Below are 491,400 nucleotides of genomic sequence, written 5' to 3' on the forward strand. Positions count from 1 at the left end.
TATGTGCCTCATTGAGGCTCTCCCATTGGTGGAAACATCTCACCATTACCTTGTCCTACCTCCTTGGATCATAGGACCTAGAGAAGAATTAGGCCATTCTGCCCATCAAGCCTGCTCCACCATACGATCATTTTCCCTGTCAAATGAATTCTCCCGTCCTCCTCTCCCCCGCCTCCCTGCAACCTTTGATGTCCTTACTGAACAAGAGCCTATCACCCTCCGCTTTAAATATAACCAATGATTTGGCCTCTTCACGATGAATTCCACAGATTTACCACCCTCTGGCTAAAGAAATTAGGAAATAAAAAAGTTAGGATCCCATACAAGATCACCCCACATTCGTCTAAACACCAAACAACACAGATCCAATTTACTTAGAGATTTATAGTGGAACAACACTTCCATTCTAGGAAGTAGTCTTGTGAACATCTTCTACCTCCTTCCAACACCTGTATATCTTCATTTTTTTAAAACATTGGAGGCACCATGCTCTAGGTGTGGTCTCTCTAACATTCCCTAATATGACGTAAGTACTGCCTCAGTGAAGGGATGGGAGATTCAAACTTTAACCCTGTATGAACTCCACCAAAGCAGGTGACACTGAAGGGCCCGGAAAGAGTGGATATGAGGAGGATGTTTCCATCAGTGGGAGAGCTAAGGATCTGAAGGCACAGGCACAGAATAAAGGGACACTCCTTTAAAACTGAGATCAGGACAAATATCTTCAGCCAGAAGGCGGTGAATCTCTGGAATTCATTGTCATGGAGGGGGTTCATCAATCTTTAAATATCTGTATGTCTGCTCCCCTATCTCCTCCCTTTCCCATTTACTTCCCTACAACCTATTCCCTCTCCAGTCCAGTCAACTCCCCTCCCAGACCTCCTACCAATCAGTTCATTGAGATCCTGGACCCAGCAATGTTTCAGCTGCTGAAGTATGTGCGGAGGAAAAGGGGCCGATCGATGTTTCCAGTTATGAACCTGCTTCAGTCCTGGTGGTTTTCTGCTCCAGATTGTAGTATCGCTTGTGTCTCCTGGATCTGGCACCATGACATCACCTTGTCAACCCGACTGAAGAATTATCACACACTCAAAAGCAAGATACTTATTCGATTTAATTATACAGGGATGAAATGTCTGATAATGTTTGGATAGGCTGATGGATGTAAGGAAGATGGAGGGATATGGACATTGTGTAGTTAGGAGGGGTTAGTTGTTAAATCTCTGTTTAATTTCTGATACTAAGAGTTCTTCTAGGAGTCAAGAATGGCGAGCAGTCTGAATTTCAAAGTTTTAATTTATTTTAACGTACAAACCAACACACAGATACAAACAAACTAAATAATGAGCTGAGAAATGATGCTAAGAGGGGAATTAATGCTGAGGGGTGTGAGACAAAGGAATAAAGATATAAAAGAAATGGTACTTCTGAACAATCTATCATTTAAAAATAAGATTAAAAAATAACTTGAATGGTGATGAATTAATTAATAGGCTACATATTTAAAACAAATACATCACATGGTAATACTTTGTCAATTAAAAATCAGAAAAGTAATAAACGAGAGAAAATCTGCAGATGCTGGAAATCCAAGCAACACACACAAACTGCTGGAGGACATCAGCAGACTGGGCAGGATCTGTGGAAAAGATTACTGTCAACATTAACTTTGACAGCCTACAGCATTTTGAAGATGAAAAGCTGTTAGTTTAGCTGCTATATCGCTTTCTGCCAGTGAGTGTGAAAAATACACGAGTTCCTTAAAAAGTACAAATCTATAAAAGGGTTATTAAAAAATGTGGTTTCTAACATAGTGTTTGGATGTTTTTGGTTGGCTTTTTAAGTGGTTTGGCATCACACTGTGGGCCGAATGGCTTGTTTCCCCACTGTTCTATGTTCTATGTTTAAAGATGGAAATACACCTGCATAATTGAACAACAAAACAACGGAATAAAGTTCTTTCGAAGTTTTCAAGTGAGCAGGGGTCAATGCAAACACATGAAGTTTGACACATTTTGGCTCTTTCTTGGTTCTCAGGTGTCATTGCCTATATTAAAACTAGTGAGGTAAGATATTAATGTTTTTTTATTTTGTGTATTTACAAATGTTGTCAATTAAGTAGCCTCTGTGAACAAAAATAAAGCACCTTTTGTAAGATCTCACAGCTGCTTGGTCACAGGACCATGTTGGGAGCCAGTCTTTGAAAAGAGGTCGACAGCTTCCAGCTGTATCCTTACAGCCTCTGGGGAGTGTCTCCACATCGTGGCTGGAAGCCAAAATGGTGGGAAAGGAGAGCAAGACTGCCCCAGTGGCTCGGAGGAACCTGGACAGACTGGTGCACAACAACACACATGGAGGATATACTCTTTTTGCAAGGGAACTGATGTGACCCTCAAGTTTAAGGCCAAGCACTGGGCAAACTGTGAGATGAGGCAAAGAGATCAGTGGTTCCTGAGGACAGAAATTCAGCCTCCAGGGATAAAGCAGTTTATCTGCATTTACACAGGAGATGGACACAGATAGTAACTGAGGCCCTCCACTGGCCACTGTCAACCATGGATACTGCATCCCAGCTGTCTACATGGTACACAAGGCAGTGTGATATGGAGAACAGGTTGTTGCCCATTCTCCACGGAGCTGATGAATCCAAAGGAAAGACCGAGACCTGCAGTTCGGTACCAGCGACATCGCAGGAGATGCCATTCAGCGTTGAACTCAGTGAAGGACTGCCTTAGGGACTCCAGCTCCGGACTTTTCTTCAAAGTTTACTCTCGAACCTTTCCCCATGAGTGGGTATAGCAACAAAGAAATGAAGATTTGAGATCAGTGTTTTCCTAAGTGAGCTGCCAACCACAGCTGACCGCCCCATCTGCCTGAAGCAACTAGTTTTAAGACACCAGTAACCCGCCTTTTCTCCTCCTGTCAGTAGAATCAGTTCTGCTGGGATTAGTAGCTAAGCCACACGTGAAGGCCAAGAGCTGGACTTGTTTCTCAGAGGCTGGTTGAGACGCACACCATTGAAACCATTTAACAGGTAGTGGGAGCTTATCCCCATGACCTCCCCCAGCTTAAAGAACCACAGAGTCTAGTGAGGTCATGGACCATTTGCAGATTACAGATGAGGAGGTGTTTGCTGTCCCGAGGCAAGTTAGGATGAATAGATCCCCAGGGCGTTGATGTTGCATCGGACCCTGTGGAGACTAGTACAGAAACTGCAGAGGCCCTAGCAGAGATACTTAAAACATCTTCATCCATGGGTGGAGAACTGGAGGGTTGGAGTATGGCTGATGTTTGTTTGTTTAAGAAAGACTCTAAGAATAAATCAGGAAATTATAGGCTGGTGAATCTAGCATCAATATTGGGAAAGTACTTGGAAGGTATTTTAAAGGACAGGATATGCTTATAAGTATTTGTATAGATAAAGGACTGATTAGGAATAGTCAACATGGCTTTGTGCATGGTAGTCATGTCTAACCAATCACACAGAGTTTTTGAGAAAGATACCAGAAATATTGATGAAGAGAATGTTGTCAGGCATTTGACAAGGTCCTACATGGACGGTTGGTCAAGAAAAATTCAGTTGCTTGGAATTCGTGATAAGGTAGTATATTGGATTAGTCATTGGCTTCGCAGGAAAAGCTAAGAGAATGGTTGTATGATGGTTGAGTCTGACTGTGACTAATGGAGTGCCGCAGGGATTGGAGCTGCGTCCATCATTGTTTGTCATCTATATCAACAATCTGGCTAATGTGGTGAACTGGAACAGCAAATTTGCATATGACACCAAGACTATGGTGTAGTGGACAGCAAGGAAGACTATCAAAGCTTGCAGGATCTGGACCAGGTGGAAAATGGGCTGAAAAAATGGCAGATAGAATATAATGGAGACAAATGTGAGGTGTTTACTTTGGGAAGACTGACCCGGGTAGATCTTGTATGGTGAGCAGGAGGGCATTATATGGGTCCATAATACTTTGAAAGTGGTGTTACAGGCAGATAGGGTCATAAATAAAACTTTTGGCACATTGGCCTTCATAAATCAATGTATTGAGTACAGAAGATGGGATGTTATGTTGAAGTTGTATAAGACATTGGTGAGGCCTAATTTGAAGTATTGTGTGCTGTTTTGGTCACCTCCCTACAGGAAAGATAGAGCATAGAAACCTACAGTACATTACAGGCCCTTTGGCCCAGAATGTTGTGCCGACTGTGTAATAAGATTGAAAGAGTACAGAGAAAATTTACAAGGATGTTGCTGGGACTTGAGGACCTGAGTTATAGGAAAAGGTTGAATAGGTTAGGACTTTAGATCGGGTAAATGAAAGCAGGCTTTTTCCACTTAGGTTTAGTGAGATGGCAGCTAGAAGTCACAGGTTAAGGGTAAAAGATAAAATGTTTAAGGTGAACAGGAGGGGGAGCATCTGCACTCAGGATGGTGACAGTGTAGAAGGAGCTGCCAGCACAACTGGTGGATGTGGTTTCGATTTCAGCATTTAAGAAAGATTTGGTTAGGTACATAGAAAGGCCATGATCCGGGTGCAGGTCGATGGGACTAGGCAGATTAATGGCCTTGCATTGACTGGATGAGCTGATGGGCCTGTTTCTGTGCTGTAGTGTTCTATGACTAACACCAGCAACAATATCAACAGCAACATAACAAACCAGCAACAGCAAATTGAGCCCCTTTCTTCTTTCAGTAATACAGATCAGACGGGATCCGGTTACCTGTAGCTCAATGGGCAGCACACTCAGCTCTGAGTCAGAGTGTCGTGAACTTGAGAGCCAGTCCAGAGATTTATTTATTTAGTGACGCAACACGAAATAGGCCCTTCCAGCCCTTTGAGCCTCGCTGACCCAGAAACCACTGACAACTCCAATTTAAACCTGACCTGATCGCAGGATAATTTACAATGACCAGTTAACCTACCCATATGTCTTTGGACTTTGGGAGGAAACAGGAGCACTTGGGGAAAACCCAGATATTCCACAGACCCCTTGCAGATGATGTCGGAATTGACCTCTGATGAACTCCCAGCTGTTTACCATTTACACTGATGATTTGGAAGAGGGAACTGAGTGTAGTGTAGCAAAATTTGCTGATGACACTAAACTGAGTGGAAAAGCAAATTGTACAGAGGATGTGGAGAGTCTGCAGAGGGATAAAGATAGGTTAAGTGAGTGGGCCAAGGTATGGCAGATGGAATACAACATTGGTAAATGTGAGATCATCCACTTTGGAAGGAATAAAAGAAGAGCAGATTATTATTTAAATGGTGAAAGATTGCAGCATGCTGTTGTGTAGAGGGACTTGGAGTGCTTTTTCATGAATGGCAAAAAGTTAGCTTGCGGGTACAACAGATTATTAAGAAAGCAGATGGACACTTGGCCTTCATTGCTGGAGGGATTGAATTCAAGAGCAGGGCGGTCATGCTGCAACTATACAGGGTTCTGGTGAGGCCGCACCTGGAGTATTGTGTGCAGTTCCAGTCGCCATTCTTGAGGAAGGATCGTTGCCCCGGCCGTCGATCTGGGCTACCCCAGCAACCCAAGCATATTCAAAACCCGGACTCCTGCGCCATCAATGTGGGTTGCAACGACCATGGACACCTTCAAAGCGATTGCGCAGCCTCCAACTGGGACTCCAGCTTTGAACTCCAGGCCGGATCTTCACATGCTGTGATTGTGACTCCCGTCTTCCCTTCCCCCACCACCACTCGGCAATCCCCTCTCCCTCAGATCCCATCATCAGCTCCTGGGCCCTCAGAAGATCCATCTTCCTCTCACCCCAACCCTCACCTATCCACCGACACCACCAGCCTCCATTCCATCCAACCTTCAACTCTCTGAGGCAGAGTGCTTGTTCCTCAGTAAGGGCCTCACTTTTGTCCCCCCTTGCCCACACTTCAGCGAGTTCCGTGTACGCCATGACGCTGAACTCTTCTTCTGCCGGCTCCGTCTCCGAGCCTGCTTCTTCGACAAGGACTCTGCCACCCCCACCGATGACCCCCTCCTCCTGTCTTCAACCCTCCTCCTCTTCATGTAAACCCTGCCCTGGTCTTCTGCCTGCTCTGGATCTCTTAATTGCTAACTGCCAACGGGACATCAACCGTTAGATAGAGCTCTTATAGATAGCAGGGTCAAGGGATATGGGGAGAGGGCAGGAACAGGGTACTGATTGTGTATGATCAGCCATGATCACAGTGAATGGCAGTGCTGGCTAGAAGGGGCGAATGGCCTACTCCTGCACCTACTGTCTATTGTCTCGACTTCACCACACCTTGTTCCACTTCTAACCTCACTCCTTCTGAATGCTCTACTCTCCACTCCCTCCGCACCAATCCCAACCTCACTATTAAACCTGCTGATAAGGGGGGCGCTGTTGTAGTCTGGCGTACTGACCTCTACCTGGCCGAGGCACAGTGACAACTCGCCGATACCTCCTCTTATTTACCCCGCTGTCATGTCCCCACTAAGGAGCACTAGGCAACTGTCTCCCACACCATCACCAACCTTATCGGTTCTGGGGATCTCCCATCCACTGCCACCAACCCTCATAGTTCCCACACCCCGCACTTCCCGTTTCTACCTCCTACCCAAGATCCACAAACCTGCCTGTCCAGGTAGACCCATTGTCTCAGCTTGCTCTTGCCCCACCGAACTCATTTCTGCATAACTCGACACTATTTTATCCCCCCTTGTTCAATCCCTTCCCACCTATGTTCGTGACACTTCTCATGCTCTGAATTTTTTTCATTGATTTTAAGTTCCCTGTCCCCCACCGCCTTATTTTCACCATGGACGTCCAGTCCCTAAATACCTCCATCCCCCACCAGGAAGGTCTCAAAGCATTCCGCTTCTTTTTGGATTCCAGACCTAACCAGTTCCCCACTACCACCACTCTCCTCTGTCTAGCAGAATTAGTCCTTATTCTCAATCATTTCTCCTTTGGCTCCTCCCACTTCCTCCAAACCAAAGGTGTAGCCATGGGCACCCGCATGGGTCCCAGTTATGCCTGTCCTTTTGTTGGCTTTGTTCCAAGCTTATAGGGGTATCCGTCCCCCACTTTTCCTTCGCTACATTAATGACTACATTGGCACTGCCTCCTGCACACATGCTGAGCTCGTTGACTTCATTAACTTTGCCTCCAACTTCCACCCTGCCCTCAAATTTACCTGGTCCATTTCCGAAACCTCCCTCCCCTTTCGTGATCTTTCTGTCTCCATCTCTGGAGACAGCTTATCTACTGATATCTACTATAAGCCTACAGACTCTCACAGCTGTCTGGACTATTCCTCTTCCCACCCTGTCTCTTGCAAAAATTCCGTCCCCTTCTTGCAATTCCTCCATCTCCACCACATCTTCTCTCAGGATGAGGCTTTTCATTCCAGGATGAGGGAGATGTCTTCCTTTTTTAAGCAAAGGGGCTTCCCTTCCTCCACCATCAACTCTGCTCTCAAACGCATCTCTCCCAATTCACGCACATCTACCCTCACCCCATCCGCACGCCACCCCACTTGGGATAGGGTTCCACTTGTCCTCACCTACCACCCGTCCAGCCTCTGAGTCCAACGTATAATTCTCCGTAACTTCTATCACCTCCAACAGGATCCCACTACCAAGCGCATCTTTCCCTCCCCCCTCCGCTTTCCGCAGAGATCGCTCCCTACACGACTCCCTTATCCATTCGTTCCCCCTCCCATCCCTTCCCACCGATCTCCCTCCTGGCACGTATCCTTGCAAGCGGAACAAGTGCTACACCTGCCCTTGTACTTCCTCCCTCACCACCATTCAGGGCCCCAGACAGTCCTTCCAGGTGAGGCGACACTTCACCTGTGAGTCGGCTGGTGTGGTATACTGCGTCCGGTGCTCCTGGTGTAGCCTTCTATATATTGGTGAGACCTGACGCAGACTGGGAGACCGTTTCGCTGAACACCTATGCTCTGTCCGCCAGAGAAAGCAGGATCTCCCAGTGGCCACACATTTTAATTCCATGTCCCATTCCCATTCTGATATGTCCATTCCTGGCCTCCTCTACTGTCAAGATGAAGCCACACTCAGGTTGGAGGAACAACACCTTATATACCGTCTGGGTAGCCTCCAACCTGATGGCATGAACATTGACTTCTCTAACTTCCATTAATGCCTCTCCACCCCTTCTTACCCCATCCCTGATTTATTTATTCTTCCCCCTTCGCCCCCTTTTTATCTCTCTCTGCCCATCACTCTGCCTGTTCTCCATCTCCCTCTCGTGCTCCCTTCCCCCTTTCTTTCTCCCTAGGCCTCCCATTCCATGATCCTTTCCCTTCTCCAGCTCTGTATCCCTTGTGCCAATCACCTTTCCAGCTCTTAGCTTCAGCCCACCCCCTCTGGTCTTCTCCTATCATTTCGCATTTCCCCCACTCCCCCTCCTACTTTCAAATCTCTTACTATCTTTTCTGTCAGTTAGTCCTGACGAAGGGTCTCAGCCCGAAATGTCGGCAGTGCTTCTCCCTATAGATGCTGCCTGGCCTGCTGCATTCCACCAGCATTTTGTGGGTGTTGCTTGAATTTCTAGCATCTGCAGATTACTTCGTGTGAGGAAGGGTATACTGGCTTTGGAGGCATTGCAGAGAAGGTTCACCAGGTTGATTCCAGGGATGAAGGGGTTAACCTATGAGGAGAGATTGAGTCATCTGGGACTATACTCTGGAATTCAGAAGAATGAGAGGGGATCTTATAGAAACATACAAAATTTTGAAAGGGCTAGATACGATAAAAGTAGGAAAGTTGTTTCTATTGGTAGGTGAGACTAGAACTAGGGGACATTGCCTCAAGATTCAGGGGAAAAGATTTAGGACAGAGATTAGGAGAAACTGTTTTTCCCAGAGAGTGGTGAATCTGTGGAATTCTCTGCCCAAGGAAGCAGTTGAGGCTTCTTCACTGTTATGGACCAACAACAATAAATGTAGAACGGAGTTGGGGAATTATTGCAAAACAACTAAATTTATTAACATTTATGCAGAAATATAGAACATTAAATGAACGGCTATCTTAAACAGAAGTTTACGGTATTATGCGTCTATAGCTCCTAAAGAATCAAACTTAGAAACAATTCTTAAAGTCTTACTCAAGCACAGTCTTAGAGTGTCAATTTAAACTGTCATGGAGATTCATGAAATGTGTGAGAGGAGAGATTTGTGTGTTCACGATACACGAGAGTCGATCTTGTCGATTCACAATACAGCAGAGAGGTGACCTCGAAGAAACAGTTGCCAAAGTTTGCAGCCGCGGGGTGCTTTTTCGAAGAGTCCAAAAAGAGTGAGATTTCACAGAGTCACTGACAGGGAATGCCCCTTTCGCCGAAATGGTCTCCACACAACACCCAAGACCATGCAGGGGTTAACCAGAAGTGTGTGCCACAATTTACGTAGGGATTTTATGAAACGTCAGCCACTTTCGAAATGCACAGCGTGCTGCCGACTAACCACAATCCTTTGGGTTCATTCGAAGCCTGCAATCTTCACTCTCACTCTCTTCCCATTGACCCCTTACCGAGCGACTCCAACGAACCACTGCCCACGAAACGACTGTGACTCTTTTATACCATTGCGGATACGTCATCACGTGACTCTCACAGAAACAAAGTCATGAATTCCCAGTGAACTATGTGACGTCCCAAGAATCGAAACTACAAGCTTCCAGCAAACAAGACTATAGATACATCACACTTAGTAAACAAAACTAATATCATGTGATATCCACCGGAATCGAAACTGTGGACCCATAACATCACTAAATAAATTTACCATACAGTTAGATAGATTTTTACACAGTAGGGGAATTAAGGGTTATGTAGAAAAGGCAGGTAGATGGAGCTGAATTTACGGACAGATCAACCATGATCTTATTGAGTGGCCGGGCAGGCCCGATGGGCCGGATGGCCTACTCCTGCTCCTATTCCTTATGATCTTGTTATATCATCCACCCTGTCTGTGAAAATCTTCAGCTCCACCCATACCATCTTGCTTTTGACATTACTATCTTGGGGAAAAGAAATATTTGGGTTGTTTACCCTATCTGCATCTCTTTAATAATTGTGTACATTACGGTTCCATCACCTCAGACTTCTTCATTCCAACTTGTGAAGGTTGAGCAGGCTTGTGTTGGTGGGGTGCACACTCCGTCAACATTATTCCTGGAAGACTGCCGGCTGTGAGTCCCTGTACCCTCTGGGTGAATGGGATGCTGGGGTGGGTGAGCCCCTTTATTCCTTCATGGAATCTAGACCTATCATTCCAGCATTAAGGACAGTGGTGCTGGATTGTCAGACTGAAAGTTTCTCTCTGGAAGCCAAGAAAAGACACTGTTTGCAATATTCCCTTCACCCAGGATAAGCTTACTCAAAACTGACAACATCAAGTATTTCAAGCTTGAGTTAATAGCAGGAAAACAGAGAACATCATCCTCTCAGATCAGCAAGTGAAGACTGTTGTGTCCAGCCTAAACAACCAGAGCCTTCTTGGATTCAACTTCATAACTTGATTCAGTTTCCAGGTCATGCGTTTCCCCAATCAGCTGGAATAGACAAATTGCAATTGTTACCGTAAGACATAGGGGCAAAATTTAAGCCTCCATTTATTATCCCTCTCAACCCCATTCTCCTGCCTCCTCCCCATAACCTTTGATACCCTTACTAACCTAGAACCTATCAAATTCCACTTTAAATTTACCAAACTGTCTGCAGCAATGAATTCCACAGATTCCCTACCCTTTGCCTAAAGAAATCCCTCCTCTTCTCTGTTCTAAAGGGACATCCTTGTGTTCTGATACTGTGCCCTCTGGTCCTACTCTCTCTCACTGTAGAAACCTCCTCTCCACATCCACTCTATCTAGGTTTCTGAACATTCTATAAGTTTCAACGAGATCCCCCCCTCAATTATCTGAACTCCAGTGAGTCCAGGCCAAGAGTCATCAAATGCTCTTCCGTTGTTAACCCTTTCGTTTCCAGGATTATTCTTTTGAACCTCTCTGGTCCCTCTCCACCGTCAGCACATCCTTCCTTAGATAAGAGGCCCGAAACTGCTCACCCAATATTCCAAATGTGGTCTGACCAATGCCTAAGAATTACAATCTTATTTTTATATTCTCGTCCTCTCGAAATGAATGCCATCATTGTATTTACCTCCTCACCACCGACTCAACCTGAAAGTTATCCTTTAGGCACTCCCGAGTCCTTTTGCATCTTGTATTTTTGAATTTTCCACCTCTTTAGAAAATCATCTGCATCTTTATTTCTTCTGCCAAAGTGCATGACCATACATTTCCCAACACTATATCCCATCTGCCCCTCTTTTCCCACTCTCCCAATCTCTCCAAGTCCTCTGCAGACTCCCTGCTTCCTCAGTACCACCTGCCCCTCCATCCTTATATTGCCCACAATGAGGGTGCAGATTACCTGATGATGAACATTCAGACTCAAACCACGGTGACACAGACCACAGAGGCAGCAAGTTGGACTGAATAAATGATGCAAAACGAGGACACCAAACCAGCCACACTGTGCAACTCCAGACTGGGGGGTAGCAGTGGGGTGGGGTGGGGTGGTAAGGATAATTAATGTCCATAATTTATGTGGAGAATATGCCCAGACATAGAAGCAATGAAACAGTAAGAGAAATTATGATTATGCAAATTCCAATCACGTTTTGTACAATTGCCGAAAATGACCCTAAAGGTTTTCTCTGCGTGCAACAGTGTGTAGGAGACTGTGAGAGGATTTTATGGACAGTGTGAACATGTGAGTGTAAGAGAGGGAGGGGGTATCAGTGAACTTATCAAACCATGCTTGGAACACCACACTAAAAAGCAGGAGAAATTATTATTATAAAAATTACCTGTTTACTGTCTCCTGTCTGTGCCTTGTTTCGATGATCTATAATGAACAAAATATCTTTCATAAATTATAAATACAGAATATTGCCAGATTATTTACACTTAAATTCCAGCCTCAATAAAATAATTTTTAATTTTAGTTTGCTCTTATTTCAGTCTATTTTGGTGGAGCTTCTCCTCACAGCTGAGTTTGAACAGTGAGTGCTGACGGGACCTCTGGATTACAGACTGGAGAAGCTCCCAGGTCAGATAGTACAGAAAGTTAAACCATCACTGGAAGAGCCGTGTTACCCACAGTAACCACCCGAGGTGTCTCCCACAGGGAAATTCTGCTCCCTCGGACTGTGATTTTTACTGATGGGAACCCCTGTGCTCTGACGCCACGGAATCGGGATATAGGCCCCTGACCTGCACTGGGAGCCGCCTTCATGTTACTGGTCTTTGGAAACCGAGGCTTTGCACAGATCTGTTATCTCATTCCCATTTACTATCATTCCCTGGATCTGTGCTGCAGCAGATCTACAACAATCAGTCCTTCCACACATGATCCACAAGGTCCCAAACGTTTAAAATGAACAGACAGAGAGACAGTATGGATTCTTAACATAACACATCCTTTATCCTACTCTCCCTCCACCTCTCTCCCACTTCCCACCCCTCTCCTCTCCTTCCTCAATCTCTCACCTTCCCACCCCTCTCCTCCCCTCTTCCCACCCCTTCCCTCTCTCCACTTAAATTCCAGCCTCAATAAAATAATGTTTAACTCTTGTTTGCTCTTATTTCGGTCTATTTTGGTGGAGCTTCTCCTCACAGCTGAGTTTGAACAGTGAGTGCTGACGGGACCTCTGGATTAAAGATTTTTACTCCTCGTGCATGTGAAGGATGCAAGAAATAAAGCTGATTAAAAATAATAATGTGATCTGAATGAACATTGTACAGCACAGGTTTCTCACTCTCAGTACATGTGACAACAATAAACCAATCACTTTTTCAGCAGAACCCCACAGATCTGGGTGAAAGTACTTCCTGAATGAAAGGAAACAGCCAGGAAGGAGGTAGAGAGGGGTGGAAATGAGTGAGCAAGTGAGAAATGGAGAGAGACAGAAAGAGAGGGACAGACAGACAGTGAGATTGAGCAAGAGGCAGAGACAGGGAGAGACGGAGTAAGGAAGAGAGACAGACAGACGGAGAAACGTGTTGGAGATTTCCCCACGACTCTCTCCCTTTCAGAAACTGAAGTGTCGGTGAGAAACGAGAAACCGTGCTAAGTTTTCACTGTGACTGAGTTCTTTAGACTGTGATCGAATGGCTGAAAGCTTTGGTGCATTTGATACTCACAGTGACACACTGCAAAGAACACGGAGTGAATCAATCCAATCACAGCTGTTGATGCGAGGAACGTGCCCCAGGTCAGAGTGCGGCTGTGACAACCTTTATCTGAAAGTGTATAAGAGAGGGCTCACTGAATGGGTTCATGCCAAGTATCCCCAAAGACACTCAATTTTAACATCAGCTTTAATACTGTAAAACTTACAAATATACAACAGGACTAAAGTTAGCAGAAGGAAATATACACAATTAACATGCATGGAAAACCCAACTGGAAATCAGCATGTTAACATTTGTAACACATCAATTGTGTGCACGGAAAATGATAATGATGAAGGAGGGATAAGGGTAGAGGGATGGGTAGTGAGGTGGACATGGGAGGGAGGAGGGGAGAGGAGCAGGGGAGACTGGGAGAGAAGGAATCAGAAAAAGGAGAGCGAATGGGATGTGCCGGTGGGGAAGGGAGAAAGGGATACTGGGGAAGGAGTTGGGAATTGTTCGGGGCAGAGATTAGGAAATGGAGCACGGGGAGAAGTGGAGTGTCGGGGACAAGCAGAGGCAAAGGGATGGTGGGGGAGAGGCAAGAGAGGAGAGGGAGAGAGAGATGGGCTGAGGGTTTGACTGAAAGGGTAGGGAGAAAGGAAATTGGACTGGGGCGGAGATGTGGTGAGGAGGAGGAGAGGCGGAGCAGAGAGAGAAGAAGAAATTGATTAGAGGGAGAAAGGGAAACCCAAAGGTAGGGGCAGAGCAGGAGAGAGATGGGGAATTGTGTGGCAGTGGGTGAATCTGGGATAGGGGCCAATAATAATAATATCTCTCATTTCCACCTCGTCCCCCTTCTCTTCCTCCCTCCACTCCTCCCACCCTCTGCTGCTCTCTCTTCTCTAAGTCTGGATCAGCCCAGAGACAGAGGATCTGGTGCCTCATTCCACCGGCAAACAGAATCTGCTTTACTTACTGATGAGGCTAACCAAGCTGGTGGGTCCTGATTCATGCTGTTGCAGACCATAAGAGATAAGAGCATAACTGAGTCTTTTGACCCACTGATCAGGAGGTTAAGGCACATGCAGCAGGATCTGAAGAAAGCTGTCAAACTGGATTCCAGCATTGGCCTGTTAACAGGAGGCAGTAGATGCCGGTGGAAAGACATGCTTCTGATTGGAAGACTGTGACAAGTGTTGCACGCCGGACTGTATTTGAGATACTGGGCTTTATCAATATAGACAGAGAGTACAGGAAAGGGGACACCTAATGAGCATTTAGAAAACACTGGCTTGACTACAACCGGGCGATGGGTCCGGATTTCAGCAATGACGGCAGGGCTTTGGGAGGGGAGCAGTCGGCATTCAGTAAAATGACTGCAGGGGCGAGATTGAGTAAAGTGCTTTCCTCGGAGCAGAGGAGATTGCAGAGGTATTTAGATCAGGATTGGTGTCAGCCTTGGTGCATCGGTGGTCATGTATTAAATGGTTGAGTACAGCAGTTGTACAAAATGCTGGTGAGGCCTGCCTAATTTGGAGTACTGTGTGCAGTTCTGGTCACCTACCTACCTACCTATAAGAGAGACTGAAAGAGTGCCAAGAACATTTACAAGATCGTTGTAAGGCCTTGAGGGCCCGAGTTATAGGTTAGGACTTTCTTCCCTGCAGTGTAGGAGAGTGAGGGGAGATTTGACAGAGGTACACAAAATTATGAGGGAGAGTGAAATTCAAGTTGGAGGTCACAGGTTAAGGGTGAGAGCTGAAATATTTAAGGGGAACCTGAGGAGGAACGTCTTCAGCAGGAGGGTGGTGAGAGAGTGGAAGGAGCTACCAGAGGAAGTGGTGGATGCAGGTTCAATTTCAACATTTAAGAGAAGGTTGGGGTAAGAACATGGATATGATCGAGGTGCAGGTTATGAGGTAGAATAACAGTTTGGCAGGGACTAGATGGGCTGAAGGGCCTGTTCCTGTGCTGCAGTGTTCTGTGATCCCAGAGGAAATGAAGAAAAAGTGTTCTATTGCCCTTACCTAAGTCAGGAGATCATAGCACTGGACGTGATCTAATTGGAGGCAGATTAATTCCTGGGATGAGAGTATTGTCCTGGCAAGAGAGGCTAAATCACGTGTGTCTGGCAGAACGCTTCTCTGCCTGAGCTCAGCACACATCAACACCTCACTTGGCTGCTAGAGCAAGGAGCCTCTCCCTATCAGATCATCTCTATGCTGCAGGGTTCTCATTCCAATCCCTCAGGACTGTGATGAGTGTGAGGCGATCACCCATCTCTGCATGGACTATGCTTTGCAAAGAAGTTCTGGAAAAGGATGCTATGTTGAACCCTGTCGATGTTAAGTGAGGTTGATAGTCAGCCTGACCTCAGTGGTTGGGAAGATGTTGGAATCAATTGTTAAGGACGATGTTATGGAGTACTTGGTGGCACAGGACAAGATAGGACAAAATCAGCATGGTTTCCTTAAGGGGAAATCTTGCCTGATAAACCTGTTGGAATGCTTTGAGGAGTTTACAAGTAGGATAGATAAAAGGGATGCAGTGGATGACAAGGTGCCACATGAGTCTGCTTTCCAAGTTACAAGCTCATGGTATTACAGGAAAGTTACTGGTATGATTAGAGTGTTGGCTGATTGGTATGAGTCAGTGCATGGGAAGAAAAGATGCTTTTTTTGGTTAGCTGCCAGTGACGAGTGGTTTCCGCAAGGGTCGGTGTTGGGACAGCTTTTTATGCTGTATATCAATGATTTAAACGATGGTATAGATGACTTTGTTGCCAAGTTTGCAGATGGTAGGAAGATTGCCAGGTAGTGTTGAGGAAACAGATAGGATGCAGAAGGCCTTGGACAGAGTAGGAGAATGGGCAAGAAAATGGCAAATGAAATACAATGTTGGAAATTGCATGGTCATAAACTTTGGTAGAGAAATAAATGTGCATACTGTTTTCTAAATGGGGAGAAAATTTGAAAATCAGAGATGCAAATGGACTTGGGACTCTTTGTGCAGAACACCCTAAAGGTAAACTTGCAGGTAGTCGGTGGTGAGGAAGGCAAATGCAATGTTAGCATTCATTTCAAGAGGTCTAGAATACAAGAGTAGGGATGTGATGCTGAGGCTTTATAAGGCACCAGTGAGGCCTCACATTGAGTATTGTGAACAGTTTTGGGCTCCTTATATCAGAAAAGATGAGCTGGCATTGGAGAGGGTTCAGAGGAGGTTCACAAGGATGATTCTGGGAATGAAAGGGTTACATACGAAGAATGTTTGATAGCTTTGGGTCTGTTCTAGCTGGAATTTAGAAGGCTGAAGGGGGATCTCATTGAAACCTTTTGGATGTTGAAAGGCCCAGCGAGAGTAGATGTGGAAAGCATGTTGGGGAGTCTAGGTCAAGAGGACACAGACTTGGGATAAAGGGGTGTCCATTACAGAGATGTGGAGAAATTCTTTAGCCAGAGGGCAGTAAATTTATGGAATTTGTTACCACAGGAAGCTGTAAGAGGCCAGGTCATTGGGTGTATTTAAGGCAGAGCTTGATAGGTTTTTGATTGGACATGGCATCAGGGAGTGGGGCTGAGGAGGGGAGAAAAGGATCTGCCATGAGTAAATGGTGGAGCAGACTCGATGCACCAAATGGCCTAATTCTGCTCCAATGTCTTATGGTCTTATTGAGAAAGTAAGGAGGCATGGGATGGACATTGCTTTGCTTGCCCACAGAAGTGCTTGTAGACAGGTCATAATCTGCCTGGAGGTCGGTGACCAGTGGAGTGCCTCAGGGATCTATTCTGGGACCCCTACTCTGTGTGATTTTTATAAATGACCTGGATGAGGAAGTGGAGGGATAGTTTAGTAATTTTACTTATGACACAAAAGGTTGGGGGCATTGTGGATAGTGTGGAGGGCTGTCAGAGGGACAGAGATAGGATGCAAAACTGGGCTGAGAAGTGGCAGATGGAGTTCAACCCAGATAAGTGTGAGGTGTAAACTAGAGAAAATCTGCAGATGCTGGAAATTCAAGAACACAACACTAAATTGCTGGTGGAATTTAGTGTTCGAGATGAAGCCACACTCAGGTTGAAGGAAAAGCACCTTAGATTCCGTCTGTGTAGCCTCCAACCTGATGGCATGACCATTGATTTCTCTAACTTCCGTTAATGCCCCTCGTCCCCTTCTTACCCCAGGCCTTCCGCCCTATGATACTCCCCTTTCTCCAGCCTTGTATCGCTTTTGCCAATCAACTTCCCAGCTCTTAGCTTCATCCCTCCCCCCACCTCCTGTCTTCTCTGTCATTTCGGGTCTCCCCCTCCCCCTCCCACTTTCAAATCTCTTACTATCTGTTTTCAGTTTGTCCTGACGAAAGGTCTCGACCCGAAATGTTGACTGTACTTCTTCCCATAGATTCTGCCTGGCCTGCTGCATTCCACCAGCAATTTAGTGTTGTGTAAGTGTGATATGGTTCATTTTGGTAGGTCAAATATGATGGCCGGATATTGTATTAATGGTAAGTCTCTTGGCAGTGTGGAGGATCAGGGGGATCTTGGGGCCTGAATCCATAGGACACTCAAAGCTGCTGTGCAGGTTGATTCTGTGGTTAAGAAGTCATACGGTGCATTGGCCTTCATGAATTGTGGGATTGAGTTTAAGAGCTGAGAGGTAATGTTACAGCTATATACGACCCTGATCAGACCCGACTTGGAGTACAGTGCTCAATTCTGGTCTCCTCACTACAGGAAGGAGGTGGAAACCATAGAAAGGGTGCAGAGGAGATTTACAAGGTCATTGCTTACATTGGGGAGCATGCCTATTCTCCTTGGAGCGACGGAGGGTTAGAGGTGACCTGATAGAGGTATACAAGATGATGAGAGGTATTGATCGTGTGGATAGTCAGAGGCTTATTCCCAGGGCTGAAATGGCTAGCACGAGACGGCATAGTTTCAGGGTGTAGGAACAGAGGAGATGTCAGGAGGAAGATTTTTTTAAGCAAAGAGTGGTGAATGGGCTGCCGGTGGCAGCGGTGGTGGAGGCGAAAACGATCGGGTCTTTTAAGAGACTCCTGGTGGATGAACATGGAGTTTAGAAAAATAGAGGGTTATGGGTAAGCCTAGGTAGGGACATGTTTGGCATGGCTTTGTGGGCCGAAGGGCCTGTGTTGTGCTGTAGGTTTTCAATGTTCATATGATACGTTCTTAATTAGGCAGAATGTTAAAGGTCACAAAGAGAAGGCAGGAGAATGGGGTTGCAAGGGAGAAGTTATCATGGTGCGTGTCATATGACATGTGTGATGATGGCCTTCCATTAATACCTCCTTCACGCTGTTGTTCTTTTTCTTTTCTCCATCCATCACCATAATTGTTCTTGGGAAATTTTTCTAGAGAAGTGGTTTGCCATTGCCATTGGAATGCAGCCAAGATGTAAAAAGAATCATAATCTAATGCTTTCCCAGCATATGTGACAAATAAACTCTTTGTGGGCTTCCAGCCAGTTTCCGAGATTGTCTGCCTGGTGTCAGTGGTTGCAAAGCCATGACTTGTGATACGATTCTTGGCCCAAAACGTCAACTGTACTCTTTTCCATAGCTGCTGCCTGGCCTGCCGAGTTTCCCCCAACATTTTGTGTGCATTGCTAGTGATATGCAGAGTTGCTGCCCATGGCCCAGTGAGCTGAATGGCCTAATTAACCTCTAAAACTCTTTCTAATCTTGATCAGGGTGGGGGAGGATCAGCTTTGGCCAAGGGTGCAAGAAGGCTAGCAGAGGGAAGGAGTACCTTACACCACTGATAGGCCTATTACGCTTTTACCCGTAGCAGCAGCAGTAACGTAAATTAGTGGATAGCAAAGTAGTTACAAACAGACTAATGTCCACAGACCAGCTCTATTTTTTTTGAATCGGGGAGAGCGCGAACACAGTCCCCCACTACCACAAATTATGCAGTCAAGTATCCCGCATTTGGGGATATCGCAGGCGTCAGCACACCCGGAGTGCAATGGGATAGCCTTGTCCTGGATCCTCAACCCTCCTGATCACCGACGCTTCCCTGCCAGGTAAGTATGCTTTCTACCCTCCCGCACATCTAGCCAGCCACACGCACCTCGCCTTAACATCAATACGAGTCACAATTGCAAACCCTACTTTGTTTCATCTTAACCACAGATGGCCTAGAAGGACAATATAGCTTCACATTTTACCCTTCGACTCTTTCCTAACCAGTGTTATTTTTCAACATTTCTTGTCTTCTTTACACCCTTATCTGCATATCTTCCTTAAATGGAAGTCGCCTTGCCGTTCCAAAACTGCCCGCCAGATATCGGTGTTCCATTCACAACAGCAAATACAAGGGATTCTGCACTAGAGGCTGAAAAACTTGAGCAGCACACACAAAATGCTGGAGGAACTCAGCACATCTGACAACATCTATGCACGGGAATAAACAGTCGACGTTTCAGCCCGGGACCCCTCAGAAATCCTGCATGTATTCCCCTCCATAGATGATGCCCGGCTGTCCGAGTTCCAACAGCTCCCGTCCGCTCCCAGCCTCTGCAGTCCCACCTTGTCCTGTATGGCCGGAGGCCACAGGTTTATCTCAATCTGAGCTCAGCTGACACAGAGCCAGGGTTTAGAGGGCAGCCTCCAAGCTGGAGAGTGTGCGTATGAACTCTCTTGTGAAGACAGCCTGTTGAAGTTTCATTCCGGAAATGGACTATTTTACACTTGCTGTTCTGGGTTCCACCCAGAATTGACTTTAAAAACACTTCAAGATGATTCTATTCCAGCTAAAACTGGGGTCTTAAATCTCAATAAAATCTCATTTGTCTGTGGCAGAGGGGAAGGCAGGGTAAACAGGTGACGACAGACTGATGAATCAACCAGCGATTCCCAAGTCATTCACCTTGCTCTTGGGCTGGGACCTGGGACTGGTAACCTGCTGCAGGAATTGGAGATGGTGTCTAAACCCATGGATTGGTATGAAGGGATCTCTGAGCCCAGTGGTGATCTAAATCTCGTGGTCCACGCGGGGACAAATAATATGCAGAGATATAGTGGGTCAAAGAACACCACCCCATTGCTAAACCCACCGGATCCCTATTTCCCGCATTACCCAGATGTGAATGCTGTGGTTTTCATCGGTAGGAATGGTAATGAGGGTGAACTTACTTAACTGGTGAAACTTTTCCTTCAGGATGTAATTGGATAAGCAGATCATAACAAGTCCACTAAGCGGTACAGCCACGGAAACTGTCAACGACAGACGGTGCAAGGATTTAGAGGACACTGTTTCATTGCTGACACCAACATTTTTTTTGTTTTATCACAATAAATAATCTGCAGCTTACCACAATGTCCCAGGCCGCTGTTAATCTTTCCTAGTACAGGCATGAACAACAGCAGGAGAGATGCAGCGAATAAAATAATTATTGGTAGAGTGACAATACCTGGAGAGAGATGTAACAACTGTTAGGCGGGAGATCTCATGGTACTTAACAGAATAAGATACAGGAGGGACAAGATGACCTCCCGTTCTATCTTGTTATGACCTTGCACCTTATTGTCTACCGGCTCTGCACTTCCTTCTCTTCTTGTTACATTTTATTCTGCATCCTGTTTTGTTAACCGTGTTCTGCTCGATGCATAATGATCTGATTTGAATGAACAAATGCAGGGCAAGCTTTGCTTTTCACCGTCCCTCAGCTTGTGATTCGTTCCTGTGTTCCCTTCGCTTTTCCCTGAAGAATATTTGAGCCACTCACCATAAGCAGCTTTCCTGCTCTTATGTTTTGCTCACCCATCTTTTCCAACTCGCTCCTAATCTAGTTATTTACCAGGCCCTGATATTTCCTGAAACTCTCTTCACCAATCTATCATCTCAATCGTCCAAAATTAACCCATCTCGGAAGAAGGGACTCAGCCTGAAACATCGCCTCTTTTTCCTTTGCATCAGCAGTTCCTGATCAGCTGAGTTCCTCCAGCATTTTGTGTGTGCTACTCTGGATTTCCAGTAACTGCAGAATTGGCTCACTAAGTTGCACACCATTTTCTGGCCCTTGTGATAACAGTGTCAACCCTTTCTGATGGGACAGGAGTCCAGGTAGAACCCTTCCCTCCCACCCCCAGCTTCCACGTGCATTGTTCTGTGTCCCGTGAAGTGGAGCCTCGCTTTCTAAAACCCATCCTTCTGTCACGTATCCCTCACCATTCCCTGTAAACCAACCGGATCCCCATTCCCTCTAATTCCATTGGTTGCCCATTATCCATGTTTGCTCCAAATCCACAGCAGTCCTGTTCCACTCCGCCTCATTTCTTGAATCCCCCAGATCTTTCATCACCATGTTCCCTCTAAACAAGGAGTTCTCAATCTTTTTGATGCCATGTAACCCCTACCTTTAACCGAGGGGTCACTGGATCCCAGGTTGGGGACCCCTGCTCTAAACCTACCTGGTTTCCAATCACCTCATTCCCTCTAAACTCACTGGATCCCTATTTCCCACATTCCCTTCATACTCACTGGGGCTCTGATCTCTGTCTTTCATCTAAGCCCACCAGCCCCATTCTTTGAACTTCCATACACCCATCAGGAACCCATTGTCATGTTTCTCATCAAGAGCCCTGCACCTACCTCCAACAATACTCCAGGAAATGAGTGCCAACTGAATGACAAGGAGAGACGGAATGTGCCAGGAAATCATCCACATTAAGAAGAGATAGAGTTTCCCTCGAGATTCTGCAGAGGAATGAACACAAGCATTAAATGTGCAGTCAGCCCTGCCCTGTAACAGAAGTACAGGACACCTGAATTAAATCTTCAGTGCTCTGCCCCATAACAGGTCTACAGGATGCATGGCAGGTACAGTTTGGGTGATCCAATGCTGGATCCGGCTGGAGGTGAGACTGTGTTCCCACCCAATTCAGAAATGTTTGGACACTGGAACACCAATGAGAGGGCTCACTGACACCTTTCCTGGACAGTCACTTTCTCTTCATTAACTGTTCATGGAGGGTATGGTATTCTACTGCAGTGCATACAGGTAGTTAGTTTGTGAACCCACGTGCTTTTGTTAGTTGAGCGAATAGAAGTTACTTGTTGGTAAATACATATTCTCAATGCCTCACTGATCATTATTCCAAGGGGTGATCCTCGTAACAACATCTGCATGAAACATTGCCATAGAAAAGCAGCATTCATCTTCAACTACACTCATTCTATTCCTTGTGTTCCCACAGTCAATGACTCTTGTTATTTCATGCTCTCATTATTGCCATTTATTTATATACATTTGCATTTGCACAGTTTGTTGTCTATTCATCCTGTTTACAGTTACTGTTCTATAGATTTGCTGAGTATGCCCACAGGTAAAAAGATCTCAGGGCCATATGTGGTGACATGCGTGTTCTCTGATAATAACTTTTACTTTGAACTTTGAATGGTGCAGAATCGCCTCCTCTTTTTACTCTCCACTCCAACCTGTATTCCCTCGAAACTCCACTCCTTTTATTGGCCAACACCCCCTCCAAAATAATCAATAGGGTGGTTAAGAAAGGTGGATGGTGTGTTGGCCTTTGGTAGAAGGGGGTAGGAGTTCAAGAGGTGCAAGACAACAGTGCAGCTCTATAAAACACTTGTTAGACCACACTTGGACATTGTGTTCAGTTTTGGTCATCTCATTATAGGAAGGAAATGGAAGCTTTAGAGAGGATGCAGAGGAGATTTGCCAGGGTGCTGTTTGGATTTGGGAACACATCGTAAGAGTAAGCTAGGGGTTTTCCTTTGGATGACAGGAGATTTGATAGGAGTGTATAAGATGATAAGAGGGGTAGACAGAGTGGACAACAAACACAGTCACAGTGTATGAAACATACTGCCAGAGATGGTGTTGGAGGCAATAACATTAGGGACATTTAAAGACTCATAGATAGGCATATGGATGCGAAAAATGGAGGGTTGTGCAGGAGGGAAGAGTGAGATTGATCTAGGGGTAGGTTAAAAAGTCGGTACAACATCTTGGGCTGAAGGGTCTGTACTGTGCTATATTCTATGTTCTACTCTTCCCCACTGCAAGTACAAATTCAGCTCCGCAGTTCCTGCTTTGAATGCTAATTCAGACCCTTCTCAGATGTGATGATCCCCTCTGAAACCATTACCACCCTATACCATGGCTGTTCCCCATGGTAAACCTCAACTGTGTTCCCTGGGACCCAAAATGAACAAGTCCGAAAATCTCACTGCAGCTCCAGCAAGCTGACTGAAGACCCAGCTTACTGTCTGGGTCAAAGCCGCTCCATTTTGCCAATGATTTTACCACTGTTATGTCCCCTTCTACTTTCCAGTCTGTTAGCATCGCCCCTTCTGTCTAACCTCCACCTACTGAGCTTTGATCACTAGCAAACTTCACAACAGCACAGGAAGGTAGAGCAGTTAAATGACACAATACCAAAAGATATAGGAAAAGTATTAAACCATTTGGCCCATTGAGTCTGCTCCAACATTCCTGCATGGCTGTTTCATTATCCTTCCCAACCCCATTCTCCTCCACTCTGCTGTAACCTTAATAATCAAAAGCCTATCAACTTCCACTTTAAAAACACCTAAAGACTTGGCCTCCATAGCCATCTCTGGATTCCACAGGGACAAGGGAGAAGGTGAGGCTGAATTGTCCATCTGCCAAATCATTTGCTTTTCCTAGAAGGTTGACATCAATAAGCGAAACCTTACAGAGGTACCACCAGTTTACATTTTAGATTGGATTTGAACATTGCCACATACCTTGCTCTGACATGCACTTATAGGTACAGAATGCAATTGATCCAAGGACATTCACTCCAAAGAACAACAGACCTGCTGTCCCAAGCATAATGACCATAATCTGATCTGGGGGAATACCTGCAAGTTAAAAAAAATAAGCATTAAAAAAAAGTTAATTAAACAAGACCCCAATCTGCAGCTATGGAAAAGAGTAAACAGCTGACTTTTTGGGCATTCCTTCCTCCGCTAGCCTGCAGGTCACCCTGGGCAAGGTGTAGCACCTGCTTAACCCCCGTTCAGGGTCGTGTGAAACCATGGGAGCAGGTGATGGATATCACAAGTCCTAGTTATGCAACCACCGACGCCAGGCAGGAGATCTCTGAAGAATATTGATAATGTCTGGGGTCACCCATCTTGTAAAGACACTGCCCTGAAGAATGCAATGGCAAATCACTTCGGCAGAAAAAATTGCCAAGAGCAATCATGGTCATGGAAAGACCATGATCACTGACATCGTACGATGCACCACATAATGAACAAATGAAATTACTACCATTCTGATTAACTACAAACACAAGAAAATGTGCAGATGCTGGAAAATTAAAGGTCCACTCTCTTCAGGCCTTTTATGTTGGGTTGGTTTCAATGAGAACTCCCCTCATTCTTCTGACCTCACTCAAGCAGAGGCCCAGATACATCAACTGCCCTCTCCAGAAACTCAACTTCATCCGGAAATGTGGCTGAAGTGAACACAATAGACAAAATATCTCAAGAAGGTAGCATCCATCGTTAAGGACCTGCACCATCCGGGACATGATCCCTTCTCATTACTTCCTTTGGGTAGGAGATAGAGGAGGCTGAAGTCCCTCACTTGATGTTTTAGGAATATTTTCTTCTCCTCCACCACCAGATCTCTGAATGGTCCGTGAACCCATGAACACTACCATCGCTGCTCCTCCCTCACAATATTTAGTTGTTTATTTACTGTAACTTTGATTTTTTTTTATGTCTTGCGCTGTACTGCTGCCACAATACAACAAAACTCACAGCATACATCAGTGTTCAGAGAGCCGATTCTGATTTTGTCGGCAGTGGAGGAGGGAGCAAGGTTTGATGGAGCACCAGTCAAGCACCATGGTCAGCATGGACAAGATGGGCAGAAGCGTGTAGCAACCAGAGAGATTCAGGGTTTAAGAGAATAATCTGCTTGCCGTTAAGAACCCCAGTGCAAAGGGCCCTAGTGAAAGTCAGTCAGGCTGACACCTGGTCACCCTCGGTTGAGAACAGAGCTGAGATCCTGCGGACTCTCCCATCGTTCCCACTCCACTGCGAGCTCTCAGGAAGACAGGACAAGCAGATGGGGATGTTTGGGACCTGACATCTTATGGAAAAGTCCTATATGATAGATTACAAATCTAAATAAGCACTCTGGTGAAGGCAATAAGTAATCGATATTTGGGAATATTTGAAGAAATGTATGTTGCCCAGCAGCAGTAACCTTGGAGATGAACCACGGGAATGCTCTGAGTCAGGGAGTCAGAGAAGAACTCACTGAGGTTCACCAAGAGTGGGTAATATCAGAGGGTAGCTTGTGGGGTTTGAAAGTAAACTAAGGAGTTATGAAAATAAAGGTCAGCAGAGAAATTCTGCAGATGATGGAAATCCATAGGAACACACCCAAGAGGCTGGAGGAACCGACCGGATTCGACAGCACCTACAGAGGGGAGAAAACAGTTGCAGAGTGAGACCCTTCCTCAGCACTGGAATGGAAGGGGCAGAAGCTAGAATCACTGCCTGGTGGTTGGGTGGGCACCGCACAGGATTGGAATAAGCTGCAGAAAACAGTCAGCTCCATCAGGGACACGAGCCTCCCCAGCATCCAGGACATCTTCAATGCCTCAAAAAGGTGGCATCATTATTAAGGACCCCCATCACCCAGGACATGCCTTGTTCTCATTGCTACCATCAGGAAGCCTAAAGGCACACACTCAAAGACTCAGAAACAGCTTCTTCCTCTCTGCCATCCGACTTCTGAATGGACATTGAACCGATGAACACTACCTCACTACTTTCCCCCCTCACTTTCTGCACTATGTACTATGAACATAGGAGGACATCACATATACTCCCAAAATGTCAATCACAAGTCAAACACACCATAAATAGTTACTGTGATTTTGTTTTTTTAGGTATTGCAATGTACTGCTGCCGCAAAACAACAAATTTCATGATCTTGATTCTCACAAGACAGTGGGGGGAGCAAAAAGAATAAGGAGGGAGAGGAAGAAATAATGAGAAGTTGGAGAAATAAATGTTCATGCCCTCAGTCTGGAGACTATTTAGACATAATTTGAGGTGTTGCTCCTTCAGCCTCATCACACCAGTAGAGGAGGCCATGGACAGACATGTCAGAATGGGAATGGGAAGTCAAATTGAAATAGGTGGTCACCAAAAGATCCTGCCTTTCACAGCAGACAAAGCATAGGTGTTTCATAATATAGACAAAACCTGTGAAACTAAACAGTTAACTAATCTTAACCTGAAACCATGTAGGGAAACTTCCAGTTTGAATCAGTTATAATTAATTCTGCTCCCCTACCCTCAGGAAAGATAATATTAAGATTGAAAGAGTACAGAGAAAATTTACAAAACGGTGTCATTTCTTGAGATCCTGAGTTATAGAGAAAGACTGAATACGTTAGGACATTATTCCCTAGCATATAGGAGAATGAGGGGGGATTTGATAGAGGTATAAAAAATTTTGAGGGGTATCGAGCAGATAAATGCAAGGCGGCTTTTTCACTGAGATTGGGTGAGATTAGAACTAAAGGTCATGGGATAAAGGTGAAAGGTGAAATGTTGAAGGAGAGCTTGAGGGGGAACTTCTTCACTCAGAGGGTGGAGAGAGTGTGGAACAGGCTGTTAACGGAATTGGCAAATGGAGGGAGAGGGTTGATTTCTAAATGTAAGTGAAGTTTGGGTAAGTGGATGGCTATAGTCGATGGGTCTTGGCAGAGTAACAGCTTGGCATGAACCAGACAGGCTGTGCTGTAGTGCTTTATGACTCTGATAAAGGAGACAAGCTGTTAGACAATGTCACAGCTGGTGCACTATTCCCAGGTATTGTATTGAGCACAAGAACCTCGAATGGCGTAGGAGGCAGGATACCCCCAGACTGATCTTTACACTCTTCAAAGGACAGCCTCTGGTTAACAGTTGTTCCCCAATGACATCCCAGCCAAAGGAAGGCAGCTTTCCTCCTTCACTCTGTCAATCTTTTCAATTTCAACTCCAGTTCTGGCTTGGCTGCTCCTACTGTCACAGTGAGCTTGCAATGGCTGGGTGCCAACGTAACGTTTACTCTCAAAATGTCAGTCACAAGTCAAACTCACCGTAAATAGTCAGGCTGTAACTTATCTGGATGGAGCTGACAGGATTCGTTGCAATACAGGTGTACGTTCCACAGTCATCACTCGAGGCCCCTGGGATGACGAGGACTCCGTTTCCCTTCACGAGCTGGTGACGTGGGTTGATCCCCCCTCCGTCTTTCCGCCACTGATACTGATGAGGGTATCCACTGACGTTGCAGCTGAGCTTGATGGTATCACCCAGGGAGCTGGAGTTACTCCTCAAAGAAACTGCTGAGAGTTTATCTAATGGGGAAAAATACAGACAAGTCAGTTAAAATATCTCAATGTTTATCAGTACTTTTGGGCAGATGGGGCTCATCAGCCACGGTTGGCAGCTCATCCAGGAGAAGGAACACTCTGATCTCAAACCTCTGCCACCTCGCGGCTATACCCACTCATGGGGAAGGCTTCAGGAGTAAACCCAGATGAAAAATCTGGAGCTAGAGTCCCTAAGGCGGTGAGTTCAACGCTGACTGGCAACTCCTGTGATGACGCTGGGGCCAACTGTATCGGTCTCCGCTGTTCCATATCATACTGCCCTGGCTTGCATATCATGCATACAGTCGCCACACAACATCCATGTTTGAACCCAACCAATAGAGGGTCTCATTAGTAATGATATCTCATCATTTGACTCTGCAATGAAGACAATGGACAGTAGAGTGGGGTGGGGGTGTGGTGAGTAGAGCGGCTGAGGGATAGGTTGGGGCAGAATGGCTGACTCATAGAGAACTGAAGCAGCAAGTCCAATGGGGAGAGCAGGCAGGACTGGCAGGTTCCGCGTCTACTTTTCATGCCAGGGCCCTCACAGGTAAGATGGATGGGCTGAGAGTGTGTTTTAGCATATGGGATTTTGGTATCATTGCAATTGTGGAAACTCAGTCCCAATTCCCACTGCTGCCTGTGAGGAGTTTGTGTGTTCTCCCCGTGGCCGTGTGGGTTTCCTCCAGGTGCTCCGGTTTCCTCCCATTGTTTAAAGATGTACCGACCGGTTGGTGGATTGGTCATTGTAAACTGTCCCGTGATTAGGGAAGGGTTAAATTGGAGGCTGCTGTTGGCACGGCTGGAAGGGCTGGGAAGGGCCAGTTCCATGCTGTATCTGAGGAACTGGTGCAGGGGTCAGGTTTTCAGATTTCTGGATCACTGGGATCCCTTCGGTGGAAAAAGGACAGGTTACACCTGAACCTGAGGACGACCTATGTCCTTGTAGAACTGGTGGGGATGTTTTAAACTAATTTGGCAGCGGAATGGGAAGCAGAGTGATAGGGCTGTTGGTATAAAAGTATTTTATTTGTTTATTGCGATACAGCGTAGAATAGGGTCTTACTTACGGCTTTCGAATCATGCCGGCCAAACCCCCCCAATTTTAATCGTAACCTAGTCATGGGACAATTTACAATGACTAATTAACCTGCCAAGCGGTACATCTTCGGGCTGTGCGTGGGAACTGGAGGACCCAGGGAAACCTACAGGGTCACAGGAAGAACATACGAACTCCTTACACTCAGCAGCAGGAATTGAACCAAGGTCACCTGACACAGTCCAGTGAGACCGGGAGGAAGGACAGGCAGATGACAGGGCAAAATTGCAGTCAGAGGGATGAGTTGAAGTTTAACATAGGGGCATATTCAGAAGGACTGAAGGTATTACATTTGAATACACACTGTATACGGAACTTGGCAGATGCTCTTGTAGCCCAGTTAGAGATTGGCAGGATTGACGGTGTACGCATCACTGAGTTATGGTGTGAAAGAAGATCACGGTTGGGCATTTAATACCTAAGGATGCACGTTGTATCAAAAGGACAGGCAGGAAGGCAAAGGGGGCAGGGTGGTTCTGTCAGTAAAAAATGAAATCAAATCCCTAGAAAGTGACATAAAATTGGGAAATGTAGAATCTTTGTGTGTAGTGTTAAGAAACTGCAAGGGCAAAAAGACCCTGTGGCAGTTATATTCAGGCCTCTGAACAGTAGCCAGAATGTGGGAAACAAATTACAATGAGAGATAGAAAAGGCTTGCAAAAAGGCTGATGTTACTATAGTCGCGGAGGATTTCATTACGCAGGTAGATTTGGAAAATCAGGTTGGTGAGAGGGAATTTATAGAAAGTCTATGAGATGGTTTTTCAGAACAGCTTGTGGTTGCAGCCCCTGGGGGAAATGCAATGCTGATTGGGTGTTGTGTAATGAACCAGATTTGATTAGGGAGCTTAAGGTAAAGAAACCTTTAGGAGGTAGTGATCATAATATAATATAATTCACCCTGCAGTTTGAGTTGGAGAAGAGAAAGTTAGATATATCAGCTTTACTGTGGAGTAATTCGAACGACAGCAGCACAACAGTGGCTGGAATTTTGAGGGCAATTCAGAAGACTCAGGATAGAATCATCCTAAAGATGAAGAATTATTCCAAAGGGAGGATGATACATGGCTGACAATGGATGTCAAAGACAACATAATCACTATAGAGAGGGCATATAATATATGAAAATTAGTGTGAATTTAGAGTATTGGGAAGCTTTTCAAATCCAACAGAAGGCAACTAAAAAAACAGAAAAGATGAAATATTAAGGTAAGCTAGCCAATAATTTAAAAGAGGATACCATTTTTCTCCTGGATATATAAAGAGTAAAAGAGGCGAGAGTGGATATCAGGCCACTGGAAAATGATACTGGCGAGGTAGTAATGGGAAAGAGAGAAATTGTGAACAAATTTAATAAGTATTTTGCATATCCTTCACTTTGGTAGACATGAGCAGTATGACAGAAATTTGGTAGTGTCACTGGGCCGAGTGAGTAAAATTGCTATTGTGAAGGAGAAGGTCCTTGGGAAGCTGAAAGATCTGAAGGTAGAGAAGTCACCTGGACCAGATGGTGTACATCATAGGGTAGTGATAGAGGTAGCTGAAGAAACTGTGCAGGCATTCATATCAATCTTTCGAGAATCAGTACATTCAGGAATGGTTCCAGAGACTGGAAGATTGCAGATGTCACTCCACTCTTCAAGACGGGAAGGATGCAGAGAAAGGTCAGTTACCCTGACTTCAGTGGTTGGAAAGATGTTGGATACGTTATTGAGGATGTGGCTTCAGGGTAAGTGGAGGCACATGATTAAATAGGCCAAAGTCAGCATGGGTTTTGTTAAGGTGAAATCTTGTGTAACAAAAATGTTGGGAGTTTTTTAAGGAATTAACAGGCAGGAGAGTCAATTGATGTTGTTTACTTGATTTTCAGAAGGCCTTTAATGAACTGCTGCACATGGGCTGGTTAACAAGGTAAGAGCCCACAGTGTTCCAGGAAAGATACTAGCATAGATAGAAGATTGGTTGACTAGCAGGAGGTAAAGAGTGGGAATAAAGAGGGTCTAATCTTGTTGGCAGCTGGTTTCATTTCATGTTATATGTCAATGGTTTGGATGATGGAATTGATGGCTTTATTGCCAGATTTGCAGATGATACAAAGCTAGGCAGGTAGTGTTAAAGAAGCAGGGATTCTGCAGTAGGACTTAGACAAATTGGGAGAATGAGTAAAGAAGTGGCCGGTAGAATATAGTGTAGAGAAGGGTGTGGTCATGCATTTTTGTAGAAGGAATAAAGGCATAGTCTATTTTCTAGATGGAGAAAACCATTCAGAAATCAGAGGTGCAGAAAGACATGGGAGTCCTTATGCAGGATTCCCTGAAGGTTGGCTTGCAGGTTGTATCAGTAGGAAGGAAAGGAAGAGCAATCATTTTCACTGGATTGGAATTCGAGAGCAAGGATGAAGTGCTACGGCTTTATAAGTCATTGTTAAGACAGTTCTTTGAGTACTGTGAACAGTTTTGGGCCCCTTATTTAAGAAAAGATGTGCTAGCATTGGACAGAGTCCAGAAGAGGATCATGAGAATGAAAGGGTTAATGCATGAGGAATGTTCTGGGCCTGTAACTGCTGGAGTTTAGAAGAATGTAACGGAATGTCATTGAAACCTATCAAATCTTGAAAGGTCTGGATAGAGTGGATGTAGGAAGGAGGTTTCCTAGAGTGGGTGATTCTAGGACAAGAGGGTGCAGCTTCAAAATAGAGGGATGTCCTTTAGAAAAGAGATGAAGAGGAATTTCTATAATCAGAGGGCACTCCTTTGCACAAATATCTGTGGGCTATACTTAAAGCTGAAGTTGACAGGCCTTTGATTAATTATGGCTAATTAGTGAAGGGGTACAGGGATAAGGCAGGTGAATGGAGTTGAGAGGATTAATAAATCAGCCATGGTGGAACGGGAGAGCAGATTCAATGGGCCAAATGGCCTAATTCTGCTCCTCTGTCTTATGATCTTATGGCTATTAAGGACATCTTCAATAGATGGTGCATCAGGAAGACAGCATCCATCAATAAGGATATTACCATTAAGGAGAAGGTACAGGGCCCTGAAGGTCCACACTAAATGATTCAGAAACAACTCTTTCCTTCCCCCCCCCCCCCCACTTCCCTCTTATCATCAAATTTCTAACTGGACCATGAACACTTTATGATATATATTATAACTTTGCACTGTTTATTTATTGTTAAAATCTATAGTAATTTATGTCTTTGTCCTTTACTGCTACCAGAGAACAACAGATTTTCCATCATATGTCAGTGATAGCAAGTCTGATTCTGATTCTGGTGATTAGGGAACGCCAGGCCCGGTGGTTTAATGTTACAAGCTACAATAACTTGCAGATGTGTCAGAGGAGGTGTTGCACTGCTGATTAGAAAGAGTGTTTAAGACACGTGCAGTACTGTAATGTGGCATCCCGAGGGAGCCTACGGCATATCCTCCCTTGGGGATGAGGAAGGATGTCCCTGAGGGATTGGCCAATGAAGTTATCTGAATCGAATATAGGAATGAGGAAGGGGCAGCTTCCTAATTCGTTTGCGTAGCATTTTCAACCGGTGGCCTCCCTGGATATTTGACGCAAAGTCATCAGAAGATGACAGGTTTGAGTAATACCAAGATCATTTTGCCAACCTGATGTTTTCATTCTCACTCTCTCCACCACTGAGGTCTTATCTGAGTCAGATACATGCATTTATATGCACTGGTTTCAAACAGGGCCCACTGCGTAACTCAGTCACTGTGTCATCACTTTGATCGAGGCACTGAATGCCGTGGGCTTCTCAGTAGTCAGTGGGAATTAGAAAAGCAGATCATAAAAGGATGTAAGTGTAGTAGGAATTGGAATTAGAATTAGAATCAGGTCATGGGGTTGAGAGGAAAAATAAATCAGCCATGGTAGAATGGCAAAGCAACTGATGGGGGGATGACCTACCTAATTCTGCTCCTATCTCTTATGGTTTAGATAGATAGATACTTTATTCATCCCCATGGGGAAATTCAACTTTTTTCCAATGTCCCATACACTTGTTGTAGCAAAACTAATTACATACAATACTTAACTCAGTAAAAAAAATATGATATGCATCTAAATCACTATCTCAAAAAGCATTAATCATAGCTTTTAAAAAGTTCTAAGTCCTGGCGGTTGAATTGTAAAGCCTAATGGAATTGGGGAGTATTGACCTCTTCATCCTGTCTGAGGAGCATTGCATCGATAGTAACCTGTCGCTGAAACTGCTTCTCTGTCTCTGGATGGTGCTATGTAGAGGATGTTCAGAGTTATCCATAATTGACCGTAGCCTACTCAGCGCCCTTCGCTCAGCTACCGATGTTAAACTCTCCAGTACTTTGCCCACGACAGAGCCCGCCTTCCTTACCAGCTTATTAAGACGTGAGGCGTCCCTCTTCTTAATGCTTCCTCCCCAACACGCCACCACAAAGAAGAGGGCGCTCTCCACAACTGACCTATGGAACATCTTCAGCATCTCACTACAGACATTGAATGACGCCAACCTTCTTAGGAAGTACAGTCGACTCTGTGCCTTCCTGCACAAGGCATCTGTGTTGGCAGTCCAGTCTAGCTTCTCGTCTAACTGTACTCCCAGATACTTGTAGGTCTTAACCTGCTCCACACATTCTCCATTAATGATCACTGGCTCCATATGAGGCCTAGATCTCCTAAAGTCCACCATCATCTCCTTGTTCTTGGTGATATTGAGACGCAGGTAGTTTGAGTTGCACCATATCACAAAGTCCTGTATCAGTTTCCTATACTCCTCCTCCTGTCCATTCCTGACACACCCCACTATGGCCGTGTCATCAGCGAACTTCTGCACATGGCAGGACTCCGAGTTATATTGGAAGTCTGATGTGTACAGGGTGAACAGGACCGGAGAGAGTACGGTTCCCTGCGGCGCCCCTGTGCTGCTTACCACCGTGTCAGACCTACAGTCTCCCAACCGCACATACTGAGGTCTATCTGTCAAGTAGTCCACTATCCAATCCACCATGTGAGAGTCTACTCCCATCTCCGTTAGTTTGTGCCTTAAGATCTTGGGCTGGATGGTGTTAAAGGCACTAGAGAAGTCAAGGAATGTAATCCTCACAGCACAACTGACCCCATCTAGGTGAGAGAGTGATTTGTGCAGCAAATACGTGATAGCATCCTCCACTCCCACCTTCTCCTTATACGCAAACTGAAGAGGATCCTGGGCGTGCCTGGTTTGTGGCCTCAGATTCTGTATTATCAGCCGCTCCATGGTCTTCATCACATGCGACGTCAAGGCAACAGGTCTGAAGTCATTCAACTCCTTTGGTTGTGGTTTCTTCGGTACCGGGACAATACAGGATGTTTTCCACTGTCTGGGTACTCTTCTCTGCTCCAGGCTCATGTTGAAGATGCGCTGTAGTGGTTCTCCCAGCTCAGTCGCACAGGCCCTCAGGAATCGTGGGGAAACTCCATCCGGTCCAGCCGCCTTGCTGGCTTTATGATTGAATGGTGAAGCAGACATGATGGGCTGAATGGCCTAATCCTGCTCCTTCGTTCCATACTCTTATGGTCTTACAATCAGCCGAGACACTGACCGCGTGTAGGATTTCAGCTTTCCCAGTATTGGCTGGGATTGCCTTAGTGGAATAGTCTAAGATGGGGTAGAATTTGTAAAAGATTTATGAATGGTTTTTCATAGATTCTATTTGCTTTTCCTGTAAATGCCTGCAAGAAAATAAATCTCAGGGTTGTACAAGGTACATTGTTAATACTTAGAACTTCACAGAGGTCTTTGAAGCGGTGTGCAGAGAGTTCTGTGGGAGAGGGTCTGTACTTGACTTTTCAAAGGGAACAAGGATGGGGAAGTGGTGGGGCAGATGATATCTTTGGGAACACCGTAGTTCAGTGAATTTATGGGAAAAGATAAAGTTGGTCCTCTCTAGTTAGGGTGAAAAACTTGAGGAAGGGGGATTTCAATTGTGTACGGACAGGGGCTGAGACGTTTCCAGTCAATGTTTCTGACCAAGACTCTTCACCAATTTCTCTGGATTTCCAGCTTTCGCAGAATCTCTTGTGCTTCAAAGCATGACTGCTTTGAAATAGCTGCAATGATTAATCCGTAAAAGTGGTTTTTACAGATTAATCATTGTCAGAACAATATTGTCCACAAGATGCTGAAATGCTCTGCTCTCTGTAAAGCATGACCAGGTGTTTCATCCCCGCTTGGAACAATGGGGCAACTGGGAGAGGTACTTGAAAAACTTTACACTGACACTGCAGCAGTGCCTCAGCCCGATCATCACACAGGGTGCCCGTGTCTTGGCATTTGTTGCAAGAGGATTAGAATATAAAAGCAAGGATGTAATTGCTTTGATGCTGAGGCATTGCAACAATTAAAGTGGAGTTTGTTAGTTTCTGGATTAGTAAGGGCGTCAAAGTTTATGAGGAGAAAGAAGTAGAATGGGGCTGTGAGGGATAAGGAATGAGCTGTGATAGAGTGACAGAGCAGACTCGATGGGCCAAATGGTGTAATTCTGCTCTTATGTCTATGGTCCTATGGCCTTTGAATAAATTCACTTTTAAGGGATTTTTGCACCTACTAATTTTACACTGGGCTTAAACAATTATGTTTCCAGAAAGTTAATAATTTCACTGATTTCATTCTGACTCATTAACACATGATACCATTGAAACTCTAGCACACCAGAGCATCATATGTTATCACAGATCTCAGTAATGTTTTGAAAACTTGTCACTTGCACCCAGTTGGCTCAGAATACAGAAGCAAGATGACACTGACTCTCCCTTGACTCAGCATCATTGTGTTTGATGTGGGCAATCGCGGCCTTCCAACAACCATGATTGTTTTTGGCAAATCTTTTTTCTACAGAAGTGGTTTGCCATTGCCTTCTTCTGGGCAGTGTCTTTACAGGATGAGTGAGCCCAGCCATGATACCCGCTGCTGATACGACCATCCACCACCCGCTCCCATGGCTTCAGGTGACCCTGATCCGGGGTGGGGGGTGCACTAAGCGAGTGCTACACCTTGCCCAAAAGTGACCTGCAGGCTAGCAGAGGGAAGAAGTGGATACTGCTTATATGAAGGGGGGGGGGGGTATAATATGAGGGGGGTGTTTGGAGGAAAGTTAGCAGATGCCAGAGGTAGGAATCTTTTTTTTTTACACAGAATAATAGCTGAGTGGAACGTGCAGCCGGGGTGGCAGTAGAGGCTGATACATTAGGGACAGTGAAAATGACTATTAAATAAACACTTGGATGAATGAAGAATAGAGGTTTATGTCAGGGGGAAAGGGTCAGCTTGATACTAGAGTAGGTTAAAGTTTCAGCAGAACATTTTGAGCCAAAGGACCTGTACAATGTTCTATAAACTGTGCAATACTAACAAAATTAAGTATTGTGTAGTTCTGCAAAATGAGTCCCTGCAGCAAAATCGGAAATTGCAACATTGAAAATCCCCCATTGGCTGACAACACATCGGTGGGTAAAAATGTCAATCAACAGAGCAAGTCAAGATATCTTGCATCGGAAACTATATCATCAACTCAGTCTGATTTGAATGCAGGCACTTGAAGACGCCGAACGACATTCAGGACAAAGCATTGCATTTAATCGGCAGCCCAGCTTAACCCTGGACATTCACTGCATCCACCACCAGCACACACAGACTACAGCATGCACTGTCTAAAAAAAATGCTTTGTCTTTCATCCCAGCTAACCCAGTAACACCTCCCAAAATATATTCAGGTTGTATGTATGGCTCTCATAATTTTATCAACGGAGATCAGCCTCTCATTCACATTCTCGAGAGCAAACAGTCCATATTTGTCCAACTTCCCCTTATTGGTCATGCCCCCTAACCCAGGCAACATTCTGGTAAACATTTTCTGCACTGGCTCTAACATACCACAACTTCCTGCAATAGATGAACAGAATTACACAAATAAAGTTCTTTACAGTCACACAGTGACTTCCTGACTCTCACATTCATTGCCCTAAACAATGAAGGCAAGTGTGCAGTGGGTCTCCTTTATCACCCTGACTAGTTACGTGGCCACTCTTAGGGATCCGTCATCCCTCAGTACATCACAAGTAAACCTCGTAGGATTTTAAAGTGAAGTACACACAGTAGGCACTTTATTAGAGTAAGGAGTTGAACCCAGCTGTCTTTTGCTGCTGTAGGCCTTCTGCTTCGAGGTTCAGTGCATTCTGTATTCAGAGATGCTCTTCTGTAAACCACTGTTGAAACATGTAGATACCTGAGTTACTGTTGTTTCTAGTCAGCGTAAACCAGTCTGGCCATTCTCCCCTGACCTCTCTCAAGAACAAGGTGTTTGCTCCCACAGAACTGCTGCTTGCTGGATTTTAGGTTTTTTTCCACCACTCTCTGTAAACTCTAGAGACTTTTGTATGTGAAAATCCCAGGAGGTCATCAATTTCTGAGCAACTCTAATTTCCTCATCTGGCACCAGCAATCGTTCCACGGTCAAGGTCTCTCAGATCATATTTCTGCCTCATTCTGATGTTTGCTCTCAACAACTTCTTGGCATGTCTGCATGCTTTTATGCTTTGAGTTGCTGTGAAATGATTGGCTGATTAGATATTTGCATTAACAAGCAGGCGTACAGGTGTACCTAATAAAGTGGCAACAGAGTGTATGCTAATAACTTATGAAAACTTAGTCTAGTTTACAAACTTGTACGCCCATTGTGCCAGCCCTCACTTTTCATTAAAACCAGAAGGCAATGCCAACTTGTGGCTCAACTCAAGTCCTAGATTTCCTTCTTCCTATTGCTAAAGAAAATACTGCTAATGTTGGAAATCAGAAATAAAACCATTTGTGACCTGGCCTGAGAAGCTGCTGCAATAAGTATTTCATGGCTTCCGTATCCAGAGAGGTCGGACAGAACATCCTTGGTCAACCAACCGAGCCGTCGTCAGGGACAAAAGTCACTGCTTTTTGAACACAAGCACTCGTAATTGACGCTATTCAAAAATTGCTCATTCTAAGCATGGTATGGTGTCTAACAGCTACACGTGTGCACACATCTAACGCTAGTTAGAAACTGTTTAACCACACCCTCCTGTCCCAGTTAAGCAGCATAGTGTCCCAAATCAATGAAGGGAATCTCAGCTGCTTTCTCAGTTAGTTTTTGTTCTTTGTCTCAAAGAAGCAGCTGTCCCAATTACCGATGCCCCAATTAACCAAAATCCACTATATATATTATCATGATGAATAAAATCTATTTTTGAAATTTTAAATAAGTTATAATAACTCACGCAACCTGTGTTCTTGCGAAGCAACATGGAGAATTGATTTGGGCCATAAGACATTGAAGCAGAATTAAGCCATTCAGCCCATCAAGTCTGTTCCACCACGCCATCATGGCTGATTTACTTTTCCCTCTCAACCCCATTCTCCCGCCATCTTCCTGCAACCTTTGACAACTATCAACTTCTGCTTTAAATATACCCAGTGACGGCCTCCACAGCCGTCTATGGCAACGAATTCCACAGACTCACCACCCTTCTAAAGAAATTCCTCCTCATCTCTGTTCTAAAGGGGCATTCTTAAATTCTAAGGTTGTGCCCTCTGGTTCTAGACTCCCCCCACTAAAGGAAATATCCTCTCCATGTCCACTCTAACTAGGCCTGTCAGTATTCGATAGGTTTCAATGAGATAGAACATAGAATAGTACAGCCCTTCAACATTACAGGCCCTTCAGCCCACAATGTTGTGCCGACCCTCAAACCCTGCCTCCCATATAACCCCCCACCTTAAATTTGTCCATATACCTGTCTAGTAGCCTCATAAACTTCACTAGAGTATCTGGCTCCACCACCGACTCATGCAGTGCATTCCACGCACCAACCACTCTCTGAGTGAAAAACCTTCCTCTAATATCCCCCTTGAACTTCCCTCCCCTTACCTTAAAGCCATGTCAATAGACAATATACAATAGGTGCAGAAGTAGACCATTCGGCCCTTCGAGCCTGCACTGCCATTTTGAGATCATGGCTGATCAACTACTATCAATACCTGGTTCCTGCCTTGACCCCATATCCCTTGATTCCCCTATCCATAAGATACCTATCTAGCTCCTTCTTGAAAGCATCCAGAGAATTGGCCTCCACTACCTTTCGAGGCAGTGCATTCCAGACCCCCACAACTCTCTGGGAGAAGAAGTTTTTCCTTAAATCTGTCCTAAATGACCTACCCCTTATTCTCAAACCATGCCCCCTGGTACTGGACTCTCCCAGCATCTGGAACATATTTCCTGCCTCTATCTTGTCCAATCCCTTAATAATCTTATATGTTTCAATCAGATCCCCTCTCAGTCTCCTTAATTCCAGCGTGTACAAGCCCAGTCTCTCTAACCTCTCTGCGTAAGACAGTCCAGACATCCCAGGAATTAACCTCGTGAATCTACGTTGCACTTCCTCTACAGCCAGGATGTCCTTCCTTAATCCTGGAGACCAAAACTGTACACAATACTCCAGGTGTGGTCTCACCAGGGCTCTGTACAAATGCAAGAGGATTTCCTTGCTCTTGTACTCAATTCCCTTTGTAATAAAGTCCAACATTCCATTAGCCTTCTTCACTGCCTGCTGCACTTGCTCATTCACCTTCAGTGACTGATGAACAAGGACTCCGAGATCTCTTTGCATTTCTCCCTTACCTAACTCTACACCGTTCAGATAATAATCTGCCTTCCTGTTCTTACTCCCAAAGTGGATAACCTCACACTTATTCACATTAAACGCCATCTGCCAAGTATCTGCCCACTCACCCAGCCTATCCAAGTCACCCTGAATTCTCCTAACATCCTCATCACATGTCACCCTGCCACCCAGCTTAGTATCATCAGCAAACTTGCTGATGTTATTTTCAATGCCTTCATCCAAATCGTTGACGTAAATCGTAAACAGCTGTGGTCCCAATACAGAGCCCTGTGGCACCCCACTAGTCACCACCTGCCATTCCGAGAAACACCCATTCACCGCTACCCTTTGCTTTCTAGCTGCCAACCAGTTTTCTATCCTCTTGCCCTCTTGTACTGAGCAGTGGTGCCCTGGGGAAGAGGTGCTGGCTGTCCACTCTGTCTGTTCCTCTTAATATCTTGCACACCTCTATCATGTCTCCTCTCATCCTCCTTCTGTCCAAAGAGTAAAGCCCTATCTCCCTTAATCTCTGATCATAATCCATACTCTCTAAACCAGGCAGCATCCTGGTAAATCTCCTCTGTACCCTTTCCAATGCTTCCACATCCTTCCTATACTGAGGCGACCAGAACTGGACACAGTACTCCAAGTGTGGCCTAACCAGAGTTTTATAGAGCTGCATCATTACATTGCGTCTCTTAAATTCTATCCCTCGACTTATGAAAGCTAACACCCCATAAGCTTTCTTAACTACCCTATCAACATGTGAGGCAACTTTCAGGGATCTGTGGACATGTACCCCCAGATTCCTCTTCTCCTCCACACTACCAAGTATCCTGCCATTTACTTTGTACTCTGCCTTAGAGTTTGTCCTTCCAAAGTGTACCACCTCACACTTCTCTGGGTTGAACTCCATCTGCCACTTCTCAGCCCACTTCTGCATCCTATCAATGTCTCTCTGCAATCTTTGACAATCCTCTACACTATCTACAACACCACCAACCTTTGTGTCATCTGCAAACTTGTCAACCCACCCTTCTACCACCACATCCAGGTCATTAATAAAAATCACAAAAAGTAGAGGTCCCAGAACAGATCGTTGTGGGACACCACTAGTCACAACCCTCCAATCTGAATGTACTCCCTCCACCATGACCATCTGCCTTCTGCAGGCAAGCCAATTCTGAATCCACCTGGCCGAACTTCCCTGGATCCCATGCCTTCTGACTTTCTGAATAAGCCTACCGTGTGGAACCTTGTCAAATGCATTCCCTTCATTCTTCTAAACTCCAGTGAATACAGGCTCTAAGCCATCAGACACTCCTCATACATTAACTCCTCATGCCCTGAGTCATTCTCATGAACCTCCTCTGGACCCTCCTCAATGCCAACACATTCTTACTTGGATCAGGGATACAAAACTGTTCTTTCTGTTCTGACAATGTGTGGTTGTGGAAGAACTCTGTGGAAGTGGACTAACACAGTCAAGTTAACTACCACTGGATGACGTTGGGAATTGGCCACCTCTTCTTTGCCTGGACTCAGTATAGTTTGGAACACGGTGGTGGTGGGGGGGGGGAGGTTTCATCTGACTGAATTCCCAGAGACAGAGGGGGATCTCCCTTTAGGAAATTCCACAGCTGCTGTTTTTGCAGTAATTATTTGTTTAAACCACTAAAGACATCACCACCAAAACGTGAATGTCTAAAAGCAATGCAATGCTGCTGTAATCAGTTCAGCGAACATACCTATTACTCTCACCCAAACCGCATGCACCGCGACTCTTTTCAGGTTGATGAAGAGCCGATATAGACCTTCGTCTTCACGTGTTATGTTATGAATGGCAAATGACCCATTAAATGTGGAGAAGGTGATGCGCCCGCTGTAATTTTGAATCAAGGCAGGCTCCTTGCTGCTCTTGTGAAACTTCAGAATCGGCTTCAAATGTTCCTTCGTATCGTTCCTGCTGACCTTCTTCCATTGGAACACCCCGATCTGGCGCCTTTGATCTGCATCCACGCCAGGAAACCAAACGGAGTCCCCAGGGGCTGAGACAAGCTTGATCTCTTCCTCCCCTGTATACAACATTAAGGACAAAAGTTAAACCCAAGTTAAGCGATCCTGCAGATGCTGGAAATTCAGAGCAACACACAAGAGATTAACACTAGATAATGGTTAAATCTGCCACCTCAGGCAAGTGTCTCGTGTTGTTCTGTGCACCAAGGGCAGGTCTTCCTCGCACAAAACACCACCATTCCCCTGCTAATTACACAGTTAATGAACCCATTACTCTACCTCTTGTATCTTCTCTCTTGCACAATTTATATGCACTCTGTGACCACTTCATTAGGTATACCTACTCGTTAATACAAATATCTAATGGGCCAATCATATAGCAGCAGCTCAAGGTATAAAAGCATGCAGACATGGTCAAAAGGGTTCAGTTCTTCAGATCAAACATCAAAATTGAGAAAAAATGCAAGCTAAGTGGCTTTGGCCATGGAATGATGTTTGGTGACAGATGATGTGATTTGAGTATCTCAGAATCTGTTGTGATTTTCATGTACAGTAGTCTTTGGAATTTACAGAGAATAGTGCGAGAATAGTGTAAACTTTGGAGTTTACAGAGAATAAGTTCTGTGGGCTAAAATACCTTGTTAATGAGTGGCCAGACTGGTTCAAACTGACAGGAAGGCAAAAATAATTCAAATAACTAACATGTTACAATAGTGGTGTGCAGAAGATCATCATTTAAGTCAGTGATAATAAGCCTGATCCTGAAGAATGTGGAAAGACCTACTGGTCGCCTCGGGTTACACTATTGCCAGAGTGAGTGAGTGAGATATCACATCACATTCCAGGCTGCAGGAGAATGCACTGACTGAAGCTCCACGCCACCAACCCAAAGGCTCTTTGCGGGGAAAGACGGCAGTCTGAGATCCTGCCGTCACTTGCCACTGCGGGGACAGGGGACATTGTCACAAACATTTGCAACTCTACTGTTTGCAGAGGAAATAGCAACCACAAAACTACCTTGTGAGTTGTGTAGCTGGGATTGGCTTGATAGTACAATGAATTTGTTGATTTATTTATTTTTGAATTTTCAAAATATTATCTGCAAAAAAATGTCCAATAGCTCTTTTCTCATTTCATCCCCCGCAGCTGTGTCAATAGAGGATTCTTATCTATAGGGCCCTTCCCAGAAACGCACTGGGACAGGTGCCAAGTGCTGGCGGGATATCATTAACTTAGTGTAAGGTGCCCTTTGCTCTGCCTGTGACTTGTTTATCTTCCACCAGGACAAGATATCCGTGAAGGAATACTGCGACTGGCGCTTTCCAAGCTGCAGGATTGCACTGTAGCTGAGTGTGGCCAATGCAAGGCCTCAGTGGGGAAGGACCGCAGTCCAGGATTCTGCACCACTGATCACGGAGGGATTGGCTCTCAGGCAATTCATTATGTGACACTGATACCTCATAAGGGAATGTACTGAACTGATAGTGGAGTGAACCCTTCACAACTGGGCCTGTACTTTCTGGAGTTTAGAAGAATGAGCAGGGGATCTCACTGAAACCTATCAAATACTGAAAGGCTGAGATAGAGTGAATATGGAGAGGATGTTTCCTATAATGGGGGGGGGGGGGAGCACTAGGATCATAGGACACAGCCTCAGAATAGTAGGATGGCCCATCCGGACAGCGATGAGGAGGAATTCATTTAGCCAGAGGGTGGTAAACCTGTGCAATTCATTACCACAGACGTCTGTGCAGGCCAAGTCATTGGGTATATTTAAAGCTCATAACTAGTGAAGGCTTCAAAGGTTACAGGGAGATGGTGGAAGGATAGGCTTGGGAGGGACAATAAATCAGCCATGATTGACTGGCAGAGCAGACCCGATGGGTCGAGAGGCCTGATGCAGCTCCTACATGTTATGGTGCCATGTTCTCAATACCTTTTTTATTTAGACAGTTTGCCTTGTTTTGCACAACAGTTGTTTGTCAGTCTGTGTTTGTTTATGTATGAGTTTTCATAAAACTCCATTTCAGTTCTTTTTTCCTGCAAGTGCCTGCAGGAAAATAAATCTCCTTTCCACACATACATTGTAAATTTAAATTGAATGTAACAATTGTGCATCATGAAAAAAAGTAAGGATTTGGGATTAAAAAGGGTGGGGATTTGGAAAATCCCATTGCAGAGCAGCTTACAAAACTCCCTACTGATTACCACGATCGATGCGACTCTCTCTGTAGTGAATATCTACCACATCAAGCACCTTCAGGAGCTTGTATGCTTCAATAAGATCACCCCTTGATAAGATCTAAACTCCAAGCTGTCTCGTCTCTTTTAACAACCAGATCACCCCATGAATTAGCCTCGTGCATCCGTTGGGCTGCCTTCAGTCCTGATCTATGCTCTTCTGGGTAATGGGCTGAATGGCCTGGTTCTGAGCTGTCTCTCTCCATGACTGCGGGCCTAACATTCAGCAGGAAGCAACAGTGCCACTGAGGCTCAGACACTCATCACCATTACTCACACGTGATCTTTGCAAAGACAGCCAACACCAGCAGTAGAATGGGACTGTTCATTCTGCAAACTGCCGTCAGGTGGGGCACAACCAACTTTGTAGACCTCCTGTGCTCTGGACACTGTGGGCAAAATGACAAGAGAGAAGATATTAGAGGCAATGGTGGACCAGGCTTCAGCAGCAGAAAAGGGGGAGCTGAGGAAGGGAGGCCTGCAGCGATGGGGAAGGAGATGGTGAAGGATTGTAGGGATTGCGGATGCATGCACTGCTGTGGATGTGGCAGGATGTATCAGAATAAATGAAAAGGATGTTGGTGTGTGGGCTTGTTATTTGGGTAATTATTATTGTCAGATTAGCGAACATACAGTGAAAACCTTTGTTTGCATGCCACTAGACAGATCATTCCATACACAAGTACATTGAGGTCGTACAAACAGAAAACAGAATCCAGAATAACAGAAAAAGTACAGTGCAGATAGACAATGAGGTGCAAGGGATACAATAAGGTAAATTGTGAGGGTATGAGTTTACCTTTATTGTACAATATGTCCTTTGAAGAGCTCTATCACAGTGTGATTGAATCTTCCTTTGAGCCTGGTGGGACACCTTCTCACGCGTATGTATATCCCACGTGATGGTAGTAGGTATAGAGAGAGTGACTGAAATGGACGTGATGATGTCGGCTCATGGTCCAGAGGTTCAGTTGTTGTGCAGACCAAACCATCAGAACGGTGTGGTGAAGAAAAGCGATCCAAGTGACTTTGACCATGGATGGTGCCAGATGGGGTGGTTTGAGTATCTCAGAAACCACCGATCCCCCTGAGATTTTCACGCAGAACAGTCTCTAGAGTAAAAAAAGAATGTTGCAATAAACAAAAACCATCCAATGAGCTGCTGCTCTGTGGGTAAACACAGATTATTAATGAGAGAGGTCGGAGGAGAACGGTCAGACAGGTACAAGCAGACAGTAATTCAAATAACCACACGTAACGACAGTGCCGTACAGAACACACAACCTGTTGAACCAGAAGATGTGTTACAGCAGCAGAAGTCTACAGCCATATACTAAGTGGACACTTCACTAGGTACAGTAGGAGCCTAATAAAGTGGAACAGAGTACCAATAATCCCATCTATTTGCAGTCATATGCTGATGAATGCTGGCTGGCTAAACTAACCCCATCTGCATGTATATGATCTATACTTCTCCATTCCCTGCCTATTCATGCGCCTGTCCAAGTGTCGCTATCCTATCTGCTTCTGTCACCTCCCCTAGAAGCCCATTCAGGGCACCTACCTACATTTACAACATAAGTGTGTGCACCAGGTAACTTTTTTCTGATACAAAGTGGCTTTGACTAATGGCCAGGGTGGCAGAACCTTCTGTCCTTCAGACTGGGGCCAGATGAGCACTGCAGCCAGCTCTGTGGGCAGGTGAGGCCTTGGTTTTACGTCTCCTCTGGAGGGCTCCACTGTCAGTGCTGCACTCCCTCTGCCCTGGAAAATAACTGTCACATCCCTGAAGGGCTGAGTGGCCAATTCCAACTCCCTTATCTTTTCATGTCCTCGTGAATGTTTTCAGCTTTTGCGGTTTCTTATCTTCATCCACACACTCAGCTCCCACCCATTCCTTCTCTGCAGACACACCCTCAATCTATACACACAAGAGATTCTGGAAATCCAGAGCAACACACACGAAATGCTGGAGGAATGCCACAGCCGTGGAAAAGAATAAAGAGTCACCGTCTCAGGCTGAGACTCTTCTTCAGGGCTGGAAAGGAAGGGGAAACATACCAGAATTATAAGGAGGGGAGGGGAAGGAGGACTACCTAGAAGGTGACAGGTGAAACCAGGTGTGTGGGAAAGGCAAAATGCTGAAGAAGAAGGAAACTGATAGGAAAGGAGAGTGGACCATGGGAGAAAGGGGAGAAGCAGGAGACTATCCAGGCAGAATATGAGGTTTATTCTCCACCCTGAATGGCCTCATTGTGGCAAAAGAGGAGGCCAAAGACCAACATGTCAGATCAGGAATGATGATCAGAATTAAAATGTTTGTTCACTGGGAAATTTGGCTTTTGGCAGATGGAGTGGAGGGGCTCGAGCTCACTCCCAACCTACAGTTGGGTAACCACCACAAAACTGCTACCACAGCTCCCCCGACCTCACTGAAACATCAGAGTTCTCCAGCTCCAAGATCTGGACTTCAAACTGCTTGAAGCTGCTCCTGTAGATGAGTGAAGTGTGTACAGTTCCCCTTCTGGTACAAGACGCACCTCTCACAGGCATGCTTTCCATTCACAACTTATACTTTAAGAGGCATCAAACAATGCTGTCAATTCCACAGTCCCAAAGGGGCTCCCCAATAAATCTAGTGACACCCACACTCCAAAGTAATAAACCCTGATGACGGGCAGAGAGGCCTCGTTTACTGCTCCATCATCCTGTGACTCTGATCTAAACAATATCACGAACACCAACCCCCCTCTCTCTCTGACACAGCCGGAGTTCAGAAAGACCACGTCCCCCACAAGACGTTTCTGCTCCACCCAACATCGTCAAGGACTCCGGGAAAGCAGAGAACATTCCCGAAGTCACCAGACTTCTGACTTCCCACGTCCTCTGTGAACCACCGCGCATTCCGGCCCCGGCGCCTCACCTTCGTGAGCCACAACGAACACGAACTGGAGAACGAGTAACCACACGACCGGGAGCTGAGCAGGAGCCGAAACTCCCAGTGTATTGAGGGACGTTTCCAGAGTCTCCGGTTACCCCAACCGACACCTCAAACCCGCCGGGACCGAGACACCGACTGGCGAGCACCGAGCGGACTGGACACTGGAGAGAGGAACAAACATCGACAGGAAATGAAAAACACCAGGGTGCGGTTCACATTAAATATGAAACTGAAAGTTACTTAATTAACTCCATTATGGTACATTCGTGATAAATCATATCTCGATGCTGCTCAGTCATTCCCTTAGATCATGCCTGGGCAAATTAAGGCTTGATCCATAACAAAGGGTTGAAAACAAAATTAGATATAATAGGGCCTGATAGAATAAATTTGCTCAAGCCAAAAAATTTACGAAATTGAAACCATATTCGTTATGTATATTTAATTATTGGATTAACCATTTTGTTTGTTCAATTTAGAAAAAACAAAGGGAAGCAAAGTCCCTAAAATGGAAACCAATGAAAACCCTTGTACGGATTTACATTCAAGGTTAACCTATTGTGGACTTGGAATTATATCCAAATCCTGTGTCCAAAATATTAAATATCGGATATTATTTGCCCAGTAAAAAAATCTTAAATTCGGCAATGCCAAACCACCATCCTTTTTAGGCTTCTGTAAGTATTTTTTACTTAACCTAGGATTTTTATTCTGCCGTATGTATGAAGAAATTTTAGAGTCAATAGTATCAAAAAAGGATTTAGAAATAAAGATTGGTACTGCTTGAAAAAGATATAAAAATTTAGGTAGAATAATCATCTTAATATCATTGATTAGACCAATCAGTGATAAAGACAGTAAGGACCATTTAGTGAGCAATTGTTTAACCTGGTATATTAAAGATAAACAATTAACCTTAAATAAATCCTTGTGCTTTATAGTAATTCTAACACCCAGATAAGTTAAATAGTCCGTAACCAATCTGAATGGTAAATGTCTATAAATTGGAACCTGCATATTGAATGGGAAGAGATCACTCTTATTAAGACTCAGTTCATAACCAGAAAAGTTACAGAACTGAGCGAGCAGGGATATAACTGCAGGAATGGATTTCACACAATTAGAAATCTATAGTAGGAAATCATCTGCATATAATGATAACCTATGTGTCCCATTCCCACGGGTAATGCCAAGTATATCAGGTGAGTCGCGAATAGCAAAAGCTAAAGGTTCCAGAGCAATATCAAATAGCAATGGACTAAGAGGACAATCTTGCCTAGTGTCGTGGTTTTTCGTGCCTTACAAATGACCAGGAGACGCAGAAGATTCTTCAAGAAGGGTTAAACTTTAATTTGCAAATCAAAGCTGAGACAGTCATTGAGCTAGTCGCTGATTGTCTACCGATTCTCGGACACAGCAGCTTTATAAAGCTATCTCCTGGACCAGTTGCTATAGTTGCATATCACACGTACTATCTTGTCCCTATTGTTTCTACCTATTGACTTATTCATGTTCTAGTCTACATCTCTTAGCTACCTCTTATTAACACACCATTGTCTCCTACATTCTTAAGATTTCAAATAACAAGTTCAAACTACATAATCTACATCAAGGCTGACTACATAGCTTTGGTTACACAACAAACAAGTTCAAAGCAAAACATCTCTTAGCTACCTCTCATTACCACACCATTGTCGTCTACATTCAACTGGATACATGCAGAGCATATAGCAAACTTCAAAGCTGACTACCTCTCTTAGCTACCTCTCATTAGCATATATTAACACACCATTGTCTTTAGCATTTCACATAGTTTTGGTTACACAGCAAATAATACAAGTTTTATACTCCATAATATTTTATACTCCAATACTAGTAGCACAAAACAACTGAAAAAAGGGAGATCTTAGATTATTGGTAAGTACCAAATCCGAAAGGGTATGATATATCAGTTTAATCCAAGATATAAATTTTGGGCTAATAATAACAATAGAAACTGCTTGCATTTTATCCAGAGAGTTTGAATGGTATTGCTGGTCCTTCCAAACTCTAAAAAAAATGCTGATTATCCTCTTTCCTCACATGAGTTTCTTGTGCAAAAATAATATGAGCATTTGCCCAGTTCCCATTTTTTTTTAGATATTTACAAATCAGAGATTTTTTGAATACTATGCAACCTACTTTTCCGATTTCACATCTAACTGATATCAGGGAAAATAAAATTAGGTTTAAACCCTGACAAAAGGGTTTAATAGCAATTATTTATGATATGATTATGAAAATACAGTCAGGTATATCTGATAAAATTTAAAATGAATGGGAGAGCTTTCCTTACCTATAGAGAAATGGGAGAAAATTTTCCAATTAGTTAACTTTTCCTCTGTATGTGCTAAACATACATTGATACAATTTATGGTGGTGCATAGGGCCCAGATGTCTAAAGATAAATTAGCTCGCTCTTACTCTCATATAAGTCCTCTCTGTGACAGATGTCATTCTGAGGTAGCCTCTTTGACTCATACGTTTTGGTTTTGCCCTCTTTTGGAAAAATATTGGAAAGACATTTTTGATACTATTTCTACAGTTTTGCGTATTGATTTACAACCTCATCCTATTACCACAATTTTTGGTTTACCAATGATGGATTTACCCTCTTCAACTCGTCGGATGATTGCATTTGCTACATTAATGGCTAGAAGATCCATTTTATTGAATTGGAAAGAGATTAATCCTCCGACTACATCTCAATGGTTTTTCCAACCTATATCTTATTTAAACTTATTAAAAATTAGAAGTGTTACTTTTCATCCTTTGCTTAAATTTGAAGAAACTTGGAGGCCTATTATTCAACACTTTCATAGAATGTAACTCGACCTTTTTCGATTCCTTTGTATTAAACTTAAATATAGGTAGAGGAGCGGAGTTGAAGACATTAATGATTATATCCGACGTGATAAAACAGCCCAGCTTTGTGTAGTTTAGTTTAGTCTTGTTTAGTTCAGTTTATTTTAGTTTTCGATATTTCAATTTGGGTTTTCTTTTTCTTTGACATCTTGTTATTTTTTCATATCATGTTTATATTAAGAGTTTGGGAAGCGAAGTATATCTTGTTACCTGTAGTTTATATTCACATGTGTTAATCACCAATAATGTATTCCCACTCTCTTTGTACTATTATGATTGCTATGTATACGTATTTAAAATTTAATAAAAAGATTGAAAAAGAAAGAATGATCATGCCTGATGCACCCGGGGCCCACAAATCGCTTGTTTCCCTTTAATATCAAAAAATTCACAATTTTTAATGCAAGAAACAGTGAATTCCAAATATTTGCAATCCCCTGGGTTTTCCTTTATGAATGTCAATTACTTTATTTTATGCAGACTAAGAGATATGTAGATTAAGATTATGTAGATTAACAGAAGTCAAAGATGATTCTGAATATCATTTGTGAATCCTCTTTCATCAGGTTCCCCACAATTCCAATGAGCTGTAAACTTGTTCACTAACCTGTCTGAGACTTTAAACACCACATCCAATGGTAAGTTCAATTTCAAAGTTTAAAGTAAATATATTATCAAAGTCCATATACTTGCAAGAATGTTGCCTGAATTGGAGGGTGTACCTTAATAGAATAGGTTGAGTGAACTTGGCCTTTTCTCCTTGGAGCGACGGAGGATGAGAGGTGACTTGATGGAGGTGTATAAGATGATAAGGATCATTGATCATGTGGATAGCCAGAGTCTTTTCCCCAGGGCTGAAATGGCTAACATGAGTGGGCACAGTTTTAAGGTGTTTGGAAATAGGTACCGAGGGTATATCAGGGGTCAATTTTTCACACAGAGGGTGGTGGGTGCACGGACGGCCACTGCCGGCAGTGGATACAACAGGGTCTCTTAAGAGACTCTTAGGTAGGTACATGGAGCTTAGAAAAACAGAGGGCTATGCACTAGGGAAATTCTAGGGAGTGTCTAGAGTAGGTTACGTGGCCTGCACAACATAATGGGCTGAAGGGCCTGTAAAGTGCTGTAAATTTCTATGTTCTGTGTTCTGTGTCACAATGTTCTATCTTGAGATTCATTTCCTTGAGGGTATTCACAGTAGATAGAAAGAAACACAACAGAATCAGGGAGAAACAAAGATGGGCAAACAGCCAACTTTATGGTACATTGTTTGCTGGAAACATCTGATTTCCCTTTCTTGATGACCACGATGATTCTGCTTATTTTCCACCAGAATAATATTGCGTACTTGATATATCCCAACATTTTCCCAAATACTGATGTCAAGTTGACAAGTCAGGACTTCCTTACCTTCTGGTCTCACTTAAATTGGTCATGTTTGTTTCCATCCAATCTGCAGGAGCCTTTCTGCAATATGTAATATTTTGAAGATGATGCTTATACTTTACTTTATTGTCACCAAACAATTGATACTAGAGCGTACAATCATCACAGCGATATTTGATTCTGTGCTTCGTGCTCCCTGGAGTACAAATTGAAGTAAATATAATAAAAATTTAAATTATAAATCATAATAAGAAAATAGAAAAGGGAAAGTAGTTTGTGCAAGTCAGGTCTGGACATTTGGAAGGTACAGCCCAGATCCGGGTCAGGATCTGTTCAGCAGTCTTATCACAGTTGGAAAGAAGCTGTTCCCAAATCTGGCCGTACGTATCTTCAAGCTCCTGAACCTTCTCCCGGAGGGAAGAGGGACAAAAAGTGTGTTGGTTGGGTGGGTCACGTCCTTGATTATCCTGGCAGCACTGCTCCGACAGCGTGTGGTGTAAAGTGAGTCCAAGGATGGAATATTGGTTTGTGTGATGTGCTGGGCTATGTTCACGATCTTCTGCAGCTTCTTCCGGTCTTGGACAGGACAACTTCTATACCAGGTTGTGATGCACCCTAGAAGAATGCTTTCTACGGTGCATCTATAAAAATTAGTGAGGGTTTTAGGGGACAGGCCAAATTTCTTCAGCTTTCTCAGGAAGTAAAGGCGCTGGTGGGCCTTCTTGGCAATGGACTCTGCTTGGTTAGACCAAGTCAGGTAATTTGTGATATTCGGCCTGAGGAAATTAAAGCTTTTGACCTGTTCCATCTGCGCACCACCGATGTAGATGGGGTCGTGCGGTCCACTACTCCTTCTGAAGTCAACCACCAATTCCTTCATCTTGCTGATGTTGAGGGATAGGTTATTGTGATCCATCACTGAGCTTGCTAGCGGCTACGACTTCTTCTGGAGAGGAAGGGTGCAGAACGAAGACAGGATCCACAGAGTGGGCTTCGCCATAAGGAGAACCCTGATGAAACAGCTCCCCGACCTGCCTGTTGGCATCAGCGAAAGATTGATGAAGCTACGTCTGCCCCTCAGCCAAAACCGACATGCAACCATCATTAGTGCCTATGTCCCCACCCTGACCAGCCCTACTGAAACCATAGAGCAGTTTTACGCTGACCTTGACTCCATCCAGCGCTCAGTGCCGGCCAGTGATAAGCTGATCTTGCTGGGAGATTTCAATGCCCAAGTCCGCCAAGACCATGATCAGTGGAGTGGAGTGCTTGGCAGACACGGAGTCGGGAAGATGAACAGCAATGGCCTTCTGCTTCTGAGCAAATGTGAAGAGTATGACCTCACTATCACAAACACAGTGTTCAGAATGGCCAACAAATTCAAGACAACACGGATGCACCCTAGATCCAAACAATGGCATCTGATCGATTATGACATTGCCCGTCAACATGACATTTGAGACATAATCATTACTTGAGCCATGCGAGGAGCAGAGTGTTGGACAGACCACAGACTCCTCCGCACCACCCTTAAGCTATACATAGTTCAATCTCACAAAAAGCGTCCAAAGGCATTAGGCCATCCTTTAACACCTCCAAACTTCAGCATCCTTCGTGTCTACGCGAATTTGAAAATACTCTTAAATAGAAACTATCAACAAACCAGCCACTCACGGGTAAACCAATACAGAAATGGAACCACTTCAAAATGCTATAACTGAAATGGCAAAACCCTAGGCCGCAGAAAGTGCACCCAGCAAGATTGGTTCAATGAGAATAGCACCACCATCGATGACCTACTCACCAAGAAGAACAAGGCATTCAAAGAATGGCAGGATGACCCGAACTCCACCTGCTGAAAGGACAGATTCAGGTCCTATTAGGCACTCGCTCAAAGGGAAATCCATATAACGTGCAACACATGGTGGAATAAGAAGGTGGATGAGGTTCAGCACTATGCTGACACAAACAGCACCAAGCAGTTCTTCAATGCCATCAAGTCTGTCTTTGGTCCCTTAAAGTCAAGCATAGCTCCTCTGCTTTCTGCAGATGGATCCTCGCTTATCAAGGACAAAAAGGGCATCAACACCAGCTGGAAGGAACACGTCAGTCAGCTCCTGAACCGCCCCTCCACTGTCGGCCAGTCAGTACTCGACCAGATTCCCCAGAGCCCAGTCCATGAGCACCTCAACAACCCCCCTCCCTGACCGAGGTCACACAGCCATCAAACAGATGAGCTGTGGCAAAGCACCAGGCAAGGATGGTATTCCCGCAGAACTGTACAAAGCCCTCAACCAGGAGTCACTCGAAGCATTGCAGGACGTCCTGGTCAGTATCTGGGAAGAGGAAGTAATGGGATACTGCAATAGTCACCCTTTACAGAAACAAAGGCCCACACACAGACTGTGGGAACTACAGGGGCATCTCCCTACTCTCCATCGCTGGCAAAATCCTGACTCGCATCATCCTTAATAGACTTATTTTAACAGTATCCGAAGGAACCCTCCCAGAATCGCAATGCGGCTTTCGGCCTAAACGCAGTACTGTGGATATGATCTTCACTGTTAGACAAATGCAGGAGAAATGCCTGGAGCAGAACATGAACTTGTACTTTGTCTTCATTGATCTGAGTAAAGCGTTTGATACTGTCAACAGAGAAGCCTCGCGGATAATCCTCGGGAAACTTGGCTGCCCTCCACAGTTCATCAACCTCATACGCCTCTTCCATGACAACATGACTGGAGAGATTCTCTCAGCTGACGAACCTAACGAGAAATTTGACATCTCCAAATGCGCTCGCAGGGCTGTGCGCTTGCACCAGTACTTTTCAACCTTTTTTTCACTCAGATACTAATGCATGCCGTCAAAAACCTAAACCTGGGCATTTTTTATCAAATACCGCCTGGATGGGTCACACTTTGACCTACGTCGCCTTGCAGCACACACAAAAACCCTCCGAAAGCTGTTCATTGAGGCGCTCTTTGCAGATGACTGCGCACTCATGGCGCACCAAGAGGACCACCTACAAACGATGGTCAGCAGATTCTCCGCCGCATCTAAATTGTTCGGCTTGACAATCAGCCTCGGTAAAACAGAGGTCCTCCTGCAGCCGGCACCTAACAGCACCCCGCCACAGCCATGCATCACCATCGATGACACACAGCTACGGAACATTGACAACTTCAAATGCCTGGGGAGTACCATCTCCAGCGACAGTGCCCTTGATAAAGAAATCACGTCAAGGATCCAGAAAGCAAGCCAGGCACTCGGAAGGCTCTGGGTCAAAGTTCTGCAGCACAAAGACATTCGCCTCGCCACTAAACTGAAGGTTTACAATGCTGTTGTGGTCTCATCACTTCTATCTGGCTGTGAAACCTGGGCACTGTATCGCAGACATGTCAAACAGCTTGAACAATTCCACAATCGCGCTCAGCGATCAATCATGCGAATCCGCTGGCAAGACCGTATCTCCAACCTGACAGTCCTGGACCGAGCCAATTCCACAAGCATTGAGGCCAAGGTTTTGAAGGCTCAGCTCAGATGGACCGGCCAGGTGATCCGCATGGATGAGTCTAGAATGCCGCGTCAGTTGTTCTACGGAGAACTGGAGCAGGGCAATCGTGCCCAAGGTCGCCCAAGGAAGAGGTACAAGGACAACCTCAAGTCAGACCTTAAGTGGGCCAAACTCCAGCCCCGCGATCTTGAACTCACTGCTGCTGATCGGTCCAAGTGGTGCAATCTATGCTCCAAGGCAGCAAACAACTTCCAAGCCAACTGGCGCATGCAGCGCCTCACGTCTTAATAAGCTGGTAAGGAAGGCGGGCTCTGTCGTGGGCAAAGTACTGGAGAGTTTAACATCGGTAGCTGAGCGAAGGGCGCTGAGTAGGCTACGGTCAATTATGGAAAACTCTGAACATCCTCTACATAGCACCATCCAGAGACAGAGAAGCAGTTTCAGCGACAGGTTACTATTGATGCAATGCTCCTCAGACAGGATGAAGAGATCAATACTCCCCAATGCCATTAGGCTTTACAATTCAACCGCCAGGACTTAAGAACTTTTTAAAAGCTATTATTAATGCTTTTTGAGATAGTGATTTAGATGCATATCATATTTTTTTTACTGAGTTAAGTATTGTATGTTATTAGTTTTGCTACAACAGGTGTATGGGACATTGGAAAAAAAAGTTGAATTTCCCCATGGGGATGAATAAAGTATCTATCTATCTATCTATCTCAAGGCGAGTCAAGAAAGACACAGGAAGGTGTCCGCTCCTGCCCCAACATGCGGTGCTCCTTGCCCCATCTGCGACCACATCTGTGCTTCGGACTTCAGCCTCAGATGTCATATGCGTGCCCACAGACGTTAACTGCGCAACACATTCGTCTTCCTCTGACTTCGAGACTACTACCATATCAAGATGTGTCAAGTTTAGTTTTGTTACTCAGGGATGTATAATTTACGCCTCTTTAAGTTCATGTTGAAGTATGTTTGACATGTCTGTACTGTGGATGTATAATTCTGATCATAAACTTGAAGGTCAAGATGGGGTCGGTGAACCACAAATTCCCCCCCTGTGACATCCACAAAACTGTTTATTTCACTTCTTGTACATCTTCCTTTATCTTTAATGTGTTTCTGGAAAAGTTTTCGCAGTTTGGAGATCGATTGAGTGCCCTACCACTCTGCTGTCTCCAAGCACATAGCAAGAGACGAGTGAGGTCAGCCTCATGGTGAGGTTTGGAGATGAGGCGAGTCCATGATAGACTCCATTTCGCCAATTAAAGCATTGTGGATGATACAGGCATCAAAGCGAATGCAGAAAGTAAGCGAGTGATCAGTGCTGACTACCTGCCTTTTGCTGCCGGATAAGGGTATTCATGGGTAATTGCCAGTCAATCATTGCTGATGGATAAGGTGTCCGTGGGTGACCGCCAGTCGATCGTCGCTGCTGGATAAGGTATCCGTAGGTGACCGCCAGTCGCTTGTCGCTGATGGATAAGGTATCCGTAGGTGACCGCCAGTCGCTTGTCGCTGCTGGATAAGGTATCCGTGGGTGACCGCCAGTCGCTTGTCGCTGCTGGATAAGGTGTCCGTGGGTGACCGCCAGTCGCTTGTCACTGCTGGATAAGGTGTACGTGGGTGACCGCCAGTTGCTTGTCACTGCTGGATAAGGTGTCCGTGGGTGACCGCCAGTCGCTTGTCGCCACTGGATAAGGTGTCCGTGGGTGATGCTCTTGTTGCTGTTACACGATTTCATTTGGGGTGATCTGTAAGTTTTTTTGTGTGGGGGGGGTGATGTTTTTCTTTGAATAACTTCCATGGTTTGCTTTGTTTTGTGACTGTCTGGAGAAGATGAATCTCAGAGTTGATAATAAATGAACCTTTGGAGGGTCTGTAAACATCTTTTATCTCCATTACTCACCAAGCTCCATCCCGCACATCATCTGTGTCTCTTCCCTCCAACACACAGACATAAAATAAAACATTGTGGAAGTGCCTGAACTTGACCACGCACAATGCCTGTGACTCCATTTTGCGCTAGGGCTGATGATTAAACCTGTGCCATCGTCTGTATGTCCTGCAACAGGCACACAACACAGGATCAGCAGCAGAAATTGGCAAAACTCCTGCCATGTAACAGAACAAGAGGTTTCCCTTCAACTCCTTGGAAATGGAGACCACTGCCTGCTGCTGACCATGGCCACCTGTCGGAGACCCAGGTTTAACAACCCATAGCACTCAGCTCCGTAGGAGCTTGATGGACTTAGTCAACAAGTCAGATCTAGATTCACTTCTTTATCACACATACATCAAAGCACACTGAAATGCATCATTTGCATTAATAGCTAACAACCTAAGGATGTGCTGGGGGAAACCCACAATTTGCCACACATTCCGATGCCAACATAGCTTCCCCACAATCATTGTTCCCTTTAAGATGTGCGCACACACACATCTTTTGATACCAGCGCACAAAGGAATTTAAACTGTGCACAAAGGGTTGTCACCCTGACCTGTTGGCATGTTTAGTATATTTCATGATTGTACATGATTAAATTTCCTTTTCTGGTCTTTGATGGAGACGGTGTTGATAACATGGAGTTTGCGATGATTTGTCTGCAGATTTTAGATCTAGCTTACTGAAGAAATTATTCAGTGTGCACATCTTGTCGTCGCTGGACAAAATATTGCACAGCACAAGAATTTTGCGCACACTGGACATTACAAATTAAGGGGAACATTGCCCACAATGACAATGTATGAGTGGGCCAGTGTCAGAGTGGGGAGTTGAGGCTTTGGCAAGAAGAAGCAGAGGCTGTAGAAAGATTTTTTTTTGGTTATTTATTCTTTCTTTATTCCTTATTGCACATTCAGAGCAGGGGCGATGCCAGTCAGCATCATGGAATGTTTCTTTCCAGGATGTGGGAAGGCAGGGAATCCTCCAGTGTCCCTGATGTCTTCCAGCTGCAGCTGCTGACAGTGTTAAGGAGTTGGAGGTGGAACTGGATGAAATACGGATCACTTGGGAATCTGAGGGGCACTGTTTCCTCTAAGATGCACAGCAGCACAGTGACTGAAATGTTCCCATGCACATAGCCGTCATTGCCACATGGCTGAAATAAACACAGAACAGAAAATGTTCACAAAATATGAAAGATTTTCTTTCTTGTACTGTATTTCATTTAATTAATTTCAATTAATAAATAGTATGTAATTTTTCAATTTTCATTCTACATATTCATAGTAATCGTAAGGGTAAAACAATCATTTGAAGAGCTGTGCAGTTTTCAGGCCATGTAAAAACAAACTTCCTTCTCAGAGCAATGTTTAGTCTGGACATCTGTAAACGGGGAGGTGTATATACTCCCAACGTGCAGGACACAGGTAACTGGAGGACACATCAGGAGGGAGAAGGGGGACATGCAGCCAGTACAGAGTATCCCAGTGGCCATTCCCCTCACCTATGGGAATACTGCTTTGGATAATATTGGGAGTTACAGTGGCATGCAAAGGTTTGAGCACCCCTGGTCAAAATCTCTGTTACTTTGAATAGTTAAGTGAGTCGAACATGAACTGATGTCCAAAAGTCATAAAGTTAAAGATGAAACATGCTTTTTAACATTTTAAGCAAAATCAGTTTACTTTTTGTACAATTTTAGAGTGAGAAAAAGGAAAGGAGCACCATGCAAAAGTTTGGGCACCCAAGAGGTTTGAGCTCTCGGATAACTTTCACCAAGGTCTCAGGCCTCAATTAGCTTGTTAGGGCTATGACTTGTTCACAGTGATGCAATCATGTGATGCAAATTTCAAAGCTTTAAATACCCTGACTCCTCAAACCTTGTCCCTACAATCAGCTGCCATGGGATCCTGTAAACTGCTTCCTAGCACTCTGAAACTTAAAATAAATGATGCCCACAAAGAAGGAGAAGGCTCTAAGAAGTTAGCAAAGGGGTTTCAGGTAACCATTTCCTCAGTTTGTAATGTCATTAAGAAATGTCAGTTAACAGGAACGGTGGAGGTCAAGCTGAGGTCTGGAAGACCAAGAAAACTTTCTGAGAGAACTGCTCGTAGGATTGCTAGAAAGGCAAATCAAATCCTCCATATGACTACAAAAGACCTTCAGGAAGATTCAGCAGACCCTGGAGTGGTGGTGCACTGTTCTACCGTGCAGCGACACCTGCTCCAATATGACCTTCATGGAAGAGTCATCAGAAGAAAACCTTTCCTGCATCTTCGCCACAAAATTCAGCATCAGTAGTTTGCAAAGGAACATCTAAACAAGCCTAATGCATTTTGGAAACAAGCTCTGTGGACTGATGAATTTAAAATACAACTTTTTGGCTGCAACGAGCACAGGTATGTTTGGAGAAAAAAGGGTGCAGAATTTAATGAAAAGAACACCTCTCCAACTGTTAAGCATGGGGGTGGATCGATCATGCTTTGGGCTTGTGTTACAGCCAGTGGCACGGGGAACATTTCACTGGTAGAGGGAAGAATTAATTCAATTAAATAGTAGCAAACATCACACTGTCTGTAAAAGAAAACTGAAGATGAAAAGAGGATGGCTTCTACAACAGGATAATGATCCTAAACAAACCTCAAAATCCACAATAGACTACCTCAAGAGGCACAAGCTGAAGGTTTTGCCATGCCCTCACAGTCCCCTGACCTAAACATCATCAAAGTTCTGTGGATAAACCTCAAAAGAGCAGTGCATGCAAGACAACCCAAGAATCTCACAGAACTAGAAGTCTTTTGCAAGGAAAAGAAGGCAAAAATCCCCTAAACAAGAATTTAAAGACTCTTAGCTGGCTACAGAGAACCTTTACAAGCTGTGATACTTGTCAAACAGGGTATTACTAAGTACTGAACATGCAGGATGTCGAAACTTTTGCTTCAGGCCCTATTCCTTTTTTGTTATTCTGAAAGTAAAAGATAGAAATAAAAAAGTATTCTTGTTTAAAATATTAAAGAAACATGTCATCGTTAACTTTATGCCTTTTGGAAATCAGGTCATCTTTTAGTCGCTTAGCTATTCACAGTAACAGAAATTTTGACCAGGGGAGCCCAGACTTTTGCATGCCACTGTAAATGTTAAGTTAAAGGACAGGGTCTCCATGGATGTGATTACAGGATTGCTACTCGTGCCACTTGCCAAAGAGGCCAGAAACAGGAAGATCATACAGTTTATCATGCCTGAGGAGCTGGTGCCGGAGAGAGGGCTTCAAATTTTTGGATCATTGGGCTCTCTTCGAAGAAAGGTGGGACCTGTAGAGAAGGGACAGTTTGCACCTGAAGTGGAGGGGACTAATTTCCCAGTGGGAAGGTTTGCTTGTGCTGCATGGTGGGGAGTTTAAATTAGAGTTTCAGAGAATAGGAACCACAGCACCAGAACAGAGTGGTTGTGGGGAAAGATGTTCAGCCTACGTACAAAGTCAGGAATCAAAAGGTTGAGCACGGTGGGACAAATGTTGTTTATTTCGATGCAAGGGGTATTGTAGGAAAGGTAGATGAGCTTAGGGCATGGATCACCAGGTGGAATTATGACATTGTAGTGAGGGCAGGACTGGTAGCTCAATGTTCCGGGGATCGGTAGTTTCAGATGTGATAGGGTGGGAGGGGTTAAAGGAGGAAGGGTAGGATTACTCGTCACGGAAAATGTGATGGCAGTGCTCTGTCAGTACAGACTGGTGAGCTCATCTTGTGTGGAAATGTCAGAGATATGGGGAGATTTTAAATGGATTCTTGGCATCTGCATTTACACAGGAGATGGACACATAGTAACTGGGGCCCTCCACTGGCCACTGTCAACCATGGATACTGCATCCCAGCTGTCTACATGGTACACAAGGCAGTGTGATATGGAGAACAGGTTGTTGCCCATTCTCCACGGAGCTGATGAATCCAAAGGAACGACCGAGACCTGCAGTTCGGTTCCAGCGACATCGCAGGAGATGCCATTCAGCGTTGAACTCAGTGCAGGACTGCCTTAGGGACTCCAGCTCCAGACATTTCTTCAAAGTTTACTCTCGAAGCCTTCCCCGTGAGTGGGTATAGCAACAAAGAAATGAAGATTTGAGATCAGTGTTTTCCTAAGTGAGCTGCCAACCACAGCTGACCGCCCCATCTGCCTGAAGCAACTAGTTTTAAGACACCAGTAACCCACCTTTTCTCCTCCTGTCAGTAGAATCAGTTCTGCTGGGATTAGTAGCTAAGCCACACGTGAAGGCCAAGAGCTGGACTTGTTTCTCAGAGGCTGGTTGAGACGCACACCATTGAAAGCATTTAACAGGTAGTGGGAGCTTATCCCCACGACCTCCCCCAGCTATAACAACCGTAAAGAACCACAGAGTCTAGCGAGGTCATGGACCATTTGCAGATTACAGATGAGGAGGTGTTTGCTGTCCCAAGGCAAGTTAGGATGAATAGATCCCCAGGGCGTTGATGTTGCATCGGACCCTGTGGAGACTAGTACAGAAGCTGCAGAGGCCCTAGCAGAGATACTTAAAACATCTTCATCCATGGGTGGAGAGCTGGAGGGTTGGAGTATGGCTGATGTTTGTTTGTTTAAGAAAGACTCTAAGAATAAATCAGGAAATTATAGGCTGGTGAATCTAGCATCAGTATTGGGAAAGTATTTGGAAGGTATTTTAAAGGACAGGATATGAGTATATTTGTATAGATAAAGGTCTGATTAGGAATCGTCAACATGGCTTTGTGCATGGTAGTCATGTCTAACCAATCACACAGATGTTTTGAGAAAGATACCAGAAATATTGATGAAGAGAATGTCAGGCTTTTGACAAGGTCCACATGGGCGGATGGTCATGAAAAATTCAGTTGCTTGGAATTCGTGATAAGGTAGTATATTGGATTAGTCATTGGCTTCGCAGGAGAAGCTAACAGAATGGTTGTATGATGGTTGCGTCTGACTGTGACTAATGTAGTGCTGCAGGGATTGGAGCTGCGTCCATCATTGTTTGTCATCTATATCAACAATCTGGCTAATAATAGACAATAGACAGTAGGTGCAGGAGCAGGCCATTCGGCCCTTCTAGCCAGCACCACCATTCACTGTGATCATGGCTGATCATACACAATCAGTACCCTGTTCCTGCCCTCGCCCCATATCCCTCAACCCTGCTATCTATAAGAGCTCTTTCTAACTCTCTCTTAATGCATCCAGAGACTTGTCCTCCACTGCCTTCTGGGGCAGAGCATTCCACATATCCACCACTCTCTGGGTGAAAAAGTTTTTCTGCATCTCTGTTCTAAATGGCCTACCCCTTATTCTTAAACTGTGGCCTCTAGTTCTGGACTCACCCATCAGCGGGAACATGCTTCCAGCCTCCAGCGTGTCCAATCCCTTAATAATCTTATATGTTTCAATCAGATCCCCTCTCATCCTTTTAAATTCCAGTGTATACAAGCCCAGTCACTCCAATCTTTCACCATATGACAGTCCTGCCATTCCGGGAATTAACCTTGTGAACCTACGCTGCACTCCCTCAATAGCAAGAATGACCTTCCTCAAATTTGGAGACCAAAACTGCACACAATACTCCAGGCGGGACCTCACCAGGGCCCTGTACAGCTGCAGAAGGACCTCTTTACTCCTATGCTCAATTCCTCTTGTTATAAAGGCCAACATGCCATTAGCTTTCTTCACTGCCTGCTGTACCTGCATGCTTGCTTTCATTGACTGATGTACAAGAACACCTAGATCTCGTTGTACTTCCCCTTTTCCTAACTTGACTCCATTTACATAGTAATCTGCCTTCCTGTTCTTGCCACCAAAGTGGATAACCTCACGTTTATCCATATTAAACTACATCTGCCATGCATTTGCCCACTCACCCAACCTGTCTAAGTCACCCTGTGTTCTCATAACATCCTCCTGACATTTCACACTGCCACCCAGCTTTGTGTCATCATAATGTGCTAAACTGGATCAGCAAATTTGCATATGACACCAAGATTGCGGTGTAGTGGACAGCAAGGAAGACTATCAAAGCTTGCAGGATCTGGACCAGGTGGAAAATGGACTGAAAAATGGCAGATAGAATTTCGATTTAGGTGTCGATTTTAGATTTGGATAGGTACATGGATAGAAAGGCCATGATCCGGGTGCAGGTCGATGGGACTAGGCAGATTACTGGTCTTGCATTGACTGGATGGGCTGATGGGCCTGGTTCTGTGCTGTAGTGTTCTATGACTAACACCAGCAACAATATCAACAGCAACAGAACAAACCAGCAACAGCAAATCGAGCCCCTTTCTTCTCTCAGTGATACAGATCAGACGGGATCCGGTTACCTGTAGCTCAATGGGCAGCACACTCAGCTCTGAGTCAGAGTGTCGTGAACTTGAGAGCCAGTCCAGAGATTTATTTATTTAGTGACGCAGCACGGAATAGGCCCTTCCAGCCCTTTGAGCCTCGCTGACCCAGAAACCACTGACAACTCTAATTTAAACCTGACCTGATCGCAGGATAATTTACAATGACCAGTTAACCTACCCATATGTCTTGGGACTGTGGGAGGAAACTGGAGCACTCGGGGAAAACCCAGATATTCCACAGACCCCTTGCAGATGATGTCGGAATTGACCTCTGAACTCCCACGTCCCAACCTGTAATGACGTTACTTTGAGCACGAAGTCCAGGGTGTGGCTCTGTTGATCTTTCAGGTCGATGAGTAACAAGAAGATCGGAGCAGGAGTTGGCCCTTCAGCTCATCAAGCCTGTCCCCGCGTTCAGTATGATTGGTGTATCTCAGGTCTCCGCTTCCTTGACGGTTTTACACCACCATAAATTCTTTGATCTTTCAAAAAAATTAACTGCTTCCTCCTTGAATACCCCCAGTGATCCAGTCTCCATAGCCCTCTTGGGTAGTGAATTCCAGCGACTCACCATCCTCTACAAGAGGAAATCCCTAACACCTCCGTTTGTTGATTTATTTACTGAGGTACAGTGTGGAGTAGACCCTTCTGGCCTTTCGAGATGCGCCGCCCAGCGATCCCTCGATTCAATCCCAGCGCAATCACGGAACAATTTACAATGACCAATTCAGCTACCAAACAGTACGTCTTTAGACTATGGGAGGAAATTAGAGCATTCGGAGGAAACCCACATGGTCACAGGGAGAACGTACAAATTCTTTACAGACAGCGTCAGGAATTGAACCCTGGTCACTGGTACTATAAACTGTTGTGCTAGCCACTACATTACCATACCATTCCATTAAAACTATCTCTGTCATTCAGAGTGAAAATGTTACACAATGTAAAAAGCTTTTCACTTTTTTTTATTGTATATGTACTGTTATGAATAAAGCTTGTTTCTGAAATAAAAGAACACTATGTGCCTCATTGAGGCTCTCCCATTGGTGGAAACATCTCACCATTACCTTGTCCTACATCCTTGGACCATAGGACCTAGAGAAGAATTAGGCCATTCTGCCCATCAAGCCTGTTCCACCATACGATCATTTTCCCTGTCAAATGAATTCTCCCGTCCTCCTCTCCCCCGCTTCCCTGCAACCTTTGATGTCCTTACTGAACAAGAGCCTATCACCCTCCGCTTTAAATATAACCAATGATTTGGCCTCTTCACGATGAATTCCACAGATTTACCACCCTCTGGCTAAAGAAATTAGGAAATAAAAAAGTTAGGATCCCATACAAGATCACCCCACATTCGTCTAAACACCAAACAATACAGATCCAATTTACTTAGAGATTTATAGTGGGACAACACTTCCATCCTAGGAAGTAGTCTTGTGAACATCTTCTACCTCCTTCCAACACCTGTATATCTTCTTTTTTTTTAAATAATGGAGGCACCATGCTCTAGGTGTGGTCTCTCTAACATTCCCTAATATGACGTAAGTACTGCCTCAGTGAAGGGATGGGGGATTCAAACTTTAACCCTGTATGAACTCCACCAAAGCAGGTGACACTGAAGGGCCCGGAAAGAGTGGATATGAGGAGGATGTTTCCATCAGTGGGAGAGCTAAGGATCTGAAGGCACAGGCACAGAATAAAGGGACACTCCTTTAAAACTGAGATCAGGACAAATATCTTCAGCCAGAAGGCGGTGAATCTCTGGAATTCATTGTCATGGAGGGGGTTCATCAATCTTTAAATATCTGTATGTCTGCTCCCCTATCTCCTCCCTTTCCCATTTACTTCCCTACAACCTATTCCCTCTCCAGTCCAGTCAACTCCCCTCCCAGACCTCCTACAAATCAGTTAATTGAGGTCCTGGACCCACCAAAGTTTCAGCTGCTGAAGTATGTGCAGAGGAAAAGAGGCCGATCGATGTTTCGAGTTATGAACCTGCTTCAGTCCTGGTGGTTTTCTGCTCCAGATTGTAATATCGCTTGTGTCTCCTGGATCTGGCACCATGACATCACCTTGTCAACCCGACTGAAGAATTATCACACACTCAAAAGCAAGATACTTATTGGATTTAATTATACAGGGATGAAATGTCTGATAATGTTTGGATAGGCTGATGGATGTAAGGAAGATGGAGGGATATGGACATTGTGTAGTTAGGAGGGGTTAGTTGTTAAATCTCTGTTTAATTTCTGATGCTAAGAGTTCTTCTAGCAGTCAAGAATGGCGAGCAGTCTGAATTTCAAAGTTTTAATTTATTTTAACGTACAAACCAACACACAGATACAAACAAACTAAATAATGAGCTGAGAAATGCTGCTAAGAGGGGAATTAATGCTGAGGGGTGTGAGACAAAGGAATAAAGATATAAAAGGAATGGTACTTCTGAACAATCTATCATTTAAAAATAAGATTAAAAAATAACTTGAATGGTGATGAATTAATTAATAGGCTACATATTTAAAACAATTACATCACATGGTAATACTTTGTCAATTAAAAATCAGAAAAGTAATAAACGAGAGAAAATCTGCAGATGCTGGAAATCCAAGCAACACAGACAAAATGCTGGAGGACATCAGCAGACTGGGCAGGATCTGTGGAAAAGATTACTGTCAACATTAACTTTGACAGCCTACAGCATTTTGAAGATGAAAAGCTGTTAGTTTAGCTGCTATATCGCTTTCTGCCAGTGAGTGTGAAAAATACACGAGTTCCTTAAAAAGTACAAATCTATAAAAGGGTTATTAAAAAATGTGGTTTCTAACATAGTGTTTGGATGTTTTTGATTGGCTTTTTAAGTGGTTTGGCATCACACTGTGGGCCGAATGGCTTGTTTCCCCACTGTTCTATGTTCTATGTTTAAAGATGGAAATACACCTGCATAATTGAACAACAAAACAACGGAATAAAGTTCTTTCGAAGTTTTCAAGTGAGCAGGGGTCAATGCAAACACATGAAGTTTGACACATTTTGGCTCTTTCTTGGTTCTCAGGTGTCATTGCCTATATTAAAACTAGTGAGGTAAGATATTAATGTTTTTTTTATTTTGTGTATTTACAAATGTTGTCAATTAAGTAGCCTCTATGAACAAAAATAAAGCACCTTTTGTAAGATCTCACAGCTGCTTGGTCACAGGACCATGTTGGGAGCCAGTCTTTGAAAAGAGGTCGACAGCTTCCAGCTGTATCCTTACAGCCTCTGGGGAGTGTCTCCACATCATGGCTGGAAGCCAAAATGGTGGGAAAGGAGAGCAAGACTGCCCCAGTGGCTCGGAGGAACCTGGACAGACTGGTGCACAACAACACACATGGAGGATATACTCTTTTTGCAAGGGAACTGATGTGACCCTCAAGTTTAAGGCCAAGCACTGGGCAAACTGTGAGATGAGGCAAAGAGATCAGTGGTTCCTGAGGACAGAAATTCAGCCTCCAGGGATAAAGCAGTTTATCTGCATTTACACAGGAGATGGACACAGATAGTAACTGAGGCCCTCCACTGGCCACTGTCAACCATGGATACTGCATCCCAGCTGTCTACATGGTACACAAGGCAGTGTGATATGGAGAACAGGTTGTTGCCCATTCTCCACGGAGCTGATGAATCCAAAGGAAAGACCGAGACCTGCAGTTCGGTACCAGCGACATCGCAGGAGATGCCATTCAGCGTTGAACTCAGTGCAGGACTGCCTTAGGGACTCCAGCTCCGGACTTTTCTTCAAAGTTTACTCTCGAAGCTTTCCCCGTGAGTGGGTATAGCAACAAAGAAATGAAGATTTGAGATCAGTGTTTTCCTAAGTGAGCTGCCAACCACAGCTGACCGCCCCATCTGCCTGAAGCAACTAGTTTTAAGACACCAGTAACCCACCTTTTCTCCTCCTGTCAGTAGAATCAGTTCTGCTGGGATTAGTAGCTAAGCCACACGTGAAGGCCAAGAGCTGGACTTGTTTCTCAGAGGCTGGTTGAGACGCACACCATTGAAACCATTTAACAGGTAGTGGGAGCTTATCCCCATGACCTCCCCCAGCTTAAAGAACCACAGAGTCTAGTGAGGTCATGGACCATTTGCAGATTACAGATGAGGAGGTGTTTGCTGTCCCGAGGCAAGTTAGGATGAATAGATCCCCAGGGCGTTGATGTTGCATCGGACCCTGTGGAGACTAGTACAGAAACTGCAGAGGCCCTAGCAGAGATACTTAAAACATCTTCATCCATGGGTGGAGAGCTGGAGGGTTGGAGTATGGCTGATGTTTGTTTGTTTAAGAAAGACTCTAAGAATAAATCAGGAAATTATAGGCTGGTGAATCTAGCATCAATATTGGGAAAGTACTTGGAAGGTATTTTAAAGGACAGGATATGCTTATAAGTATTTGTATAGATAAAGGACTGATTAGGAATAGTCAACATGGCTTTGTGCATGGTAGTCATGTCTAACCAATCACACAGAGTTTTTGAGAAAGATACCAGAAATATTGATGAAGAGAATGTTGTCAGGCATTTGACAAGGTCCTACATGGACGGTTGGTTAAGAAAAATTCAGTTGCTTGGAATTCGTGATAAGGTAGTATATTGGATTAGTCATTGGCTTCGCAGGAAAAGCTAAGAGAATGGTTGTATGATGGTTGAGTCTGACTGTGACTAATGGAGTGCCGCAGGGATTGGAGCTGCGTCCATCATTGTTTGTCATCTATATCAACAATCTGGCTAATGTGGTGAACTGGAACAGCAAATTTGCATATGACACCAAGACTATGGTGTAGTGGACAGCAAGGAAGACTATCAAAGCTTGCAGGATCTGGACCAGGTGGAAAATGGGCTGAAAAATGGCAGATAGAATATAATGGAGACAAATGTGAGGTGTTTACTTTGGGAAGACCGACCCGGGTAGATCTTGTATGGTGAGCAGGAGGGCATTATATGGGTCCATAATACTTTGAAAGTGGTGTTACAGGCAGATAGGGTCATAAATAAAACTTTTGGCACATTGGCCTTCATAAATCAATGTATTGAGTACAGAAGATGGGATGTTATGTTGAAGTTGTATAAGACATTGGTGAGGCCTAATTTGAAGTATTGTGTGCTGTTTTGGTCACCTCCCTACAGGAAAGATAGAGCATAGAAACCTACAGTACATTACAGGCCCTTTGGCCCAGAATGTTGTGCCGACTGTGTAATAAGATTGAAAGAGTACAGAGAAAATTTACAAGGATGTTGCTGGGACTTGAGGACCTGAGTTATAGGAAAAGGTTGAATAGGTTAGGACTTTAGATCGGGTAAATGAAAGCAGGCTTTTTCCACTTAGGTTTAGTGAGATGGCAGCTAGAAGTCACAGGTTAAGGGTAAAAGATAAAATGTTTAAGGTGAACAGGAGGGGGAGCATCTGCACTCAGGATGGTGACAGTGTAGAAGGAGCTGCCAGCACAACTGGTGGATGTGGTTTCGATTTCAACATTTAAGAAAGATTTGGTTAGGTACATAGAAAGGCAATGATCTAGGTGCAGGTCGATGGGACTAGGCAGATTAATGGCCTTGCATTGACTGCATGGGCTGATGGGCCTGTTTCTGTGCTGTAGTGTTCTATGACTAACACCAGCAACAATATCAACAGCAACATAACAAACCAGCAACAGCAAATTGAGCCCCTTTCTTCTTTCAGTAATACAGATCAGACAGGATCCGGTTACCTGTAGCTCAATGGGCAGCACACTCAGCTCTGAGTCAGAGTGTCGTGAACTTGAGAGCCAGTCCAGAGATTTATTTATTTAGTGACGCAACACGAAATAGGCCCTTCCAGCCCTTTGAGCCTCGCTGACCCAGAAACCACTGACAACTCCAATTTAAACCTGACCTGATCGCAGGATAATTTACAATGACCAGTTAACCTACCCATATGTCTTTGGACTTTGGGAGGAAACAGGAGCACTTGGGGAAAACCCAGATATTCCACAGACCCCTTGCAGATGATGTCGGAATTGACCTCTGATGAACTCCCAGCTGTTTACCATTTACACTGATGATTTGGAAGAGGGAACTGAGTGTAGTATAGCAAAATTTGCTGATGACACTAAACTGAGTGGAAAAGCAAATTGTACAGAGGATGTGGAGAGTCTGCAGAGGGATAAAGATAGGTTAAGTGAGTGGGCCAAGGTATGGCAGATGGAATACAACATTGGTAAATGTGAGATCATCCACTTTGGAAGGAATAAAAGAAGAGCAGATTATTATTTAAATGGTGAAAGATTGCAGCATGCTGTTGTGTAGAGGGACTTGGAGTGCTTTTTCATGAATGGCAAAAAGTTAGCTTGCGGGTACAATAGGTTATTAAGAAAGCAGATGGACACTTGGCCTTCATTGCTGGAGTGATTGAATTCAAGAGCAGGGCGGTCATGCTGCAGTTATACAGGGTTCTGGTGAGGCCGCACCTGGAGTATTGTGTGCAGTTCCAGTCGCCATTCTTGAGGAAGGATCGTTGCCCCGGCCGTCGATCTGGGCTACCCCAGCAACCCAAGCATATTCAAAACCCGGACTCCTGCGCCATCAATGCGGGTTGCAACGACCATGGACACCTTCAAAGCGATTGCGCAGCCTCCAACTGGGACTCCAGCTTTGAACTCCAGGCCGGATCTTCACATGCTGTGATTGTGACTCCCGTCTTCCCTTCCCCCACCACCACTCGGCAATCCCCTCTCCCTCAGATCCCATCATCAGCTCCTGGGCCCTCAGAAGATCCATCTTCCTCTCACCCCAACCCTCACCTATCCACCGACACCACCAGCCTCCATTCCATCCAACCTTCAACTCTCTGAGGCAGAGTGCTTGTTCCTCAGTAAGGGCCTCACTTTTGTCCCCCCTTGCCCACACCTCAGCGAGTTCCGTGTACGCCATGACGCTGAACTCTTCTTCCGCCGGCTCCGTCTCCGAGCCTGCTTCTTCGACAAGGACTCTGCCACCCCCACCGATGACCCCCTCCTCCTGTCTTCAACCCTCCTCCTCTTCATGTAAACCCTGCCCTGGTCTTCTGCCTGCTCTGGATCTCTTAATTGCTAACTGCCAACGGGACATCAACCGTTAGATAGAGCTCTTATAGATAGCAGGGTCAAGGGATATGGGGAGAGGGCAGGAACAGGGTACTGATTGTGTATGATCAGCCATGATCACAGTGAATGGCAGTGCTGGCTAGAAGGGGCGAATGGCCTACTCCTGCACCTACTATCTATTGTCTCGACTTCACCACACCTTGTTCCACTTCCAACCTCACTCCTGAATGCTCTACTCTCCACTCCCTCCGCACCAATCCCAACCTCACTATTAAACCTGCTGATAAGGGGGGCGCTGTTGTAGTCTGGCGTACTGACCTCTACCTGGCCGAGGCACAGTGACAACTCGCCGATACCTCCTCTTATCTACCCCGCTGTCATGTCCCCACTAAGGAGCACTAGGCAACTGTCTCCCACACCATCACCAACCTTATCGGTTCTGGGGATCTCCCATCCACTGCCACCAACCCTCATAGTTCCCACACCCCGCACTTCCCGTTTCTACCTCCTACCCAAGATCCACAAACCTGCCTGTCCAGGTAGACCCATTGTCTCAGCTTGCTCTTGCCCCACCAAACTCATTTCTGCATAACTCGACACTATTTTATCCCCCCTTGTTCAATCCCTTCCCACCTATGTTCGTGACACTTCTCATGCTCTGAATTTTTTTCATTGATTTTAAGTTCCCTGGCCCCCACCGCCTTATTTTCACCATGGACATCCAGTCCCTAAATACTTCCATCCCCCACCAGGAAGGTCTCAAAGCACTCCGCTTCTTTTTGGATTCCAGATCTAACCAGTTCCCCACTACCACCACTCTCCTCTGTCTAGCAGAATTAGTCCTTATTCTCAATCATTTCTCCTTTGGCTCCTCCCACTTCCTCCAAACCAAAGGTGTAGCCATGGGCACCCGCATGGGTCCCAGTTATGCCTGTCCTTTTGTTGGCTTTGTTCCAAGCTTATAGGGGTATCCGTCCCCCACTTTTCCTTCGCTACATTAATGACTACATTGGCACTGCCTCCTGCACACATGCTGAGCTCGTTGACTTCATTAACTTTGCCTCCAACTTCCACCCTGCCCTCAAATTTACCTGGTCCATTTCCGAAACCTCCCTCCCCTTTCTTGATCTTTCTGTCTCCATCTCTGGAGACAGCTTATCTACTGATATCTACTATAAGCCTACAGACTCTCACAGCTGTCTGGACTATTCCTCTTCCCACCCTGTCTCTTGCAAAAATTCCGTCCCCTTCTTGCAATTCCTCCATCTCCACCACATCTTCTCTCAGGATGAGGCTTTTCATTCCAGGATGAGGGAGATGTCTTCCTTTTTTAAGCAAAGGGGCTTCCCTTCCTCCACCATCAACTCTGCTCTCAAACGCATCTCTCCCAATTCACGCACATCTACCCTCACCCCATCCGCACGCCACCCCACTTGGGATAGGGTTCCACTTGTCCTCACCTACCACCCGTCCAGCCTCTGAGTCCAACGTATAATTCTCCGTAACTTCTATCACCTCCAACAGGATCCCACTACCAAGCGCATCTTTCCCTCCCCCCTCCGCTTTCCGCAGAGATCGCTCCCTACACGACTCCCTTATCCATTCGTTCCCCCTCCCATCCCTTCCCACCGATCTCCCTCCTGGCACGTATCCTTGCAAGCGGAACAAGTGCTACACCTGCCCTTGTACTTCCTCCCTCACCATCATTCAGGGCCCCAGGTTTTCCTTCCAGGTGAGGCGACACTTCACCTGTGAGTCGGCTGGTGTGGTATACTGCGTCCGGTGCTCCTGGTGCAGCCTTCTATATATTGGTGAGACCTGACGCAGACTGGGAGACCGTTTCGCTGAACACCTATGCTCTGTCCGCCAGAGAAAGCAGGATCTCCCAGTGGCCACACATTTTAATTCCATGTCCCATTCCCATTCTGATATGTCCATTCCTGGCCTCCTCTACTGTCAAGATGAAGCCACACTCAGGTTGGAGGAACAACACCTTATATACCGTCTGGGTAGCCTCCAACCTGATGGCATGAACATTGACTTCTCTAACTTCCATTAATGCCTCTCCACCCCTTCTTACCCCATCCCTGATTTATTTATTCTTCCCCCTTCGCCCCCTTTTTATCTCTCTCTGCCCATCACTCTGCCTGTTCTCCATCTCCCTCTGGTGCTCCCTTCCCCCTTTCTTTCTCCCTAGGCCTCCCATTCCATGATCCTTTCCCTTCTCCAGCTCTGTATCCCTTGTGCCAATCACCTTTCCAGCTCTTAGCTTCAGCCCACCCCCTCTGGTCTTCTCCTATCATTTCGCATTTCCCCCACTCCCCCTCCTACTTTCAAATCTCTTACTATCTTTTCTGTCAGTTAGTCCTGACGAAGGGTCTCAGCCCGAAATGTCGGCAGTGCTTCTCCCTATAGATGCTGCCTGGCCTGCTGTGTTCCACCAGCATTTTGTGGGTGTTGCTTGAATTTCTAGCATCTGCAGATTACTTCGTGTGAGGAAGGGTATACTGGCTTTGGAGGCATTGCAGAGAAGGTTCACCAGGTTGATTCCAGGGATGAAGGGGTTAACCTATGAGGAGAGATTGAGTCATCTGGGACTATACTCTGGAATTCAGAAGAATGAGAGGGGATCTTATAGAAACATACAAAATTTTGAAAGGGCTAGATACGATAAAAGTAGGAAAGTTGTTTCTATTGGTAGGTGAGACTAGAACTAGGGGACATTGCCTCAAGATTCAGGGGAAAAGATTTAGGACAGAGATTAGGAGAAACTGTTTTTCCCAGAGAGTGGTGAATCTGTGGAATTCTCTGCCCAAGGAAGCAGTTGAGGCTTCTTCACTGTTATGGACCAACAACAATAAATGTAGAACGGAGTTGGGGAATTATTGCAAAACAACTAAATTTATTAACATTTATGCAGAAATATAGAACATTAAATGAACGGCTATCTTAAACAGAAGTTTACGGTATTATGCGTCTATAGCTCCTAAAGAATCAAACTTAGAAACAATTCTTAAAGTCTTACTCAAGCACAGTCTTAGAGTGTCAATTTAAACTGTCATGGAGATTCATGAAATGTGTGAGAGGAGAGATTTGTGTGTTCACGATACACGAGAGTCGATCTTGTCGATTCACAATACAGCAGAGAGGTGATCTCGAAGAAACAGTTGCCAAAGTTTGCAGCCGCGGGGTGCTTTTTCGAAGAGTCCAAAAAGAGTGAGATTTCACAGAGTCACTGACAGGGAATGCCCCTTTCGCCGAAATGGTCTCCACACAACACCCAAGACCATGCAGGGGTTAACCAGAAGTGTGTGCCACAATTTACGTAGGGATTTTATGAAACGTCAGCCACTTTCGAAATGCACATCGTGCTGCCGACTAACCACAATCCTTTGGGTTCATTCGAAGCCTGCAATCTTCACTCTCACTCTCTTCCCATTGACCCCTTACCGAGCGACTCCAACGAACCACTGCCCACGAAACGACTGTGACTCTTTTATACCGTTGCGGATGCGTCATCACGTGACTCTCACAGAAACAAAGTCATGAATTCCCAGTGAACTATGTGACGTCCCAAGAATCGAAACTACAAGCTTCCAGCAAACAAGACTATAGATACATCACACTTAGTAAACAAAACTAATATCATGTGATATCCACCGGAATCGAAACTGTGGACCCATAACATCACTAAATAAATTTACCATACAGTTAGATAGATTTTTACACAGTAGGGGAATTAAGGGTTATGTAGAAAAGGCAGGTAGATGGAGCTGAATTTACGGACAGATCAACCATGATCTTATTGAGTGGCCGGGCAGGCCCGATGGGCCGGATGGCCTACTCCTGCTCCTATTCCTTATGATCTTGTTATATCATCCACCCTGTCTGTGAAAATCTTCACCTCCACCCATACCATCTTGCTTTTGACATTACTATCTTGGGGAAAAGAAATGTTTGGGTTGTTTACCCTATCTGCATCTCTTTAATAATTGTGTACATTACGGTTCCATCACCTCAGCCTTCTTCATTCCAACTTGTGAAGGTTGAGCAGGCTTGTGTTGGTGGGGTGCACACTCCATCAACATTATTCCTGGAAGACTGCCGGCTGTGAGTCCCTGTACCCTCTGGGTGAATGGGATGCTGGGGTGGGTGAGCCCCTTTATTCCTTCATGGAATCTAGACCTATAATTCCAGCATTAAGGACAGTGGTGCTGGATTGTCAGGCTGAAAGTTTCTCTCTGGAAGCCAAGAAAAGACACTGTTTGCAATATTCCCTTCACCCAGGATAAGCTTACTCAAAACTGACAACATCAAGTATTTCAAGCTTGAGTTAATAGCAGGAAAACAGAGAACATCATCCTCTCAGATCAGCAAGTGAAGACTGTTGTGTCCAGCCTAAACAACCAGAGCCTTCTTGGATTCAACTTCATAACTTGATTCAGTTTCCAGGTCATGCGTTTCCCCAATCAGCTGGAATAGACAAATTGCAATTGTTACCGTAAGACATAGGGGCAAAATTTAAGCCTCCATTTATTATCCCTCTCAACCCCATTCTCCTGCCTCCTCCCCATAACCTTTGATACCCTTACTAACCTAGAACCTATCAAATTCCACTTTAAATTTACCAAACTGTCTGCAGCAATGAATTCCACAGATTCCCTACCCTTTGCCTAAAGAAATCCCTCCTCTTCTCTGTTCTAAAGGGACATCCTTGTGTTCGGATACTGTGCCCTCTGGTCCTACTCTCTCTCACTGTAGAAACCTCCTCTCCACATCCACTCTATCTAGGTTTCTGAACATTCTATAAGTTTCAACGAGATCCCCCCCTCAATCATCTGAACTCCAGTGAGTCCAGGCCAAGAGTCATCAAACGCTCTTCCGTTGTTAACCCTTTCGTTTCCAGGATTATTCTTTTGAACCTCTCTGGTCCCTCTCCACCGTCAGCACATCCTTCCTTAGATAAGAGGCCCGAAACTGCTCACCCAATATTCCAAATGTGGTCTGACCAATGCCTAAGAATTACAATCTTATTTTTATATTCTCGTCCTCTCGAAATGAATGCTATCATTGTATTTACCTCCTCACCACCGGCTCAACCTGAAAGTTATCCTTTAGGCACTCCCGAGTCCTTTTGCATCTTGTATTTTTGAATTTTCCTCCTCTTTAGAAAATCATCTGCATCTTTATTTCTTCTGCCAAAGTGCATGACCATACACTTCCCAACACTGTATCCCATCTGCCCCCTTTTCCCACTCTCCCAATCTCTCCAAGTCCTCTGCAGACTCCCTGCTTCCTCAGTACCACCTGCCCCCCATCCTTATATTGTCCACAATGAGGGTGCAGATTACCTGATGATGAACATTCAGACTCAAACCACGGTGACACAGACCACAGAGGCAGCAAGTTGGACTGAACAAATGATGCAAAACGAGGACACCAAACCAGCCACACTGTGCAACTCCAGACTGGGGGGTAGCAGTGGGGTGGGGTGGGGTGGGGTGGTAAGGATAATTAATGTCCATAATTTATGTGGAGAATATGCCCAGACATAGAAGCAATGAAACAGTAAGAGAAATTATGATTATGCAAATTCCAATCACATTTTGTACAATTGCCGAAAATGGCCCTAAAGGTTTTCTCTGGGTGCAACAGTGTGTAGGAGACTGTGAGAGGATTTTATGGACAGTGTGAACATGTGAGTGTAAGAGAGGGAGGGGGTATCAGTGAACTTATCAAACCATGCTTGGAACACCACACTAAAAAGCAGGAGAAATTATTATTATAAAAATTACCTGTTTACTGTCTCCTGTCTGTGCCTTGTTTCGATGATCTATAATGAACAAAATATCTTTCATAAATTATAAATACAGAATATTGCCAGATTATTTACACTTAAATTCCAGCCTCAATAAAATAATTTTTAATTTTAGTTTGCTCTTATTTCAGTCTATTTTGGTGGAGCTTCTCCTCACAGCTGAGTTTGAACAGTGAGTGCTGACGGGACCTCTGGATTACAGACTGGAGAAGCTCCCAGGTCAGATAGTACAGAAAGTTAAACCATCACTGGAAGAGCCGTGTTACCCACAGTAACCACCCGAGGTGTCTCCCACAGGGAAATTCTGCTCCCTCGGACTGTGATTTTTACTGATGGGAACCCCTGTGCTCTGACGCCACGGAATCGGGATATAGGCCCCTGACCTGCACTGGGAGCCGCCTTCATGTTACTGGTCTTCGGAAACCGAGGCTTTGCACAGGTCTGTTATCTCATTCCCATTTACTATCATTCCCTGGATCTGTGCTGCAGCAGATCTACAACAATCAGTCCTTCCACCCATGATCCACAAGGTCCCAAACGTTTAAAATGAACAGACAGAGAGACAGTATGGATTCTTAACATTACACATCCTTTATCCTACTCTCCCTCCACCTCTCTGCCACTTCGCACCCCTCTCCTCTCCTTCCTCAATCTCTCACCTTCCCACCCCTCTCCTCCCCTCTTCCCACCCCTTCCCTCTCTCCACTTAAATTCCAGCCTCAATAAAATAATGTTTAACTCTTGTTTGCTCTTATTTCAGTCTATTTTGGTGGAGCTTCTCCTCACAGCTGAGTTTGAACAGTGAGTGCTGACGGGACCTCTGGATTAAAGATTTTTACTCCTCGTGCATGTGAAGGATGCAAGAAATAAAGCTGATTAAAAATAATAATGTGATCTGAATGAACATTGTACAGCACAGGTTTCTCACTCTCAGTACATGTGACAACAGTAAACCAATCACTTTTTCAGCAGAACCCCACAGATCTGGATGAAAGTACTTCCTGAATGAAAGGGAACGGCCAGGAAGGAGGTAGAGAGGGGTGGAAATGAGTGAGCAAGTGAGAAATGGAGAGAGACAGAAAGAGAGGGACAGACAGATTGAGCAAGAGAGGCAGAGACAGGGAGAGACGGAGTAAGGAAGAGAGACAGACAGACGGAGAAACGTGTTGGAGATTTCCCCACGACTCTCTCCCTTTCAGAAACTGAAGTGTCGGTGAGAAACCGTGCTAAGTTTTCACTGTGACTGAGTTCTTTAGACTGTGATCGAATGGCTGAAAGCTTTGGTGCATTTGATACTCACAGTGACACACTGCAAAGAACACGGAGTGAATCAATCCAATCACAGCTGTTGATGCGAGGAACGTGCCCCAGGTCAGAGTGCGGCTGTGACAACCTTTATCTGAAAGTGTATAAGAGAGGGCTCACTGAATGGGTTTATGCCAAGTATCCCCAAAGACACTCAATTTTAACATCAGCTTTAATACTGTAAAACTTACAAATATACAACAGGACTAAAGTTAGCAGAAGGAAATATACACAATTAACATGCATGGAAAACCCAACTGGAAATCAGCATGTTAACATTTGTAACACATCAATTGTGTGCACGGAAAATGATAATGATGAAGGAGGGATAAGGGTAGAGGGATGGGTAGTGAGGTGGACACGGGAGGGAGGAGGGGAGAGGAGCAGGGGAGACTGGGAGAGAAGGAATCAGAAAAAGGAGAGCGAATGGGATGTGCCGGTGGGGAAGGGAGAAAGGGATACTGGGGAAGGAGTTGGGGATTGTTCGGGGCAGAGATTAGGAAATGGAGCACAGGGAGAAGTGGAGTGTCGGGGACAAGCAGAGGCAAAGGGATGGTGGGGGAGAGGCAAGAGAGGAGAAGGAGAGAGAGATGGGCTGAGGGTTTGACTGAAAGGGTAGGGAGAAAGGAAATTGGACTGGGGCAGAGATGTGGTGAGGAGGAGGAGAGGCAGAGCAGAGAGAGAAGAAGAAATTGATTAGAGGGAGAAAGGGAAACCCAAAGGTAGGGGCAGAGCAGGAGAGAGATGGGGAATTGTGTGGCAGTGGGTGAATCTGGGATAGGGGCCAATAATAATAATATCTCTCATTTCCACCTCGTCCGCCTTCTCTTCCTCCCTCCACTCCTCCCACCCTCTGCTGCTCTCTCTTCTCTAAGTCTGGATCAGCCCAGAGACAGAGGATCTGGTGCTCCACTCCACGGGCAAACAGAATCTGCTTTACTTACTGATGAGGCTAACCAAGCTGGTGGGTCCTGATTCATGCTGTTGCAGACCATAAGAGATAAGAGCATAACTGAGTCTTTTGACCCATTGATCAGGAGGTTAAGGCACATGCAGCAGGATCTGAAGAAAGCTGTCAAACTGGATTCCAGCATTGGCCTGTTAACAGGAGGCAGTAGATGCCGGTGGAAAGACATGCTTCTGATTGGAAGACTGTGACAAGTGTTGCACGCGGGACTGTATTTGAGATACTGGGCTTTATCAATATAGACAGAGAGTACAGGAAAGGGGACACCTAATGAGCATTTAGAAAACACTGGCTTGACTACAACCAGGCGATGGGTCCGGATTTCAGCAATGACGGCAGGGCTTTGGGAGGGGAGCAGTCGGCATTCAGTAAAATGACTGCAGGGGCGAGATTGAGTAAAGTGCTTTCCTCGGAGCAGAGGAGATTGCAGAGGTATTTAGATCAGGATTGGTGTCAGCCTTGGTGCATCGGTGGTCATGTATTAAATGGTTGAGTACAGCAGTTGTACAAAATGCTGGTGAGGCCTGCCTAATTTGGAGTACTGTGTGCAGTTCTGGTCACCTACCTACCTATAAGAGAGACTGAAAGAGTGCCAAGAACATTTACAAGATCGTTGTAAGGCCTTGAGGGCCCGAGTTATAGGTTAGGACTTTCTTCCCTGCAGTGTAGGAAAGTGAGGGGAGATTTGACAGAGGTACACAAAATTATGAGGGAGAGTGAAATTCAAGTTGGAGGTCACAGGTTAAGGGTGAGAGGTGAAATATTTAAGGGGAACCTGAGGAGGAACGTCTTCAGCAGGAGGGTGGTGAGAGAGTGGAAGGAGCTACCAGAGGAAGTGGTGGATGCAGGTTCAATTTCAACATTTAAGAGAAGGTTGGGGTAAGAACATGGATATGATCGAGGTGCAGGTTATGAGGTAGAATAACAGTTTGGCAGGGACTAGATGGGCTGAAGGGCCTGTTCCTGTGCTGCAGTGTTCTGTGATCCCAGAGGAAATGAAGAAAAAGTGTTCTATTGCCCTTACCTAAGTCAGGAGATCATAGCACTGGACGTGATCTAATTGGAGGCAGATTAATTCCTGGGATGAGAGTATTGTCCTGGCAAGAGAGGCTAAATCATGTGTGTCTGGCAGAACGATTCTCTGCCTGAGCTCAGCACACATCAACACCTCACTTGGCTGCTAGAGCAAGGAGCCTCTCCCTATCAGATCATCTCTATGCTGCAGGGTTCTCATTCCAATCCCTCAGGACTGTGATGAGTGTGAGGCGATCACCCATCTCTGCATGGACTATGCTTTGCAAAGAAGTTCTGGAAAAGGATGCTATGTTGAACCCTGTCGATGTTAAGTGAGGTTGATAGCCTGACCCCAGTGGTTGGGAAGATGTTGGAGTCAATTGTTAAGGATGATGTTATGGAGTACTTGGTGGCACAGGACGAGTTAGGACAAAATCAGCATGGTTTCCTTAAGGGGAAATCTTGCCTGATAAACCTGTTGGAATGCTTTGAGGAGTTTACAAGTAGGATAGATAAAAGGGATGCAGTGGATGACAAGGTGCCACACGAGTCTGCTTTCCAAGTTACGAGCTCATGGTATTACAGGAAAGTTACTGGTATGATTAGAGTGTTGGCTGATTGGTATGAGTCAGTGCGTGGGAAGAAAAGATGCTTTTTTTGGTTAGCTGCCAGTGACGAGTGGTTTCCGCAAGGGTCGGTGTTGGGACAGCTTTTTATGCTGTATATCAATGATTTAAATGATGGTATAGATGACTTTGTTGCCAAGTTTGCAGATGGTAGGAAGATTGCCAGGTAGTGTTGAGGAAACAGATAGGATGCAGAAGGCCTTGGACAGAGTAGGAGAATGGGCAAGAAAATGGCAAATGAAATACAATGTTGGAAATTGCATGGTCATACACTTTGGTAGAGAAATAAATGTGCATACTGTTTTCTAAATGGGGAGAAAATTTGAAAATCAGAGATGCAAATGGACTTGGGACTCTTTGTGCAGAACACCCTAAAGGTAAACTTGCAGGTAGTCGGTTGTGAGGAAGGCAAATGCAATGTTAGCATTCATTTCAAGAGGTCTAGAATACAAGAGTAGGGATGTGATGCTGAGGCTTTATAAGGCACCAGTGAGGCCTGACATTGAGTATTGTGAACAGTTTTGGGCTCCTTATATCAGAAAAGATGAGCTGGCATTGGAGAGGGTTCAGAGGAGGTTCACAGGGATGATTCTGGGAATGAAAGGGTTACATACGAAGAATGTTTGATAGCTCTGGGTCTGTTCTAGCTGGAATTTAGAAGGCTGAAGGGGGATCTCATTGAAACCTTTTGGATGTTGAAAGGCCCAGCGAGAGTAGATGTGGAAAGCATGGTGGGGAGTCTAAGTCAAGAGGACACAGACTCGGGATAAAGGGGTGTCCATTACAGAGATGTGGAGAAATTCTTTAGCCAGAGGGCAGTAAATTTATGGAATTTGTTACCACGGGCAGCTGTAAGAGGCCAGGTCATTGGGTGTATTTAAGGCGGAGCTTGATAGGTTTTTGATTGGACATGGCATCAGGGAGTGGGGCTGAGGAGGGGAGAAAAGGATCTGCCATGAGTAAATGGTGGAGCAGACTCGATGCACCAAATGGCCTAATTCTGCTCCAATGTCTTATGGTCTTATTGAGAAAGTAAGGAGGCATGGGATGGACATTGCTTTGCTTGCCCACAGAAGTGCTTGTAGACAGGTCATAATCTGCCTGGAGGTCGGTGACCAGTGGAGTGCCTCAGGGATCTATTCTGGGACCCCGACTCTGTGTAATTTTTATAAATGACCTGGATGAGGAAGTGGAGGGATAGTTTAGTAATTTTACTTATGACACAAAGGTTGGGGGCATTGTGGATAGTGTGGAGGGCTGTCAGAGGGACAGAGATAGGATGCAAAACTGGGCTGAGAAGTGGCAGATGGAGTTCAACCCAGATAAGTGTGAGGTGTAAACTAGAGAAAATCTGCAGATGCTGGAAATTCAAGAACACAACACTAAATTGCTGGTGGAATTTAGTGTTCGAGATGAAGCCACACTCAGGTTGGAGGAACAGCACCTTAGATTCCATCTGTGTAGCCTCCAACCTGATGGCATGAACATTGATTTCTCTAACTTCCGTTAATGCCCCTCGTCCCCTTCTTACCCGAGGACTTCCGCCCTATGATACTCTACTTTCTCCAGCCTTGTATCACTTTTGCCAATCAACTTCCCAGCTCTTAGCTTCATCCCTCCCCCCACCTCCTGTCTTCTCTGTCATTTCGGGTCTCCCCCTCCCCCTCCCACTTTCAAATCTCTTACTGTCTCTGTTTTCAGTTTGTCCTGACGAAAGGTCTCGACCCGAAATGTTGACTGTACTTCTTCCTATAGATTCTGCCTGGCCTGCTGCATTCCACCAGCAATTTAGTGTTGTGTAAGTGTGATATGGTTCATTTTGGTAGGTCAAATATGATGGCCGGATATTGTATTAATGGTAAGACTCTTGGCAGTGTGGAGGATCAGGGAGATCTTGGGGCCCGAATCCATAGGACACTCAAAGCTGCTGTGCAGGTTGATTCTGTGGTTAAGAAGTCATACGGTGCATTGGCCTTCATGAATTGTGGGATTGAGTTTAAGAGCTGAGAGGTAATGTTACAGCTATATAGGACCCTGATCAGACCCGACTTGGAGTACAGTGCTCAATTCTGGTCTCCTCACTACAGGAAGGAGGTGGAAACCATAGAAAGGCTGCAGAGGAGATTTACAAGGTCATTGCTTACATTGGGGAGCATGCCTATTCTCCTTGGAGCGATGGAGGGTTAGAGGTGACCTGATAGAGGTATACAAGATGATGAGAGGTATTGATCATGTGGATAGTCAGAGGCTTATTCCCAGGGCTGAAATGGCTAGCACGAGACGACATAGTTTCAGGCTGTAGGAACAGAGGAGATGTCAGGAGGAAGATTTTTTTAAGCAAAGAGTGGTGAATGGGCTGCCGGTGGCAGCGGTGGTGGAGGCGAAAACGATCGGGTCTTTTAAGAGACTCCTGGTGGATGAACATGGAGTTTAGAAAAATAGAGGGTTATGGGTAAGCCTAGGTAGGGACATATTTGTCATGGCTTTGTGGGCCGAAGGGCCTGTGTTGTGCTGTAGGTTTTCAATGTTCATATGATACGTTCTTAATTCGGCAGAATGTTAAAGGTCACAAAGAGAATGGGGTTGCAAGGGAGAAGTTATCATGGTGCGTGTCATATGACATGTGTGATGATGGCCTTCCATTAATACCTCCTTCACGCTGTTGTTCTTTTTCTTTTCTCCACCCATCACCATAATCGTTCTTGGGAAATTTTTCTAGAGAAGTGGTTTGCCATTGCCATTGGAATGTGGCCAAGATGTAAAAAGAATCATAATCTAATGCTTTCCCAGCATATGTGACAAATAAACTCTTTTTGGGCTTCCAGCCAGTTTCCGAGATTGTCTGCCTGGTGTCAGTGGTTGCAAAGCCAGGACTTCTTGGCCCAAAACGTCGACTGTACTCTTTTCCATAGCTGCTGCCTGGCCTGCTGAGTTTCCCCCAACATTTTGTGTGCATTGCTTGTGATATGCAGAGTTGCTGCCCATGGCCCAGTGAGCTGAATGGCCTAATTAACCTCTAAAACTCTTTCTAATCTTGATCAGGGTGGGGGAGGATAAGCTTTGTCCAAGGGTGCAAGAAGGCTAGCAGAGGGAAGGAGTACCTTACACCACTGATAGGCCTATTACGCTTTTACGTAGCAGCAGCAGTAACGTAAATTAGTGGATAGCAAAGTAGTTACAAACAGACTAATGTCCACAGACCAGCTCTATTTTTTTTTGAATCGGGGAGAGCGCGAACACAGTCCCCCACTACCACAAATTATGCAGTCAAGTATCCCGCATTTGGGGATATCGCAGGCATCAGCACACCCGGAGTGCAATGGGATAGCCTTGTCCTGGATCCTCGACCCTCCTGATCACCGACGGTTCCCTGCCAGGTAAGTATGCTTTCTACCCTCCCGCACATCTAGCCAGCCTTAACATCAATACGAGTCACCATTGCAAACCCTACTTTGTTTTATCTTAACCACAGATGGCCTAGAAGGACAATATAGCTTCACATTTTACCCTTCGACTCTTTCCTAACCAGTGTTATTTTTCAACATTTCTTCTCTTCTTTACGCCCTTATCTGCATATCTTCCTTAAATGGAAGTCGCCTTGCCGTTCCAAAACTGCCCGCCAGACATCGGTGTTCCATTCACAACAGCAAATACAGGGGATTCTGCACTAGAGGCTGAAAAACCTGAGCAGCACACACAAAATGCTGGAGGAACTCAGCACATCTGACAACATCTATGCACGGGAATAAACAGTCGACGTTTCAGCCCGGGACCCCTCAGAAATCCTGCATGTATTCCCCTCCATAGATGATGCCCGGCTGTCTGAGTTCCAACCGCTCCCATCCGCTCACAGCCTCTGCAGCCCCACCTTGTCCTGTATGGCCGGAGGCCACAGGTTTATCTCAATCTGAGCTCAGCTGACACAGAGCCAGGGTTTAGAGGGCAGCCTCCAAGCTGCAGAGTGTGCGTATGAACTCTCTTGTGAAGACAGCCTGTTGAAGTTTCATTCCGGAAATGGACTATTTTACACTTGCTGTTCTGGGTTCCACCCAGAATTGACTTTAAAAACACTTCAAGATGATTCTATTCCAGCTAAAACTGGGGTCTTAAATCTCAATAAAATCTCATTTGTCTGTGGCAGAGGGGAAGGCAGGGTAAACAGGTGACGACAGACTGATGAATCAACCAGCGATTCCCAAGTCATTCACCTTGCTCTTGGGCTGGGACCTGGGACTGGTGACCTGCTGCAGGAATTGGAGATGGTGTCTAAACCCATGGATTGGTATGAAGGGATCTCTGAGCCCAGTGGTGATCTAAATCTCGTGGTCCACGCGGGGACAAATAATATGCAGAGATATAGTGGGTCAAAGCACACCACCCCATTGCTAAACCCACCGGATCCCTATTTCCCACATTACCCAGATGTGAATGCTGTGGTTTTCATCGGTAGGAATGGTAATGAGGGTGAACTTACTTAACTGGTGAAACTTTGCCTTCAGGATGTAATTGGATAAGCAGATCATAACAAGTCCACTAAGCGGTACAGCCATGGAAACTGTCAACGACAGACGGTGCAAGGATTTAGAGGACATTGTTTCATTGCTGACACAAACATTTTCTTTGTTTTATCACAATAAATAATCTGCAGCTTACCACAATGTCCCAGGCCGCTGTTAATCTTTCCTAGTATAGGCATGAACAACAGCAGGAGAGATGCAGCGAATAAAATAATTATTGGTAGAGTGACAATACCTGGAGAGAGATGTAACAACTGTTAGGAGGGAGATCTCATGGTACTTAACAGAATAAGATACAGGAAGGACAAGATGACCTCCCGTTCTATCTTGTTATGACCTTGCACCTTATTGTCTACCGGCTCTGCACTTCCTTCTCTTCTTGTTACATTTTATTCTGCATCCTGTTTTGTTAACCGTGTTCTGCTCGATGCATAATGATCTGATTTGAATGAACAAATGCAGGGCAAGCTTTGCTTTTCACCGTCCCTCAGCTTGTGATTCGTTCCTGTGTTCCCTTCGCTTTTCCCTGAAGAATATTTGAGCCACTCACCATAAGCAGCTTTCCTGCTCTTATGCTTTGCTCACCCATCTTTTCCAACTCGCTCCTAATCTAGTTATTTACCAGGCCCTGATATTTCCTGAAACTCTCTTCACCAATCTATCATCTCAATCGTCCAAAATTAACCCATCTCGGAAGAAGGGACTCAGCCTGAAACATCGCCTCTTTTTCCTTTGCATCAGCAGTTCCTGATCAGCTGAGTTCCTCCAGCATTTTGTGTGTGCTACTCTGGATTTCCAGTAACTGAAGAATTGGCTCACTAAGTTGCACACCATTTTCTGGCCCTTGTGATAACAGTGTCAACCCTTTCTGATGGGACAGGAGTCCAGGTAGCACCCTTCCCTCCCACCCCCAGCTTCCACGTGCATTGTTCTGTGTCCCGTGATGTGGAGCCTCGCTTTCTAAAACCCATCCTTCTGTCACGTATCCCTCACCATTCCCTGTAAACCAACTGGATCCCCATTCCCTCTAATTCCATTGGTTGCCCATTATCCATGTTTGCTCCAAATCCACAGCAGTCCTGTTCCACTCCGCCTCATTTCTTGAATCCCCCAGATCTTTCATCACCATGTTCCCTCTAAACAAGGAGTTCTCAATCATTTTGATGCCATGTAACCCCTACCTTTAACTGAGGAGTCCTGGATCCCAGGTTGGGGACCCCTGCTCTAAACCTACCTGGTTTCCAATCACCTCATTCCCTCTAAACTCACTGGATCCCTATTTCCCACATTCCCTTCATACTCACTGGGGCTCTGATCTCTGTCTTTCATCTAAGCCCACCAGCCCCATTCTTTGAACTTCCATACACCCATCAGGAACCCATTGTCATGTTTCTCATCAAGAGCCCTGCACCTACCTCCAACAATACTCCAGGAAATGAGTGCCAACTGAATGACAAGGAGAGACGGAATGTGCCAGGAAATCATCCACATTAAGAAGAGATATAGTTTCCCTCGAGATTCTGCAGAGGAATGAACACAAGCATTAAATGTGCAGTCAGCCCTGCCCTGCAACCGAAGTACAGGACACCTGAATTAAATCTTCAGTGCTCTGCCCCATAACAGGTCTACAGGATGCATGGCAGGTACAGTTTGGGTGATCCAATGCTGGATCCGGCTGGAGGTGAGACTGTGTTCCCACCCAATTCAGAAATGTTTGGACACTGGAACACCAATGAGAGGGCTCACTGACACCTTTCCTGGGCAATCACTTTCTCTTCATTAACTGTTCATGGAGGGTATGGTATTCTACTGCGGTGCATATAGGTAGTTAGTTTGTGAACCCACGTGCTTTTGTTAGTTGAGCGAATAGAAGTTACTTGTTGGGCAATACATATTCTCAATGCCTCACTGATCATTATTCCAAGGGGTGATCCTCGTAACAACATCTGCATGAAACGTTGCCATAGAAAAGCAGCATTCATCTTCAACTACACTCATTCTATTCCTTGTGTTCCCACAGTCAATGACTCTTGTTATTTCATGCTCTCATTATTGCCATTTATTTATATACATTTGCATTTGCACAGTTTGTTGTCTATTCATCCTGTTTACAGTTACTGTTCTATAGATTTGCTGAGTATGCCCACAGGTAAAAAGTTCTCAGGGCCATATGTGGTGACATGTGTGTTCTCTGATAATAACTTTTACTTTGAATGGTGCAGAATCGCCTCCTCTTTTTACTCTCCACTCCAACCTGTATTCCCTCGAAACTCCACTCCTTTTATTGGCCAACACCCCCTCCAAAATAATCAATAGGGTGGTTAAGAAAGGTTGGTGGTGTGTTGGCCTTTGTTAGAAGGGGGTAGGAGTTCAAGAGGTGCAAGACAACAGTGCAGCTCTATAAAACACTTGTTAGACCACACTTGGACATTGTGTTCAGTTTTGGTCATCTCATTATAGGAAGGAAATGGAAGCTTTAGAGAGGATGCAGAGCAGATTTACCAGGGTGCTGTTTGGATTTGGGAACACATCGTAAGAGTAAGCTAGGGGTTTTCCTTTGGATGACAGGAGATTTGACAGGAGTGTATAAGATGATAAGAGGGGTAGACAGAGTGGACAACAAACACAGTCACAGTGTATGAAACATACTGCCAGAGATGGTGTTAGAGGCAATAACATTAGGGACATTTAAAGACTCATAGATAGGCATATGGATGCGAAAAATGGAGGGTTGTGCAGGAGGGAAGAGCGAGATTGATCTAGGGGTAGGTTAAAAAGTCGGTACAACATCTTGGGCTTAAGGGTCTGTACTGTGCTATATTCTATGTTCTACTCTTCCCCACTGCAAGTACAAATTCAGCTCCGCAGTTCCTGCTTTGAATGCTAATTCACACCCTCTTCAGATGTGATGATCCCCTCTGAAACCATTACCACCCTATACCATGGCTGTTCCTCATGGTAAACCTCAACTGTGTTCCCTGGGACCCAAAATGAACAAGTCCGAAAATCTCACTGCAGCTCCAGCAAGCTGACTGAAGACCCAGCTTACTGTCTGGGTCAAAGCCGCTCCATTTTGCCAATCATTTTACCACTGTTATGTCCCCTTCTACTTTCCAGTCTGTTAGCATCGCCCCTTCTGTCTAACCTCCACCTACTGAGCTTTGATCACTAGCAAACTTCACAACAGCGCAGGAAGGTAGAGCAGTTAAATGACACAATACCAAAAGATATAGGAAAAGTATTAAACCATTTGGCCCATTGAGTCTGCTCCAACATTCCTGCATGGCTGTTTCATTATCCTTCCCAACCCCATTCTCCTCCACTCTGCTGTAACCTTAATAATCAAGAGCCTATCAACTTCCACTTTAAAAACACCTAAAGACTTGGCCTCCATAGCCATCTGTGGATTCCACAGGGACAAGGGAGAAGGTGAGGCTGAATTGTCCATCTGCCAAATCATTTGCTTTTCCTAGAAGGTTGACATCAATAAGCCAACCCTTACAGAGGTACCACCAGTTTACATTTTAGATTGGATTTGAACATTGCCACATACCTTGCTCTGACATGCACTTAAAGGTACAGAATGCAATTGATCCAAGGACATTCATTCCAAAGAACAACAGACCTGCTGTCCCAAGCATAATAACCATAATCTGATCTGGGGGAATACCTGCAAGTTAAAAAAAATAAGTATTAACACATGCTTTTAAAAAAAAGTTAATTAAACAAGACCCCAATCTGCAGCTATGGAAAAGAGTAAACAGATGACTTTTTGGGCATTCCTTCCTCCGCTAGCCTGCAGGTCACCCTGGGCAAGGTGTAGCACCTGCTTAACCCCCGTTCAGGGTCGTGTGAAACCATGGGAGCAGGTGATGGATATCACAAGTCCTAGTTATGCAACCACCGACGCCAGGCAGGAGAACTCTGAAGAATATTGATAATGTCTGGGGTCACCCATCTTGTAAAGACACTGCCCTGAAGAATGCAATGGCAAATCACTTCGGCAGAAAAAATTGCCAAGAGCAATCATGGTCATGGAAAGACCATGATCACCGACATCGTACGATGCACCACATAATGAACAAATGAAATTACTACCATTCTGATTAACTACAAACACAAGAAAATGTGCAGATGCTGGAAAATTAAAGGTCCACTCTCTTCAGGCCTTTTATGTTGGGTTGGTTTCAATGAGAACTCCCCTCATTCTTCTGACCTCACTCAAGCAGAGGCCCAGATACATCAACTGCCCTCTCCAGAAACTCAACTTCATCCGGAAATGTGGCTGAAGTGAACACAATAGACAAAATATCTCAAGAAGGTAGCATCCGTCGTTGAGGACCTGCACCATCCGGGACATGATCCCTTCTCATTACTTCCTTTGGGTAGGAGATAGAGGAGGCTGAAGTCCCTCACTTGATGTTTTAGGAATATTTTCTTCTCCTCCACCACCAGATCTCTGAATGGTCCATGAACCCATGAACACTACCATCGCTGCTCCTCCCTCACAATATTTAGTTGTTTATTTACTGTAACTTGGATTATTTTTTTATGTCTTGCACTGTACTGCTGCCACAATACAACAAAACTCACAGCATACGTCAGTGTTCAGAGAGCCGATTCTGATTTTGTCGGTAGTGGAGGAGGGAGCAAGGTTTGATGGAGCACCAGTCAAGCACCATGGTCAGCATGGACAAGATGGGCAGAAGCGTGTAGCAGCCAGAGAGATTCAGGGTTTAAGAGAATAATCTGCTTGCCGTTAAGAACCCCAGTGCAAAGGGCCCTAGTGAAAGTCAGTCAGGCTGACACCTGGTCACCCTCGGTTGAGAACAGAGCTGAGATCCTGCGGACTCTCCTATCGTTCCCACTCCACTGCGAGCTCTCAGGAAGACAGGACAAGCAGATGGGGATGTTTGGGACCTGACATCTTATGGAAAAGTCCTATATGATAGATTACAAATCTAAATAAGCACTCTGGTGAAGGGAATAAGTAATCGATATTTGGGAATATTTGAAGAAATGTATGTTGCCCAGCAGCAGTAACCTTGGAGATGAACCACAGGAATGCTCTGAGTCAGGGAGTCAGAGAAGAACTCACTGAGGTTCACCAAGAGTGGGTAATATCAGAGGGTAGCTTGTGGGGTTTGAAAGTAAACTAAGGAGTTATGAAAATAAAGGTCAGCAGAGAAATTCTGCAGATGATGGAAATCCATAGGAACACACCCAAGAGGCTGGAGGAACTGACCGGATTCGACAGCACCTACAGAGGGGAGAAAACAGTTGCAGAGTGAGACCCTTCCTCAGCACTGGAATGGAAGGGGCAGAAGCTAGAATCACTGCCTGGTGGTTGGGTGGGCACCGCAGAGGATTGGAATAAGCTGCAGAAAACAGTCAGCTCCATCAGGGACACGAGCCTCCCCAGCATCCAGGACATCTTCAATACCTCAAAAAGGTGGCATCATTATTAAGGACCCCCATCACCCAGGACATGCCTTGTTCTCATTGCTACGATCAGGAAGCCTAAAGGCACACACTCAAAGACTCAGAAACAGCTTCTTCCTCTCTGCCATCAGACTTCTGAATGGACATTGAACCGATGAACACTACCTCACTACTTTCCCCCCTCACTTTCTGCACTATGTACTATGAACATAGGAGGACATCACATTTACTCCCAAAATGTCAATCACAAGTCAAACACACCATAAATAGTTACTGTAATTTTGTTTTTTTAGGTATTGCAATGTACTGCTGTCGCAAAACAACAAATTTCATGACACGTGGGAGTGATATGAAACCTGATCTTGATTCTCACAAGACAGTGGGGGGAGCAAAAAGAATAAGGAGGGAGAGGAAGAAATAGATAGATAGATAGATAGATAGATAGATAGATAGATAGATAGATAGATAGATAGATAGATAGATAGATAGATAGATAGATAGATAGATAGATAGATACTTTATTCATCCCCATGGGGAAATTCAACTTTTTTCCAATGTCCTATACACTTGTTGTAGCAAAACTAATTACATACAATACTTAACTCAGTAAAAAAAATGTGATATGCATCTAAATCACCATCTCAAAAAGCATTAATAATAGCTTTAAAACGTTCTTAAGTCCTGGCGGTAGAATTGTAAAGCCTAATGGCATTGGGGAGTATTGACCTCTTCATCCTGTCTGAGGAGCATTGCATCGATAGTAACCTGTCGCTGAAACTGCTTCTCTGTCTCAGGATGGTGCTATGTTGAGGATGTTCAGAGTTATCCATAATTGACCGTAGCCTACTCAGCGCCCTTCGCTCAGCTACCGATGTTAAACTCTCCAGTACTTTGCCCACGACAGAGCCCGCCTTCCTTACCAGCTTATTAAGACGTGAGGCGTCCCTCTTCTTAATGCTTCCTCCCCAACACGCCACAACAAAGAAGAGGGCGCTCTCCACAACTGACCTATAGAACATCTTCAGCATCTCACTACAGACATTGAATGACGCCAACCTTCTTAGGAAGTACATTCGACTCTGTGCCTTCCTGCACAAGGCATCTGTGTTGGCAGTCCAGTCTAGCTTCTCGTCTAACTGTACTCCCAGATACTTGTAGGTCTTAACCTACTCCACACATTCTCCATTAATGATCACTGGCTCCATATGAGGCCTAGATCTCCTAAAGTCCACTACCATCTCCTTGGTCTTGGTGATATTGAGACGCAGGTAGTTTGAGTTGCACCATATCACAAAGTCCTGTATCAGTTTCCTATACTCCTCCTCCTGTCCATTCCTGACACACCCCACTATAATGAGAAGTTGGAGAAATAAATGTTCATGCCCTCAGTCTGGAGACTATTTAGACATAATTTGAGGTGTTGCTCCTTCAGCCTCATCACACCAGTAGAGGAGGCCATGGACAGACATGTCAGAATGGGAATGGGAAGTCAAATTGAAATGGGTGGTCACCAAAAGATCCTGCCTTTCACAGCAGACAAAGCATAGGTGTTTCATAATATAGACAAAACCTGTGAAACTAAACAGTTAACCAGTCTTAACCTGAAACCATGTAGGGAAACTTCCAGTTTGAATCAGTTATAATTAATTCTGGTCCCCTACCCTCAGGAAAGATAATATTAAGATTGAAAGAGTACAGAGAAAATTTACAAAACGGTGTCATTTCTTGAGATCCTGAGTTATAGAGAAAGACTGAATACGTTAGGACATTATTCCCTAGCATATAGGAGAATGAGGGGGGATTTGATAGAGGTATAAAAAATTTTGAGGGGTATCGAGCAGATAAATGCAAGGCGGCTTTTTCACTGAGATTGGGTGAGATTAGAACTAAAGGTCATGGGATAAAGGTGAAAGGTGAAATGTGGAAGGAGAGATTGAGGGGGAACTTCTTCACTCAGAGGGTGAAGAGAGTGTGGAACAGGCTGTCAATGGAATTGGCAAATGGAGGGAGAGGGTTGATTTCTAAATGTAAGTGAAGTTTGGGTAAGTGGATGGCTATAGTCGATGGGTCTTGGCAGAGTAACAGCTTGGCATGAACCAGACAGGCTGTGCTGTAGTGCTTTATGACTCTGATAAAGGAGACAAGCTGTTAGACAATGTCACAGCTGGTGCACTATTCCCAGGTATTGTATTGAGCACAAGAACCTCGAATGGCGTAGGAGGCAGGATACCCCCAGACTGATCTTTACACTCTCCAGAGGACAGCCTCTGGTTAACAGTTGTTCCCCAATGACATCCCAGCCAAAGGAAGGCAGCTTTCCTCCTTCACTCTGTCAATCTTTTCAATTTCAACTCCAGTTCTGGCTTGGCTGCTCCTACTGTCACAGTGAGCTTGCAATGGCTGGGTGCCAACGTAACGTTTACTCTCAAAATGTCAGTCACAAGTCAAACTCACCGTAAATAGTCAGGCTGTGACTTATCTGGACGGAGCTGACAGGATTCGTTGCAATACAGGTGTACGTTCCACAGTCATCACTCGAGGCCCCTGGGATGACGAGGACTCCGTTTCCCTTCACGAGCTGGTGACGTGGGTTGATCCCCCCTCCGTCTTTCCGCCACTGATACTGATGAGGGTATCCACTGATGTTGCAGCTGAGCTTGATGGTATCACCCAGGGAGCTGGAGTTACTCCTCAAAGAAACTGCTGAGAGTTTATCTAATGGGGAAAAATACAGACAAGTCAGTTAGAATATCTCAATGTTTATCAGTACTTTTGGGCAGATGGGGCTCATCAGCCACGGTTGGCAGCTCATCCAGGAGAAGGAACACTCTGATCTCAAACCTCTGCCACCTCGCGGCTATACCCACTCATGGGGAAGGCTTCAGGAGTAAACCCAGATGAAAAATCTGGAGCTAGAGTCCCTGCAACATGTCGCCACACAACATCCATGTTTGAACCCAACCAATAGAGGGTCTCATTAGTAATGATATCTCACCATTTGACTCTGCAATGAAGATAGTGCTCTAACAATGGACAGTAGAGTGGGGTGGGGGTGTGGTGAGTAGAGCGGCTGAGGGATAGGTTGGGGCAGAATGGCTGACTCATAGAGAACTGAAGCAGCAAGTCCAATGGGGAGAGCAGGCAGGACTGGCAGGTTCAGCGTCTACTTTAAATGCCAGGGCCCTCACGGGTAAGATGGATGGGCTGAGAGTGTGTTTTAGCATATGGGATTTTGGTATCATTGCAATTTTGGAAACTCAGTCCCAATTCCCACTGCTGCCTGTGAGGAGTTTGTGTGTTCTCCCCGTGGCCGTGTGGGTTTCCTCCAGGTGCTCCGGTTTCCTCCCATTGTTTAAAGATGTACCGACCGGTTGGTGGATTGGTAATTGTAAACTGTCCCGTGATTAGGGAAGGGTTAAATTGGAGGCTGCTGTTGGCATGGCTGGAAGGGCTGGGAAGGGCCAGTTCCGTGCTGTATCTGAGGAACTGGTGCAGGGGTCAGGTTTTCAGATTTCTGGATCACTGGGATCCCTTCGGTGGAAAAAGGACAGGTCACACCTGAACCTGAGGACGACCTATGTCCTTGTAGAACTGGTGGGGATGTTTTAAACTAATTTGGCAGTGGAATGGGAAGCAGAGTGATAGGGCTGTTGGTGTACAAGTATTTTATTTGTTTATTGCGATACAGCGTAGAATAGGGTCTTACTTACGGCTTTCGAATCATGCCGGCCAAACCCCCCCAATTTTAATCGTAGCCTAGTCATGGGACAATTTACAATGACTAATTAACCTGCCAAGCGGTACATCTTCGGGCTGTGGGTGGGAACTGGAGGACCCAGGGAAACCTACAGGGTCACAGGAAGAACATACAAACTCCTTACACTCAGCAGCAGGAATTGAACCAAGGTCACCTGACACAGTCCAGTGAGACCGGGAGGAAGGACAGGCAGATGACAGGGCAAAATTGCAGTCAGAGGGATGAGTTGAAGTTTAACATAGGGGCATATTCAGAAGGACTGAAGGTATTACCTTTGAATACACACTGTATATGGAACATGGCAGATGCCCTTGTAGCCCAGTTAGAGATTGGCAGGATTGACGGTGTACGCATCACTGAGTTATGGTGTGAAAGAAGATCACGGTTGGGCATTTAATACCTAAGGATGCACATTGTATCAAAAGTACAGGCAGGAAGGCAAAGGGGGCAGGGTGGTTCTGTCGGTAAAAAATGAAATCAAATCCCTAGAAAGTGACATAAAATTGGGAAATGTAGAATCTTTGTGTGTAGTGTTAAGAAACTGCAAGGGCAAAAAGACCCTGTGGGAGTTATATTCAGGCCTCTGAACAGTAGCCAGAATGTGGGAAACAAATTACAATGAGAGATAGAAAATGCTTGCAAAAAGGCTGATGTTACTATAGTCGCGGAGGATTTCATTACGCAGGTAGATTTGGAAAATCAGGTTGGTGCTAGATCCTGAGAGAGGGAATTTATAGAATTATAGTGATAGAGGTAGCTGAAGAAACTGTGCAGGCATTCATATCAATCTTTCGAGAATCAGTAGATTCAGGAATGGTTCCAGAGACTGGAAGATTGCAGATGTCACTCCACTCTTCAAGACGGGAAGGATGCAGAGAAAGGTCAGTTACCCTGACTTCAGTGGTTGGAAAGATGTTGGATACATTATTGAGGATGTGGCTTCAGGGTAAGTGGAGGCACATGATTAAATAGGCCAAAGTCAGCATGGGTTTTGTTAAAGTGAAATCTTGTGTAGCAAAAATGTTGGGAGTTTTTTAAGGAATTAACAGGCAGGAGAGTCAATTGATGTTGTTTACTTGATTTTAAGAAGGCCTTTAATGAACTGCTGCACATGGGCTGGTTAATAAGGTAAGAGCCCACAGTGTTCCAGGAAAGATACTAGCATAGATAGAAGATTGGTTGACTAGCAGGAGGTAAAGAGTGGGAATAAAGAGGGTCTACTCTTGTTGGCAGCTGGTTTCATTTCATGTTATATGTCAATGGTTTGGATGATGGAATTGATGGCTTTATTGCCAGATTTGCAGATGATACAAAGCTAGGCAGGTAGTGTTAAAGAAGCTGGGATTCTGCAGTAGGACTTAGACAGATTGGGAGAATTAGTAAAGAAGTGGCCGGTAAAATATAGTGTAGAGAAGGGTGTGGTCATGCATTTTTTGTAGAAGGAATAAAGGCATAGTCTATTTTCTAGATGGAGAAAACCATTCAGAAATCAGAGGTGCAGAAGGACATGGGAGTCCTTATGGAGGATTCCCTGAAGGTTGGCTTGCAGGTTGTATCAGTAGGAAGGAAAGGAAGAGCAATCATTTTCACTGGATTGGAATTCGTGAGCAAGGATGAAGTGCTACGGCTTTATAAGTCATTGTTAAGACAGTTCTTTGACTACTGTGAACAGTTTTGGGCCCCTTATTTAAGAAAAGATGTGCTAGCATTGGACAGAGTCCAGAAGAGGATCATGAGAATGAAAGGGTTAATGCATGAGGAATGTTCTGGGCCTGTAACTGCTGGAGTTTAGAAGAATGTAACGGAATGTCGTTGAAACCTATCAAATCTTGAAAGGCCTGGATAGAGTGGATGTAGGGAGGAGGTTTCCTAGAGTGGGTGATTCTAGGACTAGAGGGTGCAGCTTCAAAATAGAGGGATGTCCTTTAGAAAAGAGATAAAGAGGAATTTCTTTAATCAGAGAACATTCAATTGCACAAATATCTGTGGGCTATACTTAAATCTGAAGTTGACAGGCTTTTGATTAATTATGGCTAATTAGTGAAGGGGTACAGGGAGAAGGCAGGTGAATGGAGTTGAGAGGATTAATAAATCAGTCATGTGGAACAGGACAGCAGATTCAATGGGCTGAATGGCCTAATTCTGCTCCTCTGCCTTATGATCTTATGGCTATTAAGGACATCTTCAAGAGATGGTGCATCAGGAAGACAGCATCCATCAATAAGGATATTACCATTAAGGAGAAGGTACAGGGCCCTGAAGGTCCACACTAAATGATTCAGAAACAACTCTTTCCTCCCCCCTCTTCCCTCTCATCATCAAATTTCTAACTGGTCCATGAACACTTTATGATATATATTATAACTTTACTTTGCACTGTTTATTTATTGTTAAAATTTATAGTAATTTATGTCTTTGTCCTTTACTGTTACCAGAGAACAACAAATTTTCCATCATATGTCAGTGATAGCAAGTCTGATTCCAATTCTGGTGATTAGGGAACGCCAGGCCCGGTGGTTTAATGTTACAAGCTACAATAACTTGCAGATGTGTTAGAGAAGGTGTTGCACTGCTGAGTAGAAAGAGTGTTTAAGACACGTGCAGTACTGTAATGTGGCATCCCGAGGGAGCCTACGGCATATCCTCCCTTGGGGATGAGGAAGGATATCCCTGAGGGATTGGCCAATGAAGTTATCTGAATTGAATTTAGGAATGAGGAAGGGGCAGCTTCCTAATTCGTTTGCGTAGCATTTTCAACCGGTGGCCTCCCTGGATATTTGACGCAAAGTCATCAGAAGATGACAGGTTTGAGTAATACCAAGATCATTTTGCCAACCTGATGTTTTCATTCTCACTCTCTCCACCACTGAGGTCTTATCTGAGTCAGATACATGCATTTATATGCACTGGTTTCAAACAGGGCCCACTGCGTAACTCGGTCACTGTGTCATCACTTTGATCGAGGCACTGAATGCCGTGGGCTTCTCAGTAGTCAGTGGGAATTAGAAGAGCAGATCATAAAAGGATGTAAGTGTAGTAAGAATTGGAATTAGAATTAGAATCAGGTTATGGGGTTGAGAGGAAAAATAAATCAGCCATGGTAGAATGGCAAAGCAACTGATGGGGGGATGACCTACCTAATTCTGCTCCTATCTCTTATGGTTTTATGATTGAATGGTGAAGCAGACGTGATGGGCTGAATGGCCTAATCCTGCTCCTTCATTCCATACTCTTATGGTCTTACTATCAGCCGAGACACTGACCGCGTGTAGGATTTCAACTTTCCCAGTATTGGCTGGGATTGCCTTAGTGGAATAGTCTAAGATGGGGTAGAATTTGTAAAAGATTTATGAATGGTTTTTCATAGATTCTATTTGCTTTTCCTGTAAATGCCTGCAAGAAAATAAATCTCAGGGTCGTACAAGGTACATTGTTAATACTTAGAACTTCACAGAGGTCTTTGAAGCGGTGTGCAGAGAGTTCTGTGGGAGAGGGTCTGGACTTGACTTTTCAAAGGGAACAACGATGGGGAAGTGGTGGGGCGGATGATATCTTTGGGAACACCGTAGTTCAGTGAATTTATGGGAAAAGATAAAGTTGGTCCTCTCTAGTTAGGGTGAAAAACTTGAGGAAGGGGGATTTCAATTGTGTAAGGACAGGGGCTGAGACGTTTCCAGTCAATGTTTCTGACCAAGACTCTTCACCAATTTCTCTGGATTTCCAGCTTTCGCAGACTCTCTTGTGCTTCAAAACATGACTGCTTTGAAATAGCTGCAATGATTAATCCGTAAAAGTGGTTTTTACAGATTAATCATTGTCAGAACAACATTGTCCACAAGACGCTGAAATGCTCTGCTCTCTGTAAAGCATGACCAGGTGTTTCATCCCCGCTTGGAACAACGGGGCAACTGGGAGAGGTACTTGAAAAACTTTACACTGACACTGCAGCAGTGCCTCAGCCCGATCATCACACAGGGTGCCCGTGTCTTGGCATTTGTTGCAAGAGGATTAGAATATAAAAGCAAGGATGTAATTGCTTTGATGTTGAGGCATTGCAACAATTAAAGTGGAGTTTGTTAGTTTCTGGATTAGTAAGGGCGTCAAAGTTTATGGGGAGAAAGAAGTAGAATGGGGCTGTGAGGGATAAGGAATTAGCTGTGATAGAGTGACAGAGCAGACTCGATGGGCCAAATGGTGTAATTCTGCTCTTATGTCTATGGTCCTATGGCCTTTGAATAAATTCACTTTTAAGGGATTTTTGCACCTACTAATTTTACACTGGGGTTAAACAATTATGTTTCCAGAAAATTAATAATTTCACTGATTTCATTCTGACTCATTAACACATGATAACATTGAAACTCTAGCACACCAGAGCATCATATGTTATCACAGATCTCAGTAATGTTTTGAAAACTTGTCACTTGCACCCAGTTGGCTCAGAATACAGAAGCAAGATGACACTGACTCTCCCTTGACTCAGCATCATTGTGTTTGACGTGGACAATCGCGGCCTTCCAACAATCATGATTGTTTTTGGCAAATCTTTTTTCTACAAAAGTGGTTTGCCATTGCCTTCTTCTGGGCAGTGTCTTTACAGGATGAGTGACCCCAGCCATGATACCCGCTGCTGATACGACCATCCACCACCCGCTCCCATGGCTTCAGGTGACCCTGATCCGGGGTGGGGGGTGCACTAAGCGAGTGCTACACCTTGCCCAAAAGTGACCTGCAGGCTAGCAGAGGGAAGAAGTGGATACTGCTTATATGAAGGGGGGGGGGGGGGGTATAATATGAGGGGGGTGTTTGGAGGAAAGTTAGCAGATGCCAGAGGTAGGAATCTTTTTTTTTACACAGAATGATAGCTGAGTGGAACGTGCAGCCAGGGTGGCAGTAGAGGCTGATACATTAGGGACAGTGAGAATGACTATTAAATAAACACTTGGATGAATGAAGAATGGAGGTTTATGTCAGGGGGAAAGGGTCAGCTTGATACTAGAGTAGGTTAAAGTTTCAGCAGAACATTTTGAGCCAAAGGACCTGTACAATGTTCTATAAACTGTGCAATACTAACAAAATTAAGTATTGTGTAGTTCTGCAAAATGAGTCCCTGCAGCAAAATCGGAAATTGCAACATTGAAAATCCCCCATTGGCTGACAACACATCGGTGGGTAAAAATGTCAATCAACAGAGCAAGTCAAGATATCTTGCATCGGAAACTATATCATCAACTCAGTCTGATTTGAATGCAGGCACTTGAAGACGCTGAACGACATTCAGGACAAGGCATTGCATTTAATCGGCAGCCCAGCTTAACCCTGGACATTCACTGCATCCACCACCAGCGCACACAGACTACAGCATGCACTGTCTAAAAAAAATGCTTTGTCCTTCATCCCAGCTAACCCAGTAACACCTCCCAAAATATATTCAGGTTGTATGTATGGCTCTCATAATTTTATCAACGGAGATCAGCCTCTCATTCACATTCTCGAGAGCAAACAGTCCATATTTGTCCAACTTCCCCTTATTGGTCATGCCCCCTAACCCAGGCAACATTCTGGTAAACATTTTCTGCACTGGCTCTAACATACCACAACTTCCTGCAATAGATGAACAGAATTACACAAATAAAGTTCTTTACAGTCACACAGTGACTTCCTGACTCTCACACTCATTGCCCCAAACAATGAAGGTAAGTGTGCAGTGGGTCTCCTTTATCACCCTGACTAGTTACGTGGCCACTCTTAGGGATCCGTCATCCCTCAGTACATCACAAGTAAACCTCGTAGGATTTTAAAGTGAAGTACACACAGTAGGCACTTTATTAGAGTAAGGAGTTGAACCCAGGGTGGTCTTTTGCTGCTGTAGGCCTTCTGCTTCGAGGTTCAGTGCATTCTGTATTCAGAGATGCTCTTCTGTAAACCACTGTTGAAACATGTAGATACCTGAGTTACTGTTGTTTCTAGTCAGCGTAAACCAGTCTGGCCATTCTCCCCTGACCTCTCTCAAGAACAAGGTGTTTGCTCCCACAGAACTGCTGCTTGCTGGATTTTAGGTTTTTTTCCACCACTCTCTGTAAACTCTAGAGACTTTTGTATGTGAAAATCCCAGGAGGTCATCAATTTCTGAGCAACTCTAATTTCCTCATCTGGCACCAGCAATCGTTCCACGGTCAAGGTCTCTCAGATCATATTTCTGCCTCATTCTGATGTTTGCTCTCAACAACTTCTTGGCATGTCTGCATGCTTTTATGCTTTGAGTTGCTGTGAAATGATTGGCTGATTAGATATTTGCATTAACAAGGAGGCATACAGGTGTACCTAATAAAGTGGCAACAGAGTGTATGCTAATAACTTATGAAAACTTAGTCTAGTTTACAAACTTGTACGCCCATTGTGCCAGCCCTCACTTTTCATTAAAACCAGAAGGCAATGCCAACTTGTGGCTCAACTCAAGTCCTAGATTTCCTTCTTCCTATTGCTAAAGAAAATACTGCTAATGTTGGAAATCAGAAATAAAACCATTTGTGACCTGGCCTGAGAAGCTGCTGCAATAAGTATTTCATGGCTTCCGTATCCAGAGAGGTCGGACAGAACATCCTTGGTCAACCAACCGAGCCGTCGTCAGGGACAAAAGTCACTGCTTTTTGAACACAAGCACTCGTAATTGACGCTATTCAAAAATTGCTCATTCTAAGCATGGTATGGTGTCTAACAGCTACACGTGTGCACACATCTAACGCTAGTTAGAAACTGTTTAACCACACCCTCCTGTCCCAGTTAAGCAGCATAGTGTCCCAAATCAATGAAGGGAATCTCAGCTGCTTTCTCAGTTAGTTTTTGTTCTTTGTCTCAAAGAAGCAGCTGTCCCAATTACCGATGCCCCAATTAACCAAAATCCACTATATATATTATCATGATGAATAAAATCTATTTTTGAAATTTTAAATAAGTTATAATAACTCACGAAACCTGTGTTCTTGCGAAGCAACATGGAGAATTGATTTGGGCCATAAGACATTGAAGCAGAATTAAACCATTCAGCCCATCAAGTCTGTTCCACCACGCCATCATGGCTGATTTACTTTTCCCTCTCAACCCCATTCTCCCGCCATCTTCCTGCAACCTTTGACAACTATCAACTTCTGCTTTAAATATACCCAGTGACGGCCTCCACAGCCGTCTATGGCAACGAATTCCACAGACTCACCACCCTTCTAAAGAAATTCCTCCTCATCTCTGTTCTAAAGGGGCATTCTTAAATTCTAAGGTTGTGCCCTCTGGTTCTAGACTCCCCCCACTAAAGGAAATATCCTCTCCATGTCCACTCTAACTAGGCCTGTCAGTATTCGATAGGTTTCAATGAGATAGAACATAGAATAGTACAGCCCTTCAACATTACAGGCCCTTCAGCCCACAATGTTGTGCCGACCCTCAAACCCTGCCTCCCATATAACCCCCCACCTTAAATTTGTCCATATACCTGTCTAGTAGCCTCATAAACTTCACTAGAGTATCTGGCTCCACCACCGACTCATGCAGTGCATTCCACGCACCAACCACTCTCTGAGTGAAAAACCTTCCTCTAATATCCCCCTTGAACTTCCCTCCCCTTACCTTAAAGCCATGTCAATAGACAATATACAATAGGTGCAGAAGTAGACCATTCGGCCCTTCGAGCCTGCACTGCCATTTTGAGATCATGGCTGATCAACTACTATCAATACCTGGTTCCTGCCTTGACCCCATATCCCTTGATTCCCCTATCCATAAGATACCTATCTAGCTCCTTCTTGAAAGCATCCAGAGAATTGGCCTCCACTACCTTTCGAGGCAGTGCATTCCAGACCCCCACAACTCTCTGGGAGAAGAAGTTTTTCCTTAAATCTGTCCTAAATGACCTACCCCTTATTCTCAAACCATGCCCCCTGGTACTGGACTCTCCCAGCATCTGGAACATATTTCCTGCCTCTATCTTGTCCAATCCCTTAATAATCTTATATGTTTCAATCAGATCCCCTCTCAGTCTCCTTAATTCCAGCGTGTACAAGCCCAGTCTCTCTAACCTCTCTGCGTAAGACAGTCCAGACATCCCAGGAATTAACCTCGTGAATCTACGTTGCACTTCCTCTACAGCCAGGATGTCCTTCCTTAATCCTGGAGACCAAAACTGTACACAATACTCCAGGTGTGGTCTCACCAGGGCTCTGTACAAATGCAAGAGGATTTCCTTGCTCTTGTACTCAATTCCCTTTGTAATAAAGTCCAACATTCCATTAGCCTTCTTCACTGCCTGCTGCACTTGCTCATTCACCTTCAGTGACTGATGAACAAGGACTCCGAGATCTCTTTGCATTTCTCCCTTACCTAACTCTACACCATTCAGATAATAATCTGCCTTCCTGTTCTTACTCCCAAAGTGGATAACCTCACACTTATTCACATTAAACGCCATCTGCCAAGTATCTGCCCACTCACCCAGCCTATCCAAGTCACCCTGAATTCTCCTAACATCCTCATCACATGTCACCCTGCCACCCAGCTTAGTATCATCAGCAAACTTGCTGATGTTATTTTCAATGCCTTCATCCAAATCGTTGACGTAAATCGTAAACAGCTGTGGTCCCAATACAGAGCCCTGTGGCACCCCACTAGTCACCACCTGCCATTCCGAGAAACACCCATTCACCGCTACCCTTTGCTTTCTAGCTGCCAACCAGTTTTCTATCCTCTTGTCCTCTTGTACTGAGCAGTGGTGCCCTGGGGAAGAGGTGCTGGCTGTCCACTCTGTCTGTTCCTCTTAATATCTTGCACACCTCTATCATGTCTCCTCTCATCCTCCTTCTGTCCAAAGAGTAAAGCCCTATCTCCCTTAATCTCTGGTCATAATCCATACTCTCTAAACCAGGCAGCATCCTGGTAAATCTCCTCTGTACCCTTTCCAATGCTTCCACATCCTTCCTATACTGAGGCGACCAGAACTGGACACAGTACTCCAAGTGTGGCCTAACCAGAGTTTTATAGAGCTGCATCATTACATTGCGTCTCTTAAATTCTATCCCTCGACTTATGAAAGCTAACACCCCATAAGCTTTCTTAACTACCCTATCAACATGTGAGGCAACTTTCAGGGATCTGTGGACATGTACCCCCAGATTCCTCTTCTCCTCCACACTACCAAGTATCCTGCCATTTAGTTTGTACTCTGCCTTAGAGTTTGTCCTTCCAAAGTGTACCACCTCACACTTCTCTGGGTTGAACTCCATCTGCCACTTCTCAGCCCACTTCTGCATCCTATCAATGACTCTCTGCAATCTTTGACAATCCTCTACACTATCTACAACACCACCAACCTTTGTGTCATCTGCAAACTTGTCAACCCACCCTTCTACCACCACATCCAGGTCATTAATAAAAATCACAAAAAGTAGAGGTCCCAGAACAGATCGTTGTGGGACACCACTAGTCACAACCCTCCAATCTGAATGTACTCCCTCCACCATGACCATCTGCCTTCTGCAGGCAAGCCAATTCTGAATCCACCTGGCCGAACTTCCCTGGATCCCATGCCTTCTGACTTTCTGAATAAGCCTACCGTGTGGAACCTTGTCAAATGCATCCCCTTCATTCTTCTAAACTCCAGTGAATACAGGCTCTAAGCCATCAGACACTCCTCATACATTAACTCCTCATGCCCTGAGTCATTCTCATGAACCTCCTCTGGACCCTCCTCAATGCCAACACATTCTTACTTGGATCAGGGATACAAAACTGTTCTTTCTGTTCTGACAATGTGTGGTTGTGGAAGAACTCTGTGGAAGTGGACTAACACAGTCAAGTTAACTACCACTGGATGACGTTGGGAATTGGCCACCTCTTCTTTGCCTGGACTCAGTATAGTTTGGAACACGGTGGTGGTGGGGTTGGGGGGGTGGAGGAGGTTTCATCTGACTGAATTCCCAGAGACAGAGGGGGATCTCCCTTTAGGAAATTCCACAGCTGCTGTTTTTGCAGTAATTATTTGTTTAAACCACTAAAGACATCACCACCAAAACGTGAATGTCTAAAAGCAATGCAATGCTGCTGTAATCAGTTCAGCGAACATACCTATTACTCTCACCCAAACCGCCTGCACCGCGACTCTTTTCAGGTTGATGAAGAGCCGATATAGACCTTCGTCTTCACGTGTTATGTTATGAATGGCAAATGAGCCATTAAACGTGGAGAAGGTGATGCGCCCGCTGTAATTTTGAATCAAGGCAGGCTCCTTGCTGCTCTTGTGAAACTTCAGAATCGGCTTCAAATGTTCCTTCGTATCGTTCCTGCTGACCTTCTTCCATTGGAACACCCCGATCTGGCGCCTTTGATCTGCATCCACGCCAGGAAACCAAACGGAGTCCCCAGGGGCTGAGACAAGCTTGATCTCTTCCTCCCCTGTATACAACATTAAGGACAAAAGTTAAACCCAAGTTAAGCGATCCTGCAGATGCTGGAAATTCAGAGCAACACACAAGAGATTAACACTAGATAATGGTTAAATCTGCCACCTCAGGCAAGTGTCTCGTGTTGTTCTGTGCACCAAGGGCAGGTCTTCCTCGCACAAAACACCACCATTCCCCTGCTAATTACACAGTTAATGAACCCATTACTCTACCTCCTGTATCTTCTCTCTTGCACAATTTATATGCACTCTGTGACCACTTCATTAGGTATACCTACTCGTTAATACAAATATCTAATGGGCCAATCATATAGCAGCAGCTCAAGGTATAAAAGCATGCAGACATGGTCAAAAGGGTTCAGTTCTTCAGATCAAACATCAAAATTGAGAAAAAATGCAAGCTAAGTGGCTTTGGCCATGGAATGATGTTTGGTGACAGATGATGTGATTTGAGTATCTCAGAATCTGTTGTGATTTTCATGTACAATAGTCTTTGGAATTTACAGAGAATAGTGCGAGAATAGTGTAAACTTTGGAGTTTACAGAGAATAAGTTCTGTGGGCTAAAATACCTTGTTAATGAGTGGCCAGACTGGTTCAAACTGACAGGAAGGCAAAAATAATTCAAATAACTAACATGTTACAATAGTGGTGTGCAGAAGATCATCATTTAAGTCAGTGATAATAAGCCTGATCCTGAAGAATGTGGAAAGACCTACTGGTCGCCTCGGGTTACACTATTGCCAGAGTGAGTGAGTGAGATATCACATCACATTCCAGGCTGCAGGAGAATGCACTGACTGAAGCTCCGCGCCACCAACCCAAAGGCTCTTTGCAGGGAAAGACGGCAGTCTGAGATCCTGCCGTCACTTGTCACTGCGGGGACAGGGGACATTGTCACAAACATTTGCAACTCTACTGTTTGCAGAGGAAATAGCAACCACAAAACTACCTTGTGAGTTGTGTAGCTGGGATTGGCTTGATAGTACAATGAATTTGTTGATTTATTTATTTTTGAATTTTCAAAATATTATCTGCAAAAAAATGTCCAATAGCTCTTTTCTCATTTCATCCCCCGCAGCTGTGTCAATAGAGGATTCTTATCTATAGGGCCCTTCCCAGAAACGCACTGGGACAGGTGCCAAGTGCTGGCGGGATATCATTAACTTAGTGTAAGGTGCCCTTTGCTCTGCCTGTGACTTGTTTATCTTCCACCAGGACAAGATATCCGTGAAGGAATACTGCGACTGGCGCTTTCCAAGCTGCAGGATTGCACTGTAGCTGAGTGTGGCCAATGCAAGGCCTCAGTTGTGAAGGACCGCAGTCCAGGATTCTGCACCACTGATCACGGAGGGACTGGCTCTCAGGCAATTCATTATGTGACACTGACACCTCATAAGGGAATGTACTGAACTGATAGTGGAGTGAACCCTTCACAACTGGGCCTGTACTTTCTGGAGTTTAGAAGAATGAGCAGGGGATCTCACTGAAACCTATCAAATACTGAAAGGCCGAGATAGAGTGAATATGGAGAGGATGTTTCCTATAATGGGGGGGGGGAGCACTAGGATCATAGGACACAGCCTCAGAATAGTAGGACGTCCCATCCGGACAGCGATGAGGAGGAATTCATTTAGCCAGCGGGTGGTGAACCTGTGCAATTCATTGCCACAGACGTCTGTGCAGGCCAAGTCATTGGGTATATTTAAAGCTCATAACTAGTGAAGGTTTCAAAGGTTACAGGGAGATGGTGGAAGGATAGGCTTGGGAGGGACAATAAATCAGCCATGATTGACTGGCAGAGCAGACCCGATGGGTCGAGAGGCCTGATGCAGCTCCTACATGTTATGGTGCCATGTTCTCAATACCTTTTTTATTTAGACAGTTTGCCTTGTTTTGCACATCAGTTGTTTGTCAGTCTGTGTTTGTTTATGTATGAGTTTTCATAAAACTCCATTTCAGTTCTTTTTTCCTGCAAGTGCCTGCAAGAAAATAAATCTCCTTTCCACACATACATTGTAAATTTAAATTGAATGTAGCAATTGTGCATCATGAAAAAAAGTAAGGATTTGGGATTAAAAAAGGGTGGGGATTTGGAAAATCCCATTGCAGAGCAGCTTACAAAACTCCCCACTAATTACCACTATCGATGCGACTCTCTCTGTAGTGAATATCTACCACATCAAGCACCTTCAGGAGCTTGTATGCTTCAATAAGATCACCCCTTGATAAGATCTAAACTCCAGGCTGTCTCGTCTCTTTTAACAACCAGATCACCCCATGAATTAGCCTCGTGCATCCGTTGGGCTGCCTTCAGTCCTGATCTATGCTCTTCTGGGTAATGGGCTGAATGGCCTGGTTCTGAGCTGTCTCTCTCCATGACTGCGGGCCTAACATTCAGCAGGAAGCAACAGTGCCACTGAGGCTCAGACACTCATCACCAGTACTCACACGTGATCTTTGCAAAGACAGCCAACACCAGCAGTAGAATGGGACTGGTCATTCTGCAAACTGCCGTCAGGTGAGGCACACCCAACTTTGTAGACCTCCTGTGCTCTGAATACTGTGGGCAAAATGACAAGAGAGAAGATATTAGAGGCAATGGTGGACCAGGCTTCAGCAGCAGAAAAGGGGGAGCTGAGGAAGGGAGGCCTGCAGCGATGGGGAAGGAGATGGTGAAGGATCGTAGGGATTGCGGATGCATGCACTGCTGTGGATGTGGCAGGATGTATCAGAATAAATGAAAAGGATGTTGGTGTGTGGGCTTGTTATTTGGGTAATTATTATTGTCAGATTAGCGAACATACAGTGAAAACCTTTGTTTGCACGCCACTAGACAGATCATTCCATACACAAGTACATTGAGGTCGTACAAACAGAAAACAGAATCCAGAATAACAGAAAAAGTACAGTGCAGATAGACAATGAGGTGCAAGGGATACAATAAGGTAAATTGTGAGGGTATGAGTTTACCTTTATTGTACAATATGTCCTTTGAAGAGCTCTATCACAGTGTGATTGAATCTTCCTTTGAGCCTGGTGGGACACCTTCTCACGCGTATGTATATCCCACGTGATGGTAGTAGGTATAGAGAGAGTGACTGAAATGGACGTGATGATGTCGGCTCATGGTCCAGAGGTTCAGTTGTTGTGCAGACCAAACCATCAGAACGGTGTGATGAAGAAATGCGATCCAAGTGACTTTGACCATGGATGGTGCCAGATGGGGTGGTTTGAGTATCTCAGAAACCACCGATCCCCCTGAGATTTTCACGCAGAACAGTCTCTAGAGTAAAAAAAGAATGTTACAATAAACAAAAACCATCCAATGAGCAGCTGCTCTGTGGGTAAACACGGATTATTAATGAGAGCGGTCGGAGGAGAACGGTCAGACAGGTACAAGCAGACAGTAATTCAAATAACCACACGTAACGACAGTGCCGTACAGAACACACAACCTGTTGAACCAGAAGATGTGTTACAGCAGCAGAAGTCTACAGCCTTATACTAAGTGGACACTTCACTAGGTACAGTAGGAGCCTACTAAAGTGGAACAGAGTACCAATAATCCCATCTATTTGCAGTCGTATGCTGATGAATGCTGGCTGGCTAAACTAACCCCATCTGCATGTATATGATCTATACTTCTCCATTCCCTGCCTATTCATGCGCCTGTCCAAGTGTCGCTATCCTATCTGCTTCTGTCACCTCCCCTAGAAGCCCATTCAGGGCACCTACCTACATTTACAACATAAGTGTGTGCACCAGGTAACTTTTTTCTGATACAAAGTGGCTTTGACTAATGGCCAGGGTGGCAGAACCTTCTGTCCTTCAGACTGGGGCCAGATGAGCACTGCAGCCAGCTCTGTGGGCAGGTGAGGCCTTGGTTTTACGTCTCCTCTGGAGGGCTCCACTGTCAGTGCTGCACTCCCTCTGCCCTGGAAAATAACTGTCACATCCCTGAAGGGCTGAGTGGCCAATTCCAACTCCCTTATCTTTTCATGTCCTCGTGAATGTTTTCAGCTTTTGCGGTTTCTTATCTTCATCCACACACTCAGCTCCCACCCATTCCTTCTCTGCAGACACACCCTCAATCAAAACACACAAGAGATTCTGCAGAGGCTGGAAATCCAGAGCAACACACACGAAATGCTGGAGGAATGCCACAGCCGTGGAAAAGAATAAAGAGTCACCGTCTCAGGCTGAGACTCTTCTTCAGGGCTGGAAAGGAAGGGGAAACATACCAGAATTATAAGGGGGGAGGGGAAGGAGGACTACCTAGAAGGTGACAGGTGAAACCAGGTGTGTGGGAAAGGTAGTGCTGAAGAAGAAGGAAACTGATAGGAAAGGAGAGTGGACCATGGGAGAAAGGGGAGAAGCAGTTGACTATCCAGACAGAATATGAGGTTTATTCTCCACCCTGAATGGCCTCATTGTGGCAAAAGAGGAGGCCAAAGACCAACATGTCAGATCGGGAATGATGATCAGAATTAAAATGTTTGATCACTGGGAAATTTGGCTTTTGGCAGATGGAGTGGAGGGGCTCGAGCTCACTCCCAACCTACAGTTGGGTAACCACCACAAAACTGCTACCACAGCTCCCCCGACCTCACTGAAACATCAGAGTTCTCCAGCTCCAAGATCTGGACTTCAAACTGCTTGAAGCTGCTCCTGTAGATGAGTGAAGTGTGTACAGTTCCCCTTCTGGTACAAGACGCACCTCTCACAGGCAAGCTTTCCATTCACAACTTATACTTTAAGAGGCATCAAACAATGCTGTCAATTCCACAGTCCCAAAGGGGCTCCCCAATAAATCTAGTGACACCCACACTCCAAAGTAATAAACCCTGATGACGGGCAGAGAGGCCTCGTTTACTGCTCCATCATCCTGTGACTCTGATCTAAACAATATCACGAACACCAACCCCCCTCTCTCTCTGACACAGCCGGAGTTCAGAAAGACCACGTCCCCCACAAGACGTTTCTGCTCCACCCAACATCGTCAAGGACTCAGGGAAAGCAGAGAACATTCCCGAAGTCACCAGACTTCTGACTTCCCACGTCCTCTGTGAACCACCGCGCATCCCGGCCCCGGCGCCTCACCTTCGTGAGCCACAACGAACACGAACTGGAGAACGAGTAACCACACGACCGGGAGCTGAGCAGGAGCCGAAACTCCCAGTGTATTGAGGGACGTTTCCAGAGTCTCCGGTTACCCTAACCGACACCTCAAACCCGCCGGGACCGAGACACCGACTGGCGAGCACCGAGCGGACTGGACACTGGAGAGAGGAACAAACATCAACAGGAAATGAAAAACACCAGGGTGCGGTTCACATTAAATATGAAACTGAAAGTTACTTAATTAACTCCATTATGGTACATTCGTGATAAATCATATCTCGATGCTGCTCAGTCATTCCCTTAGATCATGCCTGGGCAAATTAAGGCTTGATCCATAACAAAGGGTTGAAAACAAAATTAGATATAATAGGGCCTGATAGAATAAATTTGCTCAAGCCAAAAAATTTACGAAACTGAAACCATATTCGTTATGTATATTTAATTATTGGATTAACCATTTTGTTTGTTCAATTTAGAAAAAACAAAGGGAAGCAAAGTCCCTAAAATGGAAACCAATGTAAACCCTTGTACGGATTTACATTCAAGGTTAACCCATTGTGGACTTGGAATTATATCCAAATCCTGTGTCCAAAATATTAAATATCGGATATTATTTGCCCAGTAAAAAAATCTTAAATTCGGCAATGCCAAACCGCCATCCTTTTTAGGCTTCTATAAGTATTTTTTACTTAACCTAGGATTTTTATTCTGGCGTATGTATGAAGAAATTTTAGAGTCAATGGTATCAAAAAAGGATTTAGAAATAAAGATTGGTACTGCTTGAAAAAGATATAAAAATTTAGGTAGAATAATCATCTTAATATCATTGATTAGACCAATCAGTGATAAAGACAGTAAGGACCATTTAGTGAGCAATTGTTTAACCTGGTATATTAAAGATAAACAATTAACCTTAAATAAATCCTTGTGCTTTTTAGTAATTTTAACACCCAGAAAAGTTAAATAGTCCGTAACCAGTCTGAATGGTAAATGTCTATAAATTGGAACCTGCATATTGAATGGGAAGAGATCACTCTTATTAAGACTCTGTTCGTAACCAGAAAAGTTACAGAACTGAGCGAGCAGGGATATAACTGCAGGAATGGATTTCACACAATTAGAAATCTATAGTAGGAAATCATCTGCTTATAATGATAACTTATGTGTCCCATTCCCCCGGGTAATGCCAAGTATATCAGGTGAGTCGCGAATAGCAAAAGCTAAAGGTTCCAGAGCAATATCAAATAGCAATGGACTAAGAGGACAACCTTGCCTAGTGTCGTGGTTTTTCGTGCCTTACAAATGACCAGGAGACGCAGAAGATTCTTCAAGAAGGGTTAAACTTTAATTTGCAAATCAAAGCTGAGACAGTCATTGAGCTAGTCGCTGATTGTCTACCGATTCTCGGACACAGCAGCTTTTTAAAGCAATCTCCTGGACCAGTTGCTATAGTTGCATATCACACATACTATCTTGTCCCTATTGTTTCTACCTATTGACTTATTCATGTTCTAGTCTACATCTCTTAGCTACCTCTTATTAACACACCATTGTCTCCTACATTCTTAAGATTTCAAATAACAAGTTCAAACTACATAATCTACATCAAGGCTGACTACAAAGCTTTGGTACACAGCAGACAAGTTCAAAGCAAAACATCTCTTAGCTACCTCTCATTACCACACCATTGTCGTCTACATTCAATTGGATACATGCAGAGCATATAGCAAACTTCAAAGCTGACTACCTCTCTTAGCTACCTCTCATTAGCATATATTAACACACCATTGTCTTTAGCATTTCACATAGTTTTGGTTACACAGCAAATAATACAAGTTTAGCACATAGCAAACTTCAAAGCTGACTACCTCTCTTAGCTACTTCTCATTAGCATATATTAACATACCATTGTCTTTAGCATTTCACATAGTTTTGGGAGTTTTATACTCCATAATATTTTATACTCCAATACTAGTAGCACAAAACAACTGAAAAAAGGGAGATCTTAGATTATTGGTAAGTACCGAATCCGAAAGGGTATGATATATCAGTTTAATCCAAGATATAAATTTTGGGCTAATAATAAAAATAGAAACTGCTTGCATTTTATCCAGAGAGTTCGAATGGTATTGCTGGTCCTTCCAAACTCTAAAAAAAATGCTGATTATCCTCTTTCCTCACATGAGTTTCTTGTGCAAAAATAATATGAGCATTTGCCCAGTTCCCATTTTTTTTAGATATTTACAAATCAGAGATTTTTTGAATACTATGCAACCTACTTTTCCGATTTCACATCCAACTGATATCAGGGAAAATAAAATTAGGTTTAAACCCTGACAAAAGGGATTAATAGCAATTATTTATGATATGATTATGAAAATACAGTCAGGTATAGCTGATAAAATTTAAAATGAATGGGAGAGCTTTCCTTACCTATAGAGAAATGGGAGAAAATTTTCCAATTAGTTAACTTTTCCTCTGTATGTGCTAAACATACATTGATACAATTTATGGTGGTGCATAGGGCCCAGATGTCTAAAGATAAATTAGCTCGCTCTTACTCTCATATAAGTCCTCTCTGTGACAGATGTCATTCTGAGGTAGCCTCTTTGACTCATACGTTTTGGTTTTGCCCTCTTTTGGAAAAATATTGGAAAGACATTTTTGATACTATTTCTACAGTTTTGCGTATTGATTTACAACCTCATCCTATTACCACAATTTTTGGTTTACCAATTATGTATTTACCTTCTTCAGCTCGTCGGATGATTGCATTTGCTACATTAATGGCTAGAAGATCCATTTTATTGAATTGGAAAGAGATTAATCCTCTGACTACATCTCAATGGCTTTTCCAAACTATATCTTATTTAAACTTAGAAAAAATTAGAAGTGTTACTTTTCATCCTTTGCTTAAATTTGAAGAAACTTGGAGGCCTATTATTCAACACTTTCATAGAATGTAACTCGACCTTTTTTGATTCCTTTGTATTAAACTTAAATATAGGTAGAGGAGCGGAGTTGAAGACATTAATGATTATATCCGACGTGATAAAACAGCCCAGCTTTGTGTAGTTTAGTTTAGTCTTGTTTAGTTCAGTTTATTTTAGTTTTTGATATTTCAATTTGGGTTTTCTTTTTCTTTGACATCTTGTTATTTTTTCATAACATGTTTATATTAAGAGTTTGGGAGGCTAAGTATATCTTGTTACCTGTAGTTTATATTCACATGTGTTAATTACCAATAATGTATTCCCACTCTCTTTGTACTATTATGATTGCTATGTATACGTATTTAAAATTTAATAAAAAGATTGAAAAAGAAAGAATGATCATGCCTGATGCACCCGGGGCCCACAAATCGCTTGTTTCCCTTTAATATTGAAAAATTCACAATTTTTAATGCAAGAAACAGTGAATTCCAAATATTTGCAATCCCCTGGGTTTTCCTTTATGAATGTCAATTACTTTATTTTATGCAGACTAAGAGATATGTAGATTAAGATTATGTAGATTAACAGAAGTCAAAGATGATTCTGAATATCATTTGTGAATCCTCTTTCATCAGGTTCCCCACAATTCCAATGAGCTGTAAACTTGTTCACTAACCTGTCTGAGACTTTAAACACCATATCCAATGGTAAGTTCAATTTCAAAGTTTAAAGTAAATATATTATCAAAGTCCGTATACTTGCAAGAATGTTGCCTGAATTGGAGGGTGTACCTTAATAGAATAGGTTGAGTGAACTTGGCCTTTTCTCCTTGGAGCGACGGAGGATGAGAGGTGACTTGACGGAGGTGTATAAGATGATAAGGATCATTGATCATGTGGATAGCCGGAGTCTTTTCCCCAGGGCTGAAATGGCTAACATGAGTGGGCACAGTTTTAAGGTGTTTGGAAATAGGTACCGAGGGTATATCAGGGGTCAGTTTTTCACACAGAGGGTGGTGGGTGCACGGACGGCCACTGCCGGCAGTGGATACAACAGGGTCTCTTAAGAGACTCTTAGGTAGGTACATGGAGCTTAGAAAAACAGAGGGCTATGCACTAGGGAAATTCTAGGGAGTGTCTAGAGTAGGTTACGTAGCCTGCACAACATAATGGGCTGAAGGGCCTGTAAAGTGCTGTAAATTTCTATGTTCTGTGTTCTATGTCACAATGTTCTATCTTGAGATTCATTTCCTTGAGGGTATTCACAGTAGATAGAAAGAAACACAACAGAATCAGGGAGAAACAAAGATGGGCAAACAGCCAACTTTATGGTACATTGTCTGTGGAAACATCTGATTTCCCTTTCTTGATGACCACGATGATTCTACTTATTTTCCAACAGAATAATATTGCGTACTTGATATATCCCAACATTTTCCCAAATACTGATGTCAAGTTGACAAGTCAGGACTTCCTTACCTTCTGGTCTCACTTAAATCGGTCATGTTTGTTTCCATCCAATCTGCAGGAGCCTTTCTGCAATATGTAATATTTTGAAGATGATGCTTATACTTTACTTTATTGTCACCAAACAATTGATACTAGAGCGTACAATCATCACAGTGATATTTGATTCTGTGCTTCGTGCTCCCTGGAGTACAAATTGAAGTAACTGTAATAAAAATTTAAATTATAAATCATAATAAGAAAATAGAAAAGGGAAAGTAGTTAGTGCAAGTCAGGTCTGGACATTTGGAAGGTATGGCCCAGATCCGGGTCAGGATCTGTTCAGCAGTCTTATCACAGTTGGAAAGAAGCTGTTCCCAAATCTGGCCATATGAATCTTCAAGCTCCTGAACCTTCTCCCGGAGGGAAGAGGGACAAAAAGTGTTTTGTCTGGGTGGGTCATGTCCTTGATTATCCTGGCAGCACTGCTCCGACAGCGTGTGGTGTAAAATGAGTCCAAGGATGGAATATTGGTTTGTGTGATGTGCTGGGCTATGTTCACAATCTTCTGCAGCTTCTTCCGGTCTTGGACAGGACAACTTCCATATCAGGTTGTGATGCACCCTAGAAGAATGCTTTCTACGGTGCATCTATAAAAATTAGTGAGGGTTTTAGGGGACAGGCCAAATTTCTTCAGCTTTCTCAGGAAGTAAAGGGACTGGTGGGCCTTCTTGGCAATGGACTCTGCTTGGTTAGACCAAGTCAGGTAATTTGTGATATTCAGCCTGAGGAAATTAAAGCTTTTGACCTGTTCCATCTGCGCACCACCGATGTAGATGGGGTCGTGCGGTCCACTACTCCTTCTGAAGTCAACCACCAATTCCTTCATCTTGTTGATGTTGAGGGATAGGTTATTGTGATCCATCACTGAGCTTGCTAGCGGCTACGACTTCTTCTGGAGAGGAAGGGTGCAAAACGAAGACAGGATCCACAGAGTGGGCTTCGCCATAAGGAGAACCCTGATGAAACAGCTCCCCGACCTGCCTGTTGGCATCAGCGAAAGATTGATGAAGCTACATCTGCCCCTCAGCCAAAACCGACATGCAACCATCATTAGTGCCTATGTCCCCACCCTGACCAGCCCTACTGAAACCATAGAGCAGTTTTACGCTGACCTTGACTCCATCCCAGTGCTCAGTGCCGGCCAGTGATAAGCTGATCTTGCTGGGAGATTTCAATGCCCAAGTCCGCCAAGACCATGATCAGTGGAGTGGAGTGCTTGGCAGACACGGAGTCGGGAAGATGAACAGCAATGGCCTTCTGCTTCTCAGCAAATGTGAAGAGTATGACCTCACTATCACAAACACAGTGTTCAGAATGGCCAACAAATTCAATACAACACGGATGCACCCTAGATCCAAACAATGGCATCTGATCGATTATGTCATTGCCCGTCAACGTGACATTCGAGACATAGTCATTACTTGAGCCATGCGAGGAACAGAGTGTTGGACGGACCACAGACTCCTCCACACCACCCTTAAGCTATACATAGTTCAATCTCACAAAAAGCATCTAAAGGCAGTACGGCCATCCTTTAACACCTCCAAACTTCAGCATCCTTCGTGTCTATGCGAATTTCAAAATACTCTTAAATAGAAACTATCAACAAACCAGCCACTCACGGGTAACCCAATCCAGAAATGGAGCCACTTCAAAATGCTGTAACTGAAATGGCAAAATCAACCCTAGGCCGCAGAAAGCGCACCCAGCAAGGTTGGTTCAATGAGAATAGCACCACCATCGATGACCTACTCACCAAGAAGAACAAGGCATTCAAAGAATGGCAGGATGACCCAAACTCCACCTGCAGAAAGGACAGATTCACGTCCTTTTAGGCACTCGCTCAAAGGGAAATCCATATAACGTGCAACACATGGTGGAATAAGAAGGTGGATGAGGTTCAGCACTATGCTGACACAAACAGCACCAAGCAGTTCTTCAATGCCATCAAGTCTGTCTTTGGTCCCTCAAAGTCAAGCATAGCTCCTCTGCTTTCTGCAGATGGATCCTCGCTTATCAAGGACAAAAAGGGCATCAACACCAGCTGGAAGGAACACTTCAGTCAGCTCCTGAACCGCCCCTCTACTGTCGACCAGTCAGTACTCGACCAGATTACCCACAGCCCAGTCCATGAGCACCTCAACAACCCCCCTCCCTGACCGAGGTCAGCACAGCCATCAAACAGACGAGCTGTGGCTAAGCACCAGGCAAGGATGGTATTCCCGCAGAACTGTACAAAGCCTTCAACCAGGAGTCACTCGAAGCATTGCAGGACGTCCTGATCAGTATCTGGGAAGAGGAAGTAATGGGATACTGCAATAGTCACCCTATACAAAAACAAAGGCCCACACACAGACTGTGGGAACTACCGGGTCATCTCCCTACTCTCCATCACCGGCAAAATCCTGACTCGCATCATCCTTAATAGACTTATTTTAACAGTATCCGAAGGAAACCTCCCAGAATCGCAATGCGGCTTTCGGCCTAAACGCAGTACTGTGGATATGATCTTCACTGTTAGACAAATGCAGGAGAAATGCCTGGAGCAGAACATGAACTTGTACTTTGTCTTCATTGATCTGAGTAAAGCGTTTGATACCGTCAACAGAGAAGCCTTGTGGATCATCCTCGGGAAACTTGGCTGCCCTCCACAGTTCATCAACCTCATACGCCTCTTCCATGACAACATGACTGGAGAGATTCTCTCAGCTGACGAACCTAACGAGAAATTTGACATCTCCAAATGCGCTCGCAGGGCTGTGCACTTGCACCAGTACTTTTCAACCTTTTTTTCACTCAGATACTAATGCATGCCGTCAAAGACCTAAACCTGGGCATTTTTTATCAAATACCGCCTGGATGGGTCACACTTTGACCTATGTCGCCTTGCAGCACACACAAAGACCCTCCGAAAGCTGTTCATTGAGGCGCTCTTTGCAGATGACTGCGCACTCATGGCGCACCAAGAGGACCACCTACAAACGATGGTCAGCAGATTCTCCGCCGCATCTAAATTGTTCGGCTTGACAATCAGCCTCAGTAAAACAGAGGTCCTCCTGCAGCCGGCACCTAACAGCACCCCGCCACAGCCATGCATCACCATCGATGACACACAGCTACGGAACATTGACAACTTCAAATACCTGGGGAGTACCATCTCCAGCGAGAGTGCCCTTGATAAAGAAATCACGTCAAGGATCCAGAAAGCAAGCCAGGCACTCGGAAGGCTCTGGGTCAAAGTTCTGCAGCACAAAGACATTCGCCTCTCCACTAAACTGAAGGTTTACAATGCTGTTGTGGTCTCATCACTTCTATCTGGCTGTGAAACCTGGACACTGTATCGCAGACATGTCAAACAGCTTGAACAATTCCACAATCGCGCTCTGCGATCAATCATGCGAATCCGCTGGCAAGACCGTATCTCCAACCTGACAGTCCTGGACCGAGCCAATTCCACAAGCATTGAAACCAAGATTTTGAAGGCTCAGCTCAGATGGACCAGCCATGTGATCCACATGGATTAGTCCAGAATGCCGCGTCAGTTGTTCTACGGAGAACTGGAGCAGGGCAACCGTGCCCAAGGTCGCCCAAGGAAGAGGTACAAGGACAACATCAAGTCAAACCTTAAGTGGGCCAAACTCCAGCCCTGCGATCTCGAACACACTGCCGCTGATCGGTCCAAGTGGTGCAATCTATGCTCCAAGGCAGCAAACAACTTCCAAGCCAACTGGCGCATGCAGCGCCTCAAGGCGAGTCAAGAAAGACACGGGAGGGTGTCTGCTCTTGCCCCAACAGGCGGTGTTCCTTGCCCCATCTGCGACCATATCTGTACTTCGGACTTCGGCCTCAGATGTCATATGCGTGCCCACAGACGTTAACTGCGCAACACATTCATCTTCCTCTGACTTCGAGACTACTACCATATCAAGATGCGTCAAGTTTAGTTTTGTTACACAGGTATGTATAATTTACGCCTCTTTAAGTTCATGTTGAAGTATGTTTGTCTTGTCTGGACTGTGGATGCATAATTCTGATCATAAACTTGAAGGTCAAGATGGGGTCGGTGAACCACGAATCCCCCCCCTCCCCCCCCACGACATCCACAAAACTGTTTATTTCACTTCTTGTACATCTTCCTTTATCTTTAATGTGTTTCTGGAAAAGTTTTCTCAGTTTGGAGATCGATTGAGTGCTCTACCACTGTGCTGTCTCCAAGCACATAGCAAGAGACGAGTGAGGTTAACCTCATGGTGAAGTTTGGAGATGAGGCGAGTCCATGATAGACTCCATTTCGCCAATTAAAGCATTGCGGATGAAACAGGCATCAAAGCGAATGCAGAAAGTCAGCGAGTGATCAGTGCCGACTACCTGCCTTTTGCTGCCGGATAAGGGTATTTATGGGTGAATGCCAGTTGCTCGTCGCTGCTGGATAAGGTGTCCGTGGGTGACCTCCAGTCGCTCGTCGCTGCTGGATAAGGTGTCCGTGGGTGACCTCCAGTCGCTTGTCGCTGCTGGATAAGGTATCCGTGGGTGACCGCCAGTCGCTCGTCGCTGCTGGATAAGGTGTCCGTGGGTGACCGCCAGTCGCTCGTCGCTGCTGGATAAGGTGTCCGTGGGTGAACGCCAGTCGCTCGTCGCTGCTGGATAAGGTATCCGTGGGTGACCGCCAGTCGCTCGTCGCTGCTGGATAAGGTATCCGTGGGTGACCGCCAGTCGCTCGTCTCTGCTGGATAAGGTGTCCGTGGGTGACGCCAGTCGCTCGTCTCTGCTGGATAAGGTGTCCGTGGGTGACGCCAGTCGCTCGTCTCTGCTGGATAAGGTGTCCGTGGGTGACCGCCAGTCGCTCGTCGCTGCTGGATAAGGTGTCCGTGGGTGACCGCCAGTCACTCGTCGCTGCTGGATAAGGTGTCCGTGGGTGACCTCCAGTCGCTCGTCGCTGCTGGATAAGGTGTCCGTGGGTGACCGCCAGTCGCTCGTCGCTGCTGGATAAGGTGTCCGTGGGTGACCGCCAGTCGCTCGTCGCTGCTGGATAAGGTATCCGTGGGTGAACGCCAGTCGCTCGTCGCTGCTGGATAAGGTGTCCGTGGGTGACCTCCAGTCGCTCGTCGCTGCTGGATAAGGTGTCCGTGGGTGAACGCCAGTCGATCGTCGCTGATGGATAAGGTGTCCGTGGGTGACCGCCAGTCGCTCGTCTCTGCTGGATAAGGTATCCGTGGGTGAACGCCAGTTGCTCGTCGCTGATGGATAAGGTATCCGTGGGTGACCGCCAGTCGCTCGTCGCTGATGGATAAGGTGTCCGTGGGTGACCGCCAGTCGCTCGTCCCTGCTGGGTAAGGTGTCCGTGGGTGACCGCCAGTCGCTCGTCGCTGCTGGATAAGGTGTCCGTGGGTGACCGCCAGTCGCTCGTCGCTGCTGGATAAGGTGTCCGTGGGTGACCGCCAGTCGCTCGTCGCTGCAGGATAAGGTATCCGTGGGTGACCACCAGTCGCTCGTCGCTGCTGGATAAGGTATCCGTGGGTGAACGCCAGTCGCTCGTCCCTGCTGGATAAGGTGTCCGTGGGTGACCACCAGTCGCTCGTCGCTGCTGGATAAGGTATCCGTGGGTGAACGCCAGTCGCTCGTCACTGCTGGATAAGGTATCCATGGGTGACCGCCAGTCGCTCGTCGCTGCTGGATAAGGTATCCGTGGGTGACCGCCAGTCGCTTGTCGCTGCTGGATAAGGTATCCGTGGGTGACCGCCAGTCGCTCGTCGCTGCTGGATAAGGTGTCCGTGGGTGACCGCCAGTCGCTTGTCGCTGCTGGATAAGGTATCCGTGGGTGACCGCCAGTTGCTCGTTGCTGCTGGATAAGGTGTCCGTGGGTTACCGCCAGTCGCTCGTCGCTGCTGGATAAGGTGTCCGTGGGTTACCGCCAGTCGCTCGTCTCTGCTGGATAAGGTGTCCGTGGGTGACGCCAGTCGCTCGTCCCTGCTGGATAAGGTGTCCGTGGGTGACCGCCAGTTGCTCGTCTCTGCTGGATAAGGTGTCCGTGGGTGACCGCCAGTTGCTCGTCGCTGCTGGATAAGGTGTCCGTGGGTGACCGCCAGTCGCTTGTCGCTGCTGGATAAGGTATCGGTGGGTGACCGCCAGTCGCTCGTCGCTGCTGGATAAGGTATCCGTGGGTGAACGCCAGTCGCTCGTCGCTGCTGGATAAGGTATCCGTGGGTGACCACCAGTCGCTCGTCGCTGCTGGATAAGGTGTCCGTGGGTGATGCTCTTGTTGCTGTTACACGATTTCATTTGGGGTGATCTGTAAGTTTATTTGTGTGGGGGGGGGGTGATGTTTTTCTTTAAATAACTTCCATGGCTTGATTTGTTTCGTGACTGTCTGGAGAAGATGAATCTCAGAGTTGATAATAAATGAACCTTTGGAGGGTCTGTAAGCATCTTTTATCTCCATTACTCACCAAGCCCCATCCTGCACATCATCCGTGTCGCTTCCCTCCAACATACAGACATAAAATAAAACATTGTGGAAGTGCCCGAACTAGACCACGCACAATGCCTGTGACTCCATTTTGCGCTAGGGCTGATGATTAAACCTGTGCCATCGTCTGTATGTCCTGCAACAGGCACACAACACAGGATCAGCAGCAGAAATTGGCAAAACTCCTGCCATGTAACAGGACAAGAGGTTTCCCTTCAACTCCCTGGATGTGGAGCCCACTGCCTGCTGCTGACCATGGCCACCTGTCGGTGACCCAGGTTTAACATCCCATAGCACTCAGCTCCGTTGGAGCTTGATGGACTTAGTCAACAAGTCAGATCCAGATTCACTTCTTTATCACATATACAGCAAAGCACACTGAAATGCATCACTTGCATTAATAGCTAACAACCTAAGGATGTGCTGGGGGAAACCCACAATTTGCTACACATTCCGATGCCAACATAGCTTCCCCACAATCATTGTTCCCTTTAAGATGTGCGCACACACACATCTTTTGATACCAGCGCACAAAGGAATTTAAACTGTGCACAAAGGGTTGCCACCCTGACCTGTTGGCATGTTTAGTGTATTTCATGATTGTACATGATTACATTTCCTTTTCCGGTCTTTGATGGAGACGGTGTTGATAACATGGAGTTTGCGATGATTTGTCTGTAGATTTTAGATCTAGCTTACTGAAGAAATTATTCAGTGTGCACATCTTGTCGTCGCTGGACAAAATATTGCACAGCACAAGAATTTTGCACACACAGGACATTACAAATTAAGGGGAACATTGCCCACAATGACAATGTATGAGTGGGCCAGTGTCAGAGTGGGGAGTTGAGGCTTTGGCAAGAAGAAGCAGAGGCTGTAGAAATACTTTTTTTGGTTATTTATTTCTTTTTTATTCCTTATTGCACATTCAGAGCAGGGGCGATGCCAGTCAGCATCATGGAATGTTTCTTTACAGGATGTGGGAAGGCAGGGAATCCTCCAGTGTCCCTGATGTCTTCCAGCTGCAGCTGCTGACAGTGTTAAGGAGTTGGAGGTGGAACTGGATGAAATACGGATCACTTGGGAATCTGAGGGGCACTGTTTCCTCTAAGATGCACAGCAGCACAGTGACTGAAATGTTCCCATGCACATAGCCGTCATTGCCACATGGCTGAAATAAACACAGAACAGAAAATGTTCACAAAATATGAAAGATTTTCTTTCTTGTACTGTATTTCATTTAATTAATTTCAATTAATAAATATTATGTAATTTTTCAATTTTCATTCTGCATATTCATAGTAATCGTAAGGGTAAAACAATCATTTGAAGAGCTGTGCAGTTTTCAGGCCATGTAAAAAAAAACTTCCTTCTCAGAGCAATGTTTAGTCTGGACATCTGTAAACAGGGAGGTGTATATACTCCCAACGTGCAGGACACAGGTAACTGGAGGACACATCAGGAGAGAGAAGGGGGACATGCAGCCAGTACAGAGTATCCCAGTGGCCATTCCCCTCACCTATGGGAATACTGCTTTGGATAATATTGGGAGTTACAGTGGCATGCAAAATTTTGAGCACCCCGGTAAAAATATCTGTTACTTTGAATTGTTAAGTGAATCGAACATGAACTGATGTCCAAAAGTCATAAAGTTAAAGATGAAACATGCTTTTTAACATTTTAAGCAAAATCAGTTTACTTTTTGTACAATTTTAGAGTGAGAAAAAGGAAAGGAGCACCATGCAAAAGTTTGGGCACCCAAGAGATTTGAGCTCTTGGATAACTTTCACCAAGGTCTCAGGCCTCAGTTAGCTTGTTAGGGCTATGACTTGTTCACAGTCATCGTTAGGAAAGGTCATGTGATGCAAATTTCAAAGCTTTAAATACCCTGACTCCTCAAAACTTGTCCCAACAATCAGCAGCCATGGGCTCCTCTAAGTAGCTGCCTAGCACTCTGAAACTTAAAATAAATGATGCCCACAAAGAAGGAGAAGGCTATAAGAAATTAGCAAAGGGGTTTCAGGTAACCATTTCCTCAGTTTGTAATGTCATTAAGAAATGTCAGTTAACAGGAACGGTGGAGGTCAAGCTGAGGTCTGGAAGACCAAGAAAACTTCCTGAGAGAACTGCTCGTAGGATTGCTAGAAAGGCAAATCAAATCTTCCATATGACTACAAAAGACCCTCAGGAAGATTCAGCAGACCCTGGAGTGGTGGTGCACTGTTCTACCGTGCAGTGACACCTGCTCCAATATGACCTTCATGGAAGAGTCATCAGAAGAAAACCTTTCCTGCATCTTCGCCACAAAATTCTGCATCAGTAGTTTGCAAAGGAACATCTAAACAAGCCTAATGCATTTTGGAAATAAGCTCTGTGGACTGATGAAGTTAAAATACAACTTTTTGGCTGCAACGAGCACAGGTATGTTTGGAGAAAAAAGGGTGCAGAATTTAATGAAAAGAACACCTCTCCAACTGTTAAGCATGGGGGTGGATCGATCATGCTTTGTGCTTGTGTTATAGCCAGTGGCATGGGGAACATTTCACTGGTAGAGGGGAGAATGAATTCAATTAAATAGCAGCAAATTCTGGAAGCAAACATCACACTGTCTGTAAAAGAAAACTGAAGATGAAAAGAGGATGGCTTCTACAACAGGATAATGATCCTAAACAAACCTCAAAATCCACAATAGACTACCTCGAGAGGCACAAGCTGAAGGTTTTGCCATGGCCCTCACAGTCCCCTGACCTAAACATCATCAAAATTCTGTGGATAAACCTCAAAATAGCAGTGCATGCAAGACAACCCAAGAATCTCACAGAACTAGAAGTCTTTTGCAAGGAAAAGAGGGCGAAAATCCCCTAAACAAGAATTTAAAGACTCTTAGCTGGCTACAGAGAACCTTTACAAGCTGTGATACTTGCCAAACAGGGTATTACTAAGTACTGAGCATGCAGGATGTCGAAACTTTTGCTTCAGGCCCTATTCCTTTTTTGTTATTCTGAAAGTAAAAGATGGAAATAAAAAAGTATTCTTGTTTAAAATATTAAAGAAACATGTCATCGTTAACTTTATGCCTTTTGGAAATCAGGTCATCTTTTAGTTGCTTAGCTATTCACAGTAACAGAAATTTTGACCAGGGGTGCCCAGACTTTTGCATGCCACTGTAAATGTTAAGTTAAAGGACAGGGCCTCCATGGATGTGATTACAGGATTGCCACTCGTGCCACTTGCCAAAGAGGCCAGAAACAGGAAGATCATACAGTTTATCATGCCTGAGGAGCTGGTGCCGGAGAGAGGGCTTCAAAATTTTTGGATCATTGGGCTCTCTTCGAAGAAAGGTGGGACCTGTAGAGAAGGGACAGTTTGCACCTGAAGTGGAGGGGACTAATTTCCCAGTGGGAAGGTTTGCTTGTGCTGCATGGTGGGGAGTTTAAATTAGAGTTTCAGAGAATAGGAACCACAGCACCAGAACAGAGTGGTTGTGGGGAAAGATGTTCAGCCTACGTACAAAGTCAGGAATCAAAAGGGTGAGCACGGTGGGACAAATGTTGTTTATTTCGATGCAAGGGGTATTGTAGGAAAGGTAGATGAGCTTAGGGCATGGATCAGCAGGTGGAATTATGACATTGTAGTGAGGGCAGGACTGGTAGCTCAATGTTCCGGGGATCGGTAGTTTCAGATGTGATAGGGTGGGAGGTGTTAAAGGAGGAATGGTAGGATTACTCGTCACGGAAAATGTGATGGCAGTGCTCTGTCAGTACAGACTGGTGAGCTCATCTTGTGTGGAAATGTCAGAGATATGGGGAGATTTTAAATGGATTCTTGGCATCTGCATTTACACAGGGGATGGACACAGATAGTAACTGGGGCCCTCCACTGGCCACTGTCAACCATGGATACTGCATCCCAGCTGTCTACATGGTACACAAGGCAGTGTGATATGGAGAACAGGTTGTTGCCCATTCTCCACGGAGCTGATGAATCCAAAGGAAAGACCGAGACCTGCAGTTCGGTACCAGCGACATCGCAGGAGATGCCATTCAGCGTTGAACTCAGTGCAGGACTGCCTTAGGGACTCCAGCTCCGGACTTTTCTTCAAAGTTTACTCTCGAAGCCTTCCCCGTGAGTGGGTATAGCAACAAAGAAATGAAGATTTGAGATCAGTGTTTTCCTAAGTGAGCTGCCAACCACAGCTGACCGCCCCATCTGCCTGAAGCAACTAGTTTTAAGACACCAGTAACCCGCCTTTTCTCCTCCTGTCAGTAGAATCAGTTCTGCTGGGATTAGTAGCTAAGCCACACATGAAGGCCAAGAGCTGGACTTGTTTCTCAGAGGCTGGTTGAGACGCACACCATTGAAAGCATTTAATAGATAGTGGGAGCTTATCACCACGACCTCCCTCAGCTATAACAACCTTAAAGAACCACAGAGTCTAGTGAGGTCATGGACCATTTGCAGATTACAGATGAGGAGGTGTTTGCTGTCCTGAGGCAAGTTAGGATGAATAGATCCCCAGAGTGTTGATGTTGCATCGGACCCTGTGGAGACTAGTACAGAAACTGCAGAGGCCCTAGCAGAGATACTTAAAACATCTTCATCCATGGGTGGAGAGCTGGAGGGTTGGAGTATGGCTGATGTTTGTTTGTTTAAGAAAGACTCTAAGAATAAATCATGAAATTATAGGCTGGTGAATCTAGCATCAATATTGGGAAAGTACTTGGAAGGTATTTTAAAGGACAGGATATGCTTATAAGTATTTGTAGAGATAAAGGACTGATTAGGAATAGTCAACATGGCTTTGTGCATGGTAGTCATGTCTAACCAATCACACAGAGTTTTTGAGAAAGATACCAGAAATATTGATGAAGAGAATGTTGTCAGGCTTTTGACAAGGTCCTACATGGACGGTTGGTCAAGAAAAATTCAGTTGCTTGGAATTCGTGATAAGGTAGTATATTGGATTAGTCATTGGCTTCGCAGGAGAAGCTAAGAGAATGGTTGTATGATGGTTGCGTCTGACTGTGACTAATGTAGTGCCGCAGGGATTGGAGCTGCGTCTATCATTGTTTGTCATCTGAATCAACAATCTGGCTAATGTGGTGAACTGGATCAGCAAACTTGCATATGACACCAAGACTGTGGTGTAGTGGACAGCAAGGAAGACTATCAAAGCTTGCAGGATCTGGACCAGGTGGAAAATGGGCTGAAAATGGCAGATAGAATATAATGGAGACAAATGTGAGGTGTTTACTTTGGGAAGACCGACCCGGGTAGATCTTGTATGGTGAGCAGGAGGGCATTATATGGGTCCATAATACTTTGAAAGTGGTGTTACAGGCAGATAGGGTCATAAATAAAACTTTTGGCACATTGGCCTTCATAAATCAATGTATTGAGTACAGAAGATGGGATGTTATGTTGAAGTTGTATAAGACATTGGTGAGGCCTAACTTGAAGTATTGTGTGCTGTTTTGGTTACCTCCCTACAGGAAAGATAGAGCATAGAAACCTACAGTACATTACAGGCCCTTTGGCCCAGAATGTTGTGCCGACTGTGTAATAAGATTGAAAGAGTACAGAGAAAATTTACAAGGATGTTGCTGGGACTTGAGGACCTGAGTTATAGGAAAAGGTTGAATAGGTTAGGACTTTAGATCGGGTAAATGCAAGCAGGCTTTTTCCACTTAGGTTTGGTGAGATGGCAGCTAGAAGTCACAGGTTAAGGGTAAAAGATAAAATGTTTAAGGTGAACAGGAGGGGGAGCATCTGCACTCAGAGGATGGTGACAGTGTAGAAGGAGCTGCCAGCACAACTGGTGGATGTGGTTTCGATTTCAGCATTTAAGAAAGATTTGGTTAGGTACATAGAAAGGCCATGATCCAGGTGCAGGTCGATGGGACTAGGCAGATTAATGGTCTTGCATTGACTGGATGGGCTGATGGGCCTGTTTCTGTGCTGTAGTGTTGTATGACTAACACCAGCAACAATATCAACAGCAACATAACAAACCAGCAACAGCAAATCGAGCCCCTTTCTTCTCTCAGTGATACAGATCAGACGGGATCCGGTTACCTGTAGCTCAATGGGCAGCACACTCAGCTCTGAGTCAGAGTGTCGTGAACTTGAGAGCCAGTCCAGAGATTTATTTATTTAGTGACGCAGCACGGAATAGGCCCTTCCAGCCCTTTGAGCCTCGCTGACCCAAAAACCACTGACAACTCCAATTTAAACCTGACCTGATCGCAGGATAATTTACTATGACCAGTTAACCTACCGATATGTCTTTGGACTTTGGGAGGAAACAGGAGCACTCGGGGAAAACCCAGGTATTCCACAGACCCCTTGCAGATGATGTCGGAATTGACCTCTGATGAACTCCCAGCTGTTTACCATTTACACTGATGATTTGGAAGAGGGAACTGAGTGTAGTGTAGCAAAATTTGCTGATGACACTAAACTGAGTGGAAAAGCAAATTGTACAGAGGATGTGGAGACTCTGCAGAGGGATAAAGATAGGTTAAGTGAGTGGGCCAAGGTATGGCAGATGGAATACAACATTGGTAAATGTGAGATCATCCACTTTGGAAGGAATAAAAGAAGAGCAGATTATTATTTAAATGGTGAAAGATTGCAGCATGCTGTTGTGCAGAGGGACTTGGAGTGCTTTTTCATGAATCGCAAAAAGTTAGCTTGCGGGTACAACAGGTTATTAAGAAAGCAGATGGACACTTGGCCTTCATTGCTGGAGGGATTGAATTCAAGAGCAGGGAGGTCATGCTGCAGTTATACAGGGTTCTGGTGAGGCCGCACCTGGAGTATTGTGTGCAGTTCCAGTCGCCATTCTTGAGGAAGGATCGTTGCCCCGGCCGTCGATCTGGGCTACCCCAGCAACCCAAGCATATTCAAAACCCGGACTCCTGCGCCATCAATGCGGGTTGCAACGACCATGGACACCTTCAAAGCGATTGCGCAGCCTCCAACTGGGACTCCAGCTTTGAACTCCAGGCCGGATCTTCACATGCTGTGATTGTGACTCCCATCTTCCCTTCCCCCACCACCACTCGGCAATCCCCTCTCCCTCAGATCCCATCATCAGCTCCTGGGCCCTCAGAAGATCCATCTTCCTCTCACCCCAACCCTCGCCTATCCACCGACACCACCAGCCTCCATTCCGTCCAACCTTCAACTCTCTGAGGCAGAGTGCTTGTTCCTCAGTAAGGGCCTCACCTTTGTCCCCCCTTGCCCACACCTCAGCGAGTTCCGTGTCCGCCATGACGCTGAACTCTTCTTCCGCCGGCTCCGTCTCCGAGCCTGCTTCTTCGACAAGGACTCTGCCACCCCCACCGATGACCCCCTCCTCCTGTCTTCAACCCTCCTCCTCTTCATGTAAACCCCGCCCTGGTCTTCTGCCTGCTCTGGATCTCTTAATTGCTAACTGCCGACGGGACATCAACCGTTAGATAGAGCTCTTATAGATAGCGGGGTCAAGGGATATGGGGAGAGGGCAGGAACAGGGTACTGATTGTGTATGATCAGCCATGATCACAGTGAATGGCGGTGCTGGCTAGAAGGGGCGAATGGCCTACTCCTGCACCTACTGTCTATTGTCTCGACTTCACCACACCTTGTTCCACTTCTAACCTCACTCCTTCTGAATGCTCTACTCTCCACTCCCTCCGCACCAATCCCAACCTCACTATTAAACCTGCTGATAAGGGGGGCGCTGTTGTAGTCTGGCGTACTGACCTCTACCTGGCCGAGGCACAGTGACAACTCGCCGATACCTCCTCTTATTTACCCCGCTGTCATGTCCCCACTAAGGAGCACTAGGCAACTGTCTCCCACACCATCACCAACCTTATCGGTTCTGGGGATCTCCCATCCACTGCCACCAACCCTCATAGTTCCCACACCCCGCACTTCCCATTTCTACCTCCTACCCAAGATCCACAAACCTGCCTGTCCAGGTAGACCCATTGTCTCAGCTTGCTCTTGCCCCACCGAACTCATTTCTGCATAACTCGACACTATTTTATCCCCCCTTGTTCAATCCCTTCCCACCTATGTTCGTGACACTTCTCATGCTCTGAATTTTTTTCATTGATTTTAAGTTCCCTGGCCCCCACCGCCTTATTTTCACCATGGACATCCAGTCCCTAAATACTTCCATCCCCCACCAGGAAGGTCTCAAAGCACTCTGCTTCTTTTTGGGTTCCAGACCTAACCAGTTCCCCACTACCACCACTCTCCTCTGTCCAGCGGAATTAGTCCTTATTCTCAATAATTCCTCCTTTGGCTCCTTCCACTTCCTCCAAACCAAAGGTGTAGCCATGGGCACCCGCATGGGTCCCAGTTATGCCTGTCCTTTTGTTGGCTTTGTGGAACAGTCCATGTTCCAAGCTTATAGGGGTATCCGTCCCCCTCTTTTCCTTCGCTACATTAACGACTGCATTGGCACTGCCTCCTGCACGCATGCTGAGCTCATTGACTTCATTAACTTTGCCTCCAACTTCCACCCTGCCCTCAAATTTACCTGGTCCATTTCCGAAACCTCCCTCCCCTTTCTTGATCTTTCTGTCTCCATCTCTGGAGACAGCTTATCTACTGATATCTACTATAAGCCTACTGACTCTCACAGCTGTCTGGACTATTCCTCTTCCCACCCTGTCTCTTGCAAAAATTCCGTCCCCTTCTTGCAATTCCTCCATCTCCACCGCATCTGCTCTCAGGATGAGGCTTTTCATTCCAGGATGAGGGAGATGTCTTCCTTTTTTAAGCAAAGGGCCTTCCCTTCCTCCACCATCAACTCTGCTCTCAAACGCATCTCTCCCAATTCACACACATCTACCCTCACCCCATCCGCACGCCACCCCACACGGGATAGGGTTCCCCTTGTCCTCACCTACCACCCCACCAGCCTCTGAGTCCAACGTATAATTCTCCGTAACTTCTGTCACCTCCAACAGGATCCCACTACCAAGCACATCTTTCCCTCCCCCCTCTGCTTTCCGCAGAGATTGCTCCCTACACGACTCCCTTATCCATTCGTTCCCCCTCCCATCCCTTCCCACCGATCTCCCTCCTGGCACGTATCCTTGTAAACGGAACCAGTGCTACACCTGCCCTTGCACTTCCTCCCTCACCACCATTCAGGGCCCCAGACAGTCCTTCCAGGTGAGGCGACACTTCACCTGTGAGTCGGCTGGTGTGGTATACTGCGTCCGGTGCTCCTGGTGCAGCCTTCTATATATTGGTGAGACCCGACGCAGACTGGGAGACCATTTCGCTGAACACCTATGCTCTGTCCGCCAGAGAAAGCAGGATCTCCCAGTGGCCACACATTTTAATTCCATGTCCCATTCCCATTCTGATATGTCCATTCCTGGCCTCCTCTACTGTCAAGATGAAGCCACACTCAGGTTGGAGGAACAACACCTTATATACCGTCTGGGTAGCCTCCAACCTGATGGCATGAACATTGACTTCTCTAACTTACATTAATGCCCCTCCACCCCTTCTTACCCCATCCCTGATTTATTTATTCTTCCCCCCTCTCCTTTTTATCTCTCTCTGCCCATCACTCTGCCTGTTCTCCATCTCCCTCTGGTGCTCCCTTCTCCCTAGGCCTCCCATTCCATGATCCTTTCCCTTCTCCAGCTCTGTATCCCTTGTGCCAATCACCTTTCCAGCTCTTAGCTTCACCCTACCCCCTCAGGTCTTCTCCTATCATTTCGCATTTCCCCCACTCCCCCTCCTACTTTCAAATCTCTTACTATCTTTTCTGTCAGTTAGTCCTGACGAAGGGTCTTAGCCCGAAATGTCGACAGTGCTTCTCCCTATAGATGCTGCCTGGCCTGCTGCATTCCACCAGCATTTTGTGTGTGTTGCTTGAATTTCTAGCATCTGCAGATTACTTCGTGTGAGGAAGAGTATACTGGCTTTGGAGGCAGTGCAGAGAAGGTTCACCAGGTTGATTCCAGGGATGAAGGGGTTAACCTATGAGGAGAGATTGAGTCATCTGGGACTATACTCTGGAATTCAGAAGAATGAGAGGGGATCTTATAGAAACATACAAAATTTTGAAAGGGCTAGATACGATAAAAGTAGGAAAGTTGTTTCTACTGGTAGGTGAGACTAGAACTAGGGGACATTGCCTCAAGATTCAGGGGAAAAGATTTAGGACAGAGATTAGGAGAAACTGTTTTTCCCAGAGAGTGGTGAATCTGTGGAATTCTCTGCCCAGGGAAGCAGTTGAGGCTTCTTCACTGTTATGGACCAACAACAATAAATGTAGAACGGAGTTGGGGAATTATTGCAAAACAACTAAATTTATTAACATTTATGCAAAAATATAGAACATTAAATGAACGGCTATCTTAAACAGAAGTTTACGGTATTATGCGTCTATAGCTCCTAAAGAATCAAACTTAGAAACAATTCTTAAAGTCTTACTCAAGCACAGTCTTAGAGTGTCAATTTAAACTGTCACGGAGATTCATGAAATGTGTGAGAGATTTGTGTGTTCACGATATACGAGAGTCGATCTTGTCGATTCACAATACAGCAGAGAGGTGATCTCGAAGAAACAGTTGCCAAAGTTTGCAGCCGCGGGGTGCTTTTTCGAAGAGTCCAAAAAGAGTGAGATTTCACAGAGTCACTGACAGGGAATGCCCCTTTCGCCGAAATGGTCTCCACACAACACCCAAGACCATGCAGGGGTTAACCAGAAGTGTGTGCCACAATTTACGTAGGGATTTTACGAAACGTCAGCCACTTTCGAAATGCACAGCGTGCTGCCGACTAACCACAATCCTTTGGGTTCATTCGAAGCCTGCAATCTTCACTCTCACTCTCTTCCCATTGACCCCTTACCGAGCGACTCCAACGAACCACTGCCCACGAAACGACTGTGACTCTTTTATACCGTTGCGGATACGTCATCACGTGACTCTCACAGAAACAAAGTCATGAATTCCCAGTGAACTACGTGACGTCCCAAGAATCGAAACTACAAGCTTCCAGCAAACAAGACTATAGATACATCACACTTAGTAAACAAAACTAATATCATGTGACATCCACCGGAATCGAAACTGTGGACCCATAACATCACTAAATAAATTTACCATACAGTTAGATAGATTTTTACACAGTAGGGGAATTAAGGGTTATGTAGAAAAGGCAGGTAGATGGAGCTGAATTTACGGACAGATCAACCATGATCTTATTGAGTGGCTGGGCAGGCCCGATGGGCCGGATGGCCTACTCCTGCTCCTATTCCTTATGATCTTGTTATATCATCCACCCTGTCTGTGAAAATCTTCAGCTCCACCCATACCATCTTGCTTTTGACATTACTATCTTGGGGAAAAGAAATATTTGGGTTGTTTACCCTATCTGCATCTCTTTAATAATTGTGTACATTAAGGTTCCATCACCTGAGCCTTCTTCATTCCAACTTGTGAAGGTTGAGCAGGCTTGTGTTGGTGGGGTGCACACTCTGTCAACATTATTCCTGGAAGACTGCCGGCTGTGAGTCCCTGTACCCTCTGGGTGAATGGGATGCTGGGGTGGGTGAGCCCCTTTATTCCTTCATGGAATCTAGACCTATCATTCCAGCATTAAGGACAGTGGTGCTGGATTGTCAGGCTGAAAGTTTCTCTCTGGAAACCAAGAAAAGACACTGTTTGCAATATTCCCTTCACCCAGGATAAGCTTACTCAAAACTGACAACATCAAGTATTTCAAGCTTGAGTTAATAGCAGGAAAACAGAGAACATCATCCTCTCAGATCAGCAAGTGAAGACTGTTGTGTCCAGCCTAAACAACCAGAGCCTTCTTGGATTCAACTTCATAACTTGATTCAGCTTCCAGGTCATGCGTTTCCCCAATCAGCTGGAATAGACAAATTGCAATTGTTACCGTAAGACATAGGGGCAAAATTTAAGCCTCCATTTATTATCCCTCTCAACCCCATTCTCCTGCCTCCTGCCCATAACCTTTGATACCCTTACTAACCTAGAGCCTATCAAATTCCACTTTAAATTTACCAAACTGTCTGCAGCAATGAATTCCACAGATTCCCTACCCTTTGCCTAAAGAAATCCCTCCTCTTCTCTGTTCTAAAGGGACATCCTTGTGTTCGGATACTGTGCCCTCTGGTCCTACTCTCTCTCACTGTAGAAACCTCCTCTCCACATCCACTCTATCTAGGTTTCTGAACATTCTATAAGTTTCAACGAGATCCCCCCTCAATCATCTGAACTCCAGTGAGTCCAGGCCAAGAGTCATCAAATGCTCTTCCGTTGTTAACCCTTTCATTTCCAGGATTATTCTTTTGAACCTCTCTGGTCCCTCTCCACCGTCAGCACATCCTTCCTTAGATAAGAGGCCCGAAACTGCTCACCCAATATTCCAAATGTGGTCTGACCAATGCCTAAGAATTACAATCTTATTTTTATATTCTCGTCCTCTCGAAATGAATGCTAACATTGTATTTACCTCCTCACCACCGACTCAACCTGGAAGTTATCCTTTAGGCACTCCCGAGTCCTTTTGCATCTTGTATTTTTGAATTTTCCTCCTCTTTAGAAAATCATCTGCATCTTTATTTCTTCTGCCAAAGTGCATGACCATACACTTCCCAACACTGTATCCCATCTGCCCCCTTTTCCCACTCTCCCAATCTCTCCAAGTCCTCTGCAGACTCCCTGCTTCCTCAGTACCACCTGCCCCCCATCCTTATATTGCCCACAATGAGGGTGCAGATTACCTGATGATGAACATTCAGACTCAAACCACGGTGACACAGGCCACAGAGGCAGCAAGTTGGACTGAACAAATGATGCAAAACGAGGACACCAAACCAGCCACACTGTGCAACTCCAGACTGGGGGGTAGCAGTGGGGTGGGGTGGGGTGGGGTGGTAAGGATAATTAATGTCCATAATTTATGTGGAGAATATGCCCAGACATAGAAGCAATGAAACAGTAAGAGAAATTATGCTTATGCAAATTCCAATCACGTTTTGTACAATTGCCGAAAATGGCCCTAAAGGTTTTCTCTGGGTGCAACAGTGTGTAGGAGACTGTGAGAGGATTTTATGGACAGTGTGAACATGTGAGTGTAAGAGAGGGAGGGGGTATCAGTGAACTTATCAAACCATGCTTGGAACACCACACTAAAAAGCAGGAGAAATTATTATTATAAAAATTACCTGTTTACTGTCTCCTGTCTGTGCCTTGTTTCGATGATCTATAATGAACAAAATATCTTTCATAAATTATAAATACAGAATATTGCCAGATTATTTACACTTAAATTCCAGCCTCAATAAAATAATTTTTAATTTTAGTTTGCTCTTATTTCAGTCTATTTTGGTGGAGCTTTTCCTCACAGCTGAGTTTGAACAGTGAGTGCTGACGGGACCTCTGGATTACAGACTGGAGAAGCTCCCAGGTCAGATAGTACAGAAAGTTAAACCATCACTGGAAGAGCCGTGTTACCCACAGTAACCACCCGAGGTGTCTCCCACAGGGAAATTCTGCTCCCTCGGACTGTGATTTTTACTGATGGGAACCCCTGTGCTCTGACGCCACGGAATCGGGATATAGGCCCCTGACCTGCACTGGGAGCCGCCTTCATGTTACTGGTCTTCGGAAACCGAGGCTTTGCACAGATCTGTTATCTCATTCCCATTTACTATCATTCCCTGGATCTGTGCTGCAGCAGATCTACAACAATCAGTCCTTCCACACATGATCCACAAGGTCCCAAACGTTTAAAATGAACAGACAGAGAGACAGTATGGATTCTTAACATTACTCATCCTTTATCCTACTCTCCCTCCACCTCTCTCCCACTTCGCACCCCTCTCCTCTCCTTCCTCAATCTCTCACCTTCCCACCCCTCTCCTCCCCTCTTCCCACCCCTTCCCTCTCTCCACTTAAATTCCAGCCTCAATAAAATAATGTTTAACTCTTGTTTGCTCTTATTTCGGTCTATTTTGGTGGAGCTTCTCCTCACAGCTGAGTTTGAACAGTGAGTGCTGACGGGACCTCTGGATTAAAGATTTTTACTCCTCGTGCATGTGAAGGATGCAAGAAATAAAGCTGATTAAAAATAATAATGTGATCTGAATGAACATTGTACAGCACAGGTTTCTCACTCTCAGTACATGTGACAACAATAAACCAATCACTTTTTCAGCAGAACCCCACAGATCTGGATGAAAGTACTTCCTGAATGAAAGGGAACGGCCAGGAAGGAGGTAGAGAGGGGTGGAAATGAGTGAGCAAGTGAGAAATGGAGAGAGACAGAAAGAGAGGGACAGACAGATTGAGCAAGAGAGGCAGAGACAGGGAGAGACGGAGTAAGGAAGAGAGACAGACAGACGGAGAAACGTGTTGGAGATTTCCCCACGACTCTCTCCCTTTCAGAAACTGAAGTGTCGGTGAGAAACCGTGCTAAGTTTTCACTGTGACTGAGTTCTTTAGACTGTGATCGAACGGCTGAAAGCTTTGGTGCATTTGATACTCACAGTGACACACTGCAAAGAACACGGAGTGAATCAATCCAATCACAGCTGTTGATGCGAGGAACGTGCCCCAGGTCAGAGTGCGGCTGTGACAACCTTTATCTGAAATTGTATAAGAGAGGGCTCACTGAATGGGTTTATGCCAAGTATCCCCAAAGACACTCAATTTCAACATCAGCTTTAATACTGTAAAACTTACAAATATACAACAGGACTAAAGTTAGCAGAAGGAAATATACACAATTAACATGCATGGAAAACCCAACTGGAAATCAGCATGTTAACATTTGTAACACATCAATTGTGTGCACGGAAAATGATAATGATGAAGGAGGGATAAGGGTAGAGGGATGGGTAGGGAGGTGGACACGGGAGGGAGGAGGGGAGAGGAGCAGGGGAGACTGGGAGAGAAGGAATCAGAAAAAGGAGAGCGAATGGGATGTGCCGGTGGGGAAGGGAGAAAGGGATACTGGGGAAGGAGTTGGGGATTGTTCGGGGCAGAGATTAGGAAATGGAGCACGGGGAGAAGTGGAGTGTCGGGGACAAGCAGAGGCAAAGGGATGGTGGGGGAGAGGCAAGAGAGGAGAGGGAGAGAGAGATGGGCTGAGGGTTTGACTGAAAGGGTAGGGAGAAAGGAAATTGGACTGGGGCGGAGATGTGGTGAGGAGGAGGAGAGGCGGAGCAGAGAGAGAATAAGAAATTGATTAGAGGGAGAAAGGGAAACCCAAAGGTAGGGGCAGAGCAGGAGAGAGATGGGGAATTGTGTGGCAGTGGGTGAATCTGGGATAGGGGCCAATAATTATAATATCTCTCATTTCCACCTCGTCCCCCTTCTCTTCCTCCCTCCACTCCTCCCACCCTCTGCTGCTCTCTCTTCTCTAAGTCTGGATCAGCCCAGAGACAGAGGATCTGGTGCTTCACTCCACCGGCAAACAGAATCTGCTTTACTTACTGATGAGGCTAACCAAGCTGGTGGGTCCTGATTCATGCTGTTGCAGACCATAAGAGATAAGAGCATAACTGAGTCTTTTGACCCATTGATCAGGAGGTTAAGGCACATGCAGCAGGATCTGAAGAAAGCTGTCAAACTGGATTCCAGCATTGGCCTGGTAACAGGAGGCAGTAGATGCCGGTGGAAAGACATGCTTCTGATTGGAAGACTGTGACAAGTGTTGCACGCTGGACTGTATTTGAGATACTGGGCTTTATCAATATAGACAGAGAGTACAGGAAAGGGGACACCTAATGAGCATTTAGAAAACACTGGCTTGACTACAACCGGGCGATGGGTCCGGATTTCAGCAATGACGGCAGGGCTTTGGGAGGGGAGCAGTCGGCATTCAGTAAAATGACTGCAGGGGCGAGATTGAGTAAAGTGCTTTCCTCGGAGCAGAGGAGATTGCAGAGGTATTTAGATCAGGATTGGTGTCAGCCTTGGTGCATCGGTGGTCATGTATTAAATGGTTGAGTACAGCAGTTGTACAAAATGCTGGTGAGGCCTGCCTAATTTGGAGTACTGTGTGCAGTTCTGGTCACCTACCTACCTATAAGAGAGACTGAAAGAGTGCCAAGAACATTTACAAGATCGTTGTAAGGCCTTGAGGGCCCGAGTTATAGGTTAGGACTTTCTTCCCTGCAGTGTAGGAGAGTGAGGGGAGATTTGACAGAGGTACACAAAATTATGAGGGAGAGTGAAATTCAAGTTGGAGGTCACAGGTTAAGGGTGAGAGGTGAAATATTTAAGGGGAACCTGAGGAGGAACGTCTTCAGCAGGAGGGTGGTGAGAGAGTGGAAGGAGCTACCAGAGGAAGTGGTGGATGCAGGTTCAATTTCAACATTTAAGAGAAGGTTGGGGTAAGAACATGGATATGATCGAGGTGCAGGTTATGAGGTAGAATAACAGTTTGGCAGGAACTAGATGGGCTGAAGGGCTTGTTCCTGTGCTGCAGTGTTCTGTGATCCCAGAGGAAATGAAGAAAAAGTGTTCTATTGCCCTTACCTAAGTCAGGAGATCATAGCACTGGACGTGATCTAATTGGAGGCAGATTAATTCCTGGGATGAGAGTATTGTCCTGGCAAGAGAGGCTAAATCACGTGTGTCTGGCAGAACGCTTCTCTGCCTGAGCTCAGCACACATCAACACCTCACTTGGCTGCTAGAGCAAGGAGCCTCTCCCTATCAGATCATCTCTATGCTGCAGGGTTCTCATTCCAATCCCTCAGGACTGTGATGAGTGTGAGGCGATCACCCATCTCTGCATGGACTATGCTTTGCAAAGAAGTTCTGGAAAAGGATGCTATGTTGAACCCTGTCGATGTTAAGTGAGGTTGATAGTCAGCCTGACCTCAGTGGTTGGGAAGATGTTGGAGTCAATTGTTAAGGATGATGTTATGGAGTACTTGGTGGCACAGGACAAGATAGGACAAAATCAGCATGGTTTCCTTAAGGGGAAATCTTGCCTGATAAACCTGTTGGAATGCTTTGAGGAGTTTACAAGTAGGATAGATAAAAGGGATGCAGTGGATGACAAGGTGCCACACGAGTCTGCTTTCCAAGTTACGAGCTCATGGTATTACAGGAAAGTTACTGGTATGATTAGAGTATTGGCTGATTGGTATGAGTCAGTGTGTGGGAAGAAAAGATGCTTTTTTTGGTTAGCTGCCAGTGACGAGTGGTTTCCGCAAGGGTCGGTGTTGGGACAGCTTTTTATGCTGTATATCAATGATTTAAATGATGGTATAGATGACTTTGTTGCCAAGTTTGCAGATGGTAGGAAGATTGCCAGGTAGTGTTGAGGAAACAGATAGGATGCAGAAGGCCTTGGACAGAGTAGGAGAATGGGCAAGAAAATGGCAAATGAAATACAATGTTGGAAATTGCATGGTCATACACTTTGGTAGAGAAATAAATGTGCATACTGTTTTCTAAATGGGGAGAAAATTTGAAAATCAGAGATGCAAATGGACTTGGGACTCTTTGTGCAGAACACCCTAAAGGTAAACTTGCAGGTAGTCGGTGGTGAGGAAGGCAAATGCAATGTTAGCATTCATTTCAAGAGGTCTAGAATACAAGAGTAGGGATGTGATGCTGAGGCTTTATAAGGCACCAGTGAGGCCTCACATTGAGTATTGTGAACAGTTTTGGGCTCCTTATATCAGAAAAGATGAGCTGGCATTGGAGAGGGTTCAGAGGAGGTTCACAAGGATGATTCTGGGAATGAAAGGGTTACATACGAAGAATGTTTGATAGCTCTGGGTCTGTTCTAGCTGGAATTTAGAAGGCTGAAGGGGGATCTCATTGAAACCTTTTGGATGTTGAAAGGCCCAGCGAGAGTAGATGTGGAAAGCATGGTGGGGAGTCTAGGTCAAGAGGACACAGACTCGGGATAAAGGGGTGTCCATTACAGAGATGTGGAGAAATTCTTTAGCCAGAGGGCAGTAAATTTATGGAATTTGTTACCACGGGCAGCTGTAAGAGGCCAGGTCATTGGGTGTATTTAAGGCGGAGCTTGATAGGTTTTTGATTGGACATGGCATCAGGGAGTGGGGCTGAGGAGGGGAGAAAAGGATCTGCCATGAGTAAATGGTGGAGCAGACTCGATGCACCAAATGGCCTAATTCTGCTCCAAAGTCTTATGGTCTTATTGAGAAAGTAAGGAGGCATGGGATGGACATTGCTTTGCTTGCCCACAGAAGTGCTTGTAGACAGGTCATAATCTGCCTGGAGGTCGGTGACCAGTGGAGTGCCTCAGGAATCTATTCTGGGGCCCCGACTCTGTGTAATTTTTATAAATGACCTGGATGAGGAAGTGGAGGGATAGTTTAGTAATTTTACTTATGACACAAAGGTTGGGGGCATTGTGGATAGTGTGGAGGGCTGTCAGAGGGACAGAGATAGGATGCAAAACTGGGCTGAGAAGTGGCAGATGGAGTTCAACCCAGATAAGTGTGAGGTGTAAACTAGAGAAAATCTGCAGATGCTGGAAATTCAAGAACACAACACTAAATTGCTGGTGGAATTTAGTGTTCGAGATGAAGCCACACTCAGGTTGGAGGAACAGCACCTTAGATTCCGTCTGTGTAGCCTCCAACCTGATGGCATGAACATTGATTTCTCTAACTTCCGTTAATGCCCCTCGTTTCCTTCTTACCCGAGGCCTTCCGCCCTATGATACTCCCCTTTCTCCAGCCTTGTATCGCTTTTGCCAATCAACTTCCCAGCTCTTAGCTTCATCCCTCCCCCCACCTCCTGTCTTCTCTGTCATTTCGGGTCTCCCCCTCCCCCTCCCACTTTCAAATCTCTTACTATCTGTTTTCAGTTTGTCCTGACGAAAGGTCTCGTCCCGAAATGTTGACTGTACTTCTTCCTATAGATTCTGCCTGGCCTGCTGCATTCCACCAGCAATTTAGTGTTGTGTAAGTGTGATATGGTTCATTTTGGTAGGTCAATTATGATGGCCGGATATAGTATTAATGGTAAGACTCTTGGCAGTGTGGAGGATCAGGGGGATCTTGGGGCCCGAATCCATAGGACACTCAAAGCTGCTTTGCAGGTTGATTCTGTGGTTAAGAAGTCATACGGTGCATTGGCCTTCATGAATTGTGGGATTGAGTTTAAGAGCTGAGAGGTAATGTTACAGCTATATAGGACCCTGATCAGACCCGACTTGGAGTACAGTGCACAATTCTGGTCTCCTCACTACAGGAAGGAGGTGGAAACCATAGAAAGGGTGCAGAGGAGATTTACAAGGTCATTGCTTACATTGGGGTGCATGCCTATTCTCCTTGGAGCGACGGAGGGTTAGAGGTGACCTGATAGAGGTATACAAGATGATGAGAGGTATTGATCATGTGGATAGTCAGAGGCTTATTCCCAGGGCTGAAATGGCTAGCACGAGACGGCATAGTTTCAGGGTGTAGGAACAGAGGAGATGTCAGGAGGAAGATTTTTTTAAGCAAAGAGTGGTGAATGGGCTGCCGGTGGCAGCGGTGGTGGAGGCGAAAACGATCGGGTCTTTTAAGAGACTCCTGGTGGATGAACATGGAGTTTAGAAAAATAGAGGGTTATGGGTAAGCCTAGGTAGGGACATGTTTGGCATGGCTTTGTGGGCCGAAGGGCCTGTGTTGTGCTGTAGGTTTTCAATGTTCATATGATACGTTCTTAATTAGGCAGAATGTTAAAGGTCACAAAGAGAATGGGGTTGCAAGGGAGAAGTTATCATGGTGCGTGTCATATGACATGTGTGATGATGGTCTTCCATTAATACCTCCTTCACACTGTTGTTCTTTTTCTTTTCTCCATCTATCACCATAATTGTTCTTGGGAAATTTTTCTAGAGAAGTGGTTTGCCATTGCCATAGGAATGCGGCCAAGATGTAAAAAGAATCATAATCTAATGCTTTCCCAGCATATGTGACAAATAAACTCTTTTTGGGCTTCCAGCCAGTTTCCGAGATTGTCTGCCTGGTGTCAGTGGTTGCAAAGCCAGGACTTGTGATACGATTCTTGGCCCAAAACGTCGACTGTAATCTTTTCCATAGCTGCTGCCTGGCCTGCTGAGTTTCCCCCAACATTTTGTGTGCATTGCTTGTGATATGCAGAGTTGCTGCCCGTGGCCCAATGAGCTGAATGGCCTAATTAATCTCTAAAATTCTTTCTAATCTTGATCAGGGTGGGGGAGGATAAGCTTTGTCCAAGGGTGCAAGAAGGCTAGCAGAGGGAAGGAGTACCTTACACCACTGATAGGCCTATTACGCTTTTACCCGTAGCAGCAGCAGTAACGTAAATTAGTGGATAGCAAAGTAGTTACAAACAGACTAATGTCCACAGACTAGCTCTATTTTTTTTAATCAGGGGAGAGCGCGAACGCAGTCCCCCACTACCACAAATTATGCAGTCAAGTATCCCGCATTTGGGGATATCGCAGGCGTCAGCACACCCCAAGTGCAATGGGATAGCCTCATCCTGGATCCTCGGCCCTCCTGATCACCGACGCTTCCCTGCCAGGTAAGTATGCTTTCTACCCTCCCGCACATCTAGCCAGCCTTAACATCAATACGAGTCACCATTGCAAACCCTACTTTGTTTCATCTTAACCACAGATGGCCTAGAAGGACAATATAGCTTCACATTTTACCCTTCGACTCTTTCCTAACCAGTGTTATTTTTCAACATTTATTGTCTTCTTTACGCCCTTATCTGCATATCTTCCTTAAATGGAAGTCGCCTTGCCGTTCCAAAGCTGCCCGCCAGACGTCGGTGTTCCATTCACAACAGCAAATACAAGGGATTCTGCACTAGAGGCTGAAAAACTTGAGCAGCACACACAAAATGCTGGAGGAACTCAGCACATCTGACAACATCTATGCACGGGAATAAACAGTCGACGTTTCAGCCCGGGACCCCTCAGAAATCCTGCATGTATTCCCCTCCATAGATGATGCCCGGCTGTCCGAGTTCCAACCGCTCCCGTCCGCTCACAGCCTCTGCAGCCCCACCTTGTCCTGTATGGCCGGAGGCCACAGGTTTATCTCAATCTGAGCTCAGCTGACACAGAGCCAGGGTTTAGAGGGCAGCCTCCAAGCTGCAGAGTGTGCGTATGAACTCTCTTGTGAAGACAGCCTGTTGAAGTTTCATTCCGAAAATGGACTATTTTACACTTGCTGTTCTGGGTTCCACCCAGAATTGACTTTAAAAACACTCCAAGATGATTCTATTCCAGCTAAAACTGGGGTCTTAAATCTCAATAAAATCTCATTTGTCTGTGGCAGAGGGGAAGGCAGGGTAAACAGGTGACAACAGACTGATGAATCAACCAGCGATTCCCAAGTCATTCACCTTGCTCTTGGGCTGGGACCTGGGACGGGTGACCAGCTGCAGGAATTGGAGATGGTGTCTAAACCCATGGATCGGTATGAAGGGATCTCTGAGCCCAGTGGTGATCTAAATCTTGTAGCCCACGCGGGGACAAATAATATGCAGAGATCTGGTGGGTCAAAGAACACCACCCCATTGCTAAACCCACCGGATCCCTATTTCCCGTATTACCCAGATGTGAATGCTGTGGTTTTCATCGGTAGGAATGGTAATGAGGGTGAACTTACTTAACTGGTGAAACTTTTCCTTCAGGATGTAATTGGATAAGCAGATCATAACAAGTCCACTAAGCGGTACAGCCACGGAAACTGTCAACGACAGACGGTGCAAGGATTTAGAGGACATTGTTTCATTGCTGACACCGACATTTTCTTTGTTTTATCACAATAAATAATCTGCAGCTTACCACAATGTCCCAGGCCGCTGTTAATCTTTCCTAGTACAGGCATGAACAACAGCAGGAGAGATGCAGCGAATAAAATAATTATTGGTAGAGTGACAATACCTGGAGAGAGATGTAACAATTGTTAGGCGGGAGATCTCATGGTACTTAACAGAATAAGATACAGGAAGGACAAGATGACCTCCCGTTCTATCTTGTTATGACCTTGCACCTTATTGTCTACCGGCTCTGCACTTCCTTCTCTTCTTGTTACATTTTATTCTGCATCCTGTTTTGTTAACCATGTTCTGCTCAATGCATAATGATCTGATTTGAATGAACAAATGCAGGGCAAGCTTTCTTTTCACCGTCCCTCAGCTTGTGATTCGTTCCTGTGTTCCCTTCGCTTTTCCCTGAAGAATATTTGAGCCACTCACCATAAGCAGCTTTCCTGCTCTTATGTTTTGCTCACCCATCTTTTCCAACTCGCTCCTAATCTAGTTATTTACCAGGCCCTGCTATTTCCTGAAACTCTCTTCACCAATCTATCATCTCAATCGTCCAAAATTAACCCATCTCGGAAGAAGGGACTCAGCCTGAAACATCGCCTCTTTTTCCTTTGCATCAGCAGTTCCTGATCAGCTGAGTTCCTCCAGCATTTTGTGTGTGCTACTCTGGATTTCCAGTAACTGCAGAATTGGCTCACTAAGTTGCACACCATTTTCTGGCCCTTGTGATAACAGTGTCAACCCTTTCTGATGGGACAGGAGTCCAGGTAGAACCCTTCCTTCCCACCCCCAGCTTCCACGTGCATTGTTCTGTGTCCCGTGATGTGGAGCCTCGCTTTCTAAAACCCATCCTTCTGTCACGTATCCCTCACCATTCCCTGTAAACCAACTGGATCCCCATTCCCTCTAATTCCATTGGTTGCCCATTATCCATGTTTGCTCCAAATCCACAGCAGTCCTGTTCCACTCCGCCTCATTTCTTGAATCCCCCAGATCTTTCATCACCATGTTCCCTCTAAACAAGGAGTTCTCAATCTTTTTGATGCCATGTAACCCCTACCTTTAACTGAGGGGTCCTGGATCCCAGGTTGGGGACCCCTGCTCTAAACCTACCTGGTTTCCAATCACCTCATTCCCTCTAAACTCACTGGATCCCTATTTCCCACATTCCCTTCATACTCACTGGGGCTCTGATCTCTGTCTTTCATCTAAGCCCACCAGCCCCATTCTTTGAACTTCCATACACCCATCAGGAACCCATTGTCATGTTTCTCATCAAGAGCCCTGCACCTACCTCCAACAATACTCCAGGAAATGAGTGCCAACTGAATGACAAGGAGAGACGGAATGTGCCAGGAAATCATCCACGTTAAGAAGAGATATAGTTTCCCTCGAGATTCTGCAGAGGAATGAACACAAGCATTGAATGTGCAGTCAGCCCTGCCCTGTAACAGAAGTACAGGACACCTGAATTAAATCTTCAGTGCTCTGCCCCATAACAGGTCTACAGGATGCATGGCAGGTACATTTTGGGTGATCCAATGCTGGATCCGGCTGGAGGTGAGACTGTGTTCCCACCCAATTCAGAAATGTTTGGACACTGCAACACCAATGAGAGGGCTCACTGACACCTTTCCTGGGCAGTCACTTTCTCTTCATTAACTGTTCATGGAGGGTATGGTATTCTACTGTGGTGCATACAGGTAGTTAGTTTGTGAACCCACGTGCTTTTGTTAGTTGAGCGAATAGAAGTTACTTGTTGGGAAATACATATTCTCAATGCCTCACTGCTCATTATTCCAAGGGGTGATCCTCGTAACAACATCTGCATGAAACGATGCCATAGAAAAGCAGCATTCATCTTCAACTACACTCATTCTATTCCTTGTGTTCCCACAGTCAATGACTCTTGTTATTTCATGCTCTCATTATTGCCATTTATTTATATACATTTGCATTTGCACAGTTTGTTGTCTATTCATCCTGTTTACAGTTACTGTTCTATAGATTTGCTGAGTATGCCCACAGGTAAAAAGATCTCAGGGCCATATGTGGTGACATGCGTGTTCTCTGATAATAACTTTTACTTTGAACTTTGAATGGTGCAGAATCGCCTCCTCTTTTTACTCTCCACTCCAACCTGTATTCCCTCGAAACTCCACTCCTTTTATTGGCCAACACCCCCTCCAAAATAATCAATAGGGTGGTTAAGAAAGGTGGATGGTGTGTTGGCCTTTGTTAGAAGGGGGTAGGCGTTCAAGAGGTGCAGCTCTATAAAACACTTGTTAGACCACACTTGGACATTGTGTTCAGTTTTGGTCATCTCATTATAGGAAGGAAATGGAAGCTTTAGAGAGGATGCAGAGGAGATTTACCAGGGTGCTGTTTGGATTTGGGAACACATCGTAAGAGTGAGCTAGGGGTTTTCCTTTGGATGACAGGAGATTTGATAGGAGTGTATAAGATGATAAGAGGGGTAGACAGAGTGGACAACAAACACAGTCACAGTGTATGAAACATACTGCCAGAGATGGTGTTGGAGGCAATAACATTAGGGACATTTAAAGACTCATAGATAGGCATATGGATGCGAAAAATGGAGGGTTGTGCAGGAGGGAAGAGTGAGATTGATCTAGGGGTAGGTTAAAAAGTCGGTACAACATCTTGGGCTGAAGGGTCTGTACTGTGCTATATTCTATGTTCTACTCTTCCCCACTGCAAGTACAAATTCAGCTCCGCAGTTCCTGCTTTGAATGCTAATTCACACCCTCTTCAGATGTGATGATCCCCTCTGAAACCATTACCACCCTATACCATGGCTGTTCCTCCTGGTAAACCTCAACTGTGTTCCCTGGGACCCAAAATGAACAAGTCCGAAAATCTCACTGCAGCTCCAGCAAGCTGACTGAAGACCCAGCTTACTGTCTGGGTCAAAGCCGCTCCATTTTGCCAATGATTTTACCACTGTTATGTCCCCTTCTACTTTCCAGTCTGTTAGCATCGCCCCTTCTGTCTAACCTCCACCTACTGAGCTTTGATCACTAGCAAACTTCACAACAGCGCAGGAAGGTAGAGCAGTTAAATGACACAATACCAAAAGATACAGGAAAAGTATTAAACCATTTGGCCCATTGAGTCTGCTCCAACATTCCTGCATGGCTGTTTCATTATCCTTCCCAACCCCATTCTCCTCCACTCTGCTGTAACCTTAATAATCAAGAGCCTATCAACTTCCACTTTAAAAACACCTAAAGACTTGGCCTCCATAGCCATCTGTGGATTCCACAGGGACAAGGGAGAAGGTGAGGCTGAATTGTCCATCTGCCAAATCATTTGCTTTTCCTAGAAGGTTGACATCAATAAGCCAACCCTTACAGAGGTACCACCAGTTTACATTTTAGATTGGATTTGAACATTGCCACATACCTTGCTCTGACATGCACTTAAAGGTACAGAATGCAATTGATCCAAGGACATTCACTCCAAAGAACAACAGACCTGCTGTCCCAAGCATAATGACCATAATCTGATCTGGGGGAATACCTGCAAGTTAAAAAAAATAAGTATTAACACATGCTTTAAAAAAAAGTTAATTAAACAAGACCCCAATCTGCAGCTATGGAAAAGAGTAAACAGTTGACTTTTTGGGCATTCCTTCCTCCGCTAGCCTGCAGGTCACCCTGGGCAAGGTGTAGCACCTGCTTTACCCCCGTTCAGGGTCGTGTGAAACCATGGGAGCAGGTGATGGATATCACAAGTCCTAGTTATGCAACCACCGACGCCAGGCAGGAGATCTCTGAAGAGTATTGATAATGTCTGGGGTCACCCATCTTGTAAAGACACTGCCCTGAAGAATGCAATGGCAAATCACTTCGGCAGAAAAAATTGCCAAGAGCAATCATGGTCATGGAAAGACCATGATCACCAACATCGTACGATGCACCACATAATGAACAAATGAAATTACTACCATTCTGATTAACTACAAACACAAGAAAATGTGCAGATGCTGGAAAATTAAAGGTCCACTCTCTTCAGGCCTTTTATGTTGGGTTGGTTTCAATGAGAACTCCCCTCATTCTTCTGACCTCACTCAAGCAGAGGCCCAGATACATCAACTGCCCTCTCCAGAAACTCAACTTCATCCGGAAATGTGGCTGAAGTGAACACAATAGACAAAATATCTCAAGAAGGTAGCATCCATCGTTAAGGACCTGCACCATCCGGGACATGATCCCTTCTCATTACTTCCTTTGGGTAGGAGATAGAGGAGGCTGAAGTCCCTCACTTGATGTTTTAGGAATATTTTCTTCTCCTCCACCACCAGATCTCTGAATGGTCCATGAACCCATGAACACTAACATCGCTGCTCCTCCCTCACAATATTTAGTTGTTTATTTACTGTAACCTGGATTATTTTTTTTATGTCTTGCACTGTACTGCTGCCACAATACAACAAAACTCACAGCATACGTCAGTGTTCAGAGAGCCGATTCTGATTTTGTCGGCAGTGGAGGAGGGAGCAAGGTTTGATGGAGCACCAGTCAAGCACCATGGTCAGCATGGACAAGATGGGCAGAAGCGTGTAGCAGCCAGAGAGATTCAGGGTTTAAGAGAATAATCTGCTTGCCGTTAAGAACCCCAGTGCAAAGGGCCCTAGTGAAAGTCAGTCAGGCTGACACCTGGTCACCCTCGGTTGAGAACAGAGCTGAGATCCTGCGGACTCTCCTATCGTTCCCACTCCACTGCGAGCTCTCAGGAAGACAGGACAAGCAGATGGGGATGTTTGGGACCTGACATCTTATGGAAAAGTCCTATATGATAGATTACAAATCTAAATAAGCACTCTGGTGAAGGCAATAAGTAATCGATATTTGGGAATATTTGAAGAAATGTATGTTGCCCAGCAGCAGTAACCTTGGAGATGAACCACGGGAATGCTCTGAGTCAGGGAGTCAGAGAAGAACTCACTGAGGTTCACCAAGAGTGGGTAATATCAGAGGGTAGCTTGTGGGGTTTGAAAGTAAACTAAGGAGTTATGAAAATAATGGTCAGCAGAGAAATTCTGCAGATGATGGAAATCCATAGTAATACACCCAATAGGCTGGAGGAACCGATCGGATTCGACAGCACCTACAGAGGGGAGAAAACAGTTGCAGAGTGAGACCCTTCCTCAGCACTGGAATGGAAGGGGCAGAAGCTAGAATCACTGCCTGGTGGTTGGGTGGGCACCGCACAGGATTGGAATAAGCTGCAGAAAACAGTCAGCTCCATCAGGGACACGAGCCTCCCCAGCATCCAGGACATCTTCAATACCTCAAAAAGGTGGCATCATTATTAAGGACCCCCATCACCCAGGACATGCCTTGTTCTCATTGCTACCATCAGGAAGCCTAAAGGCACACACTCAAAGACTCAGAAACAGCTTCTTCCTCTCTGCCATCCGACTTCTGAATGGACATTGAACCGATGAACACTACCTCACTACTTTCCCCCCTCACTTTCTGCACTATGTACTATGAACATAGGAGGACATCACATTTACTCCCAAAATGTCAATCACAAGTCAAACCCACCATAAATAGTTACTGTAATTTTGTTTTTTTAGGTATTGCAATGTACTGCTGCCGCAAAACAACAAATTTCATGATACGTGGGAGTGATATGAAACCTGATCTTGATTCTCACAAGACAGTGGGGGGAGCAAAAAGAATAAGGAGGGAGAGGAAGAAATAGATAGATAGATAGATAGATACTTTATTCATCCCCATGGGGAAATTCAACTTTTTTCCAATGTCCTATACACTTGTTGTAGCAAAACTAATTACATACAATACTTAACTCAGTAAAAAAAATGTGATATGCATCTAACTCACCATCTCAAAAAGCATTAATAATAGCTTTAAAAAGTTCTTAAGTCCTGGCGGTAGAATTGTAAAGCCTAATGGCATTGGGGAGTATTGACCTCTTCATCCTGTCTGAGGAGCATTGCATCGATAGTAACCTGTCGCTGAAACTGCTTCTCTGTCTCAGGATGGTGCTCTGTAGAGGATGTTCAGAGTTATCCATAATTGACCGTAGCCTACTCAGCGCCCTTCGCTCAGCTACCGATGTTAAACTCTCCAGTACTTTGCCCACGACAGAGCCCGCCTTCCTTACCAGCTTATTAAGACGTGAGGCGTCCCTCTTCTTAATGCTTCCTCCCCAACACGCCACCACAAAGAAGAGGGCGCTCTCCACAACTGACCTATAGAACATCTTCAGCATCTCACTACAGACATTGAATGACGCCAACCTTCTTAGGAAGTACATTCGACTCTGTGCCTTCCTGCACAAGGCATCTGTGTTGGCAGTCCAGTCTAGCTTCTCGTCTAACTGTACTCCCAGATACTTGTAGGTCTTAACCTGCTCCACACATTCTCCATTAATGATCACTGGCTCCATATGAGGCCTAGATCTCCTAAAGTCCACTACCATCTCCTTGGTCTTGGTGATATTGAGACGCAGGTAGTTTGAGTTGCACCATATCACAAAGTCCTGTATCAGTTTCCTATACTCCTCCTCCTGTCCATTCCTGACACACCCCACTATAATGAGAAGTTGGAGAAATAAATGTTCATGCCCTCAGTCTGGAGACTATTTAGACATAATTTGAGGTGTTGCTCCTTCAGCCTCATCACACCAGTAGAGGAGGCCATGGACAGACATGTCAGAATGGGAATGGGAAGTCAAATTGAAATGGGTGGTCACCAAAAGATCCTGCCATTCACAGCAGACAAAGCATAGGTGTTTCATAATATAGACAAAACCTGTGAAACTAAACAGTTAACTAGTCTTAACCTGAAACCATGTAGGGAAACTTCCAGTTTGAATCAGTTATAATTAATTCTGGTCCCCTACCCTCAGGAAAGATAATATTAAGATTGAAAGAGTACAGAGAAAATTTACAAAACGGTGTCATTTCTTGAGATCCTGAGTTATAGAGAAAGACTGAATACGTTAGGACATTATTCCCTGGAGCATAGGAGAATGAGGGGGGATTTGATAGAGGTATAAAAAATTTTGAGGGGTATCGAGCAGATAAATGCAAGGCGGCTTTTTCACTGAGATTGGGTGAGATTAGAACTAAAGGTCATGGGATAAAGGTGAAAGGTGAAATGTGGAAGGAGAGATTGAGGGGGAACTTCTTCACTCAGAGGGTGGAGAGAGTGTGGAACAGGCTGTCAATGGAATTGGCAAATGGAGGGCGAGGGTTGATTTCTAAATGTAAGTGAAGTTTGGGTAAGTGGATGGCTATAGTCGATGGGTCTTGGCAGAGTAACAGCTTGGCATGAACCAGACAGGCTGTGCTGTAGTGCTTTATGACTCTGATAAAGGAGACAAGCTGTTAGACAATGTCACAGCTGGTGCACTATTCCCAGGTATTGTATTGAGCACAAGAACCTCGAATGGCGTAGGAGGCAGGATACCCCCAGACTGATCTTTACACTCTCCAGAGGACAGCCTCTGGTTAACAGTTGTTCCCCAATGACATCCCAGCCAAAGGAAGGCAGCTTTCCTCCTTCACTCTGTCAATCTTTTCAATTTCAACTCCAGTTCTGGCTTGGCTGCTCCTACTGTCACAGTGAGCTTGCAATGGCTGGGTGCCAACGTAACGTTTACTCTCAAAATGTCAGTCACAAGTCAAACTCACCGTAAATAGTCAGGCTGTGACTTATCTGGACGGAGCTGACAGGATTCGTTGCAATACAGGTGTACGTTCCACAGTCATCACTCGAGGCCCCTGGGATGACGAGGACTCCATTTCCCTTCACGAGCTGGTGACGTGGGTTGATCCCCCCTCCGTCTTTCCGCCACTGATACTGATGAGGGTATCCACTGATGTTGCAGCTGAGCTTGATGGTATCACCCAGGGAGCTGGAGTTACTCCTCAAAGAAACTGCTGAGAGTTTATCTAATGGGGAAAAATACAGACAAGTCAGTTAGAATATCTCAATGTTTATCAGTACTTTTGGGCAGATGGGGCTCATCAGCCACGGTTGGCAGCTCATCCAGGAGAAGGAACACTCTGATCTCAAACCTCTGCCACCTCGCGGCTATACCCACTCATGGGGAAGGCTTCAGGAGTAAACCCAGATGAAAAATCTGGAGCTAGAGTCCCTAAGGCGGTGAGTTCAACGCTGACTGGCAACTCCTGTGATGACGCTGGGGCCAACTGTATCAGTCTCCGCTGTTCCATATCATACTGCCCTGGCTTGCATATCATGCATACAGTCGCCACACAACATCCATGTTTGAACCCAACCAATAGAGGGTCTCATTAGTAATGATATCTCACCATTTGACTCTGCAATGAAGATAGTGCTCTAACAATGGACAGTACAGTGGGGTGGGGGTGTGGTGAGTAGAGCGGCTGAGGGATAGGTTGGGGCAGAATGGCTGACTCGTAGAGAACTGAAGCAGCAAGTCCAATGGGGGGAGCAGGCAGGACTGGCAGGTTCAGCGTCTACTTTAAATGCCAGGGCTCTCACGGGTAAGATGGATGGGCTGAGAGTGTGTTTTAGCATATGGGATTTTGGTATCATTGCAATTGTGGAAACTCAGTCCCAATTCCCACTGCTGCCTGTGAGGAGTTTGTGTGTTCTCCCCGTGGCCGTGTGGGTTTCCTCCAGGTGCTCCGGTTTCCTCCCATTGTTTAAAGATGTACCGACCGGTTGGTGGATTGGTCATTGTAAACTGTCCCGTGATTAGGGAAGGGTTAAATTGGAGGCTGCTGTTGGCACGGCTGGAAGGGCTGGGAAGGGCCAGTTCCGTGCTGTATCTGAGGAACTGGTGCAGGGGTCAGGTTTTCAGATTTCTGGATCACTGGGATCCCTTCGGTGGAAAAAGGACAGGTTACACCTGAACCTGAGGATGACCTATGTCCTTGTAGAACTGGTGGGGATGTTTTACACTAATTTGGCAGCGGAACGGGAAGCAGAGTGATAGGGCTGTTGGTATAAAAGTATTTTATTTGTTTATTGCGATACAGCGTAGAATAGGGTCTTACTTACGGCTTTCGAATCATGCCGGACAAACCCCCCCAATTTTAATCGTAACCTAGTCATGGGACAATTTACAATGACTAATTAACCTGCCAAGCGGTACATCTTCGGGCTGTGGGGGGGAACTGGAGGACCCAGGGAAACCTACAGGGTCACAGGAAGAACATACAAACTCCTTACACTCAGCAGCAGGAATTGAACCAAGGTCACCTGACACAGTCCAGTGAGACCAGGAGGAAGGACAGGCAGATGACAGGGCAAAATTGCAGTCAGAGGGATGAGTTGAAGTTTAACATAGGGGCATATTCAGAAGGACTGAAGGTATTACATTTGAATACACACTGTATCCGGACATGGCAGATGCTCTTGTAGCCCAGTTAGAGATTGGCAGGATTGACGGTGTCCGCATCACTGAGTTATGGTGTGAAAGAAGATCACGGTTGGGCATTTAATACCTAAGGATGCACATTGTATCAAAAGGACAGGCAGGAAGGCAAAGCGGGCAGGGTGGTTCTGTCGGTAAAAAATGAAATCAAATCCTTAGAAAGTGACATAAAATTGGGAAATGTAGAATCTTTGTGCGTAGTGTTAAGAAACTGCAAGGGCAAAAGAACCCTGTGGGAGTTATATTCAGGCCTCTGAACAGTAGCCAGAATGTGGGAAACAAATTACAATGAGAGATAGAAAATGCTTGCAAAAAGGCTGATGTTACTATAGTCGCGGAGGATTTCATTGCGCAGGTAGATTTGGAAAATCAGGTTGGTGCTAGATCCTGAGAGAGGGAATTTATAGAATTATAGTGATAGAGGTAGCTGAAGAAACTGTGCAGGCATTCTTATCAATCTTTCGAGAATCAGTACATTCAGGAATGGTTCCAGAGACTGGAAGATTGCAGATGTCACTCCACTCTTCAAGACGGGAAGGATGCAGAGAAAGGTCAGTTACCCTGACTTCAGTGGTTGGAAAGATGTTGGATACGTTATTGAGGATGTGGCTTCAGGGTAATTGGAGGAACATGATTAAATAGGCCAAAGTCAGCATGGGTTTTGTTAAAGTGAAATCTTGTGTAGCAAAAATGTTGGGAGTTTTTTAAGGAATTAACAGGCAGGAGAGTCAATTGATGTTGTTTACTTGATTTTCAGAAGGCCTTTAATGAACTGCTGCACATGGGCTGGTTAACAAGGTAAGAGCCCACAGTGTTCCAGGAAAGATACTAGCATAGATAGAAGATTGGTTGACTAGCAGGAGGTAAAGAGTGGGAATAAAGAGGGTCTACTCTTGTTGGCAGCTGGTTTCATTTCATGTTATATGTCAATGGTTTGGATGATGGAATTGATGGCTTTATTGCCAGATTTGCAGATGATACAAAGCTAGGCAGGTAGTGTTAAAGAAGCAGGGATTCTGCAGTAGGACTTAGACAGATTGGGAGAATGGGTAAAGAAGTGGCCGGTAGAATATAGTGTAGAGAAGGGTGTGGTCATGCATTTTTTGTAGAAGGAATAAAGGCATAGTCTATTTTCTAGATGGAGAAAACCATTCAGAAATCAGAGGTGCAGAAGGACATGGGAGTCCTTATGCAGGATTCCCTGAAGGTTGGCTTGCAGGTTGTATCAGTAGGAAGGAAAGGAAGAGCAATCATTTTCACTGGATTGGAATTCGAGAGCAAGGATGCAGTGCTACAGATTTATAAGTCATTGTTAAGACAGTTCTTTGAGTACTGTGAACAGTTTTGGGCCCCTTATTTAAGAAAAGATGTGCTAGCATTGGACAGAGTCCAGAAGAGGATCATGAGAATGAAAGGGTTAATGCATGAGGAATGTTCTGGGCCTGTAACTGCTGGAGTTTAGAAGAATGTAACGGAATGTCGTTGAAACCTATCAAATCTTGAAAGGCCTGGATAGAGTGGATGTAGGAAGGAGGTTTCCTAGAGTGGGTGATTCTAGGACCAGAGGGTGCAGCTTCAAAATAGAGGGATGTCCTTTAGAAAAGAGATAGAGAGGAATTTCTTTAATCAGAGAGCATTCAATTGCACAAATATCTGTGGGCTATACTTAAATCTGAAGTTGACAGGCTTTTGATTAATTATGGCTAATTAGTGAAGGGGTACAGGGAGAAGGCAGGTGAATGGAGTTGAGAGGATTAATAAATCAGTCATGTGGAACAGGACAGCAGATTCAATGGGCTGAATGGCCTAATTCTGCTCCTCTGCCTTATGATCTTATGGCTATTAAGGACATCTTCAAGAGATGGTGCATCAGGAAGACAGCATCCATCAATAAGGATATTACCATTAAGGAGAAGGTACAGGGCCCTGAAGGTCCACACTAAATGATTCAGAAACAACTCTTTCCTCCCCCCTCTTCCCTCTCATCATCAAATTTCTAACTGGTCCATGAACACGTTATGATATATATTATAACTTTACTTTGCACTGTTTATTTATTGTTAAAATCTATAGTAATTTATGTCTTTGTCCTTTACTGCTACCAGAGAACAACAAATTTTCCATCATATGTCAGTGATAGCAAGTCTGATTCCAATTCTGGTGATTAGAGAACGCCAGGCCCGGTGGTTTAATGTTACAAGCTACAATAACTTGCAGATGTGTTAGAGGGGGTGTTGCACTGCTGAGTAGAAAGAGTGTTTAAGACACGTGCAGTACTGTAATGTGGCATCTCGAGGGAGCCTACGGCATATCCTCCCTTGGGGATGAGGAAGAATATCCCTGAGGGATTGGCCAATGAAGTTATCTCAATCGAATATAGGAATGAGGAAGGGGCAGCTTCCTAATTCGTTTGCGTAGCATTTTCAACCGGTGGCCTCCCTGGATATTTGACGCAAAGTCATCAGAAGATGACAGGTTTGAGTAATACCAAGATCATTTTGCCAACCTGATGTTTCATTCTCACTCTCTCCACCACTGAGGTCTTATCTGAGTCAGATACATGCATTTATATGCACTGGTTTCAAACAGGGCCCACTGCATAACTCGGTCACTGTGTCCTCACTTTGATCGAGGCACTGTATGCCGTGGGCTTCTCAGTAGTCAGTGGGAATTAGAAGAGCAGATCATAAAAGGATGTAAGTGTAGTAGGAATTGGAATTAGAATTAGAATCAGGTTATGGGGTTGAGAGGAAAAATAAATCAGCCATGGTAGAATGGCAAAGCAACTGATGGGGGAATGACCTACCTAATTCTGCTCGTATCTCTTATGGTTTTATGATTGAATGGTGAAGCAGACATGATGGGCTGAATGGCCTAATCCTGCTCCTTCGTTCCATACTCTTATGGTCTTACTATCAGCCGAGACACTGACCGCGTGTAGGATTTCAACTTTCCCAGTATTGGCTGGGATTGCCTTGGTGGAATAGTCTAAGATGGGGTAGAATTTGTAAAAGATTTATGAATGGTTTTTCATAGATTCTATTTGCTTTTCCTGTAAATGCCTGCAAGAAAATAAATCTCAGGGTCATACAAGGTACATTGTTAATACTTAGAACTTCACAGAGGTCTTTGAAGCGGTGTGCAGAGAGTTCTGTGGGAGAGGGTCTGGACTTGACTTTTCAAAGGGAACAAGGATGGGGAAGTGGTGGGGCGGATGATATCTTTGGGAACACCGTATTTCAGTGAATTTATGGGAAAAGATAAAGTTGGTCCTCTCTAGTTAGGGTGAAAAACTTGGGGAAGGGGGATTTCAATTGTGTACGGACAGGGGCTGAGACGTTTCCAGTCAATGTTTCTGACCAAGACTCTTCACCAATTTCTCTGGATTTCCAGCTTTCGCAGACTCTCTTGTGCTTCAAAGCATGACTGCTTTGAAATAGCTGCAATGATTAATCCGTAAAAGTGGTTTTTACAGATTAATCATTGTCAGAACAATATTGTCCACAAGACGCTGAAATGCTCTGCTCTCTGTAAAGCATGACCAGGTGTTTCATCCCCGCTTGGAACAACGGGGCAACTGGGAGAGGTACTTGAAAAACTTTACACTGACACTGCAGCAGTGCCTCAGCCCGATCATCACACAGGGTGCCCGTGTCTTGGCATTTGTTGCAAGAGGATTAGAATATAAAAGCAAGGATGTAATTGCTTTGATGCTGAGGCATTGCAACAATTAAAGTGGAGTTTGTTAGTTTCTGGATTAGTAAGGGCGTCAAAGTTTATGGGGAGAAAGAAGTAGAATGGGGCTGTGAGGGATAAGGAATGAGCTGTGATAGAGTGACAGAGCAGACTCGATGGGCCAAATGGTGTAATTCTGCTCTTATGTCTATGGTCCTATGGCCTTTGAATAATTTCACTTTTAAGGGATTTTTGCACCTACTAATTTTACACTGGGGTCAAACAATTATGTTTCCAGAAAGTTAATAATTTCACTGATTTCATTCTGACTCATTAACACATGATACCATTGAAACTCTAGCACACCAGAGCATCATATGTTATCACAGATCTCAGTAATGTTTTGAAAACTTGTCACTTGCACCCAGTTGGCTCAGAATACAGAAGCAAGATGACACTGACTCTCCCTTGACTCAGCATCATTGTGTTTGACGTGGGCAATCGCGGCCTTCCAACAATCATGATTGTTTTTGGCAAATCTTTTTTCTACAGAAGTGGTTTGCCATTGCCTTCTTCTGGGCAGTGTCTTTACAGGATGAGTGAGCCCAGCCATGATACCCGCTGCTGATACGACCATCCACCACCCGCTCCCATGGCTTCAGGTGACCCTGATCCGGGGTGGGGGGTGCACTAAGCGAGTGCTACACCTTGCCCAAAAGTGACCTGCAGGCTAGCAGAGGGAAGAAGTGGAAACTGCTTATATGAAGGGGGGGGGGGGTATAATATGAGGGGGGTGTTTGGAGGAAAGTTAGCAGATGCCAGAGGTAGGAATCTCTTTTTTTTTACACAGAATGATAGCTGAGTGGAACGTGCAGCCGGGGTGGCAGTAGAGGCTGATACATTAGGGACAGTGAAAATGACTATTAAATAAACACTTGGATGAATGAAGAATAGAGGTTTATGTCAGGGGGAAAGGGTCAGCTTGATACTAGAGTAGGTTAAAGTTTCAGCAGAACATTTTGAGCCAAAGGACCTGTACAATGTTCTATAAACTGTGCAATACTAACAAAATTAAGTAAGAATTGTGTAGTTCTGCAAAATGAGTCCCTGCAGCAAAAGCGGAAATTGCAACATTGAAAATCCCCCATTGGCTGACAACACATCGGTGGGTAAAAATGTCAATCAACAGAGCAAGTCAAGATATCTTGCATCGGAAACTATATCATCAACTCGGTCTGATTTGAATGCAGGCACTTGAAGACGCTGAACGACATTCAGGACAAAACATTGCATTTAATCGGCAGCCCAGCTTAACCCTGGACATTCACTGCATCCACCACCAGCGCACACAGACTACAGCATGCACTGTCTAAAAAAAATGCTTTGTCCTTCATCCCAGCTAACCCAGTAACACCTCCCAAAATATATTCAGGCTGTATGTATGGCTCTCATAATTTTATCAACGGAGATCAGCCTCTCATTCACATTCTCGAGAGCAAACAGTCCATATTTGTCCAACTTTCCCTTATTGGTCATGCCCCCTAACCCAGGCAGCATTCTGGTAAACATTTTCTGCACTGGCTCTAACATACCACAACTTCCTGCAATAGATGAACAGAATTACACAAACAAAGTTCTTTACAGTCACACAGTGACTTCCTGACTCTCACATTCATTGCCCTAAACAATGAAGGCAAGCGTGCAGTGGGTCTCCTTTATCACCCTGACTAGTTACGTGGCCACTCTTAGGGATCCGTCATCCCTCAGTACATCACAAGTAAACCTCGTAGGATTTTAAAGTGAAGTACACACAGTAGGCACTTTATTAGAGTCAGGAGTTGAACCCAGGGTGGTCTTTTGCTGCTGTAGGCCTTCTGATTCGAGGTTCAGTGCATTCTGCATTCAGAGATGCTCTTCTGTAAACCACTGTTGAAACATGTAGATACCTGAGTTACTGTTGTTTCTAGTCAGCGTAAACCAGTCTGGCCATTCTCCCCTGACCTCTCTCAAGAACAAGGTGTTTGCACCCACAGAACTGCTGCTTGCTGGATTTTAGGTTTTTTTCCACCACTCTCTGTAAACTCTGGAGACTTCTGTATGTGAAAATCCCAGGAGATCATCAATTTCTGAGCAACTCTAATTTCCTGATCTGGCACCAGCAATCGTTCCACGGTCAAGGTCTCTGAGATCATATTTCTGCCTCATTCTGATGTTTGCTCTCAACAACTTCTTGGCATGTCTGCATGCTTTTATGCTTTGAGTTGCTGTGAAATGATTGGCTGATTAGATATTTGCATTAACAAGCAGGCGTACAGGTGTACCTAATAAAGTGGCAACAGAGTGTATGCTAATAACTTATGAAAACTTAGTCTAGTTTACAAACTTGTACGCCCATTGTGGCAGCCCTCACTTTTCATTAAAACCAGAAGGCAATGCCAACTTGTGGCTCAACCCAGGTCCTAGATTTCATTCTTCCTATTGCTAAAGAAAATACTGCTAATGTTGGAAATCAGAAATAAAACCAAAAGAGCTGGAAATATCCAGCAGATTAGACAACACCCATGGAGAGAGAAAGAGAGCTAGAATTTCAGTTCCACGAGGGGACAACCTGAAATATTAACACAGGGGTCCCTCCCCAATGAAGCTACTTTTTGTGTAAGGTCTCAGCCCAACGCGTCAATGGTTATTTCCTCTTCTTACATGCTACCTGACCTGCTAAGTTCCTCCAGTATTTTGCGTGCATTCCTCATGATTTCTAGCATCTGCAGAATCCCTTGTGTTTTGGGTAAATCATGTTTTTTTCCCTGTGACATTTGTGACCTGGACTGAGAAGCTGCTGCAATAAGTATTTCATGGCTTCCGTATCCAGAGAGGTCGGACAGAACATCCTTGGTTGACCCCAAACCAACAAAGCCCTCATCAGGGACAAAAGTCACTGCTTTTTGAACACAAGCACACACAATTGACGCTATTCAAAAATTGCTCATTCTAAGCATGGTGTGGTGTCTAACAGCTACACGTGTGCGCACATCTAACGCTAGTTAGAAACCGTTTGACCACACCCTCCTGTCCCAGTTAAGCAGCATAGTATCCCAAATCAATGAAGGGAATCTCAGCTGCTTTCTCAGTTAGTTTTTGTTCTTTGTCTCAAAGAAGCAGCTGTTCCAATTACCGATGCCCCAATTAACCAAAATCCACTATATATATTATCATGATGAATAAAATCTATTTTTGAAATTTAAAATAAGTTATAATAACTCACGCAACCTGTGTTCTTGCGAAGCAACATGGAGAATTGATTTGGGCCACAAGACATTGAAGCAGAATTAAGCCATTCAGCCCATCAAGTCTGTTCCACCACGCCATCATGGCTGATTTACTTTTCCCTCTCAACCCCATTCTCCCGCCATCTTCCTGCAACCTTTGACAACTATCAACTTCTACTTTAAATATACCCAGTGACGGCCTCCACAGCCGTCTATGGCAACGAATTCCACAGACTCACCACCCTTCTAAAGAAATTCCTCCTCATCTCTGTTCTAAAGGGGCATTCTTAAATTCTAAGGCTGTGCCCTCTGGTTCTAGACTCCCCCCCACTAAAGGAAATATCCTCTCCATGTCCACTCTAACCAGGCCTGTCAGTATTCGACAGATTTCAATGAGATAGAACATAGAACATAGAATAGTACAGCCCTTCAACATTACAGGCCCTTCAGCCCACAATGTTGTGCCGACCCTCAAACCCTGCCTCCCATATAACCCCCCACCTTAAATTCGTCCATATACCTGTCTAGTAGCCTCATAAACTTCACTAGAGTATCTGCCTCCACCACCGACTCATGCAGTGCATTCCACGCACCAACCACTCTCTGAGTGAAAAACCTTCCTCTAATATCCCCCTTGAACTTCCCTCCCCTTACCTTAAAGCCATGTCAATAGACAATAGACAATAGGTGCAGAAGTAGACCATTCGGCCCTTCGAGCCTGCACTGCCATTTTGAGATCATGGCTGATCAACTACTATCAATACCCGGATCCTGCCTTGTCCCCATATCCCTTGATTCCCCTATCCATAAGATACCTATATAGCTCCTTCTTGAAAGCATCCAGAGAATTGGCCTCCACTACCTTCCGAGGCAGTGCATTCCAGACCCCCACAACTCTCTGGGAGAAGAAGTTTTTCCTTAAATCTGTCCTAAATGACCTACCCCTTATTCTCAAACCATGCCCCCGGTACTGGACTCTCCCAGCATCTGGAACATATTTCCTGCCTCTATCTTGTCCAATCCCTTAATAATCTTATATGTTTCAATCAGATCCCCTCTCAGTCTCCCTAATTCCAGCGTGTACAAGCCCAGTCTCTCTAACCTCCCTGCGCAAGACAGTCCAGACATCCCAGGAATTAACCTCGTGAATCTACGCTGCACTTCCTCTACAGCCAGGATGTCCTTCCTTAATCCTGGAGACCAAAACTGTACACAATACTCCAGGTGTGGTCTCACCAGGGCTCTGTACAAATGCAAGAGGATTTCCTTGCTCTTGTACTCAATTCCCTTTGTAATTACCTGCCTCGAGAATTCGCAAACGTCATTGTTGTGAATGTGTATGTCCCGCCGCGTGCCGACGCAACGGTAGCGTGTGACGTCATGAGCTCTGCTGTTGCTAGGCTTCAGACACAGCACCCTGAGGCACTGGTGATAATTACAGGGGACTTCAACCATGTGACTTTGGACAAGACACTACCTGCTTTCTCCCAGTACATGGATTGCTACACCAGGGGCAATAGGACTATTGACCTACTGTATGCAAACGTAGAGGAGGCATATAGTGCATCCCCACTGCCTTCATTGGGGAAAGCTGATCACAACCTGGTTTTGTTACAGCCCAGATATAAATCAATTGTGATGAGGCATCCCACTACCACACGCTCTTTTAGGAAGTGGACTCCTGAAGCTGAACAGGCCCTGAGAGACTGCTTCGGTACTACTAACTGGGATGTACTGCAAGGGGGGCTCTGTGGGGGCGTTGAGGAGGTCACTGAATGCACAACGGACTATATTAACTTTTGTGTGGATGCCGTTGTCCCTGTTAGAACTGTTCGCTGCTATCCCAATAATAAGCCCTGGATCACTAGTCACATCAAAGGCCTCCTAAACCAGAAGAAGAGGGCCTTTAAAGATGGTGATCGGTTGGAGCTTAAAAGAGTTCAGAAGGAACTCAGAGTACAGATAAGGGGGGCAAAGGAGCAGTATAGGAGGAAGCTAGAACAAAAGCTGCAGAAAAAAAGCATGAAGGAGGTGTGGGATGGGATGAAGATCATCACCGGATGCGGTGCAAAGCGGGGGGCAAACATAAGTGGAGATGTGGAGAAAGCGTATAAGGAGAAGGTGGGAGTGGAGGATGCTATCATGTATTTGCTGCACAAATCACTCTCTCACCTAGATGGGGCCAGTTGTGCTGTGAGGATTACATTCCTTGACTTCTCTAGTGCCTTTAACACCATCCAGCCCAAGATCTTAAGGCACAAACTAACGGAGATGGGAGTAGACTCTCACATGGTGGATTGGATAGTGGACTACTTGACAGATAGACCTCAGTATGTGCGGTTGGGAGACTGTAGGTCTGACACGGTGGTCAGCAGCACAGGAGCGCCGCAGGGAACCGTACTCTCTCCGGTCCTGTTCACCCTGTACACATCAGACTTCCAATATAACTCGGAGTCCTGCCATGTGCAGAAGTTCGCTGATGACACGGCCATAGTGGGGTGTGTCAGGAATGGACAGGAGGAGGAGTATAGGAAACTGATACAGGACTTTGTGATATGGTGCAACTCAAACTACCTGCGTCTCAATATCACCAAGACCAAGGAGATGGTGGTGGACTTTAGGAGATCTAGGCCTCATATGGAGCCAGTGATCATTAATGGAGAATGTGTGGAGCAGGTTAAGACCTACAAGTATCTGGGAGTACAGTTAGACGAAAAGCTAGACTGGACTGCCAACTCAGATACCTTGTGCAGGAAGGCACAGAGTCAACTGTACATCCTTAGAAGGTTGGCGTCATTCAATGTCTGTAGTGAGATGCTGAAGATGTTCTATAGGTCAGTTGTGGAGAGCGCCCTCTTCTTTGTGGTGGCGTGTTGGGGAGGAAGCATTAAGAAGAGGGACGCCTCACGTCTTAATAAGCTGGTAAGAAAGGCGGGCTCTGTCGTGGGCAAAGTACTGGAGAGTTTAACATCGGTAGCTGAGCGAAGGGCGCTGAGTAGGCTACGGTCAATTATGGAAAACTCTGAACATCCTCTACATAGCACCATCCAGAGACAGAGAAGCAGTTTCAGCGACAGGTTACTATCCATGCAATGCTCCTCAGACAGGATGAAGAGGTCAATACTCCCCAATGCCATTAGGCTTTACAATTCAACCGCCAGGACTTAAGAACTTTTTAAAAGCTATTATTAATGCTTTTTGAGATAGTGATTTAGATGCATATCATATTTTTTACTAAGTATTGTATGTTATTAGTTTTGCTACAACAAGTGTATGGGGCATTGGAAAAAAAAGTTGAATTTCCCCATGGGGATGAATAAAGTATCTATCTATCTATCTATCTAAAGTCCAACATTCCACTAGCCTTCTTCACTGCCTTCACCTTCAGTGACTGATGAACAAGGACTCCGAGATCTCTTTGTATTTCTCCCTTACCTAACTCTACACCGTTCAGATAATAATCTGCCTTCCTGTTCTTACTCCCAAAGTGGATAACCTCACACTTATTCACATTAAACGCCATCTGCCAAGTATCTGCCCACTCACCCAGCCTATCCAAGTCACCCTGAATTCTCCTAACATCCTCATCACATGTCACACTGCCACCCAGCTTAGTATCAACAGCAAATTTGCTGATGTTATTTTCAATGCCTTCATCCAAATCGTTGACGTAAATCATAAACAGCTGTGGTCCCAATACCGAGCCCTGTGGCACCCCACTAGTCACCACCTGCCATTCCGAGAAACACCCATTCACCGCTACCCTTTGCTTTCTAGCTGCCAACCAGTTTTCTATCCTCTTGTCCTCTTGTACTGAGCAGTGGTGCCCTGGGGAAGAGGTGCTGGCTGTCCACTCTGTCTGTTCCTCTTAATATCTTGCACAGCTCTATCATGTCTCCTCTCATCCTCCTTCTCTCCAAAGAGTAAAACCCTATCTCCCTTAATCTCTGATCATAATCCATAATCTCTAAACTAGGCAGCATCCTGGTAAATCTCCTCTGTACCCTTTCCAATGCTTCCACATCCTTCCTATACTGAGGCGACCAGAACTGGACACAGTACTCCAAGTGTGGCCTAACCAGAGTTTTATAGAGCTGCATCATTACATCGCGTCTCTTAAATTCTATCCCTCGACTTATGAAAGCTAACACCCCATAAGCTTTCTTAACTACCCTATCAACATGTGAGGCAACTTTCAGGGATCTGTGGACATGTACCCCCAGATCCCTCTTCTCCTCCACACTACCAAGTATCCTGCCATTTACTTTGTCTGCCTTAGAGTTTGTCCTTCCAAAGTGTACCACCTCACACTTCTCTGGGTTGAACTCCATCTGCCACTTCTCAGCCCACTTCTGCATCCTATCAATGTCTCTCTGCGATCTTTGACAATCCTCTACACTATCTTCAACACCACCAACCTTTGTGTCATCTGCAAACTTGTCAACCCACCCTTCTACCCCCACATCCAGGTCATTAATAAAAATCACAAAAAGTAGAGGTCCCAGAACAGATCATTGTGGGACACCACTAGTCACAACCCTCCAATCTGAATGTACTCCCTCCACCATGACCATCTGCCTTCTGCAGGCAAGCCAATTCTGAATCCACCTGGCCGAACTTCCCTGGATCCCATGCCTTCTGACTTTCTGAATAAGCCTAGCGTGTGGAACCTTGTCAAATGCATCCCCTTCATTCTTCTAAACTCCAGTGAATACAGGCTCTAAGCCATCAGACACTCCTCATACATTAACTCCTCATTCCCTGAGTCATTCTCATGAACCTCCTCTGGACCCTCCTCAATGCCAACACATTCTTACTTGGATCAGGGATACAAAACTGTTCTTTCTGTTCTGACAATGTGTGGTTGTGGAAGAACTCTGTGGAAGTGGACTAACACAGTCAAGTTAACTACCACTGGATGACGTTGGGAATTGGCCACCTCTTCTTTGCCTGGACTCAGTATAGTTTGGAACACGGTGGTGGTGGGGTTGGGGGGGTGGAGGAGGTTTCATCTGACTGAATTCCCAGAGACAGAGGGGGATCTCCCTTTAGGAAATTCCACAGCTGTTGTTCTTGCAGTAATTATTTGTTTAAACCACTAAAGACATCACCACCAAAACGTGAATGTCTAAAAGCAATGCAATGCTGCTGTAATCAGTTCAGCGAACATACCTATTACTCTCACCCAAACCGCCTGCACCGCGACTCTTTTCAGGTTGATGAAGAGCCGATATAGACCTTCGTCTTCACGTGTTATGTTATGAATGGCAAATGAGCCATTAAACGTGGAGAAGGTGATGCGCCCGCTGTAATTTTGAATCAAGGCAGGCTCCTTGCTGCTCTTGTGAAACTTCAGAATCGGCTTCAAATGTTCCTTCGTATCGTTCCTGCTGACCTTCTTCCATTGGAACACCCCGATCTGGCGCCTTTGATCTGCATCCACGCCAGGAAACCAAACGGAGTCCCCAGGGGCTGAGACAAGCTTGATCTCTTCCTCCCCTGTATACAACATTAAGGACAAAAGTTAAACCCAAGTTAAGCGATCCTGCAGATGCTGGAAATTCAGAGCAACACACAAGAGATTAACACTAGATAATGGTTAAATCTGCCACCTCAGGCAAGTGTCTCGTGTTGTTCTGTGCACCAAGGGCAGGTCTTCCTCGCACAAAACACCACCATTCCCCTGCTAATTACACAGTTAATGAACCCATTACTCTACCTCTTGTATCTTCTCTCTTGCACAATTTATATGCACTCTGTGACCACTTCATTAGGTATACCTACTCGTTAATACAAATATCTAATGGGCCAATCATATTGCAGCAGCTCAAGGTATAAAAGCATGCAGACATGGTCAAAAGGGTTCAGTTCTTCAGATCAAACATCAAAATTGAGAAAAATGCAAGCTAAGTGGCTTTGGCCATGGAATGATGTTTGGTAACAGATGATGTGATTTGAGTATCTCAGAATCTGTTGTGATTTTCATGTACAATAGTCCTTGGAATTTACAGAGAATAGTGTAAACTTTGGAGTTTACAGAGAATAAGTTCTGTGGGCTAAAATACCTTGTTAATGAGTGGCCAGACTGGTTCAAACTGACAGGAAGGCAAAAATAATTCAAATACCTAACATGTTACAATAGTGGTGTGCAGAAGATCATCATTTAAGTCAGTGATAATAAGCCTGATCCTGAAGAATGTGGAAAGACCTACTGGTCGCCTCGGGTTACACTATTGCCAGAGTGAGTGAGTGGGATATCACATCACATTCCAGGCTGCAGGAGAATGCACTGACTGAAGCTCCGCGCCACCAACCCAAAGGCTCTTTGCGGGGACAGACGGCAGTCTGAGATCCTGCCGTCACTTGTCACTGCGGGGACAGGGGACATCGTCACAAACATTTGCAAGTCTACTGTTTGCAGAGGAAATAGCAACCACAAAACTACCTTGTGAGTTGTGTAGCTGGGATTGGCTTGACAGTACAATGAATTTGTTGATTTATTTATTTTTGAATTTTCAAAATATTATCTGCAAAAAAATGTCCAATAGCTCTTTTCTCATTTCATCCACCGCAGCTGTGTCAATAGAGGATTCTTATCTATAGGGCGCTTCCCAGAAACGCACTGGGACAGGCGCCAAGTGCTGGCGGGATATCATTAACTTAGTGTAAGGTGCCCTTTGCTCTGCCTGTGACTTGTTTATCTTCCACCAGGACAAGATATCCGTGAAGGAATACTGCGACTGGCGCTTTCCAAGCTGCAGGATTGCACTGTAGCTGAGTGTGGCCAATGCAAGGCCTCAGTGGGGAAGGACCGCAGTCCAGGATTCTGCACCACTGATCACGGAGGGACTGGCTCTCAGGCAATTCATTATGTGACACTGACACCTCATAAGGGAATGTACTGAACTGATAGTGGAGTGAACCCTTCACAACTGGGCCTGTACTTTCTGGAGTTTAGAAGAATGAGCAGGGGATCTCACTGAAACCTATCAAATACTGAAAGGCCGAGATAGAGTGAATATGGAGAGGATGTTTCCTATAATGGGGGGGGGGGGGAGCACTAGGATCATAGGACACAGCCTCAGAATAGTAGGACGTCCCATCCGGACAGCGATGAGGAGGAATTCATTTAGCCAGAGGGTGGTAAACCTGTGCAATTCATTACCACAGACGTCTGTGCAGGCCAAGTCATTGGGTATATTTAAAGCTCATAACTAGTGAAGGTTTCAAAGGTTACAGGGAGATGGTGGAAGGATAGGCTTGGGAGGGACAATAAATCAGCCATGATTGACTGGCAGAGCAGACCCGATGGGTCGAGAGGCCTGATGCAGCTCCTACATGTTATGGTGCCATGTTCTCAATACCTTTTTTATTTAGACAGTTTGCCTTGTTTTGCACATCAGTTGTTTGTCAGTCTGTGTTTGTTTATGTATGAGTTTTCATAAAACTCCATTTCAGTTCTTTTTTCCTGCAAGTGCCTGCAAGAAAATAAATCTCCTTTCCACACATACATTGTAAATTTAAATTGAATGTAGCAATTGTGCATCATGAAAAAAAGTAAGGATTTGGGATTAAAAAAGGGTGGGGATTTGGAAAATCCCATTGCAGAGCAGCTTACAAAACTCCCTACTGATTACCACTATCGATGTGACTCTCTCTGTAGTGAATATCTACCACATCAAGCACCTTCAGGAGCTTGTATGCTTCAATAAGATCACCCCTTGATAAGATCTAAACTCCAAGCTGTCTCGTCTCTTTTAACAACCAGATCACCCCATGAATTAGCCTCGTGCATCCGTTGGGCTACCTTCAGTCCTGATCTATGCTCTTCTGGGTAACGGGCTGAATGGCCTGGTTCTGAGCTGTCTCTCTCCATGACTGCGGGCCTAACATTCAGCAGGAAGCAACAGTGCCACTGAGGCTCAGACACTCATCACCAGTACTCACACGTGATCTTTGCAAAGACAGCCAACACCAGCAGTAGAATGGGACTGGTCATTCTGCAAACTGCCGTCAGGTGAGGCACACCCAACTTTGTAGACCTCCTGTGCTCTGAATACTGTGGGCAAAATGACAAGAGAGAAGATATTAGAGGCAATGGTGGACCAGGCTTCAGCAGCAGAAAAGGGGGAGCTGAGGAAGGGAGGCCTGCAGCGATGGGGAAGGAGATGGTGAAGGATCGTAGGGATTGCGGATGCATGCACTGCTGTGGATGTGGCAGGATGTATCAGAATAAATGAAAAGGATGTTGGTGTGTGGGCTTGTTATTTGGGTAATTATTATTGTCAGATTAGCGAACATACAGTGAAAACCTTTGTTTGCACGCCACTAGACAGATCATTCCATACACAAGTACATTGAGGTCGTACAAACAGAAAACAGAATCCAGAATAACAGAAAAAGTACAGTGCAGATAGACAATGAGGTGCAAGGGATACAATAAGGTAAATTGTGAGGGTATGAGTTTACTTTTATTGTACAATATGTCCTTTGAAGAGCTCTATCACAGTGTGATTGAATCTTCCTTTGAGACTGGTGGGACACCTTCTCACACGTATGTATATCCCACGTGATGGTAGTAGGTATAGAGAGAGTGACTGAAATGGACGTGATGATGTCGGCTCATGGTCCAGAGGTTCAGTTGTTGTGCAGACCAAATCATCAGAACGGTGTGATGAAGAAAAGCGATCCAAGTGACTTTGACCATGGATGGTGCCAGCTGGGGTGGTTTGAGTATCTCAGAAACCACCGATCCCCCTGAGATTTTCACGTAGAACAGTCTCTAGAGTAAAAAAAGAATGTTACAATAAACAAAAACCATCCAATGAGCAGCTGCTCTGTGGGTAAACACGGATTATTAATGAGAGCGGTCGGAGGAGAACGGTCAGACAGGTACAAGCAGACAGTAATTCAAATAACCACACGTAACGACAGTGCCGTACAGAGCACACAACCTGTTGAACCAGAAGATGTGTTACAGCAGCAGAAGTCTACAGCCTTATACTAAGTGGACACTTCACTAGGTACAGTAGGAGCCTACTAAAGTGGAACAGAGTACCAATAATCCCATCTATTTGCAGTCGTATGCTGATGAATGCTGGCTGGCTAAACTAACCCCATCTGCATGTATATGATCTATACTTCTCCATTCCCTGCCTATTCATGCGCCTGTCCAAGTGTCGCTATCCTATCTGCTTCTGTCACCTCCCCTAGAAGCCCATTCAGGGCACCTACCTACATTTACAACATAAATGTGTGCACCAGGTAACTTTTTTCTGATACAAAGTGGCTTTGACTAATGGCCAGGGTGGCAGAACCTTCTGTCCTTCAGACTGGGGCCAGATGAGCACTGCAGCCAGCTCTGTGGGCAGGTGAGGCCTTGGTTTTACGTCTCCTCTGGAGGGCTCCACTGACAGTGCTGCACTCCCTCTGCCCTGGAAAATAACTGTCACGTCCCTGAAGGGCTGAGTGGCCAATTCCAACTCCCTTATTTTTTCATGTCCTCGTGAATGTTTTCAGCTTTTGCGGTTTCTTATCTTCATCCACACACTCAGCTCCCACCCATTCCTTCTCTGCAGGCACACCCTCAATCAAAACACACAAGAGATTCTGCAGAGGCTGGAAATCCAGAGCAACACACACGAAATGCTGGAGGAATGCCACAGCCGTGGAAAAGAATAAAGAGTCACCATCTCAGGCTGAGACTCTTCTTCAGGGCTGGAAAGGAAGGGGAAACATACCAGAATTATAAGGGGGGGAGGGGAAGGAGGACTACCTAGAAGGTGACAGGTGAAACCAGGTGTGTGGAAAAGGTAAAGTGCTGAAGAAGAAGGAAACTGATAGGAAAGGAGAGTGGACCATGGGAGAAAGGGGAGAAGCAGTTGACTATCCAGACAGAATATGAGGTTTATTCTCCACCCTGAATGGCCTCATTGTGGCAAAAGAGGAGGCCAAAGACCAACATGTCAGATCGGGAATGATGATCAGAATTAAAATGTTTGGTCACTGGGAAATTTGGCTTTTGGCAGATGGAGTGGAGGGGCTCGAGCTCACTCCCAACCTACAGTTGGGTAACCACCACAAAACTGCTACCACAGCTCCCCCGACCTCACTGAAACATCAGAGTTCTCCAGCTCCAAGACCTGGACTTCAAACTGCTTGAAGCTGCTCCTGTAGATGAGTGAAGTGTGTACAGTTCCCCTTCTGGTACAAGACGCACCTCTCACAGGCATGCTTTCCATTCACAACTTATACTTTAAGAGGCATCAAACAATGCTGTCAATTCCACAGTCCCAAAGGGGCTCCCCAATAAATCTAGTGACACCCACACTCCAAAGTAATAAACCCTGATGACGGGCGGAGAGGCCTCATTTACTGCTCCATCATCCTGTGACTCTGATCTAAACAATATCACGAACACCAACCCCCCCTCTCTCTCTGACACAGCCGGAGTTCAGAAAGACCACGTCCCCCACAAGACGTTTCTGCTCCACCCAACATCGTCAAGGACTCCGGGAAAGCAGAGAACATTCCCGAAGTCACCAGACTTCTGACTTCCCACGTCCTCTGTGAACCACCGCGCATTCCGGCCCCGGCGCCTCACCTTCGTGAGCCACAACGAACACGAACTGGAGAACGAGTAACCACACGACCGGGAGCTGAGCAGGAGCCGAAACTCCCAGTGTATTGAGGGACGTTTCCAGAGTCTCCGGTTACCCCAACCGACACCTCAAACCCGCCGGGACCGAGACACCGACTGGCGAGCACCGAGCGGACTGGACACTGGAGAGAGGAACAAACATCGACAGGAAATGAAAAACACCAGGGTGCGGTTCACATTAAATATGAAACTGAAAGTTACTTAATTAACTCCATTATGGTACATTCGTGATAAATCATATCTCGATGCTGCTCAGTCATTCCCTTAGATCATGCCTCGGCAAATTAAGGCTTGATCCATAACAAAGGGTTGAAAACAAAATTAGATATAATAGGGCCTGATAGAATAAATTTGCTCAAGCCAAAAAATTTACGAAATTGAAACCATATTCGTTATGTATATTTAATTATTGGATTAACCATTTTGTTTGTTCAATTTAGAAAAAACAAAGGGAAGCAAAGTCCCTAAAATGGAAACCAATGAAAACCCTTGTACGGATTTACATTCAAAGTTAACCCATTGTGGACTTGGAATTATATCCAAATCCTGTGTCCAAAATATTAAATATCGGATATTATTTGCCCAGTAAAAAAATCTTAAATTCGGCAATGCCAAACCACCATCCTTTTTAGGCTTCTATAAGTATTTTTTACTTAACCTAGGATTTTTATTCTGCCGTATGTATGAAGAAATTTTAGAGTCAATGGTATCAAAAAAGGATTTAGAAATAAAGATTGGTACTGCTTGAAAAAGATATAAAAATTTAGGTAGAATAATCATCTTAATATCATTGATTAGACCAATCAGTGATAAAGACAGTAAGGACCATTTAGTGAGCAATTGTTTAACCTGGTATATTAAAGATAAGCAATTAACCTTAAATAAATCCTTGTGCTTTATAGTGATTTTAACACCCAGAAAAGTTAAATAGTCCGTAACCAATCTGAATGGTAAATGTCTATAAATTGGAACCTGCATATTGAATGGGAGGAGATCACTCTTATTAAGACTCAGTTCGTAACCAGAAAAGTTACAGAACTGAGCGAGCAGGGATATAACTGCAGGAATGGATTTCACACAATTAGAAATCTATAGTAGGAAATCATCTGCATATAATGATAACTTATGTGTCCCATTCCCACAGGTAATGCCAAGTATATCAGGTGAGTCGCGAATAGCAAAAGCTAAAGGTTTTCTCAGGAAGTAAAGGCACTGGTGGGCCTTCTTGGCAATGGACTCTGCTTGGTTAGACCAAGTCAGGTCATTTGTGATATGCAGCCTGAGGAAATTAAAGCTTTTGACCTGTTCCATCTGTGCACCACCGATGTAGATGGGGTCGTGCGGTCCACTACTCCTTCTGAAGTCAACCACCAATTCCTTCATCTTGCTGATGTTGAGGGATAGGTTATTGTGATCCATCACTGAGCTTGCTAGCGGCTACGACTTCTTCTGGAGAGGAAGGGTGCAGAACGAAGACAGGATCCACAGAGTGGGCTTCGCCATAAGGAGAACCCTGATGAAACAGCTCCCCGACCTGCCTGTTGGCATCAGCGAAAGATTGATGAAGCTACGTCTGCCCCTCAGCCAAAACCGACATGCAACCATCATTAGTGCCTATGTCCCCACCCTGACCAGCCCTACTGAAACCATAGAGCAGTTTTACGCTGACCTTGACTCCATCCAGCGCTCAGTGCCGGACAGTGATAAGCTGATCTTGCTGGGAGATTTCAATGCCCAAGTCCGCCAAGACCATGATCAGTGGAGTGGAGTGCTTGGCAGACACGGAGTCGGGAAGATGAACAGCAATGGCCTTCTGCTTCTCAGCAAATGTGAAGAGTATGACCTCACTATCACAAACACAGTGTTCAGAATGGCCAACAAATTCAAGACAACACGGATGCACCCTAGATCCAAACAATGGCATCTGATCGATTATGACATTGCCCGTCAACATGACATTTGAGACATAATCATTACTTGAGCCATGCGAGGAGCAGAGTGTTGGACGCACCACAGACTCCTCCACACCACCCTTAAGCTATACATAGTTCAATCTCACAAAAAGCGTCCAAAAGGCATTAGGCCATCCTTTAACACCTCCAAACTTCAGCATCCTTCGTGTCTATGTGAATTTGAAAATACTCTTAAATAGAAACTATCAACAAACCAGCCACTCACGGGTAACCCAATACAGAAATGGAGCCACTTCAAAATGCTATAACTGAAATGGCAAAACCCTAGGCCGCAGAAAGTGCACCCAGCAAGATTGGTTCAATGAGAATAGCACCACCATCGATGACCTACTCACCAAGAAGAACAAGGCATTCAAAGAATGGCAGGATGACCCAAACTCCACCTGCTGAAAGGACAGATTCAGGTCCTATTAGGCACTCGCTCAAAGGGAAATCCATATAACGTGCAACACATGGTGGAATAAGAAGGTGGATGAGGTTCAGCACTATGCTGACACAAACAGCACCAAGCAGTTCTTCAATGCCATCAAGTCTGTCTTTGGTCCCTCAAAGTCAAGCATAGCTCCTCTGCTTTCTGCAGATGGATCCTCACTTATCAAGGACAAAAAGGGCATCAACACCAGCTGGAAGGAACACGTCAGTCAGCTCCTGAACCGCCCCTCTACTGTCGACCAGTCAGTACTCGACCAGATTCCCCAGAGCCCAGTCCATGAGCACCTCAACAACCCCTCCTCCCTGACCGAGGTCACACAGCCATCAAACAGATGAGCTGTGGCAAAGCACCAGGCAAAGATGGTATTCCCACAGAACTGTACAAAGCCCTCAACCAGGAGTCACTCGAAGCATTGCAGGACGTCCTGGTCAGTATCTGGGAAGAGGAAGTAATGGGATACTGCAATAGTCACCCTATACAAAAACAAAGGCCCACACACAGACTATGGGAACTACCAGGGCATCTCCGTACTTTCCATCGCCGGCAAAATCCTGACTCGCATCATCCTTAATAGACTTATTTTAACAGTATCCGAAGGAAACCTCCCAGAATCGCAATGCGGCTTTCGGCCTAAATGCAGTACTGTGGATATGATCTTCACTGTTAGACAAATGCAGGAGAAATGCCTGGAGCAGAACATGAACTTGTACTTTGTGTTCATTGACCTGAGTAAAGCGTTTGATACCGTCAACAGAGAAGCCTTGTGGATCATCCTCGGGAAACTTGGCTGCCCTCCACAGTTCATCAACCTCATACGCCTCTTCCATGACAACATGACTGGAGAGATTCTCTCAGCTGACGAACCTAACGAGAAATTTGACATCTCCAAATGCGCTCGCAGGGCTGTGCGCTTGCACCAGTACTTTTCAACCTTTTTTTCACTCAGGTACTAATGCATGCCGTCAAAGACCTAAACCTGGGCATTTTTTATCAAATACCGCCTGGATGGGTCACACTTTGACCTATGTCGCCTTGCAGCACACACAAAGACCCTCCGAAAGCTGTTCATTGAGGCGCTCTTTGCAGATGACTGCGCACTCATGGCGCACCAAGAGGACCACCTACAAACAATGGTCAGCAGATTCTCCGCCGCATCTAAATTGTTCGGCTTGACAATCAGCCTCAGTAAAACAGAGGTCCTCCTGCAGCCGGCACCTAACAGCACCCCGCCACAGCCATGCATCACCATCGATGACTCACAGCTACGGAACATTGATAACTTCAAATACCTGGGGAGTACCATCTCCAGCGAGAGTGCCCTTGATAAAGAAATCACGTCAAGGATCCAGAAAGCAAGCCAGGCACTCAGAAGGCTCTGGGTCAAAGTTCTGCAGCACAAAGACATTCGCCTCTCCACTAAACTGAAGGTTTACAATGCTGTTGTGGTCTCATCACTTCTATCTGGCTGTGAAACCTGGACACTGTATCGCAGACATGTCAAACAGCTTGAACAATTCCACAATCGCGCTCTGCGATCAATCATGCGAATCCGCTGGCAAGACCGTATCTCCAACCTGACAGTCCTGGACCGAGCCAATTCCACAAGCATTGAGGCCAAGGTTTTGAAGGCTCAGCTCAGATGGACCGGCCACGTGATCCGCATGGATTAGTCCAGAATGCCGCGTCAGTTGTTCTACGGAGAACTGGAGCAGGGCAACTGTGCCCAAGGTCGCCCAAGGAAGAGGTACAAGGATAACATCAAGTCAGACCTTAAGTGGGCCAAACTCCAGCCCCGCGATCTTGAACACACTGCCGCTGATCGGTCCAAGTGGCGCAATCTATGCTCCAAGGCAGCAAACAACTTCCAAGCCAACTGGCGCATGCAGCGCCTCAAGGCGAGTCAAGAAAGACACGGGAGGGTGTCTGCTCTTGCCCCAACAGGCGGTGCTCCTTGCCCCATCTGCGACCACATCTGCGTTTCGGACTTCAGCCTCAGATGTCATATGCGTGCCCACAGACGTTAACTGCGCAACACATTCATCTTCCTCTGACTTCGAGACTACTACCATATCAAGATGTGTCATGTTTAGTTTTGTTACACAGGGATGTATAATTTACGCCTCTTTAAGTTCATGTTGAAGTATGTTTGTCATGTCTGGACTGTGGATGTATAATTCTGATCATAAACTTGAAGGTCAAGATGGAGTCGGTGAGCCACGAATCCCCCCCTCCACGACGTCCACAAAACTGTTTATTTCACTTCTTGTACATCTTCCTTTATCTTTAATGTGTTTCTGGAAAAGTTTTCGCAGTTTGGAGATCGATTGAGTGCCCTACCACTCTGCTGTCTCCAAGCACATAGCAAGAGACGAGTGAGGTCAGCCTCATGGTGAGGTTTGGAGATGAGGCAAGTCCATGATAGACTCCATTTCGCCAATTAAAGCATTGTGGATGATACAGGCATCAAAGCGAATGCAGAAAGTCAGCGAGTGATCAGTGCTGACTACCTGCCTTTTGCTGCCGGATAAGGGTATTCATGGGTAATTGCCAGTCAATCATTGCTGCTGGATAAGGTGTCCGTGGGTGAACGCCAGTCGCTCGTCGCTGCTGGATAAGGTGTCAGTGGGTGACCGCCAGTCGCTCGTCGCTGCTGGATAAGGTGTCAGTGGGTGAACGCCAGTCGCTCGTCGCTGCTGGATAAGGTATCCGTGGGTGACCGCCAGTCGCTCGTCGCTGCTGGATAAGGTATCCGTGGGTGACCGCCAGTCGCTTGTCGCTGCTGGATAAGGTGTCCGTGGGTGACCTCCAGTCGCTCGTTGCTGCTGGATAAGGTGTCCGTGGGTGACCTCCAGTCGCTCGTTGCTGCTGGATAAGGTGTCCATGGGTGAATGCCAGTCGCTCGTCGCTGATGGATAAGGTGTCCGTGGGTGAACGCCAGTCGCTCGTTGCTGCTGGATAAGGTGTCCATGGGTGAATGCCAGTCGCTCGTCGCTGATGGATAAGGTGTCCGTGGGTGAACGCCAGTCGCTCGTCGCTGCTGGATAAGGTATCCGTGGGTGACCGCCAGTCGCTTGTCGCTGCTGGATAAGGTGTCCGTGGGTGACCTCCAGTCGCTCGTTGCTGCTGGATAAGGTGTCCGTGGGTGACCTCCAGTCGCTCGTTGCTGCTGGATAAGGTGTCCATGGGTGAATGCCAGTCGCTCGTCGCTGATGGATAAGGTGTCCGTGGGTGACCGCCAGTCGCTCGTCGCTGATGGATAAGGTGTCCGTGGGTGAACGCCAGTCGCTCGTCGCTGATGGATAAGGTGTCCGTGGGTGACCGCCAGTCGATCGTCGCTGCTGGATAAGGTGTCCGTGGGTGACCTCCAGTCGCTCGTTGCTGCTGGATAAGGTGTCCATGGGTGAACGCCAGTCGATCGTCGCTGCTGGGTAAGGTATCCGTGGGTGACCGCCAGTCGCTCGTCGCTGCTGGATAAGGTGTCCGTGGGTGACCGCCAGTCGCTTGTCGCTGCTGGATAAGGTGTCCGTGGGTGACCGCCAGTCGCTCGTTGCTGCTGGATAAGGTGTCCGTGGGTGACCGCCAGTCGCTCGTCGCTGCTGGATAAGGTATCCGTGGGTGATGTTCTTGTTGCTGTTACACGATTTCATTTGGGGTGATCTGTAAGTTTATTTGTGTGGGGGGGGGGTGATGTTTTTCTTTGAATAACTTCCATGGTTTGCTTTGTTTCGTGACTGTCTGGAGAAGATGAATCTCAGAGTTGATAATAAATGAACCTTTGGAGGGTCTGTAAACATCTTTTATCTCCATTACTCACCAAGCTCCATCCCGCACATCATACGTGTCTCTTCCCTCCAACACACAGACATAAAATAAAACATTGTGGAAGTGCCTGAACTTGACCACGCACAATGCCTGTGACTCCATTTTGTGCTAGGGCTGATGATTAAACCTGTGCCATCGTCTGTATGTCCTGCAACAGGCACACAACACAGGATCAGCAGCAGAAATTGGCAAAACTCCTGCCATGTAACAGGACAAGAGGTTTCCCTTCAACTCCCTGGATGTGGAGCCCACTGCCTGCTGCTGACCATGGCCACCTGTCGGAGACCCAGGTTTAACATCCCATACCACTCAGCTCCGTTGGAGCTTGATGGACTTAGTCAACAAGTCAGATCCAGATTCACTTCTTTATCACACATACATCAAAGCACACTGAAATGCATCATTTGCATTAATAGCTAACAACCTAAGGATGTGCTGGGGGAAACCCACAATTTGCCACACATTCCGATGCCAACATAGCTTCCCCACAATCATTGTTCCCTTTAAGATGTGCGCACACACACATCTTTTGATACCAGCGCACTAAGGAATTTATACTGTGCACAAAGGGTTGTCACCCTGACCTGTTGGCATGTTTAGTATATTTCATGATTGTACATGATTACATTTCCTTTTCTGGTCTTTGATGGAGACGGTGTTGATAACATGGAGTTTGCGATGATTTGTCTACAGATTTTAGATCTAGCTTACTGAAGAAATTATTCAGTGTGCACATCTTGTCGTCGCTGGACAAAATATTGCACAGCACAAGAATTTTGCACACACTGGACATTACAAATTAAGGGGAACATTGCCCACAATGACAATGTATGAGTGGGCCAGTGTCAGAGTGGGGAGTTGAGGCTTTGGCAAGAAGAAGCAGAGGCTGTAGAAATACTTTTTTTGGTTATTTATTTCTTTTTTATTCCTTATTGCACATTCAGAGCAGGGGCGATGCCAGTCAGCATCATGGAATGTTTCTTTACAGGATGTGGGAAGGCAGGGAATCCTCCAGTGTCCCTGATGTCTTCCAGCTGCAGCTGCTGACAGTGTTAAGGAGTTGGAGGTGGAACTGGATGAAATCCGGATCACTTGGGAATCTGAGGGGCACTGTTTCCTCTAAGATGCACAGCAGCACAGTGACTGAAATGTTCCCATGCACATAGCCATCATTGCCACATGGCTGAAATAAACACAGAAAAGAAAATGTTCACAAAATATGAAAGATTTTCTTTCTTGTACTGTATTTCATTTAATTAATTTCAATTAATAAATAGTATGTAATTTTTCAATTTTCATTCTGCATATTCATAGTAATCATAAGGTTAAAACAATCATTTGAAGAGCTGTGCAGTTTTCAGGCCATGTAAAAACAAACTTCCTTCTCAGAGCAATGTTTAGTCTGGACATCTGTAAATAGGGAGGTGTATATACTCCCAAGCTGCAGGACACAGGTAACTGGAGGACACATCAGGAGGGAGAAAGGGGACAGGCAGCCAGTACAGAGTATCCCAGTGGCCATTTCCCTCACCTATGGGAATACTGCTTTGGATAATATTGGGAGTTACAGTGGCATGCAAAAGTTTGAGCACCCCTGGTCAAAATTTCTGTTACTTTGAATAGTTAAGTGAATCGAACATGAACTGATGTCAAAAAGTCATAAAGTTAAAGATGAAACATGCTTTTTAACATTTTAAGCAAAATTAGTTTACTTTTTGTACAATTTCAGAGTGAGAAAAAGGAAAGGAGCACCATGCAAAAGTTTGGGCACCCAAGAGATTTGAGCTCTCGGATAACTTTCACCTAGGTCTCAGGCCTCAATTAGCTTGTTAGGGCTATGACTTGTTCACAGTCATCGTTAGGAAAGGTCATGTGATGCAAATTTCAAAGCTTTAAATACCCTGACTCCTCAAACCTTGTCCCTACGATCAGCTGCCATGGGATCCTGTAAGCAGCTGCCTAGCACTCTGAAACTTAAAATAAATGATGCCCACAAAGAAGGAGAAGGCTCTAAGAAGTTAGCAAAGGGGTTTCAGGTTACCATTTCCTCAGTTTGTAATGTCATTAAGAAATGTCAGTTAACAGGAACGGTGGAGGTCAAGCTGAGGTCTGGAAGACCAAGAAAACTTTCTGAGAGAACTGCTCGTAGGATTGCTAGAAAGGCAAATCAAATCCTCCATATGACTACAAAAGACCTTCAGGAAGATTCAGCAGACCCTGGAGTGGTGGTGCACTGTTCTACCGTGCAGCGACACCTGCTCCAATATGACCTTCATGGAAGAGTCATCAGAAGAAAACCTTTCCTGCATCTTCGCCACAAAATTCAGCATCAGTAGTTTGCAAAGGAACATCTAAACAAGCCTAATGCATTTTGGAAACAAGCTCTGTGGACTGATGAAGTTAAAATACAACTTTTTGGCTGCAACGAGCACAGGTATGTTTGGAGAAAAAAGGGTGCAGAATTTAATGAAAAGAACACCTCTCCAACTGTTAAGCATGGGGGTGGATCGATCATGCTTTGGGGTTGTGTTACAGCCAGTGGCACGGGGAACATTTCACTGGTAGAGGGGAGAATGAATTCAATTAAATAGCAGCAAATTCAATTAAATAGCAGCAAACATCACACTGTCTGTAAAAGAAAACTGAAGATGAAAAGAGGATGGCTTCTACAACAGGATAATGATCCTAAACAAACCTCAAAATCCACAATAGACTACCTCGAGAGGCACAAGCTGAAGGTTTTGCCATGGCCCTCACAGTCCCCCAAACTAACATCATCAAAATTCTGTGGATAAACCTCAAAAGAGCAGTGCATGCAAGACAACCCAAGAATCTCACAGAACTAGAAGTCTTTTGCAAGGAAAAGAGGGCGAAAATCCCCTAAACAAGAATTTAAAGACTCTTAGCTGGCTACAGAGAACCTTTACAAGCTGTGATACTTGCCAAACAGGGTATTACTAAGTACTGAGCATGCAGGATGTCGAAACTTTTGCTTCAGGCCCTATTCCTTTTTTGTTATTCTGAAAGTAAAAGATGGAAATAAAAAAGTATTCTTGTTTAAAATATTAAAGAAACATGTCATCTTTAACTTTATGCCTTTTGGAAATCAGGTCATCTTTTAGTCGCTTAGCTATTCACAGTAACAGAAATTTTGACCAGGGGTGCCCAGACTTTTGCATGCCACTGTAAATGTTAAGTTAAAGGACAGGGCCTCCATGGATGTGATTACAGGATTGCCACTCGTGCCACTTGCCAAAGAGGCCAGAAACAGGAAGATCATACAGTTTATCATGCCTGAGGAGCTGGTGCCGGAGAGAGGGCTTCAAAATTTTTGGATCATTGGGCTCTCTTCGAAGAAAGGTGGGACCTGTAGAGAAGGGACAGTTTGCACCTGAAGTGGAGGGGACTAATTTCCCAGTGGGAAGGTTTGCTTGTGCTGCATGGTGGGGAGTTTAAATTAGAGTTTCAGAGAATAGGAACCACAGCACCAGAACAGAGTGGTTGTGGGGAAAGATGTTCAGCCTACGTACAAAGTCAGGAATCAAAAGGGTGAGCACGGTGGGACAAAAGTTGTTTATTTCGAAGCAAGGGGTATTGTAGGAAAGGTAGATGAGCTTAGGGCATGGATCAGCAGGTGGAATTATGACATTGTAGTGAGGGCAGGACTGGTAGCTCAATGTTCCGGGGATCGGTAGTTTCAGATGTGATAGGGTGGGAGGTGTTAAAGGAGGAATGGTAGGATTACTCGTCACGGAAAATGTGATGGCAGTGCTCTGTCAGTACAGACTGGTGAGCTCATCTTGTGTGGAAATGTCAGAGATATGGGGAGATTTTAAATGGATTCTTGGCATCTGCATTTACACAGGGGATGGACACAGATAGTAACTGGGGCCCTCCACTGGCCACTGTCAACCATGGATACTGCATCCCAGCTGTCTACATGGTACACAAGGCAGTGTGATATGGAGAACAGGTTGTTGCCCATTCTCCACGGAGCTGATGAATCCAAAGGAAAGACCGAGACCTGCAGTTCGGTTCCAGCGACATCGCAGGAGATGCCAGTCAGCGTTGAACTCAGTGCAGGACTGCCTTAGGGACTCCAGCTCCAGACTTTTCTTCAAAGTTTACTCTCGAAGACTTCCCCATGAGTGGGTATAGCAACAAAGAAATGAAGATTTGAGATCAGTGTTTTCCTAAGTGAGCTGCCAACCACTGCTGACCGCCCTATCTGCCTGAAGCAACTAGTTTTAAGACACCAGTAACCCACCTTTTCTCCTCCTGTCAGTAGAATCAGTTCTGCTGGGATTAGTAGCTAAGCCACACGTGAAGGCCAAGAGCTGGACTTGTTTCCCAGAGGCTGGTTGAGACGCACACCGTTGAAAGCATTTATCAGGTAGTGGGAGCTTATCCCCACGACCTCCCCCAGCTATAACAACCTTAAAGAACCACAGAGTCTAGCGAGGTCATGGACCATTTGCAGATTACAGATGAGGAGGTGTTTGCTGTCCCGAGGCAAGTTAGGATGAATAGATCCCCAGGGCATTGATGTTGCATCGGACCCTGTGGAGACTAGTACAGAAGCTGCAGAGGCCCTAGCAGAGATACTTAAAACATCTTCATCCATGGGTGGAGAGCTGGAGGGTTGGAGTATGGCTGATGTTTGTTTGTTTAAGAAAGACTCTAAGAATAAATCATGAAATTATAGGCTGGTGAATCTAGTATCAATATTGGGAAAGTACTTGGAAGGTATTTTAAAGGACAGGATATGCTTATAAGTATTTGTATAGATAAAGGTCTGATTAGGAATCGTCAACATGGCTTTGTGCATGGTAGTCATGTCTAACCAATCACATAGATGTTTTGAGAAAGATACCAGAAATATTGATGAAGAGAATGTCAGGCTTTTGACAAGGTCCACATGGGCGGATGGTCAAGAAAAATTCAGTTGCTTGGAATTCGTGATAAGGTAGTATATTGGATTAGTCATTGGCTTCGCAGGAGAAGCTAAGAGAATGGTTGTATGATGGTTGCGTCTGACTGTGACTAATGGAGTGCCGCAGGGATTGGAGCTGCGTCCATCATTGTTTGTCATCTATATCAACAATCTGGCTAATAATAGACAATAGACAGTAGGTGCAGGAGCAGGCCATTCGGCCCTTCTAGCTAGCACCACCATTCACTGTGATCATGGCTGATCATACACAATCAGTACCCCGTTCCTGCCCTCGCCCCATATCCCTCAACCCCGCTATCTATAAGAGCTCTTTCTAACTCTCTCTTGAATGCATCCAGAGACTTGTCCTCCACTGCCTTCTGGGGCAGAGCATTCCACATATCCACCACTCTCTGGGTGAAAAAGTTTTTCTGCATCTCTGTTCTAAATGGCTTACCCCTTATTCTTAAACTGTGGCCTCTAGTTCTGGACTCACCCATCAGCGGGAACATGCTTCCAGCCTCCAGCGTGTCCAATCCCTTAATAATCTTATATGTTTCAATCAGATCTCCTCTCATCCTTCTAAATTCCAGTGTATACAAGCCCAGTCACTCCAATCTTTCAACATATGACAGTCCCGCCATTCCGGGAATTAACCTTGTGAACCTACACTGCACTCCCTCAATAGCAAGAATGTCCTTCCTCAAATTTGGAGACCAAAACTGCACGCAATACTCCAGGCGGGGCCTCACCAGGGCCCTGTACAGCTGCAGAAGGACCTCTTTACTCCTATGCTCAATTCCTCTTGTTATAAAGGCCAGCATGCCATTAGCTTTCTTCACTGCCTGCTGTACCTGCATGCTTGCTTTCATTGACTGATGTACAAGAACACCTAGATCTCGTTGTACTTCCCCTTTTCCTAACTTGACTCCATTTACATAGTAATCTGCCTTCCTGTTCTTGCCACCAAAGTGGATAACCTCACGTTTATCCATATTAAACTACATCTGCCATGCATTTGCCCACTCACCCAACCTGTCTAAGTCACCCTGCGTTCTCATAACATCCTCCTGACATTTCACACTGCCACCCAGCTTTGTGTCATCATAATGTGCTAAACTGGATCAGCAAATTTGCATATGACACCAAGATTGCGGTGTAGTGGCAGCAAGGAAGACTATCAAAGCTTGCAGGATCTGGACCAGTTGCAAAATGGACTGAAAAATGGCAGATAGAATTTCGATTTAGGTGTCGATTTTAGATTTGGATAGGGACATGGATAGAAAGGCCATGATCCGGGTGCAGGTCGATGGGACTAGGCAGATTACTGGTCTTGCATTGACTGGATGGGCTGATGGGCCTGTTTCTGTGCTGTAGTGTTCTATGACTAACACCAGCAACAATATCAACAGCAACAGAACAAACCAGCAACAGCAAATCGAGCCCCTTTCTTCTCTCAGTGATACAGATCAGACGGGATCCGGTTACCTGTAGCTCAATGGGCAGCACACTCAGCTCTGAGTCAGAGTGTCGTGAACTTGAGACCCAGTCCAGAGATTTATTTATTTAGTGACACAGCACGGAATAGGCCCTTCCAGCCCTTTGAGCCTCGCTGACCCAGAAACCACTGACAACTCTAATTTAAACCTGACCTGATGGCAGGATAATTTACAATGACCAGTTAACCTACCCATATGTCTTGGGACTGTGGGAGGAAACAGGAGCACTCGGGGAAAACCCAGGTATTCCACAGACCCCTTGCAGATGATGTCGGAATTGACCTCTGAACTCCCACGTCCCAACCTGTAATGACGTTACTTTGAGCACGAAGTCCAGGGTGTGGCTCTGTTGATCTTTCAGGTTGATGAGTAATAAGAAGATCGGAGCAGGAGTTGGCCCTTCAGCTCATCAAGCCTGTCCCCGCGTTCAGTATGATTGGTGTATCTCAGGTCTCCGCTTCCTTGACGGTTTTACATCACCATAAATTCTTTGATCTTTCAAAAAAATTAACTGCTTCCTCCTTGAATACCCCCAGTGATCCAGTCTCCATAGCCCTCTTGGGTAGTGAATTCCAGCGACTCACCATCCTCTACAAGAGGAAATCCCTAACACCTCCGTTTGTTGATTTATTTACTGAGGTACAGTGTGGAGTAGACCCTTCTGGCCTTTCGAGATGCGCCGCCCAGCGATCCCTCGATTCAATCCCAGCGCAATCACGGAACAATTTACAATGACCAATTCCGCTACCAAACAGTACGTCTTTAGACTATGGGAGGAAATTAGAGCATTCGGAGGAAACCCACATGGTCACAGGGAGAACGTACAAATTCTTTACAAGACAGCGTCAGGAATTGAACCCCGGTCACTGGTACTGTAAACTGTTGTGCTAGCCACTACATTACCATACCATTCCATTACAACTATCTCTGTCATTCAGAGTGAAAATTTTACACAATGTAAAAAGCTTTTCACTTTTTTTTATTGTATATGTACTGTTATGAATAAAGCTTGTTTCTGAAATAAAAGAACACTATGTGCCTCATTGAGGCTCTCCCATTGGTGGAAACATCTCACCATTACCTTGTCCTACATCCTTGGACCATAGGACATAGAGAAGAATTAGGCCATTCTGCCCATCAAGCCTGCTCCACCATACGATCATTTTCCCTGTCAAATGAATTCTCCCGTCCTCCTCTCCCCCGCCTCCCTGCAACCTTTGATGTCCTTACTGAACAAGAGCCTATCACCCTCTGCTTTAAATATAACCAATGATTTGGCCTCTTCACGATGAATTCCACAGATTTACCACCCTCTGGCTAAAGAAATTAGGAAATAAAAAAGTTAGGATCCCATACAAGATCACCCCACATTCGTCTAAACACCAAACAATACAGATCCAATTTACTTAGAGATTTTTAGTGGGACAACACTTCCATCCTAGGAAGTAGTCTTGTGAACATCTTCTGCCTCCTTCCAACACCTGTATATCTTCTTTTTTTAAAAATAATGGAGGCACCATGCTCTAGGTGTGGTCTCTCTAACATTCCCTAATATGACGTAAGTACTGCCTCAGTGAAGGGATGGGAGATTCAAACTTTAACCCTGTATGAACTCCACCAAAGCAGGTGACACTGAAGGGCCCGGAAAGAGTGGATATGAGGAGGATGTTTCCATCAGTGGGAGAGCTAAGGATCTGAAGGCACAGGCACAGAATAAAGGGACACTCCTTTAAAACTGAGATCAGGACAAATATCTTCAGCCAGAAGGCGGTGAATCTCTGGAATTCATTGTCATGGAGGGGGTTCATCAATCTTTAAATATCTGTATGTCTGCTCCCCTATCTCCTTCCTTTCCCATTTACTTCCCTACAACCTATTCCCTCTCCAGTCCAGTCAACTCCCCTCCCAGACCTCCTACCAATCAGTTCATTAAGATCCTGGACCCAGCAAAGTTTCAGCTGCTGAAGTATGTGCGGAGGAAAAGGGGCCGATCGATGTTTCCAGTTATGAACCTGCTTCAGTCCTGGTGGTTTTCTGCTCCAGATTGTAGTATCGCTTGTGTCTCCTGGATCTGGCACCATGACATCACCTTGTCAACCCGACTGAAGAATTATCACACACTCAAAAGCAAGATACTTATTCGATTTAATTATACAGGGATGAAATGTCTGATAATGTTTGGATAGGCTGATGGATATAAGGAAGATGGAGGGATATGGACATTGTGTAGTTAGGAGGGGTTAGTTGTTAAATCTCTGTTTAATTTCTGATGCTAAGAGTTCTTCTAGGAGTCAAGAATGGCGAGCAGTCTGAATTTCAAAGTTTTAATTTATTTTAACGTACAAACCAACACACAGATACAAACAAACTAAATAATGAGCTGAGAAATGATGCTAAGAGGGGAATTAATGCTGAGGGGTGTGAGACAAAGGAATAAAGATATAAAAGAAATGGTACTTCTGAACAATCTATCATTTAAAAATAAGATTAAAAAATAACTTGAATGGTGATGAATTAATTAATAGGCTACATATTTAAAACAAAAACATCACATGGTAATACTTTGTCAATTAAAAATCAGAAAAGTAATAAATGAGAGAAAATCTGCAGATGCTGGAAATCCAAGCAATGCTGGAGGACATCAGCAGACTGGGCAGGATCTGTGGAAAAGATTACTGTCAACATTAACTTTGACAGCCTACAGCATTTTGAAGATGAAAAGCTGTTAGTTTAGCTGCTATATCGCTTTCTGCCAGTGAGTGTGAAAAATACACGAGTTCCTTAAAAAGTACAAATCTTTAAAAGGGTTATTAAAAAATGTGGTTTCTAACATAGTGTTTGGATGTTTTTGATTGGCTTTTTAAGTGGTTTGGCATCACACTGTGGGCCGAATGGCTTGTTTCCCCACTGTTCTATGTTCTATGTTTAAAGATGGAAATACACCTGCATAATTGAACAACAAAACAACGGAATAAAGTTCTTTCGAAGTTTTCAAGTGAGCAGGGGTCAATGCAAACACATGAAGTTTGACACATTTTGGCTCTTTCTTGGTTCTCAGGTGTCATTGCCTATATTAAAACTAGTGAGGTAAGATATTAATGTTTTTTTATTTTGTGTATTTACAAATGTTGTCAATTAAGTAGCCCCTGTGAACAAAAATAAAGCACCTTTTGTAAGATCTCACAGCTGCTTGGTCACAGGACCATGTTGGGAGCCAGTCTTTGAAAAGAGGTCGACAGCTTCCAGCTGTATCCTTACAGCCTCTGGGGAGTGTCTCCACATCGTGGCTGGAAGCCAAAATGGTGGGAAAGGAGAGCAAGACTGCCCCCAGTGGCTCGGAGGAACCTGGACAGACTGGTGCACAACAACACACATGGAGGATATACTCTTTTTGCAAGGGAACTGATGTGACCCTCAAGTTTAAGGCCAAGCACTGGGCAAACTGTGAGATGAGGCAAAGAGATCAGTGGTTCCTGAGGACAGAAATTCAGCCTCCAGGGATAAAGCAGTTTATCTGCATTTACACAGGAGATGGAAACAGATAGTAACTGAGGCCCTCCACTGGCCACTGTCAACCATGGATACTGCATCCCAGCTGTCTACATGGTACACAAGGCAGTGTGATATGGAGAACAGGTTGTTGCCCATTCTCCACGGAGCTGATGAATCCAAAGGAACGACCAAGACCTGCAGTTCGGTACCAGCGACATCGCAGGAGATGCCATTCAGCGTTGAACTCAGTGCAGGACTGCCTTAGGGACTCCAGCTCCGGACTTTTCTTCAAAGTTTACTCTCGAAGCCTTCCCCGTGAGTGGGTATAGCAACAAAGAAATGAAGATTTGAGATCAGTGTTTTCCTAAGTGAGCTGCCAACCACAGCTGACCGCCCCATCTGCCTGAAGCAACTAGTTTTAAGACACCAGTAACCCGCCTTTTCTCCTCCTGTCAGTAGAATCAGTTCTGCTGGGATTAGTAGCTAAGCCACACATGAAGGCCAAGAGCTGGACTTGTTTCTCAGAGGCTGGTTGAGATGCACACCATTGAAAGCATTTAATAGGTAGTGGGAGCTTATCACCACGACCTCCCTCAGCTATAACAACCTTAAAGAACCACAGAGTCTAGTGAGGTCATGGACCATTTGCAGATTACAGATGAGGAGGTGTTTGCTGTCCTGAGGCAAGTTAGGATGAATAGATCCCCAGAGTGTTGATGTTGCATCGGACCCTGTGGAGACTAGTACAGAAACTGCAGAGGCCCTAGCAGAGATACTTAAAACATCTTCATCCATGGGTGGAGAGCTGGAGGGTTGGAGTATGGCTGATGTTTGTTTGTTTAAAAAAGACTCTAAGAATAAATCATGAAATTATAGGCTGGTGAATCTAGCATCAATATTGGGAAAGTACTTGGAAGGTATTTTAAAGGACAGGATATGCTTATAAGTATTTGTAGAGATAAAGGACTGATTAGGAATAGTCAACATGGCTTTGTGCATGGTAGTCATGTCTAACCAATCACACAGAGTTTTTGAGAAAGATACCAGAAATATTGATGAAGAGAATGTTGTCAGGCATTTGACAAGGTCCTACATGGACGGTTGGTCAAGAAAAATTCAGTTGCTTGGAATTCGTGATAAGGTAGTATATTGGATTAGTCATTGGCTTCGCAGGAGAAGCTAAGAGAATGGTTGTATGATGGTTGCGTCTGACTGTGACTAATGGAGTGCCGCAGGGATTGGAGCTGCGTCCATCATTGTTTGTCATCTATATCAACAATCTGGCTAATGTGGTGAACTGGATCAGCAAACTTGCATATGACACCAAGACTGTGGTGTAGTGGACAGCAAGGAAGACTATCAAAGCTTGCAGGATCTGGACCAGGTGGAAAATGGGCTGAAAAATGGCAGATAGAATATAATGGAGACAAATGTGAGGTGTTTACTTTGGGAAGACCGACCCGGGTAGATCTTGTATGGTGAGCAGGAGGGCATTATATGGGTCCATAATACTTTGAAAGTGGTGTTACAGGCAGATAGGGTCATAAATAAAACTTTTGGCACATTGGCCTTCATAAATCAATGTATTGAGTACAGAAGATGGGATGTTATGTTGAAGTTGTATAAGACATTGGTGAGGCCTAACTTGAAGTATTGTGTGCTGTTTTGGTTACCTCCCTACAGGAAAGATAGAGCATAGAAACCTACAGTACATTACAGGCCCTTTGGCCCAGAATGTTGTGCCGACTGTGTAATAAGATTGAAAGAGTACAGAGAAAATTTACAAGGATGTTGCTGGGACTTGAGGACCTGAGTTATAGGAAAAGGTTGAATAGGTTAGGACTTTAGATCGGGTAAATGCAAGCAGGCTTTTTCCACTTAGGTTTGGTGAGATGGCAGCTAGAAGTCACAGGTTAAGGGTAAAAGATAAAATGTTTAAGGTGAACAGGAGGGGGAGCATCTGCACTCAGAGGATGGTGACAGTGTAGAAGGAGCTGCCAGCACAACTGGTGGATGTGGTTTCGATTTCAGCATTTAAGAAAGATTTGGTTAGGTACATAGAAAGGCCATGATCCAGGTGCAGGTCGATGGGACTAGGCAGATTAATGGTCTTGCATTGACTGGATGGGCTGATGGGCCTGTTTCTGTGCTGTAGTGTTGTATGACTAACACCAGCAACAATATCAACAGCAACATAACAAACCAGCAACAGCAAATCGAGCCCCTTTCTTCTCTCAGTGATACAGATCAGACGGGATCCGGTTACCTGTAGCTCAATGGGCAGCACACTCAGCTCTGAGTCAGAGTGTCGTGAACTTGAGAGCCAGTCCAGAGATTTATTTATTTAGTGACGCAGCACGGAATAGGCCCTTCCAGCCCTTTGAGCCTCACTGACCCAAAAACCACTGACAACTCCAATTTAAACCTGACCTGATCGCAGGATAATTTACTATGACCAGTTAACCTACCGATATGTCTTTGGACTTTGGGAGGAAACAGGAGCACTCGGGGAAAACCCAGGTATTCCACAGACCCCTTGCAGATGATGTCGGAATTGACCTCTGATGAACTCCCAGCTGTTTACCATTTACACTGATGATTTGGAAGAGGGAACTGAGTGTAGTGTAGCAAAATTTGCTGATGACACTAAACTGAGTGGAAAAGCAAATTGTACAGAGGATGTGGAGACTCTGCAGAGGGATAAAGATAGGTTAAGTGAGTGGGCCAAGGTATGGCAGATGGAATACAACATTGGTAAATGTGAGATCATCCACTTTGGAAGGAATAAAAGAAGAGCAGATTATTATTTAAATGGTGAAAGATTGCAGCATGCTGTTGTGCAGAGGGACTTGGAGTGCTTTTTCATGAATCACAAAAAGTTAGCTTGCGGGTACAACAGGTTATTAAGAAAGCAGATGGACACTTGGCCTTCATTGCTGGAGGGATTGAATTCAAGAGCAGGGAGGTCATGCTGCAGTTATACAGGGTTCTGGTGAGGCCGCACCTGGAGTATTGTGTGCAGTTCCAGTCGCCATTCTTGAGGAAGGATCGTTGCCCCGGCCGTCGATCTGGGCTACCCCAGCAACCCAAGCATATTCAAAACCCGGACTCCAGCGCCATCAATGCGGGTTGCAACGACCATGGACACCTTCAAAGCGATTGCGCAGCCTCCAACTGGGACTCCAGCTTTGAACTCCAGGCCGGATCTTCACATGCTGTGATTGTGACTCCCATCTTCCCTTCCCCCACCACCACTCGGCAATCCCCTCTCCCTCAGATCCCATCATCAGCTCCTGGGCCCTCAGAAGATCCATCTTCCTCTCACCCCAACCCTCGCCTATCCACCGACACCACCAGCCTCCATTCCGTCCAACCTTCAACTCTCTGAGGCAGAGTGCTTGTTCCTCAGTAAGGGCCTCACCTTTGTCCCCCCTTGCCCACACCTCAGCGAGTTCCGTGTCCGCCATGACGCTGAACTCTTCTTCCGCCGGCTCCGTCTCCGAGCCTGCTTCTTCGACAAGGACTCTGCCACCCCCACCGATGACCCCCTCCTCCTGTCTTCAACCCTCCTCCTCTTCATGTAAACCCCGCCCTGGTCTTCTGCCTGCTCTGGATCTCTTAATTGCTAACTGCCGACGGGACATCAACCGTTAGATAGAGCTCTTATAGATAGCGGGGTCAAGGGATATGGGGAGAGGGCAGGAACAGGGTACTGATTGTGTATGATCAGCCATGATCACAGTGAATGGCGGTGCTGGCTAGAAGGGGCGAATGGCCTACTCCTGCACCTACTGTCTATTGTCTCGACTTCACCGCACCTTGTTCCACTTCTAACCTCACTCCTTCTGAATGCTCTACTCTCCACTCCCTCCGCACCAATCCCAACCTCACTATTAAACCTGCTGATAAGGGGGGCGCTGTTGTAGTCTGGCGTACTGACCTCTACCTGGCCGAGGCACAGTGACAACTCGCCGATACCTCCTCTTATTTACCCCGCTGTCATGTCCCCACTAAGGAGCACTAGGCAACTGTCTCCCACACCATCACCAACCTTATCGGTTCTGGGGATCTCCCATCCACTGCCACCAACCCTCATAGTTCCCACACCCCGCACTTCCCATTTCTACCTCCTACCCAAGATCCACAAACCTGCCTGTCCAGGTAGACCCATTGTCTCAGCTTGCTCTTGCCCCACCGAACTCATTTCTGCATAACTCGACACTATTTTATCCCCCCTTGTTCAATACCTTCCCACCTATGTTCGTGACACTTCTCATGCTCTGAATTTTTTTCATTGATTTTAAGTTCCCTGTCCCCCACCGCCTTATTTTCACCATGGACATCCAGTCCCTAAATACTTCCATCCCCCACCAGGAAGGTCTCAAAGCACTCTGCTTCTTTTTGGGTTCCAGACCTAACTAATTCCCTTCTACCACCACTCTCCTCTGTCCAGCGGAATTAGTCCTTATTCTCAATAATTCCTCCTTTGGCTCCTTCCACTTCCTCCAAACCAAAGGTGTAGCCATGGGCACCCGCATGGGTCCCAGTTATGCCTGTCCTTTTGTTGGCTTTGTGGAACAGTCCATGTTCCAAGCTTATAGGGGTATCCGTCCCCCTCTTTTCCTTCGCTACATTAACGACTGCATTGGCACTGCCTCCTGCACGCATGCTGAACTCATTGACTTCATTAACTTTGCCTCCAACTTCCACCCTGCCCTCAAATTTACCTGGTCCATTTCCGAAACCTCCCTCCCCTTTCTTGATCTTTCTGTCTCCATCTCTGGAGACAGCTTATCTACTGATATCTACTATAAGCCTACTGACTCTCACAGCTGTCTGGACTATTCCTCTTCCCACCCTGTCTCTTGCAAAAATTCCGTCCCCTTCTTGCAATTCCTCCATCTCCACCGCATCTGCTCTCAGGATGAGGCTTTTCATTCCAGGATGAGGGAGATGTCTTCCTTTTTTAAGCAAAGGGCCTTCCCTTCCTCCACCATCAACTCTGCTCTCAAACGCATCTCTCCCAATTCACACACATCTACCCTCACCCCATCCGCACGCCACCCCACACGGGATAGGGTTCCCCTTGTCCTCACCTACCACCCCACCAGCCTCTGAGTCCAACGTATAATTCTCCGTAACTTCTGTCACCTCCAACAGGATCCCACTACCAAGCACATCTTTCCCTCCCCCCTCTGCTTTCCGCAGAGATTGCTCCCTACACGACTCCCTTATCCATTCGTTCCCCCTCCCATCCCTTCCCACCGATCTCCCTCCTGGCACGTATCCTTGTAAACGGAACCAGTGCTACACCTGCCCTTGCACTTCCTCCCTCACCACCATTCAGGGCCCCAGACAGTCCTTCCAGGTGAGGCGACACTTCACCTGTGAGTCGGCTGGTGTGGTATACTGCGTCCGGTGCTCCTGGTGCAGCCTTCTATATATTGGTGAGACCCGACGCAGACTGGGAGACCATTTCGCTGAACACCTATGCTCTGTCCGCCAGAGAAAGCAGGATCTCCCAGTGGCCACACATTTTAATTCCATGTCCCATTCCCATTCTGATATGTCCATTCCTGGCCTCCTCTACTGTCAAGATGAAGCCACACTCAGGTTGGAGGAACAACACCTTATATACCGTCTGGGTAGCCTCCAACCTGATGGCATGAACATTGACTTCTCTAACTTACATTAATGCCCCTCCACCCCTTCTTACCCCATCCCTGATTTATTTATTCTTCCCCCCTCTCCTTTTTATCTCTCTCTGCCCATCACTCTGCCTGTTCTCCATCTCCCTCTGGTGCTCCCTTCTCCCTTTCTTTCTCCCTAGGCCTCCCATTCCATGATCCTTTCCCTTCTCCAGCTCTGTATCCCTTGTGCCAATCACCTTTCCAGCTCTTAGCTTCACCCTACCCCCTCAGGTCTTCTCCTATCATTTCGCATTTCCCCCACTCCCCCTCCTACTTTCAAATCTCTTACTATCTTTTCTGTCAGTTAGTCCTGACGAAGGGTCTTAGCCCGAAATGTCGACAGTGCTTCTCCCTATAGATGCTGCCTGGCCTGCTGCATTCCACCAGCATTTTGTGTGTGTTGCTTGAATTTCTAGCATCTGCAGATTACTTCGTGTGAGGAAGAGTATACTGGCTTTGGAGGCAGTGCAGAGAAGGTTCACCAGGTTGATTCCAGGGATGAAGGGGTTAACCTATGAGGAGAGATTGAGTCATCTGGGACTATACTCTGGAATTCAGAAGAATGAGAGGGGATCTTATAGAAACATACAAAATTTTGAAAGGGCTAGATACGATAAAAGTAGGAAAGTTGTTTCTACTGGTAGGTGAGACTAGAACTAGGGGACATTGCCTCAAGATTCAGGGGAAAAGATTTAGGACAGAGATTAGGAGAAACTGTTTTTCCCAGAGAGTGGTGAATCTGTGGAATTCTCTGCCCAGGGAAGCAGTTGAGGCTTCTTCACTGTTATGGACCAACAACAATAAATGTAGAACGGAGTTGGGGAATTATTGCAAAACAACTAAATTTATTAACATTTATGCAAAAATATAGAACATTAAATGAACGGCTATCTTAAACAGAAGTTTACGGTATTATGCGTCTATAGCTCCTAAAGAATCAAACTTAGAAACAATTCTTAAAGTCTTACTCAAGCACAGTCTTAGAGTGTCAATTTAAACTGTCACGGAGATTCATGAAATGTGTGAGAGATTTGTGTGTTCACAATATACGAGAGTCGATCTTGTCGATTCACAATACAGCAGAGAGGTGATCTCGAAGAAACAGTTGCCAAAGTTTGCAGCCGCGGGGTGCTTTTTCGAAGAGTCCAAAAAGAGTGAGATTTCACAGAGTCACTGACAGGGAATGCCCCTTTCGCCGAAATGGTCTCCACACAACACCCAAGACCATGCAGGGGTTAACCAGAAGTGTGTGCCACAATTTACGTAGGGATTTTACGAAACGTCAGCCACTTTCGAAATGCACAGCGTGCTGCCGACTAACCACAATCCTTTGGGTTCATTCGAAGCCTGCAATCTTCACTCTCACTCTCTTCCCATTGACCCCTTACCGAGCGACTCCAACGAACCACTGCCCACGAAACGACTGTGACTCTTTTATACCGTTGCGGATACGTCATCACGTGACTCTCACAGAAACAAAGTCATGAATTCCCAGTGAACTACGTGACGTCCCAAGAATCGAAACTACAAGCTTCCAGCAAACAAGACTATAGATACATCACACTTAGTAAACAAAACTAATATCATGTGACATCCACCGGAATCGAAACTGTGGACCCATAACATCACTAAATAAATTTACCATACAGTTAGATAGATTTTTACACAGTAGGGGAATTAAGGGTTATGTAGAAAAGGCAGGTAGATGGAGCTGAATTTACGGACAGATCAACCATGATCTTATTGAGTGGCCGGGCAGGCCCGATGGGCCGGATGGCCTACTCCTGCTCCTATTCCTTATGATCTTGTTATATCATCCACCCTGTCTGTGAAAATCTTCACCTCAACCCATACCATCTTGCTTTTGACATTACTATCTTGGGGAAAAGAAATATTTGGGTTGTTTACCCTATCTGCATCTCTTTAATAATTGTGTACATTACGGTTCCATCACCTCAGCCTTCTTCATTCCAACTTGTGAAGGTTGAGCAGGCTTGTGTTGGTGGGGTGCACACTCTGTCAACATTATTCCTGGAAGACTGCCGGCTGTGAGTCCCTGTACCCTCTGGGTGAATGGGATGCTGGGGTGGGTGAGCCCCTTTATTCCTTCATGGAATCTAGACCTATCATTCCAGCATTAAGGACAGTGGTGCTGGCTTGTCAGGCTGAAAGTTTCTCTCTGGAAGCCAAGAAAAGACACTGTTTGCAATATTCCCTTCACCCAGGATAAGCTTACTCAAAACTGACAACATCAAGTATTTCAAGCTTGAGTTAATAGCAGGAAAACAGAGAACATCATCCTCTCAGATCAGCAAGTGAAGACTGTTGTGTCCAGCCTAAACAACCAGAGCCTTCTTGGATTCAACTTCATAACTTGATTCAGTTTCCAGGTCATGCGTTTCCCCAATCAGCTGGAATAGACAAATTGCAATTGTTACCGTAAGACATAGGGGCAAAATTTAAGCCTCCATTTATTATCCCTCTCAACCCCATTCTCCTGCCTCCTCCCCATAACCTTTGATACCCTTACTAACCTAGAACCTATCAAATTCCACTTTAAATTTACCAAACTGTCTGCAGCAATGAATTCCACAGATTCCCTACCCTTTGCCTAAAGAAATCCCCCCTCTTCTCTGTTCTAAAGGGACATCCTTTTGTTCGGATACTGTGCCCTCTGGCCCTACTCTCTCTCACTGTAGAAACCTCCTCTCCACATCCACTCTATCTAGGTTTCTGAACATTCTATAAGTTTCAACGAGATCCCCCCCTCAATTATCTAAACTCCAGTGAGTCCAGGCCAAGAGTCATCAAATGCTCTTCCGTTGTTAACCCTTTCGTTTCGAGGATTATTCTTTTGAACCTCTCTGGTCCCTCTCCACCGTCAGCACATCCTTCCTTAGATAAGAGGCCCGAAACTGCTCACCCAATATTCCAAATGTGGTCTGACCAATGCCTAAGAATTACAATCTTATTTTTATATTCTCGTCCTCTCGAAATGAATGCTATCATTGTATTTACCTCCTCACCACCGACTCAACCTGAAAGTTATCCTTTAGGCACTCCCGAGTCCTTTTGCATCTTGTATTTTTGAATTTTCCTCCTCTTTAGAAAATCATCTGCATCTTTATTTCTTCTGCCAAAGTGCATGACCATACACCTCCCAACACTGTATCCCATCTGCCCCTCTTTTCCCACTCTCCCAATCTCTCCAAGTCCTCTGCAGACTCCCTGCTTCCTCAGTACCACCTGCCCCTCCATCCTTATATTGTCCACAATGAGGGTGCAGATTACCTGATGATGAACATTCAGACTCAAACCACGGTGACACAGACCACAGAGGCAGCAAGTTGGACTGAACAAATGATGCAAAAACGAGGACACCAAACCAGCCACACTGTGCAACTCCAGACTGGGGGATAGCAGTGGGGTGGGGTGGGGTGGGGTGGTAAGGATAATTAATGTCCATAATTTATGTGGAGAATATGCCCAGACATAGAAGCAATGAAACAGTAAGAGAAATTATGATTATGCAAATTCCAATCACGTTTTGTACAATTGCCGAAAATGGCCCTAAAGGTTTTCTCTGGGTGCAACAGTGTGTAGGAGACTGTGAGAGGATTTTATGGACAGTGTGAACATGTGAGTGTAAGAGAGGGAGGGGGTATCAGTGAACTTATCAAACCATGCTTGGAACACCACACTAAAAAGCAGGAGAAATTATTATTATAAAAATTACCTGTTTACTGTCTCCTGTCTGTGCCTTGTTTCGATGATCTATAATGAACAAAATATCTTTCATAAATTATAAATACAGAATATTGCCAGATTATTTAAACTTAAATTCCAGCCTCAATAAAATAATTTTTAATTTTAGTTTTCTCTTATTTCAGTCTATTTTGGTGGAGCTTCTCCTCACAGCTGAGTTTGAACACTGAGTGCTGACGGGACCTCTGGATTACAGACTGGAGAAGCTCCCAGGTCAGATAGTACAGAAAGTTAAACCATCACTGGAAGAGCCGTGTTACCCACAGTAACCACCCGAGGTGTCTCCCACAGGGAAATTCTGCTCCCTCGGACTGTGATTTTTACTGATGGGAACCCCTGTGCTCTGACACCACGGAATCGGGATATAGGCCCCTGACCTGCACTGGGAGCCGCCTTCATGTTACTGGTCTTTGGAAACCGAGGCTTTGTACGGGTCTGTTATCTCATTCCCATTTACTATCATTCCCTGGATCTGTGCTGCAGCAGATCTACAACAATCAGTCCTTCCACACATGATCCACAAGGTCCCAAACGTTTAAAATGAACAGACAGAGAGACAGTATGGATTCTTAACATTACACATCCTTTATCCTACTCTCCCTCCACCTCTCTCCCACTTCGCACCCCTCTCCTCTCCTTCCTCAATCTCTCACCTTCCCACCCCTCTCCTCCCCTCTTCCCACCCCTTCCCTCTCTCCACTTAAATTCCAGCCTCAATAAAATAATGTTTAACTCTTGTTTGCTCTTATTTCGGTCTATTTTGGTGGAGCTTCTCCTCACAGCTGAGTTTGAACAGTGAGTGCTGATGGGACCTCTGGATTAAAGATTTTTGCTCCTCGTGCATGTGAAGGATGCAAGAAATAAAGCTGATTAAAAATAATAATGTGATCTGAATGAACATTGTACAGCACAGGTTTCTCACTCTCAGTACATGTGACAACAATAAACCAATCACTTTTTCAGCAGAACCCCACAGATCTGGGTGAAAGTACTTCCTGAATGAAAGGGAATGGCCAGGAAGGAGGTAGAGAGGGGTGGAAATGAGTGAGCAAGTGAGAAATGGAGAGAGACAGAAAGAGAGGGACAGACAGATTGAGCAAGAGAGGCAGAGACAGGGAGAGACGGAGTAAGGAAGAGAGACAGACAGACGGAGAAACGTGTTGGAGATTTCCCCACGACTCTCTCCCTTTCAGAAACTGAAGTGTCAGTGAGAAACCGTGCTAAGTTTTCACTGTGACTGAGTTCTTTAGACTGTGATCAAACGGCTGAAAGCTTTGGTGCATTTGATACTCACAGTGACACACTGCAAAGAACACGGAGTGAATCAATCCAATCACAGCTGTTGATGCGAGGAACGTGCCCCAGGTCAGAGTGCGGCTGTGACAACCTTTATCTGAAAGTGTATAAGAGTGGGCTCACTGAGTGGGTTTATGCCAAGTATCCCCAAAGACACTCAATTTTAACATCAGCTTTAATACTGTAAAACTTACAAATATACAACAGGACTAAATTTAGCAGAAGGAAATATACACAATTAACATGCATGGAAAACCCAACTGGAAATCAGCATGTTAACATTTGTAACACATCAATTGTGTGCACGGAAAATGATAATGATGAAGGAGGGATAAGGGTAGAGGGATGGGTAGGGAGGTGGACACGGGAGGGAGGAGGGGAGAGGAGCAGGGGAGACTGGGAGAGAAGGAATCAGAAAAAGGAGAGCGAATGAGATGTGCCGGTGGGGAAGCGAGAAAGGGATACTGGGGAAGGAGTTGGGGATTGTTCGGGGCAGAGATTAGGAAATGGAGCACGGGGAGAAGTGGAGTGTCGGGGACAAGCAGAGGCAAAGGGATGGTGGGGGAGAGGCAAGAGAGGAGAGGGAGAGAGAGATGGGCTGAGGGTTTGACTGAAAGGGTAGGGAGAAAGGAAATTGGACTGGGGCGGAGATGTGGTGAGGAGGAGGAGAGGCGGAGCAGAGAGAGAAGAAGAAATTGATTAGAGGGAGAAAGGGAAACCCAAAGTTAGGGGCAGAGCAGGAGAGAGATGGGGAATTGTGTGGCAGTGGGTGAATCTGGGATAGGGGCCAATAATAATAATATCTCTCATTTCCACCTCGTCCCCCTTCTCTTCCTCCCTCCACTCCTCCCACCCTCTGCTGCTCTTTCTTCTCTAAGTCTGGATCAGCCCAGAGACAGAGGATCTGGTGCTTCACTCCACCAGCAAACAGAATCTGCTTTACTTACTGATGAGGCTAACCAAGCTGGTGGGTCCTGATTCATGCTGTGGCAGACCATAAGAGATAAGAGCATAACTGAGCCATTTGACCCATTGATCAGGAGGTTAAGGCACATGCAGCAGGATCTGAAGAAAGCTGTCAAACTGGATTCCAGCATTGGCCTGGTAACAGGAGGCAGTAGATGCCGGTGGAAAGACATGCTTCTGATTGGAAGACTGTGACAAGTGTTGCACGCTGGACTGTATTTGAGATACTGGGCTTTATCAATATAGACAGAGAGTACAGGAAAGGGGACACCTAATGAGCATTTAGAAAACACTGGCTTGACTACAACCGGGCGATGGGTCTGGATTTCAGCAATGACGGCAGGGCTTTGGGAGGGGAGCAGTCGGCATTCAGTAAAATGACTGCAGGGGCGAGATTGAGTAAAGTGCTTTCCTCGGAGCAGAGGAGATTGCAGAGGTATTTAGATCAGGATTGGTGTCAGCCTTGGTGCATCGGTGGTCATGTATTAAATGGTTGAGTACAGCAGTTGTACACAATGCTGGTGAGGCCTGCCTAATTTGGAGTACTGTGTGCAGTTCTGGTCACCTACCTACCTATAAGAGAGACTGAAAGAGTGCCAAGAACATTTACAAGATCGTTGTAAGGCCTTGAGGGCCCGAGTTATAGGTTAGGACTTTCTTCCCTGCAGTGTAGGAGAGTGAGGGGAGATTTGACAGAGGTACACAAAATTATGAGGGAGAGTGAAATTCAAGTTGGAGGTCACAGGTTAAGGGTGAGAGGTGAAATATTTAAGGGGAACCTGAGGAGGAACGTCTTCAGCAGGAGGGTGGTGAGAGAGTGGAAGGAACTACCAGAGGAAGTGGTGGATGCAGGTTCAATTTCAACATTTAAGAGAAGGTTGGGGTAAGAACATGGATATGATCGAGGTACAGGTTATGAGGTAGAATAACAGTTTGGCAGGGACTAGATGGGCTGAAGGGCCTGTTCCTGTGCTGCAGTGTTCTGTGATCCCAGAGGAAATGAAGAAAAAGTGTTCTATTGCCCTTACCTAAGTCAGGAGATCATAGCACTGGACGTGATCTAATTGGAGGCAGATTAATTCCTGGGATGAGAGTATTGTCCTGGCAAGAGAGGCTAAATCACGTGTGTCTGGCAGAACGATTCTCTGCCTGAGCTCAGCACACATCAACACCTCACTTGGCTGCTAGAGCAAGGAGCCTCTCCCTATCAGATCATCTCTATGCTGCAGGGTTCTCATTCCAATCCCTCAGGACTGTGATGAGTGTGAGGCGATCACCCATCTCTGCATGGACTATGCTTTGCAAAGAAGTTCTGGAAAAGGATGCTATGTTGAACCCTGTCGATGTTAAGTGAGGTTGATAGCCTGACCTCAGTGGTTGGGAAGATGTTGGAGTCAATTGTTAAGGATGATGTTATGGAGTACTTGGTGGAACAGGACAAGATAGGACAAAATCAGCATGGTTTCCTTAAGGGGAAATCTTGCCTGATAAACCTGTTGGAATGCTTTGAGGAGTTTACAAGTAGGATAGATAAAAGGGATGCAGTGGATGACAAGGTGCCACACGAGTCTGCTTTCCAAGTTACGAGCTCATGGTATTACAGGAAAGTTACTGGTATGATTAGAGTGTTGGCTGATTGGTATGAGTCAGTGCGTGGGAAGAAAAGATGCTTTTTTTGGTTAGCTGCCAGTGACGAGTGGTTTCCGCAAGGGTCAGTGTTGGGACAGCTTTTTATGCTATATGTCAATGATTTAAACGATGGTATAGATGACTTTGTTGCCAAGTTTGCAGATGGTAGGAAGATTGCCAGGTAGTGTTGAGGAAACAGATAGGATGCAGAAGGCCTTGGACAGAGTAGGAGAATGGGCAAGAAAATGGCAAATGAAATACAATGTTGGAAATTGCATGGTCATACACTTTGGTAGAGAAATAAATGTGCATACTGTTTTCTAAATGGGGAGAAAATTTGAAAATCAGAGATGCAAATGGACTTGGGACTCTTTGTGCAGAACACCCTAAAGGTAAACTTGCAGGTAGTCGGTGGTGAGGAAGGCAAATGCAATGTTAGCATTCATTTCAAGAGGTCTAGAATACAAGAGTAGGGATGTGATGCTGAGGCTTTATAAGGCACCAGTGAGGCCTCACATTGAGTATTGTGAACAGTTTTGGGCTCCTTATATCAGAAAAGATGAGCTGGCATTGGAGAGGGTTCAGAGGAGGTTCACAAGGATGATTCTGGGAATGAAAGGTTTACATACGAAGAATGTTTGATAGCTCTGGGTCTGTACTAGCTGGAATTTAGAAGGCTGAAGGGGGATCTCATTGAAACCTTTTGGATGTTGAAAGGCCCAGCGAGAGTAGATGTGGAAAGCATGGTGGGGAGTCTAGGTCAAGAGGACACAGACTTGGGATAAAGGGGTGTCCATTACAGAGATGTGGAGAAATTCTTTAGCCAGAGGGCAGTAAATTTATGGAATTTGTTACCACAGGCAGCTGTAAGAGGCCAGGTCATTGGGTGTATTTAAGGCGGAGCTTGATAGGTTTTGATTGGACATGGCATCAGGGAGTGGGGCTGAGGAGGGGAGAAAAGGATCTGCCATGAGTAAATGGTGGAGCAGACTCGATGCACCAAATGGCCTAATTCTGCTCCAATGTCTTATGGTCTTATTGAGAACGTAAGGAGGCATGGGATGGACATTGCTTTGCTTGCCCACAGAAGTGCTTGTAGACAGGTCATAATCTGCCTGGAGGTCAGTGACCAGTGGAGTGCCTCAGGGATCTATTCTGGGACCCCGACTCTGTGTGATTTTTATAAATGACCTGGATGAGGAAGTGGAGGGATAGTTTAGTAATTTTACTTATGACACAAAGGTTGGGGGCATTGTGGATAGTGTGGAGGGCTGTCAGAGGGACAGAGATAGGATGCAAAACTGGGCTGAGAAGTGGCAGATGGAGTTCAACCCAGATAAGTGTGAGGTGTAAACTAGAGAAAATCTGCAGATGCTGGAAATTCAAGAACACAACACTAAATTGCTGGTGGAATTTAGTGTTCGAGATGAAGCCACACTCAGGTTGGAGGAACAGCACCTTAGATTCCGTCTGTGTAGCCTCCAACCTGATGGCATGAACATTGATTTCTCTAAATTCCGTTAATGCCCCTCGTCCCCTTCTTACCCCAGGCCTTCCGCCCTATGATACTCCCCTTTCTCCAGCCTTGTATCGCTTTTGCCAATCAATTTCCCAGCTCTTAGCTTCATCCCTCCCCCCACCTCCTGTCTTCTCTGTCATTTCGGGTCTCCCCCTCCCCCTCCCACTTTCAAATCTCTTACTGTCTCTGTTTTCAGTTTGTCCTGACGAAAGGTCTCGACCCGAAATGTTGACTGTACTTTTTCCTATAGATTCTGCCTGGCCTGCTGCATTCCACCAGCAATTTAGTGTTGTGTAAGTGTGATATGGTTCATTTTGATAGGTCAAATATGATGGCCGGATATTGTATTAATGGTAAGACTCTTGGCAGTGTGGAGGATCAGGGGGATCTTGGGGCCCGAATCCATAGGACACTCAAAGCTGCTGTGCAGGTTGATTCTGTGGTTAAGAAGTCATACGGTGCATTGGCCTTCATGAATTGTGAGATTGAGTTTAAGAGCTGAGAGGTAATGTTACAGCTATATAGGACCCTGATCAGACCCGACTTGGAGTACAGTGCTCAATTCTGGTCTCCTCACTACAGGAAGGAGGTGGAAACCATAGAAAGGGTGCAGGGGAGATTTACAAGGTCATTCCTTACATTGGGGAGCATGCCTATTCTCCTTGGAGCGACGGAGGGTTAGAGGTGACCTGATAGAGGTATACAAGATGATGAGAGGTATTGATCGTGTGGATAGTCAGAGGCTTATTCCCAGGGCTGAAATGGCTAGCACGAGACGGCATAGTTTCAGGGTGTAGGAACAGAGGAGATGTCAGGAGGAAGATTTTTTTAAGCAAAGAGTGGTGAATGGGCTGCCGGTGGCAGCGGTGGTGGAGGCGAAAACGATCGGATCTTTTAAGAGACTCCTGGTGGATGAACATGGAGTTTAGAAAAATAGAGGGTTATGGGTAAGCCTAGGTAGGGACATGTTTGGCATGGCTTTGTGGGCCGAAGGGCCTGTGTTGTGCTGTAGGTTTTCAATGTTCATATGATACGTTCTTAATTCGGCAGAATGTTAAAGGTCACAAAGAGAAGGCAGGAGAATGGGGTTGCAAGGGAGAAGTTATCATGGTGCGTGTCATATGACATGTGTGATGATGGCCTTCCATTAATACCTCCTTCACGCTGTTGTTCTTTTTCTTTTCTCCATCCATCACCATAATTGTACTTGGGAAATTTTTCTAGAGAAGTGGTTTGCCATTGCCATTGGAATGCGGCCAAGATGTAAAAAGAATCATAATCTAATGCTTTCCCAGCATATGTGACAAATAAACTCTTTTTGGGCTTCCAGCCAGTTTCCGAGATTGTCTGCCTGGTGTCAGTGGTTGCAAAGCCAGGACTTGTGATACGATTCTTGGCCCAAAACGTCGACTGTACTCTTTTCCATAGCTGCTGCCTGGCCTGCTGAGTTTCCCCCAACATTTTGTGTGCATTGCTTGTGATATGCAGAGTTGCTGCCCATGGCCCAGTGAGCTGAATGGCCTAATTAACCTCTAAAACTCTTTCTAATCTTGATCAGGGTGGGGGAGGATAAGCTTTGTCCAAGGGTGCAAGAAGGCTAGCAGAGGGAAGGAGTACCTTACACCACTGATAGGCCTATTACGCTTTTACCCGTAGCAGCAGCAGTAACGTAAATTAGTGGATAGCAAAGTAGTTACAAACAGACTAATGTCCACAGACCAGTTCTATTTTTTTTTTGAATCAGGGGAGAGCGCGAACACAGTCCCCCACTACCACAAATTATGCAGTCGAGTATCCCGCATTTGGGGATATCGCAGGCGTCAGTACACTCGGAGTGCAATGGGATAGCCTCGTCCTGGATCCTCGACCCTCCTGATCACCAACGGTTCCCTGCCAGGTAAGTATGCTTTCTACCCTCCCGCACATTTAGCCAGCCACACGCACCTCGCCTTAACATCAATACGAGTCACAATTGCAAACCCTACTTTGTTTCATCTTAACCACAGATGGCCTAGAAGGACAATATAGCTTCACATTTTACCCTTCGACTCTTTCCTAACCAGTGTTATTTTTCAACATTTATTGTCTTCTTTACGCCCTTATCTGCATATCTTCCTTAAATGGAAGTCGCCTTGCCGTTCCAAAGCTGCCCGCCAGACGTCGGTGTTACATTCACAACAGCAAATACAAGGGATTCTGCACTAGAGGCTGAAAAACTTGAGCAGCACACACAAAATGCTGGAGGAACTCAGCACATCTGACAACATCTATGCACGGGAATAAACAGTCGACGTTTCAGCCCGGGACCCCTCAGAAATCCTGCATGTGTTCCCCTCCATAGATGATGCCCGGCTGTCCGAGTTCCAACAGCTCCCGTCCGCTCACAGCCTCTGCAGCGCCACCTTGTCCTGTATGGCCGGAGGCCACAGGTTTATCTCAATCTGAGCTCAGCTGACACAGAGCCAGGGTTTAGAGGGCAGCCTCCAAGCTGCAGAGTGTGCGTATGAACTCTCTTGTGAAGACAGCCTGTTGAAGTTTCATTCCGGAAATGGACTATTTTACACTTGCTGTTCTGGGTTCCACTCCAAGATGATTCTATTCCAGCTAAAACTGGGGTCTTAAATCTCAATAAAATCTCATTTGTCTGTGGCAGAGGGGAAGGCAGGGTAAACAGGTGACGACAGACTGATGAATCAACCAGCAATTCCCAAGTCATTCACCTTGCTCTTGGGCTGGGACCTGGGACTGGTGACCTGCTGCAGGAATTGGAGATGGTGTCTAAACCCATGGATCGGTATGAAGGGATCTCTGAGCCCAGTGGTGATCTAAATCTCGTGGTCCACGCGGGGACAAATAATATGCAGAGATATAGTGGGTCAAAGAACACCACCCCATTGCTAAACCCACCGGATCCCTATTTCCCGCATTACCCAGATGTGAATGCTGTGGTTTTCATCGGTAGGAATGGTAATGAGGGTGAACTTACTTAACTGGTGAAACTTTGCCTTCAGGATGTAATTGGATAAGCAGATCATAACAAGTCCACTAAGCGGTACAGCCACGGAAACTGTCAACGACAGACGGTGCAAGGATTTAGAGGACATTGTTTCATTGCTGACACCGACATTTTTTTGTTTTATCACAATAAATAATCTGCAGCTTACCACAATGTCCCAGGCCGCTGTTAATCTTTCCTAGTATAGGCATGAACAACAGCAGGAGAGATGCAGCGAATAAAATAATTATTGGTAGAGTGACAATACCTGGAGAGAGATGTAACAACTGTTAGGCGGGAGATCTCATGGTACTTAACAGAATAAAATACAGGAAGGACAAGATGACCTCCCGTTCTATCTTGTTATGACCTTGCACCTTATTGTCTACCGGCTCTGCACTTCCTTCTCTTCTTGTTACATTTTATTCTGCATCCTGTTTTGTTAACCGTGTTCTGCTCGATGCATAATGATCTGATTTGAATGAACAAATGCAGGGCAAGCTTTGCTTTTCACCGTCCCTCAGCTTGTGATTCGTTCCTGTGTTCCCTTCGCTTTTCCCTGAAGAATATTTGAGCCACTCACCATAAGCAGCTTTCCTGCTCTTATGTTTTGCTCACCCATCTTTTCCAACTCGCTCCTAATCTAGTTATTTACCAGGCCCTGATATTTCCTGAAACTCTCTTCACCAATCTATCATCTCAATCGACCAAAATTAACCCATCTCGGAAGAAGGGACTCAGCCTGAAACATCGCCTCTTTTTCCTTTGCATCAGCAGTTCCTGATCAGCTGAGTTCCTCCAGCATTTTGTGTGTGCTACTCTGGATTTCCAGTAACTGCAGAATTAGCTCACTAAGTTGCACACCATTTTCTGGCCCTTGTGATAACAGTGTCAACCCTTTCTGATGGGACAGGAGTCCAGATGGAACCCTTCCCTCCCACCCCCAGCTTCCACGTGCATTGTTCTGTGTCCCGTGAAGTGGAGCCTCGCTTTCTAAAACCCATCCTTCTGTCACGTATCCCTCACCATTCCCTGTAAACCAACCGGATCCCCATTCCCTTTAATTCCATTGGTTGCCCATTATCCATGTTTGCTCCAAATCCACAGCAGTCCTGTTCCACTCCGCCTCATTTCTTGAATCCCCCAGATCTTTCATCACCATGTTCCCTCTAAACAAGGAGTTCTCAATCTTTCTGATGCCATGTAACCCCTACCTTTAACCGAGGGGTCACTGGATCCCAGGTTGGGGACCCCTGCTCTAAACCTACCTGGTTTCCAATCACCTCATTCCCTCTAAACTCACTGGATCCCTATTTCCCACATTCCCTTCATACTCACTGGGGCTCTGATCTCTGTCTTTCATCCAAGCCCACCAGCCCCATTCTTTGAACTTCCATACACCCATCAGGAACCCATTGTCATGTTTCTCATCAAGAGCCCTGCACCTACCTCCAACAATACTCCAGGAAATGAGTGCCAACTGAATGACAAGGAGAGACGGAATGTGCCAGGAAATCATCCACATTAAGAAGAGATAGAGTTTCCCTCGAGATTCTGCAGAGGAATGAACACAAGCATTAAATGTGCAGTCAGCCCTGCCCTGTAACAGAAGTACAGGACACCTGAATTAAATCTTCAGTGCTCTGCCCCATAACAGGTCTACAGGATGCATGGCAGGTACAGTTTGGGTGATCCAATGCTGGATCCGGCTGGAGGTGAGACTGTGTTCCCACCCAATTCAGAAATGTTTGGACACTGGAACACCAATGAGAGGGCTCACTGACACCTTTCCTGGACAATCACTTTCTCTTCATTAACTGTTCATGGAGGGTATGGTATTCTACTGCAGTGCATACAGGTAGTTAGTTTGTGAACCCACGTGCTTTGGTTAGTTGAGCGAATAGAAGTTACTTGTTGGTAAATACATATTCTCAATGCCTCACTGATCATTATTCCAAGGGGTGATCCTCGTAACAACATCTGCATGAAACGTTGCCATAGAAAAGCAGCATTCATCTTCAACTACACTCATTCTATTCCTTGTGTTCCCACAGTCAATGACTCTTGTTATTTCATGCTCTCATTATTGCCATTTATTTATATACATTTGCATTTGCACAGTTTGTTGTCTATTCATCCTGTTTACAGTTACTGTTCTATAGATTTGCTGAGTATGCCCACAGGTAAAAAAATCTCAGGGCCATATGTAGTGACATGCGTGTTCTCTGATAATAACTTTTACTTTGAATGGTGCAGAATCGCCTCCTCTTTTTACTCTCAACTCCAACCTGTATTCCCTCGAAACTCCACTCCTTTTATTGGCCAACACCCCCTCCAAAATAATCACTAGGGTGGTTAAGAAAGGTGGATGGTGTGTTGGCCTTTGGTAGAAGGGGGTAGGAGTTCAAGAGGTGCAAGACAACAGTGCAGCTCTATAAAACACTTGTTGGACCACACTTGGACATTGTGTTCAGTTTTGGTCATCTCATTACAGGGAGGAAATGGAAGCTTTAGAGAGGATGCAGAGGAGATTTACTAGGGTGCTGTTTGGATTTGGGAACACATCGTAAGAGTAAGCTAGGGGTTTTCCTTTGGATGACAGGAGATTTGACAGGAGTGTATAAGATGATAAGAGGGGTAGACAGAGTGGACAACAAACACAGTCACAGTGTATGAAACATATTGCCAGAGATGGTGGTGGAGGCAATAACATTAGGGACATTTAAAGACTCATAGATAGGCATATGGATGCGAAAAATGGAGGGTTGTGCAGGAGGGAAGAGTGAGATTGATCTAGGGGTAGGTTAAAAAGTCACTACAACATCTTGGGCTGAAGGGTCTGTACTGTGCTATATTCTATGTTCTACTCTTCCCCACTGCAAGTACAAATTCAGCTCCGCAGTTCCTGCTTTGAATGCTAATTCACACCCTCTTCAGATGTGATGATCCCCTCTGAAACCATTACCACCCTATACCATGGCTGTTCCCCATGGTAAACCTCAACTGTGTTCCCTGGGACCCAAAATGAGCAAGTCCGAAAATCTCACTGCAGCTCCAGCAAGCTGACTGAAGACCCAGCTTACTGTCTGGGTCAAAGCCGCTCCATTTTGCCAATGATTTTACCACTGTTATGTCCCCTTCTACTTTCCAGTCTGTTAGCATCGCCCCTTCTGTCTAACCTCCACCTACTTAGCTTTGATCACTAGCAAACTTCACAACAGCGCAGGAAGGTAGAGCAGTTAAATGACACAATACCAAAAGATATAGGAAATGTATTAAACCATTTGTCCCATTGAGTCTGCTCCAACATTCCTGCATGGCTGTTTCATTATCCTTCCCAACCCCATTCTCCTCCACTCTGCTGTAACCTTAATAATCTAGAGCCTATCAACTTCCACTTTAAAAACACCTAAAGACTTGGCCTCCATAGCCATCTGTGGATTCCACAGGGACAAGGGAGAAGGTGAGGCTGAATTGCCCATCTGCCAAATCATTTGCTTTTCCTAGAAGGTTGACATCAATAAGCGAAACCTTACAGAGGTACCACCAGTTTACATTTTAAATTGGATTTGAACATTGCCACATACCTTGCTCTGACATGCACTTATAGGTACAGAATGCAATTGATCCAAGGACATTCACTCCAAAGAACAACAGACCTGCTGTCCCAAGCATAATGACCATAATCTGATCTGGGGGAATACCTGCAAGTTAAAAAAAATAAGTATTAACACATGCTTTTAAAAAAAGTTAATTAAACAAGACCCCAATCTGCAGCTATGGAAAAGAGTAAACAGTTGACTTTTTGGGCATTCCTTCCTCCGCTAGCCTGCAGGTCACCCTGGGCAATGTGTAGCACCTGCTTAACCCCCGTTCAGGGTCGTGTGAAACCATGGGAGCAGGTGATGGATATCACAAGTCCTAGTTATGCAACCACCGACGCCAGGCAGGAGATCTCTGAAGAGTATTGATAATGTCTGGGGTCACCCATCTTGTAAAGACACTGCCCTGAAGAATGCAATGGCAAATCACTTTGGCAGAAAAAATTGCCAAGAGCAATCATGTTATGGAAAGACCATGATCACCGACATCGTACGATGCACCACATAATGAACAAATGAAATTACTACCATTCTGATTAACTACAAACACAAGAAAATGTGCAGATGCTGGAAAATTAAAGGTCCACTCTCTTCAGGCCTTTTATGTTGGGTTGGTTTCAATGAGAACTCCCCTCATTCTTCTGACCTCACTCAAGCAGAGGCCCAGATACATCAACTGCCCTCTCCAGAAACTCAACTTCATCCGGAAATGTGGCTGAAGTGAACACAATAGACGAAATATCTCAAGAAGGTAGCATCCATCGTTAAGGACCTGCACCATCTGGGACATGATCCCTTCTCATTACTTCCTTTGGGTAGGAGATAGAGGAGGCTGAAGTCCCTCACTTGATGTTTTAGGAATATTTTCTTCTCCTCCACCACCAGATCTCTGAATGGTCCATGAACCCATGAACACTACCATCGCTGCTCCTCCCTCACAATATTTAGTAGTTTATTTACTGTAACTTGGATTTTTTTTTTATGTCTTGCGCTGTACTGCTGCCACAATACAACAAAACTCACAGCATACGTCAGTGTTCAGAGAGCCGATTCTGATTTTGTCGGCAGTGGAGGAGGGAGCAAGGTTTGCTGGAGCACCAGTCAAGCACCATGGTCAGCATGGACAAGATGGGCAGAAGCGTGTAGCAGCCAGAGAGATTCAGGGTTTAAGAGAATAATCTGCTTGCCGTTAAGAACCCCAGTGCAAAGGGCCCTAGTGAAAGTCAGTCAGGCTGACACCTGGTCACCCTCGGTTGAGAACAGAGCTGAGATCCTGCGGACTCTCCCATCATTCCCACTCCACTGCGAGCTCTCAGGAAGACAGGACAAGCAGATGGGGATGTTTGGGACCTGACATCTTATGAAAAAGTCCTATATGATAGATTACAAATCTAAATAAGCACTCTGGTGAAGGCAATAAGTAATCGATATTTGGGAATATTTGAAGAAATGTATGTTGCCCAGCAGCAGTAACCTTGGAGATGAACCACGGGAATGATCTGAGTCAGGGAGTCAGAGAAGAACTCACTGAGGTTCACCAAGAGTGGGCAATATCAGAGGGTAGCTTGTGGGGTTTGAAAGTAAACTAAGGAGTTATGAAAATAAAGGTCAGCAGAGAAATTCTGCAGATGATGGAAATCCATAGTAACACACCCAAGAGGCTAGAGGAACCGACCGGATTCGACAGCACCTACAGAGGGGAGAAAACAGTTGCAGAGTGAGACCCTTCCTCAGCACTGGAATGGAAGGGGCAGAAGCTAGAATCACTGCCTGGTGGTTGGGTGGGCACCGCACAGGATTGGAATAAGCTGCAGAAAACAGTCAGCTCCATCAGGGACACGAGCCTCCCCAGCATCCAGGACATCTTCATTGCCTTAAAAAGGTGGCATCATTATTAAGGACCCCCATCACCCAGGACATGCCTTGTTCTCATTGCTACCATCAGGAAGCCTAAAGGCACACACTCAATGACTCAGAAACAGCTTCTTCCTCTCTGCCATCCGACTTCTGAATGGACATTGAACCGATGAACACTACCTCACTACTTTCCCCCCTCACTTTCTGCACTATGTACTATGAACATAGGAGGACATCACATTTACTCCCAAAATGTCAATCACAAGTCAAACCCACCATAAATAGTTACTGTAATTTTGTTTTTTTAGGTATTGCAATGTACTGCTGCCGCAAAACAACAAATTTCATGACACGTGGGAGTGATATGAAACCTGATCTTGATTCTCACAAGACAGTGGGGGGAGCAAAAAGAATAAGGAGTGAGAGGAAGAAATAATGAGAAGTTGGAGAAATAAATGTTCATGCCCTCAGTCTGGAGACTATTTAGACATAATTTGAGGTGTTGCTCCTTCAGCCTCATCACACCAGTAGAGGAGGCCATGGACAGACATGTCAGAATGGGAATGGGAAGTCAAATTGAAATAGGTGGTCACCAAAAGATCCTGCCTTTCACAGCAGACAAAGCATAGGTGTTTCATAATATAGACAAAACCTGTGAAACTAAACAGTTAACTAGTCTTAACCTGAAACCATGTAGGGAAACTTCCAGTTTGAATCAGTTATAATTAATTCTGGTCCCCTACCCTCAGGAAAGATAATATTAAGATTGAAAGAGTACGGAGAAAATTTACAAAACGGTGTCATTTCTTGAGATCCTGAGTTATAGAGAAAGACTGAATACGTTAGGACATTATTCCCTGGAGCATAGGAGAATGAGGGGGGATTTGATAGAGGTATAAAAAATTTTGAGGGGTATCGAGCAGATAAATGCAAGGCGGCTTCTTCACTGAGATTGGGTGAGATTAGAACTAAAGGTCATGGGATAAAGGTGAAAGGTGAAATGTGGAAGGAGAGATTGAGGGGGAACTTCTTCACTCAGAGGGTGGAGAGAGTGTGGAACAGGCTGTCAATGGAATTGGCAAATGGAGGGCGAGGGTTGATTTCTAAATGTAAGTGAAGTTTGGGTAAGTGGATGGCTATAGTCGATGGGTCTTGGCAGAGTAACAGCTTGGCATGAACCAGACAGGCTGTGCTGTAGTGCTTTATGACTCTGATAAAGGAGACAAGCTGTTAGACAATGTCACAGCTGGTGCACTATTCCCAGGTATTGTATTGAGCACAAGAAACTCGAATGGCGTAGGAGGCAGGATACCCCCAGACTGATCTTTACACTCTCCAGAGGACAGCCTCTGGTTAACAGTTGTTCCCCAATGACATCCCAGCCAAAGGAAGGCAGCTTTCCTCCTTCACTCTGTCAATCTTTTCAATTTCAACTCCAGTTCTGGCTTGGCTGCTCCTACTGTCACAGTGAGCTTGCAATGGCTGGGTGCCAACGTAACGTTTACTCTCAAAATGTCAGTCACAAGTCAAACTCACCGTAAATAGTCAGCTGTGACTTATCTGGACGGAGCTGACAGGATTCGTTGCAATACAGGTGTACGTTCCACAGTCATCACTCGAGGCCCCTGGGATGACAAGGACTCCGTTTCCCTTCACGAGCTGGTGACGTGGGTTGATCCCCCCTCCGTCTTTCCGCCACTGATACTGATGAGGGTATCCACTGATGTTGCAGCTGAGCTTGATGGTATCACCCAGGGAGCTGGAGTTACTCCTCAAAGAAACTGCTGAGAGTTTATCTAATGGGGAAAAATACAGACAAGTCAGTTAGAATATCTCAATGTTTATCAGTACTTTTGGGCAGATGGGGCTCATCAGCCACGGTTGGCAGCTCATCCAGGAGAAGGAACACTCTGATCTCAAACCTCTGCCACCTCGCGGCTATACCCACTCATGGGGAAGGCTTCAGGAGTAAACCCAGATGAAAAATCTGGAGCTAGAGTCCCTAAGGCGGTGAGTTCAACGCTGACTGGCAACTCCTGTGATGACGCTGGGGCCAACTGTATCGGTCTCCGCTGTTCCATATCATACTGTCCTGGCTTGCATATCATGCATACAGTCGCCACACAACATCCATGTTTGAACCCAACCAATAGAGGGTCTCATTAGTAATGATATCTCATCATTTGACTCTGCAATGAAGACAATGGACAGTAGAGTGGGGTGGGGGTGTGGTGAGTAGAACGGCTGAGGGATAGGTTGGGGCAGAATGGCTGACTCATAGAGAACTGAAGCAGCAAGTCCAATGGGGAGAGCAGGCAGGACTGGCAGGTTCAGCGTCTACTTTAAATGCCAGGGCCCTCACGGGTAAGATGGATGGGCTGAGAGTGTGTTTTAGCATATGGGATTTTGGTATCATTGCAATTGTGGAAACTCAGTCACAATTCCCACTGCTGCCTGTGAGGAGTTTGTGTGTTCTCCCCGTGGCCGTGTGGGTTTCCTCCAGGTGCTCCGGTTTCCTCCCATTGTTTAAAGATGTATCGATCGGTTGGTGGATTGGTCATTGTAAACTGTCCCGTGATTAGGGAAGGGTTAAATTGGAGGCTGCTGTTGGCATGGCTGGAAGGGCTGGGAAGGGCCAGTTCCGTGCTGTATCTGAGGAACTGGTGCAGGGGTCAGGTTTTCAGATTTCTGGATCACTGGGATCCCTTCGGTGGAAAAAGGACAGGTCACACCTGAACCTGAGGACGACCTATGTCCTTGTAGAACTGGTGGGGATGTTTTACACTAATTTGGCAGCGGAATGGGAAGCAGAGTGATAGGGCTGTTGGTGTACAAGTATTTTATTTGTTTATTGCGATACAGCGTAGAATAGGGTCTTACTTACGGCTTTTGAATCATGCCGGCCAAACCCCCCAATTTTAATCGTAGCCTAGTCATGGGACAATTTACAATGACTAATTAACCTGCCAAGCGGTACATCTTTGGGCTGTGGGTGGGAACTGGAGGACCCAGGGAAACCTACAGGGTCACAGGAAGAACATACAAACTCCTTACACTCAGCAGCAGGAATTGAACCAAGGTCACCTGACACAGTCCAGTGAGACCGGGAGGAAGGACTGGCAGATGACAGGGCAAAATTTCAGTCAGAGGGATGAGTTGAAGTTTAACATAGGGGCATATTCAGAAGGACTGAAGGTATTACATTTGAATACACACTGTATATGGAACATGGCAGATGCTCTTGTAGCCCAGTTAGAGATTGGCAGGATTGACGGTGTCCGCATCACTGAGTTATGGTGTGAAAGAAGATCACCGTTGGGCATTTAATACCTAAGGATGCACATTGTATCAAAAGTACAGGCAGGAAGGCAAAGGGGGCAGGGTGGTTCTGTCGGTAAAAAATGAAATCAAATCCTTAGAAAGTGACATAAAATTGGGAAATGTAGAATCTTTGTGCGTAGTGTTAAGAAACTGCAAGGGCAAAAAGACCCTGTGGGAGTTATATTCAGGCCTCTGAACAGTAGCCAGAATGTGGGAAACAAATTACAATGAGAGATAGAAAATGCTTGCAAAAAGGCTGATGTTACTATAGTCGCGGAGGATTTCATTACGCAGGTAGATTTGGAAAATCAGGTTGGTGCTAGATCCTGAGAGAGGGAATTTATAGAATTATAGTGATAGAGGTAGCTGAAGAAACTGTGCAGGCATTCATATCAATCTTTCGAGAATCAGTACATTCAGGAATGGTTCCAGAGACTGGAAGATTGCAGATGTCACTCCACTCTTCAAGACGGGAAGGATGCAGAGAAAGGTCAGTTACCCTGACTTCAGTGGTTGGAAAGATGTTGGATACGTTATTGAGGATGTGGCTTCAGGGTAAGTGGAGGCACATGATTAAATAGGCCAAAGTCAGCATGGGTTTTGTTAAGGTGAAATCTTGTGTAGCAAAAATGTTGGGAGTTTTTTAAGGAATTAACAGGCAGGAGAGTCAATTGATGTTGTTTACTTGATTTTCAGAAGGCCTTTAATGAACTGCTGCACATGGGCTGGTTAACAAGGTAAGAGCCCACAGTGTTCCAGGAAAGATACTAGCATAGATAGAAGATTGGTTGACTAGCAGGAGGTAAAGAGTGGGAATAAAGAGGGTCTACTCTTGTTGGCAGCTGGTTTCATTTCATGTTATATGTCAATGGTTTGGATGATGGAATTGATGGCTTTATTGCCAGATTTGCAGATGATACAAAGCTAGGCAGGTAGTGTTAAAGAAGCAGGGATTCTGCAGTAGGACTTAGACAGATTGGGAGAATGGGTAAAGAAGTGGCCGGTAGAATATAGTGTAGAGAAGGGTGTGGTCATGCATTTTTTGTAGAAGGAATAAAGGCATAGTCTATTTTCTAGATGGAGAAAACCATTCAGAAATCAGAGGTGCAGAAGGACATGGGAGTCCTTATGCAGGATTCCCTGAAGGTTGGCTTGCAGGTTGTATCAGTAGGAAGGAAAGGAAGAGCAATCATTTTCACTGGATTGGAATTCGAGAGCAAGCATGAAGTGCTACGGCTTTATAAGTCATTGTTAAGACAGTTCTTTGAGTACTGTGAACAGTTTTGGGCCCCTTATTTAAGAAAAGATGTGCTAGCATTGGACAGAGTCCAGAAGAGGATCATGAGAATGAAAGGGTTAATGCATGAGGAATGTTCTGGGCCTGTAACTGCTGGAGTTTAGAAGAATGTAACGGAATGTCATTGAAACCTATCAAATCTTGAAAGGCCTGGATAGAGTGGATGTAGGAAGGAGGTTTCCTAGAGTGGGTGATTCTAGGACCAGAGGGTGCAGCTTCAAAATAGAGGGATGTCCTTTAGAAAAGAGATAAAGAGGAATTTCTTTAATCAGAGAGCATTCAATTGCACAAATATCTGTGGGCTATACTTAAATCTGAAGTTGACAGGCTTTTGATTAATTATGGCTAATTAGTGAAGGGGTACAGGGAGAAGGCAGGTGAATGGAGTTGAGAGGATTAATAAATCAGTCATGTGGAACAGGACAGCAGATTCAATGGGCTGAATGGCCTAATTCTGCTCCTCTGCCTTATGATCTTATGGCTATTAAGGACATCTTCAAGAGATGGTGCATCAGGAAGACAGCATCCATCAATAAGGATATTACCATTAAGGAGAAGGTACAGGGCCCTGAAGGTCCACACTAAATGATTCAGAAACAACTCTTTCCTCCCCCCTCTTCCCTCTCATCATCAAATTTCTAACTGGTCCATGAACACTTTATGATATATATTATAACTTTACTTTGCACTGTTTATTTATTGTTAAAATCTATAGTAATTTATGTCTTTGTCCTTTACTGTTACCAGAGAACAACAAATTTTCCATCATATGTCAGTGATAGCAAGTCTGATTCCAATTCTGGTGATTAGGGAACGCCAGGCCCGGTGGTTTAATGTTACAAGCTACAATAACTTGCAGATGTGTTAGAGGGGGTGTTGCACTGCTGAGTAGAAAGAGTGTTTAAGACACGTGCAGTACTGTAATGTGGCATCCCGAGGGAGCCTACGGCATATCCTCCCTTGGGGATGAGGAAGGATCCTCATCTCTACTCAGCGAAGGGCGCTGAGTAGACTACGGTCAATTATGGAAAACTCTGAACATCCTCTACATAGCAGAATCCAGAGACAGAGAAGCAGTTTCAGCGACAGGTTACTATCGATGCAATGCTCCTCAGACAGGATGAAGAGGTCAATACTCCCCAATGCCATTAGGCTTTACAATTCAACCGCCAGGACTTAAGAACTTTTTAAAAGCTATTATTAATGCTTTTTGAGATAGTGATTTAGATGCATATCATATTTTTTACTGAGTTAAGTATTGTATGTAATTAGTTTTGCTACAACAAGTGTATGGGACATTGGAAAAAAAGTTGAATTTCCCCATGGGGATGAATAAAGTATCTATCTATCTATCTATCGATATCCCTGAGGGATTGGCCAATGAAGTTATCTCAATCGAATATAGGAATGAGGAAGGGGCAGCTTCCTAATTCGTTTGCGTAGCATTTTCAACCGGTGGCATCCCTGGATATTTGACGCAAAGTCATCAGAAGATGACAGGTTTGAGTAATACCAAGATCATTTTGCCAACCTGATGTTTTCATTCTCACTCTCTCCACCACTGAGGTCTTATCTGAGTCAGATACATGCATTTATATGCACTGGTTTCAAACAGGGCCCACTGCCTAACTCAGTCACTGTGTCATCACTTTGATCGAGGCACTGAATGCCGTGGGCTTCTCAGTAGTCAGTGGGAATTAGAAAAGCAGATTATAAAAGGATGTAAGTGTAGTAGGAATTGGAATTAGAATTAGAATCAGGTTATGGGGTTGAGAGGAAAAATAAATCAGCCATGGTAGAATGGCAAAGCAACTGATGGGGGGATGACCTACCTAATTCTGCTCCTATCTCTTATGGTTTTATGATTGAATGGTGAAGCAGACATGATGGGCTGAATGGCCTAATCCTGCTCCTTCGTTCCATACTCTTATGGTCTTACTATCAGCCGAGACACTGACCGCGTGTAGGATTTCAACTTTCCCAGTATTGGCTGGGATTGCCTTAGTGGAATAGTCTAAGATGGGGTAGAATTTGTAAAAGATTTATGAATGGTTTTTCATAGATTTTATTTGCTTTTCCTGTAAATGCCTGCAAGAAAATAAATCTCAGGGTCGTACAAGGTACGTTGTTAATACTTAGAACTTCACAGAGGTCTTTGAAGCGGTGTGCAGAGAGTTCTGTGGGAGAGGGTCTGGACTTGACTTTTCAAAGGGAACAAGGATGGGGAAGTGGTGGGACGGATGATATCTTTGGGAACACCGTAGTTCAGTGAATTTATGGGAAAAGATAAAGTTGGTCCTCTCTAGTTAGGGTGAAAAACTTGAGGAAGGGGGATTTCAATTGTGTAAGGACAGGGGCTGAGACGTTTCCAGTCAATGTTTCTGACCAAGACTCTTCACCAATTTCTCTGGATTTCCAGCTTTCGCAGAATCTCTTGTGCTTCAAAACATGACTGCTTTGAAATAGCTGCAATGATTAATCCGTAAAAGTGGTTTTTACAGATTAATCATTGTCAGAACAATATTGTCCACAAGACGCTGAAATGCTCTGCTCTCTGTAAAGCATGACCAGGTGTTTCATCCCCGCTTGGAACAACGGGGCAACTGGGAGAGGTACTTGAAAAACTTTACACTGACACTGCAGCAGTGCCTCAGCCCGATCATCACACAGGGTGCCCGTGTCTTGGCATTTGTTGCAAGAGGATTAGAATATAAAAGCAAGGATGTAATTGCTTTGATGCTGAGGCATTGCAACAATTAAAGTGGAGTTTGTTAGTTTCTGGATTAGTAAGGGCGTCAAAGTTTATGAGGAGAAAGAAGTAGAATGGGGCTGTGAGGGATAAGGAATGAGCTGTGATAGAGTGACAGAGCAGACTCGATGGGCCAAATGGTGTAATTCTGCTCTTATGTCTATGGTCCTATGGCCTTTGAATAAATTCACTTTTAAGGGATTTTTGCACCTACTAATTTTACACTGGGGTTAAACAATTATGTTTCCAGAAAGTTAATAATTTCACTGATTTCATTCTGACTCATTAACACATGATACCATTGAAACTCTAGCACACCAGAGCATCATATGTTATCACAGATCTCAGTAATGTTTTGAAAACTTGTCACTTGCACCCAGTTGGCTCAGAATACAGAAGCAAGATGACACTGACTCTCCCTTGACTCAGCATCATTGTGTTTGATGTGGGCAATCGCGGCCTTCCAACAACCATGATTGTTTTTGGCAAATCTTTTTTCTACAGAAGTGGTTTGCCATTGCCTTCTTCTGGGCAGTGTCGTTACAGGATGAGTGAGCCCAGCCATGATACCCGCTGCTGATACGACCATCCACCACCCGCTCCCATGGCTTCAGGTGACCCTGATCCGGGGTGGGGGGTGCACTAAGCGAGTGCTACACCTTGCCCAAAAGTGACCTGCAGGCTAGCAGAGGGAAGAAGTGGATACTGCTTATATGAAGGGGGGGGGTATAATATGAGGGGGGTGTTTGGAGGAAAGTTAGCAGATGCCAGAGGTAGGAATCTTTTTTTTTTTTACACAGAATGATAGCTGAGTGGAACGTGCAGCCAGGGTGGCAGTAGAGGCTGATACATTAGGGACAGTGAAAATGACTATTAAATAAACACTTGGATGAATGAAGAATAGAGGTTTATGTCAGGGGGAAAGGGTCAGCTTGATACTAGAGTAGGTTAAAGTTTCAGCAGAACATTTTGAGCCAAAGGACCTGTACAATGTTCTATAAACTGTGCAATACTAACAAAATTAAGTATTGTGTAGTTCTGCAAAATGAGTCCCTGCAGCAAAATCGGAAATTGCAACATTGAAAATCCCCCATTGGCTGACAACACATCGGTGGGTAAAAATGTCAATCAACAGAGCAAGTCAAGATATCTTGCATCGGAAACTATATCATCAACTCAGTCTGATTTGAATGCAGGCACTTGAAGACGCCGAACGACATTCAGGACAAAGCATTGCATTTAATCGGCAGCCCAGCTTAACCCTGGACATTCACTGCATCCACCACCAGCGCAGACTACAGCATGCACTGTCTAAAAAAAATGCTTTGTCCTTCATCCCAGCTAACCCAGTAACACCTCCCAAAATATATTCAGGTTGTATGTATGGCTCTCATAATTTTATCAACGGAGATCAGCCTCTCATTCGCATTCTCGAGAGCAAACAGTCCATATTTGTCCAACTTCCCCTTATTGGTCATGCCCCCTAACCCAGGCAACATTCTGGTAAACATTTTCTGCACTGGCTCTAACATACCACAACTTCCTGCAATAGACGAACAGAATTACACAAATAAAGTTCTTTACAGTCACACAGTGACTTCCTGACTCTCACACTCATTGCCCTAAACAATGAAGGCAAGTGTGCAGTGGGTCTCCTTTATCACCCTGACTAGTTACGTGGCCACTCTTAGGGATCCGTCATCCCTCAGTACATCACAAGTAAACCTCGTAGGATTTTAAAGTGAAGTACACACAGTAGGCACTTTATTAGAGTAAGGAGTTGAACCCAGGGTGGTCTTTTGCTGCTGTAGGCCTTCTGCTTCGAGGTTCAGTGCATTCTGTATTCAGAGATGCTCTTCTGTAAACCACTGTTGAAACATGTAGATACCTGAGTTACTGTTGTTTCTAGTCAGCGTAAACCAGTCTGGCCATTCTCCCCTGACCTCTCTCAAGAACAAGGTGTTTGCTCCCACAGAACTGCTGCTTGCTGGATTTTAGGTTTTTTTCCACCACTCTCTGTAAACTCTAGAGACTTTTGTATGTGAAAATCCCAGGAGGTCATCAATTTCTGAGCAACTCTAATTTCCTCATCTGGCACCAGCAATCGTTCCACGGTCAAGGTCTCTCAGATCATATTTCTGCCTCATTCTGATGTTTGCTCTCAACAACTTCTTGGCATGTCTGCATGCTTTTATGCTTTGAGTTGCTGTGAAATGATTGGCTGATTAGATATTTGCATTAACAAGGAGGCATACAGGTGTACCTAATAAAGTGGCAACAGAGTGTATGCTAATAACTTATGAAAACTTAGTCTAGTTTACAAACTTGTACGCCCATTGTGCCAGCCCTCACTTTTCATTAAAACCAGAAGGCAATGCCAACTTGTGGCTCAACTCAAGTCCTAGATTTCCTTCTTCCTATTGCTAAAGAAAATACTGCTAATGTTGGAAATCAGAAATAAAACCATTTGTGACCTGGCCTGAGAAGCTGCTGCAATAAGTATTTCATGGCTTCCGTATCCAGAGAGGTCGGACAGAACATCCTTGGTCAACCAACCGAGCCGTCGTCAGAGACAAAAGTCACTGCTTTTTGAACACAAGCACTCGTAATTGACGCTATTCAAAAATTGCTCATTCTAAGCATGGTATGGTGTCGAACAGCTACACGTGTGCACATATCTAACGCTAGTTAGAAACTGTTTAACCACACCCTCCTGTCCCAGTTAAGCAGCATAGTGTCCCAAATCAATGAAGGGAATCTCAGCTGCTTTCTCAGTTAGTTTTTGTTCTTTGTCTCAAAGAAGCAGCTGTCCCAATTACCGATGCCCCAATTAACCAAAATCCACTATATATATTATCATGATGAATAAAATCTATTTTTGAAATTTTAAATAAGTTATAATAACTCACGCAACCTGTGTTCTTGCGAAGCAACATGGAGAATTGATTTGGGCCATAAGACATTGAAGCAGAATTAAACCATTCAGCCCATCAAGTCTGTTCCACCACGCCATCATGGCTGATTTACTTTTCCCTCTCAACCCCATTCTCCCGCCATCTTCCTGCAACCTTTGACAACTATCAACTTCTGCTTTAAATATACCCAGTGACGGCCTCCACAGCCGTCTATGGCAACGAATTCCACAGACTCGCCACCCTTCTAAAGAAATTCCTCCTCATCTCTGTTCTAAAGGGGCATTCTTAAATTCTAAGGTTGTGCCCTCTGGTTCTAGACTCCCCCCACTAAAGGAAATATCCTCTCCATGTCCACTCTAACTAGGCCTGTCAGTATTCGATAGGTTTCAATGAGATAGAACATAGAATAGTACAGCCCTTCAACATTACAGGCCCTTCAGCCCACAATGTTGTGCCGACCCTCAAACCCTGCCTCCCATATAACCCCCCACCTTAAATTTGTCCATATACCTGTCTAGTAGCCTCATAAACTTCACTAGAGTATCTGGCTCCACCACCGACTCATGCAGTGCATTCCACACACCAACCACTCTCTGAGTGAAAAACCTTCCTCTAATATCCCCCTTGAACTTCCCTCCCCTTACCTTAAAGCCATGTCAATAGACAATATACAATAGGTGCAGAAGTAGACCATTCGGCCCTTCGAGCCTGCACTGCCATTTTGAGATCATGGCTGATCAACTACTATCAATACCTGGTTCCTGCCTTGACCCCATATCCCTTGATTCCCCTATCCATAAGATACCTATCTAGCTCCTTCTTGAAAGCATCCAGAGAATTGGCCTCCACTACCTTTCGAGGCAGTGCATTCCAGACCCCCACAACTCTCTGGGAGAAGAAGTTTTTCCTTAAATCTGTCCTAAATGACCTACCCCTTATTCTCAAACCATGCCCCCTGGTACTGGACTCTCCCAGCATCTGGAACATATTTCCTGCCTCTATCTTGTCCAATCCCTTAATAATCTTATATGTTTCAATCAGATCCCCTCTCAGTCTCCTTAATTCCAGCGTGTACAAGCCCAGTCTCTCTAACCTCTCTGCGTAAGACAGTCCAGACATCCCAGGAATTAACCTCGTGAATCTACGTTGCACTTCCTCTACAGCCAGGATGTCCTTCCTTAATCCTGGAGACCAAAACTGTACACAATACTCCAGGTGTGGTCTCACCAGGGCTCTGTACAAATGCAAGAGGATTTCCTTGCTCTTGTACTCAATTCCCTTTGTAATAAAGTCCAACATTCCATTAGCCTTCTTCACTGCCTGCTGCACTTGCTCATTCACCTTCAGTGACTGATGTACAAGGACTCCGAGATCTCTTTGCATTTCTCCCTTACCTAACTCTACACCGTTCAGATAATAATCTGCCTTCCTGTTCTTACTCCCAAAGTGGATAACCTCACACTTATTCACATTAAACGCCATCTGCCAAGTATCTGCCCACTCACCCAGCCTATCCAAGTCACCCTGAATTCTCCTAACATCCTCATCACATGTCACCCTGCCACCCAGCTTAGTATCATCAGCAAACTTGCTGATGTTATTTTCAATGCCTTCATCCAAATCGTTGACGTAAATCGTAAACAGCTGTGGTCCCAATACAGAGCCCTGTGGCACCCCACTAGTCACCACCTGCCATTCCGAGAAACACCCATTCACCGCTACCCTTTGCTTTCTAGCTGCCAACCAGTTTTCTATCCTCTTGTCCTCTTGTACTGAGCAGTGGTGCCCTGGGGAAGAGGTGCTGGCTGTCCACTCTGTCTGTTCCTCTTAATATCTTGCACACCTCTATCATGTCTCCTCTCATCCTCCTTCTGTCCAAAGAGTAAAGCCCTATCTCCCTTAATCTCTGGTCATAATCCATACTCTCTAAACCAGGCAGCATCCTGGTAAATCTCCTCTGTACCCTTTCCAATGCTTCCACATCCTTCCTATACTGAGGCGACCAGAACTGGACACAGTACTCCAAGTGTGGCCTAACCAGAGTTTTATAGAGCTGCATCATTACATTGCGTCTCTTAAATTCTATCCCTCGACTTATGAAAGCTAACACCCCATAAGCTTTCTTAACTACCCTATCAACATGTGAGGCAACTTTCAGGGATCTGTGGACATGTACCCCCAGATTCCTCTTCTCCTCCACACTACCAAGTATCCTGCCATTTACTTTGTACTCTGCCTTAGAGTTTGTCCTTCCAAAGTGTACCACCTCACACTTCTCTGGGTTGAACTCCATCTGCCACTTCTCAGCCCACTTCTGCATCCTATCAATGACTCTCTGCAATCTTTGACAATCCTCTACACTATCTACAACACCACCAACCTTTGTGTCATCTGCAAACTTGTCAACCCACCCTTCTACCACCACATCCAGGTCATTAATAAAAATCACAAAAAGTAGAGGTCCCAGAACAGATCGTTGTGGGACACCACTAGTCACAACCCTCCAATCTGAATGTACTCCCTCCACCATGACCATCTGCCTTCTGCAGGCAAGCCAATTCTGAATCCACCTGGCCAAACTTCCCCGGATCCCATGCCTTCTGACTTTCTGAATAAGCCTACCGTGTGGAACCTTGTCAAATGCATCCCCTTCATTCTTCTAAACTCCAGTGAATACAGGCTCTAAGCCATCAGACACTCCTCATACATTAACTCCTCATGCCCTGAGTCATTCTCATGAACCTCCTCTGGACCCTCCTCAATGCCAACACATTCTTACTTGGATCAGGGATACAAAACTGTTCTTTCTGTTCTGACAATGTGTGGTTGTGGAAGAACTCTGTGGAAGTGGACTAACACAGTCAAGTTAACTACCACTGGATGACGTTGGGAATTGGCCACCTCTTCTTTGCCTGGACTCAGTATAGTTTGGAACACGGTGGTGGTGGGGTGGGGGGAGGTTTCATCTGACTGAATTCCCAGAGACAGAGGGGGATCTCCCTTTAGGAAATTCCACAGCTGCTGTTTTTGCAGTAATTATTTGTTTAAACCACTAAAGACATCACCACCAAAACGTGAATGTCTAAAAGCAATGCAATGCTGCTGTAATCAGTTCAGCGAACATACCTATTACTCTCACCCAAACCGCCTGCACCGCGACTCTTTTCAGGTTGATGAAGAGCCGATATAGACCTTCGTCTTCACGTGTTATGTTATGAATGGCAAATGACCCATTAAATGTGGAGAAGGTGATGCGCCCGCTGTAATTTTGAATCAAGGCAGGCTCCTTGTTGCTCTTGTGAAACTTCAGAATCGGCTTCAAATGTTCCTTCGTATCGTTCCTGCTGACCTTCTTCCATTGGAACACCCCGATCTGGCGCCTTTGATCTGCATCCACGCCAGGAAACCAAACGGAGTCCCCAGGGGCTGAGACAAGCTTGATCTCTTCCTCCCCTGTATACAACATTAAGGACAAAAGTTAAACCCAAGTTAAGCGATCCTGCAGATGCTGGAAATTCAGAGCAACACACAAGAGATTAACACTAGATAATGGTTAAATCTGCCACCTCAGGCAAGTGTCTCGTGTTGTTCTGTGCACCAAGGGCAGGTCTTCCTCACACAAAACACCACCATTCCCCTGCTAATTACACAGTTAATGAACCCATTACTCTACCTCCTGTATCTTCTCTCTTGCACAATTTATATGCACTCTGTGACCACTTCATAAGGTATACCTACTCGTTAATACAAATATCTAATGGGCCAATCATATAGCAGCAGCTCAAGGTATAAAAGCATGCAGACATGGTCAAAAGGGTTCAGTTCTTCAGATCAATCATCAAAATTGAGGAAAAAATGCAAGCTAAGTGGCTTTGGCCATGGAATGATGTTTCGTGACAGATGATGTGATTTGAGTATCTCAGAATCTGTTGTGATTTTCATGTACAATAGTCTTTGGAGTTTACAGAGAATAGTGCGAGAATAGTGTAAACTTTGGAGTTTACAGAGAATAAATTCTGTGGGCTAAAATGCCTTGTTAATGAGTGGCCAGACTGGTTCAAACTGACAGGAAGGCAAAAATAATTCAAATAACTAACATGTTACAATAGTGGTGTGCAGAAGATCATCATTTAAGTCAGTGATAATAAGCCTGATCCTGAAGAATGTGGAAAGACCTACTGGTCGCCTCGGGTTACACTATTGCCAGAGTGAGTGAGTGAGATATCACATCACATTCCAGGCTGCAGGAGAATGCACTGAGTGAAGCTCCGCGCCACCAACCCAAAGGCTCTTTGCGGGGAAAGACGGCAGTCTGAGATCCTGCCGTCACTTGTCACTGCGGGGACAGGGGACATTGTCACAAACATTTGCAACTCTACTGTTTGCAGAGGAAATAGCAACCACAAAACTACCTTGTGAGTTGTGTAGCTGGGATTGGCTTGATAGTACAATGAATTTGTTGATTTATTTATTTTTGAATTTTCAAAATATTATCTGCAAAAAAATGTCCAATAGCTCTTTTCTCATTTCATCCCCCGCAGCTGTGTCAATAGAGGATTCTTATCTATAGGGCCCTTCCCAGAAACGCACTGGGACAGGTGCCAAGTGCTGGCGGGATATCATTAACTTAGTGTAAGGTGCCCTTTGCTCTGCCTGTGAATTGTTTATCTTCCACCAGGACAAGATATCCGTGAAGGAATACTGCGACTGGCGCTTTCCAAGCTGCAGGATTGCACTGTAGCTGAGTGTGGCCAATGCAAGGCCTCAGTGGGGAAGGACCGCAGTCCAGGATTCTGCACCACTGATCACGGAGGGACTGGCTCTCAGGCAATTCATTATGTGACAATGACACCTCATAAGGGAATGTACTGAACTGATAGTGGAGTGAACCCTTCACAACTGGGCCTGTACTTTCTGGAGTTTAGAAGAATGAGCAGGGGATCTCACTGAAACCTATCAAATACTGAAAGGCCGAGATAGAGTGAATATGGAGAGGATGTTTCCTATAATGGGGGGGGGGGGAGCACTAGGATCATAGGACACAGCCTCAGAATAGTAGGACGTCCCATCCGGACAGCGATGAGGAGGAATTCATTTAGCCAGAGGGTGGTGAACCTGTGCAATTCATTGCCACAGACGTCTGTGCAGGCCAAGTCATTGGGTATATTTAAAGCTCATAACTAGTGAAGGCTTCAAAGGTTACAGGGAGATGGTGGAAGGATAGGCTTGGGAGGGACAATAAATCAGCCATGATTGACTGGCAGAGCAGACCCGATGGGTCGAGAGGCCCGATGCAGCTCCTACATGTTATGGTGCCATGTTCTCAATACCTTTTTTATTTAGACAGTTTGCCTTGTTTTGCACATCAGTTGTTTGTCAGTCTGTGTTTGTTTATGTATGAATTTTCATAAAACTCCATTTCAGTTCTTTTTTCCTGCAAGTGCCTGCAAGAAAATAAATCTCCTTTCCACACATACATTGTAAATTTAAATTGAATGTAGCAATTGTGCATCATGAAAAAAAGTAAGGATTTGGGATTAAAAAAGGGTGGGGATTTGGAAAATCCCATTGCAGAGCAGCTTACAAAACTCCCTACTGATACCACGATCGATGCGACTCTCTCTGTAGTGAATATCTACCACATCAAGCACCTTCAGGAGCTTGTATGCTTCAATAAGATCACCCCTTGATAAGATCTAAACTCCAAGCTGTCTCGTCTCTTTTAACAACCAGATCACCCCATGAATTAGCCTCGTGCATCCGTTGGGCTGCCTTCAGTCCTGATCTATGCTCTTCTGGGTAACGGGCTGAATGGCCTGGTTCTGAGCTGTCTCTCTCCATGACTGCGGGCCTAACATTCAGCAGGAAGCAACTGTGCCACTGAGGCTCAGACACTCATCACCATTACTCACACGTGATCTTTGCAAAGACAGCCAACACCAGCAGTAGAATGGGACTGTTCATTCTGCAAACTGCCGTCAGGTGGGGCACAACCAACTTTGTAGACCTCCTGTGCTCTGGACACTGTGGGCAAAATGACAAGAGAGAAGATATTAGAGGCAATGGTGGACCAGGCTTCAGCAGCAGAAAAGGGGGAGCTGAGGAAGGGAGGCCTGCAGCGATGGGGAAGGAGATGGTGAAGGATCGTAGGGATTGCGGATGCATGCACTGCTGTGGATGTGGCAGGATGTATCAGAATAAATGAAAAGGATGTTGGTGTGTGGGCTTGTTATTTGGGTAATTATTATTGTCAGATTAGCGAACATACAGTGAAAACCTTTGTTTGCACGCCACTAGACAGATCATTCCATACACAAGTACACTGAGGTCGTACAAACAGAAAACAGAATCCAGAATAACAGAAAAAGTACAGTGCAAGGGACACAATGAGGTAAATTGTGAGGATATGAGTTTACCTTTATTGTACAAGATGTCCTTTGAAGAGCTCTATCACAGTGTGATTGAATCTTCCTTTGAGACTGGTGGGAAACCTTCTCACGCGTATGTATATCCCACGTGATGGTAGTAGGTATAGAGAGAGTGACTGAAATGGACGTGATGATGTCGGCTCATGGTCCAGAGGTTCAGTTGTTGTGCAGACCAAATCATCAGAACGGTGTGGTGAAGAAAAGCGATCCAAGTGACTTTGACCATGGATGGTGCCAGATGGGGTGGTTTGAGTATCTCAGAAACCACCGATCCCCCTGAGATTTTCACGCAGAACAGTCTCTAGAGTAAAAAAAGAATGTTGCAATAAACAAAAACCATCCAATGAGCAGCTGCTCTGTGGGTAAACACGGATTATTAATGAGAGCGGTCGGAGGAGAACGGTCAGACAGGTACAAGCAGACAGTAATTCAAATAACCACACGTAACGACAGTGCCGTACAGAACACACAACCTGTTGAACCAGAAGATGTGTTACAGCAGCAGAAGTCTACAGCCATATACTAAGTGGACACTTCACTAGGTACAGTAGGAGCCTACTAAAGTGGAACAGAGTACCAATAATCCCATCTATTTGCAGTCGTATGCTGATGAATGCTGGCTGGCTAAACTAACCCCATCTGCATGTATATGATCTATACTTCTCCATTCCCTGCCTATTCATGCGCCTGTCCAAGTGTCGCTATCCTATCTGCTTCTGTCACCTCCCCTAGAAGCCCATTCAGGGCACCTACCTAAATTTACAACATAAATGTGTGCACCAGGTAACTTTTTTCTGATACAAAGTGGCTTTGACTAATGGCCAGGGTGGCAGAACCTTCTGTCCTTCAGACTGGGGCCAGATGAGCACTGCAGCCAGCTCTGTGGGCAGGTGAGGCCTTGGTTTTACGTCTCCTCTGGAGGGCTCCACTGACAGTGCTGCACTCCCTCTGCCCTGGAAAATAACTGTCACGTCCCTGAAGGGCTGAGTGGCCAATTCCAACTCCCTTATCTTTTCATGTCCTCGTGAATGTTTTCAGCTTTTGCGGTTTCTTATCTTCATCCACACACTCAGCTCCCACCCATTCCTTCTCTGCAGACACACCCTCAATCTATACACACAAGAGATTCTGCAGAGGCTGGAAATCCAGAGCAACACACACGAAATGCTGGAGGAATGCCACAGCCGTGGAAAATAAAGAGTCACCGTCTCAGGCTGAGACTCTTCTTCAGGGCTGGAAAGGAAGGGGAAACGTACCAGAATTATAAGGGGGGGAGGGGAAGGAGGACTACCTAGAAGGTGACAGGTGAAACCAGGTGTGTGGAAAAGGTAAAATGCTGATGAAGGAAACTGATAGGAAAGGAGAGTGGACCATGGGAGAAAGGGGAGAAGCAGTTGACTATCCAGACAGAATATGAGGTTTATTCTCCACCCTGAATGGCCTCATTGTGGCAAAAGAGGAGGCCAAAGACCAACATGTCAGATCGGGAATGATGATCAGAATTAAAATGTTTGTTCACTGGGAAATTTGGCTTTTGGCAGATGGAGTGGAGGGGCTCGAGCTCACTCCCAACCTACAGTTGGGTAACCACCACAAAACTGCTACCACAGCTCCCCCGACCTCACTGAAACATCAGAGTTCTCCAGCTCCAAGATCTGGACTTCAAACTGCTTGAAGCTGCTCCTGTAGATGAGTGAAGTGTGTACAGTTCCCCTTCTGGTACAAGACGCACCTCTCACAGGCATGCTTTCCATTCACAACTTATACTTTAAGAGGCATCAAACAATGCTGTTAATTCCACAGTCCCAAAGGGGCTCCCCAATAAATCTAGTGACACCCACACTCCAAAGTAATAAACCCTGATGACGGGCAGAGAGGCCTCGTTTACTGCTCCATCATCCTGTGACTCTGACCTAAACAATATCACGAACACCAACCCCCCTCTCTCTCTGACACAGCCGGAGTTCAGAAAGACCACGTCCTCCACAAGACGTTTCTGCTCCACCCAACATCGTCAAGGACTCAGGGAAAGCAGAGAACATTCCCTAAGTCACCAGACTTCTGACTTCCCACGTCCTCTGTGAACCACCGCGCATCCCGGCCCCGGCGCCTCACCTTCGTGAGCCACAACGAACACGAACTGGAGAACGAGTAACCACACGACCGGGAGCTGAGCAGGAGCCGAAACTCCCAGTGTATTGAGGGACGTTTCCAGAGTCTCCGGTTACCCCAACCGACACCTCAAACCCGCCGGGACCGAGACACCGACTGGCGAGCACCGAGCGGACTGGACACTGGAGAGAGGAACAAACATCGACAGGAAATGAAAAACACCAGGGTGCGGTTCACATTAAATATGAAACTGAAAGTTACTTAATTAACTCTATTATGGTACATTCGTGATAAATCATATCTCGATGCTGCTCAGTCATTCCCTTAGATCATGCCTGGGCAAATTAAGGCTTGATCCATAACAAAGGGTTGAAAACAAAATTAGATATAATAGGGCCTGATAGAATAAATTTGCTCAAGCCAAAAAATTTACGAAATTGAAACCATATTCGTTATGTATATTTAATTATTGGATTAACCATTTTGTTTGTTCAATTTAGAAAAAACAAAGGGAAGCAAAGTCCCTAAAATGGAAACCAATGAAAACCCTTGTACGGATTTACATTCAAAGTTAACCCATTGTGGACTTGGAATTATATCCAAATCCTGTGTCCAAAATATTAAATATCGGATATTATTTGCCCAGTAAAAAAATCTTAAATTCGGCAATGCCAAACCACCATCCTTTTTAGGCTTCTGTAAGTATTTTTTACTTAACCTAGGATTTTTATTCTGCCGTATGTATGAAGAAATTTTAGAGTCAATAGTATCAAAAAAGGATTTAGAAATAAAGATTGGTACTGCTTGAAAAAGATATAAAAATTTAGGTAGAATAATCATCTTAATATCATTGATTAGACCAATCAGTGATAAAGACAGTAAGGACCATTTAGTGAGCAATTGTTTAACCTGGTATATTAAAGATAAACAATTAACCTTAAATAAATCCTTGTGCTTTTTAGTGATTTTAACACCCAGATAAGTTAAATAGTCCGTAACCAATCTGAATGGTAAATGTCTATAAATTGGAACCTGAATATTGAATGGGAGGAGATCACTCTTATTAAGACTCAGTTCGTAACCAGAAAAGTTACAGAACTGAGCGAGCAGGGATATAACTGCAGGAATGGATTTCACACAATTAGAAATCTATAGTAGGAAATCATCTGCATATAATGATAACTTATGTGTCCCATTCCCACGGGTAATGCCAAGTATATCAGGTGAGTCGCGAATAGCAAAAGCTAAAGGTTCCAGAGCAATATCAAATAGCAATGGACTAAGAGGACAATCTTGCCTAGTATCGTGGTTTTTCGTGCCTTACAAATGACCAGGAGACGCAGAAGATTCTTCAAGAAGGGTTAAACTTTAATTTGCAAATCAAAGCTGAGACAGTCATTGAGCTAGTCGCTGATTGTCTACCGATTCTCGGACACAGCAGCTTTTTAAAGCAATCTCCTGGACCAGTTGCTATAGTTGCATATCACACATACTATCTTGTCCCTATTGTTTCTACCTATTGACTTATTCATGTTCTAGTCTACATCTCTTAGCTACCTCTTATTAACACACCATTGTCTCCTACATTCTTAAGATTTCAAATAACAAGTTCAAACTACATAATCTACATCAAGGCTGACTACAAAGCTTTGGTACACAGCAGACAAGTTCAAAGCAAAACATCTCTTAGCTACCTCTCATTACCACACCATTGTCGTCTACATTCAACTGGATACATGCAGAGCATATAGCAAACTTCAAAGCTGACTACCTCTCTTAGCTACCTCTCATTAGCATATATTAACACACCATTGTCTTTAGCATTTCACATAGTTTTGGTTACACAGCAAATAATACAAGTTTTATACTCCATAATATTTTATACTCCAATACTAGTAGCACAAAACAACTGAAAAAAGGGAGATCTTAGATTATTGGTAAGTACCAAATCCGAAAGGGTATGATATATCAGTTTAATCCAAGATATAAATTTTGGGCTAATAATAACAATAGAAACTGCTTGCATTTTATCCAGAGAGTTCGAATGGTATTGCTGGTCCTTCCAAACTCTAAAAAAATGCTGATTATCCTCTTTCCTCACATGAGTTTCTTGTGCAAAAATAATATGAGCATTTGCCCAGTTCCCATTTTTTTTAGATATTTACAAATCAGAGATTTTTTGAATACTATGCAACCTACTTTTCCGATTTCACATCTAACTGATATCAGGGAAAATAAAATTAGGTTTAAACCCTGACAAAAGGGTTTAATAGCAATTATTTATGATATGATTATGAAAATACAGTCAGGTATATCTGATAAAATTTAAAATGGATGGGAGAGCTTTCCTTACCTATAGAGAAATGGGAGAAAATTTTCCAATTAGTTAACTTTTCCTCTGTATGTGCTAAACATACATTGATAGAATTTATGGTGGTGCATAGGGCCCAGATGTCTAAAGATAAATTAGCTCGCTCTTACTCTCATTTAAGTCCTCTCTGTGACAGATGTCATTCTGAGGTAGCCTCTTTGACTCATACGTTTTGGTTTTGCCCTCTTTTGGAAAAATATTGGAAAGACATTTTTGATACTATTTCTACAGTTTTGCGTATTGATTTACAACCTCATCCTATTACCACAATTTTTGGTTTACCAATGATGGATTTACCCTCTTCAACTCGTCGGATGATTGCATTTGCTACATTAATGGCTAGAAGATCCATTTTATTGAATTGGAAAGAGATTAATCCTCCGACTACATCTCAATGGTTTTTCCAACCTATATCTTATTTAAACTTATTAAAAATTAGAAGTGTTACTTTTCATCCTTTGCTTAAATTTGAAGAAACTTGGAGGCCTATTATTCAACACTTTCATAGAATGTAACTCGACCTTTTTCGATTCCTTTGTATTAAACTTAAATATAGGTAGAGGAGCGGAGTTGAAGACATTAATGATTATACCCGACGTGATAAAACAGCCCAGCTTTGTGTAGTTTAGTTTAGTCTTGTTTAGTTCAGTTTATTTTAGTTTTCGATATTTCAATTTGGGTTTTCTTTTTCTTTGACATCTTGTTATTTTTTCATATCATGTTTATATTAAGAGTTTGGGAAGCGAAGTATATCTTGTTACCTGTAGTTTATATTCACATGTGTTAATTACCAATAATGTATTCCCACTCTCTTTGTACTATTATGATTGCTATGTATACATATTTAAAATTTAATAAAAAGATTGAAAAAGAAAGAATGATCATGCCTGATGCACCCAGGGCCCACAAATCGCTTGTTTCCCTTTAATATCAAAAAATTCACAATTTTTAATGCAAGAAACAGTGAATTCCAAATATTTGCAATCCCCTGGGTTTTCCTTTATGAATGTCAATTACTTTATTTTATGCAGACTAAGAGATATGTAGATTAAGATTATGTAGATTAACAGAAGTCAAAGATGATTCTGAATATCATTTGTGAATCCTCTTTCATCAGGTTCCCCACAATTCCAATGAGCTGTAAACTTGTTCACTAACCTGTCTGAGACTTTAAACACCACATCCAATGGTAAGTTCAATTTCAAAGTTTAAAGTAAATATATTATCAAAGTCCATATACTTGCAAGAATGTTGCCTGAATTGGAGGGTGTACCTTAATAGAATAGGTTGAGTGAACTTGGCCTTTTCTCCTTGGAGCGACGGAGGATGAGAGGTGACTTGATGGAGGTGTATAAGATGATAAGGATCATTGATCATGTGGATAGCCAGAGTCTTTTCCCCAGGGCTGAAATGGCTAACATGAGTGGGCACAGTTTTAAGGTGTTTGGAAATAGGTACCGAGGGTATATCAGGGGTCAATTTTTCACACAGAGGGTGGTGGGTGCACGGACGGCCACTGCCGGCAGTGGATACAACAGGGTCTCTTAAGAGACTCTTAGGTAGGTACATGGAGCTTAGAAAAACAGAGGGCTATGCACTAGGGAAATTCTAGGGAGTGTCTAGAGTAGGTTACGTGGCCTGCACAACATAATGGGCTGAAGGGCCTGTAAAGTGCTGTAAATTTCTATGTTCTGTGTTCTGTGTCACAATGTTCTATCTTGAGATTCATTTCCTTGAGGGTATTCACAGTAGATAGAAAGAAACACAACAGAATCAGGGAGAAACAAAGATGGGCAAACAGCCAACTTTATGGTACATTGTCTGCTGGAAACATCTGATTTCCCTTTCTTGATGACCACGATGATTCTGCTTATTTTCCAGCAGAATAATATTGCGTACTTGATATATCCCAACATTTTCCCAAATACTGATGTCAAGTTGACAAGTCAGGACTTCCTTACCTTCTGTCTCACTTAAATCGGTCATGTTTGTTTCCATCCAATCTGCAGGAGCCTTTCTGCAATATGTAATATTTTGAAGATGATGCTTATACTTTACTTTATTGTCACCAAACAATTGATACTAGAGCGTACAATCATCACAGCGATATTTGATTCTGTGCTTTGTGCTCCCTGGAGTACAAATTGAAGTAAATATAATAAAAATTTAAATTATAAATCATAATAAGAAAATAGAAAAGGGAAAGTAGTTTGTGCAAGTCAGGTCTGGACATTTGGAAGGTACAGCCCAGATCCGGGTGAGGATCTGTTCAGCAGTCTTATCACAGTTGGAAAGAAGCTGTTCCCAAATCTGGCCGTACGTATCTTCAAGCTCCTGAACCTTCTCCCGGAGGGAAGAGGGACAAAAAGTGTGTTGGTTGGGTGGGTCATGTCCTTGATTATCCTGGCAGCACTGCTCCGACAGCGTGTGGTGTAAAGTGAGTCCAAGGATGGAATATTGGTTTGTGTGATGTGCTGGGCTATGTTCACGATCTTCTGCAGCTTCTTCCGGTCTTGGACAGGACAACTGCCATACCAGGTTGTGATGCACCCTAGAAGAATGCTTTCTACGGTGCATCTATAAAAATTAGTGAGGGTTTTAGGGGACAGGCCAAATTTCTTCAGCTTTCTCAGGAAGTAAAGGCGCTGGTGGGCCTTCTTGGCAATGGACTCTGCTTGGTTAGACCAAGTCAGGTAATTTGTGATATTCGGCCTGAGGAAATTAAAGCTTTTGACCTGTTCCATCTGCGCACCACCGATGTAGATGGGGTCGTGCGGTCCACTACTCCTTCTGAAGTCAACCACCAATTCCTTCATCTTGCTGATGTTGAGGGATAGGTTATTGTGATCCATCACTGAGCTTGCTAGCGGCTACGACTTCTTCTGGAGAGGAAGGGTGCAAAACGAAGACAGGATCCACAGAGTGGGCTTCGCCATAAGGAGAACCCTGATGAAACAGCTCCCCGACCTGCCTGTTGGCATCAGCGAAAGATTGATGAAGCTACGTCTGCCCCTCAGCCAAAACCGACATGCAACCATCATTAGTGCCTATGTCCCCACCCTGACCAGCCCTACTGAAACCATAGAGCAGTTTTACGCTGACCTTGACTCCATCCAGCGCTCAGTGCCGGCCAGTGATAAGCTGATCTTGCTGGGAGATTTCAATGCCCAAGTCCGCCAAGACCATGATCAGTGGAGTGGAGTGCTTGGCAGACACGGAGTCGGGAAGATGAACAGCAATGGCCTTCTGCTTCTCAGCAAATGTGAAGAGTATGACCTCACTATCACAAACACAGTGTTCAGAATGGCCAACAAATTCAAGACAACACGGATGCACCCTAGATCCAAACAATGGCATCTGATCGATTATGACATTGCCCGTCAACATGACATTCGAGACATAATCATTACTTGAGCCATGCGAGGAGCAGAGTGTTGGACAGACCACAGACTCCTCCGCACCACCCTTAAGCTATACATAGTTCAATCTCACAAAAAGCGTCCAAAGGCATTAGGCTATCCTTTAACACCTCCAAACTTCAGCATCCTTCGTGTCTACGCGAATTTGAAAATACTCTTAAATAGAAACTATCAACAAACCAGCCACTCACGGGTAACCCAATACAGAAATGGAACCACTTCAAAATGCTATAACTGAAATGGCAAAACCCTAGGCCGCAGAAAGTGCACCCAGCAAGATTGGTTCAATGAGAATAGCACCACCATCAATGACCTACTCACCAAGAAGAACAAGGCATTCAAATAATGGCAGGATGATCCGAACTCCACCTGCTGAAAGGACAGATTCAGGTCCTATTAGGCACTCGCTCAAAGGGAAATCCATATAACGTGCAACACATGGTGGAATAAGAAGGTGGATGAGGTTCAGCACTATGCTGACACAAACAGCACCAAGCAGTTCTTCAATGCCATCAAGTCTGTCTTTGGTCCCTTAAAGTCAAGCATAGCTCCTCTGCTTTCTGCAGATGGATCCTCGCTTATCAAGGACAAAAAGGGCATCAACACCAGCTGGAAGGAACACTTCAGTCAGCTCCTGAACCGCCCCTCCACTGTCGGCCAGTCAGTACTCGACCAGATTCCCCAGAGCCCAGTCCATGAGCACCTCAACAACCCCCCTCCCTGACCAAGGTCACACAGCCATCAAACAGATGAGCTGTGGCAAAGCACCAGGCAAGGATGGTATTCCCGCAGAACTGTACAAAGCCCTCAACCAGGAGTCACTCGAAGCATTGCAGGACGTCCTGGTCAGTATCTGGGAAGAGGAAGTAATGGGGTACTGCAATAGTCACCCTATACAAAAACAAAGGCCCACACACAGACTGTGGGAACTACAGGGGCATCTCCCTACTCTCCATCACCGGCAAAATCCTGACTCGCATCATCCTTAATAGACTTATTTTAACAGTATCCGAAGGAAACCTCCCAGAATCGCAATGCGGCTTTCGGCCTAAACGCAGTACTGTGGATATGATCTTCACTGTTAGACAAATGCAGGAGAAATGCCTGGAGCAGAACATGAACTTGTACTTTGTCTTCATTGATCTGAGTAAAGCGTTTGATACCGTCAACAGAGAAGCCTTGTGGATCATCCTCGGGAAACTTGGCTGCCCTCCACAGTTCATCAACCTCATACGCCTCTTCCATGACAACATGACTGGAGAGATTCTCTCAGCTGACGAACCTAACGAGAAATTTGACATCTCCAAATGCGCTCGCAGGGCTGTGCGCTTGCACCAGTACTTTTCAACCTTTTTTTCACTCAGATACTAATGCATGCCGTCAAAGACCTAAACCTGGGCATTTTTTATCAAATACCGCCTGGATGGGTCACACTTTGACCTACGTCGCCTTGCAGCACACACAAAGACCCTCTGAAAGCTGTTCATTGAGGCGCTCTTTGCAGATGACTGCGCACTCATGGCGCACCAAGAGGACCACCTACAAACGATGGTCAGCAGATTCTCCGCCGCATCTAAATTGTTCGGCTTGACAATCAGCCTCGGTAAAACAGAGGTCCTCCTGCAGCCTGCACCTAACAGCACCCCGCCACAGCCATGCATCACCATCGATGACACACAGCTACGGAACATTGACAACTTCAAATGCCTGGGGAGTACCATCTCCAGCGACAGTGCCCTCGATAATGAAATCACGTCAAGGATCCAGAAAGCAAGCCAGGCACTCAGAAGGCTCTGGGTCAAAGTTCTGCAGCACAAAGACATTCGCCTCGCCACTAAACTAAAGGTTTACAATGCTGTTGTGGTCTCATCACTTCTATCTGGCTGTGAAACCTGGGCACTGTATCGCAGACATGTCAAACAGCTTGAACAATTCCACAATCGCGCTCTGCGATCAATCATGCGAATCCGCTGGCAAGACCGTATCTCCAACCTGACAGTCCTGGACCGAGCCAATTTCACAAGCATTGAAGCCAAGGTTTCGAAGGCTCAGCTCAGATGGACCGGCCATGTGATCCGCATGGATGAGTCCAGAATGCCGCGTCAGTTGTTCTACGGAGAACTGGAGTAGGGCAACCGTGCCCAAGGTCGCCCAAGGAAGAGGTACAAGGACAACATCAAGTCAAACCTTAAGTGGGCCAAACTCCAGCCCTGCGATCTCGAACACACTGCTGCTGATCGGTCCAAGTGGTGCAATCTATGCTCCAAGGCAGCAAACAACTTCCAAGCCAACTGGCGCATGCAGCGCCTCAAGGCGAGTCAAGAAAGACACGGGAGGGTGTCTGCTCTTGCCCCAACAGGCGGTGTTCCTTGCCCCATCTGCGACCATATCTGCGCTTCGGACTTCAGCCCCAGATATCATATGCATGCCCACAGACGTTAACTGCGCAACACATTCATCTTCCTCTGACTTCGAGACTACTACCATATCAAGATGTGTCAAGTTTAGTTTTGTTACACAGGTATGTATAATTTACACCTCTTTAAGTTCATGTTGAAGTATGTTTGTCATGTCTGTACTGTGGATGTATAATCCTGATCATAAACTTGAAGGTCAAGATGGGGTCGGTGAACCACGAATCCCCCCCCCCCCCACCACGACATCCACAAAACTGTTTATTTCACTTCTTGTACATCTTCCTTTATCTTTAATGTGTTTCTGGAAAAGTTTTCTCAGTTTGGAGATCGATTGAGTGCTCTACCACTCTGCTGTCTCCAAGCACATAGCAAGAGACGAGTGAGGTCAGCCTCATGGTGAGGTTTGGAGATGAGGCGATTCCATGATAGACTCCATTTCGCCAATTAAAGCATTGCGGATGATACAGGCATCAAAGCGAATGCAGAAAGTCAGCGAGTGATCAGTGCCGACTACCTGCCTTTTGCTGCCGGATAAGGGTATTCATGGGTAACCGCCAGTCGCTCGTTGCTGCTGGATAAGGTGTCCGTGGGTGAACGCCAGTCGATCGTCGCTGCTGGATAAGGTGTCCGTGGGTGACCGCCAGTCGCTCGTCGCTGCTGGATAAGGTGTCCGTGGGTGACCGCCAGTCGCTCGTCGCTGCTGGATAAGGTGTCAGTGGGTGACCGCCAGTCGCTCGTCGCTGCTGGATAAGGTGTCCGTGGGTGACCGCCAGTCGCTCGTCGCTGCTGGATAAGGTGTCAGTGGGTGACCGCCAGTCGCTCGTCGCTGCTGGATAAGGTGTCCGTGGGTGAATGCCAGTCGCTCGTCGCTGCTGGATAAGGTGTCCGTGGGTGACCTCCAGTCGCTCGTCACTGCTGGATAAGGTGTCCGTGGGTGTACACCAGTCGCTGGTCGCTGCTGGATAAGGTATCCGTGGGTGACCGCCAGTCGCTCGTCACTGCTGGATAAGGTGTCCGTGGGTGACCTCCAGTCGCTCGTCACTGCTGGATAAGGAGTCCGTGGGTGACCGCCAGTCGCTCGTCGCTGCTGGATAAGGTGTCCGTGGGTGACCGCCAGTCGCTCGTCGCTGCTGGATAAGGTGTCCGTGGGTGACCGCCAGTCGCTCGTCGCTGCTGGATAAGGTGTCCGTGGGTGACCGCCAGTCGCTCGTCACTGCTGGATAAGGTGTCCGTGGGTGACCTCCAGTCGCTTGTCACTGCTGGATAAGGTGTCCGTGGGTGACCGCCAGTCGCTTGTCGCTGCTGGATAAGGTGTCCGTGGGTGAATGCCAGTCGCTCGTCGCTGCTGGATAAGGTGTCCGTGGGTGACCGCCAGTCGCTCGTCCCTGCTGGATAAGGTGTCCGTGGGTGACCGCCAGTAGCTCGTCGCTGCTGGATAAGGTGTCCGTGGGTGAATGCCAGTTGCTCGTCGCTGATGGATAAGGTGTCCGTGGGTGACCTCCAGACGCTCGTCACTGCTGGATAAGGTGTCCGTGGGTGACCGCCAGTCGCTCGTCACTGCTGGATAAGGTGTCCGTGGGTGACCTCCAGTCGCTCGTCACTGCTGGATAAGGTGTCCGTGGGTGACCGCCAGTCGCTCGTCACTGCTGGATAAGGTGTCCGTGGGTGACCTCCAGTCGCTTGTCGCTGCTGGATAAGGTGTACGTGGGTGAATGCCAGTCGCTCGTCGCTGATGGATAAGGTGTCCGTGGGTAACCGCCAATCGCTCGTCGCTGCTGGATAAGGTGTCCGTGGGTGACCGCCAGTCGCTCGTCCCTGCTGGATAAGGTGTCCGAGGGTGACCGCCAGTAGCTCGTCCCTGCTGGATAAGGTGTCCGTGGGTGACCGCCAATCGCTCGTCGCTGCTGGATAAGGTGTCCGTGGGTGAATGCCAGTCGCTCGTCGCTGCTGGATAAGGTATCCGTGGGTGACCGCCAGTCGCTCGTTGCTGCTGGGTAAGGTGTCCGTGGGTGACCGCCAGTCGCTCGTCGCTGCTGGGTAAGGTGTCCGTGGGTGACCGCCAGTCGCTCGTCGCTGCTGGATAAGGTGTCCGTGGGTGACCGCCAGTCGCTTGTCGCTGATGGATAAGGTGTCCGTGGGTTACCGCCAATCGCTCGTCGCTGCTGGATAAGGTGTCCGTGGGTGACCGCCAGTCGCTCGTCCCTGCTGGATAAGGTGTCCGTGGGTGACCGCCAGTCGCTCGTCGCTGCTGGATAAGGTGTCCGTGGGTGACCGCCAGTCGCTCGTCGCTGCTGGATAAGGTGTCCGTGGGTGACCGCCAGTCGCTCGTCGCTGCTGGATAAGGTATCCGTGGGTGACCGCCAGTCGCTCGTCCCTGCTGGATAAGGTGTCCGTGGGTGACCGCCAGTCGCTCGTTGCTGCTGGATAAGGTGTCCGTGGGTGACCGCCAGTCGCTCGTCGCTGCTGGATAAGGTGTCCGTGGGTGACCGCCAGTCGCTCGTTGCTGCTGGGTAAGGTGTCCGTGGGTGACCACCAGTCGCTTGTCACTGCTGGATAAGGTGTCCGTGGGTAACCGCCAGTCGCTCGTCCCTGCTGGATAAGGTGTCCGTGGGTGATGATCTTGTTGCTGTTACATGATTTCATTTGGGGTGATCTGTAAGTATTTTTGTGTGGGGGGGGTGATGTTTTTCTTTAAATAACTTCCATGGCTTGATTTGTTTCGTGACTGTCTGGAGAAGATGAATCTCAGAGTTGATAATAAATGAACCTTTGGAGGGTCTGTAAGCATCTTTTATCTCCATTACTCACCAAGCCCCATCCTGCACATCATCCGTGTCACTTCCCTCCAACATACAGACATAAAATAAAACATTGTGGAAGTGCCCGAACTAGACCACGCACAATGCCTGTGACTCCATTTTGCGCTAGGGCTGATGATTAAACCTGTGCCATTGTCCGTATGTCCTGCAACAGGCACACAACACAGGATCAGCAGCAGAAATTGGCAAAACTCCTGCCATGTAACAGGACAAGAGGTTTCCCTTCAACTCCCTGGATGTGGAGCCCACTGCCTGCTGCTGACCATGGCCACCTGTCGGTGACCCAGGTTTAACAACCCATAGCACTCAGCTCCGTAGGAGCTTGATGGACTTAGTCAACAAGTCAGACCCAGATTCACTTCTTTATCACACATACATCAAAGCACACTGAAATGCATCACTTGCATTAATAGCTAACAACCTAAGGATGTGCTGGGGGAAACCCACAATTTGCTACACATCCCGATGCCAACATAGCTTCCCCACAATCATTGTTCCCTTTAAGATGTGCGCACACACACATGTTTTGATACCAGCGCACAAAGGAATTTAAACTGTGCACAAAGGGTTGCCACCCTGACCTGTTGGCATGTTTAGTATATTTCATGATTGTACATGATTACATTTCCTTTTCTGGTCTTTGATGAAGACGGTGTTGATAACATGGAGTTTGCGATGATTTGTCTGCAGATTTTAGATCTAGCTTACTGAAGAAATTATTCAGTGTGCACATCTTGTCGTCGCTGGACAAAATATTGCACAGCACAAGAATTTTGCACACACTGGACATTACAAATTAAGGGGAACATTGCCCACAATGACAATGTATGAGTGGGCCAGTGTCAGAGTGGGGAGTTGAGGCTTTGGCAAGAAGAAGCAGAGGCTGTAGAAATACATTTTTTGGTTATTTATTCTTTTTTTATTCCTTATTGCACATTCAGAGCAGGGGCGATGCCAGTCAGCATCATGGAATGTTTCTTTACAGGATGTGGGAAGGCAGGGAATCCTCCAGTGTCCCTGATGTCTTCAACTGCAAGATGTCTTCCAGCTGCAGCTGCTGACAGTGTTAAGGAGTTGGAGGTGGAACTGGATGAAATCCGGATCACTTGGGAATCTGAGGGGCACTGTTTCCTCTAAGATGCACAGCAGCACAGTGACTGAAATGTTCCCATGCACATAGCCATCATTGCCACATGGCTGAAATAAACACAGAACAGAAAATGTTCACAAAATATGAAAGATTTTCTTTCTTGTACTGTATTTCATTTAATTAATTTCAATTAATAAATATTATGTAAATTTTCAATTTTCATTCTGCATATTCATAGTAATCGTGAGGGTAAAACAATCATTTGAAGAGCTGTGCAGTTTTCAGGCCATGTAAAAACAAACTTCCTTCTCAGAGCAATGTTTAGTCTGGACATCTGTAAACAGGGAGGTGGATATACTCCCAAGGTGCAGGACACAGGTAACTGGAGGACACATCAGCAGGGAGAAAGGGGACATGCAGCCAGTACAGAGTATCCCAGTGGCCATTCCCCTCACCTATGGGAATACTGCTTTGGATAATATTGGGAGTTACAGTGGCATGCAAAAGTTTGGGCACCCCGGTAAAAATTTCTGTTACTTTGAATAGTTAAGTGAATCGAACATGAACTGATGTCCAAAAGGCAGAAAGTTAAAGATGAAACATGCTTTTTAACATTTTAAGCAAAATTAGTTTACTTTTTGTACAATTTCAGAGTGAGAAAAAGGAAAGGAGCACCGTGCAAAAGTTTGGGCACCCAAGAGATTTGAGCTCTCGGATAACTTTCACCAAGGTCTCAGGCCTCAATTAGCTTGTTAGGGCTATGACTTGTTCACAGTCATCGTTAGGAAAGGTCATGTGATGCAAATTTCAAAGCTTTAAATACCCTGACTCCTCAAACCTTGTCCCAACAATCAGCAGCCATGGGCTCCTCTAAGCAGCTGCCCAGCACTGTGAAACTTAAAATAAATGATGCCCACAAAGAAGGAGAAGGCTATAAGAAGTTAGCAAAGGGGTTTCAGGTAACCATTTCCTCAGTTTGTAATGTCATTAAGAAATGTCAGTTAACAGGAACGGTGGAGGTCAAGCTGAGGTCTGGAAGACCAAGAAAACTTTCTGAGAGAACTGCTCGTAGGATTGCTAGAAAGGCAAATCAAATCCTCCATATGACTACAAAAGACCTTCAAGAAGATTCAGCAGACCCTGGAGTGGTGGTGAACTGTTCTACCGTGCAGCGACACCTGCTCCAATATGACCTTCATGGAAGAGTCATCAGAAGAAAACCTTTCCTGCATCTTCGCCACAAAATTCAGCATCAGTAGTTTGCAAAGGAACATCTAAACAAGCCTAATGCATTTTGGAAACAAGCTCTGTGGACTGATGAAGTTAAAATACAACTTTTTGGCTGCAACGAGCACAGGTATGTTTGGAGAAAAAAGGGTGCAGAATTTAATGAAAAGAACACCTCTCCAACTGTTAAGCATGGGGGTGGATCGATCATGCTTTGTGCTTGTGTTATAGCCAGTGGCACGGGGAACATTTCACTGGTAGAGGGAAGAATGAATTCAATTAAATAGCAGCAAACATCACACTGTCTGTAAAAGAAAACTGAAGATGAAAAGAGGATGGCTTCTACAACAGGATAATGATCCTAAACAAACCTCAAAATCCACAATAGACTACCTCAAGAGATGCAAGCTGAAGGTTTTGCCATGGCCCTCACAGTCCCCTGACCTAAACATCATCAAAATTCTGTGGATAAACCTCAAAAGAGCAGTGCATGCAAGACAACTCAAGAGTCTCCCAGAACTAGAAGTCTTTTGCAAGGAAAAGAAGGCAAAAATCCCCTAAACAAGAATTTACAGACTCTTAGCTGGATACAGAGAACCTTTACAAGCTGTGATACTTGCCAAACAGGGTATTACTAAGTACTGAGCATGCAGGATGTCGAAACTTTTGCTTCAGGCCCTATTCCTTTTTTGTTATTCTGAAAGTAAAAGATGGAAATAAAAAAGTATTCTTGTTTAAAATATTAAAGAAACATGTCATCTTTAACTTTATGCCTTTTGGAAATCAGGTCATCTTTTAGTCGCTTAGCTATTCACAGTAACAGAAATTTTGACCAGGGGTGCCCAGACTTTTGCATGCCACTGTAAATGTTAAGGTAAAGGACAGGGCCTCCATGGATGTGATTACAGGATTGCTACTCGTGCCACTTGCCAAAGAGGCCAGAAACAGGAAGATCATACAGTTTATCATGCCTGAGGAGCTGGTGCCGGAGAGAGGGCTTCAAATTTTTGGATCATTGGGCTCTCTTGGAAGAAAGGTGGGACCTGTAGAGAAGGGACAGTTTGCACCTGAAGTGGAGGGGACTAATTTCCCAGTGGGAAGGTTTGCTTGTGCTGCATGGTGGGGAGTTTAAATTAGAGTTTCAGAGAATGGGAACCACAGCACCAGAACAGAGTGGTTGTGGGGAAAGATGTTCAGCCTACGTACAAAGTCAGGAATCAAAAGGTTGAGCACGGTGGGACAAATGTTGTTTATTTCGATGCAAGGGGTATTGTAGGAAAGGTAGATGAGCTTAGGGCATGGATCAGCAGGTGGAATTATGACATTGTAGTGAGGGCAGGACTGGTAGCTCAATGTTTCGGGGATCGGTAGTTTCAGATGTGATAGGGTGGGAGGGGTTAAAGGAGGAAGGGTAGGATTACTCGTCACGGAAAATGTGATGGCAGTGCTCTGTCAGTACAGACTGGTGAGCTCATCTTGTGTGGAAATGTCAGAGATATGGGGAGATTTTAAATGGATTCTTGGCATCTGCATTTACACAGGAGATGGACACAGATAGTAACTGGGGCCCTCCACTGGCCACTGTCAACCATGGATACTGCATCCCAGCTGTCTACATGGTACACAAGGCAGTGTGATATGGAGAACAGGATTCTCCACGGAGCTGATGAATCCAAAGGAATGACCGCGACCTGCAGTTCGGTACCAGCGACATCGCAGGAGATGCCATTCAGCGTTGAACTCAGTGCAGGACTGCCTTAGGGACTCCAGCTCCGGACTTTTCTTCAAAGTTTACACATGAGTGGGTATAGCAACAAAGAAATGAAGATTTGAGATCAGTGTTTTCCTAAGTGAGCTGCCAACCACAGCTGACCGCCCCATCTGCCTGAAGCAACTAGTTTTAAGACACCAGTAACCCGCCTTTTCTCCTCCTGTCAGTAGAATCAGTTCTGCTGGGATTAGTAGCTAAGCCACACGTGAAGGCCAAGAGCTGGACTTGTTTCTCAGAGGCTGGTTGAGACGCACACCATTGAAAGCATTTAACAGGTAGTGGGAGCTTATCCCCACGACCTCCCCCAGCTATAACAACCTTAAAGAACCACAGAGTCTAGCGAGGTCATGGACCATTTGCAGATTACAGATGAGGAGGTGTTTGCTGTCCCGAGGCAAGTTAGGATGAATAGATCCACAGGGCATTGATGTTGCATCGGACCCTGTGGAGACTAGTACAGAAACTGCAGAGGCCCTAGCAGAGATACTTAAAACATCTTCATCCATGGGTGGAGAGCTGGAGGGTTGGAGTATGGCTGATGTTTGTTTAAGAAAGACTCTAAGAATAAATCATGAAATTATAGGCTGGTGAATCTAGCATCAATATTGGGAAAGTACTTGGAAGGTATTTTAAAGGACAGGATATGCTTATAAGTATTTGTATAGATAAAGGACTGATTAGGAATAGTCAACATGGCTTTGTGCATGGTAGTCATGTCTAACCAATCACACAGAGTTTTTGAGAAAGATACCAGAAATATTGATGAAGAGAATGTTGTCAGGCATTTGACAAGGTCCTACATGGACGGTTGGTCAAGAAAAATTCAGTTGCTTGGAATTCGTGATAAGGTAGTATATTGGATTAGTCATTGGCTTCGCAGGAGAAGCTAAGAGAATGGTTGTATGATGGTTGCGTCTGACTGTGACTAATGGAGTGCCGCAGGGATTGGAGCTGCGTCCATCATTGTTTGTCATCTATATCAACAATCTGGCTAATGTGGTGAACTGGATCAGCAAACTTGCATATGACACCAAGACTGTGGTGTAGTGGACAGCAAGGAAGACTATCAAAGCTTGCAGGATCTGGACCAGGTGGAAAATGGGCTGAAAAATGGCAGATAGAATATAATGGAGACAAATGTGAGGTGTTTACTTTGGGAAGACCGACCCAGGTAGATCTTGTATGGTGAGCAGGAGGGCATTATATGGGTCCATAATACTTTGAAAGTGGTGTTACAGGCAGATAGGGTCATAAATAAAACTTTTGGCACATTGGCCTTCATAAATCAATGTATTGAGTACAGAAGATGGGATGTTATGTTGAAGTTGTATAAGACATTGGTGAGGCCTAATTTGAAGTATTGTGTGTTGTTTTGGTCACCTCCCTACAGGAAAGATAGAGCATAGAAACCTACAGTACATTACAGGCCCTTTGGCCCAGAATGTTGTGCCGACTGTGTAATAAGATTGAAAGAGTACAGAGAAAATTTACAAGGATGTTGCTGGGACTTGAGGACCTGAGTTATAGGAAAAGGTTGAATAGGTTAGGACTTTAGATCGGGTAAATGCAAGCAGGCTTTTTCCACTTAGGTTTGCTGAGATGGCAGCTAGAAGTCACAGGTTAAGGGTAAAAGATAAAATGTTTAAGGTGAACAGGAGGGGGAGCATCTGCACTTAGAGGATGGTGACAGTGTAGAAGGAGCTGCCAGCACAACTGGTGGATGTGGTTTCAATTTCAGCATTTAAGAAAGATTTGGTTAGGTACATAGAAAGGCCATGATCTAGGTGCAGGTCGATGGGACTAGGCAGATTAATGGCCTTGCATTGACTGGATGGGCTGATGGGCCTGTTTCTGTGCTGTAGTGTTCTATGACTAACACCAGCAACAATATCAACAGCAACAGAACAAACCAGCAACAGCAAATCGAGCCCCTTTCTTCTCTCAGTGATACAGATCAGACGGGATCCGGTTACCTGTAGCTCAATGGGCAGCACACTCAGCTCTGAGTCAGAGTGTCGTGAACTTGAGAGCCAGTCCAGAGATTTATTTATTTAGTGACGCAGCACGGAATAGGCCCTTCCAGCCCTTTGAGCCTCACTGACCCAGAAACCACTGACAACTCCAATTTAAACCTGACCTGATCGCAGGATAATTTACAATGACCAGTTAACCTACCCATATGTCTTTGGACTTTGGGAGGAAACAGGAGCACTCGGGGAAAACCCAGATATTCCACAGACCCCTTGCAGATGATGTCGGAATTGACCTCTGATGAACTCCCAGCTGTTTACCATTTACACTGATGATTTGGAAGAGGGAACTGAGTGTAGTGTAGCAAAATTTGCTGATGACACCAAACTGAGTGGAAAAGCAAATTGTACAGAGGATGTGGAGACTTTGCAGAGGGATAAAGATAGGTTAAGTGAGTGGGCCAAGGTATGGCAGATGGAATACAACATTGGTAAATGTGAGATCATCCACTTTGGAAGGAATAAAAGAAGAGCAGATTATTATTTAAATGGTAAAAGATTGCAGCATGCTGTTATGCAGAGGGACTTGGAGTGCTTTTTCATGAATCGCAAAAAGTTAGCTTGCGGGTACAACAGGTTATTAAGAAAGCAGATGGACACTTGGCCTTCATTGCTGGAGGGATTGAATTCAAGAGCAGGGCGGTCATGCTGCAGTTATACAGGGTTCTGGTGAGGCCGCGCCTGGAGTATTGTATGCAGTTCCAGTCGCCATTCTTGAGGAAGGATCGTTGCCCCGGCCGTCGATCTGGGCTACCCCAGCAACCCAAGCATATTCAAAACCCGGACTCCTGCGCCATCAATGTGGGTTGCAACGACCATGGACACCTTCAAAGCGATTGCGCAGCCTCCAACTGGGACTCCAGCTTTGAACTCCAGGCCGGATCTTCACATGCTGTGATTGTGACTCCCATCTTCCCTTCCCCCACCACCACTTGGCAATCCCCTCTCCCTCAGATCCCATCATCAGCTCCTGGGCCCTCAGAAGATCCATCTTCCTCTCACCCCAACCCTCGCCTATCCACCGACACCACCAGCCTCCATTCCGTCCAACCTTCAACTCTCTGAGGCAGAGTGCTTGTTCCTCAGTAAGGGCCTCACTTTTGTCCCACCTTGCCCACACCTCAGCGAGTTCCGTGTACGCCATGACGCTGAACTCTTCTTCCGCCGGCTCCGTCTCCGAGCCTGCTTCTTCGACAAGGACTCTGCCACCCCCACCGATGACCCCTCCTCCTCTTCATGTAAACCCCGCCCTGGTCTTCTGCCTGCTCTGGATCTCTTAATTGCTAACTGCCAACGCGACATCAACCGTTAGATAGAGCTCTTATAGATAGCGGGGTCAAGGGATATGGGGAGAGGGCAGGAACAGGGTACTGATTGTGTATGATCAGCCATGATCACAGTGAATGGCAGTGCTGGGAGAAGGGGCGAATGGCCTACTCCTGCACCTACTGTCTATTGTCTCGACTTCACCACACCTTGTTCCACTTCCAACCTCACTCCTGAATGCTCTACTCTCCACTCCCTCCGCACCAATCCCAACCTCACTATTAAACCTGCTGATAAGGTGGGTGCTGTTGTAGTCTGGCGTACTGACCTCTACCTGGCCGAGGCACAGTGACAACTCGCCGATACCTCCTCTTATTTACCCCGCTGTCATGTCCCCACTAAGGAGCACTAGGCAACTGTCTCCCACACCATCACCAACCTTATCGGTTCTGGGGATCTCCCATCCACTGCCACCAACCCTCATAGTTCCCACACCCCGCACTTCCCGTTTCTACCTCCTACCCAAGATCCACAAACCTGCCTGTCCAGGTAGACCCATTGTCTCAGCTTGCTCTTGCCCCACTGAACTCATTTCTGCATAACTCGACACTATTTTATCCCCCCTTGTTCAATCCCTTCCCACCTATGTTCGTGACACTTCTCATGCTCTGAATTTTTTTCATTGATTTTAAGTTCCCTGGCTCCCACCGCCTTATTTTCACCATGGACATCCAGTCCCTAAATACCTCCATCCCCCACCAGGAAGGTCTCAAAGCACTCCGCTTCTTTTTGGATTCCAGACCTAACCAGTTCCCCACTACCACCACTCTCCTCTGTCTAGCAGAATTAGTCCTTATTCTCAATCATTTCTCCTTTGGCTCCTCCCACTTCCTCCAAACCAAAGGTGCAGCCATGGGCACCCGCATGGGTCCCAGTTATGCCTGTCCTTTTGTTGGCTTTGTGGAACAGTCCATGTTCCAAGCTTATAGGGGTATCCGTCCCCCACTTTTCCTTCGCTACATTAATGACTACATTGGCACTGCCTCCTGCACGCATGCTGAGCTCGTTGACGTCATTAACTTTGCCTCCAACTTCCACCCTGCCCTCAAATTTACCTGGTCCATTTCTGAAACCTCCCTCCCCTTTCTTGATCTTTCTGTCTCCATCTCTGGAGACAGCTTATCTACTGATATCTACTATAAGCCTACAGACTCTCACAGCTGTCTGGACTATTCCTCTTCCCACCCTGTCTCTTGCAAAAATTCCGTCCCCTTCTTGCAATTCCTCCATCTCCACCACATCTTCTCTCAGGATGAGGCTTTTCATTCCAGGATGAGGGAGATGTCTTCCTTTTTTAAGCAAAGGGGCTTCCTTTCCTCCACCATCAACTCTGCTCTCAAACGCATCTCTCCCAATTCACGCACATCTACCCTCACCCCATCCGCACGCCACCCCACTTGGGATAGGGTTCCCCTTGTCCTCACCTACCACCCGTCCAGCCTCTGAGTCCAACGTATAATTCTCCGTAACTTCTGTCACCTCCAACAGGATCCCACTACCAAGCACATCTTTCCCTCCCCCCTCCGCTTTCCGCAGAGATCGCTCCCTACACGACTCCCTTATCCATTCGTTCCCCCTCCCATCCCTTCCCACCGATCTCCCTCCTGGCACCTATCCTTGCAAACGGAACAAGTGCTACACCTGCCCTTGTACATCCTCCCTCACCACCATTCAGGGCCCCAGACAGTCCTTCCAGGTGAGGCGACACTTCACCTGTGAGTCGGCTGGTGTGGTATACTGCGTCCGGTGCTCCTGGTGCAGCCTTCTATATATTGGTGAGACCTGACGCAGACTGGGAGACCGTTTCGCTGAACACCTATGCTCTGTCCGCCAGAGAAAGCAGGATCTCCCAGTGGCCACACATTTTAATTCCATGTCCCATTCCCATTCTGATATGTCCATTCCTGGCCTCCTCTACTGTCAAGATGAAGCCACACTCAGGTTGGAGGAACAACACCTTATATACCGTCTGGGTAGCCTCCAACCTGATGGCATGAACATTGACTTCTCTAACTTCCATTAATGCCTCTCCACCCCTTCTTACCCCATCCCTGATTTATTTATTCTTCCCCCTTCGCCCCCTTTTTATCTCTCTCTGCCCATCACTCTGCCTGTTCTCCATCTCCCTCTGGTGCTCCCTTCCCCCTTTCTTTCTCCCTAGGCCTCCCATTCCATGATCCTTTCCCTTCTCCAGCTCTGTATCCCTTGTGCCAATCACCTTTCCAGCTCTTAGCTTCAGCCCACCCCCTCTGGTCTTCTCCTATCATTTCGCATTTCCCCCACTCCCCCTCCTACTTTCAAATCTCTTACTATCTTTTCTGTCAGTTAGTCCTGACGAAGGGTCTCAGCCCGAAATGTCGACAGTGCTTCTCCCTATAGATGCTGCCTGGCCTGCTGCATTCCACCAGCATTTTGTGGGTGTTGCTTGAATTTCTAGCATCTGCAGATTACTTCGTGTGAGGAAGGGTATACTGGCTTTGGAGGCATTGCAGAGAAGGTTCACCAGGTTGATTCCAGGGATGAAGGGGTTAACCTATGAGGAGAGATTGAGTCATCTGGGACTATACTCTGGAATTCAGAAGAATGAGAGGGGATCTTATAGAAACATACAAAATTTTGAAAGGGCTAGATACGATAAAAGTAGGAAAGTTGTTTCTATTGGTAGGTGAGACTAGAACTAGGGGACATTGCCTCAAGATTCAGGGGAAAAGATTTAGGACAGAGATTAGGAGAAACTGTTTTTCCCAGAGAGTGGTGAATCTGTGGAATTCTCTGCCCAAGGAAGCAGTTGAGGCTTCTTCACTGTTATGGACCAACAACAATAAATGTAGAACGGAGTTGGGGAATTATTGCAAAACAACTAAATTTATTAACATTTATGCAGAAATATAGAACATTAAATGAACGGCTATCTTAAACAGAAGTTTACGGTATTATGCGTCTATAGCTCCTAAAGAATCAAACTTAGAAACAATTCTTAAAGTCTTACTCAAGCACAGTCTTAGAGTGTCAATTTAAACTGTCATGGAGATTCATGAAATGTGTGAGAGGAGAGATTTGTGTGTTCACGATACACGAGAGTCGATCTTGTCGATTCACAATACAGCAGAGAGGTGATCTCGAAGAAACAGTTGCCAAAGTTTGCAGCCGCGGGGTGCTTTTTCGAAGAGTCCAAAAAGAGTGAGATTTCACAGAGTAACTGACAGGGAATGCCCCTTTCGCCGAAATGGTCTCCACACAACACCCAAGACCATGCAGGGGTTAACCAGAAGTGTGTGCCACAATTTACGTAGGGATTTTACGAAACGTCAGCCACTTTCGAAATGCACAGCGTGCTGCCGACTAACCACAATCCTTTGGGTTCATTCGAAGCCTGCAATCTTCACTCTCACTCTCTTCCCATTGACCCCTTACCGAGCGACTCCAACGAACCACTGCCCACGAAACGACTGTGACTCTTTTATACCGTTGCGGATACGTCATCACGTGACTCTCACAGAAACAAAGTCATGAATTCCCAGTGAACTACGTGACATCCCAAGAATTGAAACTACAAGCTTCCAGCAAACAAGACTATAGATACATCACACTTAGTAAACAAAACTAATATCATGTGACATCCACCGGAATCGAAACTGTGGACCCATAACATCACTAAATAAATTTACCATACAGTTAGATAGATTTTTACACAGTAGGGGAATTAAGGGTTATGTAGAAAAGGCAGGTAGATGGAGCTGAATTTACGGACAGATCAACCATGATCTTATTGAGTGGCTGGGCAGGCCCGATGGGCCGGATGGCCTACTCCTGCACCTATTCCTTATGATCTTGTTATATCATCCACCCTGTCTGTGAAAATCTTCAGCTCCACCCATACCATCTTGCTTTTGACATTACTATCTTGGGGAAAAGAAATATTTGGGTTGTTTACCCTATCTGCATCTCTTTAATAATTGTGTACATTAAGGTTCCATCACCTGAGCCTTCTTCATTCCAACTTGTGAAGGTTGAGCAGGCTTGTGTTGGTGGGGTGCACACTCTGTCAACATTATTCCTGGAAGACTGCCGGCTGTGAGTCCCTGTACCCTCTGGGTGAATGGGATGCTGGGGTGGGTGAGCCCCTTTATTCCTTCATGGAATCTAGACCTATCATTCCAGCATTAAGGACAGTGATGCTGGATTGTCAGGCTGAAAGTTTCTCTCTGGAAACCAAGAAAAGACACTGTTTGCAATATTCCCTTCACCCAGGATAAGCTTACTCAAAACTGACAACATCAAGTATTTCAAGCTTGAGTTAATAGCAGGAAAACAGAGAACATCATCCTCTCAGATCAGCAAGTGAAGACTGTTGTGTCCAGCCTAAACAACCAGAGCCTTCTTGGATTCAACTTCATAACTTGATTCAGCTTCCAGGTCATGCGTTTCCCCAATCAGCTGGAATAGACAAATTGCAATTGTTACCGTAAGACATAGGGGCAAAATTTAAGCCTCCATTTATTATCCCTCTCAACCCCATTCTCCTGCCTCCTGCCCATAACCTTTGATACCCTTACTAACCTAGAACCTATCAAATTCCACTTTAAATTTACCAAACTGTCTGCAGCAATGAATTCCACAGATTCCCTACCCTTTGCCTAAAGAAATCCCTCCTCTTCTCTGTTCTAAAGGGACATCCTTGTGTTCGGATACTGTGCCCTCTGGTCCTACTCTCTCTCACTGTAGAAACCTCCTCTCCACATCCACTCTATCTAGGTTTCTGAACATTCTATAAGTTTCAACGAGATCCCCCCTCAATTATCTAAACTCCAGTGAGTCCAGGCCAAGAGTCATCAAATGCTCTTCCGTTGTTAACCCTTTCATTTCCAGGATTATTCTTTTGAACCTCTCTGGTCCCTCTCCACCGTCAGCACATCCTTCCTTAGATAAGAGGCCCAAAACTGCTCACCCAATATTCCAAATGTGGTCTGACCAATGCCTAAGAATTACAATCTTATTTTTATATTCTCGTCCTCTCGAAATGAATGCTAACATTGTATTTACCTCCTCACCACCGACTCAACCTGGAAGTTATCCTTTAGGCACTCCCGAGTCCTTTTGCATCTTGTATTTTTGAATTTTCCTCCTCTTTAGAAAATCATCTGCATCTTTATTTCTTCTGCCAAAGTGCATGACCATACACTTCCCAACACTGTATCCCATCTGACCCCTTTTCCCACTCTCCCAATCTCTCCAAGTCCTCTGCAGACTCCCTGCTTCCTCAGTACCACCTGCCCCCCATCCTTATATTGCCCACAATGAGGGTGCAGATTACCTGATGATGAACATTCAGACTCAAACCACGGTGACACAGGCCACAGAGGCAGCAAGTTGGACTGAACAAATGATGCAAAACGAGGACACCAAACCAGCCACACTGTGCAACTCCAGACTGGGGGGTAGCAGTGGGGTGGGGTGGGGTGGGGTGGTAAGGATAATTAATGTCCATAATTTATGTGGAGAATATGCCCAGACATAGAAGCAATGAAACAGTAAGAGAAATTATGCTTATGCAAATTCCAATCACGTTTTGTACAATTGCCGAAAATGGCCCTAAAGGTTTTCTCTGGGTGCAACAGTGTGTAGGAGACTGTGAGAGGATTTTATGGACAGTGTGAACATGTGAGTGTAAGAGAGGGAGGGGGTATCAGTGAACTTATCAAACCATGCTTGGAACACCACACTAAAAAGCAGGAGAAATTATTATTATAAAAATTACCTGTTTACTGTCTCCTGTCTGTGCCTTGTTTCGATGATCTATAATGAACAAAATATCTTTCATAAATTATAAATACAGAATATTGCCAGATTATTTACACTTAAATTCCAGCCTCAATAAAATAATTTTTAATTTTAGTTTGCTCTTATTTCAGTCTATTTTGGTGGAGCTTTTCCTCACAGCTGAGTTTGAACAGTGAGTGCTGACGGGACCTCTGGATTACAGACTGGAGAAGCTCCCAGGTCAGATAGTACAGAAAGTTAAACCATCACTGGAAGAGCCGTGTTACCCACAGTAACCACCCGAGGTGTCTCCCACAGGGAAATTCTGCTCCCTCGGACTGTGATTTTTACTGATGGGAACCCCTGTGCTCTGACGCCACGGAATCGGGATATAGGCCCCTGACCTGCACTGGGAGCCGCCTTCATGTTACTGGTCTTCGGAAACCGAGGCTTTGCACAGATCTGTTATCTCATTCCCATTTACTATCATTCCCTGGATCTGTGCTGCAGCAGATCTACAACAATCAGTCCTTCCACACATGATCCACAAGGTCCCAAACGTTTAAAATGAACAGACAGAGAGACAGTATGGATTCTTAACATTACTCATCCTTTATCCTACTCTCCCTCCACCTCTCTCCCACTTCGCACCCCTCTCCTCTCCTTCCTCAATCTCTCACCTTCCCACCCCTCTCCTCCCCTCTTCCCACCCCTTCCCTCTCTCCACTTAAATTCCAGCCTCAATAAAATAATGTTTAACTCTTGTTTGCTCTTATTTCGGTCTATTTTGGTGGAGCTTCTCCTCACAGCTGAGTTTGAACAGTGAGTGCTGACGGGACCTCTGGATTAAAGATTTTTACTCCTCGTGCATGTGAAGGATGCAAGAAATAAAGCTGATTAAAAATAATAATGTGATCTGAATGAACATTGTACAGCACAGGTTTCTCACTCTCAGTACATGTGACAACAATAAACCAATCACTTTTTCAGCAGAACCCCACAGATCTGGATGAAAGTACTTCCTGAATGAAAGGGAACGGCCAGGAAGGAGGTAGAGAGGGGTGGAAATGAGTGAGCAAGTGAGAAATGGAGAGAGACAGAAAGAGAGGGACAGACAGATTGAGCAAGAGAGGCAGAGACAGGGAGAGACGGAGTAAGGAAGAGAGACAGACAGACGGAGAAACGTGTTGGAGATTTCCCCACGACTCTCTCCCTTTCAGAAACTGAAGTGTCGGTGAGAAACCGTGCTAAGTTTTCACTGTGACTGAGTTCTTTAGACTGTGATCGAACGGCTGAAAGCTTTGGTGCATTTGATACTCACAGTGACACACTGCAAAGAACACGGAGTGAATCAATCCAATCACAGCTGTTGATGCGAGGAACGTGCCCCAGGTCAGAGTGCGGCTGTGACAACCTTTATCTGAAATTGTATAAGAGAGGGCTCACTGAATGGGTTTATGCCAAGTATCCCCAAAGACACTCAATTTCAACATCAGCTTTAATACTGTAAAACTTACAAATATACAACAGGACTAAAGTTAGCAGAAGGAAATATACACAATTAACATGCATGGAAAACCCAACTGGAAATCAGCATGTTAACATTTGTAACACATCAATTGTGTGCACGGAAAATGATAATGATGAAGGAGGGATAAGGGTAGAGGGATGGGTAGGGAGGTGGACACGGGAGGGAGGAGGGGAGAGGAGCAGGGGAGACTGGGAGAGAAGGAATCAGAAAAAGGAGAGCGAATGGGATGTGCCGGTGGGGAAGGGAGAAAGGGATACTGGGGAAGGAGTTGGGGATTGTTCGGGGCAGAGATTAGGAAATGGAGCACGGGGAGAAGTGGAGTGTCGGGGACAAGCAGAGGCAAAGGGATGGTGGGGGAGAGGCAAGAGAGGAGAGGGAGAGAGAGATGGGCTGAGGGTTTGACTGAAAGGGTAGGGAGAAAGGAAATTGGACTGGGGCGGAGATGTGGTGAGGAGGAGGAGAGGCGGAGCAGAGAGAGAATAAGAAATTGATTAGAGGGAGAAAGGGAAACCCAAAGGTAGGGGCAGAGCAGGAGAGAGATGGGGAATTGTGTGGCAGTGGGTGAATCTGGGATAGGGGCCAATAATTATAATATCTCTCATTTCCACCTCGTCCCCCTTCTCTTCCTCCCTCCACTCCTCCCACCCTCTGCTGCTCTCTCTTCTCTAAGTCTGGATCAGCCCAGAGACAGAGGATCTGGTGCTTCACTCCACCGGCAAACAGAATCTGCTTTACTTACTGATGAGGCTAACCAAGCTGGTGGGTCCTGATTCATGCTGTGGCAGACCATAAGAGATAAGAGCATAACTGAGTCTTTTGACCCATTGATCAGGAGGTTAAGGCACATGCAGCAGGATCTGAAGAAAGCTGTCAAACTGGATTCCAGCATTGGCCTGGTAACAGGAGGCAGTAGATGCCGGTGGAAAGACATGCTTCTGATTGGAAGACTGTGCCAAGTGTTGCACGCCGGACTGTATTTGAGATACTGGGCTTTATCAATATAGACAGAGAGTACAGGAAAGGGGACACCTAATGAGCATTTAGAAAACACTGGCTTGACTACAACCAGGCGATGGGTCCGGATTTCAGCAATGACGGCAGGGCTTTGGGAGGGGAGCAGTCGGCATTCAGTAAAATGACTGCAGGGGCGAGATTGAGTAAAGTGCTTTCCTCGGAGCAGAGGAGATTGCAGAGGTATTTAGATCAGGATTGGTGTCAGCCTTGGTGCATCGGTGGTCATGTATTAAATGGGTGAGTACAGCAGTTGTACAAAATGCTGGTGAGGCCTGCCTAATTTGGAGTACTGTGTGCAGTTCTGGTCACCTACCTACCTATAAGAGAGACTGAAAGAGTGCCAAGAACATTTACAAGATCGTTGTAAGGCCTTGAGGGCCCGAGTTATAGGTTAGGACTTTCTTCCCTGCAGTGTAGGACAGTGAGGGGAGATTTGACAGAGGTACACAAAATTATGAGGGAGAGTGAAATTCAAGTTGGAGGTCACAGGTTAAGGGTGAGAGGTGAAATATTTAAGGGGAACCTGAGGAGGAACGTCTTCAGCAGGAGGGTGGTGAGAGAGTGGAAGGAGCTACCAGAGGAAGTGGTGGATGCAGGTTCAATTTCAACATTTAAGAGAAGGTTGGGGTAAGAACATGGATATGATCGAGGTACAGGTTATGAGGTAGAATAACAGTTTGGCAGGGACTAGATGGGCTGAAGGGCCTGTTCCTGTGCTGCAGTGTTCTGTGATCCCAGAGGAAATGAAGAAAAAGTGTTCTATTGCCCTTACCTAAGTCAGGAGATCATAGCACTGGACGTGATCTAATTGGAGGCAGATTAATTCCTGGGATGAGAGTATTGTCCTGGCAAGAGAGGCTAAATCACGTGTGTCTGGCAGAACGCTTCTCTGCCTGAGCTCAGCACACAACAACACCTCACTTGGCTGCTAGAGCAAGGAGCCTCTCCCTATCAGATCATCTCTATGCTGCAGGGTTCTCATTCCAATCCCTCAGGACTGTGATGAGTGTGAGGCGATCACCCATCTCTGCATGGACTATGCTTTGCAAAGAAGTTCTGGAAAAGGATGCTATGTTGAACCCTGTCGATGTTAAGTGAGGTTGATAGTCAGCCTGACCTCAGTGGTTGGGAAGATGTTGGAGTCAATTGTTAAGGATGATGTTATGGAGTACTTGGTGGCACAGGACAAGATAGGACAAAATCAGCATGGTTTCCTTAAGGGGAAATCTTGCCTGATAAACCTGTTGGAATGCTTTGAGGAGTTTACAAGTAGGATAGATAAAAGGGATGCAGTGGATGACAAGGTGCCACACTAGTCTGCTTTCCAAGTTACGAGCTCATGGTATTACAGGAAAGTTACTGGTATGATTAGAGTATTGGCTGATTGGTATGAGTCAGTGTGTGGGAAGAAAAGATGCTTTTTTTGGTTAGCTGCCAGTGACGAGTGGTTTCCGCAAGGGTCGGTGTTGGGACAGCTTTTTATGCTGTATATCAATGATTTAAATGATGGTATAGATGACTTTGTTGCCAAGTTTGCAGATGGTAGGAAGATTGCCAGGTAGTGTTGAGGAAACAGATAGGATGCAGAAGGCCTTGGACAGAGTAGGAGAATGGGCAAGAAAATGGCAAATGAAATACAATGTTGGAAATTGCATGGTCATACACTTTGGTAGAGAAATAAATGTGCATACTGTTTTCTAAATGGGGAGAAAATTTGAAAATCAGAGATGCAAATGGACTTGGGACTCTTTGTGCAGAACACCCTAAAGGTAAACTTGCAGGTAGTCGGTGGTGAGGAAGGCAAATGCAATGTTAGCATTCATTTCAAGAGGTCTAGAATACAAGAGTAGGGATGTGATGCTGAGGCTTTATAAGGCACCAGTGAGGCCTCACATTGAGTATTGTGAACAGTTTTGGGCTCCTTATATCAGAAAAGATGAGCTGGCATTGGAGAGGGTTCAGAGGAGGTTCACAAGGATGATTCTGGGAATGAAAGGGTTACATACGAAGAATGTTTGATAGCTCTGGGTCTGTTCTAGCTGGAATTTAGAAGGCTGAAGGGGGATCTCATTGAAACCTTTTGGATGTTGAAAGGCCCAGCGAGAGTAGATGTGGAAAGCATGGTGGGGAGTCTAGGTCAAGAGGACACAGACTCGGGATAAAGGGGTGTCCATTACAGAGATGTGGAGAAATTCTTTAGCCAGAGGGCAGTAAATTTATGGAATTTGTTACCACGGGCAGCTGTAAGAGGCCAGGTCATTGGGTGTATTTAAGGCGGAGCTTGATAGGTTTTTGATTGGACATGGCATCAGGGAGTGGGGCTGAGGAGGGGAGAAAAGGATCTGCCATGAGTAAATGGTGGAGCAGACTCGATGCACCAAATGGCCTAATTCTGCTCCAAAGTCTTATGGTCTTATTGAGAAAGTAAGGAGGCATGGGATGGACATTGCTTTGCTTGCCCACAGAAGTGCTTGTAGACAGGTCATAATCTGCCTGGAGGTCGGTGACCAGTGGAGTGCCTCAGGAATCTATTCTGGGGCCCCGACTCTGTGTAATTTTTATAAATGACCTGGATGAGGAAGTGGAGGGATAGTTTAGTAATTTTACTTATGACACAAAGGTTGGGGGCATTGTGGATAGTGTGGAGGGCTGTCAGAGGGACAGAGATAGGATGCAAAACTGGGCTGAGAAGTGGCAGATGGAGTTCAACCCAGATAAGTGTGAGGTGTAAACTAGAGAAAATCTGCAGATGCTGGAAATTCAAGAACACAACACTAAATTGCTGGTGGAATTTAGTGTTCGAGATGAAGCCACACTCAGGTTGGAGGAACAGCACCTTAGATTCCGTCTGTGTAGCCTCCAACCTGATGGCATGAACATTGATTTCTCTAACTTCCGTTAATGCCCCTCGTTTCCTTCTTACCCGAGGCCTTCCGCCCTATGATACTCCCCTTTCTCCAGCCTTGTATCGCTTTTGCCAATCAACTTCCCAGCTCTTAGCTTCATCCCTCCCCCCACCTCCTGTCTTCTCTGTCATTTCGGGTCTCCCCCTCCCCCTCCCACTTTCAAATCTCTTACTATCTGTTTTCAGTTTGTCCTGACGAAAGGTCTCGTCCCGAAATGTTGACTGTACTTCTTCCTATAGATTCTGCCTGGCCTGCTGCATTCCACCAGCAATTTAGTGTTGTGTAAGTGTGATATGGTTCATTTTGGTAGGTCAATTATGATGGCCGGATATAGTATTAATGGTAAGACTCTTGGCAGTGTGGAGGATCAGGGGGATCTTGGGGCCCGAATCCATAGGACACTCAAAGCTGCTTTGCAGGTTGATTCTGTGGTTAAGAAGTCATACGGTGCATTGGCCTTCATGAATTGTGGGATTGAGTTTAAGAGCTGAGAGGTAATGTTACAGCTATATAGGACCCTGATCAGACCCGACTTGGAGTACAGTGCACAATTCTGGTCTCCTCACTACAGGAAGGAAGTGGAAACCATAGAAAGGGTGCAGAGGAGATTTACAAGGTCATTGCTTACATTGGGGTGCATGCCTATTCTCCTTGGAGCGACGGAGGGTTAGAGGTGACCTGATAGAGGTATACAAGATGATGAGAGGTATTGATCATGTGGATAGTCAGAGGCTTATTCCCAGGGCTGAAATGGCTAGCACGAGACAGCATAGTTTCAGGGTGTAGGAACAGAGGAGATGTCAGGAGGAAGATTTTTTTAAGCAAAGAGTGGTGAATGGGCTGCCGGTGGCAGCGGTGGTGGAGGCGAAAACGATCGGGTCTTTTAAGAGACTCCTGGTGGATGAACATGGAGTTTAGAAAAATAGAGGGTTATGGGTAAGCCTAGGTAGGGACATGTTTGGCATGGCTTTGTGGGCCGAAGGGCCTGTGTTGTGCTGTAGGTTTTCAATGTTCATATGATACGTTCTTAATTAGGCAGAATGTTAAAGGTCACAAAGAGAATGGGGTTGCAAGGGAGAAGTTATCATGGTGCGTGTCATATGACATGTGTGATGATGGTCTTCCATTAATACCTCCTTCACACTGTTGTTCTTTTTCTTTTCTCCATCTATCACCATAATTGTTCTTGGGAAATTTTTCTAGAGAAGTGGTTTGCCATTGCCATAGGAATGCGGCCAAGATGTAAAAAGAATCATAATCTAATGCTTTCCCAGCATATGTGACAAATAAACTCTTTTTGGGCTTCCAGCCAGTTTCCGAGATTGTCTGCCTGGTGTCAGTGGTTGCAAAGCCAGGACTTGTGATACGATTCTTGGCCCAAAACGTCGACTGTAATCTTTTCCATAGCTGCTGCCTGGCCTGCTGAGTTTCCCCCAACATTTTGTGTGCATTGCTTGTGATATGCAGAGTTGCTGCCCGTGGCCCAATGAGCTGAATGGCCTAATTAATCTCTAAAATTCTTTCTAATCTTGATCAGGGTGGGGGAGGATAAGCTTTGTCCAAGGGTGCAAGAAGGCTAGCAGAGGGAAGGAGTACCTTACACCACTGATAGGCCTATTACGCTTTTACGTAGCAGCAGCAGTAACGTAAATTAGTGGATAGCAAAGTAGTTACAAACAGACTAATGTCCACAGACTAGCTCTATTTTTTTTAATCAGGGGACAGCGCGAACGCAGTCCCCCACTACCACAAATTATGCAGTCAAGTATCCCGCATTTGGGGATATCGCAGGCGTCAGCACACCCCAAGTGCAATGGGATAGCCTCATCCTGGATCCTAGGCCCTCCTGATCACCGACGCTTCCCTGCCAGGTAAGTATGCTTTCTACCCTCCCGCACATCTAGCCAGCCTTAACATCAATACGAGTCACCATTGCAAACCCTACTTTGTTTCATCTTAACCACAGATGGCCTAGAAGGACAATATAGCTTCACATTTTACCCTTCGACTCTTTCCTAACTAGTGTTATTTTTCAACATTTATTGTCTTCTTTACGCCCTTATCTGCATATCTTCCTTAAATGGAAGTCGCCTTGCCGTTCCAAAGCTGCCCGCCAGACATCGGTGTTCCATTCACAACAGCAAATACAAGGGATTCTGCACTAGAGGCTGAAAAACTTGAGCAGCACACACAAAATGCTGGAGGAACTCAGCACATCTGACAACATCTATGCACGGGAATAAACAGTCGACGTTTCAGCCCGGGACCCCTCAGAAATCCTGCATGTATTCCCCTCCATAGATGATGCCCGGCTGTCCGAGTTCCAACCGCTCCCGTCCGCTCACAGCCTCTGCAGCCCCACCTTGTCCTGTATGGCCGGAGGCCACAGGTTTATCTCAATCTGAGCTCAGCTGACACAGAGCCAGGGTTTAGAGGGCAGCCTCCAAGCTGCAGAGTGTGCGTATGAACTCTCTTGTGAAGACAGCCTGTTGAAGTTTCATTCCGGAAATGGACTATTTTACACTTGCTGTTCTGGGTTCCACCCAGAATTGACTTTAAAAACACTCCAAGATGATTCTATTCCAGCTAAAACTGGGGTCTTAAATCTCAATAAAATCTCATTTGTCTGTGGCAGAGGGGAAGGCAGGGTAAACAGGTGACAACAGACTGATGAATCAACCAGCGATTCCCAAGTCATTCACCTTGCTCTTGGGCTGGGACCTGGGACGGGTGACCAGCTGCAGGAATTGGAGATGGTGTCTAAACCCATGGATCGGTATGAAGGGATCTCTGAGCCCAGTGGTGATCTAAATCTTGTAGCCCACGCGGGGACAAATAATATGCAGAGATCTGGTGGGTCAAAGAACACCACCCCATTGCTAAACCCACCGGATCCCTATTTCCCGTATTACCCAGATATGAATGCTGTGGTTTTCATCGGTAGGAATGGTAATGAGGGTGAACTTACTTAACTGGTGAAACTTTTCCTTCAGGATGTAATTGGATAAGCAGATCATAACAAGTCCACTAAGCGGTACAGCCACGGAAACTGTCAACGACAGACGGTGCAAGGATTTAGAGGACATTGTTTCATTGCTGACACCGACATTTTCTTTGTTTTATCACAATAAATAATCTGCAGCTTACCACAATGTCCCAGGCCGCTGTTAATCTTTCCTAGTACAGGCATGAACAACAGCAGGAGAGATGCAGCGAATAAAATAATTATTGGTAGAGTGACAATACCTGGAGAGAGATGTAACAATTGTTAGGCGGGAGATCTCATGGTACTTAACAGAATAAGATACAGGAAGGACAAGATGACCTCCCGTTCTATCTTGTTATGACCTTGCACCTTATTGTCTACCGGCTCTGCACTTCCTTCTCTTCTTGTTACATTTTATTCTGCATCCTGTTTTGTTAACCATGTTCTGCTCAATGCATAATGATCTGATTTGAATGAACAAATGCAGGGCAAGCTTTCTTTTCACCGTCCCTCAGCTTGTGATTCGTTCCTGTGTTCCCTTCGCTTTTCCCTGAAGAATATTTGAGCCACTCACCATAAGCAGCTTTCCTGCTCTTATGTTTTGCTCACCCATCTTTTCCAACTCGCTCCTAATCTAGTTATTTACCAGGCCCTGATATTTCCTGAAACTCTCTTCACCAATCTATCATCTCAATCGTCCAAAATTAACCCATCTCGGAAGAAGGGACTCAGCCTGAAACATCGCCTCTTTTTCCTTTGCATCAGCAGTTCCTGATCAGCTGAGTTCCTCCAGCATTTTGTGTGTGCTACTCTGGATTTCCAGTAACTGCAGAATTGGCTCACTAAGTTGCACACCATTTTCTGGCCCTTGTGATAACAGTGTCAACCCTTTCTGATGGGACAGGAGTCCAGGTAGAACCCTTCCTTCCCACCCCCAGCTTCCACGTGCATTGTTCTGTGTCCCGTGATGTGGAGCCTCGCTTTCTAAAACCCATCCTTCTGTCACGTATCCCTCACCATTCCCTGTAAACCAACTGGATCCCCATTCCCTCTAATTCCATTGGTTGCCCATTATCCATGTTTGCTCCAAATCCACAGCAGTCCTGTTCCACTCCGCCTCATTTCTTGAATCCCCCAGATCTTTCATCACCATGTTCCCTCTAAACAAGGAGTTCTCAATCTTTTTGATGCCATGTAACCCCTACCTTTAACTGAGGGGTCCTGGATCCCAGGTTGGGGACCCCTGCTCTAAACCTACCTGGTTTCCAATCACCTCATTCCCTCTAAACTCACTGGATCCCTATTTCCCACATTCCCTTCATACTCACTGGGGCTCTGATCTCTGTCTTTCATCTAAGCCCACCAGCCCCATTCTTTGAACTTCCATACACCCATCAGGAACCCATTGTCATGTTTCTCATCAAGAGCCCTGCACCTACCTCCAACAATACTCCAGGAAATGAGTGCCAACTGAATGACAAGGAGAGACGGAATGTGCCAGGAAATCATCCACGTTAAGAAGAGATATAGTTTCCCTCGAGATTCTGCAGAGGAATGAACACAAGCATTGAATGTGCAGTCAGCCCTGCCCTGTAACAGAAGTACAGGACACCTGAATTAAATCTTCAGTGCTCTGCCCCATAACAGGTCTACAGGATGCATGGCAGGTACAGTTTGGGTGATCCAATGCTGGATCCGGCTGGAGGTGAGACTGTGTTCCCACCCAATTCAGAAATGTTTGGACACTGCAACACCAATGAGAGGGCTCACTGACACCTTTCCTGGGCAGTCACTTTCTCTTCATTAACTGTTCATGGAGGGTATGGTATTCTACTGTGGTGCATACAGGTAGTTAGTTTGTGAACCCACGTGCTTTTGTTAGTTGAGCGAATAGAAGTTACTTGTTGGGAAATACATATTCTCAATGCCTCACTGCTCATTATTCCAAGGGGTGATCCTCGTAACAACATCTGCATGAAACGTTGCCATAGAAAAGCAGCATTCATCTTCAACTACACTCATTCTATTCCTTGTGTTCCCACAGTCAATGACTCTTGTTATTTCATGCTCTCATTATTGCCATTTATTTATATACATTTGCATTTGCACAGTTTGTTGTCTATTCATCCTGTTTACAGTTACTGTTCTATAGATTTGCTGAGTATGCCCACAGGTAAAAAGATCTCAGGGCCATATGTGGTGACATGCGTGTTCTCTGATAATAACTTTTACTTTGAACTTTGAATGGTGCAGAATCGCCTCCTCTTTTTACTCTCCACTCCAACCTGTATTCCCTCGAAACTCCACTCCTTTTATTGGCCAACACCCCCTCCAAAATAATCAATAGGGTGGTTAAGAAAGGTGGATGGTGTGTTGGCCTTTGTTAGAAGGGGGTAGGAGTTCAAGAGGTGTAAGACAACAGTGCAGCTCTATAAAACACTTGTTAGACCACACTTGGACATTGTGTTCAGTTTTGGTCATCTCATTACAGGGAGGAAATGGAAGCTTTAGAGAGGATGCAGAGGAGATTTACCAGGGTGCTGTTTGGATTTGGGAACACATCGTAAGAGTAAGCTAGGGGTTTTCCTTTGGATGACAGGAGATTTGATAGGAGTGTATAAGATGATAAGAGGGGTAGACAGAGTGGACAACAAACACAGTCACAGTGTATGAAACATACTGCCAGAGATGGTGTTGGAGGCAATAACATTAGGGACATTTAAAGACTCATAGATAGGCATATGGATGCGAAAAATGGAGGGTTGTGCAGGAGGGAAGAGTGAGATTGATCTAGGGGTAGGTTAAAAAGTCGGTACAACATCTTGGGCTGAAGGGTCTGTACTGTGCTATATTCTATGTTCTACTCTTCCCCACTGCAAGTACAAATTCAGCTCCGCAGTTCCTGCTTTGAATGCTAATTCACACCCTCTTCAGATGTGATGATCCCCTCTGAAACCATTACCACCCTATACCATGGCTGTTCCTCCTGGTAAACCTCAACTGTGTTCCCTGGGACCCAAAATGAACAAGTCCGAAAATCTCACTGCAGCTCCAGCAAGCTGACTGAAGACCCAGCTTACTGTCTGGGTCAAAGCCGCTCCATTTTGCCAATGATTTACCACTGTTATGTCCCCTTCTACTTTCCAGTCTGTTAGCATCGCCCCTTCTGTCTAACCTCCACCTACTGAGCTTTGATCACTAGCAAACTTCACAACAGCGCAGGAAGGTAGAGCAGTTAAATGACACAATACCAAAAGATACAGGAAAAGTATTAAACCATTTGGCCCATTGAGTCTGCTCCAACATTCCTGCATGGCTGTTTCATTATCCTTCCCAACCCCATTCTCCTCCACTCTGCTGTAACCTTAATAATCAAGAGCCTATCAACTTCCACTTTAAAAACACCTAAAGACTTGGCCTCCATAGCCATCTGTGGATTCCACAGGGACAAGGGAGAAGGTGAGGCTGAATTGTCCATCTGCCAAATCATTTGCTTTTCCTAGAAGGTTGACATCAATAAGCCAACCCTTACAGAGGTACCACCAGTTTACATTTTAAATTGGATTTGAACATTGCCACATACCTTGCTCTGACATGCACTTATAGGTACAGAATGCAATTGATCCAAGGACATTCACTCCAAAGAACAACAGACCTGCTGTCCCAAGCATAATGACCATAATCTGATCTGGGGGAATACCTGCAAGTTAAAAAAAATAAGTATTAACACATGCTTTAAAAAAAAGTTAATTAAACAAGACCCCAATCTGCAGCTATGGAAAAGAGTAAACAGTTGACTTTTTGGGCATTCCTTCCTCCGCTAGCCTGCAGGTCACCCTGGGCAAGGTGTAGCACCTGCTTAACCCCCGTTCAGGGTCGTGTGAAACCATGGGAGCAGGTGATGGATATCACAAGTCCTAGTTATGCAACCACCGACGCCAGGCAGGAGATCTCTGAAGAATATTGATAATGTCTGGGGTCACCCATCTTGTAAAGACACTGCCCTGAAGAATGCAATGGCAAATCACTTCGGCAGAAAAAATTGCCAAGAGCAATCATGGTCATGGAAAGACCATGATCATCGACATCGTACGATGCACCACATAATGAACAAATGAAATTACTACCATTCTGATTAACTACAAACACAAGAAAATGTGCAGATGCTGGAAAAGTAATGGTCCACTCTCTTCAGGCCTTTTATGTTGGGTTGGTTTCAATGAGAACTCCCCTCATTCTTCTGACCTCACTCAAGCAGAGGCCCAGATACATCAACTGCCCTCTCCAGAAACTCAACTTCATCCAAAAATGTGGCTGAAGTGAACACAATAGACAAAATATCTCAAGAAGGTAGCATCCATCGTTAAGGACCTGCACCATCCGGGACATGATCCCTTCTCATTACTTCCTTTGGGTAGGAGATAGAGGAGGCTGAAGTCCCTCACTTGATGTTTTAGGAATATTTTCTTCTCCTCCACCACCAGATCTCTGAATGGTCCATGAACCCATGAACACTACCATCACTGCTCCTCCCTCACAATATTTAGTTGTTTATTTACTGTAACTTTGATTTTTTTTTATGTCTTGCGCTGTACTGCTGCCACAATACAACAAAACTCACAGCATACGTCAGTGTTCAGAGAGCCGATTCTGATTTTGTTGGCAGTGGAGGAGGGAGCAAGGTTTGATGGAGCACCAGTCAAGTACCATGGTCAGCATGGACAAGATGGGCAGAAGCGTGTAGCAGCCAGAGAGATTCAGGGTTTAAGAGAATAATCTGCTTGCCGTTAAGAACCCCAGTGCAAAGGGCCCTAGTGAAAGTCAGTCAGGCTGACACCTGGTCACCCTCGGTTGAGAACAGAGCTGAGATCCTGCAGACTCTCCTATCGTTCCCACTCCACTGCGAGCTCTCAGGAAGACAGGACAAGCAGATGGGGATGTTTGGAACCTGACATCTTATGGAAAAGTCCTATATGATAGATTACAAATCTAAATAAGCACTCTGGTGAAGGCAATAAGTAATCGATATTTGGGAATATTTGAAGAAATGTATGTTGCCCAGCAGCAGTAACCTTGGAGATGAACCACGGGAATGCTCTGAGTCAGGGAGTCAGAGAAGAACTCACTGAGGTTCACCAAGAGTGGGTAATATCAGAGGGTAGCTTGTGGGGTTTGAAAGTAAACTAAGGAGTTATGAAAATAAAGGTCAGCAGAGAAATTCTGCAGATGATGGAAATCCATAGTAATACACCCAATAGGCTGGAGGAACCGACCGGATTCGACAGCACCTACAGAGGGGAGAAAACAGTTGCAGAGTGAGACCCTTCCTCAGCACTGGAATGGAAGGGGCAGAAGCTAGAATCACTGCCTGGTGGTTGGGTGGGCACCGCACAGGATTGGAATAAGCTGCAGAAAACAGTCAGCTCCATCAGGGACACGAGCCTCCCCAGCATCCAGGACATCTTCATTGCCTTAAAAAGGTGGCATCATTATTAAGGACCCCCATCACCCAGGACATGCCTTGTTCTCATTGCTACCATCAGGAAGCCTAAAGGCACACACTCAATGACTCAGAAACAGCTTCTTCCTCTCTGCCATCAGACTTCTGAATGGACATTGAACCGATGAACACTACCTCACTACTTTCCCCCCTCACTTTCTGCACTATGTACTATGAACATAGGAGGACATCACATTTACTCCCAAAATGTCAATCACAAGTCAAACACACCATAAATAGTTACTGTAATTTTGTTTTTTTAGGTATTGCAATGTACTGCTGCCGCAAAACAACAAATTTCATGACACGTGGGAGTGATATGAAACCTGATCTTGATTCTCACAAGACAGTGGGGGGAGCAAAAAGAATAAGGAGGGAGAGGAAGAAATAGATAGATAGATAGATAGATAGATAGATAGATAGATAGATAGATAGATAGATAGATAGATAGATAGATAGATAGATAGATAGATAGATAGATAGATAGATAGATAGATAGATAGATAGATAGATAGATAGATAGATAGATAGATAGATAGATAGATAGATAGATAGATAGATACTTTATTCATCCCCATGGGGAAATTCAACTTTTTTCCAATGTCCTATACACTTGTTGTAGCAAAACTAATTACATACGATACTTAACTCAGTAAAAAAAATGTGATATGCATCTAAATCACCATCTCAAAAAGCATTAATAATAGCTTTAAAACGTTCTTAAGTCCTGGCGGTAGAATTGTAAAGCCTAATGGCATTGGGGAGTATTGACCTCTTCATCCTGTCTGAGGAGCATTGCATCGATAGTAACCTGTCGCTGAAACTGCTTCTCTGTCTCAGGATGGTGCTATGTTGAGGATGTTCAGAGTTATCCATAATTGACCGTAGCCTACTCAGCGCCCTTCGCTCAGCTACCGATGTTAAACTCTCCAGTACTTTGCCCACGACAGAGCCCGCCTTCCTTACCAGCTTATTAAGACGTGAGGCGTCCCTCTTCTTAATGCTTCCTCCCCAACACGCCACAACAAAGAAGAGGGCGCTCTCCACAACTGACCTATAGAACATCTTCAGCATCTCACTACAGACATTGAATGACGCCAACCTTCTTAGGAAGTACATTCGACTCTGTGCCTTCCTGCACAAGGCATCTGTGTTGGCAGTCCAGTCTAGCTTCTCGTCTAACTGTACTCCCAGATACTTGTAGGTCTTAACCTGCTCCACACATTCTCCATTAATGATCACTGGCTCCATATGAGGCCTAGATCTCCTAAAGTCCACTACCATCTCCTTGGTCTTGGTGATATTGAGACGCAGGTAGTTTGAGTTGCACCATATCACAAAGTCCTGTATCAGTTTCCTATACTCCTCCTCCTGTCCATTCCTGACACACCCCACTATAATGAGAAGTTGGAGAAATAAATGTTCATGCCCTCAGTCTGGAGACTATTTAGACATAATTTGAGGTGTTGCTCCTTCAGCCTCATCACACCAGTAGAGGAGGCCATGGACAGACATGTCAGAATGGGAATGGGAAGTCAAATTGAAATGGGTGGTCACCAAAAGATCCTGCCTTTCACAGCAGACAAAGCATAGGTGTTTCATAATATAGACAAAACCTGTGAAACTAAACAGTTAACCAGTCTTAACCTGAAACCATGTAGGGAAACTTCCAGTTTGAATCAGTTATAATTAATTCTGGTCCCCTACCCTCAGGAAAGATAATATTAAGATTGAAAGAGTACAGAGAAAATTTACAAAACGGTGTCATTTCTTGAGATCCTGAGTTATAGAGAAAGACTGAATACGTTAGGACATTATTCCCTAGCATATAGGAGAATGAGGGGGGATTTGATAGAGGTATAAAAAATTTTGAGGGGTATCGAGCAGATAAATGCAAGGCGGCTTTTTCACTGAGATTGGGTGAGATTAGAACTAAAGGTCATGGGATAAAGGTGAAAGGTGAAATGTGGAAGGAGAGCTTGAGGGGGAACTTCTTCACTCAGAGGGTGAAGAGAGTGTGGAACAGGCTGTCAATGGAATTGGCAAATGGAGGGAGAGGGTTGATTTCTAAATGTAAGTGAAGTTTGGGTAAGTGGATGGCTATAGTCGATGGGTCTTGGCAGAGTAACAGCTTGGCATGAACCAGACAGGCTGTGCTGTCGTGCTTTATGACTCTGATAAAGGAGACAAGCTGTTAGACAATGTCACAGCTGGTGCACTATTCCCAGGTATTGTATTGAGCACAAGAACCTCGAATGGCGTAGGAGGCAGGATACCCCCAGACTGATCTTTACACTCTCCAGAGGACAGCCTCTGGTTAACAGTTGTTCCCCAATGACATCCCAGCCAAAGGAAGGCAGCTTTCCTCCTTCACTCTGTCAATCTTTTCAATTTCAACTCCAGTTCTGGCTTGGCTGCTCCTACTGTCACAGTGAGCTTGCAATGGCTGGGTGCCAACGTAACGTTTACTCTCAAAATGTCAGTCACAAGTCAAACTCACCGTAAATAGTCAGGCTGTGACTTATCTGGACGGAGCTGACAGGATTCGTTGCAATACAGGTGTACGTTCCACAGTCATCACTCGAGGCCCCTGGGATGACGAGGACTCCGTTTCCCTTCACGAGCTGGTGACGTGGGTTGATCCCCCCTCCGTCTTTCCGCCACTGATACTGATGAGGGTATCCACTGATGTTGCAGCTGAGCTTGATGGTATCACCCAGGGAGCTGGAGTTACTCCTCAAAGAAACTGCTGAGAGTTTATCTAATGGGGAAAAATACAGACAAGTCAGTTAGAATATCTCAATGTTTATCAGTACTTTTGGGCAGATGGGGCTCATCAGCCACGGTTGGCAGCTCATCCAGGAGAAGGAACACTCTGATCTCAAACCTCTGCCACCTCGCGGCTATACCCAGTCATGGGGAAGGCTTCAGGAGTAAACCCAGATGAAAAATCTGGAGCTAGAGTCCCTGCAACATGTCGCCACACAACATCCATGTTTGAACCCAACCAATAGAGGGTCTCATTAGTAATGATATCTCACCATTTGACTCTGCAATGAAGATAGTGCTCTAACAATGGACAGTAGAGTGGGGTGGGGGTGTGGTGAGTAGAGCGGCTGAGGGATAGGTTGGGGCAGAATGGCTGACTCATAGAGAACTGAAGCAGCAAGTCCAATGGGGAGAGCAGGCAGGACTGGCAGGTTCAGCGTCTACTTTAAATGCCAGGGCCCTCACGGGTAAGATGGATGGGCTGAGAGTGTGTTTTAGCATATGGGATTTTGGTATCATTGCAATTTTGGAAACTCAGTCCCAATTCCCACTGCTGCCTGTGAGGAGTTTGTGTGTTCTCCCCGTGGCCGTGTGGGTTTCCTCCAGGTGCTCCGGTTTCCTCCCATTGTTTAAAGATGTACCGACCGGTTGGTGGATTGGTCATTGTAAACTGTCCCGTGATTAGGGAAGGGTTAAATTGGAGGCTGCTGTTGGCACGGCTGGAAGGGCTGGGAAGGGCCAGTTCCGTGCTGTATCTGAGGAACTGGTGCAGGGGTCAGGTTTTCAGATTTCTGGATCACTGGGATCCCTTCGGTGGAAAAAGGACAGGTCACACCTGAACCTGAGGACGACCTATGTCCTTGTAGAACTGGTGGGGATGTTTTAAACTAATTTGGCAGCGGAATGGGAAGCAGAGTGATAGGGCTGTTGGTGTACAAGTATTTTATTAGTTTATTGCGATACAGCGTAGAATAGGGTCTTACTTACGGCTTTCGAATCATGCCGGCCAAACCCCCCCAATTTTAATCGTAGCCTAGTCATGGGACAATTTACAATGACTCATTAACCTGCCAAGCGGTACATCTTCGGGCTGTGGGTGGGAACTGGAGGACCCAGGGAAACCTACAGGGTCACAGGAAGAACATATGAACTCCTTACACTCAGCAGCAGGAATTGAACCAAGGTCACCTGACACAGTCCAGTGACACCGGGAGGAAGGACTGGCAGATGACAGGGCAAAATTGCAGTCAGAGGGATGAGTTGAAGTTTAACATAGGGGCATATTCAGAAGGACTGACGGTATTACATTTGAATACACACTGTATACGGAACATGGCAGATGCTCTTGTAGCCCAGTTAGAGATTGGCAGGATTGACGGTGTACGCATCACTGAGTTATGGTGTGAAAGAAGATCATGGTTGGGCATTTAATACCTAAGGATGCACATTGTATCAAAAGTACAGGCAGGAAGGCAAAGGGGGCAGGGTGGTTCTGTCTGTAAAAAATGAAATCAAATCCCTAGAAAGTGACATAAAATTGGGAAATGTAGAATGTTTGTGCGTAGTGTTAAGAAACTGCAAGGGCAAAAAGACCCTGTGGAAGTTATATTCAGGCCTCTGAACAGTAGCCAAAATGTGGGAAACAAATTACAATCAGAGATAGAAAAGGCTTGCAAAAAGGCTGATGTTACTATAGTCGCGGAGGATTTCATTACGCAGGTAGATTTGGAAAATCAGGTTGGTGAGAGGGAATTTATAGAAAGTCTATGAGATGGTTTTTCAGAACAGCTTGTGGTTGCAGCCCCTGGGGGAAATGCAATGCTGATTGGGTGTTGTGTAATGAACCAGATTTGATTAGGGAGCTTAAGGTAAAGAAACCTTTAGGAGGTAGTGATCATAATATAATATAATTCACCCTGCAGTTTGAGTTGGAGAAGAGAAAGTTAGATATATCAGCTTTACTGTGGAGTAATTATAATGACAGGAGCACAACAGTGGCTGGAATTTTGAGGGCAATTCAGAAGACTCAGGATAGAATCATCCTAAAGATGAAGAATTATTCCAAAGGGAGGATGATACATGGCTGACAATGGATGTCAAAGACAACATAAACACTATAGAGAGGGCATATAATATATGAAAATTAGTGTGAAGTTAGAGTATTGGGAAGCTTTTCAAATCCAACAGAAGGCAACTAAAAAAACAGAAAAGATGAAATATTAAGGTAAGCTAGCCAATAATTTAAAAGAGGATACCATTTTTCTCCTGGATATATAAAGAGTAAAAGAGGCGAGAGTGGATATCAGGCCACTGGAAAATGATACTGGCGAGGTAGTAATGGGAAAGAGAGAAATTGTGAACAAATTTAATAAGTATTTTGCATATCCTTCACTTTGGTAGACATGAGCAGTATGACAGAAATTTGGTAGTGTCACTGGGCCGAGTGAGTAAAATTGCTATTGTGAAGGAGAAGGTTCTTAGGAAGCTGAAAGATCTGAAGGTAGAGAAGTCACCTGGACCAGATGGTGTACATCATAGGGTAGTGATAGAGGTAGCTGAAGAAACTGTGCAGGCATTCATATCAATCTTTCGAGAATCAGTACATTCAGGAATGGTTCCAGAGACTGGAAGATTGCAAATGTCACTCCACTCTTCAAGACGGGAAGGATGCAGAGAAAGGTCAGTTACCCTGACTTCAGTGGTTGGAAAGATGTTGGATACGTTATTGAGGATGTGGCTTCAGGGTAAGTGGAGGCACATGATTAAATAGGCCAAAGTCAGCATGGGTTTTGTTAAGGTGAAATCTTGTGTAACAAAAATGTTGGGAGTTTTTTAAGGAATTAACAGGCAGGAGAGTCAATTGATGTTGTTTACTTGATTTTCAGAAGGCCTTTAATGAACTGCTGCACATGGGCTGGTTAACAAGGTAAGAGCCCACAGTGTTCCAGGAAAGATACTAGCATAGATAGAAGATTGGTTGACTAGCAGGAGGTAAAGAGTGGGAATAAAGAGGGTCTACTCTTGTTGGCAGCTGGTTTCATTTCATGTTATATGTCAATGGTTTGGATGATGGAATTGATGGCTTTATTGCCAGATTTGCAGATGATACAAAGCTAGGCAGGTAGTGTTAAAGAAGCAGGGATTCTGCAGTAGGACTTAGACAGATTGGGAGAATGAGTAAAGAAGTGGCCGGTAGAATATAGTGTAGAGAAGGGTGTGGTCATGCATTTTTGTAGAAGGAATAAAGGCATAGTCTATTTTCTAGATGGAGAAAACCATTCAGAAATCAGAGGTGCAGAAGGACATGGGAGTCCTTATGCAGGATTCCCTGAAGGTTGGCTTGCAGGTTGTATCAGTAGGAAGGAAAGGAAGAGCAATCATTTTCACTGGATTGGAATTCGAGAGCAAGGATGCAGTTCTACGGCTTTATAAGTCATTGTTAAGACAGTTCTTTGAGTACTGTGAACAGTTTTGGGCCCCTTATTTAAGAAAAGATGTGCTAGCATTGGACAGAGTCCAGAAGAGGATCATGAGAATGAAAGGGTTAATGCATGAGGAATGTTCTGGGCCTGTAACTGCTGGAGTTTAGAAGAATGTAACGGAATGTCGTTGAAACCTATCAAATCTTGAAAGGCCTGGATAGAGTGGATGTAGGGAGGAGGTTTCCTAGAGTGGGTGATTCTAGGACAAGAGGGTGCAGCTTCAAAATAGAGGGATGTCCTTTAGAAAAGAGATGAAGAGGAATTTCTTTAATCAGAGGGCATTCCTTTGCACAAATATCCGTGGGCTATACTTAAAGCTGAAGTTGACAGGCTTTTGATTAATTATGGCTAATTAGTGAAGGGGTACAGGGAGAAGGCAGGTGAATGGAGTTGAGAGGATTAATAAATCAGCCATGGTGGAACGGGAGAGCAGATTCAATGGGCCAAATGGCCTAATTCTGCTCCTCTGTCTTATGATCTTATGGCTATTAAGGACATCTTCAAGAGATGGTGCTTCAGGAAGACAGCATCCATCAATAAGGATATTACCATTAAGGAGAAGGTACAGGGCCCTGAAGGTCCACACTAAATGATTCAGAAACAACTCTTTCCTCCCCCCCTCCCCTCTCATCATCAAATTTATAACTGGTCCATGAACACTTTATGATATATAACTTTACTTTGCACTGTTTATTTATTGTTAAAATCTATAGTAATTTATGTCTTTGTCCTTTACTGCTACCAGAGAACAACAGATTTTCCATCATATGTCAGTGATAGCAAGTCTGATTCCAATTCTGGTGATTAGGGAACGCCAGGCCCGGTGGTTTAATGTTACAAGCTACAATAACTTGCAGATGTGTTAGAGGGGGTGTTGCACTGCTGATTAGAAAGAGTGTTTAAGACACGTGCAGTACTGTAATGTGGCATCCCGAGGGAGCCTACGGCATATACTCCCTTGGGGATGAGGAAGGATGTCCCTGAGGGATTGGCCAATGAAGTTATCTGAATCGAATATAGGAATGAGGAAGGGGCAGCTTCCTAATTCGTTTGCGTAGCATTTTCAACCGGTGGCCTCCCTGGATATTTGACGCAAAGTCATCAGAAGATGACAGGTTTGAGTAATACCAAGATCATTTTGCCAACCTGATGTTTTCATTCTCACTCTCTCCACCACTGAGGTCTTATCTGAGTCAGATACATGCATTTATATGCACTGGTTTCAAACAGGGCCCACAGCGTAACTCAGTCACTGTGTCATCACTTTGATCGAGGCACTGTATGCCGTGGGCTTCTCAGTAGTCAGTGGGAATTAGAAGAGCAGATCATAAAAGGATGTAAGTGTAGTAGGAATTGGAATTAGAATTAGAATCAGGTTATGGGGTTGAGAGGAAAAATAAATCAGCCATGGTAGAATGGCAAAGCAACTGATGGGGGGATGACTTACCTAATTCTGCTCGTATCTCTTATGGTTTTATGATTGAATGGTGAAGCAGACATGATGGGCTGAATGGCCTAATCCTGCTCCTTTATTCCATACTCTTATGGTCTTACTATCAGCCGAGACACTGACCGCGTGTAGGATTTCAACTTTCCCAGTATTGGCTGGGATTGCCTTAGTGGAATAGTCTAAGATGGGGTAGAATTTGTAAAAGATTTATGAATGGTTTTTCATAGATTCTATTTGCTTTTCCTGTAAATGCCTGCAAGAAAATAAATCTCAGGGTCGTACAAGGTACGTTGTTAATACTTAGAACTTCACAGAGGTCTTTGAAGCGGTGTGCAGAGAGTTCTGTGGGAGAGGGTCTGGACTTGACTTTTCAAAGGGAACAAGGATGGGGAAGTGGTGGGGCGGATGATATCTTTGGGAACACCGTAGTTCAGTGAATTTATGGGAAAAGATAAAGTTGGTCCTCTCTAGTTAGGGTGAAAAACTTGAGGAAGGGGGATTTCAATTGTGTAAGGACAGGGGCTGAGACGTTTCCAGTCAATGTTTCTGACCAAGACTCTTCATCAATTTCTCTGGATTTCCAGCTTTCGCAGACTCTCTTGTGCTTCAAAACATGACTGCTTTGAAATAGCTGCAATGATTAATCCGTAAAAGTGGTTTTTACAGATTAATCATTGTCAGAACAATATTGTCCACAAGACGCTAAAATGCTCTGCTCTCTGTAAAGCATGACCAGGTGTTTCATCCCCACTTGGAACAACGGGGCAACTGGGAGAGGTACTTGAAAAACTTTACACTGACACTGCAGCAGTGCCTCAGCCCGATCATCACACAGGGTGCCCGTGTCTTGGCATTTGTTGCAAGAGGATTAGAATATAAAAGCAAGGATGTAATTGCTTTGATGCTGAGGCATTGCAACAATTAAAGTGGAGTTTGTTAGTTTCTGGATTAGTAAGGGTGTCAAAGTTTATGAGGAGAAAGAAGTAGAATGGGGCTGTGAGGGATAAGGAATGAGCTGTGATAGAGTGACAGAGCAGACTCGATGGGCCAAATGGTGTAATTCTGCTCTTATGTCTATGGTCCTATGGCCTTTGAATAAATTCACTTTTAAGGGATTTTTGCACCTACTAATTTTACACTGGGGTTAAACAATTATGTTTCCAGAAAGTTAATAATTTCACTGATTTCATTCTGACTCATTAACACATGATACCATTGAAACTCTAGCACACCAGAGCATCATATGTTATCACAGATCTCAGTAATGTTTTGAAAACTTGTCACTTGCACCCAGTTGGCTCAGAATACAGAAGCAAGATGACACACTGACTCTCCCTTGACTCAGCATCATTGTGTTTGATGTGGGCAATCGCGGCCTTCCAACAACCATGATTGTTTTTGGCAAATCTTTTTTCTACAGAAGTGGTTTGCCATTGCCTTCTTCTGGGCAGTGTCTTTACAGGATGAGTGAGCCCAGCCATGATACCCGCTGCTGATACGACCATCCACCACCCGCTCCCATGGCTTCAGGTGACCCTGATCCGGGGTGGGGGGTGCACTAAGCGAGTGCTACACCTTGCCCAAAAGTGACCTGCAGGCTAGCAGAGGGAAGAAATGGATACTACTTATATGAAGGGGGGGGGGGTATAATATGAGGGGGGTGTTTGGAGGAAAGTTAGCAGATGCCAGAGGTAGGAATCTTTTTTTTTTTACACAGAATGATAGCTGAGTGGAACGTGCAGCCAGGGTGGCAGTAGAGGCTGATACATTAGGGACAGTGAAAATGACTATTAAATAAACACTTGGATGAATGAAGAATAGAGGTTTATGTCAGGGGGAAAGGGTCAGCTTGATACTAGAGTAGGTTAAAGTTTCAGCAGAACATTTTGAGCCAAAGGACCTGTACAATGTTCTATAAACTGTGCAATACTAACAAAATTAAGTAAGAATTGTGTAGTTCTGCAAAATGAGTCCCTGCAGCAAAAGCGGAAATAGCAACATTGAAAATCCCCCATTGGCTGACAACACATCGGTGGGTAAAAATGTCAATCAACAGAGCAAGTCAAGATATCTTGCATCGGAAACTATATCATCAACTCAGTCTGATTTGAATGCAGGCACTTGAAGACGCTGAACGACATTCAGGACAAAGCATTGCATTTAATCGGCAGCCCAGCTTAACCCTGGACATTCACTGCATCCACCACCAGCGCACACAGACTACAGCATGCACTGTCTAAAAAAAATGCTTTGTTCTTCATCCCAGCTAACCCAGTAACATCTCCCAAAATATATTCAGGTTGTATGTATGGCTCTCATAATTTTATCAACGGAGATCAGCCTCTCATTCGCATTCTCGAGAGCAAACAGTCCATATTTGTCCAACTTCCCCTTATTGGTCATGCCCCCTAACCCAGGCAACATTCTGGTAAACATTTTCTGCACTGGCTCTAACATACCACAACTTCCTGCAATAGATGAACAGAATTACACAAATAAAGTTCTTTTCAGTCACACAGTGACTTCCTGACTCTCACACTCATTGCCCCAAACAATGAAGGCAAGTGTGCAGTGGGTCTCCTTTATCACCCTGACTAGTTACGTGGCCACTCTTAGGGATCCGTCATCCCTCAGTACATCACAAGTAAACCTCGTAGGATTTTAAAGTGAAGTACACACAGTAGGCACTTTATTAGAGTAAGGAGTTGAACCCAGGGTGGTCTTTTGCTGCTGTAGGCCTTCTGCTTCGAGGTTCAGTGCATTCTGTATTCAGAGATGCTCTTCTGTAAACCACTGTTGAAACATGTAGATACCTGAGTTACTGTTGTTTCTAGTCAGCGTAAACCAGTCTGGCCATTCTCCCCTGACCTCTCTCAAGAACAAGGTGTTTGCTCCCACAGAACTGCTGCTTGCTGGATTTTAGGTTTTTTTCCACCACTCTCTGTAAACTCTGGAGACTTTTGTATGTGAAAATCCCAGGAGATCATCAATTTCTGAGCAACTCTAATTTCCTCATCTGGCACCAGCAACCGTTCCACGGTCAAGGTCTCTCAGATCATATTTCTGCCTCATTCTGATGTTTGCTCTCAACAACTTCTTGGCATGTCTGCATGCTTTTATGCTTTGAGTTGCTGTGAAATGATTGGCTGATTAGATATTTGCATTAACAAGCAGGCGTACAGGTGTACCTAATAAAGTGGCAACAGAGTGTATGCTAATAACTTATGAAAACTTAGTCTAGTTTACAAACTTGTACGCCCATTGTGGCAGTCCTCACTTTTCATTAAAACCAGAAGGCAATGCCAACTTGTGGCTCAACCCAGGTCCTAGATTTCCTTCTTCCTATTGCTAAAGAAAATACTGCTAATGTTGGAAATCAGAAATAAAACCATTTGTGACCTGGCCTGAGAAGCTGCTGCAATAAGTATTTCATGGCTTCCGTATCCAGAGAGGTCGGACAGAACATCCTTGGTCAACCAACCGAGCCGTCGTCAGGGACAAAAGTCACTGCTTTTTGAACACAAGCACTCGTAATGACGCTATTCAAAAATTGCTCATTCTAAGCATGGTATGGTGTCTAACAGCTACACGTGTGCACACATCTAACGCTAGTTAGAAACTGTTTAACCACACCCTCCTGTCCCAGTTAAGCAGCATAGTGTCCCAAATCAATGAAGGGAATCTCAGCTGCTTTCTCAGTTAGTTTTTGTTTTTTGTCTCAAAGAAGCAGCTGTCCCAATTACCGATGCCCCAATTAACCAAAATCCACTATATATATTATCATGATGAATAAAATCTATTTTTGAAATTTTAAATAAGTTATAATAACTCACGCAACCTGTGTTCTTGCGAAGCAACATGGAGAATTGATTTGGGCCATAAGACATTGAAGCAGAATTAAACCATTCAGCCCATCAAGTCTGTTCCACCACGCCATCATGGCTGATTTACTTTTCCCTCTCAACCCCATTCTCCCGCCATCTTCCTGCAACCTTTGACAGCTATCAACTTCTACTTTAAATATACCCAGTGACGGCCTCCACAGCCGTCTATGGCAACGAATTCCACAGACTCACCACCCTTCTAAAGAAATTCCTCCTCATCTCTGTTCTAAAGGGGCATTCTTAAATTCTAAGGCTGTGCCCTCTGGTTCTAGACTCCCCCCACTAAAGGAAATATCCTCTCCCTGTCCACTCTAACTAGGCCTGTCAGTATTCGATAGGTTTCAATGAGATAGAACATAGAATAGTACAGCCCTTCAACATTACAGGCCCTTCAGCCCACAATGTTGTGCTGACCCTCAAACCCTGCCTCCCATATAACCCCCCACCTTAAATTTGTCCATATACCTGTCTAGTAGCCTCATAAACTTCACTAGAGTATCTGCCTCCATCACCGACTCATGCAGTGCATTCCACGCACCAACCACTCTCTGAGTGAAAAACCTTCCTCTAATATCCCCCTTGAACTTCCCTCCCCTTACCTTAAAGCCATGTCAATAGACAATATACAATAGGCGCAGAAGTAGACCATTCGGCCCTTCGAGCCTGCACTGCCATTTTGAGATCATGGCTGATCAACTACTATCAATACCTGGTTCCTGCCTTGACCCCATATCCCTTGATTCCCCTATCCATAAGATACCTATCTAGCTCCTTCTTGAAAGCATCCAGAGAATTGGCCTCCACTACCTTTCGAGGCAGTGCATTCCAGACCCCCACAACTCTCTGGGAGAAGAAGTTTTTCCTTAAATCTGTCCTAAATGACCTACCCCTTATTCTCAAACCATGCCCCCTGGTACTGGACTCTCCCAGCATCTGGAACATATTTCCTGCCTCTATCTTGTCCAATCCCTTAATAATCTTATATGTTTCAATCAGATCCCCTCTCAGTCTCCTTAATTCCAGCGTGTACAAGCCCAGTCTCTCTAACCTCTCTGCGTAAGACAGTCCAGACATCCCAGGAATTAACCTCGTGAATCTACGTTGCACTTCCTCTACAGCCAGGATGTCCTTCCTTAATCCTGGAGACCAAAACTGTACACAATACTCCAGGTGTGGTCTCACCAGGGCTCTGTACAAATGTAAGAGGATTTCCTTGCTCTTGTACTCAATTCCCTTTGTAATAAAGTCCAACATTCCATTAGCCTTCTTCACTGCCTGCTGCACTTGCTCATTCACCTTCAGTGACTGATGAACAAGGACTCCGAGATCTCTTTGCATTTCTCCCTTACCCAACTCTACACCGTTCAGATAATAATCTGCCTTCCTGTTCTTACTCCCAAAGTGGATAACCTCACACTTATTCACATTAAACGCCATCTGCCAAGTATCTGCCCACTCACCCAGCCTATCCAAGTCACCCTGAATTCTCCTAACATCCTCATCACATGTCACCCTGCCACCCAGCTTAGTATCATCAGCAAACTTGCTGATGTTATTTTCAATGCCTTCATCCAAATCGTTGACGTAAATCGTAAACAGCTGAGGTCCCAATACAGAGCCCTGTGGCACCCCACTAGTCACCACCTGCCATTCCGAGAAACACCCATTCACCGCTACCCTTTGCTTTCTAGCTGCCAACCAGTTTTCTATCCTCTTGTCCTCTTGTACTGAGCAGTGGTGCCCTGGGGAAGAGGTGCTGGCTGTCCACTCTCTCTGTTCCTCTTAATATCTTGCACACCTCTATCATGTCTCCTCTCATCCTCCTTCTGTCCAAAGAGTAAAGCCCTATCTCCCTTAATCTCTGATCATAATCCATACTCTCTAAACCAGGCAGCATCATGGTAAATCTCCTCTGTACCCTTTCCAATGCTTCCACATCCTTCCTATACTGAGGCGACCAGAACTGGACACAGTACTCCAAGTGTGGCCTAACCAGAGTTTTATAGAGCTGCATCATTACATCGCATCTCTTAAATTCTATCCCTCGACTTATGAAAGCTAACACCCCATAAGCTTTCTTAACTACCCTATCAACATGTGAGGCAACTTTCAGGGATCTGTGGACATGTACCCCCAGATCCCTCTTCTCCTCCACACTACCAAGTATCCTGCCATTTACTTTGTACTCTGCCTTAGAGTTTGTCCTTCCAAAGTGTACCACCTCACACTTCTCTGGGTTGAACTCCATCTGCCACTTCTCAGCCCACTTCTGCATCCTATCAATGTCTCTCTGCAATCTTTGACAATCCTCTACACTATCTACAACACCACCAACCTTTGTGTCATCTGCAAACTTGTCAACCCACCCTTCTACCACCACATCCAGGTCATTAATAAAAATCACAAAAAGTAGAGGTCCCAGAACAGACCGTTGTGGGACACCACTAGTCACAACCCTCCAATCTGAATGTACTCCCTCCACCATGACCATCTGCCTTCTGCAGGCAAGCCAATTCTGAATCCACCTGGCCGAACTTCCCTGGATCCCATGCCTTCTGACTTTCTGAATAAGCCTACCGTGTGGAACCTTGTCAAATGCATCCCCTTCATTCTTCTAAACTCCAGTGAATACAGGCTCTAAGCCATCAGACACTCCTCATACATTAACTCCTCATGCCCTGAGTCATTCTCTTGAACCTCCTCTGGACCCTCCTCAATGCCAACACATCCTTACTTGGATCAGGGATACAAAACAGTTCTTTCTGTTCTGACAATGTGTGGTTGTGGAAGAACTCTGTGGAAGTGGACTAACACATTCAAGTTAACTACCACTGGATGACGTTGGGAATTGGCCACCTCTTCTTTGCCTGGACTCAGTATAGTTTGGAACACGGTGGTGGTGGGGTGGGGGGAGGTTTCATCTGACTGAATTCCCAGAGACAGAGGGGGATCTCCCTTTAGGAAATTCCACAGCTGTTGTTCTTGCAGTAATTATTTGTTTAAACCACTAAAGACATCACCACCAAAACGTGAATGTCTAAAAGCAATGCAATGCTGCTGTAATCAGTTCAGCGAACATACCTATTACTCTCACCCAAACCGCCTGCACCGCGACTCTTTTCAGGTTGATGAAGAGCCGATATAGACCTTCGTCTTCACGTGTTATGTTATGAATGGCAAATGACCCATTAAATGTGGAGAAGGTGATGCGCCCGCTGTAATTTTGAATCAAGGCAGGCTCCTTGCTGCTCTTGTGAAACTTCAGAATCGGCTTCAAATGTTCCTTCGTATCTTTCCTGCCGACCTTCTTCCATTGGAACACCCCGATCTGGCGCCTTTGATCTGCATCCACGCCAGGAAACCAAACGGAGTCTCCAGGGGCTGAGACAAGCTTGATCTCTTCCTCCCCTGTATACAACATTAAGGACAAAAGTTAAACCCAAGTTAAGTGATCCTGCAGATGCTGGAAATTCAGAGCAACACACAAGAGATTAACACTAGATAATGGTTAAATCTGCCACCTCAGGCAAGTGTCTCGTGTTGTTCTGTGCACCAAGGGCAGGTCTTCCTCGCACAAAACACCACCATTCCCCTGCTAATTACACAGTTAATGAACCCATTACTCTACCTCCTGTATCTTCTCTCTTGCACAGTTTATATGCACTCTGTGACCATTTCATTAGGTATACCTACTCGTTAATACAAATATCTAATGGGCCAATCATATTGCAGCAGCTCAAGGTATAAAAGCATGCAGACATGGTCAAAAGGGTTCAGTTCTTCAGATCAAACATCAAAATTGAGAAAAAATGCAAGCTAAGTGGCTTTGGCCATGGAATGATGTTTGGTGACAGATGATGTGATTTGAGTATCTCAGAATCTGTTGTGATTTTCATGTACAATAGTCTTTGGAGTTTACAGAGAATAGTGTAAACTTTGGAGTTTACAGAGAATAAGTTCTGTGGGCTAAAATACCTTGTTAATGAGTGGCCAGACTGGTTCAAACTGACAGGAAGGCAAAAAAAATTCAAACAACTAACATGTTACAATAGTGGTGTGCAGAAGATCATCATTTAAGTCAGTGATAATAAGCCTGATCCTGAAGAATGTGGAAAGACCTACTGGTGGCCTCGGGTTACACTATTGCCAGAGTGAGTGAGTGAGATATCACATCACATTCCAGGCTGCAGGAGAATGCACTGACTGAAGCTCCGCGCCACCAACCCAAAGGCTCTTTGCGGGGACAGACGGCAGTCTGAGATCCTGCCGTCACTTGTCACTGCGAGGACAGGGGACATCGTCACAAACATTTGCAAGTCTACTGTTTGCAGAGGAAATAGCAACCACAAAACTACCTTGTGATTTGTGTAGCTGGGATTGGCTTGACAGTACAATGAATTTGTTGATTTATTTATTTTTGAATTTTCAAAATATTATCTGCAAAAAAATGTCCAATAGCTCTTTTCTCATTTCATCCCCCGCAGCTGTGTCAATAGAGGATTCTTATCTATAGGGCCCTTCCCAGAAACGCACTGGGACAGGTGCCAAGTGCTGGCAGGAGATCATTAACTTAGTGTAAGGTGCCCTTTGCTCTGCCTGTGACTTGTTTATCTTCCACCAGCACAAGATATCCGTGAAGGAATACTGCGACTGGTGCTTTCCAAGCTGCAGGATTGCACTGTAGCTGAGTGTGGCCAATGCAAGGCCTCAGTGGGGAAGGACCGCAGTCCAGGATTCTGCAGCACTGATCACGGAGGGACTGGCTCTCAGGCAATTCATTATGTGACACTGACACCTCATAAGGGAATGTACTGAACTGATAGTGGAGTGAACCCTTCACAACTGGGCCTGTTCTTTCTGGAGTTTAGAAGAATGAGCAGGGGATCTCACTGAAACCTATCAAATACTGAAAGGCCGAGATAGAGTGAATATGGAGAGGATGTTTCCTATAATGGGGGGGGGGGGGGAGCACTAGGATCATAGGACACAGCCTCAGAATAGTAGGATGTCCCATCCGGACAGCGAATGGGAGGAATTCATTTAGCCAGCGGGTGGTAAACCTGTGCAATTCATTGCCACAGACGTCTGTGCAGGCCAAGTCATTGGGTATATTTAAAGCTCATAACTAGTGAAGGTTTCAAAGGTTACAGGGAGATGGTGGAAGGATAGGCTTGGGAGGGACAATAAATCAGCCATGATTGACTGGCAGAGCAGACCCGATGGGTCGAGAGGCCTGATGCAGCTCCTACATGTTATGGTGCCATGTTCTCAATACCTTTTTTATTTAGACAGTTTGCCTTGTTTTGCACATCAGTTGTTTGTCAGTCTGTGTTTGTTTATGTATGAGTTTTCATAAAACTCCATTTCAGTTCTTTTTTCCTGCAAGTGCCTGCAGGAAAATAAATCTCCTTTCCACACATACATTGTAAATTTAAATTGAATGTAGCAATTGTGCATCATGAAAAAAAGTAAGGATTTGGGATTAAAAAGGGTGGGGATTTGGAAAATCCCATTGCAGAGCAGCTTACAAAACTCCCTACTGATTACCACGATCGATGCGACTCTCTCTGTAGTGAATATCTACCACATCAAGCACCTTCAGGAGCTTGTATGCTTCAATAAGATCACCCCTTGATAAGATCTAAACTCCAAGCTGTCTCGCCTCTTTTAACAACCAGATCACCCCATGAATTAGCCTCGTGCATCCGTTGGGCTACCTTCAGTCCTGATCTATGCTCTTCTGGGTAACGGGCTGAATGGCCTGGTTCTGAGCTGTCTCTCTCCATGACTGCGGGCCTAACATTCAGCAGGAAGCAACAGTGCCACTGAGGCTCAGACACTCATCACCATTACTCACACGTGATCTTTGCAAAGACAGCCAACACCAGCAGTAGAATGGGACTGTTCATTCTGCAAACTGCCGTCAGGTGGGGCACAACCAACTTTGTAGACCTCCTGTGCTCTGGACACTGTGGGCAAAATGACAAGAGAGAAGATATTAGAGGCAATGGTGGACCAGGCTTCAGCAGCAGAAAAGGGGGAGCTGAGGAAGGGAGGCCTGCAGCGATGGGGAAGGAGATGGTGAAGGATCGTAGGGATTGCAGATGCATGCACTGCTGTGGATGTGGCAGGATGTATCAGAATAAATGAAAAGGATGTTGGTGTGTGGGCTTGTTATTTGGGTAATTATTATTGTCAGATTAGCGAACATACAGTGAAAACCTTTGTTTGCACGCCACTAGACAGATCATTCCATACACAAGTACACTGAGGTCGTACAAACAGAAAACAGAATCCAGAATAACAGAAAAAGTACAGTGCAAGGGACACAATGAGGTAAATTGTGAGGATATGAGTTTACCTTTATTGTACAAGATGTCCTTTGAAGAGCTCTATCACAGTGTGATTGAATCTTCCTTTGAGCCTGGTGGGACACCTTCTCACGCGTATGTATATCCCACGTGATGGTAGTAGGTATAGAGAGAGTGACTGAAATGGACGTGATGATGTCGGCTCATGGTCCAGAGGTTCAGTTGTTGTGCAGACCAAACCATCAGAACGGTGTGGTGAAGAAAAGCGATCCAAGTGACTTTGACCATGGATGGTGCCAGATGGGGTGGTTTGAGTATCTCAGAAACCACCGATCCCCCTGAGATTTTCACGCAGAACAGTCTCTAGAGTAAAAAAAGAATGTTGCAATAAACAAAAACCATCCAATGAGCAGCTGCTCTGTGGGTAAACACGGATTATTAATGAGAGCGGTCGGAGGAGAACGGTCAGACAGGTACAAGCAGACAGTAATTCAAATAACCACATGTAACGACAGTGCCGTACAGAACACACAACCTGTTGAACCAGAAGATGTGTTACAGCAGCAGAAGTCTACAGCCATATACTAAGTGGACACTTCACTAGGTACAGTAGGAGCCTAATAAAGTGGAACAGAGTACCAATAATCCCATCTATTTGCAGTCATATGCTGATGAATGCTGGCTGGCTAAACTAACCCCATCTGCATGTATATGATCTATACTTCTCCATTCCCTGCCTATTCATGCGCCTGTCCAAGTGTCGCTATCCTATCTGCTTCTGTCACCTCCCCTAGAAGCCCATTCAGGGCACCTACCTAAATTTACAACATAAATGTGTGCACCAGGTAACTTTTTTCTGATACAAAGTGGCTTTGACTAATGGCCAGGGTGGCAGAACCTTCTGTCCTTCAGACTGGGGCCAGATGAGCACTGCAGCCAGCTCTGTGGGCAGGTGAGGCCTTGGTTTTACGTCTCCTCTGGAGGGCTCCACTGACAGTGCTGCACTCCCTCTGCCCTGGAAAATAACTGTCACATCCCTGAAGGGCTGAGTGGCCAATTCCAACTCCCTTATCTTTTCATGTCCTCGTGAATGTTTTCAGCTTTTGCGGTTTCTTATCTTCATCCACACACTCAGCTCCCACCCATTCCTTCTCTGCAGACACACCCTCAATCTATACACACAAGAGATTCTGGAAATCCAGAGCAACACACACGAAATGCTGGAGGAATGCCACAGCCGTGGAAAAGAATAAAGAGTCACCGTCTCAGGCTGAGACTCTTCTTCAGGGCTGGAAAGGAAGGGGAAACGTACCAGAATTATAAGGGGGGGGAGGGGAAGGAGGACTACCTAGAAGGTGACAGGTGAAACCAGGTGTGTGGGAAAGGCAAAATGCTGAAGAAGAAGGAAACTGATAGGAAAGGAGAGTGGACCATGGGAGAAAGGGGAGAAGCAGGAGACTATCCAGGCAGAATATGAGGTTTATTCTCCACCCTGAATGGCCTCATTGTGGCAAAAGAGGAGGCCAAAGACCAACATGTCAGATCGGGAATGATGATCAGAATTAAAATGTTTGTTCACTGGGAAATTTGGCTTTTGGCAGATGGAGTGGAGGGGCTCGAGCTCACTCCCAACCTACAGTTGGGTAACCACCACAAAACTGCTACCACAGCTCCCCCAACCTCACTGAAACATCAGAGTTCTCCAGCTCCAAGACCTGGACTTCAAACTGCTTGAAGCTGCTCCTGTAGATGAGTGAAGTGTGTACAGTTCCCCTTCTGGTACAAGACGCACCTCTCACAGGCATGCTTTCCATTCACAACTTATACTTTAAGAGGCATCAAACAATGCTGTTAATTCCACAGTCCCAAAGGGGCTCCCCAATAAATCTAGTGACACCCACACTCCAAAGTAATAAACCCTGATGACGGGCAGAGAGGCCTCGTTTACTGCTCCATCATCCTGTGACTCTGACCTAAACAATATCACGAACACCAACCCCCCTCTCTCTCTGACACAGCCGGAGTTCAGAAAGACCACGTCCCCCACAAGACGTTTCTGCTCCACCCAACATCGTCAAGGACTCCGGGAAAGCAGAGAACATTCCCTAAGTCACCAGACTTCTGACTTCCCACGTCCTCTGTGAACCACCGCGCATCCCGGCCCCGGCGCCTCACCTTCGTGAGCCACAACGAACACGAACTGGAGAACGAGTAACCACACGACCGGGAGCTGAGCAGGAGCCGAAACTCCCAGTGTATTGAGGGACGTTTCCAGAGTCTCCGGTTACCCTAACCGACACCTCAAACCCGCCGGGACCGAGACACCGACTGGCGAGCACCGAGCGGACTGGACACTGGAGAGAGGAACAAACATCGACAGGAAATGAAAAACACCAGGGTGCGGTTCACATTAAATATGAAACTGAAAGTTACTTAATTAACTCCATTATGGTACATTCGTGATAAATCATATCTCGATGCTGCTCTGTCATTCCCTTAGATCATGCCTGGGCAAATTAAGGCTTGATCCATAACAAAGGGTTGAAAACAAAATTAGATATAATAGGGCCTGATAGAATAAATTTGCTCAAGCCAAAAAATTTACGAAACTGAAACCATATTCGTTATATATTTTTAATTATTGGATTAACCATTTTGTTTGTTCAATTTAGAAAAAACAAAGGGAAGCAAAGTCCCTAAAATGGAAACCAATGAAAACCCTTGTACGGATTTACATTCAAGGTTAACCCATTGTGGACTTGGAATTATATCCAAATCCTGTGTCCAAAATATTAAATATCGGATATTATTTGCCCAGTAAAAAAATCTTAAATTCGGCAATGCCAAACCACCATCCTTTTTAGGCTTCTATAAGTATTTTTTACTTAACCTAGGATTTTTATTCTGCCGTATGTATGAAGAAATTTTAGAGTCAATGGTATCAAAAAAGGATCTAGAAATAAAGATTTGTACTGCTTGAAAAAGATATAAAAATTTAGGTAGAATAATCATCTTAATATCATTGATTAGACCAATCAGTGATAAAGACAGTAAGGACCATTTAGTGAGCAATTGTTTAACCTGGTATATTAAAGATAAACGATTAACCTTAAATAAATCCTTGTGCTTTTTAGTAATTTTAACACCCAGAAAAGTTAAATAGTCCGTAACCAGTCTGAATGGTAAATGTCTATAAATTGGAACCTGCATATTGAATGGGAAGAGATCACTCTTATTAAGACTCTGTTCGTAACCAGAAAAGTTACAGAACTGAGCGAGCAGGGATATAACTGCAGGAATGGATTTCACACAATTAGAAATCTATAGTAGGAAATCATCTGCTTATAATGATAACTTATGTGTCCCATTCCCACGGGTAATGCCAAGTATATCAGGTGAGTCGCGAATAGCAAAAGCTAAAGGTTCCAGAGCAATATCAAATAGCAATGGACTAAGAGGACAACCTTGCCTAGTGTCGTGGTTTTTCGTGCCTTACAAATGACCAGGAGACGCAGAAGATTCTTCAAGAAGGGTTAAACTTTAATTTGCAAATCAAAGCTGAGACAGTCATTGAGCTAGTCGCTGATTGTCTACCGATTCTCGGACACAGCAGCTTTTTAAAGCAATCTCCTGGACCAGTTGCTATAGTTGCATATCACACGTACTATCTTGTCCCTATTGTTTCTACCTATTGACTTATTCATGTTCTAGTCTACATCTCTTAGCTACCTCTCATTAACACACTATTGTCTCCTACATTCTTAAGATTTCAAATAACAAGTTCAAACTACATAATCTACATCAAGGCTGACTACATAGCTTTGGTTACACAACAAACAAGTTCAAAGCAAAACATCTCTTAGCTACCTCTCATTACCACACCATTGTCGTCTACATTCAATTGGATACATGCAGAGCATATAGCAAACTTCAAAGCTGACTACCTCTCTTAGCTACCTCTCATTAGCATATATTAACACACCATTGTCTTTAGCATTTCACATAGTTTTGGTTACACAGCAAATAATACAAGTTTAGCACATAGCAAACTTCAAAGCTGACTACCTCTCTTAGCTACCTCTCATTAGCATATATTAACACACCATTGTCTTTAGTATTTCACATAGTTTTGGTTACACAGCAAATAATACAAGTTTAGCACATAGCAAACTTCAAAGCTGACTACCTCTCTTAGCTACCTCTCATTAGCATATATTAACACACCATTGTCTTTAGCATTTCACATAGTTTTGGGAGTTTTATACTCCATAATATTTTATACTCCAATACTAGTAGCACAAAACAACTGAAAAAAGGGAGATCTTAGATTATTGGTAAGTACCGAATCTGAAAGGGTATGATATATCAGTTTAATCCAAGATATAAATTTTGGGCTAATAATAAAAATAGAAACTGCTTGCATTTTAGCCAGAGAGTTCGAATGGTATTGCTAGTCCTTCCAAACTCTAAAAAAAATGCTGATTATCCTCTTTCCTCACATGAGTTTCTTGTGCAAAAATAATATGAGCATTTGCCCAGTTCCCATTTTTTTTAGATATTTACAAATCAGAGATTTTTTGAATACTATGCAACCTACTTTTCCGATTTCACATCCAACTGATATCAGGGAAAATAAAATTAGATTTAAACCCTGACAAAAGGGTTTAATAGCAATTATTTATGATATGATTATGAAAATACAGTCAGGTATATCTGATAAAATTTAAAATGAATGGGAGAGCTTTCCTTACCTATAGAGAAATGGGAGAAAATTTTCCAATTAGTTAACTTTTCCTCTGTATGTGCTAAACATACATTGATACAATTTATGGTGGTGCATAGGGCCCAGATGTCTAAAGATAAATTAGCTTGCTCTTACTCTCATATAAGTCCTCTCTGTGACAGATGTCATTCTGAGGTAGCCTCTTTGACTCATATGTTTTGGTTTTGCCCTCTTTTGGAAAAATATTGGAAAGACATTTTTGATACTATTTCTACAGTTTTGCGTATTGATTTACAACCTCATCCTATTACCACAATTTTTGGTTTACCAATGATGGATTTACCCTCTTCAACTCGTCAGATGATTGCATTTGCTACATTAATGGCTAGAAGATCCATTTTATTGAATTGGAAAGAGATTAATCCTCCGACTACATCTCAATGGTTTTTCCAACCTATATCTTATTTAAACTTAAAAAAAATTAGAAGTGTAACTTTTCATCCTTTGCTTAAATTTGAAGAAACTTGGAGGCCTATTATTCAACACTTTCATAGAATGTAACTTGACCTTTTTCGATTCCTTTGTATTAAACTTAAATATAGGTAGAGGAGCGGAGTTGAAGACATTAATGATTATATCCGACGTGATAAAACAGCCCAGCTTTGTGTAGTTTAGTTTAGTCTTGTTTAGTTCAGTTTATTTTAGTTTTCGATATTTCAATTTGGGTTTTCTTTTTCTTTGACATCTTGTTATTTTTTCATATCATGTTTATATTAAGAGTTTGGGAGGCTAAGTATATCTTGTTACCTGTAGTTTATATTCACATGTGTTAATTACCAATAATGTATTCCCACTCTCTTTGTACTATTATGATTGCTATGTATACGTATTCAAAATTTAATAAAAAGATTGAAAAAGAAAGAATGATCATGCCTGATGCACCTGGGGCCCACAAATCGCTTGTTTCCCTTTAATATTGAAAAATTCACAATTTTTAATGCAAGAAACAGTGAATTCCAAATATTTGCAATCCCCTGGGTTTTCCTTTATGAATGTCAATTACTTTATTTTATGCAGACTAAGAGATATGTAGAATAAGATTATGTAGATTAACAGAAGTCAAAGATGATTCTGAATATCATTTGTGAATCCTCTTTCATCAGGTTCCCCACAATTCCAATGAGCTGTAAACTTGTTCACTAACCTGTCTGAGACTTTAAACACCACATCCAATGGTAAGTTCAATTTCAAAGTTTAAAGTAAATATATTATCAAAGTCCATATACTTGCAAGAATGTTGCCTGAATTGGAGGGTGTACCTTAATAGAATAGGTTGAGTGAACTTGGCCTTTTCTCCTTGGAGCGACGGAGGATGAGAGGTGACTTGATGGAGGTGTATAAGATGATAAGGATCATTGATCATGTGGATAGCCGGAGTCTTTTCCCCAGGGCTGAAATGGCTAATATGAGTGGGCACAGTTTTAAGGTGTTTGGAAATAGGTACCAAGGGTATATCAGGGGTCAGTTTTTCACACAGAGAGTGGTGGGTGCACGGACGGCCACTGCCGGCGGTGGTGGTGGAAGTGGATACAACAGGGTCTCTTAAGAGACTCTTAGGTCGGTACATGGAGCTTAGAAAAACAGAGGGCTATGCACTAGGGAAATTCTAGGGAGTGTCTAGAGTAGGTTACGTGGCCTGCACAACATAATGGGCTGAAGGGCCTGTAAAGTGCTGTAAATTTCTATGTTCTGTGTTCTGTGTCACAATGTTCTACCTTGAGATTCATTTCCTTGAGGGTATTCACAGTAGATAGAAAGAAACACAACAGAATCAGGGAGAAACAAAGATGGGCAAACAGCCAACTTTATGGTACGTTGTCTGTGGAAACATCTGATTTCCCTTTCTTGATGACCACGATGATTCTGCTTATTTTCCACCAGAATAATATTGCGTACTTGATATATCCCAACATTTTCCCAAATACTGATGTCAAGTTGACAAGTCAGGACTTCCTTACCTTCTGTCTCACTTAAATCGGTCATGTTTGTTTCCATCCAATCTGCAGGAGCCTTTCTGCAATATGTAATATTTTGAAGATGATGCTTATACTTTACTTTATTGTCACCAAACAATTGATACTAGAGCGTACAATCATCACAGTGATATTTGATTCTGTGCTTTGTGCTCCCTGGAGTACAAATTGAAGTAAATATAATAAAAATTTAAATTATAAATCATAATAAGAAAATAGAAAAGGGAAAGTAGTTAGTGCAAGTCAGGTCTGGACATTTGGAAGGTACAGCCCAGATCCGGGTGAGGATCTGTTCAGCAGTCTTATCACAGTTGGAAAGAAGCTGTTCCCAATTCTGGCCGTATGAATCTTCAAGCTCCTGAACCTTCTCCCGGAGGGAAGAGGGACAAAAAGTGTGTTGGTTGGGTGGGTCATGTCCTTGATTATCCTGGCAGCACTGCTCCGACAGCGTGTGGTGTAAAGTGAGTCCAAGGATGGAATATTGGTTTGTGTGATGTGCTGGGCTATGTTCACGATCTTCTGCAGCTTCTTCCGGTCTTGGACAGGACAACTTCTATACCAGGTTGTGATGCACCCTAGAAGAATGCTTTCTACGGTGCATCTATAAAAATTAGTGAGGGTTTTAGGGGACAGGCCAAATTTCTTCAGCTTTCTCAGGAAGTAAAGGCGCTGGTGGGCCTTCTTGGCAATGGACTCTGCTTGGTTAGACCAAGTCAGGTAATTTGTGATATTCAGCCTGAGGAAATTAAAGCTTTTGACCTGTTCCATCTGCGCACCACCGATGTAGATGGGGTCATGCGGTCCACTACTCCTTCTGAAGTCAACCACCAATTCCTTCATCTTGCTGATGTTGAGGGATAGGTTATTGTGATCCATCACTGAGCTTGCTAGCGGCTACGACTTCTTCTGGAGAGGAAGGGTGCAGAACGAAGACAGGATCCACAGAGTGGGCTTCACCATAAGGAGAACCCTGATGAAACAGCTCCCCGACCTGCCTGTTGGCATCAGCGAAAGATTGATGAAGCTACGTCTGCCCCTCAGCCAAAACCGACATGCAACCATCATTAGTGCCTATGTCCCCACCCTGACCAGCCCTACTGAAATCATAGAGCAGTTTTACACTGACCTTGACTCCATCCAGTGCTCAGTGCCGGCCAGTGATAAGCTGATCTTGCTGGGAGATTTCAATGCCCAAGTCCGCCAAGACCATGATCAGTGGAGTGGAGTGCTTGGCAGACACGGAGTCGGGAAGATGAACAGCAATGGCCTTCTGCTTCTCAGCAAATGTGAAGAGTATGACCTCACTATCACAAACACAGTGTTCAGAATGGCCAACAAATTCAAGACAACACGGATGCACCCTAGATCCAAACAATGGCATCTGATCGATTATGACATTGCCCGTCAACATGACATTCGAGACATAGTCATTACTTGAGCCATGCGAGGAGCAGAGTGTTGGACGGACCACAGACTCCTCCGCACCACCCTTAAGCTATACATAGTTCAATTTCACAAAAAGCATCCAAAGGCAGTAGGCCATCCTTTAACACCTCCAAACTTCAGCATCCTTCGTGTCTATGTGAATTTGAAAATACTCTTAAATAGAAACTATCAACAAACCAGCCACTCACGGGTAACCCAATACAGAAATGGAACCACTTCAAAATGCTATAACTGAAATGGCAAAACCCTAGGCCACAGAAAGCGTACCCAGCAAGATTGGTTCAATGAGAATAGCACCACCATCGATGACCTACTCACCAAGAAGAACAAGGCATTCAAAGAATGGCAGGATGACCTGAACTCCACCTGCTGAAAGGACAGATTCAGGTCCTATTAGGCACTCGCTCAAAGGGAAATCCATATAACGTGCAACACATGGTGGAATAAGAAGGTGGATGAGGTTCAGCACTATGCTGACACAAACAGCACCAAGCAGTTCTTCAATGCCATCAAGTCTGTCTTTGGTCCCTCAAAGTCAAGCATAGCTCCTCTGCTTTCTGCAGATGAATCCTCGCTTATCAAGGACAAAAAGGGCATCAACACCAGCTGGAAGAAACACTTCAGTCAGCTCCTGAACCGCCCCTCCACTGTCGACCAGTCAGTACTCGACCAGATTCCCCAGAGCCCAGTCCATGAGCACCTCAACAACCCCCCTCCCTGACCGAGGTCACACAGCCATCAAACAGATGAGCTGTGGCAAAGCACCAGGCAAGGATGGTATTCCTGCAGAACTGTACAAAGCCCTCAACCAGGAGTCACTCGAAGCATTGCAGGACGTCCTGATCAGTATCTGGGAAGAGGAAGTAATGGGATACTGCAATAGTCATCCTATACAAAAACAAAGGCCCGCACACAGACTGTGGGAACTACCAGGGCATCTCCCTACTCTCCATCGCTGGCAAAATCCTGACTCGCATCATCCTTAATAGACTTATTTTAACAGTATCCGAAGGAACCCTCCCAGAATCGCAATGCGGCTTTCGGCCTAAACGCAGTACTGTGGATATGATCTTCACTGTTAGACAAATGCAGGAGAAATGCCTGGAGCAGAACATGAACTTGTACTTTGTCTTCATTGATCTGAGTAAAGCGTTTGATACCGTCAACAGAGAAGCCTTGTGGATCATCCTCGGGAAACTTGGCTGCCCTCCACAGTTCATCAACCTCATACGCCTCTTCCATGACAACATGACTGGAGAGATTCTCTCAGCTGACGAACCTAACGAGAAATTTGACATCTCCAAATGCGCTCGCAGGGCTGTGCGCTTGCACCAGTACTTTTCAACCTTTTTTTCACTCAGGTACTAATGCATGCCGTCAAAGACCTAAACCTGGGCATTTTTTATCAAATACCGCCTGGACGGGTCACACTTTGACCTACGTCGCCTTGCAGCACACACAAAGACCCTCCGAAAGCTGTTCATAGAAGTGCTCTTTGCAGATGACTGCGCACTCATGGCGCACCAAGAGGACCACCTACAAACGATGGTCAGCAAATTCTCCGCCGCATCTAAATTGTTCGGCTTGACAATCAGCCTCGGTAAAACAGAGGTCCTCCTGCAGCCGGCACCTAACAGCACCCCGCCACAGCCATGCATCACCATCGATGACACACAGCTACGGAACATTGACAACTTCAAATGCCTGGGGAGTACCATCTCCAGCGACAGTGCCCTTGATAAAGAAATCCCGTCAAGGATCCAGAAAGCAAGCCAGGCACTCGGAAGGCTCTGGGTCAAAGTTCTGCAGCACAAAGACATTCGCCTCGCCACTAAACTGAAGGTTTACAATGCTGTTGTGGTCTCATCACTTCTATCTGGCTGTGAAACCTGGGCACTGTATCGCAGACATGTCAAACAGCTTGAACAATTCCACAATCGCGCTCTGCGATCAATCATGCAAATCCGCTGGCAAGACCGTATCTCCAACCTGACAGTCCTGGACCGAGCCAATTCCACAAGCATTGAAGCCAAGGTTTTGAAGGCTCAGCTCAGATGGACCAGCCGTGTGATCCGCATGGATGAGTCCAGAGTGCCGCGTCAGTTGTTCTACGGAGAACTGGAACAGGGCAACCGTGCCCAAGGTCGCCCAAGGAAGAGGTACAAGGACAACATCAAGTCAAACCTTAAGTGGGCCAAACTCCAGCCCCGCGATCTCGAACACACTGCTGCTGATCGGTCCAAGTGGCGCAATCTATGCTCCAAGGCAGCAAACAACTTCCAAGCCAACTGGCACATGAAGCGCCTCAAGGCGAGTCAAAAAAGACACGGGAGGGTGTCTGCTCTTGCCCCAACAGGCGGTGTTCCTTGCCCCATCTATGACCATATCTGCAGTTCGGACTTCGGCCTCAGATGTCATATGCGTGCCCACAGATGTTAACTGCGCAACACATTCGTCTTCCTCTGACTTCGAGACTACTACCATATCAAGATGTGTCAAGTTTAGTTTTGTTACACAGGTATGTATAATTTATGCCTCTTTAAGTTCATGTTGAAGTATGTTTGTCATGTCTGTACTGTGGATGTATAATTCTGATCATAAACTTGAAGGTCAAGATGGGGTCGGTGAACCACGAATCCCCCCCTCCACGACGTCCACAAAACTGTTTATTTCACTTCTTGTACATCTTCCTTTATCTTTAATGTGTTTCTGGAAAAGTTTTCGCAGTTTGGAGATCGATTGAGTGCCCTACCACTCTGCTGTCTCCAAGCACATAGCAAGAGACGAGTGAGGTCAGCCTCATGGTGAAGTTTGGAGATGAGGCGATTCCATGATAGACTCCATTTCGCCAATTAAAGCATTGTGGATGATACAGGCATCAAAGCGAATGCAGAAAGTCAGCGAGTGATCAGTGCTGACTACCTGCCTTTTGCTGCCGGATAAGGGTATTCATGGGTAATTGCCAGTCAATCATTGCTGCTGGATAAGTTGTCCGTGGGTGAACGCCAGTCGCTCATCGCTGCTGGATAAGGTATCCGTGGGTGACCGCCAGTCGCTTGTCGCTGCTGGATAAGGTGTCCATGGGTGACCTCCAGTCGCTTGTCGCTGCTGGATAAAGTGTCCATGGGTGAACGCCAGTCGCTCGTCGCTGCTGGATAAGGTATCCGTGAGTGACCGCCAGTCGATCGTCGCTGCTGGATAAGGTGTCCATGGGTGAACGCCAGTCGCTCATCGCTGCTGGATAAGGTATCCGTGGGTGACTGCCGGTCGCTTGTCACTGCTGGATAAGGTATCCGTGGGTGACCGCCAGTCGCTTGTCACCGCTGGATTAGGTGTCCGTGGGTGATGCTCTTGTTGCAGTTACACGATTTCATTTGGGGTGATCTTTCCTTTTTTTTGTGTGTGGGGGGGGTGATGTTTTTCTTTGAATAACTTCCATGGTTTGCTTTGTTTCGTGACTGTCTGGAGAAGATGAATCTCAGAGTTGATAATAAATGAACCTTTGGAGGGTCTGTAAACATCTTTTATCTCCATTACTCACCAAGCTCCATCCCGCACATCATCCATGTCTCTTCCCTCCAACACACAGACATAAAATAAAACATTGTGGAAGTGCCTGAACTTGACCACGTACAATGCCTGTGACTCCATTTTGCGCTAGGGCTGATGATTAAACCTGTGCCATTGTCCGTATGTCCTGCAATAGGCACACAACACAGGATCAGCAGCAGAAATTGGCAAAACTCCTGCCATGTAACAGGACAAGAGGTTTCCCTTCAACTCCCTGGATGTGGAGCCCACTGCCTGCTGCTGACCATGGCCACCTGTCGGTGACCCAGGTTTAACAACCCATAGCACTCAGCTCTGTTGGAGCTTGATAGACTTAGTCAACAAGTCAGATCCAGATTCACTTCTTTATCACACATACATCAAAGCACACTGAAATGCAACACTTGCATTAATAGCTAACAACCTAAGGATGTGCTGGGGGAAACCCACAATTTGCTACACATCCCGATGCCAACATAGCTTCCCCACAATCATTGTTCCCTTTAAGATGTGCGCACACACACATCTTTTGATACCAGCACACAAAGGAATTTAAACTGTGCACAAAGGGTTGTCACCCTGACCTGTTGGCATGTTTAGTATATTTCACGATTGTATATGATTACATTTCCTTTTCTGGTCTTTGATGGAGACGGTGTTGATAACATGGAGTTTGCGATGATTTGTCTACAGATTTTAGATCTAGCTTACTGAAGAAATTATTCAGTGTGCACATCTTGTCGTCACTGGACAAAATATTGCACAGCACAAGAATTTTGCACACACTGGACATTACAAATTAAGGGGAACATTGCCCACAATGACGATGTATGACTGAGCCAGTGTCAGAGTGGGGAGTTGAGGCTTTGGCAAGAAGAAGCAGAGGCTGTAGAAAGATTTTTTTTTTGGTTATTTATTCTTTCTTTATTCCTTATTGCACATTCAGAGCAGGGGCGATGCCAGTCAGCATCATGGAATGTTTCTTTACAGGATGTGGGAAGGCAGGGAATCCTCCAGTGTCCCTGATGTCTTCATCTGCAAGATGTCTTCCAGCTGCAGCTGCTGACAGTGTTAAGGAGTTGGAGGTGGAACTGGATGAAATCCGGATCACTTGGGAATCTGAGGGGCACTGTTTCCTCTAAGATGCACAGCAGCACAGTGACTGAAATGTTCCCATGCACATAGCCGTCATTGCCACATGGCTGAAATAAACACAGAACAGAAAATGTTCACAAAATATGAAAGATTTTCTTTCTTGTACTGTATTTCATTTAATTGATTTCAATTAATAAATAGTATGTAATTTTTCAATTTTCATTCTACATATTCATAGTAATCGTAAGGGTAAAACAATCATTTGAACAGCTGTGCAGTTTTCAGGCCATGTAAAAACAAACTTCCTTCTCAGAGCAATGTTTAGTCTGGACATCTGTAAACAGGGAGGTGTATATACTCCCAAGGTGCAGGACACAGGTAACTGGAGGACACATCAGGAGGGAGAAAGGGGACAGGCAGCCAGTACAGAGTATCCCAGTGGCCATTCCCCTCACCTATGGGAATACTGCTTTGGATAATATTGGGAGTTACAGTGGCATGCAAAAGTTTGAGCACCCCTGGTCAAAATTTCTGTTACTTTGAATAGTTAAGTGAGTCGAACATGAACTGATGTCCAAAAGTCATAAAGTTAAAGATGAAACATGCTTTTTAACATTTTAAGCAAAATTAGTTTACTTTTTGTACAATTTCAGAGTGAGAAAAAGGAAAGGAGCACTATGCAAAAGTTTGGGCACCCAAGAGATTTGAGCTCTCGGATAACTTTCACCAAGGTCTCAGGCCTCAATTAGCTTGTTAGGGCTATGACTTGTTCACAGTCATCGTTAGGAAAGGTCATGTGATGCAAATTTCAAAGCTTTAAATACCCTGACTCCTCAAACCTTGTCCCAACAATCAGCAGCCATGGGATCCTGTAAGCAGCTGCCTAGCACTCTGAAACTTAAAATAAATGATGCCCACAAAGAAGGAGAAGGCTATAAGAAATTAGCAAAGGGGTTTCAGGTAACCATTTCCTCAGTTTGTAATGTCATTAAGAAATGTCAGTTAACAGGAACGGTGGAGGTCAAGCTGAGGTCTGGAAGACCAAGAAAACTTTCTGAGAGAACTGCTCGTAGGATTGCTAGAAAGGCAAATCAAATCCTCCATATGACTACAAAAGACCTTCAGGAAGATTCAGCAGACCCTGGAGTGGTGGTGCACTGTTCTACCGTGCAGCGACACCTGCTCCAATATGACCTTCATGGAAGAGTCATCAGAAGAAAACCTTTCCTGCATCTTCGCCACAAAATTCAGCATCAGTAGTTTGCAAAGGAACATCTAAGCAAGCCTAATGCATTTTGGAAACAAGCTCTGTGGACTGATGAAGTTAAAATACAACTTTTTGGCTGCAACGAGCACAGGTATGTTTGGAGAAAAAAGGGTGCAGAATTTAATGAAAAGAACACCTCTCCAACTGTTAAGCATGGGGGTGGATCGATCATGCTTTGGGCTTGTGTTATAGCCAGTGGCACGGGGGACATTTCACTGGTAGAGGGAAGAATTAATTCAATTAAATAGCAGCAAACATCACACTGTCTGTAAAAGAAAACTGAAGATGAAAAGAGGATGACTTCTACAACAGGATAATGATCCTAAACAAACCTCAAAATCCACAATAGACTACCTCAAGAGGCACAAGCTGAAGGTTTTGCCATGGCCCTCACAGTCCCCTGACCTAAACATCATCAAAATTCTGTGGATAAACCTCAAAAGAGCAGTGCATGCAAGACAACCCTAGAATCTCACAGAACTAGAAGTCTTTTGCAAGGAAAAGAAGGCAAAAATCCCCTAAACAAGAATTTAAAGACTATTAGCTGGCTACAGAGAACCTTTACAAGCTGTGATACTTGCCAAACAGGGTATTACTAAGTACTGAGCATGCAGGATGTCCAAACTTTTGCTTCAGGCCCTATTCCTTTTTTGTTATTCTGAAAGTAAAAGATGGAAATAAAAAAGTATTCTTGTTTAAAATATTAAAGAAACATGCCATCTTTAACTTTATGCCTTTTGGAAATCAGGTCATCTTTTAGTCGCTTAGCTATTCACAGTAACAGAAATTTTGACCAGGGGTGCCCAGACTTTTGCATGCCACTGTAAATGTTAAGTTAAAGGACAGGACCTCCATGGATGTGGTTACAGGATTGCTACTCGTGCCACTTGCCAAAGAGGCCAGAAAGAGGAAGATCATACAGTTTATCATGCCTGAGGAGCTGGTGCAGTAGAGAGGGCTTCAAATTTTTGGATCATTGGGCTCTCTTCGAAGAAAGGTGGGACCTGTAGAGAAGGGACAGTTTGCACCTGAAGTGGAGGGGACTAATTTCTCAGTGGGAAGGTTTGCTTGTGCTGCATGATGGGGAGTTTAAATTAGAGTTTCAGAGAATGGGAACCACAGCACCAGAACAGAGTGGTTGTGGGGAAAGATGTTCAGCCTACGTACAAAGTCAGGAATCAAAAGGTTGAGCACGGTGGGACAAATGTTGTTTATTTCGATGCATGGGGTATTGTAAGAAAGGTAGATGAGCTTAGGGCATGGATCAGCATGTGGAATTATGACATTGTAGTGAGGGCAGGACTGGTAGCTCAATGTTCCGGGGATCGGTAGTTTCAGATGTGATAGGGTGGGAGGGGTTAAAGGAGGAAGGGTAGGATTACTCGTCACGGAAAATGTGATGGCAGTGCTCTGTCAGTACAGACTGGTGAGCTCATCTTGTGTGGAAATGTCAGAGATATGGGGAGATTTTAAATGGATTCTTGGCATCTGCATTTACACAGGAGATGGACACAGATAGTAACTGGGGCCCTCCACTGGCCACTGTCAACCATGGATTCTGCATCCCAGCTGTCTACATGGTACACAAGGCAGTGTGATATGGAGAACAGGTTGTTGCCCATTCTCCACGGAGCTGTTGAATCCAAAGGAAAGACCGAGACCTGCAGTTCGGTACCAGCGACATCGCAGGAGATGCCATTCAGCGTTGAACTCAGTGCAGGACTGCCTTAGGGACTCCAGCTCCAGACTTTTCTTCAAAGTTTATTCTCGAAGCCTTCCCCGTGAGTGGGTATAGCAACAAAGAAATGAAGATTTGAGATCAGTGTTTTCCTAAGTGAGCTACCAACCACAGCTGACCGCCCCATCTGCCTGAAGCAACTAGTTTTAAGACACCAGTAACCCACCTTTTCTCCTCCTGTCAGTAGAATCAGTTCTGCTGGGATTAGTAGCTAAGCCACACGTGAAGGCCAAGAGCTGGACTTGTTTCTCAGAGGCTGGTTGAGACGCACACCATTGAAAGCATTTAATGGGTAGTGGGAGCTTATCCCCACGACCTCCCCCAGCTATAACAACCGTAAAGAACCACAGAGTCTAGCGAGGTCATGGACCATTTGCAGATTACAGATGAGGAGGTGTTTGCTATCCCGAGGCAAGTTAGGATGAATAGATCCCCAGGGCGTTGATGTTGCATCGGACCCTGTGGAGACTAGTACAGAAGCTGCAGAGGCCCTAGCAGAGATACTTAAAACATCTTCATCCATGGGTGGAGAGCTGGAGGGTTGGAGTATGGCTGATGTTTGTTTAAGAAAGACTCTAAGAATAAATCAGGAAATTATAGGCTGGTGAATCTAGCATCAGTATTGGGAAAGTATTTGGAAGGTATTTTAAAGGACAGGATATGAGTATATTTGTATAGATAAAGGTCTGATTAGGAATCGTCAACATGGCTTTGTGCATGGTAGTCATGTCTAACCAATCACATAGATGTTTTGAGAAAGATACCAGAAATATTAATGAAGAGAATGTCAGGCTTTTGACAAGGTCCACATGGGCGGATGGTCAAGAAAAATTCAGTTGCTTGGAATTCGTGATAAGGTAGTATATTGGATTAGTCATTGGCTTCGCAGGAGAAGCTAACAGAATGGTTGTATGATGGTTGCGTCTGACTGTGACTAATGTAGAGCTGCAGGGATTGATAGATAGATAGATAGATAGATAGATACTTTATTCATCCCCATGGGGAAATTCAACTTTTTTTCCAATGTCCCATACACTTGCTGTAGCAAAACTAATTACATACAATACTTAACTCAGTAAAAAAAAATATGATATGCATCTAAATCACCGTCTCAAAAAGCATTAATAGCTTTTAAAAAGTTCTTAAGTCCTGGAGGTAGAATTGTAAAGCCTAATGGCATTGGGGAGTATTGACCTCTTCATCCTGTCTGAGGAGCATTGCATTGATAGTAACCTGTCACTGAAACTGCTTCTCTGTCTCTGGATGGTGCTATGTAGAGGATGTTCAGAGTTATCCATAATTGACCGTAGCCTACTCAGCGCCCTTCGCTCAGCTACCGATGTTAAACTCTCCAGTCCTTTGCCCACGACAGAGCCCGCCTTCCTTACCAGCTTATTAAGACGTGAGGCGTCCCTCTTCTTAATGCTTCCTCCCCAACACGCCACCACAAAGAAGAGGGCGCTCTCCACAACTGACCTATAGAACATCTTCAGCATCTCACTGCAGACATTGAATGACGCCAACCTTCTTAGGAAGTACATTCGACTCTGTGCCTTCCTGCACAAGGCATCTGTGTTGGCAGTCCAGTCAAGCTTCTCGTCTAACTGTACTCCCAGATACTTGTAGGTCTTAACCTGCTCCACACGTTCTCCATTAATGATCACTGGCTCCATATGAGGCCTAGACCTCCTAAAGTCCACCACCATCTCCTTGGTCTTGGTGATATTGAGACGCAGGTAGGTTGAGTTGCACCATATCACAAAGTCCTGTATCAGTTTCCTATACTCCTCCTCCTGTCCATTCCTGACACACCCCACTATGGCCGTGTCATCAGCTGCGTCCATCATTGTTTGTCATCTATATCAACAATCTGGCTAATAATAGACAATAGACAGTAGGTGCAGGAGCAGGCCATTCGGCCCTTCTAGCCAGCACCACCATTCACTGTGATCATGGCTGATCATACACAATCAGTACCCCGTTCCTGCCCTCGCCCCATATCCCTCAACCCCGCTATCTATAAGAGCTCTTTCTAACTCTCTCTTGAATGCATCCAGAGACTTGTCCTCCACTGCCTTCTGGGGCAGAGCATTCCACATATCCACCACTCTCTGGGTGAAAAAGTTTTTCTGCATCTCTGTTCTAAATGGCCTACCCCTTATTCTTAAACTGTGGCCTCTAGTTCTGGACTCACCCATCAGCGGGAACATGCTTCCAGCCTCCAGCGTGTCCAATCCCTTAATAATCTTATATGTTTCAATCAGATCCTCTCTCATCCTTCTAAATTCCAGTGTATACAAGCCCAGTCACTCCAATCTTTCAACATATGACAGTCCCGCCATTCCGGGAATTAACCTTGTGAACCTACACTGCACTCCCTCAATAGCAAGAATGTCCTTCCTCAAATTTGGAGACCAAAACTGCACACAATACTCCAGGCGGGGCCTCACCAGGGCCCTGTACAGCTGCAGAAGGACCTCTTTACTCCTATGCTCAATTCCTCTTGTTATAAAGGCCAGCATGCCATTAGCTTTCTTCACTGCCTGCTGTACCTACATGCTTGCTTTCATTGACTGATGTACAAGAACACCTAGATCTTGTTGTACTTCCCCTTTTCCTAACTTGACTCTATTTACATAGTAATCTGCCTTCCTGTTCTTGCCACCAAAGTGGATAACCTCATGTTTATCCACATTAAACTACATCTGCCATGCATTTGCCCACTCACCCAACCTGTCTAAGTCACCCTGCGTTCTCATAACATCCTCCTGACATTTCACACTGCCACCCAGCTTTGTGTCATCATAATGTGCTAAACTGGATCAGCAAATTTGCATATGACACCAAGATTGCGGTGTAGTGGACAGCAAGGAAGACTATCAAAGCTTGCAGGATCTGGACCAGGTGGAAAATGGACTGAAAAATGGCAGATAGAATTTCGATTTAGGTGTCGATTTTAGATTTGGATAGGGACATGGATAGAAAGGCCATGATCCAGGTGCAGGTTGATGGGACTAGGCAGATTACTGGTCTTGCATTGACTGGATGGGCTGATGGGCCTGTTTCTGTGCTGTAGTGTTGTATGACTAACACCAGCAACAATATCAACAGCAACAGAACAAACCAGCAACAGCAAATCGAGCCCCTTTCTTCTCTCAGTGATACAGATCAGACGGGATCCGGTTACCTGTAGCTCAATGGGCAGCACACTCAGCTCTGAGTCAGAGTGTCGTGAACTTGAGAGCCAGTCCAGAGATTTATTTATTTAGTGACGCAGCATGGAATAGGCCCTTCCAGCCCTTTGAGCCTCGCTGACCCAGACACCACTGACAACTCCAATTTAAAACTGACTTGATCGCAGGATAATTTACAATGACCAGTTAACCTACCCATATGTCTTTGGACTTTGGGAGGAAACAGGAGCACTCGGGGAAAACCCAGATATTCCACAGACCCCTTGCAGATGATGTCGGAATTGACCTCTGAACTCCCACGTCCCAACCTGTAATGACGTTACTTTGAGCACGAAGTCCAGGGTGTGGCTCTGTTGATCTTTCAGGTTGATGAGTAACAAGAAGATCGGAGCAGGAGTTGGCCCTTCAGCTCATCAAGCCTGTCCCCGCGTTCAGTATGATTGGTGTATCTCAGGTCTCCGCTTCCTTGACGGTTTTACATCACCATAAGTTCTTTGATCTTTCAAAAAAATTAACTGCTTCCTCCTTGAATACCCCCAGTGATCCAGTCTCCATAGCCCTCTTGGGTAGTGAATTCCAGCGACTCACCATCCTCTACAAGAGGAAATCCCTAACACCTCCGTTTGTTGATTTATTTACTGAGGTACAGTGTGGAGTAGACCCTTCTGGCCTTTCGAGATGCGCCGCCCAGCGATCCCTCGATTCAATCCCAGCGCAATCACGGAACAATTTACAATGACCAATTCAGCTACCAAACAGTACGTCTTTAGACTATGGGAGGAAATTAGAGCATTCGGAGGAAACCCACATGGTCACAGGGAGAACGTACAAATTCTTTACAGACAGCGTCAGGAATTGAACCCTGGTCACTGGTACTGTAAACTGTTGTGCTAGCCACTACATTACCATACCATTCCATTACAACTATCTCTGTCATTCAGAGTGAAAATGTTACACAATGTAAAAAGCTTTTCACTTTTTTTTTATTGTATATGTACTGTTATGAATAAAGCTTGTTTCTGAAATAAAAGAACACTATGTGCCTCATTGAGGCTCTCCCATTGGTGGAAACATCTCTCCATTACCTTGTCCTACATCCTTGGACCATAGGACCTAGAGAAGAATTAGGCCATTCTGCCCATCAAGCCTGTTCCACCATACGATCATTTTCCCTGTCAACTGAATTCTCCCGTCCTCCTCTCCCCCGCCTCCCTGCAACCTTTGATGTCCTTACTGAACAAGAGCCTATCACCCTCCGCTTTAAATATAACCAATGATTTGGCCTCTTCACGATGAATTCCACAGATTTACCACCCTCTGGCTAAAGAAATTAGGAAATAAAAAAGTTAGGATCCCATACAAGATCACCCCACATTCGTCTAAACACCAAACAATACAGATCCAATTTACTTAGAGATTTATAGTGGGACAACACTTCCATCCTAGGAAGTAGTCTTGTGAACATCTTCTACCTCCTTCCAACACCTGTATATCTTCTTTTTTTTAAAATAATGGAGGCACCATGCTCTAGGTGTGGTCTCTCTAACATTCCCTAATATGACGTAAGTACTGCCTCAGTGAAGGGATGGGGGATTCAAACTTTAACCCTGTATGAACTCCACCAAAGCAGGTGACACTGAAGGGCCCGGAAAGAGTGGATATGAGGAGGATGTTTCCATCAGTGGGAGAGCTAAGGATCTGAAGGCACAGGCACAGAATAAAGGGACACTCCTTTAAAACTGAGATCAGGACAAATATCTTCAGCCAGAAGGCGGTGAATCTCTGGAATTCATTGTCATGGAGGGGGTTCATCAATCTTTAAATATCTGTATGTCTGCTCCCCTATCTCCTCCCTTTCCCATTTACTTCCCTACAACCTATTCCCTCTCCAGTCCAGTCAACTCCCCTCCCAGACCTCCTACAAATCAGTTCATTGAGGTCCTGGACCCACCAAAGTTTCAGCTGCTGAAGTATGTGCAGAGGAAAAGGGGCCGATCGATGTTTCAAGTTATGAACCTGCTTCAGTCCTGGTGGTTTTCTGCTCCAGATTGTAGTATCGCTTGTGTCTCCTGGATCTGGCACCATGACATCACCTTGTCAACCCCACTGAAGAATTATCACACACTCAAAAGCAAGATACTTATTCGATTTAATTATACAGGGATGAAATGTCTGATAATGTTTGGATAGGCTGATGGATGTAAGGAAGATGGAGGGATATGGACATTGTGTAGTTAGGAGGGGTTAGTTGTTAAATCTCTGTTTAATTTCTGATGCTAAGAGTTCTTCTAGGAGTCAAGAATGGCGAGCAGTCTGAATTTCAAAGTTTTAATTTATTTTAACGTACAAACCAACACACAGATACAAACAAACTAAATAATGAGCTGAGAAATGCTGCTAAGAGGGGAATTAATGCTGAGGGGTGTGAGACAAAGGAATAAAGATATAAAAGAAATGGTACTTCTGAACAATCTATCATTTAAAAATAAGATTAAAAAATAACTTGAATGGTGATGAATTAATTAATAGGCTACATATTTAAAACAATTACATCACATGGTAATACTTTGTCAATTAAAAATCAGAAAAGTAATAAACGAGAGAAAATCTGCAGATGCTGGAAATCCAAGCAACACACACAAAATGCTGGAGGACATCAGCAGACTGGGCAGGATCTGTGGAAAAGATTACTGTCAACATTAACTTTGACAGCCTACAGCATTTTGAAGATGAAAAGCTGTTAGTTTAGCTGCTATATCGCTTTCTGCCAGTGAGTGTGAAAAATACACGAGTTCCTTAAAAAGTACAAATCTATAAAAGGGTTATTAAAAAATGTGGTTTCTAACATAGTGTTTGGATGTTTTTGATTGGCTTTTTAAGTGGTTTGGCATCACACTGTGGGCCGAATGGCTTGTTTCCCCACTGTTCTATGTTCTATGTTTAAAGATGGAAATACACCTGCATAATTGAACAACAAAACAACGGAATAAAGTTCTTTCGAAGTTTTCAAGTGAGCAGGGGTCAATGCAAACACATGAAGTTTGACACATTTTGGCTCTTTCTTGGTTCTCAGGTGTCATTGCCTATATTAAAACTAGTGAGGTAAGATATTAATGTTTTTTTATTTTGTGTATTTACAAATGTTGTCAATTAAGTAGCCTCTGTGAACAAAAATAAAGCACCTTTTGTAAGATCTCACAGCTGCTTGGTCACAGGACCATGTTGGGAGCCAGTCTTTGAAAAGAGGTCAACAGCTTCCAGCTGTATCCTTACAGCCTCTGGGGAGTGTCTCCACATCGTGGCTGGAAGCCAAAATGGTGGGAAAGGAGAGCAAGACTGCCCCAGTGGCTCGGAGGAACCTGGACAGACTGGTGCACAACAACACACATGGAGGATATACTCTTTTTGCAAGGGAACTGATGTGACCCTCAAGTTTAAGGCCAAGCACTGGGCAAACTGTGAGATGAGGCAAAGAGATCAGTGGTTCCTGAGGACAGAAATTCAGCCTCCAGGGATAAAGCAGTTTATCTGCATTTACACAGGAGATGGACACAGATAGTAACTGAGGCCCTCCACTGGCCACTGTCAACCATGGATACTGCATCCCAGCTGTCTACATGGTACACAAGGCAGTGTGATATGGAGAACAGGTTGTTGCCCATTCTCCACGGAGCTGTTGAATCCAAAGGAAAGACCGAGACCTGCAGTTCGGTACCAGCGACATCGCAGGAGATGCCATTCAGCGTTGAACTCAGTGCAGGACTGCCTTAGGGACTCCAGCTCCGGACTTTTCTTCAAAGTTTACTCTCGAACCTTTCCCCATGAGTGGGTATAGCAACAAAGAAATGAAGATTTGAGATCAGTGTTTTCCTAAGTGAGCTGCCAACCACAGCTGACCGCCCCATCTGCCTGAAGCAACGAGTTTTAAGACACCAGTAACCCGCCTTTTCTCCTCCTGTCAGTAGAATCAGTTCTGCTGGGATTAGTAGCTAAGCCACACATGAAGGCCAAGAGCTGGACTTGTTTCTCAGAGGCTGGTTGAGACGCACACCATTGAAACCATTTAACAGGTAGTGGGAGCTTATCCCCACGACCTCCCCCAGCTATAACAACCTTAAAGAACCACAGAGTCTAGTGGGGTCATGGACCATTTGCAGATTACAGATGAGAAGGTGTTTGCTGTCCCAAGGCAAGTTAGGATGAATAGATCCCCAGGGCGTTGATGTTGCATCGGACCCTGTGGAGACTAGTACAGAAACTGCAGAGGCCCTAGCAGAGATACTTAAAACATCTTCATCCATGGGTGGAGAGCTGGAGGGTTGGAGTATGGCTGATGTTTGTTTGTTTAAGAAAGACTCTAAGAATAAATCAGGAAATTATAGTCTGGTGAATCTAGCATCAATATTGGGAAAGTACTTGGAAGGTATTTTAAAGGACAGGATATGCTTATAAGTATTTGTATAGATAAAGGACTGATTAGGAATAGTCAACATGGCTTTGTGCATGGTAGTCATGTCTAACCAATCACACAGAGTTTTTGAGAAAGATACCAGAAATATTGATGAAGAGAATGTTGTCAGGCATTTGACAAGGTCCTACATGGACGGTTGGTCAAGAAAAATTCAGTTGCTTGGAATTCGTGATAAGGTAGTATATTGGATTAGTCATTGGCTTCGCAGGAGAAGCTAAGAGAATGGTTGTATGATGGTTGCGTCTGACTGTGACTAATGTAGTGCCGCAGGGATTGGAGCTGCGTCTATCATTGTTTGTCATCTATATCAACAATCTGGCTAATGTGGTGAACTGGATCAGCAAACTTGCATATGACACCAAGACTGTGGTGTAGTGGACAGCAAGGAAGACTATCAAAGCTTGCAGGATCTGGACCAGGTGGAAAATGGGCTGAAAAATGGCAGATAGAATATAATGGAGACAAATGTGAGGTGTTTACTTTGGAAAGACCTACCCGTGTAGATCTTGTATGGTGAGCAGGAGGGCATTATATGGGTCCATAATACTTTGAAAGTGGTGTTACAGGCAGATCGGGTCATAAATAAAACTTTTGGCATATTGGCCTTCATAAATCAATGTATTGAGTACAGAAGATGGGATGTTATGTTGAAGTTGTATAAGACATTGGTGAGGCCTAATTTGAAGTATTGTGTGCTGTTTTGGTTACCTCCCTACAGGAAAGATAGAGCATAGAAACCTACAGTACATTACAGGCCCTTTGGCCCAGAATGTTGTGCCGACTGTGTAATAAGATTGAAAGAGTACAGAGAAAATTTACAAGGATGTTGCTGGGACTTGAGGACCTGAGTTATAGGAAAAGGTTGAATAGGTTAGGACTTTAGATCGGGTAAATGCAAGCAGGCTTTTTCCACTTAGGTTTGGTGAGATGGCAGCTAGAAGTCACAGGTTAAGGGTAAAAGATAAAATGTTTAAGGTGAACAGGAGGGGGAGCATCTGCACTCAGAGGATGGTGACAGTGTAGAAGGAGCTGCCAGCACAACTGGTGGATGTGGTTTCGATTTCAGCATTTAAGAAAGATTTGGTTAGGTACATAGAAAGGCCATGATCCAGGTGCAGGTCGATGGGACTAGGCAGATTAATGGTCTTGCATTGACTGGATGGGCTGATGGGCCTGTTTCTGTGCTGTAGTGTTGTATGACTAACACCAGCAACAATATCAACAGCAACATAACAAACCAGCAACAGCAAATCGAGCCCCTTTCTTCTCTCAGTGATACAGATCAGACGGGATCCGGTTACCTGTAGCTCAATGGGCAGCACACTCAGCTCTGAGTCAGAGTGTCGTGAACTTGAGAGCCAGTCCAGAGATTTATTTATTTAGTGACGCAGCACGGAATAGGCCCTTCCAGCCCTTTGAGCCTCGCTGACCCAAAAACCACTGACAACTCCAATTTAAACCTGACCTGATCGCAGGATAATTTACTATGACCAGTTAACCTACCGATATGTCTTTGGACTTTGGGAGGAAACAGGAGCACTCGGGGAAAACCCAGGTATTCCACAGACCCCTTGCAGATGATGTCGGAATTGACCTCTGATGAACTCCCAGCTGTTTACCATTTACACTGATGATTTGGAAGAGGGAACTGAGTGTAGTGTAGCAAAATTTGCTGATGACACTAAACTGAGTGGAAAAGCAAATTGTACAGAGGATGTGGAGACTCTGCAGAGGGATAAAGATAGGTTAAGTGAGTGGGCCAAGGTATGGCAGATGGAATACAACATTGGTAAATGTGAGATCATCCACTTTGGAAGGAATAAAAGAAGAGCAGATTATTATTTAAATGGTGAAAGATTGCAGCATGCTGTTGTGCAGAGGGACTTGGAGTGCTTTTTCATGAATCACAAAAAGTTAGCTTGCGGGTACAACAGGTTATTAAGAAAGCAGATGGACACTTGGCCTTCATTGCTGGAGGGATTGAATTCAAGAGCAGGGAGGTCATGCTGCAGTTATACAGGGTTCTGGTGAGGCCGCACCTGGAGTATTGTGTGCAGTTCCAGTCGCCATTCTTGAGGAAGGATCGTTGCCCCGGCCGTCGATCTGGGCTACCCCAGCAACCCAAGCATATTCAAAACCCGGACTCCAGCGCCATCAATGCGGGTTGCAACGACCATGGACACCTTCAAAGCGATTGCGCAGCCTCCAACTGGGACTCCAGCTTTGAACTCCAGGCCGGATCTTCACATGCTGTGATTGTGACTCCCATCTTCCCTTCCCCCACCACCACTCGGCAATCCCCTCTCCCTCAGATCCCATCATCAGCTCCTGGGCCCTCAGAAGATCCATCTTCCTCTCACCCCAACCCTCGCCTATCCACCGACACCACCAGCCTCCATTCCGTCCAACCTTCAACTCTCTGAGGCAGAGTGCTTGTTCCTCAGTAAGGGCCTCACCTTTGTCCCCCCTTGCCCACACCTCAGCGAGTTCCGTGTCCGCCATGACGCTGAACTCTTCTTCCGCCGGCTCCGTCTCAGAGCCTGCTTCTTCGACAAGGACTCTGCCACCCCCACCGATGACCCCCTCCTCCTGTCTTCAACCCTCCTCCTCTTCATGTAAACCCCGCCCTGGTCTTCTGCCTGCTCTGGATCTCTTAATTGCTAACTGCCGACGGGACATCAACCGTTAGATAGAGCTCTTATAGATAGCGGGGTCAAGGGATATGGGGAGAGGGCAGGAACAGGGTACTGATTGTGTATGATCAGCCATGATCACAGTGAATGGCGGTGCTGGCTAGAAGGGGCGAATGGCCTACTCCTGCACCTACTGTCTATTGTCTCGACTTCACCGCACCTTGTTCCACTTCTAACCTCACTCCTTCTGAATGCTCTACTCTCCACTCCCTCCGCACCAATCCCAACCTCACTATTAAACCTGCTGATAAGGGGGGCGCTGTTGTAGTCTGGCGTACTGACCTCTACCTGGCCGAGGCACAGTGACAACTCGCCGATACCTCCTCTTATTTACCCCGCTGTCATGTCCCCACTAAGGAGCACTAGGCAACTGTCTCCCACACCATCACCAACCTTATCGGTTCTGGGGATCTCCCATCCACTGCCACCAACCCTCATAGTTCCCACACCCCGCACTTCCCATTTCTACCTCCTACCCAAGATCCACAAACCTGCCTGTCCAGGTAGACCCATTGTCTCAGCTTGCTCTTGCCCCACCGAACTCATTTCTGCATAACTCGACACTATTTTATCCCCCCTTGTTCAATACCTTCCCACCTATGTTCGTGACACTTCTCATGCTCTGAATTTTTTTCATTGATTTTAAGTTCCCTGTCCCCCACCGCCTTATTTTCACCATGGACATCCAGTCCCTAAATACTTCCATCCCCCACCAGGAAGGTCTCAAAGCACTCCGCTTCTTTTTGGGTTCCAGACCTAACTAATTCCCTTCTACCACCACTCTCCTCTGTCCAGCGGAATTAGTCCTTATTCTCAATAATTCCTCCTTTGGCTCCTTCCACTTCCTCCAAACCAAAGGTGTAGCCATGGGCACCCGCATGGGTCCCAGTTATGCCTGTCCTTTTGTTGGCTTTGTGGAACAGTCCATGTTCCAAGCTTATAGGGGTATCCGTCCCCCTCTTTTCCTTCGCTACATTAACGACTGCATTGGCACTGCCTCCTGCACGCATGCTGAGCTCATTGACTTCATTAACTTTGCCTCCAACTTCCACCCTGCCCTCAAATTTACCTGGTCCATTTCCGAAACCTCCCTCCCCTTTCTTGATCTTTCTGTCTCCATCTCTGGAGACAGCTTATCTACTGATATCTACTATAAGCCTACTGACTCTCACAGCTGTCTGGACTATTCCTCTTCCCACCCTGTCTCTTGCAAAAATTCCGTCCCCTTCTTGCAATTCCTCCATCTCCACCGCATCTGCTCTCAGGATGAGGCTTTTCATTCCAGGATGAGGGAGATGTCTTCCTTTTTTAAGCAAAGGGCCTTCCCTTCCTCCACCATCAACTCTGCTCTCAAACGCATCTCTCCCAATTCACACACATCTACCCTCACCCCATCCGCACGCCACCCCACACGGGATAGGGTTCCCCTTGTCCTCACCTACCACCCCACCAGCCTCTGAGTCCAACGTATAATTCTCCATAACTTCTGTCACCTCCAACAGGATCCCACTACCAAGCACATCTTTCCCTCCCCCCTCTGCTTTCCGCAGAGATTGCTCCCTACACGACTCCCTTATCCATTCGTTCCCCCTCCCATCCCTTCCCACCGATCTCCCTCCTGGCACGTATCCTTGTAAACGGAACCAGTGCTACACCTGCCCTTGCACTTCCTCCCTCACCACCATTCAGGGCCCCAGACAGTCCTTCCAGGTGAGGCGACACTTCACCTGTGAGTCGGCTGGTGTGGTATACTGCGTCCGGTGCTCCTGGTGCAGCCTTCTATATATTGGTGAGACCCGACGCAGACTGGGAGACCATTTCGCTGAACACCTATGCTCTGTCCGCCAGAGAAAGCAGGATCTCCCAGTGGCCACACATTTTAATTCCATGTCCCATTCCCATTCTGATATGTCCATTCCTGGCCTCCTCTACTGTCAAGATGAAGCCACACTCAGGTTGGAGGAACAACACCTTATATACCGTCTGGGTAGCCTCCAACCTGATGGCATGAACATTGACTTCTCTAACTTACATTAATGCCCCTCCACCCCTTCTTACCCCATCCCTGATTTATTTATTCTTCCCCCCTCTCCTTTTTATCTCTCTCTGCCCATCACTCTGCCTGTTCTCCATCTCCCTCTGGTGCTCCCTTCTCCCTTTCTTTCTCCCTAGGCCTCCCATTCCATGATCCTTTCCCTTCTCCAGCTCTGTATCCCTTGTGCCAATCACCTTTCCAGCTCTTAGCTTCACCCTACCCCCTCAGGTCTTCTCCTATCATTTCGCATTTCCCCCACTCCCCCTCCTACTTTCAAATCTCTTACTATCTTTTCTGTCAGTTAGTCCTGACGAAGGGTCTTAGCCCGAAATGTCGACAGTGCTTCTCCCTATAGATGCTGCCTGGCCTGCTGCATTCCACCAGCATTTTGTGTGTGTTGCTTGAATTTCTAGCATCTGCAGATTACTTCGTGTGAGGAAGAGTATACTGGCTTTGGAGGCAGTGCAGAGAAGGTTCACCAGGTTGATTCCAGGGATGAAGGGGTTAACCTATGAGGAGAGATTGAGTCATCTGGGACTATACTCTGGAATTCAGAAGAATGAGAGGGGATCTTATAGAAACATACAAAATTTTGAAAGGGCTAGATACGATAAAAGTAGGAAAGTTGTTTCTACTGGTAGGTGAGACTAGAACTAGGGGACATTGCCTCAAGATTCAGGGGAAAAGATTTAGGACAGAGATTAGGAGAAACTGTTTTTCCCAGAGAGTGGTGAATCTGTGGAATTCTCTGCCCAGGGAAGCAGTTGAGGCTTCTTCACTGTTATGGACCAACAACAATAAATGTAGAACGGAGTTGGGGAATTATTGCAAAACAACTAAATTTATTAACATTTATGCAAAAATATAGAACATTAAATGAACGGCTATCTTAAACAGAAGTTTACGGTATTATGCGTCTATAGCTCCTAAAGAATCAAACTTAGAAACAATTCTTAAAGTCTTACTCAAGCACAGTCTTAGAGTGTCAATTTAAACTGTCACGGAGATTCATGAAATGTGTGAGAGATTTGTGTGTTCACAATATACGAGAGTCGATCTTGTCGATTCACAATACAGCAGAGAGGTGATCTCGAAGAAACAGTTGCCAAAGTTTGCAGCCGCGGGGTGCTTTTTCGAAGAGTCCAAAAAGAGTGAGATTTCACAGAGTCACTGACAGGGAATGCCCCTTTCGCCGAAATGGTCTCCACACAACACCCAAGACCATGCAGGGGTTAACCAGAAGTGTGTGCCACAATTTACGTAGGGATTTTACGAAACGTCAGCCACTTTCGAAATGCACAGCGTGCTGCCGACTAACCACAATCCTTTGGGTTCATTCGAAGCCTGCAATCTTCACTCTCACTCTCTTCCCATTGACCCCTTACCGAGCGACTCCAACGAACCACTGCCCACGAAACGACTGTGACTCTTTTATACCGTTGCGGATACGTCATCACGTGACTCTCACAGAAACAAAGTCATGAATTCCCAGTGAACTACGTGACGTCCCAAGAATCGAAACTACAAGCTTCCAGCAAACAAGACTATAGATACATCACACTTAGTAAACAAAACTAATATCATGTGACATCCACCGGAATCGAAACTGTGGACCCATAACATCACTAAATAAATTTACCATACAGTTAGATAGATTTTTACACAGTAGGGGAATTAAGGGTTATGTAGAAAAGGCAGGTAGATGGAGCTGAATTTACGGACAGATCAACCATGATCTTATTGAGTGGCCGGGCAGGCCCGATGGGCCGGATGGCCTACTCCTGCTCCTATTCCTTATGATCTTGTTATATCATCCACCCTGTCTGTGAAAATCTTCACCTCAACCCATACCATCTTGCTTTTGACATTACTATCTTGGGGAAAAGAAATATTTGGGTTGTTTACCCTATCTGCATCTCTTTAATAATTGTGTACATTACGGTTCCATCACCTCAGCCTTCTTCATTCCAACTTGTGAAGGTTGAGCAGGCTTGTGTTGGTGGGGTGCACACTCTGTCAACATTATTCCTGGAAGACTGCCGGCTGTGAGTCCCTGTACCCTCTGGGTGAATGGGATGCTGGGGTGGGTGAGCCCCTTTATTCCTTCATGGAATCTAGACCTATCATTCCAGCATTAAGGACAGTGGTGCTGGATTGTCAGGCTGAAAGTTTCTCTCTGGAAGCCAAGAAAAGACACTGTTTGCAATATTCCCTTCACCCAGGATAAGCTTACTCAAAACTGACAACATCGAGTATTTCAAGCTTGAGTTAATAGCAGGAAAACAGAGAACATCATCCTCTCAGATCAGCAAGTGAAGACTGTTGTGTCCAGCCTAAACAACCAGAGCCTTCTTGGATTCAACTTCATAACTTGATTCAGTTTCCAGGTCATGCGTTTCCCCAATCAGCTGGAATAGACAAATTGCAATTGTTACCGTAAGACATAGGGGCAAAATTTAAGCCTCCATTTATTATCCCTCTCAACCCCATTCTCCTGCCTCCTCCCCATAACCTTTGATACCCTTACTAACCTAGAACCTATCAAATTCCACTTTAAATTTACCAAACTGTCTGCAGCAATGAATTCCACAGATTCCCTACCCTTTGCCTAAAGAAATCCCCCCTCTTCTCTGTTCTAAAGGGACATCCTTTTGTTCGGATACTGTGCCCTCTGGCCCTACTCTCTCTCACTGTAGAAACCTCCTCTCCACATCCACTCTATCTAGGTTTCTGAACATTCTATAAGTTTCAACGAGATCCCCCCCTCAATTATCTAAACTCCAGTGAGTCCAGGCCAAGAGTCATCAAATGCTCTTCCGTTGTTAACCCTTTCGTTTCGAGGATTATTCTTTTGAACCTCTCTGGTCCCTCTCCACCGTCAGCACATCCTTCCTTAGATAAGAGGCCCGAAACTGCTCACCCAATATTCCAAATGTGGTCTGACCAATGCCTAAGAATTACAATCTTATTTTTATATTCTCGTCCTCTCGAAATGAATGCTATCATTGTATTTACCTCCTCACCACCGACTCAACCTGAAAGTTATCCTTTAGGCACTCCCGAGTCCTTTTGCATCTTGTATTTTTGAATTTTCCTCCTCTTTAGAAAATCATCTGCATCTTTATTTCTTCTGCCAAAGTGCATGACCATACACCTCCCAACACTGTATCCCATCTGCCCCTCTTTTCCCACTCTCCCAATCTCTCCAAGTCCTCTGCAGACTCCCTGCTTCCTCAGTACCACCTGCCCCTCCATCCTTATATTGTCCACAATGAGGGTGCAGATTACCTGATGATGAACATTCAGACTCAAACCACGGTGACACAGACCACAGAGGCAGCAAGTTGGACTGAACAAATGATGCAAAAACGAGGACACCAAACCAGCCACACTGTGCAACTCCAGACTGGGGGATAGCAGTGGGGTGGGGTGGGGTGGGGTGGTAAGGATAATTAATGTCCATAATTTATGTGGAGAATATGCCCAGACATAGAAGCAATGAAACAGTAAGAGAAATTATGATTATGCAAATTCCAATCACGTTTTGTACAATTGCCGAAAATGGCCCTAAAGGTTTTCTCTGGGTGCAACAGTGTGTAGGAGACTGTGAGAGGATTTTATGGACAGTGTGAACATGTGAGTGTAAGAGAGGGAGGGGGTATCAGTGAACTTATCAAACCATGCTTGGAACACCACACTAAAAAGCAGGAGAAATTATTATTATAAAAATTACCTGTTTACTGTCTCCTGTCTGTGCCTTGTTTCGATGATCTATAATGAACAAAATATCTTTCATAAATTATAAATACAGAATATTGCCAGATTATTTAAACTTAAATTCCAGCCTCAATAAAATAATTTTTAATTTTAGTTTTCTCTTATTTCAGTCTATTTTGGTGGAGCTTCTCCTCACAGCTGAGTTTGAACAGTGAGTGCTGACGGGACCTCTGGATTACAGACTGGAGAAGCTCCCAGGTCAGATAGTACAGAAAGTTAAACCATCACTGGAAGAGCCGTGTTACCCACAGTAACCACCCGAGGTGTCTCCCACAGGGAAATTCTGCTCCCTCGGACTGTGATTTTTACTGATGGGAACCCCTGTGCTCTGACACCACGGAATCGGGATATAGGCCCCTGACCTGCACTGGGAGCCGCCTTCATGTTACTGGTCTTTGGAAACCGAGGCTTTGCACGGGTCTGTTATCTCATTCCCATTTACTATCATTCCCTGGATCTGTGCTGCAGCAGATCTACAACAATCAGTCCTTCCACACATGATCCACAAGGTCCCAAACGTTTAAAATGAACAGACAGAGAGACAGTATGGATTCTTAACATTACACATCCTTTATCCTACTCTCCCTCCACCTCTCTCCCACTTCGCACCCCTCTCCTCTCCTTCCTCAATCTCTCACCTTCCCACCCCTCTCCTCCCCTCTTCCCACCCCTTCCCTCTCTCCACTTAAATTCCAGCCTCAATAAAATAATGTTTAACTCTTGTTTGCTCTTATTTCGGTCTATTTTGGTGGAGCTTCTCCTCACAGCTGAGTTTGAACAGTGAGTGCTGATGGGACCTCTGGATTAAAGATTTTTGCTCCTCGTGCATGTGAAGGATGCAAGAAATAAAGCTGATTAAAAATAATAATGTGATCTGAATGAACATTGTACAGCACAGGTTTCTCACTCTCAGTACATGTGACAACAATAAACCAATCACTTTTTCAGCAGAACCCCACAGATCTGGGTGAAAGTACTTCCTGAATGAAAGGGAATGGCCAGGAAGGAGGTAGAGAGGGGTGGAAATGAGTGAGCAAGTGAGAAATGGAGAGAGACAGAAAGAGAGGGACAGACAGATTGAGCAAGAGAGGCAGAGACAGGGAGAGACGGAGTAAGGAAGAGAGACAGACAGACGGAGAAACGTGTTGGAGATTTCCCCACGACTCTCTCCCTTTCAGAAACTGAAGTGTCAGTGAGAAACCGTGCTAAGTTTTCACTGTGACTGAGTTCTTTAGACTGTGATCAAACGGCTGAAAGCTTTGGTGCATTTGATACTCACAGTGACACACTGCAAAGAACACGGAGTGAATCAATCCAATCACAGCTGTTGATGCGAGGAACGTGCCCCAGGTCAGAGTGCGGCTGTGACAACCTTTATCTGAAAGTGTATAAGAGTGGGCTCACTGAGTGGGTTTATGCCAAGTATCCCCAAAGACACTCAATTTTAACATCAGCTTTAATACTGTAAAACTTACAAATATACAACAGGACTAAATTTAGCAGAAGGAAATATACACAATTAACATGCATGGAAAACCCAACTGGAAATCAGCATGTTAACATTTGTAACACATCAATTGTGTGCACGGAAAATGATAATGATGAAGGAGGGATAAGGGTAGAGGGATGGGTAGGGAGGTGGACACGGGAGGGAGGAGGGGAGAGGAGCAGGGGAGACTGGGAGAGAAGGAATCAGAAAAAGGAGAGCGAATGAGATGTGCCGGTGGGGAAGCGAGAAAGGGATACTGGGGAAGGAGTTGGGGATTGTTCGGGGCAGAGATTAGGAAATGGAGCACGGGGAGAAGTGGAGTGTCGGGGACAAGCAGAGGCAAAGGGATGGTGGGGGAGAGGCAAGAGAGGAGAGGGAGAGAGAGATGGGCTGAGGGTTTGACTGAAAGGGTAGGGAGAAAGGAAATTGGACTGGGGCGGAGATGTGGTGAGCAGGAGGAGAGGCGGAGCAGAGAGAGAAGAAGAAATTGATTAGAGGGAGAAAGGGAAACCCAAAGGTAGGGGCAGAGCAGGAGAGAGATGGGGAATTGTGTGGCAGTGGGTGAATCTGGGATAGGGGCCAATAATAATAATATCTCTCATTTCCACCTCGTCCCCCTTCTCTTCCTCCCTCCACTCCTCCCACCCTCTGCTGCTCTCTCTTCTCTAAGTCTGGATCAGCCCAGAGACAGAGGATCTGGTGCTTCACTCCACCGGCAAACAGAATCTGCTTTACTTACTGATGAGGCTAACCAAGCTGGTGGGTCCTGATTCATGCTGTGGCAGACCATAAGAGATAAGAGATAAGACCATAAGAGATAAAGTCTTTTGACCCATTGATCAGGAGGTTAAGGCACATGCAGCAGGATCTGAAGAAAGCTGTCAAACTGGATTCCAGCATTGGCCTGTTAACAGGAGGCAGTAGATGCCGGTGGAAAGACATGCTTCTGATTGGAAGACTGTGACAAGGGTTGCACGCGGGACTGTATTTGAGATACTGGGCTTTATCAATATAGACAGAGAGTACAGGAAAGGGGACACCTAATGAGCATTTAGAAAACACTGGCTTGACTACAACCGGGCGATGGGTCTGGATTTCAGCAATGACGGCAGGGCTTTGGGAGGGGAGCAGTCGGCATTCAGTAAAATGACTGCAGGGGCGAGATTGAGTAAAGTGCTTTCCTCGGAGCAGAGGAGATTGCAGAGGTATTTAGATCAGGATTGGTGTCAGCCTTGGTGCATCGGTGGTCATGTATTAAATGGTTGAGTACAGCAGTTGTACAAAATGCTGGTGAGGCCTGCCTAATTTGGAGTACTGTGTGCAGTTCTGGTCACCTACCTACCTATAAGAGAGACTGAAAGAGTGCCAAGAACATTTACAAGATCGTTGTAAGGCCTTGAGGGCCCGAGTTATAGGTTAGGACTTTCTTCCCTGCAGTGTAGGAGAGTGAGGGGAGATTTGACAGAGGTACACAAAATTATGAGGGAGAGTGAAATTCAAGTTGGAGGTCACAGGTTAAGGGTGAGAGGTGAAATATTTAAGGGGAACCTGAGGAGGAACGTCTTCAGCAGGAGGGTGGTGAGAGAGTGGAAGGAGCTACCAGAGGAAGTGGTGGATGCAGGTTCAATTTCAACATTTAAGAGAAGGTTGGGGTAAGAACATGGATATGATCGAGGTACAGGTTATGAGGTAGAATAACAGTTTGGCAGGGACTAGATGGGCTGAAGGGCCTGTTCCTGTGCTGCAGTGTTCTGTGATCCCAGAGGAAATGAAGAAAAAGTGTTCTATTGCCCTTACCTAAGTCAGGAGATCATAGCACTGGACGTGATCTAATTGGAGGCAGATTAATTCCTGGAATGAGAGTATTGTCCTGGCAAGAGAGGCTAAATCACGTGTGTCTGCCAGAACGCTTCTCTGCCTGAGCTCAGCACACAACAACACCTCACTTGGCTGCTAGAGCAAGGAGCCTCTCCCTATCAGATCATCTCTATGCTGCAGGGTTCTCATTCCAATCCCTCAGGACTGTGATGAGTGTGAGGCGATCACCCATCTCTGCATGGACTATGCTTTGCAAAGAAGTTCTGGAAAAGGATGCTATGTTGAACCCTGTCGATGTTAAGTGAGGTTGATAGCCTGACCTCAGTGGTTGGGAAGATGTTGGAGTCAATTGTTAAGGATGATGTTATGGAGTACTTGGTGGCACAGGACAAGATAGGACAAAATCAGCATGGTTTCCTTAAGGGGAAATCTTGCCTGATAAACCTGTTGGAATGCTTTGAGGAGTTTACAAGTAGGATAGATAAAAGGGATGCAGTGGATGACAAGGTGCCACAAGAGTCTGCTTTCCAAGTTACGAGCTCATGGTATTACAGGAAAGTTACTGGTATGATTAGAGTGTTGGCTGATTGGTATGAGTCAGTGCGTGGGAAGAAAAGATGCTTTTTTTGGTTAGCTGCCAGTGACGAGTGGTTTCCGCAAGGGTCGGTGTTGGGACAGCTTTTTATGCTGTATATCAATGATTTAAATGATGGTATGGATGACTTTGTTGCCAAGTTTGCAGATGGTAGGAAGATTGCCAGGTAGTGTTGAGGAAACAGATAGGATGCAGAAGGCCTTGGACAGAGTAGGAGAATGGGCAAGAAAATGGCAAATGAAATACAATGTTGGAAATTGCATGGTCATACACTTTGGTAGAGAAATAAATGTGCATACTGTTTTCTAAATGGGGAGAAAATTTGAAAATCAGAGATGCAAATGGACTTGGGACTCTTTGTGCAGAACACCCTAAAGGTAAACTTGCAGGTAGAGTCGGTGGTGAGGAAGGCAAATGCAATGTTAGCATTCATTTCAAGAGGTCTAGAATACAAGAGTAGGGATGTGATGCTGAGGCTTTATAAGGCACCAGTGAGGCCTCACATTGAGTATTGTGAACAGTTTTGGGCTCCTTATATCAGAAAAGATGAGCTGGCATTGGAGAGGGTTCAGAGGAGGTTCACAAGGATGATTCTGGGAATGAAAGGGTTACATACGAAGAATGTTTGATAGCTCTGTACTAGCTGGAATTTAGAAGGCTGAAAGGGGATCTCATTGAAACCTTTTGGATGTTGAAAGGCCCAGCGAGAGTAGATGTGGAAAGCATGGTGGGGAGTCTAGGTCAAGAGGACACAGACTTGGGATAAAGGGGTGTCCATTACAGAGATGTGGAGAAATTCTTTAGCCAGAGGGCAGTAAATTTATGGAATTTGTTACCACGGGCAGCTGTAAGAGGCCAGGTCATTGGGTGTATTTAAGGCTGAGCTTGATAGGTTTTTGATTGGACATGGCATCAGGGAGTGGGGCTGAGGAGGGGAGAAAAGGATCTGCCATGAGTAAATGGTGGAGCAGACTCGATGCACCAAATGGCCTAATTCTGCTCCAATGTCTTATGGTCTTATTGAGAACGTAAGGAGGCATGGGATGGACATTGCTTTGCTTGCCCACAGAAGTGCTTGTAGACAGGTCATAATCTGCCTGGAGGTCGGTGACCAGTGGAGTGCCTCAGGGATCTATTCTGGGACCCCGACTCTGTGTAATTTTTATAAATGACCTGGATGAGGAAGTGGAGGGATAGTTTAGTAATTTTACTTATGACACAAAGGTTGGGGGCATTGTGGATAGTGTGGAGGGCTGTCAGAGGGACAGAGATAGGATGCAAAACTGGGCTGAGAAGTGGCAGATGGAGTTCAACCCAGATAAGTGTGAGGTGTAAACTAGAGAAAATCTGCAGATGCTGGAAATTCAAGAACACAACACTAAATTGCTGGTGGAATTTAGTGTTCGAGATGAAGCCACACTCAGGTTGGAGGAACAGCACCTTAGATTCCATCTGTGTAGCCTCCAACCTGATGGCATGAACATTGATTTCTCTAACTTCCGTTAATGCCCCTCGTCCCCTTCTTACCCGAGGACTTCCGCCCTATGATACTCTACTTTCTCCAGCCTTGTATCACTTTTGCCAATCAACTTCCCAGCTCTTAGCTTCATCCCTCCCCCCACCTCCTGTCTTCTCTGTCATTTCGGGTCTCCCCCTCCCCCTCCCACTTTCAAATCTCTTACTATCTCTGTTTTCAGTTTGTCCTGACGAAAGGTCTCGACCCGAAATGTTGACTGTACTTCTTCCTATAGATTCTGCCTGGCCTGCTGCATTCCACCAGCAATTTAGTGTTGTGTAAGTGTGATATGGTTCATTTTGGTAGGTCAAATATGATGGCCGGATATTGTATTAATGGTAAGACTCTTGGCAGTGTGGAGGATCAGGGAGATCTTGGGGCCCGAATCCATAGGACACTCAAAGCTGCTGTGCAGGTTGATTCTGTGGTTAAGAAGTCATACGGTGCATTGGCCTTCATGAATTGTGGGATTGAGTTTAAGAGCTGAGAGGTAATGTTACAGCTATATAGGACCCTGATCAGACCCGACTTGGAGTACAGTGCTCAATTCTGGTCTCCTCACTACAGGAAGGAGGTGGAAACCATAGAAAGGCTGCAGAGGAGATTTACAAGGTCATTGCTTACATTGGGGAGCATGCCTATTCTCCTTGGAGCGATGGAGGGTTAGAGGTGACCTGATAGAGGTATACAAGATGATGAGAGGTATTGATCATGTGGATAGTCAGAGGCTTATTCCCAGGGCTGAAATGGCTAGCACGAGACGGCATAGTTTCAGGGTGTAGGAACAGAGGAGATGTCAGGAGGAAGATTTTTTTAAGCAAAGAGTGGTGAATGGGCTGCCGGTGGCAGCGGTGGTGGAGGCGAAAACGATCGGGTCTTTTAAGAGACTCCTGGTGGATGAACATGGAGTTTAGAAAAATAGAGGGTTATGGGTAAGCCTAGGTAGGGACATGTTTGGCATGGCTTTGTGGGCCGAAGGGCCTGTGTTGTGCTGTAGGTTTTCAATGTTCATATGATACGTTCTTAATTCGGCAGAATGTTAAAGGTCACAAAGAGAATGGGGTTGCAAGGGAGAAGTTATCATGGTGCGTGTCATATGACATGTGTGATGATGGCCTTCCATTAATACCTCCTTCACGCTGTTGTTCTTTTTCTTTTCTCCACCCATCACCATAATCGTTCTTGGGAAATTTTTCTAGAGAAGTGGTTTGCCATTGCCATTGGAATGCGGCCAAGATGTAAAAAGAATCATAATCTAATGCTTTCCCAGCATATGTGACAAATAAACTCTTTTTGGGCTTCCAGCCAGTTTCCGAGATTGTCTGCCTGGTGTCAGTGGTTGCAAAGCCAGGACTTCTTGGCCCAAAACGTCGACTGTACTCTTTTCCATAGCTGCTGCCTGGCCTGCTGAGTTTCCCCCAACATTTTGTGTGCATTGCTTGTGATATGCAGAGTTGCTGCCCATGGCCCAGTGAGCTGAATGGCCTAATTAACCTCTAAAACTCTTTCTAATCCTGATCAGGGTGGGGGAGGATAAGCTTTGTCCAAGGGTGCAAGAAGGCTAGCAGAGGGAAGGAGTACCTTACACCACTGATAGGCCTATTACGCTTTTACGTAGCAGCAGCAGTAACGTAAATTAGTGGATAGCAAAGTAGTTACAAACAGACTAATGTCCACAGACCAGCTCTATTTTTTTTTGAATCAGGGGAGAGCGCGAACACAGTCCCCCACTACCACAAATTGTGCAGTCGAGTATCCCGCATTTGGGGATATCGCAGGCGTCAGCACACCCGGAGTGCAATGGGATAGCCTCGTCCTGGATCCTCGACCCTCCTGATCACCGACGGTTCCCTGCCAGGTAAGTATGCTTTCTACCCTCCCGCACATCTAGCCAGCCACACGCACCTCGCCTTAACATCAATACGAGTCACCATTGCAAACCCTACTTTGTTTCATCTTAACCACAGATGGCCTAGAAGGACAATATAGCTTCACATTTTACCCTTCGACTCTTTCCTAACCAGTGTTATTTTTCAACATTTCTTCTCTTCTTTACGCCCTTATCTGCATATCTTCCTTAAATGGAAGTCGCCTTGCCGTTCCAAAACTGCCCGCCAGACATCGGTGTTCCATTCACAACAGCAAATACAGGGGATTCTGCACTAGAGGCTGAAAAACTTGAGCAGCACACACAAAATGCTGGAGGAACTCAGCACATCTGACAACATCTATGCACGGGAATAAACAGTCGACGTTTCAGCCCGGGACCCCTCAGAAATCCTGCATGTATTCCCCTCCATAGATGATGCCCGGCTGTCCGAGTTCCAACCGCTCCCATCCGCTCACAGCCTCTGCAGCCCCACCTTGTTCTGTATGGCCGGAGGCCACAGGTTTATCTCAATCTGAGCTCAGCTGACACAGAGCCAGGGTTTAGAGGGCAGCCTCCAAGCTGCAGAGTGTGCGTATGAACTCTCTTGTGAAGACAGCCTGTTGAAGTTTCATTCCGGAAATGGACTATTTTACACTTGCTGTTCTGGGTTCCACCCAGAATTGACTTTAAAAACACTTCAAGATGATTCTATTCCAGCTAAAACTGGGGTCTTAAATCTCAATAAAATCTCATTTGTCTGTGGCAGAGGGGAAGGCAGGGTAAACAGGTGACGACAGACTGATGAATCAACCAGCGATTCCCAAGTCATTCACCTTGCTCTTGGGCTGGGACCTGGGACTGGTGACCTGCTGCAGGAATTGGAGATGGTGTCTAAACCCATGGATTGGTATGAAGGGATCTCTGAGCCCAGTGGTGATCTAAATCTCGTGGTCCACGCGGGGACAAATAATATGCAGAGATATAGTGGGTCAAAGAACACCACCCCATTGCTAAACCCACCGGATCCCTATTTCCCGCATTACCCAGATGTGAATGCTGTGGTTTTCATCGGTAGGAATGTTAATGAGGGTGAACTTACTTAACTGGTGAAACTTTGCCTTCAGGATGTAATTGGATAAGCAGATCATAACAAGTCCACTAAGCGGTACAGCCACGGAAACTGTCAACGACAGACGGTGCAAGGATTTAGAGGACATTGTTTCATTGCTGACACCGACATTTTCTTTGTTTTATCACAATAAATAATCTGCAGCTTACCACAATGTCCCAGGCCGCTGTTAATCTTTCCTAGTATAGGCATGAACAACAGCAGGAGAGATGCAGCGAATAAAATAATTATTGGTAGAGTGACAATACCTGGAGAGAGATGTAACAACTGTTAGGAGGGAGATCTCATGGTACTTAACAGAATAAGATACAGGAAGGACAAGATGACCTCCCGTTCTATCTTGTTATGACCTTGCACCTTATTGTCTACCGGCTCTGCACTTCCTTCTCTTCTTGTTACATTTTATTCTGCATCCTGTTTTGTTAACCGTGTTCTGCTCGATGCATAATGATCTGATTTGAATGAACAAATGCAGGGCAAGCTTTGCTTTTCACCGTCCCTCAGCTTGTGATTCGTTCCTGTGTTCCCTTCGCTTTTCCCTGAAGAATATTTGAGCCACTCACCATAAGCAGCTTTCCTGCTCTTATGCTTTGCTCACCCATCTTTTCCAACTCGCTCCTAATCTAGTTATTTACCAGGCCCTGATATTTCCTGAAACTCTCTTCACCAATCTATCATCTCAATCGTCCAAAATTAACCCATCTCGGAAGAAGGGACTCAGCCTGAAACATCGCCTCTTTTTCCTTTGCATCAGCAGTTCCTGATCAGCTGAGTTCCTCCAGCATTTTGTGTGTGCTACTCTGGATTTCCAGTAACTGAAGAATTGGCTCACTAAGTTGCACACCATTTTCTGGCCCTTGTGATAACAGTGTCAACCCTTTCTGATGGGACAGGAGTCCAGGTAGAACCCTTCCCTCCCACCCCCAGCTTCCACGTGCATTGTTCTGTGCCCGTGATGTGGAGCCTCGCTTTCTAAAACCCATCCTTCTGTCACGTATCCCTCACCATTCCCTGTAAACCAACTGGATCCCCATTCCCTCTAATTCCATTGGTTGCCCATTATCCATGTTTGCTCCAAATCCACAGCAGTCCTGTTCCACTCCGCCTCATTTCTTGAATCCCCCAGATCTTTCATCACCATGTTCCCTCTAAACAAGGAGTTCTCAATCTTTTTGATGCCATGTAACCCCTACCTTTAACTGAGGGGTCCTGGATCCCAGGTTGGGGACCCCTGCTCTAAACCTACCTGGTTTCCAATCACCTCATTCCCTCTAAACTCACTGGATCCCTATTTCCCACATTCCCTTCATACTCACTGGGGCTCTGATCTCTGTCTTTCATCTAAGCCCACCAGCCCCATTCTTTGAACTTCCATACACCCATCAGGAACCCATTGTCATGTTTCTCATCAAGAGCCCTGCACCTACCTCCAACAATACTCCAGGAAATGAGTGCCAACTGAATGACAAGGAGAGACGGAATGTGCCAGGAAATCATCCACATTAAGAAGAGATATAGTTTCCCTCGAGATTCTGCAGAGGAATGAACACAAGCATTAAATGTGCAGTCAGCCCTGCCCTGCAACCGAAGTACAGGACACCTGAATTAAATCTTCAGTGCTCTGCCCCATAACAGGTCTACAGGATGCATGGCAGGTACAGTTTGGGTGATCCAATGCTGGATCCGGCTGGAGGTGAGACTGTGTTCCCACCCAATTCAGAAATGTTTGGACACTGGAACACCAATGAGAGGGCTCACTGACACCTTTCCTGGGCAATCACTTTCTCTTCATTAACTGTTCATGGAGGGTATGGTATTCTACTGCGGTGCATATAGGTAGTTAGTTTGTGAACCCACGTGCTTTTGTTAGTTGAGCGAATAGAAGTTACTTGTTGGGCAATACATATTCTCAATGCCTCACTGATCATTATTCCAAGGGGTGATCCTCGTAACAACATCTGCATGAAACGTTGCCATAGAAAAGCAGCATTCATCTTCAACTACACTCATTCTATTCCTTGTGTTCCCACAGTCAATGACTCTTGTTATTTCATGCTCTCATTATTGCCATTTATTTATATACATTTGCATTTGCACAGTTTGTTGTCTATTCATCCTGTTTACAGTTACTGTTCTATAGATTTGCTGAGTATGCCCACAGGTAAAAAAATCTCAGGGCCATATGTGGTGACATGCGTGTTCTCTGATAATAACTTTTACTTTGAATGGTGCAGAATCGCCTCCTCTTTTTACTCTCCACTCCAACCTGTATTCCCTCGAAACTCCACTCCTTTTATTGGCCAACACCCCCTCCAAAATAATCAATAGGGTGGTTAAGAAAGGTGGATGGTGTGTTGGCCTTTGTTAGAAGGGGGTAGGAGTTCAAGAGGTGCAAGACAACAGTGCAGCTCGATAAAACACTTGTTAGACCACACTTGGACATTGTGTTCAGTTTTGGTCATCTCATTATAGGAAGGAAATGGAAGCTTTAGAGAGGATGCAGAGCAGATTTACCAGGGTGCTGTTTGGATTTGGGAACACATCGTAAGAGTAAGCTAGGGGTTTTCCTTTGGATGACAGGAGATTTGACAGGAGTGTATAAGATGATAAGAGGGGTAGACAGAGTGGACAACAAACACAGTCACAGTGTATGAAACATACTGCCAGAGATGGTGTTAGAGGCAATAACATTAGGGACATTTAAAGACTCATAGATAGGCATATGGATGCGAAAAATGGAGGGTTGTGCAGGAGGGAAGAGCGAGATTGATCTAGGGGTAGGTTAAAAAGTCGGTACAACATCTTGGGCTGAAGGGTCTGTACTGTGCTATATTCTATGTTCTACTCTTCCCCACTGCAAGTACAAATTCAGCTCCGCAGTTCCTGCTTTGAATGCTAATTCACACCCTTTTCAGAAGTGATGATCCCCTCTGAAACCATTACCACCCTATACCATGGCTGTTCCTCATGGTAAACCTCAACTGTGTTCCCTGGGACCCAAAATGAACAAGTCCGAAAATCTCACTGCAGCTCCAGCAAGCTGACTGAAGACCCAGCTTACTGTCTGGGTCAAAGCCGCTCCATTTTGCCAATGATTTTACCACTGTTATGTCCCCTTCTACTTTCCAGTCTGTTAGCATCGCCCCTTCTGTCTAACCTCCACCTACTGAGCTTTGATCACTAGCAAACTTCACAACAGCGCAGGAAGGTAGAGCAGTTAAATGACACAATACCAAAAGATATAGGAAAAGTATTAAACCATTTGGCCCATTGAGTCTGCTCCAACATTCCTGCATGGCTGTTTCATTATCCTTCCCAACCCCATTCTCCTCCACTCTGCTGTAACCTTAATAATCAAGAGCCTATCAACTTCCACTTTAAAAACACCTAAAGACTTGGCCTCCATAGCCATCTGTGGATTCCACAGGGACAAGGGAGAAGGTGAGGCTGAATTGTCCATCTGCCAAATCATTTGCTTTTCCTTGAAGGTTGACATCAATAAGCCAACCCTTACAGAGGTACCACCAGTTTACATTTTAGATTGGATTTGAACATTGCCACATACCTTGCTCTGACATGCATTTATAGGTACAGAATGCAATTGATCCAAGGACATTCACTCCAAAGAACAACAGACCTGCTGTCCCAAGCATAATAACCATAATCTGATCTGGGGGAATACCTGCAAGTTAAAAAAAATAAGTATTAACACATGCTTTTAAAAAAAGTTAATTAAACAAGACCCCAATCTGCAGCTATGGAAAAGAGTAAACAGTTGACTTTTTGGGCATTCCTTCCTCCGCTAGCCTGCAGGTCACCCTGGGCAATGTGTAGCACCTGCTTAACCCCCGTTCAGGGTCGTGTGAAACCATGGGAGCAGGTGATGGATATCACAAGTCCTAGTTATGCAACCACCGACGCCAGGCAGGAGAACTCTGAAGAGTATTGATAATGTCTGGGGTCACCCATCTTGTAAAGACACTGCCCTGAAGAATGCAATGGCAAATCACTTCGGCAGAAAAAATTGCCAAGAGCAATCATGGTCATGGAAAGACCATGATCACCAACATCGTACGATGCACCACATAATGAACAAATGAAATTACTACCATTCTGATTAACTACAAACACAAGAAAATGTGCAGATGCTGGAAAAGTAAAGGTCCACTCTCTTCAGGCCTTTTATGTTGGGTTGGTTTCAATGAGAACTCCCCTCATTCTTCTGACCTCACTCAAGCAGAGGCCCAGATACATCAACTGCCCTCTCCAGAAACTCAACTTCATCCGGAAATGTGGCTGAAGTGAACACAATAGACAAAATATCTCAAGAAGGTAGCATCCATCGTTAAGGACCTGCACCATCCGGGACATGATCCCTTCTCATTACTTCCTTTGGGTAGGAGATAGAGGAGGCTGAAGTCCCTCACTTGATGTTTTAGGAATATTTTCTTCTCCTCCACCACCAGATCTCTGAATGGTCCATGAACCCATGAACACTACCATCGCTGCTCCTCCCTCACAATATTTAGTTGTTTATTTACTGTAACTTGGATTATTTTTTTATGTCTTGCACTGTACTGCTGCCACAATACAACAAAACTCACAGCATACGTCAGTGTTCAGAGAGCCGATTCTGATTTTGTCGGCAGTGGAGGAGGGAGCAAGGTTTGATGGAGCACCAGTCAAGTACCATGGTCAGCATGGACAAGATGGGCAGAAGCGTGTAGCAGCCAGAGAGATTCAGGGTTTAAGAGAATAATCTGCTTGCCGTTAAGAACCCCAGTGCAAAGGGCCCTAGTGAAAGTCAGTCAGGCTGACACCTGGTCACCCTCGGTTGAGAACAGAATTGAGATCCTGCGGACTCTCCCATCGTTCCCACTCCACTGCGAGCTCTCAGGAAGACAGGACAAGCAGATGGGGATGTTTGGGACCTGACATCTTATGGAAAAGTCCTATATGATAGATTACAAATCTAAATAAGCACTCTGGTGAAGGCAATAAGTAATCGATATTTGGGAATATTTGAAGAAATGTATGTTGCCCAGCAGCAGTAACCTTGGAGATGAACCACGGGAATGATCTGAGTCAGGGAGTCAGAGAAGAACTCACTGAGGTTCACCAAGAGTGGGCAATATCAGAGGGTAGCTTGTGGGGTTTGAAAGTAAACTAAGGAGTTATGAAAATAAAGGTCAGCAGAGAAATTCTGCAGATGATGGAAATCCATAGTAATACACCCAATAGGCTGGAGGAACCGACCGGATTCGACAGCACCTACAGAGGGGAGAAAACAGTTGCAGAGTGAGACCCTTCCTCAGCACTGGAATGGAAGGGGCAGAAGCTAGAATCACTGCCTGGTGGTTGGGTGGGCACCGCACAGGATTGGAATAAGCTGCAGAAAACAGTCAGCTCCATCAGGGACACGAGCCTCCCCAGCATCCAGGACATCTTCAATGCCTCAAAAAGGTGGCATCATTATTAAGGACCCCCATCACCCTGGACATGCCTTGTTCTCATTGCTACCATCAGGAAGCCTAAAGGCACACACTCAATGACTCAGAAACAGCTTCTTCCTCTCTGCCATCCGACTTCTGAATGGACATTGAACCGATGAACACTACCTCACTACTTTCCCCCCTCACTTTCTGCACTATGTACTATGAACATAGGAGGACATCACATTTACTCCCAAAATGTCAATCACAAGTCAAACACACCATAAATAGTTACTGTAATTTTGTTTTTTTAGGTATTGCAATGTACTGCTGCCGCAAAACAACAAATTTCATAACATGTGGGAGTGATATGAAACCTGATCTTGATTCTCACAAGACAGTGGGGGGAGCAAAAAGAATAAGGAGGGAGAGGAAGAAATAGATAGATAGATAGATAGATAGATAGATAGATAGATAGATAGATAGATAGATAGATAGATAGATACTTTATTCATCCCCATGGGGAAATTCAACTTTTTTCCAATGTCCTTTACACTTGTTGTAGCAAAACTAATTACATACAATACTTAACTCAGTAAAAAAAATGTGATATGCATCTAAATCACCATCTCAAAAAGCATTAATAATAGTTTTAAAAAGTTCTTAAGTCCTGGCGGTAGAATTGTAAAGCCTAATGGATTTGGGGAGTATTGACCTCTTCATCCTGTCTGAGGAGCATTGCATCGATAGTAACCTGTCGCTGAAACTGCTTCTCTGTCTCAGGATGGTGCTATGTAGAGGATGTTCAGAGTTATCCATAATTGACCGTAGCCTACTCAGCGCCCTTCGCTCAGCTACCGATGTTAAACTCTCCAGTACTTTGCCCACGACAGAGCCCGCCTTCCTTACCAGCTTATTAAGACGTGAGGCGTCCCTCTTCTTAATGCTTCCTCCCCAACACGCCACAACAAAGAAGAGGGCGCTCTCCACAACTGACCTATAGAACATCTTCAGCATCTCACTACAGACATTGAATGACGCCAACCTTCTTAGGAAGTACTTTCGACTCTGTGCCTTCCTGCACAAGGCATCTGTGTTGGCAGTCCAGTCTAGCTTCTCGTCTAACTGTACTCCCAGATACTTGTAGGTCTTAACCTGCTCCACACATTCTCCATTAATGATCACTGGCTCCATATGAGGCCTAGATCTCCTAAAGTCCACTACCATCTCCTTGGTCTTGGTGATATTGAGACGCAGGTAGTTTGAGTTGCACCATATCACAAAGTCCTGTATCAGTTTCCTATACTCCTCCTCCTGTCCATTCCTGACACACCCCACTATAATGAGAAGTTGGATAAATAAATGTTCATGCCCTCAGTCTGGAGACTATTTAGACATAATTTGAGGTGTTGCTCCTTCAGCCTCATCACACCAGTAGAGGAGGCCATGGACAGACATGTCAGAATGGGAATGGGAAGTCAAATTGAAATGGGTGGTCACCAAAAGATCCTGCCTTTCACAGCAGACAAAGCATAGGTGTTTCATAATATAGACAAAACCTGTGAAACTAAACAGTTAACCAGTCTTAACCTGAAACCATGTAGGGAAACTTCCAGTTTGAATCAGTTATAATTAATTCTGGTCCCCTACCCTCAGGAAAGATAATATTAAGATTGAAAGAGTACAGAGAAAATTTACAAAACGGTGTCATTTCTTGAGATCCTGAGTTATAGAGAAAGACTGAATACGTTAGGACATTATTCCCTAGCATATAGGAGAATGAGGGGGGATTTGATAGAGGTATAAAAAATTTTGAGGGGTATCGAGCAGATAAATGCAAGGCGGCTTTTTCACTGAGATTGGGTGAGATTAGAACTAAAGGTCATGGGATAAAGGTGAAAGGTGAAATGTGGAAGGAGAGCTTGAGGGGGAACTTCTTCACTCAGAGGGTGAAGAGAGTGTGGAACAGGCTGTCAATGGAATTGGCAAATGGAGGGAGAGGGTTGATTTCTAAATGTAAGTGAAGTTTGGGTAAGTGGATGGCTATAGTCGATGGGTCTTGGCAGAGTAACAGCTTGGCATGAACCAGACAGGCTGTGCTGTAGTGCTTTATGACTCTGATAAAGGAGACAAGCTGTTAGACAATGTCACAGCTGGTGCACTATTCCCAGGTATTGTATTGAGCACAAGAACCTCGAATGGCGTAGGACGCAGGATACCCCCAGATTGATCTTTACACTCTCCAGAGGACAGCCTCTGGTTAACAGTTGTTCCCCAATGACATCCCAGCCAAAGGAAGGCAGCTTTCCTCCTTCACTCTGTCAATCTTTTCAATTTCAACTCCAGTTCTGGCTTGGCTGCTCCTACTGTCACAGTGAGCTTGCAATGGCTGGGTGCCAACGTAACGTTTACTCTCAAAATGTCAGTCACAAGTCAAACTCACCGTAAATAGTCAGGCTGTGACTTATCTGGACGGAGCTGACAGGATTCGTTGCAATACAGGTGTACGTTCCACAGTCATCACTCGAGGCCCCTGGGATGACGAGGACTCCGTTTCCCTTCACGAGCTGGTGACGTGGGTTGATTCCCCCTCCGTCTTTCCGCCACTGATACTGATGAGGGTATCCACTGATGTTGCAGCTGAGCTTGATGGTATCACCCAGGGAGCTGGAGTTACTCCTCAAAGAAACTGCTGAGAGTTTATCTAATGGGGAAAAATACAGACAAGTCAGTTAGAATATCTCAATGTTTATCTGTACTTTTGGGCAGATGAGGCTCATCAGCCACGGTTGGCAGCTCATCCAGGAGAAGGAACACTCTGATCTCAAACCTCTGCCACCTCGCGGCTATACCCACTCATGGGGAAGGCTTCAGGAGTAAACCCAGATGAAAAATCTGGAGCTAGAGTCCCTGCAACATGTCGCCACACAACATCCATGTTTGAACCCAACCAATAGAGGGTCTCATTAGTAATGATATCTCACCATTTGACTCTGCAATGAAGATAGTGCTCTAACAATGGACAGTAGAGTGGGGTGGGGGTGTGGTGAGTAGAGCGGCTGAGGGATAGGTTGGGGCAGAATGGCTGACTCGTAGAGAACTGAAGCAGCAAGTCCAATGGGGAGAGCAGGCAGGACTGGCAGGTTCAGCGTCTACTTTAAATGCCAGGGCCCTCACGGGTAAGATGGATGGGCTGAGAGTGTGTTTTAGCATATGGGATTTTGGTATCATTGCAATTGTGGAAACTCAGTCACAATTCCCACTGCTGCCTGTGAGGAGTTTGTGTGTTCTCCCCGTGGCCGTGTGGGTTTCCTCCAGGTGCTCCGGTTTCCTCCCATTGTTTAAAGATGTACCGACCGGTTGGTGGATTGGTCATTGTAAACTGTCCCATGATTAGGGAAGGGTTAAATTGGAGGCTGCTGTTGGCACGGCTGGAAGGGCTGGGAAGGGCCAGTTCCGTGCTGTATCTGAGGAACTGGTGCAGGGGTCAGGTTTTCAGATTTCTGGATCACTGGGATCCCTTCGGTGGAAAAAGGACAGGTTACACCTGAACCTGAGGACGACCTATGTCCTTGTAGAACTGGTGGGGATGTTTTAAACTAATTTGGCAGAGGAATGGGAAGCAGAGTGATAGGGCTGTTGGTATAAAAGTATTTTATTTGTTTATTGCGATACAGCGTAGAATAGGGTCTTACTTACGGCTTTCGAATCATGCCAGCCAAACCCCCCCAATTTTAATCGTAGCCTAGTCATGGGACAATTTACAATGACTCATTAACCTGCCAAGCGGTACATCTTCGGGCTGTGGGTGGGAACTGGAGGACCCAGGGAAACCTACAGGGTCACAGGAAGAACATACAAACTCCTTACACTCAGCAGCAGGAATTGAACCAAGGTCACCTGACACAGTCCAGTGAGACCGGGAGGAAGGACAGGCAGATGACAGGGCAAAATTGCAGTCAGAGGGATGAGTTGAAGTTTAACATAGGGGCATATTCAGAAGGACTGAAGGTATTACATTTGAATACACTCTGTATACAGAACACAGCAGATGCTCTTGTAGCCCAGTTAGAGATTGGCAGGATTGACGGTGTACGCATCACTGAGTTATGGTGTGAAAGAAGATCACAGTTGGGCATTTAATACCTAAGGATGCACATTGTATCAAAAGGACAGGCAGGAAGGCAAAGGGGGCAGGGTGGTTCTGTCTGTAAAAAATGAAATCAAATCCTTAGAAAGTGACATAAAATTGGGAAATGTAGAATCTTTGTGTGTAGTGTTAAGAAACTGCAAGGGCAAAAAGACCCTGTGGGAGTTATATTCAGGCCTCTGAACAGTAGCCAGAATGTGGGAAACAAATTACAATGAGAGATAGAAAAGGCTTGCAAAAAGGCTGATGTTACTATAGTCGCGGAGGATTTCATTACGCAGGTAGATTTGGAAAATCAGGTTGGTGCTAGATCCAGAGAGAGGGAATTTATAGAATTATAGTGATAGAGGTAGCTGAAGAAACTGTGCAGGCATTCATATCAATCTTTCGAGAATCAGTACATTCAGGAATGGTTCCAGAGACTGGAAGATTGCAGATGTCACTCCACTCTTCAAGACGGGAAGGATGCAGAGAAAGGTCAGTTACCCTGACTTCAGTGGTTGGAAAGATGTTGGATACGTTATTGAGGATGTGGCTTCAGGGTAAGTGGAGGCACATGATTAAATAGGCCAAAGTCAGCATGGGTTTTGTTAAAGTGAAATCTTGTGTAGCAAAAATGTTGGGAGTTTTTTAAGGAATTAACAGGCAGGAGAGTCAATTGATGTTGTTTACTTGATTTTAAGAAGGCCTTTAATGAACTGCTGCACATGGGCTGGTTAACAAGGTAAGAGCCCACAGTGTTCCAGGAAAGATACTAGCATAGATAGAAGATTGGTTGACTAGCAGGAGGTAAAGAGTGGGAATAAAGAGGGTCTACTCTTGTTGGCAGCTGGTTTCATTTCATGTTATATGTCAATGGTTTGGATGATGGAATTGATAGCTTTATTGCCAGATTTGCAGATGATACAAAGCTAGGCAGGTAGTGTTAAAGAAGCAGGGATTCTGCAGTAGGACTTAGACAGATTGGGAGAATGGGTAAAGAAGTGGCCGGTAGAATATAGTGTAGAGAAGGGTGTGGTCATGCATTTTTTGTAGAAGGAATAAAGGCATAGTCTATTTTCTAGATGGAGAAAACCATTCAGAAATCAGAGGTGCAGAAGGACATGGGAGTCCTTATGCAGGATTCCCTGAAGGTTGGCTTGCAGGTTGTATCAGTAGGAAGGAAAGGAAGAGCAATCATTTTCACTGGATTGGAATTCGAGAGCAAGGATGAAGTGCTACGGCTTTATAAGTCATTGTTAAGACAGTTCTTTGAGTACTGTGAACAGTTTTGGGCCCCTTATTTAAGAAAAGATGTGCTAGCATTGGACAGAGTCCAGAAGAGGATCATGAGAATGAAAGGGTTAATGCATGAGGAATGTTCTGGGCCTGTAACTGCTGGAGTTTAGAAGAATGTAACGGAATGTCATTGAAACCTATCAAATCTTGAAAGGCCTGGATAGAGTGGATGTAGGAAGGAGGTTTCCTAGAGTGGGTGATTCTAGGACCAGAGGGTGCAGCTTCAAAATAGAGGGATGTCCTTTAGAAAAGAGATAAAGAGGAATTTCTTTAATCAGAGAGCATTCAATTGCACAAATATCTGTGGGCTATACTTAAATCTGAAGTTGACAGGCTTTTGATTAATTATGGCTAATTAGTGAAGGGGTACAGGGAGAAGGCAGGTGAATGGAGTTGAGAGGATTAATAAATCAGTCATGTGGAACGGGAGAGCAGATTCAATGGGCTGAATGGCCTAATTCTGCTCCTCTGTCTTATGATCTTATGGCTATTAAGGACATCTTCAAGAGATGGTGCATCAGGAAGTCAGCATCCATCAATAAGGATATTACCATTAAGGAGAAGGTACAGGGCCCTGAAGGTCCACACTAAATGATTCAGAAACAACTCTTTCCTCCCCCCTCTTCCCTCTCATCATCAAATTTCTAACTGGTCCATGAACACTTTATGATATATATTATAACTTTACTTTGCACTGTTTATTTATTGTTAAAATCTATAGTAATTTATGTCTTTGTCCTTTACTGCTACCAGAGAACAACAAATTTTCCATCATATGTCAGTGATAGCAAGTCTGATTCCAATTCTGGTGATTAGGGAACGCCAGGCCCGGTGGTTTAATGTTACAAGCTACAATAACTTGCAGATGTGTTAGAGGAGGTGTTGCACTGCTGAGTAGAAAGAGTGTTTAAGACACGTGCAGTACTGTAATGTGGCATCCCGAGGGAGCCTACGGCATATCCTCCCTTGGGGATGAGGAAGGATATCCCTGAGGGATTGGCCAATGAAGTTATCTGAATGGAATATAGGAATGAGGAAGGGGCAGCTTCCTAATTCGTTTGCGTAGCATTTTCAACCGGTGGCCTCCCTGGATATTTGACGCAAAGTCATCAGAAGATGACAGGTTTGAGTAATACCAAGATCATTTTGCCAACCTGATGTTTTCATTCTCACTCTCTCCACCACTGAGGTCTTATCTGAGTCAGATACATGCATTTATATGCACTGGTTTCAAACAGGGCCCACTGCGTAACTCGGTCACTGTGTCATCACTTTGATCGAGGCACTGAATGCCGTGGGCTTCTCAGTAGTCAGTGGGAATTAGAAAAGCAGATCATAAAAGGATGTAAGTGTAGTAGGAATTGGAATTAGAATTAGAATCAGGTCATGGGGTTGAGAGGAAAAATAAATCAGCCATGGTAGAATGGCAAAGCAACTGATGGGGGGATGACCTACCTAATTCTGCTCCTATCTCTTATGGTTTTATGATTGAATGGTGAAGCAGACATGATGGGCTGAATGGCCTAATCCTGCTCCTTCATTCCATACTCTTATGGTCTTACAATCAGCCGAGACACTGACCGCGTGTAGGATTTCAACTTTCCCAGTATTGGCTGGGATTGCCTTAGTGGAATAGTCTAAGATGGGGTAGAATTTGTAAAAGATTTATGAATGGTTTTTCATAGATTCTATTTGCTTTTCCTGTAAATGCCTGCAAGAAAATAAATCTCAGGGTCGTACAAGGTACGTTGTTAATACTTAGAACTTCACAGAGGTCTTTGAAGCGGTGTGCAGAGAGTTCTGTGGGAGAGGGTCTGGACTTGACTTTTCAAAGGGAACAAGGATGGGGAAGTGGTGGGGCGGATGATATCTTTGGTAACACCGTAGTTCAGTGAATTTATGGGAAAAGATAAAGTTGGTCCTCTCTAGTTAGGGTGAAAAACTTGAGGAAGGGGGATTTCAATTGTGTAAGGACAGGGGCTGAGACGTTTCCAGTCAATGTTTCTGACCAAGACTCTTCATCAATTTCTCTGGATTTCCAGCTTTCGCAGACTCTCTTGTGCTTCAAAACATGACTGCTTTGAAATAGCTGCAATGATTAATCCGTAAAAGTGGTTTTTACAGATTAATCATTGTCAGAACAATATTGTCCACAAGACGCTGAAATGCTCTGCTCTCTGTAAAGCATGACCAGGTGTTTCATCCCCGCTTGGAACAACGGGGCAACTGGGAGAGGTACTTGAAAAACTTTACACTGACACTGCAGCAGTGCCTCAGCCCGATCATCACACAGGGTGCCCGTGTCTTGGCATTTGTTGCAAGAGGATTAGAATATAAAAGCAAGGATGTAATTGCTTTGATGCTGAGGCATTGCAACAATTAAAATGGAGTTTGTTAGTTTCTGGATTAGTAAGGGCGTCAAAGTTTATGAGGAGAAAGAAGTAGAATGGGGCTGTGAGGGATAAGGAATGAGCTGTGATAGAGTGACAGAGCAGACTCGATGGGCCAAATGGTGTAATTCTGCTCTTATGTCTATGGTCCTATGGCCTTTGAATGAATTCACTTTTAAGGGATTTTTGCACCTACTAATTTTACACTGGGGTCAAACAATTATGTTTCCAGAAAGTTAATAATTTCACTGATTTCATTCTGACTCATTAACACATGATACCATTGAAACTCTAGCACACCAGAGCATCATATGTTATCACAGATCTCAGTAATGTTTTGAAAACTTGTCACTTGCACCCAGTTGGCTCAGAATACAGAAGCAAGATGACCCTTGACTCAGCATCATTGTGTTTGACATGGGCAATCGTGGCCTTCCAACAACCATGATTGTTTTTGGCAAATCTTTTTTCTACAGAAGTGGTTTGCCATTGCCTTCTTCTGGGCAGTGTCTTTACAGGATGAGTGACCCCAGCCATGATACCCGCTGCTGATACGACCATCCACCACCCGCTCCCATGGCTTCAGGTGACCCTGATCCGAGGTGGGGGGTGCACTAAGCGAGTGCTACACCTTGCCCAAAAGTGACCTGCAGGCTAGCAGAGGGAAGAAGTGGAAACTGCTTATATGAAGGGGGGGGGGGGTATAATATGAGGGGGGTGTTTGGAGGAAAGTTAGCAGATGCCAGAGGTAGGAATCTCTTTTTTTTTTTACACAGAATGATAGCTGAGTGGAACGTGCAGCCGGGGTGGCAGTAGAGGCTGATACATTAGGGACAGTGAAAATGACTATTAAATAAACACTTGGATGAATGAAGAATAGAGGTTTATGTCAGGGGGAAAGGGTCAGCTTGATACTAGAGTAGGTTAAAGTTTCAGCAGAACATTTTGAGCCAAAGGACCTGTACAATGTTCTATAAACTGTGCAATACTAACAAAATTAAGTAAGAATTGTGTAGTTCTGCAAAATGAGTCCCTGCAGCAAAATCGGAAATTGCAACATTGAAAATCCCCCATTGGCTGACAACACATCGGTGGGTAAAAATGTCAATCAACAGAGCAAGTCAAGATATCTTGCATCGGAAACTATATCATCAACTCAGTCTGATTTGAATGCAGGCACTTGAAGACGCCGAACGACATTCAGGACAAAGCATTGCATTTAATCGGCAGCCCAGCTTAACCCTGGACATTCACTGCATCCACCACCAGCGCACACAGACTACAGCATGCACTGTCTAAAAAAAATGCTTTGTCCTTCATCCCAGCTAACCCAGTAACACCTCCCAAAATATATTCAGGTTGTATGTATGGCTCTCATAATTTTATCAACGGAGATCAGCCTCTCATTCGCATTCTCGAGAGCAAACAGTCCATATTTGTCCAACTTCCCCTTATTGGTCATGCCCCCTAACCCAGGCAACATTCTGGTAAACATTTTCTGCACTGGCTCTAACATACCACAACTTCCTGCAATAGACGAACAGAATTACACAAATAAAGTTCTTTACAGTCACACAGTGACTTCCTGACTCTCACACTCATTGCCCTAAACAATGAAGGCAAGTGTGCAGTGGGTCTCCTTTATCACCCTGACTAGTTACGTGGCCACTCTTAGGGATCCGTCATCCCTCAGTACATCACAAGTAAACCTCGTAGGATTTTAAAGTGAAGTACACACAGTAGGCACTTTATTAGAGTAAGGAGTTGAACCCAGGGTGGTCTTTTGCTGCTGTAGGCCTTCTGCTTCGAGGTTCAGTGCATTCTGTATTCAGAGATGCTCTTCTGTAAACCACTGTTGAAACATGTAGATACCTGAGTTACTGTTGTTTCTAGTCAGCGTAAACCAGTCTGGCCATTCTCCCCTGACCTCTCTCAAGAACAAGGTGTTTGCTCCCACAGAACTGCTGCTTGCTGGATTTTAGGTTTTTTTCCACCACTCTCTGTAAACTCTAGAGACTTTTGTATGTGAAAATCCCAGGAGGTCATCAATTTCTGAGCAACTCTAATTTCCTCATCTGGCACCAGCAATCGTTCCACGGTCAAGGTCTCTCAGATCATATTTCTGCCTCATTCTGATGTTTGCTCTCAACAACTTCTTGGCATGTCTGCATGCTTTTATGCTTTGAGTTGCTGTGAAATGATTGGCTGATTAGATATTTGCATTAACAAGGAGGCATACAGGTGTACCTAATAAAGTGGCAACAGAGTGTATGCTAATAACTTATGAAAACTTAGTCTAGTTTACAAACTTGTACGCCCATTGTGCCAGCCCTCACTTTTCATTAAAACCAGAAGGCAATGCCAACTTGTGGCTCAACTCAAGTCCTAGATTTCCTTCTTCCTATTGCTAAAGAAAATACTGCTAATGTTGGAAATCAGAAATAAAACCATTTGTGACCTGGCCTGAGAAGCTGCTGCAATAAGTATTTCATGGCTTCCGTATCCAGAGAGGTCGGACAGAACATCCTTGGTCAACCAACCGAGCCGTCGTCATTGGAAATGACGTCGTCATCGGAAATTGCAACATTGAAAATCCCCGTCGTCATCGGAAATTGCAACATTGAAAATCCCCCATTGGCTGACAACACATCGGTGGGTAAAAATGTCAATCAACAGAGCAAGTCAAGATATCTTGCATCGGAAACTATATCATCAACTCAGTCTGATTTGAATGCAGGCACTTGAAGACGCCGAACGACATTCAGGACAAAGCATTGCATTTAATCGGCAGCCCAGCTTAACCCTGGACATTCACTGCATCCACCACCAGCGCACACAGACTACAGCATGCACTGTCTAAAAAAAATGCTTTGTCCTTCATCCCAGCTAACCCAGTAACACCTCCCAAAATATATTCAGGTTGTATGTATGGCTCTCATAATTTTATCAACGGAGATCAGCCTCTCATTCGCATTCTCGAGAGCAAACAGTCCATATTTGTCCAACTTCCCCTTATTGGTCATGCCCCCTAACCCAGGCAACATTCTGGTAAACATTTTCTGCACTGGCTCTAACATACCACAACTTCCTGCAATAGACGAACAGAATTACACAAATAAAGTTCTTTACAGTCACACAGTGACTTCCTGACTCTCACACTCATTGCCCTAAACAATGAAGGCAAGTGTGCAGTGGGTCTCCTTTATCACCCTGACTAGTTACGTGGCCACTCTTAGGGATCCGTCATCCCTCAGTACATCACAAGTAAACCTCGTAGGATTTTAAAGTGAAGTACACACAGTAGGCACTTTATTAGAGTAAGGAGTTGAACCCAGGGTGGTCTTTTGCTGCTGTAGGCCTTCTGCTTCGAGGTTCAGTGCATTCTGTATTCAGAGATGCTCTTCTGTAAACCACTGTTGAAACATGTAGATACCTGAGTTACTGTTGTTTCTAGTCAGCGTAAACCAGTCTGGCCATTCTCCCCTGACCTCTCTCAAGAACAAGGTGTTTGCTCCCACAGAACTGCTGCTTGCTGGATTTTAGGTTTTTTTCCACCACTCTCTGTAAACTCTAGAGACTTTTGTATGTGAAAATCCCAGGAGGTCATCAATTTCTGAGCAACTCTAATTTCCTCATCTGGCACCAGCAATCGTTCCACGGTCAAGGTCTCTCAGATCATATTTCTGCCTCATTCTGATGTTTGCTCTCAACAACTTCTTGGCATGTCTGCATGCTTTTATGCTTTGAGTTGCTGTGAAATGATTGGCTGATTAGATATTTGCATTAACAAGGAGGCATACAGGTGTACCTAATAAAGTGGCAACAGAGTGTATGCTAATAACTTATGAAAACTTAGTCTAGTTTACAAACTTGTACGCCCATTGTGCCAGCCCTCACTTTTCATTAAAACCAGAAGGCAATGCCAACTTGTGGCTCAACTCAAGTCCTAGATTTCCTTCTTCCTATTGCTAAAGAAAATACTGCTAATGTTGGAAATCAGAAATAAAACCATTTGTGACCTGGCCTGAGAAGCTGCTGCAATAAGTATTTCATGGCTTCCGTATCCAGAGAGGTCGGACAGAACATCCTTGGTCAACCAACCGAGCCGTCGTCAGAGACAAAAGTCACTGCTTTTTGAACACAAGCACTCGTAATTGACGCTATTCAAAAATTGCTCATTCTAAGCATGGTATGGTGTCGAACAGCTACACGTGTGCACATATCTAACGCTAGTTAGAAACTGTTTAACCACACCCTCCTGTCCCAGTTAAGCAGCATAGTGTCCCAAATCAATGAAGGGAATCTCAGCTGCTTTCTCAGTTAGTTTTTGTTCTTTGTCTCAAAGAAGCAGCTGTCCCAATTACCGATGCCCCAATTAACCAAAATCCACTATATATATTATCATGATGAATAAAATCTATTTTTGAAATTTTAAATAAGTTATAATAACTCACGCAACCTGTGTTCTTGCGAAGCAACATGGAGAATTGATTTGGGCCATAAGACATTGAAGCAGAATTAAACCATTCAGCCCATCAAGTCTGTTCCACCACGCCATCATGGCTGATTTACTTTTCCCTCTCAACCCCATTCTCCCGCCATCTTCCTGCAACCTTTGACAACTATCAACTTCTGCTTTAAATATACCCAGTGACGGCCTCCACAGCCGTCTATGGCAACGAATTCCACAGACTCGCCACCCTTCTAAAGAAATTCCTCCTCATCTCTGTTCTAAAGGGGCATTCTTAAATTCTAAGGTTGTGCCCTCTGGTTCTAGACTCCCCCCACTAAAGGAAATATCCTCTCCATGTCCACTCTAACTAGGCCTGTCAGTATTCGATAGGTTTCAATGAGATAGAACATAGAATAGTACAGCCCTTCAACATTACAGGCCCTTCAGCCCACAATGTTGTGCCGACCCTCAAACCCTGCCTCCCATATAACCCCCCACCTTAAATTTGTCCATATACCTGTCTAGTAGCCTCATAAACTTCACTAGAGTATCTGGCTCCACCACCGACTCATGCAGTGCATTCCACACACCAACCACTCTCTGAGTGAAAAACCTTCCTCTAATATCCCCCTTGAACTTCCCTCCCCTTACCTTAAAGCCATGTCAATAGACAATATACAATAGGTGCAGAAGTAGACCATTCGGCCCTTTGAGCCTGCACTGCCATTTTGAGATCATGGCTGATCAACTACTATCAATACCTGGTTCCTGCCTTGACCCCATATCCCTTGATTCCCCTATCCATAAGATACCTATCTAGCTCCTTCTTGAAAGCATCCAGAGAATTGGCCTCCACTACCTTTCGAGGCAGTGCATTCCAGACCCCCACAACTCTCTGGGAGAAGAAGTTTTTCCTTAAATCTGTCCTAAATGACCTACCCCTTATTCTCAAACCATGCCCCCTGGTACTGGACTCTCCCAGCATCTGGAACATATTTCCTGCCTCTATCTTGTCCAATCCCTTAATAATCTTATATGTTTCAATCAGATCCCCTCTCAGTCTCCTTAATTCCAGCGTGTACAAGCCCAGTCTCTCTAACCTCTCTGCGTAAGACAGTCCAGACATCCCAGGAATTAACCTCGTGAATCTACGTTGCACTTCCTCTACAGCCAGGATGTCCTTCCTTAATCCTGGAGACCAAAACTGTACACAATACTCCAGGTGTGGTCTCACCAGGGCTCTGTACAAATGCAAGAGGATTTCCTTGCTCTTGTACTCAATTCCCTTTGTAATAAAGTCCAACATTCCATTAGCCTTCTTCACTGCCTGCTGCACTTGCTCATTCACCTTCAGTGACTGATGTACAAGGACTCCGAGATCTCTTTGCATTTCTCCCTTACCTAACTCTACACCGTTCAGATAATAATCTGCCTTCCTGTTCTTACTCCCAAAGTGGATAACCTCACACTTATTCACATTAAACGCCATCTGCCAAGTATCTGCCCACTCACCCAGCCTATCCAAGTCACCCTGAATTCTCCTAACATCCTCATCACATGTCACCCTGCCACCCAGCTTAGTATCATCAGCAAACTTGCTGATGTTATTTTCAATGCCTTCATCCAAATCGTTGACGTAAATCGTAAACAGCTGTGGTCCCAATACAGAGCCCTGTGGCACCCCACTAGTCACCACCTGCCATTCCGAGAAACACCCATTCACCGCTACCCTTTGCTTTCTAGCTGCCAACCAGTTTTCTATCCTCTTGTCCTCTTGTACTGAGCAGTGGTGCCCTGGGGAAGAGGTGCTGGCTGTCCACTCTGTCTGTTCCTCTTAATATCTTGCACACCTCTATCATGTCTCCTCTCATCCTCCTTCTGTCCAAAGAGTAAAGCCCTATCTCCCTTAATCTCTGGTCATAATCCATACTCTCTAAACCAGGCAGCATCCTGGTAAATCTCCTCTGTACCCTTTCCAATGCTTCCACATCCTTCCTATACTGAGGCGACCAGAACTGGACACAGTACTCCAAGTGTGGCCTAACCAGAGTTTTATAGAGCTGCATCATTACATTGCGTCTCTTAAATTCTATCCCTCGACTTATGAAAGCTAACACCCCATAAGCTTTCTTAACTACCCTATCAACATGTGAGGCAACTTTCAGGGATCTGTGGACATGTACCCCCAGATTCCTCTTCTCCTCCACACTACCAAGTATCCTGCCATTTACTTTGTACTCTGCCTTAGAGTTTGTCCTTCCAAAGTGTACCACCTCACACTTCTCTGGGTTGAACTCCATCTGCCACTTCTCAGCCCACTTCTGCATCCTATCAATGTCTCTCTGCAATCTTTGACAATCCTCTACACTATCTACAACACCACCAACCTTTGTGTCATCTGCAAACTTGTCAACCCACCCTTCTACCACCACATCCAGGTCATTAATAAAAATCACAAAAAGTAGAGGTCCCAGAACAGATCGTTGTGGGACACCACTAGTCACAACCCTCCAATCTGAATGTACTCCCTCCACCATGACCATCTGCCTTCTGCAGGCAAGCCAATTCTGAATCCACCTGGCCAAACTTCCCCGGATCCCATGCCTTCTGACTTTCTGAATAAGCCTACCGTGTGGAACCTTGTCAAATGCATCCCCTTCATTCTTCTAAACTCCAGTGAATACAGGCTCTAAGCCATCAGACACTCCTCATACATTAACTCCTCATGCCCTGAGTCATTCTCATGAACCTCCTCTGGACCCTCCTCAATGCCAACACATTCTTACTTGGATCAGGGATACAAAACTGTTCTTTCTGTTCTGACAATGTGTGGTTGTGGAAGAACTCTGTGGAAGTGGACTAACACAGTCAAGTTAACTACCACTGGATGACGTTGGGAATTGGCCACCTCTTCTTTGCCTGGACTCAGTATAGTTTGGAACACGGTGGTGGTGGGGGGGGGGAGGTTTCATCTGACTAAATTTCCAGAGACAGAGGGGGATTTCTCTTTAGGAAATTCCACAGCTGCTGTTTTTGCAGTAATTATTTGTTTAAACCAATAATTACATCACCACCAAAACGTGAATGTCTAAAAGCAATGCAATGCTGCTGTAATCAGTTCAGCGAACATACCTATTACTCTCACCCAAACCGCCTGCACCGCGACTCTTTTCAGGTTGATGAAGAGCCGATATAGACCTTCGTCTTCACGTGTTATGTTATGAATGGCAAATGACCCATTAAATGTGGAGAAGGTGATGCGCCCGCTGTAATTTTGAATCAAGGCAGGCTCCTTGTTGCTCTTGTGAAACTTCAGAATCGGCTTCAAATGTTCCTTCGTATCGTTCCTGCTGACCTTCTTCCATTGGAACACCCCGATCTGGCGCCTTTGATCTGCATCCACGCCAGGAAACCAAACGGAGTCCCCAGGGGCTGAGACAAGCTTGATCTCTTCCTCCCCTGTATACAACATTAAGGACAAAAGTTAAACCCAAGTTAAGCGATCCTGCAGATGCTGGAAATTCAGAGCAACACACAAGAGATTAACACTAGATAATGGTTAAATCTGCCACCTCAGGCAAGTGTCTCGTGTTGTTCTGTGCACCAAGGGCAGGTCTTCCTCGCACAAAACACCACCATTCCCCTGCTAATTACACAGTTAATGAACCCATTACTCTACCTCCTGTATCTTCTCTCTTGCACAATTTATATGCACTCTGTGACCACTTCATTAGGTATACCTACTCGTTAATACAAATATCTAATGGGCCAATCATATAGCAGCAGCTCAAGGTATAAAAGCATGCAGACATGGTCAAAAGGGTTCAGTTCTTCAGATCAATCATCAAAATTGAGGAAAAAATGCAAGCTAAGTGGCTTTGGCCATGGAATGATGTTTCGTGACAGATGATGTGATTTGAGTATCTCAGAATCTGTTGTGATTTTCATGTACAATAGTCTTTGGAGTTTACAGAGAATAGTGCGAGAATAGTGTAAACTTTGGAGTTTACAGAGAATAAATTCTGTGGGCTAAAATGCCTTGTTAATGAGTGGCCAGACTGGTTCAAACTGACAGGAAGGCAAAAATAATTCAAATAACTAACATGTTACAATAGTGGTGTGCAGAAGATCATCATTTAAGTCAGTGATAATAAGCCTGATCCTGAAGAATGTGGAAAGACCTACTGGTCGCCTCGGGTTACACTATTGCCAGAGTGAGTGAGTGAGATATCACATCACATTCCAGGCTGCAGGAGAATGCACTGAGTGAAGCTCCGCGCCACCAACCCAAAGGCTCTTTGCGGGGAAAGACGGCAGTCTGAGATCCTGCCGTCACTTGTCACTGCGGGGACAGGGGACATTGTCACAAACATTTGCAACTCTACTGTTTGCAGAGGAAATAGCAACCACAAAACTACCTTGTGAGTTGTGTAGCTGGGATTGGCTTGATAGTACAATGAATTTGTTGATTTATTTATTTTTGAATTTTCAAAATATTATCTGCAAAAAAATGTCCAATAGCTCTTTTCTCATTTCATCCCCCGCAGCTGTGTCAATAGAGGATTCTTATCTATAGGGCCCTTCCCAGAAACGCACTGGGACAGGTGCCAAGTGCTGGCGGGATATCATTAACTTAGTGTAAGGTGCCCTTTGCTCTGCCTGTGACTTGTTTATCTTCCACCAGGACAAGATATCCGTGAAGGAATACTGTGACTGGCGCTTTCCAAGCTGCAGGATTGCACTGTAGCTGAGTGTGGCCAATGCAAGGCCTCAGTGGGGAAGGACCGCAGTCCAGGATTCTGCACCACTGATCACGGAGGGACTGGCTCTCAGGCAATTCATTATGTGACAATGACACCTCATAAGGGAATGTACTGAACTGATAGTGGAGTGAACCCTTCACAACTGGGCCTGTACTTTCTGGAGTTTAGAAGAATGAGCAGGGGATCTCACTGAAACCTATCAAATACTGAAAGGCCGAGATAGAGTGAATATGGAGAGGATGTTTCCTATAATGGGGGGGGGGGGGGGAGCACTAGGATCATAGGACACAGCCTCAGAATAGTAGGACGTCCCATCCGGACAGCGATGAGGAGGAATTCATTTAGCCAGAGGGTGGTAAACCTGTGCAATTCATTGCCACAGACGTCTGTGCAGGCCAAGTCATGGGTATATTTAAAGCTCATAACTAGTGAAGGCTTCAAAGGTTACAGGGAGATGGTGGAAGGATAGGCTTGGGAGGGACAATAAATCAGCCATGATTGACTGGCAGAGCAGACCCGATGGGTCGAGAGGCCTGATGCAGCTCCTACATGTTATGGTGCCATGTTCTCAATACCTTTTTTATTTAGACAGTTTGCCTTGTTTTGCACATCAGTTGTTTGTCAGTCTGTGTTTGTTTATGTATGAATTTTCATAAAACTCCATTTCAGTTCTTTTTTCCTGCAAGTGCCTGCAAGAAAATAAATCTCCTTTCCACACATACATTGTAAATTTAAATTGAATGTAGCAATTGTGCATCATGAAAAAAAGTAAGGATTTGGGATTAAAAAAGGGTGGGGATTTGGAAAATCCCATTGCAGAGCAGCTTACAAAACTCCCTACTGATACCACGATCGATGCGACTCTCTCTGTAGTGAATATCTACCACATCAAGCACCTTCAGGAGCTTGTATGCTTCAACAAGATCACCCCTTGATAAGATCTAAACTCCAAGCTGTCTCGCCTCTTTTAACAACCAGATCACCCCATGAATTAGCCTCGTGCATCCGTTGGGCTGCCTTCAGTCCTGATCTATGCTCTTCTGGGTAACGGGCTGAATGGCCTGGTTCTGAGCTGTCTCTCTCCATGACTGCGGGCCTAACATTCAGCAGGAAGCAACAGTGCCACTGAGGCTCAGACACTCATCACCAGTACTCACACGTGATCTTTGCAAAGACAGCCAACACCAGCAGTAGAATAAGCCTGTTCATTCTGCAAACTGCCGTCAGGTGAGGCACAACCAACTTTGTAGACCTCCTGTGCTCTGGACACTGTGGGCAAAATGACAAGAGAGAAGATATTAGAGGCAATGGTGGACCAGGCTTCAGCAGCAGAAAAGGGGGAGCTGAGTAAGGGAGGCCTGCAGCGATGGGGAAGGAGATGGTGAAGGATCGTAGGGATTGCGGATGCATGCACTGCTGTGGATGTGGCAGGATGTATCAGAATAAATGAAAAGGATGTTGGTGTGTGGGCTTGTTATTTGGGTAATTATTATTGTCAGATTAGCGAACATACAGTGAAAACCTTTGTTTGCACGCCACTAGACAGATCATTCCATACACAAGTACACTGAGGTCGTACAAACAGAAAACAGAATCCAGAATAACAGAAAAAGTACAGTGCAAGGGACACAATGAGGTAAATTGTGAGGATATGAGTTTACCTTTATTGTACAAGATGTCCTTTGAAGAGCTCTATCACAGTGTGATTGAATCTTCCTTTGAGACTGGTGGGAAACCTTCTCACGCGTATGTATATCCCACGTGATGGTAGTAGGTATAGAGAGAGTGACTGAAATGGACGTGATGATGTCGGCTCATGGTCCAGAGGTTCAGTTGTTGTGCAGACCAAATCATCAGAACGGTGTGGTGAAGAAAAGCGATCCAAGTGACTTTGACCATGGATGGTGCCAGATGGGGTGGTTTGAGTATCTCAGAAACCACCGATCCCCCTGAGATTTTCACGCAGAACAGTCTCTAGAGTAAAAAAAGAATGTTGCAATAAACAAAAACCATCCAATGAGCAGCTGCTCTGTGGGTAAACACGGATTATTAATGAGAGCGGTCAGAGAACGGTCAGACAGGTACAAGCAGACAGTAATTCAAATAACCACACGTAACGACAGTGCCGTACAGAACACACAACCTGTTGAACCAGAAGATGTGTTACAGCAGCAGAAGTCTACAGCCATATACTAAGTGGACACTTCACTAGGTACAGTAGGAGCCTAATAAAGTGGAACAGAGTACCAATAATCCCATCTATTTGCAGTCGTATGCTGATGAATGCTGGCTGGCTAAATTAACCCCATCTGCATGTATATGATCTATACTTCTCCATTCCCTGCCTATTCATGCGCCTGTCCAAGTGTCGCTATCCTATCTGCTTCTGTCACCTCCCCTAGAAGCCCATTCAGGGCACCTACCTAAATTTACAACATAAATGTGTGCACCAGGTAACTTTTTTCTGATACAAAGTGGCTTTGACTAATGGCCAGGGTGGCAGAACCTTCTGTCCTTCAGACTGGGGCCAGATGAGCACTGCAGCCAGCTCTGTGGGCAGGTGAGGCCTTGGTTTTACGTCTCCTCTGGAGGGCTCCACTGACAGTGCTGCACTCCCTCTGCCCTGGAAAATAACTGTCACGTCCCTGAAGGGCTGAGTGGCCAATTCCAACTCCCTTATCTTTTCATGTCCTCGTGAATGTTTTCAGCTTTTGCGGTTTCTTATCTTCATCCACACATTCAGCTCCCACCCATTCCTTCTCTGCAGACACACCCTCAATCTATACACACAAGAGATTCTGCAGAGGCTGGAAATCCAGAGCAACACACACGAAATGCTGGAGGAATGCCACAGCCGTGGAAAATAAAGAGTCACCGTCTCAGGCTGAGACTCTTCTTCAGGGCTGGAAAGGAAGGGGAAACGTACCAGAATTATAAGGGGGGGGAGGGGAAGGAGGACTACCTAGAAGGTGACAGGTGAAACCAGGTGTGTGGAAAAGGTAAAATGCTGAAGAAGAAGGAAACTGATAGGAAAGGAGAGTGGACCATGGGAGAAAGGGGAGAAGCAGTTGACTATCCAGACAGAATATGAGGTTTATTCTCCACCCTGAATGGCCTCATTGTGGCAAAAGAGGAGGCCAAAGACCAACATGTCAGATCGGGAATGATGATCAGAATTAAAATGTTTGTTCACTGGGAAATTTGGCTTTTGGCAGATGGAGTGGAGGGGCTCGAGCTCACTCCCAACCTACAGTTGGGTAACCACCACAAAACTGCTACCACAGCTCCCCCGACCTCACTGAAACATCAGAGTTCTCCAGCTCCAAGATCTGGACTTCAAACTGCTTGAAGCTGCTCCTGTAGATGAGTGAAGTGTGTACAGTTCCCCTTCTGGTACAAGACGCACCTCTCACAGGCATGCTTTCCATTCACAACTTATACTTTAAGAGGCATCAAACAATGCTGTCAATTCCACAGTCCCAAAGGGGCTCCCCAATAAATCTAGTGACACCCACACTCCAAAGTAATAACCCCTGATGACGGGCAGAGAGGCCTCGTTTACTGCTCCATCATCCTGTGACTCTGATCTAAACAATATCACGAACACCAACCCCCCTCTCTCTCTGACACAGCCGGAGTTCAGAAAGACCACGTCCCCCACAAGACGTTTCTGCTCCACCCAACATCGTCAAGGACTCAGGGAAAGCAGAGAACATTCCCTAAGTCACCAGACTTCTGACTTCCCACGTCCTCTGTGAACTAGCCCGCATCCCGGCCCCGGCGCCTCACCTTCGTGAGCCACAACGAACACGAACTGGAGAACGAGTAACCACACGACCGGGAGCTGAGCAGGAGCCGAAACTCCCAGTGTATTGAGGGACGTTTCCAGAGTCTCCGGTTACCCCAACCGACACCTCAAACCCGCCGGGACCGAGACACCGACTGGCGAGCACCGAGCGGACTGGACACTGGAGAGAGGAACAAACATCGACAGGAAATGAAAAACACCAGGGTGCGGTTCACATTAAATATGAAACTGAAAGTTACTTAATTAACTCCATTATGGTACATTCGTGATAAATCATATCTCGATGCTGCTCAGTCATTCCCTTAGATCATGCCTCGGCAAATTAAGGCTTGATCCATAACAAAGGGTTGAAAACAAAATTAGATATAATAGGGCCTGATAGAATAAATTTGCTCAAGCCAAAAAATTTACGAAATTGAAACCATATTCGTTATGTATATTTAGTTATTGGATTAACCATTTTGTTTGTTCAATTTAGAAAAAACAAAGGGAAGCAAAGTCCCTAAAATGGAAACCAATGAAAACCCTTGTACGGATTTACATTCAAAGTTAACCCATTGTGGACTTGGAATTATATCCAAATCCTGTGTCCAAAATATTAAATATTGGATATTATTTGCCCAGTAAAAAAATCTTAAATTCGGCAATGCCAAACCACCATCCTTTTATGCTTCTGTAAGTATTTTTTACTTAACCTAGGATTTTTATTCTGCCGTATGTATGAAGAAATTTTAGAGTCAATAGTATCAAAAAAGGATTTAGAAATAAAGATTGGTACTGCTTGAAAAAGATATAAAAATTTAGGTAGAATAATCATCTTAATATCATTGATTAGACCAATCAGTGATAAAGACAGTAAGGACCATTTAGTGAGCAATTGTTTAACCTGGTATATTAAAGATAAGCAATTAACCTTAAATAAATCCTTGTGCTTTATAGTGATTTTAACACCCAGATAAGTTAAATAGTCCGTAACCAATCTGAATGGTAAATGTCTATAAATTGGAACCTGCATATTGAATGGGAAGAGATCACTCTTATTAAGACTCAGTTCGTAACCAGAAAAGTTACAGAACTGAGCGAGCAGGGATATAACTGCAGGAATGGATTTCACACAATTAGAAATCTATAGTAGGAAATCATCTGCATATAATGATAACTTATGTGTCCCATTCCCACGGGTAATGCCAAGTATATCAGGTGAGTCGCGAATAGCAAAAGCTAAAGGTTCCAGAGCAATATCAAATAGCAATGGACTAAGAGGACAACCTTGCCTAGTAGCACAAAACAACTGAAAAAGGGGAGATCTTAGATTATTGGTAAGTACCAAATCCGAAAGGGTATGATATATCAGTTTAATCCAAGATATAAATTTTGGGCTAATAATAAAAATAGAAACTGCTTGCATTTTGGCCAGAGAGTTCAAATGGTATTGCTGGTCCTTCCAAACTCTAAAAAAAATGCTGATTATCCTCTTTCCTCACATGAGTTTCTTGTGCAAAAATAATATGAGCATTTGCCCAGTTCCCATTTTTTTAGATATTTACAAATCAGAGATTTTTTGAATACTATGCTACCTACTTTTCCGATTTCACATCCAACTGATATCAGGGAAAATAAAATTAGGTTTAAACCCTGACAAAAGGGTTTAATAGCAATTATTTATGATATGATTATGAAAATACAGTCAGGTATAGCTGATAAAATTTAAAATGAATGGGAGAGCTTTCCTTACCTATAGAGAAATGGGAGAAAATTTTCCAATTAGTTAACTTTTCCTCTGTATGTGCTAAACATACATTGATACAATTTATGGTGGTGCATAGGGCCCAGATGTCTAAAGATAAATTAGTTCGCTCTTACTCTCATATAAGTCCTGTCTGTGACAGATGTCATTCTGAGGTAGCCTCTTTGACTCATACGTTTTGGTTTTGCCCTCTTTTGGAAAAATATTGGAAAGACATTTTTGATACTATTTCTACAGTTTTGCGTATTGATTTACAACCTCATCCTATTACCACAATTTTTGGTTTACCAATGATGGATTTACCTTCTTCAGCTCGTCGGATGATTGCATTTGCTACATTAATGGCTAGAAGATCCATTTTATTGAATTGGAAAGAGATTAATCCTCCGACTACATCTCAATGGCTTTTCCAAACTATATCTTATTTAAACTTAGAAAAAATTAGAAGTGTTACTTTTCATCCTTTGGTTAAATTTGAAGAAACTTGGAGGCCTTTTATTCAACACTTTCATAGAATGTAACTCGACCTTTTTCGATTCCTTTGTATTAAACTTAAATATAGGTAGAGGAGCGGAGTTGAAGACATTAATGATTATATCGGACGTGATAAAACAGCCCAGCTTTGTGTAGTTTAGTTTAGTCTTGCTTAGTTCAGTTTATTTTAGTTTTCGATATTTCAATTTGGGTTTTCTATTTCTTTGACATCTTTTTATTTTTTCATATCATGTTTATATTGAGAGTTTGGGAGGCTAAGTATATCTTGTTACCTGTAGTTTATATTCACATGTGTTAATTACCAATAATGTAATCCCACTCTCTTTGCACTATTATGATTGCTATGTATACGTATTTAAAATTTAATAAAAAGATTGAAAAAGAAAGAACGATCATGCCTGATGTACCCGGGGCCCACAAATCACTTGTTTCCCTTTAATATCAAAAAATTCACAATTTTTAATGCAAGAAGCAGTGAATTCCAAATATTTGCAATCCCCTGGGTTTTCCTTTATGAATGTCAATTACTTTATTTTATGCAGACTAAGAGATATGTAGATTAAGATTATGTAGATTAACAGGTCAAAGATGATTCTGAATATCATTTGTGAATCCTCTTTCATCAGGTTCCCCACAATTCCAATGAGCTGTAAACTTGTTCACTAACCTGTCTGAGACTTTAAACACCACATCCAATGGTAAGTTCAATTTCAAAGTTTAAAGTAAATATATTATCAAAGTCCATATACTTGCAAGAATGTTGCCTGAATTGGAGGGTGTACCTTAATAGAATAGGTTGAGTGAACTTGGCCTTTTCTCCTTGGAGCGACGGAGGATGAGAGGTGACTTGACGGAGGTGTATAAGATGATAAGGATCATTGATCATGTGGATAGCCGGAGTCTTTTCCCCGGGGCTGAAATGGCTAACATGAGTGGGCACAGTTTTAAGGTGTTTGGAAATAGGTACCGAGGGTATATCAGGGGTCAGTTTTTCACACAGAGAGTGGTGGGTGCACGGACGGCCACTGCCGGCAGTGGATACAACAGGGTCTCTTAAGAGACTCTTAGGTAGGTACATGGAGCTTAGAAAAACAGAGGGCTATGCACTAGGGAAATTCTAGGGAGTGTCTAGAGTAGGTTACGTGGCCTGCACAACATAATGGGCTGAAGGGCCTGTAAAGTGCTGTAAATTTCTATGTTCTGTGTTCTATGTCACAATGTTCTATCTTGAGATTCATTTCCTTGAGGGTATTCACAGTAGATAGAAAGAAACACAACATAATCAGGGAGAAACAAAGATGGGCAAACAGCCAACTTTATGGTACATTGTCTGCTGGAAACTTCTGATTTCCCTTTCTTGATGACCACGATGATTCTGCTTATTTTCCACCAGAATAATATTGCGTACTTGATATATCCCAACATTTTCCCAAATACTGATGTCAAGTTGACAAGTCAGGACTTCCTTACCTTCTGTCTCACTTAAATCGGTCATGTTTGTTTCCATCCAATCTGCAGGAGCCTTTCTGCAATATGTAATATTTTGAAGATGATGCTTATACTTTACTTTATTGTCACCAAACAATTGATACTAGAGCGTACAATCATCACAGCGATATTTGATTCTGTGCTTCGTGCTCCCTGGAGTACAAATGGAAGTAAATATAATAAAAATTTAAATTATAAATCATAATAAGAAAATAGAAAAGGCAAAGTAAGTTAGTGCAAGTCAGGTCTGGACATTTGGAAGGTACAGCCCAGATCCGGGTCAGGATCTGTTCAGCAGTCTTATCACAGTTGGAAAGAAGCTGTTCCCAAATCTGGCCGTATGAATCTTCAAGCTCCTGAACCTTCTCCCGGAGGGAAGAGGGACAAAAAGTGTGTTGGTTGGGTGGGTCATGTCCTTGATTATCCTGGCAGCACTGCTCCGACAGCGTGTGGTGTAAAGTGAGTCCAAGGATGGAATATTGGTTTGTGTGATGTGCTGGGCTATGTTCACGATCTTCTGCAGCTTCTTCCGGTCTTGGACAGGACAACTTCCATACCAGGTTGTGATGCACCCTAGAAGAATGCTTTCTACGGTGCATCTATAAAAATTAGTGAGGGTTTTAGGGGACAGGCCAAATTTCTTCAGCTTTCTCAGGAAGTAAAGGCGCTGGTGGGCCTTCTTGGCAATGGACTCTGCTTGGTTAGACCAAGTCAGGTCATTTGTGATATGCAGCCTGAGGAAATTAAAGCTTTTGACCTGTTCCATCTGCGCACCACCGATGTAGATGGGGTCGTGCGGTCCACTACTCCTTCTGAAGTCAACCACCAATTCCTTCATTTTGCTGATGTTGAGGGATAGGTTATTGTGATCCATCACTGAGCTTGCTAGCGGCTACGACTTCTTCTGGAGAGGAAGGGTGCAGAACGAAGACAGGATCCACAGAGTGGGCTTCGCCATAAGGAGAACCCTGATGAAACAGCTCCCCGACCTGCCTGTTGGCATCAGCGAAAGATTGATGAAGCTACGTCTGCCCCTCAGCCAAAACCGACACGCAACCATCATTAGTGCCTATGTCCCCACCCTGACCAGCCCTACTGAAACCATTGAGCAGTTTTACGCTGACCTTGACTCCATCCAGCGCTCAGTGCCGGACAGTGATAAGCTGATCTTGCTGGGAGATTTCAATGCCCAAGTCCGCCAAGACCATGATCAGTGGAGTGGAGTGCTTGGCAGACACGGAGTCGGGAAGATGAACAGCAATGGCCTTCTGCTTCTCAGCAAATGTGAAGAGTATGACCTCACTATCACAAACACAGTGTTCAGAATGGCCAACAAATTCAAGACAACACGGATGCACCCTAGATCCAAACAATGGCATCTGATCGATTATGACATTGCCCGTCAACATGACATTTGAGACATAATCATTACTTGAGCCATGCGAGGAGCAGAGTGTTGGACGGACCACAGACTCCTCCGCACCACCCTTAAGCTATACATAGTTCAATCTCACAAAAAGCGTCCAAAAGGCATTAGGCCATCCTTTAACACCTCCAAACTTCAGCATCCTTCGTGTCTATGTGAATTTGAAAATACTCTTAAATAGAAACTATCAACAAACCAGCCACTCACGGGTAACCCAATACAGAAATGGAGCCACTTCAAAATGCTATAACTGAAATGGCAAAACCCTAGGCCGCAGAAAGTGCACCCAGCAAGATTGGTTCAATGAGAATAGCACCACCATCGATGACCTACTCACCAAGAAGAACAAGGCATTCAAAGAATGGCAGGATGACCCGAACTCCACCTGCTGAAAGGACAGATTCAGGTCCTATTAGGCACTCGCTCAAAGGGAAATCCATATAACGTGCAACACATGGTGGAATAAGAAGGTGGATGAGGTTCAGCACTATGCTGACACAAACAGCACCAAGCAGTTCTTCAATGCCATCAAGTCTGTCTTTGTTCCCTCAAAGTCAAGCATAGCTCCTCTGCTTTCTGCAGATGGATCCTCGCTTATCAAGGACAAAAAGGGCATCAACACCAGCTGGAAGGAACACTTCAGTCAGCTCCTGAACCGCCCCTCCACTGTCGACCAGTCAGTACTCGACCAGATTCCCCAGAGCCCAGTCCATGAGCACCTCAACAACCCCTCCTCCCTGACCGAGGTCACACAGCCATCAAACAGATGAGCTGTGGCAAAGCACCAGGCAAGGATGGTATTCCCACAGAACTGTACAAAGCCCTCAACCAGGAGTCACTGGAAGCATTGCAGGACGTCCTGGTCAGTATCTGGGAAGAGGAAGTAATGGGATACTGCAATAGTCACCCTATACAAAAACAAAGGCCCACACACAGACTGTGGGAACTACAGGGGCATCTCCGTACTTTCCATCGCCGGCAAAATCCTGGCTTGCATCATCCTTAATAGACTTATTTTAACAGTATCCGAAGGAAACCTCCCAGAATCGCAATGCGGCTTTCGGCCTAAACGCAGTACTGTGGACATGATCTTCACTGTTAGACAAATGCAGGAGAAATGCCTGGAGCAGAACATGAACTTGTACTTTGTCTTCATTGATCTGAGTAAAGCGTTTGATACTGTCAACAGAGAAGCCTTGTGGATCATCCTCGGGAAACTTGGCTGCCCTCCACAGTTCATCAACCTCATACGCCTCTTCCATGACAACATGACTGGAGAGATTCTCTCAGCTGACGAACCTAACGAGAAATTTGACATCTCCAAATGCGCTCGCAGGGCTGTGCGCTTGCACCAGTACTTTTCAACCTTTTTTTCACTCAGATACTAATGCATGCCGTCAAAGACCTAAACCTGGGCATTTTTTATCAAATACCGCCTGGATGGGTCACACTTTGACCTACGTCGCCTTGCAGCACACACAAAGACCCTCTGAAAGCTGTTCATTGAGGCGCTCTTTGCAGATGACTGCGCACTCATGGCGCACCAAGAGGACCACCTACAAACGATGGTCAGCAGATTCTCCGCCGCATCTAAATTGTTCGGCTTAACAATCAGCCTCAGTAAAACAGAGGTCCTCCTGCAGCCGGCACCTAACAGCACCCCGCCACAGCCATGCATCACCATCGATGACACACAGCTACGGAACATTGACAACTTCAAATGCCTGGGGAGTACCATCTCCAGCGACAGTGCCCTTGATAAAGAAATCACGTCAAGGATCCAGAAAGCAAGCCAGGCACTCGGAAGGCTCTGGGTCAAAGTTCTGCAGCACAAAGACATTCGCCTCTCCACTAAACTGAAGGTTTACAATGCTGTTGTGGTCTCATCACTTCTATCTGGCTGTGAAACCTGGACACTGTATCGCAGACATGTCAAACAGCTTGAACAATTCCACAATCGCGCTCTGCGATCAATCATGCGAATCCGCTGGCAAGACCGTATCTCCAACCTGACAGTCCTGGACCGAGCCAATTCCACAAGCATTGAAACCAAGATTTTGAAGGCTCAGCTCAGATGGACCGGCCATGTGATCCACATGGATTAGTCCAGAATGCCGCGTCAGTTGTTCTACGGAGAACTGGAGCAGGGCAACCGTGCCCAAGGTCGCCCAAGGAAGAGGTACAAGGACAACATCAAGTCAAACCTTAAGTGGGCCAAACTCCAGCCCTGCGATCTCGAACACACTGCTGCTGATCGGTCCAAGTGGTGCAATCTATGCTCCATGGCAGCAAACAAATTCCAAGCCAACTGGCGCATGCAGCGCCTCAAGGCGAGTCAAGAAAGACATGGGAGGGTGTCTGCTCTTGCCCCAACAGGCGGTGTTCCTTGCCCCATCTGCGACCATATCTGTACTTCGGACTTCGGCCTCAGATGTCATATGCATGCCCACAGACGTTAACTGCGCAACACATTCATCTTCCTCTGACTTCGAGACTACTACCATATCAAGATGTGTCATGTTTAGTTTTGTTACTCAGGGATGTATAATTTACGCCTCTTTAAGTTCATGTTGAAGTATGTTTGTCATGTCTGTACTGTGGATGTATAATTCTGATCATAAACTTGAAGGTCAAGATGGGGTCGGTGAACCACGAATCCACCCCCCCCCCCCACGACATCCACAAAACTGTTTATTTCACTTCTTGTACATCTTCCTTTATCTTTAATGTGTTTCTGGAAAAGTTTTCGCAGTTTGGAGATCGATTGAGTGCTCTACCACTCTGCTGTCTCCAAGCACATAGCAAGAGACGAGTGAGGTCAGCCTCATGGTGAGGTTTGGAGATGAGGCAAGTCCATGATAGACTCCATTTCGCCAATTAAAGCATTGTGGATGATACAGGCATCAAAGCGAATGCAGAAAGTCAGCGAGTGATCAGTGCTGACTACCTGCCGTTTGCTGCCGGATAAGGGTATTCATGGGTAACCGCCAGTCGCTCGTCGCTGCTGGATAAGGTGTCCGTGGGTAACCGCCAGTCGCTCGTCACTGATGGATAAGGTGTCCGTGGGTGACCGCCAGTCGGTCGTCGCTGCTGGATAAGGTGTCCGTGGGTGACCGCCAGTCGCTCGTCACTGCTGGATAAGGTGTCCGTGGGTGACCGCCAGTCGCTCGTCGCTGCTGGATAAGGTGTCCGTGGGTGACCGCCAGTCGCTCGTCTCTGCTGGATAAGGTGTCAGTGGGTGACCGCCAGTCGCTTGTTGTTGCTGGATAAGGTCTACGTGGGTGACCACCAGTCGCTCGTCGCTGCTGGATAAGGTGTACGTGGGTGACCGCCACTGTGGAAGTGCCCGAACTAGACCACGCACAATGCCTGTGACTCCATTTTGTGCTAGGGCTCATGAGTAAACCTGTGCCATTGTCCGTATGTCCTGCAACAGGCACACAACACAGGATCAGCAGCAGAAATTGGCAAAACTCCTGCCATGTAACAGGACAAGAGGTTTCCCTTCAACTCCCTGGATGTGGAGCCCACTGCCTGCTGCTGACCATGGCCACCTGTCGGAGACCCAGGTTTAACAACCCATAGCACTCAGCTCCGTTGGAGCTTGATAGACTTAGTCAACAAGTCAGATCCAGATTCACTTCTTTATCACACATACATCAAAGCACACTGAAATGCATCACTTGCATTAATAGCTAACAACCTAAGGATGTGCTGGGGGAAACCCACAATTTGCTACACATCCCGATGCCAACATAGCTTCCCCACAATCATTGTTCCCTTTAAGATGTGCGCACACACACATGTTTTGATACCAGCGCACAAAGGAATTTAAACTGTGCACAAAGGGTTGTCGCCCTGACCTGTTGGCATGTTTAGTATATTTCATGATTGTACATGATTACATTTCCTTTTCTGGTCTTTGATGGAGACGGTGTTGATAACATGGAGTTTGCGATGATTTGTCTGCAGATTTTAGATCTAGCTTACTGAAGAAATTATTCAGTGTGCACATCTTGTCGTTGCTGGACAAAATATTGCACAGCACAAGAATTTTGCACACACTGGACATTACAAATTAAGGGGAACATTGCCCACAATGACAATGTATGAGTGGGCCAGTGTCAGAGTGGGGAGTTGAGGCTTTGGCAAGAAGAAGCAGAGGCTGTAGAAATACATTTTTTGGTTATTTATTCCTTTTTTATTCCTTATTGCACATTCAGAGCAGGGGCGATGCCAGTCAGCATCATGGAATGTTTCTTTACAGGATGTGGGAAGGCAGGGAATCCTCCAGTGTCCCTGATGTCTTCATCTGCAAGATGTCTTCCAGCTGCAGCTGCTGACAGTGTTAAGGAGTTGGAGGTGGAACTGGATGAAATCCGGATCACTTGGGAATCTGAGGGGCACTGTTTCCTCTAAGATGCACAGCAGCACAGTGACTGAAATGTTCCCATGCACATAGCCGTCATTGCCACATGGCTGAAATAAACACAGAACAGAAAATGTTCACAAAATATGGAAGATTTTCTTTCTTGTACTGTATTTCATTTAATTAATTTCAATTAATAAATATTATGTAATTTTTCAATTTTCATTCTGCATATTCATAGTAATCGTAAGGTTAAAACAATCATTTGAAGAGCTGTGCAGTTTTCAGGCCATGTAAAAAAAAACTTCCTTCTCAGAGCAATGTTTAGTCTGGTCATCTGTAAACAGGGAGGTGTACATACTCCCAAGGTGCAGACACAGGTAACTGGAGGACACATCAGGAGGGAGAAGGGGGACAGGCAGCCAGTACAGAGTATTCCAGTGGCCATTCCCCTCATCTATGGGAATACTGCTTTGGATAATTTTGGGAGTTACAGTGGCATGCAAAAGTTTGAGCACCCCGGTAAAAATATCTGTTACTTTGAATAGTTAAGTGAATCGAACATGAACTGATGTCCAAAAGTCATAAAGTTAAAGATGAAACATGCTTTTTAACATTTTAAGCAAAATCAGTTTACTTTTTGTACAATTTCAGAGTGAGAAAAAGGAAAGGAGCACCATGCAAAAGTTTAGGCACCCAAGAGATTTGAGCTCTCGGATAACTTTCACCAAGGTCTCAGGCCTCAATTAGCTTGTTAGGGCTATGACTTGTTCACAGTCATCGTTAGGAAAGGTCATGTGATGCAAATTTCAAAGCTTTAAATACCCTGACTCCTCAAACCTTGTCCCTACAATCAGCTGCCATGGGATCCTGTAAACTGCTTCCTAGCACTCTGAAACTTAAAATAAATGATGCCCACAAAGAAGGAGAAGGCTATAAGAAATTATCAAAGGGGTTTCAGGTAACCATTTCCTCAGTTTGTAATGTCATTAAGAAATGTCAGTTAACAGGAACGGTGGAGGTCAAGCTGAGGTCTGGAAGACCAAGAAAACTTCCTGAGAGAACTGCTCGTAGGATTGCTAGAAAGGCAAATCAAATCCTCCATATGACTACAAAAGACCTTCAAGAAGATTCAGCAGACCCTGGAGTGGTGGTGCACTGTTCTACCGTGCAGCGACACCTGCTCCAATATGACCTTCATGGAAGAGTCATCAGAAGAAAACCTTTCCTGCATCTTCGCCACAAAATTCAGCATCAGTAGTTTGCAAAGGAACATCTAAACAAGCCTAATGCATTTTGGAAACAAGCTCTGTGGACTGATGAAGTTAAAATACAACTTTTTGGCTGCAACGAGCACAGGTATGTTTGGAGAAAAAAGGGTGCAGAATTTAATGAAAAGAACACCTCTCCAACTGTTAAGCATGGGGTGGATCGATCATGCTTTGTGCTTGTGTTATAGCCAGTGGCACGGGGAACATTTCACTGGTAGAGGGGAGAATTAATTCAATTAAATAGCAGCAAATTCAATTAAATAGCAGCAAACATCACACTGTCTGTAAAAGAAAACTGAAGATGAAAAGAGGATGGCTTCTACAACAGGATAATGATCCTAAACAAACCTCAAAATCCACAATAGACTACCTCGAGAGGCACAAGCTGAAGGTTTTGCCATGGCCCTCACAGTCCCCTGACCTAAACATCATCAAAATTCTGTGGATAAACCTCAAAAGAGCAGTGCATGCAAGACAACCCAAGAATCTCACAGAACTAGAAGTCTTTTGCAAGGAAAAGAGGGCGAAAATCCCCTAAACAAGAATTTAAAGACTCTTAGCTGGCTACAGAGAACCTTTACAAGCTGTGATACTTGCCAAACAGGGTATTACTAAGTACTGAGCATGCAGGATGTCGAAACTTTTGCTTCAGGCCCTATTCCTTTTTTGTTATTCTGAAAGTAAAAGATGGAAATAAAAAAGTATTCTTGTTTAAAATATTAAAGAAACATGTCATCTTTAACTTTATGCCTTTTGGAAATCAGGTCATCTTTTAGTCGCTTAGCTATTCACAGTAACAGAAATTTTGACCAGGGGTGCCCAGACTTTTGCATGCCACTGTAAATGTTAAGGTAAAGGACAGGGCCTCCATGGATGTGATTACAGGATTGCTACCTGTGCCACTTGCCAAAGAGGCCAGAAACAGGAAGATCATACAGTTTATCATGCCTGAGGAGCTGGTGCAGTAGAGAGGGCTTCAAATTTTTGGATCATTGGGCTCTCTTCGAAGAAAGGTGGGACCTGTAGAGAAGGGACAGTTTGCACCTGAAGTAGAGGGGACTAATTTCCCAGTGGGAAGGTTTGCTTGTGCTGCATGGTGGGGAGTTTAAATTAGAGTTTCAGAGAATGGGAACCACAGCACCAGAACAGAGTGGTTGTGGGGAAAGATGTTCAGCCTACGTACAAAGTCAGGAATCAAAAGGTTGAGCACGGTGGGACAAATGTTGTTTATTTCGATGCAAGGCGTATTGTAGGAAAGGTAGATGAGCTTAGGGCATGGATCAGCAGGTGGAATTATGACATTGTAGTGAGGGCAGGACTGGTAGCTCAATGTTCCGGGGATCGGTAGTTTCAGATTTGATAGGGTGGGAGGGGTTAAAGGAGGAAGGGTAGGATTACTCGTCACGGAAAATGTGATGGCAGTGCTCTGTCAGTACAGACTGGTGAGCTCATCTTGTGTGGAAATGTCAGAGATATGGGGAGATTTTAAATGGATTCTTAGCATCTGCATTTACACAGGAGATGGACACAGATAGTAACTGGGGCCCTCCACTGGCCACTGTCAACCATGGATACTGCATCCCAGCTGTCTACATGGTACACAAGGCAGTGTGATATGGAGAACAGGTTGTTGCCCATTCTCCACGGAGCTGATGAATCCAAAGGAACGACCGAGGCCTGCAGTTCGGTACCAGCGACATCGCAGGAGATGCCATTCAGCGTTGAACTCAGTGCAGGACTGCCTTAGGGACTCCAGCTCCAGACATTTCTTCAAAGTTTACTCTCGAAGCCTTCCCCGTGAGTGGTTATAGCAACAAAGAAATGAAGATTTGAGATCAGTGTTTTCCTAAGTGAGCTGCCAACCACAGCTGACCGCCCCATCTGCCTGAAGCAACTAGTTTTAAGACACCAGTAACCCGCCTTTTCTCCTCCTGTCAGTAGAATCAGTTCTGCTGGGATTAGTAGCTAAGCCACACGTGAAGGCCAAGAGCTGGACTTGTTTCTCAGAGGCTGGTTGAGACGCACACCATTGAAAGCATTTAATAGGTAGTGGGAGCTTATCCCCACGACCTCCCCCAGCTATAACAACCTTAAAGAACCACAGAGTCTAGCGAGGTCATGGACCATTTGCAGATTACAGATGAGGAGGTGTTTGCTGTCCCAAGGCAAGTTAGGATGAATAGATCCCCAGGGCGTTGATGTTGCATCGGACCCTGTGGAGACTAGTACAGAAGCTGCAGAGGCCCTAGCAGAGATACTTAAAACATCTTCATCCATGGGTGGAGAGCTGGAGGGTTGGAGTATGGCTGATGTTTGTTTGTTTAAGAAAGACTCTAAGAATAAATCAGGAAATTATAGGCTGGTGAATCTAGCATCAGTATTGGGAAAGTATTTGGAAGGTATTTTAAAGGACAGGATATGAGTATATTTGTATAGATAAAGGTCTGATTAGGAATCGTCAACATGGCTTTGTGCATGGTAGTCATGTCTAACCAATCACACAGATGTTTTGAGAAAGATACCAGAAATATTGATGAAGAGAATGTCAGGCTTTTGACAAGGTCCACATGGGCGGATGGTCATGAAAAATTCAGTTGCTTGGAATTCGTGATAAGGTAGTATATTGGATTAGTCATTGGCTTCGCAGGAGAAGCTAACAGAATGGTTGTATGATGGTTGCGTCTGACTGTGACTAATGTAGTGCTGCAGGGATTGGAGCTGCGTCCATCATTGTTTGTCATCTATATCAACAATCTGGCTAATAATAGACAATAGACAGTAGGTGCAGGAGCAGGCCATTCGGCCCTTCTAGCCAGCACCACCATTCACTGTGATCATGGCTGATCATACACAATCAGTACCCCGTTCCTGCCCTCGCCCCATATCCCTCAACCCCGCTATCTATAAGAGCTCTTTCTAACTCTCTCTTGAATGCATCCAGAGACTTGTCCTCCACTGCCTTCTGGGGCAGAGCATTCCACATATCCACCACTCTCTGGGTGAAAAAGTTTTTCTGCATCTCTGTTCTAAATGGCCTACCCCTTATTCTTAAACTGTGGCCTCTAGTTCTGGACTCACCCATCAGCGGGAACATGCTTCCAGCCTCCAGCGTGTCCAATCCCTTAATAATCTTATATGTTTCAATCATATCCCCTCTCATCCTTTTAAATTCCAGTGTATACAAGCCCAGTCACTCCAATCTTTCACCATATGACAGTCCTGCCATTCCGGGAATTAACCTTGTGAACCTACGCTGCACTCCCTCAATAGCAAGAATGTCCTTCCTCAAATTTGGAGACCAAAACTGCACACAATACTCCAGGCGGGGCCTCACCAGGGCCCTGTACAGCTGCAGAAGGACCTCTTTACTCCTATGCTCAATTCCTCTTGTTATAAAGGCCAGCATGCCATTAGCTTTCTTCACTGCCTGCTGTACCTGCATGCTTGCTTTCATTGACTGATGTACAAGAACACCTAGATCTCGTTGTAGTTCCCCTTTTCCTAACTTGACTCCATTTACATAGTAATCTGCCTTCCTGTTCTTGCCACCAAAGTGGATAACCTCACGTTTATCCACATTAAACTACATCTGCCATGCATTTGCCCACTCACCCAACCTGTCTAAGTCACCCTGTGTTCTCATAACATCCTCCTGACATTTCACACTGCCACCCAGCTTTGTGTCATCATAATGTGCTAAACTGGATCAGCAAATTTGCATATGACACCAAGATTGCGGTGTAGTGGCAGCAAGGAAGACTATCAAAGCTTGCAGGATCTGGACCAGGTGGAAAATGGACTGAAAAATGACAGATAGAATTTCGATTTAGGTGTCGATTTTAGATTTGGATAGGTACATGGATAGAAAGGCCATGATCCGGGTGCAGGTCGATGGGACTAGGCAGATTACTGGTCTTGCATTGACTGGATGGGCTGATGGGCCTGTTTCTGTGCTGTAGTGTTCTATGACTAACACCAGCAACAATATCAACAGCAACAGAACAAACCAGCAACAGCAAATCGAGCCCCTTTCTTCTCTCAGTGATACAGATCAGACGGGATCCGGTTACCTGTAGCTCAATGGGCAGCACACTCAGCTCTGAGTCAGAGTGTCGTGAACTTGAGAGCCAGTCCAGAGATTTATTTATTTAGTGACGCAGCACGGAATAGGCCCTTCCAGCCCTTTGAGCCTCGCTGACCCAGAAACCACTGACAACTCCAATTTAAACCTGACCTGATCGCAGGATAATTTACAATGACCAGTTAACCTACCCATATGTCTTGGGACTGTGGGAGGAAACAGGAGCACTCGGGGAAAACCCAGGTATTCCACAGACCCCTTGCAGATGATGTCCGAATTGACCTCTGAACTCCCACGTCCCAACCTGTAATGACATTACTTTGAGCACGAAGTCCAGGGTGTGGCTCTGTTGATCTTTCAGGTTGATGAGTAACAAGAAGATCGGAGCAGGAGTTGGCCCTTCAGCTCATCAAGCCTGTCCCCGCATTCAGTATGATTGGTGTATCTCAGGTCTCCGCTTCCTTGACGGTTTTACATCACCATAAATTCTTTGATCTTTCAAAAAAATTAACTGCTTCCTCCTTGAATACCCCCAGTGATCCAGTCTCCATAGCCCTCTTGGGTAGTGAATTCCAGCGACTCACCATCCTCTACAAGAGGAAATCCCTAACACCTCCGTTTGTTGATTTATTTACTGAGGTACAGTGTGGAGTAGACCCTTCTGGCCTTTCGAGATGCGCCGCCCAGCGATCCCTCGATTCAATCCCAGCGCAATCACGGAACAATTTACAATGACCAATTCAGCTACCAAACAGTACGTCTTTAGACTATGGGAGGAAATTAGAGCATTCGGAGGAAACCCACATGGTCACAGGGAGAATGTACAAATTCTTTACAGACAGCGTCAGGAATTGAACCCTGGTCACTGGTACTGTAAACTGTTGTGCTAGCCACTACATTACCATACCATTCCATTACAACTATCTCTGTCATTCAGAGTGAAAATTTTACACAATGTAAAAAGCTTTTCACTTTTTTTTATTGTATATGTACTGTTATGAATAAAGCTTGTTTCTGAAATAAAAGAACACTATGTGCCTCATTGAGGCTCTCCCATTGGTGGAAACATCTCACCATTACCTTGTCCTACATCCTTGGACCATAGGACCTAGAGAAGAATTAGGCCATTCTGCCCATCAAGCCTGCTCCACCATACGATCATTTTCCCTGTCAAATGAATTCTCCCGTCCTCCTCTCCCCCGCCTCCCTGCAACCTTTGATGTCCTTACTGAACAAGAGCCTATCACACTCCGCTTTAAATATAACCAATGATTTGGCCTCTTCACGATGAATTCCACAGATTTACCACCCTCTGGCTAAAGAAATTAGGAAATAAAAAAGTTAGGATCCCATACAAGATCACCCCACATTCGTCTAAACACCAAACAACACAGATCCAATTTACTTAGAGATTTATAGTGGGACAACACTTCCATCCTAGGAAGTAGTCTTGTGAACATCTTCTACCTCCTTCCAACACCTGTATATCTTCTTTTTTTTAAAATAATGGAGGCACCATGCTCTAGGTGTGGTCTCTCTAACATTCCCTAATATGACTTAAGTACTGCCTCAGTGAAGGGATGGGAGATTCAAACTTTAACCCTGTATGAACTCCACCAAAGCAGGTGACACTGAAGGGCCCGGAAAGAGTGGATATGAGGAGGATGTTTCCATCAGTGGGAGAGCTAAGGATCTGAAGGCACAGGCACAGAATAAAGGGACACTCCTTTAAAACTGAGATCAGGACAAATATCTTCAGCCAGAAGGCGGTGAATCTCTGGAATTCATTGTCATGGAGGGGGTTCATCAATCTTTAAATATCTGTATGTCTGCTCCCCGATCTCCTCCCTTTCCCATTTACTTCCCTACAACTTATTCCCTCTCCAGTCCAGTCAACTCCCCTCCCAGACCGCCTACCAATCAGTTCATTGAGATCCTGGACCCAGCAAAGTTTCAGCTGCTGAAGTATGTGCGGAGGAAAAGGGGCCGATCGATGTTTCGAGTTATGAACCTGCTTCAGTCCTGGTGGTTTTCTGCTCCAGATTGTAGTAACGCTTGTGTCTCCTGGATCTGGCACCATGACATCACCTTGTCAACCCGACTGAAGAATTATCACACACTCAAAAGCAAGATACTTATTCGATTTAATTATACAGGGATGAAATGTCTGATAATGTTTGGATAGGCTGATGGATGTAAGGAAGATGGAGGGATATGGACATTGTGTAGTTAGGAGGGGTTAGTTGTTAAATCTCTGTTTAATTTCTGATGCTAAGAGTTCTTCTAGGAGTCAAGAATGGCGGGCAGTCTGAATTTCAAAGTTTTAATTTATTTTAACGTACAAACCAACACACAGATACAAACAAACTAAATAATGAGCTGAGAAATGATGCTAAGAGGGGAATTAATGCTGAGGGTTGTGAGACAAAGGAATAAAGATATAAAAGAAATGGTACTTCTGAACAATCTATCATTTAAAAATAAGATTAAAAAATAACTTGAATGGTGATGAATTAATTAATAGGCTACATATTTAAAACAAATACATCACATGGTAATACTTTGTCAATTAAAAATCAGAAAAGTAATAAACGAGAGAAAATCTGCAGATGCTGGAAATCCAAGCAACACACACAAAATGCTGGAGGACATCAGCAGACTGGGCAGGATCTGTGGAAAAGATTACTGTCAACATTAACTTTGACAGCCTACAGCATTTTGAAGATGAAAAGCTGTTAGTTTAGCTGCTATATCGCTTTCTGCCAGTGAGTGTGAAAAATACACGAGTTCCTTAAAAAGTACAAATCTATAAAAGGGTTATTAAAAAATGTGGTTTCTAACATAGTGTTTGGATGTTTTTGATTGGCTTTTTAAGTGGTTTGGCATCACACTGTGGGCCGAATGGCTTGTTTCCCCACTGTTCTATGTTCTATGTTTAAAGATGGATATACACCTGCATAATTGAACAACAAAACAACGGAATAAAGTTCTTTCGAAGTTTTCAAGTGAGCAGGGGTCAATGCAAACACATGAAGTTTGACACATTTTGGCTCTTTCTTGGTTCTCAGGTGTCATTGCCTATATTAAAACTAGTGAGGTAAGATATTAATGTTTTTTTATTTTGTGTATTTACAAATGTTGTCAATTAAGTAGCCTCTGTGAACAAAAATAAAGCACCTTTTGTAAGATCTCACAGCTGCTTGGTCACAGGACCATGTTGGGAGCCAGTCTTTGAAAAGAGGTCGACAGCTTCCAGCTGTATCCTTACAGCCTCTGGGGAGTGTCTCCACATCGTGGCTGGAAGCCAAAATGGTGGGAAAGGAGAGCAAGACTGCCCCAGTGGCTCGGAGGAACCTGGACAGACTGGTGCACAACAACACACATGGAGGATATACTCTTTTTGCAAGGGAACTGATGTGACCCTCAAGTTTAAGGCCAAGCACTGGGCAAACTGTGAGATGAGGCAAAGAGATCAGTGGTTCCTGAGGACAGAAATTCAGCCTCCAGGGATAAAGCAGTTTATCTGCATTTACACAGGAGATGGACACAGATAGTAGCTGAGGCCCTCCACTGGCCACTGTCAACCATGGATACTGCATCCCAGCTGTCTACATGGTACACAAGGCAGTGTGATATGGAGAACAGGTTGTTGCCCATTCTCCACGGAGCTGATGAATCCAAAGGAAAGACCGAGACCTGCAGTTCGGTACCAGCTACATCGCAGGAGATGCCATTCAGCGTTGAACTCAGTGCAGGACTGCCTTAGGGACTCCAGCTCCGGACTTTTCTTCAAAGTTTACACATGAGTGGGTATAGCAACAAAGAAATGAAGATTTGAGATCAGTGTTTTCCTAAGTGAGCTGCCAACCACAGCTGACCGCCCCATCTGCCTGAAGCAACTAGTTTTAAGACACCAGTAACCCGCCTTTTCTCCTCCTGTCAGTAGAATCAGTTCTGCTGGGATTAGTAGCTAAGCCACACGTGAAGGCCAAGAGCTGGACTTGTTTCTCAGAGGCTGGTTGAGACGCACACCATTGAAAGCATTTAACAGGTAGTGGGAGCTTATCCCCACGACCTCCCCCAGCTATAACAACCTTAAAGAACCACAGAGTCTAGCGAGGTCATGGACCATTTGCAGATTACAGATGAGGAGGTGTTTGCTGTCCCGAGGCAAGTTAGGATGAATAGATCCCCAGGGCGTTGATGTTGCATCGGACCCTGTGGAGACTAGTACAGAAACTGCAGAGGCCCTAGCAGAGATACTTAAAACATCTTCATCCATGGGTGGAGAGCTGGAGGGTTGGAGTATGGCTGATGTTTGTTTGTTTAAGAAAGACTCTAAGAATAAATCAGGAAATTATAGGCTGGTGAATCTAGCATCAATATTGGGAAAGTACTTGGAAGGTATTTTAAAGGACAGGATATGCTTATAAGTATTTGTATAGATAAAGGACTGATTAGGAATAGTCAACATGGCTTTGTGCATGGTAGTCATGTCTAACCAATCACACAGAGTTTTTGAGAAAGATACCAGAAATATTGATGAAGAGAATGTTGTCAGGCATTTGACAAGGTCCTACATGGACGGTTGGTCAAGAAAAATTCAGTTGCTTGGAATTCGTGATAAGGTAGTATATTGGATTAGTCATTGGCTTCGCAGGAAAAGCTAAGAGAATGGTTGTATGATGGTTGAGTCTGACTGTGACTAATGGAGTGCCGCAGGGATTGGAGCTGCGTCCATCATTGTTTGTCATCTATATCAACAATCTGGCTAATGTGGTGAACTGGAACAGCAAATTTGCATATGTCACCAAGACTATGGTGTAGTGGACAGCAAGGGGGAGCATCTGCACTCAGGATGGTGACAGTGTAGAAGGAGCTGCCAGCACAACTGGTGGATGCGGTTTCGATTTCAACATTTAAGAAAGATTTGGTTAGGTACATAGAAAGGCCATGATCCGGGTGCAGGTCGATGGGACTAGGCAGATTACTGGTCTTGCATTGACTGGATGGGCTGATGGGCCTGTTTCTGTGCTGTAGTGTTCTATGACTAACACCAGCAACAATATCAACAGCAACATAACAAACCAGCAACAGCAAATTGAGCCCCTTTCTTCTTTCAGTAATACAGATCAGACGGGATCCGGTTACCTGTAGCTCAATGGGCAGCACACTCAGCTCTGAGTCAGAGTGTCGTGAACTTGAGAGCCAGTCCAGAGATTTATTTATTTAGTGACGCAGCACGGAATAGGCCCTTCCAGCCCTTTGAGCCTCGCTGACCCAGAAACCACTGACAACTCCAACTTAAACCTGACCTGATCGCAGGATAATTTACAATGACCAGTTAACCTACCCATATGTCTTTGGACTTTGGGAGGAAACAGGAGCACTTGGGGAAAACCCAGATATTCCACAGACCCCTTGCAGATGATGTCGGAATTGACCTCTGATGAACTCCCAGCTGTTTACCATTTACACTGATGATTTGGAAGAGGGAACTGAGTGTAGTGTAGCAAAATTTGCTGATGACACTAAACTGAGTGGAAAAGCAAATTGTACAGAGGATGTGGAGAGTCTGCAGAGGGATAAAGATAGGTTAAGTGAGTGGGCCAAGGTATGGCAGATGGAATACAACATTGGTAAACAAAGATCATCCACTTTGGAAGGAATAAAAGAAGAGCAGATTATTATTTAAATGGTGAAAGATTGCAGCATGCTGTTGTGCAGAGGGACTTGGAGTGCTTTTTCATGAATCGCAAAAAGTTAGCTTGCGGGTACAACAGGTTATTAAGAAAGCAGATGGACACTTGGCCTTCATTGCTGGAGGGATTGAATTCAAGTGCAGGGAGGTCATGCTGCAACTATACAGGGTTCTAGTGAGGCCGCACCTGGAGTATTGTGTGCAGTTCCAGTCGCCATTCTTGAGGAAGGATCGTTGCCCCGGCCGTCGATCTGGGCTACCCCAGCAACCCAAGCATATTCAAAACCCGGACTCCTGCGCCATCAATGTGGGTTGCAACGACCATGGACACCTTCAAAGCGATTGCGCAGCCTCCAACTGGGACTCCAGCTTTGAACTCCAGGCCGGATCTTCACATGCTGTGATTGTGACTCCCGTCTTCCCTTCCCCCACCACCACTCGGCAATCCCCTCTCCCTCAGATCCCATCATCAGCTCCTGGGCCCTCAGAAGATCCATCTTCCTCTCACCCCAACCCTCGCCTATCCACCGACACCACCAGCCTCCATTTCATCCAACCTTCAACTCTCTGAGGCAGAGTGCTTATTCCTCAGTAAGGGCCTCACCTTTGTCCCCCCTTGCCCACACCTCAGCGAGTTCCGTGTACGCCATGACGCTGAACTCTTCTTCCGCCGTCTCCGTCTCCGAGCCTGCTTCTTCGACAAGGACTCTGCCACCCCCACCGATGACCCCTCCTCCTGTCTTCAACCCTCCTCCTCTTCATGTAAACCCCGCCCTGGTCTTCTGCCTGCTCTGGATCTCTTAATTGCTAACTGCCGACGGGACATCAACCGTTAGATAGAGCTCTTATAGATAGCCGGGTCAAGGGATATGGGGAGAGGGCAGGAACAGGGTACTGATTGTGTATGATCAGCCATGATCACAGTGAATGGCGGTGCTGGCTAGAAGGGGCGAATGGCCTACTCCTGCACCTACTGTCTATTGTCTCGACTTCACCACACTTTGTTCCACTTCCAACCTCACTCCTGAATGCTCTACTCTCCACTCCCTCCGCACCAATCCCAACCTCACTATTAAACCTGCTGATAAGGGGGGCGCTGTTGTAGTCTGGCGTACTGACCTCTACCTGGCCGAGGCACAGTGACAACTCGCCGATACCTCCTCTTATCTACCCCGCTGTCATGTCCCCACTAAGGAGCACTAGGCAACTGTCTCCCACACCATCACCAACCTTATCGGTTCTGGGGATCTCCCATCCACTGCCACCAACCCTCATAGTTCCCACACCCCGCACTTCCCGTTTCTACCTCCTACCCAAGATCCACAAACCTGCCTGTCCAGGTAGACCCATTGTCTCAGCTTGCTCTTGCCCCACCGAACTCATTTCTGCATAACTCGACACTGTTTTATCCCCCCCTAGTTCAATCCCTTCCCAGCTATGTTCATGACACTTCTCATGCTCTGAATTTTTTTCAATGATTTTAAGTTCCCTGGCCCCCACCACATTATTTTCACCATGGACATCCAGTCCCTAAATACCTCCATCCCCCACCAGGAAGGTCTCAAAGCACTCCGCTTCTTTTTGGATTCCAGACCTAACCAGTTCCCCACTACCACCACTCTCCTCTGTCTAGCAGAATTAGTCCTTATTCTCAATCATTTCTCCTTTGGCTCCTCCCACTTCCTCCAAACCAAAGGTGAAGCCATGGGCACCCGCATGGGTCCCTGTTATGCCTGACTTTTTGTTGGCTTTGTGGAACAGTCCATGTTCCAAGCTTATAGGGGTATCCGTCCCCCTCGTTTCCCTTCGCTACATCGACGACTGCATTGGCGCTGCCTCCTGCACGCATGCTGAGCTCGTTGACTTCATTAATTTTGCCTCCAACTTCCACCCTGCCCTCAAATTTACCTGGTCCATTTCCGAAACCTCCCTTCCCTTTCTTGATCTTTCTGTCTCCATCTCTGGAGACAGCTTATCTACTGATATCTACTATAAGCCTACTGACTCTCACAGCTGTCTGGACTATTCCTCTTCCCACCCTGTCTCTTGCAAAAATTCCATCCCCTTCTTGCAATTCCTCCATCTCTGCCGCATCTGCTCTCAGGATGAGGCTTTTCATTCCAGGATGAGGGAGATGTCTTCCTTTTTTAAGCAAAGGGGCTTCCCTTCCTCCACCATCAACTCTGCTCTCAAACGCATCTCTCCCATTTCACGCACATCTACCCTCACCCCATCCGCACGCCACCCCACTCGGGATAGGGTTCCCCTTGTCCTCACCTACCACCCCACCAGCCTCTGAGTCCAACGTATAATTCTCCGTAACTTCTGTCACCTCCAACGGGATCCCACTACCAAGCACATCTTCCCCTCCCGCCCCTCTGCTTTCCGCAGAGATCGCTCCCTACACGACTCCCTTATCCATTCGTTCCCCTCCCATCCCTTCCCACCGATCTCCCTCCTGGCACCTATCCTTGCAAGCGGAACAAGTGCTACACCTGCCCTTGCACTTCCTCCCTCACCTCCATTCAGGGCCCCAGATAGTCCTTCCAGGTGAGGCGACACTTCACCTGTGAGTCGGCTGGTGTGGTATACTGCGTCCGGTGCTCCTGCTGCGGCCTTCTATATATTGGTGAGACCCGACGCAGATTGGGAGACCATTTCGCTGAACACCTATGCTCTGTCCGCCAGAGAAAGCAGGATCTCCCAGTAGCCACACATTTTAATTCCATGTCCTATTCCCATTCTGATATGTCCATTCCTGGCCTCCTCTACTGTCAAGATGAAGCCACACTCAGGTTGGAGGAACAACACCTTGTATACCATCTGGGTAGCCTCCAACCTGATGGCATGAACATTGACTTCTCTAACTTCCATTAATGCCCCTCCACCCCTTCTTACCCCATCCTTGATTTATTTATTTTTCCACCCTCACCCCCTTTTTATCTCTCTCTTCCCATCACTCTGCCTGTTCTCCATCTCCCTCTGGTGCTCCCTTCCCCCTTTCTTTCTCCCTAGGCCTCCCATTCCATGATCCTTTCCCTTCTCCAGCTCTGTATCTCTTGTGCCAATCACCTTTCCAGCTCTTAGCTTCACCCTACCCCCTCGGGTCTTCTCCTATCATTTCGCATTTCCCCCACTCCCCCTCCTACTTTCAAATCTCTTACTATCTTTTCTGTCAGTTAGTCCTGATGAAGGGTCTCAGCCCAAAATGTCGACAGTGCTTCTCCCTATAGATGCTGCCTGGCCTGCTGCATTCCACCAGCATTTTGTGTGTGTTGCTTGAATTTCTAGCATCTGCAGATTACTTCGTGTGAGGAAGGGTATACTGGCTTCGGAGGCAGTGCAGAGAAGCTTCACCAGATTGATTCCAGGGATGAAGGGGTTAACCTATGAGGAGAGATTGAGTCGTCTGGGACTATACTCTGGAATTCAGAAGAATGAGGGGGACCTTATAGAAACATACAAAATTTTGAAAGGGCTAGATACGATAAAAGTAGGAAAGTTGTTTCTATTGGTAGGTGAGACTAGAACTAGGGGACATTGCCTCAAGATTCAGGGGAAAAGATTTAGGACAGAGATTAGGAGAAACTGTTTTTCCCAGAGAGTGGTAAATCTGTGGAATTCTCTGCCCAAGGAAGCAGTTGAGGCTTCTTCACTGTTATGGACCAACAACAATAAATGTAGAACGGAGTTGGGGAATTATTGCAAAACAACTAAATTTATTAACATTTATGCAGAAATATAGAACATTAAATGAACGGCTATCTTAAACAGAAGTTTACGGTATTATGCGTCTATAGCTCCTAAAGAATCAAACTTAGAAACAATTCTTAAAGTCTTACTCAAGCACAGTCTTAGAGTGTCAATTTAAACTGTCATGGAGATTCATGAAATGTGTGAGAGGAGAGATTTGTGTGTTCACGATACACGAGAGTCGATCTTGTCGATTCACAATACAGCAGAGAGGTGATCTCGAAGAAACAGTTGCCAAAGTTTGCAGCTGCGGGGTGCTTTTTCGAAGAGTCCAAAAAGAGTGAGATTTCACAGAGTCACTGACAGGGAATGCCCCTTTCGCCGAAATGGTCTCCACACAACACCCAAGACCATGCAGGGGTTAACCAGAAGTGTGTGCCACAATTTACGTAGGGATTTTATGAAACGTCAGCCACTTTCGAAATGCACAGCGTGCTGCCGACTAACCACAATCCTTTGGGTTCATTCAAAGCCTGCAATCTTCACTCTCACTCTCTTCCCATTGACCCCTTACCGAGCGACTCCAACGAACCACTGCCCACGAAACGACTGTGACTCTTTTATACCGTTGCGGATACGTCATCACGTGACTCTCACAGAAACAAAGTCATGAATTCCCAGTGAACTATGTGACGTCCCAAGAATCGAAACTACAAGCTTCCAGCAAACAAGACTATAGATACATCACACTTAGTAAACAAAACTAATATCATGTGACATCCACCGGAATCGAAACTGTGGACCCATAACATCACTAAATAAATTTACCATACAGTCAGATAGATTTTTACACAGTAGGGGAATTAAGGGTTATGTAGAAAAGGCAGGTAGATGGAGCTGAATTTACGGACAGATCAACCATGATCTTATTGAGTGGCTGGGCAGGCCCGATGGGCCGGATGGCCTACTCCTGCACCTATTCCTTATGATCTTGTTATATCTTCCACCCTGTCTGTGAAAATCTTCAGCTCCACCCATACCATCTTGCTTTTGACATTACTATCTTGGGGGAAAAGAAAGATTTGGGTTGTTTACCCTATCTGCATCTCTTTAATAATTGTGTACATTAAGGTTCCATCACCTGAGCCTTCTTCATTCCAACTTGTGAAGGTTGAGCAGGCTTGTGTTGGTGGGGTGCACACTCTGTCAACATTATTCCTGGAAGACTGCCGGCTGTGAGTCCCTGTAACCTCTGGGTGAATGGGATGCTGGGGTGGGTGAGCCCCTTTATTCCTTCATGGAATCTAGACCTGTCATTCCAGCATTAAGGACAGTGGTGCTGGATTGTCAGGCTGAAAGTTTCTCTCTGGAAACCAAGAAAAGACACTGTTTGCAATATTCCCTTCACCCAGGATAAGCTTACTCAAAACTGACAACATCAAGTATTTCAAGCTTGAGTTAATAGCAGGAAAACAGAGAACATCATCCTCTCAGATCAGCAAGTGAAGACTGTTGTGTCCAGCCTAAACAACCAGAGCCTTCTTGGATTCAACTTCATAACTTGATTCAGCTTCCAGGTCATGCGTTTCCCCAATCAGCTGGAATAGACAAATTGCAATTGTTACCGTAAGACATAGGGGCAAAATTTAAGCCTCCATTTATTATCCCTCTCAACCCCATTCTCCTGCCTCCTCCCCATAACCTTTGATACCCTTACTAACCTAGAACCTATCAAATTCCACTTTAAATTTACCAAACTGTCTGCAGCAATGAATTCCACAGATTCCCTACCCTTTGCCTAAAGAAATCCCCCCCTTCTCTGTTCTAAAGGGACATCCTTGTGTTCGGATACTGTGCCCTCTGGTCCTACTCTCTCTCACTGTAGAAACCTCCTCTCCACATCCACTCTATCTAGGTTTCTGAACATTCTATAAGTTTCAACGAGATCCCCCCTCAATTATCTGAACTCCAGTGAGTCCAGGCCAAGAGTCATCAAATGCTCTTCCGTTGTTAACCCTTTCATTTCCAGAATTATTCTTTTGAACCTCTCTGGTCCCTCTCCACCGTCAGCACATCCTTCCTTAGATAAGAGGCCCGAAACTGCTCACCCAATATTCCAAATGTGGTCTGACCAATGCCTAAGAATTACAATCTTATTTTTATATTCTCGTCCTCTCGAAATGAATGCTATCATTGTATTTACCTCCTCACCACCGACTCAACCTGAAAGTTATCCTTTAGGCACTCCCGAGTCCTTTTGCATCTTGTATTTTTGAATTTTCCTCCTCTTTAGAAAATCATCTGCATCTTTATTTCTTCTGCCAAAGTGCATGACCATACATTTCCCAACACTATATCCCATCTGCCCCCTTTTCCCACTCTCCCAATCTCTCCAAGTCCTCTGCAGACTCCCTGCTTCCTCAGTACCACCTGCCCATCCATCCTTATATTGTCCACAATGAGGGTGCAGATTACCTGATGATGAACATTCAGACTCAAACCACGGTGACACAGGCCACAGAGGCAGCAAGTTGGACTGAACAAATGATGCAAAACAAGGACACCAAACCAGCCACACTGTGCAACTCCAGACTGGGGGATAGCAGTGGGGTGGGGTGGGGTGGGGTGGTAAGGATAATTAATGTCCATAATTTATGTGGAGAATATGCCCAGACATAGAAGCAATAAACAGTAAGAGAAATTATGCTTATGCAAATTCCAATCACGTTTTGTACAATTGCTGAAAATGGCCCTAAAGGTTTTCTCTGGGTGCAACAGTGTGTAGGAGACTGTGAGAGGATTTTATGGACAGTGTGAACATGTGAGTGTAAGAGAGGGAGGGGGTATCAGTGAACTTATCAAACCATGCTTGGAACACCACACTAAAAAGCAGGAGAAATTATTATTATAAAAATTACCTGTTTACTGTCTCCTGTCTGTGCCTTGTTTCGATGATCTATAATGAACAAAATATCTTTCATAAATTATAAATACAGAATATTGCCAGATTATTTAGACTTAAATTCCAGCCTCAATAAAATAATTTTTAATTTTAGTTTGCTCTTATTTCAGTCTATTTTGGTGGAGCTTCTCCTCACAGCTGAGTTTGAACAGTGAGTGCTGACGGGACCTCTGGATTACAGACTGGAGAAGCTCCCAGGTCAGATAGTACAGAAAGTTAAACCATCACTGGAAGAGCCGTGTTACCCACAGTAACCACCCGAGGTGTCTCCCACAGGGAAATTCTGCTCCCTCGGACTGTGATTTTTACTGATGGGAACCCCTGTGCTCTGACACCACGGAATCGGGATATAGGCCCCTGACCTGCACTGGGAGCCGCCTTCATGTTACTGGTCTTCGGAAACCGAGGCTTTGCACAGGTCTGTTATCTCATTCCCATTTACTATCATTCCCTGGATCTGTGCTGCAGCAGATCTACAACAATCAGTCCTTCCACACATGATCCACAAGGTCCCAAACGTTTAAAATGAACAGACAGAGAGAGAGTATGGATTCTTAACATTACACATCCTTTATCCTACTCTCCCTCCACCTCTCTGCCACTTCGCACCCCTCTCCTCTCCTTCCTCAATCTCTCACCTTCCCACCCCTCTCCTCCCCTCTTCCCACCCCTTCCCTCTCTCCACTTAAATTCCAGCCTCAATAAAATAATGTTTAACTCTTGTTTGCTCTTATTTCGGTCTATTTTGGTGGAGCTTCTCCTCACAGCTGAGTTTGAACAGTGAGTGCTGACGGGACCTCTGGATTAAAGATTTTTACTCCTTGTGCATGTGAAGGATGCAAGAAATAAAGCTGATTAAAAATAATAATGTGATCTGAATGAACATTGTACAGCACAGGTTTCTCACTCTCAGTACATGTGACAACAGTAAACCAATCACTTTTTCAGCAGAACCCCACAGATCTGGATGAAAGTACTTCCTGAATGAAAGGGAACGGCCAGGAAGGAGGTAGAGAGGGGTGGAAATGAGTGAGCAAGTGAGAAATGGAGAGAGACAGAAAGAGAGGGACAGACAGATTGAGCAAGAGAGGCAGAGACAGGGAGAGACGGAGTAAGGAAGAGAGACAGACAGACGGAGAAACGTGTTGGAGATTTCCCCACGACTCTCTCCCTTTCAGAAACTGAAGTGTCGGTGAGAAACCGTGCTAAGTTTTCACTGTGACTGAGTTCTTTAGACTGTGATCGAATGGCTGAAAGCTTTGGTGCATTTGATACTCACAGTGACACACTGCAAAGAACACGGAGTGAATCAATCCAATCACAGCTGTTGATGCGAGGAACGTGCCCCAGGTCAGAGTGCGGCTGTGACAACCTTTATCTGAAAGTGTATAAGAGAGGGCTCACTGAATGGGTTTATGCCAAGTATCCCCAAAGACACTCAATTTTAACATCAGCTTTAATACTGTAAAACTTACAAATATACAACAGGACTAAAGTTAGCAGAAGGAAATATACACAATTAACATGCATGGAAAACCCAACTGGAAATCAGCATGTTAACATTTGTAACACATCAATTGTGTGCACGGAAAATGATAATGATGAAGGAGGGATAAGGGTAGAGGGATGGGTAGGGAGGTGGACACGGGAGGGAGGAGGGGAGAGGAGCAGGGGAGACTGGGAGAGAAGGAATCAGAAAAAGGAGAGCGAATGGGATGTGCCGGTGGGGAAGGGAGAAAGGGATACTGGGGAAGGAGTTGGGGATTGTTCGGGACAGAGATTAGGAAATGGAGCACGGGGAGAAGTGGAGTGTCGGGGACAAGCAGAGGCAAAGGGATGGTGGGGGAGAGGCAAGAGAGGAGAGGGAGAGAGAGATGGGCTGAGGGTTTGACTGAAAGGGTAGGGAGAAAGGAAATTGGACTGGGGCGGAGATGTGGTGAGGAGGAGGAGAGGCGGAGCAGAGAGAGAAGAAGAAATTGATTAGAGGGAGAAAGGGAAACCCAAAGGTAGGGGCAGAGCAGGAGAGAGATGGGGAATTGTGTGGCAGTGGGTGAATCTGGGATAGGGGCCAATAATAATAATATCTCTCATTTCCACCTCGTCCCCCTTCTCTTCCTCCCTCCACTCCTCCCACCCTCTGCTGCTCTCTCTTCTCTAAGTCTGGATCAGCCCAGAGACAGAGGATCTGGTGCCTCATTCCACCGGCAAACAGAATCTGCTTTACTTACTGATGAGGCTAACCAAGCTGGTGGGTCCTGATTCATGCTGTGGCAGACCATAAGAGATAAGAGCATAACTGAGTCTTTTGACCCATTGATCAGGAGGTTAAGGCACATGCAGCAGGATCTGAAGAAAGCTGTCAAACTGGATTCCAGCATTGGCCTGGTAACAGGAGGCAGTAGATGCCGGTGGAAAGACATGCTTCTGATTGGAAGACTGTGACAAGTGTTGCACGCCGGACTGTATTTGAGATACTGGGCTTTATCAATATAGACAGAGAGTACAGGAAAGGGGACACCTAATGAGCATTTAGAAAACACTGGCTTGACTACAACCAGGCGATGGGTCTGGATTTCAGCAATGGCGGCAGGGCTTTGGGAGGGGAGCAGTCGGCATTCAGTAAAATGACTGCAGGGGCGAGATTGAGTAAAGTGCTTTCCTCGGAGCAGAGGAGATTGCAGAGGTATTTAGATCAGGATTGGTGTCAGCCTTGGTGCATCGGTGGTCATGTATTAAATGGTTGAGTACAGCAGTTGTACAAAATGCTGGTGAGGCCTGCCTAATCTGGAGTACTGGGTGCAGTTCTGGTCACCTACCTACCTATAAGAGAGACTGAAAGAGTGCCAAGAACATTTACAAGATCGTTGTAAGGCCTTGAGGGCCCGAGTTATAGGTTAGGACTTTCTTCCCTGCAGTGTAGGAGAGTGAGGGGAGATTTGACAGAGGTACACAAAATTATGAGGGAGAGTGAAATTCAAGTTGGAGGTCACAGGTTAAGGGTGAGAGGTGAAATATTTAAGGGGAACCTGAGGAGGAACGTCTTCAGCAGGAGGGTGGTGAGAGAGTGGAAGGAGCTACCAGAGGAAGTGGTGGATGCAGGTTCAATTTCAACATTTAAGAGAAGGTTGGGGTAAGAACATGGATATGATCGAGGTGCAGGTTATGAGGTAGAATAACAGTTTGGCACGGACTAGATGGGCTGAAGGGCCTGTTCCTGTGCTGCAGTGTTCTGTGATCCCAGAGGAAATGAAGAAAAAGTGTTCTATTGCCCTTACCTAAGTCAGGAGATCATAGCACTGGACGTGATCTAATTGGAGGCAGATTAATTCCTGGGATGAGAGTATTGTCCTGGCAAGAGAGGCTAAATCACGTGTGTCTGGCAGAACGCTTCTCTGCCTGAGCTCAGCACACAACAACACCTCACTTGGCTGCTAGAGCAAGGAGCCTCTCCCTATCAGATCATCTCTATGCTGCAGGGTTCTCATTCCAATCCCTCAGGACTGTGATGAGTGTGAGGCGATCACCCATCTCTGCATGGACTATGCTTTGCAAAGAAGTTCTGGAAAAGGATGCTATGTTGAACCCTGTCGATGTTAAGTGAGGTTGATAGCCTGACCTCAGTGGTTGGGAAGATGTTGGAGTCAATTGTTAAGGATGATGTTATGGAGTACTTGGTGGCACAGGACAAGATAGGACAAAATCAGCATGGTTTCCTTAAGGGGAAATCTTGCCTGATAAACCTGTTGGAATGCTTTGAGGAGTTTACAAGTAGGATAGATAAAAGGGATGCAGTGGATGACAAGGTGCCACAAGAGTCTGCTTTCCAAGTTACGAGCTCATGGTATTACAGGAAAGTTACTGGTATGATTAGAGTGTTGGCTGATTGGTATGAGTCAGTGCGTGGGAAGAAAAGATGCTTTTTTTGGTTAGCTGCCAGTGACGAGTGGTTTCCGCAAGGGTCGGTGTTGGGACAGCTTTTTATGCTGTATATCAATGATTTAAATGATGGTATAGATGACTTTGTTGCCAAGTTTGCAGATGGTAGGAAGATTGCCAGGTAGTGTTGAGGAAACAGATAGGATGCAGAAGGCCTTGGACAGAGTAGGAGAATGGGCAAGAAAATGGCAAATGAAATACAATGTTGGAAATTGCATGGTCATACACTTTGGTAGAGAAATAAATGTGCATACTGTTTTCTAAATGGGGAGAAAATTTGAAAATCAGAGATGCAAATGGACTTGGGACTCTTTGTGCAGAACACCCTAAAGGTAAACTTGCAGGTAGTCGGTGGTGAGGAAGGCAAATGCAATGTTAGCATTCATTTCAAGAGGTCTAGAATACAAGAGTAGGGATGTGATGCTGAGGCTTTATAAGGCACCAGTGAGGCCTCACATTGAGTATTGTGAACAGTTTTGGGCTCCTTATATCAGAAAAGATGAGCTGGCATTGGAGAGGGTTCAGAGGAGGTTCACAAGGATGATTCTGGGAATGAAAGGGTTACATACGAAGAATGTTTGATAGCTCTGTACTAGCTGGAATTTAGAAGGCTGAAAGGGGATCTCATTGAAACCTTTTGGATGTTGAAAGGCCCAGCGAGAGTAGATGTGGAAAGCATGGTGGGGAGTCTAGGTCAAGAGGACACAGACTTGGGATAAAGGGGTGTCCATTACAGAGATGTGGAGAAATTCTTTAGCCAGAGGGCAGTAAATTTATGGAATTTGTTACCACGGGCAGCTGTAAGAGGCCAGGTCATTGGGTGTATTTAAGGCTGAGCTTGATAGGTTTTTGATTGGACATGGCATCAGGGAGTGGGGCTGAGGAGGGGAGAAAAGGATCTGCCATGAGTAAATGGTGGAGCAGACTCGATGCACCAAATGGCCTAATTCTGCTCCAATGTCTTATGGTCTTATTGAGAAAGTAAGGAGGCATGGGATGGACATTGCTTTGCTTGCCCACAGAAGTGCTTGTAGACAGGTCATAATCTGCCTGGAGGTCGGTGACCAGTGGAGTGCCTCAGGGATCTATTCTGGGACCCCGACTCTGTGTAATTTTTATAAATGACCTGGATGAGGAAGTGGAGGGATAGTTTAGTAATTTTACTTATGACACAAAGGTTGGGGGCATTGTGGATAGTGTGGAGGGCTGTCAGAGGGACAGAGATAGGATGCAAAACTGGGCTGAGAAGTGGCAGATGGAGTTCAACCCAGATAAGTGTGAGGTGTAAACTAGAGAAAATCTGCAGATGCTGGAAATTCAAGAACACAACACTAAATTGCTGGTGGAATTTAGTGTTCGAGATGAAGCCACACTCAGGTTGGAGGAACAGCACCTTAGATTCCGTCTGTGTAGCCTCCAACCTGATGGCATGAACATTGATTTCTCTAACTTCCGTTAATGCCCCTCGTCCCCTTCTTACCCCAGGCCTTCCGCCCTATGATACTCCCCTTTCTCCAGCCTTGTATCGCTTTTGCCAATCAACTTCCCAGCTCTTAGCTTCATCCCTCCCCCCACCTCCTGTCTTCTCTGTCATTTCGGGTCTCCTCCTCCCCCTCCCACTTTCAAATCTCTTACTATCTGTTTTCAGTTTGTCCTGACGAAAGGTCTCGACCCGAAATGTTGACTGTACTTCTTCCTATAGATTCTGCCTGGCCTGCTGCATTCCACCAGCAATTTAGTGTTGTGTAAGTGTGATATGGTTCATTTTGGTAGGTCAAATATGATGGCCGGATATAGTATTAATGGTAAGACTCTTGGCAGTGTGGAGGATCAGGGGGATCTTGGGGCCCGAATCCATAGGACACTCAAAGCTGCTGTGCAAGTTGATTCTGTGGTTAAGAAGTCATACGGTGCATTGGCCTTCATGAATTGTGGGATTGAGTTTAAGAGCTGAGAGGTAATGTTACAGCTATATAGGACCCTGATCAGACCCGACTTGGAGTACAGTGCTCAATTCTGGTCTCCTCACTACAGGAAGGAGGTGGAAACCATAGAAAGGGTGCAGAGGAGATTTACAAGGTCATTCCTTACATTGGGGAGCATGCCTATTCTCCTTGGAGCGACGGAGGGTTAGAGGTGACCTGATAGAGGTATACAAGATGATGAGAGGTATTGATCATGTGGATAGTCAGAGGCTTATTCCCAGGGCTGAAATGGCTAGCACGAGACGGCATAGTTTCAGGGTGTAGGAACAGAGGAGATGTCAGGAGGAAGATTTTTTTAAGCAAAGAGTGGTGAATGGGCTGCCGGTGGCAGCGGTGGTGGAGGCGAAAACGATCGGGTCTTTTAAGAGACTCCTGGTGGATGAACATGGAGTTTAGAAAAATAGAGGGTTATGGGTAAGCCTAGGTAGGGACATGTTTGGCATGGCTTTGTGGGCCGAAGGGCCTGTGTTGTGCTGTAGGTTTTCAATGTTCATATGATACGTTCTTAATTCGGCAGAATGTTAAAGGTCACAAAGAGAATGGGGTTGCAAGGGAGAAGTTATCATGGTGCGTGTCATATGACATGTGTGATGATGGCCTTCCATTAATACCTCCTTCACGCTGTTGTTCTTTTTCTTTTCTCCACCCATCACCATAATCGTTCTTGGGAAATTTTTCTAGAGAAGTGGTTTGCCATTGCCATTGGAATGCGGCCAAGATGTAAAAAGAATCATAATCTAATGCTTTCCCAGCATATGTGACAAATAAACTCTTTTTGGGCTTCCAGCCAGTTTCCGAGATTGTCTGCCTGGTGTCAGTGGTTGCAAAGCCAGGACTTCTTGGCCCAAAACGTCGACTGTACTCTTTTCCATAGCTGCTGCCTGGCCTGCTGAGTTTCCCCCAACATTTTGTGTGCATTGCTTGTGATATGCAGAGTTGCTGCCCATGGCCCAGTGAGCTGAATGGCCTAATTAACCTCTAAAACTCTTTCTAATCTTGATCAGGGTGGAGGAGGATAAGCTTTGTCCAAGGGTGCAAGAAGGCTAGCAGAGGGAAGGAGTACCTTACACCACTGATAGGCCTATTACGCTTTTACGTAGCAGCAGCAGTAACGTAAATTAGTGGATAGCAAAGTAGTTACAAACAGACTAATGTCCACAGACCAGCTCTATTTTTTTTTTTATCAGGGGAGAGCGCGAACACAGTCCCCCACTACCACAAATTATGCAGTCAAGTATCCCGCATTTGGGGATATCGCAGGCGTCAGCACACCCGGAGTGCAATGGGATAGCCTTGTCCTGGATCCTCGACCCTCCTGATCACCGACGGTTCCCTGCCAGGTAAGTATGCTTTCTACCCTCCCGCACATCTAGCCAGCCTTAACATCAATACGAGTCACCATTGCAAACCCTACTTTGTTTTATCTTAACCACAGATGGCCTAGAAGGACAATATTGCTTCACATTTTACCCTTCGACTCTTTCCTAACCAGTGTTATTCTTCAACATTTCTTCTCTTCTTTACGCCCTTATCTGCATATCTTCCTTAAATGGAAGTCGCCTTGCCGTTCCAAAACTGCCCGCCAGACATCGGTGTTCCATTCACAACAGCAAATACAAGGGATTCTGCACTAGAGGCTGAAAAACTTGAGCAGCACACACAAAATGCTGGAGGAACTCAGCACATCTGACAACATCTATGCACGGGAATAAACAGTCGACGTTTCAGCCCGGGACCCCTCAGAAATCCTGCATGTATTCCCCTCCATAGATGATGCCCGGCTGTCCGAGTTCCAACCGCTCCTATCCGCTCACAGCCTCTGCAGCCCCACCTTGTCCTGTATGGCCGGAGGCCACAGGTTTATCTCAATCTGAGCTCAGCTGACACAGAGCCAGGGTTTAGAGGGCAGCCTCCAAGCTGGAGAGTGTGCGTATGAACTCTCTTGTGAAGACAGCCTGTTGAAGTTTCATTCCGGAAATGGACTATTTTACACTTGCTGTTCTGGGTTCCACCCAGAATTGACTTTAAAAACACTTCAAGATGATTCTATTCCAGCTAAAACTGGGGTCTTAAATCTCAATAAAATCTCATTTGTCTGTGGCAGAGGGGAAGGCAGGGTAAACAGGTGACGACAGACTGATGAATCAACCAGCGATTCCCAAGTCATTCACCTTGCTCTTGGGCTGGGACCTGGGACTGGTGACCTGCTGCAGGAATTGGAGATGGTGTCTAAACCCATGGATCGGTATGAAGGGATCTCTGAGCCCAGTGGTGATCTAAATCTCGTGGTCCACGCGGGGACAAATAATATGCAGAGATATAGTGGGTCAAAGAACACCACCCCATTGCTAAACCCACCGGATCCCTATTTCCCGCATTACCCAGATGTGAATGCTGTGGTTTTCATCGGTAGGAATGGTAATGAGGGTGAACTTACTTAACTGGTGAAACTTTGCCTTCAGGATGTAATTGGATAAGCAGATCATAACAAGTCCACTAAGCGGTACAGCCACGGAAACTGTCAACGACAGACGGTGCAAGGATTTAGAGGACATTGTTTCATTGCTGACACCAACATTTTCTTTGTTTTATCACAATAAATAATCTGCAGCTTACCACAATGTCCCAGGCCGCTGTTAATCTTTCCTAGTACAGGCATGAACAACAGCAGGAGAGATGCAGCGAATAAAATAATTATTGGTAGAGTGACAATACCTGGAGAGAGATGTAACAACTGTTAGGAGGGAGATCTCATGGTACTTAACAGAATAAAATACAGGAAGGACAAGATGACCTCCCGTTCTATCTTGTTATGACCTTGCACCTTATTGTCTACCGGCTCTGCACTTCCTTCTCTTCTTGTTACATTTTATTCTGCATCCTGTTTTGTTAACCGTGTTCTGCTCGATGCATAATGATCTGATTTGAATGAACAAATGCAGGGCAAGCTTTGCTTTTCACCGTCCCTCAGCTTGTGATTCGTTCCTGTGTTCCCTTCGCTTTTCCCTGAAGAATATTTGAGCCACTCACCATAAGCAGCTTTCCTGCTCTTATGCTTTGCTCACCCATCTTTTCCAACTCGCTCCTAATCTAGTTATTTACCAGGCCCTGATATTTCCTGAAACTCTCTTCACCAATCTATCATCTCAATCGTCCAAAATTAACCCATCTCGGAAGAAGGGACTCAGCCTGAAACATCGCCTCTTTTTCCTTTGCATCAGCAGTTCCTGATCAGCTGAGTTCCTCCAGCATTTTGTGTGTGCTACTCTGGATTTCCAGTAACTGAAGAATTGGCTCACTAAGTTGCACACCATTTTCTGGCCCTTGTGATAACAGTGTCAACCCTTTCTGATGGGACAGGAGTCCAGGTAGAACCCTTCCCTCCCACCCCCAGCTTCCACGTGCATTGTTCTGTGTCCCGTGATGTGGAGCCTCGCTTTCTAAAACCCATCCTTCTGTCACGTATCCCTCACCATTCCCTGTAAACCAACTGGATCCCCATTCCCTCTAATTCCATTGGTTGCCCATTATCCATGTTTGCTCCAAATCCACAGCAGTCCTGTTCCACTCCGCCTCATTTCTTGAATCCCCCAGATCTTTCATCACCATGTTCCCTCTAAACAAGGAGTTCTCAATCATTTTGATGCCATGTAACCCCTACCTTTAACTGAGGGGTCCTGGATCCCAGGTTGGGGACCCCTGCTCTAAACCTACCTGGTTTCCAATCACCTCATTCCCTCTAAACTCACTGGATCCCTATTTCCCACATTCCCTTCATACTCACTGGGGCTCTGATCTCTGTCTTTCATCTAAGCCCACCAGCCCCATTCTTTGAACTTCCATACACCCATCAGGAACCCATTGTCATGTTTCTCATCAAGAGCCCTGCACCTACCTCCAACAATACTCCAGGAAATGAGTGCCAACTGAATGACAAGGAGAGACGGAATGTGCCAGGAAATCATCCACATTAAGAAGAGATATAGTTTCCCTCGAGATTCTGCAGAGGAATGAACACAAGCATTAAATGTGCAGTCAGCCCTGCCCTGCAACCGAAGTACAGGACACCTGAATTAAATCTTCAGTGCTCTGCCCCATAACAGGTCTACAGGATGCATGGCAGGTACAGTTTGGGTGATCCAATGCTGGATCCGGCTGGAGGTGAGACTGTGTTCCCACCCAATTCAGAAATGTTTGGACACTGGAACACCAATGAGAGGGCTCACTGACACCTTTCCTGGGCAATCACTTTCTCTTCATTAACTGTTCATGGAGGGTATGGTATTCTACTGCGGTGCATATAGGTAGTTAGTTTGTGAACCCACGTGCTTTTGTTAGTTGAGCGAATAGAAGTTACTTGTTGGGCAATACATATTCTCAATGCCTCACTGATCATTATTCCAAGGGGTGATCCTCGTAACAACATCTGCATGAAACGTTGCCATAGAAAAGCAGCATTCATCTTCAACTACACTCATTCTATTCCTTGTGTTCCCACAGTCAATGACTCTTGTTATTTCATGCTCTCATTATTGCCATTTATTTATATACATTTGCATTTGCACAGTTTGTTGTCTATTCATCCTGTTTACAGTTACTGTTCTATAGATTTGCTGAGTATGCCCACAGGTAAAAAGATCTCAGGGCCATATGTGGTGACATGCGTGTTCTCTGATAATAACTTTTACTTTGAATGGTGCAGAATCGCCTCCTCTTTTTACTCTCCACTCCAACCTGTATTCCCTCGAAACTCCACTCCTTTTATTGGCCAACACCCCCTCCAAAATAATCAATAGGGTGGTTAAGAAAGGTGGATGGTGTGTTGGCCTTTGTTAGAAGGGGGTAGGAGTTCAAGAGGTGCAAGACAACAGTGCAGCTCGATAAAACACTTGTTAGACCACACTTGGACATTGTGTTCAGTTTTGGTCATCTCATTATAGGAAGGAAATGGAAGCTTTAGAGAGGATGCAGAGCAGATTTACCAGGGTGCTGTTTGGATTTGGGAACACATCGTAAGAGTAAGCTAGGGGTTTTCCTTTGGATGACAGGAGATTTGACAGGAGTGTATAAGATGATAAGAGGGGTAGACAGAGTGGACAACAAACACAGTCACAGTGTATGAAACATACTGCCAGAGATGGTGTTAGAGGCAATAACATTAGGGACATTTAAAGACTCATAGATAGGCATATGGATGCGAAAAATGGAAGGTTGTGCAGGAGGGAAGAGCGAGATTGATCTAGGGGTAGGTTAAAAAGTCGGTACAACATCTTGGGCTGAAGGGTCTGTACTGTGCTATATTCTATGTTCTACTCTTCCCCACTGCAAGTACAAATTCAGCTCCGCAGTTCCTGCTTTGAATGCTAATTCACACCCTTTTCAGATGTGATGATCCCCTCTGAAACCATTACCACCCTATACCATGGCTGTTCCTCATGGTAAACCTCAACTGTGTTCCCTGGGACCCAAAATGAACAAGTCCGAAAATCTCACTGCAGCTCCAGCAAGCTGACTGAAGACCCAGCTTACTGTCTGGGTCAAAGCCGCTCCATTTTGCCAATGATTTTACCACTGTTATGTCCCCTTCTACTTTCCAGTCTGTTAGCATCGCCCCTTCTGTCTAACCTCCACCTACTGAGCTTTGATCACTAGCAAACTTCACAACAGCGCAGGAAGGTAGAGCAGTTAAATGACACAATACCAAAAGATATAGGAAAAGTTTTAAACCATTTGGCCCATTGAGTCTGCTCCAACATTCCTGCATGGCTGTTTCATTATCCTTCCCAACCCCATTCTCCTCCACTCTGCTGTAACCTTAATAATCAAGAGCCTATCAACTTCCACTTTAAAAACACCTAAAGACTTGGCCTCCATAGCCATCTGTGGATTCCACAGGGACAAGGGAGAAGGTGAGGCTGAATTGTCCATCTGCCAAATCATTTGCTTTTCCTAGAAGGTTGACATCAATAAGCCAACCCTTACAGAGGTACCACCAGTTTACATTTTAAATTGGATTTGAACATTGCCACATACCTTGCTCTGACATGCACTTATAGGTACAGAATGCAATTGATCCAAGGACATTCACTCCAAAGAACAACAGACCTGCTGTCCCAAGCATAATAACCATAATCTGATCTGGGGGAATACCTGCAAGTTAAAAAAAATAAGTATTAACACATGCTTTTAAAAAAAGTTAATTAAACAAGACCCCAATCTGCAGCTATGGAAAAGAGTAAACAGATGACTTTTTGGGCATTCCTTCCTCCGCTAGCCTGCAGGTCACCCTGGGCAATGTGTAGCACCTGCTTAACCCCCGTTCAGGGTCGTGTGAAACCATGGGAGCAGGTGATGGATATCACAAGTCCTAGTTATGCAACCACCGACGCCAGGCAGGAGATCTCTGAAGAATATTGATAATGTCTGGGGTCACCCATCTTGTAAAGACACTGCCCTGAAGAATGCAATGGCAAATCACTTCGGCAGAAAAAATTGCCAAGAGCAATCATGGTCATGGAAAGACCATGATCACCGACATCGTACGATGCACCACATAATGAACAAATGAAATTACTACCATTCTGATTAACTACAAACACAAGAAAATGTGCAGATGCTGGAAAAGTAAAGGTCCACTCTCTTCAGGCCTTTTATGTTGGGTTGGTTTCAATGAGAACTCCCCTCATTCTTCTGACCTCACTCAAGCAGAGGCCCAGATACATCAACTGCCCTCTCCAGAAACTCAACTTCATCCGGAAATGTGGCTGAAGTGAACACAATAGACAAAATATCTCAAGAAGGTAGCATCCATCGTTAAGGACCTGCACCATCCGGGACATGATCCCTTCTCATTACTTCCTTTGGGTAGGAGATAGAGGAGGCTGAAGTCCCTCACTTGATGTTTTAGGAATATTTTCTTCTCCTCCACCACCAGATCTCTGAATGGTCCATGAACCCATGAACACTACCATCGCTGCTCCTCCCTCACAATATTTAGTTGTTTATTTACTGTAACTTGGATTATTTTTTTATGTCTTGCACTGTACTGCTGCCACAATACAACAAAACTCACAGCATACGTCAGTGTTCAGAGAGCCGATTCTGATTTTGTCGGCAGTGGAGGAGGGAGCAAGGTTTGATGGAGCACCAGTCAAGCACCATGGTCAGCATGGACAAGATGGGCAGAAGCGTGTAGCAGCCAGAGAGATTCAGGGTTTAAGAGAATAATCTGCTTGCCGTTAAGAACCCCAGTGCAAAGGGCCCTAGTGAAAGTCAGTCAGGCTGACACCTGATCACCCTCGGTTGAGAACAGAATTGAGATCCTGCGGACTCTCCCATCGTTCCCACTCCACTGCGAGCTCTCAGGAAGACAGGACAAGCAGATGGGGATGTTTGGGACCTGACATCTTATGGAAAAGTCCTATATGATAGATTACAAATCTAAATAAGCACTCTGGTGAAGGCAATAAGTAATCGATATTTGGGAATATTTGAAGAAATGTATGTTGCCCAGCAGCAGTAACCTTGGAGATGAACCACGGGAATGCTCTGAGTCAGGGAGTCAGAGAAGAACTCACTGAGGTTCACCAAGAGTGGGTAATATCAGAGGGTAGCTTGTGGGGTTTGAAAGTAAACTAAGGAGTTATGAAAATAAAGGTCAGCAGAGAAATTCTGCAGATGATGGAAATCCATAGTAATACACCCAATAGGCTGGAGGAACCGACCGGATTCGACAGCACCTACAGAGGGGAGAAAACAGTTGCAGAGTGAGACCCTTCCTCAGCACTGGAATGGAAGGGGCAGAAGCTAGAATCACTGCCTGGTGGTTGGGTGGGCACCGCACAGGATTGGAATAAGCTGCAGAAAACAGTCAGCTCCATCAGGGACACGAGCCTCCCCAGCATCCAGGACATCTTCATTGCCTTAAAAAGGTGGCATCATTATTAAGGACCCCCATCACCCAGGACATGCCTTGTTCTCATTGCTACCATCAGGAAGCCTAAAGGCACACACTCAATGACTCAGAAACAGCTTCTTCCTCTCTGCCATCAGACTTCTGAATGGACATTGAACCGATGAACACTACCTCACTACTTTCCCCCCTCACTTTCTGCACTATGTACTATGAACATAGGAGGACATCACATTTACTCCCAAAATGTCAATCACAAGTCAAACACACCATAAATAGTTACTGTAATTTTGTTTTTTTAGGTATTGCAATGTACTGCTGCCGCAAAACAACAAATTTCATGACACGTGGGAGTGATATGAAACCTGATCTTGATTCTCACAAGACAGTGGGGGGAGCAAAAAGAATAAGGAGGGAGAGGAAGAAATAGGTAGATAGATAGATAGATAGATAGATAGATAGATAGATAGATAGATAGATAGATAGATAGATAGATAGATAGATAGATAGATAGATAGATAGATAGATACTTTATTCATCCCCATGGGGAAATTCAACTTTTTTCCAATGTCCTATACACTTGTTGTAGCAAAACTAATTACATACAATACTTAACTCAGTAAAAAAAATGTGATATGCATCTAAATCACCATCTCAAAAAGCATTAATAATAGCTTTAAAAAGTTCTTAAGTCCTGGCGGTAGAATTGTAAAGCCTAATGGCATTGGGGAGTATTGACCTCTTCATCCTGTCTGAGGAGCATTGCATCGATAGTAACCTGTCGCTGAAACTGCTTCTGTGTCTCTGGATGGTGCTATGTAGAGGATGTTCAGAGTTATCCATAATTGACCGTAGCCTACACAGCGCCCTTCGCTCAGCTACCGATGTTAAACTCTCCAGTACTTTGCCCACGACAGAGCCCGCCTTCCTTACCAGCTTATTAAGACGTGAGGCGTCCCTCTTCTTAATGCTTCCTCCCCAACACGCCACAACAAAGAAGAGGGCGCTCTCCACAACTGACCTATAGAACATCTTCAGCATCTCACTACAGACATTGAATGACGCCAACCTTCTTAGGAAGTACATTCGACTCTGTGCCTTCCTGCACAAGGCATCTGTGTTGGCAGTCCAGTCTAGCTTCTCGTCTAACTGTACTCCCAGATACTTGTAGGTCTTAACCTGCTCCACACATTCTCCATTAATGATCACTGGCTCCATATGAGGCCTAGATCTCCTAAAGTCCACTACCATCTCCTTGGTCTTGGTGATATTGAGACGCAGGTAGTTTGAGTTGCACCATATCACAAAGTCCTGTATCAGTTTCCTATACTCCTCCTCCTGTCCATTCCTGACACACCCCACTATAATGAGAAGTTGGAGAAATAAATGTTCATGCCCTCAGTCTGGAGACTATTTAGACATAATTTGAGGTGTTGCTCCTTCAGCCTCATCACACCAGTAGAGGAGGCCATGGACAGACATGTCAGAATGGGAATGGGAAGTCAAATTGAAATGGGTGGTCACCAAAAGATCCTGCCTTTCACAGCAGACAAAGCATAGGTGTTTCATAATATAGACAAAACCTGTGAAACTAAACAGTTAACTAGTCTTAACCTGAAACCATGTAGGGAAACTTCCAGTTTGAATCAGTTATAATTAATTCTGGTCCCCTACCCTCAGGAAAGATAATATTAAGATTGAAAGAGTACAGAGAAAATTTACAAAACGATGTCATTTCTTGAGATCCTGAGTTATAGAGAAAGACTGAATACGTTAGGACATTATTCCCTAGCATATAGGAGAATGAGGGGGGATTTGATAGAGGTATAAAAAATTTTGAGGGGTATCGAGCAGATAAATGCAAGGCGGCTTTTTCACTGAGATTGGGTGAGATTAGAACTAAAGGTCATGGGATAAAGGTGAAAGGTGAAATGTGGAAGGAGAGCTTGAGGGGGAACTTCTTCACTCAGAGGGTGGAGAGAGTGTGGAACAGGCTGTCAATGGAATTGGCAAATGGAGGGAGAGGGATGATTTCTAAATGTAAGTGAAGTTTGGGTAAGTGGATGGCTATAGTCGATGGGTCTTGGCAGAGTAACAGCTTGGCATGAACCAGACAGGCTGTGCTGTAGTGCTTTATGACTCTGATAAAGGAGACAAGCTGTTAGACAATGTCACAGCTGGTGCACTATTCCCAGGTATTGTATTGAGCACAAGAACCTCGAATGGCGTAGGAGGCAGGATACCCCCAGACTAATCTTTACACTCTCCAGAGGACAGCCTCTGGTTAACAGTTGTTCCCCAATGACATCCCAGCCAAAGGAAGGCAGCTTTCCTCCTTCACTCTGTCAATCTTTTCAATTTCAACTCCAGTTCTGGCTTGGCTGCTCCTACTGTCACAGTGAGCTTGCAATGGCTGGGTGCCAACGTAACGTTTACTCTCAAAATGTCAGTCACAAGTCAAACTCACCGTAAATAGTCAGGCTGTGACTTATCTGGACGGAGCTGACAGGATTCGTTGCAATACAGGTGTACGTTCCACAGTCATCACTCGAGGCCCCTGGGATGACGAGGACTCCGTTTCCCTTCACGAGCTGGTGACGTGGGTTGATCCCCCCTCCGTCTTTCCGCCACTGATACTGATGAGGGTATCCACTGATGTTGCAGCTGAGCTTGATGGTATCACCCAGGGAGCTGGAGTTACTCCTCAAAGAAACTGCTGAGAGTTTATCTAATGGGGAAAAATACAGACAAGTCAGTTAGAATACATCAATGTTTATCAGTACTTTTGGGCATATGGGGCTCATCAGCCACGGTTGGCAGCTCATCCAGGAGAAGGAACACTCTGATCTCAAACCTCTGCCACCTCGCGGCTATACCCACTCATGGGGAAGGCTTCAGGAGTAAACCCAGATGAAAAATCTGGAGCTAGAGTCCCTGCAACATGTCGCCACACAACATCCATGCTTGAACCCAACCAATAGAGGGTCTCATTAGTAATGATATCTCACCATTTGACTCTGCAATGAAGATAGTGCTCTAACAATGGACAGTAGAGTGGGGTGGGGGTGTGGTGAGTAGAGCGGCTGAGGGATAGGTTGGGGCAGAATGGCTGACTCGTAGAGAACTGAAGCAGCAAGTCCAATGGGGAGAGCAGGCAGGACTGGCAGGTTCAGCGTCTACTTTAAATGCCAGGGCCCTCACGGGTAAGATGGATGGGCTGAGAGTGTGTTTTAGCATATGGGATTTTGGTATCATTGCAATTGTGGAAACTCAGTCACAATTCCCACTGCTGCCTGTGAGGAGTTTGTGTGTTCTCCCCGTGGCCGTGTGGGTTTCCTCCAGGTGCTCCGGTTTCCTCCCATTGTTTAAAGATGTACCGACCGGTTGGTGGATTGGTCATTGTAAACTGTCCCATGATTAGGGAAGGGTTAAATTGGAGGCTGCTGTTGGCACGGCTGGAAGGGCTGGGAAGGGCCAGTTCCGTGCTGTATCTGAGGAACTGGTGCAGGGGTCAGGTTTTCAGATTTCTGGATCACTGGGATCCCTTCGGTGGAAAAAGGACAGGTTACACCTGAACCTGAGGACGACCTATGTCCTTGTAGAACTGGTGGGGATGTTTTAAACTAATTTGGCAGAGGAATGGGAAGCAGAGTGATAGGGCTGTTGGTATAAAAGTATTTTATTTGTTTATTGCGATACAGCGTAGAATAGGGTCTTACTTACGGCTTTCGAATCATGCCAGCCAAACCCCCCCAATTTTAATCGTAGCCTAGTCATGGGACAATTTACAATGACTCATTAACCTGCCAAGCGGTACATCTTCAGGCTGTGGGTGGGAACTGGAGGACCCAGGGAAACCTACAGGGTCACAGGAAGAACATACAAACTCCTTACACTCAGCAGCAGGAATTGAACCAAGGTCACCTGACACAGTCCAGTGAGACCGGGAGGAAGGACAGGCAGATGACAGGGCAAAATTGCAGTCAGAGGGATGAGTTGAAGTTTAACATAGGGGCATATTCAGAAGGACTGAAGGTATTACATTTGAATACACTCTGTATACAGAACACAGCAGATGCTCTTGTAGCCCAGTTAGAGATTGGCAGGATTGACGGTGTACGCATCACTGAGTTATGGTGTGAAAGAAGATCACGGTTGGGCATTTAATACCTAAGGATGCACATTGTATCAAAAGGACAGGCAGGAAGGCAAAGGGGGCAGGGTGGTTCTGTCTGTAAAAAATGAAATCAAATCCTTAGAAAGTGACATAAAATTGGGAAATGTAGAATCTTTGTGTGTAGTGTTAAGAAACTGCAAGGGCAAAAAGACCCTGTGGGAGTTATATTCAGGCCTCTGAACAGTAGCCAGAATGTGGGAAACAAATTACAATGAGAGATAGAAAAGGCTTGCAAAAAGGCTGATGTTACTATAGTCGCGGAGGATTTCATTACGCAGGTAGATTTGGAAAATCAGGTTGGTGCTAGATCCTGAGAGAGGGAATTTATAGAATTATAGTGATAGAGGCAGCTGAAGAAACTGTGCAGGCATTCATATCAATCTTTCGAGAATCAGTAGATTCAGGAATGGTTCCAGAGACTGGAAGATTGCAGATGTCACTCCACTCTTCAAGACGGGAAGGATGCAGAGAAAGGTCAGTTACCCTGACTTCAGTGGTTGGAAAGATGTTGGATACGTTATTGAGGATGTGGCTTCAGGGTAAGTGGAGGCACATGATTAAATAGGCCAAAGTCAGCATGGGTTTTGTTAAAGTGAAATCTTGTGTAGCAAAAATGTTGGGAGTTTTTTAAGGAATTAACAGGCAGGAGAGTCAATTGATGTTGTTTACTTGATTTTCAGAAGGCCTTTAATGAACTGCTGCACATGGGCTGGTTAACAAGGTAAGAGCCCACAGTGTTCCAGGAAAGATACTAGCATAGATAGAAGATTGGTTGACTAGCAGGAGGTAAAGAGTGGGAATAAAGAAGGTCTACTCTTGTTGGCAGCTGGTTTCATTTCATGTTATATGTCAATGGTTTGGATGATGGAATTGATGGCTTTATTGCCAGATTTGCAGATGATACAAAGCTAGGCAGGTAGTGTTAAAGAAGCAGGGATTCTGCAGTAGGACTTAGACAGATTGGGAGAATGGGTAAAGAAGTGGCCGGTAGAATATAGTGTAGAGAAGGGTGTGGTCATGCATTTTTGTAGAAGGAATAAAGGCATAGTCTATTTTCTAGATGGAGAAAACCATTCAGAAATCAGAGGTGCAGAAGGACATGGGAGTCCTTATGCAGGATTCCCTGAAGGTTGGCTTGCAGGTTGTATCAGTAGGAAGGAAAGGAAGAGCAATCATTTTCACTGGATTGGAATTCGAGAGCAAGGATGCAGTTCTACGGCTTTATAAGTCATTGTTAAGACAGTTCTTTGAGTACTGTGAACAGTTTTGGGCCCCTTATTTAAGAAAAGATGTGCTAGCATTGGACAGAGTCCAGAAGAGGATCATGAGAATGAAAGCGTTAATGCATGAGGAATGTTCTGGGCCTGTAACTGCTGGAGTTTAGAAGAATGTAACGGAATGTCGTTGAAACCTATCAAATCTTGAAAGGCCTGGATAGAGTGGATGTAGGAAGGAGGTTTCCTAGAGTGGGTGATTCTAGGACCAGAGGGTGCAGCTTCAAAATAGAGGGATGTCCTTTAGAAAAGGGATAAAGAGGAATTTCTTTAATCAGAGAGCATTCAATTGCACAAATATCTGTGGGCTATACTTAAATCTGAAGTTGTCAGGCTTTTGATTAATTATGGCTAATTAGTGAAGGGGTACAGGGAGAAGGCAGGTGAATGGAGTTGAGAGGATAAATAAATCAGTCATGTGGAACAGGACAGCAGATTCAATGGGCTGAATGGCCTAATTCTGCTCCTCTGCCTTATGATCTTATGGCTATTAAGGACATCTTCAAGAGATGGTGCATCAGCAAGACAGCATCCATCAATAAGGATATTACCATTAAGGAGAAGGTACAGGGCCCTGAAGGTCCACACTAAATGATTCAGAAACAACTCTTTCCTCCCCCCTCTTCCCTCTCATCATCAAATTTCTAACTGGTCCATGAACACTTTATGATATATATTATAACTTTACTTTGCACTGTTTATTTATTGTTAAAATCTATAGTAATTTATGTCTTTGTCCTTTACTGTTACCAGAGAACAACAAATTTTCCATCATATGTCAGTGATAGCAAGTCTGATTCCAATTCTGGTGATTAGGGAACGCCAGGCCCGGTGGTTTAATGTTACAAGCTACAATAACTTGCAGATGTGTTAGAGGGGGTGTTGCACTGCTGAGTAGAAAGAGTGTTTAAGACACGTGCAGTACTGTAATGTGGCATCCCGAGGGAGCCTACAGCATATCCTCCCTTGGGGATGAGGAAGGATCCTCATCTCTACTCAGCGAAGGGCGCTGAGTAGGCTACGGTCAATTATGGAAAACTCTGAACATCCTCTACATAGCACCATCCAGAGACAGAGAAGCAGTTTCAGCGACAGGTTACTATCGATGCAATGCTCCTCAGACAGGATGAAGAGGTCAATACTCCCCAATGCCATTAGGCTTTACAATTCAACCGCCAGGACTTAAGAACTTTTTAAAAGCTATTATTAATGCTTTTTGAGATAGTGATTTAGATGCATATCATATTTTTTACAGAGTTAAGTATTGTATGTAATTAGTTTTGCTACAACAAGTGTATGGGACATTGGAAAAAAAGTTGAATTTCCCCATGGGGATGAGTAAAGTATCTATCTATCTATCTATCTATCGATATCCCTGAGGGATTGGCCAATAAAGTTATCTCAATCGAATATAGGAATGAGGAAGGGGCAGCTTCCTAATCCGTTTGCGTAGCATTTTCAACCGGTGGCCTCCCTGGATATTTGACGCAAAGTCATCAGAAGATGACAGGTTTGAGTAATACCAAGATCATTTTGCCAACCTGATGTTTTCATTCTCACTCTCTCCACCACTGAGGTCTTATCTGAGTCAGATACATGCATGTATATGCACTGGTTTCAAACAGGGCCCACTGCGTAACTCAGTCACTGTGTCATCACTTTGATCGAGGCACTGAATGCCGTGGGCTTCTCAGTAGTCAGTGGGAATTAGAAGAGCAGATCATAAAAGGATGTAAGTGTAGTAGGAATTGGAATTAGAATTAGAATCAGGTTATGGGGTTGAGAGGAAAAATAAATCAGCCATGGTAGAATGGCAAAGCAACTGATGGGGGGATGACCTACCTAATTCTGCTCCTATCTCTTATGGTTTTATGATTGAATGGTGAAGCAGACATGATGGGCTGAATGGCCTAATCCTGCTCCTTCATTCCATACTCTTATGGTCTTACAATCAGCCGAGACACTGACCGCATGTAGGATTTCAACTTTCCCAGTATTGGCTGGGATTGCCTTAGTGGAATAGTCTAAGATGGGGTAGAATTTGTAAAAGATTTATGAATGGTTTTTCATAGATTCTATTTGCTTTTCCTGTAAATGCCTGCAAGAAAATAAATCTCAGGGTCGTACAAGGTACGTTGTTAATACTTAGAATTTCACAGAGGTCTTTGAAGCGGTGTGCAGAGAGTTCTGTGGGAGAGGGTCTGGACTTGACTTTTCAAAGGGAACAAGGATGGGGAAGTGGTGGGGCGGATGATATCTTTGGTAACACCGTAGTTCAGTGAATTTATGGGAAAAGATAAAGTTGGTCCTCTCTAGTTAGGGTGAAAAACTTGGGGAAGGGGGATTTCAATTGTGTAAAGACAGGGGCTGAGAAGTTTCCAGTCAATGTTTCTGACCAAGACTCTTCATCAATTTCTCTGGATTTCCAGCTTTCGCAGAATCTCTTGTGCTTCAAAACATGACTGCTTTGAAATAGCTGCAATGATTAATCCGTAAAAGTGGTTTTTACAGATTAATCATTGTCAGAACAATATTGTCCACAAGACGCTGAAATGCTCTGCTCTCTGTAAAGCATGACCAGGTGTTTCATCCCCGCTTGGAACAATGGGGCAACTGGGAGAGGTACTTGAAAAACTTTACACTGACACTGCAGCAGTGCCTCAGCCCGATCATCACACAGGGTGCCCGTGTCTTGGCATTTGTTGCAAGAGGATTAGAATATAAAAGCAAGGATGTAATTGCTTTGATGCTGAGGCATTGCAACAATTAAAGTGGAGTTTGTTAGTTTCTGGATTAGTAAGGGCGTCAAAGTTTATGAGGAGAAAGAAGTAGAATGGGGCTGTGAGGGATAAGGAATGAGCTGTGATAGAGTGACAGAGCAGACTCGATGGGCCAAATGGTGTAATTCTGCTCTTATGTCTATGGTCCTATGGCCTTTGAATAAATTCACTTTTAAGGGATTTTTGCACCTACTAATTTTACACTGGGGTTAAACAATTATGTTTCCAGAAAGTTAATAATTTCACTGATTTCATTCTGACTCATTAACACATGATACCATTGAAACTCTAGCACACCAGAGCATCATATGTTATCACAGATCTCAGTAATGTTTTGAAAACTTGTCACTTGCACCCAGTTGGCTCAGAATACAGAAGCAAGATGACACTGACTCTCCCTTGACTCAGCATCATTGTGTTTGATGTGGGCAATCGCGGCCTTCCAACAACCATGATTGTTTTTGGCAAATCTTTTTTCTACAGAAGTGGTTTGCCATTGCCTTCTTCTGGGCAGTGTCGTTACAGGATGAGTGAGCCCAGCCATGATACCCGCTGCTGATACGACCATCCACCACCCGCTCCCATGGCTTCAGGTGACCCTGATCCGGGGTGGGGGGTGCACTAAGCGAGTGCTACACCTTGCCCAAAAGTGACCTGCAGGCTAGCAGAGGGAAGAAGTGGAAACTGCTTATATGAAGGGGGGGGGTATAATATGAGGGGGGTGTTTGGAGGAAAGTTAGCAGATGCCAGAGGTAGGAATCTTTTTTTTTTACACAGAATGATAGCTGAGTGGAACGTGCAGCCAGGGTGGCAGTAGAGGCTGATACATTAGGGACAGTGAAAATGACTATTAAATAAACACTTGGATGAATGAAGAATAGAGGTTTATGTCAGGGGGAAAGGGTCAGCTTGATACTAGAGTAGGTTAAAGTTTCAGCAGAACATTTTGAGCCAAAGGACCTGTACAATGTTCTATAAACTGTGCAATACTAACAAAATTAAGTATTGTGTAGTTCTGCAAAATGAGTCCCTGCAGCAAAATCGGAAATTGCAACATTGAAAATCCCCCATTGGCTGACAACACATCGGTGGGTAAAAATGTCAATCAACAGAGCAAGTCAAGATATCTTGCATCGGAAACTATATCATCAACTCAGTCTGATTTGAATGCAGGCACTTGAAGACGCCGAACGACATTCAGGACAAAGCATTGCATTTAATCGGCAGCCCAGCTTAACCCTGGACATTCACTGCATCCACCACCAGCGCACACAGACTACAGCATGCACTGTCTAAAAAAAATGCTTTGTCCTTCATCCCAGCTAACCCAGTAACACCTCCCAAAATATATTCAGGTTGTATGAATGGCTCTCATAATTTTATCAACGGAGATCAGCCTCTCATTCGCATTCTCGAGAGCAAACAGTCCATATTTGTCCAACTTCCCCTTATTGGTCATGCCCCCTAACCCAGGCAACATTCTGGTAAACATTTTCTGCACTGGCTCTAACATACCACAACTTCCTGCAATAGACGAACAGAATTACACAAATAAAGTTCTTTACAGTCACACAGTGACTTCCTGACTCTCACATTCATTGCCCCAAACAATGAAGGCAAGTGTGCAGTGGGTCTCCTTTATCACCCTGACTAGTTACGTGGCCACTCTTAGGGATCCGTCATCCCTCAGTACATCACAAGTAAACCTCGTAGGATTTTAAAGTGAAGTACACACAGTAGGCACTTTATTAGAGTAAGGAGTTGAACCCAGGGTGGTCTTTTGCTGCTGTAGGCCTTCTGCTTCGAGGTTCAGTGCATTCTGTATTCAGAGATGCTCTTCTGTAAACCACTGTTGAAACATGTAGATACCTGAGTTACTGTTGTTTCTAGTCAGCGTAAACCAGTCTGGCCATTCTCCCCTGACCTCTCTCAAGAACAAGGTGTTTGCTCCCACAGAACTGCTGCTTGCTGGATTTTAGGTTTTTTTCCACCACTCTCTGTAAACTCTAGAGACTTTTGTATGTGAAAATCCCAGGAGGTCATCAATTTCTGAGCAACTCTAATTTCCTCATCTGGCACCAGCAATCGTTCCACGGTCAAGGTCTCTCAGATCATATTTCTGCCTCATTCTGATGTTTGCTCTCAACAACTTCTTGGCATGTCTGCATGCTTTTATGCTTTGAGTTGCTGTGAAATGATTGGCTGATTAGATATTTGCATTAACAAGGAGGCATACAGGTGTACCTAATAAAGTGGCAACAGAGTGTATGCTAATAACTTATGAAAACTTAGTCTAGTTTACAAACTTGTACGCCCATTGTGCCAGCCCTCACTTTTCATTAAAACCAGAAGGCAATGCCAACTTGTGGCTCAACTCAAGTCCTAGATTTCCTTCTTCCTATTGCTAAAGAAAATACTGCTAATGTTGGAAATCAGAAATAAAACCATTTGTGACCTGGCCTGAGAAGCTGCTGCAATAAGTATTTCATGGCTTCCGTATCCAGAGAGGTCGGACAGAACATCCTTGGTCAACCAACCGAGCCGTCGTCAGAGACAAAAGTCACTGCTTTTTGAACACAAGCACTCGTAATTGACGCTATTCAAAAATTGCTCATTCTAAGCATGGTATGGTGTCGAACAGCTACACGTGTGCACACATCTAACGCTAGTTAGAAACTGTTTAACCACACCCTCCTGTCCCAGTTAAGCAGCATAGTGTCCCAAATCAATGAAGGGAATCTCAGCTGCTTTCTCAGTTAGTTTTTGTTCTTTGTCTCAAAGAAGCAGCTGTCCCAATTACCGATGCCCCAATTAACCAAAATCCACTATATATATTATCATGATGAATAAAATCTATTTTTGAAATTTAAAATAAGTTATAATAACTCACGCAACCTGTGTTCTTGCGAAGCAACATGGAGAATTGATTTGGGCCATAAGACATTGAAGCAGAATTAAACCATTCAGCCCATCAAGTCTGTTCCACCACGCCATCATGGCTGATTTACTTTTCCCTCTCAACCCCATTCTCCCGCCATCTTCCTGCAACCTTTGACAACTATCAACTTCTGCTATCAACTTCTGCTTTAAATATACCCAGTGACGGCCTCCACAGCCGTCTATGGCAACGAATTCCACAGACTCGCCACCCTTCTAAAGAAATTCCTCCTCATCTCTGTTCTAAAGGGGCATTCTTAAATTCTAAGGTTGTGCCCTCTGGTTCTAGACTCCCCCCACTAAAGGAAATATCCTCTCCATGTCCACTCTAACTAGGCCTGTCAGTATTCGATAGGTTTCAATGAGATAGAACATAGAATAGTACAGCCCTTCAACATTACAGGCCCTTCAGCCCACAATGTTGTGCCGACCCTCAAACCCTGCCTCCCATATAACCCCCCACCTTAAATTTGTCCATATACCTGTCTAGTAGCCTCATAAACTTCACTAGAGTATCTGGCTCCACCACCGACTCATGCAGTGCATTCCACACACCAACCACTCTCTGAGTGAAAAACCTTCCTCTAATATCCCCCTTGAACTTCCCTCCCCTTACCTTAAAGCCATGTCAATAGACAATATACAATAGGTGCAGAAGTAGACCATTCGGCCCTTCGAGCCTGCACTGCCATTTTGAGATCATGGCTGATCAACTACTATCAATACCTGGTTCCTGCCTTGACCCCATATCCCTTGATTCCCCTATCCATAAGATACCTATCTAGCTCCTTCTTGAAAGCATCCAGAGAATTGGCCTCCACTACCTTTCGAGGCAGTGCATTCCAGACCCCCACAACTCTCTGGGAGAAGAAGTTTTTCCTTAAATCTGTCCTAAATGACCTACCCCTTATTCTCAAACCATGCCCCCTGGTACTGGACTCTCCCAGCATCTGGAACATATTTCCTGCCTCTATCTTGTCCAATCCCTTAATAATCTTATATGTTTCAATCAGATCCCCTCTCAGTCTCCTTAATTCCAGCGTGTACAAGCCCAGTCTCTCTAACCTCTCTGCGTAAGACAGTCCAGACATCCCAGGAATTAACCTCGTGAATCTACGTTGCACTTCCTCTACAGCCAGGATGTCCTTCCTTAATCCTGGAGACCAAAACTGTACACAATACTCCAGGTGTGGTCTCACCAGGGCTCTGTACAAATGCAAGAGGATTTCCTTGCTCTTGTACTCAATTCCCTTTGTAATAAAGTCCAACATTCCATTAGCCTTCTTCACTGCCTGCTGCACTTGCTCATTCACCTTCAGTGACTGATGTACAAGGACTCCGAGATCTCTTTGCATTTCTCCCTTACCTAACTCTACACCGTTCAGATAATAATCTGCCTTCCTGTTCTTACTCCCAAAGTGGATAACCTCACACTTATTCACATTAAACGCCATCTGCCAAGTATCTGCCCACTCACCCAGCCTATCCAAGTCACCCTGAATTCTCCTAACATCCTCATCACATGTCACCCTGCCACCCAGCTTAGTATCATCAGCAAACTTGCTGATGTTATTTTCAATGCCTTCATCCAAATCGTTGACGTAAATCGTAAACAGCTGTGGTCCCAATACAGAGCCCTGTGGCACCCCACTAGTCACCACCTGCCATTCCGAGAAACACCCATTCACCGCTACCCTTTGCTTTCTAGCTGCCAACCAGTTTTCTATCCTCTTGTCCTCTTGTACTGAGCAGTGGTGCCCTGGGGAAGAGGTGCTGGCTGTCCACTCTGTCTGTTCCTCTTAATATCTTGCACACCTCTATCATGTCTCCTCTCATCCTCCTTCTGTCCAAAGAGTAAAGCCCTATCTCCCTTAATCTCTGGTCATAATCCATACTCTCTAAACCAGGCAGCATCCTGGTAAATCTCCTCTGTACCCTTTCCAATGCTTCCACATCCTTCCTATACTGAGGCGACCAGAACTGGACACAGTACTCCAAGTGTGGCCTAACCAGAGTTTTATAGAGCTGCATCATTACATTGCGTCTCTTAAATTCTATCCCTCGACTTATGAAAGCTAACACCCCATAAGCTTTCTTAACTACCCTATCAACATGTGAGGCAACTTTCAGGGATCTGTGGACATGTACCCCCAGATTCCTCTTCTCCTCCACACTACCAAGTATCCTGCCATTTACTTTGTACTCTGCCTTAGAGTTTGTCCTTCCAAAGTGTACCACCTCACACTTCTCTGGGTTGAACTCCATCTGCCACTTCTCAGCCCACTTCTGCATCCTATCAATGTCTCTCTGCAATCTTTGACAATCCTCTACACTATCTACAACACCACCAACCTTTGTGTCATCTGCAAACTTGTCAACCCACCCTTCTACCACCACATCCAGGTCATTAATAAAAATCACAAAAAGTAGAGGTCCCAGAACAGATCGTTGTGGGACACCACTAGTCACAACCCTCCAATCTGAATGTACTCCCTCCACCATGACCATCTGCCTTCTGCAGGCAAGCCAATTCTGAATCCACCTGGCCAAACTTCCCTGGATCCCATGCCTTCTGACTTTCTGAATAAGCCTACTGTGTGGAACCTTGTCAAATGCATCCCCTTCATTCTTCTAAACTCCAGTGAATACAGGCTCTAAGCCATCAGACACTCCTCATACATTAACTCCTCATGCCCTGAGTCATTCTCATGAACCTCCTCTGGACCCTCCTCAATGCTAACACATTCTTACTTGGATCAGGGATACAAAACAGTTCTTTCTGTTCTGACAATGTGTGGTTGTGGAAGAACTCTGTGGAAGTGGACTAACACAGTCAAGTTAACTACCACTGGATGACGTTGGGAATTGGCCACCTCTTCTTTGCCTGGACTCAGTATAGTTTGGAACACGGTGGTGGTGGGGGGGGGGAGGTTTCATCTGACTGAATTCCCAGAGACAGAGGGGGATCTCCCTTTAGGAAATTCCACAGCTGCTGTTTTTGCAGTAATTATTTGTTTAAACCACTAAAGACATCACCACCAAAACGTGAATGTCTAAAAGCAATGCAATGCTGCTGTAATCAGTTCAGCGAACATACCTATTACTCTCACCCAAACCGCCTGCACCGCGACTCTTTTCAGGTTGATGAAGAGCCGATATAGACCTTCGTCTTCACGTGTTATGTTATGAATGGCAAATGAGCCATTAAACGTGGAGAAGGTGATGCGCCCGCTGTAATTTTGAATCAAGGCAGGCTCCTTGCTGCTCTTGTGAAACTTCAGAATCGGCTTCAAATGTTCCTTCGTATCGTTCCTGCTGACCTTCTTCCATTGGAACACCCCGATCTGGCGCCTTTGATCTGCATCCACGCCAGGAAACCAAACGGAGTCCCCAGGGGCTGAGACAAGCTTGATCTCTTCCTCCCCTGTATACAACATTAAGGACAAAAGTTAAACCCAAGTTAAGCGATCCTGCAGATGCTGGAAATTCAGAGCAACACACAAGAGATTAACACTAGATAATGGTTAAATCTGCCACCTCAGGCAAGTGTCTCGTGTTGTTCTGTGCACCAAGGGCAGGTCTTCCTCGCACAAAACACCACCATTCCCCTGCTAATTACACAGTTAATGAACCCATTACTCTACCTCCTGTATCTTCTCTCTTGCACAATTTATATGCACTCTGTGACCACTTCATTAGGTATACCTACTCGTTAATACAAATATCTAATGGGCCAATCATATAGCAGCAGCTCAAGGTATAAAAGCATGCAGACATGGTCAAAAGGGTTCAGTTCTTCAGATCAAACATCAAAATTGAGAAAAAATGCAAGCTAAGTGGCTTTGGCCATGGAATGATGTTTGGTGACAGATGATGTGATTTGAGTATCTCAGAATCTGTTGTGATTTTCATGTACAATAGTCTTTGGAATTTACAGAGAATAGTGCGAGAATAGTGTAAACTTTGGAGTTTACAGAGAATAAGTTCTGTGGGCTAAAATACCTTGTTAATGAGTGGCCAGACTGGTTCAAACTGACAGGAAGGCAAAAATAATTCAAATAACTAACATGTTACAATAGTGGTGTGCAGAAGATCATCATTTAAGTCAGTGATAATAAGCCTGATCCTGAAGAATGTGGAAAGACCTACTGGTCGCCTCGGGTTACACTATTGCCAGAGTGAGTGAGTGAGATATCACATCACATTCCAGGCTGCAGGAGAATGCACTGACTGAAGCTCCGCGCCACCAACCCAAAGGCTCTTTGCAGGGAAAGACGGCAGTCTGAGATCCTGCCGTCACTTGTCACTGCGGGGACAGGGGACATTGTCACAAACATTTGCAACTCTACTGTTTGCAGAGGAAATAGCAACCACAAAACTACCTTGTGAGTTGTGTAGCTGGGATTGGCTTGATAGTACAATGAATTTGTTGATTTATTTATTTTTGAATTTTCAAAATATTATCTGCAAAAAAATGTCCAATAGCTCTTTTCTCATTTCATCCCCCGCAGCTGTGTCAATAGAGGATTCTTATCTATAGGGCCCTTCCCAGAAACGCACTGGGACAGGTGCCAAGTGCTGGCGGGATATCATTAACTTAGTGTAAGGTGCCCTTTGCTCTGCCTGTGACTTGTTTATCTTCCACCAGGACAAGATATCCGTGAAGGAATACTGCGACTGGCGCTTTCCAAGCTGCAGGATTGCACTGTAGCTGAGTGTGGCCAATGCAAGGCCTCAGTTGTGAAGGACCGCAGTCCAGGATTCTGCACCACTGATCACGGAGGGACTGGCTCTCAGGCAATTCATTATGTGACACTGACACCTCATAAGGGAATGTACTGAACTGATAGTGGAGTGAACCCTTCACAACTGGGCCTGTACTTTCTGGAGTTTAGAAGAATGAGCAGGGGATCTCACTGAAACCTATCAAATACTGAAAGGCCGAGATAGAGTGAATATGGAGAGGATGTTTCCTATAATGGGGGGGGGGAGCACTAGGATCATAGGACACAGCCTCAGAATAGTAGGACGTCCCATCCGGACAGCGATGAGGAGGAATTCATTTAGCCAGCGGGTGGTGAACCTGTGCAATTCATTGCCACAGACGTCTGTGCAGGCCAAGTCATTGGGTATATTTAAAGCTCATAACTAGTGAAGGTTTCAAAGGTTACAGGGAGATGGTGGAAGGATAGGCTTGGGAGGGACAATAAATCAGCCATGATTGACTGGCAGAGCAGACCCGATGGGTCGAGAGGCCTGATGCAGCTCCTACATGTTATGGTGCCATGTTCTCAATACCTTTTTTATTTAGACAGTTTGCCTTGTTTTGCACATCAGTTGTTTGTCAGTCTGTGTTTGTTTATGTATGAGTTTTCATAAAACTCCATTTCAGTTCTTTTTTCCTGCAAGTGCCTGCAAGAAAATAAATCTCCTTTCCACACATACATTGTAAATTTAAATTGAATGTAGCAATTGTGCATCATGAAAAAAAGTAAGGATTTGGGATTAAAAAAGGGTGGGGATTTGGAAAATCCCATTGCAGAGCAGCTTACAAAACTCCCCACTAATTACCACTATCGATGCGACTCTCTCTGTAGTGAATATCTACCACATCAAGCACCTTCAGGAGCTTGTATGCTTCAATAAGATCACCCCTTGATAAGATCTAAACTCCAGGCTGTCTCGTCTCTTTTAACAACCAGATCACCCCATGAATTAGCCTCGTGCATCCGTTGGGCTGCCTTCAGTCCTGATCTATGCTCTTCTGGGTAATGGGCTGAATGGCCTGGTTCTGAGCTGTCTCTCTCCATGACTGCGGGCCTAACATTCAGCAGGAAGCAACAGTGCCACTGAGGCTCAGACACTCATCACCAGTACTCACACGTGATCTTTGCAAAGACAGCCAACACCAGCAGTAGAATGGGACTGGTCATTCTGCAAACTGCCGTCAGGTGAGGCACACCCAACTTTGTAGACCTCCTGTGCTCTGAATACTGTGGGCAAAATGACAAGAGAGAAGATATTAGAGGCAATGGTGGACCAGGCTTCAGCAGCAGAAAAGGGGGAGCTGAGGAAGGGAGGCCTGCAGCGATGGGGAAGGAGATGGTGAAGGATCGTAGGGATTGCGGATGCATGCACTGCTGTGGATGTGGCAGGATGTATCAGAATAAATGAAAAGGATGTTGGTGTGTGGGCTTGTTATTTGGGTAATTATTATTGTCAGATTAGCGAACATACAGTGAAAACCTTTGTTTGCACGCCACTAGACAGATCATTCCATACACAAGTACATTGAGGTCGTACAAACAGAAAACAGAATCCAGAATAACAGAAAAAGTACAGTGCAGATAGACAATGAGGTGCAAGGGATACAATAAGGTAAATTGTGAGGGTATGAGTTTACCTTTATTGTACAATATGTCCTTTGAAGAGCTCTATCACAGTGTGATTGAATCTTCCTTTGAGCCTGGTGGGACACCTTCTCACGCGTATGTATATCCCACGTGATGGTAGTAGGTATAGAGAGAGTGACTGAAATGGACGTGATGATGTCGGCTCATGGTCCAGAGGTTCAGTTGTTGTGCAGACCAAACCATCAGAACGGTGTGATGAAGAAATGCGATCCAAGTGACTTTGACCATGGATGGTGCCAGATGGGGTGGTTTGAGTATCTCAGAAACCACCGATCCCCCTGAGATTTTCACGCAGAACAGTCTCTAGAGTAAAAAAAGAATGTTACAATAAACAAAAACCATCCAATGAGCAGCTGCTCTGTGGGTAAACACGGATTATTAATGAGAGCGGTCGGAGGAGAACGGTCAGACAGGTACAAGCAGACAGTAATTCAAATAACCACACGTAACGACAGTGCCGTACAGAACACACAACCTGTTGAACCAGAAGATGTGTTACAGCAGCAGAAGTCTACAGCCTTATACTAAGTGGACACTTCACTAGGTACAGTAGGAGCCTACTAAAGTGGAACAGAGTACCAATAATCCCATCTATTTGCAGTCGTATGCTGATGAATGCTGGCTGGCTAAACTAACCCCATCTGCATGTATATGATCTATACTTCTCCATTCCCTGCCTATTCATGCGCCTGTCCAAGTGTCGCTATCCTATCTGCTTCTGTCACCTCCCCTAGAAGCCCATTCAGGGCACCTACCTACATTTACAACATAAGTGTGTGCACCAGGTAACTTTTTTCTGATACAAAGTGGCTTTGACTAATGGCCAGGGTGGCAGAACCTTCTGTCCTTCAGACTGGGGCCAGATGAGCACTGCAGCCAGCTCTGTGGGCAGGTGAGGCCTTGGTTTTACGTCTCCTCTGGAGGGCTCCACTGACAGTGCTGCACTCCCTCTGCCCTGGAAAATAACTGTCACATCCCTGAAGGGCTGAGTGGCCAATTCCAACTCCCTTATCTTTTCATGTCCTCGTGAATGTTTTCAGCTTTTGCGGTTTCTTATCTTCATCCACACACTCAGCTCCCACCCATTCCTTCTCTGCAGACACACCCTCAATCAAAACACACAAGAGATTCTGCAGAGGCTGGAAATCCAGAGCAACACACACGAAATGCTGGAGGAATGCCACAGCCGTGGAAAAGAATAAAGAGTCACCGTCTCAGGCTGAGACTCTTCTTCAGGGCTGGAAAGGAAGGGGAAACATACCAGAATTATAAGGGGGGAGGGGAAGGAGGACTACCTAGAAGGTGACAGGTGAAACCAGGTGTGTGGGAAAGGTAGTGCTGAAGAAGAAGGAAACTGATAGGAAAGGAGAGTGGACCATGGGAGAAAGGGGAGAAGCAGTTGACTATCCAGACAGAATATGAGGTTTATTCTCCACCCTGAATGGCCTCATTGTGGCAAAAGAGGAGGCCAAAGACCAACATGTCAGATCGGGAATGATGATCAGAATTAAAATGTTTGATCACTGGGAAATTTGGCTTTTGGCAGATGGAGTGGAGGGGCTCGAGCTCACTCCCAACCTACAGTTGGGTAACCACCACAAAACTGCTACCACAGCTCCCCCGACCTCACTGAAACATCAGAGTTCTCCAGCTCCAAGATCTGGACTTCAAACTGCTTGAAGCTGCTCCTGTAGATGAGTGAAGTGTGTACAGTTCCCCTTCTGGTACAAGACGCACCTCTCACAGGCAAGCTTTCCATTCACAACTTATACTTTAAGAGGCATCAAACAATGCTGTCAATTCCACAGTCCCAAAGGGGCTCCCCAATAAATCTAGTGACACCCACACTCCAAAGTAATAAACCCTGATGACGGGCAGAGAGGCCTCGTTTACTGCTCCATCATCCTGTGACTCTGATCTAAACAATATCACGAACACCAACCCCCCTCTCTCTCTGACACAGCCGGAGTTCAGAAAGACCACGTCCCCCACAAGACGTTTCTGCTCCACCCAACATCGTCAAGGACTCAGGGAAAGCAGAGAACATTCCCGAAGTCACCAGACTTCTGACTTCCCACGTCCTCTGTGAACCACCGCGCATCCCGGCCCCGGCGCCTCACCTTCGTGAGCCACAACGAACACGAACTGGAGAACGAGTAACCACACGACCGGGAGCTGAGCAGGAGCCGAAACTCCCAGTGTATTGAGGGACGTTTCCAGAGTCTCCGGTTACCCTAACCGACACCTCAAACCCGCCGGGACCGAGACACCGACTGGCGAGCACCGAGCGGACTGGACACTGGAGAGAGGAACAAACATCAACAGGAAATGAAAAACACCAGGGTGCGGTTCACATTAAATATGAAACTGAAAGTTACTTAATTAACTCCATTATGGTACATTCGTGATAAATCATATCTCGATGCTGCTCAGTCATTCCCTTAGATCATGCCTGGGCAAATTAAGGCTTGATCCATAACAAAGGGTTGAAAACAAAATTAGATATAATAGGGCCTGATAGAATAAATTTGCTCAAGCCAAAAAATTTACGAAACTGAAACCATATTCGTTATGTATATTTAATTATTGGATTAACCATTTTGTTTGTTCAATTTAGAAAAAACAAAGGGAAGCAAAGTCCCTAAAATGGAAACCAATGTAAACCCTTGTACGGATTTACATTCAAGGTTAACCCATTGTGGACTTGGAATTATATCCAAATCCTGTGTCCAAAATATTAAATATCGGATATTATTTGCCCAGTAAAAAAATCTTAAATTCGGCAATGCCAAACCGCCATCCTTTTTAGGCTTCTATAAGTATTTTTTACTTAACCTAGGATTTTTATTCTGGCGTATGTATGAAGAAATTTTAGAGTCAATGGTATCAAAAAAGGATTTAGAAATAAAGATTGGTACTGCTTGAAAAAGATATAAAAATTTAGGTAGAATAATCATCTTAATATCATTGATTAGACCAATCAGTGATAAAGACAGTAAGGACCATTTAGTGAGCAATTGTTTAACCTGGTATATTAAAGATAAACAATTAACCTTAAATAAATCCTTGTGCTTTTTAGTAATTTTAACACCCAGAAAAGTTAAATAGTCCGTAACCAGTCTGAATGGTAAATGTCTATAAATTGGAACCTGCATATTGAATGGGAAGAGATCACTCTTATTAAGACTCTGTTCGTAACCAGAAAAGTTACAGAACTGAGCGAGCAGGGATATAACTGCAGGAATGGATTTCACACAATTAGAAATCTATAGTAGGAAATCATCTGCTTATAATGATAACTTATGTGTCCCATTCCCCCGGGTAATGCCAAGTATATCAGGTGAGTCGCGAATAGCAAAAGCTAAAGGTTCCAGAGCAATATCAAATAGCAATGGACTAAGAGGACAACCTTGCCTAGTGTCGTGGTTTTTCGTGCCTTACAAATGACCAGGAGACGCAGAAGATTCTTCAAGAAGGGTTAAACTTTAATTTGCAAATCAAAGCTGAGACAGTCATTGAGCTAGTCGCTGATTGTCTACCGATTCTCGGACACAGCAGCTTTTTAAAGCAATCTCCTGGACCAGTTGCTATAGTTGCATATCACACATACTATCTTGTCCCTATTGTTTCTACCTATTGACTTATTCATGTTCTAGTCTACATCTCTTAGCTACCTCTTATTAACACACCATTGTCTCCTACATTCTTAAGATTTCAAATAACAAGTTCAAACTACATAATCTACATCAAGGCTGACTACAAAGCTTTGGTACACAGCAGACAAGTTCAAAGCAAAACATCTCTTAGCTACCTCTCATTACCACACCATTGTCGTCTACATTCAATTGGATACATGCAGAGCATATAGCAAACTTCAAAGCTGACTACCTCTCTTAGCTACCTCTCATTAGCATATATTAACACACCATTGTCTTTAGCATTTCACATAGTTTTGGTTACACAGCAAATAATACAAGTTTAGCACATAGCAAACTTCAAAGCTGACTACCTCTCTTAGCTACTTCTCATTAGCATATATTAACATACCATTGTCTTTAGCATTTCACATAGTTTTGGGAGTTTTATACTCCATAATATTTTATACTCCAATACTAGTAGCACAAAACAACTGAAAAAAGGGAGATCTTAGATTATTGGTAAGTACCGAATCCGAAAGGGTATGATATATCAGTTTAATCCAAGATATAAATTTTGGGCTAATAATAAAAATAGAAACTGCTTGCATTTTATCCAGAGAGTTCGAATGGTATTGCTGGTCCTTCCAAACTCTAAAAAAAATGCTGATTATCCTCTTTCCTCACATGAGTTTCTTGTGCAAAAATAATATGAGCATTTGCCCAGTTCCCATTTTTTTTAGATATTTACAAATCAGAGATTTTTTGAATACTATGCAACCTACTTTTCCGATTTCACATCCAACTGATATCAGGGAAAATAAAATTAGGTTTAAACCCTGACAAAAGGGATTAATAGCAATTATTTATGATATGATTATGAAAATACAGTCAGGTATAGCTGATAAAATTTAAAATGAATGGGAGAGCTTTCCTTACCTATAGAGAAATGGGAGAAAATTTTCCAATTAGTTAACTTTTCCTCTGTATGTGCTAAACATACATTGATACAATTTATGGTGGTGCATAGGGCCCAGATGTCTAAAGATAAATTAGCTCGCTCTTACTCTCATATAAGTCCTCTCTGTGACAGATGTCATTCTGAGGTAGCCTCTTTGACTCATACGTTTTGGTTTTGCCCTCTTTTGGAAAAATATTGGAAAGACATTTTTGATACTATTTCTACAGTTTTGCGTATTGATTTACAACCTCATCCTATTACCACAATTTTTGGTTTACCAATTATGCATTTACCTTCTTCAGCTCGTCGGATGATTGCATTTGCTACATTAATGGCTAGAAGATCCATTTTATTGAATTGGAAAGAGATTAATCCTCTGACTACATCTCAATGGCTTTTCCAAACTATATCTTATTTAAACTTAGAAAAAATTAGAAGTGTTACTTTTCATCCTTTGCTTAAATTTGAAGAAACTTGGAGGCCTATTATTCAACACTTTCATAGAATGTAACTCGACCTTTTTTGATTCCTTTGTATTAAACTTAAATATAGGTAGAGGAGCGGAGTTGAAGACATTAATGATTATATCCGACGTGATAAAACAGCCCAGCTTTGTGTAGTTTAGTTTAGTCTTGTTTAGTTCAGTTTATTTTAGTTTTTGATATTTCAATTTGGGTTTTCTTTTTCTTTGACATCTTGTTATTTTTTCATAACATGTTTATATTAAGAGTTTGGGAGGCTAAGTATATCTTGTTACCTGTAGTTTATATTCACATGTGTTAATTACCAATAATGTATTCCCACTCTCTTTGTACTATTATGATTGCTATGTATACGTATTTAAAATTTAATAAAAAGATTGAAAAAGAAAGAATGATCATGCCTGATGCACCCGGGGCCCACAAATCGCTTGTTTCCCTTTAATATTGAAAAATTCACAATTTTTAATGCAAGAAACAGTGAATTCCAAATATTTGCAATCCCCTGGGTTTTCCTTTATGAATGTCAATTACTTTATTTTATGCAGACTAAGAGATATGTAGATTAAGATTATGTAGATTAACAGAAGTCAAAGATGATTCTGAATATCATTTGTGAATCCTCTTTCATCAGGTTCCCCACAATTCCAATGAGCTGTAAACTTGTTCACTAACCTGTCTGAGACTTTAAACACCACATCCAATGGTAAGTTCAATTTCAAAGTTTAAAGTAAATATATTATCAAAGTCCGTATACTTGCAAGAATGTTGCCTGAATTGGAGGGTGTACCTTAATAGAATAGGTTGAGTGAACTTGGCCTTTTCTCCTTGGAGCGACGGAGGATGAGAGGTGACTTGACGGAGGTGTATAAGATGATAAGGATCATTGATCATGTGGATAGCCGGAGTCTTTTCCCCAGGGCTGAAATGGCTAACATGAGTGGGCACAGTTTTAAGGTGTTTGGAAATAGGTACCGAGGGTATATCAGGGGTCAGTTTTTCACACAGAGGGTGGTGGGTGCACGGACGGCCACTGCCGGCAGTGGATACAACAGGGTCTCTTAAGAGACTCTTAGGTAGGTACATGGAGCTTAGAAAAACAGAGGGCTATGCACTAGGGAAATTCTAGGGAGTGTCTAGAGTAGGTTACGTAGCCTGCACAACATAATGGGCTGAAGGGCCTGTAAAGTGCTGTAAATTTCTATGTTCTGTGTTCTATGTCACAATGTTCTATCTTGAGATTCATTTCCTTGAGGGTATTCACAGTAGATAGAAAGAAACACAACAGAATCAGGGAGAAACAAAGATGGGCAAACAGCCAACTTTATGGTACATTGTCTGCTGGAAACTTCTGATTTCCCTTTCTTGATGACCACGATGATTCTACTTATTTTCCAACAGAATAATATTGCGTACTTGATATATCCCAACATTTTCCCAAATACTGATGTCAAGTTGACAAGTCAGGACTTCCTTACCTTCTGGTCTCACTTAAATCGGTCATGTTTGTTTCCATCCAATCTGCAGGAGCCTTTCTGCAATATGTAATATTTTGAAGATGATGCTTATACTTTACTTTATTGTCACCAAACAATTGATACTAGAGCGTACAATCATCACAGTGATATTTGATTCTGTGCTTCGTGCTCCCTGGAGTACAAATTGAAGTAAATGTAATAAAAATTTAAATTATAAATCATAATAAGAAAATAGAAAAGGGAAAGTAGTTAGTGCAAGTCAGGTCTGGACATTTGGAAGGTATGGCCCAGATCCGGGTCAGGATCTGTTCAGCAGTCTTATCACAGTTGGAAAGAAGCTGTTCCCAAATCTGGCCATATGAATCTTCAAGCTCCTGAACCTTCTCCCGGAGGGAAGAGGGACAAAAAGTGTTTTGTCTGGGTGGGTCATGTCCTTGATTATCCTGGCAGCACTGCTCCGACAGCGTGTGGTGTAAAATGAGTCCAAGGATGGAATATTGGTTTGTGTGATGTGCTGGGCTATGTTCACAATCTTCTGCAGCTTCTTCCGGTCTTGGACAGGACAACTTCCATATCAGGTTGTGATGCACCCTAGAAGAATGCTTTCTACGGTGCATCTATAAAAATTAGTGAGGGTTTTAGGGGACAGGCCAAATTTCTTCAGCTTTCTCAGGAAGTAAAGGGACTGGTGGGCCTTCTTGGCAATGGACTCTGCTTGGTTAGACCAAGTCAGGTAATTTGTGATATTCAGCCTGAGGAAATTAAAGCTTTTGACCTGTTCCATCTGCGCACCACCGATGTAGATGGGGTCGTGCGGTCCACTACTCCTTCTGAAGTCAACCACCAATTCCTTCATCTTGTTGATGTTGAGGGATAGGTTATTGTGATCCATCACTGAGCTTGCTAGCGGCTACGACTTCTTCTGGAGAGGAAGGGTGCAAAACGAAGACAGGATCCACAGAGTGGGCTTCGCCATAAGGAGAACCCTGATGAAACAGCTCCCCGACCTGCCTGTTGGCATCAGCGAAAGATTGATGAAGCTACATCTGCCCCTCAGCCAAAACCGACATGCAACCATCATTAGTGCCTATGTCCCCACCCTGACCAGCCCTACTGAAACCATAGAGCAGTTTTACGCTGACCTTGACTCCATCCCAGTGCTCAGTGCCGGCCAGTGATAAGCTGATCTTGCTGGGAGATTTCAATGCCCAAGTCCGCCAAGACCATGATCAGTGGAGTGGAGTGCTTGGCAGACACGGAGTCGGGAAGATGAACAGCAATGGCCTTCTGCTTCTCAGCAAATGTGAAGAGTATGACCTCACTATCACAAACACAGTGTTCAGAATGGCCAACAAATTCAATACAACACGGATGCACCCTAGATCCAAACAATGGCATCTGATCGATTATGTCATTGCCCGTCAACGTGACATTCGAGACATAGTCATTACTTGAGCCATGCGAGGAACAGAGTGTTGGACGGACCACAGACTCCTCCACACCACCCTTAAGCTATACATAGTTCAATCTCACAAAAAGCATCCAAAGGCAGTACGGCCATCCTTTAACACCTCCAAACTTCAGCATCCTTCGTGTCTATGCGAATTTCAAAATACTCTTAAATAGAAACTATCAACAAACCAGCCACTCACGGGTAACCCAATCCAGAAATGGAGCCACTTCAAAATGCTGTAACTGAAATGGCAAAATCAACCCTAGGCCGCAGAAAGCGCACCCAGCAAGGTTGGTTCAATGAGAATAGCACCACCATCGATGACCTACTCACCAAGAAGAACAAGGCATTCAAAGAATGGCAGGATGACCCAAACTCCACCTGCAGAAAGGACAGATTCACGTCCTTTTAGGCACTCGCTCAAAGGGAAATCCATATAACGTGCAACACATGGTGGAATAAGAAGGTGGATGAGGTTCAGCACTATGCTGACACAAACAGCACCAAGCAGTTCTTCAATGCCATCAAGTCTGTCTTTGGTCCCTCAAAGTCAAGCATAGCTCCTCTGCTTTCTGCAGATGGATCCTCGCTTATCAAGGACAAAAAGGGCATCAACACCAGCTGGAAGGAACACTTCAGTCAGCTCCTGAACCGCCCCTCTACTGTCGACCAGTCAGTACTCGACCAGATTACCCACAGCCCAGTCCATGAGCACCTCAACAACCCCCCTCCCTGACCGAGGTCAGCACAGCCATCAAACAGACGAGCTGTGGCTAAGCACCAGGCAAGGATGGTATTCCCGCAGAACTGTACAAAGCCTTCAACCAGGAGTCACTCGAAGCATTGCAGGACGTCCTGGTCAGTATCTGGGAAGAGGAAGTAATGGGATACTGCAATAGTCACCCTATACAAAAACAAAGGCCCACACACAGACTGTGGGAACTACCGGGTCATCTCCCTACTCTCCATCACCGGCAAAATCCTGACTCGCATCATCCTTAATAGACTTATTTTAACAGTATCCGAAGGAAACCTCCCAGAATCGCAATGCGGCTTTCGGCCTAAACGCAGTACTGTGGATATGATCTTCACTGTTAGACAAATGCAGGAGAAATGCCTGGAGCAGAACATGAACTTGTACTTTGTCTTCATTGATCTGAGTAAAGCGTTTGATACCGTCAACAGAGAAGCCTTGTGGATCATCCTCGGGAAACTTGGCTGCCCTCCACAGTTCATCAACCTCATACGCCTCTTCCATGACAACATGACTGGAGAGATTCTCTCAGCTGACGAACCTAACGAGAAATTTGACATCTCCAAATGCGCTCGCAGGGCTGTGCACTTGCACCAGTACTTTTCAACCTTTTTTTCACTCAGGTACTAATGCATGCCGTCAAAGACCTAAACCTGGGCATTTTTTATCAAATACCGCCTGGATGGGTCACACTTTGACCTATGTCGCCTTGCAGCACACACAAAGACCCTCCGAAAGCTGTTCATTGAGGCGCTCTTTGCAGATGACTGCGCACTCATGGCGCACCAAGAGGACCACCTACAAACGATGGTCAGCAGATTCTCCGCCGCATCTAAATTGTTCGGCTTGACAATCAGCCTCAGTAAAACAGAGGTCCTCCTGCAGCCGGCACCTAACAGCACCCCGCCACAGCCATGCATCACCATCGATGACACACAGCTACGGAACATTGACAACTTCAAATACCTGGGGAGTACCATCTCCAGCGAGAGTGCCCTTGATAAAGAAATCACGTCAAGGATCCAGAAAGCAAGCCAGGCACTCGGAAGGCTCTGGGTCAAAGTTCTGCAGCACAAAGACATTCGCCTCTCCACTAAACTGAAGGTTTACAATGCTGTTGTGGTCTCATCACTTCTATCTGGCTGTGAAACCTGGACACTGTATCGCAGACATGTCAAACAGCTTGAACAATTCCACAATCGCGCTCTGCGATCAATCATGCGAATCCGCTGGCAAGACCGTATCTCCAACCTGACAGTCCTGGACCGAGCCAATTCCACAAGCATTGAAACCAAGATTTTGAAGGCTCAGCTCAGATGGACCAGCCATGTGATCCACATGGATTAGTCCAGAATGCCGCGTCAGTTGTTCTACGAAGAACTGGAGCAGGGCAACCGTGCCCAAGGTCGCCCAAGGAAGAGGTACAAGGACAACATCAAGTCAAACCTTAAGTGGGCCAAACTCCAGCCCTGCGATCTCGAACACACTGCCGCTGATCGGTCCAAGTGGTGCAATCTATGCTCCAAGGCAGCAAACAACTTCCAAGCCAACTGGCGCATGCAGCGCCTCAAGGCGAGTCAAGAAAGACACGGGAGGGTGTCTGCTCTTGCCCCAACAGGCGGTGTTCCTTGCCCCATCTGCGACCATATCTGTACTTCGGACTTCGGCCTCAGATGTCATATGCGTGCCCACAGACGTTAACTGCGCAACACATTCATCTTCCTCTGACTTCGAGACTACTACCATATCAAGATGCGTCAAGTTTAGTTTTGTTACACAGGTATGTATAATTTACGCCTCTTTAAGTTCATGTTGAAGTATGTTTGTCTTGTCTGGACTGTGGATGTATAATTCTGATCATAAACTTGAAGGTCAAGATGGGGTCGGTGAACCACGAATCCCCCCCCTCCCCCCCCACGACATCCACAAAACTGTTTATTTCACTTCTTGTACATCTTCCTTTATCTTTAATGTGTTTCTGGAAAAGTTTTCTCAGTTTGGAGATCGATTGAGTGCTCTACCACTCTGCTGTCTCCAAGCACATAGCAAGAGACGAGTGAGGTTAACCTCATGGTGAAGTTTGGAGATGAGGCGAGTCCATGATAGACTCCATTTCGCCAATTAAAGCATTGCGGATGAAACAGGCATCAAAGCGAATGCAGAAAGTCAGCGAGTGATCAGTGCCGACTACCTGCCTTTTGCTGCCGGATAAGGGTATTTATGGGTGAATGCCAGTTGCTCGTCGCTGCTGGATAAGGTGTCCGTGGGTGACCTCCAGTCGCTCGTCGCTGCTGGATAAGGTGTCCGTGGGTGACCTCCAGTCGCTTGTCGCTGCTGGATAAGGTATCCGTGGGTGACCGCCAGTCGCTCGTCGCTGCTGGATAAGGTGTCCGTGGGTGACCGCCAGTCGCTCGTCGCTGCTGGATAAGGTGTCCGTGGGTGAACGCCAGTCGCTCGTCGCTGCTGGATAAGGTATCCGTGGGTGACCGCCAGTCGCTCGTCGCTGCTGGATAAGGTATCCGTGGGTGACCGCCAGTCGCTCGTCTCTGCTGGATAAGGTGTCCGTGGGTGACGCCAGTCGCTCGTCTCTGCTGGATAAGGTGTCCGTGGGTGACGCCAGTCGCTCGTCTCTGCTGGATAAGGTGTCCGTGGGTGACCGCCAGTCGCTCGTCGCTGCTGGATAAGGTGTCCGTGGGTGACCGCCAGTCACTCGTCGCTGCTGGATAAGGTGTCCGTGGGTGACCTCCAGTCGCTCGTCGCTGCTGGATAAGGTGTCCGTGGGTGACCGCCAGTCGCTCGTCGCTGCTGGATAAGGTGTCCGTGGGTGACCGCCAGTCGCTCGTCGCTGCTGGATAAGGTATCCGTGGGTGAACGCCAGTCGCTCGTCGCTGCTGGATAAGGTGTCCGTGGGTGACCTCCAGTCGCTCGTCGCTGCTGGATAAGGTGTCCGTGGGTGAACGCCAGTCGATCGTCGCTGATGGATAAGGTGTCCGTGGGTGACCGCCAGTCGCTCGTCTCTGCTGGATAAGGTATCCGTGGGTGAACGCCAGTTGCTCGTCGCTGATGGATAAGGTATCCGTGGGTGACCGCCAGTCGCTCGTCGCTGATGGATAAGGTGTCCGTGGGTGACCGCCAGTCGCTCGTCCCTGCTGGGTAAGGTGTCCGTGGGTGACCGCCAGTCGCTCGTCGCTGCTGGATAAGGTGTCCGTGGGTGACCGCCAGTCGCTCGTCGCTGCTGGATAAGGTGTCCGTGGGTGACCGCCAGTCGCTCGTCGCTGCAGGATAAGGTATCCGTGGGTGACCACCAGTCGCTCGTCGCTGCTGGATAAGGTATCCGTGGGTGAACGCCAGTCGCTCGTCCCTGCTGGATAAGGTGTCCGTGGGTGACCACCAGTCGCTCGTCGCTGCTGGATAAGGTATCCGTGGGTGAACGCCAGTCGCTCGTCACTGCTGGATAAGGTATCCATGGGTGACCGCCAGTCGCTCGTCGCTGCTGGATAAGGTATCCGTGGGTGACCGCCAGTCGCTTGTCGCTGCTGGATAAGGTATCCGTGGGTGACCGCCAGTCGCTCGTCGCTGCTGGATAAGGTGTCCGTGGGTGACCGCCAGTCGCTTGTCGCTGCTGGATAAGGTATCCGTGGGTGACCGCCAGTTGCTCGTTGCTGCTGGATAAGGTGTCCGTGGGTTACCGCCAGTCGCTCGTCGCTGCTGGATAAGGTGTCCGTGGGTTACCGCCAGTCGCTCGTCTCTGCTGGATAAGGTGTCCGTGGGTGACGCCAGTCGCTCGTCCCTGCTGGATAAGGTGTCCGTGGGTGACCGCCAGTTGCTCGTCTCTGCTGGATAAGGTGTCCGTGGGTGACCGCCAGTTGCTCGTCGCTGCTGGATAAGGTGTCCGTGGGTGACCGCCAGTCGCTTGTCGCTGCTGGATAAGGTATCGGTGGGTGACCGCCAGTCGCTCGTCGCTGCTGGATAAGGTATCCGTGGGTGAACGCCAGTCGCTCGTCGCTGCTGGATAAGGTATCCGTGGGTGACCACCAGTCGCTCGTCGCTGCTGGATAAGGTGTCCGTGGGTGATGCTCTTGTTGCTGTTACACGATTTCATTTGGGGTGATCTGTAAGTTTATTTGTGTGGGGGGGGGGTGATGTTTTTCTTTAAATAACTTCCATGGCTTGATTTGTTTCGTGACTGTCTGGAGAAGATGAATCTCAGAGTTGATAATAAATGAACCTTTGGAGGGTCTGTAAGCATCTTTTATCTCCATTACTCACCAAGCCCCATCCTGCACATCATCCGTGTCGCTTCCCTCCAACATACAGACATAAAATAAAACATTGTGGAAGTGCCCGAACTAGACCACGCACAATGCCTGTGACTCCATTTTGCGCTAGGGCTGATGATTAAACCTGTGCCATCGTCTGTATGTCCTGCAACAGGCACACAACACAGGATCAGCAGCAGAAATTGGCAAAACTCCTGCCATGTAACAGGACAAGAGGTTTCCCTTCAACTCCCTGGATGTGGAGCCCACTGCCTGCTGCTGACCATGGCCACCTGTCGGTGACCCAGGTTTAACATCCCATAGCACTCAGCTCCGTTGGAGCTTGATGGACTTAGTCAACAAGTCAGATCCAGATTCACTTCTTTATCACATATACAGCAAAGCACACTGAAATGCATCACTTGCATTAATAGCTAACAACCTAAGGATGTGCTGGGGGAAACCCACAATTTGCTACACATTCCGATGCCAACATAGCTTCCCCACAATCATTGTTCCCTTTAAGATGTGCGCACACACACATCTTTTGATACCAGCGCACAAAGGAATTTAAACTGTGCACAAAGGGTTGCCACCCTGACCTGTTGGCATGTTTAGTGTATTTCATGATTGTACATGATTACATTTCCTTTTCCGGTCTTTGATGGAGACGGTGTTGATAACATGGAGTTTGCGATGATTTGTCTGTAGATTTTAGATCTAGCTTACTGAAGAAATTATTCAGTGTGCACATCTTGTCGTCGCTGGACAAAATATTGCACAGCACAAGAATTTTGCACACACAGGACATTACAAATTAAGGGGAACATTGCCCACAATGACAATGTATGAGTGGGCCAGTGTCAGAGTGGGGAGTTGAGGCTTTGGCAAGAAGAAGCAGAGGCTGTAGAAATACTTTTTTTGGTTATTTATTTCTTTTTTATTCCTTATTGCACATTCAGAGCAGGGGCGATGCCAGTCAGCATCATGGAATGTTTCTTTACAGGATGTGGGAAGGCAGGGAATCCTCCAGTGTCCCTGATGTCTTCCAGCTGCAGCTGCTGACAGTGTTAAGGAGTTGGAGGTGGAACTGGATGAAATACGGATCACTTGGGAATCTGAGGGGCACTGTTTCCTCTAAGATGCACAGCAGCACAGTGACTGAAATGTTCCCATGCACATAGCCGTCATTGCCACATGGCTGAAATAAACACAGAACAGAAAATGTTCACAAAATATGAAAGATTTTCTTTCTTGTACTGTATTTCATTTAATTAATTTCAATTAATAAATATTATGTAATTTTTCAATTTTCATTCTGCATATTCATAGTAATCGTAAGGGTAAAACAATCATTTGAAGAGCTGTGCAGTTTTCAGGCCATGTAAAAAAAAACTTCCTTCTCAGAGCAATGTTTAGTCTGGACATCTGTAAACAGGGAGGTGTATATACTCCCAACGTGCAGGACACAGGTAACTGGAGGACACATCAGGAGAGAGAAGGGGGACATGCAGCCAGTACAGAGTATCCCAGTGGCCATTCCCCTCACCTATGGGAATACTGCTTTGGATAATATTGGGAGTTACAGTGGCATGCAAAATTTTGAGCACCCCGGTAAAAATATCTGTTACTTTGAATTGTTAAGTGAATCGAACATGAACTGATGTCCAAAAGTCATAAAGTTAAAGATGAAACATGCTTTTTAACATTTTAAGCAAAATCAGTTTACTTTTTGTACAATTTTAGAGTGAGAAAAAGGAAAGGAGCACCATGCAAAAGTTTGGGCACCCAAGAGATTTGAGCTCTTGGATAACTTTCACCAAGGTCTCAGGCCTCAGTTAGCTTGTTAGGGCTATGACTTGTTCACAGTCATCGTTAGGAAAGGTCATGTGATGCAAATTTCAAAGCTTTAAATACCCTGACTCCTCAAAACTTGTCCCAACAATCAGCAGCCATGGGCTCCTCTAAGTAGCTGCCTAGCACTCTGAAACTTAAAATAAATGATGCCCACAAAGAAGGAGAAGGCTATAAGAAATTAGCAAAGGGGTTTCAGGTAACCATTTCCTCAGTTTGTAATGTCATTAAGAAATGTCAGTTAACAGGAACGGTGGAGGTCAAGCTGAGGTCTGGAAGACCAAGAAAACTTCCTGAGAGAACTGCTCGTAGGATTGCTAGAAAGGCAAATCAAATCTTCCATATGACTACAAAAGACCCTCAGGAAGATTCAGCAGACCCTGGAGTGGTGGTGCACTGTTCTACCGTGCAGTGACACCTGCTCCAATATGACCTTCATGGAAGAGTCATCAGAAGAAAACCTTTCCTGCATCTTCGCCACAAAATTCTGCATCAGTAGTTTGCAAAGGAACATCTAAACAAGCCTAATGCATTTTGGAAATAAGCTCTGTGGACTGATGAAGTTAAAATACAACTTTTTGGCTGCAACGAGCACAGGTATGTTTGGAGAAAAAAGGGTGCAGAATTTAATGAAAAGAACACCTCTCCAACTGTTAAGCATGGGGGTGGATCGATCATGCTTTGTGCTTGTGTTATAGCCAGTGGCATGGGGAACATTTCACTGGTAGAGGGGAGAATGAATTCAATTAAATAGCAGCAAATTCTGGAAGCAAACATCACACTGTCTGTAAAAGAAAACTGAAGATGAAAAGAGGATGGCTTCTACAACAGGATAATGATCCTAAACAAACCTCAAAATCCACAATAGACTACCTCGAGAGGCACAAGCTGAAGGTTTTGCCATGGCCCTCACAGTCCCCTGACCTAAACATCATCAAAATTCTGTGGATAAACCTCAAAATAGCAGTGCATGCAAGACAACCCAAGAATCTCACAGAACTAGAAGTCTTTTGCAAGGAAAAGAGGGCGAAAATCCCCTAAACAAGAATTTAAAGACTCTTAGCTGGCTACAGAGAACCTTTACAAGCTGTGATACTTGCCAAACAGGGTATTACTAAGTACTGAGCATGCAGGATGTCGAAACTTTTGCTTCAGGCCCTATTCCTTTTTTGTTATTCTGAAAGTAAAAGATGGAAATAAAAAAGTATTCTTGTTTAAAATATTAAAGAAACATGTCATCGTTAACTTTATGCCTTTTGGAAATCAGGTCATCTTTTAGTTGCTTAGCTATTCACAGTAACAGAAATTTTGACCAGGGGTGCCCAGACTTTTGCATGCCACTGTAAATGTTAAGTTAAAGGACAGGGCCTCCATGGATGTGATTACAGGATTGCCACTCGTGCCACTTGCCAAAGAGGCCAGAAACAGGAAGATCATACAGTTTATCATGCCTGAGGAGCTGGTGCCGGAGAGAGGGCTTCAAAATTTTTGGATCATTGGGCTCTCTTCGAAGAAAGGTGGGACCTGTAGAGAAGGGACAGTTTGCACCTGAAGTGGAGGGGACTAATTTCCCAGTGGGAAGGTTTGCTTGTGCTGCATGGTGGGGAGTTTAAATTAGAGTTTCAGAGAATAGGAACCACAGCACCAGAACAGAGTGGTTGTGGGGAAAGATGTTCAGCCTACGTACAAAGTCAGGAATCAAAAGGGTGAGCACGGTGGGACAAATGTTGTTTATTTCGATGCAAGGGGTATTGTAGGAAAGGTAGATGAGCTTAGGGCATGGATCAGCAGGTGGAATTATGACATTGTAGTGAGGGCAGGACTGGTAGCTCAATGTTCCGGGGATCGGTAGTTTCAGATGTGATAGGGTGGGAGGTGTTAAAGGAGGAATGGTAGGATTACTCGTCACGGAAAATGTGATGGCAGTGCTCTGTCAGTACAGACTGGTGAGCTCATCTTGTGTGGAAATGTCAGAGATATGGGGAGATTTTAAATGGATTCTTGGCATCTGCATTTACACAGGGGATGGACACAGATAGTAACTGGGGCCCTCCACTGGCCACTGTCAACCATGGATACTGCATCCCAGCTGTCTACATGGTACACAAGGCAGTGTGATATGGAGAACAGGTTGTTGCCCATTCTCCACGGAGCTGATGAATCCAAAGGAAAGACCGAGACCTGCAGTTCGGTACCAGCGACATCGCAGGAGATGCCATTCAGCGTTGAACTCAGTGCAGGACTGCCTTAGGGACTCCAGCTCCGGACTTTTCTTCAAAGTTTACTCTCGAAGCCTTCCCCGTGAGTGGGTATAGCAACAAAGAAATGAAGATTTGAGATCAGTGTTTTCCTAAGTGAGCTGCCAACCACAGCTGACCGCCCCATCTGCCTGAAGCAACTAGTTTTAAGACACCAGTAACCCGCCTTTTCTCCTCCTGTCAGTAGAATCAGTTCTGCTGGGATTAGTAGCTAAGCCACACATGAAGGCCAAGAGCTGGACTTGTTTCTCAGAGGCTGGTTGAGACGCACACCATTGAAAGCATTTAATAGATAGTGGGAGCTTATCACCACGACCTCCCTCAGCTATAACAACCTTAAAGAACCACAGAGTCTAGTGAGGTCATGGACCATTTGCAGATTACAGATGAGGAGGTGTTTGCTGTCCTGAGGCAAGTTAGGATGAATAGATCCCCAGAGTGTTGATGTTGCATCGGACCCTGTGGAGACTAGTACAGAAACTGCAGAGGCCCTAGCAGAGATACTTAAAACATCTTCATCCATGGGTGGAGAGCTGGAGGGTTGGAGTATGGCTGATGTTTGTTTGTTTAAGAAAGACTCTAAGAATAAATCATGAAATTATAGGCTGGTGAATCTAGCATCAATATTGGGAAAGTACTTGGAAGGTATTTTAAAGGACAGGATATGCTTATAAGTATTTGTAGAGATAAAGGACTGATTAGGAATAGTCAACATGGCTTTGTGCATGGTAGTCATGTCTAACCAATCACACAGAGTTTTTGAGAAAGATACCAGAAATATTGATGAAGAGAATGTTGTCAGGCTTTTGACAAGGTCCTACATGGACGGTTGGTCAAGAAAAATTCAGTTGCTTGGAATTCGTGATAAGGTAGTATATTGGATTAGTCATTGGCTTCGCAGGAGAAGCTAAGAGAATGGTTGTATGATGGTTGCGTCTGACTGTGACTAATGTAGTGCCGCAGGGATTGGAGCTGCGTCTATCATTGTTTGTCATCTGAATCAACAATCTGGCTAATGTGGTGAACTGGATCAGCAAACTTGCATATGACACCAAGACTGTGGTGTAGTGGACAGCAAGGAAGACTATCAAAGCTTGCAGGATCTGGACCAGGTGGAAAATGGGCTGAAAATGGCAGATAGAATATAATGGAGACAAATGTGAGGTGTTTACTTTGGGAAGACCGACCCGGGTAGATCTTGTATGGTGAGCAGGAGGGCATTATATGGGTCCATAATACTTTGAAAGTGGTGTTACAGGCAGATAGGGTCATAAATAAAACTTTTGGCACATTGGCCTTCATAAATCAATGTATTGAGTACAGAAGATGGGATGTTATGTTGAAGTTGTATAAGACATTGGTGAGGCCTAACTTGAAGTATTGTGTGCTGTTTTGGTTACCTCCCTACAGGAAAGATAGAGCATAGAAACCTACAGTACATTACAGGCCCTTTGGCCCAGAATGTTGTGCCGACTGTGTAATAAGATTGAAAGAGTACAGAGAAAATTTACAAGGATGTTGCTGGGACTTGAGGACCTGAGTTATAGGAAAAGGTTGAATAGGTTAGGACTTTAGATCGGGTAAATGCAAGCAGGCTTTTTCCACTTAGGTTTGGTGAGATGGCAGCTAGAAGTCACAGGTTAAGGGTAAAAGATAAAATGTTTAAGGTGAACAGGAGGGGGAGCATCTGCACTCAGAGGATGGTGACAGTGTAGAAGGAGCTGCCAGCACAACTGGTGGATGTGGTTTCGATTTCAGCATTTAAGAAAGATTTGGTTAGGTACATAGAAAGGCCATGATCCAGGTGCAGGTCGATGGGACTAGGCAGATTAATGGTCTTGCATTGACTGGATGGGCTGATGGGCCTGTTTCTGTGCTGTAGTGTTGTATGACTAACACCAGCAACAATATCAACAGCAACATAACAAACCAGCAACAGCAAATCGAGCCCCTTTCTTCTCTCAGTGATACAGATCAGACGGGATCCGGTTACCTGTAGCTCAATGGGCAGCACACTCAGCTCTGAGTCAGAGTGTCGTGAACTTGAGAGCCAGTCCAGAGATTTATTTATTTAGTGACGCAGCACGGAATAGGCCCTTCCAGCCCTTTGAGCCTCGCTGACCCAAAAACCACTGACAACTCCAATTTAAACCTGACCTGATCGCAGGATAATTTACTATGACCAGTTAACCTACCGATATGTCTTTGGACTTTGGGAGGAAACAGGAGCACTCGGGGAAAACCCAGGTATTCCACAGACCCCTTGCAGATGATGTCGGAATTGACCTCTGATGAACTCCCAGCTGTTTACCATTTACACTGATGATTTGGAAGAGGGAACTGAGTGTAGTGTAGCAAAATTTGCTGATGACACTAAACTGAGTGGAAAAGCAAATTGTACAGAGGATGTGGAGACTCTGCAGAGGGATAAAGATAGGTTAAGTGAGTGGGCCAAGGTATGGCAGATGGAATACAACATTGGTAAATGTGAGATCATCCACTTTGGAAGGAATAAAAGAAGAGCAGATTATTATTTAAATGGTGAAAGATTGCAGCATGCTGTTGTGCAGAGGGACTTGGAGTGCTTTTTCATGAATCACAAAAAGTTAGCTTGCGGGTACAACAGGTTATTAAGAAAGCAGATGGACACTTGGCCTTCATTGCTGGAGGGATTGAATTCAAGAGCAGGGAGGTCATGCTGCAGTTATACAGGGTTCTGGTGAGGCCGCACCTGGAGTATTGTGTGCAGTTCCAGTCGCCATTCTTGAGGAAGGATCGTTGCCCCGGCCGTCGATCTGGGCTACCCCAGCAACCCAAGCATATTCAAAACCCGGACTCCAGCGCCATCAATGCGGGTTGCAATGACCATGGACACCTTCAAAGCGATTGCGCAGCCTCCAACTGGGACTCCAGCTTTGAACTCCAGGCCGGATCTTCACATGCTGTGATTGTGACTCCCATCTTCCCTTCCCCCACCACCACTCGGCAATCCCCTCTCCCTCAGATCCCATCATCAGCTCCTGGGCCCTCAGAAGATCCATCTTCCTCTCACCCCAACCCTCGCCTATCCACCGACACCACCAGCCTCCATTCCGTCCAACCTTCAACTCTCTGAGGCAGAGTGCTTGTTCCTCAGTAAGGGCCTCACCTTTGTCCCCCCTTGCCCACACCTCAGCGAGTTCCGTGTCCGCCATGACGCTGAACTCTTCTTCCGCCGGCTCCGTCTCCGAGCCTGCTTCTTCGACAAGGACTCTGCCACCCCCACCGATGACCCCCTCCTCCTGTCTTCAACCCTCCTCCTCTTCATGTAAACCCCGCCCTGGTCTTCTGCCTGCTCTGGATCTCTTAATTGCTAACTGCCGACGGGACATCAACCGTTAGATAGAGCTCTTATAGATAGCGGGGTCAAGGGATATGGGGAGAGGGCAGAAACAGGGTACTGATTGTGTATGATCAGCCATGATCACAGTGAATGGCGGTGCTGGCTAGAAGGGGCGAATGGCCTACTCCTGCACCTACTGTCTATTGTCTCGACTTCACCACACCTTGTTCCACTTCTAACCTCACTCCTTCTGAATGCTCTACTCTCCACTCCCTCCGCACCAATCCCAACCTCACTATTAAACCTGCTGATAAGGGGGGCGCTGTTGTAGTCTGGCGTACTGACCTCTACCTGGCCGAGGCACAGTGACAACTCGCCGATACCTCCTCTTATTTACCCCGCTGTCATGTCCCCACTAAGGAGCACTAGGCAACTGTCTCCCACACCATCACCAACCTTATCGGTTCTGGGGATCTCCCATCCACTGCCACCAACCCTCATAGTTCCCACACCCCGCACTTCCCATTTCTACCTCCTACCCAAGATCCACAAACCTGCCTGTCCAGGTAGACCCATTGTCTCAGCTTGCTCTTGCCCCACCGAACTCATTTCTGCATAACTCGACACTATTTTATCCCCCCTTGTTCAATCCCTTCCCACCTATGTTCGTGACACTTCTCATGCTCTGAATTTTTTTCATTGATTTTAAGTTCCCTGGCCCCCACCGCCTTATTTTCACCATGGACATCCAGTCCCTAAATACTTCCATCCCCCACCAGGAAGGTCTCAAAGCACTCTGCTTCTTTTTGGGTTCCAGACCTAACCAGTTCCCCACTACCACCACTCTCCTCTGTCCAGCGGAATTAGTCCTTATTCTCAATAATTCCTCCTTTGGCTCCTTCCACTTCCTCCAAACCAAAGGTGTAGCCATGGGCACCCGCATGGGTCCCAGTTATGCCTGTCCTTTTGTTGGCTTTGTGGAACAGTCCATGTTCCAAGCTTATAGGGGTATCCGTCCCCCTCTTTTCCTTCGCTACATTAACGACTGCATTGGCACTGCCTCCTGCACGCATGCTGAGCTCATTGACTTCATTAACTTTGCCTCCAACTTCCACCCTGCCCTCAAATTTACCTGGTCCATTTCCGAAACCTCCCTCCCCTTTCTTGATCTTTCTGTCTCCATCTCTGGAGACAGCTTATCTACTGATATCTACTATAAGCCTACTGACTCTCACAGCTGTCTGGACTATTCCTCTTCCCACCCTGTCTCTTGCAAAAATTCCGTCCCCTTCTTGCAATTCCTCCATCTCCACCGCATCTGCTCTCAGGATGAGGCTTTTCATTCCAGGATGAGGGAGATGTCTTCCTTTTTTAAGCAAAGGGCCTTCCCTTCCTCCACCATCAACTCTGCTCTCAAACGCATCTCTCCCAATTCACACACATCTACCCTCACCCCATCCGCACGCCACCCCACACGGGATAGGGTTCCCCTTGTCCTCACCTACCACCCCACCAGCCTCTGAGTCCAACGTATAATTCTCCGTAACTTCTGTCACCTCCAACAGGATCCCACTACCAAGCACATCTTTCCCTCCCCCCTCTGCTTTCCGCAGAGATTGCTCCCTACACGACTCCCTTATCCATTCGTTCCCCCTCCCATCCCTTCCCACCGATCTCCCTCCTGGCACGTATCCTTGTAAACGGAACCAGTGCTACACCTGCCCTTGCACTTCCTCCCTCACCACCATTCAGGGCCCCAGACAGTCCTTCCAGGTGAGGCGACACTTCACCTGTGAGTCGGCTGGTGTGGTATACTGCGTCCGGTGCTCCTGGTGCAGCCTTCTATATATTGGTGAGACCCGACGCAGACTGGGAGACCATTTCGCTGAACACCTATGCTCTGTCCGCCAGAGAAAGCAGGATCTCCCAGTGGCCACACATTTTAATTCCATGTCCCATTCCCATTCTGATATGTCCATTCCTGGCCTCCTCTACTGTCAAGATGAAGCCACACTCAGGTTGGAGGAACAACACCTTATATACCGTCTGGGTAGCCTCCAACCTGATGGCATGAACATTGACTTCTCTAACTTACATTAATGCCCCTCCACCCCTTCTTACCCCATCCCTGATTTATTTATTCTTCCCCCCTCTCCTTTTTATCTCTCTCTGCCCATCACTCTGCCTGTTCTCCATCTCCCTCTGGTGCTCCCTTCTCCCTAGGCCTCCCATTCCATGATCCTTTCCCTTCTCCAGCTCTGTATCCCTTGTGCCAATCACCTTTCCAGCTCTTAGCTTCACCCTACCCCCTCAGGTCTTCTCCTATCATTTCGCATTTCCCCCACTCCCCCTCCTACTTTCAAATCTCTTACTATCTTTTCTGTCAGTTAGTCCTGACGAAGGGTCTTAGCCCGAAATGTCGACAGTGCTTCTCCCTATAGATGCTGCCTGGCCTGCTGCATTCCACCAGCATTTTGTGTGTGTTGCTTGAATTTCTAGCATCTGCAGATTACTTCGTGTGAGGAAGAGTATACTGGCTTTGGAGGCAGTGCAGAGAAGGTTCACCAGGTTGATTCCAGGGATGAAGGGGTTAACCTATGAGGAGAGATTGAGTCATCTGGGACTATACTCTGGAATTCAGAAGAATGAGAGGGGATCTTATAGAAACATACAAAATTTTGAAAGGGCTAGATACGATAAAAGTAGGAAAGTTGTTTCTACTGGTAGGTGAGACTAGAACTAGGGGACATTGCCTCAAGATTCAGGGGAAAAGATTTAGGACAGAGATTAGGAGAAACTGTTTTTCCCAGAGAGTGGTGAATCTGTGGAATTCTCTGCCCAGGGAAGCAGTTGAGGCTTCTTCACTGTTATGGACCAACAACAATAAATGTAGAACGGAGTTGGGGAATTATTGCAAAACAACTAAATTTATTAACATTTATGCAAAAATATAGAACATTAAATGAACGGCTATCTTAAACAGAAGTTTACGGTATTATGCGTCTATAGCTCCTAAAGAATCAAACTTAGAAACAATTCTTAAAGTCTTACTCAAGCACAGTCTTAGAGTGTCAATTTAAACTGTCACGGAGATTCATGAAATGTGTGAGAGATTTGTGTGTTCACGATATACGAGAGTCGATCTTGTCGATTCACAATACAGCAGAGAGGTGATCTCGAAGAAACAGTTGCCAAAGTTTGCAGCCGCGGGGTGCTTTTTCGAAGAGTCCAAAAAGAGTGAGATTTCACAGAGTCACTGACAGGGAATGCCCCTTTCGCCGAAATGGTCTCCACACAACACCCAAGACCATGCAGGGGTTAACCAGAAGTGTGTGCCACAATTTACGTAGGGATTTTACGAAACGTCAGCCACTTTCGAAATGCACAGCGTGCTGCCGACTAACCACAATCCTTTGGGTTCATTCGAAGCCTGCAATCTTCACTCTCACTCTCTTCCCATTGACCCCTTACCGAGCGACTCCAACGAACCACTGCCCACGAAACGACTGTGACTCTTTTATACCGTTGCGGATACGTCATCACGTGACTCTCACAGAAACAAAGTCATGAATTCCCAGTGAACTACGTGACGTCCCAAGAATCGAAACTACAAGCTTCCAGCAAACAAGACTATAGATACATCACACTTAGTAAACAAAACTAATATCATGTGACATCCACCGGAATCGAAACTGTGGACCCATAACATCACTAAATAAATTTACCATACAGTTAGATAGATTTTTACACAGTAGGGGAATTAAGGGTTATGTAGAAAAGGCAGGTAGATGGAGCTGAATTTACGGACAGATCAACCATGATCTTATTGAGTGGCCGGGCAGGCCCGATGGGCCGGATGGCCTACTCCTGCTCCTATTCCTTATGATCTTGTTATATCATCCACCCTGTCTGTGAAAATCTTCAGCTCCACCCATACCATCTTGCTTTTGACATTACTATCTTGGGGAAAAGAAATATTTGGGTTGTTTACCCTATCTGCATCTCTTTAATAATTGTGTACATTAAGGTTCCATCACCTGAGCCTTCTTCATTCCAACTTGTGAAGGTTGAGCAGGCTTGTGTTGGTGGGGTGCACACTCTGTCAACATTATTCCTGGAAGACTGCCGGCTGTGAGTCCCTGTACCCTCTGGGTGAATGGGATGCTGGGGTGGGTGAGCCCCTTTATTCCTTCATGGAATCTAGACCTATCATTCCAGCATTAAGGACAGTGGTGCTGGATTGTCAGGCTGAAAGTTTCTCTCTGGAAACCAAGAAAAGACACTGTTTGCAATATTCCCTTCACCCAGGATAAGCTTACTCAAAACTGACAACATCAAGTATTTCAAGCTTGAGTTAATAGCAGGAAAACAGAGAACATCATCCTCTCAGATCAGCAAGTGAAGACTGTTGTGTCCAGCCTAAACAACCAGAGCCTTCTTGGATTCAACTTCATAACTTGATTCAGCTTCCAGGTCATGCGTTTCCCCAATCAGCTGGAATAGACAAATTGCAATTGTTACCGTAAGACATAGGGGCAAAATTTAAGCCTCCATTTATTATCCCTCTCAACCCCATTCTCCTGCCTCCTGCCCATAACCTTTGATACCCTTACTAACCTAGAGCCTATCAAATTCCACTTTAAATTTACCAAACTGTCTGCAGCAATGAATTCCACAGATTCCCTACCCTTTGCCTAAAGAAATCCCTCCTCTTCTCTGTTCTAAAGGGACATCCTTGTGTTCGGATACTGTGCCCTCTGGTCCTACTCTCTCTCACTGTAGAAACCTCCTCTCCACATCCACTCTATCTAGGTTTCTGAACATTCTATAAGTTTCAACGAGATCCCCCCTCAATCATCTGAACTCCAGTGAGTCCAGGCCAAGAGTCATCAAATGCTCTTCCGTTGTTAACCCTTTCATTTCCAGGATTATTCTTTTGAACCTCTCTGGTCCCTCTCCACCGTCAGCACATCCTTCCTTAGATAAGAGGCCCGAAACTGCTCACCCAATATTCCAAATGTGGTCTGACCAATGCCTAAGAATTACAATCTTATTTTTATATTCTCGTCCTCTCGAAATGAATGCTAACATTGTATTTACCTCCTCACCACCGACTCAACCTGGAAGTTATCCTTTAGGCACTCCCGAGTCCTTTTGCATCTTGTATTTTTGAATTTTCCTCCTCTTTAGAAAATCATCTGCATCTTTATTTCTTCTGCCAAAGTGCATGACCATACACTTCCCAACACTGTATCCCATCTGCCCCCTTTTCCCACTCTCCCAATCTCTCCAAGTCCTCTGCAGACTCCCTGCTTCCTCAGTACCACCTGCCCCCCATCCTTATATTGCCCACAATGAGGGTGCAGATTACCTGATGATGAACATTCAGACTCAAACCACGGTGACACAGGCCACAGAGGCAGCAAGTTGGACTGAACAAATGATGCAAAACGAGGACACCAAACCAGCCACACTGTGCAACTCCAGACTGGGGGGTAGCAGTGGGGTGGGGTGGGGTGGGGTGGTAAGGATAATTAATGTCCATAATTTATGTGGAGAATATGCCCAGACATAGAAGCAATGAAACAGTAAGAGAAATTATGCTTATGCAAATTCCAATCACGTTTTGTACAATTGCCGAAAATGGCCCTAAAGGTTTTCTCTGGGTGCAACAGTGTGTAGGAGACTGTGAGAGGATTTTATGGACAGTGTGAACATGTGAGTGTAAGAGAGGGAGGGGGTATCAGTGAACTTATCAAACCATGCTTGGAACACCACACTAAAAAGCAGGAGAAATTATTATTATAAAAATTACCTGTTTACTGTCTCCTGTCTGTGCCTTGTTTCGATGATCTATAATGAACAAAATATCTTTCATAAATTATAAATACAGAATATTGCCAGATTATTTACACTTAAATTCCAGCCTCAATAAAATAATTTTTAATTTTAGTTTGCTCTTATTTCAGTCTATTTTGGTGGAGCTTTTCCTCACAGCTGAGTTTGAACAGTGAGTGCTGACGGGACCTCTGGATTACAGACTGGAGAAGCTCCCAGGTCAGATAGTACAGAAAGTTAAACCATCACTGGAAGAGCCGTGTTACCCACAGTAACCACCCGAGGTGTCTCCCACAGGGAAATTCTGCTCCCTCGGACTGTGATTTTTACTGATGGGAACCCCTGTGCTCTGACGCCACGGAATCGGGATATAGGCCCCTGACCTGCACTGGGAGCCGCCTTCATGTTACTGGTCTTCGGAAACCGAGGCTTTGCACAGATCTGTTATCTCATTCCCATTTACTATCATTCCCTGGATCTGTGCTGCAGCAGATCTACAACAATCAGTCCTTCCACACATGATCCACAAGGTCCCAAACGTTTAAAATGAACAGACAGAGAGACAGTATGGATTCTTAACATTACTCATCCTTTATCCTACTCTCCCTCCACCTCTCTCCCACTTCGCACCCCTCTCCTCTCCTTCCTCAATCTCTCACCTTCCCACCCCTCTCCTCCCCTCTTCCCACCCCTTCCCTCTCTCCACTTAAATTCCAGCCTCAATAAAATAATGTTTAACTCTTGTTTGCTCTTATTTCGGTCTATTTTGGTGGAGCTTCTCCTCACAGCTGAGTTTGAACAGTGAGTGCTGACGGGACCTCTGGATTAAAGATTTTTACTCCTCGTGCATGTGAAGGATGCAAGAAATAAAGCTGATTAAAAATAATAATGTGATCTGAATGAACATTGTACAGCACAGGTTTCTCACTCTCAGTACATGTGACAACAATAAACCAATCACTTTTTCAGCAGAACCCCACAGATCTGGATGAAAGTACTTCCTGAATGAAAGGGAACGGCCAGGAAGGAGGTAGAGAGGGGTGGAAATGAGTGAGCAAGTGAGAAATGGAGAGAGACAGAAAGAGAGGGACAGACAGATTGAGCAAGAGAGGCAGAGACAGGGAGAGACGGAGTAAGGAAGAGAGACAGACAGACGGAGAAACGTGTTGGAGATTTCCCCACGACTCTCTCCCTTTCAGAAACTGAAGTGTCGGTGAGAAACCGTGCTAAGTTTTCACTGTGACTGAGTTCTTTAGACTGTGATCGAACGGCTGAAAGCTTTGGTGCATTTGATACTCACAGTGACACACTGCAAAGAACACGGAGTGAATCAATCCAATCACAGCTGTTGATGCGAGGAACGTGCCCCAGGTCAGAGTGCGGCTGTGACAACCTTTATCTGAAATTGTATAAGAGAGGGCTCACTGAATGGGTTTATGCCAAGTATCCCCAAAGACACTCAATTTCAACATCAGCTTTAATACTGTAAAACTTACAAATATACAACAGGACTAAAGTTAGCAGAAGGAAATATACACAATTAACATGCATGGAAAACCCAACTGGAAATCAGCATGTTAACATTTGTAACACATCAATTGTGTGCACGGAAAATGATAATGATGAAGGAGGGATAAGGGTAGAGGGATGGGTAGGGAGGTGGACACGGGAGGGAGGAGGGGAGAGGAGCAGGGGAGACTGGGAGAGAAGGAATCAGAAAAAGGAGAGCGAATGGGATGTGCCGGTGGGGAAGGGAGAAAGGGATACTGGGGAAGGAGTTGGGGATTGTTCGGGGCAGAGATTAGGAAATGGAGCACGGGGAGAAGTGGAGTGTCGGGGACAAGCAGAGGCAAAGGGATGGTGGGGGAGAGGCAAGAGAGGAGAGGGAGAGAGAGATGGGCTGAGGGTTTGACTGAAAGGGTAGGGAGAAAGGAAATTGGACTGGGGCGGAGATGTGGTGAGGAGGAGGAGAGGCGGAGCAGAGAGAGAATAAGAAATTGATTAGAGGGAGAAAGGGAAACCCAAAGGTAGGGGCAGAGCAGGAGAGAGATGGGGAATTGTGTGGCAGTGGGTGAATCTGGGATAGGGGCCAATAATTATAATATCTCTCATTTCCACCTCGTCCCCCTTCTCTTCCTCCCTCCACTCCTCCCACCCTCTGCTGCTCTCTCTTCTCTAAGTCTGGATCAGCCCAGAGACAGAGGATCTGGTGCTTCACTCCACCGGCAAACAGAATCTGCTTTACTTACTGATGAGGCTAACCAAGCTGGTGGGTCCTGATTCATGCTGTTGCAGACCATAAGAGATAAGAGCATAACTGAGTCTTTTGACCCATTGATCAGGAGGTTAAGGCACATGCAGCAGGATCTGAAGAAAGCTGTCAAACTGGATTCCAGCATTGGCCTGTTAACAGGAGGCAGTAGATGCCGGTGGAAAGACATGCTTCTGATTGGAAGACTGTGACAAGTGTTGCACGCCGGACTGTATTTGAGATACTGGGCTTTATCAATATAGACAGAGAGTACAGGAAAGGGGACACCTAATGAGCATTTAGAAAACACTGGCTTGACTACAACCGGGCGATGGGTCTGGATTTCAGCAATGACGGCAGGGCTTTGGGAGGGGAGCAGTCGGCATTCAGTAAAATGACTGCAGGGGCGAGATTGAGTAAAGTGCTTTCCTCGGAGCAGAGGAGATTGCAGAGGTATTTAGATCAGGATTGGTGTCAGCCTTGGTGCATCGGTGGTCATGTATTAAATGGTTGAGTACAGCAGTTGTACAAAATGCTGGTGAGGCCTGCCTAATTTGGAGTACTGTGTGCAGTTCTGGTCACCTACCTACCTATAAGAGAGACTGAAAGAGTGCCAAGAACATTTACAAGATCGTTGTAAGGCCTTGAGGGCCCGAGTTATAGGTTAGGACTTTCTTCCCTGCAGTGTAGGAGAGTGAGGGGAGATTTGACAGAGGTACACAAAATTATGAGGGAGAGTGAAATTCAAGTTGGAGGTCACAGGTTAAGGGTGAGAGGTGAAATATTTAAGGGGAACCTGAGGAGGAACGTCTTCAGCAGGAGGGTGGTGAGAGAGTGGAAGGAGCTACCAGAGGAAGTGGTGGATGCAGGTTCAATTTCAACATTTAAGAGAAGGTTGGGGTAAGAACATGGATATGATCGAGGTGCAGGTTATGAGGTAGAATAACAGTTTGGCAGGAACTAGATGGGCTGAAGGGCTTGTTCCTGTGCTGCAGTGTTCTGTGATCCCAGAGGAAATGAAGAAAAAGTGTTCTATTGCCCTTACCTAAGTCAGGAGATCATAGCACTGGACGTGATCTAATTGGAGGCAGATTAATTCCTGGGATGAGAGTATTGTCCTGGCAAGAGAGGCTAAATCACGTGTGTCTGGCAGAACGCTTCTCTGCCTGAGCTCAGCACACATCAACACCTCACTTGGCTGCTAGAGCAAGGAGCCTCTCCCTATCAGATCATCTCTATGCTGCAGGGTTCTCATTCCAATCCCTCAGGACTGTGATGAGTGTGAGGCGATCACCCATCTCTGCATGGACTATGCTTTGCAAAGAAGTTCTGGAAAAGGATGCTATGTTGAACCCTGTCGATGTTAAGTGAGGTTGATAGTCAGCCTGACCTCAGTGGTTGGGAAGATGTTGGAGTCAATTGTTAAGGATGATGTTATGGAGTACTTGGTGGCACAGGACAAGATAGGACAAAATCAGCATGGTTTCCTTAAGGGGAAATCTTGCCTGATAAACCTGTTGGAATGCTTTGAGGAGTTTACAAGTAGGATAGATAAAAGGGATGCAGTGGATGACAAGGTGCCACACGAGTCTGCTTTCCAAGTTACGAGCTCATGGTATTACAGGAAAGTTACTGGTATGATTAGAGTATTGGCTGATTGGTATGAGTCAGTGTGTGGGAAGAAAAGATGCTTTTTTTGGTTAGCTGCCAGTGACGAGTGGTTTCCGCAAGGGTCGGTGTTGGGACAGCTTTTTATGCTGTATATCAATGATTTAAATGATGGTATAGATGACTTTGTTGCCAAGTTTGCAGATGGTAGGAAGATTGCCAGGTAGTGTTGAGGAAACAGATAGGATGCAGAAGGCCTTGGACAGAGTAGGAGAATGGGCAAGAAAATGGCAAATGAAATACAATGTTGGAAATTGCATGGTCATACACTTTGGTAGAGAAATAAATGTGCATACTGTTTTCTAAATGGGGAGAAAATTTGAAAATCAGAGATGCAAATGGACTTGGGACTCTTTGTGCAGAACACCCTAAAGGTAAACTTGCAGGTAGTCGGTGGTGAGGAAGGCAAATGCAATGTTAGCATTCATTTCAAGAGGTCTAGAATACAAGAGTAGGGATGTGATGCTGAGGCTTTATAAGGCACCAGTGAGGCCTCACATTGAGTATTGTGAACAGTTTTGGGCTCCTTATATCAGAAAAGATGAGCTGGCATTGGAGAGGGTTCAGAGGAGGTTCACAAGGATGATTCTGGGAATGAAAGGGTTACATACGAAGAATGTTTGATAGCTCTGGGTCTGTTCTAGCTGGAATTTAGAAGGCTGAAGGGGGATCTCATTGAAACCTTTTGGATGTTGAAAGGCCCAGCGAGAGTAGATGTGGAAAGCATGGTGGGGAGTCTAGGTCAAGAGGACACAGACTCGGGATAAAGGGGTGTCCATTACAGAGATGTGGAGAAATTCTTTAGCCAGAGGGCAGTAAATTTATGGAATTTGTTACCACGGGCAGCTGTAAGAGGCCAGGTCATTGGGTGTATTTAAGGCGGAGCTTGATAGGTTTTTGATTGGACATGGCATCAGGGAGTGGGGCTGAGGAGGGGAGAAAAGGATCTGCCATGAGTAAATGGTGGAGCAGACTCGATGCACCAAATGGCCTAATTCTGCTCCAAAGTCTTATGGTCTTATTGAGAAAGTAAGGAGGCATGGGATGGACATTGCTTTGCTTGCCCACAGAAGTGCTTGTAGACAGGTCATAATCTGCCTGGAGGTCGGTGACCAGTGGAGTGCCTCAGGAATCTATTCTGGGGCCCCGACTCTGTGTAATTTTTATAAATGACCTGGATGAGGAAGTGGAGGGATAGTTTAGTAATTTTACTTATGACACAAAGGTTGGGGGCATTGTGGATAGTGTGGAGGGCTGTCAGAGGGACAGAGATAGGATGCAAAACTGGGCTGAGAAGTGGCAGATGGAGTTCAACCCAGATAAGTGTGAGGTGTAAACTAGAGAAAATCTGCAGATGCTGGAAATTCAAGAACACAACACTAAATTGCTGGTGGAATTTAGTGTTCGAGATGAAGCCACACTCAGGTTGGAGGAACAGCACCTTAGATTCCGTCTGTGTAGCCTCCAACCTGATGGCATGAACATTGATTTCTCTAACTTCCGTTAATGCCCCTCGTCCCCTTCTTACCCGAGGCCTTCCGCCCTATGATACTCCCCTTTCTCCAGCCTTGTATCGCTTTTGCCAATCAACTTCCCAGCTCTTAGCTTCATCCCTCCCCCCACCTCCTGTCTTCTCTGTCATTTCGGGTCTCCCCCTCCCCCTCCCACTTTCAAATCTCTTACTATCTGTTTTCAGTTTGTCCTGACGAAAGGTCTCGTCCCGAAATGTTGACTGTACTTCTTCCTATAGATTCTGCCTGGCCTGCTGCATTCCACCAGCAATTTAGTGTTGTGTAAGTGTGATATGGTTCATTTTGGTAGGTCAATTATGATGGCCGGATATAGTATTAATGGTAAGACTCTTGGCAGTGTGGAGGATCAGGGGGATCTTGGGGCCCGAATCCATAGGACACTCAAAGCTGCTTTGCAGGTTGATTCTGTGGTTAAGAAGTCATACGGTGCATTGGCCTTCATGAATTGTGGGATTGAGTTTAAGAGCTGAGAGGTAATGTTACAGCTATATAGGACCCTGATCAGACCCGACTTGGAGTACAGTGCACAATTCTGGTCTCCTCACTACAGGAAGGAGGTGGAAACCATAGAAAGGGTGCAGAGGAGATTTACAAGGTCATTGCTTACATTGGGGTGCATGCCTATTCTCCTTGGAGCGACGGAGGGTTAGAGGTGACCTGATAGAGGTATACAAGATGATGAGAGGTATTGATCATGTGGATAGTCAGAGGCTTATTCCCAGGGCTGAAATGGCTAGCACGAGACGGCATAGTTTCAGGGTGTAGGAACAGAGGAGATGTCAGGAGGAAGATTTTTTTAAGCAAAGAGTGGTGAATGGGCTGCCGGTGGCAGCGGTGGTGGAGGCGAAAACGATCGGGTCTTTTAAGAGACTCCTGGTGGATGAACATGGAGTTTAGAAAAATAGAGGGTTATGGGTAAGCCTAGGTAGGGACATGTTTGGCATGGCTTTGTGGGCCGAAGGGCCTGTGTTGTGCTGTAGGTTTTCAATGTTCATATGATACGTTCTTAATTAGGCAGAATGTTAAAGGTCACAAAGAGAATGGGGTTGCAAGGGAGAAGTTATCATGGTGCGTGTCATATGACATGTGTGATGATGGTCTTCCATTAATACCTCCTTCACACTGTTGTTCTTTTTCTTTTCTCCATCTATCACCATAATCGTTCTTGGGAAATTTTTCTAGAGAAGTGGTTTGCCATTGCCATAGGAATGCGGCCAAGATGTAAAAAGAATCATAATCTAATGCTTTCCCAGCATATGTGACAAATAAACTCTTTTTGGGCTTCCAGCCAGTTTCCGAGATTGTCTGCCTGGTGTCAGTGGTTGCAAAGCCAGGACTTGTGATACGATTCTTGGCCCAAAACGTCGACTGTAATCTTTTCCATAGCTGCTGCCTGGCCTGCTGAGTTTCCCCCAACATTTTGTGTGCATTGCTTGTGATATGCAGAGTTGCTGCCCGTGGCCCAATGAGCTGAATGGCCTAATTAATCTCTAAAATTCTTTCTAATCTTGATCAGGGTGGGGGAGGATAAGCTTTGTCCAAGGGTGCAAGAAGGCTAGCAGAGGCAAGGAGTACCTTACACCACTGATAGGCCTATTACGCTTTTACCCGTAGCAGCAGCAGTAACGTAAATTAGTGGATAGCAAAGTAGTTACAAACAGACTAATGTCCACAGACTAGCTCTATTTTTTTTAATCAGGGGAGAGCGCGAACGCAGTCCCCCACTACCACAAATTATGCAGTCAAGTATCCCGCATTTGGGGATATCGCAGGCGTCAGCACACCCCAAGTGCAATGGGATAGCCTCATCCTGGATCCTCGGCCCTCCTGATCACCGACGCTTCCCTGCCAGGTAAGTATGCTTTCTACCCTCCCGCACATCTAGCCAGCCTTAACATCAATACGAGTCACCATTGCAAACCCTACTTTGTTTCATCTTAACCACAGATGGCCTAGAAGGACAATATAGCTTCACATTTTACCCTTCGACTCTTTCCTAACCAGTGTTATTTTTCAACATTTATTGTCTTCTTTACGCCCTTATCTGCATATCTTCCTTAAATGGAAGTCGCCTTGCCGTTCCAAAGCTGCCCGCCAGACGTCGGTGTTCCATTCACAACAGCAAATACAAGGGATTCTGCACTAGAGGCTGAAAAACTTGAGCAGCACACACAAAATGCTGGAGGAACTCAGCACATCTGACAACATCTATGCACGGGAATAAACAGTCGACGTTTCAGCCCGGGACCCCTCAGAAATCCTGCATGTATTCCCCTCCATAGATGATGCCCGGCTGTCCGAGTTCCAACCGCTCCCGTCCGCTCACAGCCTCTGCAGCCCCACCTTGTCCTGTATGGCCGGAGGCCACAGGTTTATCTCAATCTGAGCTCAGCTGACACAGAGCCAGGGTTTAGAGGGCAGCCTCCAAGCTGCAGAGTGTGCGTATGAACTCTCTTGTGAAGACAGCCTGTTGAAGTTTCATTCCGAAAATGGACTATTTTACACTTGCTGTTCTGGGTTCCACCCAGAATTGACTTTAAAAACACTCCAAGATGATTCTATTCCAGCTAAAACTGGGGTCTTAAATCTCAATAAAATCTCATTTGTCTGTGGCAGAGGGGAAGGCAGGGTAAACAGGTGACAACAGACTGATGAATCAACCAGCGATTCCCAAGTCATTCACCTTGCTCTTGGGCTGGGACCTGGGACGGGTGACCAGCTGCAGGAATTGGAGATGGTGTCTAAACCCATGGATCGGTATGAAGGGATCTCTGAGCCCAGTGGTGATCTAAATCTTGTAGCCCACGCGGGGACAAATAATATGCAGAGATCTGGTGGGTCAAAGAACACCACCCCATTGCTAAACCCACCGGATCCCTATTTCCCGTATTACCCAGATGTGAATGCTGTGGTTTTCATCGGTAGGAATGGTAATGAGGGTGAACTTACTTAACTGGTGAAACTTTTCCTTCAGGATGTAATTTGATAAGCAGATCATAACAAGTCCACTAAGCGGTACAGCCACGGAAACTGTCAACGACAGACGGTGCAAGGATTTAGAGGACATTGTTTCATTGCTGACACCGACATTTTCTTTGTTTTATCACAATAAATAATCTGCAGCTTACCACAATGTCCCAGGCCGCTGTTAATCTTTCCTAGTACAGGCATGAACAACAGCAGGAGAGATGCAGCGAATAAAATAATTATTGGTAGAGTGACAATACCTGGAGAGAGATGTAACAATTGTTAGGCGGGAGATCTCATGGTACTTAACAGAATAAGATACAGGAAGGACAAGATGACCTCCCGTTCTATCTTGTTATGACCTTGCACCTTATTGTCTACCGGCTCTGCACTTCCTTCTCTTCTTGTTACATTTTATTCTGCATCCTGTTTTGTTAACCATGTTCTGCTCAATGCATAATGATCTGATTTGAATGAACAAATGCAGGGCAAGCTTTCTTTTCACCGTCCCTCAGCTTGTGATTCGTTCCTGTGTTCCCTTCGCTTTTCCCTGAAGAATATTTGAGCCACTCACCATAAGCAGCTTTCCTGCTCTTATGTTTTGCTCACCCATCTTTTCCAACTCGCTCCTAATCTAGTTATTTACCAGGCCCTGCTATTTCCTGAAACTCTCTTCACCAATCTATCATCTCAATCGTCCAAAATTAACCCATCTCGGAAGAAGGGACTCAGCCTGAAACATCGCCTCTTTTTCCTTTGCATCAGCAGTTCCTGATCAGCTGAGTTCCTCCAGCATTTTGTGTGTGCTACTCTGGATTTCCAGTAACTGCAGAATTGGCTCACTAAGTTGCACACCATTTTCTGGCCCTTGTGATAACAGTGTCAACCCTTTCTGATGGGACAGGAGTCCAGGTAGAACCCTTCCTTCCCACCCCCAGCTTCCACGTGCATTGTTCTGTGTCCCGTGATGTGGAGCCTCGCTTTCTAAAACCCATCCTTCTGTCACGTATCCCTCACCATTCCCTGTAAACCAACTGGATCCCCATTCCCTCTAATTCCATTGGTTGCCCATTATCCATGTTTGCTCCAAATCCACAGCAGTCCTGTTCCACTCCGCCTCATTTCTTGAATCCCCCAGATCTTTCATCACCATGTTCCCTCTAAACAAGGAGTTCTCAATCTTTTTGATGCCATGTAACCCCTACCTTTAACTGAGGGGTCCTGGATCCCAGGTTGGGGACCCCTGCTCTAAACCTACCTGGTTTCCAATCACCTCATTCCCTCTAAACTCACTGGATCCCTATTTCCCACATTCCCTTCATACTCACTGGGGCTCTGATCTCTGTCTTTCATCTAAGCCCACCAGCCCCATTCTTTGAACTTCCATACACCCATCAGGAACCCATTGTCATGTTTCTCATCAAGAGCCCTGCACCTACCTCCAACAATACTCCAGGAAATGAGTGCCAACTGAATGACAAGGAGAGACGGAATGTGCCAGGAAATCATCCACGTTAAGAAGAGATATAGTTTCCCTCGAGATTCTGCAGAGGAATGAACACAAGCATTGAATGTGCAGTCAGCCCTGCCCTGTAACAGAAGTACAGGACACCTGAATTAAATCTTCAGTGCTCTGCCCCATAACAGGTCTACAGGATGCATGGCAGGTACATTTTGGGTGATCCAATGCTGGATCCGGCTGGAGGTGAGACTGTGTTCCCACCCAATTCAGAAATGTTTGGACACTGCAACACCAATGAGAGGGCTCACTGACACCTTTCCTGGGCAGTCACTTTCTCTTCATTAACTGTTCATGGAGGGTATGGTATTCTACTGTGGTGCATACAGGTAGTTAGTTTGTGAACCCACGTGCTTTTGTTAGTTGAGCGAATAGAAGTTACTTGTTGGGAAATACATATTCTCAATGCCTCACTGCTCATTATTCCAAGGGGTGATCCTCGTAACAACATCTGCATGAAACGATGCCATAGAAAAGCAGCATTCATCTTCAACTACACTCATTCTATTCCTTGTGTTCCCACAGTCAATGACTCTTGTTATTTCATGCTCTCATTATTGCCATTTATTTATATACATTTGCATTTGCACAGTTTGTTGTCTATTCATCCTGTTTACAGTTACTGTTCTATAGATTTGCTGAGTATGCCCACAGGTAAAAAGATCTCAGGGCCATATGTGGTGACATGCGTGTTCTCTGATAATAACTTTTACTTTGAACTTTGAATGGTGCAGAATCGCCTCCTCTTTTTACTCTCCACTCCAACCTGTATTCCCTCGAAACTCCACTCCTTTTATTGGCCAACACCCCCTCCAAAATAATCAATAGGGTGGTTAAGAAAGGTGGATGGTGTGTTGGCCTTTGTTAGAAGTGGGTAGGCGTTCAAGAGGTGCAGCTCTATAAAACACTTGTTAGACCACACTTGGACATTGTGTTCAGTTTTGGTCATCTCATTATAGGAAGGAAATGGAAGCTTTAGAGAGGATGCAGAGGAGATTTACCAGGGTGCTGTTTGGATTTGGGAACACATCGTAAGAGTGAGCTAGGGGTTTTCCTTTGGATGACAGGAGATTTGATAGGAGTGTATAAGATGATAAGAGGGGTAGACAGAGTGGACAACAAACACAGTCACAGTGTATGAAACATACTGCCAGAGATGGTGTTGGAGGCAATAACATTAGGGACATTTAAAGACTCATAGATAGGCATATGGATGCGAAAAATGGAGGGTTGTGCAGGAGGGAAGAGTGAGATTGATCTAGGGGTAGGTTAAAAAGTCGGTACAACATCTTGGGCTGAAGGGTCTGTACTGTGCTATATTCTATGTTCTACTCTTCCCCACTGCAAGTACAAATTCAGCTCCGCAGTTCCTGCTTTGAATGCTAATTCACACCCTCTTCAGATGTGATGATCCCCTCTGAAACCATTACCACCCTATACCATGGCTGTTCCTCCTGGTAAACCTCAACTGTGTTCCCTGGGACCCAAAATGAACAAGTCCGAAAATCTCACTGCAGCTCCAGCAAGCTGACTGAAGACCCAGCTTACTGTCTGGGTCAAAGCCGCTCCATTTTGCCAATGATTTTACCACTGTTATGTCCCCTTCTACTTTCCAGTCTGTTAGCATCGCCCCTTCTGTCTAACCTCCACCTACTGAGCTTTGATCACTAGCAAACTTCACAACAGCGCAGGAAGGTAGAGCAGTTAAATGACACAATACCAAAAGATACAGGAAAAGTATTAAACCATTTGGCCCATTGAGTCTGCTCCAACATTCCTGCATGGCTGTTTCATTATCCTTCCCAACCCCATTCTCCTCCACTCTGCTGTAACCTTAATAATCAAGAGCCTATCAACTTCCACTTTAAAAACACCTAAAGACTTGGCCTCCATAGCCATCTGTGGATTCCACAGGGACAAGGGAGAAGGTGAGGCTGAATTGTCCATCTGCCAAATCATTTGCTTTTCCTAGAAGGTTGACATCAATAAGCCAACCCTTACAGAGGTACCACCAGTTTACATTTTAGATTGGATTTGAACATTGCCACATACCTTGCTCTGACATGCACTTAAAGGTACAGAATGCAATTGATCCAAGGACATTCACTCCAAAGAACAACAGACCTGCTGTCCCAAGCATAATGACCATAATCTGATCTGGGGGAATACCTGCAAGTTAAAAAAAATAAGTATTAACACATGCTTTAAAAAAAAGTTAATTAAACAAGACCCCAATCTGCAGCTATGGAAAAGAGTAAACAGTTGACTTTTTGGGCATTCCTTCCTCCGCTAGCCTGCAGGTCACCCTGGGCAAGGTGTAGCACCTGCTTTACCCCCGTTCAGGGTCGTGTGAAACCATGGGAGCAGGTGATGGATATCACAAGTCCTAGTTATGCAACCACCGACGCCAGGCAGGAGATCTCTGAAGAGTATTGATAATGTCTGGGGTCACCCATCTTGTAAAGACACTGCCCTGAAGAATGCAATGGCAAATCACTTCGGCAGAAAAAATTGCCAAGAGCAATCATGGTCATGGAAAGACCATGATCACCAACATCGTACGATGCACCACATAATGAACAAATGAAATTACTACCATTCTGATTAACTACAAACACAAGAAAATGTGCAGATGCTGGAAAATTAAAGGTCCACTCTCTTCAGGCCTTTTATGTTGGGTTGGTTTCAATGAGAACTCCCCTCATTCTTCTGACCTCACTCAAGCAGAGGCCCAGATACATCAACTGCCCTCTCCAGAAACTCAACTTCATCCGGAAATGTGGCTGAAGTGAACACAATAGACAAAATATCTCAAGAAGGTAGCATCCATCGTTAAGGACCTGCACCATCCGGGACATGATCCCTTCTCATTACTTCCTTTGGGTAGGAGATAGAGGAGGCTGAAGTCCCTCACTTGATGTTTTAGGAATATTTTCTTCTCCTCCACCACCAGATCTCTGAATGGTCCATGAACCCATGAACACTAACATCGCTGCTCCTCCCTCACAATATTTAGTTGTTTATTTACTGTAACCTGGATTATTTTTTTTATGTCTTGCACTGTACTGCTGCCACAATACAACAAAACTCACAGCATACGTCAGTGTTCAGAGAGCCGATTCTGATTTTGTCGGCAGTGGAGGAGGGAGCAAGGTTTGATGGAGCACCAGTCAAGCACCATGGTCAGCATGGACAAGATGGGCAGAAGCGTGTAGCAGCCAGAGAGATTCAGGGTTTAAGAGAATAATCTGCTTGCCGTTAAGAACCCCAGTGCAAAGGGCCCTAGTGAAAGTCAGTCAGGCTGACACCTGGTCACCCTCGGTTGAGAACAGAGCTGAGATCCTGCGGACTCTCCTATCGTTCCCACTCCACTGCGAGCTCTCAGGAAGACAGGACAAGCAGATGGGGATGTTTGGGACCTGACATCTTATGGAAAAGTCCTATATGATAGATTACAAATCTAAATAAGCACTCTGGTGAAGGCAATAAGTAATCGATATTTGGGAATATTTGAAGAAATGTATGTTGCCCAGCAGCAGTAACCTTGGAGATGAACCACGGGAATGCTCTGAGTCAGGGAGTCAGAGAAGAACTCACTGAGGTTCACCAAGAGTGGGTAATATCAGAGGGTAGCTTGTGGGGTTTGAAAGTAAACTAAGGAGTTATGAAAATAATGGTCAGCAGAGAAATTCTGCAGATGATGGAAATCCATAGTAATACACCCAATAGGCTGGAGGAACCGATCGGATTCGACAGCACCTACAGAGGGGAGAAAACAGTTGCAGAGTGAGACCCTTCCTCAGCACTGGAATGGAAGGGGCAGAAGCTAGAATCACTGCCTGGTGGTTGGGTGGGCACCGCACAGGATTGGAATAAGCTGCAGAAAACAGTCAGCTCCATCAGGGACACGAGCCTCCCCAGCATCCAGGACATCTTCAATACCTCAAAAAGGTGGCATCATTATTAAGGACCCCCATCACCCAGGACATGCCTTGTTCTCATTGCTACCATCAGGAAGCCTAAAGGCACACACTCAAAGACTCAGAAACAGCTTCTTCCTCTCTGCCATCCGACTTCTGAATGGACATTGAACCGATGAACACTACCTCACTACTTTCCCCCCTCACTTTCTGCACTATGTACTATGAACATAGGAGGACATCACATTTACTCCCAAAATGTCAATCACAAGTCAAACCCACCATAAATAGTTACTGTAATTTTGTTTTTTTAGGTATTGCAATGTACTGCTGCCGCAAAACAACAAATTTCATGATACGTGGGAGTGATATGAAACCTGATCTTGATTCTCACAAGACAGTGGGGGGAGCAAAAAGAATAAGGAGGGAGAGGAAGAAATAGATAGATAGATAGATAGATACTTTATTCATCCCCATGGGGAAATTCAACTTTTTTCCAATGTCCTATACACTTGTTGTAGCAAAACTAATTACATACAATACTTAACTCAGTAAAAAAAATGTGATATGCATCTAACTCACCATCTCAAAAAGCATTAATAATAGCTTTAAAAAGTTCTTAAGTCCTGGCGGTAGAATTGTAAAGCCTAATGGCATTGGGGAGTATTGACCTCTTCATCCTGTCTGAGGAGCATTGCATCGATAGTAACCTGTCGCTGAAACTGCTTCTCTGTCTCAGGATGGTGCTCTGTAGAGGATGTTCAGAGTTATCCATAATTGACCGTAGCCTACTCAGCGCCCTTCGCTCAGCTACCGATGTTAAACTCTCCAGTACTTTGCCCACGACAGAGCCCGCCTTCCTTACCAGCTTATTAAGACGTGAGGCGTCCCTCTTCTTAATGCTTCCTCCCCAACACGCCACCACAAAGAAGAGGGCGCTCTCCACAACTGACCTATAGAACATCTTCAGCATCTCACTACAGACATTGAATGACGCCAACCTTCTTAGGAAGTACATTCGACTCTGTGCCTTCCTGCACAAGGCATCTGTGTTGGCAGTCCAGTCTAGCTTCTCGTCTAACTGTACTCCCAGATACTTGTAGGTCTTAACCTGCTCCACACATTCTCCATTAATGATCACTGGCTCCATATGAGGCCTAGATCTCCTAAAGTCCACTACCATCTCCTTGGTCTTGGTGATATTGAGACGCAGGTAGTTTGAGTTGCACCATATCACAAAGTCCTGTATCAGTTTCCTATACTCCTCCTCCTGTCCATTCCTGACACACCCCACTATAATGAGAAGTTGGAGAAATAAATGTTCATGCCCTCAGTCTGGAGACTATTTAGACATAATTTGAGGTGTTGCTCCTTCAGCCTCATCACACCAGTAGAGGAGGCCATGGACAGACATGTCAGAATGGGAATGGGAAGTCAAATTGAAATGGGTGGTCACCAAAAGATCCTGCCATTCACAGCAGACAAAGCATAGGTGTTTCATAATATAGACAAAACCTGTGAAACTAAACAGTTAACTAGTCTTAACCTGAAACCATGTAGGGAAACTTCCAGTTTGAATCAGTTATAATTAATTCTGGTCCCCTACCCTCAGGAAAGATAATATTAAGATTGAAAGAGTACAGAGAAAATTTACAAAACGGTGTCATTTCTTGAGATCCTGAGTTATAGAGAAAGACTGAATACGTTAGGACATTATTCCCTGGAGCATAGGAGAATGAGGGGGGATTTGATAGAGGTATAAAAAATTTTGAGGGGTATCGAGCAGATAAATGCAAGGCGGCTTTTTCACTGAGATTGGGTGAGATTAGAACTAAAGGTCATGGGATAAAGGTGAAAGGTGAAATGTGGAAGGAGAGATTGAGGGGGAACTTCTTCACTCAGAGGGTGGAGAGAGTGTGGAACAGGCTGTCAATGGAATTGGCAAATGGAGGGCGAGGGTTGATTTCTAAATGTAAGTGAAGTTTGGGTAAGTGGATGGCTATAGTCGATGGGTCTTGGCAGAGTAACAGCTTGGCATGAACCAGACAGGCTGTGCTGTAGTGCTTTATGACTCTGATAAAGGAGACAAGCTGTTAGACAATGTCACAGCTGGTGCACTATTCCCAGGTATTGTATTGAGCACAAGAACCTCGAATGGCGTAGGAGGCAGGATACCCCCAGACTGATCTTTACACTCTCCAGAGGACAGCCTCTGGTTAACAGTTGTTCCCCAATGACATCCCAGCCAAAGGAAGGCAGCTTTCCTCCTTCACTCTGTCAATCTTTTCAATTTCAACTCCAGTTCTGGCTTGGCTGCTCCTACTGTCACAGTGAGCTTGCAATGGCTGGGTGCCAACGTAACGTTTACTCTCAAAATGTCAGTCACAAGTCAAACTCACCGTAAATAGTCAGGCTGTGACTTATCTGGACGGAGCTGACAGGATTCGTTGCAATACAGGTGTACGTTCCACAGTCATCACTCGAGGCCCCTGGGATGACGAGGACTCCATTTCCCTTCACGAGCTGGTGACGTGGGTTGATCCCCCCTCCGTCTTTCCGCCACTGATACTGATGAGGGTATCCACTGATGTTGCAGCTGAGCTTGATGGTATCACCCAGGGAGCTGGAGTTACTCCTCAAAGAAACTGCTGAGAGTTTATCTAATGGGGAAAAATACAGACAAGTCAGTTAGAATATCTCAATGTTTATCAGTACTTTTGGGCAGATGGGGCTCATCAGCCACGGTTGGCAGCTCATCCAGGAGAAGGAACACTCTGATCTCAAACCTCTGCCACCTCGCGGCTATACCCACTCATGGGGAAGGCTTCAGGAGTAAACCCAGATGAAAAATCTGGAGCTAGAGTCCCTAAGGCGGTGAGTTCAACGCTGACTGGCAACTCCTGTGATGACGCTGGGGCCAACTGTATCAGTCTCCGCTGTTCCATATCATACTGCCCTGGCTTGCATATCATGCATACAGTCGCCACACAACATCCATGTTTGAACCCAACCAATAGAGGGTCTCATTAGTAATGATATCTCACCATTTGACTCTGCAATGAAGATAGTGCTCTAACAATGGACAGTACAGTGGGGTGGGGGTGTGGTGAGTAGAGCGGCTGAGGGATAGGTTGGGGCAGAATGGCTGACTCGTAGAGAACTGAAGCAGCAAGTCCAATGGGGGGAGCAGGCAGGACTGGCAGGTTCAGCGTCTACTTTAAATGCCAGGGCTCTCACGGGTAAGATGGATGGGCTGAGAGTGTGTTTTAGCATATGGGATTTTGGTATCATTGCAATTGTGGAAACTCAGTCCCAATTCCCACTGCTGCCTGTGAGGAGTTTGTGTGTTCTCCCCGTGGCCGTGTGGGTTTCCTCCAGGTGCTCCGGTTTCCTCCCATTGTTTAAAGATGTACCGACCGGTTGGTGGATTGGTCATTGTAAACTGTCCCGTGATTAGGGAAGGGTTAAATTGGAGGCTGCTGTTGCCACGGCTGGAAGGGCTGGGAAGGGCCAGTTCCGTGCTGTATCTGAGGAACTGGTGCAGGGGTCAGGTTTTCAGATTTCTGGATCACTGGGATCCCTTCGGTGGAAAAAGGACAGGTTACACCTGAACCTGAGGATGACCTATGTCCTTGTAGAACTGGTGGGGATGTTTTACACTAATTTGGCAGCGGAACGGGAAGCAGAGTGATAGGGCTGTTGGTATAAAAGTATTTTATTTGTTTATTGCGATACAGCGTAGAATAGGGTCTTACTTACGGCTTTCGAATCATGCCGGACAAACCCCCCCAATTTTAATCGTAACCTAGTCATGGGACAATTTACAATGACTAATTAACCTGCCAAGCGGTACATCTTCGGGCTGTGGGGGGGAACTGGAGGACCCAGGGAAACCTACAGGGTCACAGGAAGAACATACAAACTCCTTACACTCAGCAGCAGGAATTGAACCAAGGTCACCTGACACAGTCCAGTGAGACCAGGAGGAAGGACAGGCAGATGACAGGGCAAAATTGCAGTCAGAGGGATGAGTTGAAGTTTAACATAGGGGCATATTCAGAAGGACTGAAGGTATTACATTTGAATACACACTGTATCCGGACATGGCAGATGCTCTTGTAGCCCAGTTAGAGATTGGCAGGATTGACGGTGTCCGCATCACTGAGTTATGGTGTGAAAGAAGATCACGGTTGGGCATTTAATACCTAAGGATGCACATTGTATCAAAAGGACAGGCAGGAAGGCAAAGCGGGCAGGGTGGTTCTGTCGGTAAAAAATGAAATCAAATCCTTAGAAAGTGACATAAAATTGGGAAATGTAGAATCTTTGCGCGTAGTGTTAAGAAACTGCAAGGGCAAAAGGACCCTGTGGGAGTTATATTCAGGCCTCTGAACAGTAGCCAGAATGTGGGAAACAAATTACAATGAGAGATAGAAAATGCTTGCAAAAAGGCTGATGTTACTATAGTCGCGGAGGATTTCATTACGCAGGTAGATTTGGAAAATCAGGTTGGTGCTAGATCCTGAGAGAGGGAATTTATAGAATTATAGTGATAGAGGTAGCTGAAGAAACTGTGCAGGCATTCTTATCAATCTTTCGAGAATCAGTACATTCAGGAATGGTTCCAGAGACTGGAAGATTGCAGATGTCACTCCACTCTTCAAGACGGGAAGGATGCAGAGAAAGGTCAGTTACCCTGACTTCAGTGGTTGGAAAGATGTTGGATACGTTATTGAGGATGTGGCTTCAGGGTAATTGGAGGAACATGATTAAATAGGCCAAAGTCAGCATGGGTTTTGTTAAAGTGAAATCTTGTGTAGCAAAAATGTTGGGAGTTTTTTAAGGAATTAACAGGCAGGAGAGTCAATTGATGTTGTTTACTTGATTTTCAGAAGGCCTTTAATGAACTGCTGCACATGGGCTGGTTAACAAGGTAAGAGCCCACAGTGTTCCAGGAAAGATACTAGCATAGATAGAAGATTGGTTGACTAGCAGGAGGTAAAGAGTGGGAATAAAGAGGGTCTACTCTTGTTGGCAGCTGGTTTCATTTCATGTTATATGTCAATGGTTTGGATGATGGAATTGATGGCTTTATTGCCAGATTTGCAGATGATACAAAGCTAGGCAGGTAGTGTTAAAGAAGCAGGGATTCTGCAGTAGGACTTAGACAGATTGGGAGAATGGGTAAAGAAGTGGCCGGTAGAATATAGTGTAGAGAAGGGTGTGGTCATGCATTTTTTGTAGAAGGAATAAAGGCATAGTCTATTTTCTAGATGGAGAAAACCATTCAGAAATCAGAGGTGCAGAAGGACATGGGAGTCCTTATGCAGGATTCCCTGAAGGTTGGCTTGCAGGTTGTATCAGTAGGAAGGAAAGGAAGAGCAATCATTTTCACTGGATTGGAATTCGAGAGCAAGGATGCAGTGCTACAGATTTATAAGTCATTGTTAAGACAGTTCTTTGAGTACTGTGAACAGTTTTGGGCCCCTTATTTAAGAAAAGATGTGCTAGCATTGGACAGAGTCCAGAAGAGGATCATGAGAATGAAAGGGTTAATGCATGAGGAATGTTCTGGGCCTGTAACTGCTGGAGTTTAGAAGAATGTAACGGAATGTCGTTGAAACCTATCAAATCTTGAAAGGCCTGGATAGAGTGGATGTAGGAAGGAGGTTTCCTAGAGTGGGTGATTCTAGGACCAGAGGGTGCAGCTTCAAAATAGAGGGATGTCCTTTAGAAAAGAGATAGAGAGGAATTTCTTTAATCAGAGAGCATTCAATTGCACAAATATCTGTGGGCTATACTTAAATCTGAAGTTGACAGGCTTTTGATTAATTATGGCTAATTAGTGAAGGGGTACAGGGAGAAGGCAGGTGAATGGAGTTGAGAGGATTAATAAATCAGTCATGTGGAACAGGACAGCAGATTCAATGGGCTGAATGGCCTAATTCTGCTCCTCTGCCTTATGATCTTATGGCTATTAAGGACATCTTCAAGAGATGGTGCATCAGGAAGACAGCATCCATCAATAAGGATATTACCATTAAGGAGAAGGTACAGGGCCCTGAAGGTCCACACTAAATGATTCAGAAACAACTCTTTCCTCCCCCCTCTTCCCTCTCATCATCAAATTTCTAACTGGTCCATGAACACGTTATGATATATATTATAACTTTACTTTGCACTGTTTATTTATTGTTAAAATCTATAGTAATTTATGTCTTTGTCCTTTACTGCTACCAGAGAACAACAAATTTTCCATCATATGTCAGTGATAGCAAGTCTGATTCCAATTCTGGTGATTAGAGAACGCCAGGCCCGGTGGTTTAATGTTACAAGCTACAATAACTTGCAGATGTGTTAGAGGGGGTGTTGCACTGCTGAGTAGAAAGAGTGTTTAAGACACGTGCAGTACTGTAATGTGGCATCTCGAGGGAGCCTACGGCATATCCTCCCTTGGGGATGAGGAAGAATATCCCTGAGGGATTGGCCAATGAAGTTATCTCAATCGAATATAGGAATGAGGAAGGGGCAGCTTCCTAATTCGTTTGCGTAGCATTTTCAACCGGTGGCCTCCCTGGATATTTGACGCAAAGTCATCAGAAGATGACAGGTTTGAGTAATACCAAGATCATTTTGCCAACCTGATGTTTCATTCTCACTCTCTCCACCACTGAGGTCTTATCTGAGTCAGATACATGCATTTATATGCACTGGTTTCAAACAGGGCCCACTGCATAACTCGGTCACTGTGTCCTCACTTTGATCGAGGCACTGTATGCCGTGGGCTTCTCAGTAGTCAGTGGGAATTAGAAGAGCAGATCATAAAAGGATGTAAGTGTAGTAGGAATTGGAATTAGAATTAGAATCAGGTCATGGGGTTGAGAGGAAAAATAAATCAGCCATGGTAGAATGGCAAAGCAACTGATGGGGGAATGACCTACCTAATTCTGCTCGTATCTCTTATGGTTTTATGATTGAATGGTGAAGCAGACATGATGGGCTGAATGGCCTAATCCTGCTCCTTCGTTCCATACTCTTATGGTCTTACTATCAGCCGAGACACTGACCGCGTGTAGGATTTCAACTTTCCCAGTATTGGCTGGGATTGCCTTGGTGGAATAGTCTAAGATGGGGTAGAATTTGTAAAAGATTTATGAATGGTTTTTCATAGATTCTATTTGCTTTTCCTGTAAATGCCTGCAAGAAAATAAATCTCAGGGTCATACAAGGTACATTGTTAATACTTAGAACTTCACAGAGGTCTTTGAAGCGGTGTGCAGAGAGTTCTGTGGGAGAGGGTCTGGACTTGACTTTTCAAAGGGAACAAGGATGGGGAAGTGGTGGGGCGGATGATATCTTTGGGAACACCGTATTTCAGTGAATTTATGGGAAAAGATAAAGTTGGTCCTCTCTAGTTAGGGTGAAAAACTTGGGGAAGGGGGATTTCAATTGTGTACGGACAGGGGCTGAGACGTTTCCAGTCAATGTTTCTGACCAAGACTCTTCACCAATTTCTCTGGATTTCCAGCTTTCGCAGACTCTCTTGTGCTTCAAAGCATGACTGCTTTGAAATAGCTGCAATGATTAATCCGTAAAAGTGGTTTTTACAGATTAATCATTGTCAGAACAATATTGTCCACAAGACGCTGAAATGCTCTGCTCTCTGTAAAGCATGACCAGGTGTTTCATCCCCGCTTGGAACAACGGGGCAACTGGGAGAGGTACTTGAAAAACTTTACACTGACACTGCAGCAGTGCCTCAGCCCGATCATCACACAGGGTGCCCGTGTCTTGGCATTTGTTGCAAGAGGATTAGAATATAAAAGCAAGGATGTAATTGCTTTGATGCTGAGGCATTGCAACAATTAAAGTGGAGTTTGTTAGTTTCTGGATTAGTAAGGGCGTCAAAGTTTATGGGGAGAAAGAAGTAGAATGGGGCTGTGAGGGATAAGGAATGAGCTGTGATAGAGTGACAGAGCAGACTCGATGGGCCAAATGGTGTAATTCTGCTCTTATGTCTATGGTCCTATGGCCTTTGAATAATTTCACTTTTAAGGGATTTTTGCACCTACTAATTTTACACTGGGGTCAAACAATTATGTTTCCAGAAAGTTAATAATTTCACTGATTTCATTCTGACTCATTAACACATGATACCATTGAAACTCTAGCACACCAGAGCATCATATGTTATCACAGATCTCAGTAATGTTTTGAAAACTTGTCACTTGCACCCAGTTGGCTCAGAATACAGAAGCAAGATGACACTGACTCTCCCTTGACTCAGCATCATTGTGTTTGACGTGGGCAATCGCGGCCTTCCAACAATCATGATTGTTTTTGGCAAATCTTTTTTCTACAGAAGTGGTTTGCCATTGCCTTCTTCTGGGCAGTGTCTTTACAGGATGAGTGACCCCAGCCATGATACCCGCTGCTGATACGACCATCCACCACCCGCTCCCATGGCTTCAGGTGACCCTGATCCGGGGTGGGGGGTGCACTAAGCGAGTGCTACACCTTGCCCAAAAGTGACCTGCAGGCTAGCAGAGGGAAGAAGTGGAAACTGCTTATATGAAGGGGGGGGGGTATAATATGAGGGGGGTGTTTGGAGGAAAGTTAGCAGATGCCAGAGGTAGGAATCTCTTTTTTTTTACACAGAATGATAGCTGAGTGGAACGTGCAGCCGGGGTGGCAGTAGAGGCTGATACATTAGGGACAGTGAAAATGACTATTAAATAAACACTTGGATGAATGAAGAATAGAGGTTTATGTCAGGGGGAAAGGGTCAGCTTGATACTAGAGTAGGTTAAAGTTTCAGCAGAACATTTTGAGCCAAAGGACCTGTACAATGTTCTATAAACTGTGCAATACTAACAAAATTAAGTAAGAATTGTGTAGTTCTGCAAAATGAGTCCCTGCAGCAAAAGCGGAAATTGCAACATTGAAAATCCCCCATTGGCTGACAACACATCGGTGGGTAAAAATGTCAATCAACAGAGCAAGTCAAGATATCTTGCATCGGAAACTATATCATCAACTCGGTCTGATTTGAATGCAGGCACTTGAAGACGCTGAACGACATTCAGGACAAAACATTGCATTTAATCGGCAGCCCAGCTTAACCCTGGACATTCACTGCATCCACCACCAGCGCACACAGACTACAGCATGCACTGTCTAAAAAAAATGCTTTGTCCTTCATCCCAGCTAACCCAGTAACACCTCCCAAAATATATTCAGGCTGTATGTATGGCTCTCATAATTTTATCAACGGAGATCAGCCTCTCATTCACATTCTCGAGAGCAAACAGTCCATATTTGTCCAACTTTCCCTTATTGGTCATGCCCCCTAACCCAGGCAGCATTCTGGTAAACATTTTCTGCACTGGCTCTAACATACCACAACTTCCTGCAATAGATGAACAGAATTACACAAACAAAGTTCTTTACAGTCACACAGTGACTTCCTGACTCTCACATTCATTGCCCTAAACAATGAAGGCAAGCGTGCAGTGGGTCTCCTTTATCACCCTGACTAGTTACGTGGCCACTCTTAGGGATCCGTCATCCCTCAGTACATCACAAGTAAACCTCGTAGGATTTTAAAGTGAAGTACACACAGTAGGCACTTTATTAGAGTCAGGAGTTGAACCCAGGGTGGTCTTTTGCTGCTGTAGGCCTTCTGATTCGAGGTTCAGTGCATTCTGCATTCAGAGATGCTCTTCTGTAAACCACTGTTGAAACATGTAGATACCTGAGTTACTGTTGTTTCTAGTCAGCGTAAACCAGTCTGGCCATTCTCCCCTGACCTCTCTCAAGAACAAGGTGTTTGCACCCACAGAACTGCTGCTTGCTGGATTTTAGGTTTTTTTCCACCACTCTCTGTAAACTCTGGAGACTTCTGTATGTGAAAATCCCAGGAGATCATCAATTTCTGAGCAACTCTAATTTCCTGATCTGGCACCAGCAATCGTTCCACGGTCAAGGTCTCTGAGATCATATTTCTGCCTCATTCTGATGTTTGCTCTCAACAACTTCTTGGCATGTCTGCATGCTTTTATGCTTTGAGTTGCTGTGAAATGATTGGCTGATTAGATATTTGCATTAACAAGCAGGCGTACAGGTGTACCTAATAAAGTGGCAACAGAGTGTATGCTAATAACTTATGAAAACTTAGTCTAGTTTACAAACTTGTACGCCCATTGTGGCAGCCCTCACTTTTCATTAAAACCAGAAGGCAATGCCAACTTGTGGCTCAACCCAGGTCCTAGATTTCATTCTTCCTATTGCTAAAGAAAATACTGCTAATGTTGGAAATCAGAAATAAAACCAAAAGAGCTGGAAATATCCAGCAGATTAGACAACACCCATGGAGAGAGAAAGAGAGCTAGAATTTCAGTTCCACGAGGGGACAACCTGAAATATTAACACAGGGGTCCCTCCCCAATGAAGCTACTTTTTGTGTAAGGTCTCAGCCCAACGCGTCAATGGTTATTTCCTCTTCTTACATGCTACCTGACCTGCTAAGTTCCTCCAGTATTTTGCGTGCATTCCTCATGATTTCTAGCATCTGCAGAATCCCTTGTGTTTTGGGTAAATCATGTTTTTTTCCCTGTGACATTTGTGACCTGGACTGAGAAGCTGCTGCAATAAGTATTTCATGGCTTCCGTATCCAGAGAGGTCGGACAGAACATCCTTGGTTGACCCCAAACCAACAAAGCCCTCATCAGGGACAAAAGTCACTGCTTTTTGAACACAAGCACACACAATTGACGCTATTCAAAAATTGCTCATTCTAAGCATGGTGTGGTGTCTAACAGCTACACGTGTGCGCACATCTAACGCTAGTTAGAAACCGTTTGACCACACCCTCCTGTCCCAGTTAAGCAGCATAGTATCCCAAATCAATGAAGGGAATCTCAGCTGCTTTCTCAGTTAGTTTTTGTTCTTTGTCTCAAAGAAGCAGCTGTTCCAATTACCGATGCCCCAATTAACCAAAATCCACTATATATATTATCATGATGAATAAAATCTATTTTTGAAATTTAAAATAAGTTATAATAACTCACGCAACCTGTGTTCTTGCGAAGCAACATGGAGAATTGATTTGGGCCACAAGACATTGAAGCAGAATTAAGCCATTCAGCCCATCAAGTCTGTTCCACCACGCCATCATGGCTGATTTACTTTTCCCTCTCAACCCCATTCTCCCGCCATCTTCCTGCAACCTTTGACAACTATCAACTTCTACTTTAAATATACCCAGTGACGGCCTCCACAGCCGTCTATGGCAACGAATTCCACAGACTCACCACCCTTCTAAAGAAATTCCTCCTCATCTCTGTTCTAAAGGGGCATTCTTAAATTCTAAGGCTGTGCCCTCTGGTTCTAGACTCCCCCCCACTAAAGGAAATATCCTCTCCATGTCCACTCTAACCAGGCCTGTCAGTATTCGACAGATTTCAATGAGATAGAACATAGAACATAGAATAGTACAGCCCTTCAACATTACAGGCCCTTCAGCCCACAATGTTGTGCCGACCCTCAAACCCTGCCTCCCATATAACCCCCCACCTTAAATTCGTCCATATACCTGTCTAGTAGCCTCATAAACTTCACTAGAGTATCTGCCTCCACCACCGACTCATGCAGTGCATTCCACGCACCAACCACTCTCTGAGTGAAAAACCTTCCTCTAATATCCCCCTTGAACTTCCCTCCCCTTACCTTAAAGCCATGTCAATAGACAATAGACAATAGGTGCAGAAGTAGACCATTCGGCCCTTCGAGCCTGCACTGCCATTTTGAGATCATGGCTGATCAACTACTATCAATACCCGGATCCTGCCTTGTCCCCATATCCCTTGATTCCCCTATCCATAAGATACCTATATAGCTCCTTCTTGAAAGCATCCAGAGAATTGGCCTCCACTACCTTCCGAGGCAGTGCATTCCAGACCCCCACAACTCTCTGGGAGAAGAAGTTTTTCCTTAAATCTGTCCTAAATGACCTACCCCTTATTCTCAAACCATGCCCCCTGGTACTGGACTCTCCCAGCATCTGGAACATATTTCCTGCCTCTATCTTGTCCAATCCCTTAATAATCTTATATGTTTCAATCAGATCCCCTCTCAGTCTCCCTAATTCCAGCGTGTACAAGCCCAGTCTCTCTAACCTCCCTGCGCAAGACAGTCCAGACATCCCAGGAATTAACCTCGTGAATCTACGCTGCACTTCCTCTACAGCCAGGATGTCCTTCCTTAATCCTGGAGACCAAAACTGTACACAATACTCCAGGTGTGGTCTCACCAGGGCTCTGTACAAATGCAAGAGGATTTCCTTGCTCTTGTACTCAATTCCCTTTGTAATTACCTGCCTCGAGAATTCGCAAACGTCATTGTTGTGAATGTGTATGTCCCGCCGCGTGCCGACGCAACGGTAGCGTGTGACGTCATGAGCTCTGCTGTTGCTAGGCTTCAGACACAGCACCCTGAGGCACTGGTGATAATTACAGGGGACTTCAACCATGTGACTTTGGACAAGACACTACCTGCTTTCTCCCAGTACGTGGATTGCTACACCAGGGGCAATAGGACTATTGACCTACTGTATGCAAACGTAGAGGAGGCATATAGTGCATCCCCACTGCCTTCATTGGGGAAAGCTGATCACAACCTGGTTTTGTTACAGCCCAGATATAAATCAATTGTGATGAGGCATCCCACTACCACACGCTCTTTTAGGAAGTGGACTCCTGAAGCTGAACAGGCCCTGAGAGACTGCTTCGGTACTACTAACTGGGATGTACTGCAAGGGGGGCTCTGTGGGGGCGTTGAGGAGGTCACTGAATGCACAACGGACTATATTAACTTTTGTGTGGATGCCGTTGTCCCTGTTAGAACTGTTCGCTGCTATCCCAATAATAAGCCCTGGATCACTAGTCACATCAAAGGCCTCCTAAACCAGAAGAAGAGGGCCTTTAAAGATGGTGATCGGTTGGAGCTTAAAAGAGTTCAGAAGGAACTCAGAGTACAGATAAGGGGGGCAAAGGAGCAGTATAGGAGGAAGCTAGAACAAAAGCTGCAGAAAAAAAGCATGAAGGAGGTGTGGGATGGGATGAAGATCATCACCGGATGCGGTGCAAAGCGGGGGGCAAACATAAGTGGAGATGTGGAGAAAGCGTATAAGGAGAAGGTGGGAGTGGAGGATGCTATCATGTATTTGCTGCACAAATCACTCTCTCACCTAGATGGGGCCAGTTGTGCTGTGAGGATTACATTCCTTGACTTCTCTAGTGCCTTTAACACCATCCAGCCCAAGATCTTAAGGCACAAACTAACGGAGATGGGAGTAGACTCTCACATGGTGGATTGGATAGTGGACTACTTGACAGATAGACCTCAGTATGTGCGGTTGGGAGACTGTAGGTCTGACACGGTGGTCAGCAGCACAGGAGCGCCGCAGGGAACCGTACTCTCTCCGGTCCTGTTCACCCTGTACACATCAGACTTCCAATATAACTCGGAGTCCTGCCATGTGCAGAAGTTCGCTGATGACACGGCCATAGTGGGGTGTGTCAGGAATGGACAGGAGGAGGAGTATAGGAAACTGATACAGGACTTTGTGATATGGTGCAACTCAAACTACCTGCGTCTCAATATCACCAAGACCAAGGAGATGGTGGTGGACTTTAGGAGATCTAGGCCTCATATGGAGCCAGTGATCATTAATGGAGAATGTGTGGAGCAGGTTAAGACCTACAAGTATCTGGGAGTACAGTTAGACGAAAAGCTAGACTGGACTGCCAACTCAGATACCTTGTGCAGGAAGGCACAGAGTCAACTGTACATCCTTAGAAGGTTGGCGTCATTCAATGTCTGTAGTGAGATGCTGAAGATGTTCTATAGGTCAGTTGTGGAGAGCGCCCTCTTCTTTGTGGTGGCGTGTTGGGGAGGAAGCATTAAGAAGAGGGACGCCTCACGTCTTAATAAGCTGGTAAGAAAGGCGGGCTCTGTCGTGGGCAAAGTACTGGAGAGTTTAACATCGGTAGCTGAGCGAAGGGCGCTGAGTAGGCTACGGTCAATTATGGAAAACTCTGAACATCCTCTACATAGCACCATCCAGAGACAGAGAAGCAGTTTCAGCGACAGGTTACTATCCATGCAATGCTCCTCAGACAGGATGAAGAGGTCAATACTCCCCAATGCCATTAGGCTTTACAATTCAACCGCCAGGACTTAAGAACTTTTTAAAAGCTATTATTAATGCTTTTTGAGATAGTGATTTAGATGCATATCATATTTTTTACTAAGTATTGTATGTTATTAGTTTTGCTACAACAAGTGTATGGGGCATTGGAAAAAAAAGTTGAATTTCCCCATGGGGATGAATAAAGTATCTATCTATCTATCTATCTAAAGTCCAACATTCCACTAGCCTTCTTCACTGCCTTCACCTTCAGTGACTGATGAACAAGGACTCCGAGATCTCTTTGTATTTCTCCCTTACCTAACTCTACACCGTTCAGATAATAATCTGCCTTCCTGTTCTTACTCCCAAAGTGGATAACCTCACACTTATTCACATTAAACGCCATCTGCCAAGTATCTGCCCACTCACCCAGCCTATCCAAGTCACCCTGAATTCTCCTAACATCCTCATCACATGTCACACTGCCACCCAGCTTAGTATCAACAGCAAATTTGCTGATGTTATTTTCAATGCCTTCATCCAAATCGTTGACGTAAATCATAAACAGCTGTGGTCCCAATACCGAGCCCTGTGGCACCCCACTAGTCACCACCTGCCATTCCGAGAAACACCCATTCACCGCTACCCTTTGCTTTCTAGCTGCCAACCAGTTTTCTATCCTCTTGTCCTCTTGTACTGAGCAGTGGTGCCCTGGGGAAGAGGTGCTGGCTGTCCACTCTGTCTGTTCCTCTTAATATCTTGCACAGCTCTATCATGTCTCCTCTCATCCTCCTTCTCTCCAAAGAGTAAAACCCTATCTCCCTTAATCTCTGATCATAATCCATAATCTCTAAACTAGGCAGCATCCTGGTAAATCTCCTCTGTACCCTTTCCAATGCTTCCACATCCTTCCTATACTGAGGCGACCAGAACTGGACACAGTACTCCAAGTGTGGCCTAACCAGAGTTTTATAGAGCTGCATCATTACATCGCGTCTCTTAAATTCTATCCCTCGACTTATGAAAGCTAACACCCCATAAGCTTTCTTAACTACCCTATCAACATGTGAGGCAACTTTCAGGGATCTGTGGACATGTACCCCCAGATCCCTCTTCTCCTCCACACTACCAAGTATCCTGCCATTTACTTTGTCTGCCTTAGAGTTTGTCCTTCCAAAGTGTACCACCTCACACTTCTCTGGGTTGAACTCCATCTGCCACTTCTCAGCCCACTTCTGCATCCTATCAATGTCTCTCTGCGATCTTTGACAATCCTCTACACTATCTTCAACACCACCAACCTTTGTGTCATCTGCAAACTTGTCAACCCACCCTTCTACCCCCACATCCAGGTCATTAATAAAAATCACAAAAAGTAGAGGTCCCAGAACAGATCATTGTGGGACACCACTAGTCACAACCCTCCAATCTGAATGTACTCCCTCCACCATGACCATCTGCCTTCTGCAGGCAAGCCAATTCTGAATCCACCTGGCCGAACTTCCCTGGATCCCATGCCTTCTGACTTTCTGAATAAGCCTAGCGTGTGGAACCTTGTCAAATGCATCCCCTTCATTCTTCTAAACTCCAGTGAATACAGGCTCTAAGCCATCAGACACTCCTCATACATTAACTCCTCATTCCCTGAGTCATTCTCATGAACCTCCTCTGGACCCTCCTCAATGCCAACACATTCTTACTTGGATCAGGGATACAAAACTGTTCTTTCTGTTCTGACAATGTGTGGTTGTGGAAGAACTCTGTGGAAGTGGACTAACACAGTCAAGTTAACTACCACTGGATGACGTTGGGAATTGGCCACCTCTTCTTTGCCTGGACTCAGTATAGTTTGGAACACGGTGGTGGTGGGGGGGGGGGGGATGGGGGGTGGGGGGAGGTTTCATCTGACTGAATTCCCAGAGACAGAGGGGGATCTCCCTTTAGGAAATTCCACAGCTGCTGTTTTTGCAGTAATTATTTGTTTAAACCACTAAAGACATCACCACCAAAACGTGAATGTCTAAAAGCAATGCAATGCTGCTGTAATCAGTTCAGCGAACATACCTATTACTCTCACCCAAACCGCCTGCACCGCGACTCTTTTCAGGTTGATGAAGAGCCGATATAGACCTTCGTCTTCACGTGTTATGTTATGAATGGCAAATGAGCCATTAAACGTGGAGAAGGTGATGCGCCCGCTGTAATTTTGAATCAAGGCAGGCTCCTTGCTGCTCTTGTGAAACTTCAGAATCGGCTTCAAATGTTCCTTCGTATCGTTCCTGCTGACCTTCTTCCATTGGAACACCCCGATCTGGCGCCTTTGATCTGCATCCACGCCAGGAAACCAAACGGAGTCCCCAGGGGCTGAGACAAGCTTGATCTCTTCCTCCCCTGTATACAACATTAAGGACAAAAGTTAAACCCAAGTTAAGCGATCCTGCAGATGCTGGAAATTCAGAGCAACACACAAGAGATTAACACTAGATAATGGTTAAATCTGCCACCTCAGGCAAGTGTCTCGTGTTGTTCTGTGCACCAAGGGCAGGTCTTCCTCGCACAAAACACCACCATTCCCCTGCTAATTACACAGTTAATGAACCCATTACTCTACCTCTTGTATCTTCTCTCTTGCACAATTTATATGCACTCTGTGACCACTTCATTAGGTATACCTACTCGTTAATACAAATATCTAATGGGCCAATCATATTGCAGCAGCTCAAGGTATAAAAGCATGCAGACATGGTCAAAAGGGTTCAGTTCTTCAGATCAAACATCAAAATTGAGAAAAAATGCAAGCTAAGTGGCTTTGGCCATGGAATGATGTTTGGTAACAGATGATGTGATTTGAGTATCTCAGAATCTGTTGTGATTTTCATGTACAATAGTCCTTGGAATTTACAGAGAATAGTGTAAACTTTGGAGTTTACAGAGAATAAGTTCTGTGGGCTAAAATACCTTGTTAATGAGTGGCCAGACTGGTTCAAACTGACAGGAAGGCAAAAATAATTCAAATACCTAACATGTTACAATAGTGGTGTGCAGAAGATCATCATTTAAGTCAGTGATAATAAGCCTGATCCTGAAGAATGTGGAAAGACCTACTGGTCGCCTCGGGTTACACTATTGCCAGAGTGAGTGAGTGGGATATCACATCACATTCCAGGCTGCAGGAGAATGCACTGACTGAAGCTCCGCGCCACCAACCCAAAGGCTCTTTGCGGGGACAGACGGCAGTCTGAGATCCTGCCGTCACTTGTCACTGCGGGGACAGGGGACATCGTCACAAACATTTGCAAGTCTACTGTTTGCAGAGGAAATAGCAACCACAAAACTACCTTGTGAGTTGTGTAGCTGGGATTGGCTTGACAGTACAATGAATTTGTTGATTTATTTATTTTTGAATTTTCAAAATATTATCTGCAAAAAAATGTCCAATAGCTCTTTTCTCATTTCATCCACCGCAGCTGTGTCAATAGAGGATTCTTATCTATAGGGCGCTTCCCAGAAACGCACTGGGACAGGCGCCAAGTGCTGGCGGGATATCATTAACTTAGTGTAAGGTGCCCTTTGCTCTGCCTGTGACTTGTTTATCTTCCACCAGGACAAGATATCCGTGAAGGAATACTGCGACTGGCGCTTTCCAAGCTGCAGGATTGCACTGTAGCTGAGTGTGGCCAATGCAAGGCCTCAGTGGGGAAGGACCGCAGTCCAGGATTCTGCACCACTGATCACGGAGGGACTGGCTCTCAGGCAATTCATTATGTGACACTGACACCTCATAAGGGAATGTACTGAACTGATAGTGGAGTGAACCCTTCACAACTGGGCCTGTACTTTCTGGAGTTTAGAAGAATGAGCAGGGGATCTCACTGAAACCTATCAAATACTGAAAGGCCGAGATAGAGTGAATATGGAGAGGATGTTTCCTATAATGGGGGGGGGGGGAGCACTAGGATCATAGGACACAGCCTCAGAATAGTAGGACGTCCCATCCGGACAGCGATGAGGAGGAATTCATTTAGCCAGAGGGTGGTAAACCTGTGCAATTCATTACCACAGACGTCTGTGCAGGCCAAGTCATTGGGTATATTTAAAGCTCATAACTAGTGAAGGTTTCAAAGGTTACAGGGAGATGGTGGAAGGATAGGCTTGGGAGGGACAATAAATCAGCCATGATTGACTGGCAGAGCAGACCCGATGGGTCGAGAGGCCTGATGCAGCTCCTACATGTTATGGTGCCATGTTCTCAATACCTTTTTTATTTAGACAGTTTGCCTTGTTTTGCACATCAGTTGTTTGTCAGTCTGTGTTTGTTTATGTATGAGTTTTCATAAAACTCCATTTCAGTTCTTTTTTCCTGCAAGTGCCTGCAAGAAAATAAATCTCCTTTCCACACATACATTGTAAATTTAAATTGAATGTAGCAATTGTGCATCATGAAAAAAAGTAAGGATTTGGGATTAAAAAAGGGTGGGGATTTGGAAAATCCCATTGCAGAGCAGCTTACAAAACTCCCTACTGATTACCACTATCGATGTGACTCTCTCTGTAGTGAATATCTACCACATCAAGCACCTTCAGGAGCTTGTATGCTTCAATAAGATCACCCCTTGATAAGATCTAAACTCCAAGCTGTCTCGTCTCTTTTAACAACCAGATCACCCCATGAATTAGCCTCGTGCATCCGTTGGGCTACCTTCAGTCCTGATCTATGCTCTTCTGGGTAATGGGCTGAATGGCCTGGTTCTGAGCTGTCTCTCTCCATGACTGCGGGCCTAACATTCAGCAGGAAGCAACAGTGCCACTGAGGCTCAGACACTCATCACCAGTACTCACACGTGATCTTTGCAAAGACAGCCAACACCAGCAGTAGAATGGGACTGGTCATTCTGCAAACTGCCGTCAGGTGAGGCACACCCAACTTTGTAGACCTCCTGTGCTCTGAATACTGTGGGCAAAATGACAAGAGAGAAGATATTAGAGGCAATGGTGGACCAGGCTTCAGCAGCAGAAAAGGGGGAGCTGAGGAAGGGAGGCCTGCAGCGATGGGGAAGGAGATGGTGAAGGATCGTAGGGATTGCGGATGCATGCACTGCTGTGGATGTGGCAGGATGTATCAGAATAAATGAAAAGGATGTTGGTGTGTGGGCTTGTTATTTGGGTAATTATTATTGTCAGATTAGCGAACATACAGTGAAAACCTTTGTTTGCACGCCACTAGACAGATCATTCCATACACAAGTACATTGAGGTCGTACAAACAGAAAACAGAATCCAGAATAACAGAAAAAGTACAGTGCAGATAGACAATGAGGTGCAAGGGATACAATAAGGTAAATTGTGAGGGTATGAGTTTACTTTTATTGTACAATATGTCCTTTGAAGAGCTCTATCACAGTGTGATTGAATCTTCCTTTGAGACTGGTGGGACACCTTCTCACACGTATGTATATCCCACGTGATGGTAGTAGGTATAGAGAGAGTGACTGAAATGGACGTGATGATGTCGGCTCATGGTCCAGAGGTTCAGTTGTTGTGCAGACCAAACCATCAGAACGGTGTGATGAAGAAATGCGATCCAAGTGACTTTGACCATGGATGGTGCCAGCTGGGGTGGTTTGAGTATCTCAGAAACCACCGATCCCCCTGAGATTTTCACGTAGAACAGTCTCTAGAGTAAAAAAAGAATGTTACAATAAACAAAAACCATCCAATGAGCAGCTGCTCTGTGGGTAAACACGGATTATTAATGAGAGCGGTCGGAGGAGAACGGTCAGACAGGTACAAGCAGACAGTAATTCAAATAACCACACGTAACGACAGTGCCGTACAGAACACACAACCTGTTGAACCAGAAGATGTGTTACAGCAGCAGAAGTCTACAGCCATATACTAAGTGGACACTTCACTAGGTACAGTAGGAGCCTAATAAAGTGGAACAGAGTACCAATAATCCCATCTATTTGCAGTCGTATGCTGATGAATGCTGGCTGGCTAAACTAACCCCATCTGCATGTATATGATCTATACTTCTCCATTCCCTGCCTATTCATGCGCCTGTCCAAGTGTCGCTATCCTATCTGCTTCTGTCACCTCCCCTAGAAGCCCATTCAGGGCACCTACCTACATTTACAACATAAATGTGTGCACCAGGTAACTTTTTTCTGATACAAAGTGGCTTTGACTAATGGCCAGGGTGGCAGAACCTTCTGTCCTTCAGACTGGGGCCAGATGAGCACTGCAGCCAGCTCTGTGGGCAGGTGAGGCCTTGGTTTTACGTCTCCTCTGGAGGGCTCCACTGACAGTGCTGCACTCCCTCTGCCCTGGAAAATAACTGTCACGTCCCTGAAGGGCTGAGTGGCCAATTCCAACTCCCTTATTTTTTCATGTCCTCGTGAATGTTTTCAGCTTTTGCGGTTTCTTATCTTCATCCACACACTCAGCTCCCACCCATTCCTTCTCTGCAGGCACACCCTCAATCAAAACACACAAGAGATTCTGCAGAGGCTGGAAATCCAGAGCAACACACACGAAATGCTGGAGGAATGCCACAGCCGTGGAAAAGAATAAAGAGTCACCATCTCAGGCTGAGACTCTTCTTCAGGGCTGGAAAGGAAGGGGAAACATACCAGAATTATAAGGGGGGGAGGGGAAGGAGGACTACCTAGAAGGTGACAGGTGAAACCAGGTGTGTGGAAAAGGTAAAGTGCTGAAGAAGAAGGAAACTGATAGGAAAGGAGAGTGGACCATGGGAGAAAGGGGAGAAGCAGTTGACTATCCAGACAGAATATGAGGTTTATTCTCCACCCTGAATGGCCTCATTGTGGCAAAAGAGGAGGCCAAAGACCAACATGTCAGATCGGGAATGATGATCAGAATTAAAATGTTTGGTCACTGGGAAATTTGGCTTTTGGCAGATGGAGTGGAGGGGCTCGAGCTCACTCCCAACCTACAGTTGGGTAACCACCACAAAACTGCTACCACAGCTCCCCCGACCTCACTGAAACATCAGAGTTCTCCAGCTCCAAGACCTGGACTTCAAACTGCTTGAAGCTGCTCCTGTAGATGAGTGAAGTGTGTACAGTTCCCCTTCTGGTACAAGACGCACCTCTCACAGGCATGCTTTCCATTCACAACTTATACTTTAAGAGGCATCAAACAATGCTGTCAATTCCACAGTCCCAAAGGGGCTCCCCAATAAATCTAGTGACACCCACACTCCAAAGTAATAAACCCTGATGACGGGCGGAGAGGCCTCGTTTACTGCTCCATCATCCTGTGACTCTGATCTAAACAATATCACGAACACCAACCCCCCCTCTCTCTCTGACACAGCCGGAGTTCAGAAAGACCACGTCCCCCACAAGACGTTTCTGCTCCACCCAACATCGTCAAGGACTCCGGGAAAGCAGAGAACATTCCCGAAGTCACCAGACTTCTGACTTCCCACGTCCTCTGTGAACCACCGCGCATTCCGGCCCCGGCGCCTCACCTTCGTGAGCCACAACGAACACGAACTGGAGAACGAGTAACCACACGACCGGGAGCTGAGCAGGAGCCGAAACTCCCAGTGTATTGAGGGACGTTTCCAGAGTCTCCGGTTACCCCAACCGACACCTCAAACCCGCCGGGACCGAGACACCGACTGGCGAGCACCGAGCGGACTGGACACTGGAGAGAGGAACAAACATCGACAGGAAATGAAAAACACCAGGGTGCGGTTCACATTAAATATGAAACTGAAAGTTACTTAATTAACTCCATTATGGTACATTCGTGATAAATCATATCTCGATGCTGCTCAGTCATTCCCTTAGATCATGCCTCGGCAAATTAAGGCTTGATCCATAACAAAGGGTTGAAAACAAAATTAGATATAATAGGGCCTGATAGAATAAATTTGCTCAAGCCAAAAAATTTACGAAATTGAAACCATATTCGTTATGTATATTTAATTATTGGATTAACCATTTTGTTTGTTCAATTTAGAAAAAACAAAGGGAAGCAAAGTCCCTAAAATGGAAACCAATGAAAACCCTTGTACGGATTTACATTCAAAGTTAACCCATTGTGGACTTGGAATTATATCCAAATCCTGTGTCCAAAATATTAAATATCGGATATTATTTGCCCAGTAAAAAAATCTTAAATTCGGCAATGCCAAACCACCATCCTTTTTAGGCTTCTATAAGTATTTTTTACTTAACCTAGGATTTTTATTCTGCCGTATGTATGAAGAAATTTTAGAGTCAATGGTATCAAAAAAGGATTTAGAAATAAAGATTGGTACTGCTTGAAAAAGATATAAAAATTTAGGTAGAATAATCATCTTAATATCATTGATTAGACCAATCAGTGATAAAGACAGTAAGGACCATTTAGTGAGCAATTGTTTAACCTGGTATATTAAAGATAAGCAATTAACCTTAAATAAATCCTTGTGCTTTATAGTGATTTTAACACCCAGAAAAGTTAAATAGTCCGTAACCAATCTGAATGGTAAATGTCTATAAATTGGAACCTGCATATTGAATGGGAGGAGATCACTCTTATTAAGACTCAGTTCGTAACCAGAAAAGTTACAGAACTGAGCGAGCAGGGATATAACTGCAGGAATGGATTTCACACAATTAGAAATCTATAGTAGGAAATCATCTGCATATAATGATAACTTATGTGTCCCATTCCCACAGGTAATGCCAAGTATATCAGGTGAGTCGCGAATAGCAAAAGCTAAAGGTTTTCTCAGGAAGTAAAGGCACTGGTGGGCCTTCTTGGCAATGGACTCTGCTTGGTTAGACCAAGTCAGGTCATTTGTGATATGCAGCCTGAGGAAATTAAAGCTTTTGACCTGTTCCATCTGTGCACCACCGATGTAGATGGGGTCGTGCGGTCCACTACTCCTTCTGAAGTCAACCACCAATTCCTTCATCTTGCTGATGTTGAGGGATAGGTTATTGTGATCCATCACTGAGCTTGCTAGCGGCTACGACTTCTTCTGGAGAGGAAGGGTGCAGAACGAAGACAGGATCCACAGAGTGGGCTTCGCCATAAGGAGAACCCTGATGAAACAGCTCCCCGACCTGCCTGTTGGCATCAGCGAAAGATTGATGAAGCTACGTCTGCCCCTCAGCCAAAACCGACATGCAACCATCATTAGTGCCTATGTCCCCACCCTGACCAGCCCTACTGAAACCATAGAGCAGTTTTACGCTGACCTTGACTCCATCCAGCGCTCAGTGCCGGACAGTGATAAGCTGATCTTGCTGGGAGATTTCAATGCCCAAGTCCGCCAAGACCATGATCAGTGGAGTGGAGTGCTTGGCAGACACGGAGTCGGGAAGATGAACAGCAATGGCCTTCTGCTTCTCAGCAAATGTGAAGAGTATGACCTCACTATCACAAACACAGTGTTCAGAATGGCCAACAAATTCAAGACAACACGGATGCACCCTAGATCCAAACAATGGCATCTGATCGATTATGACATTGCCCGTCAACATGACATTTGAGACATAATCATTACTTGAGCCATGCGAGGAGCAGAGTGTTGGACGCACCACAGACTCCTCCACACCACCCTTAAGCTATACATAGTTCAATCTCACAAAAAGCGTCCAAAAGGCATTAGGCCATCCTTTAACACCTCCAAACTTCAGCATCCTTCGTGTCTATGTGAATTTGAAAATACTCTTAAATAGAAACTATCAACAAACCAGCCACTCACGGGTAACCCAATACAGAAATGGAGCCACTTCAAAATGCTATAACTGAAATGGCAAAACCCTAGGCCGCAGAAAGTGCACCCAGCAAGATTGGTTCAATGAGAATAGCACCACCATCGATGACCTACTCACCAAGAAGAACAAGGCATTCAAAGAATGGCAGGATGACCCAAACTCCACCTGCTGAAAGGACAGATTCAGGTCCTATTAGGCACTCGCTCAAAGGGAAATCCATATAACGTGCAACACATGGTGGAATAAGAAGGTGGATGAGGTTCAGCACTATGCTGACACAAACAGCACCAAGCAGTTCTTCAATGCCATCAAGTCTGTCTTTGGTCCCTCAAAGTCAAGCATAGCTCCTCTGCTTTCTGCAGATGGATCCTCACTTATCAAGGACAAAAAGGGCATCAACACCAGCTGGAAGGAACACGTCAGTCAGCTCCTGAACCGCCCCTCTACTGTCGACCAGTCAGTACTCGACCAGATTCCCCAGAGCCCAGTCCATGAGCACCTCAACAACCCCTCCTCCCTGACCGAGGTCACACAGCCATCAAACAGATGAGCTGTGGCAAAGCACCAGGCAAAGATGGTATTCCCACAGAACTGTACAAAGCCCTCAACCAGGAGTCACTCGAAGCATTGCAGGACGTCCTGGTCAGTATCTGGGAAGAGGAAGTAATGGGATACTGCAATAGTCACCCTATACAAAAACAAAGGCCCACACACAGACTATGGGAACTACCAGGGCATCTCCGTACTTTCCATCGCCGGCAAAATCCTGACTCGCATCATCCTTAATAGACTTATTTTAACAGTATCCGAAGGAAACCTCCCAGAATCGCAATGCGGCTTTCGGCCTAAATGCAGTACTGTGGATATGATCTTCACTGTTAGACAAATGCAGGAGAAATGCCTGGAGCAGAACATGAACTTGTACTTTGTGTTCATTGACCTGAGTAAAGCGTTTGATACCGTCAACAGAGAAGCCTTGCGGATAATTCTCAGGAAACTTGGCTGCCCTCCACAGTTCATCAACCTCATACGCCTCTTCCATGACAACATGACTGGAGAGATTCTCTCAGCTGACGAACCTAACGAGAAATTGGACATCTCCAAATGCGCTCGCAGGGCTGTGCGCTTGCACCAGTACTTTTCAACCTTTTTTTCACTCAGGTACTAATGCATGCCGTCAAAGACCTAAACCTGGGCATTTTTTATCAAATACCGCCTGGATGGGTCACACTTTGACCTATGTCGCCTTGCAGCACACACAAAGACCCTCCGAAAGCTGTTCATTGAGGCGCTCTTTGCAGATGACTGCGCACTCATGGCGCACCAAGAGGACCACCTACAAACAATGGTCAGCAGATTCTCCGCCGCATCTAAATTGTTCGGCTTGACAATCAGCCTCAGTAAAACAGAGGTCCTCCTGCAGCCGGCACCTAACAGCACCCCGCCACAGCCATGCATCACCATCGATGACTCACAGCTACGGAACATTGATAACTTCAAATACCTGGGGAGTACCATCTCCAGCGAGAGTGCCCTTGATAAAGAAATCACGTCAAGGATCCAGAAAGCAAGCCAGGCACTCAGAAGGCTCTGGGTCAAAGTTCTGCTGCACAAAGACATTCGCCTCTCCACTAAACTGAAGGTTTACAATGCTGTTGTGGTCTCATCACTTCTATCTGGCTGTGAAACCTGGACACTGTATCGCAGACATGTCAAACAGCTTGAACAATTCCACAATCGCGCTCTGCGATCAATCATGCGAATCCGCTGGCAAGACCGTATCTCCAACCTGACAGTCCTGGACCGAGCCAATTCCACAAGCATTGAGGCCAAGGTTTTGAAGGCTCAGCTCAGATGGACCGGCCACGTGATCCGCATGGATTAGTCCAGAATGCCGCGTCAGTTGTTCTACGGAGAACTGGAGCAGGGCAACTGTGCCCAAGGTCGCCCAAGGAAGAGGTACAAGGATAACATCAAGTCAGACCTTAAGTGGGCCAAACTCCAGCCCCGCGATCTTGAACACACTGCCGCTGATCGGTCCAAGTGGCGCAATCTATGCTCCAAGGCAGCAAACAACTTCCAAGCCAACTGGCGCATGCAGCGCCTCAAGGCGAGTCAAGAAAGACACGGGAGGGTGTCTGCTCTTGCCCCAACAGGCGGTGCTCCTTGCCCCATCTGCGACCACATCTGCGCTTCGGACTTCAGCCTCAGATGTCATATGCGTGCCCACAGACGTTAACTGCGCAACACATTCATCTTCCTCTGACTTCGAGACTACTACCATATCAAGATGTGTCATGTTTAGTTTTGTTACACAGGGATGTATAATTTACGCCTCTTTAAGTTCATGTTGAAGTATGTTTGTCATGTCTGGACTGTGGATGTATAATTCTGATCATAAACTTGAAGGTCAAGATGGAGTCGGTGAGCCACGAATCCCCCCCTCCACGACGTCCACAAAACTGTTTATTTCACTTCTTGTACATCTTCCTTTATCTTTAATGTGTTTCTGGAAAAGTTTTCGCAGTTTGGAGATCGATTGAGTGCCCTACCACTCTGCTGTCTCCAAGCACATAGCAAGAGACGAGTGAGGTCAGCCTCATGGTGAGGTTTGGAGATGAGGCAAGTCCATGATAGACTCCATTTCGCCAATTAAAGCATTGTGGATGATACAGGCATCAAAGCGAATGCAGAAAGTCAGCGAGTGATCAGTGCTGACTACCTGCCTTTTGCTGCCGGATAAGGGTATTCATGGGTAATTGCCAGTCAATCATTGCTGCTGGATAAGGTGTCCGTGGGTGAACGCCAGTCGCTCGTCGCTGCTGGATAAGGTGTCAGTGGGTGAACGCCAGTCGCTCGTCGCTGCTGGATAAGGTATCCGTGGGTGACCGCCAGTCGCTCGTCGCTGCTGGATAAGGTATCCGTGGGTGACCGCCAGTCGCTTGTCGCTGCTGGATAAGGTGTCCGTGGGTGACCTCCAGTCGCTCGTTGCTGCTGGATAAGGTGTCCGTGGGTGACCTCCAGTCGCTCGTTGCTGCTGGATAAGGTGTCCATGGGTGAATGCCAGTCGCTCGTCGCTGATGGATAAGGTGTCCGTGGGTGAACGCCAGTCGCTCGTTGCTGCTGGATAAGGTGTCCATGGGTGAATGCCAGTCGCTCGTCGCTGATGGATAAGGTGTCCGTGGGTGAACGCCAGTCGCTTGTCGCTGCTGGATAAGGTGTCCGTGGGTGACCTCCAGTCGCTCGTTGCTGCTGGATAAGGTGTCCGTGGGTGACCTCCAGTCGCTCGTTGCTGCTGGATAAGGTGTCCATGGGTGAATGCCAGTCGCTCGTCGCTGATGGATAAGGTGTCCGTGGGTGACCGCCAGTCGCTCGTCGCTGATGGATAAGGTGTCCGTGGGTGAACGCCAGTCGCTCGTCGCTGATGGATAAGGTGTCCGTGGGTGACCGCCAGTCGATCGTCGCTGCTGGATAAGGTGTCCGTGGGTGACCTCCAGTCGCTCGTTGCTGCTGGATAAGGTGTCCATGGGTGAACGCCAGTCGATCGTCGCTGCTGGGTAAGGTATCCGTGGGTGACCGCCAGTCGCTCGTCGCTGCTGGATAAGGTGTCCGTGGGTGACCGCCAGTCGCTTGTCGCTGCTGGATAAGGTGTCCGTGGGTGACCGCCAGTCGCTCGTTGCTGCTGGATAAGGTGTCCGTGGGTGACCGCCAGTCGCTCGTCGCTGCTGGATAAGGTATCCGTGGGTGATGTTCTTGTTGCTGTTACACGATTTCATTTGGGGTGATCTGTAAGTTTATTTGTGTGGGGGGGGGGGTGATGTTTTTCTTTGAATAACTTCCATGGTTTGCTTTGTTTCGTGACTGTCTGGAGAAGATGAATCTCAGAGTTGATAATAAATGAACCTTTGGAGGGTCTGTAAACATCTTTTATCTCCATTACTCACCAAGCTCCATCCCGCACATCATCCGTGTCTCTTCCCTCCAACACACAGACATAAAATAAAACATTGTGGAAGTGCCTGAACTTGACCACGCACAATGCCTGTGACTCCATTTTGTGCTAGGGCTGATGATTAAACCTGTGCCATCGTCTGTATGTCCTGCAACAGGCACACAACACAGGATCAGCAGCAGAAATTGGCAAAACTCCTGCCATGTAACAGGACAAGAGGTTTCCCTTCAACTCCCTGGATGTGGAGCCCACTGCCTGCTGCTGACCATGGCCACCTGTCGGAGACCCAGGTTTAACATCCCATACCACTCAGCTCCGTTGGAGCTTGATGGACTTAGTCAACAAGTCAGATCCAGATTCACTTCTTTATCACACATACATCAAAGCACACTGAAATGCATCATTTGCATTAATAGCTAACAACCTAAGGATGTGCTGGGGGAAACCCACAATTTGCCACACATTCCGATGCCAACATAGCTTCCCCACAATCATTGTTCCCTTTAAGATGTGCGCACACACACATCTTTTGATACCAGCGCACTAAGGAATTTATACTGTGCACAAAGGGTTGTCACCCTGACCTGTTGGCATGTTTAGTATATTTCATGATTGTACATGATTACATTTCCTTTTCTGGTCTTTGATGGAGACGGTGTTGATAACATGGAGTTTGCGATGATTTGTCTACAGATTTTAGATCTAGCTTACTGAAGAAATTATTCAGTGTGCACATCTTGTCGTCGCTGGACAAAATATTGCACAGCACAAGAATTTTGCACACACTGGACATTACAAATTAAGGGGAACATTGCCCACAATGACAATGTATGAGTGGGCCAGTGTCAGAGTGGGGAGTTGAGGCTTTGGCAAGAAGAAGCAGAGGCTGTAGAAATACTTTTTTTGGTTATTTATTTCTTTTTTATTCCTTATTGCACATTCAGAGCAGGGGCGATGCCAGTCAGCATCATGGAATGTTTCTTTACAGGATGTGGGAAGGCAGGGAATCCTCCAGTGTCCCTGATGTCTTCCAGCTGCAGCTGCTGACAGTGTTAAGGAGTTGGAGGTGGAACTGGATGAAATACGGATCACTTGGGAATCTGAGGGGCACTGTTTCCTCTAAGATGCACAGCAGCACAGTGACTGAAATGTTCCCATGCACATAGCCATCATTGCCACATGGCTGAAATAAACACAGAAAAGAAAATGTTCACAAAATATGAAAGATTTTCTTTCTTGTACTGTATTTCATTTAATTAATTTCAATTAATAAATAGTATGTAATTTTTCAATTTTCATTCTGCATATTCATAGTAATCATAAGGTTAAAACAATCATTTGAAGAGCTGTGCAGTTTTCAGGCCATGTAAAAACAAACTTCCTTCTCAGAGCAATGTTTAGTCTGGACATCTGTAAATAGGGAGGTGTATATACTCCCAAGCTGCAGGACACAGGTAACTGGAGGACACATCAGGAGGGAGAAAGGGGACAGGCAGCCAGTACAGAGTATCCCAGTGGCCATTTCCCTCACCTATGGGAATACTGCTTTGGATAATTTTGGGAGTTACAGTGGCATGCAAAAGTTTGAGCACCCCTGGTCAAAATTTCTGTTACTTTGAATAGTTAAGTGAATCGAACATGAACTGATGTCAAAAAGTCATAAAGTTAAAGATGAAACATGCTTTTTAACATTTTAAGCAAAATTAGTTTACTTTTTGTACAATTTCAGAGTGAGAAAAAGGAAAGGAGCACCATGCAAAAGTTTGGGCACCCAAGAGATTTGAGCTCTCGGATAACTTTCACCTAGGTCTCAGGCCTCAATTAGCTTGTTAGGGCTATGACTTGTTCACAGTCATCGTTAGGAAAGGTCATGTGATGCAAATTTCAAAGCTTTAAATACCCTGACTCCTCAAACCTTGTCCCTACGATCAGCTGCCATGGGATCCTGTAAGCAGCTGCCTAGCACTCTGAAACTTAAAATAAATGATGCCCACAAAGAAGGAGAAGGCTCTAAGAAGTTAGCAAAGGGGTTTCAGGTTACCATTTCCTCAGTTTGTAATGTCATTAAGAAATGTCAGTTAACAGGAACGGTGGAGGTCAAGCTGAGGTCTGGAAGACCAAGAAAACTTTCTGAGAGAACTGCTCGTAGGATTGCTAGAAAGGCAAATCAAATCCTCCATATGACTACAAAAGACCTTCAGGAAGATTCAGCAGACCCTGGAGTGGTGGTGCACTGTTCTACCGTGCAGCGACACCTGCTCCAATATGACCTTCATGGAAGAGTCATCAGAAGAAAACCTTTCCTGCATCTTCGCCACAAAATTCAGCATCAGTAGTTTGCAAAGGAACATCTAAACAAGCCTAATGCATTTTGGAAACAAGCTCTGTGGACTGATGAAGTTAAAATACAACTTTTTGGCTGCAACGAGCACAGGTATGTTTGGAGAAAAAAGGGTGCAGAATTTAATGAAAAGAACACCTCTCCAACTGTTAAGCATGGGGGTGGATCGATCATGCTTTGGGGTTGTGTTACAGCCAGTGGCACGGGGAACATTTCACTGGTAGAGGGGAGAATGAATTCAATTAAATAGCAGCAAATTCAATTAAATAGCAGCAAACATCACACTGTCTGTAAAAGAAAACTGAAGATGAAAAGAGGATGGCTTCTACAACAGGATAATGATCCTAAACAAACCTCAAAATCCACAATAGACTACCTCGAGAGGCACAAGCTGAAGGTTTTGCCATGGCCCTCACAGTCCCCCAAACTAACATCATCAAAATTCTGTGGATAAACCTCAAAAGAGCAGTGCATGCAAGACAACCCAAGAATCTCACAGAACTAGAAGTCTTTTGCAAGGAAAAGAGGGCGAAAATCCCCTAAACAAGAATTTAAAGACTCTTAGCTGGCTACAGAGAACCTTTACAAGCTGTGATACTTGCCAAACAGGGTATTACTAAGTACTGAGCATGCAGGATGTCGAAACTTTTGCTTCAGGCCCTATTCCTTTTTTGTTATTCTGAAAGTAAAAGATGGAAATAAAAAAGTATTCTTGTTTAAAATATTAAAGAAACATGTCATCTTTAACTTTATGCCTTTTGGAAATCAGGTCATCTTTTAGTCGCTTAGCTATTCACAGTAACAGAAATTTTGACCAGGGGTGCCCAGACTTTTGCATGCCACTGTAAATGTTAAGTTAAAGGACAGGGCCTCCATGGATGTGATTACAGGATTGCCACTCGTGCCACTTGCCAAAGAGGCCAGAAACAGGAAGATCATACAGTTTATCATGCCTGAGGAGCTGGTGCCGGAGAGAGGGCTTCAAAATTTTTGGATCATTGGGCTCTCTTCGAAGAAAGGTGGGACCTGTAGAGAAGGGACAGTTTGCACCTGAAGTGGAGGGGACTAATTTCCCAGTGGGAAGGTTTGCTTGTGCTGCATGGTGGGGAGTTTAAATTAGAGTTTCAGAGAATAGGAACCACAGCACCAGAACAGAGTGGTTGTGGGGAAAGATGTTCAGCCTACGTACAAAGTCAGGAATCAAAAGGGTGAGCACGGTGGGACAAAAGTTGTTTATTTCGAAGCAAGGGGTATTGTAGGAAAGGTAGATGAGCTTAGGGCATGGATCAGCAGGTGGAATTATGACATTGTAGTGAGGGCAGGACTGGTAGCTCAATGTTCCGGGGATCGGTAGTTTCAGATGTGATAGGGTGGGAGGTGTTAAAGGAGGAATGGTAGGATTACTCGTCACGGAAAATGTGATGGCAGTGCTCTGTCAGTACAGACTGGTGAGCTCATCTTGTGTGGAAATGTCAGAGATATGGGGAGATTTTAAATGGATTCTTGGCATCTGCATTTACACAGGGGATGGACACAGATAGTAACTGGGGCCCTCCACTGGCCACTGTCAACCATGGATACTGCATCCCAGCTGTCTACATGGTACACAAGGCAGTGTGATATGGAGAACAGGTTGTTGCCCATTCTCCACGGAGCTGATGAATCCAAAGGAAAGACCGAGACCTGCAGTTCGGTTCCAGCGACATCGCAGGAGATGCCAGTCAGCGTTGAACTCAGTGCAGGACTGCCTTAGGGACTCCAGCTCCAGACTTTTCTTCAAAGTTTACTCTCGAAGACTTCCCCATGAGTGGGTATAGCAACAAAGAAATGAAGATTTGAGATCAGTGTTTTCCTAAGTGAGCTGCCAACCACTGCTGACCGCCCTATCTGCCTGAAGCAACTAGTTTTAAGACACCAGTAACCCACCTTTTCTCCTCCTGTCAGTAGAATCAGTTCTGCTGGGATTAGTAGCTAAGCCACACGTGAAGGCCAAGAGCTGGACTTGTTTCCCAGAGGCTGGTTGAGACGCACACCGTTGAAAGCATTTATCAGGTAGTGGGAGCTTATCCCCACGACCTCCCCCAGCTATAACAACCTTAAAGAACCACAGAGTCTAGCGAGGTCATGGACCATTTGCAGATTACAGATGAGGAGGTGTTTGCTGTCCCGAGGCAAGTTAGGATGAATAGATCCCCAGGGCATTGATGTTGCATCGGACCCTGTGGAGACTAGTACAGAAGCTGCAGAGGCCCTAGCAGAGATACTTAAAACATCTTCATCCATGGGTGGAGAGCTGGAGGGTTGGAGTATGGCTGATGTTTGTTTGTTTAAGAAAGACTCTAAGAATAAATCATGAAATTATAGGCTGGTGAATCTAGTATCAATATTGGGAAAGTACTTGGAAGGTATTTTAAAGGACAGGATATGCTTATAAGTATTTGTATAGATAAAGGTCTGATTAGGAATCGTCAACATGGCTTTGTGCATGGTAGTCATGTCTAACCAATCACATAGATGTTTTGAGAAAGATACCAGAAATATTGATGAAGAGAATGTCAGGCTTTTGACAAGGTCCACATGGGCGGATGGTCAAGAAAAATTCAGTTGCTTGGAATTCGTGATAAGGTAGTATATTGGATTAGTCATTGGCTTCGCAGGAGAAGCTAAGAGAATGGTTGTATGATGGTTGCGTCTGACTGTGACTAATGGAGTGCCGCAGGGATTGGAGCTGCGTCCATCATTGTTTGTCATCTATATCAACAATCTGGCTAATAATAGACAATAGACAGTAGGTGCAGGAGCAGGCCATTCGGCCCTTCTAGCTAGCACCACCATTCACTGTGATCATGGCTGATCATACACAATCAGTACCCCGTTCCTGCCCTCGCCCCATATCCCTCAACCCCGCTATCTATAAGAGCTCTTTCTAACTCTCTCTTGAATGCATCCAGAGACTTGTCCTCCACTGCCTTCTGGGGCAGAGCATTCCACATATCCACCACTCTCTGGGTGAAAAAGTTTTTCTGCATCTCTGTTCTAAATGGCTTACCCCTTATTCTTAAACTGTGGCCTCTAGTTCTGGACTCACCCATCAGCGGGAACATGCTTCCAGCCTCCAGCGTGTCCAATCCCTTAATAATCTTATATGTTTCAATCAGATCTCCTCTCATCCTTCTAAATTCCAGTGTATACAAGCCCAGTCACTCCAATCTTTCAACATATGACAGTCCCGCCATTCCGGGAATTAACCTTGTGAACCTACACTGCACTCCCTCAATAGCAAGAATGTCCTTCCTCAAATTTGGAGACCAAAACTGCACGCAATACTCCAGGCGGGGCCTCACCAGGGCCCTGTACAGCTGCAGAAGGACCTCTTTACTCCTATGCTCAATTCCTCTTGTTATAAAGGCCAGCATGCCATTAGCTTTCTTCACTGCCTGCTGTACCTGCATGCTTGCTTTCATTGACTGATGTACAAGAACACCTAGATCTTGTTGTACTTCCCCTTTTCCTAACTTGACTCCATTTACATAGTAATCTGCCTTCCTGTTCTTGCCACCAAAGTGGATAACCTCACGTTTATCCATATTAAACTACATCTGCCATGCATTTGCCCACTCACCCAACCTGTCTAAGTCACCCTGCGTTCTCATAACATCCTCCTGACATTTCACACTGCCACCCAGCTTTGTGTCATCATAATGTGCTAAACTGGATCAGCAAATTTGCATATGACACCAAGATTGCGGTGTAGTGGCAGCAAGGAAGACTATCAAAGCTTGCAGGATCTGGACCAGTTGCAAAATGGACTGAAAAATGGCAGATAGAATTTCGATTTAGGTGTCGATTTTAGATTTGGATAGGGACATGGATAGAAAGGCCATGATCCGGGTGCAGGTCGATGGGACTAGGCAGATTACTGGTCTTGCATTGACTGGATGGGCTGATGGGCCTGTTTCTGTGCTGTAGTGTTCTATGACTAACACCAGCAACAATATCAACAGCAACAGAACAAACCAGCAACAGCAAATCGAGCCCCTTTCTTCTCTCAGTGATACAGATCAGACGGGATCCGGTTACCTGTAGCTCAATGGGCAGCACACTCAGCTCTGAGTCAGAGTGTCGTGAACTTGAGACCCAGTCCAGAGATTTATTTATTTAGTGACACAGCACGGAATAGGCCCTTCCAGCCCTTTGAGCCTCGCTGACCCAGAAACCACTGACAACTCTAATTTAAACCTGACCTGATGGCAGGATAATTTACAATGACCAGTTAACCTACCCATATGTCTTGGGACTGTGGGAGGAAACAGGAGCACTCGGGGAAAACCCAGGTATTCCACAGACCCCTTGCAGATGATGTCGGAATTGACCTCTGAACTCCCACGTCCCAACCTGTAATGACGTTACTTTGAGCACGAAGTCCAGGGTGTGGCTCTGTTGATCTTTCAGGTTGATGAGTAATAAGAAGATCGGAGCAGGAGTTGGCCCTTCAGCTCATCAAGCCTGTCCCCGCGTTCAGTATGATTGGTGTATCTCAGGTCTCCGCTTCCTTGACGGTTTTACATCACCATAAATTCTTTGATCTTTCAAAAAAATTAACTGCTTCCTCCTTGAATACCCCCAGTGATCCAGTCTCCATAGCCCTCTTGGGTAGTGAATTCCAGCGACTCACCATCCTCTACAAGAGGAAATCCCTAACACCTCCGTTTGTTGATTTATTTACTGAGGTACAGTGTGGAGTAGACCCTTCTGGCCTTTCGAGATGCGCCGCCCAGCGATCCCTCGATTCAATCCCAGCGCAATCACGGAACAATTTACAATGACCAATTCCGCTACCAAACAGTACGTCTTTAGACTATGGGAGGAAATTAGAGCATTCGGAGGAAACCCACATGGTCACAGGGAGAACGTACAAATTCTTTACAAGACAGCGTCAGGAATTGAACCCCGGTCACTGGTACTGTAAACTGTTGTGCTAGCCACTACATTACCATACCATTCCATTACAACTATCTCTGTCATTCAGAGTGAAAATTTTACACAATGTAAAAAGCTTTTCACTTTTTTTTATTGTATATGTACTGTTATGAATAAAGCTTGTTTCTGAAATAAAAGAACACTATGTGCCTCATTGAGGCTCTCCCATTGGTGGAAACATCTCACCATTACCTTGTCCTACATCCTTGGACCATAGGACATAGAGAAGAATTAGGCCATTCTGCCCATCAAGCCTGCTCCACCATACGATCATTTTCCCTGTCAAATGAATTCTCCCGTCCTCCTCTCCCCCGCCTCCCTGCAACCTTTGATGTCCTTACTGAACAAGAGCCTATCACCCTCTGCTTTAAATATAACCAATGATTTGGCCTCTTCACGATGAATTCCACAGATTTACCACCCTCTGGCTAAAGAAATTAGGAAATAAAAAAGTTAGGATCCCATACAAGATCACCCCACATTCGTCTAAACACCAAACAATACAGATCCAATTTACTTAGAGATTTTTAGTGGGACAACACTTCCATCCTAGGAAGTAGTCTTGTGAACATCTTCTGCCTCCTTCCAACACCTGTATATCTTCTTTTTTTAAAAATAATGGAGGCACCATGCTCTAGGTGTGGTCTCTCTAACATTCCCTAATATGACGTAAGTACTGCCTCAGTGAAGGGATGGGAGATTCAAACTTTAACCCTGTATGAACTCCACCAAAGCAGGTGACACTGAAGGGCCCGGAAAGAGTGGATATGAGGAGGATGTTTCCATCAGTGGGAGAGCTAAGGATCTGAAGGCACAGGCACAGAATAAAGGGACACTCCTTTAAAACTGAGATCAGGACAAATATCTTCAGCCAGAAGGCGGTGAATCTCTGGAATTCATTGTCATGGAGGGGGTTCATCAATCTTTAAATATCTGTATGTCTGCTCCCCTATCTCCTTCCTTTCCCATTTACTTCCCTACAACCTATTCCCTCTCCAGTCCAGTCAACTCCCCTCCCAGACCTCCTACCAATCAGTTCATTAAGATCCTGGACCCAGCAAAGTTTCAGCTGCTGAAGTATGTGCGGAGGAAAAGGGGCCGATCGATGTTTCCAGTTATGAACCTGCTTCAGTCCTGGTGGTTTTCTGCTCCAGATTGTAGTATCGCTTGTGTCTCCTGGATCTGGCACCATGACATCACCTTGTCAACCCGACTGAAGAATTATCACACACTCAAAAGCAAGATACTTATTCGATTTAATTATACAGGGATGAAATGTCTGATAATGTTTGGATAGGCTGATGGATATAAGGAAGATGGAGGGATATGGACATTGTGTAGTTAGGAGGGGTTAGTTGTTAAATCTCTGTTTAATTTCTGATGCTAAGAGTTCTTCTAGGAGTCAAGAATGGCGAGCAGTCTGAATTTCAAAGTTTTAATTTATTTTAACGTACAAACCAACACACAGATACAAACAAACTAAATAATGAGCTGAGAAATGATGCTAAGAGGGGAATTAATGCTGAGGGGTGTGAGACAAAGGAATAAAGATATAAAAGAAATGGTACTTCTGAACAATCTATCATTTAAAAATAAGATTAAAAAATAACTTGAATGGTGATGAATTAATTAATAGGCTACATATTTAAAACAAAAACATCACATGGTAATACTTTGTCAATTAAAAATCAGAAAAGTAATAAACGAGAGAAAATCTGCAGATGCTGGAAATCCAAGCAATGCTGGAGGACATCAGCAGACTGGGCAGGATCTGTGGAAAAGATTACTGTCAACATTAACTTTGACAGCCTACAGCATTTTGAAGATGAAAAGCTGTTAGTTTAGCTGCTATATCGCTTTCTGCCAGTGAGTGTGAAAAATACACGAGTTCCTTAAAAAGTACAAATCTTTAAAAGGGTTATTAAAAAATGTGGTTTCTAACATAGTGTTTGGATGTTTTTGATTGGCTTTTTAAGTGGTTTGGCATCACACTGTGGGCCGAATGGCTTGTTTCCCCACTGTTCTATGTTCTATGTTTAAAGATGGAAATACACCTGCATAATTGAACAACAAAACAACGGAATAAAGTTCTTTCGAAGTTTTCAAGTGAGCAGGGGTCAATGCAAACACATGAAGTTTGACACATTTTGGCTCTTTCTTGGTTCTCAGGTGTCATTGCCTATATTAAAACTAGTGAGGTAAGATATTAATGTTTTTTTATTTTGTGTATTTACAAATGTTGTCAATTAAGTAGCCCCTGTGAACAAAAATAAAGCACCTTTTGTAAGATCTCACAGCTGCTTGGTCACAGGACCATGTTGGGAGCCAGTCTTTGAAAAGAGGTCGACAGCTTCCAGCTGTATCCTTACAGCCTCTGGGGAGTGTCTCCACATCGTGGCTGGAAGCCAAAATGGTGGGAAAGGAGAGCAAGACTGCCCCCAGTGGCTCGGAGGAACCTGGACAGACTGGTGCACAACAACACACATGGAGGATATACTCTTTTTGCAAGGGAACTGATGTGACCCTCAAGTTTAAGGCCAAGCACTGGGCAAACTGTGAGATGAGGCAAAGAGATCAGTGGTTCCTGAGGACAGAAATTCAGCCTCCAGGGATAAAGCAGTTTATCTGCATTTACACAGGAGATGGAAACAGATAGTAACTGAGGCCCTCCACTGGCCACTGTCAACCATGGATACTGCATCCCAGCTGTCTACATGGTACACAAGGCAGTGTGATATGGAGAACAGGTTGTTGCCCATTCTCCACGGAGCTGATGAATCCAAAGGAACGACCAAGACCTGCAGTTCGGTACCAGCGACATCGCAGGAGATGCCATTCAGCGTTGAACTCAGTGCAGGACTGCCTTAGGGACTCCAGCTCCGGACTTTTCTTCAAAGTTTACTCTCGAAGCCTTCCCCGTGAGTGGGTATAGCAACAAAGAAATGAAGATTTGAGATCAGTGTTTTCCTAAGTGAGCTGCCAACCACAGCTGACCGCCCCATCTGCCTGAAGCAACTAGTTTTAAGACACCAGTAACCCGCCTTTTCTCCTCCTGTCAGTAGAATCAGTTCTGCTGGGATTAGTAGCTAAGCCACACATGAAGGCCAAGAGCTGGACTTGTTTCTCAGAGGCTGGTTGAGATGCACACCATTGAAAGCATTTAATAGGTAGTGGGAGCTTATCACCACGACCTCCCTCAGCTATAACAACCTTAAAGAACCACAGAGTCTAGTGAGGTCATGGACCATTTGCAGATTACAGATGAGGAGGTGTTTGCTGTCCTGAGGCAAGTTAGGATGAATAGATCCCCAGAGTGTTGATGTTGCATCGGACCCTGTGGAGACTAGTACAGAAACTGCAGAGGCCCTAGCAGAGATACTTAAAACATCTTCATCCATGGGTGGAGAGCTGGAGGGTTGGAGTATGGCTGATGTTTGTTTGTTTAAAAAAGACTCTAAGAATAAATCATGAAATTATAGGCTGGTGAATCTAGCATCAATATTGGGAAAGTACTTGGAAGGTATTTTAAAGGACAGGATATGCTTATAAGTATTTGTAGAGATAAAGGACTGATTAGGAATAGTCAACATGGCTTTGTGCATGGTAGTCATGTCTAACCAATCACACAGAGTTTTTGAGAAAGATACCAGAAATATTGATGAAGAGAATGTTGTCAGGCATTTGACAAGGTCCTACATGGACGGTTGGTCAAGAAAAATTCAGTTGCTTGGAATTCGTGATAAGGTAGTATATTGGATTAGTCATTGGCTTCGCAGGAGAAGCTAAGAGAATGGTTGTATGATGGTTGCGTCTGACTGTGACTAATGGAGTGCCGCAGGGATTGGAGCTGCGTCCATCATTGTTTGTCATCTATATCAACAATCTGGCTAATGTGGTGAACTGGATCAGCAAACTTGCATATGACACCAAGACTGTGGTGTAGTGGACAGCAAGGAAGACTATCAAAGCTTGCAGGATCTGGACCAGGTGGAAAATGGGCTGAAAAATGGCAGATAGAATATAATGGAGACAAATGTGAGGTGTTTACTTTGGGAAGACCGACCCGGGTAGATCTTGTATGGTGAGCAGGAGGGCATTATATGGGTCCATAATACTTTGAAAGTGGTGTTACAGGCAGATAGGGTCATAAATAAAACTTTTGGCACATTGGCCTTCATAAATCAATGTATTGAGTACAGAAGATGGGATGTTATGTTGAAGTTGTATAAGACATTGGTGAGGCCTAACTTGAAGTATTGTGTGCTGTTTTGGTTACCTCCCTACAGGAAAGATAGAGCATAGAAACCTACAGTACATTACAGGCCCTTTGGCCCAGAATGTTGTGCCGACTGTGTAATAAGATTGAAAGAGTACAGAGAAAATTTACAAGGATGTTGCTGGGACTTGAGGACCTGAGTTATAGGAAAAGGTTGAATAGGTTAGGACTTTAGATCGGGTAAATGCAAGCAGGCTTTTTCCACTTAGGTTTGGTGAGATGGCAGCTAGAAGTCACAGGTTAAGGGTAAAAGATAAAATGTTTAAGGTGAACAGGAGGGGGAGCATCTGCACTCAGAGGATGGTGACAGTGTAGAAGGAGCTGCCAGCACAACTGGTGGATGTGGTTTCGATTTCAGCATTTAAGAAAGATTTGGTTAGGTACATAGAAAGGCCATGATCCAGGTGCAGGTCGATGGGACTAGGCAGATTAATGGTCTTGCATTGACTGGATGGGCTGATGGGCCTGTTTCTGTGCTGTAGTGTTGTATGACTAACACCAGCAACAATATCAACAGCAACATAACAAACCAGCAACAGCAAATCGAGCCCCTTTCTTCTCTCAGTGATACAGATCAGACGGGATCCGGTTACCTGTAGCTCAATGGGCAGCACACTCAGCTCTGAGTCAGAGTGTCGTGAACTTGAGAGCCAGTCCAGAGATTTATTTATTTAGTGACGCAGCACGGAATAGGCCCTTCCAGCCCTTTGAGCCTCGCTGACCCAAAAACCACTGACAACTCCAATTTAAACCTGACCTGATCGCAGGATAATTTACTATGACCAGTTAACCTACCGATATGTCTTTGGACTTTGGGAGGAAACAGGAGCACTCGGGGAAAACCCAGGTATTCCACAGACCCCTTGCAGATGATGTCGGAATTGACCTCTGATGAACTCCCAGCTGTTTACCATTTACACTGATGATTTGGAAGAGGGAACTGAGTGTAGTGTAGCAAAATTTGCTGATGACACTAAACTGAGTGGAAAAGCAAATTGTACAGAGGATGTGGAGACTCTGCAGAGGGATAAAGATAGGTTAAGTGAGTGGGCCAAGGTATGGCAGATGGAATACAACATTGGTAAATGTGAGATCATCCACTTTGGAAGGAATAAAAGAAGAGCAGATTATTATTTAAATGGTGAAAGATTGCAGCATGCTGTTGTGCAGAGGGACTTGGAGTGCTTTTTCATGAATCACAAAAAGTTAGCTTGCGGGTACAACAGGTTATTAAGAAAGCAGATGGACACTTGGCCTTCATTGCTGGAGGGATTGAATTCAAGAGCAGGGAGGTCATGCTGCAGTTATACAGGGTTCTGGTGAGGCCGCACCTGGAGTATTGTGTGCAGTTCCAGTCGCCATTCTTGAGGAAGGATCGTTGCCCCGGCCGTCGATCTGGGCTACCCCAGCAACCCAAGCATATTCAAAACCCGGACTCCAGCGCCATCAATGCGGGTTGCAACGACCATGGACACCTTCAAAGCGATTGCGCAGCCTCCAACTGGGACTCCAGCTTTGAACTCCAGGCCGGATCTTCACATGCTGTGATTGTGACTCCCATCTTCCCTTCCCCCACCACCACTCGGCAATCCCCTCTCCCTCAGATCCCATCATCAGCTCCTGGGCCCTCAGAAGATCCATCTTCCTCTCACCCCAACCCTCGCCTATCCACCGACACCACCAGCCTCCATTCCGTCCAACCTTCAACTCTCTGAGGCAGAGTGCTTGTTCCTCAGTAAGGGCCTCACCTTTGTCCCCCCTTGCCCACACCTCAGCGAGTTCCGTGTCCGCCATGACGCTGAACTCTTCTTCCGCCGGCTCCGTCTCCGAGCCTGCTTCTTCGACAAGGACTCTGCCACCCCCACCGATGACCCCCTCCTCCTGTCTTCAACCCTCCTCCTCTTCATGTAAACCCCGCCCTGGTCTTCTGCCTGCTCTGGATCTCTTAATTGCTAACTGCCGACGGGACATCAACCGTTAGATAGAGCTCTTATAGATAGCGGGGTCAAGGGATATGGGGAGAGGGCAGGAACAGGGTACTGATTGTGTATGATCAGCCATGATCACAGTGAATGGCGGTGCTGGCTAGAAGGGGCGAATGGCCTACTCCTGCACCTACTGTTTATTGTCTCGACTTCACCGCACCTTGTTCCACTTCTAACCTCACTCCTTCTGAATGCTCTACTCTCCACTCCCTCCGCACCAATCCCAACCTCACTATTAAACCTGCTGATAAGGGGGGCGCTGTTGTAGTCTGGCGTACTGACCTCTACCTGGCCGAGGCACAGTGACAACTCGCCGATACCTCCTCTTATTTACCCCGCTGTCATGTCCCCACTAAGGAGCACTAGGCAACTGTCTCCCACACCATCACCAACCTTATCGGTTCTGGGGATCTCCCATCCACTGCCACCAACCCTCATAGTTCCCACACCCCGCACTTCCCATTTCTACCTCCTACCCAAGATCCACAAACCTGCCTGTCCAGGTAGACCCATTGTCTCAGCTTGCTCTTGCCCCACCGAACTCATTTCTGCATAACTCGACACTATTTTATCCCCCCTTGTTCAATACCTTCCCACCTATGTTCGTGACACTTCTCATGCTCTGAATTTTTTTCATTGATTTTAAGTTCCCTGTCCCCCACCGCCTTATTTTCACCATGGACATCCAGTCCCTAAATACTTCCATCCCCCACCAGGAAGGTCTCAAAGCACTCTGCTTCTTTTTGGGTTCCAGACCTAACTAATTCCCTTCTACCACCACTCTCCTCTGTCCAGCGGAATTAGTCCTTATTCTCAATAATTCCTCCTTTGGCTCCTTCCACTTCCTCCAAACCAAAGGTGTAGCCATGGGCACCCGCATGGGTCCCAGTTATGCCTGTCCTTTTGTTGGCTTTGTGGAACAGTCCATGTTCCAAGCTTATAGGGGTATCCGTCCCCCTCTTTTCCTTCGCTACATTAACGACTGCATTGGCACTGCCTCCTGCACGCATGCTGAGCTCATTGACTTCATTAACTTTGCCTCCAACTTCCACCCTGCCCTCAAATTTACCTGGTCCATTTCCGAAACCTCCCTCCCCTTTCTTGATCTTTCTGTCTCCATCTCTGGAGACAGCTTATCTACTGATATCTACTATAAGCCTACTGACTCTCACAGCTGTCTGGACTATTCCTCTTCCCACCCTGTCTCTTGCAAAAATTCCGTCCCCTTCTTGCAATTCCTCCATCTCCACCGCATCTGCTCTCAGGATGAGGCTTTTCATTCCAGGATGAGGGAGATGTCTTCCTTTTTTAAGCAAAGGGCCTTCCCTTCCTCCACCATCAACTCTGCTCTCAAACGCATCTCTCCCAATTCACACACATCTACCCTCACCCCATCCGCACGCCACCCCACACGGGATAGGGTTCCCCTTGTCCTCACCTACCACCCCACCAGCCTCTGAGTCCAACGTATAATTCTCCGTAACTTCTGTCACCTCCAACAGGATCCCACTACCAAGCACATCTTTCCCTCC

At 45.2% G+C, this 491,400-nt stretch overlaps 8 protein-coding genes, 5 long non-coding RNA genes and 8 other non-coding genes across 29 annotated transcripts; 5 read left to right on the forward strand and 16 right to left on the reverse strand.

The window, feature by feature from the left end:
• Positions 1–8,963: 8,963 nt before the first annotated feature.
• LOC140717414 (uncharacterized) lies at positions 8,964–46,671 on the reverse strand. Its single transcript, XM_073030966.1, has 12 exons — positions 46,533–46,671; positions 44,409–44,721; positions 43,887–43,998; positions 41,101–41,427; positions 27,314–27,574; positions 23,943–24,059; positions 21,798–21,902; positions 20,518–20,616; positions 20,339–20,419; positions 13,210–13,308; positions 11,874–11,911; positions 8,964–10,554 (listed from the first exon to the last, which is right to left on the reverse strand). The coding sequence occupies exons 3-12, from the start codon at positions 43,936–43,938 to the stop codon at positions 10,480–10,482; spliced, it is 1,254 nt and encodes a 417-aa protein (XP_072887067.1). The 5' UTR covers positions 43,939–43,998; positions 44,409–44,721; positions 46,533–46,671; the 3' UTR covers positions 8,964–10,479.
• On the reverse strand, positions 19,072–19,235 carry LOC140722780 (U1 spliceosomal RNA). Its single transcript, XR_012097746.1, has one exon. It is a non-coding gene; the product is annotated as a U1 spliceosomal RNA (small nuclear RNA).
• Positions 46,620–76,310, forward strand: LOC140717421 (uncharacterized). Of its 2 annotated transcripts, none has more exons than XR_012096540.1 (3): positions 46,620–46,755; positions 50,021–50,092; positions 75,731–76,310. It is a non-coding gene; the product is annotated as an uncharacterized lncRNA (long non-coding RNA). The 2 variants fall into 2 exon arrangements; XR_012096541.1 differs by lacking the exon at positions 75,731–76,310 and adding an exon at positions 57,264–57,439.
• Positions 72,664–108,909, reverse strand: LOC140717419 (SLAM family member 9-like). The gene is made up of 12 exons (XM_073030978.1): positions 108,774–108,909; positions 106,644–106,956; positions 106,122–106,233; positions 103,338–103,664; positions 91,925–92,185; positions 87,582–87,698; positions 85,444–85,548; positions 84,165–84,263; positions 83,986–84,066; positions 76,900–76,998; positions 75,577–75,614; positions 72,664–74,254 (listed from the first exon to the last, which is right to left on the reverse strand). Exons 3-12 carry the CDS (start codon positions 106,171–106,173, stop codon positions 74,180–74,182), a joined length of 1,254 nt encoding a protein of 417 aa, XP_072887079.1. The 5' UTR covers positions 106,174–106,233; positions 106,644–106,956; positions 108,774–108,909; the 3' UTR covers positions 72,664–74,179.
• Positions 82,733–82,896, reverse strand: LOC140722713 (U1 spliceosomal RNA). The gene has a single exon (XR_012097724.1). It is a non-coding gene; the product is annotated as a U1 spliceosomal RNA (small nuclear RNA).
• A 21,104-nt stretch (positions 108,910–130,013) lies between the features above and the next one.
• Positions 130,014–166,562, reverse strand: LOC140717427 (SLAM family member 9-like). Its single transcript, XM_073031004.1, has 11 exons — positions 166,346–166,562; positions 165,824–165,935; positions 163,049–163,375; positions 149,200–149,460; positions 144,933–145,049; positions 142,801–142,905; positions 141,523–141,621; positions 141,344–141,424; positions 134,244–134,342; positions 132,921–132,958; positions 130,014–131,599 (listed from the first exon to the last, which is right to left on the reverse strand). The coding sequence occupies exons 2-11, from the start codon at positions 165,873–165,875 to the stop codon at positions 131,525–131,527; spliced, it is 1,254 nt and encodes a 417-aa protein (XP_072887105.1). The 5' UTR covers positions 165,876–165,935; positions 166,346–166,562; the 3' UTR covers positions 130,014–131,524.
• On the reverse strand, positions 140,091–140,254 carry LOC140722661 (U1 spliceosomal RNA). Its single transcript, XR_012097709.1, has one exon. It is a non-coding gene; the product is annotated as a U1 spliceosomal RNA (small nuclear RNA).
• Positions 166,563–191,203: 24,641 nt separating the features above from the next.
• On the reverse strand, positions 191,204–226,971 carry LOC140717460 (uncharacterized). 2 transcript variants are annotated; one of them, XM_073031047.1, is made up of 12 exons: positions 226,833–226,971; positions 224,706–225,018; positions 224,202–224,313; positions 221,416–221,742; positions 209,544–209,803; positions 206,136–206,252; positions 203,998–204,102; positions 202,718–202,816; positions 202,540–202,620; positions 195,438–195,536; positions 194,115–194,152; positions 191,204–192,789 (listed from the first exon to the last, which is right to left on the reverse strand). In XM_073031047.1, the coding sequence occupies exons 6-12, from the start codon at positions 206,230–206,232 to the stop codon at positions 192,715–192,717; spliced, it is 594 nt and encodes a 197-aa protein (XP_072887148.1). In that variant the 5' UTR covers positions 206,233–206,252; positions 209,544–209,803; positions 221,416–221,742; positions 224,202–224,313; positions 224,706–225,018; positions 226,833–226,971; the 3' UTR covers positions 191,204–192,714. The 2 variants fall into 2 exon arrangements, 1 of the variants encoding a protein (XP_072887148.1); XR_012096555.1 differs by lacking the exons at positions 191,204–192,789; positions 194,115–194,152; positions 195,438–195,536; positions 202,540–202,620; positions 202,718–202,816 and having other exon boundaries at positions 203,995–204,102.
• On the reverse strand, positions 201,295–201,458 carry LOC140722774 (U1 spliceosomal RNA). Its single transcript, XR_012097744.1, has one exon. It is a non-coding gene; the product is annotated as a U1 spliceosomal RNA (small nuclear RNA).
• Positions 226,920–239,089, forward strand: LOC140717488 (uncharacterized). Of its 2 annotated transcripts, none has more exons than XR_012096561.1 (3): positions 226,920–227,055; positions 230,318–230,389; positions 238,797–239,089. It is a non-coding gene; the product is annotated as an uncharacterized lncRNA (long non-coding RNA). The 2 variants fall into 2 exon arrangements; XR_012096562.1 differs by having other exon boundaries at positions 238,841–239,089.
• A 9,056-nt stretch (positions 239,090–248,145) lies between these two features.
• Positions 248,146–285,207, reverse strand: LOC140717444 (uncharacterized). The gene is made up of 12 exons (XM_073031042.1): positions 285,068–285,207; positions 282,943–283,255; positions 282,439–282,550; positions 279,663–279,989; positions 267,497–267,757; positions 263,080–263,196; positions 260,936–261,040; positions 259,658–259,756; positions 259,479–259,559; positions 252,381–252,479; positions 251,058–251,095; positions 248,146–249,736 (listed from the first exon to the last, which is right to left on the reverse strand). The coding sequence occupies exons 3-12, from the start codon at positions 282,488–282,490 to the stop codon at positions 249,662–249,664; spliced, it is 1,254 nt and encodes a 417-aa protein (XP_072887143.1). The 5' UTR covers positions 282,491–282,550; positions 282,943–283,255; positions 285,068–285,207; the 3' UTR covers positions 248,146–249,661.
• LOC140722710 (U1 spliceosomal RNA) lies at positions 258,226–258,389 on the reverse strand. Its single transcript, XR_012097723.1, has one exon. It is a non-coding gene; the product is annotated as a U1 spliceosomal RNA (small nuclear RNA).
• Positions 285,185–315,806, forward strand: LOC140717499 (uncharacterized). Of its 3 annotated transcripts, none has more exons than XR_012096565.1 (3): positions 285,185–285,290; positions 288,779–288,850; positions 315,024–315,806. It is a non-coding gene; the product is annotated as an uncharacterized lncRNA (long non-coding RNA). The 3 variants fall into 3 exon arrangements; XR_012096564.1 differs by lacking the exon at positions 315,024–315,806 and adding an exon at positions 295,634–295,835; XR_012096566.1 differs by lacking the exon at positions 315,024–315,806 and adding an exon at positions 295,590–295,649.
• Positions 311,959–349,724, reverse strand: LOC140717432 (SLAM family member 9-like). Its single transcript, XM_073031019.1, has 12 exons — positions 349,586–349,724; positions 347,458–347,770; positions 346,954–347,065; positions 344,166–344,492; positions 331,206–331,466; positions 326,896–327,012; positions 324,758–324,862; positions 323,480–323,578; positions 323,301–323,381; positions 316,193–316,291; positions 314,870–314,907; positions 311,959–313,544 (listed from the first exon to the last, which is right to left on the reverse strand). Exons 3-12 carry the CDS (start codon positions 347,003–347,005, stop codon positions 313,470–313,472), a joined length of 1,254 nt encoding a protein of 417 aa, XP_072887120.1. The 5' UTR covers positions 347,006–347,065; positions 347,458–347,770; positions 349,586–349,724; the 3' UTR covers positions 311,959–313,469.
• On the reverse strand, positions 322,034–322,197 carry LOC140722683 (U1 spliceosomal RNA). Its single transcript, XR_012097716.1, has one exon. It is a non-coding gene; the product is annotated as a U1 spliceosomal RNA (small nuclear RNA).
• On the forward strand, positions 349,673–377,373 carry LOC140717471 (uncharacterized). 4 transcript variants are annotated; one of them, XR_012096559.1, is made up of 3 exons: positions 349,673–349,808; positions 352,473–352,544; positions 376,948–377,373. It is a non-coding gene; the product is annotated as an uncharacterized lncRNA (long non-coding RNA). The 4 variants fall into 4 exon arrangements; XR_012096558.1 differs by lacking the exon at positions 376,948–377,373 and adding an exon at positions 367,423–367,568; XR_012096560.1 differs by lacking the exon at positions 376,948–377,373 and adding an exon at positions 358,984–359,249.
• Positions 373,882–410,507, reverse strand: LOC140717438 (SLAM family member 9-like). Its single transcript, XM_073031033.1, has 12 exons — positions 410,372–410,507; positions 408,242–408,554; positions 407,720–407,831; positions 404,936–405,262; positions 393,138–393,398; positions 388,792–388,908; positions 386,654–386,758; positions 385,375–385,473; positions 385,196–385,276; positions 378,117–378,215; positions 376,794–376,831; positions 373,882–375,473 (listed from the first exon to the last, which is right to left on the reverse strand). Exons 3-12 carry the CDS (start codon positions 407,769–407,771, stop codon positions 375,399–375,401), a joined length of 1,254 nt encoding a protein of 417 aa, XP_072887134.1. The 5' UTR covers positions 407,772–407,831; positions 408,242–408,554; positions 410,372–410,507; the 3' UTR covers positions 373,882–375,398.
• On the reverse strand, positions 383,943–384,106 carry LOC140722735 (U1 spliceosomal RNA). Its single transcript, XR_012097732.1, has one exon. It is a non-coding gene; the product is annotated as a U1 spliceosomal RNA (small nuclear RNA).
• Positions 410,508–410,511: 4 nt separating the features above from the next.
• On the forward strand, positions 410,512–422,452 carry LOC140717513 (uncharacterized). The gene is made up of 3 exons (XR_012096568.1): positions 410,512–410,594; positions 413,961–414,032; positions 422,233–422,452. It is a non-coding gene; the product is annotated as an uncharacterized lncRNA (long non-coding RNA).
• A 9,160-nt stretch (positions 422,453–431,612) lies between these two features.
• On the reverse strand, positions 431,613–470,276 carry LOC140717521 (SLAM family member 9-like). The gene is made up of 11 exons (XM_073031099.1): positions 470,087–470,276; positions 467,953–468,265; positions 467,431–467,542; positions 464,656–464,982; positions 450,799–451,059; positions 446,532–446,648; positions 444,400–444,504; positions 443,122–443,220; positions 435,843–435,941; positions 434,520–434,557; positions 431,613–433,198 (listed from the first exon to the last, which is right to left on the reverse strand). The coding sequence occupies exons 3-11, from the start codon at positions 467,480–467,482 to the stop codon at positions 433,124–433,126; spliced, it is 1,173 nt and encodes a 390-aa protein (XP_072887200.1). The 5' UTR covers positions 467,483–467,542; positions 467,953–468,265; positions 470,087–470,276; the 3' UTR covers positions 431,613–433,123.
• On the reverse strand, positions 441,690–441,853 carry LOC140722669 (U1 spliceosomal RNA). The gene has a single exon (XR_012097712.1). It is a non-coding gene; the product is annotated as a U1 spliceosomal RNA (small nuclear RNA).
• Positions 470,277–491,400: the final 21,124 nt, after the last annotated feature.

Source organism: Hemitrygon akajei, chromosome 2, assembly GCF_048418815.1.
Source record: "Hemitrygon akajei chromosome 2, sHemAka1.3, whole genome shotgun sequence".
In the NCBI taxonomy this organism is placed as follows: domain Eukaryota; kingdom Metazoa; phylum Chordata; class Chondrichthyes; order Myliobatiformes; family Dasyatidae; genus Hemitrygon; species Hemitrygon akajei.

Excerpts from the sequence above, each read along its gene's own strand:
- LOC140717414 (XM_073030966.1), bottom strand. The coding sequence starts at position 43,938 with ATGAACAGTCCCATTCTACTGCTGGTGTTGGCTGTCTTTGCAAAGATC. Across the intron at positions 41,428-43,886 it reads TGTCTTTGCAAAGATCACGT|GGGAGGAAGAGATCAAGCTT; the intron begins GTGAGTAATGGT and ends TGTTGTATACAG. Across the intron at positions 13,309-20,338 it reads GGAAAAGTTTCACCAGTTAA|ATAAAGGTTGTCACAGCCGC; the intron begins GTAAGTTCACCC and ends ATACACTTTCAG.
- LOC140717419 (XM_073030978.1), bottom strand. The coding sequence starts at position 106,173 with ATGACCAGTCCCATTCTACTGCTGGTGTTGGCTGTCTTTGCAAAGATC. Across the intron at positions 87,699-91,924 it reads TCACAGCCTGACTATTTACG|GTATTCCCCCAGATCAGATT; the intron begins GTGAGTTTGACT and ends TTTAACTTGCAG. Across the intron at positions 74,255-75,576 it reads AGACAGGAGACAGTAAACAG|CTGATTGGGGAAACGCATGA; the intron begins GTAATTTTTATA and ends TGTCTATTCCAG.
- LOC140717427 (XM_073031004.1), bottom strand. The coding sequence starts at position 165,875 with ATGACCAGTCCCATTCTACTGCTGGTGTTGGCTGTCTTTGCAAAGATC. Across the intron at positions 141,622-142,800 it reads TTCCTGGAGTATTGTTGGAG|GTATTGTCACTCTACCAATA; the intron begins GTAGGTGCAGGG and ends ATCTCTCTCCAG. Across the intron at positions 141,425-141,522 it reads CAGCGGCCTGGGACATTGTG|TTTCCGTGGCTGTACCGCTT; the intron begins GTAAGCTGCAGA and ends TGTCGTTGACAG.
- LOC140717460 (XM_073031047.1), bottom strand. The coding sequence starts at position 206,232 with ATGGTCATTATGCTTGGGACAGCAGGTCTGTTGTTCTTTGGAGTGAAT. Across the intron at positions 202,621-202,717 it reads CAGCGGCCTGGGACATTGTG|TTTCCGTGGCTGTACCGCTT; the intron begins GTAAGCTGCAGA and ends TGTCGTTGACAG. Across the intron at positions 192,790-194,114 it reads AGACAGGAGACAGTAAACAG|CTGATTGGGGAAACGCATGA; the intron begins GTAATTTTTATA and ends TGTCTATTCCAG.
- LOC140717444 (XM_073031042.1), bottom strand. The coding sequence starts at position 282,490 with ATGAACAGTCCCATTCTACTGCTGGTGTTGGCTGTCTTTGCAAAGATC. Across the intron at positions 261,041-263,079 it reads TAAGTGCATGTCAGAGCAAG|AATCTCGAGGGAAACTATAT; the intron begins GTATGTGGCAAT and ends ATTCCTCTGCAG. Across the intron at positions 252,480-259,478 it reads GGAAAAGTTTCACCAGTTAA|ATAAAGGTTGTCACAGCCGC; the intron begins GTAAGTTCACCC and ends ATACAATTTCAG.
- LOC140717432 (XM_073031019.1), bottom strand. The coding sequence starts at position 347,005 with ATGAACAGGCTTATTCTACTGCTGGTGTTGGCTGTCTTTGCAAAGATC. Across the intron at positions 324,863-326,895 it reads TAAATGCATGTCAGAGCAAG|AATCTCGAGGGAAACTATAT; the intron begins GTATGTGGCAAT and ends ATTCCTCTGCAG. Across the intron at positions 323,382-323,479 it reads CAGCGGCCTGGGACATTGTG|TTTCCGTGGCTGTACCGCTT; the intron begins GTAAGCTGCAGA and ends TGTCGTTGACAG.
- LOC140717438 (XM_073031033.1), bottom strand. The coding sequence starts at position 407,771 with ATGACCAGTCCCATTCTACTGCTGGTGTTGGCTGTCTTTGCAAAGATC. Across the intron at positions 385,474-386,653 it reads TTCCTGGAGTATTGTTGGAG|GTATTGTCACTCTACCAATA; the intron begins GTAGGTGCAGGG and ends ATCTCTCTCCAG. Across the intron at positions 376,832-378,116 it reads GTTCTTTGCAGTGTGTCACT|ATCATCGAAACAAGGCACAG; the intron begins GTGAGTATCAAA and ends TGTTCATTATAG.
- LOC140717521 (XM_073031099.1), bottom strand. The coding sequence starts at position 467,482 with ATGACCAGTCCCATTCTACTGCTGGTGTTGGCTGTCTTTGCAAAGATC. Across the intron at positions 444,505-446,531 it reads TAAGTGCATGTCAGAGCAAG|AATCTCGAGGGAAACTATAT; the intron begins GTATGTGGCAAT and ends ATTCCTCTGCAG. Across the intron at positions 433,199-434,519 it reads AGACAGGAGACAGTAAACAG|CTGATTGGGGAAACGCATGA; the intron begins GTAATTTTTATA and ends TGTCTATTCCAG.